The 576,716-nt window shown below is 44.1% G+C and overlaps 5 protein-coding genes and 1 pseudogene across 7 annotated transcripts; 5 read left to right on the top strand and 1 right to left on the bottom strand.

Annotated features, from left to right (window-relative positions):
• The first annotated feature begins 178,148 nt into the window (after positions 1 to 178,148).
• Positions 178,149 to 292,442, top strand: NMNAT3 (nicotinamide nucleotide adenylyltransferase 3). 2 transcript variants are annotated; one of them, XM_047098920.1, is made up of 5 exons: positions 178,149 to 178,313; positions 228,372 to 228,521; positions 279,283 to 279,466; positions 284,354 to 284,436; positions 291,309 to 292,442. In XM_047098920.1, the coding sequence occupies exons 2-5, from the start codon at positions 228,413 to 228,415 to the stop codon at positions 291,647 to 291,649; spliced, it is 717 nt and encodes a 238-aa protein (XP_046954876.1). In that variant the 5' UTR covers positions 178,149 to 178,313; positions 228,372 to 228,412; the 3' UTR covers positions 291,650 to 292,442. The 2 variants fall into 2 exon arrangements, with proteins under 2 accessions (XP_046954876.1, XP_046954877.1); XM_047098921.1 differs by lacking the exon at positions 284,354 to 284,436 and having other exon boundaries at positions 291,309 to 291,402.
• An 8,461-nt stretch (positions 292,443 to 300,903) lies between these two features.
• Positions 300,904 to 334,783, top strand: RBP1 (retinol binding protein 1). The gene is made up of 6 exons (XM_047100395.1): positions 300,904 to 300,944; positions 303,014 to 303,081; positions 309,389 to 309,829; positions 310,283 to 310,461; positions 332,591 to 332,692; positions 334,540 to 334,783. The coding sequence occupies exons 1-6, from the start codon at positions 300,904 to 300,906 to the stop codon at positions 334,591 to 334,593; spliced, it is 885 nt and encodes a 294-aa protein (XP_046956351.1). The 3' UTR covers positions 334,594 to 334,783.
• Positions 334,784 to 337,530: 2,747 nt separating this feature from the next.
• On the top strand, positions 337,531 to 404,851 carry LOC124526439 (retinol-binding protein 2). 2 transcript variants are annotated; one of them, XM_047099434.1, is made up of 5 exons: positions 337,531 to 337,864; positions 382,015 to 382,138; positions 395,119 to 395,297; positions 402,915 to 403,016; positions 404,591 to 404,851. In XM_047099434.1, exons 2-5 carry the CDS (start codon positions 382,066 to 382,068, stop codon positions 404,639 to 404,641), a joined length of 405 nt encoding a protein of 134 aa, XP_046955390.1. In that variant the 5' UTR covers positions 337,531 to 337,864; positions 382,015 to 382,065; the 3' UTR covers positions 404,642 to 404,851. The 2 variants fall into 2 exon arrangements, with proteins under 2 accessions (XP_046955390.1, XP_046955391.1); XM_047099435.1 differs by lacking the exon at positions 382,015 to 382,138.
• On the top strand, positions 364,666 to 381,497 carry LOC124526489 (protein farnesyltransferase/geranylgeranyltransferase type-1 subunit alpha-like; annotated as a pseudogene).
• Positions 404,852 to 471,787: 66,936 nt separating the features above from the next.
• COPB2 (COPI coat complex subunit beta 2) lies at positions 471,788 to 503,827 on the top strand. The gene is made up of 22 exons (XM_047099036.1): positions 471,788 to 471,888; positions 478,050 to 478,187; positions 481,897 to 481,983; positions 482,182 to 482,308; positions 483,153 to 483,301; positions 485,398 to 485,544; positions 486,868 to 486,967; positions 487,590 to 487,732; positions 488,258 to 488,457; positions 490,549 to 490,659; positions 492,378 to 492,466; positions 492,551 to 492,657; positions 493,803 to 493,946; positions 495,078 to 495,208; positions 495,514 to 495,721; positions 499,545 to 499,655; positions 500,824 to 501,038; positions 502,442 to 502,534; positions 502,628 to 502,808; positions 502,956 to 503,024; positions 503,176 to 503,247; positions 503,475 to 503,827. Exons 1-22 carry the CDS (start codon positions 471,886 to 471,888, stop codon positions 503,565 to 503,567), a joined length of 2,718 nt encoding a protein of 905 aa, XP_046954992.1. The 5' UTR covers positions 471,788 to 471,885; the 3' UTR covers positions 503,568 to 503,827.
• A 508-nt stretch (positions 503,828 to 504,335) lies between these two features.
• Positions 504,336 to 525,686, bottom strand: MRPS22 (mitochondrial ribosomal protein S22). The gene is made up of 8 exons (XM_047099038.1): positions 525,263 to 525,686; positions 514,396 to 514,559; positions 513,163 to 513,327; positions 511,178 to 511,321; positions 510,208 to 510,291; positions 508,813 to 508,958; positions 505,413 to 505,521; positions 504,336 to 504,472 (listed from the first exon to the last, which is right to left on the bottom strand). The coding sequence occupies exons 1-8, from the start codon at positions 525,684 to 525,686 to the stop codon at positions 504,377 to 504,379; spliced, it is 1,332 nt and encodes a 443-aa protein (XP_046954994.1). The 3' UTR covers positions 504,336 to 504,376.
• Positions 525,687 to 576,716: the final 51,030 nt, after the last annotated feature.

Below are 576,716 nucleotides of genomic sequence, written 5' to 3'. Positions count from 1 at the left end.
GGTGAGGTGTGGAGACTGTGAGTGTATACTCTCTCAAAGACCTTTGCTTTACAACAGGGAGCAGAGGACTAGGGCAGTAGAGAGGCATACGGGGTCAGGGAAGGTTTTGCTGTTAAGACTGCAGCAGGGTTGTATACCCATGGGAATGAGTCAGTAGAGGAGGGCATTTTCATATTACAAAAAGGAAAGGAAGGAAACCCCTAGGAGAAAATTCTGCCTGTAGGCAGAACGGTTGGCTTCCAACAGAAGCAGGAGGAGTGAGGTCATTTTCACAGAGAGAAAGGCAGAGCACTTGGACACGTAAGGTTAATGGGCATTCTGGTAGAAGAGCAAAGCAGTTCTCTTCTCCTTCTCTTTTCTTGGTGAAAACAAGTGCATGATTACAAACTGGGAGTAAGGAGATGCTGGAAGCTTGAGAAAAGAGGGAACATGGCAAATACTGTCTAAATCTGGGGACCCACTCGGGATCTTCAGTGATAAATTTGAAGTGAGACCTGATGTGTCTCTCCAGCCATGTTTGTCTGTTTGGTTGCATGTGTAGAATGGGTGGAAAGCTGGCTTCGACCAACAGGATTTGGGTTTCCTCCAGGGAAGTACAATGAAAGGAAAGAAAAGCAAGGGTGTGTTCAAGAGTAAATAGTAATAAAACATATGTTTGAAAATAAGCAAAGTAGGGCTGATGAGTAGGGAAAATGTGGCAGGACGCAATGTTAGAATCCCAGGGAGTCCAAGAATTGGTGGACTGAAGGCAGCACAGGAAACTGATTGGAAAGCTGGCAGTGGTCAGTTGGCTATGCACTGAGTTATGACTTTGAGTGCGCAGTGATTACTAATGAGAAAGTCTTTGGTGTGCCCGTGGGAGGGGTGACTGAGGTGGAATGGATGAAAATAGCACCGGAGTTCAGGCAGTTAAGCAACTAAGAGGTCGAAAAGTTGGGTGCCTCCTTCCATGAATGTCCAAGCCACCAAAAATGATGGTAGTAATGGTGGAGGAGATAAATACAGTGAGCCAGGGACAAAAATCTTCGATGACTGAAACCTGAAAACAACTAAGAGGATAGTATATAATTGCAACCAACAAGATAGATGGCATATAATCTGAGGATATGCAAGTCAAACAGGGTGGTGGCCTGTCCAGGAAGAAGAAAAAAAATGATCATCAGGAAATGGAATAAGGACAAAGAGGACATCAGGCTTGAGTCTTGGTTCTGAAGGGCAAAAGACGGCCTTCACTTGAGAAGGCTGCTTAGGAATCCGTGTCTTTGGAGGAAAATCGGGTGTCAACAAGAGCAAGAAGGTGGAGGGATCATTCAGAGAAGAGGTCTCTGCTTTTGAGGGAGCACAAGGGAGATCTAAAGGGGGGGAAGTCAGTGGGGAGCCTCGGCCACACAGAGCTCACAGAGATGAAGAAAGAGATCCAGTGACTGAGGTCCACAGTGATGGAGGGTCTGATGAGGTAAATCCTGATCACCCCTTAGGACTGCTGTGTCACAATTTCTCTTTGGGTTGTCCCTCAGGTGACCACAGGGCAGCTGAGACATTGATGTCCAGTGGGTGGTGGGAGCTTCAGGTCTGAGACAGAAAAGAGAGACCACTCTGGGGACACAGACTTGGGAGCTGGAAGCTTGTAGATGGAATGTGTGAGACCACCCAAGGACGGGGACACTGTGGGATGAGCAGAAGACCTAGCACAGAATTCTCAGCAACACCAAAATTAAGAGGCAGCAGAAATTAGAAAAGTCACTCAGGAGACAGGAAAAGATGGAGAAAACCAACAGTCTTGGGGCCATGGAGGCTGAGGGAAGATGCCCTTGGCAAATGCTGCAGAGAGGTCCTCCAAGGTAAGGAACACTTTCCATTGGATTTAGCAATATTCACTGGTGCCCACAGGGAGAGTCACCGTAGTGGCCCCATGGAAGAAGAAGCTGGGCTGCCATGTGGTGAAGTGTGAGTGGGAAGAGGTGGAGAAACTCCTCCCCCCACAGTGCAACGTCCTAGCTGCAGCACCTTGACCAAACTTCTTGACCTCTTTGAACCTCCATTTTTTTAAAACCTAGAAATAAGGGTATTAACACCAATCTTACGGGGTTGTTGTGATTAAGTGAAATTAGGTAAAACAATATGTTTGACAAATAGTAGGTGTGGAATAAAGGGTAGCTGTGGTAAACAGGACACATATTATTGCTGCTGCTTGGCCATAAAGGATTTGAAATATAAGACTGGAGCATGGGATGTGGGGTTAATGGAATTATGTTTCGTTTTGTTTTTTTTTAAACATGGAATAGATTCATTGGAGCATGTTCAGAGATGGAAAATATAGCTGTAGAAAGTGAAGAAAACTGTCCCCTGTTGAAATGAACCTGCGACCTTGGCTGTATCAGCTCTGGTTATAAGGAAACAGAGCTGACTTGAAAATCCTCAAATGTATTTGGAAAAGCCACTAGGGTTCCCAGAAAGCATAGCTGTTCAGAAACCTCAGGAAATGCCATCCGCAGTTTCAATAGGCCTTATCACTCCAGCTATAATATGCTTTCTGGAATGAAATGTTGTTGATTATACAGCCAGGCTATGATTTTCTGATTTGTGCAACAATATCTCTCTGGAAGGAAGATAGATTGTCATGCATTGAATTCCTAATCTAATGCCTAATTTTGTCCAAGGTACTGTAAATCTTGATGTGTTACCTGAAGGGAAACCTTCGATTTCCAAAAAATGAGTATTATAGAGTTTTCTATGACCCAAAGAGACTTGTGCTGCAGGCAGCAACCGCATGGCATGGATTTTTGCCAGCCGCATTAAGATGCTGAATATAGAAAACAGCAGATTCTGATCCTGACCAACTGTCACCCTGTGTCCGGCGGCCCCTCACCTTCAGCAAACTCAATTTCTGAAAGTCTGAATTAGCACCAGAAATAAATGAGAAGACAATGCTGCTCTTTATGCTGCACTTTAGCAGCATAATGCTGAACTTTAGCAAATAAAGTCCAGAAAGGTTAAGTGTGCGTGTACATGTCACTGGGCAATTTTGGTCTACCTAAGGGGTCTGCAGGAGAACCACCCAAACTTCAGTCACCTCTCCAGGCCTGGTAGGAGAGAGACAGTGGGGTCAGAAGACCACAAAGGCAGGTTTTAAAATGAGTTGCCAGGAAACAAACTTGCCCATAATTTTCTAACTTAATTCAGTTGGCTTCTTCCAGGAAGTCCTCCCTGGTATCCTTAGGTGTAGTGTCTCATCTCTGTGTTCCCACAGTTTCAAGTGCTTAAACTCTTAAAGTTCTTTTTTATTGAAGACTCCAGAATGCCTGTACAGGAATGGGTTAATGGGCTTCAATCTGGTGTGTAAAGGCCCCTGGAAGCTGTAGTTTTCTATCCTTTTACGAAGGATTGTGGAAATATCAATTGTCCACATCAACAATCGTTGGGAAGAGGCCCCTGGAAGATTAAGGAAAACCTTAGCAAATCGACACAGTGTCTGCATATGGTAAGGACTCCAGAAGAGTTCATGGGAATTATTTCATTGATGGAATGTGATATTTGTAGTCTTGATCACTGCTTGCCCTTCAGTGCTTTGAGCTCACTGTCCTGGGTGTGTATTCTCCCCCCTACTGTGGTCCTCTGCCCACTGCTTTGAGAAGTTCTGGAGAAAGAGGGAGCTGGTTGAATTGTTTGCAATCAAAAAACGCCTCATGAAGAGATGGGAGATGAAGATGAGGGGTCATTGTAAGTAGTAAAACAAGACTGAGCAAGATGGCAAGAGGAGGGCTATGGTGAGAGCCACGGTACCTGGAGGATGAGGCAAGAGAGAGAATGGAAAGGAACCCAAGACCATATTCTGGGGGTGGGGGGGTGTCTTGAATTCAGCTCCAGGACTTTGAATGTAGTTTAGTAGTCACTAGAAGCCACTGAAGTTTCTGGAGCATGGGATTCTGACAAAATTGTTACTTATAAGGCATGGTTTCCCAAGTTTGCATTAAAATGATAATTTTCTTAAGTATCCATTGTGTCAATACTAAGAATGTTTTAATAATTTTTTTCATGTCTATTTATTTTGAGAGACAGAGAATGCACACACATGTGTGTGAGTGGGGGAGGGATAGAGAGAGAGAGAGAGAGAGAGAGAGAGACAGAGACAGAGAGAGAGAGAGAGAAAGAAAGAATCCCAAGCAGGTTCTGCACTGTCATCACAGAGCCTGATGCAGGGCTCAACCTCACAAACTGTGAGATCATAATCTGAGCTGAAAGTAAGAGTCAGACGCTTAACTGAGCCAGGCACCCCAATACTAAACATTTTTAATACTAACCACTGTTTCTTGAAAAATGTTATTTATGTATGTGCTTCTCTGTAAGAGACAAAATAAGGTTGCCTGTATATATTTTCTACTATGAAAAGTCCATTTATTTGGCAAATTTGTAACTGAATCCCTACTACCTGTATCACACTGGACTAGGCACCCTGAGGATACAAGGATGTATGGAATCAGGTTCCTGCCCTCTGGGACATTAACACGCAGAGGAAAGATGAGGTAACTATAAAACACTATGTGAAAATGCAAGTGAGTCAGAGGTGTGTGTAGTCATCAGTAGCAGAAGCCTGTTCAAATTAGTTTAGAAGTGGTTACAGATGTAAGCCATGACAGTGCTTGTGGTCAGGATTCGGATGTGACGGGGGCCCAGGAAAAGGCCGAGCAGCTGGGCCTCCCTGAGGGCTGGTTCAAGAGACCAGAAGCAGCTCCCCCTTGCCTTTCCTTCCACCTCATTTTTCCCTCTGGGTGAACACTCCCTGCAGCACAGGCCACATGTGGCTGTCCCACATGCTTAGCTCCAGCCACACTCAAAACACTGTCTGAAATCAATGACTTTCAGGCCCTAAGTAGGAGTCCCATCTTGGGTCAGCTGTCCAGCCTGGTCCAATCAGCAGTGGGGCAGATATGTAGAGATGGGTCACATGGTATAACCAGCTTCTGACCCCACCCCTGTGGCAATGGGGCAACACTCTGTCCAAATAGGAGGAAATTGTAACGTAGACAGACACATACATACGTAGGAGACAAAACATACTCCCTTGCCAGTGTGATTGCAAGAGCTTAGAAGGTAAGTGGTTTGGGGGTTCAGAGGAGGTAAGATCCCTAACAGCTGAGGAATGTGTGGAACCTTCCAGCCATCAAGGATCAAGGACTTCCAGACACATGGGAGGACATTGTAAGTAGTAAACACAGACACACACACACACACACACACACACACACACACACACTTGCATGCACACATACAAAGTAAAAAGACCAGTAAAGGTAAATATAGATAAGGGCTGCAAAGGAAGCCATTGAAATTGCAGCTATAAAAGAAAGGTCTACTTCAGATGGCCTTGCACTAAGTTGTCCCTCCATTCTCCCTGAGGAGGTGACACTTAAAGGAGAATTAAATGATAAAAAGTTAGCCATAGGAAGTACCATTCCAGGCAGAGTTCAGCATGTGCAAAGGCCCTGAGGCTAATGTGAATTTATGTGTTGAGGTGGAGCCCAGTGACTGAGGGAGGGCCACCTGAGGTAAGAACAGAGAGGGGCAGGAGCAGGTCATGTTGGCCTAGCAAGCCACGGTAGGAGCTGGGTTTTGTGCAAAGTGAGATGGGAAGCTATTAAAGGGTTGTAAGCAGGGGCATATTATCAGAAAATTTAAATGTTAAAAGGCAACTCCTGGGGGCGCCTGGGTGGCGCAGTCGGTTAAGCGTCCGACTTCAGCCAGGTCACGATCTCGCGGTCTGTGAGTTCGAGCCCCGCGTCAGGCTCTGGGCTGATGGCTCAGAGCCTGGAGCCTGTTTCCGATTCTGTGTCTCCCTCTCTCTCTGCCCCTCCCCCATTCATGCTCTGTCTCTCTCTGTCCCAAAAATAAATAAACGTTGAAAAAAAAAAAATTTAAATAAAAAAAAAAAAAAAAAAAAAAAAAAGGCAACTCCTGGCAGCTGTGTGAAGAATGGGAGGCAAAAATGAAAGGAGGAAGCCCAGTTTAGAGGCTCCTATGGTAATCGAGGTAAGAGACGATGATGGCTAGATCCTCACCTCCAGGAGATGGACAAATGAGGACGGATCAGACACAACTAATGGGACAAAGTGCTGGTTGGCAGCAGAGGCTGAGGGAAAGGGGAGAATCAAAGGTGGCTCCTAGGTGTCTGGTTCTGGAGGGAACAATCAAGAGTTCTGATCTGGAAGGGTTGGGTTTTTCATGTCTTTGAACCTTCTAGTACAGTCATGTTTGTGCAAAACTGCAGTGTGGAGGGGACCTGTGGGCTGAACTGTGCATTGAATGTTAGGGAGAAGCCCCTCAGGTGAGCTTAAGTAAAGTGGGGTTTGTTATGAGGACTCAGAGGAATGTCACCAAACCTGAGGGCACAGGTAAGCCTGGCAAGCCTTGTGCACTCCGGGAGCCAAAGCAGCCTTCCCATCTTTGTACACGCGACGAACTCCTACAGCCCCACTGAGTCTGAGACTCCAATGTGTCCGTCTCTCTTTCTCCGCGTCTGCTGTGTCTGTCTCTGCATTTTTTCCATGTCTATTAGTATTTGGGTTTTTGCGTCTCTTTCTCATTCTGAACGTGTGGCTACGTGTGGGGGCGTGTGCCTCTCCCTGTGTCTCGCACCCCATGATCATTTCTCTGCTTTTTCTCTCTTCATGCATTAGGAGTGTCTGTGCTTTTATCTGTCTCTGTCCATCTGTCTGTCTGTCTCTTCCTCTGGCTGCACTGTCTCTTGCACTGTTTCCTTTAACATGCTTGTTTCTTTCTCTCCCTGCAAATGATGAAATGCGGCTGCTCCTATCTGACTTTGACCACACCTTCCAACTCACCTGCCTAGCAGAGACCGACCACCAACTCAAAATTCCAATTTCAAATTCCTGGGGGAGAGGATCTGATTGGCCCAGCTTGGGTCAGGCACTAATTTCTAGTTCAATTCAGCTGTGGCCAGGAAGGCATGAAGCAGGGGCAGGGAAATGTCAGGTGCCATAAAAATGATTGTACGCTACTCATCAACAGAGCACTAAGGTCCTGGCCAGTGGCAAAGAAAAGAAGATAAGAGACTTTGAAAAACAGATTCTCACTAGTAGGAAATATTATAAACATCTAACTAGAAACACCAGCAGAATCAAACAGTATAAGAGAGCTTGCCAAAATTGCTCGATTTAAGGGCAACCTCGGAAAATCACTATTGTTTCTTTACACCAGTAATAACCAATTAGCAGAAATAATTTTTAAAAAGATATAATTCACAGGAGAAACAAAACCTGTAAAATATGTAAGAATAAATAAAACCTAGAGGAAGTAAAATTTTAAATTCTAATAAATACAAATACATGCATATATGACTTGAGTAAATGAATAAATTCCAAGGTCATGAATGGGACAACTTAATAATACAAGAATATCAATTTTTCCCCTCAGCCTATAAATTCAAGACAATTACAATCAATTTTCCAGGTAGGGTTTAAAAAAAAAAACTTTATACTTTCCATGGAAATAAAAAACTTGAAAGAATTTACTGTGAGGAGCTCTGGGCCTTCACAAGCAGTGTGTGCCATGTGCTGAGGACAGGGTAGAAAAGCTAAAACCTGTTGAAGTGCCCTGGTGCACCAGGGCAGCCCTCTGAAAACTGGAGCAGGGCAGGAGGACAGGAAAAGGTCTCCTCTGACACAAAGACAGGGAGAGGATGGAGACCAATGCTAACTCCCCATAGCAGAGAATTCCCTCGGCACACAAAGCTGGCAATTGACCTGTAAAGTACAGGGATATCCAGGGCCCTGGGTCCCCAGGTCCCCATTCCTCCTAAAGGGGAAGTCCTGATCCAACCCTTTGAAACCAGTGGTAACTGAATCAAATTACAGGTACAAGGAAACCCTGGACTCAGTTCTATTAGAGGTGAGATTTATTCAGCCTTTCCCACCCACTAGTGGCCTGACAGAAGGTCCATGCCTGCCCTGGGAGATAGATTTACCCCAGACTCTCTTGCTCTTTTTCATACCACATCTGCAATAAAATTATTTTTTAAAGAATCTATATGTAAAAGAATATGGGCTAACTCCATTTATGTGAGGTTCTAAAACAATCATGGCAGGGGATGGAATTGGCACAGGGCACAAGAAAAATTTCTGGTGTGGTAAACTATTCTATATCTTAAGGGTGCCTCAGCTTAATTCTGGACTTTTATTCTTTGTGTATATTTTTGAGATATAATTTTACACATAACAAACATGGAAAGATCATAAGTATTCAGCTAAATAAATTTTGAAAATTACATGTAACTTTTGATTTATGCCTCAATAATTTCTATGGAAGGATAAAAAAACTATAGTTAATTAGGACAACCTTAAAAAAAGAAGAGAAACTTGCTTTCTCCGATAATATAGTATACTATGAAGCCCTGGTAATAAAAACAGTCTGGTATTGTTCTACAAGCAGATAATGGCCAATAGAACAGAATAGAGAGCCAAGGAAGTCCTATTATCATACCTCTTACATGGTAAAATAACACCATAAATCAAGGAAAATACTGGTTAGTAACAGTGTTGAGAAACTGGGACACAAGAAAAGCAAAGTTGGATTCCTACCTAATATCACTTTATTCCAAATAGTTAAAAGATCTAAATGTGTAAGACTAACATCTAAAATGAATAAAATGTAGACTACTGTTTTGACATAGAAGGAAGAAAGCAATTCCTAAACAATACCTCAAAAGCACAAACCACATGGCAGAAGTCAGATGGATTTGATCAGATCAAAATTATGTATTTTCCAACTCAGTGAAAGAGATTGTGGCGTTAATAGATGGCAGAATGAAAGGACATACTTGTGGCATTTAATATCAACAGAGAATTCATTATTTAGAATATGCAAGAAACTCCTATAAATTTAAGGGAATATAGACAGCAACCCCAAATTAAAAATGTTCAAAGGATATGATTTAGCAATTTACAGAAAGAAAAATTCAAAAGGCTAATAAGCATGTAAAGAGATGTTCAAACTCATTAGTAATCAGGGAAATTCTAATTAACAAAGTGTCATCTCTTTATACTTATTAGACTGGCAAAATTGGAAAACTGGATAATGCCAAGTGCTGGAGGGGTTGTGGGGTATGCAAATTTCCATGTATAGCTGCTGGGAGTGGCGTAGCCATTCTGGAAAGGTTCGGTGAGTACTTAGTTGAATTAGATATGCAAATACCTATGACCCAGCCACCCTGTTCCTTGGGTCTATATCCCAAGAAATTCTCACAGAGTCCAAGAGACCCAAGTATGAGGCTGCTGAATTATTCCAGGGTGCAAGGGGGTGGAAGCGTGGCTAGGTAAGTTGTGGTGGACGTGCACATCATGCATAGGTACCAGTCAGCAGTGAGGAGCAATGAACCAAATAGGTACATGGCAGCAAGGATGGATCCGGAAAACACAGAGTTCGGCAAAACAAGAGAGAACATGAAATATATGATACGACACTATGTAGGTTCATTTATTTATTTTTTTTTTCAACGTTTATTTATTTTTGGGACAGAGAGAGACAGAGCATGAACGGGGGAGGGGCAGAGAGAGAGGGAGACACAGAATCGGAAACAGGCTCCAGGCTCTGAGCCATCAGCCCAGAGCCTGACGCGGGGCTCGAACTCACGGACCGCGAGATCGTGACCTGGCTGAAGTCGGACGCTTAACCGACTGCGCCACCCAGGCGCCCCTGTAGGTTCATTTAAAACACATGTACACAGAACACCTCTAGGCCTTTGCAAGAGGACACACATTGAACACTCAGATGATTGGCTGGGGTAAAAGGAAAGGAGAGTGGGAGAAAGGAATGGAGAAGAAGTAAATAAAACAAGGGGTGGGGAGGACCTTGCACGCACCATGAAGGTTATGGGCCACGCACGCTGATGACCAGTATGAACTCAACCCTCTGCACCCGAGGCTTAACACTGTTATAAGGGTTCCTTCTCAGGGGGAGAAGGACAATATCCAGGAGGGGGATGGGGGGCTGTCAAGTCACTAGGTCCCTGAGGGCCTGCAGCGCACCAAGTGACTGTAAACAAGGAAGCGACTTCATCCTTGATTTTCTTAGAAGAAATTTAAGTTCAGAGAAGCTAAAGAACTTGCCCAAGGTCACAGTTTGTAAGAAACAGTGCCAGAATTCAGACTCAGTATCAAAGTGAGTCATCATTCGCCCGCTGTTGCCCTGGCCCAAGCACACATGGTGGCTCATTTGCACTGCGGCCACCACCTTCTCGCTGGCCTCCCCATCCCCCTCCACATACACACACGCAGAACAGCCAGAGCCGCTCTGTGGAAATGTGAGTCAGATCACGTCACTTCCCAGCACAAAACCCTTCAAAGCGGTCTCAGTCCCACATCATTCGGAACAAAATCCAAAATTCTTACATGCCCCCAGATGGCCCAGCCCCCGTCCGAGCTCTCCGGTCTGCTCGTCCAGCTCAGCCACATCGACCTCCTTGCTGTTTCCTCAACACTCCCAGGACATTCTAACCGCAGGACCTGGCACTAGCTTCCTCACATTTCCACTAGGCCTATGCATCACTTCACTCAGGTCTCCGCTCATGTGACCTGCCAAAGAAAGCCTTCCTGACCATCTTATCTGTAATGCACCGTTTTCTACTTATCATTTTTGATGCTTCCCTCTGCTTCGTTTCTACCACTTATCCTTACCTGGCGGCAGATTACCTCTATTTTCGCTCGTTGGTTTATTTTTGTCTTCCACATTAGAATGAGGGCAAGATACTGCTCTGAATCATGTGCTGTGTACAATCCCTGGCCCATGGCAAGCCCTCATGCAGTGTATGTGGGTGACTGGAGGTCTGAGCCCAGAACCCATTCTGTCCACGGTGGCACCATTCATGGCTCCCAAACTCAACTTGGGGAACAGATTGTGGTGCAAATGGAAGCAACAGCAAAGGTCAAAAGTGGCCCTTTACTAGGAAGCAGGTGTGCAGGTCAGAGAGAAGGAATCCCAGAACCTAATGGAGCTGAACAAAGTGGGGACCGGGAAGAGGAAACAGCAGGCACGGAAATTTTAGGGTGCCAGGTTCTCCAATCTTTCTGTTTCTGCTTCCGGAAAAGATGACAACCAAGCTGACCAACCAGTTCCTCCACCCCCAGAGCAGCCAAAGGCTGACCCTGTTCTTATGAGCCTCGTGGGGGAGAAATTTCACAACTGCCCTACAAAATCCCCTTCCCAAGTCTGATGATCATAACAATATGAAATCAATTCTTATTAGTAGCATAAATGTCTCTCGCTGCAATTTTATCCCATTTCCTCCAAGAAATGTACTATGTAATTGAGAAATAAATAAGGGGGTAAAGTGTCATAGAAATCTAACATCATGTACACAACTCAAATAAGAGATTTCCCCCCTGGATTGTAATTATGTCTCTTGTTAATCCCAGCTAGCTCTCAGAATCTAGCTCGTAGGGCTGAACTTTGCAATCAGCTTCCCTAAAAATACCACTTACTGTAGGTCTCTCCTAAGAGACACCATCGACACGACCATTAAGAGGAGAGACTCCTTGGTGTGAAGAGAGAAAAATCTTTTCTCAATTTATTGCCCTTCTGCTAAAAGCACATCCACTATTCATTTTTACCCCCCACTAAATGATGTTCTTAGGATCCCTGGAAGAACGCTGGCCTGGCCACAAAACCCAATTTGGCAAAAGGAGACCGGGCTACTCTCCCTCCAGCACCATGTGAAATGCCATCTTCATGGATTCATCCCTTGGAGTTAAGTGTTTCCCTCCTTCAGGTTCTGCATCCAAAATGTCAATAGCTGAAGATGAGCCGCAAGGCCTTAATGTATCAGCATAATGGGCATTTATTGCTTTTGCTACATGTGTTCAGCCATCCTTCTTCTGGTGTCCCCCGCCCCCGCATACACACATCCCAATTCGCTTGCAACAGCCACCTTCAGTAACAGTTTTTAACACGCTGCATAACAAACAATCACAAAACCTTAATACTCACAGAAATAAGCATTCATTGCTCACATACCTGGGATCAGGTATGTGTTTCTCTTTCTGGGCTTCTTTACACTTCTGGGGGCCACCTGGCTGTTTGCTCCTCCAGGCTGGCCTCTGCTAGACAACTGGAATGATCTCTCTTCCATGTGTCTGTCACACTCCTGGATATGTGCTCATAATGATGGCAGAGGTGCAAGAGAGCAACAAATACACCTATGCTCAGAAATGACACAATCTCAGCAGCTGTGGAATAAATGCAAACTTAAACAAATGCAGGTCACTGGAAAGATAAATGTTGAGGTACAGGGTTGGTGAAATGATGTTGGATGTTCTCACATTTGGTGGAGAGAGAACCAACTGGTAAATCTCCTCATATGGTGATTTGACAAATGTGCAGTCCCTTTGGCCTGGACATAATACTTCTGGGGATTTACCCTTAGCAAACTGAGAAGTGTTCAGAGATAGGTGACTAAGTACACCTAACACAACAGTTAAAAATGGAGACAAGTTAAATGTCCAGCATCAGGAGATGAGTGAAACAAAGTATAATATTTCCACACAATGGAATATCATATATATATATATACACGGTATTATACACATATGCAAGAAATATTTACTCTTCAGTTAGGTGAATATAACATGTTGTGTGAGACTACTTTTCTTGAGAAACCACACATAATTTATAGAGATATATATTCATTGAAAAGAAAAAGTTTAAATGAAAATACCAAAATGTTAATTGCAATTATCTATCTCTGGGTGGAAAATTATAAGATATTTTATTCCTTTTGCTTGTCCATATTTTCATATTTTTCCACAGTGGACCTCTATTATCCATTTAATTTTAAACCTTATTAAAATGGGCCTGATTTTCCAATCTGATTACAGTCTAACACATCTTTTTTAGGAATGTTTCATGCACAGTGGACTCTAAACCCCCCATCCCCTTGGCCTGGTACTTTTTGCTAAGGCTGGCATCATAACCATAACCCTCTCCAGTTTCATTACTGTGTGGGCTTATAACCTGTAACCAATTAATTCAGGGATGGGAACTTTGGAACACCAGTGGCCCCTGCCTCCCTAGCACCACCTAGAGTATGCAGCCTGATGACAATGCCTGCCCCAGGGCTGTGGTTTCTATTCCCAATGGCAGGAAACTAACTCAGCTTCTTTCTGCAAAAATCTAAGTGTACACAATTAAAGGTGCCTTCCTCTGGAGGATTCCGGGTCCCAGAGCTGCTGCTGGCTGCACCTTGGGAACAGGAGCCCTGTGCAGAAAGCACTAAGGAGCTCATTACTCAAAGGTGCCCTGTGGCAAACCATTCGCAAAGGCAAAGCAAGCAAGCTGTTTGTAGAGTGAGTAATCACTCTAGCGTTTGAGTTTCACTCACAAGGAATGTTAACAGCACATTGTAAACATCATTCATGTTAATACTATTTTTTTCAATCCTTCATTTGCAGAGTGAAACATTCCTTCATCTGTCCCTGATCCAAAACTTATATATACTTGAAAGAATGTATCGGGTTGGCAAATAATGTTTTTCAATTTGTTTTCCAATATCTGGATTGGCTGGGATTTGGCCTTAAAGACTTGGCTGACCTTCCTAGACGACCGGGTGACAGATTCTTCCAGAAATCCAACTAGAATGAGCACAGAGCAAAGATAAAATGTGATGCTCATATGACCTTCACTGAGGTGTCCCGGGGGCGACTGGAAATAGGCTTCACGGACCCCAAATCTCTCTCTTCCCTACCCACTCCCATTTATGTCTTAGTCCGTTCAGGCTGCGATGACAAAAATACCATGGACAGGGCAGCTCAAACACCACACATTTATTTCTCACATTTCCCAAGACTGAGAAGTGGAGCAGATTGTGTCCTCAAGTGGGAGAGCTCTCTGGTCTCCTGTAAAGGCACTAATCCTACTCAGGAGAGCTCTACCTTCATGACCTAATCACCTCCCAAAGGCCCCGCCCCCAAAGATCGCCACACCAGGGACTAGGTTTCAACATACGAATTGGAGGGGGACGCAAACCTTCAGTCTATGGCAGTGTGCCTCTGTGCACATGACCCATGAGCCTGAGAACCCCGGACTGATTTTTGTCTGCTTTATCCAGCAGTGTGTAATAGCTCCTTATTAACACTTCCTACTAAGACTGGGGATTGTCCATTTCTCCTTCTAATCCTGTTTTTAGGCCATGTTATTAGGAGTGTAAGGTCATAAGTATATCTTGATGAATGACACCATTAATCATGCAGCATCTAATGCTTTTCACCTTCAAATCTATTTTGTCTCAAAGAGCAGCTTTCTTTGGGCTAGCATCTGCCTGATAGACTGTTTCCACTCTTTATTTTTTTATAAGTTTTTAATGTTTATTTATTTTGGAGAGAGAGAACCTGAGTGGGGGAGGAACAGAGAGAGAGGGAGACACAGAATCCGAAGCAGGCTCCAGGCTCTGAGCTGTCAGCACAGAGCCCGATGCGGGACTCAAACTCATGAGCCGTGAGATCATGACCTGAGCTGAAGTCGGATGTTTAACCTATGGAGCTACCCATGTGCCCCTCCATGCTTTGTTTTTAACTTTTCTATATTAGTTTGTGTCTCTTATGAGCAGCAAACAAATGGATTTTATGACTTTGATTTTTAGTCAACATGATAGTCCCTGTATTTAACGGGTTAGTTGAAAAAGTTTACACCTAGATTAGTAATATATATTTTTTATTGCTTAACTTGTTTTTCCTGTCAATAATGTCTCTCTTCTGAGCTTCTCTTTAACCACTGATTTGATTACATTTGACTTCTTTTCACCCCCTCCCTTTTTTGTCCTCCGTTTGATGGTTGTAATATCTGTTTCTATTACTTAAGTGGTGGCTCAAAAAATTTTAATAGTAGCTATCTTTCATTGGGTATATTTTCTAACAAAGTCCAATGTTTGGGTATGCCATACTTTCTTCCTTCTAAACCACATGGGATCATCTTCAGTGTTGATACTGGTGATCTACTCTGTTGAGGAGGTGGGAGACAGGAAAGGAACAGGATGGAGGGCAAGCCTTTGACACTAGGAATATCAAGAACACTCGCTTACATTTGTTTTCCTTTTTCTTTTTTCTCTTTTTTTTAACGTTTATTTTTGAGACAGAGAGAGACAGAGCATGAACGGGGGAGGGCCAGAGAGAGAGAGGGAGACACAGAATCTGAAGCAGGCTCCAGGCTCTGAGCTGTCAGCACAGAGCCCGACGCGGGGCTTGAACTCACAGAGCGGGAGATCATGACCTGAGCTGAAGTCGGACGCTCAACCGACTGAGCCACCCAGGCGCCCCATATTTGTTTTCTTTACCACAATTAAAATCCCTTTACTGTATCTGTCAGGATTTTTCACAATATGTGTAGTGTAAACCATTTTCAAACAATACATAAAAGTGTAAGAGAAATGAAAGTCACCCAAAATACTTTCTACCCTGAGATAACAAGACTTAGGTGACCATCCATTCATGTATCTCTATATGCAGATATAAAGATATATGCATATATCTTTATATTTTCATACATAAAATTTTCATAAGTGGACTTATGCATTTGCTTTTTAAATCCAACGACTGCTTCTATTGAACTTACTTGAGTTTTGCCTGCTTCTCCCCTACTCCAATGCACACATCTTATATAACCTATATATTAACAGCTTACCTTAACATCCTATCTTAGCTTTTTCCAGGTTCACTTAATTGTAGATAGGTGAGAGAGAGACAGAGAGAGAAGACAAATCTACATAATTTTAGTCGTTATTTTATAAAACTAGGATTATGTTATACTCCTCTGAAGTTTGCTTTTGCCACTTTATAATTTATTACGTAAATCCTCTGTAGTCAGCTGTAATATACCTAACGTATTCTTTGTACGTTTTTTATTAAGAAAATGTTCATACATACACAAAAGAAGTGAGAAAAGTGTAATGAACTCTCACGTATCCATCACCCAGCTTCAACAGTTATCAATATTTACATTTTGCCAATCTTGTTTCATTAATCCTTCCCGTGCTAGGCATCATAATAGCCCCCAAAAGGTGTTCACATTGTATCCTCTAAGAATATGTTACTTTACATGGCAAAAAAAGATGTTGCAGATGTGATTATGTTAAATACACTGAGATGAGGAGATTATCTTGGATTATCTAGGGGGGCCCACCTCATCATGTGAATCCTTAAAATTGGAGAATCTTTCTTGACTGTAGTTAGAGAAGATGTAACCGTGGAAGAATGACCAGAGAAATGCAACCTTGATGGCACTGAAGATAAAAATGGCAGTGAACCAGGGCCTCTAGGAGCTGGAAACAAGAAGGAAATGGATTCTTCCCTAGAGCCTCCGGAAGGGAGCACAGCACTGACAACACTGTGAGGTTAGCCCCTGGAGAACCAGGTCACCCTACTAACCTACAGGACTGCAAGGTAGCCCAAGGAGTTTTGGGGCTACTAACTTTATGTTAATTTATTACAACAACAGTGAAAAACTAATATACCCAATTAAAAAAATGAATATACCTCCCTTTCCTTTTATTCTTTCTCCTTTCTTCTATTCTTTCTCCTTTCTTCCCTTCCTTCCTTTTCTTTCTCTTTTTCTTCTTTTTCTTTCTCTTTTTCTTTCTCCCTTTCTCCCTCTCCTTTCCTTCTTTCTCTCTTTCCTTACTTTCTGGTGGGTGCTGCAGTATTTTACACCAAATTTCAGATATCATTGTATTTTACCTATAAATATTTCACTTACCATAGATTTTTAACATGAGGATTTTTAAAAACAATCACAATACCTGTTATACTTTACAAAATGAATAATTGTTTAACATCATCTAATAGTCTGTGTTCAGATTCTCCTTGGTGTCTAAAAAAAAAAAAAGCCTCTCTTGATACTTGTTTTACTTAATCAGGTTCTTTTTTTAAATATAATTTGTTGTCGAATTGACTTACATAAAACACCCAGTGCTCACCCCAACAAGTGCCCTCCTCAATGCCCATCAACCACTTTCCACTCTCCCTCATCAACCCTCAGTCTGTTCTCTGTGTTTAAGAGTCTCTTATGGTTTGCCTCCCTCCCTCTCTGTTTGTAACTACTTTTTCCCCCTTCCCCTCCCCCTCCCCCATGGTATTCTGTTAAGTTTCTCAAGATCTCATGGTCTTCTGTTAAGTTTCTCATATGACTGAAAACATATGATACCTGTCTTTCTCTGACTTTTAATCAGGTTCTAAAGAAAGTCTTCAAGTTACATTTTATTGATACTTCTCTTAAGTCACTTTTAATTCATAAGTTTTCTCTTATCTCCTTCTAAACAGGCTTTTTTTTTTTTTTTGGTGGAAAAACCTAGTCATTTGCTCAGAATTTGCCACATTCTGAACTAAGGTGACCACAGCCTCAAGGTAGCAATTAACATGTTGTTCTATCTTGAATATTTCCTATAAAATGGAAGTTAGATCTAGAGGCTTGATGAGATTTATATTCAATTCTCTTGGCTTCCTGTTGCATTACACGTGATTGTTTTGCTTTGAGTGACAATGAAATGGATTGGTGGCTCATGTGTTGCCAGCCTACCTATCCTTCATAAAGTTTCCCAAAAGCCTTTCACCCTGTGATATGGGGAGTCCACTGCCTAAATCTATCACTTCATTAACATTCTTTTAGCATCATTAAAACTCATTTGCATATATTTGATGCATTTTTACCTTTTGCAATTTTTAAAAATTACTCAAGCTTTCCCAACGTTAGCCAATGGGAGTCCCTATGATTGGCTCCTGCATTCTCTTGGCATGCACCATTAATGCTTGATAGCTGCCACTTAGTATGAAATGCCATTTGAAGAACACAACCGAAGTGATCAGGGTTAGCTCACTCTTTTAAAGCCTGAACGATAGTTCATGCTATGAACATCAGAAATTGCAGGTGAGTCCACTCAACTGTATTCTAATCCTCTCAGTGTGTCTTACATGACACATGCCAACAACTACATCTTCTCCCTGTTAACTAAATTCCTCATTTGATGGAGTCTCTACCAAACAGGCCCGTGAAAGAGATTTCAAAGCCAAAAGCATGGAAACACTTCGCTCTAGCCTCTTCTCTTAGCACAGTCGTGGAGGCTGAGACATGGGAGCTGTCCTAGAAATCCCAGTGACTGGTGCCTAGCTTCATGGATTGCAAGGGTCAGGGCACAGGGCAGTTATTTTGCTGTGTTATACAACTGCTACAGTGTATATTGAATCTAGCAACTGGAGCTGGAGCTTCCTGAACGTCTAGCTTTATTAGCTTTTACTAGGTTATGATGCTTTAAAAAAAATTCTTAGTAGCTTAAGACGAAGGGTGATTTCTCCCTGATATCGTGCACTGGCTGTGGGTTTGATTTGACTCCACCCCTGTATCTTCATTATTCTAGGGTCCAGGCTGACCAAGGAGCACCTATCCAGGACATGCCATTGTGACAGATTAAAAAGAGAGATGGTGGAACCATACGAAGGCACTTAGAGCTTTTATTTGGAACTGGCACACATCCCTCCCACTGACATTTCATTGGTCAAAGCAAGTCATGTGGCCAAGCTTAATGCTAATGGAGTGGAGAAGTAGAATCCTCTAACAAAGAAGAGAAGCAAATAATTGAGAATAATGCAGTCCATCACTGTTGCTATGTTCGTGCACAGAGAGCAACAATTGTGGGCAAGTTATAGACTGATGTACTAAGAGTCACTCCTGGAGACTCAACCTAGACCCCACTCCTCCAGCCCTCCATATCAACTCCCTTTCTCCTCCAATCAACTGGAACTGAACTCTGCAGCCACAGAATGTAGCATTACAGTTTATTCATTCCACATTGGTAGACAATCATTTTGTTTCTAGGTTTCGTTTTTTAATTTTGCTGCTAAATATAATGCTGCAACAAAACCCTTTAAAATATAGACTTAGATGCTGTATCTTTTTTTATACCTATGAATTTTGAGTTCTAGGTATAGGATTACAGAGCTAGAGAATATAGATGTTTTTCATTATAATCATGATTTCCATATTTATTTTTTAAAAAGCTAAAACAATTATTCTTTCTCCTTGCATGTTTACCAGTAATATTTAACTTTTTTTTTTTTTGCCATCTGATAGGGGACAAATGTTATTTCTTTGATCCTCTAATTTGTAAGTCTCTGTCCACTAGTGAAGCTAGACATCTTTTTATTACAGATTTGAGGTATAATGCACATACTATAAAATTGATCCATTGCAACTGTACAGTTGAATAACTTTTTAGTAAATTTATATTGTTGTGCAACCATCACCATAATCCAATTCTAGAACTTTTTCCTCACCCCAAAAAGTTTCACCATGCTTGTTTGTAATCAATTCCTGCCCCACCTCCAGGCAACCACTAATCTGCTTTGTGCTTCAGGTTTTCCTTTTAGGACATTTTATATAAATGGAATCATGTAATACGCAGTCTTTTGTGTCTGGCTGCTTTCACTTAGACTGCCATCACTGTTCATCCCTATCCATGTTGTAGAGTCTACCAGTAGTTTGATCCTTTTCGTTGCCAAATACTATTCCATTTATGGATATACCACATTTTGTTTATCCATTCACCGGTTGATGTACATTTAGATGGTTTCTACCTTCGGCTGTTATAAATAATGCTACTATGAAAATTTGTGTACAAGTCTTTGTGTGGGCATGTATTTTTATTTATTTTGGGTAGATATCTAGGAGTGGAATTGCGAAGTCATAAGGTATTTATGTTCAACTTTTTAAGTGTCAAACTTTTCCAAAGTGGTTATACCAGTCTATTTTCCACCAGCAACATACAGGGTTTGTTTCTCTGTATCATTGTCAGTACCAGACTTTGACTAGAGCCACCTAGTGGGGTTAATGATATCCCATTTTGGTTTGAAATTGCATTTCCTTAATAATTAATAATATCTAGCACCTTTTCATGTGCTTAGAAGCCATTCCCTTATCTCCTTGGTGAAATGTCTACTCAGATCTTTTACCTGTTTTTAAATTGAGTTGATATTTTATTATTGAGTTGTAAAACTTCTTTATATATTTTGAATATGAAACTTTTACATATATATAATTTACAAATATTTCCTCCCAGGCATGATTAAGCTCCTGATGTTCAGGCTATACCCCACCCTGGTTGAACCACCTGGACACCCAATCTTAAAATGAGGGAAATGAGGAACAAGAATAGTCCCAGGCAACAGTGCTACAGACTCCCACAGTGCTTACCTCAGGGATGTTCGCATGAATAAGCACTTCTCAATATGTTGGTTGCCTCTGGTCAATTTCCAGACTTCTGAAATGGTTGTTTTGACAGTTTTTTCCCATTTCTTAGTTGTGTTTTGAAGAAAGGATTTACAGATCTCTTTGCTCCTCCATGCTGGAAATTGCTAGGCAATTTTTTGATGTCACTTTTTATGTTTATGACGGGTTGGAGCTGGGCTTCTTCCTCAATAGCTCCAGAAGCACCAGGTTGTGGTTTTTTTGTCTAGGACTGGGATTGGGTGGTGTGCCTATCCCTGAATCACTCACAGTGGCCATGGAACACACAAGCCTGAGTTCAGGGATGGCTGGGCCTCCAGAAGTGAACTGTACCCCAATTCATGGTGCTAGGACATAATGCTAGGTAGCAAAAACAGTCAGTATTCACCACAGCCTCCCTTTAGAGTTGTGATTCTGCATGCGAAGCCCTTACATCATGGGCCAGTGACCAACACCTACAATGTCCATCAGCTTCAGAGGGACCCCGCCTGAGTATGCGGCCCTGCTGAGTTCTTAATGACAGTAGGCAAAGACTCCCAAGATTCAGGTACAGAAACCCGATTTGGAAGGGAAAAGATTTCAGCCCCTCGCCCCCCAGGTCTCTTCCAGCTGTAAGCCTAAGAACTTATCATTTGAGTTTTCTCTTTTGTTTTACATTTTACTTTTTCTTTTTTGTTTTGTTTTTTTATTTGAGAGAGGGAGAGGGAGACAGAGTGTGAGCAGGGGAAGGACAGGGAGAGAGAAAATCCCAAGCAGGCTCCACGCTGTCAACACAGAGCCCAATGAGAGGCTCAAACTCATGAGAGCATGACCTGAGCTGAAATCAGGAGTCCAAGGCTTAACCAACAGAGCCACCCAGGCTCTCCTATATTTTACTTTTTCTTATGTTTCCTTTTAGTCTCTTGTCCCTTCTTCTCAGCAATGTTCTATTTTAACATTCCTTTACCTTCTCATCTGAAAGACTTCCCTGTTCTGTTTCTGTCATTCTCTGCCTCTGTCTTGCTCTCTTTCTATTATCAGCATCTATTTATTGAACACCCACAACAGTCAGGCACTGTGCCCAGCTACACGTTGCAAAAACAAAGATGTATTAACTATAATCCCTTCCCTCAAGTTCACAGTATCTTTGCCAGAAAGAGCCTATCGTTCATGGTGAAGCTTACAGCACAAGTGTAACATGTAAGTGCAAAGTGAGTGATGCTGATAATGCAGGCTGTGCCTTCTCCCCAGGCTGGCCTTGTGCACAGACAGCTTAGCTGAAGGCTTCCATAACATTAAGAAGGCCTCCAAGCCCCGAGAATATCTTACTCTTCCCAGGGCTTGAAATTCCTCACTTCACCTCTTCCCACTGTGAAAAATTCCTATAACGTGACAACCACTAGGGTGCTCGATGCCAGGCATGTGACATAGGTAAGTTCTGAAAGGTTGCTTCCTTCTGAAGATGAATGGTATCAACCAAAAGGCAAGGCTTCAGCTTTGATGTGGTGGAGGATGGCTTCTCTAGTAGATATTCGTGTTAGAGAAGTGGGCCTACATGGGGAATCCCTAAAGGGTATCCTGTGCCTGTGATGCAAGATAACATGGGTACAGAAGAAGGATGAAGACCCGGAGGGGGACAGAACCTCCAAATGCTGATTCTATATACTTCATTTCTGGACCAGGGGCCACTCGGAATTCTGCCCATCCATTATTCCCTGTTTAATTTTCTTCTTTTGTTCTCTCACTTAACTGCCAGGTGATGGGCAATAGTTTATATGTGATTTAGAGCTCACTGACCTAGACAAGGCACTTGAACTTCTGTTGAAGTTTAAAAATTGTTGCAATTCATGTGATCGAGCACTGCTAATGTCACAGGCTGGTGAATAACTGTAAAGAAAAGCAAAATCTTCCATTCTATCATGGGCTCCTTGCCCACATAGTGAGTTATCACAAGGGCAAGCCAAGCGCAGAAACACTCCATTGGGGAGGGGACAAAGGAGAGACTTATTCATGCTATGGAAATTTTGAGAAACTGAAAAAAAAAAAAAGACCCTAGACAAGGGGGGGGTGGATCACACTGTGAGAGAAAAAACTTCACCTTTGAGTGTGAGATTCGTTTACCTTTGTTAAGACACCCATCCCATGAACACTATAAATATAGCATCCTGATTATTTAAGAGAAAAACTCTAATTTTCAAGTTTGTGCTATTTCTAGCGATTCCAATCTGCTATGCAGGAAGCGTGAGAGTGCTGATAATTAAGGAACACTATGTTAGGCGATGATAACACACCGCCTCTGGATCCCGGCTCACAGTACCTTGTAAATGTGACAAAATCAGATCTGATACTGCTAAAATGTCAGGAACACACGTTAGCAATCCTCTGATTCCAATACAATTCAGTGATGCTTAAGTTCGCACTGCAATCCTTGTGTCACTGTTCCTTGTCATAGATAATATGAATTGAAGATAATTATTACAAGGAAATATCAAAAAGCCACAAGCTGAAATAATTTACAAATCACTTCCCCCCCCGCTCCACTTTTTGTCACTGACCTGCATAAATTGCACAACCGGCAGTCATGAAAATGAGGGCGTTTGACTGAACTCCTCATAACCTTCAGGACTGTAAAGCAACAGAAAATGAATTCATGATTTTCTCTCCCCATCCACCCACGTACTGATGACCCCATAGCAATCAGCCAAGCCCCACCCTGGTTGTATTTCCAGATTCCTCCTCTCCTCATGCCAATCACACTAAATCCTATCAAGTTTACCTACTTCTCCAACCAGCCCTAGGTTCTGTTTCAGATCTTCCACAACTGTCAAAGTCATCTCCGGTTTCTGGTCCAAGCCCTCCATCTGGCTGCCTGAACGAGGTATCTAAACCGCAAGTCTGGCAGTGCCCCTGCCCTGCTTAATAACCCTGCAGAAGCCCCTTTTACCCCTAGGTTCAAGGTCCAGTTCTTTGGCATGCCTATGTGATCTTTGGCGATCTGCCCCTGCCCATCTCTCTGGCTAGATCCCCCAAACCCTGCTATCTACACCTTGTACTTTATACCCTAACCAGAGGGACCAAACCATGTAGGTACATGTACCTACATACCCCATGCTGCTCTGGGGCATGCTTTCATGCCAGCCTCCCTCACTACCTTCACATAGAGAGCTATACTCATCCTTTAAGACTGTGCAGGAGGCATCTCAAGAAAGCCTTCCCTGAGTTCACAGAGACAAACAGATGTGCTTTCTTGGACTTCTCCCATTCTCCTCTCTGTCATATCGTCTTGCCTACCTTTCCTTCAGCCCCGATGGTTGGGAGGCCCTCAGGGCAGCGGCTGGATCTCATTCACCTTCCCTATGCCCAGCACAGAACAGCAGACCAGGGAAGTTGTAGGCATTCTGGAATTTGAATCAGAGTAGAAATTTAATTAAGTTATTGGTGAAAATTGTAGACTGTAGATTGTAGATTCGGTGGTTGGCAGGGGACCATTTTCTTCAATCCCTGAAATTCCTGTATTAAAGGAGCAGTGACTTGATGCAAGCCTTTATTCAAATATGTCATAAAATTATAAAGTCATGGACCATATGTTTATTTATATACAATATACATTGTTCCATGTTCTAGAACTGATATAAAAGTGTCAGTCTTTATATTTTTAGATATATCTTGCTTTTTCACTCAATGCATTTTTTAGATTTATCAATGTTGATACATTTTCATTGCTATGATGTATTCCATTATATGAATACATCATGACTTATATGTTCATGACTGCTTTGTTTTATTACTGGAATATGTGATCAATATGTAGGACTTTTTATTCCTAATAATATTCCTGCCATTAAATTCTGTTTTCTTATATTGAAAATGCCATATAGATTTCTTTCTTTTGATTTATACTGGTGGGTTTATCTGGCCCATTTCATTATTTGCAAATATTCCCTCTGACTTTGTGTTATGAATGTCTTTAATGAACAACAAAACTTGATTTTTATTATTTGTACTAAATCAATTATCTCTACTTTTGGTAGGTGATTTTAAACTTTTAAATGCTGATATATTTAGACTTATTTATTACCAGGTAATTTTTTATTTGCTTGCTTCTTTGCTTCTTTTAATTTCCTTTCTTGACTTTCTTGTCGTCTGTTAAATTACTCAGGCTTTGTTTATTCTTTCCTGTTTCCCCTTATGTGATTTATAAGTTATGGACTAATCTTCTTTACTCTATTTACATTTACCTTTAAATTCTTATAATAAAAATATTTATTGAGATATAATTCTTACATAATTTACCCATTCAGGGTGTACAATTCAATGATTTATAATATATTCACAGGATTGTGCAGCCATCACCCCAATCGATTTTAGAACATTTCATCACCACAAAAACAAACCACATGCCCAGTAGCAGCCACTCACCATTCTCCCTGGACCCCTACCTCTCAGCCCTGGGCAACCCTAATCTACTGCCTATCTCTATGGATTTGCCTAAACTTGACGTTTCTTATAAATGGAATCGCATGTTATGTGGTCTTTTGCAACTGGCTTCTTCTTTCGCTAAGCATAATGTTTTCAAGTTGCGTTGATGCTATAGCATGTACTAATACTTCATTCCTTTTTGTTGCTAAATAATATTCCATTGTATGGATATATGACATTTTATTTATCCAGTGATCAGTTGATGAACACTGAGATTGTTTCCACTTTGGGGTCATTATGAGTAACGCTTTTATAAACATCCAGTTACAAGTTATTGTGGGAACATATACCTTTCTCTTGGGTATTCTTAGGAACAGAATTTAGATATTTAACTTGTTGAGGAACTGCTGGACTGTTTTCCAAATGGCTGCTCCATTTTACATTCCAGCTAACAGGGTGGGAGAGTGCCAATTTCTCCACATCCTCACATTTGCTACCTGGCTTTTTGCTTCTAGCCAGCCTACGGGGTATGAAGTGCTATCTCATATGGTTTTGATTCATACCTCCCTGATGGCTCATGTTGTTAAGCATCTTTTTAGGTGCTTTTGGCCACTTATGTATCCTCTTTGAACACAAGTCTATTCATATCCTTTGCCCATTTAAATTTTTTTAGAACTTTTTATTACTGAGTTATAGAAATTCTTCATATATTCTAGATGAAGTCACTTACCTGATCTATAATTGGCAAAAATTTTCCCCACTTGTTAAATTTTTCACCTTCTTGACACGTCCTTTGCAACACAAAGTTTTTTTAAGTTTAATTATTTTCAATTTATCTACTTTTTCTTTTGTTGCTTTGTGCTTTTGGTGCCATATAAGAAATTATTGCCTAATCCAAGGTCAGGAAGATTTACACCTATGTTTTCTTCTTCTGTTTTGTTTTGTTTTTTTAAGATGCATACTTAATTGTGCCAACATTTCCTTTATTCTCTTTTTTCTGAAAAATCTAACACATTTCAAAGCCTCTCCATGTCTCAACTGACTTTTTATTTTATTCCTTTTATGCTGTTTCAAGTGAATTCAAGTCTACTACCTTCCAGTTTCTTCAACTTTCAATCTGAAGTTGATTCCATTAATAGTTTTAATGTTCTATTTGTTTGAATTAACAGGATTTCAAATGTTTTTTTTTCATATCCACTGGCCCTGTTTCATTTTGCCTATTTAATTTCATAAACTTCTATTTTATTAATAGATGCCATTTCTTTATCTCTTTGAAGATCCTAAATATACTTTTTTTGAAGTAATCTTCACACTGTCATCTTTGTTTCATCTGTCGTGGATTTCACTCACAATTGTCAATATTTCTTAGCATTAGATTTTTCTCTTGGATTTTGGAATTTTTATTTATAGGTTCAGCTTGGGTAGGAAGGTTTACTTTTTTAACCTCTGTCTCTGAACTCAACTCCTATCTGGAACAAGAACGCATACTGGTTGCTCACAGTTCCTGTCTGTAGTGATGTTTTGGATATTTCCAAACAGTCAGGAAGCACTCCCTGTGCCTGCATCCATGCACCTGTCTTCCAATGCAAAGGAGCTTCACATCAGCCACTGCTCCAAGCAGCAGGACCTTATGTATCAAATTTCCTTATTTCTTTTTAAAAAAAAATTTAATGTTATTTATTTTGGGGGGGGGGGGACAGAGAATCTGAAGCAGGCTCCAGGCTCTGAGCTGTCAGAACAGAGCCTGACGTGGGGCTCAAACTCACTGACGGCAAGATCATGACCTGAATTGAAGTTGGAAGCTCAACTGACTGAGCTACCCAGATGCCCCTCAAATTTCTATTTCTAACTGAGAAGACCAAGGTTCAGAGACATTAAGAAGCTAACTCAAGATCACACAGCTGATAAATTGTGAGACTGGGGTTTGAACTTACTTCTGGGACTCCGAAACCCAGGCTCTTCCCAGAGCGCTGCACTGCTCTGAACAATGGTAGCAGCAGGTGATCTTTACATGGGTCCTATGGCCCCAATCAGAGACAATGTCCACAGCCACAGGAAACAGAGGACTACGCTGAGGATAGTTGTAATTAAATATCCCTGTGTTTGAATGTATCAAGTGCAAACTGGTTACCACTCCCTGGAACAGCTTGATGTGCCCAGGAAGAGCTTTCTAGTTAGAGTGACTTTACAGCAACACAAGTTCTAGCCCAAATCTGCCACTTATTTTCAGGGTAAGTTGGAGATATTATATTGTCGCAGACTATGAGTCTGAAGTTCTCTCTTGTCCAGCAAGAGAGCGGATATAGAATTGAATATGAGAGGCTAATATCCAGGAGGAGACAAGAGACCCAAACGGGTTTCATCTCCATATTTACTGAGTTCACAATATATTACCCATGTGATGAATGAGAAGAAAACAAGATCTTACACAGGTGAACATGGAGAAAAACAATGAGACACTAATCATTAACTCGTGTAAGAAGCAAAGGGTCTGGGGGACAAGTGGAGGTTGTGATCAAGGTACATTGGCGCCAGATGGAAAGTAATTTCCTGCAGGTGATATAACAAGTTTCTCGGGATCCCATTACAATATCTCACTAGCTAACCTTGGGTGCTTTCACCCCATGGTGGCGGCTTTTTGCCCTGAGCTTTTTTCTAACCCATTTTTAAAAGTTGAACCTATTTCCCCGCATTATATCACATCTCTGAGCCTATGTACTGGCTGTGTAGTAGGGACAATAATGTTTATCTTCACAGGTCATGGCAAGGATTCTATTAGCTGACTCACCGAGTAGATGTTCAGTGACGGTGGTTCCCTTTTCCCTTTCGATGGACATGGTCACTTTTGCATAGGGACCTGCGCAGTGCTGGGAGCACACTTTTCCCCTCCTCCTGTCCCTTAAATCTCAAGAAAGCACATGCCAGGAAATCCTGGGCACAGCACATCAGACTTTAACATACCCCCTTCTATAAGATCTATTTCCCTACTGATTGGGGGTATGGGCATGAGAACGAGTGGGTAGCAGAGGAAGGCAAGGATCAGTGCTCATGAAGGCTCCCATTCTAGTCCTCATGAGAGAACATTTTCTCTTGATAACCTGGAATATAACAGAGCCTCTGGGAGGCAATAATTCTGGGTGACAGCTCCAAAGGCTGATCCAGACTATGAAGCAAGTCTCAAGAGAATGCAACTATTTCAAAGAAAATAGGAGGGGCGCCTGGGTGGCGCAGTCGGTTAAGCGTCCGACTTCAGCCAGGTCACGATCTCGCGGTCCGTGAGTTCGAGCCCCGCGTCAGGCTCTGGGCTGATGGCTCAGAGCCTGGAGCCTGTTTCCGATTCTGTGTCTCCCTCTCTCTCTGCCCCTCCCCCGTTCATGCTCTGTCTCTCTCTGTCCCAAAAATAAATAAACGTTGAAAAAAAAAATTTAAAAAAAAAAAAAAGAAAATAGGAATAAATCAGAGACTTGGGATTTTTCCTGAATAATGTACTTGAGTTCTAATTTTGGACAGGCTTGTACACCAAAACTCCTTAAAATAATTCTTGTGCCTTGGGTTAGGCAAATATTTCTTAGAAATGACATCAAAACCATAGACCATTCAAGAAAAAAGTTAACAGTTTGGGGTTCATCAAGATTAAAATCTTCAGATGACAGAGTTAAGAGAATGAAAAGACAAGCCAAAGATTAGGAGAAAATATTTGCTAACTATATATTTGATTTTTAAAAAACCATGTATCTATAATATGTAAAGAATTTTCAAAATTCAGTAAGAAAATAAAAACACAATCTTAACAGCGGACAAAAGATTTTAGCAGGCACTTCACCAAAGAAGATATACAAATGACTACAAAATACATAAAGAGGAACTCAGGATCATTTGTTATTGAAGAGATACACATTAAAAACACAATGGGGCACCTGGGTGGCTTAGTTGGTTGAGTGTCTGACTTCTACTCAGGTAATGATCTCCTGGTTTGTGAGTTCCAGCTCCGAGTTGGGCTCTGTGCTGACAGCTCAGAGCCTGCAGCCTGCTTCAGGTTCTGTGTCTCCCTCTCTGTCCCTCCCCTGCTCACACACTGTCTCCCTATCTCTCTCAAAAATAAGCATTAAAAAATATTTTTAAAAACACAATGAAATACTGCTGCATGCCCATTAACATAACGAAAACGAAAAATATTCACTATGGCAAGAGTTGTCAAAGATATAGAATTTTCACACACCGCTGATAGTAATGTAAAATAGGAGAACCACCTAGAAAACAGTTTGGCCATTTCTTAAAAGACAAACTTAACACTTATCATGTGATCCAGTTGAATCCTAGGTATTTACTCGAGAGAAGAAAACATGTGTTTATACAAAGACTTGTACTTAAATGTTCATTGTACCTTTACTTGTAATATCCCCAAACTAGAAATGAGCCAAATGCCCCTTCACAGGTAAATAGATAACAAAATGTGGTATATCCATACAATGGATATTACTCAGCAATAAAAGAGAATTACTATTGATACATACAACATGGAAGAATCTCAAAATGGTTTTGCTGAGTGAAAGAAACCAGACCAAAAAAAAGCGCATACTGTGTAAGTGCACTTATATAAAACTTTAGTAAAAGTAAACTAACACATTAAGAGAGAAAATTGACAGTGTTTGCCTAGAGATTGGTGGGAGAGAGGGAAAGATTGAAAAAGAGCATGATGAAATTTTTGAGGTTGATGGTGGTGCTGCTTAAATGAGTGTGTGCATGTGGTGAGACTCATCAAATTTCACACATAAATATATGCAGTTTATAGTATACAAATTATATTTCAGTAAAGCCATTAGGAAGAGGAGGAAGAAGAGGAAGAGAAGACCTAGGTTAACAAGTGCCTCCAGGACACTAGCAAAAATTCCAAAAGGGGAGAATATTTTCTCAAATTTGAAAATTGTTATTGGAAACTCAAGAATATTTAGGGTCTTTCAGGCAGTTTTTATAAGCTTAAGGCGTTTTTAAAAATTGACCCTTGAGAAGTGTGTATTACATAGGAGTCATTCCATCCTTTGGAGTCTGGGATGGAACTACACTCAACTCAAGCCTCTCTTTGTGGTCCCAGTCATTTTCCTATGACCTTAATGCATACACAACAATGTGGCTTGACACTATCATGACAGTTGCCATTGCAAACACTCCTTCCACTTCTCCAACCTGCTCCCCTTCAAGTCCTTGGCCCTGAAATCGTGTCTCTGCCTGCAATTCTTGGCCTGCTTCCGCCCTTTAAGCTTCTGGGTGCGCTCAGCTTTTTATGCTCTATTCTTTGTCCTTTGGCTCACCATTCCTGGTCACCTGTGTAGGTGCATGGCCCCAGCCACAGGCTTCTAGGATCCAAACACTGACCAGACCTCTCTGCATAGGGGCTGAGAGTAAAACTGTGGGGAGGTAGTTCAGATTCTCTTGAGCTGGATTATTTTCTTACCTGTGCATAATATCACAGGTTTTTTCATCCCAAAGGTGCACAGTTGGCTTTCCCAGTGGAAATCTTCTTGATCCCCACTGAGTTGGGTCTCCTATCCTCTAAGATCCCATGCTTCCTTTTATTATCCCACTTTTTTTTTATTTTCTTGCTTTTCCCCAACCCATACCCTGTCCCAATATGGGAAATTCTAGATACAGGAATTTCATCTTACACATCTCAGTATCCTCAGCATGTAGCACACATCCAGGCACACAGGAGACAGACAGCTAAACAGCTGATGTAGTTAGAATACTAATACCAGCAGAGCCTGAGTTGGCAGGTCTTGGGGATCATCTGTGTTTACTTCAGCTTCTATTACAAATGCGTTTCCTTGACTTTTGATTTTTATCAGTGTAGTTTGGAAAGAAGCATTAGCCTTCTTCTTCTCTGATAAACTGTATAGATTGTCTAAGCCTTAAAGACATATAAACACTAAAGAAGAATCAATTTATTCTTCCCAGATGAACTTTAACCTGCTTTCCAAATATATTACATTTCTCAATCGTATTCAGCAGTCAGAAAGCTTTGTTGCATTTCTTAAGATAGATGGCCAATATTTGCATCCCAAATCTCTGGCCAATCTACTTCCCACATGTTTCTGCTAAATCCTACAAGCAGAATAGAATGACAACTCTAGGAAAATTCACTTCAGAAAAATACTGCTTCCCAACTACTCCCCTACCTGGGGAGTGGGCTAGAAAGTGAGAAACATCTAGGACCCCTCCTGTCCCTCTGATTTGAGTCCTGTACCAGAGGCCCAAGCAACTGTCCTGTTCTTGCCCCAGTTTGCCTCTCTGGTTGCTGCTGGGATAATGCCCATTGAGCAGGTCTCACACCCGTCTGACCACAGCACCCCTGAGAGGAAGACAATAGATGTTGCCCATCTTTCCTCCTTCCATTTATGGCCCTAACCCTTAATCCCACTCACATCCCTGTGGAACAAGATGATGGTTCATTAGAGTCCTTGTTCTTGACCAGTTCTTGGCCCAGACCTGAAGGGAATGGAGTTAGGAGCATGATTACAAGTACACGCTGGACAAGGACCAAGAGGGAAATCTGAGAAGATAGCAGCCTGACCCCACATTTCTATCCCATATTTGCCCTCTATCACCAAATTCCCTGCAGCAGTAACACAACAAGTGAGCAAAACTGACCATGAAGATGGGGTAGCCCTATTGCTGAATCCCAAAAAGCTGTGACACTTGTCTGAGGTGTCAGGTTCCAAGGGGACTGGAAAGGTGTGGGCAGTGGGATGTGCTTCTATCACCTGCAGGATGTGGGCCCCAGTGATCAGACAGGAGGGACCCTTTCTGGCAAAGTCTGAGGTGAAGACATCTGACCACCCAGCAGCACGAGCAGGCACAAGACACTGAGCTGCGAGCTCCCCAAGGCACACAGAGAACTGAGCTGCCACCCACTCACTGCTGGCAGCACCAAGAGAAAAACACAGCCCTTCATTTCTTCCTGCTTCTTGCCCTCCAGTCCTCTAACCCTCTGCTGTCTGAGACCCTCAGCCTGATCTGAACAGGTGTTAGAGGAAGCCATACCCACTGGCATGGGCATGGAATGAATATTTCAAGTCAAGAGATGGAAATGGGAAGAGAGACCAAGCAAAGAGCCAGACCACTTCCTAATGAGGAAGCTTTACTAAAAGAAACAGAAAAAAAAATTAAATAAAAATCATAGAACTGCATAAAACTATGTAGAGAATTTTATTTTTTAAAGTATTTATATATTTATATTCTTTAATATACAAGATAATTATGCACATACATGCACGTACTAAGTCTATAATATACATATGTATGCAGTTTTAATATTTGTGAGGGTTTTTTGTTTGTTTAATATAAAAACATACAGTGTTTGCAGTGTGCTCTTGGTTTTGGGGGTAGATTCCTGTGGTTCATTGCTTACATAAAACACCCAGTGTTCATCCCAACAAGTGCCCTCCTCAATGCCCATCACCCATTTTCCCCTCTCCCCCACCTCTCCATCAACCTTCAGTTTGTTCTCTGTATTTAAGGGTCTCTTATGGTTTGCCTCCCTCCCTCTCTGTAACTATTCCTTTCCCTTCCCTTCCCCCATGGTCTTCTGTTAAGTTTCTCAAGATCCACATATGAGTGAAAACATAGGATATCTTTCTCGGACGCATTTCACTTAGCATAATACCTTCCAGTCCCATCCACATTAATGCAAATGAAAGGATTTCATTCTTTCTCATTGCCAAGTAGTATTCCATTGTATATATAAACTACATCTTCTTTACCCATTCATCAGCTGATGGACATTTTGGCTCTTTCCATAATTTGGCTATTGTTGAAAGTGCTGCTATAAACATTGGGGTACATGTGCCCCTCTGAATCAGCACTCCTGTATCCTTTGGAAAATTCTTAGTGGTGCTATTGCTGGGTTGTAGGATAGTTCTATTTTTAATTTTTTGAGGAACCTCTACACTGTTTTCCAGAGTAGCTGCACCAATTTGCATTCCTACCAACAGTGCAAGAGGGTTCCCACTTCTCCACATCCTCGCCAGCATCTGTAGTTTCCTGAGTTGTTAATTTTAGCCACTCTGACCAATATGAGGGGTATCTCAGTGTGGTTTTGATTTGTATTTCCCTGATGAGGAGTGATGTTGAGCATCTTTTCATGTGTCTGTTGGCCATCTGGATGTCTTCTTTGGAAAAGTGTCTATTCATGTCTTCTGCCTATTTCAAAGCTTCAGTAAATTTTTTGAAAGTACACACTGAAAAATGTAGTTGCAGGAGCTCCTGGGTGGCTCAGTTGGTTAAGTATACAACTCTGGCTCAGGTCATGAACTCACAGTTCGTGAGTTCGAGCCCCACGTCCAGCTCTGTGCTGACAGCTCAGAGCCTGGAGCCTGTTTCAGATTCTGTGTCTCCCTCTCTCTCTGCCTCTCCCCCACTCATGCTCTGTTTCTCGCTCTCAAAAATAAACATAAAAAAAAGAAAAATGCAGTCGCAAAACTAAAAAATAGAATTCAATTGGACATGGAATTCATAATCAAGTCAAAGAAATATCTTACTATGGAAGAGCAAAAAAAAAATACAAATAAATAAATAAATAAATAGGTAAAAGGACCAGAAGACATGAAGAGTAGATCCAGGAGAATGAAGACGCAAAATGCAGAGTTGCAGGAAGTGGTAATCAACAGACCTATGAGAAGCATGAATGTAAAAAAAGGAGAGGAGGATTCTTTTGAGTTGAAAAGATATACATTTTTATACTGAAAAGGCACATATAGTGTCAGGCAGAAATAATGAAAAATCAGATACACACGTGATAAAATTCCTGAACTCAGGATAAAGAGATTTGCTTACAGGCTTCCAAACACAGTGAGAAGGTGCATTTCAGAGACAGAAGAATCAGAGAAGCAACAGATTTCTCATCTGCAACTTTGGACACCAGAAGATAGTGACATAATATACAGTTTTCCAAAAAAAAAAAAAGCATGTGATCCAAGAATCTTATATAATCCAATAAAACATTCATATGGGCAGAGAAAGGTTTTTTTAACCCATTGAGACTCAAAGGTATGCCACACAAGCGTATATCTAAGTAAATTACTTTAGGGAGAATTCTAATTTTAAAAAAAATCAGAATAAAAAAATCTCAAGGTAGGATTAAATATTCAAAAAGTAGGAGTCAGTCAAAAAAATTTTTTATTAAGTCCACAGTTTGTTCTAGGGTAGAGTGGTGACAAGACCGAGCCCTCCAGAAGCTCCTATTCAGAAACTCAGTATTGTGAAGAAGATTTAGTGTGGTACCAAGCAAGAGAGGGACAGGTACACTGATGCTGTTTTGGCAGAGTTGGAGACAACGTTTGATTTGAGAACGGACTATAAGGAGGAGGCAACTTTGCCTACTTAGAGAAGAGCTCTCTGAGCAGAAGATACATAGTCTCTGAGAAGGAAAGAAGTATGGTGTGTCCCTTCATGCAGAGAGAAAACCACTGTGGCTGTGTGTGGGGAACTTGGGTGGGAGGAAGCACTGTGGCAGAGACTGCCATCAGCTCACTAAAATCTGGTTCTTCCTCTTATTCCCGGACGTGTGGTTAGACCACCTTCCTAGCCTGCCTAGAAATGGGGTGTGGCCATGAGAGTTCCAGCCGGAGCAATGTAAACAGAAGTGACATTCAATTCTACCCCCCTAAAAACCACTGATATGCACTCTTCTTTGTTTTCCCCATCCAGCTAGTTAGAGTGGAAATGGCCCCAAGAGTAACTTTGAAAGAGTGCCACATGTTGAAGATGAGGACAACCTATATCTCTGAATGGTTGTGTGTAGAAAAACTTCACCAACCTGGTCACCTACCTCAGTGCTGCTATGTGAGCAAGAAACCAAAAAATGCACTGTTTGAGCCATTGTTGAATATTAGGTAGACAAATCTATTATAGCAGGTAGCAAACCCTGACAACCACAGGTAGGCAGGATCGTGAGGGACCATAGTATAGAGTTTGAACTTCTCTACCAGTGTAATAGAAAGGGCTAGGGTGTAATGGGAATGTGTGGGGGGGAATGTGGGGGGGGGGGGAAGTTCAGGAAGGAAACGACATAATCAGATTTACATTCTAGAATCTAGAGGCAGGGCTCCTGATCAGTCAGGGGGCCACTGCCATAGTCTTAGAAAACATCACTGTGGCTCAGAGCAGAACTCTAGAGAATGGGAAGCTATGAAGTAATTGCATTGGGGGAATTCTGGAAGTAGAGATGTTTTAGAAACATCAGATGTAAGAAAGGGGAAGAAAGGATGACTCATGAATTTGAGGTAATTTACTAAGGTGCAGACAACTGCAATAGGGAAATTAAGATTTGTTTGTTCCTGTTAAATCTGAGATATTTCTTAGGCATCCAAAGGAGATGAAGGAGTACCACTGAGGTAGGAGAAAAGCCTGACTAGTGCAGGCTCCCAGGAGCTTAGTGGGATTTTTCCAGTAATGTTTGGTTGTTGGGGTGTAAGTGAGGAGTAAGCAAGTAGTTGGTTTAAATAGTTCAAGGCTTTTCCAGGCAGGTGCTTAAGCAGGTATGTATTATTTTCCCAGGGCTGCTGTAACACATTGGTGGCTTAAAACAACAGAGATTTGGGAGCACCTGGGTGGCTCAGTTGGTTGAGCATCTGACTTCGGTTCAGGTCATGATCTCACGATTCGTGAGTTCAAGCCCTGTGTCGGGCTCTGTGCTGACAGCTGGGAGCCTGAAGCCTGCTTCGGATTCTGTGTCTCCCTCTCTCTCTGCCCCTCCCCTGCTCACATTCTCTCTCTCTCAAAAATAAATAAACATAAAAAATATTTTTTAAAAACCAGATTTGTTCTCTTACAGTTCCAGTGATCAGAAGTCTGAAATCAACATGTCAGCAGAGTTGGGTCTTTCTTGGACACTCTAGAGGAGAATTCACACTATGCCCCTCTCCTAGTTGCAGGTGGCCATCAGCAATCTTTGGCAATCCTTGGTTTATAAACACATCGCTCCAATCTCTGCCTCCATCTTCTCTTCTTTGGGTTTCTGTGTCTTTTTCCCCTTGTCTTCTCTTCTAAACACTTGTCATTGGATTTAGGGCCCATCCTAATCCAGAATGATCTCATCTCAAGATCCTCAACTTAATCACATCCGCAGATTTGTTTTTCCAAATTAGTTCAAATTTACAGACTCCATGTGGGCATACCTTTGGGGAGGGGTCACTCTTCAACTCACTACAAGGAGCAGGGATTAGGAGTATGGGGGAGCAAGTAAGTTAAAAGGATTTGCAAGGAAGATATAGGGCTGGATCATGGAATCCAAACTGGAAGAGTAGGGAGAAGAAGATATGAGAAGGTCATGGAGAAGAAAGAGTAGTGAGATCCGACTGGAGAGTGGTTGAGCAGGAGAACCAGAGCAAGGGGCTGAAGGGAGAGATGACATCACAATGGCTGACGGAGCTTACTTATGGATGACGACAGTCTAGGCATGGGCACCTGAGTCAGTAACTGAAGGGACATCTAGAAAACTCCACTGGAGGAGAAGAGGGCATGAACTCAGAGAGTGTTGGCTGGGTCATCAGCACAGGTGATGAAGACCACAATGGGGAAGATGGAATGGGAATTCCAGTGCCTAAAGCATCAATAAGCAAGGGCACAGGACAAAGGCATGAAGACAGCAACTGGGAGGACTGAGCAAGTGACAGTGACAGCTAAATCAGATGAGTGTAAGGGGATTGCCAGCTGCAATATAAGGATACAAAAATAAAGAGTAAAAGAGGAGTCCTACAACACTCAGGAGTTAGAGAGAGAAGAAGGACAGAGGGAGTGGAGAAGTAACCTAACAGCTTCATTCTCATGTGGGGTATGTGGCTAGAACTGAATTGAATAAAAACTATACTAAAAGTCTCCTCTTGAGAAATTGAGACGTTTAATATATTGATAGAGAAATGCAGGCGTGAATATACTCTTCAAAACATACATACATACCCCCCTAAAAATACAAACACCTAGAAAAGCTTCCAAATCACCAGAGGCCAAAATAGTAACTAAAAATAAAAACTCTATCAATGCAGTAAAAATTGGTTTAAGGAAAAAAGAAAGGAACAAATAATACGTAGTAGTGCTAAAAATACAAAATAGGACAAAATAAGGCCAAACGTGTCCTTTATTTCAATTATGGCCACTGTATTTAATTGTCCCTATTAAAAATGATAAAATCATTAGGAGGTCACTAAAAAAATCATCGTTGTGATTACTTCATGGGTCTACAATTGTGCACTTTAAATATGTACAGTTTATTGTACATTGGTTATTCTTCAATAAAGCTGTTTTTAAAAACAGCAAAGACTAAGATTGGGTGAAAAAGCACACTCCAATTTTATGCTCTGTACAAATACCTAAATATGGTGGAGAGAGGTTGAAAAGGGGTGGTAAGGGCAAACAAACGGAAAGCTGGGATGGCAGTATTATGTCATATAAAGTGGATTTTAAAACTATATATATATATATATACACATATATATATATACACACACACATATATATACATACATACATATGTATATATATATATATACATATATATGCATGTATATATATGTATATGTATATATCCTGTAATGATAGATAAAAGGTAAAATCCATAATGATATTCTGACAGGAAATGAGGAAAATTAGGAAATGAGGGGGGAAAAAAGCTTTAATGAACCAGTAACGTAACTTTAAAATATATAAAGCAATAACTCCCAAAAATACAAACAGGCAAATCCACAATCCTATTAAGAAACTAATACACCTTAAAACACTCATCTCAGAACTTATAAAATTTAGTAAATATGAAATAAAATTATAGAGGGCTTGAATAATAATTAATAAACTTAATACACACACACACACACAACATTTCATACTCAAATAGAAAATGTTCATTCCTTTCAAACATCCTTAGAACTCTGATTATATATTTGGGCACAAGTAAAAAATCAGCTATTTTTTTTCAAATAAATAGATATCATACAAAAAAACTAGAAAATAACAAGAAAAATTTAATCTGTAAAAAGTAAACTAAAAAAAATCCATTAGGAAATTTTGAAATCTCTTTTCTAAATCACCTGTGAATTTAAAAAATCAAAACCAGAATTCTATTTAGAAAATATTAAGATGATTGCATATTAACACCTTATGGGAATCAGCCAAATAGTGAAATCTAGTAGAAAATGTATAACCTTCACATTATGTGTTAGGAAATAAGAAAAATTTTAAATAATGAACTAAACCTCTAATCCAAGAAAATGGAGGGAGTACAGGGCAAAATGAAAAGAGACAGAATTTAAAAAAAAAAAGAGGGGCGCCTGGGTGGCTCAGTCGGTTAAGCGTCCGACTTCAGCCAGGTCACGATCTCGCGGTCCGGGAGTTCGAGCCCCGCGTCAGGCTCTGGGCTGATGGCTCAGAGCCTGGAGCCTGCTTCCGATTCTGTGTCTCCCTCTCTCTCTGCCCCTCCCCCGTTCATGCTCTGTCTCTCTCTGTCCCCAAAATAAATAAACATTAAAAAAATTAAAAAAAAAAAAAAAGAAAAATTATTGAAATACAGAACAAAAACAAAATCATGGTCATAAACTTTTTCTCCAGAACAAACCTCATTATTTAAGACAATGGAAAGGCTATGCCTTTCACAAGAGTAAAGACAGTAAATGCCTTGAGAACAAGAGAAAAAATTACAAACACTACAAAGAGTTTAGAATTAAGGCAATGCACTATGATAACTACCTTGAGAATCTAAATGTAATGGTGGATTTTCTAAGAAAACATACATTACCAAAATTGACTCAAAAAGTAGAATACCTAAACAGACCACAAAACCAGGGAAAAAGTTAAGCTGTCAAAGATGCCCTCCCCCCAAAAAAAACCACTTGGCACATTTTAAATTCCGAGTGTGATAGCTGAGACTAAAGATTTGATTTTAATCCTTGCTCTGCCACTCACTGATTGCTGCGCTTGAGTATGGTGGCCAGATTTAGTAAATAAAAATACAGTACACCCAGTGAAATTGGAAGTTTAGATAAACAATTATTTTTTAGTATAAATATTCCCATGCAATATTTAAGACACAACTTACTAAAAAAAAAAATTGCTCACTGTTGGTGTGAAATTCCACCTTAATTGGACATCCTATATTTTACTGGCAATCCCAGAGTTTAGACAAATTGCTCAACTTTCCTGTACTTGTTTTCTCATTTTTAAAATGGGGATGACAGGGGCGCCTGGGTGGCTCAGTCGGCTAAGCATCCGATATCAGCTCAGGTCATGATCTCGTGGTTCAAGATCTCGTGGTTCTGTGCTGACAGCTCAGAGCCTGGAGCCTGCTTGGGATTCTGTGTCTCCCTGTCTCCCTGCCCCTCCCCGACTCGTGCTCTGTCTCTGTCTCTCTCAAAAATAAATACAAACATTAAACATTTTTAAAAAAATAAAATGGGGATGATATCATCCTACCTCACAAAGATGATGGGAGAGGCAGATTAGAGTGAATATCTGGAAATCTCCTAGTGGCACATAATAAGCACTCTGTCAATGTCAGTTATTTTAGTGATAGCTCCTTACTCCTGCCCCTGCACAGCCCATCCACCTTCATTCTTCAACAAGCAAGTACTGACCACCTAGCAAGGGCCTGGCCCTAGGCTAGATACTAGGGCAGACACACGAGTAGTAACATGAAAAGCATTCTCCCCATTTTTCCCTTCGCTCACCACCCCCACAAGCACATACTAGAAGTGGTGCTGGCTAATCACAGCTCTAGGTCTCCTTCCTGTTTGGACAGCAGGACAGGAACACCACACTGACACATCGTCACCAGAATCCCACACCAGCCCATGGAGGCGCATCGTCGGGGCCTTACATTCACAACCTGGGGTTGTCTCACTGGAGACCCGACAACCTGGGGCCTTATTCAAGGTGACTTTATCCCTTAAAGAAGACACTTAAGGTAACAAACGTACCTTAGAGTCTCTCATACTAGTAGCTTTCTCTTACACTGAAAACACTGTGACAGTCAACCCTTGTGTGGTTTTACCAGCATAGGTTTTACCTGTAGGTTAATGTTTATGTTCGCCCTTCTTTGCTGAGAAATAGTGATTAAGACAGAGACTCTGCCCAGTCTCTGTCCCAGGCTTCCTTAGGGAGCCTCTGTCTCCCTTGGATGGAGCATTTCGCTTGGAGGTCAGGTGTCAGAAACCACGCAAAAACCACTGCCTGCTCTCCCAGATCGTGCCCCTCTCCTGACAGACCCTTTCCAGCTTGAGCCCAATTCAACTCTTCAACCAGGCCTTTCTCCGTCAGCTGCCCAGGTGCTGACACCTGGCTCACCTCAGCTCACTCCACTCACTTCCAGGGATACCTACCCTGTGGTATTTCAGCAGGACTATAAGAGGGGCTCCTTGCATGACCGCTCTGGGCTGTTGTGATGGTGAAGTCCACCTCCCTGGTGCCCCAGGACTTCTCTTCCCTCCTCAGTGCTCACCTGCCTGCTGTGCCCAGCGGCCTCCACTTGCACTCACTCTGGTATTCCGTCCTGATGCGCCACAGCTTTGCTCGGGGATCTTTCATTTGCACTTTAACGTGGTGCAGGAGAGGGAGAATTCTTCCTCTCCCCTTCAGGGCCCTCCACCTGGACGTAAAATTAAATTCACATGAGACAGGTTAACAAGAGGAAAAACACCAAAGTTTTATGACACGTGCACAGAGGCCCAATAAGGAAATTGAGACCCACAGAAATGACCACAGCAGGCCATTTTTATACCTTTTAGAAAACGAGATGATAAATTTGTGAGGAATTTACAGGATAAGAAAAATAGTTGGGAGCCTTAGTAAGGAATTCTGAGTGGAATTTAGGCTAAGGTGGTAGATTAGTAGAACAGTGACAAGGTTTGTTTCCGTAGTTTTCTCAGCTTTAAAGTTCGTCTTTTCCCTTCTTAGCACAGGGAGGGCATTTTTCACATGGGAGATTGGTTTTCTGCTTCCAGGGGGACACAGGAGGGTCTGAGTGTCCTTGAACTGGCTGTTTCCCAAATAGCTTCGATTCAAAATAATCAGTATGCCACTGTGTCACACTGTGGGTGCCAGCCCAGGGCCCCGCAGCAGCTGCTGCAAAGTAAGGACTGCATTTTGCTAGTGGAAGGAAAGGCTTTGTTTCTGCTCTAAGAAGAAAAGTCCTTATCGGCTAAGTTCCTACTATGTGCCAGATGCTGAGCTAAGCCCTTTTCCACCCATTTTTTCTCACTTAATCCTCCAGAATTTGTGAAACAGGCATCAGTACCTCCAGTTTACAAATTCAGAAACACATGTTCAGAGAGGTTAAGCACTCACCCAAGGTTTACACAGTCAGTCTCGGCGCTGGAATTTAAATTCAAGTCTCCTTGACTCTAAGACCAATGTTTTTCCCACTACCCCCCACTGATGGCCACATTATGGGAGATTTGCTTACATGTGTGTGTGTGCTATGATTTTTAAAATGTGCTTATTTTTAAAATGTGAGTTATCACATCACACCTGTCAGAATGGGTTGTATTTAAAAAATGGGAAATAACAAGAGTTGGTGAGGATGTGGAGAAAAAGGAAACCCATGTGCACTGTTGCTGGGAATGTAAATTGGTTCAGTCACTGTGGAAAACAGCATAAAGATCCCTCAAAAAAAGTAAAAAAGAAATAGCATGTGACCCAGTAATTCCAATACTATTTACCCAAAGGGAAAAAAAATACCATTTTGAAAAGATACATACACCCCTTTGTTTACTGTAGCACTATTCACAACAGCCAGATTATGGAAGCAGCCCAAGTGCCCACTGATAGATGCATGGATAAACTGAGGTGATATGGAAGCAGATTACTCAGCCGTTAAACAAGGATGAGATCTTGCCATTTGCAACAATACGGATAGACATAGAAGGTATTATGCTAAGTGAAGTTGTAAAGAGACAAATAACATGATCTCACTTATATGTGGAATCTAAAAAACAAAACAAACAGACTCTTACATACAGAGAACAAGGTGGTGGTTGCCTGGTGGGGGGGGGGGTAAGCAGGATGGGTGAAATATATATATATATATATAAAAGATTTTAAAAATGGCACCTAGATCTGGGTCAAGTCCATTTCCTCTAGTTTCGTGGCCTCTCCCTGCTCCTTCCTGCTCTTGGTCATAAGTTTGTGCCTTTTCCCTCCTGTCTATTCAATCCCATGGTCAGGCAGGCCCAGAAGGGAGACGGGCCAAGGTACAGCAAGGTTGCCCGTAACTTCTTGCTGCTGCTGTGTAACAGATCCCAGAATAACAGCCTGAATATGCAAGCAGTGTCTTGTCTTCTCTGAAAGCACGGACCCTTACTGATGGGGAGCAGCCAGACTGGGATGCACCCTCAGCCTTGAACTCTGTCTGCTGCACCCATCAGCCACCACGACCATGTCCTTTTTCATTTTACTTCCCTCTCTCTCCCGTTTCTCATCTTTTCTCTTCATTGCTGGGGCTGCCATCACAAAATACCACCGACTGCCTGGCTTAAACAACAGAAATTAATTTTCTCACAGTTCTGGAGGCCAGAAGCCCCAGGTCAAGATGTTAGCAAGGTTGTCTCTTTGGAGGCCTCTCTCTTTGGCTTGTAGATGGCTGTACCCTCCTTGTGCCTTTACACAGTCTTTCCTCCGTGTATGTCTATGTCCCAATCTCTTCTTATAAGGTCATAGATGCTTATAAACTCTTAAACTAGGCATACCGGGTTAGGACCCACTCTAACGACCTCATTTTAACTTAATTACCTCTTTAAAGGCCCTATCTTCAAATATAGTCATACATAGCCTGAGCTACTGAGGGCTTAGGGCTTCAACATAGAATTGTGAAGAACAGAATTCAGCCCATCACACTCTTTCTCTCCTTCTCTCACACGCAATCCACACCTAACTGTGCTTAACACAAACACACACCTATTAAAAGAAGACAAATAATAGCTTGAGACAGAAGCTACACCGGTCTCACTGGGGATTCCTGTCTCCCAGGCTCTCAGGAAGAGAAACTCAGTGCCTCGGCCACCTGCTCCTTATTAATGAGGAAGAGCAAATGGTACTGGCCAAGGACTGGGTATGGGGAGCGTTTCCTTGGGTACAGATTGGCTCAAGGGATCCTGGGATCTCAAGAAGGGGTTCTTGGGCCTGGTGCATTCCTTATCTGTGGGTTTGAAAGGCTGAGATCAGGGTAGGAGATTTGGGGCCCATGGTTGAGCGGTTTCAATAATTGGAGTCCACTATCGTATTCACAGAGCCTTCAATGCCTCAATAAGAATAATTTTTTAAATTTGTGTTCATTTCACTGATCATCTAAGAACACTAACATGAGGACATCTTGAAATATCAAGATGACCACCAATATGCAAGGACTGCCTTGCCATTTCAGAGCCTACGTTTGTGTTCATTTCCATAATTGTTGGTGCCAAAAAAACACTATTGTAAGTGCTCAGAGCCAGAAAGTAACATATTTGAATCTATGCATAAATGTAATGTTTATGCAAAGTTAAGGCCAAATAATGTCACAGCACATGGTATAAATTGGAGTTTAACTTATTTAGTTGCTGGAATAGAGCAAAAAGATAGGGGAATTGAAATATCACAAAGTACAATTAAAAATCTGATATATTAGGACACAGTCACACATCATAATCCATCATTTGTCATATTAAATCAACAATAATTTTAACTAATGATTTTTAAATTGATTAAATTTGTTAATTAAACTTGTTAAATTGGCTTAAATTTATTTGTTTTGGTTTTTGTTTCTATAAGCCTATCAATATAATAACCTTGATCTAGTTTATGATTATACACATTTAAGAAATATATTAAATTTAAGTCCAGACTTACACTCCCAGATAAGATGGAGTAGAATGTATCAAACTAACTCTATGGCTAAGAAAAAACTAGAAGAGATGGACCATAATCCAAAAACATCAGAGAATAACCAAAGTATCCAAGACTTGAGGGGCCAAAATCTCTGAAAAAAGCAATATATAAAAATATACACCATTTTTCCAGAGAATTATGATGTAAAAGGATCTCTGAAAAGAGGAAATGCTTTGCGGTAAGCACTTCATTCATCAGAGTCTTTTTCCCCTTGAGTCAATTATCAATTCCTGGCAAAGAATATAGACTGGGGGGGCGGGGTGGGGGTGGGGAGGGAAGCAGTGGTCTGGAGCTGACAGCAGTCTCACTGGGCCTGATAGGCAAAAACGGAGTTCAAGTTACAAAGAAACCAAGACGTGAGGTCCAAGATCCTAAAGAAAAAGGAACCACAGACAGGTGAAGCTGACATTAGGTCTGAATTCACTGGAGTCATTTTATGAGTTCCAAGCTTCCTGTTGGATAAGACTGAGAAGCCAAGTGGAAGAAGCTGCCAAGACAATAAAAATCTAAGCATGGCATGTTGTAGCCTCCCAGTGCTAGAAAGCCAGGAATTGGAGTTTGGTGCCTACCATGAGGAAGGCCGTGGTAAATACCCAGGGGTTCACATGAGACCCCAGGAAAGCTATTTCTTAGGAGTAAGGGCAAATCAGAAATAGAAGAGTCTCTACCAAATCGAGGTGATTTTGCCATAGCTCATCTGCTTGCAAGAAGACTTATTCCCTTTCCAGTTCCAGCCTGGAGAGAGCAAATTGCCACAATCTGCTGAGCTCCCATGTGTGGGAGGTGGAGCTATGGTTTCCCCCTGCACCTCCAGGCCACTGAGGTCTGCATCAACCCCATGGTGTTCAACTCCAACTTTAAAGCATGTGTGATACCCAAGGTGGAGTGGGAGGCACTTTGAGAGGGGCCCAAATAGTCAGTCTATAGGTATGAGCATGATGAAAAATTTCTGCGGAAGATACACCACACACTGTAGGAGGTAGATACATCGGAGGGAATTCTGCAATGTCCAGAGTCTGTTTCCATCACCGGTGGGATCTCTAACATGCCGCTGAGCAATGGGGAGACTGACACTTAACCATGCCAAGCACAAGCTTTTCATTCTGTGACATGTGTATCTTTGCTTATATACTTCCTGTTTTGCTGGCTCTATCATATGCAGACTTGACCTGTGACCCAATGACACAGCAAACACACATTTTCTTGAACTTGACATAGATATGTATATTTTTCTCATTAAAGTTTCAGAACAAAACAAAAGAAGAAGAAAAAAAAGACATTTCTCTCTGGATAGAGAAAACATCATCCCAAGTCTCAAAAACTGTTTAAACGCAATGTCCAGAATTCAATACTAGTTTACCAGGCATACCAGGAAATAAGACCAATTATGAAACCCAAAATAAAAGAGTCAATATATTGGCCCATAAGTGATCCAGATATTGGAGTTATCAGACATGTACATTAAAATAAATTATTATGATCAAGGAAAAATATATATAAATATACAGATCATTTTACCAGAGAATTATAATCTAAACAAAATAAAAACAAAACAAAACCAAAATAGGAATCTTGTACCACTGACCTCTCAGTAACTCAGTTTAGAAACCTAGGTCTGATTTTTGATTCCTATATCTTCCTCAGCCTATCAATACACTTATGCTTCACTATCCATTACTCACTGTCATTTCCCTAGTTAGGGCCAACATCACCTCTAGCCTGCATCCATACTCCACACCATGGAATGAACTTTCTCTGTTATAAATTCCATCATCACCTGACCTTTGCTTTCCTCTACACTTGCTACTTCACCACTCCAAACCCCAGGGAGTACTTGTCCTTCAACTACAGTAAGTTAATTTTAATTATTCAAATGTACCATGTTTTCACCACCTCCTGAAATGTGCATATGCTGTTTCCCTTTTACGACACCTTTACTCTCTTGCACTTAGCGTATTCTCACCCAGTCTTCAGAAAACTTGTCTTTCAATAGGTTCTCTCTGGATCTCTCAGGACCTCTTTAGATCCCTCTCCTAACATAATATGCCCCTTATCGAGCATTATCATGCTGTGTGGTGATTATATATTTACATATATACCTCCCACACCAACTTAGAAATTCTTTGATGGCAGGGACCACATTCCCCTGGCACTTTGCACAACAGCTAACACATTACAGGTACATTTGAGGATTGGTGGCTGGGACATGGCGTTGCAAGCAGCATCCTGAGAACAGAAGCTCAGCATTTTTTTTTTAAAGATGCAGTCATCCCAGAACTCAAGCAAGGACTCTGGGACTATAGTTGTTTGCCTGCACCCACATAGGTCCCCAGGGAGAGGCCAGTCTCCATGGAGTGCTGATAATTGCCCTCAACCCCAGAGCCTCTGGAGCCCCACACCCCTTTGCACCAACTCAAGACCAGCATAAAACCCCAGGGTTCCGTTTCCAAACCCTGTGAAGGTCGTGAGTATAAGGAACACACTCCCCGAGGCCCTTCTTCAAACTGCAGGCAAAGGGTAAAGCTAGCTGTTATCTGGCTGCAAGTGCTTTCCAAATGATCTATAAAAGTGTGCGCTTCTCCCCAAAGTGATCTCTTCCCTTAAAGCCTATGTGGGTAATCAGTTCTGTCCTACCCACAGGACTGGAGTGAGGAATGTGCGTGTAGAAAGTTCATTCGGAATGATCGTACAAACATAAGGAGCGGCTAATACTCTTTTGTGGTTGTTGCACAGACTGGAACAGATGAGGCTGTTCTCAGTAACGAATCTTTGATGGTCTCCGTGCCCCCTGCTCTCACAGCCCCTGCACACGCTGATCCCTGCAGCACGCTGGGAGTCTCCTCAGAGGTGGCAGCTGATAGAGTAACAACAGTAGCAAATAACCGCTGCTGAAATGTGTATGTGGCAGCGAGCCTCTAAGCTGAACATTATTATCTCTACTTCGGAGGGGAGGAAAATGAAACTGAGAGGCTGAGTAACTTGTCACACAGCTGGATGCTGCCAGGACGCAAACTCAGGTGAATCTGGCGATTATCTCCCCCTTACACAGAAATACATTTTTTAGGGGTACCTGGGTGGCTCAGTCGGTTAAGCGTCGGACTTCAGCTCAGGTCATGATCTCACGGTTCATGGGTTTGAGCCCCGTATCAGGCTCTGTGCTGACAGCTCAGAGCCTGGAGCCTGCTTCCAATTCTCTGTCTCCCTCTCTCTCTCTCTCTGCCCCCTCCTGCTCATGCTCTGTTACTCTCAAAAATAAATAAAACATTAAAAAAAATAAAAAAACAAAAGAAATAAATTGTTCAGAGCATCCATTCCTCTGTTCCTCTGATGATGCTCTGCACTTCATCTGCAAACAAGGTGCCTGGGAAGAGACTAACACAACCTTGAATTCTAAGCTCATAAACCTAAGCTGTAACATTGGAATAGGGCAACGGCCAAAGCCATTTCAGCTCTAGGACGACGTTGCCAAACAGGAATCTACTTCTGCTCTTTGAAAGGTCTCTCTTTTCAAGAACATCTCTGCTGCCTGCATAACATTTGTGCCACGCAAACTCCCTTGTATGAGGAGCCCCAAGGCCCCACTGAGACCAGTAAACCAAATGTTTGTGTGCCTGCAATCTTCTTCCAAGGAGCACAGGCCCTCCTAATCCTCTGATTACACTTGATGTACAAGATAAAGCAAAAAAGAAAGCTTCCTAATGATGCACTGCTTCCTGCCGAAGCTGTAGGAATGAAAAACTCATGGCCTAATTTGCAAGACAGCCAGCAACAGCCCAAGTTCATTCCAAGGTACAGGCATTATTAACTTGTGACCCAGCCTAGGAACCAGGCAGCTGTGAAATAATGTTTCAGTTAAAAAACAAAAAAGTAAAAGGGGAAGAAAAAAAAAAAAAAAACCTCCAGAACATATTGCTGATAAAATGTTTACACTTGGTTTAACAAATTTTATAGTAATGATGCTTTAAAAATGTGTTTCTCATGACTGGCTTTTCGATACCGAATGCAAATAAAGAAATAATGAGTTTAGAATTGCAAACAGATTACCCCTGCCCCAAAGTTGATGCTATCAGCACAATACTCACCCCAAACTCACGTGCATGGGTTTGCCACGTGACTCCTGGCAGATCCTATAAATTGCATTGAGCCACCTGGTCAAGTCACGTGGTTACTCACCACGGGAAGGTTCTCTATGCCTTAGGCCCGTGGCAACAGATCAGACTCCCTTTACCCCTGGAAAAGAACCAAACAGCCTAGGGATTTCCTAGTTGGCCATATGAGTACCATGGAAACAGGAGAAACTGAGGAAAGTGTTAGGACTCCAGGCCAACCTCAGAATGTTTGGCCTGGAATAAATCTGAAACAGGGAGAAATGCCAGTTTTGCAAAGCAGCAGCAGAGACGCTATTTTAACCCAGGGAAACACAGCAAAACTTCTACCTTCCGATCGGGTTCCTAAGGGGGCTGCATGCTAAAGTAAAACCCTAGGCAAGGTTCTATCAGCCTTGCAGCGGGACCCTGAAGACTATATAGCAACACCTGTGTCTGGGAGGCATTCTGTCTCCGTAAGACGCTAGAAACACAAAAAGGAAGCCGCTCAGGTTACTCATCCATGATAACTCAAACTCACATTCCCTATTCCTAGGCAGGCGTGCTATGCAGTGTGCTCAGGCTTCAGCTGCTAGCCGCTTGGGGAAGGCGAGATGGGGATGGGGGGGGTGGGTGTTAGCAAACAGGGAATTCTCATCAGGGTGCAGAGGACCCAGATGCTAGAATGAAGGGAAAATCCGGGTAATCGGTAGGGTGACCACCACGCGCCGGTCTGCCCGGAACTTGACCGGAAGAACTATCCCGGAAGCCTCTCTGTCCCTGGCAGCCCCAGCAGCCAGCCACTCGGGTTAGACACAAGCGCAAGCCGCAGCAGCCTCAGCGGCCTTTCCCAGATTAAACCTACAGCAGATCATGCGAAGCTCACGGGAGGACCGCGGAGCCTCCTCAGAGGCTGTGCTTCTAAGGAGCGTTGAAGACTTGCAGAAACAAAGACCACGGACTTGGCACTGAACGCCTGGAGGGAAAAGGTGGAATTCCCAGCGCAGGCAGCTCTGGAGGTTCCCCAAAGTCGTGAACAGGAGAGGCTGGAGGAGGAGGAGGAGTTCCTGCCAGCACCCAGGTTCGCCCGAGTTCCCGCGGGACGTGGAAATGGGACTCAGCACTCACGACGAAGCTTGTAGTTTATGTATAGAACTCTGACAAGAGTATTTATTTCTTCTCTCTGTGTGGGCCGGGCTCAGTCACGTTCAATACAGTTTTGTGTCCACCTCACCAAGTCCTTAATTAAAGAACCCTCCCGGATCCTGTCATACGTGAGCGGACGTGGCCTGACTCTTGGAGTAACATTCTGGTTAAAATGCTACTTTAATTACCCCTGGTCTTCCCCCACTTCTGCATCTCCTTTATAAAGTTCTGTCTTAATGAGGCTCAGTGTGTTCCCTATGATACAAATAGGATTTTGCAGCCCAGGCGGTGATAGGGCTCAGGGAGAGGCAAAAGTGGTTCTCCTAGTGGATCCAAGTGTAGGTTTATACATCATTCATTCCTGACAGAAGCCACATATAAAACTACCTTTAAAAAAAAAAAAAAAAACAGGCTTAACATCACAAGACCCCGTCGTTGATACTATACAAGGGACAAATATTGTTAGTTATTATTGTTGCTGGGGATTAGAGCAAAGTATGGTCTCTTCTTCTTCTCGTCCCTCCTGCCCTTTTGGAGTCTGGCAGATGGAGAACATCGCAAGAGATGGAGCTAGGAAGGGACATACAGATATTTTACTCATGTGTCAGGCACAAGAGCCCCTGGATGAGCTGGGCCAAAGACGATGCCATTCTTCACTGTCCTCCTGTGACTGGAAGACCACAGCCTCTGAGAAGCTGAACAGAGAGGAGTGCACTGAGCTGGGCCTCCAAAGGCAATGATCCCTGCAGAATGGAGACTTTCAAATGTAAATGCCCCTGGTGACTGGGGGTTGGCCAGTGCAAGGACAGGAAAGGGTACTTAGGGCAGCTGTGTATGGCTGCGCAGGTTGTGCACTGCACAAATGCATTTCCTGAGGGGGCAAGTGGGAGTGCAGTCTAGCCCCAGCTCCATTCACCAAGCATCCTATGGAAGCAAAAGGGCACATTTGTCCTTGCACAAATACGTCATCTACACACCAACCCCTGTTCCTGTCAAACCTTGCCCGCCCAGATGGGGCATCATTTTTGAATGCACACAGAGGCACCTTGTTGTCTGTGAGCAGTATCTTCAACATTCCTATTCCTGGTCAACACATGGCCTTCTGAATATTAGCAGCTCTGTCGTCCTTGAGACAACTGAGTTAGCAGATGGCAGGGAGGAAGCTTCTTCTCTGTGGAATTAGGAGATAGGCAGGATAGTGTTCTGCCCTAACTCCCCCCAGAGTCTGCCCACTGCTCCAAATGGGCTGAACAGCCAAGCCTGTGGTCAGCCCAGGAACACCTGTCCTCTCAGGGAGGAGAAGGCCAGCAGAAGAGCTGTGCCCTCACAACTTCCGGCCACACTGCTCATCACTACCCAGGGTCTTGGGATGGGCAGCTCAGCTGTTACCCCCAGAAGCCCCTGAAATGGTCAGAACAGGGTATTAAGTAAAATCATTTCAAGTCCCCACTGCACTCTAGGCCAAAAATTCACCCCGATTATATTTCCCATCTCAAATTTCAAGCCACACTGTCCAATATAGCTCAGCAGAGGAAGCCATACCACAAACACCACATGATAGCGTAAAAATACCCCAAGGAGCACCATACCAGCAACTTAAAAATACCCCAAACTTGAGCTCTGTGGAGCCCGCTCCATTATTAAATTCCAAGAAATCAAAATTCAAGACTGCCATTCCCTTTCTTTTGCACATTAAAATCCCAAGAAATAAAAGCCCCTCCCCCATCTGGATTTGAATCTTCCCGGGTATCAGCCAGTGAAACTCCCCCAGCTAGAGTCTGAGTGTCTCCTCCAGGAGCAGCTGCTCTCTGCCTGGTCTACCCGGAATGGGTGTGGCTCCCAGAAGGACAGGGAGGTCAGATTTATCCAATCTCAAATCACTCATGTGTCCCACTTTTCAAAAAGTTTGAAAGTCAATAGGGCACCCAAGAATATCTCAGCCCCAGCCCCACACCCACCAAATTTAGACAGTAACGTGATGTTCTCAGAACCCATGTTTCTGCTGCCAGCCATTGGGATGTAGCAGATGCTTGGTGACATCTGGGGGAAAGGAGATGGAGAAAACAAATGTGAGACAGAGAAAGAAAGTATTCTGGCTTTCAGACTCACTAGAATTTCCAGTAAGACTGCCATTGGCCAAGGTGCAACCCCTTACCTCCATGTCTTACTGGAGTTTCCATCTCAGCCGCATCCAACCCATACAGTATTTATAAAACCTCCTAGTTCCCACTGATCCCTTAGAGCCTTATGTTCCTGGTACCTTTGGGGCAGCTTTGTGTGATGGGTCTTGCCTCTCCCTTCCTCCCTGAGAGCAGGAACCGGCCCAAGCCAAATGTGTGTGGCTCTGCTTCTCACCTCCCCCCCTTCTCTACCACTGTCCCTGTATCCTGATTATTTTCTCCCTTTGCCCCGCATTCACTGCTGTTTCTGACTCCTGCGCAGGCCTTGAAGGCCCTGTATATCAGGGCATTTTCCTTTTCCCTAGTTTTTGACTCAGCTGCAAGAACACCAGAAACCAAAGCTGCTGCTGAAGCTTCTGGAGAAGACCATCTTTTCGTGCCATGGGCTCCTTCCCAAACCTCACCTCTCCTCATCTGGTTCCTTCCCACCGCCCCCTCTCCTGCAACAGTGGGATAGCCCTCTGGTGTTCCATCTTCTCTGGCCTTCCCTGACTCCTTTCAGGCTAAGTTTGAAAATGCCTACTTGCCTCTTCAGTTCGCCCCTTTCCTTCTCTCCCCTGTGTAGGGCTAGCGCTGTTTGCTAGGTCCTAGTGCTTTCTTTTGTTTTCCTGTTTCTTTGTTTTCAGCCCCAGACATTTATGGTCCTAGCCTTCTCTTGAGTGGTTATGTGTGGCCCCACATAGTAAGAGAGAAGCTCAAGTTGGAGGCAAAAGTATCCATTATGCAAACATAGCCTGCCTATTTTTGTCACTTCCTCTTTGAGAAGCAAAAGAGGCCAGGACGCACCTTCTCAACAGTGATTCATCCAGCGAATATCTGTGGAGGACTCACTATGCTCTAGAAAGCGTCCCGGATGCAGGGAGACAGCAGCCAACAGGATCAAGTCCCTGCCCTCCTGGGCTTCACGCTCAGGAGGGAACCAATCTGATCTCTAACCTAGACTTGGCTCAGCCATGACTCTGCTACCTGGATCCCCTGGCTTCCCTGCCAATCCTAATTCCAAGTGTTTTCTGAAACATCTCTTCAAAACTTGTGCCAGGCTCCCTTTCCTGTTGGTGGTATCCTGCCTTGAAGTTTGCTTGACTATGCTCCACTCATTCTCCCAGGGCTGTTCTCCTCTTCCCCTTTCCAATCTATGCAAACATTCTTTAGCCTACCCCAGTCTTCAAGCAGGGCTTCCCCAATAACTTTTAGCACAAAATCTATCTAGCTAAAGCTTTTACTTCTTTTTTTAGGCATAGAGTTCATAATAATTCCATTTATTAATGTTTGGCACCTTAATCCAGGAAAATGGCATATGCCTTGTATAACCAGAATCCTCATGCGTCTTTGTCCATGCCTGGATTAAAATCCTCTACTTCTCTGAGGAAAACTCCACATTTCAGGTCCCTGAATCCACCAGGATATCCAGACCTCATGCAAAGAATAATCAAAAGCCAGCTTGAGAGCATCAGAGAGGAGGTGGCTCTAGGAACCTGTGAATCACACACATGGATGTGAGATCGACTCACAAGTATCTTTCTTGGTCCTGGATGCAGTTTAACACAAGACTCCAAATAACACTACGTGAGACAAGAAAGCCTTCCTCTTCCATTAATGCCTGGCCCTGACAATTGGAAAATCCTAAGGCCTACCTCACTCTCTAGTTCTCACTTCCCATAGGGAACATGGACGTTTCTGGTAAGTCAGAGTCCCAGGCATCTCATTAGGACTTCAGATTGCAATGCCCACGGTGGCTTCAGTCTGTGTTGCTGTATCCCACATCTCTCAAATGCCAAGGATTCCCACACAACTTACATCCTGCATTGCTCAGGGTAGCCTAGGTTATGTTGTAGTAACAACCTCAAAATCTCAGTAGCCAGACAGTAAGTGCTTATTCATGTATGTCACAGGACATCTGGGAACAAAGTGTATGTTGCTGTATATTTCCTTTGTCTGGGGACCTCGACTGAGGGAAAGTCTATCTCGGTACTTCTGGCAATCATAAAATTATTATTTTTGTTTTCATCATTATTATCTATGCCTATAGTAGGAAAATGTAGGTGGAGTCAGAAGAGTTTATCTTGGCACTGGCTCCCCCACTTAATAACTGTGTAATTTGGGGGGGGGCACCTGGGTGGCTCAGTCTGTTTAAACATCTGACTCTTGATTTTGGCTCAGGTCATGATCCCAGGGTTGTGGGATCAAGCCCTATGTCAGGCTCTGCACTGAGCATGGAGCTTGCATGAGATTCTCTCTCTCTTTCTCTCTCTCACTCTTTCTCCCTCTCTCTCTGCCTCTCTCCCCACTTGTGGTCTCTCTCTAAAATTAAAAAAAAAAACTATGATTTTGTACCAGTCAATTTTCCTCTATGGACCTCTGTTTCCTCATCTGTAAAACAAGGGATGAGGTAACATAATCTTTAAGGCCACTTTCATCGTAAGTCCATGTCTCTTCTACCTGGGAAGAGAAGAGGAATTCACGTCAATGAGCATCTGTTCTCACAAGTACTCTGGAAAGCATAATTATTCTCACTCTGCGGATTGGAAAACTAAGGCTCAGAGAAGCTAACAACTTATTCAAGATCACAGATATAATGAGTGATAGATGAGGGATTTGAACCCCTGACTCTCATACTCCAAAATTTTTTCCCTTTTCACTGTCTCTCATTCAATACACAATATGACATTGCAAATACAGAGAGGGAGTGTGGGAAGAAACAGATGCAATGAGATGAGCAAAAAGGCACACCTCATGGAGCAGCCTTGAAGAGTAAAATGACCCATGGTGTTTTCATTTCTTCTTATGACTCAATTTAACTTAGTGACAACAATATTTAATATTTAAGTGCCAGGTACTGGACTAGGTGCTGGATATGTGAAGACCAATTTCACTTGAAAAAAGTAGGGAACACACATATCAGGGAAATGGAAACCATTCTCCGTATTTCAAGAGGCAGGGATTTATTGCAAAAGATTCAATGCTTGTCAAACTGATGGGAGATCTGGGGAAGTAATGACAATGGAAAACCAATGCTGCCTTTCAGGAAAATAAGGCAGTGAAAGCACTACAAAAATCTGCCATTTGCCCATGCAACTCTCTGCCATTCCTGGAAGTAAATGATGATTTATCCTTTTCTTTTGACTTCCACATCTCACGCACAAGCCTGTCATTTGAAGAATTTAAACTGGAACTCTCCTGGCAAGGGAATCTGGGTAATGTAGTTTCCAGACTTTCAGCCTCTGTGATAGAAGGATAAGCTTAGAAAACCAGGGAGGGGATTGAATATCAGCAGACAGTTGGTAACATAGCACACAGTTCTAACTAAAAGGATCAGGACAAGTCTCCTCCGGGGTGACATCAGCTGAGTCTTGAAACAAGAGATAAAATGAGGGTTCTTCAGAGTGAGTGGTGTGAGTAAAAAGAGCTTGGCAAAACCTCCCAAGGAATGTCAAGTTACTGAGTCCAATCAGAGCACTGAGCAGGAGGAAATGGGGCTGGATTGAGGCCAGATGGATAACCAGACAAGATTCTGGAGGGCACAGTATGCCATTCTGAGTCTGGACTTAATCCAATCAATAATGGAAAACCATTGGAGGTCTTTGAAGGAAGTGACAGAATCAAGTGAGTATGTTTAAAAGATCCCTTTGTTGGTGTTGAAGACGGTTCATGGAGGACATAAGGAGGCCCTTGCTGTCATCCAAGGGCCAGATGATGGATTAGACTCAAGCAGTGGTCATGTGGATGAGAGCAAGGCTGATTTAGGAAGCAGAGTAGAGAGGTAAGGCTGAGTGATGCATAGGCTGTGGGCGTGAGTGGAAGAAGACCGGCCAGGCGTCCGGTTTGGCTCATTAGAGGATGGTGACCATTCACTGGAGTGGGAGCTTTGGAGAAGGAGCTCGTTTAGGGGTCAGGGAGATGGGGATTGCTGAGTTCGGTTTTGTAACAAGCTGAGTTTGAAGTGCCCGGGTGATGGAAAGAATAGGACCAATAAGGTATAGACTAACATCCTGCCAGAGGCCAGACCCTCTGCTCAGCACCAGAAGCCCTCAGCTGAACATGGCAATCCCTCTCTTGGAGGAGCTCTGAAGTCAATCCACCCCTGAATGTATGTGACTCCACAGGAGGCTTGACAATGGGAATCTTTGCGGAACATTCAAACTTCACTGGAGGCAAATGTTTTCAGTTCCACGATGTCTGCAAGTAAAACTTCCCTGGAGACTTGCAAAAGCGCACTGGAAATGGGTGCCTCTTTCCTCTTTCTGTGGACCCCAAGGTAAGCTAAAAAATCACAGGGGGAGAGGAGAAAGCTCTTCTGCTGTTTGATCTTGATGAAATCTTGAACCAGCTTATCCATCAAAAGAAATTATTGGGCTTAAGACAAGAAATATTTGTAACAATGCACTAGGGAATTTTAAAGATGAATAAGACAAGGCTGGAATCTTAGACAGCCAGTCTACTTTGTGTGGCTAGGCTGATGGTTCAACAGGGCTGGATTAGAAGATTCTGCTGAGGCACTAGTGTGGGGATAGGATGACCATTTGCCCCCATTGCCTGGGACTTTCTAGGTTTTAGCTCTGAATCTCCCATGTCCTGGGAACCCCTCCATCCCAAACAACCCAAGGCGGGTGGTCACCCTATGTGGGGAGGATGTACTTCTCCAACCCTCCCCAGCAAGCTTGCCATGACACTGGGGAAGATGTCTCAAGACCACCCAGACTTACCTACTAAACATCTGTCAACCAGGACAGTGAAAAGTACCGTAACCACAATCTATATCAAATCCACTTTCTCATTGGAAACCTGACTGCCTTACTTATTGTGCAATATCTTCCCTTTACCCTGAACCCCTGATTTCTTTCCCCCTGCTTTATTTTTTAATTTCTTCCATGACATTTTTCTGCTTCTTTCTACTAGGTATTGCATGCAATTATTGTGTTTATTATTTACTGTCTATCTCACCCTACTAGAATGTAAGCTCCTTGAAGGCAAGAATCTTTAATTATGTTTGATTCTTGATGTATCACATTGTCTGGAACAAAATAAGCCCTTAACGTACATTTGTGGAATGAATGGATGAGTTAAAACACATCCTCAAACCATACATAGCATTTTAGACAGAACATGAACTGATCTTGACGTTTTTTAATTCAAATGAGACTAAGAAGATATTTGCATTATTTCATATTCAAAGCCGACTGTTGACACATTTAATCTTGCTAAACTCACCAAGTGTGGCGGCTTTCTCCTGCCAGCGGGTTACATAATCTTCCAGGCACACATTTGAAGCACCAAGCTAACCTTCGCGCATGGCAGCTGTGGAGTGGTAATTGTGAGGGGGCGTCTCTGAGGGGCTGGAGAAGGCAGGCCATCTGCCACTGCGTTGGGGACAGCCAGGGGCCAGGACGCTGGGCCTCCTGCAATGCCTCAGTGCCAATTAGCTGTCCCCATGCCGGCTGTGTGGGGGCTCCAGGCTAGCCGCATAGAGCAGCTGATAGAACAGGAAAGTCACCAGCAGAGTGACCCATCAACCCACCTGTGCGGGAGGCAGCATGGGACTGGATGGGTGTCTGAATCTCCTATCAGAAGTGGGGCAGGAAGCTGTTTCCACACTTCAGTTCCATTAGCCCGAGGGGAAGGACTGAAATGTCCATGGGGTGGTTGGCCAGGCCACAGTGCTGCTGCCTGGCTCCTGGAACACACCAATGCCCTTCTCCCTGACAATGGCCTGGTGAACGTCTTTTCACCCTTCGAATCTCTGCAAAGACCTCACCTTTTCTGTGCAATCTTTTCTGACCATCTACCAAGAGAATTTGTCCTTAATCTGAATTTACTTCAATAGTAGTAATAATAATTAATAATAACAACAGCCACAGCAGCAGCAACTAAATGTGTCATGCACTCACAGCGTAACTAAAATGTATAAAAATCCTCAGGCTGTGAGTCCATTGGGATTTTTGAGTCAGCTAATACACATTATACCTGCTCCCATACCGCTCACGACAGTGCTACGGCAGGGGTGTCATTAGTTCTCATCTACAGGTGTGGCCTGGAGCTCAGAGAGGCCACCTCATTTGCCGAGACTGCACAACTACAGAGGGAGAGCTTGGACTGGACTCTCAGTTGGCAACAGCCCAAGGTTCACACACTGGTCACCGTGCTAAGCCTTGCACGTGGCACTGTCCTTCCCACCTGTCACTTCTCTGTCTCCACAGAGACCTCCACAGAGGTCTTCCCACTGGGCCTCACTCCTCTAGGTCTCAGGGGATGGGATCTTTGCCTCTCTGATTCCGCTCTGTATCCCAGGCCCTAGCAGAGCTTGGCATGTAGTGGGTACTCAGGAAGCGTTTCCTGAATTGAATAATAATCCAGGTAAAGAGCTGGCACTGTGGTGGGTTGACCCGCTGGATCTTACTAATTAGGTTATTTAGGAGCATCTGGAAATTGTGACAGGTTTGAATGACCCCACATTTTTAGTTTCCTGATATAGTATGGGTCTGTGAGAATAGCTCCACCTCCCCAGAGGAGGGGTGCTGATGCCCACTGCAGCCCCAGCCTCCCTAGGGTCATCTGTGCCCTGTGATGTTCAGGGCTATGTGCACAGTGGGAGTCAGATGCTCAACGGCTACCCCCAGAAGCTGGCAATTGGGTTGTAGATGTGCATGAATGCAGGGCTGCCAAGAGAGTATTCCAGAAGGGCCAGACTTATGTGGGAGCCCAGCTCAAGCAGCAGGGAGCCATACCCGCTGAGCTGTGGACCCCAACAGTGAGGGGGATGGGAGACCATGATACTATACTGAGAGCAGATTCTCCTTTCCCCACATTTCTTCATCGCATGCCCTGTCCACAGGTACCAAACCATGCAACCAAGAATGCAAGGGTGAGAGGAGACAGGACTCAGACACAGAAGAGGTGACACCTGACAGTCAGCTCTGTGAATGACCTGATCTTCCCCCCCTCAGATGTAAGGAATACCAAAGAGTCCTCTTCCCTTCTTGCTATAGGAAATAACATCCAGCATGACCCATCATGTGTGCCCCAAGGGGCCTGCATCCCCGGATGAGGAACACCGGAAGTGGCCTGGTGGGGAGGAGCCTTCTCGCCCTGTTTGGCCAGAGCTCCTGGGTTGCTCCCTCTGGCCGCCAAGATCAGTTTGCCTAGAGGAGGCAGGGCAGGGGAGTGTGGATGGGAGCTACCACTGTCCTCCCTGCCTGCTCCCCTGTAGAAGGATGGCCCTCAGATGTGGCAAGAGATGGAAGCCACTGCCCTGACCATAGTGACTGTGATAATGATCATATTCCCACAGCACCTACCCTGTCCCAGCTCTGTTATAAGTGTTTCACACATAGTAACTCCTGTAAACTTCACCACAATGCCTGAAATCTGTACATATCACTGTTCCTATTTTATCGAGGAGGAAACTAGGTACAGACAGGCTAAATACCCATGATGTTATTTAAAGGGCTTGGGAAGGTAGTTCATGAACTCAAAATACCTCTTCCACGAATAGCTAATTTTACCATTAGTGCATCTCTTTGGACAAAAGCGAAGAGCTCTTTTGCAATGAAATGTCCCCAGTAGGAAACACCTGGAGTAACCAGTAACTACATGGATAAGAGAAGTGGTTAATACTTTAGACTCGTGAACTCACTCCCTTCCCCACCATGCATCAGCTGTGTGACCCGGGGCAAATTGCTGAACTTCTCTGAGCCTCAAGTTCCCTTCATGTAAAATGGAGGTAGATCGACGAGAAAATCTTTATGAAGTGTTTAGCACAGTGAACATTCAGTAAATGCTGGAGGCTGTCATTATTATTGTTACTTAGTCCCTTATGGAGAACTTGTTCTCCATACTTTTTCTCGATGTCCCTAGCAGAGAGCAGGACCTCAACAGGGGCAGAAGGGCGGGCCAGTTTTAATGAGAGGAGAGCAGGCAGAAACAATTTTGCGACTGGGTTTCTGTCCTGGGAGCCTGTTATGAAACAGGGGATGGGAGAGAGGTCCCATCAGGACAATGGTCAGCCACAGCAGAAGTGCCAGAGAGAGTAGGACTCCACAGAACATGGAGGATGATCCAGACAGAGAAGCTTGGCCAGCCTCAGAGGAGTGCGGTTATGTCTGGGCTTCCGAAGGAGTAGCGGGCCGGTGGCAGCCGCCAGTGCTGCTAACTTTTTGCTCCCAAACAAGCGCCCCGCCCCCAATTCGGCAGCCCCGGGGGCCCTGAAACAGCAGCCCCAGGCACAGAGCTCTTCTCTGCCCCCACTTCCCAGGCCCAGGGGTATTTTTCTTTCCTCTGGGAGGGCTGCTCTTCCAAGAGCTGGCTGGGCCACCAGGCCAGAATGGAGGTGGATGTGACCAGATGGCACTGTCTCTTGTGTTACCCACTGGCTCTTATATAAGGTCTCCATGACACGTTTCCTCCTAGAATGATGAGCCAGGAACAGGAAGAGTGCCTACCAGGCACCCTGTTTACAATAATTGCCTTTTTTTTTTTTTTTTTTTTTTTTTTTTTACAGATAAGGAACCTCCTGCTCAAAGAAGTTACTGCCTCCTCCAATGTCACACCTGCATCTTAGACCTCTGTGTGTCTCGAAAGCACTTTCCCCGCCAGTAGGGCACATTGCTTCCCCAGATGTTTATTTGTGTGTTGCCTCACCTTGTTCTGGCACAGAGAACTAAACAAACAAGCGGGCCTCCCTTTCTCCTAGGGATGCCATGAGCTTTAAGCTAAATTTAGAGATCACTACTTCTTATTCTGATTTCCCGATGCAGTTTCCTCTTTCCTTTTTTTTTTTTTTTTTTTTTATGTACTTTCAGCAAGCTCTTTTAAAGATCTTTGTCTTAACTGCCCTAATTCATGCATAAGCTGCCTCAGATCCCTTTTGGGAATAGGTACAAATAAATAACAATTTTTAAATATTTACGTTTCAACCTAACGTCTACACAGCCCTCCTGATACAGAAAACGTGTGTTTGGGAAGTGAAATGTTCCGATTAATAGACTGTTCCGATGGGGAAAGAGATGAGCAGGCCTACCCACACGCGGAGCCGGAGGCTGGCAGCTCGCATGGTGTGATCTGAGGGGTGTGGACGAGCGCCATGTGTGGGGGATAATACTTTCCCCGCTGCTGGCTGACACCTGATATACCACAGTTAGAGTTTGATCTTCTAGCTTTCCATTTTCGTTACCGGTTAAACTTGAAATCCCTCAGGAAATGTAGAAGGTGGGAAGGAGGAAGTGTCACACGCAAGCTGGTTTCAGACGTGGCCACCTTGGTGTACCTCTGCTCAGCAGATCCCTTCCCCAGGAGGCATGGTCTACGGGGGGGGGGGGGGGGGGCCACTTGAGTGGCTGCACCTTGCCCTCAGCTAGCACCACGCCAAGAGTGTACCTTGCCTCGCCAACGGTCCCGGTGTTAGTTCTCAGCTCTTGGTGCCACTGTGGCTCCCGCCACCTCCAGCCTGCTCCCCACCCTCTCAGTTTATGACCCTGCTGCCACCAGCCAGTTGGTGCCATTTGCTCTTCCCCTTCCCACTTTCCTGGTTCTGGGCCCCTCTTTTCCATCCCTGCAGCTCTCCTGTTCCCAAAAGGCCCCAGTGCCTGCCCTCAACTTTCCCCAGAAGTGTCCCTGCAACCCCACCCCCATCCCACACGCTGCTTCCCAGAGCTGTACCAGGTTCAGAATTCTCCCTCCCTTCACCTTCCATCAAACACCATCTTGGGTTTTCCACACTCCACTTTCAGGGAGCTGATCGAAGGGAAAACTGTGTGATGGCCCGATGTACACTAGGAAGTGGATGGTGGCTGATGTCTTCCAGTGTTGCCGGGGGTGAGAAGAAATAGGATGGGGGAGGTGGGATGGCTCTGCATCCCCACTCTTGCCCCCTCCCACACACGGCCAAATTCTCACCCTCATCAGACATGCCACCCCCGTTTCCTCCTTCAAATCACAGTGTGTATCTAACCATCACCCAACCCGGCTCTGCCCCCAAACTCTCTCTGTCCACCTCTTCTGGGCATCTGCACGGCATCCATCCTGCTCCAGGGCCTTGCTTTCTCTCACCTGGACACTCACTATAGCCTCCTAACCATCCTCTGGCTCCCCACTTGGCCTGGTGTAATCAGTTCTCTATAGGAGACTGTGAATAATTTTTTAAAACACCTATTAAAGCACATTACACCCCACCTCCAATGCTGTCCTTCTCAAGGCCTCAAAGAAAATGCAAGATCTTTATCCCACTCATAAGGCCTTGCTTGATCTGAACTCTGGCTCCTTCAATCCACTCTCAACCCACTTTATCCCAATACCACTGTTTTTTTTTTTTTTTTCTCTCTTCTAACTTGTGAAGTTTATTTCTACTTCAGGACCTTTGCACATCCCACTTTCCTTGCCTGGGCTGTGCCCATGGCTGGCTCCTTCTTGACACCATTTAGGTGTCTCTCCTCAGAGAGTTTCGGTGTCTCTCCTCAGAGAAGTCTTTGCTGAGAGCCACTCTTCCTAGGTCCCTGTCACATGACCCTGGCATGTTGTTGTCAGAGCACTTATACCCTCCTAGTATTGTCCTGTGTATTCATTGCTTGTCCCCGCCACAGAATGTAAGGTCCATGTTATGGAGCCTTTTCCTTTGTCGTATCCCTAGAGCCAGAAGTCACTCCTGTATAATGGGTGTAATAGAAGTAAATGGACTTTAGGTCAGACAGACCTGGGCTTGAACCTTAGTGTGTCCTGTACAATCTCAGATGCCTTTTCACTCTTCCAAGCCTGTACTTTTCCTTTTAGGAAGATGAGGGAAATATCCTGTGGAGGCTGCTAGGAATATTAAATAAAGTAAGGGCTGTACAGAGCCTGGTGGGGCCCTGGACACATGTAGACCCCTAAGAAGCAATCACCAGTCTCCTTCCCCTCCTGCTCCTTTGCAAGCATGGGGGGCTATCACTCACAAACCTGACACTCACTAGAAGCACGCACCTGGATGAACAGGAACAGAGAACCAAATCTGGGTAATAGAATTACAACTTCACAGTGGATTGAATGGTGTCCCTGAAAATCCACGTCCACCTGGAACTGTAGAATGTGACCTTACTTGAAAATAAGAACTTTGCAGGTATAATTAGAGGAAGGATTGAGAAGATAAGAGCATACTGGATTAGGGCAGCCCTAAATCCAATAAGAGTGCCTTCATAAGAGACAGAAAATGACAACAGAGAGGCAGAAAAGAAGTTGATGTAAAGACAGGCAGAGGTTGTAGTGATGCATCTAGAAGCCAAGGAATGCCAGAGCTTGCCAGCAACCAGCAGAGACCAGGAGAGGCAAGGACGGACTATCCCTCAAAGTCTCTGGAAGGAAGCAGTTCCCCTGACACCTAGCCTTCAGACTTCCAGCCTCCTGAATCGTGAGAGAATAAACGTCTGTTGTTTAAGCCACCTTATCTGTGGTACTTGTAATGGCAGCCCCAGGACACTACCGTGAGAGCCATGCACATTTGTAAAAGGAAGAGCGCACCGATACCAGGGAAGATGACACTCCTGGAACTCTGTGCTGCCTGCTCCCGCTGGGCCCTTGCAGCATCCACGATTCCTCCCATTTTGCAGAAGAAGCCTTGAGAGGCTACTTGGCTTACTTGAGGGCACACAATTGTCGGGGGAGGGGTGGGGAGAGGTAGAGTGGCTCTGTTTCATCTTTCAGCCCCCTATTTTGACTGAGCAGTTGAGGGAGTGATGTTCATGTACTCACTCAACAAACACCCATGGACTTCTGGCTGTTCACTAGTCTGCATGCTGGGTGTTCCAGGAGAGAAGGCAAGATGCCCCTGCTCTCATGGTACCGTGGTGATGCAGATGGAAACACAAAGTTGCAATAGTTTGGGCAAAGACAGGCAGTTAGGGCTGCTTTGTGATCAGAGGGGTGGAAAGGGCTTCATGCCTAGAGGGTGGTGTGTGGAGGTAACACTGGCTTTCTATGGGACCACAGGCCTGCCACTGCCCCTCATGGGGCCCCAGCAATATAAGAATTAAGCTGGACTTAGCACCTCTGAAGCCCTCCCAAGTTTAGACATTCTCTGGTTTTCTCAAGTTTTTATTTAGGGGTGTGGGTCATTTTGAAACACCCTAATGGCACCCATTTCAATTGCCCAGACTAGGTACCACTGCACCCCACCCCCACCCCCAGGCCCACTTCCCTGTAGCTAATTCCTCCCTGGGGCTGAAGAGCTAGATAGACTGAGGTTCTGGACCCATTAGTGCAGCTCCCAGGAAGGCCCTTGCAGCAGACAGCCAGCAGCTTCATCCCTTGATGACACCTTATAGGACAGAGTGGTAGGGTGAGTGGCTGGTCTGAGGAGGGGAGGAAGGGGCTGTGTCTGGTCCCGCTGTTCTAAGCTAGCCCTCCACCTGCATCTCTGGAGCAGCCCTGGGCTGAATTTCACACCTTCACCTAGCGGATAGCTACTGAATACCCTTCATGCACCAGGCCCTTTGCCAGGCTGTGGGGGTGGTGGACACATACAGAGGAGGAATCACCATTGATTCAGTCAATCTCTACCCTCAAAAGATTACTTGTAAACAGATGATTGTTTTCTCTCTGCCTTCACCAAGTGGGAGGCATGGAGCAGATTTCTTCTAGGCCCCCTTGCCAAGGGTTGGGTTGCTGCAGATCATAACGGCTTTTCTTTCTAGGTCATCGCCACTGGTCTTCTGTCCTCTCTGGGAGCTTAGGAGTGCCCTAGCCCATGAAAAGCAAAGTGTTGGCATGGGGAGGGGAGGGTGGAGATGTAGCAAAGCCTCAGGGCCCAGGAGGACATCATTCCTGTTAGCTCATTAACATTGAACTACTGACTAACACCAAGGGGTGATCTTCTTTGGTTGTATCTTTTTTTAAATGTGTATCTATTTATTTTGAGAAAATTAGAGGGGAAAAGGCAGAGAGAGAGGGAGAGAGAGAATCCCAAGTAGGCTCTTTGCTGTCACTGCAGAGCCTGATGCAGGGCTTGAACTCACGAACTGTGAGATCATGACTTGAGCCGAAATCAAGAATCAGACACTCAACTGACTGAGCCACCCAGATGCCCTGGCTGCATCTTAAAGGGCAACAAACACAGCTCCTCAGCTGGGGCAGTGTCCTCTGCTCATGCACAGAAATAATAACATCTTCCCTGGGGTCACCAATGGCACTGCTCTGACAGAGCTACAGGCACCAGGCTCTTTCTGCTGACTTCTGTGCAGCCTCACTGTCCCTCCCTTCCCTCTTCTTAGAACGTTGTTCTAGTCTTAGGGAGTGTGTGTGTGTGTGTGTGTGTGTGTGTGTGTGTTGGACTGAGTAGGAAGGGAAATGAAGTTCCATTGAACCACAAAGCTTGCCTTTTTCTCTGGGCCTGAATTTTTAATTTCAAAGCTAAGAATTTGACATCTTTTTTCTCTGTTGTACTCTGAGGCCCTCCCACTCCAGGGCAATGTGATTCCAATTTAGTGCCTGAACTGGGGGAAAAGCTTCAGGATACAAGGAAATCAAGTCAAGGTAAGGTTGGTTTAAACAAAATGTTATTTTAACACACAATCTAATCTGATTTTAATATGCATAATTCACTACACTACAAGGCATGCCTAACTATTATAGAAACATTTATTGATCATATACTATACACTTTATGCCAAGTAATATGCTAGGGTCTTGGGGGAATGGGGAGAGATAGTATAAAGATAAATAAGACAATTTCTACTCTCAGACAATCTACTATAGGCAATAAAATACACAGACATTACTACAATTCAAGACAGGATATAAAGGCAATAAGATAAATTATAGAGCACATGTGGGGGAATTAAGGCATAAAAGGAAGAACAGCTTAAATGTGGTAGGAGAAACTATCTGATTCCTTACCTAGAAAACCCAGGATAGTGCACTAAAGAGCCATTAAAACCAAGTGAGTTTGGGGAGGTGATTGGATACAAAAGTATACAATAAACAGGAGCTTTCTCTACATCAGCCATGGCCAATTACAAAATGTCATGGGAAGAAATACCTTATTCATGTCCCCAACCAAAACTGTAATAAGTCCAGGAATAAATCTAACAAGAAATGTGCAAGACTTGCTTGAATAAAGCCATAAAACCTCACCAAGGGATATAAGAAAGAATTGAATAAATGGAGAGATAGCCCATATTGTTACATAGAAAGATTCACTATTGCAAGGATGACAATTCTCCTCAAATTAATTTGCTATTCAATATACTCCAATCAAAATTCCAATAGATTTCATTTTGGAATTTGATGAGCAGATTCCAAGTTTATCCTGGAAAAGAAAATATGCAAGAAGAATGAAGAAAAATGTTAAGAAAAAGAGGAAGGGAAAGGAGAAGAGAGAGGGGACATTCTCTGCCATATATTATACTCTAAAATGAAAGTAATTAAAACAGCATGATATTCATGCAGGATTAGATAAATAGATTAAATTGGGGAGAATAAAATATTCCAGAAAGAGACTATATATATGAATTTAATACGTGATAAAGGAGACACTTCACTAGCAGAAAGAATGAACTACTCCAATAAATGTCATTGTCTTTGAACCCAATCTTCTTCCCTTGAGAAAAGCATCATTTGAAATGGGGACACTCCCAGCTTGGGAATGGAGAAACCTGGATATGAATCCCAGCTCTACCAGTTAAAGCTATATGACACTGAACACTTTTCTTCACCCCACTGAGCTTTCTTTGAAAAAAGGGAAATCAATCCCTGTCTATCTACCTCACAGGATTGTAATGACAAATGAAGTAATCTGTATATACAAACAGAGCTTGGAGGAACATAGGAATGGGGAGAGATAGTGTAAAGATGTTGTAATTCTCAGGATTCTAGGATTAAAAACCAAACCAAACTGAGAGAGCCTGGGTGGCTCAGTCAGTTGAGTATCTGACTCTTGATTTTGGCTCAGGTCATGATTTCACGGTTCGTGGGAATGAGCCCCACATTGGGCTCTGCACTGACAGAATGGAGCCTGCTTGGGGTTCTCTCTCTCCCTCTCTGCCTCTCTCTCTCTCAAAATAAATAAATAAACTTAAAAAGAAAGAACACAAACAATGCTCTCATGCACTTAAAGCCTGAAATGTCACCATTAGACCATCTTCCCTTGCCTCATGGTCTATAGCATGCTCATGCTATAGTGGAAATTCCCTATAGGCAGCTCTGTAAACCACTGCCAGCCATTGACTCCTAAAAAAGAAGAAATGCCCTGAAAGTAGGCTTAAATGAGCAAGACAAACATGAAATAACAGTAGAGGACACCCCAAAAGGCAGAAAGGCTGGGGAGACTAAAGACCATCTCTATCACCTTCCAAAGATTACAGTGGGTCACCACTCCAGGCTTTGTAAGTAATGCAGGTCATTGGCTTGTTTGCTCCCATATTCCTTCCCTTCTCTTTTTCTGTTCTTCTCTGTATGATACTGAGCTGCACTCCACAGGCTCCCTTGCCTACTTACTCCCAGGTAGGTTCAGGTGATATGAACACTAACAGAAGACTGGAAGGTGGAAAGAAAGAAGAAATCATAGTATTCCTTCTTGTATTGCATTAACCCTGGTGGTGTCTCAGCAAGGAAGAGCAACCAGGGCTACTTTTCTCCTATGACACTAACTCTGGAGAGACAGAGGGATAAATCTAACAGGAAGGTTTCATGGCTTTATTCAAGCAGGCCTTGTGCATTTCTTGTTAAATCTATCCCTTTATTGTTCACCTCCCACTGGCCAGGCCCCACCATGTTTCTCAATCCAGCCTAATGGCCTTGGCTTCTGGGCTCTCCTCGTTTTTCCCCTCCATCCCTGAAACTGATAGCAACTTCCTATTGTTGCTAAACTCTGGGGTTCCTTACCATTCCATGGTTTGGCTTCTCTACTCTTCCATGATTTGCATGAGCAATTCCCTATCGAATTCCTCTATTTGAAAGATCTAGAATGTTTTCTGTTCTTCTGAGTGATAGGCAGTGTCCTGGGGAAAATATTAAATACTTAGAGTAACAGTAATACCAACAGTATCTAAAATTTATTGAGCACGTATATGTGCCAAGCATGTGCTAAGTCTTTAGGTGTTTTCATTTATTTTTCACATCACATCAACTTCATAATATAGGCACATGATGACCTTGATATGACAGATGACAGAAACTGAGACCTACATTCAAAATTGAAATCCTGTTTTCTCAGGAAATAGTTCTTATCTGGGAGTGGCTGATTCTGAAAGAGGAGAGATCTAAGCTCCATACCTTGCCTGCTCAAACAACAAAACCCTGGACCCCATAACACTGTCTTTCATTCTCCAGGAGGCTCTGTGGGGGCATGCCCTTCCAAGCTCCCACGTGTTTAGGCCCAGACTAAATTACAACCCATTGGAATCTCTGTGTATGGCTACAGGCACTCTCTGGGCACCTCATCAGCTGAAGTAGACTGGTCTGGCCAGTGACCACCCCCCCACCCTTGTCCAGGTCCTCTCTAAGTAGGAGAGTGTGTGACCATGACCAGCAGATGGTTATCTATCCTCTTCTAATGAACATCTGTGTAATGGCTTTGATGAAGAAGACTTGGGCTGACACCTCAGTCATTTCCAACCATGGAAAGTTTTATCATCAGCCAGAACTCTTGCTGAAGATTAGGCTGGTTGAGGCTTTTCCCTCCTGAATCTTGTCTTTGATCATTTTGCACAGAAAATACGAGCTGTGCTTTATACTCTATAGAAAAGCCTAAAATTGCTCTTCTCTCTCCTAATGTTTTTCAAAAACATCTTCCCCATAACTCTCCCTACCCCCCTACCCCCATTACCACCACCTATTTTCTTAATATCCTTCCAAGATAACTACATTGAAAACTCATGAAGGCTGACTTCTGGGAGGTCTTCTGTCTTTCTCAGCTCTCTCTTTCCAATTCAAAGAAGGCAATTACTATTTTCTCCTACATTCCTAGACCTATCCTTCCACTTTATCACATCTTGAGATCAAGAGTCCTGGACTGAGCACACAAAACTTCATCAGACTCTTTTCCTAATTTGCCTGCCTATCCCCTTCTAAAGAGTTTACCTTACCTGCTTAATGGAACTACATACTTAATTCACTTCAGTTTATTAAACATTAAAAAGATAGACAGATGATGGAGATAGATACATAGATGATAGATAGATAGATAGATAGATAGATAGATAGATGGATGATAGGGCAAACACATTCATGAGAACCAGTTTCCCCCAGATTATAGCTCTATAGGAATATAAAGAAACAACAGAACAATGTCAGAGTGGGCAAATCACAAACAAAATTTTGTTTTGTTTTGTTTTGTTTTCTGAGGGAGGAAGGTCCACAGTTTGATTTAATAACAAGAGACTAAACAACCAAACATTGTTTTGTTCAGAACAGATACCTCCCTTTTTCATTACCTTTGGGACCTAATGGAAACTAGACGTGACTCTAGTTAATTCACCCAGCTTCTTACAAACTAGAAATCACTCATGTTTGCTTGTAAGAGGATCCAGTTGGAGAACAGACTCAGCCTTTACAGCTCTTCTCTTCTTGAGTTCTATTCACTTTTAGAAGCAATTAAGCAGAGCAATTTGAATAGTGTAAGCAATTACTTTAAACTAATATAACTTCCGATCATGCCAAGGGATCTATTTTGTAAAGGAAGGCAGTTGCTAGTGAGAAATCAGAAATGTAACACTGCCTCTACATCATCAATCAATCAGTTGGTTCTCTGTAGATTCAGCTGTGGGCATTGACTCCATGCTGGGCCCTAGGAGGAGGCAGGAAGTGGGTGACTCAACACCTGGATTTACCATAAATTTGAGGAGACATGGTTAGTAAGGGCCACACCCTGATCCTAAAATATGCCCCTTTTAAAATTGTCAAGAGGACAGTTGGTTGTGTTTTGTAGGGGCACTTAAACACGAGAGGCTTGGAAGCCTCCTAGAAAATAAGTCAAACCACACAGGTTTGATTGTAGGACAATGAGCCAGTTTAATGCTGGGGAGAGCATGGGGTGTGCTGAATAATTCTGAACATAGACTGGCTCCAGAGCCTGCTTCTTTTAGCAGAAATAACTCACTCAGAAGCCTAGACAAAAAGGATTAAGAAAAAAAATGGAAAGAAAGAAAAGAAAAGAAAACAAGATATAAACTAAAGGAGGAGTTTCACCATGTTTGTTAGGACTCTGATTACAAGTAACAAAACTGGCTGAGGCTACATTAAACAGAAAAAGAGGATTTGTGGGACACCTGGCTGGCTCTGTCAGTAGGATGTGTGACAACCTCTGGTTTGTAAATTTGACCGCCATGTTGGGTGCAGATATTACTTAAAAAAAATAAAATCTTAGAAGTGTCTGGATGGCTCAGTTAGTTGAGCATCTGACTCTTGGTTTCAGCCCAGGTCATGATCTCATAGTTTGTGAGATTGAGCCCTAGTCAGGCTCAGCGCTGATGGTGTGGAACCTATTTGAGATTCTCTCTTTCCCTCTCTCTGCCCTTCCTCCACTTGAGCTTGCTCTCTCTCTCTCTCTCTCTCGCTCTCTCTCAAAAATAAATAAATAAACATTTAATAAAAATAAAATAACATCTTAAGAAAAAATAATTTATTTTAAGGGTGTGAGTTGGCTCTCAGCACTTAAGGATAAGAATGCAGCTGGAGACCACAAGGTCTGTAACCAGGAATGGAAAACTAGCAAGAGTCCAAGAGGACTGTTTCTCCATTTCTTTTCTCTGCTTCCCTCAGCACATGGGAGACCCTGTTTCTCAGGTAACTGTTATTTTGCTACTTGATGGTAACCTGGAAGATAGTGAAGCCATCCCTCAGCGAATGGCAGGATAGAAGAATATAAAGAAATACCAAGTCAGGGTCCTGATGTACTACACCTACCACTGGACATTTCTACTTAAGGAATCCAGGAAATCCCCATTATTTTCTAAACCAGTTTATGTTGAATTTTCTATTAACTGCAACACAAAACATCCTAGCTAATCCATACCCCCTGCCATCCAGGGTATTATATTAAATCGTATTATATGTTAGTATATATTATATTATTTCCTTCTATTTAGATGGTACTTGATACTTAAAGAACTGATAGAGAACTCATCTCATGTATTTTCCCAGTAAGCATTTAGAAGCAGCTTGGCAACTCTGCCTTTATTCTCTCTTCTATTGAGGAGGAAAGACAATTGAATGTATTGCTTTTTCTTATTGTGGTAAAATATACATAACATGAAATTGACAATTTGACTATTTTGAAGTGGCATTAAGTACATTCATATTGTACAGCCTTACCACCATCCGTCTTCAGGATGTTTTCATCTTCCCCAACTGAAACTCTTCCCACTAAACACCAACTCCCCATTAGCCCTGCCCCCCAGTGCCCAGCAACCATTCTACTTCCTGTCTCTATGAATTTGAGTGCTCTAAGTGCCTCACATAAGTGGAATCATCCAGTATTCATCATTTTGTAACTGACTACTTCTACTTAGGATAACGTCTTTAAAAAGTTTCATCCGTGTTGTAGCACATGTCAGAATTTCCTTCCTTTAAAAAACTGAATAATATTTCATTGTCTGCCACATTTTTGCATTCATCAGTTGATTATGGGTAGCTTCCACCTTTTGGCTATTGTGAAAAGACCACTGTGAACATGGGTACACAAATACCTCTTCAAGTCCCTGCATTCAATTCTTTTGGATGTATCCCCAGAAGGGAATTCCTGGATCATATGCTAACTGTATGCTTAATTTTCTGAGGACCTGTCATACCATGGTTCACAGCAGCTGCACCAGAAATGCAGAAAGGGTCCTAATTTCTCCAATGTCCACCAATGGATATTTTATTCTACTTTGTTTCACTTTATAATAGCCATCCTAATGGGTTAATTATTAATAGCCTACCTATCAGCCAGGCAAGTGTACCCAGGAGAGGTGGGTTACTCCTTAGCTATGACTTGATGCTCTGAGAGCACAAAGATGGGACTTCTAATGGAGCATGGTTCAAACAAATAGAAGGATTGCTCAATAAATGTTTGGGCAACAGCTTATTGGAAGTAAACCCCTCCCCTCCAAAATCCAGAAAACTTTATTGAAGAGCTGGGAAGGCAGAGTGGATGGGAGACTAATGGCAGGAGGTGGAATGTGGGGAGCTAACGCGAGGGATGAGAGTAAGACAGGAGGTGAGACCAAGATCCCTGGAGAACTTCCTAAGGATACTTGGTCCTGGTGCCCAAATGCCCTCTGTACCCCTTTCCTTAATGGGCTACTGTTGTCTATGTCTAGCGCACTTGTTGATTTTTTAAAAGCCCCTGCCTTCTGGAGCAGTAAACTGTAATCAGAACATCAGAGATGGCCACACCTTACACCAGCAGTATGTGTTGCCGTGAGCACTCAAGTAGGGCATCCCTTCACAATCCATGTCCTTTCAAGCTTTAGCTGGTGAAGTACTTTCCAGGGCCTGAATATCAGCAAACTTACCTGAGAGAAGCCACAGAGATTTGTCCTTAAGACACGAGCCCAGGGATGTTCAAATCAATACTGTCCCCATTGGGAAGACCCCAGGGTGTTAAATACTGAGAATTTTTAGTAGCATCAGGAATACTTCAAAGCATCTGGAAGTTCTGCTTCACCAAGCCCATAAAAGCAATCAGATATTTATCTAAAGCTCATCCGAACCACTTTCATCTGGACACGAGGCTGGAAATCTCCTGAGAAGGAGCTTCTTTCTGAAGCTTGCTTTTTTCTCTTTCTAGGGAAGATGGAAATAGCAAACAAACAACAATGTGACCTTGATGATGTGATTCTCTCCTAAATAAACAGGCCATGAGGAGGTGTGAAGCCTGTTGTTTTGCTGTCTCCTGCGTTCTGCTCTGAAACCCGTGGCTGCCATTTCTCTGACATTTCACTCTTGCCACCAGTTTCTTCCCTTCTCTCCTGTCCCCACCCTGCACATTATGATCTGCAACCCACCCAGCAGCAAGGAGGAGGCCCTCGGGGGATATATGGATACTCCAGCCTCCCTGGAGAAGGAAGAAAGGGCATGATGATCCCTGCACCCAATGTCCAAGTGTCTAAAATAGCCAATGAATTCCCGATCCTCAAAATATACCTTTCTGGCTCAGATGGCTTCACAGGAGAATTCTACCAAACATTTTAGGAAGAAATGATACCAATTGCATAATCTCGTCTAGAAAATAGAAGAGGCAGCAGTAAAAAGGAACAAACTACGGATACATGCAACAACATGGATGAATCTAAAAAGCATTATGCTAAGTGAAGGAAGTCAGACATAAAAGTCTCCATACTGTGTGATTCAATTTATGTGGCATTCTGAAAAAGACAAAATGATAGAGAAAAATATAAGATCAATGGTTTCCAGAAGACGGAGGTAGGAGAAGATCGGATGTAAAGAGACACATAGGACCTTTTGGAGGTGATGGAGTTTTCTATATATTGATTGTAGAGGTAGTTATGACTGCATACATTTGTTGAAATTCACTGAGCTATACATTTAAAAGAGGTGGATTTTCTGTATTAAATTATACCATGATCATGCTTGCTTTAGAAAAAAAAAAGACAATACTGTCTTTCAAAGCATTAAATTTCAATTACCTAAAACTAGCTTTAAGAAAACATGTTTGTTTGTTCATAGCAGCACTCTCAACAATAGCCAAATTATGGAAAGAGCCTAAATGTCCATCAACTGATGAATGGATAAAGAAATTGTGGTTTATATACACAATGGAATACTACGTGGCAATGATAAAAAATGAAATATGGCCTTTTGTAGCAACGTGGATGGAACTGGAGAGTGTGATGCTGAGTGAAATAAGCCATACAGAGAAAGACAGATACCATATGGTTTCACTCTTATGTGGATCCTGAGAAACTTAACAGGAACCCATGGGGGAGGGGAAGGAAAAAAAAAAAAAGAGAGGTTAGAGTGGGAGAGAGCCAAAGCATAAGAGACTGTTAAAAACTGAGAACAAACTGAGGGTTGATGGGGGGTGGGAGGGAGGGGAGGGTGGGTGATGGGTATTGAGGAGGGCACCTTTTGGGATGAGCACTGGGTGTTGTATGGAAACCAATTTGTCAATAAATTTCATATATAAAAAAAAAAGAAAACATGTTTGCATATATTATTAAATATGTGTATGTGTGTGTGTATACACAACATATACACACACAAACACATTTTTCCCTTTCTTCTCATGTTGTCATTCCCAATGCCAGGAATATGAACACCTTCTCAATAGATATCATTTTCCCCAGTTGCCCCTGATCTCATCTATCTTCTTTGTCTCAGGCAAATGGATCTTCCCTAAGGTCAGCTTTGTGCATAGACATAGTACTGACTCAGCCAAGTCTAGAGTCAGGTCTTGCCCTCAGGAAACTCATAGCTTGTCAGGACTTGAGGGGATCTGTGCTATGAATAGATGGTGGACTCATGAATTATGTTGTCCCTCTAAAATAATAGGGATACTAAGAGCATTCAAGTGAGAAAATTCATGTGAAGTGTTAAATACATAATAAAACCCCAAAATATATACTAGCCTTGGTATTTTTATCAATACTTCTACTAATTTCATATCATCAGGTTCCATTTGGCTTTCCTATGTTGTTAAGCACCACTTGCTGGATATAAATTAACCCTGTCCTAAGCACCTCCCCACCTTGCAGACATGAGCAAGGGGTGGGAGAGGATCTTACACTGCATATTGAAGCATGAAGATCCTTGGGTGATAGTCAATTAATTCTCCTGACGTGGGTTCTGGCATCATCTCCATTGTGTCTGGGTCCAGGAAGTGGAAGCATTAGTGTTTCATATTTCAATTATTTAACAAATATTTCTTGAACACCTAGGAAACGCCCAATAGTCTTCAATGTACTGGGGAAATATGAGTGAACAAAGCAGACAAATCTCCCTGCTCCTAAAGATCCTGTTTTTTTTAAATATTTATTTATTTACTTGGAGAGAGAAAGTGACAGGGGGGCGGGGAACAGGAGAGATAGGGAGAGAGAATCCCAAGCAGGCTCCTGAGTTGTAAGTGCAGAGCCTGATGTGGGGCTCCATCCTGTGAACCATGAGATCATGACTTGACCTGAAATCAAGAGTCAGATGCTTAACCAACTGAGCCACGCAGGTGTCCCAATCCTGCCTTTTAATTCCAACTCAAAGTAACCTATATAAAAGAAATACTGGCTTCACACCAACAGTCACTCTGCTAAAAGAAGCAAAAGGCCATGGGATATCTCCTTACCTTTGAATTTAAAAGTTTTCCAGTATGAGACAGAGAAGGATCCTAAAAGCATAGAGGAGCAAACCTAGAGGCAATGCTAAACTGGAGCAATGGGATGAAACTAAAAAATACTTCAACAAGCTAAGAGCAATAAGTGTGAGATGCTTATACATACACAACTTTCAAAATCCAACTCCAGGTTTTAGGAAATAGACAAACTTTTTGTGTGCAGGAGCTAATAGCAAATAGGTGAAGGGACTCAAAATAATGTCCCATGAGGAAGAGATGGGGTTTAGCCCATACATGAGGAATGTGATGCCTCTCCTCAATTACTTGAAGGTCCAGTTGTGGAATAGGAGTGACACCAGTTTGTATATAACCCTAGAAAGTAGAAGCTGCAGAGAGATGAGTTTGGGCTAAATATGAAGAGGAAGACATTTACTATCACAAGAATTTTAATATGGAAAAGGATACCTCAGTTTGGTGCGATTTCCCTATCTCTGGAGATGTGGATGCAGAGGCTGTGAAATTATTTCTTGAAAATGCTGTAGATGAATTCCCGCTTTGCCTTGAGTGGGAGGCTCATTAAACATCAGCCTATTAGTATTCTTTTTATACCTATCATGTTCCAGGCACATAATCTTGGCTCTCAAAAACCTCTAGGTCCAGTAAAAGAGACACACAGTTACCCAACAGAGTGATCAGTGTAATGATAATAGGGAGTATAGGGCTGGGAGAGCACAGCCTCTAACTCGCAGTAAAAATCAGGGAAAGCTTCCTACAGGAGGTACTCTGAGCTTAGTTTCAAATGAAAAAAATTAAACAAGCAGTCAAAATCAAGGAAAAGATTGAACTGAAATTACTTGTTTTCAGGCTTGCACCATCAATCCATTGGGTATCCACATAAACTCTTGAGGAGCTTCCTGGGGGTATGACTATGTAGCTGCAGCTTCAGACACTTGCCCTACTTCAAAAAAATCAGGGAAATATAATTTATTTTACATCTTGAGAATCTATTTAAGATTTTCAATAAACTATCCTGCATCTAAAAACAAATTGGAAAACATTAAACCAGCATCCATATCCCAGAGTCTGTGCCTTCTAACCTGGGTTATACTTCCTGGAGCTTGTGACTCCCTATTGGAAGTATGGAAGTATTGGAAGTATTTATGGAGGGGAGATGTACCATGGAGCCCCAGACTCAACAAAAGCCTCCTGGTTTCAGACATTCAGGTGTCGATAGTGTTGGAATAATGCAATCAGATCAGGAAAACTGAGCTAATTTCTGTTTCCAGAGAGAGCCTATGACTTTATAAGAGAAGTGAAAACCCAACTTTTCCAAGGTCCTAGCTCTTGACCTGGTTTTCTGTGCCCTCCCTCATCATTGTGGAAAAAGTGTTTCAGCACCAAGGACAGCACTTAACTCTGGGCTGCTCATCCCAAAGACCCAGCAGGAGAATGCAGCTTCACTTCCTCCACCCCTCCGCCCATGTGAGTGCTATGCCTTCATCTCCCCCAATTGATGGAAATCTCAGCTCTACATTTAGGTTTCTTTGGAGCCTCATCTTACTAGAAAATCAGACTCTGCTGCACTTAATCATTTCCCATTTAGTTTGAACGATCTCCTTTGATTCGGAGGTATAATTAGCCTTAATAGCATGCTAAATATAAAGGTATACCACTCACCTCCAAGACATGACAAATGAAAAGAGAGCTGAAGGAAGGGCTCTAATATTTTCTGAATTCTCCACTAAATGCCAATAAAGCATCCAATAAACCACAGCTGGTGTTGATGATTTTTTTGATGGTGAAGTGGGAGATTTATAGAAGGAATCACCTCATACATCAAGGGAGAGTTCACCCACATATGCACAAAGTATAGGAGGGTAAAGGCCAAAATATCCTCTGTCATAAGGAGATAGGAGGGGGTGACAAATTGGAGTCTAGGCCCTGGCTTTCCAAGATATGGAATGGTTGTTCAGGTGCACCTGATCTACATCTCGAGGAAAGTGTGAATCAGAGGGTTTTCTTTGACTACCTCCACTTCCCTATCTTACAAAAAGACACCATAAGACAGTGTGATAGGGACTTGGATCTGCCCTCAAACATTCCTCAGAGTCCCAGCCACACCTTTGGCCAATCACTTTCATTTTCTAAACCATAATTTTTTCACAAATAAAATGAACACATTATCTTCCTACTGCCATAGGATCATTAAGAGAATTAAATGAGATAACTTGTCTGAAAACATCTAGCAGAGTGCTAGGTACATAGTAGGTATTAGAAATACTACATTCTGTCCTAAACCACTTAGAACAAATTGGTTCTCTGCAGAGTGAATTGATATGGTTTCTAAATGGCTTATTAATGACTGTCCAGAAAGCATAAACCTCTCCCTCCATCTGCTCACTTTCTGCAAAGGTAGACAGACATGTTTGTGCCAGGTCTTATCTAAACCAGTCTTATCTAAACTGGCCCTTGGCAACGTCAGCTCCACATGCTCCAGTGAAGTCAGAAACAGGTCAGTAAGTTTTGTGTAGAGGTCCAAGATGGCTCTTCCAAATCGCCGATTTCTCAATTACAAAGGAAATGAGCCTGAAAAATGTCTATAGCTTAATCATTAAAGGTGCTTTTGCTGAGAACCAAAATCTATAGTTTTTCCCCATTAACTGGAAAGTGATGGTTAAGCATTTACTACAAGTATTGTGCTCAGTCCATTCTGGAATGATTTGTATTAATTATACCCTCTGTGTTGAATACAGCCCCTGTAAACCTTGGGCCCTTGTTTAGTGCAATACTCTTTTCTTTGGAGACTCATCTCAAGTGTCCCCTCTTCCAGGAAGCCTTCAGTACATCGGGATGGCCTTGAAACCCCTTCTCTGTGTTCTTCCTTCTTGTCTCCCTCACCCAGCTGACCTCCCTAGGAACAGGGTTTGAGCCTGAAGTTTTTGTGGCCCCCGTGAGTGGCATAAGGCCTGAGATAGAACTAGCTACAGTAGTCTGTTGCATTCTTAATGATTATGCCTGCTATCTCTTAGAGTATAATTTTCCAAAGTCTATTCCACAGAATCTTGGTTCCATGGGCTATTAATAGCTAATTGTATGAAAAAAGTTTTTTTGTGGTCAGTTACATTTGGGGAACCTTAGGAGAGGAATGTTAAAGAAGTTTCCTTGTTATGGAATTCAGAGCTATGCAACACACTAATGTACTCTGTGAGTCTCTAAGGGCAAAGTAGCAGACAGTGCCTCCCAAACTTGTTTACACTTGGAACACTTAAGGGTAGGGGGAGGTTAATAATGGAAAGGGGTAACATCCTAAGTCTAGAGTTTCATCGAACACATTAGAAAACAGTCCTAGACCAGCTTACAAAAGGTTGCATCTCATAAACTTAAGGATCTGAAAGAGGATGCAAAACAATGACAAAAATACTGCCTCTGTCAAAGGCATGCTGCCCCAGGAATGATGATACTCAAGGAACTTGAGGAGTTGGGCCATCCATCCCAATCAACCCCACACTAGTGGAATAATAAGACACAAGCCCTTCTGTCACAGGGGTCTGTAATCAGAAAACTAGATTTCATCTGCTGGGAAGTCTGGAGTTTCACCTGTACTAGGTTCCTGGAAATGAAAGTTGGAGTGGCTGGCCAGTCTCTATTGGCTGCATGGGCAGCCCCTTTGCCTTACAGCATCCTATAAGAATAGCACCTCCTGAGGCATTTTCAGCCTTTTGAGAAACCTCATTATCAGACAAATGCATTGCTGTTCACATGGAATGTATGGAAAGGGAAACTCCAGTCTGGAAGTATGGCCTGCTGTCTTGCTCATCTTCCTCACTATACTCTGTGTGTCTGCCCTGTTGGCCTCTTGCTAGTTATGGGCCAGTTGCATTTGTTATGCAAATGCTGGTTATGGGCCAGCCAAAGCCCTACAGGGAAATGGCTATGATCTTAGCTCAGGATCATACCCCTTGATGGGCCATCCCTTCATTGCTGGCCACTTCTTGGCTCTTGACACCCCATTAACAGATCCCTCCTGGATCAAGTGCTGATCCCTGTTCTAATCAGCAGCATCCCCTGCAGGAGGCTCAACGCCATATTGCTTCTTTCAGCAGGGAGTAGGGCAGAGCACCCCGGGCTGGGCTGGAGAGAGACTGGCTGCAGAAGCAAACATCAAGATAGGCATATCCAGGATAAATCCCTTCTGGCTGCATTACTGGTGGTCTGATGGAGGTGATGAGGGCAAAGTCACTTCACAGCAATACAAAGTGAAATGTACTCATGACATCCCATTATCTGAAGAATGCTGTATCACTCACAGATGTAGAGTAGGGCTTAAATGCATGGACTTTGAACTAGGCTGCTTGGGTTCAGTTACCAGTGCTGACAACTTCTATACCTACCAGCCAGAGCAAGTTATTAGCTTCTCTGTACCTCAGTCTTCTCATTGCAAAATGGGGATAACAGCCTGATTAAATCAGTCAACTATATGTTAGGCATTTAGAACAATGCCAAGCATTTAATGAACTAACAGCTATCACTACTCTCCTGGACAAGTAGAGAATCTCTGGTGTGTGTCCCCATACCTGTGTAAAGTATTTGGCAACCACTTGGTTAACACCAAATTCAGAAGATAAATGTTAACCTGTAGACACTGAACCAGCATGTACTGAGGTTTGTGGGTGCATGGGGCAAAAGTGCTCCTCTCAGGAAAGAGGAGTCATCTACAGCACTTGAGAAATAAAGAGCAAATTATCATCCTCCACCCAGATCCAGTCTAACCAGGGATTTTGCTGCCAGCAGCAGCAAGCAATTCTTAGCTTATCTCAAGCAGTAATATTTAATGGAAATAGAGTAATCACTGTGTTCAATTTTCTGTAACTCCAAATATATATTCTGACTACTTCTATTCCTCTCCATGTCCCCACCCTAGTCCTGTCCTCTGTCCTCTCTCATGTGGGCCACTGTCATTATCTCCCCTTCGTTCACTCTTGTTTCCTCCACACTCAGCATCACGGTGCCTGTTGAGGCGTGTAGATCAGGTCTCTCCCTGCTGAAATTCTGCCTCATCCCACAAGGCACAGGAGAGCCAGTTCAGCCATTTTCTCTTTTTCTCTTTCCCCATGCTCCCCAGCATCTGAGATATCACTAGTTCTTCATCAAATTCCTCAGACCCACACAGCCCTGGACAGGCTGATTCCCATCCAGCCCAGAAGGTTCTCCTTGTTCATCACCTGGCTTTCCTCAGGCTTTCTCTGGCCATTTTCCCCAGGTTAAATTTAATCCTCATTACACTCTTCTCTCACGCCTTCTGCTTTTCATTCCTAGCATGTGCCACTTAATTATATTTATTAACGTGATTAGTTGCCTGTTTGTACATGCCTCCTGGTACACTCTGTGTTCCTAAAAGCATGTTTGTCATATTTGTCTTATTTACCATTGTATCTTTAATGCTGAGCTCAGCTCAGTAAATATTGGTTGAATAAGTAAATTGAATATGGCCTCTGAAATCAGACACAGCATCAGAGGCAACCCCTGAGGCTCCCAGCCACCCAAAAACTCCCCTGAGTCAGCAAAGCTAATTTGGGGGAAATCTAATTTTATTGAAGGTTATTGAACTGCTTGGCACAAAATGGCACAAAAGACCAAAGGGGGTCTTTGTGGAGGTTACAAAATAGGTGGTCCAAGGGCTCAGTTAGGTCTACAGACATGTTTTCTTTTGCCTATAGTGTTAATAAATTTTTAAAATAATTTATTACCTTAATATCCAGATTTCTAGATATTCCTGTAAGACTGCAAGATCCAGCAACATGAAGTCCACATGCCCACATGGTGTAGCCCACACAATGCTCAGAGGGAAGTTACTCAACATGGGTGTTCATATATCTGGAGAAGGGATCTGAAAGGAAAGTGCATCTTATCACACTCCCTCTGGTGGTTCTCTCTCTGTATGCCCACAGCCTGGGTTCCCTTTCTGGTCTTGACCATTGCTGTCATCTCTCCACTACACACATAGCATCCAGAGAGGTGTTGTTTCTAACTCTCATTGGCCCAGAACTGAGAGTGTTCCTGATCATGAAAACAGAACCACTGTAGTCTAGGTGGACTGATCTCTTCCCTTTACCTCTCCTGTTCCCCAGTCCTAAGTACCCTTAGCACTTACATCTGCCCTATACCCTCTTAACTCCCCAACCTATATCTGCAGTGTCCCCAACTTCCTCCAGCTTCTGATGTTCCTCTGTGTTCTTCCCATGTCTACCTGGATGTCTTTCAGACCCCGAAAACTCAACCTACCTCTAACCAAGCTCAAATAAGATTTTCTCCTGGGTTCCTATTTCTGCTTCAATCAGACCACCTCTTGCCTCAAAGAAACATGTCTTCTGAATTCTGTGTTTATAACTCATATTATTCTCACTTTGGAAAATCTCTTGTGTCCATCTGTTTCCTCCATTCACACACTCTAGTTTAGGACCTCACCCTTCCTGTCTAGAGAATGGTGTTGTCTTGGCCATGGTGCTCCTGCCCCCAGACCTGCTCCCTCTGCCCGCCCTGGGTTGTCTTTTCCTAAATAAAGTGAGCTTATCATTGCTCTGTGCGAAATGCTTTGGTGGATCCCCATGACCTATGAAGCACATCCTCAGGCACAAAATAGGATTATTATTACCTATTTTTCAGGTTTGTTTGGTAGAAGCTCCATGATGATGATGACATCATAAAATGAAAGTATGCCAAAGTATCTAACACTGTGCCTGGCACACTGAAAATAGTTAATGAAAGGTCACTTTTTACTATTCTTATCATTCATTCATTCATTCAGTTACTCAAAGATCTATTAAGTACCTAGACCCTGGATATAAGCAATGAACTAAAGTCCTTGCTCTCACAGAGCTTGGAGACCAATAGAAAGAAACAAGAGTAACGACACAAATAAACATTAGGTGATAACAATCAATGAAGAAAAATTAAGCAATGTGAGGAAATAGTAACAAAGGAGTGCTATTTTATTCAGGGTAAAGGGGGGTGGTGACATTTGAGCAGACACCTGAATGAAGGAAGGAGGAAGTAAGGTGGATAGTGGAAGGAGAAACATTCCAGGCAGAGGGAAAAGTGCATTAAACATGAATTCTTGGTGTGCCTGAGGAAGAACAGAGACCTATGTGGTTGGAACAGAGTAAGCAAAGGATGAACTGACTGATGAGAGCAGAGAGGTAGTGGAGACAATTTCACGTAGGATGTGGTAAGCCAATGTAAGGAGCTTTATTCTAAGTAAGAGTCACATATATTGGAGAATTATGAGCCAAACACAAACATATCTGACTCTTGTTCTAGAAAAGTTGTATTGACTGCTCCATGGAGGATAGGGCAAGAAGCAGAAGAACAACCAGGAATCCATAATGATAGTTCAGGCAAAAAACTCACTAGTGCTTGGACTTCAACCACAGAAGTAAAGGTCATTAAAGCTTATAGACCTCTAGGCTATATTTTAAAGGTAGAGCTGAAAATATTTGCTAATGAATTAGATATAGTGTGTAGGTAGGAGAGGCCAAGGTTGGCTCTTAGATTTTTGACCTGAGAAACTGGAAGAATAGAGTTGGACTTTACTGAGATCAAGAAGACAGTAGGAAAAACATTTTTAGGGTAAAAAGAGTTTAATTGGAGGCATGTTAATTTTGAGATGCTTTTTAAATATCCAAGTAGAGACATCCATTGGGCAGTTGGGTAGATGAGCCAAAACTTCAGGGTAGAGGTCTTGGTTGGAGATAAATACTTGAAGGTGATCAGTATGTAGTTACATCATGGGACTGGATGAGATCTATTAGGATGTGAGTGTAGATAGATAAGAAAAGAGGATCAGGAGCTGGGCCTTGGGGATCATTAAGGTGATGAGGAGAAATCAGCAGAGGAGTGAGAAGGAAGAATCTGGGAGGAGGAACAAATCCAGGAGAGTGTGTTGTCTGAGTGGATAAAGAGTTCCAGGAAGGAGCCATACACTGTGTGAAATGCGGCTGATGGGCTGATGGGTCACGTTAGATGAGAATTATCCAGTAGACCTGGCAACATGGAAGTCATTGGTAGCCTGGATAAGAGCAGTCTGGTGGAATTGTGGGAAAGACAGACTGAGTGCAGAGAGTTCTGGAAAGAATGAGAGAAATTATAACTAACTGTAAAATACTGACCTGGCACTTAGGGACCACAGTAATCATCCCAGCCCATCTTTCCAGGTCTATCTCTCACTGCCACTACCCTAAAGCCCAAGACCCCTGCACATCCTCAATGAAAAAGATATGTACTTCTCTCTATGTTGATGGCATCTTTCTTTCCCTACTGCCCAGCCCTTTTGAAAATCCTCACCCCTTGATCTCAATCTTTGTCCTTTAAAATCCAGTCCATTCTTTGTGGCTGTGCTTAGATACTCTATCCTCCCAAGAGCCGAAGTTCCTAAACAGACCTCTCTGTATGTGAAACAGTTTGCATGACACATATGTTATATGCATATGTTGTAACAATCAGTGTTATACCCAGATTTTCCAGGAAAACCTGTATGTGTTTCCTCTTACAGTTGTAACAAATTACTACAAACTTAGTGGATCAAACAATTCCATTTTTTTCCCTTACACTTCTGGAAGTCAGAAGTCCTGAAATCAAAGTGGCTACATTCCTTCTGGAGAATCTGGGGGAGAATCTGTTTCCTGGCTTTTATTAGCTTCTAGAGGCCTCATACATTCTTTGGCTGGTGGCCCCTTCCTCTGTCTTCAAAGTCAGCAACAAAGCATCCCCAGTCTCTTTCCCTCTGCCACGGGCAACACATCACTTTTTCTGACTATGACTGTCATGCCTCCCTCTTAGCACCATTGTGATTACATTAACCAACCACCCCCCCCCAACCAGATAATTTAAGATTATTTCCTCATGTCACTTTCCTCAACTTAATCACATCTCTGAAGTTCCTTTGGCTAAAATGAAAACATTCACAGATTCCAGGGATTAAGACATGGGCAGTTTGACATTTTTCCGACTACCACACAGCCCTAATTCAAAATCTTCTTTTTTCAAAAGACATGCATCCCAATTATTTTGGGGGTGGAAAAAAATGACTCTGTAATCCAGGGTCACTTTTCTTTTAGAGTCTTGCATCGTAGGCAACTTCTTGGGTATGCGTCATCCCAATCCCTGCAGAAACAGATGCCACTTCCACTCACACACCTGGGGGACACATACAATCCAGCCACAGCTGAGCACTCATTTTGCATTGGTATATTTATTCAACATTTCCAGACTGCTCTGTGTGGGACCCTGTGACCCTGGGATACAGAGATGAATAAGATAGAGTACCTTCTCTTGGCAGGCTTATGGCCTCCTTACTTTTTTAAATTTAAAAAAAAATAGTTTTTATGTATTTTAGAGAGAGACAGAAAGAATGCGAACAGGGGAGGGGCAGAGAGAGAGGGAAACACAGAAGCTAAAGCAGGGTCCAGGCTCTGAGCAAGCCATCAGCACAGAGCCCGATGCGGGGCTTGAACTCCCGAACCATGAAATCATGACCAGAGCTGAAGTTGGCAGCCCAACCGACTGAGCCACCCAGGTGCCCCTGGCCTCCTAATTATCCCTGTGTCTTGTTCATATCTTTTCCCGATTTTCAGCCCCTGCCTGGCACATGGCACCACTCAGTGAAGAGTTGGTTGAGCTAAAGTGGTCTGAGATGTTGCTCACCACCATGAATTCCCTCTGCCATTCTCTTCCTGTTCTCATCATCCTTTGTGCCATTTGTGGCTCAGCAGAAGAAATGCTTCCCATTAGACTGGGCCCTGACTGAGGGCAGGAGATGTTGGCACATGTGTGTGTGTCTGCTCTGCTCAAAGCCAGGTGTCTGATAACTGGAGATGGCCCTCCCATAGGATGTTATGGGTGAAATGCCTGGGCTACTGCACTGGGATCAGATCAATAAATACTTGTTGCATACAGCAAGTGCCTGTTAGACTGCAGACACAGGAGGGACTCAAATGCACTAAAGGAATGTGCTCCTGCAGCTAAAGACTCATTAAATATGTATGCCTGAGAAACTATATGTTTTCTCCCACAGAGAAAGAAGTTAGGAGATATCTCTAGAATAGCTCTGTCATGAGTGAAAAACAACAATGTGGCACCAACAGCATCTACAGCCATGTTCTTGTAATGAAAGTGTTCAGAGAACTGCTCATTTAGTCATCAAATACTGGCTGAAGGCCTGCAGCGTGCAGGGCACTGTTGTAGGAACTGGGGAATTGGCAGTGAGCAGGACAGTCAAAATCTCTGCTCTTCCAGAATTTGTTTTCTGGTGAGGGAGGAGTGGAAATGACTGACATTTATTGGATACTAACTATGTGCCAGGCATTGTTCTAAGTGCTTTACCTGTGCTAACTTCTTCTGGTCATCTAGGGGCCTTATTTTTATATTTACTTCACAAGGAGGGAAATTGAGCATAAAACAGTCAAGTCACCTGCTCAAAATCATAGGGCTTCAGGGCAGGTGAGTTGGGATTTGACTCCAGGCATCCCTGTGCTGTGAAACCTACACTGAACTGCTTTTGCCTCCTTCTTCTCATGTTGGAGGTGGGGTGATTTCTAGAAAGGCTTAGCCTCCCAAGAATTCAAGGAGAGAGAGACAAAAACTGGTCTCTGGAATTTGGGAACTGGGAGCAAAGAAAGAGACGTTAAAAATAAGAAGAAAGAGGAAAAGGTATTAGGCCTCCTACTGGCCTCCATCATATCTGAAGTCCCATCATCAAAGGCTACCTTCCTCTGGACAAAACACTGCGATGGTCTTTGCCAGTGAGCCTTAGTATGAACGGAGATACCTCTTCAGAACTTGTTCTAGAGATCAGGAGTGCAGTAGACACTTGATACAAGATATTTAACCTTTCTATCAACTCTTTAAAATCAATATAACACCATTTACCAAAGGATAAAATCAGGCAATTGGCTGAGGCAGCTTTCAAACCCAGGGGTGTGCAAAGCCCTGTCTAATGCTCTTTCCGAGACCTGACACCCACCTTGTTCTGGTCTGCACCTATTAATATTATTTAAAACGTTCAAACCTGTTGGCCCAGAAAATCTACTTCCAAAAAGTTATTCTTAGAAAACAGTCAGATGGGAACCAGAATGTTTATTGCAGTCTTATTTACAATAGGACATTTTACAAGTGGGGAGAGGGAGTAGCAAATGTCCACTAAAAGGAAACTAATTAAATTATGATATTCATTTAACAAAATCCAGGAAAAACTTTTATCAAATGTATCTTTAAACATAGAGAATTTTTTTAGACATATTAGGCAAAAATAATCAAGTTTTGAAATAAATATAGAGCTTTGTATGCATGTATCTGTATTAGGTGGAATCGTATAAAACTGCCATTCTGTAGACCAAACATGATTGAATATTGGCAATTTCATGTAGTTCAACCTAACGGGGAAAAAAAAAAGCCTGATGGGTGTCCTCCAAAATGCTAATTGTGGATATGTTATTAGTGATTTCAAAAGGATAACCAGTTTGTGCTTTTTTATAGTTAACTTTTTTCCACAATGTGCATGCTTTGTTCTTGACCACAAAAACTTTTTAAAATAAATGCAAATAATTAGAAACATTAAAAGACTATTTTGACATTTGTTTTTAAGGAGTACGCCTGGCCTCTCAGATGTTATGATTTGAGAATAGACTTTTTTTTAATGATCCAGTTCCAGTGGTTAAATTGAGAACTCATGACAAAAAAATTGAACAGTTGGGGAAATTGATTTGTGAAATGGCTTTTTTTTTTCCCTTTTGGAAACATTTGAGCTGTGAATTATCAATTGAATAGTGTGCAACCTTTAAGCGAAATCATTGGACCATCTTAAAACTGCATGAAATAGATATGGCATCAGATTCATAGTTAAGCCCTTGACTATGAAGAATTTGTAACTGGCTGAATTAACTGCAAACCAGCTAATCTGGTGTTCCATAAGGATCTAATAGTCAAGGTTGGTATGAGGAGCCAATGTATGTCTCCAGCAGGAACACTCATAATACTTGGAAGTCAAGATTTTGTTTATACTTCCCTTAGGAAGGTCAGACATTTAGCCACAGGAACATGCAGTTGAACTAGAATCTTTGCAAGGAAAGACAAGTGCATTATCACATATATATTGGCAATATATTGGCAATATTCTTCTAATATAAAGGAGGCAAATGAGTCCCCTTGACAATGGGATGTCAAGGAAACCCCCATAAATGGTTTTGGTTATTGTACCTCCACATTGCAAAAATGGAGATGGAAGCCACCATCTTTTTTGACTCTTAACCCCAAGCTCCATTCCATGCTGGAGATTCTATGCCACAGAGAAGCAAGATCTCTGCTCTCCTCCCTGATTAGAATGGTTGGCTCTATGCTGTTGGTTTTCCTTACATGTTTGCTGTCTTTTTTTTTAATTTTTTAAGTTAAAGTTCTTTCTTCCTTTCTTCCTAAATGTGAGTCCCTCAAGGAAAGAAAGTATCATTGACACAACTCTATGTAAAACACACAACCATACATCCTCATAGATAAAATTTAAAAAACAGGGTTAATGTTTAGAAAATGTTACATTGATGTGCTTTTTACCCTCCTCTGCATTAATGGTGTTCCACAGCATCCAGCCAACCATTATGGTGGAAGAAAAGGAGGAGAAGAAATGGTATAAGGGAAAAGCCCTTTAAATAGGAACCAGCAGGGGCACCTGGGTGGCTCAGTCGGTTAAGTGTCCAACTTCGGCTCAGGTTATGATCTCACGGTTCTTGAGTTTGAGTCCTGTGTACAGCTCTGTGCTGACAAGCTCAGAGCCTGGAACCTGCTTCAGATTCTGTGTCTCTCCCTACCGCCCCTCTTCCCCTCCCCCACTCACAGTCTGTCTCTCTCAAAAATAAATAAACATTAAAAATTAAATAAATACATACATAGGAACCAGCAGGAGGAATCCCATCTTTAGTGAATAAGAGAAACAGAAAGAGGAACAAATAGAAACAGATGGGAAGGTCTACTTGGAGCCCCACTCCCAGATGGGGCAGAATTGTACAGAGGCCAAGGGGAAACTAAGGCAGAGGGGCTTGCATCCTACTTCCTGCTTAGGGCTCAAGAGGTCACACAGCAAGTCTGGGGAGACCACAATAGATTCCAAGTAGCAGCTCCATACAGTCGAGAAGGAGAGAGGCTGAATTACCATTCCCAACCATGTCAGCTGTTGTGTGCAGTGAAGAGACCCAGTGCAGCTGAGGGAGTCAAACTCTATCTTCTGGGGTATGCAGGGACTGTTGTGCCCACCAACTTCTCCCAACTGGCCTTGCCTGTCAAGCCACACCCATCTCACTTCTGGTTCTACTCATTTTTCCTCAGGCTCAACCCACTCCAGAGTACCAAACGGAAACCCATGACCGTCCTGGCTTTCCTGATGATCTCATCTACCTATCTCATTCTTCCCTGACAGCCATTGCTGGCAGAGGTCCCAGGGCCAACAGCTGGTATCTCCATCCCAGGAGCCGGATGGCCAGAGATCAAGCCCCACCTCCTGGGAGTCTTCAGTCTACCCCAGGTGATCAAAGTACAGCCATCGCCCTGCTGGTAAGACAAGCAAAGATCTTGCATTCCAGCACATGTCCTCTTGATTGGGCCAGAATAAAAATCTAACATCCCTCTTACCAGCCCTCCACAACTGCTACAGGAATTGATTTTTCTCCCCCCACCCCACAAATATTTATGACTTGTGGAATGTAAGACAGCTTCAAACATGGTTCTGAGAGACTCAGCCATGTTTTGTCTCATAACCTATTACCAGGAAAGGAGGCTGCTCTGTCAAAGACGGGAACAGAAACAGAACTAACACCATCTTCCTTCTAGCCGCTGATGCCTCCTAAGATTCATGCCTCCTCTGGATGTGCAACTCATCCGTCCTTTCTACGAGTGTCACACGATACTCCCTGAATGCCAGGCCTTGTGCTCACTCACGGAGAGCATGATAAAATGCAGACCACTCCAGTAGATAATAACGTGTAGTGGGTTGAATGGTGGACCCCAAACGATATGCGTGTGTTGTAATCCCCAAAACCCGTTAATATTACCTTATTTGGCAAAAGGTGTAATTAAGTTAAGGATCTTAAGAGACAGGATTATCCTGGATTATCTGGGTAGATCCCAAATTCAACCATACGCATTCTTACAAAAGAGACACAGAGGAGGAGGCAGAGATTGAAGTATATGGCCATAAGATGAGGAATATCTGGAGACACCAAAGCCCAGGAGAGGCAAAGGATTCTCAGGCCTTTGAAGAAAGCATGGCCCTGCAGCTTGATTTCAGACATTTGGCCCCCAGCACTGTGAGAGGATAAATTCTGGTTGTCTTAAGCCACCAGTTTGTGGCAATTTATTACAGCAGTTTTAGGAATCAAATATAGCACCTAAGAAGGGCAATGTCCCAGGTGGCTTTTCTGGGAACAAAATGGGGACAGGGACAAGGGCCTCTTCTCAGTCCTCTTTCCCTGGGGGTGGACCCACGAGGCATTCCTGAGGGCAGACACAGATTTTAAGGCCAATGCTGGTGGATCAATGTGCAGGATTTGGGTGGACAGAGGAGAAGAATCCTCTCCCAGATCTTACGTTCTAAGCAGGGGTGCATGGTTTCCTCAAAAACATGGCTGTCAAGAGAACAATCCCAGTCCTGAATGCCATTTATACTCTCTCCCCAAAGACTGTTTTCCAATCCTAGAAGCTCTGGCAGAGGAAATGAGTCCTTGTTTGTGTAAATGGACACTCTTCAGCACACTAGATGCCTCTCCTACATGTTGTCCTAATCCAAGTCTTCCTGTCTCTGGGTGGGCAGCTTCCATGATCACCAGGGTCCCAGGCAGCCACAGCCATCCATGGCCAGGAGAAAAGCAGAGCTCTGCAGCCCCAGGCTTTGTGACCTCTGAATGGACGCCGTCCTCACCCTGGGGTCCACTTGAAGATTGTGCTTTCTAGTTTCATTTATATTTTGTTGATGGATAGATACTAAAGGGTTGCAGCCAGCCAAGACAAGAGCTTCACCACTGGAGTAGATTTCAATATTGTGCATAACAGTCAGGAGGTGATGGGCACCTGGGTGGCTCAGTGGGTTGAGTGTCTGACTTCAGCTCAGGTCATGACCTCATGGTTCATGGGTTCAAGTCTCACGTCAGGCTCTGTGCTAACAGCTCAGAGCCTGGAGCGTGCTTCAGATTCTGTCTCCCTCTCTCTCTGCCCCTCCCCTGCTCACACACACACACACACACACTCTCTCTCTCAAAAATAAATAAACATTAAAAAAATTAAATTTAAAAATTGTTTATAACATTCAAGAGGTCAGGTGCTCTACCTCAAGGGCCAGGGCTACCTCACTGAATAAGCCACAGTGCATGTGGCTTTTCCCCATTTTTTTCTTCTCCCAACACTGTATTCTATGTGAATGGAATCCCCTGAAGTTGTGCAAGGTGAAGGTCCTGTCGCAGACAAGCCAACTCATCAGGGACAGCCGGGGCATCTCAGCAAACTGATAGAAAACCACAAAATGATCACTCTGGACAAGACCCAAAGCACGGGGATGGGCCACAGGGAGTGACAGCGCAAGAAGCCCAGGGGACCACTCCCCATCAGCCAAGAAGGCAGGGAAGGATTCCTGGGGAGAGGAGGACCTAAGCTGGACCTGGACACTGCACCATTTGAGAGGAGGTGCTACGGGACATCCAGGCTCACCGTCTTTCTCACCCAGCTTTTGCCTTGTGTTGTTTGTAACTGTCTACAATTAGTAAGAATGAAGTCCTTGCTGCTACCCAGCCGGGAGCATGCTGTGTGAAGCTACCTGGTGGCAGGGGTGGTGGGGCTCACTCACAAGTCAATTTGTGTACCTGGGAAGACCTGCACTTGGCATGTTTGGTTTAGGGGTGCATGTGGGGGAAACTACGTTTGTTTTCTGGACCCACAGTGCATCAATACATGCTGTGTGTCCTCAGCCGGCCATTCCCAGGCCTCTCTTTAATCTTTCTTTCAGCTGCTATGAAGCAGTTGGTATACTGCTCTGAGGTGCCCCCTGTCACCCCCTTTTTACAGAGGACACATGGCCTGTACTTTAAGGCAGCCCATCCCAAACATACTCCCTAAGTGTGCTGAAAACCAAACCTACCACTTCTGTTACGCAATAACAGATAAGCACTGGAAAACTTGGTTTCATTTATATAAATTGCAGTTCCATTTCTGTCTGTGCAGCTGGAGGCCCCTGAGGACCAGGAGGTTCTCAACACCAGGACTGGGGTCTTTATCTAAGGCCGTTAGAGACCATGTGGTCAGCTCTAAGAGCTAGGTCCGCTCTCCCAAAGACCCACCTTCCAAGCCAGGGAAGGAAAGGACAGAAAAACAAGAATGAGCCGCCAGGTCACAGCCAAGGGTACGGGGAGGCAGAACACAGCAGGTGGGAGAAATAGGTCAGGGCAAAATGATCCGAAGTAAAGCTGTGAGTGCTGAGAACATGACTCAAGATGCCAGATGGCTCCACAAAAATACCTGAAATGCCTAATACAAAATGTGTCACTTTCAAAATATATGTATACCTGATTTGGATGTTTATCGACAATTAACATTACCCACTTTTACTCTGCACTGCCTCTGATGGCACCCGCCCCTTCTTTTTTTTCCCATTTAACTTAGAAAATGTGAATCCCAGGGAAAATAAAGCCAACAGTGTTAGCAAGACTCATATACCCTCATCTATAATCAAGGTACATTTTGGCCACATAATTTCTTCATGCTTACTCACTCTCTCAAATAGTTTGGCCAAGCTATTTTTTTTAAATGTTTTTTTAATTTTATTTTTGAGACAGAGACAGAGCATGAACGGGGGAGGGGACAAAGAGAGAGGGAGACACAGAATCCGAAGCAGACTCCAGGCTCTGAGCTTTCAGCACAGAGCCCAACATCAGGCTTGAACTCACGAACCGTGAGATCATGACCTGAGCCGAAGTTGACGCTTAACCGACTGAACCACCCAGGCACCCCCAGTTTGGCCAAGCTATTTTTTTTTTTTAATTTTTTTTTTCAACGTTTATTTATTTTTGGGACAGAGAGAGACAGAGCATGAACGGGGGAGGGGCAGAGAGAGAGGGAGACACAGAATCCGAAACAGGCTCCAGGCTCTGAGCCATCAGCCCAGAGCCTGACGCGGGGCTCGAACTCACGGACCGCGAGATCGTGACCTGGCTGAAGTCGGACGCTTAACCGACTGCGCCACCCAGGCGCCCCTGGCCAAGCTATTTTAAAGAAGATTCAGACAACAGGACACTTTACCAACAAATATATACCTATTGTTTTCATTTTTGAATGGTTATATTTTATTACCAAAAGCATATTTTCAGGAAGCACAAAGTTCACTGATAAAGACTTCATGCCTGATGTGTTGTGTTCATTAATCCACAGGTTATCGCCTCACAGTTTTTCACATGAGACAACTTAGAACGCTGATCTTTTCAGACACACTGGAATAGTACACGCTCTGTAGAAAGAATATATCCAAATATGAAAACTATCATGTCTCTCAGGGATGGCATGGGTGTCAGGAAGAATCATGTGAGCCCCTCCAAGGGGTGAGGAGGCAGGGACTCTGGGTGTAGTGGGGGGTGCGGTCAGAACAGTAGACACAGGAGCAGGGAGTGGGTCAGACCCTCAGCCAGCTGCTGGTGCCCTCTGCGTCGGTGACATGATGATGACAAGAGTGTAGTAAGTCAATTTGGGAAGAACTGGTGCCATGGCGGGTCACAAAGACCGGAGAGAGGAGAAAACAGGGAAGGGCTGGGCGGACGGTGGCACTGAGAGTGCCGTGGCATCACTAATGATCATGGCTGGAAGCGTATAGCTCCTTGAGTGATCGCTATGTCGGTCCAGGGACCAACTACAGACTGCACACACGGCAACTTGCTTAATCCCCACTACATCTCCTGAGGTACATTGTATTAGCCTCACTTTGAGGACAAGACAAAGGTAAGAAAGAGCCCAAATTCACAGGATTTGTCAGGATGCTATCTGATAGAAACTATTCTCAAACCATGTTGTGTTGGCTCGCATCACCGGATCAACCAGGAGATTGCACCGTGCCACACTACAGGTCAAAGCCAGGGTGTTGAATCTCGTGTTCACCCCCCCCCCAGCCCCCACAGCAGAGGAAGAGACTTGGCTGTGGGTGTAGAGACAGGTCAGACAGCCAGTCTCAGGCAGGCCCACAGTGGCTAAACCCAAGGTCAAGGAAGGAGTTGCTGAGGACCCTGGAGTGGTGGGGAGTCCAGGTCAGGTACTCAGGCCACAAACATCCTACTGCCTCAAAACTGCTCACTTTAGGAAGCTTCTGCCTGGGGGGGATGGGCAGGGTCTCCCTGACTAGTGTTGCAGCCACCAGGCAAATACCACTGGATATGACAAGCCTCCTGGTAGCCCAAGGAAATATGTGAAACACCCCCTCTAACAGTCTCTGCGTTAGTAAGAAATAGCCATGGCTAGGACCCATGACCTGTGTCCCACCCCAGGCGTCCACTGCTCCCAAAGGTTCCTGAGGAAGGGAGCAGAGGGGCTACCTCAACCCCATAACACCATCACTGAAAGCCCCAGCCCTTTGCATGCAGCCCCACAGAGCAGAAAGATTCCTTCTGCTCAGATCACAGACCGGATTAAACCACACTAATATATAAAAGCCACAGCAGCCCAGAACCCATTTGCTAGGCCCATGGCCCAGTATTGCCCTCCAGGGCCTTCCTACTCCTCCATCGGCCCAAGACCACTGGCCTAAGCCAGGCACCCCAGGCCTCCCTGCATGAGTGACACCTGAGTGGGTTCCTCCCTGGCCTCTCACAGGCGAGCAAGGAGAGGTATGTCCCCCTGAGCCGAGCAGACCCTGGGCTCTTCTGCTAGCCAAACCAGAGAAGAATGCCCAACAAAGACAGTTCCCAAAAGAGGACGTACTGCAGGTGAGGGAAAGCCTAAGAGAAGGAGCCACACCTCACGCAAACCAGAGAGCCTCAAAGCCTATGCCCATCCCAGCAAAATCCCCACCCCTAAGACCTAAGCCTTTACCACCCACCTGTGGATAGAGTGAGGGGGTCTCACTGGACTTGGCCTCTGAGGCCTGCCCGACCCTCTAAGCCTTGCGCTTCTCCCCTGCTTCCTGCTCTGATCTCGGGATGGTTCCTGTATCTTTCAGCTCCTGTCACCATAACAAAATAACCACAGACGGCAGTGGGGGTGGGGGTGGGGAGCTTCAACAGCCGAAATTTATTTTCTCACGGTTCTGGAAGCTGGCAAGTCCAAGATCAGGGTGTCAGCAGGTTCGGTGTCTCCTGAGGCCTCTCTCCTTGGCTGGCAGATGGCAGACTTCTCTGTGTCCTGCACCCACCCTGACTTCTCCTCCTCTTCTTAAAATGACACCAGTCCTAGGAAATTAGGGCCCCACCCTTGTGAGCTCGTGTAACCTTAATTACCTGCTTAAAGGCCCAATCTCCAAATACGGTCACGCCATGGGTTAGGACCTCGGCATGAATGGTGAGAGGACACAATCCAGCACACAGCAGTTGCGTCTTCAGGCCGTTCCTGCCCACCCCGCCACCATCTTGCCCCCGCCTCGTGATTGCAGCCATGCAATCGCGCAGGACCCCGGTGTCTGAATCCACCTGCCTGCTCACCCCCGTGCCAGCCACACCTGTGAGAGAAGCAGCGGCCACACCACATCTGAGTCTCCTCCTCCCTTGCAGGCATTTCTGCTCAGAGCCTGGGGCTTCCCGAAGCCGGGTTTTTGTTTCTCTCTTCCATTTAATTAAGGAGTGAGGCAGAAGGGTGCTTTCTCAAGTTTAATGACTGTTCTTAGTTAGCACTATCCAGCAAATGACTTCTTAAATTGAGGACCAGAAAGCACTCAATTTTCTGGATATTTACTGTCACATCTACAGAAACACAGCTGCCACTGAGCGTGCGATTCCCAAGGCTCATGCTGAGACGGGAGGCGACGCCAGTCTGACAGCACCAAGACCTCCAAACAAAAATAACAACTGCCGGTCGGTCTCGGGCTGGCAAGACAATGGCCATTGGCCCAGGCCCTCCTGCTTGCATTCCAGGCCACCCTGATCCAGCAGGCACCGCCAGGCACAGCTGCCTATGAGGGGAGGTGGGAGGAAGGCATCTGATCCGGGCCCGGAGCCCATGCTCACCTCCTTCCCGTAAATGCCCATGAAACACTGCCCCAGCTCCATCCCTGTCCTGGCAAGAGGTAAATACTTCTTTGCGAGAGAAACCAGAGCGTTGTGCATTGCAGACTCAGTGTCAGTGTTTCTTCTTAGCAGAGAGGCTCTGGGTAGAGAAGAAAGGCTTAGTTAAGACATTAAACCGTATGCCTGCATGGAAACCCATGACCTGCTTCCAGATTTCTGGAGAGCTGATGGAAGAGACAGGGAGAGGTCTCCCGGTATCCCTGCTGCTAGAGTGAGGAGCCAGCATCACCTCCTCTAGATTTCCTTGATGCATCTCTTCCCTCCTGTATGTGGCACAGAGTAGAAACACTTTCTCCAGAAATCGAGAAAAGTCTGAAGACCCAGAATGCCTTGGCTGTAGCCACAGCTCTGGAAAGAGGGACCATCCATGGGGTGCTCCAAGAACCCTGACAGGTAACAGTGCAGTCTCCAGCTGTCCGCGGTCTTGTCCCGCCTGGTGGGCTCCACGGAGCTGATAGCTGATGTCTAAGGAAAAGCAGACCAGCACCATGCTGGCCTTGCACCAACAGCAAAGACCAAGCTGCCTGCCTTCAACCCACCATCCACTCCCCCCAGTCATTCCCCCACCCAGAACTCTTGCAGCTTCTGTGTGGCTGTGAAGGCCATAGGAGACACGAAGACCACTTAGCTGTATTCCAAGTACCAAGTTTTCCCCCATTAAAGTGTTCACCAGACAGAATCCTCAAGCCTCTTCAGGCCTGTGGACCTTACTACAAGCTCTTCCTTTTGCCTAGAAGTCTTTCCTAATGCTCTCATGTCCTGCAGACAGGCAAACTCTTGCTCTGCAAACTATTTCAGGAGCTCACTAGGAGCCCCTGACGATAGGCACTATGTCTTATGTGTCTACTCCTGGCAATGCAACCAACACTGTGCTAGTTGATGTTCACTTCATAACCATTTGTTCACTGAGTGAGTATCAATGTGTTAGGTTGTTGTTGCCGCATTAACAAATTACTACTTGAGTAACTTGAAACGACATACATTTATTACCTCGTGGTTTCTGTGGTCAGGAGTCTGGGCACAGCTTCAAAGGATGCCCTGCTCAGGGTCTTACAAAACTGCAATCAAGGCGTCAGGCACACTGTGTTCCTGCCTAGAGCTGGGGTCCTCTAGTAAGCTCACATGGTTGTGCAGAATTCCTGTGGTTGTAGGACTGAGGGCCTCAGATCCTAGGGACAGCTGGCTTAAGTGTCCCTGCCATGTTAGATACTAAGGTCATAGCTGCTCTTATTTCATGGCCAGCAGGAGAACCCCCCCCACCTCTCATCTGCTAAGGAGTCTCACATAACATTGATAGGACCACAGGAGTTAATCCCATCACGTTTGCTGAGATAATGTAACCTAATCAAAGAAAAGATATCTTATCGCCTTTGTCATATTCTGCTGGGTGGAAACAAGGCACAAATTCCACTCGCACCTAAGAGGAGGGGATTATACAAGGGAACGACTCACTAGGGATCACCTTACAGTAGTCTGCCACAATCAGCAACTCAAAATGACAAGTAATGTTTTATTTTTTATTTATTTTTTTAAGTTTATTTATTTTGAGGGAGACAGAGGCAGTGCAAGTGAGGGAGGGGCGGAGAGAGAGAGAGAAAGACAGAATCCCAAGCAGGCTTCGCACTGTCAATGCAGAACCCGATGTGGGGCTTGAACTCCCAAACCATGAGGTCATAACCTGAGCTGAAATCAAGAGTCAGACACTTAACTTACTGAGTCACCCACGTGCCCCCAAATAATTTTTTCAAAAGCTAACACTTACTGAGCTCTTACTATGTGCCAAGTACTGTTCTAAGCTCTCTCTAAGCATTAGCCAATGAATGAATGAAGTAGAGAGAGAGCCAGGATGCCATGATGTGGGAGAGAAGAACAATAGATGAAGTCAAAAAGCAATGGACCGCCCCCTAGAAGACACTCCATAACCACCACCTGCATCTAGGTCATTCAGCAACTCAGCTTCAAATCAGCTAACCACCTATTTTTTGTGCATGTTCTAGAAACTGGCTCCCACCATGTGACAAAGCCCCAGGCGCCCTCTAGACCTGACACAGACTTTCCAGACCCCAAGTGCTAGCCTGTCTGCTGAGCAGAATAATGCTACCTAAGCCAGGCCCCATACCCGCTTTCTCTGTGGTCATGGACACCAGAGGCCACTCACTCTTTGGCCTTTGGCCCCCACTCCTGATTCCTTCCCCATCCCCTCTCTGGCTCATCTTTGTCCAGAGCTTGCCTCTTGCTGGTGCCCAGATCTGCTTCCATTCCAGTGGTGCCCTCCATCCCCCATCCTCTACCGCATGAACATAGCTGACTCCTGGCTTCAACGTCCACTGCCTGACAATGACTCACGCACTTGTCTCTCCACCCCCCGCCTCCACAGAGCTTCTGGTCCATAGTTCCAGCCACCAGTGTGGGATATCCCACAACATCTCAGCCCAACATGGTGAAATGGAATTTGTCCGCTATCTTCCAAACCTCCTCCTCCTACATTCCCTCCTTATTAACAAGCACTGGACTCCAGCTCAGCTCTCACTCCCATACCTAGTCCTGCTGATTCTACCTGTGTAACATTTCTCAATCCTTCTCCCCATCTCTGCCCCACGCTGTCCTTCACCATCTACCCCAGTCTACTCCTAAGTGGCCTAAGGCATGGCTCCTCCCCCCAAAAACCTGCCTTCCTGCTACATGGAGCCATTTTCAATGTCTTGAAGGAAAATTTGTCTCTCCTCTCTAGGACATTGCCCTCCACACCTCCTATACCTGGTAAGTTTCCCTCTGCACACTCTTCTTCATCTGGATAACTCCTATTTCTCTTTCAGGCCTCTACTTGATGCTACCTCATCCAGGAAGCCTTCTCAGACTTCTACAGGCAGATTGGACTGCCCTCCTTGGGGGTCCCAAGCTCCTTATGCTGTCCCTGCCACAGCCAGACATGTCACCACATGGTGCCCACACCTCCAGAGTCCTCACACAGTGTTGACATCTGTTCACTCACTTGGTCTGTGAATTCCTCGAAGGCAGGGTCTCTGTGTCCCCAGAGCCCAGCCAGGGCCTTGCTTATAGTAAACAGTGACAAATGTGGGCTGGCAGTGGTAACAAATGAATCACCTGCCACCTGCCTGCACCTCCAGCTGTTACCTGTCCATTTTGCCTACACATCCACCCCCACCAGATTTGTTTTAAGACTGTGCCCTACTATTTCGGGACCAAGGCTATGACTCCTGCCTGCTTCGTTTCAAAGATATAGATTTCACTGGGCTCCAAAAATGCTGGACACAGGGAGTTTTCAGTAAGGGGCTGAATAAACACAGCTCTTCTTGGCTACCCCCAATCAGACAGACTCACATATTCATTAATTTGGCTGGAATGTGCCTTCCTCTTTTCCAGCTACCTAATTGCTGTCATCCTCTAAGTCTCAAGTAAGCTGTCACCTCTTCCAGGAAGTCTTTCTTGATGCCCAAGCTGCACAGGGCATCCAGCCACTGAGCTCAAACAGCTGCCATGCTTCCCTCTAAGGCACACTCAGCCCCCTGTATTTCAATTTCCTATTTACTCTTTGTCTCCCCCACTGGATAGGAGCTGCCCTGGGACCAGAAAAGATCATGCAAACCCCAGAGCACTGACCAGAACAGTCTGGGCTTGCCGAGAAGGGACCCATTGTAAGAGCTGGAGCCATGGGGTAGCAAAATGAAAGAGAAATAGGTCTCCATTCAAGCTACTTTTAACAGCTCGCTTTAATGGCTAAAAGGAAGATTCACTTGATGAACTCTGGACCTGAAGATGCTTAAAAGATAAATATTTTTGAAACAGAGAAGCTACCCTTTCTACCCTGGTTTTGGAAAAATCAAAGCCTTTCTTTCATGTCAGTTTAAAAGATTTATGAGCCCCGCGCCTTGCTGTGTCTCTGGGTAGATGTTCCCTACGAATGCATTAACGAGTGGTAAAGAAACCTCACAGCAGCGTGGTAAGTATGTGCCACCAGAGCGCTGTCTCGTTGTGACCCTTGCTAGGGGCGGGAGCGGATTCCTGGGGCCATCACCAACAAAGTCGACCCCTTCAAAGCTTTTTCACAAGCCTTTATGAGCAGCATCTTGCTGTAAATAAGCCCTGAGCTTGCAACTCGAGGTATGTCACGATCCATTTGGATACAAGTGTTAGGAACCCAACTCAGCTGGCTGCAGTACAAAAAGGATTTTACGGGTTCACAAAACTGTAAAGTGCAGTGGTACATCTGCTTGCAAGCCTGACCAGTCTCAGGAGTCGCCTGAGGCCTACAGGACACGGGCTGTCTCTCAGTTCTGCCTTCCTCCGTGTGCCCACTTTCACTTGGCCTCCCTGCACGTGTGCTCCCCCAACAACTCCAGGCTTCCATCCTAGCAGTTCAGCAAGGACTCTGGAAGAAAAGAGGGGCCTCACTCCCAAGATTGTCAGCATAAATTCCAGCATTAACTCCGACTGGTCAGCTTGGGGCCATGTGATAACCCCCAAAGCAGGAAGATAGGGTTAGCTCAAGCCTACCACCTGACGTGGGAATTTGGTTCCCCCAAGAAAGTGGCTCCTCAAGGAAAATAACAGCAATGCTACCTTATATAAGGGGAATGGGAAGGCCAGCAAAAGTGTTGGATGTCTACCATGTTGAAAACCCACTGTGCCTCCTCCCTGGGACTCTGTTTCCTCATCTATAACACAGGTGATTGGCCTCATCTAAGCAATCTCTAAAATCCTTTAAAATATCCATAGAATAATAGAAGCCAAAAGTTGTAACATATTTTTTAAAAAAGTTTTAGGGACTCAGACCTGATGTTTTACCTGGATGTGTTTAGGTATAAGTGAGGAGGTAGAGATGTCAGGAAGCACAACTGTACCCCCAAAAAAGCCCCCACAGAACCAAACCCTGCCTGAATGGTGATGTCTAGGGCAAAGTGCTACGTGACCCTCTCCTCACCTGCCACCCATGCCTCCCAGGAGCTCTGCTCCACTCCATGCCTCTGGGCCTGTTAGGAATCATGTGCACCCCCACCCCATGCCAAGACATTCAGCAATGTCTGGAGACATTTTTGATTATCATGATATGCAAGGGAGAGAATGGGGAATGCTAGTGTCCTTTAGAAGGTAGAGGCAAAATATCTAGATAATTAGACGCTGCTAAATATCTTACAGTGCATAGGACAACCTGCCATGACAAAGAATTATCTGGCACAACACGTCAATAGTGCTGAGGCAAAGAAACAGGGTCTAGAGGGAACGGTTCTGGAGTACCTGCCATGTTCACCCAGGCCTTCACTCCTTAGAGGTATGAATCAGTGCACCGACTTCCATGAAAGTACAGTCAGGGACTGTCACTGTGGCTACAGTGTGGAGAATGGTTTGAAGACAGGGCAAGAGAAGAGAGGCAGGAAGATCAGTCAGCAGACAGTTGTCATTGTCCAGGGCAGGTTTGGCTTCATCGGTGTGGAGCTTGTGTGACTGCACAGGCCCCAAGCTTAGAAAGGACCACCCTTGGTTTAATGCTCTACTGTCATTGTCTAGAAATTCCTACTAATTGTTGAACAAGAAGAGCTGCATTTTCACTTCGCACTGGGTCTTGAAAATTACACAGCCAGTCCTGGGTGAGAGATAATGGAGCCTGAATGAGGGCTCACTGAATGAGCCAATGAGAAGAGAAGGACCCTTCTCACTGGAAAAGCACCACCCATTTTTCCAGCCTCCCAAAGTCCTGGGCACTGGCTAAGCTCAGGGTCTGGGGTTGTAGACGATTGTTGTAGGTCTACCACAAAACAAGGTTGACTGAGTGCAGGGGTCCAGAGACAGAAGAAATACACTGCCTTCCTCTAGCCAGGCTGGAATGATACTTCCGACGAGGAAGGAATGGGTCTTATCCCCTTGGCATGCTATGGGAGACAGAGAGATGGAACATGTGTGGCACCTGTAGACAATGAGAAGGCATTTGGGGGTTTAACATCCAACAATCAGAACACATTTCTCCCCCAGGCCATGCACAGGCTGAATGTGGGCTGCAGCATTATAGCTGAAGGCAGCCTGGAGGCCAGGACATGGGAGAGGTCAACAATCTCAGGTTTTCCAGGGGAGTTTCCAGCTGGTTATTATGTGTACAGACCCCAGAATTAAAGGCCCCTGGGTACTATTCACTCCATCACTATTAGCCCTGTGACTCAGCGGTTGACTATAACCTTTCTGAGCCCCCATTTTTATCAAACGGAAAACCAGTAGCACGAACTGCATGGTGGGCTGGGTAAGTCCAATGAGATGTTGTCCTTGTAAAGTCCTTACCTGTGTGTCTGACCTGGTGCAAAGTTGTTTCCATCCATGAACCTTAGTGTGCTCAGCCATGAAGTAAGGGTAAATGTAGCCCCTATGTCACTGTGCTGTGGTGAGGATTAAAACAGGTGATTCATGGGGCGCCTGGGTGGCGCAGTCGGTTAAGCGTCCGACTTCAGCCAGGTCACGATCTCGCGCTCCGTGAGTTCGAGCCCCGCGTCGGGCTCTGGGCTGATGGCTCAGAGCCTGGAGCCTGTTTCCGATTCTGTGTCTCCCTCTCTCTCTGCCCCTCCCCCGTTCATGCTCTGTCTCTCTCTGTCCCAAAAATAAATAAACGTGGAAAAAAAAAATTTAAAAAAAAAATAAAAAAAAAACAGGTGATTCACAGGGTATCTGGCGTGTTTATTTTCATTGGTCTTACTATTACCTGGGCTCCCCCAACTCAGAGTCATGTGCCCTAAGACTGATCTCTGGGAGGAAGCTGCTCTCGTGGAGAAAATCCCACTTCCAGCCCAGATGCCAAAGGAAGCCATGTCCCATCTACATTTCACTATGAGGACACATATGGTTTCCTCAGTACTTTCCTTGGTGATACTCAAAGGAACCCTCAGTCTATATTCGTAACCCTTTTCTCAATAGTGAGACCAGGAGTGCCAACCCTGTTATGTTTGGAAGTTGGTGTGTGTGTGTGCACGTGCGTGTGTGTGTGAGTACATGCACGCATACACTTGGGTACAAAGAGATCTTCTCTTAATCACTAAGGGGGGTGATCACACAGATCCCTGGGAAGCTTCTGTCACCAACAATGACCACCAAGGACTGACTGTGTTCCCTCTTCCTCTCCTACTCCACAGTGACCAGCAGGACTATTGACCATTTCTTTTCTTTGGAGAATGGATCCTCTTGAACGTGTGTTTATGAAACTTTGGGCTAAATGGTGTAAAATGACAAACTGCCCTCAGGCAGCTGCAGTGGTCATTATTCCACTGAGAAAGCATTTCTCAGTGTTCTCGCCAGGGAAATAGGTAAAGGTAGGACCTGCTGGCAGAAGGGAGGCAGAGCTGGGGGGGGGCGGGGTGGCGGAGGGCAGCCTGGGAGACTTCCTCCCCAGTTCTTCCAGAGGTGTTCACACCCATCCGCCAAGGAGGCCTGGAAAACTGGCTGGTGATGTTATTATTGACAATCATTTCAGTAGCCACTGGTTTTGAGCACCTACCGTGTGCAGGGCAATGTGCCACATTATATGTGATCCCTGTAACAGTGTCATAGAAGAGTGAAGCAGAAGGAATGCACACTGACAGCCTTGGTCACAGTCACTGGTTGGGGGAGTTCAGGCAGGTCACAGAAGCCTCTGAGACTCAGTCTCTCACCCACAGAACAGGGATGACGGCATGTCCCTCCCTCCTTCCAGAGGTATGCTAGATGCCGGCTCTCATGGTTTGTGGGGTCAGTCATGTACCCCTCTCCCAGCTCTGGAATCAGTGACGTCAAGTCGGCAGGTCGAAATTAACCATGGTGAAAATATTTACACTCCAGACATTGGCAAACTACGCATCAAGGCTTGCTCTTTAGAGAGTCAGTTGTTAAACACCTACCAGCATACCACTGCCTACTTCGTATGCACAGAGACTTAGGGAAATAATGACTTTACAGCACTTTGCACCATGCCTGGCACATAATAAGGGCTCAAGAGTTGATAACTATAATTATGATTCACATTTTTGTATAATAAAACTGATGCTCAGAGCAGTTCCATAACCTGCCCTTGGCCACAGAACGGATATGTGGCAGATGGTCTGGGTCTGTTTGGTACCCCTTCTTGTCCCACTACCCTGCACCACCTCTCACGCAGAAGTATAGTTTGAGTGGCAGAGACAGGAGGAAACCCTGTGGACCCACTCGGTGACCCCTGGCTGGAGAGGCAGGGGTAGGAGCAGCAAGAGCAGGTCTGGAAGGATGAAGGGACTCAGAGAGGCCAAGAAGCCACTCCAGGCTGAGCATAATGTGGGCAGAGACACATGATGGGAAGGTGGCCCATGAACAGAATGAGGGACATAGCGTCTGCTTCCCTCCTGCAGCAAGGACCCAACGCAAGGCAAACTCAGACCCTTTCATAGGTCCTTCGATCTTGGCAGAGCTTTGGGGCCTGCTGCAGTCTGCCTTTGGGTTTACACTGCTCCCCCCCCCCCAACTTAGCAATGCTGTCCTCCCCAAAGCCACTGCAATGTGCTCGTCCTCCCCACAGTCTCCCGGAGAGATGGCTCCAACCGATCTAAACTGTGCCTCCGTGTTCCACATTGCACCATTCGCTTACATGTTTAGAATTAAACCAAATATTACCCAATTATATTTCAGAGTAAGTACCAAAGTTGTTTTGTTTTGTTTTAATAGAGTCATCACGGTCATTAGTCGCGGTACAACATTCAGGGAGCATCCTTACCGTATTGCTTAATTCTCTCTGTGAGGTTGGAATCATCATGCCCATTTAACAAATAAGGAAAATTGAGGCTCAGAAAGACTCGGTGACTTGATCAAGGAGCCTCAGCTGGGAGGCGGCTGTGGCAGAGCTCAGACCCAAGTCTGTCTACCACCAAAGTTCCTATTCTTCACACCAAGTCACCCACTCTTTTTCTGTGGGCTGTTTTACAACACATTCAGCTTCCTGGCAACTGCCTCTCCCTCTGCTTTCCCCAGAAAACCTTGCAAAAGAAAAAGAAATCCAGAATGCACATTCTGATCAAGTGTTGCTCAAACAAATAGCTGCTTTTGGAAGGCACCCCAGGGCCTACCGAGTCACGCCCGGCATAAGACACTGCTGATGGAAACACACCTTGCTTGTTCTGTGCTCACGCATTGGGGGTGATTTAGTCTCAGCGAACCTGGGAGTCGTGCGTTCCTGAAGGCTGCCAGCTCCGCCAGGGGCCCCCGGGATGCCAAGCGGCTGGTACTGAGACATACGGGGAGCTGCACGTGAGCAACGCAGCCTGGCCAGGGGCAGGCGTCCCAGGCTGGCTTCTGCCGAGTCACTCCAGATAAACAATCAGAGGCTGAGGGCTGAGAGATGACAGCAGCTGCCCGTGGGCTCCTCCTGTCACCAGGCAGCTGGGCCTAATGAAAAACTCACGTGCCTGGAATAGGGAGGTGGGGTAGCATCTTGACTACTAATGCTGGTGAGTGACCTTGAGCAAGCATTACCCATGGGACTCGGGCTCCTTAGCTGTCAAGTGGGAACGCTAAGACCCACCTGGCCTACCTCATGGGGAGCACCAGTCATCTTACATGGAGCCTTTTTCAACTCTGAGCTCTTTCAGGAGCATCTGCCAATAACTCTGGGCCAGCATTCTCTCCCATCTCTGAACTGCTAAAGGATTTGTTCAAATATTCTGGTTATAAACATAATATATAATCATTGCAGAAAACCTAGGAAATATGGGGCGCCTGGGTGGCTCAGTCGATTAAGCGTCCAACTTTGGGTCAAGTCATGATCTCACAGTTTGGGAGTTCGAGCCCCACATCGGGCTCTGTGCTGACAGCTCAGAGCCTGGAGCTGCTTCAGATTCTGTGTCTCCCTCTCTCTCTGCCCCTCCCCCAGTGGTGCTGTCTTTCTCTCTCAAAAATAAATAAACATTTTTTAAAAAGGAAGAAAACCTAGGAAATGCATTAAGAATTTGAAAATTACTCATGGTCCTGCCATTCATAATTACATATTTTTAATGTTTTATTAGCTTCTATGTTATACCTATATAAGTTGGTTAAGATAGTTCTCTACAGTTTTGCACTTTTCATTTAATGCTATGTCAGTGCAAATTCAGGTCCTTAAAAACATCTTTGTAGCCATCATTTTACAGTCTGTAAAATATTCCGTAGCATGCGAGGGTCAACCTACTTAAACCTTCCCCTACTATTGGACATTTAGAAGACTTCCAATATTTCCATATTATAAATTGTATTACATGTACATCTTTGTTCATAAAGCTTTTTCTTCTCCTTTTCTGATCATACCCTCAGACAGATTTCTAGAAATGAAACCATCTGGTCAAAAGGTAGCAACATTTTGAAGGCTCTTGCTGTGCAGAGAAATGTGGCAACAGTGTTCCTTCCCATCAGCAGTGTGGGACAGGGCCAAGCTTCTGCAGCCTTTCTAACATTTATTTTCTTTCTAAAAGTCTTGCTATTCCGATCCAGATAAAATGGATTCTCATTGCTGCTTTTATTCAGCTTTTTAAAATTACTTGTCCTGCTCATTTTCTCAGTGGGTTTAATTCCACTTTGCAGATTTGCTTGTTTTCCTTTGCATAACCTGTATCTTATATCTAATCTCCAGAGACACAGGGCTTGAACCTACCGTGGTGAACTGAACCAAAATTCCTTCTCTGGCCCTTGTTTAAATGTTGCAAAATGTCGTCACTTTCCTGCCTTGACTGTCTATCTTGTGGCTCTGTCTGGTTTCTCCTTTGCTGACTCACGATCTTAAAAGACTTCTGGGACAGCATCACACATCAGGGTCTGGCAGCCAGAACAGTGTTGTATTGCGTTACCAGTCTTCCTCCCCACCAGACAGTCCATTCCTTGAAGTACTCTCTGTATCCTTGGTCCCAAATAGGAATGTCCAGCCCCAAACTCCAGCCAGAACTACCCTTTAGAGGTGTGTCTCCTTCCTCCAGTTCCTAGTCGCTCCTGCCAACATCTGAGATGGGGGAGATTGGCAAGAAGGGCTGGGAACATGCACAGCCCATGCCACCCTCTAGCACTCTCTCCAGTGGGGTTGCCTGCCTTCAAGACACCATGCTTCTCCATGGAGAGTGGAGGAGCAGGAAGACCCAAAGACCTCTCTCTGCCATCCTACCTCACCATCCACAATGCTGGTGTTGAGGCCCCTCCCTAATTCCCTGAAGTCATCAAGAGAAAGACAGAACTCTTGGCATCCCAGACTCTGCAATATCCACAAAAGTGGTTTTGTGTAGGGAAAGACTGTACTAGTGGTCTTTCCACCCTCTTCCAGAACTAGGTGAGAGTACCAGAGGGTTAACAAATAATATCTAAAACCCCCAAAATCAACTTTTTCTCTTAAACAGTTGTTTCCCAAATCTGTTTCTAAATTTTGTGGGCTATGGTTGGAGTATACTTGTTTAAAACAACATTTTGTGGGGCACCTGGGTGGCTCAGTCGGTTAAGCATCTGACTTCGGATCAGGTCATGATCTCGTGGTCCGTGAGTTCGAGCCCCATGTCGGGCTCTGTGCTGACAGTCCGGAGCCTGGAGCCTGCTTCAGATTCTGTGTCTCCCTCTCTCTCTGACCCTCCCCCGTTCATGCTCTGTCTCTTTCTGTCTCAAAAATAAATAAACATTAAAAAAATTTTAAAAAACATTTTGTGATCAGCTGTCCATTAAAAAAACATTGTTATACATAGTAAATAGGTTTGTTACCCACAGGACTTCTCAGAGCCTTTAGTATACTAACATATGTTGTGACCCTTCAAGAGGAAGTTAAACAATGTGTTTCTTGAACATCTTTGATTTTGAAACCCTCTATCTGGAGGCACCTTATAGGACTAGGGGGCTACAGAACTTGCCTTGGACAGCCTGCATTATGCAGCCTAAGATATTCCTCTGCCAGATGTTTATTATGCTTCCCAGGAGAGGAGGCTTCTTGTCATAAAGGAAGCTGTGACCCAATCTCATCCCCTCTTTATCCCGGGGTATGATTTGGTACTAAGCCTGCCTAAATGATATAGTGAAGAGGTAGGCAAACTTTTTCTGTAAAGAGCTGGATTGTAAATATTTTAGGTTTTGCAGCCATATGGTATCTGTTGCAACTACTCTGCTCTGCTGTCATAGCATAAAAGCAGCTACAGACAAGATGTAAACAAATGGGCATGGCAATACTCTAATAAAACTTTATTTACAAAAATGGGTGGTGGGCCATATTTGGCCCATGAGCTAAGTTTTCGACCCTTAGTGAGGGGCATCTCAGACCATGGAGAAGGGCCTCCAAGAACTAAGGGTGAACTAGGCTGGAGCGGACAAAGTCATGACAACCTTCCAGAGGGTGACCCACTCTCAGATGAGGAAGCTTCACCCACAGACTGCCATAGTTCAGCTGATGGGGAAATGTGTGCCCTTCCAGCTTTGGGGCTCTGAGGACAGAGCCACCCCCAATAACTAGTGCTGTCAGCCTATGATCATAGAAAGTCTCTAAACCTCAAAACCCCAAGGAAAGCCATGTGAGATCTGTGTGAAGGCCCCAGCATTCCTGAGGAAGTGGATTTACTTGGGTGAACTGAGGGTCAGCGGCCTTGTCCAAACCAAATGCTTAATTGGAGAGCAGCTGCTGCAGGCCTTAGGGCAGGAGAGTGAGGCTAAATTCTGCCCACATTCTGCCATGGTGTTCTTCTCTGGGCCGACTCCAGGGAAATATCCAGGGAATCTCAAGACTATCAGCAATGCAAACCCCACAGCATTGGGCCACACGGGCTAAACCGACTTCAGAGAATCAAAACAAGCACCTTTCTCTGTAAATTGGGGCCTCATCCTCCAGCCCACAATGGAGAAAACCTTGTAGCCTTGCTCAAGCACTTTGTCAGCAGTGTGAGGGGTCAGACTGGGAGGGACGTGGCTGCAGACAAAACCAGCCTAGAAAGGTTGACCCATAAATAGAGCCCCAGTTCTATCTGTCAAGAACTTATGATACCTCAGGCATCTTATATACAACAGATTGGATTCTGGTCTGCAGAGTAGATATTACCCTATCTCATGATAGAAAAAACTGAAAATTTATTTGAGTTGTCAAAGTTGATGTAGCTAGTAAGGGACAGAGCTGGGATTTGGGCCCAGATCTGTGTGACCCCATTGGTTTCCCACATGCCCCAAGCTGCCAATCTTCTCTCTTTCGCTAGCCCTCTCCACCCTCTGGCATGGCTTCCAGACCCATTGTCCTGAGTTGAGTTACAGGCTCTCCACAGTTGTCCACTCCTGCTTGTACCTTCTAAGCCATCCCAGGCCTTGGAAAGACTGGTGCGGGTAGTCTAATTATTAGGATGTGAGGTTTTCCCAGATCCTGAGGTTTCCATGTATAGACCTCACATCACAACATGATAAGAAGTGGGTGACAAAACTTTGAAAGCCCTCTCCCAAGATGTAGCCTCTCCTGATACTTGCCCTGTTCCAGGTCCCTGGTTGCCCTGACCTGCAGAGCCTACCCATGCATAGTAGGCACCATATCAGATGGCTGTGGGTAGCAAGGGTCTCCAGGCCTTTGGATCTCAAACTTGTCCCCAACCTCCCACATATCCTCCTAGGTGGAGGGATTCCACCTCTGATAATCTTTCTTTTGTGGTACCTTTAAACTGGTCAACAATCAGTCTACCTTTGGACTGGCTTCCTGATGGGGACCTGGGCTTTTATAGTAATTAAGACTGTCATGTGTGTCTTGTTGGAGGACACCCTGAGTCAGTCGGTCAGTCTGCCTGACACCATCCTGGCAAGGTGGTCCAGTTTCCTCCAGCTCCTCCCATCTTCAGGAGGAATAGGCACATTTGTGCAGGTTAGAGCTTGGAATAAGCTAGATGCCTCCAACTCCTAACAACCATTCCCATGACCATGCTTTTCCCACCACTACCTGTAACTGTCCCTGGCTAACATGACCTGTGCTGCCTGCCAACGTGTAGTATGCACATGTCATCTGGCAGCCTGGGCCCTAAAGGCCTGTGAAACTCAGTCCATCCCCGACCACCTGTATAGCCTTCTGGGCTGAGGGAGCCCAGCCCAAAAAATCTTTCTGAGGATACAGCTTAAAAGTGGTGACCATCAGTCCACATTTGGACTGGCTGCCTGAAGGGGTCCTCAGCTTCTCCAACCATCAGGATTCCTGGGTTTCTCTTAACGGAGAATACCCCAACCAGCCTTCCCAGCCAGCCCTGGCAAGAAGCCTCTGCCTTCATGGGGAATGTGCGCATTTGTGTAGTTTAAGGCTTGAAACTAGGCAGATGCCATGGGCTTCCAATACCCTGCTCTTGAGGTCTGGATTCTTCCAACGTTGTCCAGTCTAGGTCCCTGGCTTCCCTGACCTCCTCAGCCCACGCATGTGCAGTATACACCCCATCAATAGGCCTCAGGCAGCCAGGGAATCTCTAGGGCTGTAAAGCTTGGACAGGTCAGCAACCACCTGCATAGCCTCCTGGGCAGAGGGATTCCACACCCCCACAATTTTTCTGGTACTGCAGCTTTAAACTGGGGACGTGTTCTGCTCTATTTTTACCACGAGTCCCAATTTGTAACTCAGAAAATGCACACAGTGACCATATTTAGGGAAATAACTATGGTAACCTAAGGTTGACAAGGACTTTGGTTGCTAATTCTAAATGGAGGAGGCTGCCTGGAAGGGTCAGGCTGGAACAAGTAGAAATATTGAACTTCCTTGTCATCTCCAGAATTAAGGGAGACTCTGGTATAAAATGTCTCAAATGAGAATTTGCTAGAAAGGCGCATATGTAAGTTGACGAGGCCTTCTTTCTCATTAAATTTTCCACAGATCCTAGCCCAGAACTAGCAACACAGGAGGCTGAATAGATCCTTTTTTTTTCCTCTCTCTCTCTGATGGATGAAATTGAGAGTCAAATGAATCTAAAATGAAAACATTGTCTTAGAGCATGCTCCCTAGAAAAACAGCTGGAGATGGGGTCTTCACTGGGGTTGTGCCCTCAGGGAAAGAGGAGTGAGGGAAGCACAAGGAACAGGGGAAGATCTGAGCACACTGTGGTCTCAGCCTCATCCCATGGGGACCTTTGAAGTGCAGACTGAACCAGAAAGTCAGTTCCTCCTTGAGTCAAGGGGCCCACCCATTTGTATATGCGTCCCCCAAATCAGAGTCAGTCTTTGGTAGACAGTTTCTGATATAGCCTCCTGAACAAAGTGGTTCCCTTTCAGCTGAGGGCAATTCTTTGGGAAACAGCAGCTGTGAACCATGAGAATTCAATACATACAGCACTTGGGGTGCATACACCTGGTGAAGGGGATCTCAGCAGGGCACCACAGCACCCATCATCATTGTAAAAATTATAAATTAAATTTGCAAACAATTGGGTGCCAAGTGCTTCACAATTAACCACAGTCAGATAAAACTGAGTCAAATCCGAAAGGCCTTTCCACATCCTTGTCAGCAGACCTGTATTAAAGACCATCTGCGTAGGAAGCCATCTAGGGGATGTAGGGCAACCAGAGAACTTACCCCCCAGGGAGCTATAATGTACTGAAGGAGTCCAATGGTTAAATAAGAAAATTACACAATCATGGACGTGTCCAATCATATATCCAAATAGAACTAGAACTATCACTAGGCAGTACTTTGTACTTGCCAATGGGCCTGAATAAGAAAAACAAGCAAACAAACTTCATGAGCTCAAGGAAAGGGACAAAGAATGTGTTTTGGCCAAGTCAAGGAAAGTTTCATAGAAGTTCTTCGTTGGCCTGAGCTGGAAGAACCACCTAACTAAGAAAATAATTATTAGAAAGGAGCCTCTCCTTCAGCCATGGCAGCACCTCTAATCAACCATGGGACTCTTTTCAGCTAAGCCCAGAAATGTGCTGCTCCAAAGAGAGCACAGCCAATCAACCCAAAATATCACTCAAAATGAAAATTGCCATTCACTGGCCATCAATAAAAGAGGAAATAGGCACAGCACATCTGGCCACCAACGTCTCACCCAGGGGCACAACAAAAGACCAAGACTGAACCCCAAGGCCCTGCCTCCCAATCCTGGTCTTTCCCTGGCCTTGGGTGAAAGCACCGGGGCCTCCCCAGTGTGTATCACATGTGTGGAACCCCAGATCCGCCTGGAAGAATCTCTTTTCCGGTGGCAGGTGGAGTTCTTCCCCAGGCGATACCCAGATCCTGGCAAGTCCCAGGGAAGTTCTCAGAAACCAAAAAGGAGTCTCGCCGAGGGGGGACAGTTCCATCCTAGTACTACCCTGAGTGATGGGTGTGGTTTCACGGGGAAGGGAGGTAGGGGTTGGAGGGGGAGGGTGTGAACTTTTTCTGAGGAGATAGGGGTATGGTGTAGGAAAGGTACAACAACCTTATCTGGATCTGTCAAATTGAGTTGAGGGACGCTGGTGTGGCTCAGTTGGTTGAGCATCTGGCTCTTGGTTTCGGCGCAGGTCATGATCTCCTGGGTTGGAGAGATCGAGCTCTGTGCGTCAGGCTCTGCGCTGGCAGCATGGAGCCTGCTTGGGATTCTCTCTCTCTCTCTCTCTCTCTCTCTCTCTCTCTCTCTCTCCCACTTAAGCTCTCTCTCTCTCTCAAAATAAATAAATTAATATTTCTTTTTAAAAATGGGGTTGAATTAGCTCCAGGAGGTGGGAGGATGAGCCCATCCCCCGCTGCAGTGAGTGTGGGTTGCTAATGGCTCCTGCTGCCCCATTCTCTCCAGAATTGCCCTGGGCTCTGCCCCAGAGCTTATGAGCCCCCACCTACCAGGAGACAGTGTCCCACGATTCTTTGGTAGTCCCTTGGTAGAGCCTAAGTAGAATTAACTAGGCTCAGTTAGCAATTTATTTATTAAGTAAATGGTTCCAAAACTTGGGAATACATGAGAATCACCTGGGGAGAGGGGGCTTATTACAAATTGACTCTCAGGCCTCCTGCATGAAGGAGAGTAAGGAATTGTAGTGACAGCAAACAGTCTAGCCCTACACAGAACACCTGCAGTAACAGAACTGGCTGAGAGTGGTTTCTGTGATAAAGACCAAACTTCTAGTCTATGGCCTTCAAGATGACTGAAGATTATAGTCCCCACCTTCCAACTACATCTCACCCCACTCTCTCCTCCACTGTCTGTGCTCCAGCCACAAGGAAATGAAGGGAGCCATGCTTCTTCCTACCTTAGGGTACTCACAGAAGCTGTTCCCTCCACAGGGAGAACTGTCACCCCACTCTCAACCCAGTTAATCCTCACTTCGTATTTCACTTCCAAGGTCATGTCCTCAGGGGCTTTTCTTAATCCCCATCCCCAAAGCAGACTAGACACCCACCCTGAAAACTGCACTTGTGTGATGATCTGCCCACTGCCCTCCTTCCCCTCCAAGCTGTAAGCTGCCTGAAGGTGTGGATGTGATATGTTTTTGTTCACTGCTTTAGCCCAGTGCCTGGCACAAGTTAGGCACCAAGTACAATTGTTTGACCAAATGGCCTCGCCATTATGCTATTGTCGATACATGGCTGGAGCACCCACCACCATCCTTCACAAATGTTCAATTAGTATCTACCATGTGCCAGGCCCTAGCCTGAGTTCTGGGCACACCTGGATGAGTCAGACATCCGGTGCCCACTTTCTAGCTCATGTGTGGATGTTTGGTTTGTGCACACCAAGGCCTTTAGATGTGACCTCTTCGGAAGGTCAAAGGTGGGAACACGTCCAACGTTTAAGCCTCACTGAGAAATGAGCAGAAACTTTCAGTCTAAGGCAAGGTAATGTATCCAGCTCCCCATGACCTTCCTCCCTCTATACCACTGTCATAACAGAGGGAGGTTTGGGCAGATTGGTGGTGACGCTAGGACAATGGTGAGTGAGAGAGAACCAGCAAATTTATCGCAGAATAACTTGGTGAAATGCTCTCTCTGTGCCATATTCAGATGAGGGCGCATCGTGGCTAAGTCTGCAAAGGAGAAACAAAGGGAGCAGTGCCTGTCTCCCCAGCACACAGTGAGGATGGGCAGAGGAGGGAAGAGGAGACTTGGTTAGGCTACAGAATGCCAGCAGATGTAGGTGTGTGAGGACCTCCCGCCCTCTGGATCAGAAAGCATGCAAGGCTGCTGCTAAGGCAGCAATCTGTGGCAGCTGGAAAATATGAGCATAGTTAGGGGGTCAGGCATCAGCCCGGCCTCACATGCCTAAACCAAGCCTGGCCTTCTGAGAAGGCAGAGGAGGCCACTGCCTTTGAGGTTGAGGTGGGGGTGCAGCGGGCCCCCTCTTACCAAATACCCATCTCTCTGGCTTGCCTCAGAGCCCAAAACCACCCTCACATGCTCCTCTGGGCTGAGACTCCCTGGGTCCTAATTCAGACATCATGGAGCACATCAAGGGAGGTCATTCTTTATTCTGGCAGACCAGTGATGCTTCACGTTGACTGCACAGTAAAAACACCTAGGGAGATTTTAAAAATCCAGGACAGGCCACAGCAGGCCAGTTACATCAGAACCTGTGGGACAGGAATCAGGCATGAGCATTTTAACTCCTTAGGTGTTCCACCATGCAGTCATGTGAACACATCTGCACCCACACCTTGGTGAGGGTAAGCCCAGTCTGAGAACAGGAGGACAGCACACAGGTATGGAGGAACCTGCAAGGGGCCAGGTGTACCACTGATGTAGCCGAACCTCATCCTTCCCCCTACAACAGACACGTGAGGGGGCTTTAGTCTCCTCAGGTCTGAAGTGAGAGGTCCAGAGCTCGGGGGAGTAAAGAAGCAGGGTGGGGGCCTATGCCAGTGGGGCCCCGGAGCCCTCATCATTTCACCACCCACCACAGGGGATGGCTGACAAGGAACAAGTACCTGGGGACACCTGAGGACACTGTAGCAGCCTTGTCATCGAAGTGCTGCCGAGGGCCTCTAGCCAGCCTGGACTTAGCACGGCCACAGCCTCGTGAACAAGGTGAGCAGCTACGTGTTTTCCGTCTCAGAAAAGTCATGATTTGTCTGGAACCTCCTATCTAAACACATTGTGCATTCGTTTGAGGTAACTGACCACCAACACCAGCTTTTTACACAGGCAGCACAGTTGACCTCCTAAACATTGTAATCGGAGAGGCAGCAGAAAGGCAGCTAAATGCCTTCCACAGCCTCCTTTCCCACCATCTGAAATGCCACCGCTAGGGTGCCTAACACATTAAACCACTGGCTCCCAAGCTTGGTTGCACATTAGAATCACTTGGGGAGTTTTAAAACTCCCATTGCTCAGGACACGCCCCATATCAATTAAATCAGAATGTCTGGAGGTGGGAGTCAGGCATCAGTAGTTTTAAAGGTCCCCAGGTGACTCCCACATGTGGCAAAGCTTGAGAGCCCCTGGGTTAGGCATGGCTCTTCGCAGGCCCTCTTACAGTGAAGAGGCCAAGGGACCCTCTACTGCCCCACTCTGTCACTGCACCCCACCTGGTGACACAGCATGGATCAGTGTGTCAAATCTTACCCCCCACCCCACCTAAATAGGTCATGGCTGCTCACAGAACTTTTTTCTCCATCACTCAGCTGAGTCCAGCTCTGAAAATGCTCGTTGGGCTGACATATATGTCTCTTTCCCCCTCTTTTCTGGAGCATTGGTTTTCAAACCTGAGCAAATATCAGAAGCCGCTGGAGGACTTGTTAAACACAGATCGCCGTGGGCCCCAGTCCCCAGAGGTTCTGATTCAGTGTGTCTGGGCTGGGGCCCTGAGTGTTTGCATTTTGAAGAGTTCCCAGGTAAGGCTGATGCTGGCAGAGGCACCACACGCTGAGAACTACTACTCAGAAGAAAGGAAGGGAAATGGGTTCACAGCGCAGTAGCCGGCAGGGGCCTGACACAGGAGACCCATGGGGTACTCAGATAAATGCAAAATAATTCTTAATAAAACCTCCTATCTCCAGATCCTTCAAAGTCCTTGACGGGAAGGCTGAAAAGAGCCACTGGGTGAGGGATGGCTGGTGCAGGACCGGTCTGTGTGGCCATGGCTCTATGTGGTGTGACTTGACACAGGGCGGGGGCCCCTGCCAGGGTGTGGGGACTGGCTTTTAAATCCCTTTCATCTAGAGCAAAACCTCAGTGTATATCTGGTGTTCCAGGGAAAGGACATGCACTAAGCAAGCGGTTCTTTAATTTCCTCTCTGAAGGCAGAGTCTCCCTTGTACCATCAGCTTTGTTTTCTGTCACTTGGAGAGGCAGCGATGAAATAGTGCTCAGAAAAATTACATTCCCAGCAATTTCAGAGCGTGCCTGGCTCGTGAAGCATGCACATAATTGCTACTTCATAAAAGTTTGATAAATGAGATGCAAAATATACAGCTACTTCCTCTGAACAGTGTAGGGGGCCTTATTCCAGGGGTCATTTTAGATAATGAAAAATACAACTAATGAGTTTGATTAAAGGATTCATTAATGGCAGAAAATGTTTAGAAACCAGAAACAAGCATCTTTTCCTGGGAGTGTCAAGCAAGTCACATCAGCTCAAAGCTTGACTGGCCAAGCTTTGGGGGGAACCAGCTTCTAGACTGTGCTCAGCCACCTGTGACCTCCCTGGATGACTTTGGGCAAGTCCTAGGCCCCCTTTCTATCTCACTTTCCCCAGGTGGGGAGCAGAGAGTATGCCCCCTTGATTCCCAGACATTGCTTCTGGGGCTGGAGTTTGCTGCCAAAGCCAGTCCTTTGGGTTTACCATAGAGATGGAGAGTCTGTTGCTGAATAGGACAAAGATGAGGGCTCAGGTGTTATCCCTTGGAGCCAGAGTGTTGAGTTGTCTAGCGCCAGTGGTCTGGAACACATATACGATGGCTCTGTCCAGTAATTCTTACCTGGTGCTTCCTTGGATGTTATCTATTCTAAAGAAATCATGAACTTCTTGTCCCTTACAAGGAAGACATACAATAATTGCATTATGAGGCACATGTAAAATGGACACAGGTCCTAGCAAAAATAGAATTTAGAAAAGGAGGAAAAAGTAGATTTTTATGGAGTCCTTCAGTTCTCTTATCTCAGTGCTATGCCTAACCCATTTATATTCTATTGAAAAAAAAGTTGGTTCTGCAGAGGACGAGGCAACTGTGGCCCAGGACTGAAGACCCTGCCAGCTGTGAGAAAACAGAGAAGAGTTTATATTTAGAAAAGGGCCAATTATTTCATGCCACAAACAACTACATTATTAATGCTTAAGCAATAAAAGTTTCATTTAAAAAAAAAAAGCCTAAGTACTTTATGAAGACCTGAATCTATTTGATCTAAGTTCATTCTAGATTTAACTATGAGAAATAAACAGATGCTTTCAGCAGGATGAACTGAAGGCACATGACTAAAGGCATCCAGTATTCTCCTTTACATCTGAACAAGTGTTTGCAGACATGAGCCAGTCCTCACCCCCTGCCTGGGTTTCAACACGTGCTTAAGGAAGGAGAAATCAGCATCTGGGACCAAGAATGGACAGGTCATATAGGAACATTCCAAGAAAATGAGGACAGATGCTCATGTACTCACAGAAGGAAAGGAAACTTCCAATTTCCAACATGGCATCTCGATGTAGTATACACACACACACACACACACACACACACACAACTGTTTTATAAATTGTGAACATGTGAATGGATGAATTGATCAATCAGTCAAATAATGCTAAGGAAGAAAAACAATGGGCCTCTTCCTGGTTTACAGAACAACCTCATTAGGATGAATCCTGCCAAATGCTGTTTTTTATCCTTAAGCCTGCATGATCCCCAGATATGACAGGTTTTCCAAAAGAAATTCTAATAGAAAAATAATGATTTTTCAGACACCAATGTCTCTGTCAGCCAAAGGGACCAAATGCCATGGATAAATCTAACATGAATGTAGTGGCTTTTTTGTCACAGTGACCGTTCTGATCATTGCAAAATGGTCTGAAACATTTTGAAGCAATTTGATTCAACTAATTTTTACTGAGCAATAAACGTACCAGAGGTACATTTCCAATACCTAGCAGAAAGATGAGACCAATTCCTTACTATAGAGTTCCATGAGTCCTTACTCAGAATCTGTTAACTCTTATTTAACACACAATCCTCATAAGCTAGGAGATCTACACTCCAAGGGACAAAGACTCAACACTTTAATGCAGAAGATAGATTGCTAGAGACAGGCATAGGGATACTGATAAGAAATGGGATCATATATAAAAAGGAAGGAAAAATAAATCCATACACTACTAGGGAGAAATCTCTGGGATACATTAAGTATAAAATGCAAGGCAAAGAAAATGTACGCTATTCTTCCAGTTATCTACAAGAGGAAGATATATATATGTAAAACATATTTGCTTATATTAAAAGCAAATCAGGGCTAGATTTCTTTAAACATACCTTGCTTTATAGATTTAATTTTGGAACCACGTGAATAGTTTACATAAGTAGAAAACAAAATTAAATTTTAGAAAAGTAATTCCCTTAAAATCGAAAGCAAAATGAAATAAGTGAACCTAGCTCTATACTTAGTTGGTAGCGTAACTACACAGAGAGGGATTAATCCGTGAAATTTTAAGAGGGCAATTTGACTCCACATCCACCCCTAGTGACAAAAAGAACCTCAAAAAATGCTTAAACCCATGTTTAAATCCTAACGTTTGTGGTGGTGTTTTATTGTTATTCTTAGGTTGTTGTCCGTATGTTGTACAATAAAGCACAGAAGTGACATTAAGAAATGGTTTTTTCACAATAGGAAAAAGCATATAGACATAAGACCAATGAGCTTAAGTATAATTTCATCATCCTATATCTGAATTAACTCATTAACTCACAGTATATTTCATCATATATATATATGTGTGTATGTATATATACACACATATGTGTGTATGTATGTATACACACACACACACACACACACACACACACTCTTATTGTCCACTAAGAAACCCTGGAAACAAAGACTAAATCAGCAACATGGAGCAGTCGTCATGCCCATTTCCCACTAAAAGAAGCCAAGAATTCTTGTAGAAATGTTTGATTAAAGGTTCAGGCAGGAATTGCATAGAGTAGGTCATACTTAAGCAAGGAAACTCTCAAAGTCTTCTAGGGTCATGTAGGAAGGACTCTGGAGCAAACCTGAAACGGGGCCCATTGGCCAGTAGGGAGGCAATATGAATTTCAATAATGATAAAAATTGGAATATATTAATAGATATAAAATAGGTTTCAATGCATGTGTTCCTAAAAATCAAAAATAAGCAATTTAGTCATCATTGGAAGGCACAAATGAGCCAACTAATTATCTTAAAAATTGGTGAAGAGAAGAGGAAACAATCAAGCATTTATCTTGCTTTTCCTAAATGAACTATCCCTCAGGGTAACAGCAGAGTTGATGAAGAGAAGGATCTATTTATAGATGTTTCCAGCTAATGAATAAAGACGGCATGACAGAATTGGTGTAGCAACATTTTGCCATTGCCAATGAATTAACAGATCTAGGCAACGAACATCACTGTCTGCTACCATGACAGAGACAGCCAGACACTGTGACTCCTGATGGAAGTATACAGCACCACCTATGACAGGTCATATAAACTGAACCTGAATATAATCAAGCCTCTAGATCTAACTACCACTTTACAAGAAATACAGGCAACAAAGGAACTTATTAAACTATGCATATGAACACAATCCACAAAGTTCAAAGCTTGATCTTTCCAGGGAAGATGACCCAGACCAGTGTCTCCAATAAGTAAACTGTAAGCGACAAAAATACAGGAGAACCTGTAGATAAAAAGAAACTTAAAGGTTCTATCAACCCATGGTGTGCCTGAGTGGTTCAGTCAATTGAGTGTCTGACTTCGACTCAGGTCATGATCTCATGGTTCATGAGTTCGAGCCCCACATTGGGCTCTCTGCTATCAGTGTGGAGCCTGCTTCAGATCCTCTGTCCCCCTCTCTCTGCACCTCCCCTGCTTGTACTCCCTCAAAAAATAAAAAATAAAAACATTAAAAACAAAAGAGTTCTATCAACCCATCACAATGGTTGGACCTTATTTATATTACAATTCAAACTATTTAAAAATGAATGAACCATTCAGAGAAATTGGCCACAGCTTTGTTATTTGATGAAATTAAGGAATTATTGCTAATTTTTATAATGTGATAATGGTATTGTGGCTATGATGTTTTAAGTCTTTATCTTAACAGGGGTATAACCTGAAATATTTAGTGTTGAAATGATACAATAGCTGGAATTCACTCTCAAATACCCTGGAGGGGAGGGAAAGGAAGTGGGTAGAGAGTATAGAGGAAAAAAGACTAGCTATGAATTGATCAGTATTGAAGCTGAATTAGGGACAAATGGGAGTTCATTATGCCATGTTCTCTACTTTTGTATATGTTTGACATTTTCCATAATGAAAAATAAAAGAAAAAAATCACAGCTAACAGCCTCATAGTGAAGAGAAGCAAAAGACAGAAGAGCAATGAGCAATAGACAGTGTCTAAGAAGCCAGAGGCATGGAAGAGATTCCCTTAAAATCTCTTCCACAAGAGATTGTGAAAAGAGCTTTCTCAATAAAAGAATAAACCACAAAACCCACGTAAGTGCCATCTAACTGAAGATTTTCATTTCTGGGAGACTTTGGCCCCTAACACCACCAAAAATGAAGCATCACCAAATTTTTATTATAAAAAATGGCATTTATATGGTGCCCTCTAGGTCTCGGGCAAATTCTATACACGCTCTCTAATTTCATGCTCCTGACATCTCTGTGATGATGCCATTTTTACTCTTATTTTACAGATAAGAATGTTGATTCTCAGAGATAAGTGACTTACTTACCCAAAGCCACATAGCTGGTTGGTACTGGAGCTGGGACCACAGCCTGGGTCTCTCACCTCCCTTGCGGGGAAGTTGGTTTTCCACCTACCCATGTTGGCTCCTCTTTGGGAAAGGCACCAATGGATGGCCTTTGATGGAGACACGTGGACTCTCCCTTGGAGAAATGACACCACCCTCTCTAAAATACCACTCCCCACATGAAGCAAGCAAGCTTTCTGCATGCAATCCATTGGCTCTAACATTCCCAGGCACCTACTTTTTCATTGGCATGCCATTGCTGCCCAATTTATTCTAATCTTATTATTAATGTTGAAGGATGTTTTCATTAGTGTTTTAAGCTTCATTGTGCTCGTGAGATAAGAATACTTAGTTGCAGGTGGCAGCTTTCAGCTCCTAAGGGGTTTTGTTGCAGCTTAACACAATGTAGTGCCATGAGGCCTCATTTCTGCAGTGGCAGGTGTGGGATGTCCCCAATGTGGACTAAGTTAGAATCATTCTTCTGGCCTTCACTTCTTAGAAAGGAAGGTCTCCCTTAGTTCAGTGGATGTTGCAGCTGCAGAATTTGCACAAAAGGCAGCCAAACTGACTTACTTCCTTGATGCAAAGCAAAACACAAAGCCATCAGCTGAGAAAGTTTGCCACTCTGTGTCACCCTACATGCCCAATGATGTGACACAAGATTCCCATCAGGCCAGGCATTTGGGGGCTTGTGTGGCACTGAGTCACTCCCTTCATCCCCTAGACTTCATAGTCCCCACCTCAAAGATGAGGGCAATAATCCCCACCAAACCAAGCATTCTGAGAGTGGAGAAAGTCACCTTTGTGGGTGTTCTTGGATCCCTGGTGTTACTACAACATCGCAACAGAAACCAGCTCTCAGGGCAAGGACTCTTAGCCAAGTGCTGGCTACATGCTGGGCATGGGTTTTCCCACAGCTCATCCTCACAGAGACCTGTAATGCAGCTAGCATTATGGTCTCCATTTACAGTTGAGGACATTGAGACAGGCAGAAGGCAAGTAATTTTTTTCAGTTACCCAGCTAGAGGGGGCAGAGCTCGGATTAGAGGTCTTGCTGATGCAAAGTCATGTCCTTAACTGCTTGCTTCACTGCCTTTGTATCTTTGAATCCTAGAACAGGGGTAACACGTGCTGAACACCCAATCAATATTTTAAGTGAATAAATGAATACATGAAAGAAAGAAAGAATGATCAGAAGCGCCCTAGCCCCAGATAGAACAGTATAGTGTTCATGCTGGTGGTGAAGTGATTGAACTTGAGTCTAGTGTACTGTTGTGTTGGGAGATGCCCAGGGTTTTGTAAATAGCATTTTTCTGCTTCTAATGGTGATAATACATGTTTGCAGTAGAAAATTAGGGAAGTGCAGAGAAGTATAAAGAAGAAAATAAATATCATCCATAATCCACCCCTCAGAAGGTAGGTACTGCTGACATTTGGGCATGTTGCAGCCCAGGAAAAGAGAAAATCTTAACTAGTCCAAAGCCGAGGCGGCCTTTGTTGTCACCATGTGTCCTGGCACAGAGATTATGCCTCAAGCCAAGGAGTTCAGCATAATCCCACACACACCAATAATGATAATGATAAGACTTTCTGTGGTGCTTAACATGTTGCAGACATTATTCTAAACACTTCACATATTAACTCATTTAGTAGAAGAAGAAAGAGACATTATACATGGTAAGTTTCAAGATTTTACAGAACCATAAAATTCAGCCCAATAACCTTAAAGTCTTCTCTCTTCCCTGCCCCTGCCACTCACATGGGAAAAAAAAAAGAAACCTTTCCTGGGTACTATATGAACAATGACTTATTAAGCACCTGTTTTTACCAGAAGAGCTCTAGATAAGTGCCTTCTTGATAGTTAGGGTCCCCTGGGCCCACGAGCTCTTACAGGGTCATTAAGGAAATGGCAAGAGCCCACTGAGCAGTAATTATCACTTTAGACCATCAGCAGCAACAGCACTGGGGAAATTTGTTAGAAATGCAAGTTCTCCAGCCCCATTTTGGACCTAGTGAATCAGAGACCCTAGGGTGGGACCCAGAAGCCTGTGGTTCAACAAACCCTCCCAGTGAGTTTGGGAAACTCTGCCTTAAGATAGCCTAGTCCTGGCATTAAAGGGTTGATGCTGATCACACCTACTGTCAGACTTCAGCGAGGAGAAGATGCCACTGTGGGCTAGAGCAGTCAAAGAAGCCTTTCTGGAGGAGGTGATGGTGTCCTTACCTGGACACCAAAGAGGACCTCTTTAGGAAAAGAAATGGGGATTGAGCACAAGGCTTGGACAAGATGTGGACGAGAGATAAGCACCTCACTTTGTTGCATCTGGGGCAGCACAACCAGAACACAAGGAAATTGCCCACTCCTGCACCTTTAGTTTTCAGGCAGTCACCACCAGTCGATAGCTGTCAATGGTGATTACTATGAAGAGGCAGGGAAATGCCGACTGGGCAAAAAGGGAGTGAGAGGTGTAGGCAGTAAGGAGCCCAGAGGTGGTGGGAAGGTGAGGCCTGGAGCCCACAGGCAGGTCTCATTGATCATTATGTCCTGGGGGGGGTCACCCCCATGTCTTCTCTTACCACCAGGCTGCTGAGCCTGCACCCCAGGACTCCACAGCCCCCAAGGATGGCATACAAAGACCAGAGCACAAGAGTCAGGATATCCATCAGGGTGTCTGTGGAGGGTTCTGCCATATGGATAGCCTTGGACTGGGGGTGGGGCCCATGCTGGCTCTTCCCCCACTCTGCTCTGTAAGACAGAACATTGGGCTGCATTTCCCAAGTTTCTGGCTCAGCTGTCTTCTGACTGGCTCAGCCAGTGGGGAAAACAGGAGGAAGAGAGAAGCCAGGCTGTGTATCTCCCGCAATCTCTCTGTTTCAGCTGGTATCTCCAGCCACAACTGCATAACCTTGTGGCTCCAGCACCCAGGAAGCAGCTTCGAACGTGGGCTGACAGGCTCCTCCCCTTTGTCCTGCATCCCACCTTACCAGTGCTTGCAGCTGCCACGACTTCTAAAGCTGTTAGCACATTCAGTTTGCTCCACCCACCTGTGTGGTGTGGCCTTTCTTTCCCCTCCAGACTGTCCGACCCAGTGCCCCACTGCTGCCCTCTGCCAACCCACCCTCCCACAACACCCTCGAGTGTTCAGAACCCTTCTGAGCCTCTCAGTTTCCACATGATGATGACTCCTCAGCAGGCCCCAGACCCCTCACCAGCTTTGTCACCTTCTGCTCTCCTCTAGCCAAAGAGAAAACCTTGCCAATTTCAGCCATATCTGACACCCCAGGCCTCCCCCCTTTCCTGTGTTATCCTGGCCAGCTTCGTCTTACCCGTGTTGACCTGTCAGGGCCTCCTCCATGCTCCAGTGCTCAGCGTGAATGTCTCTCCTTTGGGAAGCCTCCCTGCTCACTCTCCTCTGATCCTAAAGGTGTTTTCCACCCTCTCCCCTGGCCTATCTCACCTGCAATATGAGAACATCTGTTAGGGATTTGCACAGGTCTGCTCCCCAGGTTGTGAGGGCAAGACCAAGATATTCCAAGCCTGTTTCCCCACAGTACCTGGCATAGACCCTCCACAGAACAGTACCGTGATGGATCTCACAGCCTCTCGCCCTGCCAGCTCTCCCATCCCGTGGGCCTCCTAAAACTATCACGTTCACTGCCTGCCCTTCCTGAAAACCCTTCAACAGGTCTTCTTCTTCTTTTTTTTAATGGAAGTTTATTTATTGATTTTAAGAGAGAGAGAGAGAGAGAGAGAATCCCAAGCAGGCTCCACACTGGTAGCACAGAGCCTGATACAGGGCTCAAACTCTCGAACCACTAGATCGTGACCTGAGCTGAAACGAAGAGTTGGACACTTAATCGACTGAGCCACCCAGGCGCCTCTCAACAGGCCCACTGCCCTCAGGATAGTCTGCATGCCTCAGCATGGCCCACCGGCCCTCCCTCATGTGACTGGGCTTGTGGCAGGTGGTCCAGATGGCTTGTCTGGACCGCCTTCTCTTTCTGACCTGGTTCCCACCCCACCTGCCCCTCCCATTACATTCATCGATGGAGGCATTAGTATAATAAATGGAGCCATTAGGTGGCAAAAGTATAATAAACAGAATCTGATTCTTTACTGGATTTGCTAACCTAACCAAGTCCCATGGCGTCTATTAATGCCTAAAGTCCCCTCTGACTTGCTGCTGGTCTTCAAGAGACTGAGGCAGAACGAGACTGCATCCCAGCTCCACCACTCACGGGTCCTATCGCTTCTCCAAGTTGAGCTTCCTTTCCACAATATATAGACACCTCCCTGGAAAGATAGCAAGGTAATCCCAGCATGTTGCTGGCCCTAGAAGCCCTGGGTACTGCATTATAGTGACTGAGATACCCCTCCCTCCTGACTCCCTTTGCCCTTGGGGTGTTTGGGTATATCATTCTCTTAGGAAAACGCGTCCTTACCCGTGCACGCTGCCGTGAGGGGGCTGAGTCTCTGCTGCTCTCTGTCAGACATCCTGTTTTAAACCTTCCTGCTTCCTGCTTCCTCAAATAGCATGAAGACATTCAGCAAACCACCCCCCTCCAGTGCCCCAGCCCATCAAGAGTCTCATACCCTACAGATAAGAGGATGAAGAATAAAAAATGTAGCCCTGATGGAGTACTCAGGCATTCTAGAAGCCTCTGTGCACTGGGAAAATTCCCCACAGCTCAACTCTCTGAGGTTCTGGTGCCCTTGCTCCATCTCCCCACTGGCCACTCATCCCCGAAGCCAGAAGACCCCAGAGCATGGAGTAGAAGCCCAGTGTTTTCTGTGAGCTGAGTGATGGTAGAAATGAAGAGGCATCAGGGATTCATCCTGAGAGAGTCAGAAGTTTCTCCTCAGCAGAAACTTCAATCCAACTGAACAAATATTTAGGGAGTGGCTATGATACGCCAGGAACCAGAGGAGCGAAGACTGTACAGTTTGGGGGACAATTTTTTCAACTCTGTAACCTCTGATCCTTGCATAGTGTCCGTGTTCAGCAAAGTCTTAGGGAATTAAAAGGAAAAGAGGGAAGGAGGAAGCAGGGTTCCTCGTGTGTGCTGGGATCTGGAAGCGAGAGATGGACAAGAAGTGGTTCATGCTCCTGCAAGACCTGAGGAATCCGTATCGCACAGATGTATAGCCCTTGAGATGATCTGTCTCCCACCTCATCACTCAGCTCTCTGAGGGTAGACCCTCCCGCCAGTTCTTCTCAGACATGGTCTCTGGGTGCACCACTGGAGTCAGAAAGCCATCTAAGAGAGACCCAGGGAAATATGAACTTAGCCAAGTGAGAGGCCTTAACAGCCAGGGCTATTGCACCCCCCAGTCAGAAGAGAAGGTACTCACACAGCAGATAGAGCAACAGTGGCTTCCAGGTGGCTTCCTGGAGGAAGTAGGCCCAGAGCAGAGGCTTGGAGAATAGGCTGGGTTTATCTGAATGGAGACAGGGAGTAGGGCATGTGAACAAAAGGACAGGACAGAAATATACATGGATGCATCAGGGAACATAGAGCAGTGAGGTCACTGTAGCCAATGAGTATGCCAAGTGAAGGTTCCATATAGAGAAATATCAGAAAGTTCCAACATAACACTTAGCAAAAACTGACAGCACTGTTGCCCTTGCCTGTTTATCCCTTGCTTTCATCCATGCAGCTTCCTTCAATTGTCCCAATGATTCTCTTGGCCACCATTTGGCCATCCCTGTTTGAGTGCTTCTCATATTCTCCTCATCAACCATTTCACACCCTTCTCATATTCCTTAAGATTCTACCACCCCTCACACCTCTTGCCCTCAGCTCTTGTATCCTGCTTCACACAGAAATGGACACCCTCCGGGAAGCTTCTTTTGTGGCCTCTTAAGCTGGGTTAGATGCCCGCTGTGGGCTGCCATGAAGCCCTGAGCACGAACACCTATTTGGGGGGCTGCCTTTCCTTCTAGACTGGGAGTTTCTTGTGGGCCTATCTTATTTATCCCCCATTTCTTGGGCCCAGTATATGGTCTGAACCAGAGTAAGTGCTTAGGAAATATTTGCTGAGAGAATGAGTGACTCACTTGTGTGTGTGGGGGGGGAGCGGATTATTATCTCCATTTACAGTTAAGGGAAATCCAGTCAGAAAGGTCCATCGAACTGTCTGAGGTTACCCTTCCAGTGAGGGGCAGAACTAACTCCTAAACCCAGCATTTCTGATTGCGGGGAATGGGCTCGCTTGACCAAAGTGAAGGGCCCACAGATTCCCCCAAGATGGGTCATCCTACCCACCTGGGCAAGAGGCTGCCATGTGCACTATTGCCCACGGTGGCATAGACAGCAGAGACAGGGTCACGGTGACAGCAGCCGCTGTAGAGTTGATATGTCTGTTCATTTCTGATCCGTATGTATGCTTCCCTGCCGGTCATCCTCAGATGGCACTGGATGAACGGCCAGCTTCTGGGGAAGTTATGTGGGTGGAGAGCGGCCAACATATGGCTCCTATGCCTTCCTGTTTATGCATGTTGATATTTCCCCACGCCGTTTGCAGAGCCCATATCTTCTGTTTGTTTTGAAGTTGGTATATTTAGTGAACTGGGCCTGACTTCTCTCTGTGTGCCAGCTCTTGGCTCCCTTCTAAATGGCTCCACTAGAGGCTTTTCCTGGTGTATATAGCAATGCTGTGACACCATCTGCCCTTCCGGGGACGTGCCGACCAACTGCCTCATACACCCACAACGTGGGCATGGCAAGTCAACAATGGTGGGGAGGACGGACGCCGTGCTTGCCTTCATTTCAGCCTCTCTCTACAACTGCAGCTGCCAGAAAACAGGGCCCCAGACAGAGCGCTTCTCGGGGCCATTCAGCATCCATAGCTAGCGCTGCTTCACGCGACGTGCCATTCCTTTGCTTAAAAACCCTCAAAGACCCATTCTGGCAGGTGCCAGATGACATCTCACTGTGGTTTTGATTTGCATTTCCCTGACGATTGGTGATGTGGAGCATCTTTTTGTGTGCCAGTTGACTGCCTGTGTCTCTTCTTTGGAGAAATATCCATTCAGGTCCTCTGTTAGAATGGCTAAAGTCAAAAACACAAGAAATAACAAGTGTTGGCAAGGATGTGAGAAAAAGGAACCCTCATGCACTGTTGGTGGGAATGTATATGGGTGCAGGCACTGTGGAAAATGGTATGAAGATTCCTTCAAAAATCAAAAATAGAATTACCGTATGATCTAGTAATTCCCCTACTAAGTATTTACCCAAAGAATATAAAAACACTACCTCAAGAAGATATATGCACCTGAGGGCACCTGGGTGGCTCAGTCAATTAGGCATCCAATTTTTGCTCTCAGGATTATGAGATCAGCCCCGTGTTAGGCTTCACACCCAGTGTAAAAAAGAAAAAAAAAAAGGACATATGTACTTTCATGTCTTTGTAGCATTATTTACAATAGCCAAGATATGGAAGCAACACAAGTGTCCATTAACAGATGAAGGATAAAGAAGATGCCGTATATGTACATATATATATATGTATATATTTTTTAATGACTGAGTATATATATATATATATATATATACACACACATATACATGTGTGTATATATATGTGTGTGTATATATATATATGTGTGTATATATATATATGTATATATATATATACACACACACTCAGTCATAAAAAGAATAGAATCTTGCCGTTTCTATTGCAAAAACGAGAATGAACCTACAGTGTAATTCTAAGTGAAAGAAGTCAGAGAAAGACAAATACCATATGACTTCGGTCATATGTGGAATTTAAGAAATAAAACATGAACAAAGGAAAAAAAGAGACAAACAAAAAAACAGATTCTTAAATACAGAGAACTGGTGGCTACCAGAGGGGAAGTGGGTGGGGATGGGTGAGGTAGATGAAGGGTTAAGAGTACTCTTACCATGATGAGCGCTGAGCAATGTACAGAATTGTTGAATCATTATAGTGTCCACGTAGAACTAATAGGACACTGTTATTGATACATCAATAAAAAGAGAAACAGAAACCCTCAAAGACCCCCACCCCCACCTGCCATCCCACAGAGCCCTTCAGAAACACTCTCCATCCAGCTTCATTACCTTCTGCCCCTACTCTGCCCTCATCTCTACACCCAGCCCTCCAGCTGCCGCTGGCCTCTGCCCTATGCTCACCAGCACTCTGGCTGTTCCCACAGCTGCGGTGCCTTTTCTGCTCCCTCCACATCTGAGTCATCATGTGAGCTACCATGTAAAGAGAACTATTACTCTATGACTGCAAAGTGTGGTTTATTGTATCCATTCTACAGAAGAGGAGCTCGACCTCTAGAGATGTTGAGTAACCTGTCTGGGGCCACACAGCTAAGTGGCAGAGCTAGGATTCTGGCCTGAGATCTCTTTCACCACGAACTCTCTGCTCTTAAAATTTGAATGTTTCAAGGCTAGGCTCTCCTCACTCCAGACTCAGTTCTTGCTTCCCCTCTTTTCCAAGATTTCTCCTGACTCCTGTTGACCCTGCCAGTAGCTTCTCCTCTCCCTCGCCACAACCCCCCAGGCAGACTTGGAACAGAGTGTCCCAAACGGCGTGCATCACCCCTTCTCTATCCCCATTCCCCATCTCTGTCTCTATGTCTATCTCTGTCTCCACCAGACTGAGCTCCACAGGCAGGGAAGAGCTCACAGCTCAGCAGCACCCCCACACATCTGAGGGTCACTGTCACACCTGTTGGTGGCCACTACATTGTTTTTTAAATGAGCTAATTAATGGGTGACAAAGATAGCCAAAGCCTTAGTGTAGGCAAAGGGTGGCAGAAACTAAAACAGATCCAAGAGTGACACATCCCTCTCTCATCACCATAATACCTGATGTGCTTTTTGAGGTTCCCAGCTTTCTATAAAAAGGCTCCCAGCTCTCTCTTGGGTGGATGACCTGTGCTACAGTGGTGGTAACCTCATGTGACATGTGCTACCCCTGGCAGAGGCTGGCTGATGGTTGCTCTGAGCACACGCTAGACAGTGTGTGTCTCCCCCTCCTGCAGTTAGGTGTGGCCATGTGACTGAGCAGCGTGTGGCTGTCATGGGCCCCTTTCCAGGCAACAAACACCATATTTAAATACTAACTCTTGGGGCACCTGGGTGGCTCAGTCGGTTAAGCATCTGACTTCTGCTCAGGTAATGATCTCATGGCCCAAGAGTTTGAACCCCGCATCGGGCTCTGTGCTGACAGGTCAGAGCCTGGATCCTGCTTAAGATTCTGCTTCTCCCTCTCTCTCTGCCCTTCCCCCAACTCACGCTCTGTCTCTCTCTCTCAGAAATAAATAAACATTAAAAATTTTTTAATATAAATAAATAACTACTCTCACTGAGTGACTTTCCTAGAACAGAGTCTGGGGCAGATTTCTGCCTCTCTCATCGGTGCCCACCTGAATGCCTTCTACTCCCACCTGACACGAGGTCTACAACCCTTCTCTGTCTGGGCCTCACACAGTGCCCTCACCCAGAAGCCAAGCTCCCTGGACTTTCTTCTACTGGGGCCATCCATTATCCTTAACTTTGCTTGTTACTCTTCTAACACATCCCAGGAAAGTAACTTCCTGATGGTGTTCTTTCTCATCCTTCATTGGATCACCAGCAAAAGCAAGAGAAACTGTGAAGTGGTTAGACCACCAGGGCCATGAAGGCCTGATTGAGTGCACCTGGTTCAAGGAAGTGCTTTCCCACTTCTCTGAAGATAATTCACATACAGAGAAACCCTCCCTCCCCCATAAAATCTGTCATTCCAGCAGAAGGAAGGAGAGGAGGATGGCAGACGAGGGGCTGACTAATCACTTCATGCTTCCTTGCACCTCCCTATTAGAGTGTCACTGTCTTATAGCCTAGTTGTCTGTGTCCCCACCCCTCCCCACTGTAGTATGAGCTTCTGGAGGAGGGGTTTTCTATCATCTCCATATCCCCTGTTCTTAAATATCATCCCTGGTCAGTGAAAGTTTGTTGAATGAGTAAATGAATATATGAATGAGAAAACGAGCCAAAGTCCATTGTCCCATAGGACTTCACTTACAAAACACCAATTCAAACATAGATTATTACAAATTTCAAGACAGCAGTCATAGAGCATTAAACCCCTAGTGTGGGGCCTTCTAAACGGAGGACCCTATGTGACTATACCCACAAGGCTGGCCCTGGGCTGGATAGAGGTTCACTAACCATAGGATCTCTGCAGGGTCAAGAAAAGAAGAGCAGGTGAAATAGGTTATGAGAGTAAACACAAGGAGGAGATGAAATCTAGGAAGCCATGAACAGGCAAGAGGAGGAGAAGTCTATGATAGCCTACCCAGAGGTGGATACAAGAGAGAACAAGCCTGGCCTTTGCTCTATACCCATAGTTCTCAAGGTAAGAACCCCAGACAAGCAGCATCAGCATTACCTGGGAACTTCTTAGAAATGGACATTCTCAGGTCTCACCCCAAACCCACTGGATCAGAAACTCTAGGGTGGGGCAGCAATCTGTATTACAAACCCTCCAGGTAATACTGGTGCATGTTCAAGTCTAAACCCAACAGTTCTTATAGATCACTGATACTCAGTGATCCCAGAAGCAGCATACCTAACACAGAGGCAGCACAGAGCAGTGGTTCGGAGCAAAGGCTCTGGACCCCAACTGCTTGGGTCTGAGCTCCAGCTCTGCCACTTGCCTAGTTGTGTGATCTTGAGCCACTCTGTTAACTACTCTGTACCTTCGCCTCTGTCTGTAACATGATAAAGATCCCATTTCATAGGCTTGTTCTAATGACCAAATGATTTAAGACTTGTAAAGAGCTTGGAAGGGTCCCCAGCATATAATAAATACTCAATAAGTTTATTTTTTTTTTAATTTTTTTTTCAACGTTTATTTATTTTTGGGACAGAGAGAGACAGAGCATGAACGGGGGAGGGGCAGAGAGAGAGGGAGACACAGAATCGGAAACAGGCTCCAGGCTCTGAGCCATCAGCCCAGAGCCTGACGTGGGGCTCAAACTCCCAGACCGTGAGATCGTGACCTGGCTGAAGTCGGCTGCTTAACCGACTGCGCCACCCAGGCGCCCCAATAAGTTTATTTATTTTGAGACAGAAAGTATGTGTGCACACTTACACACAGCAGGGAGGGGGAGAGAGAGAGAGAGAGAGAGAGAGAGAGAGAATCCCAAGCAGGCTCCACACTGTCAGCGCAGAGTCCTGTGCAGGGCTCAAACACATGAACCACGAGAACACGACCTAAGCTGAAATCAAGAACTGGCCACTTAAGTATCTGAGCCACCCTGGCACCGCAATAAGTGTTTTTAATAAAAGATAATAATACCATAATGATGGGAGTTAACACTGGTCAAATATATTCTATGTGCCTGGCACTGAGCTCTGCCTAGGTGATGAGTTAAGACATATTCGGGGAGGCGAGGCATGTTACTTGCAGGATGATGTTTCTCTGCCACAATCTCAGCACACAGATGCCAGAGAGCTCTTAAAAGCCACATCTCTCCCCCAACCTCACTAATAAGAGAGAAAGCTCCCTCCTGTCATTCCCAAAGCTTTCCCTTTGAAGCAGCTAGGGATGGCATCCTGGGCTTTCCCCTTGGCTTGGCCATTTCTGCTGTTTTTCTCCTTAGAGAAGGTATATAAATATTCAAAGAACACTGGCATTTAGATGCCCTACAATTTAAGGGTCTATTTAAAATTAAGCATGCTAAATAAAAGTCCTTTATGAGGTGTTCTAAACCCCTATAAAATACCATCGCCGACACCTCAGTAAGCGGGTTATTTGCAGCTTCATAAACAAGGCGAGTTGTGGGTATCTCAGCCACACTTGGCTCTTCCTTGGTTCCTTCTCATAAATGTGGCTCGGGCTCTTGGAACAGTGTGTTTATGAGCCTAGCAGAAGGCACCAAGCCCAGCCTAGGATCGGGGGTCCATTGAAGAATTATATCCTGGGACACGGTTAATCTCTGAGCTGAGGGAAAAGCAAACTGAGACAAGGTTTGGACAAACGAGCACACAAATCTCAAGGTCTGATATGTCCTTCTTCCTCCATACCCACATTTCTGCCTTTCTGATGGTGGAGAGCCTGGACAGTCTTCAAGCTCCTTAATAGGTCACGTGCAGGGCCTCTAGAGGATGTGGGGTGCCCAGACACCCCCACTCCAGTGCCTCGTAGGCCAGTGCCTACTCGGAGGCCTGTGTGCTGTTTCTACTGAAGCTTTCCCTCCTGCTTTCTTGGTTAAAACAAGGCCACGGTTCCGAAAGAGAACTGCACTTAATACATTGTACCAACGTAATTTGCTTCGTTTTCATATTGTACTAGAGTGACGTAAAACATGTAACCACTGGGGGAAACTGAGTGAGGGGACATGGGACATCTCTGCACTGTCTTTGCAACTTTCTGTGAATTGGTCATTATTTTAAAACAAAAGGATTCAAAAAAATCAAAGAGAGACACCAGGAATTTCTATGCTGCTCAGTGAATGGCACATAATATGATGGAGCTATCACCATTTGCCACATGGGACTATTCCCTGAAAGAGTTTGGGTGACTCAGATGGTTTTTTTTTTCAATAAGTGGATCCTTTTAGTTTAACTCGAAGAAAAATTTAATTCACTAGACATTTGTTTAAATGTCTATGAAGTATCCCCTTCTGTTCTGAATTTGGTCCTTAAAAAAATTTACTACTTATAATTATAGTAAACACCAGAATTATATGACAGAGAGTACTACATTTTATACTATACTAAGGCCTACAAGTCTTCACAGTCTAATTCCTTGGTCAGCACTTAACAAAACTTTCATTGACTGGTTGGCTGATTCAATACTATTTTCCTGTATAAGTCTTGATTAATTTAAATTCAATAAACAATTCAACAAATGCCTCTTGAGCATCTATTATGTAAAGTGAAACTCAACAAATACCTTCTTAAATCAATTATGTGCTCAGTGCAGTGGACTCACATAAGTAGTTCTATTAGTGGCCAAACTGTGCCAATCATAATAGTGGTGGTCACAGGGTGCTGGTATGTGTTGTTCACTGCAATACCTCTGTATGATAGGTGGTATCATCATCACCGTCATCATCATCATCATCTCCATTTCATAAATAAAGTCAAGACGTGAAATAACTCACCCAGAGTCTCAAGGCTAGTGCGCGGTAGAGTTGGGATTCAAACCCAGAAGCGCAGTCGCAGAATCCAAGTTTTTGACCCTACCCTACACTGTCTTTTTCTGAAAGATGAACCCAAAAGTGTTATGGGATCACCCAGGCAGGAACAACTCACTCTGAGTTGAAGGATGGGAGACAATTTCCCAGAAGAGATGATAATCGAGCTGAGTTTTGAAGAGTTAGAGTTTGGTCAGCAGAGCTGGAGGACAGAGAAAGTGAACATGGATTGCTAAGCAGTTCCTCCCGTGTCCTCTTTGGCCCTGCCTACCAAGCATGGCTTCCCTTAGCCTTGCATGGTGATGCCCGTAGTTCAAAGCCCTGGGGACTCAGGCCCCATGGGACCAGATAGGCATACCACCAGTGCAGCCTGGCCCTGCAGTTCTTCTCTTCAAGAGAACTTGCTCTCATCATCGGGAAGTGCAAGGCTGTCTTCTACAGCTAGCATAGTCTCCTGTCTAGGTTCTCTGGGTTGCAATGGCTTTTTGGTGCCCAAATATGGCAAGGATACCTATAAATGCTCAGGTAAGAATTTCTTTATTGTGCTAAAAAACAAAACAAAAAAAAAGCACATGAGATCTATTTTCTTAATCAACGTTTAAGTGTGCAGTACAATTGTGTTAACTACAGGCACATGGTTGTGCAACAGACCTCTAGAACTTTTTCATTTCCCATGACTGAAATTTGGGTAAGAATTTGCAGGCAGGGACTTGAGTCCCATACAGTCAGTCCCTAAAATATGATATCAGGGCAGTAGTTTCTCTGGTTAGTCACCAGAAAATGCTAAAACAGAAAGAGAACCTCAGCTACTATTTTATTCAACTATCTTACCAGTGCTGAAAATGAGATAGAAATCAAGAAATAAAGCAGAAAGTGAAAATTTTTCCTCAAATAAAATAAACTAGAAAAACACACACTGCAGTGTTACAAAGGTGAGTTGTTTTTCAAAGACAACACTGTGGCCCCAGTCTAATGAGCACTGGACTGGGAGTCCACTGAACTCAAGTCCAAATCCCAGTTCTGTTCCTCAGATAGTAATACCTGCCATGCCAACCGCACAAAGATCAACAATAAAAATGAGATACTGCATGAGAAAGCACTTTTGTATCATGAAAGCATTAACACATAAGATATTATTGCTAGTAAAGTAATAAATACTGCAGTAAGCATTGCCAGGTTAGACAGATTTATTCCTACCAAATAAAAATCTCTTAGGGTTCTGATTTTCTCACAAATACAATAGAGTAAGGCTCTAAGTCCTCTTTTCATGGAATCAGCCAAACCTGTTAATAAAAAAGAGGCCAGTTCCCTTTTGAAGAACACTCATCCCTGACATACCCTGAATGATAAGGCAGGACATTGGACAATGACCTAATGACAGGACAGGAAATTTACCTTCTCTGGAACAGATAGTGAGGTATCAGAACATGCAGAAAGGTCTCAGGTCAGACCCTGTTAATCTGAACAAGACCCTGAGATGACGCTAGGTGGGAGGTTATGTTATTCACCCCCAAGCTAAAAACACACTCACATCACAGCCAATAGAATGGAAATATGTTTATTCATTCAACAAACACTATGGAGTCCCTGTGTTCCATGGTCTCTGCCATCCAGTAATGTGATGGGAAGGACGACAAAAGTGAGATAATGAGCTTTCACCTGAGGACTTTAAATATCATCCCTAAAATTTGCCTGAAATGTTTAAATGGAAGAATGGAAAGATCAGCCTTGGTTTTCAGGAAGACAGTGGGACTCCCATTGAGACAGGAAGAGCAGTCAAGGGCAAGTATGTCAGCAGGAGAGAAGGAATTCTAAACTAATAGTAAAGAGAGATGGAGAGATAGGTGCCGGTTCCACAAGTAGTTTGATGGGAGACTCTGTTGGGTTTGTGTCTGGTCGAATTGGGAAAGGAAAAAGAATTCTATGTTACCTACATTCCTGGATTGGCATCTTGAATTTACATGGTGCCAGTGGTCAGGCTGCAGAATACAGAAGGAGGAGAAGGCTTGGGTAGATGAGGTAGTGAGGATGATGAATTCTATTTTGCATATGGTAAGTTTGGAGGTCCTGGGAGCAGGAGCAGCCCTGGTGAAGATAGATCTGGGTGCAGGCAGAGTCCTCAGCTGGACTGAGAGTTTTCAGCAAGTGAGTGGTAGCTAAAGCCATGGGCTAGGAACTTGACCAGGTAGAAGATAGACAGTGAAGAGACCACAGACCCAAAGCCAAAATCCTTGGGGATGCCAGGCCATACGGAAGCAGGAAAGGTGTCATGGGAGACCAAGAAGGACAAACCAAAGAAATGGGAGGAAACCCAGGAGAGTGTGGTATCAGGTTGTACCCGATAGAGCCAGAATGCACAGAAATAGGGGTTCAGTCAAATTCGCCCAGAACGACAGCACCAACTCTTCAAGTTGATGTTGTGAAATTCCGAAAGACATAAATAATAGAGTGTTTGCTGAGTACTGCCCTTTCCTAAATGTCTGCTGGGAAACCAGAGAATTACAAGACATAACTCCTGCCCTTAAAACATCTCAGTCTATTGATAAAAATTAGATTATTACCAAAAGGAGGGTGTGGACGCTAGGAGCTATGAGGAGTCTGAGAAGGGGCTAGGAACATGGTAGTACTTAGAAGACTTGGTGGACAGGAGACTTGATATTTGAAAGGTGGCAAAGTATTGGAAGGTGGAGGGGGTGGGGCAGAAAACAGAAACAAAGACCAGAATGGAAAGGAATGAGGACCCTGTGGGGTGCACCTTGCCTGGAATGCATGCTGTGTTCTTACCTATACTCTGCCTTGCAGTCAGCCTAACAGATATGCAATTCCTCTAAAACTCCAGGTCTGTCATGCCTCAGGCTTTTGCACATGCTGTGCCCACTATCTGGGCTGTCTTACACCCCTTCTGTCATGCACATGCTTGCTCCAGACTGATCAATAGACTGTGACTTCCCTGAGGGGAGAAACTGTATCTTGTCTACATATCTCTAACTCCAAACTTAAATGCTATTAAATTCACAATATCACATTTGTCAAATAAATAAATGAATGCTAAGAAACAGCATGAAATGGGGGCGCCTGGGTGGCTCAGTTGGTTGAGCATCCAACTTCGACTCAGGTCATGATCTCGCAGGACATGAGTTCGAGCCCAGTGTCGGGCTCTGTGCTGACAGCTCAGAGCCTGGAGCCTGCTTCAGATTCTGTGTCTCCCTCTGTCTCTGTCCCTCCCCTGTTCATGCTCTGTCTCTCTCTCTCAAAAATAAATAAACATTAAAAAAATTTAAAAAAAAAGAAAGAAACAGCTTGAAATGGGCTGGAAGAGGCAGGGAGGGTACTCTGGGAAGCAATGTGCTTTTTAACTGATTTACCAGGTGTTTGAGTTTATAAATTTACTTTACATTATTTCAATGTGAGATGAACTGACAGATCAATAGATTTTATAGAGGCAGTGTGAGGCCTAAATTAGATTTGGGGAGAAGCAAACATGATCTCCTGATTTAGAATATTTTTCTTTTGGCCTATCAACTTTTTAACCACAAAATGCATTTTAATCCAAAGCAAGCTAGGTAATCACTTCTGAAATATTGCAACTTATCGGTAACAAATATCCTGAAGCCTGAGAGCCTAGCTTTATGAAAAAATAAATGTTTCTCTCTTTGATTCCTTAATGCTCAGAGTTACCAGCTTGGGAGAATTCTAGTTGATCAGCTGTCTCTTCCTTACGTGCTTGGCTGTGTTGTCCTGCTACTTAGCCCCATTTCAAGTGCACTGATGGGGAATGGCTTTTGGAAGGCAGCAGGCTCAGCAGCCACTTCCGACATGCTAGCTGAAATCATTTCTATTTCCCCCATTTATACAACCTCAATGTGTTAAAGACACAGGCTTCATAGCCAGACTGCTAAGGTTCAAAATCTGCTTTATATATAAAATGGAATACTACTTGGCAATGAGAAAGAATGAAATATGGCCTTTTGTAGCAACGTGGATGGAACTAGAGAGTGTTATGCTAAGTGAAATAAGTCATACAGAGAAAGACAGATATCGTATGTTTTCACTCCTATGTGGATCCTGAGAAACTTAATAGAAGACCATGGGGGAGGGGAAGGGGGAAAAAAAAGGTTAGAGAGGGAGGGAGCCAAAACATGAGACTCTTAAAAACTGAGAACAAACTGAGGGTTGATGGGGGGTGGGAGGGAGGGGAGGGTGGGTGATGGGTATTGAGGAGGGAACCTGTTGGGATGAGCACTGGGTGTTGTATGGAAACCAATTTTATAATAAATTTCATATTAAAATAAATAAATAAATAAATAAATGGTAGTAAGACATTTTCTCAAAAAAAAACTGAGAATAAACTGAGGGTTGATTGGGGGTGGGAGGGAGGGGAAAGTGGTTGATGGGCATTGAGGAGGGCACCTGTTGGGATGAGCACTGGGTGTTATATGGAAACCAACTTGACAATAAATTTCATATTAAAAAAAATCTGTTTGCCATGCTTCCTAGCTAAGGGATCCTGGGGAAGTCACTTGACTTCCCTGAGACTCAACTTACTCACTTGCAAAGTGGGGATTATAACACACCTACCTCAAAGGGCAAAGGTCTCAACTGGGAGTGATGTTTACCCTCAGGAGACATTTAACAGTGTCTGGAGACACTTTGGATTGTCACAATTGTGGGGAATACTATTGGCATCTAGTAGGTAGAGGCTAGGGATGCTGCTAAATATCCTACACGGTACAGGACAGCTTCCACAACAAAGAATTATCCAGCCCTAACTGTCAGCAGTGCCGAGCATGAGAAACCCTGCTCACAGGGTTATCAGGAAGCATTCAATAACTAATTCAATAACTAATAACACTAGCCCCCCACCTCATCATCAAAGTCCTATCACCCCCCTAACCTCTAGCCCCTTGTTCAAAAGTCTTCCCTCATCTGTCCTCCTTTCCATCACCACCTACAAAAGCCCACATCTTTTCACACCTGCAACTTTCTTCCTAATTAATCTTCCTTGGCTCCCACTTTGCACCAAAACTCCCTCGTGACATTGTAAGCTCCTCATGGCCAGGCGTTGGCATTTTCCTGTATGTGTCTTCAGTACTATCCTCAATGCCTGGCACATGGAGCATACTGTGTGAATGTTTCCTGGACCAGATCCAAGATGAATGACCCGATTATCTGTTTCCATACCCCACCACGTGCTAGCCCCTAAAAGATCACTCACAGGTAAAACGCAAACATAGACCCATCTCCCCCAAAGTCTTAACCTCCACTTATAACTTCATTTCCTATCACCCCACATGAACCTTTTTTTAAAGCCAAACTGTCATGTTCATCGTCTACACACACATCTTACCTGGCCTTGTTTCTGCACAATTGCTTTATCAGTGTCCCCCACCTCGGTATCTTCTCCTTGCCCTTCATGTGACCAAATTCTATCCATTCTTCAAATCAAAACCCAAGCCCATCTCCTCCCAAAAAGCTTCCCTGATGACCCCAACCCATCAGCCACTCTCTCTTTCCTTCTTACAGTTCGAGCTCTTCCTCTGGACATGGTCACTTTTGGAGACTCAGTTTGCTCATCTGTGAATGAGGCACTGATCAAGTCTTTTATGGAGTCCAAAATTCACAACCTTTCTCCAGTTAAGTATTAAAACAATTGAGGAATAAGGCAAAGTCTGAGAAATAACTCTGAAATCTATATCCTCAGGTATTAGTAACATTATTTGAGTAGATCTCCTAGCTTATTCTTGATTTTTATGATTTAAATTGTCCAATCCTCCCTCATAAGTTAAGAAGGAGACCTCTTTTTATTTAATTATTTGGGGAAAAGAGGATCAGGAAAAGCCAAATTATTAAAATCCCAGCCTCTCGCCTCCCTGTGCTCCTCAGCCCCAGGCTCTCAGAATGGAAGGTTGACCATATGTTCCAATAAGCTTCACCCTCAGAAGCTTTTAGCTTCCATTAATAAGTGTAATTGAGAGCAATGAGACATTTGGACCTCACTTTAATAAGTCGACAAAATGTAAATGAAGACTGTGATTGGCAGGCACCTTTTGTCCTAGAAGAGGAGGTATCTCCTTCTCCTGCAGCCTATAATTTAGGGAGGTGCTCAGGATGGAGGGTGAGACCTGCTGGGCCTTTGTATGGACAGCCATCTGTAAATGAGGTCTGAGGGGCACTGAGAAGCCCCCACACCCCATGTATCTCTGCCACTTGTCTGATACAGTGCCTGAGATCCCACCGCTACTGGCTCAATTCATTCCTACCCACAGGCGGCTTATCTCTCAGGGCTCACTCCTATCTTTGAGACTAATTCTGTTCCCAATTTGGGAGAATTTAAGAAGGTTGAGTGGAGAGTAGAAAAGGCACCAGGAACTTCTGCATTCTTCCAAGAGCCTGATAAAGTTGTCTTTTCTAGTGGTCTTTTTCCTACCTAACCTGGGAGACAACCCCACAAGGGCAAAGCATCAGAGAGAAGTGAAGTAATAGCCATGGTGCTGGGGGAGCTGGTAGCAGCTACAGCAACCCCTCCTGATGCCTGGCTAAGGGGAGTGGTTCTTTCGCTCACACATTCAACAAACACCATGTGCCAACCCTGCAGATTGATTGATGGTGCGGATTTCAATTCTCTGAGATCCAATGTCTCCTAGAGTATCTGGGGTTGAGCCATGGGTTTTGCTTAACGGAGGGCAGGTTGGAAATATTTAGAACATCAGATGTGTACATCCTTGACCCAGAAATCCGACTTCCAGATATTTTTCATACAGATACACTTGCACATGTGCAAGGTGGTACAGATGCAGGGATATTTGAGGCAGCATTGTTTATAATAGTAAATAATTGGAAACAACCTAAATGTCCATCAAAAGAGGAAGATTAAATTATAGTACAGCTGTGAAAAAGATGTCATTGTGTCTACCTAAATGAAAAGCTATCCAGTGTGTTTTGTTAAATTAAGAAAACAAGATGCAGGACAACGTGGGGAAAAACAACGTTCTGAATATCTGCCTATGTTTATAAATGCACGATTTCTGGAAGGACACCCAAGGATCAGTTAATGCTGGTTTGCTCTAGGAGAGAAGAATGGGATGGGAATAGGACGTAGAAGGATAGCGTACTCTTTCTTTTTGTTTTCTATTTGTATCCTTTCCAATCTGTGCCAAATGCATATTTTCAAAGAATAAGTGACGTGACAAAAGGAAAGAAAAGTAAGAGTTTTGTATGAGGGTATGAATTTCAGCCCTTCTACCTACTGACTACCTGAGTTGGGCTGTCTAACCTTGCTGAGCTTTGGCTTCCTCAGTTTTTTTTTTTTTTTAATTTTTTTTTTCAACGTTTATTTATTTTTGGGACAGAGAGAGACAGAGCATGAACGGGCGAGGGGCAGAGAGAGAGGGAGACACAGAATCGGAAACAGGCTCCAGGCTCTGAGCCATCAGCCCAGAGCCCGACGCGGGGCTCGAACTCACGGACCGCGAGATCGTGACCTGGCTGAAGTCGGACGCTTAACCGACTGCGCCACCCAGGCGCCCCTGGCTTCCTCAGTTTTTAAGCAAGAACAATGTTATCCCCCACATCAAATTATCGTGAGGACTGGAGGAGATAGTGGCCCAATGCTAGGGGCTGAGTTAGCGGTACCCATAGCCGCCAGCATCCCAGACACCAACATCACAGTGAATGAAGAGCACCAGGTTTCAGCAAAAAGACTGGTTCAGTGCCTGGATCAGAAGACGGACTTGCTCTCTCCTTGGCCACAGACTGATCCCTAGCACTGAGCAGGACTGACCCCCACCTGGAGCTCACTATGCTCCGAAGTTCATTCGGATAGCTCCCTATCCATGATCCTAGTCACGACTAGAGTAAGGTCTTGACCTAGGTGGAGCCTGCAGGAGAGCCAGAAAAACAATGGAGAGTCAGATTAGAGGTATGGCCATGACAATCTTGGTTTAAATGCTCTCCAGTATAATTCCCCTCACTGCTGGCGGGAGTGTAAATTGGTTCAACACTTTACAAAACTGTTAGGCAATATTGACTAAAACTAAGCATAAACCTACCCTATAACTAGCAATTCCATTTTTCAACATATACCCAACAGAAATGATTGCATATGTCCACACAATGACTTGTACAAGAACGTGTGTTCATAGCAGCTTTATTCACAGTAGTCACAACTGATAACAACCAGAGTGTCCATCATTGGAAGAATGGATAAACAAATTACAATGGAATGCTACCTGGCATTGGAAAGAATGAATTACTGGTGCCCAACACAACATGGGCAAATCACACTGATGTCATATTGGGCTAAAAAAAAAATCTAGACACAAAAGCAAACACACTGTATGCATGCAACAGCTAGCAGAATTTATCAACAGTGATGAAGTCAGTATAGTCATGATCTTTGGAGGGTAGGTACTAATGGGAAATTCTACAAAGGAAAGTTTTTGGGTGCCAGAAATGTTGAATATCTTGATCTGGATAGTGTCACTTGGGCATCCACAAAGGTAAAAACTCATCAAGCTGTGCACTCAAGATTGGTGCGTTCTATGCATTTATGATATTTATATCTCAAATAAAAAGGAAAAAAGTAATAATAGAATGAAGCTGCATCAAAGTTTTCCCAAGCTTCTCCTTGCACCCACCCACCCCAGCTGAGCCGAAGGTGCTTCCAGACATCCAAGGTGTCATCCCTCCCTCGAGGGGCTGAGTCTTTCCCACCCTGCTCACCCTGCTCTGTTTATATTGGTTCTGGAAAACGTGCCTACCAGAATGGCCTCCTTCTTGAGAGGCCACCCTGCCCTCAGGGATCCAGTCTTGGCAGCACGCCCTTCTCTCCATCTCTCCACCGTGGGGACAGCTCCCCCAACCCCCCACCCACCACCTGGCTACTTATGCCCCGCCCCCCACGCCCAGCATCAGGCGGTGGGGCGGAGCTTGGCTTGGCAGCCTACCGGACACTGCATGGTCAAGGCTGCGGTCCTCCGCGAGAAGCCCGCCGCCCAGCGGGACCAGCGCCTCCCGTCAGCTGCATACTGCAAACCCACCTCCAACTTTGAGGAGGGGTCCTTTGTTATTTGGGAGTTGTGGAAACCGGAGAGAAACAGATGGAAATCAGAATTGCTAATGCTCCCTTCTGAAGCCCTTGGAGGCTGTTGGCTTCCACTCGAAGCTCCCTCTGCTGGTTCTTTGGAAAATGCGTCCGCTTGGCAGGTGTCTATGCTCCAGACTGAACTGGCCTCAGGGAAGGTATTTTATGCTAGAAAGCTAGCTTCCACAAGGTCCTTCTTCTTTTCCATCTCTTCTCTGGAGTCCCTGGGGTGGCCGTCACAGATTTCCTGATCAGGGTCTGGGCAGGACAGCCAGGAGGCCGAGGGAAAGCCGTGAGCCAAGCTGACCGCTTGGCATCTCTCCCTCCCGCCCTGTACTGAACACACCTAGTCGGCCACCCAGACACATGGGGTCTTTGCGATGATTGGTTCCTCAGGAAGAGACTGGGAATTTTACCCAAGAGTACTTTTCCCTAAGAGTACGGAAAATCACTGCAAACACACTGTCTTCCAAGCCCTAATTTACACAGATTTTAAGGGTGGAGAAGAGATGGCCTTTGAGTCCAGAGTTACAAGCTACTTAAAATAAGTGCATCTATTTCCATCTCTTGGCCCCCTCCAGGGAACCTTGTCCCTCAAGAATTCTCGGGACTGTTTTTATCTGGAGAAAGCTAGGAGATTTGTGAACTATGCCCAACTGAACAGAGGCCTCTGCTTTTGTTCTAACCTAGGGCTTCAGAATTCCCTCCTTGTATTAAAAACACTGGAGGTGTAATTATAGCTCCCCCGCCCTGACCCTGGGGGAGTGGGTGCAGGAGGGAGAGCCGGAATGCGCTCTTTTTAGACTCTTCAGCTCTATCCCAATAACAGCTATTTAAAGCCCTGTCAAGCTAACCAATTGCTACAGTCTTGTCAGAAATATGTCTGTCTTTTTATTTTCATTTTTCCAATCCCTGGGTGTGATCGGGTTTAGGGAAAACTTAGTTGTTTTTTTTTTTTTTTTTTTTTTTTTCAGCGTTTATTTATTTTTGGGACAGAGAGAGACAGAGCATGAACGGGGGAGGGGCAGAGAGAGAGGGAGACACAGAATCGGAAACCAGGCTCCAGGCTCTGAGCCATCAGCCCAGAGCCCGACGCGGGGCTCGAACTCACGGACCGCGAGATCGTGACCTGGCTGAAGTCGGACGCTTAACCGACTGCGCCACCCAGGCGCCCCGGGAAAACTTAGTTTTAAAGTCCTCAATGAGTGCTTGAATGGACAACGAAAGTAGAAGCATCAGTACAGACCGCAAAGCCAGCCTGTGCTCCCATTTCTGACTGGCTGACAGCGGGCATTTGTGGCACCTCTGATATTGGAGAATGTATTTGTTCAGATCCACAGGACCTGGTAGGACAAAGTATAAACATCACAATAACCTGGGCCCCGAGGCAATATGTTTGGAAACATCTGGTTGATTGTTTAAAGTGTTATCCAAATGACAATTCCTATCATTTGTCTAAAACAGCTGGGCTTCATATTGTTTGCACTTAGACCCACATGGTGAGTAAGAGCCATGTGTGGACTACATTCCCGGGGACTTCCCTAGGCCACGTGAATGTTCCTTCGTGACTCCACTGTGGCCATTGCCATCCTCTCCCACTCAAGGAAGCATCTTGCCGTGCAAGGGAGTGAGCATGATGCTGTTATGGGAATAGCAAGAAATCTGCTCTAATCTGTTCAAAAAGTGAATCTGTCGCAACTACAATTTTTAGGGACGGACTATGTTGAGTACTGGGCAGCCAGTAACTCAGTGGCCAAGTTCCTCCAAAGACCCTCCACGCATATGATTCCCCCTGACCTGTCCGTGGACTCAAGGTTAGTACTGCTCAGCCTTGCCTCATTCATCATGCTTACTGTGGCTGGAGGAGAGCATGGTGGGTTCCACGCTCAGGTGAATGCTGTGTGACCCCAGGGGCAGGACAGGAACTGGCAAGGTGAGGCAGGGGAGGACCCTTGGACAGAAGGGCCATCTGAGGAAGGAAATGCTATCTGGGAGGTGAGCATGGCCAAGAAGGGGATTGAGCAGAAGGGTGGGTAATTGCCCAACGTTCATTCATCCAGTGCGCTCAGGCTGTCCATAGTCGCTATGCCCAGGAGACAGAAGTGTTAGTGGACAAAGAATAGTTGATCAAGATTAAATGGGCCTCTTTTCAACAAGACTTTTGAAAGTGTTTAATGTTCCTATGATGAGGATTATAGTTTGTGGTACTTGACACAGCCTGTTAGATCTCAGATTCCTTTCCTTTGTTTTCCAGAGCATCTCAATAGTGCAATCAAATGCACTACTCTTTTGTTGACTAGATCAGGTTGGAAGCTATGTTTCCCAGAATCTCCTCTCTAGGGTTCCAGGTTCAAGTTGGCTAAAAGTGGAACTTGCACAAGATTTAGGAAGTAGACATGCAGCCATAGCCATTTCTCTCTTAGAGGTTTCTGAGGTCAGAGAAGGTGACAGACAACACAGAGATGCTTGATGGGCTCCAACTCATTGTTCCCCATGACTCTGTGCCCAGCTAGCTCTTCTTCCCCATTTCTAGCTCAAATCACCAACAGTGACCTCAGGTTCAACACTACATTCTTCATAACCACAAAGGTGGCAGCTAGAGATGCAACAGTGGCCCACAGACCTGTCCATGATGCCCTCCTCCTCACATTTCCACTTCAGCAGTGGGACCTGGCTGGATTCTCAGAGTTTTCCTTTCAAGCTCCAACTTTCCAATCCATATCAGTGCTTCCGGAGGATGGATAGTGACTCTTTTTTTTTAATATTTTTTTTAATGTTTATTCACTTTTTTGAGAGACAGAGACAGAGTGTGAGCAGGGCAGGGGCAGAAAGAGAGGGAGACACAGAATCCGAAGCAGGCTCCAGGCTCTGAGCTGTCAATACAGAGCCCGACGCGGGGCTCGAACTCACGAACCATGAGATCACTACCTGAGCCAAAGTCGGACGCTCAACCGACTGAGCCACCCAGGAGCCCCGATAATGACTCTTTATGATCGTCCAACCTCCCCTTCCAGACTGTATTAGTTTGCTCAGGTTACTGTATCAAAGTACTCATAGGCTGGGTGACTTGGAAATTTATTTTCTCACAGTTCTGGAGACTGAAAGTCTCAGATCAACGTGCTGACAGGACTGCTCACTTTTAAAGCCTCTTTCCTTGACTTGTAGATGGTCATCTTCCCTCTTTGTCTTCATTTGCTCTTCCCCCTGTGTGAGTCTGTGTCCTAGTCCCTTCTTGTAATGATACTGATCAGATTGGGTTAGAGCCTACTCTAGTGACTTTATTTTAACTTTAATCATCTCTTTAAAACTCTATTTCCAACTAAAGTCACATTCTGAGATACTGAGGGTTAGTATTTAACGTGTGAATTTGGGGAACACAATTCAGCTCATAACACAGAACTTCACTTCCCAGTTCCACCCACAACTATGAAAAATCTAATTCTTACAGTAAACCCCTTATGTGGGGACATGGACACTTCCTAAGTCCTAATACAGAAATTGGCAGGAGAAGTGATGCTGCTACAGAAGAAAACAAAAATAAGTGGCATTGGCTTTGGAACCTAATGGCAGGCAGTAGCTGAAGAAGTATGTGGTCAAAGGGTGCCCCAAACTGCAACCTGCCTCCAGACTGTGGAGAAGCAGCTGGAGGCTCTGGCCAGGGGTGGGCTGAAGTCCCTCAGTGTCAAGCATTTGGGAGATTACCCCAGACCAAGGCTTCTGAAGCCTCCCTGCCAGCCCAGCCACCACTCACTTTGCTGATGGCTGAGCCCAGAATCTGAAGAGGCAGCCTTGTCAGGAATGTCCAGACTGATCCTGCGGCCAAGCAGGGTACCAGACAAGAGCCTCCAAACCGTGGAAAGAGCCATCTTCACCAGATGACAGACTCACACGCAAAGCAATTAGACAACACCTAAGACAATCTGTAATTAACTGTCTATGTGTCTATGTGTCTGTCTATGTGTCTATGGGACAAGACATGTCCCTTCTCTCCTCTACGTTATGCTCTGGCCAAATCAAACCACTTATAGTTTCCTGAAATGTCAGGCTATTTCGTGCCTCAGGGCCTTTATTCTACTGCTCCCTCCTGCCCAGAAGCTCTGCCTACACAGCTGCCTAGCAAACATCTATTCATCTTTCAACAACCACCTTTTCTGTGAAGATTTTTTTTTTTGACACCCAGGTATCTATCATTTGTGAAGCACTTGCCGTGTGCCAGGAAATGTGCAAAGTATTTCATTTGATCTTCTTGATAGCCCTGTGAGATAGGTGTTCTTAGCCCCTCATTTAGAGGCGATAAAACTAAGATTCAGAGAAATTAAGTGTTTTGCCCAAGTTCACCCACGTTATAGGTGGTACAGCTAGCTGGGCTTCAAACTCGGCTCGTTGTGATCCAAGTCTGTCTCTGCACATACTCATGTGTATAAAACACAGTCCGCTCCTTTGCAGCCAGGTTTGAGCTGGAGGCTGAGGCCATCCCAGGTCCTTATTAACATCCTGTTGTGTATTACAATAGTGTAGAGGTCAGCAGCCCCATCTGAGAGCTGTCCTTCCTAATCATGGCACCCATGAGTGTGCAGATCTCTCCTGATCTGCCTGCACAGGACAAAGAAATGCCTGTCTACATCAGAAGGAGAACTCTGTGTCAAGGAGCAGCTCCCACGTACGTATGGGAAGTTTACAGGTGATCTAGGTAAAACCACATATACTGAGAGAAAGAAAAGATTGTGTAGTCAGTGGTGTTAGGAAACTGGCTTATCGTAAGGAGGCAGAGAATGCTACACAGTCATCGTATGCCAAAAGATTCCAGATACAACAAACACCTAACCATGGAAAGTAAAACTATAAACCCCATAGAAGAAAATGTAGTTGAATATCTATAATCAAATACCCCAAAGCACAAAGCGTAAGGGCTAAAAAGACAAAAATAGGTAGCCATCACAACTTGGTCGTCATGGGGTTTAACAAGAGCTTGTTGTTGGCACCACAGCCAGGGTTAACAGATCAATGATAGACCGGAAGAAGGTATTCCACTATCTAATAGTAATAATGGGTTAAAAGCTACCCTATACTCTGCCAAGAACTCCAAGTCATCAAGAAAAAAGACAGGAAACCCACTATTTTTAAAGGAGGAAGGATATGAATAGGCAATTCACACAAAATGAATAATGAGGTGAATATTATTATTCTCTAGTAATCTCAGATATACAAATTAAATGATGAATGAGATCGTGCTTTGCAGCCCTCACAGTAGCAGAAATTAGAAAACTGGGTAATCCATAGTTCAGGTGAGGACTTGAGGAACAGGAATGCTTGTGCACTGCTTGCTGGGAATTCTAAGTTGGTACAGCTGTTTTGGAAGGCAATTTGACAGAATTTAGTAAAATTATGGGTATTTATGTCCCATGATCTGGCAATTCCACTCCCATTTATACAACCCAGAGATTTTCCACAAATCTAATAAGGGAACCAGTATGAGGATGTTTGTCAACAGTGTTATTATTTCTAGTGGTAGGAACTTAAACTTGGGGCTCCATCACTGGAGGGATAATTAAGTGAAATGTGCTGGAGAATAAAATACCAAGCAGCAGTGAGAAGCTGCAGACTAGATGCACATAAATCAACATAGATAGATCTTAAAAGCATGCATTTGAATGGGTGGAGTCAGAACCAGAATGGGTTTTATACCACGGTACTCTTTAAATAAATTAAAAGCCAAGTATGCATAAAATAACTCCAGATATTTTACAAGGAGGCATGCATATTCAAGTTTTTTATTTATTTAGTTTTTATTTTTTTTAAGTTTTTATTTATTTGTTTGAGAGAGACAGAGAAAGTGCAAGTGGGGAAAGGGCAGAGAGGAAGGGAGAGAGAATCCCAAGCAGGCTCTGTGCTTCCAGGACAGAGCCTGATACAGGGCTCAAACCCACAAAATTGTGATGACAACCTGAGCTGAAACCAAGAGTTGGATACTTAACTGACTGAGCCACCCAGGCACCCCTGCATATTCAAGTTTTTGCATAAAACTCGTCACAGTAAGAACTTCTTGGGAGTTGGGGCGGGGGGTGTGTGGAGACTAGAGATGGATGGGAGAGGAAATAAACAGCTAAGTAGTAGCAAACAAACAGACCTGGAGGGGGGCCCTGTGTGGAGGGATGATGATGGTGAAGTACGAACTCAAGGGCATAAAGAGCTCCACCTTGGGAACCAAGGTCCTAACTGCAGAGAGAGGGGGAAGACCACTAGAGGGAAAGCACAGGGGCACAAGAATCAGCTTGCTAATGGTGGCCCTGGAGTAAACTGCCTGGTTTCTAATCCTGGCTCTGCCACTTAATAGACTTGACCATGAGCAAGTTACTTCACTGGACTTGGCCTCCGCCTTTTCACTGTAAAATGGAAATGCTAGCAAAACCTACGTCAAAGGATCACTTGAACAAACAGTTACATGGCATGTATGCACAGCACCCGATATGTAGCCGGGGCTCGGTGAACATTAGCCATAATTGTCTCTATGTCAGTTCTGCATTCAGTAGTATCGTCATGTACTCTAAAGTCCTAAAGTGATGTCACAATGAACACACACGTGGGGTCTTCAATCAGCCATTGCACAGATCATTTCATTCCACCAACAGGATATGCATTCCACCCTGGACGTTGTTACAACCACCTTCTCCCCGGGAACCACAATGGCCTCCACTGCTACCTCTTTTGTATCAGACAGGACCTTTGGCAATGCTGCAGAGAGCTGGGCAGGAGAGCACAGAAGGGCATGGCTCACACACCTACCTTGTTCTGCGTCCTGGATCTGCACTCACTGTGCTCATAACCTTTCTGTGTCTTCTTGTCTGTATCCCTAAACACAGATAAAAATACTCTTCCCACAAAGTTGCACATGGCTGGTGCTTTGTAAATAATAGTTACAGTTACTATTACTAGTGCCAGCAGTTGACAGCCCTAGGGAGAGGGGAGGATGGGCCAGTCTGCATTCAGTGAGGACATCCTAGCAAAGCTGGAAAGATGAGGGAATAGCATGTGTATAGTCTACAAGGGGCCCTCAATTCCGCCTCTAAGTCACTAGCTGGGTTGTGCAATGGGCTTCCAGTGTGGAAAGACTCCAGCGCTTAAAAGAAAGGTCTGTTAGCCCAACAGAGCCCTGGGGATCAGCACCTGCTTCACAGCTGAGCATGCTGGAAAGCAGACACTGTCAGATCAGGAAAATGATTTTATTATTCTTATAAATGATTATTCTACTTCCCTTGGGAACTCGAGAGGATCTCATAGGAGAGAAACCCAGCTTCCCAATGACGGGACTGTTTTCAAATCAGAGTTGGCATTTGCATCAGTTTTGCTGAGGGTGAGCAATTCTTTTTTTTTTCCTACTCCAGCATGATGGAGTGGGATAAAAGAGCTGCGTCCCTTTCTCCAGAGGAAAATATGTCTGAAGCTGCAGCCCTGGGGAAAAGATGAAGGGTTGTTGGCACAGCCGGTGTGATAGCAAGGGTGACCTCGAAGAGCAACACCGTGTGGGGCTGATGGGCTCCAGCAGGATCTGGTCAAGTGGTGACTTTGACCAGAATCCCCGGCCTCCTCCCCAGGGCGGCAGCGGGGAGGGAGGAAGGCCGGCTGCGAGCCACTTTGGCCAGTGCTTCCCAAATTCCACTGAAGGCATCGCCTGTTTCTCAGTTGGGCAAGTTCCCATCCGTTTTTTCTTTTAAGTGACTTAGAGTTTGTTCTGAGTTTGCCAATTTCTCCGATTTCTCCTCTGAGCCTCCCTCTCACGGATATCAGACAGGGCTCTTGTCTGCACTTGATGGTCCATGGTTAGACACCTCCAGTGTTCCCCCACGGCCTCAAGATCGGTTTACATTTCCAGACTGTTCTCGTGCCTGAAGTCCCTGTGCTCAAGAGTGGCTCTACCCTTGTTGGATTTGATTCCTCCCTCGTATTCAAGTCCCTCCCTCCACAATTTTCCTCTCTGACCTAGACTCCCGATGAACCCTCTACTCCCACCGGACCCTCTGCCAAACCCCCCATTCATTCCCACTGCCATAGTTGTGTTCACGTATGCACCCTGAGCCGCCTACTGTACTCTTTTCCGCCTCTTGTCAACAGCTCCATTCAGCCAAGTTCACTGATCTCTATCCCTGGGCCAGAATGTGGGTGGGGGAGCAGGGGCATAGAGAAGACAGACAAACACGGAGCTTCTGCTATGACAGAGCCAGCAAAAAGGAGAGATGACGGGGAGAGACCAGCCACAAGGGCTAGAAACACAGTGGGGTCAGCAAAATAGTAAAAGAGAGCCCAAGGCCCAGGCCCAGGATACCCCCTTTCCAGCGCCCAGCCACAGTACTCCTACTGTGCTCCATCCGCCACCTCCAGGGACCCTCCGCTGACCCTGCTGGCCTGACCTTCACAATACATCTGAGCATCTGAGAGATGGCCAGTGTACAGGTTAAGAGCTCACACTATGAAACCTGGGTCTTGAATCCAAGCTCTATCACATACCAACTGTGTGACCTTGGGCAAGTTGCTTAACCTCTCTGAGCCTCTGTTTCCTTTTCTGTAAAATGAAGATAATAATAGTACTGACCTACTGTTGTGATTATAAGGATTAAAAGATATAAATTTGGAATGCACTACAAAAGTGTTTGCCACCATCATCTAGGGCCTTCAGGACACATCGCTTGTGGGTCTTCTCTCGCATGCCACAGAGGCCCTGTAGACGCCACTGGAAGGTGGCATTCAGCTAGAGACTGGCTTTCACCCATATCAATATATATATGTCACCATAACACTCTGCTTTTATCTCCATAATGACAGTTCTTCTGTTGATCATAATCTACCTCATTGGCTCACATACTATCTATTGACTCTCAAAGTGTGCTAATAACATTACATGCGGATCGGCATTTTAAAAATATATAATAAAAAAAGAAACTTCTGTCTCAAACATCTAAGAATAGACTCTGCAGTAAGTGTTCCAGCTTCAGGCCTCGGACAGAATTGGAAGAGGAAGTGATCATTTGTCGTCTTTCTTTATAAGCTGCATTTCTGGCATCACTTCCATGCTAAATGGGACTTTTTAAAAATAGTCTTCACAAGCATTTTGACAGATTCCATTATGGATACCGGAGAATGTAGCCCTGGAGAGTCAGCATGTGAAATCTGACCCCGCTCCAACCAAGTAGCCGGTGACTGCGGCCCCCTCCCTGGTGGCAGCAGGGACACTGGCTCAGGAGCACCCTTTGGGAATATGGTGTTGGTTTGACGCTAAAGCCCTACAGGTCTCTGTCCTGCAGCTGATACTCCCTGGAGTTCGAGGCGGGATCGGCTACATGAGAGGTCATTCCTCCTGCAGCGCCCACCGCTCTGTTGGGAACTATGAATGAGACCCCTCCAGGACATACCCCGGGGCAGTTCTTTTTTAGAGCCTTGTCTCTTCAGGATCAAGTCCAGGTCAAACCTTAAAATGTCAGCGAATTTTGGCTGAAAGCCTTTGTCCACAGGTGGTGGGCTTGGCAGGGAGGAGGGCCTGTGCGGAGAGGGAAGAGCCCAGCCCGGCCATTGAGGGCCAGCATCACGGGTGGGGGTGGCTGGATCTACAAAAGCAGGTACACCTGGATTCTGTGGCACTTCCACACAAGGCCTTAATCTCGGTGCACTCTGGTTCCCCATCCGTGAAGTAGGGGTGATGATAATTGCTTCATGGGGATATGGCAAGGAATTGCAGCGCTTGGTACTGACGCTGTGGGTGTGACTGCTCTTGTTATGATATCCCTGGGAGAGAAGACCCTGTGGAGGCAGGTTAAGTCAGGGCACAAAAGACCACCCCGGGCAGGTGGACAGATGCTTGATCTGGGGGGAAAGACAGGCATGAGCTACCAGCCCACATCCCAAAGTGGATGCTGCCGTGCATCCACCCAAAGTGGCTCGAAGAATAGCTGACCGCTGCCCACCACCTTCTGCCTAGTATAGCCCCCATCCCTCCCCAAATTCCTCGCCAGACGTTGCTGCCAATACCAGACGCTCCACTCCACCCCCCTGCAGCTCTGGCCACTGGGGCTTTTTCTTCTTTCTCCTCCCCTTCTCCTCATCTCCCTCTTCTTCTTCCTCCTCCCCCTCCTTCACCACCTCCTGCTCCTTCTTGGTTTACTCTAATCACACCTCTCTATCTTGCTTTTTTTTTTCTTCAAGAGGAGAAGTGAGAAATCAAGTTGGGATTGGGGAATGGAAGGGAACATCCTTGACTCAAGTCAATGTGGCGACCAGCAGATGAGGGCCCAAGGTCTCGATCTGGTTGTGCTCCCATCTAGAAGGGCACTGATGGAAGAAGACAGAGTCCCCAAAGCCCAGCCGGGATCAGTACCTATAGGAAAATGATAGCTCAGACAGGGAAAGGGATTTCAACCCTTGAAAGCTTGTGGCAGAGCTAACATTCCAGACCTCAATCAGGATCTATCCCCTAAATTCAATCACATAGTGTGCAGGCTATAAAGCATCCTTGAGATGTAGCCTCCAGGCCCTTCTTTCATGGGTACACAGTTGAGTCCCAGAACCCAAGCTGCAGGCCAGCTATCAGCTGAGCTGGACTGAAAACACAGGCCCCTCCATTCCTCACTGTTTGTCCTCTTCTCCCCCACCCCCACCAGCCCATCAGCCCTACAAGGATTGCAGAGGTGAGAACAACTCCCACTCAAACATCCAAACATTCCTTTTCTTGCTCTAGCCATGTCCCTCCCCTCCCCTGACAGACACAACCTGTTGATAATGGCAGATGTAGGGGATTGTTTCTCTTTTCCCTCTCTGCGTTTTAAGAGACATATATCAACTTATCAATATTTACCAATCAATCAACGAGTGATTTTCCTGGCGCTCAGCACTGTGTTTACTTTCAAAGGGAGAATCAAAGCAGAAGGTACCACATTTACCCCACAAAGAGCTCACAATCCAGTGGGAGAAACTGGCCTAGTGCCTGACATGAGTCCCGGCACCAGATGAGCCCTTGCTGGGGAGAAGCCCCTGCGTGGATTCAGTGGCAAGGGAGCCTGTGCAGTCACGGCAGGCTGCAGAGAGATGCCCACTCAGACCTTTGTATGACAGCTTTATTGAGATATAATTTATATACCACACAATTCACCCGCTTACAGTGCACAATTCAGTATTGTTTAGCATATTTGCAGTTATGCGGAAACATCATCACAATTAGTTTTCCAACATTTTCATCACCCCAGAAAGAAACCCTGTACCCATTAGCAGGCACTCGCTACTCTCCCTTCCCCGGCCCTAGGCAACCTCTGATCTACTTTCTGTCACTATAAATTTGTCTACTTTGGATGTTTCATGCACAGGAAATCATACAATGTGTGTGAGCTTTGACCCCTGTCTTCTTTCACTTAGCATAATGTTCCGCGTTACAGCATCTATCAGTATTTTACTCCTTGTTATGGCCAGCTAATGCACCATTGTATGAAAATACCACATGTTGTGTGTCCGTTCATCAGTTGATGAACATGTGGGCTGTTTCCACTTTTTGGCTGTTATGAATAATGCTGCTGTGAACCTTTGGATGCAAGTATTTGTATGGGCATATTTTCATTCATATTGGGTGTATACCTAGGAGTGGAATTGCTGGTCATACGGTAGCTCTGTGTTGAACATTTTGAGGAATAAATAGCCAGACTGTTTCCAAAAGGCCCTACCAGTTTATATTTTTACCAGAAGTGTATGAGAGTTCCAGTTTCTCCACATCCTTGCCAACATTTCTCTGCCTTTGTGATTACAGCTCTCCTAGTGGGTGGGAAGTGATATCTCAACGAGGTTTTGATTTGCATTTTCCTAATGGCTAATTATGTTGAACATCTTTTCATGTGTTAATTGGCCATTTGTATATTTTCCTTGGGAAACTTTCCAGATTCTTTGCCCATTTTTAAATTAGGTCATTTGCCTGCTTGAATTTTAACCCGTTAAATAGATTGACTTCCAATTCCATTAGGATTAGTAAATATTTTAACCCGTCAATTCTAGAAATACTCATTTTAAAATCTTTTTGACTCCCATGCCCCTAATGGCACCACATTTTTCACATTAGCCCAAAGTGTAGATGGAAAATAACAGATCATCACACAGCCAGAGGGACAGATATGAACTGGTAGGAAAACAAGTTTGAGCTTCAGTCCTGCAAGCCAGAGTTTTTGAATGCCCATTTTTCACCAGACATGTGAAGGAGATCAGTGCTGGCCCTGTTTCTTACAGCCTTGTAAGCAAAGTGGGAACCAGCCTGAGAGTAAAGAGAAGTGGTGCCTGCCTGTGGGACAGAGGCCCAACTTGCTCTAGAGGCAACAGAATTGGAAATGACTCACACGTGGGGGGAGCTTTTATGCCCCACCCTGTTCTCCACCCACCTGCCTATTCCCTCACCCTCAGTCACCAGCCAGCCTGAGGGAGGTCAGTTACATGTGCAAGAGCAGGGGATCAGACTGTGCCCTGTTCCATGTAAGAAGCATCCTCTGAGCATCTACCATGTGCCAAGTTCTGGACTGGGCACCACAGTCGTGCAACCATTCCTTGAACTTCATCGATCACAGTCTGGAGGGAAACAGGTGGTTTCTGTCCCATGCGATCTGTGCTTTTATAGAGGGTCTCACAAGAGGTTTGGGGGCACAGTGGGAGGGCTGGCTCAACCTGGATGTCCTGGAAGCCTTCCTGGAAGAAGGACCCAAGCTGGCTCTTAATGATTTAACAGAAGTCATTCAGGCATCCCTGGCTCAGGACACAGTCAATACATATCCCAGGAGTGGGGGAAACTGCAGTGGCTACAAGTTCAAGTTTATTTGATCAATAATGCTCATAATACCTCTGCACTTAGTGTTTTTTTTTCCTTCGTTTCTTTGTAAACTTTATAAATCTGGGTCAAAGAAAAAAGACAAAACCCTTGTCTACAAGAAATTCCCTCATTACAGGCACTTCGTTCACCTTCTCTGAATTCTGTTTCTCCCAGCTACAGAGTTATACGAGTGTGCTTTATGTTCACCTTTGGACTGTTGCTTTCTCAGAAGCAGGGACAACTTAGTGAGGACAAGACAGTGACTTCCCAGAGGTCAGAAACTTCATCTCTTCTGAGTGTGAATCTCCAGCTCTGAAGACAGAGTCTGGCACACAGAAGGGCCCAATTCATATTGGAAGGTGGAGGGCAGCTTCAAAGCTGAACTGAGCTAGGCAAGCCTGGGTCTTGGATCACAGACTCTCCAAGCGCAAAGCCGGCTTGTTGCTCATGTGGGGGTCCCTCCAATCCTTGTTTTGGGGTACCTCCAGCACAGGGCCTTGCATGATGCCCTGTATACAGTTGACATTCAATGCATGGCTATTGAATGAGGCTAAAACATTTTGAATAATCAAATACAGCTGAACCATTTTTACAGAAAGACAGCCTTCTTTTTGGATGACTTTAGGCAGCCTATTGGAAGGGGGCTGGCAGGAGTGCTCGGGAGAAGTCTTTGTCCCACCCACATGTTTAGCCATCTGATGCCCCCTTCCTGCCTACTTCCCTGAATTCTGGTCTGAGTTCTTCAACTGAAACAAAACCTCTATGGTGCCAATTGACCTTTCCTCTGAAAAAAGGATTTCCACTCCTCAGGGGAACTAGCCCGACAGGTGTGATGGTTGTTAGGATGAAAGGGAGTTGTCCCTGTGTCAAAAGGAGCCTTGCACGCCTGAACCTTGGGTACAGAGCACATGAGAGAAGAGGGACAGATTTTGTTTTAACATACTAGGGCTAGGGCGCTTGGCTAAACAGGCACAAAACTTTATAAGAAAAACCACTTTAAAACTTTTCAAATGGAAGGGGAAAGACTTTGTGCACCATGCAGTGCCAAGAGCTGAGCAAGTGTGAACGGGCACAGATCGGTTTGGTCCTGACAACACTAGGTAGAACCACATAGAAATGGTTTCACTCAAGTGACATCATCAGTTGGGTTTTAGCAATGTGTTCACCATTTTTCTTTTTATAAGAATGGGTATAAAAGAGGGGCGCCTGGGTGGCTTAGTAGGTGGAGCATCTGATTCTTGGTTTTGGCTCAGGTCATGGTCTCACAGTTGGGGAGTTCGAGTCCCGCATCGGGCTCTGCGCTGACAGTGTGGAGCCTCCTTGGGATTCTCTCTCTCTCCCTCTCTCTCTGCCCCTTCCCTGCTCTCTCTCCCTCTCTCCCTCTCTCTTTCTTTCAGTAAATAAACTTTAAAATAAAATAAAAATATACATGAAAGAATACACATATATGATAATAAGCAAAAGTAATGACCTAACATTTAGTGATAAATAGCATCCCCTGACCTCTGAAGAGGTGTCTGCATCTTGACACCATGATTGATGCTTCATCTTCATAGACTCCCATTTTGACAAACCCCTCCTTAATCTTTGCTCCTAATTTTGTGTTTGTAGTTCTTTTTCTTAGAGGGCCCCCAAAGCGTGAGTTTCAGGTGCTGTAAAATCTAGATATGCCCCCCTCTGACCTCCTCACCCCCAGTCCTTCATCCCCTAGCCCTGCTCCTCAGAGGAAAAATAATTCCCACTCTTCTGCACATCTTCTCTGGTATGTGTCTTTCTCTCGCTAAGTAAGACACTCATAAGGCCAGTCCTTGATCTGTTTCAGGGAACATCCATCAACTCCTATTATAAAAGGTGAGAAATGAGCCCTCTCTCCTTCCCTCTCCCCCTGCCATCCCACAACCTTTCCTTCCCATCCTCCTGATTGAATCACATCACGATTTTTGGATGAATTACTGTAGTGTGTCTATTTCTAGAACCACATAGACATTGTTCACAACAGAGACAAATAGCATATTATAATTACATGTATCTTTTCTTGCACACATTTTCATTTTTCCTGAAGTTAGAATTGCCTTGCCTTTTTGTTTGCTTGTTTTCTGGGCATCAATCACTAATTCATGCTAAACACTGACCTGGTTGTACAACAATTCTCAGGTAAATGTATGAGGTAATCTCTACACTCCACTTCTTTTTCTGATAACATCTTTCCTGGATCCCTCCATCCTCCTGCACTTGTCTGGAGCTGCTGCACATCTGTCACCAAGGGCATCCTTTGTCTGCAGCTTGCAACTTCCCTTCACCTCTCTGTTGGCTCCTCTGTCTCCTAGATCCCATGGTTATTGCTTTGGCTTGTTTATTGATTCCTTCATTTTTCTTGAGCACACCCTTCTGAAAAATGGGTGCATGAGGGGTCATTGTTCTATCCTTGACAGTTTGGTCATGCAGAGAATTCTAGACTGGAGAACATTTCCCTAAGGATTTTGGAGGATTGCTCCTTATGTGCCAGCATCCTGGGTTGCTGCTAAGAAGTCTGATCCCATTTTGGTTCACACTTATTTTGTGTAATGCGTTCTGTCTCCCTCCCTCCTCCCACCCTAAAAGATTTTAGGATCTTTGCTTCATCTCTAGTGCTCTGGCCTTGGCATGGGTCATTTTTCATCCACTGTGCTGGGCATGTGACAAGCCCTTTCTATCTGAAACTCAAGTGCTTCAGTCTGGGAAATGTACTCCCCACCAATAATGTCTCCCCACCAATCTTTTCTGTTCTTCCTTTCTGGAACTCCTATTAGTTAGATTTAGACCTTGTAGATTGAGTGAGCCCACGATTTTCTTTTCCTTCCTCCCTTCCTTTCTTTCTTCCCTTATGTTGTTTCTTTGTTTCTTTCTTTCCTTTCTCCCTTCCTTCCTTCCTCCCTTCCATCCTTCCTTCCTTTCTTTTTTTCATCATATTTCTACTTTTTTTGTTCTCCTTTCTGGAATACTTTCCCTGCCTTCTGTATGGGTGTTATAAGCTAGGCAGTCAGCATGCTTGTAGGGGCTGAGCAAAGGAAGGGGGCTTGGCTGTCGCCAATCAATTACAGACTTTGTCTTGATTCTTCTGTTTTCAGTGCCATCCCCAGAGTCCCCTCTGCTCTGTATCAGATGTCCTGAACTTAGGAACTCCCTGGTAGAGTTTCTTCAGAGCCATTTCCCATAGCAAACCAAAGAGGAGGTCTGGGGTCTGCCTGCTCCTTACACAGACTTGTATTCTGTCTACCTGTCTTGAGTCTTCCTCTTGTGTTCAGAAATACCTGGGCCTTCCCATCCCTGAACCTTCTGGTTCTGGGTGTGACTGATGTTCTCGTAGGCATCCAGGCTACAGACACATGCATTCAGCTATCTCACCACTGGCGGCCCATCTTCCCAAATTCCTTAATCTCTCTTGTCCACTGTCCTCTTTACTCCTAAACTCTTTGCCTTGGCAAACTTATTCCATTTATATTCCCTTTTCTGCCATTTTTATTGGTATTTCAGGAGGCAGTAGGGATGAATGCAAATGTGTGCAAACTACCCTGTTTAACTCAAAGTCCCTATTTTTATTTCTTTTGTTTCAAAAATTGCAATTTTATATTGTTTCATACCAAACAGAGCTGTGATTTGTATTTCACAATTTAAAATGCCAAATTTCTTACATTTTACAGTTCTAACACATTTTACAAGAGCCTAAAAAATTTCTCTTCTGGGAATTTCAAGAAAGGATACATTCACTCCATCTCAAACTCTGTCTGTTCCGCTTAGGATGTAATCATCAAGCATTCAATGGGAATTATTACTACATTATTAAATTGGACACTGATGTCCCTGAAAGACCCAGACTGGTGGCAGTGAACACAAAGAGACAGGTGCCAGTCAGGTGGTGAAGACCAGCCTGAACAGGAAGTGGAAGACAGAAAGGAGAGGAAGATCCAAGAGGGACATGAGGGTCCCGTCCACCTGTTGTCACCCCAATTTCATGGTGCCACTGGACCATTGGCTGAGTCGGCCACACCTTTGGGGCACAGGTGAGGCCCAGAGTCTTGCTGAACCTGGATTCTTCAACTGGACAGTACAGGGAGGAAGCAGGTCTTCACTCCTCAGAAAGAAGTTGAAGGAGTGAAATGAGATGATAAATCTGAAAGCTCCTGGAAAATAAAAGGGCTATATAAATGCACAGTGTCATTACCAGATCGAATGTGGCTCAGACAAGTCTGGTCCTAACTCATTGTAACATTATTGGGCAAGTACATTACAATAATCTATTGTGGAGATAGAAATATCCCTTACACATGACAAATGTCTGGAGTGCCTGTGAAGAAGAAATGTAGCATTCATTAAGGAAATTAAAGCCCAGGGCATCCAAGGTTGACTCAGAAAAAGACCTGCTCCATTCCACTCTTCCTCTGCCATGAAGATCTCGGAGAATGTGTGTTAGGGTGGTGACATCCCATACAGAGGGAGTCTGGGGCCCTGAGTCACCAGGTGGAGGCTAGCCCTTGCTGACCCATATCAGACTTTATCTAAGTGAAAAGTAAACTCTTGTCGCACTCAGCCACTGAGATTTGAGGATTTATTTGTTACCATAGTGTGGTAGCATAAAGAAGCTAGGGGTCATTCTGGTGACCAATGGCCCAGGTGAGGCCATGATCCATGCATGTCCCACTGGGAAAGGAATAAACATGGACTATGGATAAAATAAAGGAAATGCTATTTTTCCCCCTTTCTGGAGAAGCTCAACTCTGCCTCCAGAGCCTGTGTCCACCATTGATGTGGGGACCACCATATCAGTCTCCATCCAGAGTCAGTCTTGGACCAAATCTTAGTAAGGCCAGCAGCACACAGCAACCTCCATTGACCAGTTATCAGGGATGAGGAAGACTTCTGCTCCCTCCTTTTCTTCTCCTTGTCTTCAGCCCTGGACCTAACATGTGGAGGGGAGCGGGTATCTGAAAGGCAAACTCCACACCCTCAGATCAGGCACCAGGCCAGAGAGCAAACCATACCCCCTTCCCCTCTATAGGTCCCCAGAGTCATGGTGTCTTAGTCCATCAGTCTGCTAAGAAAACACCACAGACCAGGTAGCTTAGACACAACAGACATTCATTTCTCTCAGTTCTGGAGGCTGGTAATCTGAGTTCATGATGTCACAAAGGTCAGGTGAAGACCCTCTTCCAGGTTGTAGACTGCCCATTGTATCTTCATGTGATGAAAAGGGTGAGGGAGCTCCTTAGGGCGTGTTGTAAGGGACTAATTCCATTCGTGAGGTTGGAACCCTCATGACTTCAGCACCTCCCAAGGGCCCCACCTACTAATACCATAACCTTTGGGGATTAGGATTTCAACATATGACTTCTAGAGGGACACAAACATTCAGAATATACCACATGCATTAAGTATACACAAGGGAGGAGAGGAGAGATCTAAATGGACTTTCAGATTGAATGTCTAAAATGGACTCAATTTCCAGGGCACCTGGGTGGCTCAGTCAGTTAAGCATCCAACCAATCATGGCTTAGGTCATGATTTCACAACTCTTGAGTTCAAGCCCCGTGTAGGTTCTAATGGCTTAGAACCTGGAGCCTGCTTTGGATCCTGTGTCTCCCTCTCTCTCTGCCCCACCCCCGCTCATGAGCTCTCTGTCTCTCTCTCAAAAATAAATAAACATTTTTTTTAAATGGACTCAATTTCCAATACTCAATGTGACAGGAAAGTGGTAGAATCTGCCCAAGATGTTTCTAAGGACAGAGCAGAGTCAGCATATCACAGTTGGGGGCGGTGATTAGAGAAATATGAAATCTCATGTTTCTACCCCATATATTAAGACTATTCGATAAACCGTTCACGCACCCAAATCTTGGCATCTGATTTTCAATGTATGTATGAACAACCAAAGATTTTTTTTTAATCATCCCCACCCATTTTCCAGATGGGTAAAACCAGAAAGGGGAAGTGTTTTTTTCAAAGACACGTAGGTCGTAGCAGAACCTAGAACTGGCATCTGCTGACTCCTACCAGCGTTAAAGGAAGCACCTCTACCTGACCTTGTCTTTAATCCTCCAGCTCAGGCTACAAGGACAGCGTTCTGAATCCAAACTGCTGAATGGCCCCTCTCACCTTCCAGGATGGCCTGAGGCAGAGTGTGGAAGCCAGCCTAGATTGAAGAGAATGCCTCCTAAGGGATGCTTTGCATCCATTGGAGGATTTGGGACCAAGGATAGGCAAGTTTCACAGTGCACTCTTTTGCTTGTAGCCCTGTGAATTTCAGAACTCACACACCCATAGTTACACATAAGCTGAATAAAGGCCAAAACAAACCCAGAACATAGAGATTTTTGGGTGGTGTACCACTTTGGACAACCCACGCTTATTCGCTGACTGTTGAGTTTTAAGAGTTGACTGCCATGAGGTCTACTTAAGGGGAGAAATGGAATAAAGTGTGAATAATGAACAGAAAGCTCACACTCACCTGTAAGGAAAGTGGTGTGTTTCCAAGTTGGCCTTAAATGCCACTGAATTGTTTCATTTTTCAAAAGCTACAAGCCAGCCTTCCTTTTCTGTTAGAAATTGTGCAAACATGGCACATCTTCAGCATGCCTTGCTAACCACAGATTCCATTATGTGCTTAATAATTGACTATTCAATAGAGCATCGATGCATTTTTGTCTGGAACTAATTCACCTTTGTCTGTGCCTCAGCACGAATGTTCGGTGAATCACAGATGGGATCGTGGATGGGCTTCAAGTGCTGCTGCCCAGCATAGAGCCACATCCTTGGGATTATTCACGTCAGGCCCTGTGCTCAGAAATGTTCTAGCATGCTAAAGCCACCTGAAAATGTGATTTATGAAAGCCGCCGAGTGCGGGACTACACCTTTTCCCTTCTAATGAGAACTAACAAATCACAGTCTGCAGGCCGCTTAAACTAGTGAAGAAATTGTCGGCTGCAAAATTAACAAAAATGAACGCCCTTACAGCTTATTAAGGCCATGGAGCTACCCAGTTGGAAACTGGGCTGAGATGTGTTGGCTGGGGAAGCAGCTATTAGCAAATGCATATGTCTTAACTTCTCTGTACTAGAAGGAAAATCCCTGCTCCCTCCTAAAGAATTTCCACCTTGCCTTTATTGGTTTGGATTTATGAATTTGGGCAGCACCACAAATGGCACAAATGGTGCATAATTTTGTAATGAACTGGGTACACAGTCCTGCAGGGTGCTCTCCTGGGAAGGACCGTCTCTATCCTGGGGCTCAAGCACTGAGCAAGTTTGACATGGCATGAATGCTATGGATTTAAAAGCAGGTAGGAGAGAACTTATCCCAAAACTGTTCTTACCCATTGCAATGATCTTGGCTATTTTTGCACCAGAAGCAGATGACTGGCTGGAGTGGAATTACCCTCCAGCAGAGAAAGGCCCAATTCCTTCTGCCCAGCCATGAATAGTATTCCCCCATGAAATGGGGGAAATGCAGATACAAGGGAAATATCTCTTCCAGTTGTTTATAGAAACTGAGCATATGATTTGATAGCTGGTGAATTGTTTCATAAACGTGTCCATTTATTTAAAATTTCCAGCCACAGCATCAGATGTCAAGGCTGCCTTCTTATTGTAACTTGAATTTGTCAACAGAATTTCCCTTGCTTGGGGAATGTGAGATCAATTTTTTTTTTTTAATTTTAGTGATTGTCCTAAAGTAATGGACAACGAAATGTATTTATTCTATTAAGGGACTCTTCTGTTAGATGCAGGGGAGGGAAAATGCTTCTGACTTTCTCTATCATCCTCATTGCTTTGACTTGTTGCATTTTGCTGACTTGAAAGCAGGCAGGCAAATTAGCGTGGGCCCAGGGTCAGGGGCTGGGGATCACCTGTGCTTCTTGGGGCTGCCAGAGCTTTGATTTAAGCCACAGTTACAATGAAATCTGCACCTTGGCCAAGATTGGGAAGGTTTGGCCCGCCGATCAATTCCTTTTTTCACTAATCAGCAAAGTTGTTAAAATACCCTCAAAACCATTTGCCTAGACCTCAAAACCTCTAGAATGAACAGGATCCAACTAGTGTTTTCCCTTTATTATTCTTTTCCAAAATAGTCAAGCTGGAAAATGAACACCCAATATTTTTTTAGCTATAATAACAAACTTACGCAGCACTTATTACAATGCAGGCTCTGTTGTGTTTGTACCTATTATTTAATCCAACAATCGTGTAAAGTCATTATCTCAAAATTACAGCTATGGAAACTGAGACACAGAGAGGTTAACAACTTGCTGAAGGTCACACAGCCGGTGGTGGAACTGGGCTTGGAACACAGGCTGTCTGGTGCCACAGTCTACACATTTAACCAGGGAGTAGGAATGCAACATATGATTGTGTCCTTAATGACCAAAGACTTTAAAATTTTTTTTTTCAACGTTTATTTATTTTTGGGACAGAGAGAGACAGAGCATGAACGGGGGAGGGGCAGAGAGAGAGGGAGACACAGAATCGGAAGCAGGCTCCAGGCTCTGAGCCATCAGCCCAGAGCCCGACGCGGGGCTCGAACTCACGGACCGCGAGATCGTGACCTGGCTGAAGTCGGACGCTTAACCGACTGCGCCACCCAGGCGCCCCAATGACCAAAGACTTTTGATCTCTTTTGCCATGAATTCCTTCATTCAGTCCCTAGGATGTGCACAGCATTGTGATTAACCTTAAGGGAATAATAAAATATAAATACAGAACATGGTCTTTCCCTCCTGCAATCGAAACTGAATGGAAAGGCGAGTACTGCCCAATGGCGCAGAGCGCGCTCAGAGGCCAGGGATTGCAATCTGTGCCTCTTGGTAGGGGTGTGAGCTGATAAGCACCGTCTCAAGGCATCCCATCCCCTTGCAGAGGGCTGTGCTCACCCAGGTGAGCGGTCACCTCTGAAGGTGCTGTGAAGGGGCAACGGTGGACCCAGGCTTGGGACAGGAAGCAAGTTCTGATGCAGCTTCGGTCTGGAGGTATTGCTTCTAGAGTACACAAGATCTCGGCACAGGTGCAGCTGGAAACCTTGCTATTAAAAATGGGATGGAGGCCAGAAGAGAGTTCGGGTGGGCTTCCTAAAGAGGAGCGGAAGCAGTTGGAAGCATGAAAGAGTAAAACTGGCCTTCAGCACATTAGGAACCAGAGCAGGATGATGTGGCCTCTGGTGGCCTGTGGTGGCCCCTATCCCACAACCTGTCTGCCCCGGCCTCAGTGCTATGACAAGATGGCACAGTGCTACCCGGAATGTGGAAAAGAGCCCTTCCGAGAAGAGGGATCAAACCCCCGCATGCTTAACCAAGCCTCCCATCTTCTCTGGGGGGCAGTTGGGAGCAGAATACTGGGAGGGTAATGGGAAAACCTGCTTCCCAGAATGACCTCCTGGACCCGTGATCTGGGCTTCCCACAGTACTCAGTGGGATAGGCATTGCTGGGGGGACCCCCAACACCTATTTCCAGGGCCTGCTGGGTGTTACAGTACACCCTGTTTGGCCCTTCAAAGATCCTTTGTTCTAGTGAGAAGATATAAATAAAACCCATATATGTTCCCTCAGCCTGTAAACATCCATTCTTCCTAAGGCAAGGAATGTGGCACACACACCAGTTTGGCTGATGACTGGTACTGCCTCTAGGCTGCACAAACACAGAAGGCGCCCCCCCTGCAACCTCACACCTCCCAGAGGGGCTAGACACGGAGCCCACTGAGGGACTACAGGTTCTATGGCTCCAGCTACAGTGTGAGTTTCAAAGGGCTTTGCAATAGATGATTCTACCACAGAGGAAAGGGTTCCTGGGCAGGCACTGGTCTGCTGTTTTCCTGTCCCACAATGTCCCCAGTCCTCACACTTGGGGAAAAGAAAGAGATACCATTTGCTGAGTGTCCAAATGGGCCAGTGTCTGGCTTGGAGATTTACCCCTAGGAGGTAGATATTAGCATTCCCACTCATATAGATGAGAAACTAAGCCTTGTGCGTGAGAAACTGACCCACAGCTACACAGCGGGGTAGCAGAATTAGGACTTAAGGTTTTCAGACGTGCCATGGGCCTGACTCATTCCTCTCACAGCCTGGCTTATTGGATGCTTCATGGCCAGCCCTAGCCAGACTCTTTGGCTTTACCTTTTCCAGTCTTGCTGTCCCTATTCTGCCACTTCTCCTTCCACTCATGCTGAATTATCTGTAGGCCCCAAGTGTCACCAGGTCATTGCCTAGGATTTTCTAAATTCTACCCCTGTCTAACACCCCTCAAAGCTCAGCTCAGATGTCATGTGTTCTGGAAGGTTTTCCTAGACATCTCCCGCACCACCACCAAGGCGGAGCTCCCCTCTGGGCTCCCACGGCACCTGTGCCTATTTTTATCGTGGCTGACCAATGAATGTCATTGTCCTTTACCTCTCTGTATCCCTCGGGGCCAGACTGGTCAGATTCATTCCCTAGCTCAGAGCCTAGACCACAACCTGGTCCAGTCGGGACTCAAGAATTATTTGTGGAACTGATGGTTCCCAGAGGGGAGGTGGATGGAGGGATGGGTGAAATAGGTGATGGGGATTAAGGAGCGCACTTGTGATGAGCCCCGGGAGACCTGAAACTAGTAATACACTGTATGTTTACTAACTGAAATTTAAATAAAGACTTTAAAAAGTTATTTGTGGGAAGGAAGGAAGGAAGGAAGGAAGGAAGGAAGGAAGGAAGGAAGGAATCCTGACCCCATAAGTCTGCATACCATCTCTCTAGCCCTACCTGGTCTGACCTCCACTACCACCTGACTCTCAGCGCTGGCAATGACACTGATTTCTCTATCCCCAGATCAGGGCACAGATTCCCAGGCTGGGGCAGTAAATTGACACTGCAGTCAATTTTTAGTCTTCCCGAAGGGCACGATTTGTTGGCTGATGATCCGTGGTGAATTTTTAATCACAGATCAGCCGCTCCCCCTCCCCCTGCCCCTGACAGGTCTCAGTGCTGTCTGTGCTGAGGGAGTGGGACTCTGTTTGACTAGGCTCTGCAGTGAAACTAATCAGGAAAGGGATTGTTGCTTAAGCCTCTGCACTGGCTGCTGAGCCTCATGCAAACATTTTCATATGGTAACTGTCCCTTCAGGTCTGGGGGTAGTTCAGAGCATAAGAGGTGTGGGGGTGGTTTTCTCGTACCAAGTTATAAGGGCCATGATTACCAGGAGGGGCATGGTTGGTGAAATGACGTTTGTCATAAGGGCTAATGTGGATCTAGACTTCCCAAGTCAGAAAGTCTTTTATGTCTGCGACCTCAATGAATCTTTACAACAACAAAGGGGGAGATAGCACTAAAGCTATTATTTCCCTGGATGCTTACAAGATGCCAGGCACGGCACACACTTGCTTTACAAGCACTATCTCATTTATGTTCACAGCATCTTTGAGATAAGTTCTATTCAGGTTTTTACATCACAGTTGGAGCCCAGGGATGTTAGGTTGCTTGCACAAAGTCGAACAGCTGGGCGATGGGAGGTCTGGAGCTTGAATTCCGGCCTGCCCGATAACAAAGACCATGCACTTGACCACGCTAACGAGCAACACGCCCATTTTGCAGATGAAAAATTAGTGCACGGTAGAAGCAGGGCAGGATCTGAGCAAAGATGCAGAGAAATGCGCATAGGCTCTGGTAGCAGCTAGAATGGGATGTGAGTCTTGCCTCTGCCACTTACAAGATACGTGGCCTTGGGCAAGTTGCTGAGTCCCTGTCTCCTAAAGAGTAACACGGAGAAACAGCACCTGTCTTACTAGACAGCTGCTGCAAAGCTCCTCACGGTGTTGCTTTGGGAAAATCAAAAGCTCTTTGCTTTGGCCACTGTCTAGACTCCTGGAGCCCTAACCCTTCTGAAGCCAGTGAGTAAGTCACGCTCGGCTCAGGCTCTCTGTGTCTGAGTTACGTGTTCATTCAGCCAATGGCCACAGGGTAAAAGGAGTAAGGAGTGCTGTTGAGCCCTGACCATGACTCAGGCACTGTGCTGGGTACTTCCCCTTTCTGGCGATGGACTGCAAGGCGGGGGGCTTTAGGCATTTCACGGGTGAGGAAACTGAGGCAGGGAGAGGCAAGGTGAGAGATTTGAGGTCTGGGGCAGAGCCCAGGCTGTCTGGCCCCACCACCCTTGTGGCTCCATCATGCCTGTGATCTGCCACCACTGTCAGTCACCTCCCACGAAACTACATTTCCTCCTCAGGGCACCTGTCTTTCCGTGAAGAAACAACGCTAAGTGTCACCCGTGTCGGTCTGGCTGAATTTTAGAAAAGTAAAGCTCTGCTAGGGTAAGGATTTAATTATTTGGCCTTTTATTTCTTCCCTTTCAAAATAAAATGCATTTATCATGTGAATAAGAGCTTTTTCCTCCTGTTTGCAAATAATATTATTTAGCCTTCTTTGTACCAAATAGAATTTACTTAGGAGTAAAAAAAAAGAAGGAGAGAGGAAAAAGAGAGTAAAAGAAAGGGAGAGATTATAATGAATAGAAGACCTAGGGAAAAGAACTACAGAAATACTGCAGGGTCTGCATTAGCTGGAAAATTGCAGCCATTTCATTGTGGGAGTAAAGCTATTTTCTTTTATTTTAAAGTGGATCTTTCACCTTCCAAAGGGCTAATTATGGTGCTGCCTACATGTCGTGCTCATAGGCTCCAATTTTGTCTTTTCATTAACCACAATGGCAAATAACAGAATTGGGCCCGCACTCCGGAAGCATCTTCATGATGGCTCCTGTAACAGGCGGGAGGGACATGACAATCATTCATCTCGTGACGCAGGCCATGTTTTCCATAATTGAGCCCAACAAGGACCTTGTCAGAGGCCCCTCCTCTAGCTCAGCTGAGAAGAATTCATAAAACAAAGCAGGTGGGTCAGGGGAGCTGGGAGGAGGTCCAGGGAGGGTAAGCAGAGGGAGGGCAACATAATGGCTGTTGGAAAGTAAGTGCCCTAAACTGATGTTTATGGAGAGGTTTTAACGATGTGAGAAAATGTTTTAAGTACAGTGCTTAGGAGAAAAAACAGGATATACAATATGTGGACAGTATGATTTCAACTATGTTAAATATGTATCGATATAAAGCCATGATGATATTTTACTATATTTGAGATTTAATATGTATCAATGAACAAATGTTTAAAATACCTAAATTTAACTCAAACCTCAATCTTACAGAAACACAGGGATCCAAATCCTCCTCACTGAGATTTCGAGGACTCTCTGAGAAAAGGGGATTTCCTTTTGTAGAGGTTGTCCCTTCTTATTCCAAACCCTCCTCTTGGGTCAGTTATCAATCCACTTGAGAGATCTCCGCCCATTTCCACTTTTCCCTGCTCCTCTCCCTAAGTCACTTTATCTCTCAAGAGAAGGACCCCTCTCCTGCATTCCCCAAGGGCTCCAGCGACATCAGGCTGTTTTGTGAGACAGACGGTTTGCCCTAAAGGTTTGAGGACAGAAAGGGTCGGCTGCAGCAGGGGGGTAAATGCTGGAAGCTAAAAATTGGGCCTCTGGCTCTGAAGTTCTACTGGGACATGCCGGCCCCAACAAGCAAAATCGGCCCGACTTCTTGTCCCTGAAGAGGCAGGCTGATGCTGGTGTCACCGGGTGTCACCCTCTGCCTGTGTAAGTGTTCCCGTTTCTTTCTGGCTCCCATTTGTATCCTTCTGGGTCTCCATTCCGTCCCCCTTTGTCCTTATCTCTCTCTGGGTATCCCTCACTTTATTCCTCTGTCTCACGTAACCTTAGGCGTCCCACTGTGTTCACATCCTTCCTTTTCCAATTTCCAGAGCCTCAAAAATGGAACCTCCCTTCCCCTCTGCTTTCAACAGAAAACTAAAAAAACTCGATTTCCTTAGTATGCAGAGAATTCAGAAAACTTTTCTTGCAACGTTTCCCATCCAGATTCACCAGAGAAATCGAGGGAGGGGAACTTAATAAGCCCATTAAGGTGTCTTCCCAAACAAATATCTTCCTTGTCCTTGCGCCCAAATGCAGAAACAGCTGCAGCTTTAAAAATGGCAGGCTTTCATCTTTTGAAGGAAACTTGCCAAAATTTTATCACTGGCTGTTTCTGGGGTGGCAAGAAATGCTTTAGTGTTCTTTGTTTCTTCCTTTTTTTCCGAGTTTCCCAAATTGTCCCAGGCAAGCACGAACTATTTTATCTCAATAAAATCTCCGATGTATTATGCACCTGCCAAATACCTTATTTAAGCCTCACAACAGCCTTAAGAGGTGGATATTAATAGCCCATTTAGAGGTTCAGAAGGGCTAGGTGATTTGCTCAAGGTCACACAAGCAGAGGTAGAAGTCAAACTAGACTTAGGCCCTCAGTCACTGAATCATGCCGCTTGTAGAGGTCCGTCATCTATCTCACCTGCCGGTGCAGAGCCTTTGGCACACCTGGAAGCTCACTAGATCATCTGGGCTGCCTCGCCTGACTTCTCGCTGTAAATGCAAGTGGTTCTGTACCCTATGATTCACAGTATTAGCCTTCCCTTGGGGAGGATTCTACTCTCTTACATCAGGTCTGTAACCTGCAGGAGAACTATATGTCCGGAACCTGTTGAACTCGGAAATGGCACATGACTTGCCTGGGTTAACAAAACATGGATGGAAAGGCCATGTTACTCCTGCGGAAAAGCAGTGAAAGCCAGCTAATGGTTTTCCGCATCTCTCTCCCCTCTGTCACAGGCGGTGTCCCCAAGAAGGTCTGTGTGTAAACGGGAAGTGGAACAGAGCTGTGGTTGACCCATAGTGGACATGTAGCTTAAGCAAGAAAGAGACCTTTGCTTTTGTAAATCACTGAGATGTGGGGTTGTTACCACAGCATAGTTTAGCCTAAGCTGTTGGACTCAGTACGTGAAAACTGCATAGACAGCTGCTAATGTGTTTCCTACTTCTTCCTCTTAGACGGAAACAACAGGAGTCTTGCAAAGCAAAGTGTGAAGTCCCACTTGCCCTTTCTGAAAACGATCTTGGGAAAATGATCTCCTCCTCTAGGGTGTATTCCTGAAGCACGCCCTCCTAATGGGGCAGGCTGTCGGAATCAGTCCCAATTATAGTCTCTGGAACTGCCCAAGGAGAGGCAGGCCAATTAGTGCATGGCTCTAAGTCATTACAGGACCACGTGGAAGGGAGCAGTCAGACTGCTCTTCTCCCCTTGAGGGCCACTGAGCTCTGACCAACTGGAGGCTCGAGGCACAGGTGCCATCTGGGCAAAGCATGAAGCAATAAAGACGGATGGAAGGAAGGCTCGGGGGTAGTGCAGTCAATTACCATCTTTGGTCTGAGATCCAGGGAGCCACACAGCCTTCACAGACAATCTGCGCACTCCATGCATTTAGCAAAGCTGCCTTCAAGGAAAGAATGGTGACTTAACCAAAAAGCTGAGGACTCAGAGTAAAGAGAATAGCTGTCGTCACCAGGGAATAGGCAGGACAGAGCAGAGACACTGCCTCCACCACCAGATGAAATAGTCAAGTGATTCTTTCAAAGAATCCCTGCGGGCTGGACATGATCCTCTCATCCCTAAGTGACTCAAGTGGTAGTTCTCTTGCTGAAGTATCTTTACTCAATTTGCTCTGAATTTCTCAGGCTATTTCATCATTCTTGGATCCTTTCATCGGGGCCATCACTCATTCTGTAATTCATTCATTCCTTCACTCAGTCAGTGAGGCCTCTGAGCAAAACACCATTCAGATATTAACAGCCTGCACAACATCCAGAGGAGGAACAGGCAAGGGGACAGGGTAGGACCCATCAGGGGAGGGAAGGACACAGACTCAAGATCCACAGCTGAGCTTTTTGTACTAGGGAACAAGAACTCCATGGTGAGGTTTCAGTTCTAGCTATTATTTCAGGGTCTGAGATATGGACAAACCTTTCCCTTGCTACAGATAGAGCCCTGACCCCTGCCTCACTTTGCCAAAAATTTTGGCACAGAGCCACGAGCCATGTGGGGACATAGGCCATTCCACGAGCTCCTGTAGACAAATACTGGTCAGGGTGGAAGGTGCGGCAGACCCGATACTCAGAAGAATTGCTCCCCTAGCGGGAGGGGCATGGCTTCCTGACAGCCTCTAGCTGTTAGCTTCTTCGGGGTCTCCTCCAGTCTCCAAGCCAAGGTGCAGCTCTTCTCAGGGCAGACCCCAGCCAATATCTGGCCATTTCTACCCAACACAGAATGCTAGCGGGCACCCTGAGCTCCAGAGCTGCTCAAGCCTGCCAAGACTATTGGGTCGGCATCATGTTCTGCTGGCTGCCCCGTCCAGTCCTGCTTCTGGCCTTTCTTGCTCATGGGTGTCACTCCCCTGTAAACCTTTTGCACCTTTAACTCCCTCTCAGTGTCTCCTGCGTGGAAAACCAAACAGGCATGGAAGGGCAGGTGGAATGCGGGAGGGAGGAGAGAATGAACAGGCTCCTCTCATGCTAAGAGCTCTGTAGTCTGAGTGTTTCTTGCCAGGTCCTTCTAAGATGACAGATCCAAGTTAAGGGCTGAGTATGCCATAAGGAGTCCTATCATCCATAAAGCTCTTACCTGAGAGGAGTCAGCACCATTTAGGAGACACTAGCTTAGTGAGGAAGGCTAGGACATATCCCAGCTGGGCAGACTGGCCCTGGACAGGCTACTCTGACAGTGAGCATTGGAGTTGAGTATGAAAGTGCCATTGAGTGCCGCAGGCCCAAGGGACCACTGAAGGTCAAGAGCTTGCCAGGCAGGAAAGTAGTGGGAGCAACAACATATGGTTTGACTGCAAGGACATGGATCAGGAAGGGCTGCATGGAGGAGGAGGGATTTGATTTGAGCCTTGAAGAGCGAGCTCCCCAAGGACACATGTACAAACCAGGCCCATGGCCTGCTCTGCACATGTGTGTTTAGAGATCTGAGCATAGACCATCACTCAGGCCTCCTTGGGCACCAGCAACAGAAATTAACTCTGGATTATATAAGAGAAAAGATTTGTGGGTAGGCCACAGAGAAGCTGAAGAACCAAGCAGGGTGCAGACAGAAACCTGGCCGCTCTGGCACCATGGGTGGCATGAGCTCTTCAACAACTCCACAAGGGCACCACCATGAACATGGGAGAATGCCACCATTTTAGTGTGTGAGTTTCTCTGCTTGTGATTCAGTTTCTAGGGAGAGGTCCAGTGTCCTCCCATTAGCTAGGGTATGGTCTGATGCCTTGATTGGGAGGTCCTGGAAGACAATATGCACATTCTAAGAGGAAAGAAGAGAACCAGGAGAAGGTGAAGGAGGTCACAGAGCCGAATGAGGAGATCTACGAAGGCAGCGGCCAGTATTTTCAAAGGCAGCACACAAGGGCCAGTCAAATGAGGACAAAGGTTTACCAACAGGAATTAGCAATCAGTAGAGCAATTTCATCGTGGAGGCAGGGACAGTAACTAGATGCTCTGGGTTGAGGATTAAATGGGAGAGGAAAATGTGTGGACAGATCGCTCCTCTGAGAAGTTTGGATAGAAGAGAAGGCAAGAGACTGACTGTGAGAGAGGCCTTTGGTGATGGGAGTCTCCTTACAAGCTTCAGTCTCCTTACAAGCAAAGAGGAAGGAGCAAAGTAGAGGTGAAGGTGAAGATACAGAAGAGAATATTAGTCCAGTCAGAGCCCCGGGACAGAAGGATGAAGTGGACTGGGCAGAAGGGCTGGCCTTAGAACTTTATTACTTCTCGGAATGTATTATACATCACAGGTTCTTGCTCTTTCCTTGCTAAAGAGGGTTATGTTAGCCTCAGTTCATCCATAAGCTCCTCAAAGGTAGGAATCCTGTCCTTGTAAGCAGAACAGTAATGGCACTACATAGGGGATCGAGAGTTCGAGGACCAATTTGTATTATCAGACGATGCACGTTTGCACATTATTGATACCCAAGTACAGTGGCCTGGTTTTTAATCTTCTTACAAAATAAGAAGTCTGCAGGTAGTCAGTTCAGAACTGGACAGCAGTTCTGTGGTGTATTTAGCATATCAGGTATCTATCCACTCAGCCATACTTAGCAAGTAACTTTGGAGTTCATGCTTGTCACCTCATAGACTCAAGATGGCTGCTTGGCCCTCCAGGCTTATATCCACATTCAAAGACAGGAGAAGGAAAGAGGAAAGGGACGAGGAACTCCTGTGTTCAGAAAGCAAAACCTTCCTTCCTGTTAATCCCAAGCAAACCTCTGTTGGTTCCCATGGCCACCTCTAGCTGCACAGGGGTCTACCACTCTAAACTAAATAGGGGTTTCATTGTATCCTGGCTCTGCACATCCTTGAATTACTCCTAACAGCATCTTTGGGGCTCTTTTAGGGGATTTGCCATTCTCCACTAGGAGAGTCTTAGTGAGAGTAAAGTCAGGTACTTCCTCTCAATATCCAAAGTCAAAAGGATTTGCATACGCCCTCCCCAGGACAGCCAGGGGAGCACAGCCTCAACTTGGCCAATCAGACGGGCTCTCCCAGGACTTTGAATCACGCATGAAGTGGTCGGAATTTAATCACCTATGCCTACAGTGGCATTCTGACTAGACCATTTCTGCTTAGAGATAATACATAGGGTTTTCATTTTCAAGCTTCTCAGAACTGCTTTCTTCCCATCCCTTTCTAAGCCTGGGTCCCCAACCTTCCTGTACATTCTGAAGGGCCAGTACTCCCAATAAGCTTCTTTTGCTCAGTTAGCAGAGACTGTTTCTGTTGCTTATAACAACAACAAAAAATACTGATACCATCCAGCCCCATCTCTGACCAGCTGCGTGTGGTCCTGAGTAAATCACCTAACCTCTTTGGGCACTCTCTCCTCATTGAAAAATGAGGAGTATTCCCAAAGTACTTTTCCATGGTGAACAATGTATTATGACTTTGACCTCCTTCAAAGGACTTCTTTGTACCAAGTGGGCCCAGACAGACATCAAAGCCTGAATTAGAGTTTTAGCTACAGGGGTAGAATAGGAAAGCTCCATTAGAAAAGATAATTTACAGCACTGGGGTGCTGGTACTGGAACATTCTTTAGGCAATTAAGCCTAGGTAGACACTAACCCAAACCCAGGCCACTGCTGGTGACACCAGAGTACAATGTTTCCATTAGCAAACAGATACCAGTTAGTGTCATCTTGCCATAATTTCAAGGGTCCACTTATTAATTCTATGACTTCAGCTGTTCTTGATTCTAAGACAGCTTAACCACGCTACTGTAAAACCTGTCTGTTTTCCACTTCAAAATCTCTTTGCAGCAGATGTGCAACTGCCTTAAAAATTTTCAGAATACAGGGGAGAGGCCTCTGTAAATTTATAGGCTGCACCTTCAAGGAAAAATTAGTTTGTTAGAACAGGAAAGTGGCCCCAGTTTGGCCTTATGTCCTAGCAAAAGCTCATTGCTTAGCTGCATTTAATAATCCATGAAACATTTCTATTAGCTTTAGTGTGTGAATGTGCAGCTGCAGAATGGGTAAAAAGAAGTGAGACGCAGGCATAAAAAATATGCAGAAAATGAAAATAAGTGAGATCTTAAATATTTGATCAAGGCCTCTATTTTCAGGTAAGCAGTTACCATCATGGGCCCTCACATGCCAACAGGAGCCACAGAACACCATTCTGAATTATTAAAATAACTAGGGGAACCTTTTCCTTCTTACTACTTTTAAATGAGTATGTAGCCTTTCAAGCTAGCCTTTTCTTAAATATTTAACACAGACATCAGGTCAAAGACAAAACAGCAAAGGTCCTCAATCCAATACTCATCTGTAATTGTGAGTCCAATTATGTAATGCTTCTCAACCACTTCATTTGATTTTTTCTCTCTCCACTCCAACAATTCTCTGAAAGGAATCCAGTCTAGATTAGTTGAAAGTCCACATTCTAGAATATTTTCGAACTATGTATTTACTGATTTTGGTTATATTTTTCATTCACTCAATTCAATTGGTTGATTCATCCAACAAATATTTATTAAATACCTACCAGGCAGCAGGCACTGTTTGTTCTAAGTGTGGGGATATATGAGGGAACAACATATATATATAAAGACTCAGCTCTTTTTGGACCTCATACTTATTTATTATGCAAATAAAAAATAAAAATATATTCCATAGACAGCTAACAAGTGGTATGTATGGGGCAGTGTGCAGTGTTGTTGTTAGGTAGTGATCCATTAGAAAGCTGATGAATTGGGCAAGTGACCTTAAGAGTCGGGAGAGTGTAGCATTTCAATCAGTGAGAACAGCAGTGCAGTAACTCTGGGGTACAAACAGACCCAGTGTGTTCCAGTAGCAACAGCAAAGCCAAGGAGACCGGAGGTGAGGAATGCCCAGTGGTTATTGTCAGGAGACAATGTTAGGAAGAGTTTGTTGGGGCAGATCTTGTGAGGGCCTTGGGCCATTGGGAAGGACTTGGGATTTGACCCTAATTGTGGTGGGAGCCACTGAGGGCTTCTGAGCTAGAGGCATACTGGGAACTGTGTCATGTTTTAAAAGGATCACTTTAGTTCAATAGTAAGTACGGCTGATGGAGCCAGGTTGACAAAATGACAGTTTTCTCATGGAATCCTGCTCAAGAGGCCACATAAGAGAGAGTCAGCATTGGCATTATCTGTTCACTGCTTCTGAGAAAACACCCATCTTCTGAGGTGCTTACAGTGATTGAAAAGTTTGCCCTCTTCGGTCATTTTAAAAGTCCACCAGTCTCTTTTTTTTTTTTTTTCATGTTACTTTTCCTCAAAGTGTGCCCTTTCTCATGAGAGCTCAGAAGTCAAGGTTATGGGCGCATCTAAACACAGAGGCTGACCCAGGTAAAGTCCTATCATAATCTGTCCAAGAGCAGATTTTCCAGAATGTCCTTCAGGGCACACTTCTAGACCTGAGACACTGACTCTCAGCCATCTGCACATTGGTTACTGCCCAAAATGCTCCTACTGAAACTTTGTCAGAACACCATTAGGTAATAGAAGGAAAGTGCAGACAGTGTTACAGCTTGATCTCACTGGGTAGCCACATTTTTATGCCTGGAAATAGTTTGAAAAATGTTCAAAAATGAGCTAATCTGTCTGTTGCAGTTTTCTTCCCTTTAGAGACCTCCCACTTACAGCCTTTGCTTGGGTGGGATAATTCTGAGGCATGTTCTTTAATAACTTCTAGAGTTTTCCCACAGGATTAATCTCCAATCACCTGTTCTGGTAGCTGGCTTAACAATGCATCCTGCCTTTCCTTCCCTCCGTTCTTCATATTCCATTCTTCTGCTGGTGTTCCCTGTATCTCCCAAATAGGCTGCTTGCACTTGAATCCTTGTCTCAGGATCTGCTTCCAAAGGACTCAAACTGAGACACGCTTTATGTGAAATCTTCCTCCTGCCTGAGCCATCATGGTGATAGGATTCAGGAGAGATGAAACTTACCAAAAATTTTATCCCCATTAAACCCATAATCCAGTAGCACTTCATGCCCTCAAGCAAAGGACATGACTCTCATCTTGATATGTATTCCCCCTTCTAAAATATTAGGAGCTAGTTGTCTCTCCAGATGGATTTCTCAACCCCTGCCTCTCCCTTACTTAGGTTAGGGTAAGTGTGGCTATTGTGTGGGGTTCTTACTTCCTACCACTAGGAGACACTATTTTGTGCCCAGAAGGCAGACTTCCTCCTAGAGAAGACTAAGTCTTCTTAGGGAAGAAAAGTCCCTTGCATGGAGAAGTCACTGCCTCATATCCCGTGTTCCTCTTGCTGTTTGTGTCCAGAGTCAGGACCCTGACTCAGCATGACTCAGCCCTTGATTTTAATTTTTTTTTCTTTTTAAATAATGTCTGCATCCAATGTGAGGCTCATACTCGAGATCCTGAGATCAAGAGTCACATGTCCCACTGTCTGAGCCAGCCAGGCAACCCAATTTAGCCCTTTATTTTAATTCAACCTATGGTAACAACATGCCACACACAGATTCTTAGAAGTCCCTAAACTTTCTCATGAGCTTCCCACTCTGCTAGGAGACAAACTGAGTTTTGAATAAGAGAACACAAGAGAATTACAAAGGTCATTATACTTCAATTTTTTTTTTTAATCTTAGACTGGGAATGAATGAATGGTCTAAGTATGACACAAGATCCAGAAGCAATAAAAAGAAAAGAATGATTAATTTTAATATTCAATACATTTAATAATAAAAAATGTGAGTTAAAAAAACAGTTTAAAAAAATCCGTGTATACATGGATATTAAGCCACTTAATCCTCCTCTAAAGCTCAACGCGGTAGAGACTGTTACCTCCAATTTCAAAGAAGGAAACAAGCTTGAATTGGAAAAGGGATTTTGTCCAAGGTCACCTTGTAAAGTCACATTTCACACCCTCAGTCAGAGTTACTCCCAAGTCCTTTGCCCTCAGGAGCTGGACAAGGGAAAGAGAGCAGAGTGAGCAGAAGAGAAGGAAGGCAGAGCAGAGGAAGGGGAAGGGTTGAACTCTCTGAGGAGAGAAGGGGTGTCAGGAGGGTGTGGACACTTTTTTCCATCTGAGTGAGGAAGGGGTACCAGCCCCTTTACCTTGCCACTTACTGGGAGCTAGCTGTGTGCCTCCTGCATTGATACAAGAGGGATAAGTTATGAGCCCTCCTAAAGCGGGGACACTGGGCAGGTCCAGCCAACCTCATGGGAGAACTGAGAGGATCTGGTGACAGGGCAGGGGCCCAGAGCCAGCTTTATAAAACACTCTCCAATCTAAGGTTAAGAACTTGTCACTGATGCTAGGATAAGCTGTGTAGCAATCACAAAACCTTGACATCATCCTTGACGTCTCTTTTTTGCACACACCAGTTCACTCCATTAAGAAATCCTATTGGCAGAAATTGATGAATCTTGACCTTCACCCCGTGACCCTTGAGAAGTCTGGATTTATGGAGGTTTCTGTGTGGGCAGAGAAAGACAGGCCACACTGGGGAAGCAAATTCACCAAGTAAATTATCTAAGAAGGTCTCGGGGGATAGAGACCTGAATTTCCCCAAGGTCTCAGGATTTTGCTCATTCCAAACAAATGGTCATTTGCAAGCCTTAATGCTATAGAGCTGTCTAAAATAGCCCTCCTTTCTCCCTTCCCCCATAATTGTATTAGCTGCAGGTCCCAGAAAGCCTTCCTCTACTCCTGTCTTGAGGTCTCAGAGCTCACCAGGGCAGGACTTAAGAATAGAGGTGTAAATTTGTCAGGAAAAGGGAAGCAGGGGCACAGTAAGAGAGTAAATCCTCATCTAACATGGCAGAAAGTCAATAGATAAATCAAGAAATCGCTATGTAAGCTTTTTTTTTTTTTTTTTTTTTTTTTTTTTAGCGACAAGGGGGTGACCACCAGAAGAACTAAATGGAGGAACTCATATAAAGGGCCACGTGTGGGGAGCAAGGGAGAAGGGCTTGTTGCTTTCATTATAAGAACATTAGGTAACTTTATTTTGTAAAGAGTATTCATGCATTACTTTGATACGTTTTTTAATTCGATCTTTTAAAAATACAGAAATAAAAATAAGAAAACGGAACACAAAACAAGAAAATAAAAAGCAAAGGGGCACGGAACACAAAAAGGGCTAGCGGGTGAAAGCAGGATGGGGATTGGGGTGGGGCGGGAGGGCGGGGCCTAGAACGAAGGGGCGGGACGCAGTGCCTCGTTCCCCCTTAGGGACCGCCCCCACCGAAGGGGCGGGGCGCAGTGCTAAGTTTACCTCTGACTCCGCCCACGGCAGGGCGCCCGGGGAGCGCGGGGTCAAGTTAGCTTTAGACCCGCCCGGGGGGCGGGCCGGGCTCCGCTCCCCGTGTAGCTCCCAGGCCCCAGAGGGCCTTGCGCAGCGAGACCAGGCGGCGTCCCGCGCGGTCTTTGGGTGCAGGGCCGCGGGCGGGCCAAGCCGGATACGCCAGTCCTTGGCAGTCCCCCGAGGCTCACAGAGTGCTTCTGCGGAGCCTCGCCGCACGCAGGTAAGCGCCACCAGCCCGTTTTTGCCCTGGAGGGCGCCGGCCCACACCTGGGCGCTGTGGCTACAGGTGGCGGCGGGGTGCGGAGCCCGGCAGCAGTCCTTGGTGGGAGAGACTGTAGAACGCCTCCCCAGTACACCCGCGGACCTCGTATTCTCGCCGCAGCGTGGTCTAACCCCTAGAACCATTTGGCTCTGACCCGAACCCGGCAGACACGAGTTCGGATCCCACCTTCCCCACTCTGGCAGCCTGCGGAAACTTACCGTGGGCCACCGAGTGCCGGCCACTGGGCCAAGTGCTGGGCATGCAGAAGTGGGCGAACGAACGTGGTGCCCGCTGCGGTGGAGCTCACAGTGTAGTGGGTAAGACCCCTGTAAGAGCTGTGAAGATAGAAAGTGCAGGTTGCAGGGGAGGATTTAACCGGTGGTCCCAAATGTGAAGGGTGCTGGAGCACAAACTTCAGCATGAGTCAATTCCAGGGTGGAGAACAACACAGCAGACACATTGTGTTAGGAGAGAACGTGGCTTGTATGTGGGGCCTGCCTTTAGAGAGCTGGGTGGGGGGAAGCCAATTCCTGAACTTTCTGCTCTATAAAATTGTGGGGGGGGGGTGTCTACGCATTGAAGACTGGGGCGTTGAATTTACATGACTGAGCGGTGTTCCCAGGTGTAAGTGAAGTACATTTGGAAACGTTTCTGAATGGAGCAGGATGCTGATCTGGACTAAAGAGTGTGCCAGCCTCTGAGCAAACCCACTTCCCCTCTCCTGGAGTCCTGTTCCTTAGTCTGAGTAGAATCTCTCAAACAGCCTTTTCTCTAAAATGATGCTGTCTTTGGTGATTTATTCTGGAAACATTTAACTAGTACTCCCTTTTTATTGCTTCTGAGAGTTCAGTGGGAAATCTGCCTCCGGCCTGCCCTCCTAGAGCTCCTGTAGGGTGGGCCAGGTGAAGTAAACCGAGTTTCAGCCTGGTGGGCTCAGTGCTCTGGGAGTCATCAGAGGAGGGCTTCTGACGCTCTGGCCTTGCTGGGGAGCGACCCTCTGCTTCTGGGGAGGTAACCATTTCTCAGAAAGCCTCACCTGTTACTGCCAGTTCCATGAGCCCCCAGAACTTAAGTCTCACACTCTGACAGAGCATATAGTTACATGCTCACTCTCATTGGTGGTGTCACCCCTGACAACTGGCCAAAAAACTCCCCCAGAGGACTTAAGCCTGTGATCCCTAGCTGAGGACCCCTCAGATCTTGAAACCCCAGGGATTTAAGATGGGGGTGGGGTGGGGTGGGCACTTCAGGAAACGCCTGTTAGCCTCTTGGTGTGTTTTATTGGCTTGAATGATCCCAGTTTCTTCTTTGCCTCTGTTTACACTGTTGGTGTAGACTTTAGGATCTGCTCCATGAAAACTGGCTGGGAGGCCCAGAGAGTCAGGGGACACAGTTGAGAGAGGAGTCTGTCACTGTTTGTGGGTGGTGGTAATAAAAACAGGACCGATGTTAACAGAAGGGTGCTGGAGGAAGAGGGAGAGAGGGCTGTCTTTGCAAACCTCAGCAGTGCCAGCCATAGAGAAGGGAAGGGAAACACTAGGCCAGGCGGTCACAGACCTGGGTTCAGATTCTTACTCCTTATTTCCCAGCTCTGTGACCAACCCTGGGCAGGTCACTTATCTGATTGTGCAAGCTTAACAGTGGTCGGCATACAGTTGACCCTGAAGAAATATTAACTCCCTTCCTCTTCCCCTAAATGAACTAAATAGGAAGAGTAACAGTGTGCAGGGCAGAGGATTATTATGGGATTTAATGAGATAGTGTACCCAAAGTACATCGAGCAGTGCCTGACATGTAGGCAGTTACTACTGCTGCTGCTGTTATTATCTCTTATTTAGGACAAAAATTGGTGAAACAAGGCAGGGGGAGAGTGGAGGTGGGGGCGAGGGGGTGGCTCTGAGGGTCTGTGCAGGGTGATTAGCTGAGGAGCTGTGTTATCTGGGGCACTGGTTTTACCGCAAAACTTCAGCTGGGACCGGAGAAGGGAGTGTTCTGCATGATAAAAGGCCTCTTGGGGAGCCACTCTGTCCAGAGGCCTGGGGAGTTTGAGGTCTTTGAAGACTCTGGCCAAGGAAAGGCCCAGAAAGTTATGGGTTAAGGGAGGGGGTGGGGACCAGAGTGTAAAAGATCTAAAATTGTCTCCTTCAGGTGCGTCTCTAACCCACAGCTCATTATGGGTCCCCTGTGAGGGGCTGCACCTGCCCCATCCTGCCCTGCCCTTCACCTGGGTACAGTAATTGCCTGAGACTGGTTTAGAAGCTGGGGAATCCAATCCTGTAAATCTTGCATCCAGCAGAATACTGGGCCCAGAATGAATGGTGAATGGACGAATGACTGAACATAAACTCACAAGGCAAAATTCTCTGTGTTAAAATGTGTTGTTTAAAACAAAACAAACAAAAAAAGGAGTATACAGATAAGGCAAAATAGCTAGTGTTTTCAAGTCCTTGCTAAAGGCAAGTGCTTATTTTCATGTACACTGCAGTGTAGTGGTGAATGCTGCAGCTTTGGAGTCCGATTAAATTGCTTGTGTGACCTCCTGTGCGTCACAGAAGCACTCTAAAGCTCAGTTTTTGCATCCGGAACATGGGAGCCATGGTGTAGCCAGGGTGCAGGGATGCAAGAGCATCTGGCTCCAAGGTCCCCAAACAGACCAGGCTGGGCCACTTACCGTTGGCAGAATCCAAAGGCAGAGAGGAGTGGTGGTAACACAAGAAAGGAATTTATTTCAGTGACGCCAACACCAGGAAGACAGCAGACTAGGGTCTTGAAGATTGTTGCCCAAGTGCCAAAAATAGTTCCAGGTTTATATAAGGAAAATGTGGGATAGGTGGGTGGGTGTATGCAGGTGGGCAGTTAAGGTCAAGTCCATTGTCCTGGGGTCAGTCACAGGGGGTCTTGCTGGCTCAGGGCATTCCTTATTGTTTGAGGGGGTGGGGTAGTGTTGGTCCCCATCAGGGGATGCTTTCCTGCAGGGTCCCTTGCCTCCTTAAGAGATAAGCTGGAAAGAAGAACTTAATTAGAAAGCTTGAGGTCAAAGGGAAAGTAATTGAAGTCCTCTTTCTATAGTATGTTACTCACAGGGCTGCTAGGAGTAGTAAGTAATGCTCGTATATCAGTATATAAAGTACAGTCTTCACTGCACAGACTGTGGTATAGTGAGTGCTCAATCACTAACGTTGCCGTTATTATTTTTCTGTTTATCAATCCTCCAAATGATGTCCACCATGATGTGGAAACAGAAGGCCACAGACACGGGTGTGTGGCATTAACTCTGAACTCAGTCCCATCTAGAAGCAAAGACTCTCTGCAGACTCTAACCAGACAACGTGTATGAAATTAAGTCAACTTTATGTGCATTTCACTCATTACTTAAAGCCTTTGACTATATGAAATCTTAAAAGGAAAAAACCCTACAAAATTATAATTTATGTGCCTTTCAAGTTCAAGTGTTTTATCATCCAGATAAATCTTCCATGCCTCTATGTTAAACCACTTTGGGCTGTCGAAGCTCTTAAATAAAGTGGCTTGTCCTGACCAGTGTCTGTCTTTGCTCGTTTATCATAGTTCCCTGGTGAAGACAGATGTATCCCATTTTGCAGGACAGGCCTCGGGATGGCAGCTCCTACCCCACTGTTTCAGCCATGCAGTTCTGCGTGGTGGTGTTTAACAAACCACGGTGGACTTAAGGTTCCCTCATCATTGTCTCTCTCACGTGCACATAGACCCATAGCAGCAATCTGGGAAATAGGAATAGAAAGGCATCCATTCTGTTGCTGGTATGAATCTGGGGAAATCTAAGGTTCTCAGGGATGGGTTTTTGCATGCAGGGGCCTTGGATGAGGGTGACAGTGTCTTCTGGAAGTGAGAGCTTTCACCTAGGAGCACCATCTCTGGGCCTGGCCTCCTGTGCAGTGTAGTTCTGATCTGCATCTCCGTGCCTCCCCCCTGTCCCTGCCTCTGCCCAGAGCCACCCCTAAAGCTAGAATCTCTGGAGCAGCTGCAGAAGCCCTGCCCATTGCAGGGAAGCCGTTCTGAATCCGCTCTTCTTCCCACAGTCCTGATGGGCACCTGTGCCAGCCACGCCCTTCTCCAGCTGACCTTGACTGGGCTGTGAGCACTTCTGCAGCTATTGGACCAGGTGTTCTTGGGGCCCACCACCGTGCCTGGCTCGTTGTCCTCCCTCCCTCCTTTCCTTCCTTCCTTCCTTCCTTCCTTCCTTCCTTCCTTCCTTCCATAAATCCTTCAGGCAATGTCCTGGGGATTAGAATGCTGAGCCAAAATGACACAGTCTCAACCCTCATGTGGCCCATAGACATCATGAGACAGGTTATAAGGACAGACAGAATTAAGCACATGAACACACACACTGTCATGTTATAAACTGGATTGACTATTGTCAAGGAGAAGTCTGGCCTGCCACGAGAATGTGGAAAGGTAGAACGGATACAGAAATAAAGTCTCTATCGACATAACGTATGGCCATAAATGTTGGTTGGAGGCTTCATGCTCATTTATAGACCTTTGAAAACCATTGGGTGGTATTTTTCTATGAATTCTGGTAAACAGTGTTTTATGCTGCCAAGGTAATCTTGTAAGAATGTGTACTATAAAAAGGAATTGCAGGGGGCACCTGGGTGGCTCAGTTGGTTAAGCGTCTGACTTCAGCTCAGGTCATGATCTCATGGTTTGTGGGTTCGAGCCCTGCGTCAGGCTCTGTGCTGACAGCTTGGAGCCTGGAGCCTGCTTTGGATTCTGTGTCTCCCCTCTCTCTGCCCCTCCCATGCCCATGCTCTGTCTCTCAATAATAAACATTAAAAAAAAATTTTTTTTTTAAAAGGAATTTCAGGACGCCTGGGGTGGCGCAGTTGGTTGAGCGTCCAAGTCTTGGTTCAGCTTAGGTCATGATCTCATGGTTCGTGAGTTCGAGCCCCGCATCAGGCTCTACACTGACAGCAGAGCCTGCTTAGGGTTCTCTCTTTCTGCCCCCGCCCCCTGCTTCTCAAAAATAAATAAACTTAAAACCAAAGTAATTGCGCTTTAGCTTTGAAATGGGAGAAGAATGCTCATGTTCGATTTACTTAACCCTTTGGGGTTTGCAGAGCCCCTCCTTGGATGTTGTCTTATTGGGTGCACCAGTTAGCCTCACACATCTACTGGGTGGTGACAGCAGTCAGGCCATCTGGCTCACCGGAGGGTAAATCTGGGAGATGGGCCCTGGAGCCCTCTCCCTTCTGAGTGACAGGGTCTATCTGAAAGCCTGTTTTTTCCTTCCTCTGGGCACACAGGCTAAGGTTCCAACATAGATTTTATCCAGTTGGAGCTAGTGCTGTCCCAGCACAGTCACTCGAGAGGAACCTCCTCCAGAGGGACACTGTGCCTGCCTTCAGTCCCGTTCAGTTCCAATGAGAGCAAGGAGAAAATAACACTAACAGCCCGGTTTCAAATAAGACATGATCCAAACAGCCCCAGGAAACATTCTGTCTTCAGGACTGAATATTATTAGAGAGTTATTGTATTTGTTTGGCCAGAGCTGAGGACAAAATACATCTTCAATCCCCACCAGTCTCAGACGTGGACCTTATTACAGGAGATGAGCTACCATCTTCCCCGAAGCAAAGGAAGGCAACTAGCGTTGCTGTGCAGAAACTGAGAAGGTCAGTCTTGGTGGGGTGGGTGTGACTGCCGTATTCGCAGGGCACAGCTTTAATAAGATCGTAATCCTGTGGCCCTGAGCCATGGAGAAAAGAAGTGGCTCTGGAAATCTCCCTCCCATAAGGATGGCACTCAGTGACAGTGTTTATTCCCCTTGGAAGTGCACGTTAAGTGGTAAGTATTTATGAAAAAAGGCTCTGGGGAGTAAATGTGTCCATCAGTCAATGTGGAACTTTTCAGAACTCCTAAGATGGTTTGAAATTAGAGCTAATCTTCCCGCCTTTCCCCTTCCGTCTTTCCTCCTGCCTTGCTTCCTCCTATAAAAGTGAACCGTTAAGGCAGGACACAGCCCAGGGTGGAGTGTTGGAACTGACTTGCAGAAGCAAGTTAACATTATTAAAGACAGACATGTAAGGGTTTAGTGCCTCAATTCTGGTCCTTGCCACCTCCTCCCAGTGTTTAACAGAGAAGAGTGGGGAGCAAGGCCGACCAACGCAGTTCACCCTAATTACATCCTAACCACAGCCATCAGCGGCTGTGCTATCAGCCAGTCTGTTCGCTGAAAAGCTTTTGCAATTGAGAAGGGAAAAGAATGATGAGAACAAGCGTGGAACTCACCCGAATTCTGGCGGAGTAAGTTGCTTGTGGGAGAGAGTGAATGGCAGTGTCATGAAGGGGACCACACCACGCCAGGCAAAGAGCGGGCTTTCAAAGGCTAGAAGTCTCTCTGTGAGCAGGTGCTCATTAGGGCAGAATGCCTGTTGCATGAATTAGTGTGTGGGAGTCTAAACTGAAATTGCTATCCACTTTCAAATGTTCGTTTTAGAGATCAGAAGTAGGTGTTTACTGCATGGGTCCTAAGCATAGTATCAAAGACTGCTTTGCATTTTGGTTCTCTGTCTGGTCTTCTTCTGTGTAAGTTTTAAAATGCTGTTGTTGGTCAAGCTTGTCTTAATCTTTGTATGTATGAGAAAAAGGATGCCAGTGTTTCACCCACTTTGTATTTTGGGAGTAATCAAAGGACTGCAGATGATAAAGGTAGGGGGGCTGCCTGTTGCAGGGGTCGCTGAAGTGCTACCAATACTTTGGCTTCCTCTGGGATTCTGTCTTAAAAAAAATAATTTGAAAAGTGAAAAAAAGCCTCTGTATAAAGATGCATCATTATTTATAGTGGGGAAAACTTAGATGTGACCCAAGGGGCGCCTGGGTGGCTCAGTAGGTTAAATGTCCGACTTTACGGCTCAGGTCATGATCTCAGGGTTCCTGAGTTCAAGCCCCACGGTCAGGCTGTGTGCTGACAGCTCGGAGCCAGGAGCCTGCTTCGGATTCGGTGTCTCCCTCTCTCTCTGCCCCTCCTCCACTCGTGTGTGCTCTCTCTCAAAAATAAATAAACATTAAAAAAATTTTTTAGAAGTGACCTGAATATATAGTATAGGAGGGTATATTCAAATTACCAAAAATTAGGTTGATGGAATATTATGCAGTATTTAGAACTAAGAAGATTAGTAACTTGGGAAGTCATTCTGTGCTCAGCGAACAGAATGCTATTACATTAAGTGCACATTCAGGGAAACAGTCTGCAAGGGATGCCTCGAAGGGAAAAAGAATTGCATTGCAGCAGTGGAAGTAGGAATAATTTTTTTTCACATTTCAAACTTTGTATATTGTACTTTTACTCTCCTTTAAAAAAAAATCCTGAAACAAGCCAAGTTAAATAATGATCTTCATGTTGTTTGCAGTTTTAAGGGCACTACATTTATGGCCTTATCCTGATTAAATCTTTCAATCAATAGTTCCTAAAGCCAGGGTTGGCTCCCTGCCTCCATGTCTCTGGTCAAAGGACATACTCTGGTTCCACTATCTAAATGGCCTGCAGATGCGCTCGCTCTGGCGTGTAGATTCAGATTCTCAGGGTTTTTAAGCTGAAGAAGCTACTGCCCCTCCCCACCTTGTAATTTCATATCCTTCTGCTGGCCTCCCGGTCTTCACTGGTGGGGTGGGGGTAGGGGATTTGGGTCTGCAACCTTTGAGGACCTTGCTGGAAAAGTTTTAGGCATCTCTGCTCACAACACTCACACACACACACACACACACACACACACACACACACACTTCGTAGGTCAGCACTTGTCTGGAGCAGCCCGGATGTCACTCTGGCTTCTTGTCCCCACTTAGGCCTTGGTACTCCAGTGTCTTTGGGACTAGTTCGTTGTGTGTGTGTGTTTTGTTTTCGGTTTTTTGGGGTTTTTTTTAGTTTTTATTTATTTATTGTGAAAGACAGCGAGCAAGCAGGGGAGGTGCAGACAGAGAGAGGGAGAGAGAGAATCCCCAGCAGGCTCTGTATTGTCAGCACAGAGCCATGCAGAGCTCAAACTCACAAATCGTGAGATTATGACCTGAGTCGAAACCAAGAGTCAGAAGCTTAACCGACTGAGCCACCCAGGTGCTCCTGGGGCTAGGTTTTATATTCTTAATATCTGCTCTCCCTGTGTTGGCCCCAAACCCATGTATCCTCTCTGCCTAGTGCTGGCAAGGGCCTAGCAGCAGTTCTCGAACTCATTCAGTTGGCCGTACGTTGGGACATCATAATACGCATCTTTATTTGAGACAAGAATTTGAACGTGGTGATTGATTTGGGAGGACATCCCATGAAGCAGTAGCAGGAAATAGGGAAATGAGCCAGAGAAGGACATCACTGAGCAGGTCACCAGTGTGGACCGCTGGAGTTTACATCTGCTGGGAATCTCTCACAGCCAGTGTGAAGCCCGCATCCCAGAGTTAGTTTCTTGTGGGGCTTGGGACTGAGAATATACCACCACTGCTGTCCGTCATTGGTTGAGCGTTGCTCCTTACGTGGGGTTAATTCTCTAGGACTTCTGGCAGCTTCCCGTCCCCAGCTGAGACTCCAGGGCAGAGGGATGCGGACAGTAGCACGTGGAAATCAAGCTGGTGCGCCCTAAAACAGTTGAGGCCTGAATGCTCAGAGCACTGACAGTGTCTGCTGTGACCCTCTTCCCTGATCACCTTGAACATTATCAGTGTACTAAATTGAACAGAACCAAATGCATAATTCCGTGCTGAATCAGAGACCCTTTTATACTAAATGGAAGAGTGCATTAAGGAGCAAGCAAAACCCCAAAAGTCTATGAAAAATTGTGGAAAGAAGTCTTTAAACAAGAAAAGTATCACCATATCTTTCCCTGTGAGCTGGGATAGCCTATTAATATTTGATTTAAGTGGCAGAATGCTAGTGTTCACAGCTGTACAGTTTGAGCCCCAACATTTGAAAAGAGGGCTTGAATGTGTAATAAGATTGATCTTTATTGTGGCAGTGTTTCCACCTTTGTTGTGCCTTGACTGTTTTCTGTTATTTCTCAAGTGCATTAAGATGATCTTAAAAGAAAAATTCATTGGGAGACAACATTTAAGCTCATTTGTCAACCCACGATTATATCTCCAGTGCTGTGTTTTAATATTAATACTGGATTCGCCATACTGACAGTAATACCAAAGGATGGGAGAGAATTTCTGTAGTGATGGCGTTCGGCACTGTGATAAATGTTTTGTAGTCATTGCCTTTATGTAGGAACATTCTATCTCCAATTAAAGATTTAGTAAGCTCTTCATCAAAACATCTATTCACAATTGAGGCGTACAAAATGGTTGTGCTGACATTTCAACTTAATGCACTCTGTAGTTTTGTGGGTCTCAATCCATTTAATATGCTTGTTTTTTTTTTTTCTATGCACGGAAGAGGAATAGTGGCGGAAATTTGGGGGCATAATGCAGATTCTAGAAACCGTTTCCGTGTACTTATCATTACTAACTCCACTGGAATATTTATCACTACAAACGAAGGCCTTACCCCAAGAGGTGATTTAAAATTGTTCCTGTAGCAAGCTCAGTAGGGCTTCGGAGCTAAACCCTTTGCTTTGAGTTATGGGCATGTTAGAATTTGTGTGGAAAAGATTCGGGATTCCAGTGTTCTAGAGGAATGAGGCCATTTCCCTTGAAGCTATGGTTCAACATGCATTCTGCAAAGAATGAGATGGCGGATCCCGGTGTTTATGCCCTGTTCCCGCGTCCTGCGTGCATGGCAGACATCGCTCCTGCATCCTCGTGCACGCTCCTCCGCAAAGTGCTCCCTGCAGCTCATCAGAACCGGCTCACTGGGGGAAGCCTGTGGACTCCCAGCGCTCTTGCACACCTTTTTAGTCATCCTTGTCATTGCTTTGGATGGTCGGCCAAGGAAATCTTTCATAGTCCCGCTACAAAAGAGAAAGAAAAAAAAAATGCAAGAGGCAGTTGGTGTGATTACCTTGTGCCTTTTTATTCATGTCTGTCACGCGGATGGTGGTTACTCAGCTCCTCCATGGTAGTCGCCTTTGCCTTTTCCCTTCTTCCGCGTGCATTTGATGTGCTTCCTTTCTTCCTTTTTTTCCCTTTCGTGTTTCTCAGAAGATAAAGCAGGGAGGTCCACATTATTTGCTATTCGGTTGAAGTAATTTGTATTAATGGGAATGCATTGAGATTTTAATTTTTTTTTCCCTACCACTTGGGAAAGACTGCTCCGCTGTAGGTTACCAGTGACTGCCACATTGCCAGGTCTTCTGCGCTTTCCCTGCACATGTCTTCTATACAACATTGAGGCCTCTGACCAGGCTCAGCTCTTGAACCCTTCTTTCTTGGATTTTCCTCCTTCCTGCCTGATTGCCTCTTCTTTGATCTCTCTACCCGCTGCCTTTCCTCTGCTGGCATTTTCAGGGGGACAGCCCGAGGGTTCTCCCCTTGGCCTCCTCTTGTCCGTGCACTCCACCTGAACGATTTCATCCAGGCCCCTGGTTTTTAACTATCACCTTTACATAGATGCCTCTTGTGTCCTCATCTTCGTGCACCCCCTCTCTGCCCAGACCTTCAGCCTGCTGAATGGGGCCTCTTGTGATTCCCATTGGCATCCAGAGTCAGCATCTTGCACTTGTTCTAGATGATTCCTATTTTCACAGGGCCAGCCAAACACTCGCCCCTCTCAGGTTGTTTCTGCTACCTCCTCAGGTCAAGTGTTGTAAGTTTGTCCGAAAACTTCCATCTTGGAAAATGAAGCGTCAGACAGGGGCGCAAACCAAGAGCTCCTCCTCTACGCTCAGGGGCCTAAAAGCAAACAGTCGTTTAATTAGCATCTCTCACAGTTCCAGGTGTTCCCTGGACTCAGCTAGGCAGGTCTCACTCTGGGTCTCTCATTCAGTGGCAGTTAGATGGTAGCAGGGGCTGGAGCCGTCTCAAGGCCTGGTGGCCGGGACCTGAGCCAGGCTGTTGGCTGGAACATGTTGTCATATGGCCTGGGTTCCTCACAGCATGGCAGCTGGGTTCTAAGACTGGGTATCCCAGGGGGCCACCTTCAGAAGTCTCATAATGTCACTTTTGCCCTATTTACCATCGCTCCCAGCTTCAAGGGGATGGAACATAGACCCACCTCTTGATGGAAGGCCTGTCACATGATGGCTATGCTGGAAAATACGTTGTGCCACGGTCCCCACACAGGCGTGACTGTTCCTTTGAGAACTACCTGCAATGTCGCAGTTTTCTGTTTTGTTTAAAAATTTTCTTGAGTAGGTGACATGTTCACATGGTTGGAAAGTTCAGAAAAAATAAGTGTAAATGTATACTGTGAAAATATTCCTTCTCATCCCGAATGCCTGCCTCCCCATAGACAGCCACACTGCTCTGTTGCTTTATATTCTTTCAGCATTTATAGGTATTTTTATATTTCTGTTCTGTGCTTTGCTTCTTTTGTGTCTCCTTAACAATATATCTGGGAGAGATTTCCTTATCAGTACACAGAGAGCTGTCTTGTTCTCCCTCCTTCCCTTCGCTCTCTCTCTTTCTCTCTCTCTCTCTCTCTCTCTCTCTCTCTCTCTCTCTCTCACACACACACACACACACACACACACAGATGCAGAGTATTGTACTCTGTGCCTTTACCTTAGTTTACTTAATTAGTTCTCTATCGGTGGGCACCAGGCAAGTGCAAGCATTACCGCAGTCAAATATGCCATCCTTCAGGTGAGAGAAGGTACTGGAAGCCTTCCTTGAGAGCTGTGGGCAATTTTGTGCATCCTCCTCCTATCCACCTGTCCTCTCATTCCATCATGGCATTTCCCCTGCCTCCTCTCCTGGACTGTGGCCACCATCGCTCATTTCTGCTCTACCTAGTACAGGGCACTCTGTGTCCACACCATACAGAGGTGGCCTGTACTGAAGAGCAGGGAAGAAGGAAGAGCAGGGGTAGGTGACTAAGTATAGGGGTACCCTGTGTTCCCCTCCTCTAATTTCACTTGTGGCCACATCTCCTAGTTCCTGTTATCACTCTAGCCTGTCCCCGAAATTGAAATCAGGTCCCATTCTGTTTGCTTGGTCTTGTGGGTTCAGGCCCAAGCCGGGCCAGCCCAGAACCACTCTCTGACAGCTTGTCTTATCCAAAAGTAGCACCAGCAGGGGTCATTGGGGGAAAGTGTGGGTGGTGGTCATCATATAGTACTAAGATATATCATTGATGAGTTACTGTCCTATAGAAATCCAGCAAAACAGAATTCTTCCCTTGTTGAGTAAATATGCTTAAATCACATACTTTTTCTGTTTCTGTTAGGAAATGCATGCCTTAAGGAATACACACTGTTTTTGTTAAATTAAGAAGGCCAAACTTGACCCTCCACAAGGAAGATTGACAGTTGTGCTGTGGCTTAAAAGAAAGCTCTCTGGGATGGTGTATGTTTAGAATTTTTTGTAAGGAATAGAAACTTCTTTCGAATGATGTTAAAGCTAGGAATATGGCAATAATAGACAAGTTTCAGGGTATCAGGTACAGCTGGATCCAGGTGCTCAGAGGATGGCACTAGGAATCTCACCCTGTCTCTCTTTCAGCTCTTTCTACCACTGTATTGGCTTCACTCTCTAAGGTAGGGATGATGACAACTCCAGGTTTATGTGGAGTTTATAACTCCTGATTTCAGAAGAAGACACTCTTTTCTCCAACGTCCATAGCAAAGGGGCTCTGATTTGTCCATTTGTCTCCTGTAATAGTTGCTTTTCTAGGAAGTTAGTTTCCTTAGCATCTTGATAGACTTTCCAGAATCCTAAGGAGCTGTGGGAGAGCAGGTTTCAAAACAAAGGGATGAAAAAAAAAAAAAAAAATTAAAAAAAAAAAAAAAACGAAAAGAGGCGCCTGGGTGGCGCAGTCGGTTAAGCGTCCGACTTCAGCCAGGTCACGATCTCGCGGTCCGTGAGTTCGAGCCCCGCGTCGGGCTCTGGGCTGATGGCTCAGAGCCTGGAGCCTGTTTCCGATTCTGTGTCTCCCTCTCTCTCTGCCCCTCCCCCGTTTATGCTCTGTCTCTCTCTGTCCCCAAAATAAATAAACGTTGAAAAAAAAAAAAAATCAAAACAAAGGGATGCAGGACCAACACATGGAGCTGCCCACTGCAGATGGTAATTCAGAATTAGAATTTCAGCTTGTAAAGAATACCTGAGGGGCGCCTGGCTGGCGCAGTCGGTTAAGCGTCCGACTTCAGCCAGGTCACGATCTCGCGGTCTGTGAGTTCGAGCCCCGCGTCAGGCTCTGGGCTGATGGCTCAGAGCCTGGAGCCTGTTTCCGATTCTGTGTCTCCTTCTCTCTCTGCCCCTCCCCCGTTCATGCTCTGTCTCTCTCTGTCCCAAAAATAAATAAACGTTGAAAAAAAAATTTTTTTAAAAAAAGAATACCTGAATTGGGGGCGCCTGGGTGGCTCAGTCGGTTGAGCGTCCGACTCTGGCTCAGGTCATGATCTCACAGCTTGTAGGTTCGAGCCTCACATCGAGCTCTGTGCTGACAGCTCGGAGCCTGGAGCCTGCTTTGGATTCTGTGTCTTCCTCTCTCTCTGCCCCTCCCCTGCTCATGCCTTGTCTCTCCTGTCTCAAAAAATAAATAAGCATTAAAAAAAAAAAAAGAAGAATATCTGAATTGGAGGTCATAGGTCTAGGAGTCAAGAAAAGGTTCATTGTCCTAATCTCTCTACTTTTGTATATGTTTGAAAATTTCTGTATAAAAATTGCATTAAAAAACAAGAGGAGAGGGGCACCTAAGTGGTTCAGTTGGTTAAGTGTCTGATTCTTGATTTCGGCTCAGGTCATGATCTCAGGATTTGTGAGATCGAACCCTGCATCAGGCTCCTCACTGACAGCATGGAGCCTACTTGGGATTCTCTCTCTCCCCTCTCTCTGCCCCTCCCTCTGCTCACACACACACGCACCACCCCCCTCTTGAAATAAATAAACATTTATTTAAAAAAAAAAAACTTTTTTTCTACCCTGGTTTAGGAATTCCCAACAAACAATACTATAATCCATATATGTTTATTATCTGATTTTCTGACACCCTGTTTTTCTTTTTATTGTACAAAGAAACTTTAATCTTTATTTCCCTCTAAGCTGGGAATTGGAGGGGAAACACAATAGTAGGCCAACTATTGTGTGGTGTGCTGGGAGGGGGGTTTGGTGTAAGTCAGTAAAGTGCCCTTACATCCATGTGTCCATGGTTCCTAGGACAAAAGCCTTAGAAAATTCCATCCAGGAGAGAGAGGGATGTCCATGCCATGACCAAGTCAGCATCTCTCCCTTTCATGGTCAGTACTTGAGTCTTGGTCTGTGTGGACAGACCAGGTGAAGGTTCATGGGGTCCTTAACCTTGTGATCCATGTTCATTGTTAGGGGAAGGCCCAGATCCTCAGGTGGTCATAGACTGGCTGCTAGAAGACATCTTCGTGTGTAGATAGCCTTTTCTTTTCATAGGTGAGGAAACAGGACAGAGAAGTTAAGTGGCTTGCCCAAGGTCACACAGCAAAGCAGCAAGAGCAGAGCTTAGTTGGAGTTCCCATAATCTCACTCCTCAGTCTAGTGCCATTTAATAGCTGTGTGACCTTGAGTAAACCCCATTACCTCCCTGTGCTTCAGTCTCCTTACTTGTGATGATGGACAGAATAATGGCCTTCCAAAAAGTCCATGTCCTAATCTCTGGAACCCATGAATAAGTTCGATTACATGGCATGGGGGAATTAAGGTTGCTAATGAGTTGACCTTATCTTGGATTATCCAGATGGGATTGATGTAGTCATAAATGTTCTTGTAAGTGAAAGCGGAGGGCAGGAGAGTTAGACTGATGCACTGTGAAAAGGACTAGGCCAGCCATGAATAGCTTTGAAGATGGAAGGGGGGCATGAGCTAAGGAATGTGACAGCTGAAAAAGGTAAGAAGAATCTGAAAGCTGGAAAAGGTAAGAAGTGGATTCTTCCCTCGAGCTCCCGAAAGGAGCTCAGCCCTGCTGACACCTTAATTTTAGCTGGTGAGACCCCTTTGGACTTTTGAGCTCCAGAACTGTAAAATAATAAAATGCATGTTGTGTTTAGCCACTAAGTTTTGGGTAATTTGTTACAGCAGCAACAGGAAACTACTACATCTCCAAAGGGGGATAGTCATACCTGTCTCAAAAAACTGCAGCATGGAGTCGGAGAGATAAAGTTTGAAAATTACCCAGCAAATCTCCTGGAATGTAGTCGGTGCTTGATGAATAGTAATGTTGATGGCAGGCAGTGGTAGTGCTGGGCAGTGGTGACCATTATTTCAGAATGAAGGGGGAATAGTTGATGGCAGGTGTCTTTGAGGAACCAAGGTTGGTGCCTCTGAGATAAGGTTCAGGGCTATTAGATCAGTAGGAGATACCAGATGACCCAGGTAAGTGGTCAAAGGCCACCTCACAGGGACTTCTACTCTGATCGTCCACAGGCCTCCCTCCTCCAGTTCTGCAGCCCTTCATCTGGCAACGCCATCCTGCATTGAGGGAGCGGGAGCTAGGAAAGGACTGACCCTGTGACCTCTTCCATCAGGGGAAGCCCTGCCTCAGAGATCTGGTAGGATAGGGCCTCCCTCGGCCTGCCCCTCACACCCTAATGCCTCTGGCTGCCCTGTGGCCTCCAAGGTTAGTACCGCCACGGTGTCGGCAGCTGAACTTGAGTGAGCTTGCTGTGGCCCAGAGAGTTTGCTAGGCGCTCTCTGACAGAGCCTGTGCTGTGGTCTCATTTATGACGGCCCTCAGAGGCAGGCCTTATTTCCCATATTACAGAAGAGCAAACAGAGGCTCCAGGAAGTTAGGCCACTTGCTCAAGGTCAAATAGCTTGTCAGTGACAGTGCTGGGACTACAGGCTAGGTTCGTTTGACCTCACCAGGTCCTGGGCAAAATTGGTCACTGAGTGGGAGAAGAGAGATGGCCCGCCCACAGGCTGACTGGACAGAGCATGGGAGTGTTTGGATGCGGTGGCCTGTGGGGGCAAGGTCCCCCCAGTCTCGAGAAGGAGGCCCCACTCCAGGGAATGCCTTCCATGCCCTCCTGCACCCCTGGGAATGGTGGGGCCCCCAGGTGGGACAAGAGTGACGCACATTGGCTTCCTGGGCCCTGTGGGGGCCCTCACATCTGCTCTCTCAGCGTCACTGCAACTACATCCATCTTTTCTTTCCTCGGAAGGCATACGCTGACATTCGGACTGGTGTTACAGGATATTGAGCAATTTTTGTTAATTATTGTTAATTTTATCAGGACTGAGCATGATGTGGATAAATAAGAAACTCTCGTATTCTTAGAAAGTGTCCTTTATTTTTGAAATATTTAGAGGTGAAATGTCATGGTTTTTGTAATGGACTTTAACAGACTTCCAGGGGGAAGAAAAGATGAAATAAATGTGGAAATGTGTTAATGACCGTTTGGAGACCTCTATGTGGCAGTTCATTATGCTATTTCCTCTACATCTCTGTATGTGGTAATTTTGTATAAAAAAAAAAGTGATTTTTTTTCTTTTTTTAATAAAAATCATTCACAGAGCCCTTTAGGATGTACTCAGTCTTAAGCTAAATGAGACACAGCTCTACACTCTGGAGGCCCACAGATAAATGACCACAGTGGCAGGGACGAACTTGGGAGCTGAGGTAGAGGGGCGTGACAGGGCCCGGTGGGGACAGTCCTCAGAGGAGGAGCCGGCCTGGAGAGGAAGTCATATCATGGGACCTGGTTCTGGCCCTCCTAGTTGTGTGGTTGCTTTTGTCGAGGTGTTTCTAGGCAGTCCTGAGTAAAGTAAGAGACAGCTGGCCGAGTCTTCTTTAATGCCTGGTCACTGAAGGGCTCCCTGCAGTGGGTGACTGTCCTTGCACAGGCAGGCTGACTTTTCCTTCATGGTGGCATTACTCCTTTGCTGTGTTATTATACGAGAAAAGGACCGTGGTGTTTTGTCAAACGTCTCCTCGTGGTACATACTACTTATTAGGAATTCCATTGTTGCTGCAGATTCCCCAGCACATTTCCTTTGGCAAATTCTGTAATCTTTTGGGTTTTACACGAAGGTTCATTTTTCAAACTCAGCATTGGAATAATCAGGTTCCCTGATCTCCTGTTAGCCTCTGCTTCCTTTGCATTTTTCCTTATCAAAATAGCCAGCCAGTGAAGACGAACAGCCCCCAGAGTGCTTGCTCTTACCTTATCTTCTCAGCATTTCCAAGGACTTTGCCAAATGTGTAGCACCGTGTTGAGCATCTTTTAATACAGACATCACTGCTGACCAGTAAGCCGGTCTCGGCCAAGTACTGGTTAGGCTCTCCATATACAGTGTTATTCTGCAACTAAAACTCGGTTTCTTTCCTGTAAGCCTTTAGACGTATGAACGCATAACAGGTGACCTCTGCGTGGTAATTTCATAAATTCTTGGTGAAATGAATTGTATCAGATCAATATATCCGTAGACTCATCACATTTTTTGAGCTGCAAGGGACTTTAAGATGAATCTGGTACAGCTCTGTTAGTGGAGGAAACATTCATTTTAACTGCATAGTCAATTCTCAATTAACAAGGGTAATGGAGTGGAAGGAGGTCAGTGATAATCAAAAATCATGAAAATAAAATTACAGTCAACACTGGATTTTCTGGGGGCTGATTAACTGGCTTGTGGATTAATTGAGGTTAAGACACAGTGGACCCCAGGATGTCGTCACCTTGGTAATTGGTCAACAGCTGCTTACCACCTGGCCATCACTACCACCACCACCACCCCCCCCCCACCTCTACCCCCCTGCCACCGTGTCTCAGGGAGGAAAAGGGCTTCCTGGGGGCTAGATCAGGCAGAGCTGACTATCCCTGGCTGCATTGGTACCATGATGACACAGATGTCAGTCTTGGGAGCTAGTTGAGGGCTGTTTCTAGGGCCTGTCACACCTGCCCCTTGAACTGTGGTTCACGAACTTGAGCTGCATCACTTCTACCTGAAGGGCTTGTGAAGATCCAGATTGTTGGGCCCCAGGACCAGTTTCTGATCTAGTAGTTCTGAAGTGTTGCCTAAGAATTTGCATATCTAATAAGCGCCCAAGTGACATTGATACTGCCAGCCCAGGGACCGCACTGGGAGAACTGCTGATTTCCAGACCGTTCTTTTCATCCCAGCTGCGCAATAGCATTGTCTGGGGAGCTTTTTAAACCTACCGATGCCTGGATACACCTTGGCCAATCATATCAGAGACTCTGGCGGTGGAACCCAGGCATGGGTGGTTTTAAAACTCCCAGGTGATTTTAATATGCTTCCAGGACTGACTGCACAGCTCTAGGGACTGTTACCTCCGTCATCTACAAGTCTCATGATTTTTTCCATCTCTTTCCTCCTTGTGTATTTAGTATGTCTTTAAATGAAGTTTTTTTCATGAAAAAAATTCATTTAAAAATCAAACCATATATATCCCCTTCGTGTAGGAAAACTAGTCTCACAGGCCAGATACAGGACACATCTGTAAGAACCTTTCACTCCTCTTACATCCCATCGCATTTTGGGAGTCTCTATTCTAGAACTGTACCTTTTACGTTTTTCACAAAGGTGATGGACTATATTATTTCTGTCCTTCATCCTCTCTCACGGGCCAGGCAGGGTTGTGCTACCTCTGAGCACATCTGCTTCTCTGCCCGTAAGAGAACCAAGTCAGAATGGAAGTGCGGGTGACTTCATAGCTGAGTAATCTCCATTAGGTGATCATCTTTACCTCTAAGAAAAGAATCACCCCATAGGAGAATAGATAAACTATGGCATAGCCCAAGAATGGAATACTATTCAGCAATGAAAAGGAACAAGCTACTATTGCACACGACCATCTGTGTGAATCTCTCAGACATTATGTTGAGCAAAAGCTCAACGTGGATGAGACTAGACACTGTATGATGCCATTTGTACGTAGAGTTCTAAAATAAGCAGAACTGATCTATGGTGGAAAAATTCAGAATTGTGGTTGCTTGGGGGATGTGGGACCAGGAGACTGAGTGGGAAGGGACAGGAGAGGAGGGCTTTCCAGGGTGATAGGATGTTCTGTATCTTCCTAAGGCTTGCTGTTACACGGGTGCATGCATTTGTCAAAATGCACTGAATGGTCCACCTCAAGATGTGTGTATTTTATTGTATGTCCAAAAAGGAAAGAGAACACCGAACAGATAATGAACTCCAGTTAATGATACACATGCCGAAGTGTTTAGGAAGAAGTGCACTGCTGTCCGCCTCTTTGAAAGGCATCAAAAAAATAAGGTGGATTGATGAATGGATAGAGGGGTAGATACATAACCAAGCATAATAAAGTGTTAATGGTAGAATCGAGGTGGACGGTATCTGTGTTCATTTAAAATTCTCTCACCTTTGCAGTATGTTTCAAAATCTTTCGTATTAAAGATGGGGGCGCGCCTGGGTGGCTCAGTCGTTTAAGCGTCCGACTTCGGCTCGGATCATGATCTCACGGTCCGTGAGTTCGAGCCCCGCGTCGGGCTCTGTGCTGACAGCTCGGAGCCTGGAGCCTATTTCAGATTCTGTGTCTCCCTGTCTCTCTGCCCCTTCCCTGCTCATGCTCTCTTGCTGTCTCAAAAATAAATAAACATTAAAAAAAAAAAAGTTTTAAAGATGGGGGGGGAATTGGCATGTACATTCAGAACAACAAACAAGTGTTCCACCCGCATGCCGGAGCTCTCCAGCATTTGCCACTCTGGTGAGTCTTGCCAAGGAGGCTCCTGCCAAAGACAGATGGGCTGGAGGATCAGAGGGGCGAACCAGGAGGGAAGGACGGGGTTCTTCAGAGAGGCTGCTGCGCTGGTAGAGGACTGTGGCTCCCCTGTGCTTGGCCTGCTGCAAGAGGAGAAAGCCAAGGGCCTTTCCTTCCTTCACCCATGCTGTGGCCTGGAGGGTCCCTAGGAGCATTGTCTTGGCAGTGAGCCCTGGGAGGGGCTGTGCAGAGGCCGTGTTAGATGTGGTCCCTGCCACAGAAAGGGCGGTATGAGTGAGTGAGGAAGAGTGCCTTCTGCAACCAGCAGAGCTCCAGAACACGTCGCCCCAATATCTCACTGGATATCCTGACCCCAGTTGTGGCGGGGAGGGGGGAAAGGTGGAGTGCTGGGGCATGAGCTCGCCATCAGGGGGATCAGGCAGGTGCAGTGGCGAGGGCAGCCTTCTCAGGCCCGGCAGCGGGCTCTGTAGGGTGCCCCACAGCACTGACCAGGGACCTGCTGGGTCCTCCCCACCCCCAGCACACCCATGACACAGTTCCACAACTTCCCCCAGCCACCGTATATCCCACAGCACAACTCTAACAGCACAACTCGAACACCACCCCCAGCTCGCACCCTCACAGCAAACCCCCACAGTATACCCTCATGGCCCATCCCATAATATACCCCCGCCACATAATGCCCTGGAAACATCCCCCACGACAGGATTTTCACCACACACTATGCAGCACAGCCCCTCCGTCACCTACACTTGACTCCCCCCGCCACATCCACAGCACACCTCCCCCTGAGACACGCCGCAGACCTACCCCCACGGCAGCCTCCCCGCCACAAGCCCCCACAACACCGTCTATAGCACATGCTCCTGTGTGACACCCATGCAACACCTGCAACAGCCACGGCACACTCCCCACTGCGCACACACACCCCCGTGATGCACGCCTGCTCAACTTTGAGTGGAAGTCCCCTTGCCTTTGCTATTGAGGGACAGGTACCTGCACTTTAATCTGCCCTTACCTGTCCTTACTCATGCAAGGATCTTGAGGTACACAGAGAGGAGGAGAGCAATTTACTCTTGAGGGAAGAATTTATGATTGATGTCTAAAGGATGGTTAATATGCTGATTACATCTGTTGTTTCCTGCAAAAGTGAATGAGCTCATCTTGAATACCAAAGAGTCTGGGGCTAGCCTGGAAGCCCCTCTGGGTTTCTGCGCCTTAAAGGTAGTGGGATGTGAAATGACCCGGCCTTTGTGATCAGACAGGAGCTTGTTCTGGTTCCTTTTTTCCTAGTGCCGCATCATCGTTGGCCAAGCGCTGAGCTTCAGAGCCCCAGGCTACACTGTCCCCATCAGAAACAAAAGGATAATACTTCTCTGCGCAGTGTTGGCAAAGATTAAAGATAACACAAAAGACATTGTAGTAACAGGCACAGTATATGTGCTGACAAAATAGAAATTAGTAGACCTAAAAAGTGCCTAGTGCATAAAAAGTGCCTGATAGGGGCGCCTGGGTGGCTCAGTCGGTTAAGCCTCTGACTTCAGCTCAGGTCATGATCTCACAGTTTGTGAGTTTGAGCCCCACGTCGGGCTCTGTGCTGACAGCTCAGAGCCTGGAGCCTGCTTCAGATTCTGTATCTCCCTCTCTCTCTGCCCCTCCCCTGCTTATGCTGTGTCTCTCTCTGTCGCAAAAATAAATAAAAACATTTTTAAAAAATTTAAAAAGTGCCTGATACAGTAACTTGTAGCTATTTTCACTGTTACTATTGATTTACTGTGATAGTGATTTATTATTGTCATCCATGAGGGTTTAAAATGTGAACAGAGAGCAATATTTAGAACTTCCCCAGCTGCAGTAAGAGTTTTTGCTTTGACCACAAATGGCATTTTGAACATTTAAGTAGCTGCTTGTTTTTTTTTTCCATGCCTGACCGCCCCTCCCCCTCCCAACCTAAAGGGAGTGCCTTGAGAACAGGGACTGTGTCCTCCATAAGCTTGTCCCCAGGACTGAGCGCAGTTGCACATGGAAGATGTTAGGAATTTGGATGATTGGCCTAGTTTCTTTCTTTCTTTTTTTAATGTTTGAGAGACAGAGCATGAGCTTGGGGGAGCAGGGGGCAGGGAGAGAAGGAGGCGCAGAATCCAAAGCAGGCTCCAGACTCTGAGCGGTCAGCACAGAGCCCAATGCAGGGCTCGAACTCACGAACCATGAGATCATGACCTGAGCCGAAGTCGGACACCCAACCGACTGAGCCACCCAGGCACCCCTGGCACGGTTTCTTGGTGAGCAAATCACCCCAATATTAAAGCTCTTTAGCTCATGCAAGCTGTGCTTTTAAAAGTCACCAACAGCACCTTCAAAGCGACAAAGCCCCAGTGGCATTCTCATTTACGTGCTACTCTGTCAGTGAATGTTACATGCCAATTAAATGGGACATTAAGCTGCCAGTAGGCATGCAACTCTGCATGCTAGCATCCTCTTCGTGTCAGTTAGTGACCTGAATTCACTGCCTCCAGTGCATTCCCAAGACTCTTCCTCACCCCCTAGCCAGCCCTGGGCAGGATAGAAAGACAGCCAGACATGGCCCTGCGCTCTATCTGGTTTAGGAGAGGGGTCTGCGAGGCCAGTGAGTGTGGCTGGATCCCTGTAGAATTCCAACCATAGTATGACCATAGTTACTTGGGTGCATCTGACTAGGGACAGCCCATCTTCGAAAACTTCCTCCTTGAAGCAGAAAAAGCAAGTGTTAGCACCCAAGAGTGCGGGGGACATGTCTGTCCCCTAAAGCATCCTGTCCTCGAGGAGTTGTGCCAGAGAGCCCTGGCGGCAGCTGTTCCGCTGAGCTCTTCCCTGGTTTGCCACAGCTTTAGGTAAACTGACCATGGTGAGCAAATGTACCTATCTGGAAGGCTTGGTGTGACACAGCCCGCGGGCTTGCGTTTCATTTTTCAGACTCTTGCTGTTGTATTGCCGTTGGCAAAAGATGCAGCGTTGTGCTTAAGTCTTCCCTCCCTCTGTGGCTCAGGCACTTTAGTAATTGAAAAGTGCTTCGTTTCCTTCTTCATCTAGAGAAGTAAAAATAATTATAATAGAAAATGGGTAATTTGCAGCTACAATGGCAGGCTGATAATCAAAAACTTGTAAATGGAAACATGAGCATATGTTTATCACTTCTTTGAAATTAGAACGCAGTTGAAAGGAGCTGTGGCCTCAAAGAGGGCATTGTGGAAGAGGAAGAGGCTTAGTTGTTCGTTGGAGACCTGCCTGCTAATGAGGCTTTTAAGCTCTGTTGCCTCAAGAGCAGCGCAGAAAGGAAGACATCCCTGAGTGCTGTTGAGGGGACCCTCAGGTAACCACTTGTGGATTTGATCACTCCACTTTGTAAAATCACATAGGGGCCACCACCATCAGCATCAAGTTTGATCTTGTCAGCACAGAATACAAGCCCCTTGGCAACCTGATGGTGGAGAACCTTGTCACGCCCCCCAACCTTGGCTACTCTGTTGACCCTCTTGCAGCCCCACCATGCCCCATGGCCTCCCATATTCTCAGGCTTTGCGGATGCTGTTAAATCTCCCCAACTCATTTACTTGCCTAGCCCCTATTCATCCTTTAAAACCCTAAACACCTGTTACTTCCTCCTGAAACCTTTCTATACTCCTATTGCCTGCTTCCCTCAACCTGGCTGGGCTGGAGGTCTCCTCTGTGCACACAGGCTCCCTCTGTTTTTATCTATGCCAGTTCTTACCACGCTGGGTTGTGAACACTGGTGAGCCTGTCAGTTCCCGACAAAGACAGGTGAACCCTCTAGGTAGGTGAACCCTCTAGGTAGAAACCCTCCTGCTGTTTCCCTGGTTCCTGGCATAGTATCTGACACATAGTAGGTGCTGACTGATGTTTGCTGCATGAAGGGATTATTAATGGCAGTGGACTTTGGAACAGTTTCATAGTTTGTCTTTAACAAGCACAGTTGGGGCACCTGGATGGCTCAGTTGGTTAAGCATTCGACTTCAGCTCAGGTCATGGTCTCGCGGTTCGTGGGTTCGAGCCCCACATCGGGCTCTGTGCTGACAGCTCAGAGCCTGGAGCCTGCTTCGGATTCTGTGTCTCCCTCTCTCTCTGCCCCTCCTCCACTTGCACTCTGTCTCTCTGTCTCTCAAAAATGAATAAGCGTTAAAAAATTTGTTAAAAAAGGCACAGTTATCGCATAGTCGTTGATAAAATAAATCCTATAATACATTTTCCAGACACCTGGAACATTTGGATCCTCTCTGTGCATGTTCATTTTTGTGATGAATGAAGGGGTGGATCATGAGGTAGGCCCGGCCAGTTTTCAAGTCAACAGTAAAACTGGCCCGAGAGACGTCGTGGTTTTGCTTCTGCCTTACATCCCGCGTGCCTCTGTGCCGCAGTCAGGACAGCAGTGTGTTCACTGCTTTGCATCTTATTTCTGTGATGAAATTGGAAGTACCGAAGGCCACACAAATGCTTTCAGCACGAAAAGGAGGTCAGTCTTTTTAATGAAATGTCTGTGAGCCCAGGAAGCAAGTTTATTTCCATTTACGCCCTCACTCTGTAACCCGGAGTCCAGCTCTCTCGGCCTCGTGAGCGGGCGCGTCTGCCAGCCGCTGGGTTTCTCATCACCACGCTTATTCTGAGTCTGTTCCAGACACATGGGTCAGTAGGAGTGAAAGGTTTACATTTAAATTAGTCCCCTGATTGGAGGATGACTTTATTTTTATCTGCAGGTTAACTTGCCGAAGGCTTGCTTTTAAGCTAATCGGATACCTCTCATGCCCCAAGACCTGGGGAGGTAGGGAGTAGGTATGATTCCTAGCCTAAGCGTCTCACCTTAAGACACGCACTTAGAGTGGGGATGTTCCAGAGCCATCCTTGGCCTCTGGCTGTACCATCACGGGACTCTGTGTGTGCCATGTACTCTGCCAGCTCCTGGGACTCAGGGACAAAAGAGGACAGGAGTCCGAACTGGGAGGTTGGAAAAGTGCTGGTCACACCAGCCCTTGACCAGATCTCTTAGCTTGTCTCCATCTCCCTGACCTGAGAACCGTGAGGCTGGACTGGACTGGAGAGTGCCCCTGGTCCTCTGCGTCTGGATCTGAGTTAGGACATGTTGGCGACTGTGTGATGGGCAGGCAGTGAGTCCAAGGAAGGAGGGGAGGTATCTGGGAGCCTGGATTTGCTAGAGGAGTTTCTGGAGCTGGGGAAAGGCTGGTTGGTGAGGAGGCTCATTTCTCCATTCAGCGTTTCCCAAGGCCAGATTATTCTCCGGTCCTGTGCCAGGCACAGAGGTCATAGACGAATCGAGCTGAGTCGGGCTCTCCAGGCCTGGAGTTAGTAATCCAGTGGGGGCGGCGGGCATGCGCGGTCATGTGCTCACCTGCCCACATCCGCACCTGACCACGCAGACCGGGTGCACGTGCTGCATGGACTGGTCAGCTGTGTTTCCTCCCAAATGTGTTTGTGCCTGTTGTGCTTAAGAAGTATACATAACTTTAGAAATCATTGAATATTACATAAACTGATGGATTGTGCATATAAAAGGAAAGAATAAGATTTTTTGGGTTTTTTTGTTTTGTTTTTGAGGAATGAATTGAATGTTTGAAGAGATTTAAAAAGGTAAGAGTGGCTCCTCCCCCACCCCCACCCCCTTGGGGTGTTGGGGAAAGAACTGGGCTATAGGAGTGGTGGTCTCGAGGGCAGGGGATTCTGAAAGTCAAGACCAATTCCATCCCCGTGTTCTTCCTGTGCATCTTCAGGTGCCCTCGCCATCTAAAAGAACCTGGAATGGGAAATTGTCACTGATGGATGGGGTTTTTGAAAGCTCCAATCCCGGTCCCCAAAACAAAGCCACAGCCCTGCATCAAATCACTTACTTGTATAGGTTTAATTTAAAGCTAAAGCTCACTTAGACATTTTTTGATGGACTCCCTGCTTTGATCATTGCTTTCTGCTCCACCAGCCAGCCAGGGGTGGGTAAGAGGTCTTCTGTGGCAGCTGGGTGCCAGGTGGCTGCTGGGGGGGGGGTGGGGAGGGGTTAGGGACTGATGGCTGAGAGCTGAGCCTTCTGGGGCCACATCTCTGCCTTGTCAACAGCTTGGGCTCTAGCCTGAGGACAGAGGGGAGCAGAGGAGGGATGAGCTCAGGTGTGCATTCAGGAGAGGCTAAACCAGGGAGTGGGGATCAGGACACCTCTGTGAGGAGTTTCGATGGGAGGAAGGCCAGAGTGAGGCATTACAGAGGGAATGGAGGAGAAGAGAGGTGAGAGAAGGAGCAAGTAGAGTGTATAGGATTCAGTGATACATGAATTTTAGGGCTCCCTTTCTTTAAAGGGGGCCAGAATCACTATCACACAACTGACTGGATGATGGTGCTGTTCATTTATGGAAAATCGGAGAAGGTGATATGGATAAACTGAGGTGGAAGGGGGCATTTCAGGTGGAGAGAAGAGCTCCAAGGAAGGGAAGGAAGCAAGTGGCTCCTGGCCAGATGCCTGCATCAGTTATTCAGCAACCCTTTATTAAGCGCCTTCTGTGTACATGCTTAGAACAAGCGTGTTGGTCTCAGGCATCGAGGAGGAAAAGCCAACCAGGGAGGTGCTTGGGTGCTGGGACGGCAGCCAGGCCCCGGAGGCTCCACCCCATGGTGCCATCGACACAGTTGATGATAGGGGGTGAGGAGCCACTCTTGTGGAGAAACCATAAGGAGGTGGTAAACGGGGGTACCCGTGTGCCAGGCCCCAGACAGAGGCCAGAAACTCACCTCAGGGAGCGGAGGCGAGGAAGGGAGCAGAGGGAGAGGGCAGGCTGAAAAGATCACTCTGGCATGGGAGTGGACACAGAAGGAGGAAGGGTTTCCGGCTCTGAAATGCAACCTTTCCTTGGTTGCACACAGGATTCTGATTCAGGAAAATGGTAACCAAGGAACCACTGGTAAATGATCTGTTTGATTGCTCCGAAAATAATGGCTTCAACTGCAATGAGCATTTTATAGTTTCTGAGCATTTTATGGTTTTCTATTATTTTTGAATTAAACAGGTTTCTTTATTATTATTATGAGGTTTTTAACACTATCACTTACTTTTTGCATTATTCCAGGACTCATTGGAAAGTGTGAGATTTTTTGCATCGACAGTTTTTAAACCTATCCCTAAGTCTCATTTTCTTTACGGGACCATCTCTTAGGAACTTTTTAATCCAAGCATAGGTATTTTTATAAAATGGAACAGACAGAATAACACCAATATGGTGACATGTATGAAGCAGTGATTCCTTAAACTGGCACGTATGGCATTTATTCCCCCCTGGAAACATCTGTTCCTTTAACACCTCTATTGTTTCAGTAAAACAGGGGAAAACTGCTTATCATGAAACTCATTTTGTACTTTGAATTCTTTTTAATCCTCTCTTGAGTGAATTTGCATGCCACTGGTTAGGCACCTCAAGCTCAGGTTTTTCTTTCATTGCGCTTGGTTGTGGACTTCCAGAGTTACAGCCAAGGCTGTTCGCTCTTGGAGAAGCAAAGCTGCATTTCGTTCCACAGTGATTCCCTGCCTCTCTCTAGGGTGGGAAGGGCTAGAGATTTATTGGACCTCGATCCCCTTTCCTAGGAAAAGAGGCTGCTGGGCATTGGTTCGCTTTTGCTTTCAAAATTAGAGTGAACTTAATTTGGTTTTCAGAATTTTGCAGTCCCACTTTAACATTATGCTGTTGGGGACCTGGGAATCCCAGCTGTGCCACCCCCTAAGCTTGTGCTCACAGTCCCTTGCAGAAACGAGAAGTGCTGTTGTCACCTTGTGCACACCCAGGTGAGACAGTTTGAGAGCCTGTGGCATGGGGACAAATTGCAGCTTGCTCCTCCTTGCTGGGTAACCTTGAACACATTAGTTCACTTTCCCAGCCCCAGTCTCCTCATCTGCAACGGGGGAATAGCAGCATCTAATTGAAATAACATGTGTAAAGCAACGTGCAACTGTGCTCCCATAAATGGTTAGTAATGACAATTGTCCCGCTCAGGTGCTTTCCTTGGCTCCTGCACTCAGAGCCTTTTAGCCTCACTTCTGGGTCCCCCTGCATTCTGTGGGCGTTACGGCTGTTGACTCATGTGGCTCTTCCAGCAGCCGTGGGCTGGATCTCTCTGTGGATCTCTCTGTGCTGGATCTCTCTGTGGCCCCACGCCTGGTCTGGGCACTGGCTGGCTGGGGTAGAGCCCATGGTGCCAGTCTTCACGGTTCCTCCTAGCATTTCCTCCAGCCTGGCTTTCAGAGCTCTAGATGAGGACCGTCTAGACCTTTCCCTCTCTGGCCTGGCGCTGGGTGGAAGGCGAGGGCTGGACATAGATGCAGGAGTGGGCCCCAGATACATTCTCCTGTGAAGAATGGAGGATATGGGCCCCCAGGCCGATGGGTGATTCCTGAACACCGGGGGAGGGATGGGCTGGGGGCATTCAGAGACACACTTGCTTTGGAACAGCAGAGGAGAAAGGCCTGGAACAGGAGCACTGAGGCATGGCTGGGAGAAGCTTGACAGGCTATTCGGGGGATGGTTGGGTGGGGAGCGAATTTAAGGACCGCCGTTTTGCGTCCTTGCCCAGAGCCTGAGCCCCTGAGCCCCTGAGCCCCTGAGCCCAGGATTTTGGTGGTCGCTGCCCTCAGACCTGCCAGCTCCCCACACAGACAGCCCACACCTGTGGGCCACCTTATCTCCAGCAGCTGCCTTTGAGGTGCATGCCTTGATTCTTAAGAGTCCGGAATCCTATAATCACTGATCAGAAAGCAGTTCAAAGCTGTTGTCAGTAGGTCAGCAGTATCGTCTTCAGGTAAGGTGCCACCGTTATTAGCTTTCCCTCTCTTAATGTCACAGATGTTAGGCAGACTTCCTCCTCTCAGGATAACCTCCAGCTTTTGGATCATTTGGCAGGAATATATGTGGAATCATTGGTGGAGTTTTTAATCTATTCTGTTTTTATTTTCCCCCCCTTCCCGTTACTTAGAAACGTACTTTCTTGATCTAAGACTTGCTATAAGAACTGCTTTGCAAAAAAAATGGAATTTTTACAAACCTTAGAGGTGACAGTCATACAGTAGGAGCCATTATATGGTCTCTAACTCAGAAGCTTTATGTGATAAATGTTCTGTGTTCTGCAGGCCTCTATATATTATCATTTCTGTCAAAGTTCTTCATACAACCAGGCCCGAGTGAGTCTCCTACGTTCTTACAAATTCCTACAAAAATGATTGTCAAGGTTTCAAGACATCTCCATGCTCTTATTTTCCAAAATTTTTTGCTTTCACAATAGAAATGTTCAAGTAGGACTAAATTGGAAGGTGATTTTAAATAATCACTTCTAGGGTATTGGGGTGAGGAGCGTTTTGTGTTTTTGTTTGTTTTGTTTTTTTATTTTTAATTTGTTTTTAGAGGGAAAATGGGTGCATATGGGGGAGAGGGGCAGAGGGATAGAGAGAGAGAATCCCAAGCAGGCTTCATGCTTAGAACAGAGCTCGACATGGGTCTTGATCTCATAACCCTGGGATCATAACCTGAGCCAAAATCAAGTCAGATGCTCATCTGACTGAGCCACGCAGGTGCCCCCAGCATTTTATGGGTTTTTTTGTTGTTGTTGTTGTTATGTAAAAGATTGTGCATTGGTTTTCTATGATTACTTCTTGGATCCTGCTGTTGAGAGGAAATCAGATATTCCTTTTTGTTAGCTGAACTTATGAAATCTTCCCTGAAGGCTTTTAGAAATAAGATACTTCTCCCCTGGAATGATGTCAGCGACTTCTGCCTCAAGGAAGGGAAATGGGAGTAAAAGAATCGCTCCAGGTCCTTTCCAGCTTTATTTCTCTGAACTTATTATCTTCTTCTTCCCCCGCACTTGTCCCGCGGTGCCTGTCTCATTAGGCCTAGCGATGGAACTTGTGTGTCATGATCCATTCCTTGGATAAAACTTAAAAATCTCCATAACCAAACAGCTTGATTTATAAGGCACTGTCACATGGTGATAAAAGTCTCAGCCCAAGCTCTGATTCTAGCTCTGTTACTACCTTCCCGTGTGACACTGAATAAGCAAATTCACCTCTCCAGTCCTCACTTTCCTCAGTTATAAAAATGGGGGGTTGGCCAGATGTCAACATTCTGCAAATGGAAGCACAAAACCAACAGGGTTCAATATTTTGATGAAGCACAGGCCGTCTAGATACAGCATTCCCTCTGCTTAAGGAAAAAATCCAGCTTCCAATCTTTGTTTTGGTGACAATTTCTTTAAAATACAGGAGACGAAAGTCTTCCTTGAAATTTGTAATAAGGAATCATAAAAATGTCATGACTTTTAAAGATATTGTGGCAAATCTTGGAGAAACATACCTTGAAAAATAACTACTTCATGCTATGTGGAGGAGGAGGAGGATTGGGTCCTTTCATTCCACCGAAAGCAGTAATTTCACTAAGAGCCATCACTTAAAAAGTATTTGTAGGGACTATCACCTTCAAAGCACTGTGCTCCTGTAGCATGTGCTTGAGATAGAGGTGGCACACCCCTGCTTTTATCCAAAAGAGAATTGTGCTTGTCATTTCTTGTCTGGAATGTTCCTCTTTGCTCTGGGGTCCTGAGACGCACTCCCGTTCATGTCTTCATTACCCCGACTTGAATAGTGTGAGATCAGTGCATATTTCCCCTAGCTGTATTAACACCTTTTTGGTGCATAATTGGTCAGCCTGACTGTACATTAATCCAAAGCAGCATTTCCAACAGACAACTAACTGGGAGACTCTGGATCTAAGAGCTCTGCCTTCGTATGTGATGAAGGGTGACTGGGGTGTTCTTTGGGGTGTCTTCTGAGGAGGGAGGCTACAAGGGTCCTTTTCCAAGGCACAGGGCTTCCTATCTTGATGGACAGCTCACCAGCACACCCTATTGAGGGCCGTGCTCCATAGCAAGCACAGGGACTGCATGCTCACCTGGTGAGAAAACTACCCTTCCAGGGGGTAAGAAAACCTTTAGAAACAGCCTTGTGCAGAATTTCTCCAAGAAAGTGTTCAAAAAACACATTTCCCTTGGCTTTGATGTAAACCACTGAGTTGGTGAACAGTGGCTTGGCCCCACTCCTGTGGAAGAGACAAAAGACACACTTGCCTGGGACTTTGGTCTACTGCCTGTGCCTTTCTTTCTTCCTTTAAATAAAAACATGGCAGCACCACTAGGGAGCTTCATAGAAAAGCCAAGGATTTTGCCTCGAGCCCTGCAACATTAGCTGGCTTACCAGCAGCTTCCAGAAGCCCCAGCTATTCTCCAAAGACCACCTGCTGCACAGTCCTCCTCAGGCACTCAGTTCTCGAGGGCCCCCACTGTTTACCTGACACTATACTAGACAAGGTTCTCATAGGGTATCACTATTACATGTCCATCATTTCTTTCTTAAGACCACGAAAGGAGAACACGCTGAAGGAAGAAGCTCATTCGTATGAAGATGCCCATTCCACTTTGTCCCCCCAACAACCCTCCCCTTTCCTCAGAGGTGACGACTTGTTTGCAGTGTATCCATCAGGTGGATACAGAAATGTTTCTATTCTATAGTATTTCTCTATATTACAATAACATAGATAGCTTTGTTTAACCAAAATGAGATAATACCGAAATACTATCTTCAACTTGCCTTTTTTTTACCCAACATTTACTCATTCATAACCTCTAATGTCAGTGTATGTAGAATTATGTTGCTCTTTAATAGTGGCATAGTGTCGTATGAGACTTAACCATTCCCCCGTTGGTAGACATTTGGGTCTCTAATTTTTCACTATTACAGAAACCCTCAGAGAGCAGCCTTGTAACATATGCTTGCAGGCATCTGGCCATGTTTATTAATAATTACATTGCATTTGTTTAAAGATGCACTCCCCTGACACGTACACATACCCACGCAGCCCTGTCTGAGCTATGAGGTTAATTTATCGGAAATCTCTTAAATCCTCGGTACCCTCTTCACACTTACCTATTCACATTTTTGCTCTAAGAACTAGACATGTTTTCTTCATGTACTTAGCACCCTGCTTCAGGAAGGGACATTGCCGGAGCTGTCCCCAGGGACCCAGGCTTTTCTTAGCCTGTGCTTCATGGACCTGACTGCCCTCAGTTCCAACACTCTCATGCCCCGCTAGCTGGAGGCAGGAAGTTGAATTCTGCTAAATACCATTAAAAGAACCATAGAGTATTTGGGATGGGTTTTTTGGGTTTTTTTGTTTTGTTTTGTTTTGTTTTGTAAACACTGAAAGCCTCCCCTCTGTCCCCTCTGTGGTTGTGTTAATTTTCTAGGGCTGCTGTGCCAAATCCACAGACTTGGTGGTTTAAAACAGCAGAAATGTATTCTCTCACAGGTCCGGAGGCCAAAATCAGAAGTTTCCCAGCCCCAAATCCAGGCGTCAGCAAGGCCACATTCCCTTCAGAGAGAATCCATTTCCGGGGGGATCTGTTCCTTGCCTCTTCCAGCTTTTGGTGGCTGCCGTCTTTCCTTGGCCTGTGGCTACATCAGTCCAGTCTTTAAGGCCAGCATCTCCAGGTTTCTCTCTGCTCCTTCTTCGCAGGGCCTTGTCTGTGTGTGTTCAGACCTCCCTTTCCCTCCCTCAGAACGTTCCATGTGATTGCACTCGGGGCCCTCTAGATGATCCAGGATAATCTCCCCAAGATCCTTAATCACATCTGCAAAGACCCTTTCCCAAATAAGGCAACATCTGCGGATTCCAGGATGAGGAACTGATTTCTTTGAAGGACATTATTCAGCCTGTTGCAATGGGATATCCAACCTGTTTTCCAACATACTTTAACTGCTGGAGCACGCTTGATGTTTCCTGTGGACTCTTTAGAAGGGTGCATTTTCATTCCTAAGAAGGCAGAAATAGATGTTATTTTGTTCTGTGCACTGAGAAATGGGCGAGAAAGTCAGGGTCAGACAAAATCTCTAACTCACGAGCTCCTTTCACTGGAGAATACGTGGCTTGAGCCACACGTACAACTGCTGTGAGTTAAGTTACAAACGTGCCTGTCTTCCCTTTTTGATTTGGAAATATTTCACTGTATAATAGTTTGTATGCCCTGGCTACAACGAAGTTGGGAAGCCGTCTGTTGTACCTTCCTGCCTGCAGATCAAAGCATATCCAGACCATGAAATTCATCTTTTAAAGCTGTCCAGAAGAGGTGCGGACGAGTGTTCTACTGTTGTTAAAAACAATGGAGGGTGTGGGGCAATATGAAGGGCATAAGGCCTGGAGAAGCACAGGTGGTTGGTGGCATTAAAATACAAGGATGAGGTTCGTGAGCACACATTTAACTGACAGAGCCTGGCTGCTCTTTCAGACTCTCCAGTCCTCCCTGTGAAAGGCATATTACGGTTTTGGACTTGGCCCTACCCTTGCCATGTGAATGCTAATGTCTTATACTTCCATTTCCCAATTTCACAGCAGACCTGCATGCTCATAAATTAAACTGCATCGCTCAGCATTATCGTGTGCATTCTAGGATTTTGTCCAAAATGGCCCAAACTACTGCCTATTTCAGCAGAACTCCCTTTGGCCACTGCCTGTTAATATATTATAGAGACATTAGGACAGCGATTTGAGAGTGTAGACCAGGCAGGTAGAGCACGCACTTCCCCGCGCAGAGGTCTGCGAGCGCACAGGAGTGGCCCGGGAGAATGAGAGTGGGGAGATGTTGGCTGCCTGGGTTCAAACAGAGGGTGGTGCGTAGGAGGACCCTCCCCACCAGAAACGGAAGAAGTGATGTGTGTGCCAGTCCAGTCCATCTTCTCGTAAAGAATCTTGGATGTTAATGGCTAGAGTTTAAAAAATAACAAATCCATTGAAAGAAGTGAGATCGAGAGAGCCCTGAATGTGGCTGATTTTTGTCACTTTCTAAGTCAGTGAGGAGGGTTAAAAACATACCAAACTGCCCACCACTGACCCAGGCTGCCAAGGGGAAAGGAAATACAGTGAAGCTCTGTTTCCCAAAAGATTAGACTAAACACTGTTACTTTTGCCATCAAAATAATACATGCACATGGCTTTTTAAAAATTCAATTAATTCAGACAGGCTTTTAATATAAAGTTATAGCTCCATCCCCACCTCCCTGCCTACCTCCCAAAGCTTCTTTGGTCTCTTTAAATTCTTTTGTGGGTTAAATGCACAACTCTAAATTGTATCCAGAAAAGATAGCCATTGAGTCCCATTATGAAAGATTGATTTAACTCATGTATACTCTTCACCCTTCCTCCTTCCTCTCATTTTTGTTGGCTCTGTTAGTTTTTTATTCTTTTGTTGGTTACCTTTTTACTTTAAAAAATATATTTCTTGAGTCACAGATGGTGACTTACTTACCTAATATCCATCCCTCCCTTCTTTTTTTACAAACAAGCCCAGTTTTGTTGAGAGCAGCAATGTGCCATCCAAAAAACTATACTTTTCAGTTTGGAATTTAGTCAGTTTTATTCTTTGGATAGGAGTGGCCATGTCACTGGGTTCTGGACAGTAAGATATAAGCAGAAGTTGTTGGGTCGTGCTTCTGGAAAGTTCTTTATAAAGGGGCTGACTCAGCAGGTAGGCCTCTTTTGCCCTTCTCTCTTCTTCTTTCTTCTTATTTGGAAAACAGATATGATGACTGGAGCTGCAGCAGCCATCATGTGATCATGAGACAATCTTGAGGGTAGATGGAAGGCATGTTCTAAGAATGACAGAGAAATCTAAAAGGATTCTGGGATGTTGATGACATCAGAGCGACTGTACTATCCCTGACCTGCCTACCTTCCCAAGATTTTATAGGAGAGTTTATGCCCTGGCTTGTTTAAAGTATCATTTTCCCCATATCTGATACAACCAAATCTGTTTTTTTATTGTTGTTTTTGGTAAACTAATCAGTGCCTACACTCTCCATAAGGTAAGAGGAAAACCCTGGTGCTTCTCCCGTTTCTTTTCATCATTCTTTCCTCAACCACTTCCCTTTGGTAGCTGTATTCTTACATTGCCAAGAGGTTAACATTACCTTTCTATTCTGTAATCACAGTTAAGCTTTCTGTGCCTTTTCACTAGATTGACTCTAAAATCTGAGCACCATTAAATAGGACTGAAATCATTATGACCACATAAATATTCACTCCAGGGTCAAGTAGCCCTGGACCACTCAGAGGGAAATTCCTACTACCAGGGTCAAATGTATTTTCTTTTCTCATATTCCATAAAGAGCTTAAAATTGTGTCACATTTATTTACATGATTTTTGGACCACATCATGTAGCTCTGTGTTTTTGGATTTTGAGGGGGGGAGGGTGGTCGTGGTTGAGAGAGAAATGCTCTCACCATAACCCCATTTGACCCAGCGTCTCTGGCCTCTCCTCTCTGTTTTCATAAAAGGCCCACACTTTTCTATCCTGTCCAGTTCTCTCCAGGTGTACAACTCTCATCTGTCCTAGCTTAACCATCCTCCTAGGTGGGATCCTTGTCTCCTACTTTTATTGGTTTTCCTTCCTTGTTTTGCTGGAACACTCCCCCAAAGAGCTACTTAAAGAGTACCCAAGAGGTAAACTTTAATATATGAATTCCATTCATATATAAAAATGTATTTCTTCTATTCCCATACTTAATTATCTAGCCAGATAGAGAATTCCAGATTCAAAGTCCTCTTTTCTCAGAAGTATGCACACATTGCTCTTTTTTGCATCTAATGTTGCAAATGAGGGGTTAGATGCCATATTATTTTCAGCCTTTTGTCTATGAACTTTCTTTTGTTCGTTCCCTAGAAATCTTTAGTGTCTTTTCTTCTTAGTGTTCTGATATTTCAAGTCAAGTGTAGACTCAATTAGGTTGAGTTTGGTTGCAAGTAACAGGACACCAACTCAAACTAGCTTAATGTTAAAAAGGAGATTTACTGGTTCATGTAATTGAAATGCCCTAGAAAGTTTACACTTTAGAAGCAGTTCAGTCAGGACTCTGGCTCTATTTCTCTGTAATTATTTTGCTCTAGACAACTGGGTATGTCTCAAAACAATCCTGAAAGAACGGAAAACAAGGAGTCAAGGCAGATGGATGAGCAATGCGACGCAATCAGAGTCTGGTATCGGAGAAGGCTTAGCAAAGGATACCTTTTATTTTAAAATTGTAATTGTGGTAAATTACATATAAAATATACCATCGAAACAATTTTTAAGTATATAGTTCAGTAAAGTATATTCATACCCTTATGCAACCATCTCCAAAACTCTTTCATGTTGCAAAACTGAAACTATACCCACTACCAACAACTCTTCATTCCCTCCTCCCTCCAGCCCCTGGAAACCACCATTATACTTTCTGTCTCTATGAATTTGACTACTCTAGGTGGTAGTCAAATATATATGGACTCATACAGTAGTTATCTTTTTGTGATTGAATTACTTCATTGAGCATAATATCCTCGTAACATATGTCAGATTTTTTCTTTTTGAAGACTGAATAATATCCCATTGTATGTGTATTGTATATATTTGCATATATATCTACATGCATATATATATATACATAAAAAATAAATGTCACATGTTATGTATACACACACACACACATATATAACCATTTTGTTTATCCATTCATCTGTCATCTGTGGACACTTGGGTTGCTTACACCTTTTGGCTACTGTGAAAAATGTTGCTATGATCATTGATGTACAAGTAACTGTTCCTTTGGCTTTCAGTTCTTTTGGGTATATACTCAGAAGTAGAATTGCTAGATCATATGGTAGTTCTATTTTTAATCTTTGGAGGAACCTCCATACTGTTTTTCACAGTGGCTTTACCATTTTACATTCCCACCAAGAGTGCACAAAGGTTCCAAATTCTCCACATCCTCGCCAACACTTACCATTTTTTTTTTTGATAATGGTCATCATAATGTATTATCTCATGGTAGTTTTAATTTGCATTTCCCTAGTGATTAGTGATGTTGAGCATCTTTTCATGTGCTTATTGGTCGTTTGTATATCTTCTTTGGACAAATGTCTATTCAAGTCCTTTGCCTGTTTTTTAATGGAGTTACTTGTTTTCGTCATTACTGAGTTAAGGAGACCTTCTTTGGTTGGCCTAATGTGTGCTGAGTGCTGGGGAGACAAAGCTTAATAGGTAGGAATGGGTAGAGGGGGCACTCTAGGTAGAGACCAGCAGGAACAAAACTTAGAGATGGCAGTGTGGGTGTGTTCAGGCTTCTTCACGTCACCAGGCTGAGCTGGACCACAGGCACAGGTAGGCAAGCAGCCAGCACTGAAGCAGGCAAGGCACAGCGGTCCCCATCTATGGAGAGGAGCAAGGAGCCACTGAGGGTGTGAAAGTCCCCTGGGATACAAAGCTACCCTCACAAAGGTCCCTGCAGTCGGTGCCTCTGGGGACAGCAAAAGCAGCTGAGGGGGATCTGTTAAGAGGCTCAGGAGGCAGCTGCCCCTGAGGTTAGGTTCTGAGGTCACAGTGTCAACCAAAAATCATGTTTGTTCAGAACAGTTCCTGGAAGATTCCCAGGAGAGCCCCACATTAGAGTTCAACATACCATCCTTCCCAGGACCCACAGAGTGGGAGGTCTTCCAACTCAGATTCAGTCTCTCTCCAGCTGCAACCCAGGTGAAGCAGCTGCCTTGACTTTAGACACCATGTTATGTAGCAAGTACCTGTCTTTACACACTGGAATCGCACTTGGCCCACGGAAGTGCACACACTGTGAGGAGAAGGCAAGAACTGAAGCCTCCTGAGATAGATCTCTTTGGATGCTTGAGGACACAAGCAATTGAATACATGACCAGCAGTAGCTGTGGCAGGAAAGATATTTTAGCAGCTCACATAATAAAGTCTAGAGAGGCTATACTAGGCTATTGCAGCAGCTTAATGAGACCAAGTCTCTGGGTTGCCCTTCACCTCTGCAGTTGTCTAGGCCTTCATGGTCACCGGAGGGCTGTGGCAGCCCCAAGCGTCACGTCCCGACACCACAGCATCCAGGGCAGGAAGCGGTGGAAAAAGGACCTGCTTGTATTTGGACTTTGAAAATTTTTCCCATAGGCCTCCAGGCACTTCCTTTTATATCTCATTGGCCAGGGCTGGGTCACATGTTCGTGACTGGACCAATCATGGGCAAAGGGAGTGGCCTGCCATGGTGGGTGTGGCACTGCGGTTCCTACCTGGATCTCTGCCCCTTGTCCCCGAAGGTGAACAAAATCAAATTTCTTGGTAAAGAGAAAAGGGAGTCGCTGTGCTGCAGGAAGCACCGGCATATTCTCTGCCACATCGCACCCCCTCTGGAACATCTGCTCCCAGAAGACAGTGAGCCTAAATCATTTCACTTTGGCTATACTTTATTTTACACTTAAATTATTATTTTATTGATTTAGTGAGGCCAGCACATGTAAGAGAATTCACATAAGCTAGAAGCCTGGGAGATGAAGCTTTGCTGTCTCAATTTTAGAGTGGATACCTCCAGATGTCTGCATCTGGCTTTACCCCCCACTTCTGGGCATGAAGTGCTCTTTACTTCTTCTGCCCTGACTGGATTCTAGCTCTGCCCATTGGCCTTGAGACCCTAGGAATCTGCCTGTGCCCCTGGGGCCGGGACCCTCCTTGTTTGAACCTCTGGGCAGCCTCTGTGCTCCAGCCCCATGCTTGTGGCATGCACACTCAAGGATCACCATGCATTACAAGGGCCTATAGAAAGCGATCTGAGCCAAAGCATGTACCAGACAAATACATTACTTTTTCAGAAGTCATAAAAGCAAATTAACCTCTTTGTTGGTGTTTTAATTCATACTTAGTAAAGTAAATCAACAAGTCCTGACTCTGTGGGAGGGAGCCTGGTGCAGATCAGCTGGAGTGTTGTATATGACCTGGTGGGCTTCTTCAACTGCCCCAGCCCTGGCTGAGTTGGCCAGAAATCCCTGATTCCGTACTATACAGGGGTGGATGAACACAGACCAATAGTGGCTTCATATGGACTGTTCTTGCAGGAACAGGTAGAATCTGTCAGGGACAGTGGTGTCTTTACACAAGGTTGGCACATATGAATCCTGTTCCCTAACTCTGTGATGGAAAAGTTTCCTCCTCCTCTGAAAGCAGTGTAGGAGGTATAGTCCTAATGTGTCTCTTTAGTTCATCTTCACAGCCTCCATGGATGAGCTTGGGCTATCCTCATTTTTTAGAAGACTGAAGGGCTTGTTCAAGGTTGCAGTGCTTGTAAATGCCAACCAAGCCTTTTCCATTCCAGAGGTCCCCCAAGTACAAGCACAGGCAACCTCAGTTCAAGGCCAGAAGAAGCACCTGATGCCCTTCACTGTTAGAGTGCACATATCCTGTGTGCACAAGAAATGCATGGGCTTTGGTGCAGACATGGGCAGGGAATGATCTGCCAGTCATCCTAGTGGATTCTGAAGCAGTAACTGAGGGAAGAAACACAATCAGGTTTGTCTGTTTAGGAATCACAAGGTCGGGGCGCCTGGGTGGCGCAGTCGGTTAAGCGTCCGACTTCAGCCAGGTCACGATCTCGCAGTCTGTGAGTTCGAGCCCCACGTCGGGCTCTGGGCTGATGGCTCAGAGCCTGGAGCCTGTTTCCGATTCTGTGTCTCCCTCTCTCTCTGCCCCTCCCCTGTTCATGCTCTCTCTCTGTCCCAAAAATAAATAAACGTTGAAAAAAAAATTAAAAAAAAAAAAAAAGAATCACAGGGTCTGCAGCGTTTCTGTGAACTGCCCACTCTTTGGGCCTAATTTCCAGCCAGCACAAAAGCACTTATGCATAACAGTAAATATATGTGGGATGAACTTGGTTAAAAATTTTAATTAATCACATCTCCAAACTCAGGTCTGTTCTGATTTCATAGATCACTGCCCAGATTTGCAGTTATCTGCTCATGACTATGGCAGTCTGCTTATAGCTCAATAAAGAAGGAAAGATGAGCTTCTTGGCTTATAATTTTTGGAGGAAATTCTATTACATGAAACGGGAAAGGATTGCCGTGGACTAGGTTGTGTTGTGCCCAGGGCCATTCCCAAATGAACGCCTGTCCTTGAGCAGCAGGATTCTTGCCTGTTATCTCCCCTGCTGTGGCTCACTAGGCCTCAGCTGGTCTGTTCTGCCCTCATGGAGAGGCTGGCCAGCTTTCCACCTTTCCAGGCATTTTGGGATCTTCCTGTCACCTCCTGTTGCCCTGAGGAACTTGATGGCAGTGGCAGCTTGTTTTCATTTTTAGTGAACGAACAAGCAAGCTAAATGGAGTTGCCTTCATTTTTGGAATTTTTGGGTTTGATTTTAGGGCTGGTCCAAAAATTCCATCCAAGGGGACTTAGGATGGAATGGAAAGCAGTTAGATGGAGCAGACACGGGGAGGGTGTTGGAAGGTAAGTGATGAGGCTGACGAAATAGGTCATGACCAGATTGTAAAGGGCCATGGGTGGCTGCTAAGGAGTTTCATTATCTACGATGCGATTGGGTGGCAGGGGAAGCATTCTAAAAGATCCCTTGGGCAGTTGAGCAGAGATGGGCAGAGGAGGGGACACTGGGACAGGTTAAGAGTTCACTCAGGTTCAAGTGAGAAATAATGAGCCCCAATCGAAGGAAAGAACTGTGGAGTTTGAGAGACTGATGGATAATAAAGATATTGCAAAGGTGGAACTGACAGGCTGTCAAAGCAAGGGAGAGAGAAGAGCCAGATGGCTGCCAATTTTGTGCTTTGAGCACGAGAAGGACCGTGGTGCCATCTTCTGCCATCATTATGGACAGCTCTGCATTTCCTGCCAAACAGGGACTCTCCCAGGGCTGTAGAAGGTGTGAGACTGCTTCTCTCAGTACTAACTGTGGCTCATTGCCCACTGCTGGAATGGAGCAGAGCCCTGGACATATACCCAGGATTCAGCAGGGGCAGAGGCAGGGAATGGACAGAGGAGTCAAATGGTGCCTCTGAGGTGCAAATCAGGACCCGGGTGGAGCCCAGCCAAGGTGGCAGACACAATTTATGGGGTAAGACCAAAATTCAAGTCCACAAGGGAGGTGACGCCTCTCATAGTGAGACAGAAAGTTCCATGGAGTAAAGCAAGCCAGGAAATGCTGAGTATTGGAAGCGAGAATTGAAGCACTTCAGCCTAGGTCATGCCAGGAGGTGACCGGGGCTCTCTGGCTCTCATTCTGATCTACTTTTCACTTTTACCTTGTCCTCCAGTGAGTAAGGTGAATATTCCTTATTTGCATTCCACTCTATGTTAGACCCTGTGGGATCCCTGCCCTCGGGTTTTACAGTCTTTTGGCAATTAGAGAGTGGGACTCAGTAATACAGACAGTGTCACCTTTAAGAGGTCAGAGGATGGAACAGTGACTTCTGGTGGGCTCTCAGGGGAAGCTCTGTGGGAGAACTGGCATGAAAGAGACCACCTAGCTCTAGAAAGTGGCATCAACAGAAGCCCAAGCAGCAGGAACACTCAGAAGACACATCAGAGAACAGCAGTTGGTCTCAGCGTGGGAAGGACATGGAGCCCATGTAGGGAATAGAGAGGGTGGTCAGGATACCATCTGGAGAGGTGGAGTGGGGCTAAAATCCCCAAAGTTCTAATGCCAGCTGAAGGACACGGCTGAACAACTAAATGCCAACGGAGAACAAATTTCTGAAGGTTTTATCGCTAGCTTGGCACAAAGGTCCAGGTTTTATACAGTGTTTAGTGCATGGTAGACACCTGATTGTTCATCACAGTAGTTTGAGTGACTTAACCCAAACTTTAGGACTAGTTGATCTGGTTGGCATATTGAGAAAAGATTGGACTGGGGCCACATTGGGGCGGGGGGAGCTGATTGCATAGTTTCTGACACCAAGTATGGAAGCTATTGCTGGGGGTGGGGTCTGTCTGGTCCACGTCAATGGCCTCTGAGAACAGCGTGCACTGGTGTGAGCCTCACTGACCCTGTCTATACCATGGGGCTCAGTCCAGATTGAGACCATGGCACTGCCCTGTTCCTCATCTATCCTGAGACCTCATGTTCAGCCCTTCCATTATTCTGTGTGACGGTCTGGTGGCCTTCGGATAATCCCGTGCTCCTTTACTGCTTTGCCTTTTATGGAGAAGGGAACTAGGATGACCAGAGCTTGTTTTTGTTGTTAACAATTTTTTAAAATCCTGATACAAGAAGATAATAAAATCCTATAGTAGGATGGGTCTCAGTAGTGATGGAAAGTGAAGACCTCACATGGGGCATATTGGCCAAACTTGGAGGTCATTGTACTGGGGGGACATGATGAAGGATGAAGAGAGATCATAGATAACGGGCAGGTTTTTATTGAAAGTGACTAGAAAAACGATGGAATCTTTTTCAGACATGGGGTGTGGGCAGCCAGAAGCAGGTGTGGGAGACTGAGAATTCCGTTTCGAATGCAAGGAAAGGAGCTGGTATTTCTGGAGAACCTCCTATGGGCCAGGGACTATTCTAAGTGCTCTACATGAGTCAACTCTGATTAACCTTTATGACAATCTGTGGAGGTGTGTGTAATTATCTCCATTTTCCATATGGGTCACTGAGGCTAAGCGCAGTGGATTAACTCACTGTAGAAGGCACCAGGCTATTCACCAAGTATATCTGTGTCCTGAAGTTGGAGAGCTAGAGTCAGATTGTATTTTCTAACTCGCTGAAGTTGGGTGGGGTTGTTGGAAGGGATATTGCTAGTTTGAGGCCAAGCATACAATACAATTGCTGGTGAGGGACCTTCTGGAGTCCTTTATTTTCCTCTGCTACAGACTGACCATATTCAGTCTGACTGCTCCATTGGCTTGAGTCCTGGATTGAGAGGAAAAGAGGATCCAGAACAGAGCCCAACCAGCATAGAATGCACATGTTAATAGGAACGTGAAACAGACCTTTATTGGTTTAAGCTCCTGAGATTTGGGAATTGTTTACATACCTCATCTGGACTCCCCTGACTCATACGCTCAAGGTCGCTTAGGAAGTGCTTGCTAGTCAGCTTTGCATCCATGCTTGTCTGTCTTGTTGATAAGCCAGTGCCAGGTGGACATCCGTGGACCGGTAGGGGCCCATCAGCAAGGTCAGGGCTAGAGCTGTAGATCTGGTGTCATCTGTACGGTGTGGTAGGGAGTAGAGAGAAAGGCACAGAGATTTGGTCTGTGGGCTTTAGGGTGAAGCCTACTTCCCTCGTATTTGTTCTCTCGCGAGGGTTTGTGGTCGGCTGCACATGTCCTGCTGCTAAGTAGGACATCTCTGCTGCCTGCCGGGTTCCGTTGGTTCAGAGACTTTGGCGTGAGTTTGTTGACAGCTGCACTCTCATAACATTGCTAAAAACTTCATAAACTCTGAAGCCTGGAAATAGCCCAAGTGATTTGAGGTTTTGCTCACTTGTAAATGTTTGAGTATTGTGTCCACAAATTGCAATTTGAGTAACTCCATTTTGAGGCACAGCTGTTATTTGGAAAAGACCCATCTAGGAACGCAAGCTCCTTGCAAAATGATTGTGCTTCATTTTTGTCAAGTATCAGAAAGCCATTAAACTGCCAAGCCATATGGCAAATGCCCACTCAAAGCAGAGTGTAACAACACGCCATAATGAATCTGGTTTGGGGGAAAGGAGATAGGACACAGTCTGGTTTTTGTGATCTACAGAAAAGCAGATTCACTGCTGCACATTTCAGCCTTCTAGAGCCCTGAGTAAGGATTTTTCCTCCTATGAAAAATTCATATAAAAAATTAAGTTATGGTAGATTTTTTTTCCTTAGGTGTATTTTCCCTTTCAAACAATATCCGTTTGAGTTTCCGCAGGTAAAATAGGCTTAACTGGGGTGGTAGAAACTTCTAAAAGTTTACACAGTTTTCATTTCTTTATACACTAGTTTAAGAAACATTCATTAGGTATCAGTATATCAGTTAGAATTGATTAGAATTTGCATCTGCAAATTGATTAGAATATATCAGTTAGAATTAGAACACAGGTTTCACTGTGTATAATAGAAAAAGAGAAAATAATGGTGACTCAGAAGATTATTTCTCCCCCTGGTAAAAGAAACCTGAAGGCAGGCAGCCTGGGGCTGGTATGGCAGCTTCAGGGTCATTAAGGTCCTGGCTTTCTCTTGGCTTATTCTCCGTCAAACTGGGAGTTGGTCCAGTGTAGTTACCATACTCTAGCCATCAAATTCTAGACAGCAGGAGTGTAGAAGAGGAGAAGGGCAGGCCGTCTCCATTTCAGGAGGGTTCCGGAAGTATCATGCAACACTTCTGTTCATAGATCTTTGGCCAGACCTTAGGCACATGGCCGTACCCTGCTGCAGAGACTGGGGAATGTGTATTTAGCTGGCAGGTTACTAGAGATTCTGTTACTAAAGAGGAAGGCAGAAATGGATATTGGGAGGTTACCGGAAGACTCTGTCCTACCTGGGGCCCTAGTGGTTTGTTCTTCCTGCCAAACTGTAACCTTGAGGACAGGGGCCAGGTTTTGTTTATCCCTGTACCTCTAAGGCACTAGCATGGTCGCTGGTCAGTTGTGATTTTCATGATCTGCTACTTCGCACTCCTCATGGGAGACGCCAGGCACTTCTCACATTCTACCCCCTTGTCTGCTTCTCTGTTCCAGCGTGGCAAGTCAGCTGTGATCCGGGGCACATTTTTTCTTCATCACCAGATGTTCTTTCCATCAGCAGGACATTAAACTGTTTCTCACTAGCAAGTCTTAACTCCAGGGACAAATGATGCTCAGAGCTGAGCTGTTGCATTTGGAGCTAGGTGGAAGATTCTGGCAGGGGTGTGGGGACCGCCTTCCTTGGGAGTGCTCTTCTGTGGGAACATCTCCCAGGCCTGGGTGGTCTGCAAGAGATGTCTCACAGGGCGGCAGGTGCTAAAGTCGTCCAAAGGACCGCCAGGTTTTGGTCACGGGTGACTGCAAAAATGGTGAACAAGTAGGTTGAAGCAGATGTGGGGGTGGTACATTCTGCTCTGAACATAAAGAAAGGAAAGAGGAGCTAATGTTTCTGGAGAACCCCCTACGGGCCAGGTCCTGTGCTAGGTGAGTTCACCCAGTAACCCCCATGATGGCCCTAGGGGGTATGTGATTTATCTCCATCTGCCATGGGGCTCACTGAGGCTTGGAGAAGTTGAATAGGATGCAAGCACAAACCCTCTCCTTCCAAGCATGCTGAAAGAATCAGCACTGGTGTGTGGAAGGTTCTAGAACAATGCCTAGGCTTTCACTCAGGAAACCCAGGAGCTGTGACTCCATGCCACCTTCCTGCAGCAATCGAAATTCTTCCCAACTCCTGAGTGTGGGGTTGCAAGAGACCTCGTTCCATTCCTCATGCTCCTTCACATCTTTTGAAAGTTCTCCAAACTTAAGAGCCAGGCTGCCTGCTTTCCTGGGAGTCTCATAATTAGGACAAGTGCTTAATTGGCGTGTGTGTTTGCGCCAAGAGGTGGCTACTGGAGGATCCTCACACTGGCAAGGAAGGCTCGCTTTGCTTTTGTTCCCAGCAGCACCGTGTGCCCATAGCAACAGCGGGTGAATCCAACAAAGTTGAAAAGAAAAAGTGCCCGGAGTTCGCGTGAAGGTTGATTGCCCTGGAGAAGTTGACATCCTCGTGCAGATGGAAATGATTTCCCTCGGTCCTAAAAAAATGTGCTCGTCACCCCCAGAAATACAAACCGCGTCTCTTGTTTTCTTTAAGATGAGGAGTCTGGTCAAGAGGTCTGTGTAATGAAAGATGTTTGTAGAATCCATTTCCATTCTGCCCGAAGCCATCTGCTTTATGTCTATAATAAACAGGGATGTTTTCAGCCACTTTCCTGGGCCAGGTCCTGTTAGAGGCGCTCACCGCAGGGAAAGGTAAATTGACTGCCTCCCAAGCGATGAGCATTAGCACATTACATCTGCAGTGACGGCACTTAACCTTCCTGGCTCGCCTTTCCTTTCTGTGTCTCTGCGACGGCCTGTGACAAATGGGCCGAAGGGTACACACTTAGAATTTGGCGCATGCGGGGCATCGGCCAGCATCCCATTACCGGGTGATTGAAGTGAAATGCAGGCAGCAGGAAAGGCCATCCTGGGGGAAGCTGGAGAAATGCCTGCCCTTCCCTAGGTGGAGAGGGCCTGGAAGTTGCCACCCTGGGGCTTCCTGACGCACTATCCTGGGAGCACCTGGGCTCTCTCTGAACTAGAAATGTACGAGTAAGTCGCACCCCGGCTGAAAATCCTTCAGAGGCTCCTCATTGCCCATGGAAGAAAATCAAGTCTCCGAGACCCCCTAGGGGCCTGCAGGATCCCTACACCAACTGTGGCCTCAATCTTGAGTCACCCACACAGAGCCGCATGGATGTGCTTTCAGTTCACCACCCCCCCAGATGGTGATTTCGGGGCTTGGCAATGCTGGTCCCTCTGCCCAACACACCCTTCAATATCCTTGTCACTGGCTCAATTCCTTTACCTTTCTTGCCCCAGCTGGAAGGTCACTGTAGAGAATCTGCCCCCGCATAGGTGAGTTTGTTCATATCGATGGCTGCTGTAACAAATTGCCATGGATTACTAGTTTAAAGCGACACATGTTATTTTCTTATGGTTCTGGAAGTCAGAAGTCTGAAAGCACGGTGTCAGCAGGACTGAATTCCTTCTGAAGGCTCTTGGGGAGAATCTGTTTCCTTGCCAATTCCAGCTTCTAGAGGCCACTTACGCTGCTTGGTTCCCGGCCCCTTCCTCTTTCAAACCAGAATAGCCTCTTCCCTCCTGATTGTCACTTTGGCCCTTCCATCTTTGTGTACCTGACCCCCGTCCTCCTCCTTATTAGGACCCTCATGATAAAATTGGGCCCACCTGGATAATCCAGGCTGCCTTCCCCATTTCATGACCGTTAACTTAATCACATCTGCAAAGTCCTTTGCCTATCCAAGCAGCAGCTGGTGACCTCCGCTTCTCCAGAGCAAGGGAATGACCTTGGTGTCAGCGTGCAGGAAGTCGGTATACCCCTGTTGATGGAATCCTGACATTGAACATGGTCCAGCAGGCAGGCGTGTCTTGTTTGATTTCGGGCTGAAGTGGACTGGGGCCTTGACAAGGGGTCTTAAGTGCCTCTTGAAAGCCAGAAAAGTCAGTTTCTATCTGTGAAAGCCCCAGCCCGTTGACCACTTGGGACAGAAACAAAGAGATGAGGTAGCTGCCTGAAAAGGATGGCCCTTGGTTGGAGACACTCATTCTCTCATTCATTCTACACACTTTCTGAGCACCTGTGTGCCAAGCACAGTGCAGGAGTTGAGGGGGGACCAAGACGAGTAAGAAACCACCCTGTAGGAGTTCACCTGCTTGGGGGAGAGCAACGCGGAAACGAAGCAATGGCAGTTCTGTGGTGGCTGGAAGAAGAAAGTGATAAAATGTATAATGGGGGGTACATATAGCACGGTGTGGGGGCCGGGAGGGACAATTGGATAAACACTCCCAGGAGAAAACCTTGAAGGCAGGGGTGTTTCAGGTAGTTGGAACAGCATTTGCAGAAGCGAGGAGAAGGGAGGCAGCGTGCTGCATTTGAAGAGCAGGGTGAGATGCTATCTGGGTGACTCCAGATGGTAATCTGGAGAGGGGACGGGGGCCAGAGGTGGAATCTGGTTGCCTTGTCTCTCCAATGTAATGATAAACTCCAAGAAGGCCGTGTATGCCTCCTTCTCAACTTGTTAAATCGTGCAGCAGCAATTACTGCTCACTCTGTGCCCCCCCATTAAATGCTTATTGATGAGAAGCCTTTCCGGATAGCAAACGTCTCCCACACTTGCTTTGTCTCACTAGATGTTACCAAATGACAGGGCAGATGGGTCACTTTCATGGCACGCATCTGGCCTCACGTCCGATGAGACCTGCACTCAAATTGGAGCCTGGTTTATTCTCCTGGTGGCCCCTGGAGTGAGGCCACGTCAACGCTATCATTGTATTTCTCTGGGTTCGGGCTTGGCAGGGTGTGTAGTCGAGGCAAGTTAGAGTATACAAGTGACGCAGGAGCACTGACCTCACTCCTGAGCCTGGGAACGTGCACTCCCTGCCTCTCCCGTCTCAGCGGCAGCTTGGATACACTAAGTCGCTTTGGAGTAGTATGGCTCAGTGGGCTGCTGGCAAGGAAAGAAAGACAGACATTAAATGTCATTGATTCTTCTTCCCCAACATCACATTTCATTGCTGTTGATGCCACCATTCAAACAAATTATCTAATTTATCGTTTCTAGGAACTTTTGAAAAAATGGATCAAAACCCCAGGTTACCTGAGATGTTGCAGTTACATGTTTTAACAGCTCTAAAAAGTTAGATTTTGTCAAAATGAAATAGAACTTTGAAAGGCTTCATAATAGTTGTGAACAACAGCCAGACTCCCCAGATACACTCATCACGGGGCCGCTCTTGTGAATAGCTCGGCACATTCTGCAAATAATATCTCATTAAACCATCCAACCTCCCTGGGAGGAAGCAAGCAGCAGTAGCTTGCAGACCGCTTTCTTCTCCCGCAGTGGGGGGTGTTCCTGCTGCCTTAAAGGAAGCTTCAAGAAACCATAGCCTGCCTAAGTTGAGAGTTGGTTGGGTTTTTTTTTTTTGTTTTTTGTTTTATCTGCTTGCTATAACTCAGAATACTTCCAGAACAACTTCTCTGCATTAGGAAGTGCATTAGGCCTTCCTCCCACCAGGACGCAGCACCACCCTGCAGCCAGCCGTTTCCCGTCTTCACGGAGCCCTACGCTGGGCCAGGCACTGGGCTTGAGGCTGGGATCCAGAGATGAAGAAAACACCACTTGTCCTCTTAAATGGGCCTATTGTCTGGCGGGGAGGAAAGACACAAGAGCAGGTTTTCCCTATAGAATGTGGTATATGATCTACTGAAGGTAGGCCATGGATCAGCTGACCCAAGGTAGCTGTCAGAAAAGCCAACATGGCAGCCTTCTACACAGTCAGCTCCAAGGCAGTTGTATCCCTCTGTGCTGTGAACTAGCTAATCCCATTTCCAATTCCCTTTTCCTTTCTGCTTCCCACTAGAGAGGCTGTAAAGCTAAATACTTTTCCAGCCTCTCTGGTAGCTAGAAAGGCCATGTGATCTAGTTCTGGCCGATGAGAAGCAAAAATCTACAGGGTGGTTCTGAGAAAGCTCTTTGGTTTTTGACTAAGAGGAACACTCAGGCTACTGTATCTCTTTGCTCCTTCTTGCCTTGATCCTATTCATGATGGCTGTAGCTACAGCAGCAGTCTTCTAACATGAGGGAAGATCTGAGAGAATTGCTGGTCATTGTTGAGCCCGGGGCCTAATGGCAGCTGCCCTCTTTTACATCTTGTCATGTGAGAAACAAATAACCTCTGTTTGTTTAAGCCACTGAAGTTCGGCTTCTGTTGTCTGCTTTCCTTTAACCTCACCCTGGCCCTGAAAGCCCAAGAGTGCAGAGACAAGGGTGGGCAGGACCCTCATACTGCTTTGGCCCTAGATAAAGGACAAGAGGTAAAGTCAGAAAAGATCTGCAGATTAAATAGTCCTGTAACAATATTAATTTCCTGATTTTAATCATTACTCTGCAATTACATAAGAAAATGCCTTTGTTCTTTGAAAACACATACTGAAGTATTTAGAGGTAAAGAGGTATTGTGTCTACAACTTACCCCTAAACATTCTAGAAAAAAATATAAGTATACGTGCGTGCACGCACGTGTGTGTGTGTAGAAAGAGAGACAGAATGAGTGATAAAGCAAATGTGGTAAGATATTAACATTTAAGGAAACTAGGTAAAGGATATACAGGAAGTCCTTGTTCAAGTGTTACAACTCTGCTTGCATTATCTGAAAGTATTTTTTAAAAAGTTTTTTTTTTAACTACCAGTCTACTCTGGGACGTAAGTTTCACTTGGACTACCAGAGATGACATTATGAGTGTCTTACATACCTCCTGTAGATTCCAAGGTGACTCATCAGAGCCCAGGAGGGTATAGAGGTTACAGGAAGAACAAGGTCTCTGCAGTCAGGCTGCCTGGGTTCCAGTCCTGCAGCTGCTAAGGTCCCGGAGCTGGAGAGGTGACCGCTCACTCAAGGCTTTGGTGAGACAAGGGAGATACCTTGACATGTGTTTAGCCCAGGTCCCGGCCCACAGTAAATCCTCCATAAATGTTGTTATTGTTATTACTGCCCTCCAGTCACCTTTATAAATGAGATGTAATGACTTATGTATACTTTAGGGACACTGATCTAGACAGCTGTCTGGTGCCAGCTCTCTAACATGAGTTATTGTCCCCATGAAGGCAGGGTGGCCACTGCCGTGGGTGTGGAGGTGCCTGACAAGATGAAGAGTCGAATCCCAGTGGTGCTCCTGGCCTGTGGCTCCTTCAATCCCATCACCAACATGCACCTGCGCTTGTTTGAGGTGGCCAGAGACCACCTACACCAAACAGGTCAGTCGGGGGTGGGGGGAGGGGGGGGCAGGGCCAATGGAAGAGCCGGTGGATTGGGCCTCGTGGGGCTTTGCTGGTGGTTGTCATCATCACCATTAGTAAAACTGCTCAATTTGTGAATTCACAGCATAACTGGTGGCATACATTTCCTCCATCATATTCGGCCAGCTAACACCCCTCAGCCCTGTGACACATGTACCATTATATCCCTGACCATAAACTTGAACGCTTCTCAGGGCCCACCACCCCCTGCCACCTCATGTTGCCCATGAAGGCTAAGAAGACACTGGGCACTTTACAGAAACTGTGTCCCAGGCATTCTCCCTGGCGGTGCCAGGAAGCATTTACCTGCACAGCCAGATGAACAGGTAGCATGTGCCTTGCTGCTCTTGTGCATGAGAGCTTTTGCTACTCTTGAGCGGGTAAGTAAACACACTATAATGGGAATTTTGACATTTTCTCCTCTGAATAGATCTTAGACAATTACAAATTAACAGTCTTGCATGTAGGGCATTTCCAATATAGATGGCAAGGCTCTGCCAGAAATATTTAATCAGCTGGGAATATTTAATCTAGGAATGTTTCATCTCTTTGACTTTCCATTCCATTATTAAGAGAGTAAAATGGCATTCAGAATCTGCATAATTATTTCTAAAGAATGGAAGTCATTTATATGTTGATGTCAGATGTATATGAAAGCATTTATACATTTATGTATACTTTATATATCCATATATGTATTTTATATTTTTTTGTTCAAAACTATTTTCCTTTAAGGGCAGTGTCTTTAAACCAGAATCAATTCCTACTTATTTTTAATGTAGAAGAAAAAGTATTTGAGTAACATGCAAATAATTTCTTCAAAGAAGTTATGTACTGTTCACTTGTTTTAAAGGAAATGTCTTTGTTTATAAAACAAATATTTTTAATTCAAAAGCTGAAAGTGGGTATCTACCCTTAGTAAATATCAGAGCTCTTACAAAGGAATAAAAAAAATCCAAACAATCCAGTGTATGTTAGCAGTATACCAAAGAAGAAATGTAAGTGACATAAACTTAGGAAAAGATGCTCAACGTTGCTAATTATCAGTGAAAATACAAAGAAAAACATGGTAAACAAACACCACTGGGTTATAAGCACCATGAGGGCAGCTACTGTGGCTGCTTGAGCACCACAGAGTTGCCTCCATCCATCACTAGGCTTAGAGTTGGTGCTCAATAAATAGCTTTAGCCTGTGAGATTGGCAAAGATTAAAGACTTACAGAATTCAGTGCTGGTGGGACAGGAAGGGAAACAGGCACTCTCATCTATTGATAGTGATAGGATTAATGATAAAACACTCCTGGAGGGCAATTTGCTGTTCTGTGACAAAAAAAAATTTAAAGTCTATACTCATACCCATGATGAGGACAAAAATCAATCAATTGAAACTGAAACAGAATTCACACAGATGTTAGAATTAGCAGATAACATTAAAACAGTTACTATAATTATGTGCCATATGTTCAGAAGTAGAGACCTGGAAAATATAAAAAGGGCTCAACTCAAACATTAAGAGATGAAAACAGTATGTGAGGTGAAAAATACACTGGAAAGGATGAATAGATTAGATATTGCAGAAGAAAATGTTAGTGAACTTAATGACAGAACAGTAGAAATGATCTAAAATGAAACACAGAAGGGGAAAAAAGGAATTCTAAAAAGAAAGAAAAGAATATAAATGAGATGTGGGGTAACTTAAAGGAATTTTGAAATACTTGTAATTGTAATCCCAGAAGGAAAAAAAGAGGAAGAACAGGAAAGATTATTTGAATAAATAACTGCAAATTTTCCAAATTTGATGAGAACAGATTTTGTAAGTAGCTCAACAAATTCCAAACCAAGAAACGTGAAGAAAACAACACCAAGGTGTATGATAGTAAAATTTCTCAAAACCATTAATAAACAAAAAATCTTACAGTCACAGAAGAACAAAAATAAAGAGGACAGCAGATTTCCCATTAGTGAATTCAGCAAAAGGGAATTTAGTGGAATAACATCTTTAAAGTACCAAAAGAAAAAAACTGTCAACCCAGGATTCTATATCCAGCAAAAATATATCTTTCAGAAACAAAGGCAAAATTAAGACATTTTCAGATATACAAAAGCTGAAAGATTTCAGTCTAACTTTCACTACAAAGTCAAACTTTCACTACAAGAAATGCTCAAATCTTTTAGGCAGAAGGAAAATGGTGCCAAATTGAAATGTGGGTCTACACAAAGGAATACACGGCACTGATAACCACATGGGCAATTATGTAAGTTTTTCTCTTATTATTTAAATTTCTTTAAAAGATAACTTACTGTTTAAACAAAAATAATAGGAACATATTGTGGGGTTTATAACGTATATAGAAGTAAAATATGTGACAAATATATATTACGTAAAATATATGACAATATCATAAAGAGGGGGAGGGGAAAAATGGAAGAAGACTATTGTAAGGTTCATGTACATGAAGTGGTATAATATCACCTAAAAGTACATTATGACAAGTTAAAGATAGCTAGTAGTTATTATAAACACTAATACAAGCACTAAAAAAGGCAAAGGTTTAGCTAATAAGCATACAAAGGAGATAAAACAGAATGAGAATATACTCAGTTAATTTAAAAGAAGAAAGGTAAAGAGGAAAGGGTCTAAAGAATAGAGGGGAGAAATAGAGAGCATATAACAAAATGACAGACTCAAATCTAACTGTACCAATAGTCACATAAAATATAAGTTGACCCTTGAACAACACAGATTTGAATTATGCAGGTCAACTTATATGCAAATGTTTTTCAATGAATACACTACAGTTCCGAAAATGTATTTTCTCTTTCTTATGATTTTAAGATTTTCTTTCCTCTAGCTCACTTTGTTGTAAAAATATGGTATTCAACACATACATGTTTCTGTTATCAGTAAGGCTTCTGGTCAACAGTAGACTATTAGTAGTTAAGTCTGGGGTGTGGGAGAGTCAAAAGTTATATGTGGATTTTCAACTGGCACCCCTAAGCGTCCAGTGTAGTCTAACAACTCCTACTAAAGAGCAGGTGCTGTCAGATTGAATAAAATAAGCAACACCCGACTACAGTTATATCATGCCTACATGAAACACAGTAAGTATAAGGACACAGATAGGTTCAAAGTAAAAGAGTGGAAAACTACTCCATGCTAACACTAATTAAAAGAAAGCCGAAACGGCTATAGTAATACCAGAGAAAAAAGATTTCAGAGGAAAGAATATTACCAGGCATAAAGAAAATGATCCCATAATTATAGAGACCGGTTCTTTAAGGGGAAATAATTATCCTAATTTTTTTTTTTTACTCAATAACATAGAACTGCAAGAAAAAATGGATAAATTTGCAATTACAGTCAGATATTTCTATTCTCATTAATTGATAAAGTACACAGAAAATAAGGATATAGAAGACTTGAACATTATTAATGAATTCAACCTAGTTGACATTTATAGAACACTCAGCAGAATACATGTTCCTTTCTAAGACACAGAGAAAATTTACCAAGATAGACATATTTGGGGCCATAAAAGAAGTCTCAGTAAACGTAAAAGGATTGAAATCACACAAAGTTCATTCTCCAACCACAATAGAAGTCACTGAGAAATCACTAACAGATCTCTGGAATATCCCCAAACATGAAAATGAAATAACACACTTCTAAAAACCCAGTGGTCACAAAAGAAATCCAGATGGAAATTAGAAAATATTTTGAACTAGAGATGAAAACAATATATCAAAAATTGGGGGATGTCACTAAAGCAGTACGTGGGGGAAATTTTATAGTGCTAAACACCATATTAGGAAAATAAAAGAAAGGTCTCAAATCAATGATTTTGTCTCCTACTTTAAGAAGTTAGGAATAGAGGAGTAAACACAAAGCAAGCATAAGAAAATAAACAAGATCAGAGCAGACATTAATGAAATAGAAAACAGAAACATATTACAGGAAATTAATAAACCAATAGCTGTTTCTTTGAGAATATCAATAAATTGATAAACCTCTAGATAGACTATCAAGGGGGAAAAAAGAGGAAAGACACAAATTACCATTATCAGGAATAAGTTGACATAACTACAGATTCTACTGATATGAAAAAGATAAAGGAATATTATAAAAAACTTTATGCCTATAAATTTGACAACTTAATTGGAATAGACAAATTCCTTGAAAGACACACTATCAAAGCTCATTCAAGAATAGATTTTTTTTTTTTTAAAGAATAGGTAACCTGAATAGCTCTGTATCAATGAAATTTCATGTGTGGTTTAAAAACCATCCTACAGAGGATTTGGGGAAAACGGCAAACTAGGGAGCACCAGCAATCTGTCTCCGCACCTAAACAGCAGTTGCACTGGCAGAATCGGTCTGATGTAACTATTTTGGAACTCAAGTCTGTTGAAGGCTTGCAACTTCTAAGGGAAGACTGGGGCAGGTAAATTGCAGCTAACTTCAATCAGTTTCAGTGCTTAGCACACTAACAGCTGCCCCCACGTGGCAGGCAGCTGCGTACATGTTCCTGGAGCAGCCTGCACACAGCCTGTGATAGCCAAGGATGGCAAAAAGGACACTGTCCCCCAGATATCAGGGATCTGTGTTCTGATCCCCTTTTGCACCTCCCCCAACTCCCAGTATTTGTTGCAAGCCTCTCCCCCTCTGGTTGAAGGGATTTCCAGGGGATTTAAAGGGCCAGTGCCTTTTCCCTGTCCCCTTATTTTTCTTTTTCCATTGTGGAATCCAGACATTAAAAATAACTGCATGCAAGGGGGGGGAGGGAGAAATTAAAAATTGATCTCACGTGCCCAGAGAAAGACTGAGAAAAGACCTTAAGTTTACACCTCAGACTGATCCTCAGGATAGAGACAGCTTAAAACGACTAAAAAGCAAAATAGTAAATGATAACAAAAACAAAAACAAACCTTGGGGAAGGAGGAGAATCTGATTTCCAGAGTTACCACATCATTAGATTCAAATGTCCAGTTTTCTACAAAAACGTCACAAGACCTACAAAGAAGCAGGAAAGTATGGCCCACTCAAAGGAAAAAGATTAATCAACAGAAACTGTCCTTGTAAAAGACCTGAGGGTGGATATGCTAGACAATGACTTTAAAGCAACTGTCTTAAAGATGCTCAAAGAACTGAAGGAAGATGTGGAGATAGTCAAGAAACCATGAATGAACAAAATGGAAGTATCAGCAAAGAGACAGAAAACCTACAAGGAGCTAAAAAGATAATCTGGAGCTGAAAATTACAGTTACTGAAATTAAAAATTCACTAGAAAGATTCAAAGACAGATTTGAGCAGGCAGAACAAAGAATCAGCAAACTGAAAGATAGGACAATGGAAATTATCAAGTCTGAGGAAAGGAAAAAAAGATTAAAAACCAAATGGAGTATAAGAGACCATTGGACCACCATCAAGTAGACCAACATAGGCATGGTGGGAATCTAAGAAGGAGAAGAGGAATAAAGGAGGAGAGAGAATATTTGAAGAAATAATGACTGAAAAATTTTCAAATTTGATGAAAGACATAAATAAAAATATCCAAGAAGCTCAATGAGCGCCAAGTAAGGAGAAAGCAAAGAGATGCACACTGAGACACATTATAATCAAATGAGACACATTATAACCAAATTTGCGAAAGGGAGACACAGAGAATCTTGAGGGCAATGAGCAAATCATCACATACAAGGATCCTCAATACGATTTTCCGCACATTTCTCATCAGACACTGTGGAGACCAGACACAGTGGGCTGATACATTCCGAGTGCTAAAAGAAAATAGGTGTCAACCAAGAACCCTGTATCTGGCAAAACTGTCCTTCAAAAGTGGGAGAGAGGGTTGGGACCTGTGTTTTGTGGGACAGATCTGATGTGTCCTAACACTGCCTGAGATAGATACTGACAACCTCTGTAAGCAGGTTCAACTCCTGGCAGACATGTGTATCCTTACTGATGAAGATGACAATAAAATTGGGGCCAAGACCAAAAAGGATTGTCACCTGAATGAAAACATAGAGAAAGGATTATTGCATTGAGCTTGTAGGGTTTTCTTATTCAACACTGAAAATAAGCTCCTGCTACAACAGAGATCAAATGCAGAAATTACCTTTCCAGGTTGTTTTACCAATACTTGTTATAGTCATCCAGTAAGTAATCCAGGAGAGCTAGAAGAAAATGATGCAGTTGGAGTAAAATGAGCAACACAGAAACATTTAAAGGCTGAATTAGGAATTCCCATGAAAGAGGTTCCCCCAGACGAAGTTAATTATCTAACAGGAATTCACTACAAGTTCCAATCAGATGGTATCTGGGAGGGGGGGAAGGGACATGAAATTGATTACATTTTGTGAGCAAGAACCTAACTTTGAATCCAGATCCCAGTGAGATTAAGAGCTATTATTATGTGTCAAAGGAATAGTTAAAAGAACTTTTGGACAGGGTAGCCAGTGGTGAAATGAAGAGAACTCCATGGTTTCAAATTATTGTCGAGAATTTCCACTTTAAATAGTGGAATAAACTTAAATCATTTGAATAAGTTTGTTGACCATGAGAAAATACATAGAATGTGAATGTTGAGATGAATGGTTAGTAAAATACTGAAAATTTTCTCTACTTAGTAACCTCAACATGATTTTTTTATTTTTTTGATACATTGTGATAAACATTGTCAGCACACTAGCGGAGCACTTTGCTCTTTGCCAAATGCTTTATAAATCATTAAATTTTCATCATAGTCGGGGGGGGGGGGGGGAAGTGAGGGATAAATTAAGACATACCTAGATTAACAAAAGCTGAGGGAGTTTGTTACCATTAGATCTACCCTGCAAGAAATAGGGAGTTCTGTAAGGTGAAGTGAAAGGAAACTAGACAGTAAGTCAAATCTGAATGGAGAAATAGATCTGGAGAGATCTGGAGAAATAGAATGGAGAAAGGTAAACACATGGGAAATTATAAAATCTAATGTTATTGCAACAGTGGTTTGTAATTGTACATTTTGTTTCCTACAGAATTTAAGAGATTGATACATTTGAAGAAAAAAATTCATTTGTCTAAAAGCTAGTATTACTGTAACTTTGGCTTGTAATTCCAAATCATGTTTTCTATATAATTTAAGAGACAAATGCATTTAAAAGAATTATAAGTTTATGTTTTGGGGCACACACTGTATGAAGATGTTAACTGGTGACATCAACAACCAAAAAGGGTGGGGACGGAGGTTTAAAGGAGCAGAGATTTTGTATGCCATTGAAGTTATACTGGTGTAAATGTAAATTAAAGTGTTGTAACTTTTGGATGTCAAGTGTAATCCCCATGGTAACGACAAAGAAAATAGTTATAGAATATACCCAAAAGGAAATGAGAAGGAATTTAAACATTCCACTACAAAAAAATCAACTAAACACAAAAGAAGACAGCAATGAAGGAAAAAGGGGGAAAAAACCATAAAGCGTTTAGGAAACAAATAGCACTATGACAGAAGTTTGTCCTTATCAGGAATTACTTTAACTGTAAATATTTTAAACTCTCCAATCAAAAGACAGAGATTGGCAGAAGGAAAAAAAATCCATGATCCAACTATATACTATATACAAGAGATACTTTATATCCAAAGACAAAAATAGATTGAAAATGAAAGGTTGGAAGAAGATACTTCATGAAAATAATCAAATATAGCAGGAGTGCTTGTACTATTTTCAGACAATATAGACTTTAAAACAAGAAGAGTTACAAGAGACAAAGAAGGACACTGTAGAATTATAAAGAGGACAATCCAACAAGAAGAAAGAACAATTATAAATATTTATGCACCCGAATATGTAAAGCAGCTATTAACAAACATAAAGGAAGAAATTGGTAATTATACAATAATAGTAAGGGACTTTAACATCCCACTTATATCAATGGATAGGTCATCCAACAGAAAATCAGCAATGAAACAGTGGCTATGAATGACATATTGGACCAGATGGATCTAACAGATAAGTTTAGAATATTCCATCCTAAAACCGTGGAATTCACATTCTTTTCCAGTGCACATGTAATGTTCTCCAGAGTAGATCACTCATTAGTCCACAAAACAAGTTTCAACAAATTCAAAAACAATGAAGGCACACCATGCATCTGTTCTGACCACAACACTGTGAAACTAGAAATCAACCACAAGAAAAAGTCTGGAAAGAAAACAAATGCATGGAGGTTGAATAACCTGCTACTAAACAATGAATGGGTCAGCCAAGAAATCAAAGAGGAAATAAAAAAATACATGGACAAATGAAAATGAAAACATTATAGTCCAAAATCTTAGGGTGCAACAAAAGCTAACAGAGAAGATTATAGCAATACAGGTCTACCTCAAGAAACAAGAAAAATACTAAATAAACAACCTAACCTTAGACCTAAAGCAGCTAGAAAAGGAACCAAAAAAGGCCACAATCAGTAGAAGGAAGGAAATAATATAGATTACAAGAGAAATGGGTAAGATAGAAACTAAAAAAAATAAAACAGGAGAACAGATCAAGGAAACTGGGAGCTGGTTCTTTCAACAAATCAACAAAATTGATAAACCTCTAGCCAGACTCAAACAAAAAAAAAAAAAAACAAAAAAAGGAAAGAAGAGAGGGAGGGCGGGAGGAAGGAAGGAGAAATAACACCACAGAAATACAAAGTTATTTGTCTCTTATAAGGAATTATTATGAAAAATTGTATGCCAACAAATTCAACAACCTAGAAGAAATGGATAAATTCCTAGAAACATAACCTCCCAAAACTGAACCAGGAAGAAGTAGAGAATTTGAACAGATTTAAAATTTGAACTGATTTAAAAACAAAAAAACTCCAACAAAGGTTCAGGACCAGACAGCTTCACAGGAGAATTCCACCAAACATTTGAATAAGAGTTAATAACTATTCATCTCAAACTATTCCAAAAAATAAAAGAAGGAGGAAATCTTCCAAATTCATTCTGTGAGGCCAGCATTACCCTGATACAAAAACCAGATAAAGATACCACCAAAAGAGAAAATTACAGGCCCATATCTCTGATGAGCATAGATGCAAAAGTCCTCCACAAAATATTGGCAAACTGAATTCAACAATACATTAAAAAAAAACATTCTGGGGCGCCTGGGTGGCGCAGTCGGTTAAGCGTCCGACTTCAGCCAGGTCACGATCTCGCAGTCCGTGAGTTCGAGCCCCGCGTCGGGCTCTGTGCTGACTGCTCAGAGCCTGGAGCCTGTTTCCGATTCTGTGTCTCCCTCTCTCTCTGCCCCTCCCCCGTTCATGCTCTGTCTCTCTCTGTCCCAAAAATAAATAAACGTTGAAAAAAAAAATTAAAAAAAAAAAACATTCAGGGGCGCCTGGGTGGCCAGTCGGTTAAGTGTCCGACTTTGGCTCAGATCATGATCTCACAGTTTGTGAGTTCGAGCCCTGCATCTGGCTGTGTGCTGACAGCTCAGAGCCTGGAGCCTGCTTCGGATTCTGTGTCTCCTCCTCTCTCTGCCCCTTTCCTGCTCATGCTCAGTGTCTGTCCCTCAATAATAAATAAATGTTAAAAAAAAATTCTTAAAAAACAAACATTCACAACAGTCAAATGGAATTTATTCCTGGGATGCAAGGCTGGGTCAATATTCACAAATCAATCAACGTGGTACATCACATCAACAAGAGAAAGGATAAAAACCCTATCATTTCAGTGGAAGGAGAAAAACCACCTGACAAAGTACAATATCCATTCATGGTAATAAAAACCTCAATAAAGGGGGTTTTGAGGGAACATACCTCTATATAATAATGGCCCTATGTGAAAAACCCACAGCTGACATCATACTCAATGGTGAAAAACTAAGAACTTTTTCCCTAAGATCAAGAAAAAGACAAGAATGTCCACTGTCACCACTTTTATTCAGCATAGTACTCTAAGTCCTAGCCACAGCAATCAGACAACAAAAAATAAATAAAAGGCATCCAAATTGGTAAGGAATAAGTAAAATTTTCACTATTTGCAGATAACATAATATTATATCTAGAAAATCCTAAAGATGCCACCAAGAAAACCTACAACTGATAAGTGAATTCAGTAAGTTTGCAGGATACTAAATCAATATACAGAAATCTGTTACATTTCTCTATGCCAATAATGAAGCAGAAGAGATATTAGGAAAACAATGCTATTTACAATTGCACCCAAAATAATGAAATGCCTAGGAATAAACTTAACCAAGGAGGTGAAGACATGTACCCTGAAAGCTATAAAACATTGATAAAAGAAACTGAAGACAACATAAATAAATGGAAAGATATTCCATGCTCATGGGTGGGGAGAACAAATATTGTTAAAATGTCTGTATTACCAAAGCAGTCTGAACATTTAATGCAATCCCTATCAAGTTTTTCACAGAACTAGAACAAACAATCCTAAAATTTGTATGAAACCACAAAAGACCCCAAACTGCCATAGCAATCTTGAAAAAAAAAGAACAAAACTGGAGGTATCACAATTCCGGATTTCAAGACATAGAACAAAGCTCTAGTAATCAAAATAGTATGTTACTGGCACAAACAATAGACACATAGGTCAATGGAATAGAATAGAGAGCCCAGAAATAAACCCAAAATTAAATGGTTAATTAATCTTCAACAGAGGAGGCAGGCATATGCAAGGAGAGAAAGACAGTCTCTTCAACAAATGGTGTTGGGAAAACTGGAGAGCTACATAGAAAAGAATGAAACCAGACCACTTTATTACACCATAAAAATAAAATCAAAATGGACTAAAGACCTAAGTGTGAGAGACTAAAACCATAAAACTCCTTGAAGAGAGCAGAAGTAGTAATTTCCCTCACACTGGGTGTAGTAACATTTTTCTACATATGTCTCCTACAGCAAAGTACTAGAAGTTATAGCCAGAGCAATTAGGCAAGAAAAAGAAACAAAACACATCCAAATTGAAAAGGAAAAAGCAAAATTATCTATGTTTGCAAATGATATGATCTTATATGTAGAAACCCCTAAAATTTACACACACACACACACACACACACACACACACACACACACACACAATCTTTAGAATAAATGAATTCAGCAACATAGCAGGATACAAAGTCAACATGCAAAATTCAATTATTTCTATACACTAACAATGAACAATGTGAAAGGTAAATTATGAAAACCATTTCATTTATAATAGCATCAAAAAGATTAAGATACTTTGGAATTATCTTAACCAAGGAGACAAAAGACTTGTACAATGAAAACTCAACACAGTTGCTGAAAGAAGTTATAAATAAATGGAAACACCCCATGCTCATGGATTGAGAAAAGTTATTGTTAAAAATAACTTAGGTTAAAATTTTTAACCTCCTATTAAAAAGTCAGTACTATCCAAAGAAATCTACAGTTCCATGCATTCTCTACCAAAATCCTAATGACATGTTTTGCAGAAATAGAAAAACCCATCCTAAAATTCTTAGGAAATCTTGAGAAACCCCAAATAGCACAACAGCCTTGAAGAACAAAACTGGAGAACTCACACTTGCTGATTTCAAACTTAACTGCAGTGCTGCAATAATCAAAACAATGTGGTCCTGGCATAAAGACAGACATATATAGTATATAGACCAAGGGAATAGAATAAAGAGCCCAGAAATGAACCATCGCATATAGGGTCAAATGATTTTTGATAAGGGTGCCAAGATCATTCAATTGTGAAAGGTTAGTCATTTCACCAAATGGTACTGGAAAAACTGGACATCCACATGCCAGAGAATGAAGTTGGACCCTTACCTAACACCATATACAAAAATTAAGTCAAAATGGATCTAGGACCTAAATATAAGAAAAAGAATAAAGCTCTTAAAAGAAAACATAAGACAAAATTTTAACAATGAATTTGGCAGTGATCTCTTGGATATGACACCAAAGGCATAGGTAACCAAAGGAAAAATAGACCAGTTGGACTTGGTGAAAATCTTAAAATTTTGTGTATCAAAAGACACTAACAAGAGTAAAAGGACAACCCAGAGAATGGGAGAAAATATTTGCAAATTATGTATCTAATAAGAAATTAATACCCAGAAAAATAGAGAACTCCTAAAACTTAAAACAAATGAACCAATTAAAAAATGGACAAAGGAATTGAATAGACATTTCTCTAAAGAAAATATACAAATGGCAAAGAAACACATGATGAAATGCTCAACATCACTAATCACTAGGGAAACACAAATTAAAACTACAATAAGATTCTACCTCACACCCAAGTAGGATGGCTGCTATCAAAAAAAAAAAAAAAAAAAAGAACACAATTGTTGGCGAGGATGTGGAGAAATTGGAACCCTTGTGCACTGTTGATAGGAATGTAAAATGGTATAGCCATTGTGGAAAACAGTATGGCGGTTCCTCAAAAAAGTTGAAATAGAATTTCCATATGATCCAGCAATTCCACTTCTGGTATGTACCAAAAATAATTGAAAGCAGGGTCTCAAAGAGACATTTGTATACCCTTGTTCATAGCAGTATTATTCACAGGAGCTGAAATGTGGAAGCAACCCAAATGTCTATTGATGGATGAATAAATAATCAAAATGTGGTATATGCATACAATGGACTATTATTCACCCTCAAAAGAAAGGAAATTCTGCAATATGCTGTAACATGAATGAATCCTGAGGACATATATGCTAAATGAAATAAGCCAATCAGAAAAAGACAAATACTGTATGAGTACATTTATATGGGAAACTTAGAGTAAATTTATATGAGAAACATTTATATGAGAATGCATAGAGATAGAAAGTAGTATGGTGGTTGCCAGGGGCTGGAGGAGGGGGAAATGGGGAAGTATTATTTAATGGGTATAAGAGTTTCAGTTTTACAACATGAAAAGAGCTATGGAGATGGACAGTGGTGATGACTGTACAACATTACGAATGTATTTAATACCACTAAACTGTTAAAAAAGGCTTAAGATGGCAAATTTTGTTATGTATATTTTACCACAATAAAAAAACTGTCCCCCACCATACATACATAAATTAATAATTTCACTGGTGAATTCTGCCAAACATTTAAGGAAGAAATAATACTGGTTGTATACAGTCTCTTCCAGAAAATCAAAGAGGAGAGACTACTTCACAACTCCATCTGTGACTCCAGCATTACCCTGATATCAAAACCAAGCAAAGACATCAGAAGAAAAGAAAGCTATATGCTAGTATCCCTCATGAACATAGATCAAAATCCTAAACAAAATATTTCTAAAAAATCTAACAGTACATATACAGGATAATATATCAGTACCAATCTCCTCTCTTGATTGTCTCACAGATGAATGCTTAGTTTAACACCCAAAAATCAGTTAATGTAATTCATTACATTAATAAACTAAAAAGAAAAAGAAATATGTGATTATCTCAGTAAAGACAGTTGTCAAAAGCCACCATCCACCCCTAATATTAAAAAAAAGAAAGAAAGAAAATACAAAATAGCATATTAGGAATGGAAAGGAATTTCTTCAACCCAGTTAAAAAAACTATCTGTGAAAAACCTACAGTTAACATCTTAATGGTAAAAGGCTAAATATTTTACCCTTAAGAACAGGAACAAGATAAGGATCTCCATGCTTGCCCCTTCTATTCAACATTGTACTGGAGGTACTGGCCAAAACAGTAAGGCAGGAAAAAGAAATAAAATCTAAAGACAATGCAGATGAGAAAGGATAGTCTTTTTAAAAAATGGTGCTGAAACAATTGGATACACATAATATGCAAAAAAGAAAAAAAGGCACTTCAATTCATAGCTCACACCATGTGCAGAAACTCAAAATGTATCATAAACTGTATTTTTTATGTATATAATTTATTGTCAAATTGGTTTCCATACAACTCCCAGTGCTCATCCCAACAGGTGCCCTCCTCAGTGCCCATCACCCACTTTCCTCTCTCCCCCACCCCCCATCAACCTTCAGTTTGTTCTCAGTATTTAAGAATCTCTTATGGTTTGCCTCCTCCCTCCCTCTCTATAACTATTTCCTCCCCTTCCCCTCCCCCCTCCCCCGGTTTTCTGTTAAGTTTCTCAGGATCCACATATAAGTGAAAACCTATGGTATCTGCCTTTCTCTGCCTGACTTATTTCACTTAGCATAATACCCCCCAATTCTATCCACATGCTGCAAATGCCCAGATTTCATTCTTTCTCATTGCCAAGTAGTATTCCATTGTATATATAAACCACAATTTCTTTATCTATTTGTCAGTTGATGGACATTTAGGCTCTTTCCATAATTTGGCTATTGTTGAAAGTGCTGCTATGAAGCCTAAAACTATAAAATTTGTAGAAGAAAACATAGGAGAAAATCTTTGTGACCTTAGGTTAAGACTTCTCAGATGAGACCCCACAAAAAGCATACTCCAAATAGAAAAAAAAAAAGTATAAATTAGACCTTATTAAAATTAAAAGCTTCCGTTCTTCAAAAATGAGTACGAGAATGAAAAGACAAGCCATAGACTGGGAGAAAAGATTTGCAAAGCCTATATCTGATAAAAGATTGCACCTACAATATATAAGGACCTCTTAATTCAGTAATTAAAAAAAAAACAAGCAATAAAAAAATGGGGAAAATATTGGAACAGAGTCTTCACCAAAAAAAGATAGAGGTATGGCAAATAAGCACATGGAGAGATGTTCAATTAAATAAGGGAAATGTAGACTAAGACCACAAATAAGAGATACCACTGCTCCCATACCAGAATGGCTAAAATTGAAAAGGCTAACCTAGAACTATGGTCAAAGACATGGAACAATTGCAAGTTTCAGTCACCGCTGGTAGGAACATGAATATGCAATGGCTATGGAAAACAGCTTGACAATTTCTTTCAAGCTAAATGTTACCTGCCATATGATTCAGCTGTTCCATTTCTAGGTATTTACCCAAGAGAAATTAAAGCTTCCACTCACGTGAAGACTCATGCACAAATGTTCAGAGCAGCTTAGTTACTACGGCCCCAAACTGGAAACAATCCAAGCTTCCATCAACACGTGAATAAACAGGTGGTGGCTTATCCACACAGTGGAATAGTACTCAGCAACAAAAAAGAATGAACCCAAAACATAGATGAATCTCAAAATAATTATGCTGAAAGAAGCCAGAGCAAAAAAAGAGTACATATTTTATGTATTCCATATGTAAAAAAATTCTAGAAGTTACAAACTAATCTACAGTGACAGCAAACAGATTAGTAGTTGGGGGTCAGGGTGTAGCATGGGGCAGGAGGGAAGGATTACAAAATGGCACAAGGAAAACATTGGGAAGTGATGCTGTGTTCATTATCTTGATTGTTGTTTTGTTTTCTTGGGTATATACATTCTAAACTGTACTAAATTATACCCTTTAAATATATTTGGTTTATTGTATGTCAATTATACCTCAATAAAAAATACCAAACTTAAAAAAAAAAAAAGATTCCACAAGGCTGCTTCAGTTATATGTAAAATGTGATAAATTCTGTAGGACATATGGCCCGATTTCTTTAACAAATAAGTAGTAAGAAGGAAGAATTGGAAACTGTATAATTCAAGACATTTAAGACACATATGAAACAATACCATGTATGGACCTTATTTGAATCCTGATTCACGTCAACTATAAAATGATATTCATGCAAGAGTTGGGAAAATCTGAAGACCGACCAACTGGTTGGTAGATGTATTAAAGAATTTTTTTAAATTTACATTTATTTATTTTTGAGAGACACAATGAGACAGAGCATGAGCGGAGGAGGGGCAGAGAGACAGAAGGAGACACAGAATCTGAAGCAGGCTCCAGGCTCTGAGCAAGCGTTCAGCACAGAGCCCGATGTGGGGCTCGAACCCACGAACCGTGAGATCATGACCTGAGCCGAAGTCGGACACTCAACCGACTGAGCCACCCAGGCGCCCCAATGTATTAAAGAATTAATTTTTAAGGTCAATAATTGTTTTTGTGTTAAAATAAAAAGTGTCCTTATCTCTCAGAAAGAAAGTATATACTCTTGGTCTAGCAATTCCACTTCACAAAATTTATCCTAAAGCAAGTGTGTGGGGGAAAAAAGAACATTTCTATTTGGAAGAAGAAATTTATTTCCCTATAAATCTCTAAACAGTGCGTGGAGTAATGTTCTTTTCGGGATATATACCCTCTGCTTGACTTGATATAAACATCTGTTTGACTCTTAGCCACTAAGTGCCTTTTCCTGCCAACCTTGACTCATCAGAAATGCCCCTGGCTTCATGGGTGTTGTCTTTGCTGTGAGGCTCATCAGGGTAGAGTATGCGGTCTGCATTGTAGAATGTGTCACTTCACAGACTATTTGGGGGACATAAGCATCCCTTGATGTAGTTGCAGACTCTCTTTTTGCTGCATGGGAAGGAAGGCTCTGGCATGGCCCAGCGAGGTGTCAGAGAATGTTCCTGATCTCCCAAGATCATGGTAACCACAGAATGCATGGATAATCTATCATGGATATATTATGTGTATTATATGTGATTTCTATCAATCGGGGTATTTGTGGGTGGAGGGGCCTTGGTTATGAATGACCTCAAGCACTTTCTTTTCTTTATTCTCAGTCATTCTTCTATGCAAAGTACTTGATCACTTTTGAAAGTCCAGAATGGAGTCCCCTGCTTGTGTCATTGAATGTGATACATTCGGTTTACACCTTTCAACATCCCACAGATATTTACAGCGTCTTCTCCAGACCGGGCACTGTTGCTGGAGATAGAGTTGATTAAATCGCATGCCCTGCCCAACAGGAATGCATGAGTAGCCTAGGTCACCTGAGGAATTTTACCTCTGTGGGATAGGACTGTCTGCTTTCCTTAGACAGTGAGATGCATGGTAGCAGGCGACTGTGGCACTTGGTAAAAAGGAGGGGCCTTTCCCACCTGGCATGTGGGGGAGGCCTCTTGGGGGAGATGACACCCAAGGCTTGGGGAATGTGAGAGACAGTTTAGGGGGCATTATGGACAGAGAAAGGAGTATGGGTAAACACAGCGGTGGAAGAGAATCACATTCCAGCATATGGGAGGGAGAGGAGGCTGACAAAGCAGGGAGGACCCAGGTCTTGGAGAAAGGAACTTTCCTGCCACCTTGAGGGGTGTGTGGTGCGGATTTCCTTTCTGCGCTCAGTCAGGCCTCATCTCCCACCCACACCCCCAGTCACTGGCAGCAGGCGCCAAAAGCCAGCAGATCTATGCGCCAAGCCATAACCCGACCCCCGTCATCTCTCCAGGGACATATATTCAAACAGTGCCTTTCCCCTCAATCAGAATCAGCTCACGATTAAAGCTGGATGAAAATCTGGCCCTACAGCTGACTTTCTTTTTTCACAAAGAAAAGTGAATGTCCCTTCTGTTGGTATATTTTCACTAAGACAGCTCACAACTGTAATTTGATATTGCATGCATATAAATTGGATTAAACTAGCTAAAGCATTTGTTTAGTACCTTTAAGGAGAAATGAACAGCGTCTCTAACGGCTTTCTGCTTGGAGTTCTTTCCCCTTTCATAAGCGTCCCTTCTCCAAGCGGCATTTGTCCTTCCTTTGTTTCCTTCATCCTGCTTCTCCCCAAACAACAAAACCTTACAAACCAACAGGGGCAATACAGCCAAACTTCTATCTCTAGTCCTGTGATAACATGCCCCTTCTTCACGATGAAAAAAGTATCCATTAGATGAAACTTAGCTCTGTGGATTTTCATTGTTAATACACTGACAGTCATATGAGCCCAGAGGAGAAAATGTTGAACCAGCTCTTATTTCACAGTCCTTTACTTGAGAGAATGTTTGGGAACAAGAGATAGGCTAGTATGAATGTGTGAGGCCAGTGGACGTTATTTATAGTGTGGTCCTTTAACCTTAGGCACTTCTTGCTTTTGTACCGCATGTCGTGTGGGGCTCTCGCAGAGAAGATTCTCGGAGGCTTGATGGATGAATTTGAGTAGTGGGGGTGACTGGTTTTAAAAAGTTCATTTGGGATTTTTATTCTTAGTTTGCTGATTTTTGACAGAAATTATGCAGCCCGACATATGACTAGTCAACACCATCAGACACACCTACAGCATTCATTGAATATATTAAGAACCCGAGCCTGCATTTCTTTTGAGATGTTGGATGTATTCCCAGATGTAAGTTGTTGTTTTCCCAACATGTAGTCACAAACTTACTAATGGAGGTTGAATTAAATTTAAATTCTGTTTTCTGTTACTTAGAGGGTTTATTTCTAGGCAATAGGATTTGGCCGTTGGCCTACATTTCCTATACTTCAGTAACAGCCACTTGTATGTCTTTTTTCAAATCAAAGTTTCTTTCAGTTTAATTAAACTTACTCATTTAGCGACTGTTCACCTGTTTGTTTTAACAGATGTACATCTCCCTTACTATTTGCCAGGGAGTAAGTGCATTACATGGACTCATTTAACCTTCATTACTGCCCGCCAAGGTGGGTACCGTTACTCTCCCTGTTTTACAGATGAGCAAGTTGATGCTCAGAGAGATTGAGTCACCTGCCCAGGGTCACACAGCCAGGAAGCAAGACAACCAGTCTGCCCCACAGTGTGTGCCCGTAACCACATCATGTTGCCTCAGTCATTCCACGTGTTTCTTGAGTACCTGCCTATGCTGGGAACTTGCTAGATGAAGAGACAACATGGGCACAGAAGTGGTCCCTGTGCTCCTGGGGGAGTGCCTTAGTCATTCAGGCTGCTAGAAACAAAAATATCGTAGATGGGGTGGTTTGCAAGCAAACCAAATACATTATTTTTAGCTTATTTTTAGAGTGCACGTGTTCACGTAGGGGAGGGACAGAGAGAGAGAATCCCAAGCAGGCTCTGCACTGTGAGCAAAGAGCCTGATGCAGGGCCCAATCCCACAAAACGTACCCTGAGATCATGATCTGATCCCAAACCAAGAGCTGGCCGCTTAACCGACAAGCCGCCTAGGTGCCCCAAATACATTTATTTCTATAGTTCTAAAGGCCAGAAGTCTGCTCTCAGGGTGCCTGCAGGGTCCGGTTCTGGTGAGAGCCCTTCCAGATTGCAGACAGCTGACTTCTCATTGTACTTGCACAGGGTGGATGGCAGAGAGAGGAAGCAAGCTCTCTTGTGACTCTTATCAGAGTGCTAATCCCATTCATGGGAGCTCTAGACCCATGACCTCATCTAACCCCAGTTACCTCCCAGAGGCCCCCCCGCCTCCTAATGCCATCACATCAGGAGTACAGTCTCAACTAAGAACTGGGAGGGGGTGTCACAAGCATTCAGTCCATAACAGGGAGGCAGACATTAATCAAATCCCACAGTCAGAAAATTACTCAGATGACTGACAGGAAGCTCTGATGTTCTCAGTATGAACAGTGAGGCAGTTCAACGTAGTAAGAAATCAAGGAAAGTGTGTGGGTATGTAAGGACTGAGTTAAAGAAGAATAATGAGGCACTTTTTAAGTTAAAAGTGAGGTTGGCTGGGGTCAGAGGATGTAGGGTATTCTTGGCATAGAAAGGTGGATGTGCAGGACACCTGGGTGGCTCAGTCGGTTGAGCATCTGAGTCTTGATTTCAGCTCAGGTCATGATTTCACTCATGAACTGCAAGATCACGACCTGAACCGAAGTCGGATGCTCAACCAACTGAGCCATCCAGGTGCCCCTGAAATAGTACTTTTGATAAGAGACCCTGAAGAGAAGGTGACAGATGTGGAAGGTTACCAGAAGGTAAAGTTGGCCTGATACTGGATTGGATCTGATGGGGAGAGTGTGCCACTCACCAAGAAAGAAAGAGTCCTAGATATGGACCAGATGGGCAAGGCAAGTTCAGCTTCAGACATGCTGGGTGGAGAGACCTGTGAACGTCTGTGGGAAGGTGGTGATTAGAGCCAGAGAAGACCGGCCTGGATGCGGACATTGGCAAGTCACTTGTAGCTAAAACAGGCAGATGTCCACAGGGGTGAATGAGATCAAAGAGCAGGAGGATTACAGAGGGAGGTAAGCCCCGAGGGGCTGTAGCATTTTGCAGCCCCACAAAGGAGGATGAGCTTGCAAGGGAGCCCAGAAGGCTGAGGAGCAGGAAGGAACCAGAGCAGTTTTGGTCACAAAAGAAAGAGAATGTTCGGCACCTAATACTACTAGGAAGTCAAGTTAGATGAAGACCAAAAACCCACATCTGTGGGCTTTAGCAGCATGCAAATAATTGTCTGTGAGGACGCTTTTACTGACATGGTACCATTGACAACCAGGTTGGAGAGAATGAGAGAGGAGAACCGGGGACCCTTGCAGGAATGGCCAGGTCCGGGTGAAGTGGGGTTTGTGCAGGAGCAAGGAAGGATTATTTGTAGTTAAAGTCTGAGAGAGTAAGCGGACTAGCCACCCTGAAGGGAGCATGTGTGGCCTGTCCAAGGTGGGGTTGCCATACCTTCTGATTTTGTGAGGGAAGCTGCAAATATGAATATTCATGTGTCAAAGATTATTGATTGTTGCAATGCTTGTGATTGCAACATATGGGAAACTAAACATTCAAGTGTAAACAGATATTCAACTCTAATAAATAGGTTCCTTTTCCCCAAAGTCTCAGAGTAGCAATTCCAAAACTACTTTCTTTGTATCCTAGAATTAGTGTTAAATAAATATCTTGTGGATAATCGAAATCAGGTTTCTGTAACAAACACAACGGATTTACAAATACAGACAGAAGGAACATAGAAATACCCTAGTGATGTGACATTGGAATGGAAGGTATTACTGTGACTTTCTACCAATAAGATAGGTAGAAAGACAGACATGTCTGTCAGTATGTATGCAGACACACATACATCTATATCTTACTCCTATCTGCTGAGAGGGTCTACAGACAATTATACCCCAGTAGCAATAGTACAACCTAGCATTCTAATCTCAGTTTTTTTTTTTATGTTTATTTTTGAGACAGAGACAGAGCATGAGCAGGGGAGGGGCAGAGAGAGAGAGAAAGAAGCAGAATCTGAAGCAGACTCCAGGCTCTGAGCTGTGAGCACAGAGCCTGACACGGGGCTCGAACTCATCAACCATGAGATCATGACCTGAGCCAAAGTCAGACTCTCAACCGACTGAGCCACGCAGGCGCCCCGCTAATCTTGGTTTCTAAATACCTTCTGTATCAAAAGGGCTCTTTGGAAAAATGGTTGACTCTGGGGCTGGTGCAGGGAAAGTCCAAGATGAACCTGGAATATCTTGCAGAACCAAAAAATAAGAACGTGCTCAAATAATGGGGACATAGCAAAAGCACACAGGAGCCAGCTTGAAGGAGTTCCCACTGATAAAATCTAGGACAATTTGAGCATAAAAATAAATAAGGAAGTAAAGGATTATAACTCATTGAATACAGTCCATTAATCTAAACTGGTATAAATCAACTTACTAAGTTAGTTAAATGAACAAACAGATAAAGGGAGAGACAAAAAATCTTTTTCTTACAGTTGAATGGCAACTAATAAACAAGAGAAGGAATGATAGAGCCAGAAAATCACCATTTGGCAACCACATAATAAGCAATGGAAGCAAGAATCGTTAATGGGTTCTAAAACTAGTGGGTTGAAATAAGATATTTACATACCCCCAGAGTAACTCCTGACAATAGACTCGTTAATCAGAAAGGGAAAAAATCATAACTTTACAGCAGAGAAATCCAGCAGACACCATCTTCACCCAATGATCAGAGCTGACATCAGCAGGACAGGATGTAATGACGGGGTGTTTCCTGACCTGATGTACTGAGGGCAAACCGTCGCCATTGCTGTGTTGTTCCTGCCACAAGTGCGCAGCCTTAGTCTCCTCTAGAGGAAACGTGGCACAAAGCTAAAAGCAAGAAGCAGGCTACAAAATAACCAGCCTGTATAAAATGTCGGTGTCACCACGGGCAGACTGAAGAGCTATTCTAGATGGAGGAGGAGCTAAAGAGACAGGATAACTGAATGCAGTCTACAGATCATGGGTTGACTGATTATTGCTACAATAGACACCAGTGGAAATTTCGTGACACATGAATTGGATCTGTAAGTTAGCTAACAGTATTGTGTTGATGTTAACTTCTCGATTTGTATGATTTTATTGTAGTTATGTGAAAGGATGCTTTTGTTTCAAGGAAACATGCTGGGGTGCCTGAGCGTCCGACTTTGGCTCAGGTCATGATCTCACTGTCTGTGGGTTCGAGCCCCGCATTGGGCTCTTTGCTGACCGCTCGGAGCCTGGAGCCTGCTTCGGATTCTGTGTCTCCCTCTCTCTCTGCCCCTCCCCTGCTGGCACTCGCACTTGCGCTCTCTCTTAAAAATAAATAAACATTTAAAAAAATTAAAGGAAATAGCTAAGTCTTTAGGGACACAGGGACACCATGTCTGCAATTTACTCATCTGGTTCAGAAAAAATATACGTGTGTTTGTGGAGAGAGAGAGGGAGAGAGGGAGGGAGGGAGAGAGAGAGGGTGAGAGATAAAGCAAATGTGATAAATATGACCATCGGGGAATCTGGGTGAAGTATATATCAAAATTGTTTGTAATATTTTTGGTATTTTTCCTTAAGCCTGAAATTACATCAGAATTAAAAGGTCTTTTTAAAAAAAAAACTCTAAAATATTAAATATTGACTCATTAAAAATAAAAAATAATTACACTGTGTGGACCAAGCAAGACATGCCTGCCATGGGCTGCAGATTCAGGCTGCAGTTGACTGATTTTCAGCCTGTTTGGTGGTGTTCTGTGGGATAGGGACTACAAGTCCAGGCCCAGGTGGACAGACTGGCCCTAGGCTGCTGCTCTGTTGTAACGGGGGTGGACAGACAGGGCAAAGGTAGAGATGCCTCTTGTGGCTTCCCTCATCTTCCAAGATAAGGGGTATGGTTCCCAGCTGAGAGTGAGGGTTGCCAGGAACTCAGAGGCTTGAGGAGGGAAGATGGTGGGTGTGCGGTAGGAGACCACCTGGGCCAGAACCTCACCTTCGTGCCAGGCGTGTGGCTAGTCAGCAGTGCAAGAGGCCCCAGGGGTGGCTTTTCCCAGCCGCTTTTGGTTGCTCTGTGGCAACCACAGAGAAGGAAGGTAGCTGGGTTCAGCCGGGGAAGGAGTTGGCTACCTGGATGTGATGGTGGAATGCAGAGGCGTGGGGCTTCAGGTGTTGCCATGAGCATCCTTGAAAGGACTGACCTGGGATCTCGAGTGATCAGAACTGAAATGCAGAAGGAGAGGGGAGAGAGGAGGCGGGCCGGGCAGGGTCAAGAGTGACTGGAGATGCCAGCAAGGTGGATGTGCAGTCTTATCAGATATGGTAGAATCCACAGCTGCCAAGGAGAGCAGAAGGAACAGATTAGTGACTGTAGCCATCTTGGGGGTTACAGGGCCCAGTGCATAAAGGAACCCGGAGTGGCTTCAGGGTACAGAGGAGAACACTTTGCTAATGAGGGGGCAGAGAGCCAGTGTGTGAGGTTGTCCGTGTGGACTTGGAAATTGCACCGCAGTAGTGGCCAGATTGTAGATGGAGAGGATCACATTGTGCCAAGTGCAAAGGCCAAAGTATGACCATGGTTTTACAGATTGGTAGATAGAAGCTAAAGGGGCAGGGGGACCATGAACCCTCAGTGAAGAAGGAGATGCCAGGGAACGTGCCATTACAGAGGGCAGAGTGGAAGAGTCCGGGCAGAGTGAGCAGCTGAGTCAGGGCGTGAAAATAAAGAACCTTGTGAAAATGACCACGAGGTAGAAGAGAAGAGCCTTATGATGTGCAGACCTCTGAGCACAGAAGGATTTTATGAAGATGAAGTTACTCCCTGTCCTACTCCTGAGAGCCTGTGGCTGAGATGGGGCCGGGGGAGGGGGAGGGGAGAAGGGGTGCTTTAAGCCCAAGAGTAACAGAGGGTGTCGCATGCCATGGTGACGGTGTACATGCAAGGGCTGGAACACAGACATTGGTCAGGGGTCAGAGGGTAGTGTCGTCCTTCCCTCTACAGACAGGGAAACTGAGGCTTGGTGAGGCTGTCAATGCGACAGCTAATACATGAGGAGCTGGAGCCTGCACCCAGGCCTCAGCCCCCAGGGCGGGTGTTCTCCCCTCCCCGTGCTGCAGACATGTAGCGGCAGGCTTTTGCGAGGCCTCAGCAATAGCAGGTCTCAAACCCAGATCTGGTGAGAGCAGAGAGTGTGGCTGGCCTAGCTGGAAGTGGGAAGGGGTCCAGGCTTGACCTTGGAGTCTGGAACATGGACTTTAAGGCGAAGGGGACTCATTCAAAGTCTTAACCAGGTGGCCAGCAGATGTCTAGTAGGTGAAGCCTCGGCCACGGAAGGAAGCTTGGCACAGGGCTTCCCAGGTAAAGCGGCTGCTAGAATACTCTCGGCTGCCTGCACCAGGGTAGCTCAGACTGCTATCCCGCACCAGGACTGCTGACTGAGGCTTCGGGCCCTCTTCACCAAGGCCAGCACGACCTTGGGGGCAAGTGCACGGCCCTGCACAACTCCTGGCAGCAAGTTGGCCCAGGATGCGTTTCCCACCTCTTTGTGAGACCTTGTCACGTGCCTGGATAAGATTCCTCCCTCCTGGCTGTCACTTGCCTGCTCATCTAGAAACTACCATATAGGGAAATGACTTCTTCTGAGTGAACTCTTGCTAGCCCTGAGCACTCGTCTGTTTTTCCGAGCGCTCAGAAACTGCAAATGGTAGGCTCTGTTACCCGATTCTGCTCTGATTTGGATTCACAGTCCCCAACTACAGTCCAGAGTTCATCCTCTGTGCTTCTCCTATGACTGACTAAACGGGTGCCTCCAGAAGGAAGAACACTAGTTTTCTAGACACAGGGGGCAGCAGTGGGCGCAGACCTGCTCTCAGCCAAATCTCTGCCCCAGCCTAGGTGGGATCCAGGAGGCCTGCCTGTGCCTGGCAGCCTGCCAGGCAGGACACAGACTCCTCCCAGCCCTGCCTGCTACCCAGCCACACTCAGCCCCGACTTGTTTCCGGGTTCCGGGATTCTCATCCCTATTGCTGCTTTCCCTTGGATGCCACAACCCACAAGAGCAAGCACTGCAGAGTAGTGAGCCGTAGAGGGGCCATTGCTCCCTTCCCTGTGACCATGGGGTCACAGAAAGAGCACTGGCTCTGAAGTTGGCCTTGGTAGCACACCCACTCACTAGTGCCTGACCTTGAGCAATTTATTTCACCCCTCCAACCTGTGTGTGCTCCGCTGAAACAGGGGAATAACATCTCCTAACTTTGCAAGGTTGTTTATCATAAGGCTTAAGTGAGATGGTGTACGTTGGGAGCCTGGTGCACGCGACCCGTCCGGTACACGTCTGGTCTCCCCGCCTGCATCCTGAGCAGGCCTCAGCCCAGCTCTGGCTTCAAGCAGTTCCTGTTCCCGTGGCCACGACCAGACAGGTTAACATAATATTCTCATATCTATGCATAGGGGTGAGAAAACCACAAAACAGTTGCTCCTGTTTTCTTTAGCCCTTCCTTGATACTTTATGATGTTATTTCCTAACGATCCTGCCCCACATGTTTGTGGCATCCCAGATTAAATTGCATCGTAAAGATAACAACCCAGTTGAAAGCCTTGTCCTTTTTTTCCCTTTGGACAACCTTGAGGAGGGGAAGAGTATTTTTTATGGCTCCCAGGTTTTCCTCCCAGCGACTTGCATTTTAAATTGGAGCCTATTTACTGCAATATCATTTACACCAGCAGTTTTCTGTGTTAAATAAAAATATCTGATCGGCATCCAGTGTGATGCCCATCACTTTCGCTACCCTTGTGACTCTGGTTTTGATTCTCTATTACACAGTGAATATAGAGAGAATTAAATGCATCACGATGATAAGGTGGCACACTACAGTCTGAGGTATGGGGGGAATTAAGCTCTAATAATTTTATTTAAGGCAGTGACAGCCCCAGTCTGGGGTCTTCTGGGCTTTAGGAGATACCATGAGAGCAGGAGTAAATATTATATAAGCTCAGCATGTTGCTTTAATCTTGGGCTCACACAGACGTTTATTAATCAAATAGAGTGATTTTAATATATATTCATGGGCAGTTCTCCAGCCTGGCCTGAAAAACTGTTTATTTTCACATTTCTAATTTACAAGATTTTTCTAGAGGAGATAGATTTAAGAATGTTGAATTATTCCAGCAATTGTTTTGAACCAAGATAATTTTTTTCTTTCTCATCTGAGGCCTCAAGGGCTTGAGGGCCACACAAGTGTTACATTCCAAACTCTTTCAAAAGGAGGTTACTTTTCTGATTTAGTAACAAATCAGCATTTCTTTATCTTTATGTGTCTACCCGGAGACGTGGCTTAAAAGAAACCAATCCCGCGAGGGTCTCTGAGGGGGCAGTTTCCCTGGCAGATACCCTGGCACCAGACTCGGCCATGCCAAGTTAGGGGTGAATAGCAGTGAATGTGCTTTATATCAAGGCCCTCAGACATTTTTCTCCTTCCCATTCCACCTTACTACTGCGCATACACAGAATGCTGTGAAAAATGGGAACCATTACCCGTGCCTTCGTAAACTAGAAGACACTTCTAGAAGACACTTCTTCCCCCATTTTTCCATCCCCATCTCCTTTCCCCACAACCAAATACAAAATGAAAACAAAGTAATGGTTTTTGCTTCATTGTTTGCTTATTTAGTGTTTACTCTGTCTCATTCCTCAAAGAGTTGAGGTTATAGGTCACATATCTGATAGAGGACTACTATCTAGACTACATAAAGAATTCTCAAAATTTAACAATAAAAACCCAAACAGTCCAGTTAGGAAATGGGCAAAAGACACCCAAGAGACACTTAACTAAAGAGGACATACAGATGGCAGATAATAAGCACATGAAAAGATATTTAAAACATTAGCCATAGAAGAATGCAACTTTAAAACCACAACGAGGTATTGCCACACGCCTATTACAAAGGCTTAAATTAAAAAAAAAAATGACACTGAATGCTAGAAAGGATGCAGAGAAACAGGACCACTCATAATTGCTGGTGGAAAAGTAAAATGGCACCACCACTCTAGAAAACAGGTTGGCGATTTTTTAAAACTAAACATGCAACTACCATATACCTAGCAGACGCACTCGTGAGCATGTATCCAGGGAAGGGAAAACATTTTTCACACAAAACCAATACACAGATGTTCATTACAGCTTCCTTTATATGGCTAAACACCGGGAAAACCTCCAGGTGTCCTTCAAGGGGTGAATAGCTACACTGTGACACATCCGTACCAGAGATTATTATTCAGTAATAAAAAGAAACCGTCCACACCACACCTTTGATGAATCTCCAGGGAGTAATGCCGAGTGAAGAAAGCCAGTCCTAAAAGGTTACATATTCTGTGATTCCATTTATACAGCATTCTTCAGATGGCTAACTTCTATGAATGAGAATACATTGGTGGTTGCCAGGGCTTAGGGATGGGGCTTGAGAGGAGGGAAGTGGGTGTGGTTCCAAATGGACAACTGAGGGCTGTCTGTGCTCGGGGAACTATTATGTGGCTCCACCATGGTGGTGGTGGGTAAATGAAGCCTAAGGATGTGATGGAATTTCGTGGGACTAAATACACACAAATCAGATGAGTGCACGTACAACTGGTAAAATGTGAAAAAGATGGGTGGATTCTAGCTATCCCCACATCCTGTTCGTGATAGGCTACTGTAAGGGAGCAAGAAGTTACCATGGGGGGATACTGGATGAAAGACATATGGGATTGCTCTGTATCATTTCTTAAACTGCATATAAATCTACAAGGATCTCAAGATAAGTTTAATTAAAAACTCAAAACAAGAATTGAAACAAGATATGTATTAATAGTAATAGAAGGACAGGAGGGCTAAGTGAGGAAGGGACGCTATCATCAGTGGACTTCTTCCATGTGGAGAATAGGGGTTCAAATAGAGTCACATCATCCTCAAGACATTCCTGTGACTATTAATATTCCCATTTACAAGATAAGGAAACCTGAGGCCTGGAGAAGTAACACGTTTTGCATGAGACCTCCCCAGCAAGTAAAGGACAAAGCCCCAGTCTCTCAGAATGCAAAACCAGTGCTCTTACCATCTCCCCCATCTTTGCAGCAAACCCTTATTGTCTCTGCCTGCTGCTGCTGCCACACCAACCGTCAGGCTTAACCTTTAGCCCCTGAGGTGACAGCCCCCACCCCCATATGCCAGGACCGGCAACCATCTTTGTCTTTCAAACAGGAAGCAAAGATTATTCAGAGTCAGACACAAGCATTTGCCTTCTTTGCTAAGCAGATCATAAAGAGAACTCATGCAAAGAGCATTCGGAAAACCCAGGCCCAAATCCAATAAAACAGTTAAGTAACACTCCCAACAGTACAAAGGGCATTAATTAAAACAAATTGAAAAAGATGTGTCTGTATAAATATTTTTGAAGACAAGGCTGTCGAGAAGGAGTTAGACCTTGGGGAGATTTATGAGTTACTGATAATTATAGGGGAAATAAATCTTAGGAAGACAAAATCACTTAAGAATAGATTTTGTAAACTAATGAGATCGGTTCCTTCCAGCTGGTGGATGGGAACAGCGTGGAAAGATCAGGGGGCTGGGAACAGGGCAGAAGCCAGGATGAGGGAAGAGAGACCCTTCTCTGAGTATACCTTTTTTTATAGTCTGACTCAGAACCTTGGAATCCCATACCAAAAAAACTAAATGTATAGCAAAAGTCAACTTGGATGAGAGGGGAACCCAGGATGAAATACAAATAGTAACAAACAGCTTTACCTGACTACAAATGAATATACAACCACACTGGAGGCAGGGAGAAAACAAAGAAGCAACCTCAGGAACTTGGAAAGCAGCAGGATGACTGGATACTGGGAGGCTAACGCCAAAAAGAAGCATTCGTAACTACTGTTCTCCAGTTATAACATTAATTTTCCACGGGGGTACAGGTGAGCAGTTTTGAAGCTATTTTACACGAACACTAGGAGCAAGCAAATGCGTAAATTCTTGTGGACGGTACAGCCAGGTTTCTCACTGTTGAAGAAAGAAGTTACAGTAAGGAAAGGAGGCAAAGCTGGAATGAACCCCATGGTGTCGGATTAGAACTGGAGGTTTCAGTATGAACTCGGGGTTTTTAATGTATCCATGGGTGGTGATAGAAGGAAATACAGGGAGGTGTGTGTACGTGTGTGCGTGTTCTATAATTATGTGATCTATAATTATAATGTCTAACATATAATTTCCTAGTTCTGTCTTCGAAGAGATGCCTAGAAACCACAAAACCTCGGTAGCAGTGAGCACAACCATCGCCCTTGGTTTCTAAATGCCATCCTTCAATTTCAAAAGCCAGGGCTTTCTGGAGAAATGTTGGATTCCAGAGCTGGGGCAGAAAGAGAACAAAATGAGCCTAGATTGAGTATTTTATGGTGCCAGAAAGCAAGGAAGTTCTTAATAGGTGATAGGAGCATGTCAGAAAGATACTGGAGCCAATTTTAAGGTGCTTCTACCGGGCAAATATGGGATAATTTGAGGAACAAAATAAATAATGACAATGGATTACACCCCACCGAATAAAATAAATATCCATGAGTCCACATTGATATACATAAATGATAGGATGGATGAATAAATAAATACATACATACATACATACATGAGAAAGGACAGTTCCTCCTTACAGTAGAATTCTAAATGCTGTAGAAGGAATGTTGGAAATAAAAAAAAAACCACAGGGCACCAGGGTGGCTCAGTCGGTTAAGCATCTGATTTCGGCTCAGGTCATGATTTTGCAGTTCATGAGTTTGAGCCCCACATCGGGCTCTGTGCTGATAGCCTGGAGCCTGCTTTGGATTCATTCTCTCTCTCTCTCTCTCTCTCTCTCTCTCTCTCTCTCTCTCTCTCTCTCTCTCAAAAGTAAACAAACATTAAAAAAAATTTTTTTAAATCGCCATTTAGCAAACATCACACCAGTGTTTGTTGCACACCAGAATCAATGTACGCTAAAATTAGTGGGCAAAAGTATGACAGGAAACAGGGTATTTGCATAATCTCTAAGTACTTTCCCATAAGATGCTTATTATTTACAGGCGCACAGGAGAAAATAGTAACTTAACAGTAGAGAAGTCTGACAGACACCATCTCAACCAAGTATCAAAGTTAGTATCACCGGAATCAAGAGAAATCAATGTCTGGCACCCTGAAAATGACACATTGAGAAGGGGCACAGCATCATTTCTAAGGTGTTTTGCTGAGGTGCAGAAACACAATCTAATGGAGAGAAAACCATCAGACAAACCGAACTGAGTGAGGGGTGTTCCACAAAAACACTGGCCAATGCTTTTCTAAAATGTCCAGGTCATAAAAGACTCAGGGGCTGTCCCCAGGTAGAGGACAATAAGGATACAGGACAGTTACATGCAGTGTGAGATCCTGGATTGGACTCCTGACCAGAAAAAAGGTGCTACAGGGGAAATATGAGTAAGGTCTCTAGATTGGTGAGTAGCGTTAATGCTAACTTCCTGGTTTGGATCGTTGTGCCATGAGATGTTAACATTAGGGGCACCTGGGTGGCTCAGTCGGTTAAGTGTCCGACTTCAGCTCAGGTCACGATCTCGCGGTCTGCGAGTTCGAGCCCCGCGTCGGGCTCTGGGCTGATGGCTCAGAGCCTGGAGCCTGCTTCCGATTCTGTATCTCCCTCTCTCTCTCTGCCCCTCCCCCATTCATGCTGTGTCTCTGTCTCAAAAATAAATAAACGTTAAAAAAAATTTAAAAAAAAGATGTTAACATTAGCAGAAGCTGAGGGAAGGATACGGGAACTCCTTGGACTGTCTTTGCTAAGTACTTTGCAGTTTGTGGAGTCTAAAGTTATTTCAAAATAAAAACTTAAAATACGTAAAGTTACAAGGCAAGTGAGTTATATTGAAATCATTATCCAAATGGCTAAACAAAATTGTTATGTTTAATTTTATCACATGAAACCAAAACAATAGTAGTAATGTTACATTTGAATGGCTCCATACATTTAACAAAATGTTTCTACATGCGTTCTGTTATTTAAGCCTCCAAACAAGCCCATGAGGTAGCATTGTTTCCACTCAGCCCCCCTCCCCTCCACATTTTAGAGATGAAGAATCGTGATGTAAGAGGTACTTGGTATAGTAAAAACAAGCACAGAGCACATAAACAAGCAAAAACTTCAGAACCAGACAAATAAACCTGCTTTCACATCCCAGCACTGTCATTTCCAGCAACCTTGGCCAAGCCAGCAAAGCAACCTCAGGGGAGTGATGACAACTGCCTTTTGAAAAAAAAAATCTGTGCATGTCTGTATGTGTATAGAATATACACAGAGGTTTGCATATATTTATATATTTTTAAGAGTTAAAAACAGGTACATTCGCAGAGCCATCATTTCTAATATCAGTATGTCTAAGGAATGAACTAGGGTCAGGAGAAAGGAGGGACAGTCCCCTGCCAGGCACCCTCTGCACTAGCCTCACAATCATCCCCAATCTGTCTTAACAGCTTTGGTTACGAACGTGGTCCCTGGAACCAGACTACCTGTGTTCACACCACAGTACTACAGTTAATCTGCTTTGTGACCTTGGACCGGTTATTTAACTTCTGCTTCACAGTTTGTTCGTTAGGAAAATGGGACTGACAGTCGTACTTCTTTCATATAGGAGCCATCAGAATTAAGGAGATGACCTATGTAAAGTCTTCAGCATAGTCCCCAACACTTTGTTAAGCACTCAGTGCATGCCATCCATCATCATCATGATTATTGTATACATTTATGCATGTACAATATATACAATGGTGCATACAGAGAATACAACTTCCGAGTATTTCATTTGAATACATAAACTGTAACATATAGTTAAGCTTTTTTCTTCTGTGACTCCCCCACCTAGACTGGACCCTCAAGCAGTAGCAAGCCTCATTTCCTCATTTTGTGCTGGTTTTAAAGCCCCTCCGTGGTTGCCCCATGGCGAGCGCCAGGGACTGCTCCTAAACTAGCTGAAGTCCAGCTTCCACATTTTTAAAATCACATTGGGGCTGAATCTTCCCATCCGATAAGCTGACATGGCAGACCTGTGTGACATGTTTTACTCCAGTCACAGAGGGAATTGAGGGATGCCCGCCTTGGATTGGAGATCCCGTTTAGCCTCTAGACTGTAGACCCCAGGATTATGCCGTGGCACCGTGTCTGGTTCCACTTGGCTACTGGGCTGCCAGTAACTCGGGATAACTACGTGCAATTCTATCGAGGCTTCCAACCTTTGAGCGCCACCTGAAGTAATAACACCGTTGTTCATCTCCTCTGCAGTCTAAACATAGGAAGGATGGTGACCACCCTGGGTGTGGTGGTCGTGGCTGCTCTGAAGCAGTTCTAGGGGCTGCGGTGGTGGTGACGGCTACACACACAGGTGGCAGTGGTGGCAGTGTAGATCATGGCGTGCTAATGGCAGTGGTGTTCATTGTCCGCAGTGTGGTGGTGACGGTGGTGATGGGATGGATGACGGTGTTGGTGAGGGCAGTGATCTTGTCGGTCCTGACATGATGGTGGGTGGCACTACCAACGTGGAGGCAGTAGGGGGGTGGCGATAGTCAGAAATGCCGATCATGATTTGATGATGGTGGGAGTGGTGGTGACGATCAAGTAGATTATGATTCCACAGTTTACATCAGTGCCTAAACCTGGATGTCATGGTGGGAGGTCTTTGTTCGAGGAAGCTCCCCGCAAGTGATCTTGTATATACACGGCTAGTTGTAAAACACTTGCTAGGCCTGGGTCTTACAGGCAGTTTGTCTAAATAAATGCAGCCCGATCCCCCTGACATAATTTGCCAATGGAGTTAACTACCTATCTTACCAGGTGTGGTCCTCTGAACGCTTATCAGCAGAATGTTCCATGAAACTAAGCCCTGATCCTTCTGTGCCCTTCGTGGAGAGTTACTATGCACATCCACACATTAGGGGCTTGCAAAGGATCTGCATTTGGCAAGAAGACCTGTTTCACTTTGTTTATCCTGGTATTTCCAAAGTTTATTTGACCACTGAACCCTTTTGGTGGGAGGCGGGAAGGGGGGGGGGAGGCGTTGCTGGTAGGTGCCTATAAATCTTTACACAGGGGCGCCTGGGTGGCTCAGTTGGTTAAGCGTCCAACTCTGGCTCAAGTCATGATCTCACAGTTCGTGAGTTCGAGCCCTACATCAGTCTCTGTGCTGACAGCTCTCGGAGCCTGGAGCCTGCTTCGGATTCTTTGTCCCCCTTTCTCTCGCCACCCCCCCCTCAAAAATAAACATTAAAAAAATTAAAAATACAATACAATAAAATAAATCATTACACAGAACAGCTAGAGATACGCTGATCTAAACAACATTGGAAATAAATAAATAAATAAATAAATAAATAAATAAATAAAACTCTCAGGAGAAACGTTCCCCCAGAGGGTCTAATTTTTTACTGCTTGTTGAGAATGTTAACTTTGGTTAGCTTTGCAACTCTAAATTATGTCTTATATGGCAAATGGAGAAGATCACCTACAATTTACATAATCAGAATTGACCGACGAATACATTAAACAAGTTAACTAAGGGTATTTTAAGAAACGAACCTTAAAAATGAAATTGCATTAAACTCCATAAAACATTTGCCACCTAAGAAACCCATATCCTTCTTTTTGTCACTAAATGCTTTTTACTGAGATACAATTGACTCCATTTTTTTATTCCATATGCATAACATTGGTGATCTGGTCATTACAGCAAAGCAGTCCTTGTTTACTTTAGAGCCCAGGTCTGGGTTAAGGAAAGAACCTGTGTAACTGAAAGGGGGTGGTTCCTCTGTGGTCAGTACTGCCCCCACAGATCTTTAGGGGTGCCTCACGGGCACCCAGGATGTTTGAGAAGAGTCTAAGTTCCTATACCTCACTGCCAGAGAGTAGGCCCAGGCGCCAGCCGGAATATGCATTTTTAACAAGGACATCATTCAGTGTGGACTCACTTTGAGAAATATCAGGAGAAGTGCTAGTGTTAAACATGCTGTTCTCCTCCTGTGCCCCCACAATGTCAACCCTGGGAAAAATTCCAGTTTCAGGCTCCTTGTTCCTACAGCGGCTGAGGGAGCGGCCCTGCCGTGGAGGTGGGCTATCTCCACTCAGGTCTCTTCCCTCAGGCAGCCGCTGTTAACCTCCAGGGCAAAGTCCACAACCCCACCAGGTATGCTTAAAGAATTAGGAAAATGGCTTTCTCATTTCTACAGTGATCCCTTCCCATTCACTGAGTGATCGTTAGTCTTAACACGAATAATGCGAAAAGGCAGCCAAGCAATTTAAATTTTATCCATAAAATTAAGCCCTATGTTTCACCACAGCGTTTAACTCCGTGACCTATTTTATTGAATCCCTTAGCAGATCTTGGATAGTTTCCTTGAGCGTAAATTACCATGAAGGTAAATTGAAAACGTATCAAGAAATGGGCAAGGATATTAGTGCAGAATCAAGGAGTCATCAAGCTTCAGTTGTTCTGAAGACTTAAAAAAAAGTATCTTTTCCATACAGTGTGAATGGAAAGAACGGATTTGATTAATAAGACTTTACTTTTTCGTAGGTCACCGTCTGCCTCCTGCATTATACGTAACTCAGTGTAGAGGCCCCTTCCTCCAAAAAGTGTGTTCCACCTGTATAGAGCCTCTTCTGGGCTCTCTTCCTCGTGTACCTCTGCCCTCCATTGACCACCTTGTGGTGACTGTCTGTCTCCCCCAGGACTCAACTCCCCATGAGGACAGGGCTCCCACAGCATTTTTTTCAGAACTTACAGTGCTGGTACACTACCTGACTCAAAGTGCATGCTGGGCTGCCAGCTCAAACAAGGGCATGTGCCACCCTCTTGCCTTAAGAAGAGGAGAAATGGTGTCTGTAATGAAAACAAGGGATAAGAAGGGGAAATTCAGATTCAAGGGATATCTCTAGTGTGCTCTCCAACCATGTATTTGCCCTGAACTGGTCTTCGTCTCCTACCTCAGCTCATTGGATTCAGGTCAAGAGACTGGGAAACAGGGAGGTTAAGTAATTTGCCCCAGGTCACACAGCTCATAAGCAGCAGAGCTGAGTCTCATCCCTCAGATATGCCTCTGCCTGCTCGCCCTCAAGTTCCTGCCACTACAAAGCCCATCTTAAGAGGACACTTGTGGAGTATGGCCCAAGACTAGTTACTCGTCAATGGGAAACGAGGCTGCTTGGCAGAGATGCCACACACAGAGGCTGCCCACAGCAGCATTTGGTGCTTCTGCGCATGACTCCTTCAGCAGACTCCACACCAAGCCAGAAGTGCCCAATTACAGCTTGCCCCCCACCGCCTATTTTCCCGTGTGAAGTTCCTGCTAGATCTAAGGCCCCCAAAGAGAACATAATATGTTGCTGAGGAACCATGAGACCCTAGCATTTGGAAGTTCTGGTGAGTTCTTTTTAAAACCTCCCTACTCTGAACGGACACTCATTCTGTTCGGTAGGCAGAGGGAACGCAGCCGGGAGTTAAATGTTGGAAAACAGAGGCACACAAAAGAAGGACGTTCAAAATACCCTGAACGCACATAGGGTGCCAAGGAGCCAGCCACCCTGTCAGAGACTTTGTCGGCACTCCGAGAAATGGGGGACACGGCCAGCTGAGCAGCACCAAGCACCTGAGCCTCAGGAAAACCATTGTAGAGGATGGGACAGGAGAGAGGAAATAAAAAAGGCCTTGCTATCCAGGACCAGGAGGGACGTTTAAACCCTATGAAATATCGCTGCTTTGTTGTTTACCTTGCTAGGCTTTTAAGAAGTTGCACACAAAGAAAGGACGTTTGGAAACGCAAGAAAGAGAAACCTCACCCTGACAAGCCGCGACATTGAAGGATTCTGGAGACCAGAGGGGGCTTTGCAGTGTGCAGGAAGAGTGTGCGGGTGGAAAGAAAGCCTCTGCACAGAAAAAAAAGGGAGGGAAATGGAGGGCAGACAGAAGAGCCTCATATTCCATGGGCACTCTGAGAGGGAGGGAGGATGGTTACACTTCACGAGGCCACCACTGTGCTCCCTGAAGTCTGCCACTCTACTCGGGATAACCAGAATTCCGGGATCTGTTCTCCCTGCTCCAGGCTTCCTTGATCCAGGCATTTAGTGGCCTTTGAAATTGATGGGTGCTTCTGGCCAGCAACACACAGAGCAGAGCAATAAATAGGCAGTCTCAAGTTCACTGGGACCAGGAGAGCTAAGAGCAATCTGGCTTAGGAAACAAACCAAAAGGCAGAACTTGATGGAGAAAATAAGGAAAAGCGTGCCAAGGTGGCCTCAAAACTTCAACAGCTTCATGTTTTCCAAATCATGTCTTCCAGACTGAGCTTGGAGGCCAAGTTCAATCACAATAAGCTCTTTGTAAAAGCGTGCAGATCCATTTGATTGAGATCCTGTTTTTTGTTTTTTGTTTTCAACCGGCTTATCACCCCTCTGGCTTCCTTTCCTTGTTTACTTGATTCCTCACAGCATTTGCAACACTTGCTCCTGATGTTTCTTAAAAGATTTTTGCTTTTCAAAGCCTTGTTTCCCAAGGTGCTTTGCAGCACAACCAAAGAAAGAAGAAAACGGACAGAAGGGTCCATGAAGCGGGGAAGGGTTGGACTGTGCCCATGTATGCAGGGATACTGGACTTCCCTGAGCAGAAGTGGGGGGTGCCGGGGGGACGAGACAGTAGGAGAAGCCGGCCAAGCCTGAGCATTACCTAATGCTTCTCCCACTTGTTTGGACAGGTGTAGTTTTGTTTTAAATGTGTATGGTAATTCTTAATAAAATGCTGATAAATGTGCAAGGCATTCTCTGTGGTAATAATGAAGTCTTTACACTTTGGAATGCCATTAAGTCTTACTTCATGGTTTGTGAGGCTGCTAGCATTTTAAGTAGCATTAACATTTTATAGAAGCCCAGTCCTGCTGGGGGACACGGCCAGCTCTAGAGGGGGTGAATCTCTGTCATCCCCCAGAGTGACCTGGTTTGGGGTCGCATTCACAGAGGTGGAGCTACCGAGTGGTACTCTCCCTAGTTCTGGCCGGCTTAGGGCTCCCCGAACCTCACTGTCAGTCACCCATACAGTGCCACAGAAAAAGTACAGGCAGGCCTGCTCCAGATCCCAATCCTGCCATTTCCTGGTAGTGTAACCACAGCAAAGTGATAGGACTTTTCCGGATCTCCATTCCTATTCCAGTTATTATGCCTAGGTACCAGAGCACCCCAGACTCAATGATACAAATTGACCATTTTGTTACACTCACAAATTTGGTGGGTCAGGAATTTGGACACAGCACAATGGGGATGATTTGTCTTTGCCCCATGATATTTGGGGACTCCTCCGGGAAGACCTCAAAGACTGGGACCGACTAGAGAGCTGGGATCAGGAGACATCTGGAGACTTCTTCACTCACACATCTGGCAGTTAGTGCTGGGTATTGGCAGGGATGCTGACCGTAACATTTACACGTGGCTTTATCACTTCATCGTGGAGTCTCTCTGCGTAGGCTAGTTTGGGCTTCACAGCCTGGCAGTTGGGTTCCAAAATGAAGCGTCCTCAGATCATAAGGTAGACATGCATGGCATTTCTATGACCTAGCCTCAGAAGTCACATAGTATCACTTCTACCCCTGGGTAAAACATGCACAAGTGTGCACCCAGGTCCAAGGGGGAGGGGCACAGACTTTCATTGGAGGAGCGACTGGGTTCCAGAAGGGCACGCGTGCACTGGGAGATAATATTGTGATCATCTTCCAAAAAGACAACCTGCCACCATTCCCTCCTCTGCTTCTGCACCAGACAAGAGGATGGAGGGAGTGACAATCGCTGAGCACCAGCTAAGTGCCGCGAACTATTCATGTTATCAAATTCTCATTCGTTTATTTAAATAACTCTGGATTTAGGAAAATAGAAGGGATTGTGATTATGTCACATATTCTCATGGAGGTGGCACAGGCACGGGATCGCAAGTCCCACCAAGCAAGCAAGTTTAGAGTTTTTGTTCATCTCACATCTACTAATATCCTGTTAGCCGAAAGGAGTCTCATGACCAAGCCCAAAGTCAAGGGGTGGGGAAGTACATTCTGCCTTTGTGAGGCTATGGCGGGGTGTGTATAATACTATAATGACAGAGTGAGGAATTAGGACCAATAATTCAATCTACCATACCCATTTTCTAGAATGAAGAAAATTGGATAAGGATATTGTGGCATTACAGCTAGTGTTTAACAATATAATCTGGGATGCAAAATACCCATATAAAGTAGTAGGTTATCAAATTGCTAATAAAAGAATAATTCAACATGACTAGGTAGCATTTATCCCAGGTATTCAAGGACAATATACCATAAAGATATCTATTAATACATCGCATTACTAAGACAATATATTTTTATGGAACCTAAATCATCATCTCAATACACACTTAAAAGTCATTCAATAAAATCCAACACCTACTTAGGGATTTTTTTTAAGCTCTTAGTAAATTAGAACTATAAGGATACTTTTCTAGCATGACATGTAATGGCATAACACTTCAGAAGCATTCCCACAGAAGCAAGGAAATAGGAAAGAATGCCTCCTCACCACCATTATTTTCTAATGGCATCAGTCAAAAATAAGAAATATAGACAGGAGACTTGGTTTTCATTATTTGCAGGTGGTATTACTGTATCCCTAGAAAATCCAGGAGAAGCATTTGAAAACCCATCAGAACTAATACGTTCAGTAAGGTAGTCCAGATTAAAAATAAACAAACCAAAATACAGAGTTTCCTACATATCAGTGGCAATACTAGGTCATGAAATGTTTATAACTATACAAAACATGTAATATGTAACATATATAAAAACATCTATAACCTATATGTTATATAAAATATCAGGAAAAAAAATCATTCACTGGATAAACCACCAAGGACACATGTCCCCAGGGCCAACCTGAACTAGAAATGTGAAGGGCATGGGCGGGAGCAGCCCCGCCTCTCTCCTAAGAGACTTCACTTTATGCAAATATGACCAGGTCCTCAAGGGAATGGTCATTTATTGATTGGCTTTCCAGGGAAAGCATCCGTGGCTATTTTTCTTTACTTAACTTGAGAGAAGTAGCCCCAGGTTCACCTGGAAGACTAACCAAGTGCTCAGAAAGCTCTATCAGGCGTTAAAATGTAATTTCTAAAAAGTGATTAAATGATCAGGATACTGACTCTGGACAGCCCTATGGAACACAAAGTCTACGTAAGAAGATCAATAATGTCTTGTGAGTCAAATACAAAATGAGTGGTGGCAGAGACAGAGTATTTAAAAAAGGACATGGGGGGCGCCTGGGTGGCGCAGTCGGTTAAGCGTCCGACTTCAGCCAGGTCACGATCTCGCGGTCCGGGAGTTCGAGCCCCGCGTCGGGCTCTGGGCTGATGGCTCAGAGCCTGGAGCCTGCTTCCGATTCTGTGTCTCCCTCTCTCTCTGCCCCTCCCCCGTTCATGCTCTGTCTCTCTCTGTCCCAAAAATAAATAAACGTTGAAAAAAAAAATTAAAAAAATTAAAAATAAAAAAGGACATGGGACAGTCCCTTAAGTATTTAAAGAAAAAAGTCAATTTGAGTTCCTACCGTATATATTTAGCATTCTTAAAAAGCTAAAAATAAACCTCAGAAGAGGAGAATTCCCCATCGATGGATATTTCCTGTGACCTACAGCTCCCTCCTTGCACTACACAAGCAAGTGGATTTTTGAGCTGCAAATAAAAATCAGAGTAAACCTAAATGCTGCCTTTATCCTTCTGCTGTAAATTAAAAAATTAAACAGGGACCTAGCCAGTCTATGACAGGTCCACCCAGCAGCCTATGCTGGACAGACAGACCTTTCTGGAGGCAGGAAACCAGTCAGAGAAAAGTAACAGATCTATGAAAAGGAACTGTGTTTCTTAAGATGGTACCAGCCTGTGGATTCTGGCCAAGGGGCCCTCCACTTAAGAAGATAAAATTATTGAATCTCTGGTTCTCCATGAGATTCAAGAGAAAAATGTGGTCACAGCAGAAAATCAACCTGTAGGGAAAAGGAGCAGTCTGAGGACAGTGAATGGCGTTTGGGGTGCCAAATTAGAGCTCAGTGTAGACGAGGCAGCAGGGAGGTGATCTCTGGAGACGAAACAGAGAACCAGAACAGTCGGAGGAATTCTTCCAGAACTCAAGAAAAAGATAAAGACGTGAAAATTCCAAGACACAGTAAAGAATTAATGCCAGCAAGTAGAGCAGAGGCACAGTGCCAGAGGAAGGACAGAAGCGTCCCTGAGTTGAGTTGAGGCTTTAGTTCATGTGGACGTGGGGGGTTGGAGCTGGTTGAGGATCCACACCAAATTCCCAGCAGCCACACTGGAGTTGGACGAGAGGTACAGGACGTGGAGGAGAATCCTCTCTATGAGGTGCCGGCGGACCCAACAGGGAAACATTTCATACACTTGTTAAAAAGACTTCATACACAAAAAGACAAAGGAGGAATGAGTATGAACAGGTGGTCCACAACAGGAGAGACACACATGTCTAATAAGGAATAAAAATCACACGAGAAATAATCTTAAAAGCAAATGGTAAACCACAAAAAGTTCCTGCAGATTGGCAAAGCTGTTTTTAAATGAGTAAGCCCAGCACTAGCCAGTATGGGGTGAGATGGGTTCTCTCATACCATGCTGGTGGCTGTCTCCTCTTGTTCAGGATTTCGGAAAAGCAGTTTAGCAAGAGGTAGCGAAAGCTCCCAAAATCTTCAAGCCACTAGTTTTCCTTTCTAATAATTTATCTTAAAAATGTATCTGTGGGGCGCCTGGGTGGCTCAGTCAGTTGAGCGTCTGACTTCAGCTCAGGTCATGATCTCTCAGTTCATGGGTTCGAGCCCCACATCGGGCTCTGTGCTGACAGCTCAGAGCTTGGAGCCTGCTTCGGATTCTGTGTCTCCCTCTCTCTTAGCCCCTCCCCCACTCACACTCTGTCTCTCTCTCTCAAAAATAAACATTTAAAAAAAAATTTTCTAATGTATCTAAAAGTTGCAACCAAGATCTACAAAGATGGTCACAATATATTGATTCAGGTACAAATAGATACATGATTAATCCTATTATTATACAGCCATTAAAAATGGTGTTTTTAAGAGTGCTAATGGCCAAGGAAAATGCTTATGATATAATCTAAGTAAAGAAGACACAAACATTTATATTATATGAAGAAAAACAGAAGAAAAAGACAACCAAAATATAAACAATATTAACCTCTTGGATACATTTGGTTGATTTCTGATTCTTTACACTTTTCAATGTATTGAAATACATCTACAGAGTACATTCATGTTAAACTTATTTTCTAGATTTTTAAACATACAGGTTTAAAGTTAAGTTGCTATAAGGCTTATGGTAACTTTGTTCCATCCCTTCCTTCCCCTCATTCCTGGTTCCCCGGAGCAGTCACATTTGACTTTTTTAGCTATTTTCCCTATTGTTTGTCTCCCTATATCTACATAATAAGCTTATACTGTGTTTCTTGATTTTTCGGATTTAGACATTATCTGTCGGCTTCCATGAAGACTTAGCTCTTTCACACCTCTGCCCTCACACTCACACTTCACCTCTACCACATGCTCCCAAATTGATGAGCTCACAACTCTGGGTTAAAGTAATATTGTTCCCATTTACGTCTGTAAATGGCATCAACTAAGCCATGCAGTACAACTAGGATTGCATTGCCTGTCGTATAAACCTTGGCTCTTCCTAGAGTTAATAATTATTTATGTGTTTCCTTACGTTCCTTATGCCTATCACTAACTAATTCAGTCCCAAATTTTCCAAAAGATCGTCAAAACTCGGCTTAGTATATAAATAGACTCATACCCTTCCTAGAGGCCTTCAGCTCCCGCGTGGATGGCTGGCTCTCTGTGCCATCATCCGGCATTTCCCTTCACTGTTTCCCCGGCGATTCCCTTTGCCTGTCTCCTGGTTTGGAACCCTTGTTTCTTGGTTTACTCTTGTTGGGGTGGAGTGCATCCTCCAGCGTCTTTCTGAGAAAGGATCTACAGGAGATCAATTTTCTGAGACCTTGCATACATATGAACACAGCTTTATTCTATACTCCAGTTCACAGGCCAGTAAACGACAGCCCATGGGCCAACTCTGAGCCCAGTCTGTTTTCCTTCTTTCTGTCAGCTAGAATGGTTTGTTTTTGTTGTTGTTGTTGTTTTCTTACATTTTTAAAGGGTTGTTTAACAACAACAGCAAAGGACTATGCAACAAAGATTGTGTGTGGCTGACCAAATCTAAACTATTTGCTATCTGTCCCTGAACAGGAAAGGTTTGCTGACCCCTATTCTAATTGTTTGGTTGTTTGGCTGAATATAGAATTCCAGGTTGGAAGTAATTTTCCTTTCCTGTGATGAAGGCTTTGCTCCCCTGTCTTCTGGATCCCAGAATCACTGTTGAGAAATCCAGTTCTATCCTGGGTCCCAGTCCTGTGTGTTCAACCTCTGGTTTTCTCTTTGGAAACGTTTGGAATCTTCTCCTTAAACCTGATGGTCTGAAGTTTTACAATGGCTTGTCAGCGTGTCAGCATGTGCACTTCCTTTCCTTCAGCGTGTTCAGGGCTCAGAGGGTCTTCAGTTCTGAGAACTATGTCCTTCTAGTCTGGGAAAATATTTGTATTATTTCTTTGGTGTTAGCCTCCCTCCGTCCGCTCTCAGGAATTTCTGTCACTTAGATGTTGGGCCTCCTGGGTCAGCCCTCTAATTTTGCCTTGTTGGCATATAATTTCCTCACACTGATCTTCTGATTCTTCCACTCACTGACTTTACTGCTGCTGTCATCCACCAGAATGTAAGTTCCACGAGGACAGGAATTGATCTGCTCCGTCACCATTGTATTTCCCCGGCACCTAGCACAGTACCTGGCATGGAACGGGCAGTTGGTGAATACTGTTCAATTCTAAAAGTTTCCTCCTGTTTTCTGATTGCCCCTTGTAAAGCATCCCACTCTTGTTTCATGGACGGGCCATCATCTCTTCTCCTCCTGACAGTATTATTTGGAGATTTTTGAAATTTCCTTTTGCTCTGTCCATCAGTTGCCTTTGTGTCCCCAAGTTCCTTTTCTCCCGGTGGTTGTTTTGGTCTCCGTCTTGCACGGTCAGCACCTTTCTAAAACCTGTCTCTCCTTGGGCTATCCACTCATATTTGCAGATCAGGCCCTAAATGCTGGCTGGAAGCTCTGAGGATATGAGTGCAGCTGGCAGGCCCCGTGGCCGTACGATCAGGCCCTGGGTACAAGACCCCTAGGTGTGAGGACCTGTAGGAGTCTTCAGACACCCTCCTAGGTGGGACTGTTCCCCAGAGAGACATCTCCTGTCTGGTGTTCTAGGAGCCAAACTATAGCCTCCTGTCTTTTTTTTTTTTTTTTTAATATATATATGTGAAATTTATTGACAAATTGGTTTCCATACAACACCCAGTGCTCATCCCAAAAGGTGCCCTCCTCAATACCCATCACCCACCCTCCCCTCCCTCCCACCCCCCATCAACCCTCAGTTTGTTCTCAGTTTTTAACAGTCTCTTATGCTTTGGCTCTCTCCCACTCTAACCTCTTTTTTTTTTTCCTTCCCCTCCCCCATGCGTTCCTGTTGAGTTTCTCAGGATCCACATAAGGGTGAAACCATATGGTATCTGTCTTTCTCTGTATGTATAGCCTCCTGTCTTAAGGATGGTACTTCCTCCTCTCTCCTGTGCCTGTGTCTGGGAGGCCGGGGTCTCTCTGGCCCAACCTCAGCAGAAGGCAGACATCCGGCCTTCTGCCGGGATGGGAGAATAGGCAGGTGATCGGATCTAAGGGCTCCTTAGGCAAACTCTGAACTGGTCCTCCTGTGTTCAGGCACTCTGGCACCCCCTTCTCCAGTTCCTGAGCCCCTCCGAGCTTCTGCCACACGGGGCACCTTGCCTCCTACCTCCTTAGCCTCCTGCAGACTCTGCTTGCTCTGTTACCATTGTACATCAGCCCTCCAGCTTCTACACTTTTGTCGACCTTTCCCATGCACTGTTGTCTCCTTTCCCACTCTGTTGGCCCTCGTGACGTCATACGTGTTTTATTCCTTCATTGCCACTTTGTTAGGACAGAAGTGGAGATAAAGGATTCTGTCCACCATGTTAAGTTCACAGCCATGTCTTGCTGTGGTAAACCCAAGGAAAGGACAGTATAGCTTCCTTACTAAGAGATGTGCTAGTCCTGTTACCCAGAATTAAAGGTCAGGTTCACATCCTTAGAGAATGATCAGTCTCGTGGAAAAGACAAATAGGTCTTACTCTACAAAGGCTATAATGGAGGTGTGTCTGGACAGCAGTGGGGTTGCCAGAGAAGCGACTGTATCTTCCCTAGGGGGAAAGAGGGTCACGTGAGGGGCAACACTGGGATTATGGGATTGTGGGAAAGGGAAGAGTCCTGAGCTCATAACCATTTGGAGGGCAAGAAGGAGTTTTAGCCTACATTGTTATTTTTATTGACTCTCCTCTCCTGGGTGCTATAACACAGCATTGCTTTCCCACTGTACCACCTGCCCCATCAAGTTGAGCTAAACCATCAAAGGTGACACCAGAGTACCCAAGATCCTAGCAGAGTTGCTCGGAGGGCCGCCTGGTGCCCCACACTGTTTCCTCCAGTAAAACAGACTAACGTGAAGGTTAAATGTATGCAAATTTCCCAAGCGAGCTGGCACTCAACAGAAGTTAGCTTCCACTTTTTTTAAACCAGCACCCACTTTGTTTTAAGTAGGAAAGAAAAAGAACTAACATGCTCTGTGTAGCACATGGAACTCAGATACGCAGGAATAGAAGTTCCTTTGCTTTCCAGAACACTCACCTTGCCCTTAAGTCACCACTTCCATGAAGGGTGAAAACATTTGCCACGTCAAGGTAAATGTCTTCTAATCTTAAATTTATTCTGTTACAGGTCAATTTTTAATCAAGTTAGTCTTTTGCTGCCTACTTTCCCAAGAGTGAATTAAGCATCGTAGGTAGCTTTATCATCCTGGCATCTGAAAAGGGGCATCTGGCCCTGAATGCCCTCCAGCCTAGAGGGGTGCCCTTGACCTCTATCCTCTCTGCCTCCACTTCTGAAGTCTCCTCAGCTTCCCTTGGCTAAGGCACTACCACTGCTGTCTGGGCCCGTGCCTGGGCCCTCCCTGTTACTAACAACGCCATGGTCCTTGGCCTTGGGCTGCACGCCATGTATGCCCTACCCACCCCCCAGAAGTATCCCCGCTGACTTCTCATTCTCAGCCCCTTTCACTCCTCCTCTCAAAGAGCCTGGGGAACTTTTATGGATCTCTGCCATGCCCTGCAGAAGCTGAGGGGGACTTGGAAAGCAGAGGAGGGGATATTTCCTAAAGACTGGCAGTTCCACTATACTGAGGCCATGCCACTATACTGGCGCAGAGCACGATGGTTTCCCCCTACAAGTCCATGTGGGAAGCAAAATGCCCACCCGCCTGCTTTACAGTCTCCCAAACTAACTAGGCTCCTTAACTCTGCCCTCCCCCACCCAACACACAGAAGGCTCTGTCTCTGAGGGGTAAGAGGGTGCAGGGAGCAGGCCTCGACTTCGGTCTAAACTCTTGGTCACCACACACCTTTTCTACCAGGTTCTTCCCTATGCCTGCTGCTCATTCCACCCCCGACCCCACCCTCAGCCCAGAAGGGACTTTTCCTTTCCATTTTCATATTCTCTTCTTCTTACCACTCTACAGATTTTAGTAAAACTGTGTGCTCTGACTGCCCAGACTCTGGTGTTTTTTGTTTTTTTTTTAGGGTAACTTTTAAAACGTAGATAAATCTTTCTCAACAAAGACCGATTCTTACAAAATGAAAGCTTTAACCTTCACACAAGTGTTCCTCTGAAATGAGTCTTAGGATCCCGTTCCAGAAGTCAAAAGATGAACATCCTCTCCTTACTCTCAGCTGGGTCTGCCATTCCCCGGGAAACAACGGATGCCTCAGCCTCCAGGAAGGAGGGGCCCGGGGCAACCAGGTTTAACAGAGCTGGAAAATTGCATCCAAGAACTCTCAACTTCCAGGGGGTGGTCAGGCTGTCCTCTTTGGATCAATTCTCCCAGCAAAACAAAAATAAACGGTGGGTAGAGCATTTTTCAAACTTCATTGTTAAAGCCAAAAAGCAGGGATGTCTCAGAGCAGCTGAGAGAACACCTGTAGCCAGGGAGGTAAAGCGGGCTATTAGAACATCAGAGCCACTCGTGCCCTGTGGGCACTTGCCAATACTGCTCACTTAAGCTTTGAATCAGTGGCCATATAAGCCGAGAAGGAAAGAATTCAAAGGCTGGAGCCCTCCCAAGCTGAGGAGCCTTATACTAACTTCTTCCACATTAAGCTGGACCCCCAAGGAGCTACACCTTCAAGGCCAAGGTGAACTAGATCTTAACCCACCTTCTTCCCCTAATCCTAGAGGACTTCAGAGAAACCCTGATACTAAGGCAAGCAGAAGAAGAAAAAGGCAAGGATAAAATATCACTAGGAAGAAATTGCCACACATCAACCTTTGATCAGATTTGCAGCCCTTTGCCTGAAATAGTCAAAGAAGCTTCAGTCGACAACTTCATTTAAGGTCATCCATGACTTTAATAACTCTAGCGACCTGGGAAACACAAACATGAAGCCTGTCTGGAGGAAGGCATATCTATCTTATGCCTGGGAGACACCCCTGACAAATGATTAGTCCAGGGCATTGACCGGCAAGCAGTCAAAAACAGCATCCAAAATTCACACCATCATTTCAAGAGTTGCAGAAAAAACATTTGATAAAATTCATTTATGACCAAAGCTCGTTTTAATTTTTTTTCATGTTTATTTTTGAGAGAGAGAGAGAGTCAGAGTACGAGCAGGGAGGTGCAGAGAGAGAGAGGGAGACACAGAATCCGAAGCAGGCTCCAGGCTCTGAGCTGTCAGCACAGAGCCGGACACGGGGCTCGAACTCACAAACCACAAGATCATGACCTAAGCTGAAGTTGGACACTTAACCTGCTCGACTAAGCCACCCAGGCGCCCCTGACAAAAACTCTTAAGCTAGGAATAGCTGGGAATGTCTGTTAAAGTAACATACACGTTATTTGTCAGGATAGGCCAGGGTCATTTCAAGAATTTACATTAGATAACGTTTCCCTCTCATAAATCCCATGTAGATCCTGAAGAGCTACAGAGCGGTTCCCTGCCCAGCTGTGTCTCAGGGGTCCCAGTAGGCCCCACCCATGGCTTTGCCTCCTTTGTTATGGCTTTCAGATCCACTATGAGAGAGTTGGAGAGTCTACAAGAGTTTTTGTGGCCGAGTCTAGATGGGGCGTACATCACTTCCACCCACACCCCACTGACTATAACTCAGTGAGATCACATAAACCCGGCCTAATTTCAAGAAGAACAGATATATTAGCTTCCTATGTGCCCAGAAAGAAGGGGGAGGGGGTGGCGGGGAAGAGTTTTAATGAACACGTGGCATTATCTCTGCTACAACCTAAAAAGGATATCTATAGAAAACTTGCAGCAGACATCATATGTAATACTGAAAGTCAAAAGTTTGCCTCTGATATCGGCAAAAAGGCAAGGAGGCCCGCTAATACCACCTGTATTTGGCATCCATCATGCTAGCGGTCTTCAACGGCGTGAGAAAAACAAATAAAAGGTGGAGGGATTGGAAATACAACAAATTTGTCCATATTTTCAGATGGTATATTTTGGACATAGAAGATTCAAAAGACTATACAGAAAAATTATTTGAATTAATAAAGTTTAGCAAGGTTACTGGATATGCATCCAAGATGCCTAAATCAATTCTATTTCTATAGATTGGCAACAAATGGAATAAAAAGTATTTTCTAAATGCCATTTATAGTGGCATCCAAAAAATCAAGTGTCTAGGAATAAACCTTATAAAAGATGTTTAAGTGCTCTACAAGAAAAACCGTAAAACTTTATTTAGGTATATTTAAGGGGATCCAAATAAAAGGAAAGATATATAATGCTTGTGGATCAGCAGGCTAAAAAATTGTAAAGACATGAATTCTCCCAAAATTGAATTATAAATTCAGTTCAGTTCCTATCAAAATTTCAGCAGGGTTTTTTGGGGTGGGGCAGGGACAAGAGAAGGTGTTTCATCTGTGGAACTTGACAAGCTCATTCTAAAATTTATACGGAAAATACAGGAGCGCCTGGGTGGCTCAGTCAGTTGAGCGTCTGACTTCGGCTCAGGTCATGATCTCACGGTTCATGAGTTTGATCTCCGCGTCAGGCTCTGTGCTGACAGCTCAGAGCCTGCATCCTGCTTCAGATTCTGTGTCTCCCTCTGTCTCTGCCCCTCCCCTGCGCGCGCGCTCTCTCTCTCTCTTAAAAATAAACATTAAAATTTTTTAAATAAAATAAAATTAATATGGAAAATACAGAAAGTCACGAATTGCCAAGACATTCTTGAAGAACAGATGGGAAGAAGAACCAGGTATCAAGATGTATAATAAAGCTATATTCGGCAAAGCAGTGTGATGTTGTACGGGGACAGGAAATAGAGCAATGGAACAGAGGAGAAGAGAAGCACACCCTTGCACAGGTGGACACTTGGCATTCGATGTGGGTGGTGACACATAGCAGCAGAGTGGACGGGGTCTTCTTGGTAAACATTGCTAGAATAATTGACTACCCAAACGAAAAATAACTGAATAGGATTCACATCATGCACCAAGACCCAAATGTGAAAAAACAAAACTGTAAACCTTTTATGAGATAATACAGGAAAATGTCTTCATAACACAAAATTCACTAGCCATAAAGGAACAAGCTAGTAACCCAACTACGTTAAAATTAAGAACTTTTTCTCTTTTTTTTTCTATTTTGAAAGGATTCCATAAAAAAGAATAGTAAGACAAGCCATAAAACAAGAGGGTATTTATGACTCCTATAACCAACCCCAAAAGGCTAGTGTTTGGAATATATAAAGAACTCCACAAATCAATGATAAAATCAGCAGACAACCCAAAATATGGCCAAAAGATTTGAACAGACACTTCACAAAAATTTAAGCTTGAATGTTTAATAATATATATGAATAAATGTTCGGCCTCATTGGTAAGCAGGAAAATGAACATTGAAAGGACAGAGATAGGACCACATCCATCAGATTGGGAAAATCCTGACAACGACCTCGTGTGGTATTACATGGAACTCTTGCACGGCTGGTGGAGGGTCAGTAGCTACAGCCGCTTTGGAAAACCTTCCGACATTATCTAGCAACACCGCAGATATGCTTACACCCACCGTATGACTCAGCGGGTCCGCTGTTAGGTGTGTGTCCTAAGAACGTGTGCCCGTGTGCGGAGGGAGCCTTGTGGAAGAATGTCCTGAGGCAGTGTGGTTTGTAATCATCCAAAGCCAGACTCACACCAAGTCCATCAAAGTAAAAGAGATCAATTATTTAGTATATAATCTTGTAATGGAAGGTTATGTGGCAGTAAACCTGGTTGGATTACAGGAATGTTATTTACATAAAGCGTAAAAGGCTTAACCAAAGTATATATTCATGTGATTCCCTTTATAAAAGTTTCAGAAGCTAAATGAAGCCATGTTTTTTTAAGGCTGCATAACTACATGGTAAAGCTATAAAGGAAAGAAAATTAATAGTGTAACAGTAGGAAGGGTGATTAAATTCTGTCACGGTGGGGCTTGCAGTAGGGAACATGTGGAACGCCAGAAGTGCTGTATCTTCACCTAGGTGATGATGAAAGCAGGATATACTTTACAACTCTGTCAAGCCATATGTGTTTCATGTTCTTTTATATGCATGTTATGTTTCATAATACAGTTTTTAAAAATATATCACATACTAAGACAAAATACCATCCCACTGCAGAAGCATTACCTAATGTCTAGCCTTACCACAAGACCCTGCCAAACAGGTGTGGTCCCATTTTACATCCAGGAAAACTGAAGTTCAAATGACTAAGTATTTTATTCTCCCATAGGCTGGTAATTGCCCAGGGTGCACTACTAAGTGATGGACGCCAGAGCCCCCACCCCAGGCTCTTTGAGTCCCGTCCATACTCTTTCCATGCTGGATCTCTGCAGCCTCCACAGTCTCCCTGTGGCTGCAAACTTAAAGTGTTCCTTTCTCCAGTCCCACAACCCACGTCTTTCCCAAAGTAGACCCACCATTTCCCATCTACTTCCCACCTCCCCCCTACCCGTCAGTGCCCGATTCCATCCTGTCATCTTTGATCCACGAGACTCCCAATGGTGGCTAAAAAACTACACATAACTATTGCCCCATACATGATTAGAGGATATTAGCGCCTCTGTTGAGTCCTCCATAGGAGGAAGTCGTGATGTTCCTTCAACATATTCTGACCCTAACTGTCCACACTGCCATCTGGAAGCCTTGTCTGGCCACACCCTCACAGCCTTGCTCTCAGGAGAAATATTACTCTGGGCTGTAGACGACTCTAGAGAAGCACATGGCCCCTGAGGCAGCCTTTATCCTTGCCTGAGGGGGCTGCCCCACAGGGGAGAATGCCAAAGTCTGCTCCCACTCAGGGGCAGGGTACTTTTGTACCCGCCTGATTTCAGGCCACTGGGTAGTCAGTGTTGGCACACACAACATCACTGTTCTCCCTTGCCTAGGAACGTACAAGGTGATCGGGGGCATCATCTCTCCTGTCAACGACAACTACAGAAAGAAAGACCTCGTGGCTGCCCACCACCGGGTGGCCATGGCCCGGCTGGCCCTGCAGACATCCGACTGGATCCGGGTGGACCCCTGGGAGAGTGAGCAGGCGCAGTGGATGGAGACGGTGAAGGTGCTGAGGTAAGAGTGAGCATGCTTTTGTGTGATGACCAGAGGCCACGGGACCTATCTGCAGAGCCCAGTGGCCGAAAGGCAGGGACCAAGGCTCAAGTGGGGCTTCAGCCAGGCTTTCTCAGCCAAAATCCCGGCCGTGCTTCTTTGCAGAGGGAGAGAGACAAACAGACACACTCAAAGAGGTCCCGAGTGGAAAAATCACAACCCACCACCCTTCCGGACACACTTTCTGGAAACGCCCGATCTTGTTTCAGACGGCTGTATCCTCGGGCTCCAGGGCCGCCACCGAATAGATGTGTGACGAGGCACTTGAGTTCTCTGAAACACATCTCTCGCTTGCAAAATGGGGACCATAAAAACCTAATAGGATGTTTTAAATGTAAGAACTTCTGACACAGAACCCCGTAAGAATATTCAGTAAGTGGGACCCTTTATCATTGTCACCATTGACTAGGTTGAAAATTACATCTACGCAATAAGCCCTCTCTTCTAATTGTACAAATCCAGGTTCTATAAATCCAGACTTTTATGTAAAATTGAAAAAAAGAAGCTATAAATCTAGAAGGAGTTGCTCAGGATTTTTTTTTTTTTTTTCTTTTTGGAACTACTTTTAGCACTTAGCCTAAGTAATTTGCTATTTAAAGGCCCGGAGAGTCTTGTGTGTTCGGACAGTGGGTCACTGACTTGTGTCTGGGAAGCATTCCTGGGAGTTTGGTAGAGGAACCAGAAGACCCACCCGGCCTGGCTGTCAGAGGGGATGGTGAGGGGGGCCCTGCCTGTCACTAATGACAGCCAGCCTGGCTGGAAGGGATTGCAGACTGTGTGGGCTGTGTCTTTTATCTGTTTGCAAACACTAGGATTTGTCAGGGAATAGGAAGCACAAGGGAGAAGGTCAAATAACTGGTGGGTCTTTTCATCCTAAATCTGTTCAGCTTTTCATTTCTTACTCATCTTCAAAGTTACTTGGTTGAAAACTGTTTACCCTTTCCTTTTTTAGTAAAGGTAAACATTTTGTTCATTTAGTTACACATGCCGGTTCTGATCGTTTGCCTTTCACTTGGGAAAGAACCAGCTAGAAGCATTCAGCAATTCAGAGCTACTTCAGAACCTGCTGGCAAATTAAAAGAAGAGCAAATGTGAAATAACTGTTAGGATACCTGCTCTTTTTTTAACATTAAAAAAAAAACAACAAATTTACACCTGAATCATCCCTTCAGAACAAGCAATCTAGCCAGCCCTCATATATCTAGGATAGCAGAGGAGAATGCAAACAGTACATAATCCAGCACGCCATTTAGCTTTAACATGTCGTCGGAAACAAAGACCCTTTCCTCCTGCACCCTGGGAGAGGCAGTGTGGCCTAGGGCCCAGATTGTGGAGCCCAATTTACTAGCTCAGTGACTTGATGTGAGTGAGTTAGCCTCTCTGAACCTCAGTTCCTCACCTAATAAAACGGGGATGATACCACCCACTTCTCTGGGGTACTGTGTGAATTAAATGGGATGATGTGGGCAAAATACCTGGTTTATGGTAGGTGCTGAAGAATGCTAGCTACCTTCCCTGCATCCCTAACACGGGCTCATAATTTATCATCCAAACAGATAAGCCATTCCTGGGTAAATAGGAACAGACCACAGAACTACATAATATTTTCACTGCTTCTGCTGCAAAATGCAGGCGTGTGCTGAGATGTTACTGAACGCATTCTTTTTCTTTTTTTACTCTATCCTTTAGTTCAGTGCTTCTCGGCCCTGGCTGCACACTGAATCATCGAGGGAGCTTTCAAAAGCACTGAAGCCTGAGTCTTATCCCGGAGACTAGGATGTCACTGGTCTGGGGTGGGGCATCAGAATTTTAAGAGCTCCCTGGTGATTCTAGTGTGTGGCCAGGATTGAGGCCACCGCCCTCAGTCACAAAGTACGTGAATCAGGTTTATGATTAGGACCAAGATCCATCCAAACCAGTGGACCCTGGCTGCAGGAATCGCCTGGGAAGCTTTTTAAAATGTTCTTTCCCCACCCCCTACCCCACCTCAGAGATTATGACTTGTGCGTAGGGTCTTGGCATGGGTATTTTGTAAAACGTCCCCAAATGATTTATTTTGTGCAGCCAAGGTTAAAAATCTGTTGATATAAAGAGACAATAGTTTTATCAGAGAGCTGATTACATTTTTTTTCAATTTTTGGGGTGAGCTTCATTAGAAGACGTTATTGCTAATGCTTTCCTAAAATTACCAAACGTGTTTTTTTTAAGATTGAAAATCTGGTGTTTTTAAACTGAGGTGATTTCAAAAGCATGGTAGAAACCCACCCCACCCTTTGCTCCGTATCTTTCTGATGGAATCAACAGTGAATTTACAACATAGTGACAAATAGTGTCACTATGACAAATGTCACTATGAAGTAAATTCACGGTAGAGTTCATTGAGGATTCTTTTTCTCCCTATCAGGTTGCTTGTTTTCATTCTAATTTTTTGTTTAATCTAGGCCAGTTTTTATGCTTTTAGGGCATTTGATAACTTAGTTCGCTCACCATCTCCCCATGTCGAAGGTCCTTAGTCACAATGCCATTTGATGTGGTCCATCATCAATCATCACTACCGTCATCTCATGTACCCCTTTGCAAGCGTGATCTTATGTTGTCCTCATTTTACAGATAAACTGAGGTTCAGAGAGGCTAGGTTAATCAACATCGCAAAACAAATAAGCGAGTAGTGGAGCCTAGTCTGACTCTGAAGCCATGCTTACGGTTATCTTCAAACCAGTGACCTACAGGTCAGGGCACGGTGTGGCGAACTTTGTTCCTGCCACCATGACCCAATGACCTTCTGACCAGACATCCCTGGAAACCTGTGGGGCCGCGGAGGACACAAAGAACCTGCTCCCAGGGTCAGCCCGCAGGCTCAGGGCTGGGCACACCGGGACACCACTCAGGCAGACAACCAGAGGAAGCAATGGCCACCGCCCTACAAAGGCAGAGTGGAGGTCTGTGAGGTAGCGACATTTGACACTGAAAATAATGATTGACGCATCAGAGTTCAGAGATCCAGCTAATATTCAAAGTCGCGTCAACTTGAACTAGGAGCTTCAAGGTAAGTAAAATAAAATGACCATCACCACCTTTACTGATCACTTACTGCGCTCCAGGCTTTTTCAGGTATGTCCTATCTAGTCCCCTCAGCAACTCTGAGGAGTAGGTGGGTGTGGTCCCATTTTACAGATGAGGAAATGGAGGCTTTGAAAGGGTCAATAACATAGGCAGGGCCCTAGAGTTAGAAAGTAGAGGTGCGACTCACACCTACTTCAGTCTGCTCCAAGATTCCAGACTTACTCAGGAGCGAATCCTCAGACATGAAGCTTACCAAAACCAAAGCAGACAATGATGGAAACACAGAGTGCAGCTAGGCCCTAAGAAGGCTCGACTGAGTGTCTGAGATATCAGGAAGGACTTTGGGCCAGAATCAAATGTATTTATTCGTCCACTCCTTCCATCCGTTCCTGAATTCAGCTGACTTTAGGTAAGCAGTTACTGAACTAAGAATATTAAGGTGACTTAAATGAGCTCACTATTCACACACTGACAGTAATGATAATAAGAACAGCTAATGTTGATTGGACACTTTCTGTGGATGGGCCAGTGCTTAGCTCCTCCCTTAATCCTCAGCATGGCCCACAGGGGTGGGTGTGGTCATCATCCCCCATTCTACAGATGACAAAACCGGAGGCAGATTGCTTAAGGAACCCACCAAGATTCACAGCCACTAGTTGGAAGCAGAATTCCAACCAAGCAGTCTAATTCTAAAGTTTAACCTTTATACTATGCCTTCCCCCAGCGATATTCAGCAGTGAGCCACCTGCCCAGCATTTGGCAGGGTAGAGGCACTTTCTCTCTCATGGTCCTGTGGTACTTGGCAGAAAAGAGGTCGGCATTAACTTCCATCATGACTAATACACAGATGAGGTCAGTGAGGCTCTGAGAGTGTCAGTGACTCACTCAAGGTCACACAGGCGAGAAAACCGAAACTCGAACCCACCCGGGCTGCATAGCACCTGTTTTTTCCACCAGGCACTGCTGTCTCCCAAACGCAGCCCTCCTAAATGTATACTACAGTAGGTAGAAGGTGGAAGATTGCATTGATACAAGACGTGGTGACAACCTGTGTTTGATCAGGTATCTCTTGATTTGCACATTGATTTGCTAAAAGAACCAGGCATGCCAAGATGGTGTACGTCTAATCAGATCTGAAATGCTAACATGTAATGAGAGTTGCTGTGTCCTGCTCACTGTTCAGAGCACTTTGCACTCCTTTCATCTTTGTGACCACCCATGAGAGGCACACACGATTATCACAGGTTATCCCTCATTACACAGGTGCTGAACCATCCACACGGAGACCTAGAGACACATGCCCAGGGTCGCCCAGCTGGCCTCTGGGGGAGCTGAGCTGGGGCCCAGGCAGTCTGGCTCTAAGCCAGACTCTTAGTCCTCACCCCCGTGGAGTTCTGAAATACTAATGAAATTGTTTATTTTGAACTCAGGTCTGTCTGCTTCTAAGAGCCCATATCCTTCATCCCTTCTCAACTGTTTGTTTGTTTTTTTTCTAAGTGAGGTATTGAAGACAATGTTAAAAAAAGTAGAAATATGCTCATCCCCACACCCTGCCCCTTTCACCAGGGCTCACAAGAAGGCAATCCATGGTCAAGAGGTCCCAATCACACATGCTTTGTGTCCCAGCACCTGGCACAGGCCTGGCACATGGTAGGCCCTCCACCAACACCTGGGGAACGAGCTACCTGCCTAAAATGGACAAAAGCAGGTTGAGACTTAAAAACTGAGACCCCTGGGTGGCTTTGCGGGATGGATACATCCTGAGCCCGTGTGTTTGCAATGCAGGCATCATCACAGTGAACTGCTCAGATCTCTGCCCCAGACGGAAGGCCCGGACCATGGCAGGGCTCACTCCTTGGCCCCGACAGGTGGGTGCACCTTGTCCGTCGGAGGGAGAGACGTCAGGGATCCGTGCGAGAGCCAATTCCTAGGCACAGCTAAGGATTTTGAGGCTTCCCTGGTTGGGGGTGACACTTCCCCAGATTGAAGGGTCAAATTAAACAATCGGCCACCACCCCTTGTAAATCGTTACACTAATTTAAGATTTTCTGCCTCAAAGGAGTTTACTTACCCTCGTGACTCGTGCTCATGACATGGATTATAGTCAGGGCTACACAGGGATAAACTAGTGAGTGATGCTGGGTTCTTTTAAAAGCCTTAGCCTGAGTACAGACTGTGCTATTATAACCCTTACGCTTGTAGCCACATTCCTCACTGGCTTCCTCAAAAGAGGAAACCTGTTTCTAAGGGGATTTTTTTTTTTTGGAGCCCACTTTCATCGTACTTTTCGCGTGTTGCCGGACAGCCGCAGTCACACCTGCTGCGCAACACGTGCGTGTACATGTGTACCCACAACAGAGGTACACCGCTGCCCACACCTACAGCAGAGATAGTGCCAACCGTGCTTGTAAGGACGGTAAATATGCAGCTGTCGCTAGTTCCAGAGGAAGATTCGCAACCAACGTAACCAAAACAAACAGGGTGGTCCTGTGTCATGTGGGCTCACGGATCAGCGTGGTGAGAAAGGAATGAGGTCAGTCTCTCCTTACATACCCTCACCCTGTCCCTCTGGTGGGATATGCTGAGAGCCAGAGAAGGCTAGGCAGGCCCCCAAGCTCTGCCTGTGTGTTGCCGGCCCCCTCCGGTGACAGCCTGCCAGGGCCCACCCCACTTGCTGGTGGCCTCAGGGGCCAGGGGCCAGGAGACCACACGTCTCCCCAGACTGCCAGCTGCACCAACGGGCACTCCTCAGGCACCAGCTCACCTGAATGGCCTACCTGCACTTAGAATATTCGAGAACGGTCCTGCAAGGGCCCTCCCCCCGCACCAGCCAGGAGCCTCATAGCCACGCTTGGTGGCCAATGGTGTGGAAACACCACCTGCCACAACCTCAGCACATTCCAGCTTCCTCTAATGGGTCCCTGTGGATTCCAGCCGCACTGACTGACCAGGAAACCAGGAAGGCGGTAATATCTAACATCTAGAGTAGTTTGAAAATAAAGCCAAAAGACAGGCAAGAGAAGACCACGTCACTGAGCAGGAATAGAACTGTACCGTCAGACAGCCCGCAGGTCTCCCACGTGCGTCCTCCCGGCATCAAGTGCTGTCAAAAGTCCACGTGGATTGTCCTTTCAGTTTGTAACCCTGGGTTTCTACTGTGTTGTCAACTCCTGGTGTTTGATGGAACCTTGTCAGCTGTGATTCCAAAGGACCTTCCCTCTCTAATGGCAGTCCTGGTACCCTGGGTCAAGTTTATTCGCCCCTCGTGCGAATAAACGGGAGCACCCAGTGATGGAAGGGCAGGATGTGACACTGGTCACACTGGGCTGAAACCCCAGCAGGCCCATCTGGGGGGTTTCCTAACAAGGGTCTCCCAGCCGTGGGAGGTGGGATGCTAGTTCCAGATCAGAAGGGCTTGGGAGCGTCACAGTCAAACCAACCTAAAATGGCTTCTTTGCTGCAGGATTTTTCAGCAGCCCTGTGCTGTGACCCTGTGCATTGTGACTCTACCAGAAAGGGAACTAGCTTGCTGCCATCATCACTAATCATGGAACCCTTTCTAACACATACTGATAATTTCTCAGAACTAGTGCCCCCCGCCCCCAAACACAGATTAGGAAACACTCTTTTAAAAGGACTCAAAAATGCCAGGGGGCCCTAAAAATATCATGCAGCAGGCCCCAAACACTGGTCAAAGGACCACTCACAGCAGAATCACCTGTGAGGCTTATCATGCTTCCCAGGCCACACCCCAGACCTCCTGAGTGGAAATGGGGCCCGGGAACCTGGATGTCTAACAGGCAGTCTGGGATTTGCTTTACAGCTCATTTGGGGAACTGTGCACTAGAGGAGGAATCTAAGGAGGAGTTACAGCATCTTTGCAATATTCATTGTATTCTTCTGGTCTGTCTGCCTCACTTCCCCCCTGTCCCCCAGTCATGAGCACAGGCGTGTTCATTCTCAGCCTTCTTTCTGAATCATCTCTGGCTCAGCAGCTACTCTCACCAGGGTTCAAGAACACTGTCTGAGCACCTCCCCAGACCAGGCTCCAGACTCAGGAGGAGAACAAAGATAGCCCTCCACCCCAACCTTTGACCTAAGCTAGAGACAGGCTGTGAATGGTAGTCCAGATGTGGATTAGGAAGGCTGCCTGGAGGAGGAGACACTTCCACCAAGACTCATGGGATCAGTAGGTTATCTGGGGTTGGGGCATTTCCGGCAGAGAGGCAGCGGAGCAGGGCACAAAGGAAGGAAACAGCATGGGTGCTGGGCAGCCCTTGCTCTTAGAGAATGCCGGAGAGTCCAGTGACAGGCAGGGAGCCTCCAGTGATGTGGGAGAGATGCCACACTGAGGCTTCCAGCCTCTCACCCTTCATCTCCCTGCACAGGCTTCCGGAATCCCTGTCTCAGCTCTTTGCCTGGACTGCCCCTCCTCCCCGTCCCCTTCTTGGCTCCCCCTTCTAAAAACCTATCTGTCCTGTTAGGCCCAGGTTGGACCCGTCTTCCCTGTGAAACAAGTCCCAGCGGCTTTCACAGAGATGAGCTCACTCTCTCCCTCCCTCCACCAAAGCTCACCCACATTCTTTTCAGATTTATTTTTCTAGGGGCTACTCTGCTTGGCCCTGGAATCCTGGGAGTTTGTTCTTTACCCCTTTCTTGCTCTTCAAACCCTAACTCCCGTTCATCTTGCTCTCTTCTAAAGTAACTGTTAAAAAGAAAGTTTATGTTGAATGAGAAGTGGGCTTTGTAATTTACCAAAATGTATCAGGGGCTTTAAAAACGTTCATGTCCTTTACTTGATATATTCCCCTTCTAGGAATCAGACTGTGGAAATAATTAAAAATTGGGACAAAGATTTATGTAGAAGGATGTTTATCACAGCCATTTTTATAATGGCAGAAAATAAAAGCAACCTCCCCATTTAAATATAAGGGAACATTTAAGTAAATTATTCTGTATCCATAGGATGAATAATTGACACAAAATGTTTCTGGAGAAAGACTTATGAGGTAAGCGGAAAAAAATCAGGATACAATACTGTATATATAATCTCAAGTATATAAAAACATGTAAATATACTTACACATCTATTTGCATGTCTAAATCAATAGAAAAACTGAAAAACTACACTCAAATATTGACGGCTTTGAAGAAAGCAGAATTGTTTTCTACCTTGAATATGTGTTTTTCATACATTTTATAATTGACACAGATTTCACGTTTGTGATCAGAGGTCGGGGCGGGGCGGGGAACTAGAGCAGTTACAAAAAGGAAGGAGGTGGAGTTCTTCCTCAGCATACATTGGGCTTCTGATGAGGTGGCTTGTAGATTACTAGTGGCAGAGCTCTAAAGGACCGTTCTGTGTGCTGTGTATTTTATTGTGTGTTCTCCTCTGGGACTGCAGACTGTGGGCTGAGCTCAGCATTCTCTGGCTGCCAGAGCCCTGCTCGTGTGATTTGCAGCCCTCCGTGGACTGACCCTGCCGTGCCGAGTTCCAGACGGCCTGGCTGTGACACTTTGGGACAGATGATGCCTCGGTCCTCTAACAGCCCAACAGTGTCAGTCTCTTGTGAAGGTGGTCCCTGCGCTCGGCTGATGGGGCTGAGCACAGCTCAGCAACCTTCAGAGAGGATTCCCTTTCCACGCAACCACGGCAGGCCCCTCATCTGACTCCATTCTGCACTGATTGTTCCACGGTGGCTTTGTCTGGTTAATTGGGGTGCTGCCCTTTAATACCTGGCTTCAGCTCTGGTGTCCTGTGTCCCCATAAGTCCCACACTCCTGAGTGTGGCTGCACTCACTCCACCCCTCAATTTCCAGAGCCTCCACAGGACGTCAGCCCCATTTTACAGCTGAGGAAACAGGCCCATCTGCTGTAATTCTCCCAGGGTTCCGGCAGATCTGAAACCGGAAACCAGGGCTGACTGACCTCAGGGCTGCTGTTCTTGACATTAAGAATTAAGGCAGCTGGACATTCAAAGAAAATGGTCCCGGTGGCACTTCCCTCACTTTTCATGTAAACCTCTGCTTCATCTGCTTCTCGAAGCCAGTGGCTATTCCAAAGAGCACATTGCCCCAAAAAGCCCACGGACATCCGATTTAGGTCACTGTTTCGTGCTTGAGACGAATCAAACCGGCAGCCTTTTTTCAACACCTCAGACTTACGAACCTTGGACTTGGACAGCCAGTCATTAGATCTGAAGAGCTCATAGCAGTGATGTAAATGGATTTGAAAGAGATGTGATGGTCTCTTTGAGGACTGCCCAGAGTTGGAGTCCAAGGCACGTGTTGCCAGAAGAAGCAATCACCCCACAGACATGCCTTTGATTTGGGGGAAAGGGAGGTGTGGGCATGTGTCCCCTGTCGGCAGGAGCACACAGTGAATTGTACTCCTGTCATTGTTCATAAATCAGACGGTATCTAATATCTAAGCCAATAGGTAGAAATTACCGCCACAAAAATCCACTGGGGGGGGGGGTGGGCATCAGGGTGGCTCAGTCGGTTGAGCATCCAGTTTGGCTCAGGTCATGATCTCGCCCCGCGAGAGTTCGAACCCCGAGTCGGGCTCCGTGCTGACAGCTCATAGCCTGGAGTCTGCTTCAGATTCTGTGTCTCCCTGTCTCTCTGCCCTACCCCTGCTTGTGCTGTGTCTGTCTCTTTCAAAAATGAATAAACATAAAAAAAAAATCCACTGCGGAGAGAGGGGGTGTCTTCTTGTGCTTTGGCCTGTGGAATGGGGGGAAAGTGTGCTCCAGGCCTCAGGAGACCCTACAACTAAATGCCCATCATTCCACCTCCCCCGGAGGAAGAGCACATACAAAAATCACCCAGGTGTTTAAAAGGTCAGGGCTGCTCTCGTTATATTAGAACGGCTGAATAAATAAACTGGAGTAGAACCTCCCAGATGCAGAATAGTCTAAGTCCACATACGTTGTGAGCAATGGGGCCAGCTCAGATTAGTCAAAAGTGTGGGTTACTGAGTAATTTCTAAACACAGTTTTAGTGACTTTAAAAATACTCCCTAAGTGTTGAATGGATGTGTCAATGAATGGATTAGCAGATAAGCAGGTGGATGGACGGAGGAATGGCAGTTAACAGCCATCACACGTACTCGGTTACAGCATTTTATATTTATAAACTCATTCAATTCTAAAATAACCCTAGGAGAAAAGTACTGTTAACATCTCCATTTTAAAGTTGAGGTCACACAGCTGTTGAATGGCAGAGCCAAGACTTGAATCTAAGGTGCCTGGTTTTAGAGTCCTAGTTCTTAACCATGGAGAATTTATCAATGTATGCATCAATAAATGTTTGAGTATCATTTCATTATACCAATATTATGCTGCTAGAGTGTTTGAAAACTGCTTCTGTAATTATATCTACTACTTCCAAAGGAGTGAATAAGTCCAGTGCCCACTATTTCATGGATGGGGAAAGTGAGGCCCAGAAAAGGATCCATCCAGCCCAACTAAAGCTAGAAATCAGACCTCTCCGTGATACTTCCAGTTTCTCACTTTCCGTTCCACAGCTGGTCTAGTGCTCCTTTGTAAACTCCTCTCTCTGATCCTACGTCCAGATTCCTTCCAAAGTTCCACAGTAGAGGAGCCTCAACAGACCATTTACATCAGGTGTTTCCCCAGCAGGTGGGATCCCTGAACCCCTCCCAACTGAGGTTTCACGGTGACCGAGAGATGCCAACACTCTAGAACACAGCTTTTGCCATTTACTGGAGCTAGAATCAGCTTCCGGAAGGACCAGAGAACCTACTGGTTGCTTCAAGCGTGGACTTGATTTTTCTCCCTTTCCAAATTAGCCCTTTGGAAAGGGACACGAATTTCAACAGTGCCTGGAAAAATCAAGGAAGGGCTTCTTGGTTCTGATGCATGTACAATTTTCGCCAGCAGGAGGCGGCAGAGCCCAGCAGTTATAAATGCCCCACCTGGAGGCTGGCTGTGGGGTTTGAATCCTGACTCTGCCGCCTAAATGAGTGACCTCAGGCAAGTCGGTCGCCTCTCTATGCCCGTTTCCCTCCCGCAGAATGGGCACAATAATAATGCCTACCCATGAAATTGTTCAGAGAATCAAATGAGGTTAAATACATCAAGGGCTTAGTGATAGTGCTCATATGAGCACCAATGTTAGGTTTTCTTTTATCATTAAAACCATCGTTGTTAGAACAAATGCCAGAGGATTATCCACATTGATTAGTTGTTCTAGAGCTTTGTTGTATTGAAAACAGATGAAAAGGTCACTAGCTTTTGGTTATCCAAATAACCTTTATGATGAGATTTTACTTACAAAGGTATCAAGGCGTTAGGGCTGAAAAAGATTTTGAGAAAGGCAGTGACTTGCCTGAAGCCCACAGCTTGTTAGGACTAGAGATTTTACAATCTTACCTTCTATCAGAAGGTGGGGTTCACAGCCGCCTTTGGACTACTGCCATGGGGTCCAGCAACCGCCAACAGACTTTTGGTAGAATACTGGGGGGGGAAAAATAAGTTGTTCTGATTTCTTGGCACTTTGCCACTATTAAACAAAAGATTGTATTATTACAATTGTATGTCTCCGAAGTAGCTTCAGATCCCCTTACACACTTTTTCAGGCGTGAACACAGTGTAGACGTTGACTTCCCAATACACTCCGAGAAAAAGCATTGTGTGCACTTTTCAAACGGAGTATGTTATCTTTACTGGCCGTGACCTTTCTGTAACCTTGTCAGGATCCGCCCTTGTTTTTCCAGCTGTGCCTGAGCTGAAACTCCTCTGCGGGGCAGATATCCTGAAGACCTTCCAGACCCCCAACCTCTGGAAAGAGGCACACATCCAGGAAATAGTGGAGAAGTTTGGCATGGTGTGTGTGAGCCGGACAGGTCACAACCCAAAGGAATACATCTCAGGTTCAGCCATCCTGCAGAGGTACCAGCACAACATTCACCTGGTCAGGGAGCCCGTGCAGAACGAGCTCAGCTCCACGTACATCAGGCGGGCCTTGAGCCAAGGGCAGAGCGTCAAGTACCTGCTCCCAGACGCTGTCATCACCTACATCAAGGAGCACAACCTCTACACCGGGGACAGTTCCTAGAAAGACAGCACCCAGAGGAATGAAGGACAAGCTGGGGAGGGCCAACCGCGCCTCCATGAAGCTCCTCCCAAGGAGAGGGCAGTCAAGGTCCTCGGCTGTTTTCGTTGTGGTGGTTGTTTTGCTTTTCCATTTTCCTTTGTTTTATGTAGACAACGATTTTCTTTCCGAGGAGTCTTCTGTCCCAGGAAGAGGAACAGGCGTCTACACAAGAACGGACGTTTATCAAAGAAGTTAAAAGGGTGCGGCAGGTCAGGAGAACTAGACAAAAGCTCTCAAAACCTCTCGCTGCAGAGGCCTTCTTATTTGGTTAGGTGGTGACTGCCGGATGAAGGCAGTTCTGCACGAGGCACGGGCCCCTGAGGGTCGGATCAGAATTGCCCACACGCGTTTTTTAACTAGGACCAGGTGCAGCATGCTGGTCTTGATTGGAGAGACTTGACAGGATGCTAATTACCAAACAGTGGGCTTTGTCGACGCCTTGTTGCAACAAAACAATACTAACTGAGGAGTCAAACATTTGGAAGCAGCACTTTGCTGATTCACTTTGAATCTTCCCTTGAGAGCCACCGGCTGCCTGCCTAGGCTGTAGATAAAATTTAAACTAAAATCTTTCTAAGTAGTAACCCTCAAACAATATTTTTGATACAGTGGATATTTTTAACACGACTTTTTAAATCAATGCCAGGGCTCCTGATTTCCGAGTTCCTAAAAAGGAATGGAGGTGGGGCACCTGGGTGGCTCAGTCGGTTAAGCATCCGTCTTCAACTCAGGTCACGATCTCAAGGTCTGTGAATTCGAGCCCCGAGTCGGGCTCTGGGCTGACGGCTCAGAGCCTGGAGCTGCTTCGGATTCTGTGTCTCCCTCTCTCTCTGGCCCTCCCCCATTCATGCTCTCTCTCTGTCTCAAAAATAAATAAACGTTAAAAAAAATTTTTTTAAAGGAATGGAGGTAAAACAGATGCCGTGACTATTTTAAAGGATCTTTTTGAATGTTTTATGACTACCTGCCTGTTTGAATATTGGCAAAGGGATAAATAATAAATTGACATCAAAAAATACTAATGAAAATTTTCTCTTTTTTCTTCCTTTGTTATATTATTAATGCCTGATGTACCAGCTGTTGCTTTCTTTTTAGCTACTCCATGAAATTTGCTGCCGTTCCAGTGGAACTGATATGAATTCATAAAAGTTTATATTCCCAGGTACCAGCAATGGAGAAGCAATTGCTTTTCAACACCTTGCAAAGGGGCTGTAATCTGAAGCTCCGGGTCGATGGCTCTGTTCAGGTGGGCTCTGAAGGATGAGAAAAGGAACCTCACATGTGTTCAGGATTTTCATCCCACTCCTCATTAAGAAGAGGTTTTAATTGGTCTAATTCTGTTTGAGTTTGTGCTTTACATTTGCTGACCAAATGACTGAATGTATTCAAAATTTCTCCATACTTTCACCCTCATTCATCCTTGCTACAGATTTAGTCATGCAGAAAAACAAAGGGCCAGTCAGGAAGAATCTTAGCATCTTCCCAAACATATCCCAATGTTTGTGTGTGTGTGTCATGATAAAGAGGAGTAAAGTAGGCCATCAGGGTTCCAGGGTCTAGAGTACTGGGGCCCTCCTGGGGGGGGAGGGGGCTCCCCTACACCTCCACCCCCTGCAAGCTCTAAAGCTGTTGGCCATTCCCCGCCCTGACTGAGCTCTGCACCCCACGGGGTCTCTAAGAACCCTGATAATGCAGGGGAATAGGAATCAAACAGCCGTGTCCACAGTCAGCTGTGTGACTTTGACCAGCTCCCTTCCACACTGTGAGCCTCAGATTCCCAAACTCTAAAATTGGGCAGTTCGAATAGTCTTTAAATTCTCCTCTAGCTCTGGTTTTCTGAGGCACTGAGTGTCCTACTTCAGCCTGCCCACCCTTCTTTGGGTCCGGTCCACTTCTAGCTACACTGGGAGCTCTCCAAGGGCAGAGGGTCTTTATTTTTGTTTACTGGTGTATCCTATGTGCCAAAGAAATTTGCTGTTCCAAACACAGTCACAGGACACAGTGTTTGCATCCCCTGGGAGCTGGATAGAAATGCAGACTCTCAGGCCCCACCCCCAGACCTACTAACTCAGAATCTGCATTTTAATAAGATTCCCAAGCCAATAAACATACCAGCCTATTACAATACACATTAGTTTTATTTTTTAATAAACTGAATATCCGATTGAAATTGCATGATGTTTACTCTGGTGAATATCTCCCTTCTTATCCTCTGAGCAGCATTTCCCCAGTTTTCTGTATGGAGTATCGAAAGCAAACAACTGGGGTGCCTGAGTAGCTCAGTGGGTTAAGCGTCTGACTTAGGATTTCGGCTCAAGTTGTGATCTTGCAGTTCATGGGATCGAACCCCACATCGGGCTCTGCACTGATGATGTGCAGAGCCTACGTGGGATTCTCTCTCTCCCTCTCTCTCTGCCCCTTCCCTGCTCGCTCTCTCTCTCAAAACTAATAAATAAACTTTAAAAAAAGAAAGAAAGCAAACATCTGTAATGTCCAGCAAAAAGGGGTAAGAGGGATCCTGTGGGTTTGAGGCAGGATTTCTCAACTTGAGCCATTATTATATATTATATATTATATATTATATATTATATATTATATATTATATATTATATATTATATATTATATATTATTATATATTTATTATATATTTATTATATATTATATATTATATTATATTCACATGACTCAACATCGGATTAAAACTAGAATGCAGGTCATGAAGGCCCATACACAGCATACCCTGCAGCCAGAGGGCCCAGCTTCACCACAAAGTTAAGGAAGCTAAAGCTAGTCCCTCATTTGCCTGGGCCCTTTCCAACACCCTGGAGGGGCCTTCATCATATGGGGATCTAATTTCACATTCGTGATTTTTATTCTTTTTCTGAAAAATGACCTTCAAATTTGTACAAAGTTTAGACTCCATAAAACATCAGCAATTCCTCCTGATGACAGAGTATAGACAGCAGGGAAGAGAGGATGGATTTGAGACCTGAAAGATGAATTCATAAGACTTGGGGATGGGTGGAGGCCGCTGCGCTTTCAGGCAGAATGAACAACATATGCAAAGGCCCTGAGGCAGGAGAGGGCAAAATGAGCAGCATGATGAGCTAGATTCATCATCAAGTCCTGAAGGAAGGGGTTTACTATTGCAGCGTGCACCTGACAGCAGGCATCCTGGCATGCCACCACTGCCCTGTCCCACCTTGCCATAGGCTCAGGGCACTGGGCCCAACGAGGCTTGGACGAGATGCCCTCGTCTCTCTGATTCATGGCTGTATCATGTGGCTCCCACCATTTCTGAGCCTTTACATTGTCTCCTTCTAAAATAAAACAACACAACGAAATCTACTTTATAATAAAGTAGATATAAATACACACACACACACACACATATAAACGCATGTGTATCTCTCTCAATTTCTAGACTCTTACTTTGTCTCATTGATTCATGTAGCCTCCCTTTTTTTAGTATCAGAAGAGAAAATATGTATCACTGCTGTGCTCTGATTTATTGCATTGACACTGACCCGCATACCTGATTTCACATTCCTTTCCATTCCCTCTGGCCTTCTTTGTATCTAGTTTGCCAAGGTGTTTTGTTTATTTTGCAAGAACAGAAGCACAGTGTGTTGGCCTCCTGGGTAAGTAGAATTTCCAGCCTTAAATAAAGGTTCTCCTGTGATAGCAGATGCTGTCCAAACGAGAGGAGCTCTGCATCCCAGCCCAAGGAAAGAACTTTCCATTTATGATACTGGCTGTGTCCCTTGGGACAGAATGATATGAAATCCCGTTTTAAACCAGTCGTGCTCCAGATTGGCAAGGTCCGTTTGATAATTGGGTTAATACATGAACATGAATTTCCTCATCCCTGGCCTTGCACTCCCTGTGCTAACAGTATTTTCTGCCTTCACTTTTTGCAAGGGTCTCCATGCACCGACTGTGTTCAATTTAAGTCATGACCTTATTTTCTTGGACCAGAGCTCACATTATAGATACACCTGTGTGACTAACAAACAATCTATAATAAGGCACATAGGCACACATGTCAGAATAGTTTAGAATTGCTAAAATAACCCCGGAATGTCTTGTTCATGGCACCATAGACTGTGAAAACCAGAAGGAACCCTAGTGTTCATCTGGTCCCACCTTTCTCAAATTATCAGAATGCTAAAATCCCACAAATTAGTGGGGTGTTCACTATTAAGAACAATAATTATAATAATAATATGGTGTCCTGTGGACCAGTTAGGAGAGCCCAGCTTTCCTTCTGGTAAAATCCATATTGAGCATCTACATGCCCTGCTGGTCTTACTTTCCATGCATTCCTTACACGCAGCCTCTTCTCTCCATCCCTCCTGGAACCCCCCAGCCCAGACCACCATCATCTCTTAGCCCAACTACTGTAATGGGTCTCCCCAACCCATTCTTGGCCCCTGCAATCCCTTCCTCACAATATGAACCAGAGCAGTTTTGTGATGGCACACAAATCTGGTCGTAATGCCTCCCTGCCCAAACTCTTCCACAGACACCATTAAGAAAATGGAAGGCAAGTCACAGACTTGGAGAACGCATTTACGGAAATGTAAATCTAATAAATGATTATGTCCAGGATATGTAAACATCTCCAACAATTCAAAAATAAGAAGACTTGGGGCGCTCCGGTGGCTCAGTCAGAAAAGTACCTGACTCTTTTATTTTTAATGTATTTTATTTATTTATTTTGAGAGAGAGAGAGAGAGAGAGAGAGAGAGAGAGAGAGAGAATCCCAAGCAGTCTCCATACTGTCAGCACAGAGCCTGATGAAGGGCTCAAACTCACGAACCATGAGATCATGATCTGAGCCAAAATCAAGTCAGATGCTTTTCTGACTGAGCCACCCAGGCACCCCCTAAGCATCTGACTCTTGATTTCGGTTCAGGTCATGATCTCATGGTTCATGGGATTAAGCTCCAAGTTGGGCTCTGTACTGACAACATGGACCCTGCTTGGGATTCTCTCTCGCCCTCTCTCTCTCTCTGCTACGCCTCCCTCCCTCCCTCCCTCTCTCTCTCTCTCTCTTCCCTATCTTTCTCTTTCAACATAAATAAATAAACCTAAAAAAAAAAGAAGACTAAAAATCCAATTAAAAATGATTGAAAGATTGGACTAGACGTGTGTTGGAGAAGGTTAGTTAACATAATAAGCCTAACAAGGCCATTTAGAAAGAGCCTGTTGATGAGGCTGGCCCTCGGCCAGTATCTGAGAAACTGGCTTTTGGATTGCTGCCTACTATTCTAACTGATAAGGCTGTTTTGTCTACCTGGGGCACTGAACCCTGCTGTCCCAGCCTGCCCACACTGGTACAAACAATGCGACTTATAGTGAACACCTGCTCTCCTATGAGTTTGGAATTTCAGAAATCATGGCTGGTCTGGTAGGCAAAGTGCCTACATCACTAGCCCACAATAAAACCCCTGGATTCAGAGTCTCAAACAGACGTCCCTTGGCAGAAACACTGCAGACTGTTTGTTGCTGCATTTCCCTGGTGGAAGAAGTGTGTTCTGTGTGGTCCCCACCTGTGCAGGAGAATTTTGGAAGCCTTCACATGGACTCCTCCAGACTCCACCTGATGTGTCTTTTCCCCCGGCTAGTCCCTGCTGTGTGTCCTTTCACTGTAATGACCCACTGCCATGAAGATATGGCCCTGGAGTCCTGAGAGTCCTTCAAGAGAGCCACCAGATGTGGAATCCCAGAAACAAAACACTTTACCAAAGAAGATATATGAATGACAAGTAGCACACGAAAGATGCTCGGCACCGTTAGTCTTGAAAGACCCACAGTGAGTGAGCACTTTGCACCCCATGAATGGTTGAAATCAGTCAGCAACATCCCATTCTTACAAATCTGTCTGGGGGCGCCTGGGTGGCTCAGTCTATTAAGCATCTAACTGCAGTTCAGGTCATGATCTCTCAGTTTGTGGGTTCAAGCCCTGCGTCAGGCTCTGCGCTGACAGCTCAGAGCCTGAAGCCTGTTTCAGATCTGTCTCTCTCTCTCTCTTTCTCAAAAATAAACATTAAAAAAAATTTTTTTTAAAGAATCTGTCCAAAGAGATGCAAACATGTGTCCACTCACTTGTATGTGAATATTTATAGCGCATTGTGACCCAAAACTGGAGAATTGAGATGTTCTTCAACTGGTAAATGGATAATAAACAAATGTATCCATGCAACAGACAATTATCCAGCAACTAAGAAAGAACCAGTGATAGATACCTGCAATAAACAGAAAACTCTCAGAAACATGCTGAGTGAAAGAAGCCAGGCAATAAGACAACATATTGTATGATTCTATTTTTATGAAATTTCTAGAAAAGGCAAAACTGTAGACAGAGGCACAAAGCAGACCGGTGGCTGCACGAAGGGGAGACCGAAGACTGAATGCAGGTGGGCACAGGGGGTGGGGGCGGAGAGGGGACAAGGGGGAGATTGGAATGTTCCAAAACCAGATTGTGGTGATGGTCGCACAACTCTATAAATTTACTAAAGCTCATCAAACGATGCACATCAAATGGGTAAATGTTGTGGTATTTAAATTATATCTCAGTAAAGGTGTCTCTTAAACATCTAAGCTTCCTTTGTCACCCTTGGAGTGAAGACCTGACTCCTCCTGGGTTGGTTGCCCCCCCCCCCAAGCCCACACGCCCAACAGCCCACTGCTGCAGCCTGGCTTTACTCCGTGTCCCACACCCACACCTCTCTTTCCATCAGTGCTTTCCCTGTGTGGTCCCCACGACGCACCCGCCCCGCCATGCATGCTATCTCTCTGCATCCCTTCTTTGGGCTGCTTCCCATTTTGTCTTCTGTTCTCTGCCTCACCTTGCCCTCTTCCAGGAAGTTTCACTTGTCCACTCTACCTGTATCCCCCACTCCCTACCTTCCTCTTGTAAGAGAATTTCATCACTCCGGAAGTGACGGATTCGAAGTTCTCTGAAAGCAAGAATTTGTCTTGATCATTGCTCTTTGTCCCTAGCACAACTCCTGGCTCAGTGAATATTTCAGAAAATATTACCTAATAAGCATCTTAATAGCTCTGAGAAGCCGATGACATGCACACCTGTTTAACTTTGTATGAACCAGTGTTTTTGAAGCCTGTTTACACATACGATCCGTCTTATACATATGTGTGGACTTAGTAATATGTGGAACACAGTACTCAAAGGACTTTAGGAGGTTCTTATCTAAAGCTTTTTCCCAGTTTTTTCTGTTACAAACAATGCTGCAGTAAATAACCTTATACATAAGCCCTTACAAACCTGTGCTTTTGTGGGATAGAGTCCCAGGTGTTGATGGATCAAATGCTATGTGTACTTTCTATTCTAATTGATGATTGTAGACACTAGATTTATTTTCAAGACTTTCTCTTTTTTTTAATGTTCATTTTGAGAGAGAGAGAGCACATGCATGTGAGGGAAGTGGGAGAGGGAAAATCCCAAACTGGCTCCAGAGCCTGATGCAGGGCTTGAACTCACAAAAGGTGAGATCAGGACCCGAGCCAAAATCAAGAGTCAGATATTTAACCAAGTGAGCCACCCAGGCACCCCTATGCTAGATTTTTTTTTAATAAATTGATTTTTTTTAATTAAAAAAAATTTTTTTTAATGTTTATTTTTGAAAGAGAGAGAAAGTGCAAGCAGGGGAGGGACAGGGAGGGAGGGAGACACAGAATCCAAAGCTGCCAGCACAGGGCCCAACGCACGGCTAGAACTCACAAACTTTGAGATCATGACCTGAGCCAAAGTCAGTCACTTAACCAACTGAGCCACCCAGGTGACCCTGAATAAATTGATTTTTTTTTAAAGGAGACTCACAGAGCTGCTGAAATTCTCATTTTCTTATTTTGCAGGGAGTCACCTTCGTTATCTTTTATACAAACCAAAATAATATCCATCTCTTTATAGATGACTCGTGCTAATGAATTTCAGGAACTCCTTCACCAGAGCATAGAGAGACGTAGTAGTTTGCAGGCAAACATCGTTCCTGGTATGTTGGACGGGTGGAAGAAAGCAGGTAGTTTGGCTGGATGGTGGATGTACGGATGGGTGGTCAGATGGCTTTCACATCCCACTCTCCTACCTGGAGCCCAGGAGCATGGTGGCACCACAACGGGACAACTGTGCTCGCCATGCTGCAGCTCTTACAGTCTCCTGGAAGGCAGAACGAGTGGCTGTCCTGCCCACTGCACCCGCCCCGCATGCTGTGTTCCTCTGGGGGAGGGTGGTGGGCTGGCTGGCCGCTTGCACAAAGGCTCCCGCCCGGGCCTGTTACCAGGACTGCAGGTCTCTCCTTTACTCCTTTCCTTGGCGGTGACACTCCCGTACTTACACCTGTCAGTGACTCTCCATTTCCTACAGGGCAGAGTCCACATAGCTTGTTCCAACAGAGAAGGTTCTCTGTGGCCTGGCCCTGCTTGTTTCTCCACATTCTCTTGGCCTGGGTCAGACCAGGCCATGCCTCCCGCCCCCAAGGCTCCGCCGCAGCCATGCTGTCACCACACTTGATTACCCCACCTTCCCTGAAGATGCCAGGCCCTGCTACACCTCCCTGCTTTTGCATGTGCCGTCCCCTCTTGGGAGTGTCCTCCCCACCCCTCTGTCAGGCAAGTCCCCACTCATCCTTCTAAACTTTGTCCCCATGCTCAAGTGCCTGCACGTCCTGGAAGCACTCTGTACAAGCCTCTGCGCGTTGCACTCTGCTGTCTCCCACCAGACCTACATTCCTTAGGGCAGCGTCTCACTCAGGGCTTCATCCCCAGCACCTCGCCCAGTTCCAGGAACCCACAAGGTGCTCAGTAAGCATTTGCTAAAAGGACCCATAAACGCGTAGCTTTGACACCTGTCCCCTCCCCATTCTTCCGGTGAGTATCCACTGGGCTCATGTTCCTGTGTGTCCAGCTCGTGACAAGGTGCTGCAAAGAATATGGAAGGAATTTAAGATGCAGTCTCTGGCCACAGAGCATCCCCAGGTGTGCTGCGTGTATGCACAGAGAAAGAGCTTGGTCCTCCTGAGGCAGTGTGGAAGAAACAACACGACCAGGAGAGCCCAGGGCTCTTAGGATGCAGGAGAAGGGAAGGGGAAGCATATTTAGGCCAAAGGATCCAGGGGAATAAGGCTGGGCTGAGAGCTTGGGACACTAAGCCACAAGTGGGGGGGGGGTGCACAGAGGAAGGAAGGGGGACATGACGTATTACATGGGACAACTGGACTGCAGGGGAAAGAGGTACAGACAGGACAGAGAAAAAACATTGAGGCCACCTGGTCAAGGGCCTCGGATAACAAGGAAGAGAAGGAAACTAGGATTTTTTGAGGATGTGTGTTCCAGAATCCTCAAAACTAAGCTATGAGGTGAGAGTTCAGAGACATCAAGGGACTTGCCCAAGATCACACAGCTAGGAAATGGTGGGCCTAGGATTAAAATCCAGGTGTGCTATTCCACTGGATTCTGTCATTCCAGTGGGCAGGGGTGGAGCATGAAGGAAGCTCACAGATGAGAAGGGTCTTCACAAAGACTATTATAATGCAATTTGGAATATGTTTTCTGTCCCTAAATCAATGTGCTTCTCGCCTATTTCTTCCCTTTTTGGAAGCACACACCTTCCACCAGCCGCCTAAAAGTCATGTTCACCCTCCAGTGTTTCTAGGGAGACAGGACCCAGGCTAAGGCTTTGAGGCCTGCCGGGAACTGATCAGGGATCCTGGTCTACCCTACACCCCCTCCCTCTCCCCTCCTCAACTGGCCTCCCCTCTGAGGCCACCTCCCCCTCGCTATAGGTCAGCACAGACCTGCTCTGTACTCCCTCTCAGGGCAGTCCTCAGAGGGCTCGGTCACATGCTTCCTGGAAATCAATGTGTGTTTGACCAGCTGCCTCCCTTCCATCCCTCATTGTATAATTCTGCCCCAAGAACACAAAAACATTGGTCCAGCAAGATTTGTTCTTTTTAAATCTGGCCAGAGCCTCACTAAGGTGCATTAATCTTTAACTGTTTATAGATTTTTCTGCTTAGAATATATACCCTGCGCTTTGATTCCACATGGGGATTCAAGTTCTGTTTCCATACTGATGATGACTTAGGAGACATACTTTCTGTCTGGGATTTTCTTCTGCGGACTTACCTATCAGATCTAGCATGCCAAGGCCCCCATAGTTCTTTGTCTCATTCGGGAGACAGTAGCTGGTTAAGACCTTGGGCTTTGGGGTCAGACAGAGCCAGACACAAATTTGGTTCCCAGCCCTGCCACTCTACCCATGTGACCTCGAGCAAATCACAAAACCTCTCTAAACCTCATTTTCTTCTGAAAACCAAGATCCAGTGGAGTCATATCTGAGCCAGAGTTCTGTAATCAGCACAAAGTGCATATGTGGTCATAACAATTACTTCTGAGAGTCCTCAACTCCGCAAGTACTTCATCTCCTCACCCACCTCTACTACCCCTCACCCTTTCTGATCTCCCCTCTTCTTCCAAGGGCAGCTGCCTGGTCCTTCTCTGTCCCCGAAGTGAGCCTCTCTGAGCTGCCTCCAATCCTCCCCTTCACCCAGCACCTCTGATTAGCTCCATAAGAAGGCCCAGGGTAAAGTACACAAAACCACCATCTTCCATAAAAAGTAGGGAAGTGGGGAAAGTTGTAAATATATATAGGTGATTTTTTTTTTCAAATTTATCGCTGGCCAAAAATATATTTTAAGAGTTATCATCAAAGTGAAAACACAAAATTTATAAATCTCCTATTAGGTCTCAACCCCTCAAGTACTTGAGAAAGACTGCTCAAGAAAAGTGATTAAAAAAAAAAGTGGCCACCTTTAAACAGCCACTGGTCCGTGAACCTATTGGAAACAAAGCAAACACACGTGGGTCAAAAATCTGCCTTTACTTAATGTTGGATCTAAGACTTGGCAATGTCTGCTCCTTGGCAATGTCTACCCAGCTTCTCAGATAACCTGCCCCTACCTCCCATCTTAGTCCCCTATGGGCATGTCCCAATCAAGGTACACTGACTGGCCAGCAGTAGGCAGATAAATTACATTGACCCTGTTCCCACCTTTTAGTGACTCTGGTATAACATCATCGCTAATGACATCTCACTTAAAAATTCCTTTAATAAAATAGCTTCTGATCCCATATCACCATACCCATCAACCAATCCCATATCACCATCATGACATGGCAAACATGGGATCATGACGTCTCCAGTCATTCCATCCACCATATTGCCTATAGGAGAAAATGGCCATTTAAAAACTGGAATCAGACTGACACTCAGAGACTGACCTCTTCTGACTTCCAACCAGCTATGGTACTCCACAAGATGCTGTCTCCGAGCTGAACCAATGCCCGGGGACCATCCTGTTAGATGTCTGTAACTCTACCCAAACCCTCCCAATCCTGTCACCTGGGTTGGTGGGCCTCTACTCCAGAAGGTCTCCACCCCTGTAAAGGGCTGTCAGGTCAAGATATCTGCTCCAGCACAATCACCTCCTCAGGTCTCCAAGGCACAGCTTTGGGACTCACGTCCGAGGGCTTCCACCAGTTTATGGGTGATCCCCCCCACCCCTGCTCCAACATCTTTGCCTGCCCCCACAGCACAGGATTCCACAGGACCCAGGTTTCATTTTCCAGGAGGCAGTCTCCTTGCAAATAGATGTCTATGGAGCCAGAGGGTTGAAACGTTGGGACCCAGATATCTTTGTAGAAAGGATATAAGACTTTAGAGATGGGCTGGGGTAGATAAAGTAGAAAGTGTTCTGTTCACAAAACTGCCACAACCAACAACATCTCCCCATTGAGTGACCTGGATCTACCAACCGGGCCACATCCTCACTGTAGACAAGACCCTTGCCAGGCCTCACCTTCCGTACCAGCTTTTCCAAGGTGCTCTAGCCGCCTGGTGGCAACCCTGGGGAGCTGCCACACCACCCTGCAGCTGGAATTGCAGGAAAACATATGAAAGTGACGCCCCCCCCCCCACCCCGCTTCCCTAAAATCATGCCCCGGCATGACTCAGCGGGAAGCCTCCAAGATGGTGGACATAGATGACTGCCCACTGGGGACCTCCCATCTTTCCAGACCCTGGGAGGCCCTGCTCTCCTCAGTGGAGCCCTGAGCCTCGTACGTCATTTCTGGTAGCATGTTACACTGAGCAGTCATTCACGTGAGGTAACACGCATATGGGGTTTATAAACACAATTTAATAAAACAAACCCAGAAGTCCTATCTGTGCTCAGCAGTTCTAGTGATGGTCATTCACATGCACAGCGGGGCTCAAATGGGGCTTTCACAATCCTGGCCACAGAAGACAATGACTGCTCACCTCGTGGCATCAAAACCCTCCCCAAATGCAAGGCAAACTACTCTGAGATACCCTTTCTCAACCAGCAAAAATCCAAGCTTTTGACAACACAATCTGTTAGTGAGGAAACAGATTCACTGCTAGTGACATAGTACAATCCTAGGGAGGAAATTTGGCAATATCTAGCAAAAGTACTTTAAGTCTTTGTCCTTTGACATAGCAATCCCACCTCTAAGAATCTATCCCAAAGAGACACTCACTAAAATATAAAAAGCCTTAACCTGTTCATTGCAGCCGTATTTGTTATAGCAAAAGACTGGAAACAACTGTCAGCAGGGGAGGGGTTCAATGAGCTAGGGCGAAGTTACACAGTAGAGTGCTCCACCACCATAGAAGGGAAGGAGGAAGCTCTCTCTGTATTACAGTGAGTGATTGTATTAAGTTAAAAAAAAAAGTATATAGTATGCCACTATTTATCTAAGAAAGGGAAAATATGACTCAATTATATTTATATTTTTTAATGTTTTTTTCAAAGTTTTATTTACTTTTGAGAGAGAGAGAGACAGAGTGTCAGTGGGGGAGGGGCAGGGAGAGAGGGAGGCACAGAATCTGAAGCAGGTTCCAGGCTCTGAGCTGTCAGCACACAGCTGGACTTCATGGACTGGAAGATCATGACCTGGAGGCTCAACCCACTGAGCCACCCAGGCGTCCCTATATTTACATTTTTAAATGCAAGGATAGGGGCGCCTGGGTGGCGCAGTCGGTTAAGCGTCCGACTTCAGCCAGGTCACGATCTCGCGGTCCGTGAGTTCGAGCCCCGTGTCAGGCTCTGGACTGATGGCTCGGAGCCTGGAGCCTGTTTCGGATTCTGTGTCTACCTCTCTCTCTGCCCCTCCCCCGTTCATGCTCTGTTTCTCTCTGTCCCAAAAATAAATAAACGTTGAAAAAAAAAAATTTAAATAAATAAATAAATAAATAAATAAATGCAAGGATAAATCGTAAAATAAAAGATACATATCAACCAATGGCAATATATGAAACTTGTTTGGATCCTTATTCAAACTAAAAAAAAAAAAAATTATGAGGTAAGTGAGCACTTTCTGAATACTTGATGACATTAAGGAATTGTATTATGGCTTTTAGTTGTGCTAATGGTGTTTGTTGTGTTATTGTTTTTAATGAGTCTTTTAGAGATACTTCTTGAAATGTTTCCAGATGAAATGATACGGAGATGTCTGGTCTTTGCCTCCAAATAATTTTACAAATGGGGTGTGGGTGGGAGTATAGATGAAACAGGATGGGTCAGGGGTTAATAACTGCTGAAGCTGGTGGTGAATCCATGTGAGTTCCATACAGTTCTCTCTATGTTTATGTAGGCTTAAAATTGTCCATAATAAAACAGCTAAGAAAGAAAAAACAAAGAGTGAGAGGGAAGAAAGGAAAGGAGAGGAGAGGAGAGGAGAGGAGAGGAGAGGAAAGGAAAGGAAAGGAAAGGAAAGGAAAGGAAAGGAAAGGAAAGGAAAGGAAAGGAAAGGAAAGGAAAGGGAAAAGGAAAAGGAAAAGAGACATTCTCCATGCAGTGTATGTCACAATGTATAGAAGCAATCATGTGTCAATGAAAGGTGGCTGACCCATTCTGCAGAACCATTTTCTAGACAAAAATAAATCCCAGGCTACCCCCACAAAGTGGGTGTAAGATTCTGCTGTTTGTAGACATGGTGTGTCACTTGCACATCTGCATATTCATGAACCCATCAAAGAAAAGCATCCTGGGTAAACCTTGGTGCCCCTCAGCCCCAGTGGCCTCTTGACAAACCCTCTCACTCCTGAACACAGCCCAACACAGGAAGGCAGCTTTTTTGGGCCACTCTCATCCCTTCAGGCATTAACCTCACAGATGGCACCATGACAGCTCAGGGATTGGAGCAGGGTCGTTCTCCAGAAAATAACTCCAGAGACATATTTGAACACAGGAAAAGGGAAGATTTTTTTTTTATAAGTCTCCAAAATAAAATGAGCCCTTTAGAAGAGAAGCAGGGGTGTGGTGTCAGATGAGAAAGGTTTTCTTTATAAACAGGAGGGAGGAATATGTAGTCACCTGTCCCCTGCTGGGAGACTCAAGTCTCTAGGTGTGGGAGACCTGCAGAGAGGGTGGGGCTGGGGCTGGAAGGTACTTTCTGCCCCAGCGTTTTTTTGAGGAGCATCTTTTGGGGAGGGACAGAGCCTCAGGGTCTGTTCCAGGACTCTCTGCTCCAATCCCTTCTCCCTGAGGAAGCTCTGTTGCCCCAACAACTGGGGACACCAGGCAAGCTGCTTGACCTCTCAGTGACTCAGGGACAGGACTGGCCAGCACACAAGGCGATTATAAGGGTCGTGGGCAATCAATGAGTCATTTCATGGAGATGGCTCCCTGAGCTCTAATTTATCCCCATGGAGCAGACTGATCTGCTAAAGAATGAAATGCACATTTCCTCCTTAGCTCCTCTGAGCTCTCCTTTCCCTCAGGGCCCTTGGCTCTTTCCTGTCCCGCTTCCCGCTACTCTAGGATTGCTCACAGTGCCTACCAGTGCCACTGTATATGCACAGCCTCAGGGTGGTTCCCCACTGGCTTGCTTCCTCTGCTCCATGGTTTTGGTGGCTCTCTGGGACCAGAGATCCCAAAGATTGTGGATCTCCACTGCTGTTCTTAAGGCTTGTGAATGAAGCAAGCCCAATTAGGATGTTTTAGAGTGTTTATATCTCTCTCCCTTTCAGTCATTAACAAGCCTCCTCCTTCCACAGCATTCCTTTGTTCCCCTCTCTCCCTTCCCAGGGCCTCTCCTCCCCTCCTCCTGGCTATTGTCAAGATCCACCTCCTCCAGGGAGCCCTCACTGATTGCCAACTCCACACAACCCCCCTCCCCCCACCGTTCTTTATACACTGTTACTCTCTTTGCACTACACATCCCAAGTGACAGCATCTCAGACAAAAACAAACTCCAAAAAATACTGAATAATGCATTAAATCAACCATGACAGGGGGCTGAAGAAGGATAACTGTGATGATACCTAATGATTCCATGACACCCACGGAGTACTTTTCATTTCAATTCATTAGACTGACCTTAAGGCCCCAGAAGGGGACACAGGTCAGCACGTTTTCTCCCTTGCCTTCTCCCTCACTCATAAGGCCCCCTCTCTCTGGCTCAAATAGCAGTATGTCTGGAGGAATACTCTGTGCCATGCCCTTTATATTCATTGTCTCCTTTGCTTCTCACCTCCTTAAGAGGTAGGTAGTCAGAGTGTCCCCATTTTACAGATGTGGGAACTGAGGTACAGAAGGGAGAAGCAACTTACCCAGGGGCACTCAGCTGGACAGTGACACATTCACCTTCAAACCAAGCACTCAGCCTTTAAAGCCTACCCTTACAACCAACCCCCAGCTGCAACAGCACAGCCAGCAGGGGACACACTTGGGAGAGCCCTCCTGGGAGGACATCTAGAAGGGCAAGAGTCTACTGACCCCCGGGAGGACAAAGGCAGCACAACCAGGCTGAATTAAGTGCCCAGCTGGCCACCTCAGAAGAGTAAGGTCAGGTAGGCAGGAAACCTGTAAGGTGGCCAGAGGAGGGAGAAGTGGCCAGATGTTGGTTCTTTAGGATGAACAGAAGAGGACCAGACAGGTGAGGAGGGCATGCCTCCGCCTAGAGCATGAAAGGACTGCTCTGGGCATGGCAAAGGGCCAGAACGGACTGGGCCAGACACTGCCGTGTGCCAAGCACTGTGCTGGGCATTTGGCATACACCATCTCAGCACAAAGGGAGACTTAGCACAAAGGATGAAGGTTGCGATAGGTGAGAAATCCGGCTGGCCGAGCTGGATGGCTCAGAGGAGCGGGAAGAAGGGTTTAAACTAGTTTCAGGTAACCAAGAAATGGCCAGTTTACTGCTTAAGCCTTTGGCTGATTCCTAGTTCTGGTGAGTCAAGCTGACAAGGAAGCCCAGGGTCATGGCTGGCCCTGAGTAGATGCCACAGAGAACCCAGTCCATGCCAGGATCCACCCATCCATCTGACTGAGCCACAGGGTTTTCTTCTTGCACCTTCAGGTTGGGCAGGGCTGGGACAGGGTGTCCTGGCTGTCCACCGAGATGAGCCCTGAGCTGGCTAGGGAGGGACGCAAGAGTCAGGATCTGGGTGAACAACTGATGGCCTGAGGGTCCCAGAGCCAGGTGAGATGAGATGGGAAACCGACCTGATAGGGGCACGGCTGTCTAGAGCAGTGTGATTCTGCACCCCTCTCCCAGGCACTTCGAGATGTCTGGAGACATCCTTTTGGTTGGGGAATCTAGTGGGTAGAAGCCAGGAATGCTGCTAAAAATCCTTCAATCCATAGTACAACCTACCACCACTCCCAACAGAGAATTATGTGGCCCCAAATGGCAACAGTGCCATGGATGGGAAATCCTGGTGTGGAGCAAGCTGGGTAAGAGGGGCTTAAAATCCAAGGCACTCCCTGCGATGAAACTGCCCCTATTCTGAGGAAGAGGCATTTTTTTCCCAACTCAGCAAGATGCAGTCTGAGGCAAGGACTAGCATGAGCCCCAGGCTGGGGGGGGCGGGGGGGGGAAGAGGGAGAGGGGAAAGCCATGGCAGTGCTAGGGGAGGAAGAGAATGTACCTGCTGTCACCCAGGCTTTGATTTATGCAAGAAGCAATTTATAAGAGATATTTAGTCTTTAATGGAAGGTCAAAAAGTCAACCCACACGATTATGTCATCTCTTTACTGGCAAAGGCAGAGGTTTTAAAGCACTTTGACATACCCACCCGGTGGGAAATGAAATGTGATCAAAGATCTTCACTGTGGACCTGTTTCTAAGAGCAAAGGATTGGAAACAACATAAATGTCCATCGGTGGTGGGCAAGCTAGATAAACAATGGAATATCCCGCCAAAGAATGACATTTTCTATGTATAGAAGTAGAAAGGTCTCTGGAATATATTAACTGGAAAAAAGCACAGTGAGAAGAACACTACGGAATACTTCGCTGCCATTAGATGAAAAGGGAGGCAAAAAATCAACAGTATATTGATCATTGCTTACATTTGCATAAAGCAGGGGATCTCAAACTTCTCTTTGTATCGTAACCACCCAGAGGGCCTTTTCAGCCATACTTAACTTTAAACAACATCAACCTTGCTTTTATTTGGAGGAGGGATGTGGAAACGTGCCCACTTTTCTCGCCCAGAATGCAACTCCCCAGCTTTTCTGACCCTGGCTGCTCACCAGCCCGACTGGCCAGGAGCAAAGATCAGTGACCAGCTCCTTTCCTAATCACTCCAGCAAACCCTCCGAGACTGTTTGTTAACCCTTAATGGCTGCTGAATGTGAGACGTTCAAGGCGTTGGAAGGAATCCCTCAGGAACCAAAGACTTGGAGCCACTAAAGCACCTTCCCCCTCCTCACCCCCAACTCCTCCTCCATCTGGAAGTGACCTTCAGGTCACTGAATGAAGGTGGCCGCAGGCCAGAGACAAACCTGGCCCTCCGACGCCCCCTGCCCCCGCCCCGCCCCCGCGAAGGGGGCGGAGCGACGGCTGCGAGGGCTCCTCCCGCGGGCTTTGTGCGCGCCTGGAATCCAGCTGTCGCCGCCCCTCGGAGCCCCCTGCCCCCGGCGGGCGCACATTTCCGGGCCGCCCACCACCCCGACAGCGTCGGTAGCCGCTGCGCCTGCCTGCTCCGTGGTCGTTCCGCCCCAGTAGCCCCCGAAATGCCGGTCGACTTCACCGGGTACTGGAAGATGTTGGCCAACGAGAATTTCGAGGAGTACCTGCGCGCTCTCGGTAAGCTGCTGCCCCGGCCGGCCGCTCGGGGAGGAGGGCTGGGCCCCGCAGAGCTCTCCCGAGGGCCCGCCTGCCTCCGCCTGGGCCAGCCGCCGCCCCGTGCGCCGGCCAGCGAAAGGGCTTCGGCCGCCAACTTGGAGGGTGGGGGTTGTTAGGACTAATTGGTGGTAAACATCTGATAGTTGCCTCTAGACGTGGATAACTTCATTAGGAAAGCTGGGTCTAGTTTGCTAGGTTTTGTTGGTACAGGGTCAGCATAAGGCCAGAAAACTTTGTTGCAAAAAAAAAGAATGCGCAGAACCGGTTGCTGGCTGAGACAGCGCTAAGCGAACAGGAAACCCCAATGGTGCTGCCCCGGGGAGGAGCCGGCTCCTGGGACCCCGCTACCTTGGAGACAGTTATCTGAATTTTCCTGCCAATTCTCTGTCCCCTCTACCCCCTCATCCCCTGCAGATGTCAACGTGGCCTTGCGCAAAATTGCCAACTTGCTGAAGCCAGACAAAGAGATTGTGCAGGACGGCGACCATATGATCATCCGCACGCTGAGCACTTTCAGGAACTATATCATGGACTTCCAGGTTGGGAAGGAGTTTGAGGAGGATCTGACGGGCATAGATGACCGCAAGTGCATGGTGAGGATTTGCATACACCAGGGCATCTCCTGCCCAGGGGGCCTGACCGAAGTCTGGACTACTTCCTTTGGGAGGGAGGGGAGGGCCCTTATGTTCTTAGGGATCAAGGATCTTCATACTCCCAGCCCTCAAGGTAGGCAGCACCCACTTATCAAGCATCCCTCTCTGCCCAAACAGGATAGTGATGGATATGAAAGCTGCAGATTGTTGAGTCTCTGTTGTGTCCGGGCACTGAGCCAGATGTTTCATACGTCTGACTTTATCTAATCCTCACAACCTATGAGGGTGGTAGGAGTATGACCATTTTACAGATGAGGAAACAGTCTCAAAGAGATGAGTAACATGCCCAGAGTAGCTAGGGAGGGGCTGGGCTGGAATTCTAGGCAAGTCTGTTGATTCTCTTCTCCTCTGCCTGTACTAGGGCCAGGTGGAGGAAGGCTGAAGGAAAGGAGGAAAGAAACACAGGGAACTCTTTTGAAGTGTAAAACTTCCTGTATAGCCTAGCCTGAAGCCATTCTAGGAAGCAGGGGATATCATGATCTCCCTGAAGCCTCTGACCTGCCCCCCCTCGTCCCCCCCCCAGCTGGGATTTGGCTCCTGGCCCTCCCCTTCCCCACCCTATATTCCACTGCCTGCTGAGCTTCCTTTGAACCTTGCAGCCAACCCCTACTCAGTAGGTCATTGCCATGGTGGCCCAGGCTAGAGGAAGCATTCCTGCAGGAGGGGGAGGGAAGTGAGCAGCCTATCCCCAAGGGTGGGAAGCTGATGACCCAGAGACCCCAATTAGCGTTTCCACAGGAAATTCTAGAAGGTCAGCCCCAAGTCTCTATCAACATTCTTGGGTCACTGGAAGGTCTGGGTGCTCCCAGCATCCCTTTCAGTCTTGGGTCCAGAGCTAGTATTGTATGCTCACCCCCAGGGACCTGCTTTGCTTGTTGACGGAGCGCCCCCCCCCACCATCTCCCTTCCCCCTCCCAACATTTACTGAGGGTCTGCTGTGTGCCCTGCACCGCACCATTATTTTACACCATAGCCCAATGAGGGAGAGATCCACGACCCCATAATATACAATGACTGAGGCTCCAAGAGGGGAAGAGACTTGTAAGAGATGGGATTTGAACCCTAGGCCTTTGTACTTTGAAGCTCACCCTTCTGCTCCTGCCAGGCCCCTGTCTGCCGGTCACCTTTGCAGAAGCCAGATGGCAGAGGTTTGCTGGGGCTGTGGTTGAAGGTGCCAGAGTGTGGAATCCCAGGCCTGGACTACTCACCCCCGGCTTGTTGATTCATCCGAAGGTAGTCAGGAGTTGATGTCTGAGTCTGCTGTTTGGAGTGATGGTAGAAGAGGGGGTAGCCAGCAGGGAGTGTCCTTGGAGAGGCCGATACTGGTGTAGGAACATGTCAGTTGTGCCTTAAGAAGGCCCAGGGCCTCTTAATCCTCAGAGAGGCTCACAGTGGGAAAGGAGACCGGCAGCAGGGTCTGCCTTGGTAAGGTGAGGGCTCTGCCTTCCAGATTACTGTCCAGGATCTGTTCCCTGGCCTGCTGGATGGAACTTAAGGACACCTCTTGTCCCCAGCTCACTCTTAGGGTACTCACAGAGCACATCAGACATCTCTTTGTTTTAGGTCACTGCAGCCTCTGGAATGTGCCCGCTTGTACTTAGTTGGCTAATTGCCTTCCGTCTTGCTTTCCCTCCCTCATCCATTACTGCTTGAGACGTATGTTGATCACCTGGTAATACTAGCCAGTGCTTGTTGAGTGCTTACTGTGCACCACGTACTGTTACCATGTACTATTACCATTTTATTTTAACCCAATCTTCACAATACCGCTTTCAACCCCATTTCACAGATAAGAAAACTGAGGTAAGATTTCTTGTTGTGTGACGTTGGGGAGGTTAAGTAAGTAGCCGAGGGAGGGTTTGAATTTGGTCTGTCAGCTCCAGAGTCCCTGCCATTAACCACTGCACTGCACCTACCGCGTTCCTCACACACTAATCACGGCCCCAGGCACAGGGACGTGGAGGAGGGTGTCGCAATCCCTGATGTGCCAGGAACTCACAGTCTTTGTGGTGAAGACAGACACACAGAGAGAACATAGTGTGACTAGTGGTGACAAAGGGAAGCACCTAGAGGAGGGGAACCCAAAAGGACTTCTGGAGGAGGTGGCTTCTACACAAGAGGAAAGGGGTAGAAGAAGCCACGGTTTCAGACACAAAGGAAGGGGCACGTGGCCTCCTCCTTTTCTCAACTCAGCATTAGGACATCAGGACAACCCAGGTGAGCAGATCAGGGAGCCCAGCAGCTGGGCAAACTAATGACATTGGACTAGGACTCATGGTCACCTTTGCTGTCCCAGGACTCAGGGCGCCCCTCTCCCAAATGTATGGCACTCACTCACCTTGGTGCTGTTGTGGGGGTGGACGACCTCTCTGCTCCGGCCTTCCCTTGACCCTTTGCATTGCAGAGAAGTCCTTCTCTGGCTGCCAGCTGGATGGAAGCCTACGGTGAAGAGCATAGCCAGGGGAGGGCGGAGGATAATCGAATTGTAGCGACTGTCCAGCCTGAGGCTTGCAAGGGCCAGAGGATCTGCCTGCCAAGAGGCCGCAGGGGCTGAGGTCTCCAAGTCCCCCTGGGGTCCTGGGCCAGGCAGTTGCCAAAGCTAACTTTTACCGCTGCCCCTTCTGCTCCACACACTCCGCACCCACCAGCCAGGAGCAGTGGCCAGGAGGAGGCCAATCTGTTCTCGGCACCAAGTCGGCTGGATTCTAACATTTCCTTCCCAGCACATCACAAGGGTCTCATTTCTCACCTGGGAATGTTCATCTGTTTTGTTCATTCCTTTCTTGGTCCGACAAGCATTTTATGGCGCTTACCCATATCTTTGCAACCCCTGTGTTACTGAGACGAATTGCACAAGATTCCTGCTCTCATAGAGCTCAGGGCAGTGGGGGAGGCCAGACATCCTGTGATAGCATGCGGGTGGGGGCAGGACAGCCAGAGAGGCACCCCCCCTGGATCTGGGAGGTCAGGGAAGGTTCTCACAGGAAGTAGTCTGAACTGTGGCTTGAAGGATAGACAGGAAATAGCCAGGCAAGCAGAAAGGGGACAAGAGGAAGGCCAAGGCCAAGAGAACAGAGGTTGGTAAATGCTACTTCAGACCCATCCCACCTTGGCCTCTGGGCTCAGCCCTGGAGACACAGAAGCAGCAAGTCCTTCTGGAACACCCAGGCCATTTTTTTTTCAGTGATGGCAGTACAGTGAGCTGAGGAACACAGTGTGGAGGGGTGAGGGAGCAGTGGTCAGCGAAGTTGCCTGGTTGAGGGGGGCCTTGAAAGACAAGTAAGCATTAGGGCATATGCAGAGACGGGAAAAGTGCATTCTAGACAGAGGGAGCCGTGTCTGTGAAGGCCCAGGAGTCCGAAAAGGGCTGGTTGTGAGAGGGCCTGGGAGGTGGGAGACGTGTAGTCCACAAATACCAGAATGCCAGATGTGACTGGGGAAGACAAGAGTGATGAGGACCCAGTAGGGGGCCTGCGTGTGACCCTGACAGGCTGCAGGGACCCCTTGCCCGGAGAGGTTTGGTCAGACTGACATCCTTCCCTAAGGGCCCAGGGGCTTGCTGGCTCAGAGACCTCCGATTCTGCCTCTTTCTATGGGAACATTATGTGTGCTCTAGCACAGCAGCCAGAGGGTGAAATCTGGCCTGCAGATGTGTTTTTGTTTGGCCTGCACAGTGTTTGAAAATTTTCAGAGCCAGTTGCCAAAGTTTGTAAGATTTCAAAGAAAAATCCATATTTCTGCCTGTTCTTACCAACACAATCAAGATGGCTGAAAACACTGGCTGCCCATTTCTTCCTGTGCCATGTGGACCCCTGGGGCATTGTCAGAGCTGTCCCTTTAGATGGGACACCGCCCAGGCCTCACCCCGCTCTGTTAACCTGAAGTCCAGGATCAAGGAGCCCTTTGTCTTTGTTTGCACTGTGGGTTCTTTAAAGTACAGTTCTTTAAAGTGTCCTGAAGCGGACACCAGCCACAGGAGCGCACGAACTTGTTAGAAACACAAATTCTCCGGCCGCGCTGTTGGCCTACGGAATCAGAAAGTCTGGGTGGGGCTGGTGGCTTGGGGCTCAGTTTGTGCGCCACATGGCTCTGATGCAGCTGAAGTTCGAGAACCCCTGCTCTGGAGGAAAGAAACCTCTCTGTGTACGTGCATCTCTGGAGGCACTGGGAAACCATACAGTCAGCTGCAGAGGGCCCCGGGCCACCAGCTGGTTTGGTCCATCATCTGACCCCCCCCCCCCCCCCGGAGACATTGCCATCCAGGCCCAGAGCCACCTGGAATGGCTCAGCGGTCTGTCCCCAGACTGAGAGGTGGAGGATGCAGATCTGTGTGGCCCGCGATCACTCAGCTCACATTTCCAGTCTGTCCTATTCAGATTTTATGTGACCTGCAGGCAGCAGGGACTGTCATTTTGGCGGAAATGTGTGAAGACTGGCTTAGCTTTTCTCCGCTGCCGCCTGCATGCCTTTATCCATTAAAAGCAAATCTCGGGCCCAGTTTGAAGCCAATATCACGTATTAAATCCAGCACAGGTAGCTTTGGCAGGGTGGGAGGGCTTGCAGGAGGAGGGCTCTCCTCAACCCCAGATAGTGTTCCCCACTCAGGCCAGGGAATCCCTTGGAATGAAGAATGATGGACTTCTTTGTTCCCAGCTGTCCCCAGCATGAGCAGCTTTTGTGGGAGAAGACATCCTCGGTCGGAATCACAGCCATGAGCCCGGCTCCGCGCAGTGGTGGCAGAAGGGCCCTTTGTCATCCCACCTCGATCACTGGGGCCGGTTTTCCCTGGAGGGGGCACCTTTGTTCATTTGGGAGTCTGGTGCCTCTTGCCCTGGCTGAGGCTTCTCCCTCAGCTCCAGCTGTGAACTCAGGATGACCCCTTCCGCAGAGCCTGCCTTCCGGCTTGCGGCCCTCCACCCCTCTGTTGCTTTCTTTGTTTTTATTGTAAAAGGAAAAAGAGAATTCAAATAGCGAAGGAGAGAGTGGACTGCAAAGGAAAGGGCCCCTTCCCCTACTTGGCCTCATTCCCACCTCCCAGAGGGTATCACCGCTCCTGTTTCTGGTGGATCTGTCGGAAATCTTCCTCGAATATAGAAGCTGTCTATCTATTGATCGGTTTAAAAAAAAAAAAAGGGAAGGAAAGAAATCCAGTCCTTGGCTCCTTGTTTTCTCACTCAGTGCTGCTTCTTAGGCATCTTTCCATGTCCGTGCTTGTAGATTTTCTGAATTCTCTCTTTTAACCATCTGTGTTTCCTTCCCTTCCTACCCTGACTTCCTCCCTTCCTTCCTCCCTTCCTTCCTCCCTCCCTTCCTCCCTCCCTCCCTTCCTCCCTTCCATCCATCCATCCATCCATCCATCCAACTAATTATATATGGTAATACATGAAATCCACGAAACTGCTGTTAACACTTTGGTTTAAACTCTTGCCAGCTCTCTGATCCTGTTCTTGTCTCATTAATGGGTTTTTTGTGGTTCATATTTTATTTTTTTTTTTTTTTTTTTTTTAAACGTTTATTTATTTTTGAGACAGAGAGAGACAGAGCATGAACGGGGAAGGGGCAGAGAGAGAGGGAGACACAGAATCGGAAGCAGGCTCCAGGCTCTGAGCCATCAGCCCAGAGCCCGACGCGGGGCTCGAACTCACGGACCGCGAGATCGTGACCTGGCTGAAGTCGGACGCTTAACCGACTGAGCCACCCAGGCGCCCCGGTGGTTCATATTTTAAAGAACACAATGCCGATGGCACAATTAACTCCCTGGACCACAGAGCTGTGAACGCCCTCAGACTGGGGAGCCTTCCGAGGGCCACAGATCAGGCCCCCAGCCCTCTGCTGGGTCCTTTCCAGAATGGAAACACGGAGTCTCTTTCATGTCTTAGCTAAAGTTCTCCGACCTTTGAAATCGGTGTCAGCAGCATGCTTTTGAGGATTACAAAAAGAAGAATTTAAGCAACCCAAATAAAATGCACAAAGTAGCTTTCAAGAATCACACTGTTGTGTTAGGTTTTGTTTTTTGTTAGGTAGGAACAAAGAAAAATAACAAGCCCTAAGTCTTTACCAAGCACCATGCCTGCACCGAATGATTTTAGCACTTTTTCTCTTTTGGTCTCCACAACAGATGCAGTTCTCTAAGTGTCATTATGCCCATTTTGCGGATGAGAATCTGAGGCTCAGAGAGGTGAAGAACCTTTTTGACCCCAGGTCCCAGCCAGCTGGTGGCAGAGGAAGGATTCTAACTGGTCTGTTTATAAAGGTCTGTATTACAAGGTCTCCCTCGGAGCTCTGCTGAGGGCCAGCACCTCAGGTCCTTATTGTGAGCCCATCGCAGGCTGGAGGTGAGCGCACAGTACTGACAAGGCATGGGGGGTGTGGACAGCATTGCTAGTCCTAGAGGCCGACATCTGGGCTGGAATCCTCCTCCATTACCCAACTGACAGTGACCTTAAATGACTGGACATGCTGCCTCTGTCTTCATATCTGCAAAATGGGCATCATGATTGCTGTCTCACAAGGCAAATTCAGAGGACCATGGAGATAGCACAGGGGACAGTGCCTTGTGAAGCCACAACACTGTGTGCAATAAGGGACCGAAAGCCCTTGTGATGCCTTAGACTAGAGGCAAAGCATAATCGTTGACGGTGGCCCGGTGTTGGTTGGGGGAGTTACCGCTGTTTGTTTTTCTGACCAACATTGCTCTCCCCACCCACCCAAAGAAACACCTCCTCTTCTGGTGGGAGGTATTCCCTTACTCACCTCATAGGCTCTAGTGGAGCTGCACGTCATGGTACACTGTCTCTCGTGGGTTGGGCACCTTAAACCAGGGTGATGACCGTGTCCAGTGACGGGATTGCCTCATCTCACCTTTTCCCGGGGTTTAATTTAGGGACGCTGGTGGAGAGCTGTGTTCTAGTCCTTCTAAATTTCATACGCTGGTGGGATGCCATCTCCCATGGCCTTGTGGAGCAATCCAACAGAAGGGAAAGATGAAGCCAGCAGAGAAGCAGAAATGAGAGAGGGAAGCTGCAACACTGGGGATTTGCTGGAGCCCCTGACACCAGCACATCTCCAAGACTTTCGGTGTACTTGAGCCAGCCGGGGCATTCCCTTTCTTCCCCCGGAGGCTGTGTGAACCAGTTTCCTGTCACTAAAGACATCCTCAGACAGAGCCCACAGATCATGGGTTAAAGAACCACATCAATAGTTAGAGCAGGAGTTCTCAAACTTGAGCGGCCCACCCCCCTAAGTTTCCAAAATCGGAAGGTCTGCCGTGGAGCCCAAGAACATGTTTTTCTAATGAGCTCCCAGATGCTGCTGATGCTGCTGGTTCAAAGACTGGGCTTTTGATAACTCCTGAGAAAGAAAAATGAGGAAGCAGTCTGGCCCACGCCCAGGATCCTGTGATGTGCTGGTCATGATTCAGTGTAACAAGCCTGCGCCGGGGCTCCGGCTGCTTAGTTCTGGGGGTTGGATGAGAATGGAGACGTGCAGTCCAGTCCCTGCGGATGGAGTCTGCTTGGGGACACCAAACTGGCAGCGACCCATGATGGCCTGCAACTGAGCCCCCGGGGAAAAGACCTCAGTAGTGTGTGTGTGAACAAGGACGGGCTACGACAGAGCACTTAGGAGCTTTGGCCTTGAGGTGGATCCGAATTTGAATCTGGGACCCACCTTCCAGCTGTGTGTCCTTGGCGAAGGTACTTTATCTGTCATCTATAAAAATGAGCCGGGGGTCATAGCACTGATGAGATTATTGTGACAATTATGTATGGTGATGAGTTATTTCATTTATCTATTGCTGTGTAACAAACCACTCCAAACCCAGTGCTCCAAAACTCTAAGCAATAGCAGCTATTTTGTTCACGAGTCTGCAATTTGGGCAAAGGGGGGTGGGTGGTCCCCGCGGCATGTCCTGTCTGCAAGGAGCTGGAAGACCCACGTTCCGTGTGGCCCCTCACACGCACTGTCTCCTGGCTGTTTGAGCTTCCTCAGGACACGGCAGCTGGGCCCTGAGAGTGAGAGGGCTGAGAGCACGAGGCCAAAGGGTATGACAGTGTTGTGATCTGCCTCGCCTCCAAAGTCACATAGCGATACTTTGCCATATTCTCTTGGTTGAAGCGGTCGCCGGGCCTGGATCCAGAAGACCTGAGTGAGCAGGAAACCCCCTCTGCCCTCCCCTCCTGGCATCCGGAGGCTGTAAGCTGATGACTGCCTTCCGGTCCCCTTGGCCCCGTGGGAAGCTTCTCCCGTAACCAGCCCTGCAGCTCGGGTCCTATTGTAACCTCTCACGTGGGCTTGAGGACTTACTCGTATTTGACTTGGAGTTGGCTGAAAACTCTGCCAACCAGCTCTGTGCCTGAGTCACAATGGCTTCGTCCCTGGGAAGCATTGGTGTGGCTCATCTGTGTTGCATGGATTGATCTGTGCTAGAGCATGCGTGCATACACACACATATACACGTACACATACACACCACCCCTTGCCCTCCAAACGAAAACTCCAGGTCTCCGTTATGATGCCTGAAATTCCAACGTTAGAGCACATTTATTTTGGTTAAATATCCCAAGCCTTTTCTAGGTGTTATTTCCTTTAACCAGCAAATACCTTAGAGGGCTGGTTGTCTTTAATACAGGGTGATTGGTGAGTCTGTCCTTCCTCCCCCCCCCCCACCCCGCTTCTTTCTTTCCTGACCTGAGGGGCCAAGGACAGCAGAGGAGACTCTGGGGAAGAACTGTATGAACAAGATGGGCATGAAAGGTGTGAGGGTAGAGATGGAGGAGAACCCAGGCTGCAAAACCCACCCTTACCCGTCCTCACAACATACCTGGCTCTGCACGCAGGAAATGAGGGGCTGGGGAAATCCTGTCTGACAGTGTCCGGTGAGTCAGAAACATCATCTCACTCTTTGGCTCCGAGATCCCACTTATGTGATTACACTCCAAGAAAACCATTCAAAGGAAAGCCACGTCTATTTGTCCAAAGGTATTTGTTTGTAGCTGTGTGGTTAATAACCCTCCCCAACCTACATATAAGCACAGCCACCATCTGGGGGCTTCTGTGTGGCCAGCTCTGCCCTTGCATTTTACATGTATTATTTAATCCTCCAACAGTCCCGGAGAGGAGGTGCTACTCCCGTTTTACAGACAGGGACCCTCGGGTCCTATGTCACATTGCTGGTTAACCATAGCCTTGGGATTCAACTTCACACCTCTCTGACTCCAGACTCTGTGTGGTTTGCAGAACTGGCCGCCTCCTGCTGGTGTTCCTAAGTGCCACATAACCACAGGTGGTTAGAGTAACTGTGGCTTTTTGATTCCACAGACCACTGCATTGCCATGTAAATGATCACCCTGAAGATAAATGGAAAGTGTTTATGGGCAACGAGTCAACAAGTTCGGTAGATTCTGCTTCTTAGCATCTCTTTCCCCTTCCCTCATCCCCACTTCTCTGAATATCTCTTGCCTGTAATAATAACAATAATTATTAACATCTCTTAGGCTTACTCCTGTGCAATAGGCTCAGCACTTTCCAAGAATTCTTTTTTTTTTCATTTTATAAATTTATTTTTATTTTTTAATTTATATCCAGGTAGTTAGCATATAGTGCAATAATGATTTTAGGAATAGATTCCAGCGGTTCGTTCCTTATGTAGAACACTCAGTGCTCATCCCAACAAGTGTCCTCCTTAATGCCCCTTACCCATTTAGCCCATGCCCCCATCCCCAGCCCCTCCAGCAACCCTCAGTTTGTTCTGTGTATTTAAGAGTCTCTTATGTTTTGTCCCCCTCCCTGTTTTTATATTATTTTTGCTTCCCTTTCCTTATTTTCATCTGTTTTGTATCTTAAATTCCACTTCATTCCACATATAAAGTAATGATAGTTGTTTTTCTCTGACTAATTGCGCTTAGCATAATACCCTCTAGTTACACCCATGTTGGTGCAGATGGCAAGATTTCATTATTTTTGATTGCTGAGTAATACTTCATTGTGTGTGTGTGTGTATATGTGTGTGTGTGTGTGTGTGTGTATATATATATATATATATATATATATATATATATTTATCACATCTTTATCCATTCATCGTTGATGGACACTTGGGCTCTTTCCATACTTTGACTATTGTAGATAGTGCTGCTATAAACATGGGGGTGCATGTGCCCCTTTGAAACAGCATACCTGTATCCCTTGGATAAATACCTACTAGTGCAATTGCTGGGCTGTAGGGTAGTTCTATTTTTAACTTTTGAGGGACCTCTGTACTGTTTTCCCCAGTGGCTGTACCAGTTTGCATTCCCACAGCAGTGCAAAAGAGTTCACCTTTCTCCACATCCTTGCGAACATCTGTTGTTGCCTGAGTTGTTAATTTTAGCCATTCTGACTGGTATGAGGTGGTATCTTATTGTGGTTTTGATTTGTATTTCCCTGATAAGTGATGTTGAGCATTTTTTCATGTGTCTGTTGGCCATCTGAATGTCTTCTTTGGAAAATTGTCTATTCATGTCTTTTGCCCATTTCTTCACTGAATTATTTGGGGTTTTTTGGGGGGGGAGGTGTTGAGTTTGGTAAGTTGTTTATAGATTTTAGATACTAACTCTATCTGATATGTCATTTGCAAATATCTTCTCCCATTCTATTGGCTGCCTTTTAGTTTTGCTGATTGTTTCTTTCTCTGTGCAGAAGCTTTTTATTTTGATGAGGTCTTAATAGTTCATTTTTGCCTTTGTTTCCCTTGCCTCCAGAGACGTGTTGAGTAAGAGGTTGCTGTCGCCGAGGTCAAAGAGGTTTTGTCTGATTTCTCCTCTGCGATTTTGATGACTTCCTGTCTTACGTTTAGGTCCTTCATCCATTTTGAGTTTATTTTTGTGTCTGGTGTAAGAAAGTGGTCCGGGTCCATTCTTCTGTATGTCGCTGTCCGGTTTCCCTAGCACCATTTGCTGAAGAGACTGCCTTTATTCCACTGGATATTCTTACCATGAACTACGTCTTCACCCTGATCTCCCTTCCACCATCCTCAACACTTCACCCTATCGTTCACATTCTAAAATGGGAATCTTACTGTATCACTCCCTGGCTCAACTGCCCAGGAGCTCCCCAGGGCTGGCAGGCAAAGGCCAGAGGTGGCTTGGGTTTTTCAGGACGTGGCTCCAGCTCCAGTTCCTACCCACCCCATATCCTTGGCCCCATCCCACCATTTGCAGGCGCCTTCACTTGCCCTCCTCCTTGGCATCTCTCTGTTCACTTCCCTGGGATAAGTCCCCTGCTTTCTCCCTTGGGAGAATAATTACCCATTGGTAAAGACCAGCCCGGGCTTAACTGTTCCACCAACCTTGTCCTGACTCCTCATCCCACCTCATTCATCCTTTTCTTTTGCTTCACTGTCGCTCTCTGCAGCCATTGCTCCCAGGGCACCTGTGACACTTATTAATGCATTTGAGATTCTAGACAGTGGAACCCACACTTTACATGTCCAGTGCGTAGCACAGAAGGCTCCATTGTGTTTGTCATATGAGTGTTACGTAAAAATAATAGAACTTCAGGGGCGCCTGGGTGGCGCAGTCGGTTAAGCGTCCGACTTCAGCCAGGTCAAGATCTCGCGGTCCGTGAGTTCGAGCCTCGCGTCAGGCTCTGGGCTGATGGCTGAGAGCCTGGAGCCTGTTTCCGATTCTGTGTCTCCCTCTCTCTCTGCCCCTCCCCCGTTCGTGCTCTGTCTCTCTCTGTCCCAAAAAAAAAAAAAAATAATAATAGAACTTCAAGCAATATAACTGGTAGATCCTATCACTGCAAGATCCATTTGCCACTCGATAATAGCTAGTGTTTGTTGAGTATTTCCCATGTGCTAGGGATTCTAGACACTTTCCATGCATTAGTTCTTTTCTTTTTTAATGTTTTTTTTATTTATTTTGAGAGAGAGAGAGAGAGAGAGAAAGCAGAGGAGGTGAAGAGAGAGAGGGAGAGAGAGAATCCCAAGCAGGCTCCATGCTGTCAGCACAGAGCCCAATGCAGGGCTCGAACTCAGCCAACCATGAGATTATGGCCTGAGCCAGAATCAAGAGTCGACGCTTAACCGACTCAGCCACCCAGGTGTCCCTCCATGCATTAATTCTTTTAAGCCTCACGATTCTGTAATGAAGATGCCAAAATTCTTCCTCTATTCTATGTGAAGAAAATGAAAGCCGGCACCAATATCGCTTGTCTGAGCGGAGAGAGCTGGTGGAGCCTGAATTGGGATCCTGGCAGTCTTGAGTCCAGATTGCTACCAGAGAGAGGTGGCATCCTTGTTATGTTAAGGGTCACAACTCTGAAATAATTTCTCTGTGAGGCTTTTGAAATGTCAAATGCAGTGTCCCCAGTGAGGTAGCGGGGTCATGGATGGAATTGTCAAGTGCAGAGGAGTGGGGGTCTGGTTTGCATCTCATTTCTCCTCAGCAGTGGAGGCTGTCCACGGCCCAGCTCTCTCTGCAGCAGAAGCTGGCTGAGTCATAACCGGTTCACCTCTGGAGCCAGACCATCGTCTTTGGAGTCTCATCTATGCCACTTGCCAACTGGGCATGAAACAAGTTATTTCACCTCCCTGTGCCTCTGCTTGTCTGTGAAATGGGGATAATTATAAAGTAAGGGATCCCTACTACTCCTCGGTGAGGATTAGATGAGGGAAAGCCTGTAATCGTCACCTCCATCAGTATGAGCTGTTACTGTTAATTCTTTCATCGTGTAACCTGTGTTCTCCGGAAGACAAATTCTAGAGGTGGTGACGTGTGTGGGTGACCCGGCCACCCGGATAAGAGCTGGCAGAGCTACCTCACGCAGGCTGGCCTGCAAGGGCGCGTGCCTGTCCACAGCCGGAGAGAACAGGCTGGGCAAAGCCAATGGCAGAGGGAGCTACAGCTTATGGAGGATTTGCTGTGTCCAGCACTGAATGGGTCCTTGCAACCCCTTGGTTCATTTCATCCTGATGCTCTTGTTCTGCGGCAGGACATTCAGCCCCACTTTGCAGATGAAGAAATGGAGGCTCAGAAGGTGGGGTACGTTGCTCAGGGTCTCCCTGCTAGGTAGGGATGGATTGGGGCTCGGGCCTGCATCTCTCCAAGACTGTCACCAGGCCCCCCCCAACCCCCCACCCCCGCAAATGCCCAGATCAGGCAGGCAAGCTGGCCCGTAGCCTGCCGGGTACTGTTTGGCAGCAAGAGCATCCATGGCGGCAAGATGCTCATGGGTAACAGAGAGCAGGCTGCGGGTTCCGAGTTGGGCAGAAGGGGGTTGAAACCACGACTGGCACTCTTCCTGGCTTGTGTGGCCCTGGGCGTGACGGCTAAGTGCTCTAGGACTCAGCATTTCAGGCCAGTGTCACACAACGGCTAACGCAGTTCTGTACGGCTCATCTTTGGAAAACGGCTACATTATCTGAAAATAAAAGTGTGCTCATTGCAAGAGTACCCCTACAATGTTTTTCTGCCATTTGTTCGTTCATTCAGCAAATGGTGATATGCATTTTCCCTGCCTTAGATTCTGTGGTGGGGCTTGGTATCCTGCAGTGACTAAAAGGATCCCAGACCCCAAAGAGCTCTCAGTCGAGAGATCCCGACCTGCTGACTCCTCTTCAGCTACTGAGCTAGCATCTCTTATCTTCTGGGAGCCGTGTGCTTCTGTTCGCCTTGAGAGATAAGAAGTAGAAACCAGAGGCTCTTGTGGAAGTGACGAGGTTCTGGTGGACTCTGCCCTTCAGAGTCCCTCTGAGCACTGTGGCAGGATGGCCCCTCCTTTACTGTACATCCTCCCCCGCCACCTCCCAACAGCCTCCCCCCCACACTCGCCCTGTGGACTTGATAACAAGCTGATTCCCTGCCCTGGCTCAAGTAGCAGGCTGGCTCTGCCTGCCAGATAAGCAAACATCCGGACTGTCCGTTGCTCAGGTCTGGCTGGTTGGAGCCGCCAAGATGTAAAGTGAGGGAAAAGAGGGGCTGAGTCCTCTCCCCAGTAAATTCTGGGCTTGGAGGAGCAGGGTCAGGATCCTTGGGGAGGGTCATGCCAAGAGAGTCCAGCTGGGCAAAGCTCATTTAGAAGCCTCACTCATGCAGCCTCCGGCCTCCGTGCATCTGTCCAGGCTGTTCCTCTGTTTGGGATTCCGTCGTTCCTCTTTTCCAACTTCTACTTCTTAACTAACTCCCGTGGTGTTTTCTGGTGTCAATTCCAGCATTAATCCCAGCAGTGATTATCCCCTCCAGGAAGCCTTCCCTGATAGATCTCTGTCCCCATTCCAGAGACTGAAGAGATGCCTTCCCACTTCTGCAACCACCATCACCTGCCTCAACTCAGCACTTGCCATCCTGTTGGAATTCTCTGCTTGTCTTCTTCTCTAATAGTCTGCTCTTGAGAGTAGGATGCTCGCCTCACCTGCCTCTGTTTCCAGTACCCAAGGCTAGTGTGCAGGTGTCGAGCGCACGATTGCCGGATGTTTCCTTGCACAGAACCACGCTGGAGAATCCTACTGCTCATTCGAAGATCAGCTTAGATCAGGTAACTGCAGGGCACAGTAGGCAAAAACATGGACTCTAGTCCAGTGAGACATCTCATCTCCCCACTTTGTGGCTGGGTGACCTGAAAGGCTCAGTCTCCACATCTGTAAAATGGGAGAAGTGCTCCAGGAAGATACGACCCAGGCTGTATTTAATACCCTGCCCTGCCCAGTGCATAGTGAATATCCAGCACATATTGTTAGAGTAATGATGGTGACGGTGACAATGACAGTGGTGCTATTACTTCCACCAGAAAGCCTTCCCTGTCCCTTCACTGGGCTGGGTACCCACCACCCACCCCAACTCAGAACACCAGTGGTGTCAATGCCAGTTTACATATCTGCCTTCCCCTTAGGCTGAGCTGCTCTGTGGCATAGCTTGGGTCCAGCCCAGACTTAGGGCCCCTAGATTGGGGCACTCAGTGCTGGGTCCCTGTATTGGCTGAGCACAGTTTCTCATGAGCCCTGTGACTTTCTCCAGCCCCATTTCCCTCCTCCCCATCCAGAACCTTGGCCTCATGGGGCCTCGAGCTCTCTAAGGGCTTCTTGTTTTAAAATTGATCCTGGGTGCTTTCCAGAATGTTTAAGGAATTTTAAAAATGACACGTCAAGATTAGCCATAATATTTTATCATTTTGTTTGTCCTAAGAGTTGTGTTATCATTTGCGGTTAGCTCCTTCATGGCATTAGAATTGCATTCTTTCATGCCCACAGAGGTCTTGTTGTGGCTTTACTGGTTTATAGTAGTTGCTCATAACAGCTTTTGTGTCTCTAATTACTCGTTCACATGTTAAGGCCTTATTAATTTAGTTTTAATCTGCTTTTAGAGAGAATTGGCTTTTCCCCTGAATGTGCTGATTTTAGATAATTACCAGCCTCCTAGGAGTGGATCAGAAGAGAGTGAGCACACTGCTCACTGGGCCGAGCCTCGTGGGCAGCTACTGGACTTTTCCACCAGAAAGAACTGGGTCCAGGTGATGGCCCAGCCCATAACCCCCACGAGACATAGGCTGGTTACCTGACTAAGTCTAATTTTTATCAGCTCTAGAGCTTGAAAGTCAAGTGAAACGTGGAAGTACCTGGCATTTGACAGGCTCTCTGTTACCTTTCCTGACTTTTCTCATCCACTCACTTATTTAACACAGGCACCAGAGGCTGTGAACTGTCTTATTGTCCCAGGAACCCTCAAAGGGTGAAGCATACTTTAAAATCAGACTCCAGGAGCAATGGCCAATTTGCAGCTTTTAGCAATTCACATCATGTACAGGAAGAGTCTAGTCACTGTCTGGTTTTTCAATCCCCCACCCCCTCCAGAATTTAAAGAGCACAGGCTTTGGAGTCAGATCTGGGTCAATCCTGGCTCTGACCTTTGCAGAAAGAAGCACTGTGGACAAGACCTCCCTTCTGACCTGGCTCTGGAACCACAGAGACAGTAAGATGCAGTCCTAGGTGCCTCTGGGAGGTGGGTCCGTAAGCACAGGGCTTCCTCGAGCTGTGTGGGCAAGTGTGGAGGGGTCAGTGACCCATCCTCCCCCTGCTTGTTGGAATGGGTGTTTGGGGCATGTGGGAGCTTTAACAAATGTCACAATTCTTGGGAGGCAAGATGAATCCCACTATTTGTGGACCAGGCCAGGTCACTGACAAGAGATGGGTCCATTTAGTGTGAATAGTCTGTCACTCCCAGTATAGGTCACCTGCACAGGGCAAGGGGGGCCTCGGGACCCCTGGGACGTGCTTCCTCAGGCTGCCTGCCGAAGCCGGGTTTTCTGTGTCACTGGTCCCCATGCAGCCGTGCCAGCTGGGGTTTCTAAGTGGTCAGGGGAGCTGGATAATGGCTTTTGAAGTGACAGTCCCTTGTCATAGTGATGCAAAGCTGTCTTCGTTCATCTGTTGGTGCATGTCTTTCTGGGAAAGCTGCTGACAGAGCCAAAGTGTTAGAGGTTATTTGTTTTTAATAGAAAAGTTACTGGACTGGCTTCACTTTACAACCAGCTGCCCTGGACTCCAGCCCTTTTGCAGACTTGCAGGTGGTCCGTGCAGTGAGGAGAGAAATTGAAGGTGGCCAGACTTCCCCTTTGTTTCCAAGGTGGAGTCCCAGAGCCCACAGTGGGGGTACAGACAGCACTGCCTATCTCTGTGGTTTGTATCGTGTCCACCTCAGCCCCCATAGGCACCTGCCTTCCCATGCCACTTGGAAAGCATCAGGAACATTCTCTCGCCTGAAATTCCCCCATTAGACCCTGGCTAAAGGGATTAGGCAGTAGAGAGTGCCTGAGCTGGGAACCTGCGTTGAATGACCTCTTAAAGACCCTTTCAGACACGGCATTCACAGGGCAAGCCAAATCCTTGTCCCAGATTTCACTGCTCCTGGTCTAGCAAAGGTGGTTGGCTCTTACCACAGAGGACGTCACAGGAGGCGTTCTTAGGTCCTGGGGAAGATTGTCATCAGGAGTTATCACAAGAAAACAAGTGACCATTGTTTGTTACCCAGTCCCCTTTCAACATTACTTCTTTCTTTATTTCCCCTCTCCTGTTCTTGGGTGACCATCCTCCTCCCTGACTCCTCACCCCTCTTTTCTGTTCTTGGGACAAATCTGGCCCTCTGGGGAAAGGCTGGTTTATTCCCATAGGATACAAAGCTTAAATAGAAAAATCCATTCCCACCAAAAGTGAACATGAGCTAGCCAAGTGGGAGAACTAAATCACCGTTTTGGAGCCATCACTGCTGTGAGTGGGGAGTCTCCAAATCTTCAGCTTGAACAAAAACTAATTAAGTTTTAGGGCAGTGGACATCCCAGTGCTCATGGGCGCCCAGCTCAGCAAGCAGCCCCTGTAAGGTCTCCTCTTGGGTCCAAGTCTCCAGGAAGGGAAGGAGCTTCTGAAACGTTTAGCCACAACGAACAGCCTATCCATGATGGCTTCACAAACTTCCAACTTAAAAGAAAAGACTTTTAGTTATTGTCCAGCTTGGACAAGCAAATCCTATCCCTGTCTAAACTCTGGAGGTCTTGATGACTATTATTTGGGCCTCCTATGCCAGCCCTGTGCATTTTACGTACATTTTCTCTCATCCTCAGCACAACCTGGTTAAGTAGGTCTTTTGGTTAGCTAATGCCGCATAACAAGCTGCCCTGAACCTAATAACTTAAGATGACAACCATTTATTCTCCTGATTCTGTGGTTCAATTGGGCAATTCTTGAGTTCCATGTGACTGCATGTTCAGCTGAAGGCTCAGTTGGGGTGCCTTAGTTCTCCTGCGGTAACCTCTCTCTTGTCCTCCAGGGTTTTCCATGTGGTCTCTCTCCCCAGGATAGCCTGGCCATCCTCAAAGCACCGCAACTTGGTTCCCACAGGGGAGGGTTCTGAAAGACCAAGCCCCTGGCGTACGAGCGCTTATAAAAGCGCTGCATGCTTCGTGCTTGCTAATGTCCCGTGGGCCAAAGCGAGTCACAAAGCCAAGCCCAGAGTCTGTGCAGGAGGGGACTTCACAAGGGTGTGAATATGTGATCCATTAATCCCTCTTTTGCGGATGAGGGCACTGAAGCTCAGGAGGTTACTCTCATTGCCCAGTCATTCCTCACGGCTAGAGACTGAGATCCCAGGTCTGTTGACTCCTAGGCACGTGTTCATTGCGGACAGTACTGGGTCCACCTGATACAGGTGGAGGGTGGGCGGTGGGAGGGGGCAGGTACCAGGAGCCCTGTGTACATGATGGCTGAGCTTCCTGCCCTTTTTAGCCTGGAGGACAGCTCGGCTTCTTCCCCAGCTGACGGGTTCCACCCAGGAGATTAGAGCCAGCGGGCTGCGTTGCGGGTGCAGGCAGCCCTGGCAGGCATTGGAAACATGCTCCAGGCCACAGTCCCAGTTTTCAGCCTGGCGCTGTGGCCCCGTCTAGTCCCCCAGCCCTGTTCCCACCCTCTCCTTAACTCCAGGATAGCTTTTATGGCACTGGCCTGCTTGTCCTTAACGCACTGTGTTTGGCATGCCTTGCCGCTTAAAAACAAAAACTAGTTTATGTTTCCTGTGAGAATGAGGAGCCCTCCCCGCCACTGCAGCCTCTGGGTTTCCCCTAACGCCAGCGCCAGCCACACCAGGCTGGAACCGCCTCGTACTTTTCCATCTGACCTTCTCAGCGGTGATCTCTTGAGGACCCATCTCTGGCTTTCAGCACCCACACCCAACAATGTTTGGACTGAACTGAAGGGTGTTCTCCTGGAGCTTCTCAGAGTCTGAGCACAATGCCTATGTGTATGTGCAGCCCCCAGAGACTCTAGCAGACACCTGCTGGGATGCCCTGCCCTAGGCTGGGAAACACGGGGGTCACAGAGTCCTGCAAGCCTCATGTTCCGGCCCAGATTCTTTCCTTGTTAGCTGAGTGACCCTGAGAAACTGCCTTCACATCTCTGAGCTCAGCCTCCCCTGTATACATCCAGTCCAGACGAGAATAGTCTCTGTTCTGTCCGACGTACCCAGGGTCAGAGACAACAGGAATTTGGGGTTGAGGAAGTGTCTCCTTTGGACACTGCCATAGCATTTGTGTGTTAGGGATCCTTCCCTTGAATGGGCTTGATTGTAGGGCTCTGAGAAAGGGTTCTCTATGCCCAAAGATCCTTCTGCCCTCTCCCTCTATCCCTCCATCTCTCATGATGCCTGAAATTCTGCTATCCATAATTCTCTTGCTAAGGTATTTTATTATTTGTATCCAAATGGTCCCCATTAAAAGATGTCAAATGATCTGGAAAGGGTAACGTGTTAGTTCAGGAGCAAAGACTGCCTTACCATTAATGAACATCTCTTTCAACCTCGTGCCCTGACGTTGATGTTGGACGGTAAACAGGTGTGAGCTTTCTGGGGCTCAAGCTGGCAGTAGTTATCAAAAGTCTCAAAAATATGCATACTCTTGAATGCTACAATTCTTCTGTAAACGTACTCCAAGAAATTGATGTGTTCAAAACTGGGTTATTCCAGGCAGTCTTACTTATAATAGCACAGAATAATAAATAACTTAAATGTCCAAGAACACAGAATGGACTAAATGATAGTGTGTGGATATGATGTAATACTAGCAGGCTTAGCTCCGTGGCCCTGTGACCAAGTGCAGTCACACAGGTCACAAGGCACAGAAGGGCCCCTCGCTTGGTTTAATGCTCGTCTGTCACCATCTTAAAATTCCTAACATTTTTTTAAAAGAGCCCCTCATTGGGGCGCCTGGGTGGCGCAGTCGGTTAAGCGTCCGACTTCAGCCAGGTCACGATCTCGCGGTCCGTGAGTTCGAGCCCCGCGTCAGGCTCTGGGCTGATGGCTCGGAGCCTGGAGCCTGTTTCCGATTCTGTGTCTCCCTCTCTCTCTGCCCCTCCCCTGTTCATGCTCTGTGTCTCTCTGTCCCAAAAATAAATAAACGTTGAAAAAAAAATTTTTTTTTTTTAAAAATAAAATAAATAAATAAATAAATAAAAGAGCCCCTCATTTTCATTTTATGCAGGGCGCCACAAATTATGTAGCTATTTCCTTAATATTATGTAACAATTAAAATAATGCTTATGCGGACTATTTATTGAAGTGGAAAATTGCTTCCATTAAATGAAGAGACTAGGGCCCAAAACCATAAATGATGCAATCCTAATTTTTTTAAAAACAGAAATATATATATGCATTCATAGAGCAAAATACTGGACATAAACACACCAAAATGTTAGAGTAATTACCTCTGAGGAGGCAAGATTACAGGTATTCTTTTTATTACCATGTTCTTCTTTGAGCATTGATTGTATTTTCCAGCACGGAGGGCCTGAATATGCTTATTGACTCTAACATATCTGGCAAAGGCAGAAGTGTATATAGCGTAACTGGGGACCAGCGATCTTTTCTTAGCCTCAGACGGAGTCTGGAGCCTTTAATATACAGAGTAGACTTCAGGATAAACACACAAAGAGAAGTTCAGTTGATGGGGAAGCCAAGTACTCTTACGAGCTCCTTGAAGCCGAGGAATGTCTGATTTCTCAGTCCCCGCTTCCCTTCATAAGCCCGGCATGGACGGGGTGCCCAGTGGATGGGCATCTTGTCTTGTGGCTTGAGTCATTAGTGGTCTTTGCCCATGACACACCTCATCAGACATCAACTTCATTATGTTCTCATTTGAAGGTGGGAGCTTCTCTGTGACTGGACATGTGCCCCGAGTGATCTCTAGACCCCAGAAAGGAACGTCCCCGCCCCAAGTCCTCCTGATCTCCGTCTCCCTCTGGAAACAGGTTCCAGGACCAGAGGTCTGATTTACTCCTGCACACAACTGGCTCCACCTGTCACCCTGTGCCTGTGTTGCCTTGCAGGCTTCACCCTAACAGCAGAGGGCAGCAGTCGTCAGTGAGCCCGGAGGGAGCTGAGGGGTTTGGAGGAGGAGGTAGTCCCCACTGCCCAGTGAGTGGCCCCACTCACTCCATACTCATTTCCCAGACTTCTTCTCCCCTAAATCCTTATCAGGCTGTTGCTGACTGTCTATCAGCTGAACAGCTGAACGTGGCCGGGAACACATGAATCCTAGAAACTTGCCTCTGTAAAACCAAGGCCGGCGAGTGAATGGCCTCTGGCCCCTTCCTATGACAGATAGGAACACAGGCACCCAGTGACAGGGTGGATCTGTCTAGAGCCACACAGTGAACAAGGGGCAAATGGAGTCTTAACTGCAGCAGTGAGGAGGCAGGGCTCATAATGTGCAATTGCCACATATGGAAAGGCTGTTCGAGGGGAGGTGGGTAGCTGCAAATACGGGAAATGCCCACTGCACCTGCACAGTAGCCTCTCCCTGCCCACCTGGGGTGCACTCAGCCCTCTGAAGCCCCTCCTCCTTTCCCAGTCCCCTACTCAGCCCCAGCTCTGAGAGCCCCACCCTGATGACCTTTTCTCTCCTAAGTACCCCTATAAGTGAAATTTAGGGAAGTTTTTGTAAATGTTAAAACTGATTTCCAGGGACATCTGGGTGGTTCAGTAGGGCAAGCACCCTACTCTTGATTTCAGCTCAGGTCAGCTCACTGTTGTGAGGTCAAGCCTCACGTCGGGCCCTGCACTGACAGTATAGAGTCTGCTTGGGATTCTCTCTCTCCTTCTCTCTCTACCCCTAACCTGCTCGCACACACACACTCTTCTCTCTCAAAAATAAAGAAATACTTAAACAAATAATAAAATAGGGATGCCTGGATGTCTCAGGCGCTTAAGCTTTCGACTTTGGCTTGGGTCATGATCTCAGAGTTCATGAGTTCAAGCCCCGCATGGGGTCTGTGCTGACAGCTCAGAGCCTGGAGCCTGCTTCGGATTCTGTGTCTCCCTCTCTCTCTACCCCTCCCCTGCTCACATTCTGCCCCTCTCTCTCTCTAAAAAATAAATAAATGTTAAAAATAATATAATAAAATAAAATAAAATTGATTTACCTGTTATAATAAGACACGTGGTGGACGGAGTTAGGCTGCAAATGTTCTGTAATGAAATTGACTTGAGCACACCCTGCGTAAACAAGGTTGGGGCTGCTTGCTCAGGACTGACAACCCTGTTCCTTTGCTTGGCAGACCACGGTGAGCTGGGACGGGGACAAGCTCGAGTGTGTGCAGAAGGGGGAAAAGGAGGGACGCGGCTGGACCCAATGGATTGAGGGTGACGAGCTGCACCTGGTAGGTTGTTGGTGTGTGGGGTGGGGGCGGGGGGGGGGGTGCAGAACAGGGTCCAGAGACTATAATCACTGTTGAGGTCCAGTGGACCTTGGAAAAATACTCTGTGGCTGGGCCTTGGTTCTGCTCTGAAGCTTCTCTTCCAAGGGCCTGAAGAAGACCTTTGAGTGACTTTAAACACTGAGCCCCGAGTTTTCAAGGTCTAGGCTGACTCAGCCGTCCAGTCAGAGACATGAGGAACAGAGGTGCGTTTGCTAAGCATCAGACGTGGAGCTAAGCTCTTTTGCATTCCATAATCTCTCTCTGTCCTCTCAGCAGCCCTATGGGCCAGCTGCTATTAGGGGTCCTATTCTGGAGATGAGAACATGGGGGCGCACATCCAAATTACACAGCTAGGAGACGGAAGAACTGAAATTTGCTCCCAAATGATGTCTGTGTTCACCAGGCCAAGCTGTGGCAGGCTCGAATCAAGGAGAATTCTTTAAGCTTCTCAACACTCTAGGTCAGGGGACGAGAAGCCTTTGTCAGTTCAGAAGCCTAGGTGTGGGCCTCTGGCTTGGGAACTCCGGTCAAAGCCATTTCTACTCCATCCATTGTCTGGGAAAAGTACGCACAAATCCAGAAGAAGGGGCTCAACATCTGGAGAGCTAAAATAACACATGTCCTCCAAAAGGAGACCTCCCATCACTCCTTTTCCCTTGGAACTCCCTGACTACCTTCCTTCTGAGAAAAGAACCTGGTCCAGGTGACTTGGGTTCTTCAACTCTTGACTCAGTGGGTACCTTTGAGTAAGTACCTTCCTCCCTCAAGCCTCCCCTGCAAAATGCCATCCTACCACAGGAGTTCTGCAAAGATCCGAGTCCGTGTGAATGCTGGGAAGAGGCACGAGGGCATTATTTTCAGAGGCATTAGGCTAACGCAGTCCCTGACCTTGAGCCTGTCTTCTCCCCGGGCCTCTATTTCAACTGCAGAGCAATGAGGGTAGATGGGTATGTGGTCTCCACTGGCTCGTTCAGCTCAGTAGCTCTGTGGCTCTATGCCAGAGGTTGCAAATGGCGGGGTGGGGGCAGGGAGGGCTCGGACCTCTTTTCTTTGGCCATCAGGGAGCTTCACACTTCTTCAGGGAACAATTTAAAAATTAGGAGATGTCACATAAATATTCAGATTTCCAGCCTGCTTCAAAACACAAGACAGAACAAAACAAAACTTGGAATGTGTGGTGACACTCTGTGTGTCATTTCCCCCGGCCACTCAGCAGGGGCTGTCCTGTAAGCAAGGCATGAGCTTTCTGGTCTGCATTTGAGTACTACCTGGGAGCTTTTACTAATAGCAGTTCCAGGGCCTCACCCACTGAGACACTGATATAACTGGTCTAACCTGGGACCCAGGCATTTTTTCAGACTCCCCGGGTACTCTAATATGTAGCTGAAGCTTAGAATTTCCACACCGTTTGCAGCTTTGGCCTTGGCGGCCTATTGAATCCTCTGGGGGTTAAGCCATGTGTCTGGGCCCGATTTCTTCCAAGCTTGGGCACAGACTCTGTCTCGGGCTCAGGACTGAGGTTCTGAAAGCCTTTTGGCTCCTTGAGTGTAGTAGGGGGAGGGGAGGTATCAGAGGGTCCTGCTGGCCTGTTTTGAACCACATTTTTTTCCCAGCCAGCCCTGCCTAGGGCATAGCAGGGCCCAACATCCACTGATCCAGTTTAACGGACTTTCTAAGGAATTGGTTAGTTCGAACCAACTCTTGAGGAGAAATAGCAGGCGCTATTTTCGAAGTTCCTGCCCCTGTATGCACTGAGCCCCAAGTGTGACTTTGCTCTGGCCAATGACAAGCATCTGCTTTTGTTTCAGGAGATGAGAGTGCAGGGTGTGGTCTGCAAGCAAGTATTCAAGAAAGTGCACTGAAGCCTGAGCAGACCTTGATCTTGAAGAATGAGTGGCATGGACGTGTGGGCCAGGATCCCCTTCTTTGCACAGCATGGGGCAGAAATGTCCAGCCACTCCTAGGCATCTGTTAGCAGAGTCTCTCTCTTGGCTTTGTCTCTTTTCTTTTCCTTAAAACGAAGCCATCCCAATAAAAGTGATTTCTGCTCAATACATCTGTTTTGAAGAAGCTTCAGAACCCCACTGTGCTCACTTTTTCTCTGGGGCTTCTGAAGCCAGCTTCTCCTGATGCCATCCCTGGGCTGAAGGAGAAATATCACCCACACACCTGCAGATTTAGTCCTGACATTGCACCTGTAAGGTCTTTCCCCAGGAGCACAGGCTTGGGTTCAGGATGTGTGAGCTGACATTCAATTATCCACGTGTTAAATACCTTGCATGGTACATGTCTAGTCAGGACCAAAATGTAGTGAATGCCACAGAAGCAGGAAAAAATGCCCTCCACCTGGGAACTTAAAGCCTAGGTAAGGAGATCCAGCCACCACCGATCTCCAATTCCATACTATACACATAGGAGATGCTCTAAAAATGATTCGTAAATGAGATGGAACTGGATAGAATTGTAAGCCAAAACTAGAATGAGGTGAACCTTAACCAAAGGCAATTACCAGTCGGACTTGATTTCAGAGGTGTCATGAGCACACAGGTTACCACCCCAAACTGTTCCACCTCACTTATGAGCTGATGTAAAGCCTTCCTTCTCACTGTTATCAATGAGGCATAACTGGCAAATCCCTCTAGAAGAGGGAGACTAGCTCATGTTCACGCTAAAGTGTAAATGACTGCTAGTGTGCCTTGGCATAGAGACACTCCGGGAAACTGAAAGGGAGGAAACGAGAGACCAGGATAGAGGAAAAGCACTGCACAATGGAAGACTTCCATCCAGGACCCCCTTCAACATCAATTCTGCTTAGGCTGTGCCCTGGCCCTTGGAAGAGTGGGTTAGGAGCTGGACGAGCGGAGTTCCGATTCCCACTCCACCACTCACAAGTCTCTGGATCTCACTTCTCAAGTCAGAAAACCACACTAACAAGCCACCTCCCCTTCCACCCAGGTGTGCTGTGAAGCCTGTAATGCATATTACGCTTGTAGACTGCCGAGCACTAGACCAGTGGCTCTCAGACCTGGCTAAGCATTAGAACCACCTGCAGAGCTTACAGAATTCCCTCTACCTGGACCACTCCTCAGCACCAATTACATCAGAGTATCTCCAGGTGGGACCCAGGCGTCAGTAGTTTGTAAAGCTCCCCGTGTGAATCTAATATGCCACTGGAGCTGGGAATCACTGCCCTAGACCATTATTTCTAACCTGAGGGTAATCTCGCCCTTGCCCGGAGCATTTGGCAATGTCTGGAGACACGTTTGATTTAACAACTTGGGTCAGGGGTGCTGCTCAACACCCTACAATGCACAGGACAGCCACCCCCCCCCCATGGAAGAGTTATCCAGCATAATATGTCGACAGTGACAAAGTTGAGAAACCCTGCCTTAGACAAATGTAAGAAATGTTTAATGTTTTTTTCATTATCTAGGTCATTTCCCTGGCCTAGACAAGGCAATGAAACCCAGTATTGCCTAAGATTTTAGAGACCTTTTCACCTTTGCCCTGGTCTCTGGTCCTGAGAATAGAGAAGTCAAAAGTCAAGAAGGTCATAACGGCTGTTCACTCACTCGTTACACAAATGTTTAATGAAGCACTGAACTAGCATCATACCTGTTGGACATTCTGGAGTTCCCATCCTATCCCATCCCAAGTATGGGAATCCCCTACAGATGCCCAACCCCAATACGTAAATATCTCACCCAACAGTTAGGTTCTGATGGGGACTCAAAGTGTGAGTGCATGTGATGGAGAGGTCATGGCCCCACTGTTGGGAGTTTCTGGTCTCATGGGGAGACTCAGCCCCACTCTGACTGAAGAGCTTGACCAACAGGACCTCAGTGGGAGCCACATGACGTTTTTGAGCCTTAGAGTGGCAAGATCAGCCTTTGAGCAGAACTAATCCGGGAGCCGTTCTCTCAGCGGTAAGAAGAGTAAAGAATGAAAAATACGAGTTGGAGCTGAGCACAGGGCCGTCACCTTTAATTCAAAATTCACATAATAGAAGACTAATCTTCCCAAAGAAGTATATGTAAAGTGGGAGGGTTCCTTACTGTGCATAGATCTGTAACCCGAGAAGCAATCTTTGGGCTTCAGCGCAGCCTTTCCTCTCCTCGGCACCAACTCCACTATTTTGCAGAGGGCTCGCTTCTAAGTGGGCAGCGGCGAGCATCACGGTGCTTATTCAGCCTTCTTTGTGGCATTTTAGCACCTCTCACCTCCAGTGCGAAGCTATTGACGTCCGTTCCATTTTTGGAACACTATTGCAAGCTTTGCCACTGAACTGACACTCAGATGCCATTGTTAGAGGATATGAAAACGACTCTCAGTTCTAACAACGGTGCCTGTTCACAGAACGGGGCACTAGCAACGGATTCGTTCGCTCAATTTCCAAAGCACGTCAACAACACTGAGAGCCCCACGGGACTGACAAAGGATGGAGGTTATCTATTTACCAGCTCACCTGGTGCCACTGAGCTATGGAAATAGCTTCACTACATCTTGCAATTCCATGGGCCAGCCAACTTGAAAAGGTTATTTTTTTTCCACATTTTTCAAGCTGGAGGGTTACAATATTTCAAAACACACTCTACACTAACATACCTTATTAACGCGTTTGTATTACATAACTTCACATTTTCAAAACGTAGGCTTGCCACATGCAGGAACTCAGGCAGGAAGCACTGAGGCCGAGCCTAGGCCCTCCCGGAGGAGGGGCGGTGGGGGTGAAGTGACTGAGCTCCCAAGCTCCAGAACCACGTGGCCTCGGTTCAGTTCCCATCGGTGCTACTCCCCAGCTCTGTGAGGTTAAGGCAAATTGTACAGCCTCTCTGTGCCCCAGTTTACTCCTCTGCAAATCAGAGCTGACCTTTTGCCATGGACTTTTTGTGAGGCTTGAATGAATCTAATCCATCTAATGAGCTTACTTAGAAGAGATACAGTAGTCCCCCCTTATCCGTAGTTTTCACTTGCTGAGGTTTCAGTTACCCCCTCCCCGGAAGCAGAAGATTCTTCCTCCTGACGAATCTGCAGAAGGTCGATAGTAGCCTATCGCGACTTCAGGGTGCCTGTGCCAGTCTCCTCGCGCCAGGTCTCACGTAGGCTTTTTATCATCTCACATCATGACGAAAGGTGAGTACAGTCTAATACAATATTTGGAGAGATCACATTCATATAACTTTTATTACAGTATGTTGCTATAAATTGTTCTATTTTATTATTTATTGTTAATGTCATCCTGTGCCCAATTTATAAATTAAACTTTGTCCTAGGTATTGTACGTCTAGGAAAATGCATTATATATATATAGGGTTCAGTACTATCTGTGGTTTCAGGCATCCACTTGGGGTCTTGGAACATATCCTCCACGGGTAAGGAGGATTACTGTATATATTATTTTTACAAAGAGATTTGAACAGTGCCTGGCATATAACAAGCCAATTTATATGTGGGTTAAACAAACAAAAACAAAAACAGAGATCTGATTGGCATCCGAGGAGTGGAATCAACATGACTTCATTGCTGACACAGTGTGGGTGACAGAAAAACAGAAGGAGCTGAAGTTCAGGGGACACAGGGAACCATTTAACAGAAATCCGGAAGCGTGGCTCAGCTAGGGCAGGAAGCCCCAGACCTCTCAGTGGCAGAAGGAGGAGGTAGAGCAGAGCCTCTCTGATGTTTTGGGGGTGCAAACCCAAGTGCAGGTTCTCTTTGTCTCTCTGTCCCTCTCTCTCTCACACACATGATACTGATTGAGAACCCAGAGTCTGCGATGCACAGACACAGTGACCTGTCATCCTAGGGCTGGCAGGTGGACGGACTTCAGACCCTAAACCCCCAAAGCCCCTGAAATGTCATTCTTTGGGCAGCCTCCAAAACCCTCCTGCAAGAACATCCTGACAAGGTGGACCCCAAGGACCTCTCTGGAAGCCCTGATTTATAACTTCTGTCTCAATTAATTAGGACAGCATTATTGTTCTTTTCAGGTGCAAATGAAACAGCTCAACACTGCCCTGCAATTAAACTCTGCTTAATTCCCCCACATGTCCCTTACCCACGCCAACGCTGACAGGAATAGTCCCCCCAGCCTGCCTCCATCTGCAGAGCTGAGTCTTTCCTAATCTCAGTTCCCAGGGACTTCACCAGTGCGGCCCCAACCCCACACCCCACCCTGAGCTGGGGACCTGCAGGACTGAGTCAGGGTAGGTGGTAGGGACATGCTAATCACCCAAGTCACAGAAGTGGCTTTCCTCTCAGGGATAGTGGGGACAAGGAAAGGGATAAGTGTCCCTCTGGGAAAAGGGACTTGATTCACTCCAGGAGGGACACACCCATGATGATATGCCCCATTCTCTTACAATAATCAAAACCCTACCAATCGTTCAGAGATAAAGTTTGGGACCCTCCTCTCCCCCCTCCACAACCCACAAAATCCCCTTTGAGTACTGATCTTCTTTAAGATGATCCTGGCCATTTCTTAAGATGCCTCTAACAAAGAAATACCAGATCTGAATTAACAAAAGTTGTGGTTTGTTTTAAATGGCTGCAGTAACAAATAGGTTAGTACACAAAAATACAGTATACTTATGTAGTGCTAGTTCCAGGATAATTTTAGCATTTACAAAATTTCTGAATTCAGAGTGTACCTGGGGTAGTCTGGTCCAAGCATGGTGTACAGGTTTAAAGGTAGATGGATATTGAGGAGGGCACCTGTTGGGATGAGCACTGGGTGTTGTATGGAAAGCAATTTGACAATAAATTTCATATTTAAAAAAAATAAAAAATAAAGGTAGAGAAGGAACTCTATTCTGTCCCATTACTGTCTCTCTGTAACCACTTGGCAATAATGTCAAAAGTTGAAAAGCCCTTCATGAATACGAGGTCTAAGCCCAATGGGTCCCTTCCCCCAAAACCACATACCCCAGTGGAGGTCCTGTTTGAACTCCTACCGCTTAGCTCTCAGTCTTACCATGGTCTTAGATGCCCTCGTGCACATTCATCATATCTGTGGTTTGCCATCTTATGAACAAGTCTCCCATATTTAGGGAATCCCTTCTTTGGGGATTCCATCTCTCTCAGGTATTCATCAAAGAAAGAAATAGCTTCCCCAGCCTCCTTTGCATGCAGGTTCCAGGTATGAGACCAAGATTCCCTCAGTCACACCAAGTAAAGAGATCTGCAAAGGAAACTAGGTGAGAAAGATGGATAATGCAAATTCCATTTTTTGAAATGGGACCAGTGGAGGAATTGGCTTGGGGTGACACCAGTGGCACACTTCCGGTTCCCAGGGTCCGGTGTCACAGGTACTAAGTAGTGGACACAAAACAGAGAGGCAACAACGTCTCTGTGCTTCTTACACAATCCACCTACCAAGTGGCCTCACCAAAAGATCCACATAGAATCTGGTCAAGTCTCTGGATCCAACTACATATTTACAGGAAATGTAGGGGCGGCGGGACATGTTAGACATTTGAGGGGTGCGATCAGCAAAACCCAGACTATAAGAAACTGCAGGACAAACAACCTGATTTCCTCAGCAAATAAATTGCAAGGAACAAAAAAGGCATACAGAGGGAACCTATTGTCTAAAATAAATTCAGGAGACATATCAGCTAATTATACTATATGGCCTTTATTTGAATCCTAATTCAAATAAATAAATTGTGAAAACAAAATACTCTGTTTGTGAAAACAAACAGAAACTAGAGATAACTAGAGATAACTAGGGAAATTTGCACACTGACGACATGTGATATTGCCAGAAATGCTATTAAACTTTTAGTATTATGGCATTATGGTAATGTATTTTAAGAGTTCTTGTCTTTTAAAGATACACACTGAAATATTTATGGAGAAGGGGCATAATATCTGGGTTTAGCTTCAAGATAATTGGAAAGGTGAGGAATATTAGGAATGGAGACAAAATAAGACTAGCCACAACCTGATAAATGCTGAAGCTGGGTGGTGGGCATATGGAATTTCTTCAGCTATCCTTTCTGATTCTGTAGATACTTGAAATATTCCATGATTTAAAACTTTAACAAAAAAAAAAAAACTAGTATAAAAATTTAAACAAACGATCCTGCACAAAATCAAACTCCATCTGGCTTAACTATGACTACCCTTACAGAGTTGACATCTTGAGGAGCCCCCTGGCAAGGTTAGCCGGGCACTTTCCATTTTAAATCAAAGAATGGAAAGCCATCGTTTCTCCTCTGGGGAAAATGGAGGATGGGGCTGCTTGAATGTGGAGGCTGAGAAGCTCTAGTACACTCTGGCCATCTGGTCTCCCACAGCTCTTAGATGCTCTGGTTTCCAGGGCTGCACCGGGAACCGTGGGAGCCAGTTCCATAGCTACCGTGCATCTCCGCTCCATCCCATCTACCTAGTTCTACCGGCAGCCATCTTCCTCTGCTACAAACTATCCACGTGTTCTTCTGTAGCCAAGGGGATATTGGAAAGTGTGTGCAGATGATGGGTCTTCCAGAGCCAGATTCAGGTTCTGTGCTCTGAGAGAGTTGGAGGGGTGTCTCCAGCCTAGTCCAGGAGAGCAGCAGTGAGAGGCCATAGCAAGGCAGTGCTTTGGAGGAGGAGGGGCCGTGGCAACCAGCAATGCCAAAGGAAAATCTGTGGGACTTATCAGATGATTAAATACAGAGAAAGGGAAAAATAGAAGAATCCAGAAAAAATTTCCATCAAGCGCCAGACAGTTTATATACTTTGTCTCCTTCAGTGCTCACCATCAGTGTCGCAGATTGCTGCCAGTGTACTTGTTCCAAGTCTGGTCCCCTTTCTTCTGATAATAACACTCAGTCCATGTACTTCAGACAGTTCTTGCCTCCCTTGTCCCCAGTCAGTTCCAGGGTTGGCATACAGCACAGGCCTGGCCAATCAAACTCAAAGTCACTAGACCTGACACAAATACATAATCTTGGGGTTTTCCTTTAAGATACTGGAAAGAGATGCTGTCTATCCTTTGGGAATACTAAAGGGGTAGAATGTCAGCCTGGAGCTGCTGAAAGCCATCACATGGAGGGAGTCTTACTGAAATGAAGGCTCATGGAAGAAAGCAGAGGCAAGAGATGAAGAGATGCTCCATCATTCGCATGTCAGGATCCAGCCCTACTTGATGTCAGTCCTAACCCTGGGCTTTTTACTTATCAGCCAATTAAACCCTTTGTTTTCCCTAACTAGTATGACACACACACACACACACACACACACACACACACACACACATCCCACTCTGGCAGAGATCCTGGACCCTGGGAGTAAGGGTGAGGGGTTAGGGGAACAAGAGTAGTAATAAGACCACGTAGATGAAGACAGAGAAGAAGGATGGAGACCTAGTAGAAAAGAGAGCTGTGGTGGTTTTTAAATCCTCTGGAAAATCCTTTGATATGCCTGCCTTCCAAAGCCTAATTTCCCTCCCCTTGAATGTGGACTGGTAGCAGAAGTGAGGGTATGTGACTTCTGAAGGTAGGTCATACAAGGGTACGTACAACTGCCTCCTTGGTTTCTCTCTCAGACTACTTGATCTGAGGGAAACCAGGCGCTATGTCACAAGGACACTTGAGTAGCCCTGTGGAGAGGCCCACATGGAAAGCAACTGAAGCCTCCCACCAGCAGCCAGTGGGCCACCTTTGAAAACAGGTCCTTCAGTCCAACTAGGCCACTCTCAAACTCCTGACCCATAGAAACTATGAGACAATAGAAGTTTATGTTGCTTAAAGCCACTAAGTTAAAGAGTAATTTGTTACCCAGCAGTAAATAACCAATAAGGGAGCTCTCAGACACATAATCAAGGTGGTCCCTGTGCAGACTGCCAGTATCTCAGTGGGGAACCATGAAGAAGTGCTGTGCCCCATGAGTATGATGTATCAGCCCATGGCAAGACCTCCTTTCTTCTCTGTAGGCCTTTAAAAGTGGAACCAAGAGGAAGCACTGAGATTGGCACCTGGGTCTTTGAGATGCCAAAGACTGTGACCCTTCCATGAGGTAACTGTTCAGAGTCTAGATGCCAACGAGCTAGAAGATAGGGAGGAAATAGCTAATGAGCATCAGATTGTCTTTTTGAACCTTAGAGGGGTCATGAATTAGAAGATAGAAAAAGAGGGTGGCTCTGTTATTAATTTAAATTACTTAAGTCCCATGGAGATGTGATTAAGGTAGAATCAAGATTAAGATCGTAGTAAATCCAATGAGACTGTCCTTATAGGAGATAGAAAAGGGCACACACAAAAGAAGATGGTTTGAATATGGAGGCAAAATTTGGACTGTTGTGTTTATAAGCCAAAAAAAATGCCAAGAATTGCCAGTAACTACTAGAATCTAAGAGAGAGGAACTGAACAGATTCTTGCTCAATCCTCCAGAAGGAACCCACCCTGTCAATATCTGGATTTTGGAATCCTGGCTGCCTGAAGTGGGAGAATAAATTTCTGTTGTTTTAAGCAAAAACAAAAACAAACCTACCCATGATAATGATATTAACTATTAATAGGTGAGACAATATCAGATAACATATTTAAAATGGCCTTACTGGATTAAGACGTGCCCCTATTGTCTTTCATTGCTTCATAAATGTCTACTGATCACCTGAGCAGGGCCAGGGCCATGGCTGGGCCATTCACACGTAAGTGTTACACCGGGGCCAGGGGCCAAATGAGTGCCTCAGACGTCCAGTGCTATAAGAGCTTGTTGGCATATTGAGAACAGCATGCAGGGCAGGACTCGAGAAAGACCCCCTGGCAAGTGTGGACTGAGCAAGCTGGCTGGATATTTGGAGAGATAAGAGGGGGGAGTTTTCTAGTAGGCAAAGAGATGCAGCACCAGGTGAAGCAACTTAGGCTGGTCCATTGTATGGGAGGAATACCAGAAGGAAGAAATATCTTCAGACTGTTCACCCCTAAATGAAGAATCTGGAGGCAACAATGCCTTAACCTGAAGAAGTCACCCTAGGCCCTCCTTGACATCTCAGACACCATGACAAGTGGTGGGGAAGAATGTGGGGAACTTCCTGAGCCCATGAGGAGTACCTTCATTCCTGTCCTGTGGCATCTGCCCTCCTCATTTTGGTGTTCAAGTCCTCCTTAAGAAGTCCCCCATTCCCCTGAAGTCCTGAACACACCCTTTCTGGTTGAGCCAGGCTTGTCTCCTGAAGTCAACAGTGACTACACTGCACTACACTATTGTTCTCCCTGTTCTCATTGAAAAAAAAAAGTGCCTAGTTCTTCCCTTTCTAGCAAATTCTTACGAACTTCTCCAAGTCCGTCCTCCAAAAAGCCTTCTTGACTGACTATTACCTAACTAATTCTGCTCAATTTCGATTGGTTTGGTGCTGTTGTGATGTTGGAAGTGAGAGGTCAAGTCAGGATGCACATTCCAGGAACTCGTTCTTTGATGACCATGTGGCCTCTATCAGACTTTCTCCAGCCGGGTAGGACCTGGTCTCATGCCGTTCTCCTTTCCCTCCTCACTTCGCACTATGTTCTCTGAGTTACTGGGCCGTGCAAGTAAGGTAATTACTACTCTGAACTTCACACACCATGGTTATCAGCCCAGCCCTGACCATGCTTTCATTTATGGCCCTTCAAAGGAGACCTCCAACCAACGTAAAGAAATCTTCCTGCCACGCAGCAATGGGTAAGAGACCTTTGGCCTACAGAAGAGGCCACCTCTGAGAGGGTGCTGCTCCTCAGATGAGGTGGCCATTGCAACACCTAATCTAGGATATCAAGATAATGCCCGAGTATGTCTTCAGAAAATTTCTGCTATTGTGTACTTTGGGCCTCTCACCATTTTATAGCCCCTAATTGATAACCCTCAAGGTTGCTGCAATCACTACAGATTATTTTCCCCCAAGCCCTACCTATTCTTGAAGACTCAGCTAAAGGCCCTATTGAAGCAAGACACCTTCCCTATCAGCCCCGGATGACTGCATGACTGCTCTCCTGACTGACATTGTATCATTATAAATTCCATTCTTTTTGTGGTGCATGAACTCTCTTAAAAATATTTCTTGAGCAAACAGTAAATCAAAACTGAAGTGGCAAAATGGTTAGACAATGATGATAATATAAATGTAGAGAACATTTGCAAATCCTATATCCCAGCAAGGGACTCATATACAAAATATGGAAAGGACTTTCTACATTCAATGTAAGGCAACAGTCTTATCTAGAAAATGAGTGAAAAACTTGAATAGACACTTTACCAATGATGACATAAGGGTGGCAAACACATTAAAAGATGTTCAGGATCACTAGCCACTGGGAAAATGCAATTTTAATCATAGTAGTATCTGTTCAAAAAGTATGCTATTAGAATGGCTAAATTTGTTAGAATGTTAGAATGGCTAAATTAAACTTGTTAGAATGGCTAAAATTAAAAATCTGATAATGCCAAGTATGGGTAACCCTCCAGAGATACTAGATCACTTGTACATTTTTGGTGGAAATATAAAATGGTAGAGCCACTCTGGAAATGAGTCTGGCAGTTTCTTAAAAAATTAAACATACACTTGTCATACAACCAGTGATCACCCTCCTGGGTGTTTTTCCCAGAGAAATGGAACATTATAGTCACACAAAAACCTGTACGTGAATGTTCATAGCTGCTTATTTCTAATAGCCAAAGACTAAAAAAATCCCAATGACCTTCAACAGATGAAGGGTTAACGGAATGCTAGTCAGCAACAAAAGCAAAAAAACTGTTCATACTTAAAATAATTGGATGGATCTTAGCGCATTAAGCAAAGCGAAAAAACCCAGTCTCAAAAGTTGCATATTATATGGTTCCACTTATGTGGCATTATCTAAATGAAAAAATTGTTAAGAAGGGGGACACAACAGTGGTTGCTAGGGGTTAGGAAGGGGCAGGAGGATGTGGCTATAAAGGGACAACATAAGAGAGTATTTTTGTGGAGATAGAACAGTCCATATCTTGACTGTTATAATGGTTGTATGAATCTATACATGTGATTAAATATCACGGAAGTATACACACAGACATACAAAACGAGAGGGTGAAATCCGAATAAAATTTGTAGTCAATCGTATGTATTGTGACAACAAATTTCCCATTTTGATAATGCTCTATAGTTGTAGGAGATGTCACCAGTGGGAGAAGCTAGGTGACGGGTACTCAGGACCTCTCTGTACTATTTTTGCAACTCGTGAGTCTATAATTATATCACAATTAGAAAAAAAATTTTTTTTCAACGTTTTTTATTTATTTTTGGGACAGAGAGAGACAGAGCATGAACGGGGGAGGGGCAGAGAGAGAGGGAGACACAGAATCGGAAACAGGCTCCAGGCTCCGAGCCATCAGCCCAGAGCCTGAAGCGGGGCTCGAACTCACGGACCGCGAGATTGTGACCTGGCTGAAGTCGGATGCTTAACTGACTGCGCCACCCAGGCGCCCCAGAAAAAATATTTTTAATAACACTACATACAAAATCCTAAGGGATATGATTTAAAATATAAGAAAATGCTCATATCCTTAGATAATTAATAAATTAATATAATTAATATATAAATTATAATTACTATTATTGAACAAGGTTTGGAAGTAATTACGAATTTAAGTGTTAGAAAAAGAATAACAAAATTAGTATAAAATAATAGGAAGAAGGAACTGACAAAGCAAAAACAGAAATTTTTGCCATTGAAAATAGGCAAATAGAACAAATCTTTAAAAATAAAGGGTTGGTGGGCACCTGGGTGGCTCAGTTGGTTAAGTATCCGACTTCAGCTCAGGTCATTATCTCGCGGTTCGTGGGTTCAAGCCCCTTGTGGGGCTCTGTGCTGACAGTTCAGAGCCTGGAGCCTGTTTGGATTCTGTGTCTCCCTCGCTCTCTGCCCCTCCCCCGCTCACACTCTGTCTCTCTCTCTCAAAAATAAATAAACATTAAAAAAATTTTTTTAGTAAATAAAGGGTTGTAGGGCACATGGGTAGCTGAGTTAGCTGAGCCTGTGACTCTTAATTTCAGCTCAGTTCATGATCTCATGATAGTTGGGCCCTGTGCAGAGTGTGGAGCCTGCTTGGGATTCTCTCTCTCCTTCTTCCCCTGCCCCTCCCCACTTCAATAATAAATTAATAAGTATTAAATAAATAATTAAAAGTGTTGGATCTTTAGAAATAAAATAGAGAAACCACCAGCTAATGAAATCAAGAAGAATTCATAAGTATATAAAATTAAAATTAGAATGAGGAAATAGCTAGTGACACAGAGGAAATAAAAGTATGATTATTTCTTCAAGAAATGGAAGATTTTTAAGTGAAATGTAAAAAATCAAAACTTATCGCAGAACAGACTGAAATCTAGAGAGATCAATGACTTTTATTGAAATTAAGGAAGCTGTCAAAGAACCACCCTTTCTCATAAAAGCAGTAGGCCCAGATGATTTCACAGGCAAATTTTATTAAATACTAAAAGGAACAAAACTTGTACTTTTTTTCTTTCAAGGTTTCATCAGGTTAGGTTTTTGGGATGAATATATTTTTCCTTTCTATCTTTGTATTCTCATTCCCTTTCCTCCATAAGCGACCATTTTAATAAGTTTAGTGTTAACATATTTTTGCAACATGTGCATTGTTTTCTGGCACTATATTCTTAATTTATGCAAATGATGTTATATATTTCATTGTGTCCTACATTTCTGATGCTAACTTAAAAATAAAGGCTCAGTAGGGGCACCTGGGTGGCTCAGTTGGTTAAGCATCTGACTTCGGCTCAGGTCATGATCTCACTGTTTGTGGATTCGAGCCCTGTCTCGGGCTCTGTGCTGACACCTCAGAGCCTGGAGCCTGCTTCGGATTCTGTGTCTCCCTCTCTCTCTGCCCCTCCCTGACTTGTTCTCTGTCTCTGTCTCTCAAAAATAAATAAATGTAAAAAAATAAAATAAATAAATAAAGGTTCAGCAAAATAGGCTTGGGTGGCTGACTTCTTAACAAGACATATTAGACTAAAAACTAATCATTTATTGACAAGACATTAAAAATATTTCTACTAAAATCAAGAATAAGACATAGATAACCACTAATATTTTTCTGTGAGGATTAGCCATTGCCAACGATCCAAAAGTACAAATAATAAAATAAATAAAAGAATAAAAATTGGAAACAAGGAAGCAAAACTAACATTATTTGTAGATGATATGATTGTATACTTGAAAATGCAAGAATATAAGTAAATCAAGTAAAAAACTATTACAGATAATAAGAGAATTCAAAAAGGTAACTAGGCACAAAATTGATGCCCAAGTCAGTAGCTTTCTTATATACAAACAACAACTAGAAAATATAATGTGAGAAAATATTCTATTTCTAATAACCATGACAGACAAAATATTTAGAAATAACTAACAAAAATATGAAGGTTATATAGACAAAAACTTTAAACTTAGTCTTAACATGAGATAATATTTGGGTTAATGGAAAACCCTACCCTGTTCTTGTATAGGAGAGCTCAACATTATAAAGATGTCCATTCTTCCTAAGTTAATATGTACATTGAATGTGAACATTTTCCCACTTTCCTTCTTTTTTTTATGTTTATTTATTTAGAGAGAGAGTGTGTGTAAGCACACAAGCTGAGGAGGGGCAGAGAGAGAGACGGAGAGAGAGAGAATCCCAAACAGGTTCCACCTTGTCAGCGCAGAACCAGATGTGGAGCTCAAACTCACGAACCATGAGATCATGACCTGAGCTGAAATCAAGAGTCTGACATTTAACCAACTGAGCCACCCAGGAGCCCTCATTTTCACATTTTCATAGCAAAATGGAATTTTAAATTAGTGGGGAAACTATTTGAAATGGTGTTGGGACAATCAATGACACATTTGTGAAAATAATTAAGCTAAATCAAAAAGTTTATAGGCTTAAAAATGAAAGCATAAAGGTTCTAGAAGTAATTACATGAGGTTTTCTTTTTCTTTTTAAAATTCATCTTGGGGTGGGGAAGACCTTTCTATGACATAAGCCTTAGAGCCAATGAAGGAAAAGTTTGATAACTTGAAGTACCTATAAATTAAAATTTCTGCTCAGAACTTTCAGTTTAAAAATGTGGATTAGGGGTGCCTGGGTGGCTCAGTCAATTAAGCATCCCACTTTTCTCAGGTTATGATCTCATGACTCCTGAGTTCAAGCCCCATGTCAGGCTCTGTGCTAATAGCCCAGAGCCTGGAGCCTGCTTCGGATTCTGTGTCTCCCTCTCTCTCTGCCCTCCCCTGCTCATGCTCTGTCTGTCTCTCTCTCAAAAATAAATAAACATTAAGAAAATAATACTAAATAAGTAAATAAATAAATAAGTGGATTAAATACATGAATTTATCACTGCTCTTTCCCAAAATTTCATTACAATGACAACAAAAATGTTAAAGGACAATTTTTAAAGATGATTAATCATGAGCTTCATGCAAATATGAAATAAATACTTGGCAAAGATTTTATTTAATTTATTAATTAATGAAAGAGCCACTAAGATATTACATTAATATCCTTACAAGGAGGATTTGACTTAGAGACTTATACCTCCTACCTAACAAAATCTACTGGCATTGTCAAGATTAGACATCATTTGCATAGCTATAGACTGGAAATAGTTGTATTATTATCAGTTCTACAAGTTAACTTCTATCTCACAGAGTTGGAAAACAGCCTAGTCAGAAACAATCAACAAAACTAAAAGACAACTGATGGATTGGGAGAAGATATTTGCAAGTGACATATCCAATAAAGGGTTCTTATCCAAAATGCATAAAGAACTTATAAAACTCAACACCTAAAAAACAAATAATCCAATTTAAAAATGGGCAGAAGACAAAAACAGACATTTCTCCAAAGAAGACATCCAGATGATCAACCGACACATGAAAAGATGCTCAACATCACTTATCATCAGGAAATGAAAATCAAAATTACAGTGAAATATCACTTCACACCTAGAATCATCAATACAAGAAACAACAGGTGTTGGTGAGGATGTAGGGAAAAAGGGACCCTCATGCACTATTGGTGGGAATGCAAACTGGTGTGGCCACTGTGGAAGACAGTATGGGGGTTCCTCAAAAACTTAACAATAGAACTACCCTATGATCCAGCAATTGCACTACTGGGTATTTACCCCAAAATTACAAAAACACTAATTCAAAGGAATGTACACACCCCTATGTTTATAGCAGCATTATTTACAATAGCCAAACCGTGGAAGCAGCCCAAGTACACTTCGATAGATGACTGGATAAAGAAAAGGTGGTATAGATACACCATGGAATATTATTCAGCTTTAAGAAAAAAATGAAACCTCGCCATTTGCAATGATATGGATGGAGCTAGGGAATATGATGCTGAATCAAATAAGTTAGAGAAAGACAAACACCATATGTGGGATTTAAGAAACAAAACAAATGAACAAAGGGAAAATGAGAGAGAGAGAGAGAGAGAGAGAGAGAGAGAGAGAGAAGCCAAGAAACACGCCCTTGACTATAGAGAACAAACTGATGGTTACCAGAGGAGAAGTCACAGGGATTAATGAGTACACTTATCATGATGAGTACTGACTGATGTATGGAATTTTTGACTCACTATATTGTACATCTAAAACTAACATTACACTGTATGTTAACCAACTGGAATTAAAATAAAAACTTAAGGGGTACCTGTGGGGCTCAGTCAGTTAAGTGTCCTACTTTGGCTCAGGTCATGATCTCACAGTGCCTAAGTTTGAACCCCACATCAGGCCCTCTGCTGTTAGCACAGAGGCTGCTTTGTATCCTCTGTCCCCCTCTCTCTGCCTTCCCCACCCCTCTAAAAAATAAATAAGCTTAAATAAAAAAGAAAAGAGCCTCATCAAAGACAACCAAAGATCACCTGCATGGGTAGGCTAGACAGGATACCCACTAACATTATTTTGCCTGTTTCAAGTCTTTTACAGTTTTCCCTGACAGTCTCCCCAATTTGTCATCATAATAATCTCAAGAAAGATTATTCCTGATCACAAAATAAGACTGTTATCCAAATCTTTGGCCTGATTATGTGCATAGGTGCAGTAAGAGTGTTAAGATAGGTTTCTTTAAATTTGTTTTGTGGGATCTAGAGTAACACAATATTGAACATTTATAAAATTAACTTCCATCTGAAAGTTTTCATAAGGATTCTCAAATTGGACTTTTAAAAATGTCTATTTGCTCTCCCCTGACTAAAAAAATGAGCCTAAGAAACTCTAACAAATTTTAATTGCAAATGTAGATGAATTTTACTTTTCTCGAGGTCCACAAAATGACTTACGTTTTCTGGCCTGCCAGAAAGTGACCTTCCTTACAAATTGTGAGGCTGAACCCTGTAAACCAGGCACTTAGGCCAGTTTTCCTGGGAGGTCATAGTAAGCGATGGTTCTGTAAGTACAACCAAACTTTGTTCCTTAGCAGTGGCTTGTCATGCCTCATTGAAAGAGCATTGTTCTCAACCATGATACTCTGGAAAGGCCTTGGTTGTTTGATAAATTTGTTTAATTAGGTTATGGTAGAAAGGAAGACAGATTCTTGTTAAACCTATGCAAATAACTATATTGCCATCAAAAATAGACTCAGAATTTCTGAATCGTAGGAGTTCATGGAATTAGATATCCCTTTTAAGTGTTTCATTTTAGTTTATGAGAGCAGAGTCTACCAAATTTTCATGGGTTACTTAGAGCATAGGAAGAAATAGAAAGGGCTTCCTTATATATCTGGAAAATAGTGCATTAAAACAACATCAGCGGGGCACCTGGGTAGCTCAGTTGGTTGAGTATCTGACTTCGGCTCAGGTCATGATCTCACAGTTTGTGGGTTCAAGCCCCGCATCGGGCGCTGTGCTGACAGCTGGGAGCCTGGAACCGGCTTCAGATTCTGTGTCTCTCTCTCTCTCTCTGCCCCTCCCCCACTTGCACTCTCTCTCTCTCTCTCTCTCTCTCTCTCAAAAATAAACATTAACAAAAATTTTTTAATAAAAAAACCAACATCAGCAATATTCCAAACAACCACAATAAAATTTTTCTCATCAGTTCATTCAGTTTATATAATTAATTCTTATTCCATTCCATATTCTGGATTCATAATCTCATGAAGCCATCTGTTTCCCAACTAAAAAGGGTTCTGGAAATCCTGACTTAGTCTCCTGATATGGTCTCAAAGTTGCCTAAGTGATTTCAGCTCAGATGCCTCTACCCAAGAGTTAGTTCTTTGAAAGTCTGTATTTTGAAGTAACTTTTTCTACGAGACTCTGAGACTTTCTTTATTAAAAACACAAATTCTGGGGCGCCTGGGTGGCGCAGTCGGTTAGGCGTCCGACTTCAGCCAGGTCACGATCTCGCGGTCTGTGAGTTCGAGCCCCGCGTCAGGCTCTGGGCTGATGGCTCAGAGCCTGGAGCCTGTTTCCAATTCTGTGTCTCCTTCTCTCTCTGCCCCTCCCCCGTTCATGCTCTGTCTCTCTCTGTCCCAAAAATAAATAAACGTTGAAAAAAAAAATTAAAAAAAAAAAAAAACCACAAATTCTGGCTTGTAGCTTATAGGAAATACTTCAGCAAACATTGGAGTAAAACAGAAACTATTTTTTGTTCTTGTTTTTTGTTCTGATTGTTGTTGTTTTTCATTTTATTTTACTTTGTTTTTTCATCACCACAAGTTCACTCTTTAATCCCTATCACCTATTTTCCCCATCCTCCCACCAATCTCCCCTCTGCTAACACCAGTTTGTTCTATATAGTTGAATCCCTTTCTTGGTTTGCCTCCCTCTCTCTCTCTCTCTCTCTCTCTCTCTCTCTCTCTCATGTTCCTTTGCTCATTTGTTTTGTTTCTTAAATCCCACATATGAGTAAGATCGTATGATATATGTCTTTCTCTAACTTATTTCACTTAGCATTATACTCCCTAGCTCTATTCATGTTGTTGCAAATGGTAAGATCTTTATTTTTTATGATTGAGTAGTATTCCAATGCATATATATATACTACCTCTTCCTCCATCCTTCCATTCATCAGTCAGTGACCACTTGGGCTCCTTCCATAGTTTGTAAATCATGCTGCTATAAACACAGGGGTGTGTGTATTCCTTTGAATTAGTGTTTTTGTAATTTGGGGGTAAATACCCAGTAATGCAATTGCTGGATCATAGGGCAGTTCTAGTGTTAAATTTTTAGGAATCTCAATACTGTTTTCCAGAGTGGCTGCACCAGTTTACATTCTCACCAACAACAGTGCATGAGGGTTCCTTTTTCTGCACATTCTCACCAACACCTATGGTTTCTTGTTTGTTGATTTTAGCCATTCTGACAGGTACAAGGTGATACCTCATTGTAGTTTTGATTTGCATTTCCCTGATGATGAGTGATGTTGAACATCTTTTCATGTGTCCATTGGCCATCTGGATGTCTTCTTTGGAGAAATGTCTGTTCATGTCTCCTGCCCATTTTTTAATTGGATTATTTGTTTTCTGGTGTTGAGTTTTATAAGATTTTTATACATTTTGGATTCTAACCCTTTGTCAGATATGTCATTTGCAGATATCTTCTCTCATTCCATCAGTTGCCTTTTAGTTTTGTTGATTGTTTTTTTCACTGTGCAGAAGCGTTCTATTTTGATATAGTCTCAATAGTTCATTTTTGTTTTTATTTCCCTTGCCTCAGGAGACATATCTAGAAAAACGTTGCTACAGCTGGTGACAAAGAAATTACTGCCTGTGCACTCTTTCAAGATTTTTATGGTTTCAGGTGCCACATTTAGATCTTTAATCCATTTTTAATTTACTTTTGTGCATGGTGTAAGAAAGTGGTCCAGTTTCAGTCTGTTGTAGTACCTGTCCAGTTTTCCCAGCACCATTTGTGAAAGAGAATATCCTTTCCCATTGTATATTCTTGCCTCCTTTCTGTGTTTTCTGTTCTATCCTATTGATCTATGTGTCTATTTTTATGCTAGTACCATACAGTTTTAATTACTACAGCTTTGTAATATAACTTGAAGTCTGGAATTTTGATACCTCAGTTTTGGTTTTCTTTTTCAAAATTACTTTGGTTACTCATGGTCTTTTGTGTAGAACATGGTTTGCTTGTTCTACTTCTGTGAAAATACTGCTGTTAGTATTTTGATAGGGATTGATCTGTAGATTGCTTTGGGTCATGTATCCATTTTAACAATATTTGTTCTTCCAACCCATGAGCAAGAATGTCTCTCCATTTCTTTGTTTCATCTTGAATTTCTTTCATCAGTGTTTTATAGTCTTCAGAGTCCAGATCTTTCACTTCTTTAGTAAAGTTTATACCTAGATATTTTATTATTTGGGGTGCAATTGTAAATGGGATTGTTTTCTAATTTCTCTTTCTGTTGCTTTGTTATTAGTGTATAGAAATGCAACTGATTTCTGTACATTGATTTTGTATCCTGCAACTTTACTGAATTAATTTATCAGTTCTAGTAGTTTTTTGGTAGAGTCTTTAGGTTTTCTATATATAGTATCATGTCATCTGCTATAGTGACAGTTTTACTTCTTCCTTCTTTTTATTTCTTTATGTTGTCTACTTGCTGTGGCTAGAACTTCCAGTATTATGGTGAATAAAAATGAGAGTGGACATCCTTATTTTGTTCCTGACCTTAGGGGAAAAGCTTTCAGTTTTTCACTATCAAGTATGATGTTGGCTGTGGGTTTTTCATATAAGGCCTTTATTATGCTGAGATATGTTCCCTCTAGACCTACTTTGCAGAGATTTTTTTTATTAAATTTTTTTTACATTCATTTAATTTTGAGAGAGAAAGCGACAGAGCATGAGCAGGGGTAGGGGCAGAGAAAGAGAGAGGGAGACACAGAATCTGAAGCAGGCTCCAGGCTCTGAGCTGTCAGCACAGAGCCCAACACAAGGCTCGAACTCATGAACCGTGAGATCATGACCTGAGCTGAAGTCGGATGCCTAACCGACTGAGCCACCCGGGTGCCCCGAGAGTTTTTTTTTTTTTTAATCGTGAATGGATATTGTACTTTGTAAAATGCTTTTTCTGCATCTATTGCAATGATCATATGGCTTTTATCCTTTCTTTTAGTAATATGAAATGTGTTGGTTGCTTTGCAAATACTGAACCACTCTTGCATCTCAGAAATAAATCCCACTAGATTGTGGTGTATGATTTATTTTAATATATTGTTTGATTTGGTTTGTTCATATTTTTTGAGGATTTTGCATCTATATTCATGAGAGATATTGGCCTGTAGTTGTCTTTTTTTGTGGTGTCTTTAGCTGGTTTGGGTATCAGGGTGATACTAGCCTCATAGAATAAATTTGGAAGTTTTCCTTCCTCTTGTATTTTTTAGAATAGTTTAAGAAGAATGAGTCTTAACTCTTCTTTAAATGTTTGGTAGAATTTGCCTCCAAAGACATCGGGTCCTGGATTTTTGTTTTGGGGGAGTTTTTTGTTTTGTTTTGTTTTTATGGATTCAATTTTGTTGCTGGTGATAGGTCTGTTCAAATTTTCTATTTCATCCTACTTTGGTTTTGGTATGTTAGCTTCTAGGAATTTATCCATTTCTTCAAAGTTGTCCAATTTGTTGACATATAGTTTTTCATAATATTCTGATATAATTGTTTGCATTTCCATGGTGTTGGTTGTTATTTCTCCTCTTTCACTAGTCATTTTGATTATTTGGGTCCTCTCTCTCTTTTTTTTTAATGAGTTTTGCTAGAGGTTTATCAATTTTTTTGATCTTTTAAAGAACCAGCTCCCAGTTTCATTGATCTGTTCTATTTTTTGTTTTTGTTTTTGTTTTAGTTTCCATATCATTTATTTCTGCTCTAGTCTTTATTTCTTTCTTTTTGCTGGATTTAGGTTTTGTTTATTGTTCTTTTTCCAGATCTTTTAGGTGTAAAGTTACATTGTTTATTTGATATTTTTCTTTCCCCTTGAGGTAAACCTGTATTGCTATAAACTTCCCTCTTAGAACCACTTTTGCTGCATATAAAAACTATTTTTAAATGACAGAGCAATGTTATTTTATTACTGAAATATTTCAAATAGACTGATAAGAGTTCATAATAATAATAAAGCATGAAAGGATATCTGATTATTTGGTTAGTGGGTTTGCAAAACAAATGTAATAAACCCATTCTCCCAAAAGAAACTTTAAATAAATGTCTCTTAGATCAATCATTAAATCTAATTTCTTTTTATATATATATAAAACTTTTATTTATTTTTGAGAGACCAAGAGTGAAAGCAGAGGAGAAGCAGGGGGGGGGGGAGGTGCAGGAGACAGGGGATCCGAAGCAGGCTCTGTGCTAATAGCAGTGAGCCAGATGAAGGGCTCAAACACACAAAGCATGAGATCATGACCTGAGCCAAAGTTGGCCACTCAGCCGACTGAGCCACCCAGGTGCCCCATTAAGTCTACTTTCTAAGAAGCCAGTGAATGTTACATCAGATTCATAAAATTGGGTGAATATACTTTTATAGAGGGAAAATTCTTAAGATATATCATAATCCTTAGATATAACATGTATATAATATATGAAGGATATCAAATAAAAAGATTGAGTACATCTGGAGTAGGGTCTAGACAATGGTATTTCTATAAAATTTTATGATTAGGTCTGGTATGCATTAAGATCCATTGGCCTAAAAAGTACTTGTTCAAATCTTTTAAAAAAGATAAAAGACTGTGACAATCAACATTTTAAACAATAATTGAAATATATTGTTGCTTATTATCATCAGACAAAACACTATCAAGACTCAAATAAATAGGGGAAAGTTCAACAGAACTATCTTATAAGACTTCCAGTCAATGTTTTTCCTGAATTTAAACATATACAGAAAGCAAGTCATTGAAAAATCTCTAGGGGCTTCCCATAAAGCATAAAATTTCTGAAATATTTATATTAATAACATCTTACCTATACAAATTTAACCTAGGGAAGGCTGAGCATTTCTTCTGATTTAACAGCTCTTCCCATGCAGCTCACCAAATCTGATTATTTCTAGCATCCCTTTTTATAAGGTAAAAGAACAAAGCTTTGTGTTTTTCCAGGATCCCTCTGGGAAATCTCAAGGACTACTTTAGGTGTAAAAGATTTCCTGCAAGTCTTATTTATTTTCTTCTATATTTCAGATCTAATTTTTCAAAGGCAAAAATCAAGAGTTGTCAGAGGAGATTTAGACACTTGATTAAGACAGGATCATGGGTGCTTGAGAAACAATACTTGGCTGCTTATTGAATCAAAGTGACAATAAAACATTTAAAAATAAAGACAGGGAGGAAACAGAATTGCAAAGAACCTTAGCACCTTCATAAGCAAGGAAACTTTTTTTGTTCCCTTTTATTCTCCTCCTCTTTTTCTTCTTCTTCTTTTTCATAATTAAGAGCATAACGTCAACATAGAGAATGTAAGATTATTCAGGCAAGTCACAGAGTCTTTGTTTTCTAGGCAGATTACACGGAAAGTAAATAAGGTAGCCAACTCTCCCAGCTTCCCCAGGACTGTTCTGATTATAATACTGAAAGTTCCACATCCCAGGAAGCCCTTGGTTCCAGGCCAATCAGGAATGTGGGTTACTTTAAAAAGAATAGCCATTGGGGCACCTGGGTGGCTGAGTCGGTTGAGCATCCAACTTCGACTCAGGTCATGATCTCGCGTTTTGTGGGTTCAGGCCCACCAGGCATTGGGCTCTGTGCTGATATCTCAGAGCCTGGAGCCTGCTTCAGATTCTGTGTTTCCCTCTCTCTCTGCCCCTCCCCTGCTTATGCTCTGTCTCTCTCTGTCTCTCAGTAATAAATAAACATTTAAAAAAATTTTTTTTAAAGAATAGTCATTTACACTGTAGGTGAAGACATTAATCAGAAGATCAAGGATGCAAGCCCATCAAGACCGAGAACATTGCAAAAATTTTAACACATTTCATATCTTATAAGATTAAGAATTATAAACCAGGATAAGAAAAATATACTTTCCAAGTCTTTCCCTTTACTACACTTTTTCATACTCTGGTTACACTTTTATTCTAATACAGATGTCAAGAGGTCCATAAGTTCAAAACTAATTCTATAATATTAAGATGCTATTTTTGATAACATGCTATACATTAATCACTATCTTCAAATGAATACATAAATGAGTATTCTAAATATTTCTCAGTTTTGATTTTTAATAGAGTAAGTATAAATAGTTGTAACACACATAAATCCCAAGAACCACTGCTTATGGAAAAGCGAAAGCATATTCTCGGTTGTATTTCTGTCATTTCTCCTTGTGCAGTTGCGACCACTGATATTAATTTTAACTTTTCACTCAAGTAATTAACTTCTATTTCACAGGAAAACTAGAGAGCAGATAATTGAGAACTTTCTGTCATACTGAAGCATTTTAGCAGACAGCTGAGTTCAGAATATAATTTTTTATAGTCACATGCATTCCTGTGTGGCAAAAATGAGCACATTCATTAACATGACTCATTGCTATAGCTTCTCTTTTAGCATATTAAAAAAGCAAAATTATGCTTAGTAATCAATGTGTCAGTGCTCTATCCTACTTAGAAAGTACCTACATATCCACTGGTTACATAATAATTAATTTAATTTAATATCAGCTTACGGGTTTTAAAAAAGCTGTTGAAATTAAAAATTTGTCAGAACAATGATTCAATTTAGTCAAGCATAAATTTATATTTTTCATAATCTTAAACATTATGTAGGAATAATGTTAGCTTATCTGATCAGTAAACCAATAAATGTCTAAGAAAAACATACCTAGGTAGAAAAAACTGCTTGTATTATACTCAACAATGATAAATCAGAGGAGACAAAGCTGTTTTTATTAAACTCACATTAGTAAACTGGTCTTGTTTGCCAAACATTTACTTTAATTATGTGGATTTGGATTCTTAAAAGGTTTCTGACTTAGCTTCAGGAAGAAGATTTTTTAGCACATTTAAAGTATTAGAAGTTTAATTATCTTATTTGGAGGATTTTATATAGACATTTATTCTATAAACCAATAAGAACAAAGCTCCTTTAATTTAAAAGACTGTAATCTAATTTGTGTATACCCTCCAGAAATAAGAAAATACACACACACACACACACACACACACACACACATTGATAGGTAAAGGCCTTTCCAAATACAGAGAGCTTATAGCTTTAATTCTACAATTTTAGCCACAAGTCACATGAAACAGACACAGAATTGTTTTTTTTTTTAAATCACCATTCTGTATATCAAAGAGACCTGTTCTCCTTCCTATTGGGCATGAATTTTTAAATTAATTTGTGTTCAAAATTTGTGTTTCCCAGAGAATGTAGAGTTGGCAAAGTGAAAATTCTATACTTGGATTCACCTAGGAGCCAAGAAAAAAAAATGTCTTGCTTTAAGGTGCTCATGAAATATACTTCTCTGGGCACACAGTCCACCTGGCTCTGTCAGGTGAATCTATAGTGCATCTCAGCAGAAACTTCAAAACTGTTAAATGATATTTTTTATTTTTATTTTTATTTTTATTTTTTTTAAAGTTTTTAAGATTTCAACGTTTATTTATTTTTGGGACAGAGAGAGACAGAGCATGAACGGGCGAGGGGCAGAGAGAGAGGGAGACACAGAATCAGAAACAGGCTCCAGGCTCTGAGCCATCAGCCCAGAGCCCGACGCGGGGCTCGAACTCACAGACTGCGAGATCGTGACCTGGCTGAAGTCGGACGCTTAACCGACTGCGCCACCCAGGCGCCCCTAAATGATATTTTTTAAATGCTTATTTATTTTTGAGAGAAAGAGGTACAGACAGTGTGATTGGGGGGAGGGCAGAGAGAAAGGGAGACAGAGATTCTGAAGCAGGCTCCAGACTCTGAGCTGTCAACAGAGTCCAATGCAGGGCTCGAACCCATGAACCGCAAGATCATGACGGGAGCTGTAGTCGGACATTTAACTAACTGAGCCACCCAGGCACCCCTAAATGATACTCTTTTAAAGATGAAATCATAACTCTCATATAAATATAAAATGAACACTTAGCAAAGATTTTAAATTAACTCATTAGTTGATGAGAGAATGAGTAAGATGTTACAGCTGCTTCAAATGATAATTTGACTTACAGAGATTCATATTCTTTATGGGATAAAACCTATTCCATGATCAGGAATCAATTGCACAGCTATAGACTGGAAGCGGTTGCTTCACAATCAGCTCTACAAGTTAACTTCTATCTCTACAAAGTTGGCTAGCTAAAGACTACCTGAATGGGTGGGCTATATAGAATACCCACTAATATATATTTTTTTGCCGTTTAAAAATGTTCACAACTTTTCAGAAAAGAATAAAAATGTTATAAATCCACAAAAGTGAAGAAAGTGAAAAAGCAGTTGAGTGATGGGAGAAATGAAAAAGTGTTTGGGTAAGTAGTGATTGACTTAGAGTAGAAAAAAAAAAAACCCTCAAGTGTCACAAAAGGAGAATGCCAATGAGAAGCTGTCTAATTTGCCCAAAAAACTTGCTGTGGGGGCACAGAAGTCAGAAGCATAAATGCCCCAGAAGATAGGAGTAAAGACTGAAAGTAGAAAGATCAGTTACATGTTTATAAAAGAAACAACTAGGATTCTGCACTTTCACCTCTTTCCCATCTAGAAAACTGACTATGCCTACCACTTCCATCAAGAACTACAGGTATACTGTCTAGAAAATTGTCCCTTTGGGCTTCTACATCTGAGGACGTAGGCACAGCACAACCACCTTGGGTTGTACAACAGGAGAGCTACAATAGGAGGAAGAAGCACTCCAGGACAATATTTTCAAGAAATAATCTCTTCCTTGATGCGCTTGATTCTACTGAGAGAGATTTCACGTTGTGTTTGAGAGTTTGGAAAGAATTAGGAAGTGATATGTATTAGGCTGAAACATAGGAAATTCACAATGTTCAACTGATTTGGACTTACAAAAAAAAAAAACCACAACAATTTCAAGCAACAACCTAAGGCAAATATTAACAGAACAAAGGGAAACAAAGAGTTGTGCAGGAATAGAAATCTAATCACAATAAATTATTCAGCTTGATTATCAATATTTAAATAGTCAAAATAATGTAAACACTAAACATTGACCTACCCCAAAACTGGATAATACAGAGAGAGAGAGAGCAAATAGAGGACTGAAAGGTATATGTTGGAAGGGAAGGAAAAACTGGTGTAATACTGCGAAATCTTCAACATCAATTGACAGAAATCAATAGAAAATGTCTAAAATTGGTATAGTAAAGAAAAGTTATATAAATCTATTGAGAAATGTAGAGGCAAGTGCCAGCAAAACAGCTAAAAGTGGTAAAAAACAGTTGCTTCTGGGAAGTAGGACTTTGGTAAATAGAAGCAGCACAAAAGACTTCTACTTTTATTATAAGCCATGTAGTAGTTTGAGTTTTGTAATATTTACACACACTGTATTGAGAAAAATATGGGGGGGAAATGCAATAAAGAAAGGAAGAGAGCAAACAAGGAACTGAGGGAAATATTTGTAACAGTTATATAGTAAGATTAATTTCCTTAATGTATAAAAAGCGGTTTATTTTTTATTGAAGTATAATTAATATGCAATGTGATATTAGTTTCAGGCACATAACATATTAATTCAACAATTGTATAAAAAAGTGCTCACCATGATAAGTGTAGTCACATTCTGTCACTATATAATGTTACTACAGTATTATTAACCATTTCTCTATGATATACTTTTCATCTTTGTGACTTATTTATTTTATAACTGGAAGTTTGTACCTCTTAATACCCTTTATGTATTTCACCTGTCCTCTCCTCTGCCATCTCCCCTCTGGCAACCACCAGTTTGTTCCCTGTATTTAAGAGTCTGGTTTTTTCTTTGTTCATTTGTTTTGTTTTGTTTTGTTTTAGATTCCACATATGAGTGAAATGATATGGTGTTTGTCTTTCTTTGATTTATTTCACTTAGCATAATACCCTCTAAGACCATAAGGTTTAGATGCATAAGGATGTTGCAGATAGCAAGATACCATTCTTTTTTATGGTTAAGTAATACTTCATTGTATATACATACCACATCTTCTTTATTTGCTTATCTATCAATGGACACTTGGGCTGCTTCTGTACCTTGGCTATTGTAAGCAATACTGCAGTAAATAGAGGGGTGCATATGTCTTTTCAATTTAGTGTTTTCATTTGGGGGAGGGAGATAAATACCCAGGAGTATAATTACTAGATTATGTGGTATTTCTATTTTTAATTTTTTGAGGAACCTCCATACTGTTTTCTCTGGTTGTACCAATTGACATCCCCACCAATAGTGCATGAGGGTTCCTTTTTCTCCCCATCCTCACCTACACTTTTATTTCTTGCCCTTTTAATACTAGCCATTCTGACTGATGCGAGGTGATATCTCACTGTGGTTTTGATCTGCATTTCCCTGATGATTAGTGATGTTGGGAATCTTTCCATGTATCTTTGCCATTGTACATCTTCTCTGGAAAAATGTTGATTCAAGTCCTCAGCTCATTTTTTCATTAGATTCTTTGGGGTTTTTTTAATGTTGAGCTATATATGTTCTTTGTATATTTTGGATATTAATCCCTTATCAGATGTATCATTTGCAAATACCTTCTCCCATTCAGTAGGTTGCCTTTTTGCCCTGCAGAAGCTTTTTATTTTGGTATTGGCCCAATAGTGTTTTTGCTATTGTTTCCCTTGCCTGAGAAAACATAACCTAGAATATGTTGCTAAAGCCAAGAGATTACTACTTCTGTTTTCTTCTAGGGGTCTTATGATTTCAGGCCTCACATTTAGGTTTTTAATCCATTTTGAGTTTATTTTCATGTATAGTATATGAAAGTTGTTCAGTTTCATTCTTTTGTATGTAGCTGTCCAGTTTTTCCAGCACCCTTTATCGAAGAGACTGTCTTTTCCCCATTGTATATCCTTGCCTCCTTTGTTATAGATTAATTGACCTTATAGGTGTGGATTTATTTCTGGACTGTCTGCTCTGTTCCATTGATATATGTGTCTGATTTTAATGCCAAACCCTACTGTTTTGTTTACTGCAACTTTGTAGTGTATCTTGGAATCTGGGATTGTGTTACCTGAAACTTTGTTCTTCTTTCTCAAGATTGCTTTGACTGTTTGGGGTCTTTTGTGGTTCCATGAACGTTTATAAAAAGCTCTTTAGGGGCGCCTGGGTGGCGCAGTCGGTTAAGCGTCCGACTTCAGCCAGGTCACGATCTCGCGGTCCGTGAGTTCGAGCCCCGCGTCAGGCTCTGGGTGGATGGCTCGGAGCCTGGAGCCTGTTTCCGATTCTGTGTCTCCCTCTCTCTCTGCCCCTCCCCCGTTCATGCTCTGTCTCTCTCTGTCCCAAAAATAAATAAAAACGTTGAAAAAAAAAATTTAAAAAAAATAAAAAGCTCTTTAAATCAGTCAAAAGTCTAACAACCCAATTTCAAATGAACAAGGGACATGAAAAAGCAGCTCACAGAAAAAAAATGTCCACAAGTATTTGAAAACATGCTCAATTATAATAGAATAAATTCATTTTAAAACAACAGAATACATTTTTAGAAACCTATCTGATTGACAAAGATTTCTAAAAAATTACTTGTTGGGGCGCCTGGGTGGTGCAGTCGGTTAGGCGTCCGACTTCAGCCAGGTCACGATCTCGCGGTCCGTGAGTTCGAGCCCCGCGTTGGGCTCTGTGCTGACAGCTCAGAGCCTGGAGCCTGTTTCGAATTCTGTGTCTCCCTCTCTCTCTGCCCCTCCCCTGTTCATGCTCTGTCTCTCTGTGTCTCAAAAATAAATAAACGTTAAAAAAAAAATTTTTTTTTTAAATTACTTGTTAATACACAGTTGCCAAGAATGTGATGAAACAGAACCCTCATACGCTGGGACAACCTATTAAAAACATTTTCTGTAATGTGTAGAAAAACATATGCACAAGATGGATCAGAATTGCAGTCTGTAATTACAAATGACAGGAAACAACCCAAATGACCTTCCAGTCAGGACTGACTAAATTAATTATGGTACTTGTAAGGAGTTGGATACTATACAGCAGTCAAAAAGAATAAGAAAGCTCTCTGTGTATTAATATGAAAATTTGCTAAGAGAAGCAAAAGAAAAATATGGATCAAAGTTTGTCGGATTCTCCTTTTTGGATAAAAAGGCAAGAAGTGGGAAATGTCTTTGTATCTGATTTTATATATGGAAAGAAACTCTGGAAAGGTACACAAGAAATTAATAAAAATGGTTTCTTGCTTAGCAATAGCAGCAGCAGGAACTGAACCAACAGCAGGACTTTTCACTGTATATTTTTTCATGCTTGAATTTCAAGCCAGGTGAATATGTTAGAGATAAATAAGAACAAAGTAGATCATATGTGCTGATTTGGAAATATTTCTTAGATATATTAAATGGAAATGTCAGATATTCCTTACATCTGATGGAAGGAAAGGTCAGTGGGAAACAGTTTCCATCTAGTGGGATTACCAAAGGCAGTCCAGGGATTCTTGGAGGAGGAGCAGGGATAGCCCACTTGAGAAGAGGTGGTCTAGAGTGACTGCTGCCAGTGCCCTACCTCCTCCTAACTATTGGTTAGAGGGTGGAAAAGGGTGGGGAGACCCAAGGATTGCAAATGGACCCCATCTTAGCCCTGAGCCATTTGATCCCTGTGGCCCTAGGAGGGATGAAGATTTATGACCTCTTGTTCTCCTGGCCTGCCTTCTGGGTGCAAAAGTGGGGAAGGGGCACAATTTGCATAAAAACTAAAGCAAGGCCCAGTACTGCCTGATAGCTGAAGGAACTACCAGGTCTCCTTCCTCCTGAGGACTCTGGTGAAGACAAATCTAAAGGCTCATACCTGATTAGCACCAATCATTTACTCAGGGCCCCGGTGAGGGCTCTGGGCTTGAGGTCCCACATCTCACAGCATGGGGAACAGACTTGCCTGGCCCCAGCAGCCTCATAGGAGTGTCCACTTGGAAAACATTGAATCTGACTCAAACACACGGCTGAGGTTGGCAACCTATCAGGCCGGTGAAGGGCACCACGATCAGGTACTCCTCACCTACATTGCCCCAAAGAGAACGACATGCCCCTAGTGGCTGCCTTGAGGTCACTGTGGGCATGCGGGCAGCCATGCAATGACCATTACTAATACCTGTTCCTGAGGCCTGGCTCTCCCAAGTCCAGAGGGCAGCACTCGTGGAATGCAGGGCACTGAAGGGACCATAAAAGACTGATGCTTTCTGTGGTCCAACATCTTTGGCCGCCCTCAGCTCTCTTGTTATACCTGGGCTTCATGGGAATTTTGTTTTTGCTTGTTTGTTTTGTAGCTCTCCCATGTTTAGTGCATAAAATGTGCTACATTAATGCTTCTTGCACTTTGGCAGGTATCAGAATCACCTGGGGAGCTAATAAGGCATGCCCAGGATCATTAAAGTAGCATAAGGCCTACCCTCTGTATTTTCACCAACTACATTGGGGTAATTCTGATAGGGCCAAAGTTGGAGAACCACTGCACTAAGCTATTTGCAAACATTACACAATTTAATTCTCAACACCGCCTTAATAAGTATATATTATTTTCTTCAACTAGAAAACAAGGCCTTACCGGTCAGATAAAAGAGTGTCTGGGTTCAAATCCACAATCTTCTTACTAGCGGTGTGACCCTTGGAAGGTACATAACCTCTCTGAACCTCATCTTCATCAACCTCATAGTGGGACTTCAGTGACATTCTCTCTCTTGAAGGGCAGCTGAGAGAGTTAAATGAAACAAGCCAGGACAAGTGCTTGGCACACTCAACAAAAGATCATGATTGCTATTCTAATCATGGGTTAAACCACTTATTGGAAACAAAACACTGTATAATAAAAGGTTTTGAATGGGCACATCTTCATTGATTTTAACACATCAAATGGCATTTGACAAACGGTGCAAAAGAATATGGACCAATATCTAATTGATTAAATCACCAATGTTTTCATTTAATTTGAGGTTCTTAAAAAGAAAGATTGCTGGTAGCTTATAGCATCATTCATAGTCAAAATCCTTCTGTCTTTCCTTCACAAAGAATGCAGAAAATTGGGGCTTCTGCCTGAGAAATACCCTCCCCATTTACACTCAAGACCAGCAGTCTTCACTCTACAAATATTTGTTTATTCCTCATCTACAATGTGCTAGTCACCGGGGATATGGCAGTAAGCAAAACAGAGAGACAGTAAATAATCCTCTAATCTCAGGGAGAAAGAGATAGTAAATAAACAGATGTTCCCTAATCTGAGAAAAGCCAGAAATTCCTTAGTTCTGGTGGCAGAAAATTTCAGCAGGAAGCAGTTTCCATCTGTCAGGATTGCCAAGGGCATTCCAAGAATCCTTGGAAGAAAGGCAGGGACAGCTCCCTTGGGAAGAGGTGGTCAGGAGTGACTCACCCTTGCTAGTTCCCCACATCCTCCCAACTGCTGGTAAAAGTGTAGGGCAAGGTGGGAAGGAAGAGTGGGTTGCAAGTGGGCTCCTCCCTGAGCTAAAGCAATTTGATCCCTGTGGCCCTGGGAAGAATGAGTGTTTGTGATCTCCTGTTCTCCTGGCCTGCCTTCTGGACACAAAAGTGGAGAAGGGGAACAATTTACATAAAAACTAAAGCAAGACGCAGCTCTGTGTAGTGGCTGAAGGAACTCGAGGTCCCCTCCCTCTCGGGGTCTCTGGTGAAGACAAATCTGGTCTTGTCTAGTTCCTATAACAAACACAGGCCAGACAGACAAGTTGCAAGGGCATTCAACAAAGGGAGGGGAAGGAGTGGGCCCTGAGGAGAAGCTGAGTAAGCATTCAGCTGATGCCTTTTCCCTGGTAGGACCTGCTTTCTTGCCTCAGGAGGAAAGAGGGTGGAGCTGGGCAGGCCTGGGCTCTAAAGGCTGCCTTGCTTAACTGGAGCCAGTGAAGAGCCCAGATGCTGGCAGCCAGATGCTCCTGAGAACTGCAGGTAAATGCCTGGAAATCTGCTGTGCTTGCTCTTAGCTGACTGATTTATCTTAGACCCAAGCTTCTTGAGAGACCCACATCTTCACTTTCTCGTGTGCTCTCCAGAAAGGTTCTTGCAATTTAGAAAGACTGGGTTACAACTGATGAGTTCCCGCAGGCTTAAGACTCACCTAAGGGATTCTACAGAGAGGTTAATAAATTCAGAAGTGGAGATGCCCAGGCAACAGAGAAAATGAAACATCTGGGTGTGTGTTTTGTTAGTATGAATGGAGAGTTAAGGGGTCCTAGGGTAGAACTTTTGAAATTGGGGTTCTGCTAATTTTAAGTTAGTTGGTCCTCCTGGGATGGAAGGTGTAGGCAATAATACTGGCTGAATTGTTGAGTGGCAATTGCTTTCCTTCATCCACTGTCTCTTACTTTCTTCCCCCAGTATCCCCACTACCACCACACCATCCTCTACAAACACAGATCTGAGAACAAAGAGCATGGTGAAGCTGTATTTTGTTGAGGACTTATCACAAGCCAAATCCTTTCTAGGAGCTTGATCTCCACCCCCATACCATAGTTACCACCTCAGAATAAACGCATGCTGGGTGCCAGGACGCTGCTAAGACCTTTATGTGTATCACTTCCTTTAATTGCTACAATGACCCTGAGACACATGATTCTGACACTCAAAAAAGGTAAGTGTGTTGGTATCCCACTGCTAGGAAGGGGTGAAACCTGGATTCAAAACTTGGTGTGGCCAACCCCAAAACTTTTTAAAAGATTTTATTTTTCCTCTCCACTGTTTTCCTCTTCCATTTCTATTACTCTCTAGCAATGTTCGTTGTTTTTTTAAATACAATTTATTGACAAACTGGTTTCCATACAACACCCAGTGCTCATCCCAACGAGTGTGCTCCTCAATGCCCATCACCCACTTTCCCCTCTCCCCCACACCCTATCAACCCTCAGTTTGTTCTCAGAATCCAAGAGTCTCTTATCTTTTTCCTCCCTCCTTCTCTGTAACTTTTTATTTTTCCTTTCCCCTCCCCCATGGTCTTTAAATCATAGTCCTATACCAGCAGCATCAGCACCATCTGGGAATTTCATAGAAATGTAACTTCCTGGGCCCTACCCCAGATCCAGTAAATCAGAAATTCCAGGGCTAGTGCCCCACAATCTGTGTGCGTGTGTGTATGTGTGTGTTTCCACACTGATATCTTTTATTCTTTTTTCAATGAAAGTATAATGAACATACAGTGTTACATTAGTTTCATGTGTTTAACATGTTGTGTTCAACAACTGAATACATTACAAAGTGCTCACCATGATAAGTGTAGTTACCATCTATGACCATATACTGTTATCACAAAATTATTGACTATTTCCCTATGCTGTGGTCTTCAGCTCCTTCACTTACTTATTTTATAACTGGAAGTTTATACCTCTTAATACCCTGTATCTATTTCACCCATCTACCCTTCAGCCACCTCCCCTCTGGCAACCATCAGTTTGTTCTCTGTATTTAAGAGTCTGTTTTTTTGTTTGTTTGTTCCTTTGCTTTGTTTTTTTAGATTCTAGATATAAATGATATGATGTTTGTCTTTGTCTGACTTATTTCATTTAACATAATACCCTCCAAGTCCATTCATGTCACAGATGGCAAGTTCTTATTCTTTTTTATTGCTGAGTAATACTTCAGTGTATGTGTGATATATATATATATATATATATATATATATCTTCTTTATTTGCTTATCTATCAGTAGATACTTGGGCTGCTTCTGTATCTTGGTTGTTGTAAACAGTACTGAAGTAAACACAGGGGTGCATATATATTTTCAAGTTAGTGTTTTCGTTTTGAGAGGAAGATAAATAACCAGTAGTAGAATTAATGGATCATATGGTATTTTTATTTTTAATTTTTTGAGAAACCTCTAGTTTTCGCTAGTGCTCGTATCAATTGACATTCCCACCAACAGTGCACGAGGGTTCCTTTTTCTCCACATCCTCACCTACACTTTTATTTCTTGCCCTTTTAATACTAGCCATTCTGACTGATGTGAGGTGATATCTCACTGTGATTTTGGTTTGCATTTCCCTGATGATTAGAGATGTTGAGCATTTCTTTAGGTGTCTGTGGGTACATGTGTCTGTTCAAGATATTAATACCCCTGTTTTCTTCCAGGAGTTTTATGGCTTCAGGTCTCACATTAAGGTGTTAATCCATTTTGAGTTGTTTTTTTTTTTGTATAGTGTAAGAAAGTTGTCCAGTTTCATTCTTTTGCATTGTACATCTTCTATGGAAAAGCGTCTATTTGAGTCCTCTGCCCATTTTCAATTGGATTATTTGGGGGTTTTTTGATGTTGATTTATATAAGTTCTCTATATATTTTGGATATTAATCCCTTAATCAGGTATATAATTTGTAAATATCTTCTCCCATTTAGTAGGTTGACTTTTCACTTTGTTGATGGTTTCCTTGACTGTGAAGAAGCTTTTTATTTTGGTATAGTCCTGATAGTTGATTTTTGTTTTTGTTTCCTTTGCCTAAGGAAACATACCTAGAAAATGTTGCTAAGGCCAATGTCTGAGATATTAATACCCCTGTTTTCTTCTAGGAGTTTTATGGCTTCAGGTCTCACATTTAGGTCTTTAATCCATTTTGAGTTTATTTTTTTGTATGGTATAAGGAAGTTGTCCAGTTTCATTCTTTCGCATGTAGCTGTCCAGTTTTCCCAGTACCCTTTATTGAAGAGACTGTCTTTTCCCCATTGTGTATTCTTGCTCCCTGGGTTATAGATTATTTGATCAGATAGGCATAGGCTTATTACTGTCTATTCTGTTCCATTGATCTATATGTCTGTTTTTGTGCCAATACCATACGGTATTAATTACCGAAGTTTGTAGTATATATTGAAATCTGGGATTGTGTTACTTCCACCTTTGTTTTTCTTTCTCAAGATTACGTTGGTTATTTGGAGTCTTTTGTGGTTCCATAAAAATTTTAGTATTATTTGTTCTAGTGTTGCAAAAAATGTTCTTGGTATTTTGATAGGGATTGCATTGAACCTGTAGATTGCTTTAGGTAGTGTGGACATTATAGCATTATTAATTCTTCCAGTCATGAGCATGTTATAGTTTTCCATTTCTTATGTGTTGTCTTTCGGTTCTTTCATCAGTGTCTTATCGTTTTCAGAGTATGGGTCTTTCACCTCCTTTGTTAAATGTATTTTTTTTTTTGGTGCAGCTGTAAATAGGATTATTTTCTTAATTTCTATTTCTATTGTTTTGTTATTAGTGTATAGAAATGCAACCGATTCCTGTATGTTAACTTTGTATTCTGCAACTTTACTGAATTCATCTATCAGTTCTAATAGTTTTTGATGGAGTCTTTAGGGTTTTCCATATGTAGTATCATGTCATCTACAAATAGTGACATTTTTACTTCTTCTCTACCAATTTAGATGCCTTTTATTTCTTTGTGTTGTCTAATTGCTGTGGCTAGGACTTCTAATACTATGTTGAATAAAAGTAGTGAGAGTGGACATCTTTGTCTTGATCCTCATCTTGGAGGAAAGGCTTTCAGTTTTTCACCATTGAGTATGTTGTTAGCTGTGGATTTTTTATATGTTGACTTTATTATGTTGAAGTATGTTCTCTCTAAACCCACTTTGTTGAGACTTTTTATCATAAATAGATGTTGTATTTTGTCAAATGTTTTTTCTGCATCCATTGAAGTGGTCGTATTTTTTTTTTATAGTTCCTCTTGTTAAAATGATATGTAGATACTGATTTGTAGATACTGAACCACCTTTGCATCCCTAGAATAAGTCTCATTTGATATGGTGAATGATTTTCCTAATGTATTGTTGCATTTGGTTTGCTAATATTTTGTTGAGATTTTGTGCATCTATGTCCATAAGAGATATTGGCCTATAGTTTTCTTTATAGTAATATCTTCGGTTTTTGCATCAGGTAATGCTGGCCTTGTAGAAATTTGAAAGTTTTCCTTTCTTTTCTATTTTTTAGAATAGCTTGAGAAGAATAGGTATTCTTTTTAAATGCTTTGTTAGAATTCAACTGTGAAGCCATCTGGTCCTAGACTTTTGTTTATTGGGAGTTTTTCCTTTATTATTGATTCAATTTCATTGTTAGCAATCTGTTCAAAGATTGTACATTTCTAGGACTGTATCCATTTATTCCAGGTTGTCCAATTTGTTGACATAATTTTTCATACTATTCTTTTATAATTGTTTGTATTTCTGTGGTTGTTATTTCTCCTCCTTCTGTTCTGATTTTATTTGACTCCTTTCTTTTTTCTTGATGGGTCTGGAAAAGACTTATCAATTATGTTTATCATTTCAAAGAACCAGCTCTTGATTTCATTGATCTTTTCACTTGCTTTTTTCAGTATTTCATTTATTTTTGTTCTCATCTTTATGATTTCCTTCCTTCTATTAGCTTTGGATTTTATTTGTTATTTTTCTATTCCTTTAGGTTGTTTGACATTTTTCCTGGTTTTTGAGGTAGACCTGTATTGCTATATGCTTTTCTCTTAGAACTGCTATTGCTGTTTCCCAAAGATTTGGAACTATTGTGTTTTCATTTTCATGTCTCCATGAATTTTTTTAGTTTCCTTTTTCACTCATTGGTTGTTTGAGAACATATTTTTTAGCCTCCATGTGTTTGTGTTTTTTTCTTATAAGTTTTTTCTAGTTTTATACCAGTGGGGTCAGAAAAGATGCTTGATATGATTTCAATCCTAATAAGGACCTCTTTTGTTGCCTAACATATGATCTATCCTGGAGAATGTTCCATGCGACCTTGAAAATAATTTGTATTCTGATGTTTTTTGATGGAATGTTCTGAATATATCTGTAGGTCGAGCTGGTCTAATGTGTCATTTGAAGCCACTATTTCCTTGCTGATTTTCTGTCCAGATGATCTATCCATTGATGTAAATGGAATGTCAAAGTTCTCTACTATTATTGTATTACTGTCAATCTCTTCCTTTATGTCTGTTAATATTTGCTTTATGTATTTAGATCCTCCAGTGTTGCGTGCATAGCTATTTACAATTGTTATATCCTATTGTTGGATTGATTCCTTTTCATTATGTCATGCCCTTCTTTTCCTCTTCTACAGTCTTTGCTTTAAAGTCTACTTGGTCTGCAGGAAGAAACGATAGTGGCTGAACCCAGAGAAGTGGTGGTGTCCCCTATGGACAATGGGTTCCTCAGCCTGGACTCACCCACTTATGTCCTGTACATGAAGAGAGCAGAATGGGCAGATATAGGGGTGCCTGGGTGGCTCAGTTGGTTAAGTGTCCGACTTCGGCTCAAGTCATGATCTCATGATTTGTGAGTTCAAGCCCCACGTCGGGCTCTGTGCCGACAGCTTGGAGCCTGGAGGCTGCTTCAGATTCTGTGTCTCCTTCTCTCTCTGCTCTTCCCCCACCCACACTCTGTCTCTGTCTCTGTCTCTCTCTCTCTCTCTCTCAAATAAATAAACATTTAAAAAAAAGATTGGGCAAATATACATCTAGTGCCACAGAATTATGGCCCCAATACAGTGGTCTAGATCATTTGTAACAAATAATTTAGAAATGTTTATGATTATTTTGGGCTTATTCTGCGATATGATGAAAGAAGTGAATGAGCTTTTAAACTAACGAGAGGTGTTATTGAGTCAAATGCAGCCAATTATACAGTATGGCATTTTTGGAGAGTTCTCTTAAAGTCACTTCAAAAAGATCTACATGAAAAATGTACTATATCACTGCAATAATTGAGGAACATCTGGAAAACTATCAAGTTTGGCATTATAGGAGAGTACTAGCGGACTAGCTAAAAGATCCATCTCAGGAGCTTGAGCTTATTGCTGATATTCTTAATTGGATGCAAAGGAATTATCATCCCTGGCAACATCAACAATGGGTTATTCTGGAATTTAAATTTTGGGATAATGAGCTGCAGCATGTGGACCAACTTTTTTTTTTAAGTTTGTTTGTTTGTTTGTTTGTTTATTTATTTATTTATTTATTTATTTTGAGAGAGAGAGAGAGAGAATGAACGTGCATGGGTGGGACAGAGAGAGATGGAGAGAGAGAGAGAAACCTAAGCAGGCTCTGCACTGTCAGCACAGAGTCCGATGTGGGACTCAAACTCATGAATGGTGAGATCATGACCTGAGCTGAAGCCTGACACAACCGACTGAGCCACTCAGGTGCTACAGTGAGTGGACCAACTTCTTAAAGAGGATGTGAGAAACAACTCTGTCTGGAATCAAAGATACTTCACATCTGACACCACTGGCTACAAAGATCATGCTGTATTGGAGAGAGAAGTCCAGTTAGTAATATGCTTCACTTCTTTACTCATTAAAACAACATTTGTGTGTCTATCATGTCTCAGGCATTGGAGATACAGCAAAGATCAAGACTGCCCTTGATCCTGCCCTCATGGAACTAATAGGACAGAATACTTAGATGAACTGTATAATGACAAATTTACAGATACTGTAATATATCTCTACTTTGTAGTGTCTTACGTTTCTTGAAATATTGTTGCTACTACAGATTGAGAAGAAATCAGATTTCATAGTATCTCAGAAGCTTTATTTTAAAACTATCTCATTAAATTCTGGTGCCCTTTAGATAATAGTCTCCACTGACCATGTTATCATTGCAGGGTTTGGAGCAGGGTAAGTCTTTGTTGTAAGGGGCTGTCCTCTATAGATTGTAGGATGTTGAGCAGCAGTCCTGGCCTTTGGCTGTAACAAACAAAAACATCCCCAGACATTGACAAATGTCCCCTGTGGGGCAAAACCATCCCCAGTTGAAACTGCTCTTTTAGCATACAAAAAGCTGTTGTGAGAACGAGGGTTTTCTGAATTGGCATGGATTTCTATGTTAATATCCATAAACATTAATAGCCACCTCTTTTCAGGAAAAAAAAAATGTCTACTTGATTTGACCTAAGTATTGCTATCCTGGCTTTTTTTTTTTCTCACTTTGATTTGCATGGTATATGTTTTTCCATCCCTTCACTTTGAATCTGTATGTGGCTTAAGATCTGAAGTGAGTCTCTTGTAGACAGCATATAAATGGGTATTACTTTTTTATCCATTCAGTCACCCTATGTCTTTTGATTGGAGCATTTGGTTCATTTATATTTAAGGAAATTTTTTTAAGTTTATTTATTTATTTATTTATTTATTTATTTTGAGAGAGAGAGAGAGAGAGAGAGAGAGCATACATGTGTATACACATGTATGAGGGTGGGGAGGGGCAGAGAGAGCGGGAGAGAGAGAATCCCCAGCAGGCTCCATGCTGTCGGTGTGGAGCCCAGCTCAGGGCTCGATCTCAAAAACCATGAGATCATGACCAGAGCTGAAATCAAGAGTCAGACACTTAACCAACTGAACCACCCAGGTGCCCCCATTCAACGTAATTATTGGTAAGTATATACTTATTGCCATTTTGTTAATTGTTTTCTGGTTGATTTTGTAGTTCTTCTGTTTCTTCTTTCTTCTCTTAGTCTTTTCCTTTGTTGTCTGATGACTTTCTTTAGTGTTATGCTTGGATTCCCCTTCTTTTTATTTATTTATTTTTTGTATCTACTATAGGTTTCAGATTTGTGATTACCATCAGTTTCGTATATAACATCTTATGTATATAGCAGTCTATATTAAGTTTGTCGCTTAAGTTTAAATACATTCTAAAAGCACTAAAATTTTACTCCCCTCACCATGTTTTATGTGTACAATGTCATATTTTACATCTTAATTTTTTTGTATCACTTGACTAATTTTTATAGATATAATTGATTTTTACTAGTTTAATGTTTTAACCTTCATATGACTTTATAAGTGATTAATCTACTATCTTTACTACATGCTTGCTTTTACCAGTGAAATTTTTTCCTTTCATAATTTTCTTACTTCCAGTTATGGTCTCCTCTTTTTCCACTTAAAGAATTCCCTTTACCATTTTTTTTTTAAGGATGGCTTAGTGTTCATGAACTCCTTTAACTTTTGTTTGTCTGGGAAACTGTATCTCCTCTTCTATTCTGAATGATAATGTTAGTGGGTAGAATATTCTTGGTTGTAGGTTTTTTACTTTTTGGTACTTTGAATATATCATGCCACTCCCTTCTGGCCTATAAAGTTTCTGCTGAAAAATTAGCTTATAGCCTCATAGGATTTTCTTTGTATATAACTATTTTCTTTTCTCTTGCTGCTTTTTTTTCTTTGTTTAATCCTCACAGCTTTCATTACTATTTTTTTTAATATAATTTATTGTCAAATTGGCTAACATACAGTGTGTAAAGTGTGCTCTTGGTTTTGGGGTAGATTCCTATGGTCCATCGCTTACATACAACACCCAGTGCTCATCCCAACAAGTGCCCTCCTCAGTGCCCATCACCCATTTTCCCCTCTCTCCCACTCCCCCTGCATCAACCCTCAGTTTGTTTTCTGTATTTAAGAGTCTCTTATGATTTACCTCCCACCCTCTATGTTTGTAACTATATTTTTCCCCTTCCCTTCCCCCATGGTATTATGTTGTTTCTCAAGATCCATATATGAGTGAAAACATGATTTCTGTCATTCTCCGACTGACTTATTTCACTCAGGGTAATACCTTCTAGTTCCATCCACATTGCTGCAAATGGCACGATTTCATTCTTTCTCATTGCCAGGTAGTATCCCATTGTATATATAAACCACATCTTTATCCATTCATCAGTTGATGGACAGTTAGGCTCTTTCCATAATTTGGCTATTGTTGAAAGTACTGCTATTGGGGTGCATGTGCTCCTATGAATCAGCACTCCTATATCCTTTGGATAAATTCCTAGTAGAGCTATTGCTGGGTCATAGGGTAGTTCTATTTTTAATTTTTTGAGGAACCTCTACACTGTTTTCCAGAGTGGCTGCACCAGTTTGCATTCCCACCAACAGTGCAAGAGGATTCCCATCTCTCTACATCCTTGCCAACATCTGTTGTTTCCTGAGTTGTTCATTTTAGCCACTCTGACCATTGTGAGGTGGTATCTGAGTGTGGTTTTGATTTGTATTTCTCTGATGGTGAGTGATGTAGAGAATATTTTCATGTGTCTGTTGGCCATTTGAATGTCTTCTTTGAAAAAGTGTCTATTCCTGTCTTCTGCCCATTTCTTCACTGGATTATTTGTTTTTTCAGTGTTGAGTTTGGTGATTTCTTTATAGATTTTGGATACTAGCCTTTTATCCAATATGCCATTTGAAAATATCTTCTCCCATTCTGTCAGTTGCCTTTTAGTTTTGTGATTGTTTCCTTTGCAGTGCAGAAGCCTTTTATCTTGATGAAGTCCCAATAGTTCATTTTTGCTTTAAATTCCCTTGCTTTTGGAGATGTGTCAAGCAAGAAATTGCTGCGGCTGAAGTCAAAGAGATTGTTGCCTGATTTCTCCTCTAGAGTTTTGATGGTTTCCTGTCTGATATTTAGGTCTTTCATCCATTTTGAGTTTATTTTTGTGTATGGTGTAAGAAAGTGGTCTAGGTTCATTCTTCTGCATGTCGCTGTCCAGTTCTCCCAGGACCGTTTGCTAAAAAGACTGTCTTTTTTCCATTGGATACTCTTTCCTGCTTTGTCAAAGATTACTTGGCCATATATGTGTGGGTCCAATTCTGGGTTCTCTATTCTATTCCATTTGTCTGTGTCTGTTTTTGTACCATCTGTTTCTGCTTTTAAAATTCTCTGCTTATTACTACTTTTTGTCATTTTTACTTTTTAAAATTATTGTGTGTCTGGTGCGGACCTCCTTGGGTTCATCTTGTTAGGGCCTGTCTGTGCTTCTGTGCCCAAGATGCCTGTTTCCTTCCCCCATATTATGGAAGGTTTCACTGGTTATTTCTTCAAATAAGTTTTCTGCCCCTTTCTGTTTCTCACCTCCTTCTGGGATGGCTCTAATGTGAATATTATTACATTTGATGATATTGCTGGTCCCTTAATCTATTCTCATTCTTTATTATTATTTTTTCCTGTTCACCTTGGTTACTTTTTATTATCCTGTTTTCCAGATCACTGACCCATTCCTTTGTGTCCTCTAATCATCTGTTAATTGTTTCCACTGTATTTTTAAAATTTCAATTATTGAATTCTTCAGCTCTGATTTGTTATTTTTTATATTTTCTCTTTGTTGAAGTTCTTATTGTGCCCATCCACTTTTCTGTTAAGTCTAGTGCATATCCTTATGACTATTACTTTGAATTCTTTATTAGGAATATTGCTTAAGATGTTTCATTTAGTTCTTTTACTGTGACTTTGTCTGATTTTTTCATTTGGGAGATATTCCTCTGTCAACTCATTTTGTCTCTCTGTGTTTGTTTCTATGTATTAGGTAGGTCAGCTCCATCTCCTGGTCTTGAAAGTTGTGGCCTTGTGAAGTAGGGGTCTTGTGGTGCCATATAGTGCAATCCTCTCTGGTCACCAGAACCAGGCACTTCAGGAGTATCCCCTGCGTGGGCTGCATGCATCCTCCTCTTGAGACTAAACTGTAATTGCCTTCAGCCCAACTGGCTTCAATGACCTGCTTTGCCTGCTGTGGGCATACTGGGCAGGGTTTGGTCCCTGTTGAGAGTCCTGTCTGAGGTCGCTGAGGTCTTGTTGGTGGGTGGGGCTGGCAGTCAGATTAGCTGTTTGCACTTAGCCTCTCTGCCACAGCTGCAGGCATACAAAGGGCAGGGCTTGCTCTCTGGACAGTCAGGTAAGAGGCCCATCTGCTACAACTGCAATGCTGGTGTGTAGAATTATCTTCCTCCCTCCCCAGGGCAGGAGTCACTTTGGAGTGGCACCAGTCCTGGCCACGGTTGCCTACAGAGTCTCAAAGGACAGGAGCTGTTTTGGAGGCATACCTGAAGAAGCTAGCAGGTTGGGCATGGTGGGCTCTGCAGGGAAACACAGGGGCAGGGCTCACAGGCTAACAGGGTAGATGGAGAGTATTAGCTCTAGCTCCCACAAACATCAGGCCATCTAGACTGGAGGAGAAGAAGAGAAATTCTTTTCTTCCTGGAGATATCTCCTAAAATTCCCTGCCTCACCAGCACACATTTTAAGATTAGTCAATAAATCTCCTTCATGTCTAACACAGGTAATTTTCAAACTGCTTTATTTGTGCTGTGTCTTGAGCTGAGTTGTTTATTATGCTGGCTTTTTAATGGCAAGGACTCAGTTTCCTATCACCCTCCAATTCTCCCAGAGTTAAGTACACTGATTTTTAAAGTTCTTGGAGTTAACCCCCAGTGATTTTTAAAGATCCTCAAGTTAAGCCCTGCTGGATTTCAAAGCCAGATGTTACAGGGACTCATCTTCCCAATGCAGGTACCCAGGGCCAGTGGTGCCTGGTATGGGGTCTGACCCTCTCACTTCTCTATGTCTGTGATGTCCTTCCCACTTGTAGTTAGTCTCACTGGGGGAGCTAGGTTCCCAATTATTTCTCTACCTTTCCTACCCCTTTCAACATGACTTTCAACCTAAGATTAAGTGGAAAGTCTATTCTGCCAGAGTTCAGGTCATTTTCACAGTTAGTTGCATAGATGTAGCTGTTATCTCTGTGTGCCCACGGGATGAGATTACAAATAAATCTGACCCTTGGTAGGGCTTGAGAACCACTTCTTTAGAGGTTTCTCCTAAGTTTTTCAGATAATATTTTTTTAAGTTTATTTATTTATTTTGAAAGAGACAGAGACAGCATGAGTGGGCTAGGAGCATGAGAGACACAGAGAGAGGGAGAGAGAGAATCTCAAGCAGGCTCCACACTGCCAGTGCAAAGTCCGACACAGGGCTCACAAATTATGAGTTCATGACCTGTGCTGAAACCAAGAGTTGGACGCTTAACTAACTGAGCCACCCAGGTGTCCCCAGCTAATATTTTGTAATGTTTATTTATTTATTTTGAAGGAGAGAGTGCACAAGCATGGGGAGGGGCAGAGAGAGAGGGAGAGAGAGAATCCCAAGCAGTCTCCCTGCTATCAGTGCAGAGCCCAACACAGGCCTTGATCTTATGGTTTACGAGAACTGTGGGATTATAACCCGAGCCGAAACCAAGAGTCAGTTGCTTAACCAACAGAGCCACCCAGGCACCCCTCAGATAATATTTAAACTTATATTTCTTAAAACCATCTAGTCAATCAATAATTATAGCCTCCTTAGCACACACATCAATCAGCTAATTTCCCATGTGGGGATAATATGGGATTTTAGTTTGAGATGCTACTAAATCTTTTTTGCAAAAATAATCATGAATGAATGCATGAATGAAAATGTTTTTTATGGTTTTTTTAAAGCTTATTTGTTTATTATGATACAGAGAGAGAGCATGTAAGCAGGAGGAGGGGCAGAGAAAGAAGAAGAGAGAATCCCAAACAGGCTCCACCTTATCAGCCACAGAGCCCAAGGCATGGCTCAAACCCACAAACCCTGAGATCATGAGCTGAGCCAAAATCAAGAGTCAGATGCTTAACCAACTCAGCCACCCAGGCGCCCATGAGTAAAAATGGTTTTATTCATTAAAAAAAATTTTTTTTAATGTTTATTTATTTTTGAGAGAGACAGAGACAGAGAGATAGAGACAGAGAGTGGAGGGGTGGGGGCAGAGAGAGAAGGAGACACAGAATCTGAAGGAAGCTCCAGGCTCTGAGCTGTCAGCACAGAAACCGACGCGGGGCTTGAACTCAGAGACCACGAGATCATGACCTGAGCCGAAGTCAGGCGCTCAACCAACTGAGCCACCCAGGCACCCCTGTTTTATTCATTTTTAAGTTAAAGTTTAATTTATATACGATAGAAAGGAACAGATACAAATTGCAGAGTTTTAGTTTTAGCAATTGTCATACAGCCACCATATGAATTATAGACATTTCCATCTTACCTCGCCAAGAAATTTCCCTTGTGTCCTTTCCTATCCCCACCTTCTCTTCTTGTACTCACCAAATCACTGATCTATTTTCTTTCACTGTAGATTAGATCCTTTTTCTGGAGTTTCTTATGAGTGAAACTATGCAGTATATGACCATTTGTGTCAAGTTTCTTTCCCTCAGCATAATACCTATGAGATTCATTCACATCATTAAGTGTATCAGGAGATTTTTCCTTTTTACTCTTGAGTAGGATTCTATTGTGTGAATATACCACAATTTGTTTATCCATTAATTTGTCAATGAATGTTTGGGTTGATTCCAGTTTGGGGCTATAATGTCTGAAATAATTTTAGTTTTAAAACCCTGATATTTTAGGGGCGCCTGGGTGGCGCAGTCGGTTAAGCGTCCGACTTCAGCCAGGTCACGATCTCGCGGTCCGCGAGTTCGAGCCCCGCGTCAGGCTCTGGGCTGATGGCTCGGAGCCTGGAGCCTGTTTCCGATTCTGTGTCTCCCTCTCTCTCTGCCCCTCCCCCGTTCATGCTCTGTCTCTCTCTGTCCCAAAAAAATAAATAAACGTTGAAAAAAAAAAAAAACCCTGATATTTTAATGAAGTTGACTGCATTTAGAATTCTTAGTCAAAAGTATTTCCCCTTATCACTGCAAAATACTGTTCTATTGTTGTCTTCCATCAAAGTTGTTGAGAAGTCTGATATCAAGATGATTATTATATTGTTTATTTATAGGTAATCTATATGGTTGTTTTGTTTTCTCTGGAAGATTTTAGAATTTCATTTTTATTTTGATGCTCTAAGTTTCCACCAGTGCATTCTATGTTACAAACATTCTGGGAACTTCCTCAACTCTATCATCCAGTTTACTAATTCTCTCTCCAGCTGTGTTTAATCAGCTATTTAACCCACCTATTACCTTTCATATTTTAATGACTTCATTTTTTAATTTCTATAACTACTCTCTGGTTATTTTTCAATATATTTTTAAATGTCTTTTTATCCATTTTCATGTTTTTAAGTGCTTTTAATTTTTTTCTCATTATAAAATACTTATTTTATAGTTTGTAACTGGCCATTTGTATTACCTGAGGTCTTAGAAGTCTAATTTGACTGTATATTTCTGCTGATGTGTGCTTTTTTGGTGGATTTTCATATGTGTTTAACAATTTTGGATGAGCTCACAGTTGGCTGACTTTATCACAGGGAATTCTGGTTGGCCTGGTTTGAAGATATATCCCTCCAGACAGTTTTTACATTAAATTCTTGCAGCCTATAAGTTTTGCAAGCTCCAGGACTCCATTTATTTAATACATTGGCTAGCAGAAAGCATAAGCTCAAACCCTAAACCAGAGGCAAAGCAGGATAGAACTTCTTTTTCACTCACATAGATCCCAGGCTAAATAGACACACTTTCTTACTGTCTCTGGGAATATTTTGACTATTTCACATTCTCAGTGACAGAGTAGTCTGTTCAGTGTTTTGGTTTCATGCAAACATTTTAGTTTCAACTTCCCACCTGATACAGGGTGAATGCCTCCACCCACCCATTAAAATTAAAATCTCTGGCTTATTGAAATTAGCAACCTCATTTTTGCCCCCAACTCTCTCCCATACCAGGTCAGCTTTTAATTATTTTCTTTCAAAGGAGGCCTATAGGAGACTCAGTTGGAGGTAGGAGGGGTCACATAGAGGTCCTTGAATCTTAACCTTTAGGGGAATACCTACTGTTCCAACCTAGAAGGCTAAGTGATCAGCTTATAGAAGCTTCTGACTGGACACCAAATAATGAAGTCTGGTGCTACTTATCTACCTGCTTCTTCTGTTTTTCACAGTATAGCAGCTCCTGTTCAGGCCTCATCTCAGAACTATGCATCAGAACAGTAAACCGACCCATTTTCTCACCCCTGGGGACAGCCAATCTGGGAAATAGCCCAAACTAAGAGTCCTTGTCCAAATGCCAGCTATGCCCCCTATTTTGGTCAAGGTGATCTTCAGCTTGCTCCTGATGGCTTAAAGCAGAGTCCCACTGCCCCTCTGCCTTCCATCTGGCCTCCCTCCTTGTCTGGCTTGCTTTTAGTACATTGGGCACTGCCCAGTGTGGGGTGGACACTGAATATTTGTTTTCCTCAAATGCCAGACAGTGTTTAGTTTGGGTCCAAGAGCTCTCTTGGGCTTCCAAAAATGGGCTTCTCTGGACCCCTGCATATGGTACAGGTCACTGGGGCACCCAGGTGGCCACATTGGACTTTGAGCGTGGGTTGCTCATAGTCCTGCTGAACTTTGCAAAGGAAAGGAAAGGTTTTTTTGGTTGTGCTTACGATCTTTGAACCTGTTATCTCAAAGCCATAAACCTAGTCACTAGGCTATAAAAGTAGCTCATTTCAACATGTTCTCCCTGCAGCCTACTCCTTGACATTCAACATTCACCCACACTAAACCAGAAGCTATCACCATGACAAGGGACCAGAATGGAACCTGGGAGATGGAGAGTAATGACAACTTTGAAGGCTACATGAAAGCCCTAGGTAAGGGAGAGGACAGGGATGGAAGGGGGGGGTCACTTTGGGAGAACTTTAGTCTGGCCCTCCCAGGGGCCGTTATGGAGTTCAACAGATCTGTATGTAAACCTTGCTCCTTATTTGCTAGGTATGTAATAATAGGTATGTCATAGAAATTTCTGAAACTCAGATTCCTCATCTGTAAATTGGGAATAATAATAAATGAGATTATGTCTGGAATGTCCTCAAAATAATACCTGGCACACAGAAAAGATACATGAATGTGGGGTACACATACACACATACATGCACACATGGAGTAAAATCAAACTTGACAAGATAAATACAGTAGCTCTCCCGCTTTGGATCGCCATCTATTAGATAGCCAGTTAGACCTGATATTATCCATGAATGACCCTGCATTGCTCTTGTGGCAGGCTTGTGGTGGGGAAGCAGACAAGGAGTGGCTAAATTTGTTATTCTAGAGAACATGAGACCCACAGAAGGCTAGGAGTGGCTTTTGGCATACAGGTCAAACAACTCACTGCTTACCTGGCTTTTGAACTGGACTCCAGGCCAAAAGCTTGATCAATGTGTGTCCTGAGTTGACTCTCTTGTGGGATCTCTCGTGGGCTGACAGAAATCATATAACACCTGAAGGAGGAGCTCACTATGTGGGGCAGCTGCCATGGGCCAGGCGCTGGGCAGGGAGCTTTGGCTGCCTGTGCTTATTTCAGGCAACAGCCTGCAACAGCCTCCTCATCACCTTTTCCAGCTTTAGAACTTTCCACATAAGGAGCTCCAGGTTGGAATTTCCCCACTGCTAAGGCTGCACATGGGGTCAGAGGTCCAATAATCTGGATATGAAGATGGGAAGTCTCACCAAGAATGGGAATTGTGGAATTTTCTGTGCAATTAACTTCTAGTTTGATGAACATTTCTTTTTTTTTAACATTTATTTATTTTTGAGAGAGAGACAGACAGAGCACAAGCACAGGGAAGGGCAGAGAGGGAGGGAGACACAGAATCTGAAGCAGCTCCAGGCTCTGAGCCTTTAGCACAGAGCCCAATGTGGGGCTCGAACTCACAGACTGTAAGATCATGACCTGAGCTGAAGTTGGACACTTAATCAATTGATACTCCATTGAGGAACATTTCTACTCTGTCAGTGAACAAGGAGAGCTGACATATTGTGTGATGTATAGAGATTGGAACTTTCTTCATGTACTTTAGACGTGTTTCCAATACAGAATAGCTTTCTTTTCCCTCTTGGCTGTCAGAATTTTACCTCAAATACTTGGGGGAGGAGGAGGGAGGCACAAATCTTCCTTCCAGAGCTCCACACCTGTTGTACTGAGGTTAGTGTCCTGAAGAGACAATAGAAATGGAAGATTGAGGGGTGCCTAGATGGCTCAGTTGTTTAAGTGTCCAACTATTGGTTTCAGTTCAAGTCATGACCTCACAGTTAGTGAGTTTGAGGCACATCAGGCTCTGTGCTGACAGTGTAGACCCTGCTTGGGATTCTCTCCCTCTCTCTCTGCTCCTCCCCATTTCACTCTTTCTCAAAATAAATAAATAAACCTAAAAAATTGTTTTAAATTAAAAAAAAAGAAATGGAAGACTGATTCTACACATGGGAAGATGGTCTGGAGCTTAGCTCAGAAGTGTAATTCTGAACAAGATCATGCAGGTGAGGAAACCACACCAGAGGGGCCAGCCCACATAAGGTTTGTTCTCTGACTTTGACCAATTTTTTAACCTTCCAGAACTAGTTTCGTCATCTGCCAGGTAGGAATAATAGTACTATCCACGGGCTGTTTGGCAGTTTCAAGCTCTCAGCCTGTGCTGAACAAGCCAGACTCAGGGAATATAATCAGAAAGCAATTTTGTGTCCTTTGCTGTGTTTTCTTAAATAATAAAGTCCTATGTTACTTCAGGTATAAAACTGAGTCTCAGTTCAGTTTTCAGTTGTGCAGACTGGTCCCTGATGCCCCCTCTCTAGGCTTCAGGTGAGAAGTAAACACCACTATTACCATCCCCTGGAAGCAACTGAGTGGGGCTGCCCCCACAATTTAATCTGCTACAGGCAACCCAGCAGACCTGTACAATTCCCTCACACCTACCCTGCGGAACAGGGGTTGCTTTCCCAACATTGACAAGTCAGGAAACTTGCCCTTCTGAGCATTCAAACACTTGGCATTTGGGAAGAACATATGTGGAGATCTCTGCAAATCTCCTGATATGGAAATATCACTAAGTATAACTCTATTTCCTACTAAAGAACCATCACTTTCTTAGATTCTAATCCCTCCCACCAAGGAGGTGGCTTTCTCTGGGGGACTGGTGGCTGGCTCAGTAGGGAAAGAGAGATTCCTGTTGAGAAGTGGGTCTGGGTGGCAACCTGGCTTTGTCACTAGCCAGCGACTCACTCTACACATCAGCCTTCCCACATGACTCAGCTGCCAGCTTCAGCAGCATCACATGTCACAATAACCTTTGGTTTTATCCCAAATCATCAAAGTTACTAAGTGTTCAGAGACTGAGTGCCAAGGGTCAATGGTACCTCCTCTCCTGCCTTCTTAGGCACCTGGTGTTTCTTGAGGTCTTAGACTTTCTTGACAGCAAGGAAAGCAGCTGGTAAACTCTTGCACCCTAAGGGGTTTGTAGCTTTCTGAGGTCCCCCTGCAGCCTGGATCAGGGGATCAGGGAATGGGGGGAGTGGTCTTTAATTTAAAGGAGAGCCTGAGGAAGGCTTATCTAAAAATGAAGTTCCAGCATTGTGAGAGAATGCTGGCGGAGGTCTGTTAACTACCAAGGAGTGAGGCCTTGGGGAATTCCTCACAGACATGGGGAATCACTTGACTTTTCTACCACAGTTCAGACATTAGCCATGGAGGCCAGAGACTGTGCCATCTAAGGCAGAACCAAACCCAGTCTCTGCTCTCAAGGAGCTCAAACTTACATAGTCAGCCGAGTTATAGCCGTGCACAAACGGTGTTCCTGTTTTCTGCTGCAGTGTGACAAATCACCCCCAAATATAGTGGCTTGAAACAACTACAGTAATTTTATTATTGTCTCTCATGGTACTGGGGGCTGACCAGGTTTACCTGCTAGGTTCTTGCTAGGGGGCTTTCATTCCGTTGCATGTGGACAATAACTGAAGCTGGAGCCATCTCAAAGGCTTCCCCACTTCTGTGCCTGGCAGTAGGTACTGGCTGGCAGCTGAGGCTTCAGCTGGGCTGTCAATATCTACACGTGGTGTTCCCATGTGGCCTGAGTCTCCTCACAGCATGCTTGCTGTATCCAAAGAGAGAGGAAGTGAAAGCTGAATGGCCTCTTATGATCCAGGCTCAGAAATCATAGAGCATCACTTCCATTGTATTCTATTGGTTGAAGTAGTCATGAGCCCACCTACCTCCAAGGGAAGAGTACACAGACCCGTCTCTCAGTGGGAGGAATGTTAAAGCCACATGGCAAGAATAGCTTGTAGGTTGAGAGGTACTGTTGCAGCCATTTAAAAAAATGCAATCTATCATCCATGAGACAGTAGGTGATTCCATCCCTTGAGCCCACAGCAAGATGTGTGTGTGGGTGGTGAGTGGAGCTACTAGACAATGTCACTGAAGGCTTCCTAAGTCCTGGGTGGGGTTTTGAAGGGAGGAGAGAATGGCTCCACACAGAAATGTAGTCAGGCATTGTTCTGCGGGTATGTGCAAAGGGCAGGCCAGTAAGAATGTGGTGTGGGCAGAGGGAACAGAAAAAGTTGTATTGCTAGAGGGTGAAGTGCAAGGAGGGGATTGAACAGAGTCAGAAAGGTAACAGGTCAGATCTTGAATGGGGTGTGCCACCACATGTGGACTTCATCCTACAAGGAGAAGAATTGTCTGCAGAAGAGAGAAAAAGCACCCATGCTCACCCCGACAACCAGGGGTGAATAGATCTGCAGAACTGTCAGAGAACTGAAGAGGTTGTTGCAATGGCCCTGGGAAGATGGTAAGAGCAGTGCCAAGAAGGTAGACAGGGGGATGTCCAGAGTGAGAAATAGACTAGATTTGGTTACTGGGTGGTGACAGGGCAGGGAAGGAGCCTGGAAAATGAAACACCTTAATGTAACTCAGTGAACCATCATGTAAATCAGCAAAGATGTGGACATATAATGGAAGGTTTGTATCCTAAAACTGCTCAGTTAATGTTCAATTTAGACATCTAGGAAATATTTAGTTCACCACTTGTAAATATTGGGGAAAATCCAGTTCTCCTCTTTACTTGGGAAAGAAGGTGGGGCCCATCTCCTATGAAGACCATCTTTTCGTTTAAATTAATATGCACAGATTTAAAAGAGGAGAGGCTACTGCAAAAAGTCCTAGTGTGTCTCTGGAAAATTCAATCAGAAAGGAGGTAAGCTTAAAGGCTGAAGTCGAGCAGCCCTCACCTGAGTTGTCTCTGCCAGGAAAGGTTTCCTGAATACCCACAATGTTCCAAATCCTGTCCTAACAGTTTAAGAGCCACAGTCTACCATCAGAGATGAGCACATGCCATGATGAGCACCATTCTAGAAATTTATATATATTATTTCATGTAATTTATTCAGTTGCAACAAATGCATTGAGCACCTATGACATGCCAAGAAATGTCCTATGCGCTGGTAACATGGTGGTAAATGAGGTGACAAATCCCTCTCACCTGAGGAGTGTACACACTAGTGGCCGTGAGAGAAAATAAATAAAGTAGGTAAGTGCTTTAAAGAAAACAAAAAGGACTTGTTGGGTGAACAGTGATGGGTGGTCAGAGAAGGCTGTTTGAGGAGCTGACAGGTGAGCCAAGGCTCGAATGCCGAGAAGCAGCGTCCCGGGTACAGAAGACAGCAGGTGCAGAGGTTCTGGGTGTGTTCAAGAAACACAAAGGTTGATGTGTTGGGAAGTGGCAAACAAAGAGAAGTTTAGACATTGTGGTGGAGGACAATCTACTTTATTTATATTCTTTAAGGATCACTGTGGCTACAGTGTAGAGAATGAATCACTGGAAGGCAAGACTAGAAGTAGGGAGCCCCATCCTAGGAGGCCACTGTGTTGTTCAGGCAAGAAGTAATGGTGGCTTGGGCTAGTAGTGCCCAGGGGTCTGGAGAAGAGAGAACAGGTTCAACATACAGTTTGGAGATAAAGCCAACAGGGCTTTTAGGGGAATGTGAAACCAGAGGATATGGGGGAAATGAAGATGGCCCCAGGCTTAGGGATGAACAATTGGGAAGATGCTGATCCCATAGGCTGAAATAGAGAAGACATGGGGGAGGCATGAGTTTGGTAAGGGGTACTGGGCAGGGCGGAATGTGCTGAGGGTTCTGTTTTGCATATTTTGATTTCACATGCCCGTTACACATCCAGCTGGAGTATTAAAATTGGCATATTGACGCAAGATCTAGAGCTCAGGGTATAGTCAGGGATCAAGATGGAAGGAATGTTTTCCATTTCATGGAATGAGGAATCCAAAGCCCAGGGAAGTGAAAGGACCTCCCCAGGGTCATCTGTGGTTGGGAAATGATGTTGCTCAGACAAGAGCCCAGTCTGCTTGCTTCCATCTCTCAAGCTCTTTCCATGGCACTATTCTAGGTACAAGTACTAAGCATGTGGATAGCAGAGGAGGAGCTCACTGGTAGTCAGAACGCTCAGAAACACTGGGTTACTCAGAGTCCCTGGGTAGAAATTAATTAACAAATGAGGGAGAGGCAAAGGGAGAGGGAGAGGGAGAGAGAGAAAGAAAAAAATGTCTGATGACCCAAGGAGTTAATTTCACAAAATTTGGATTTCTGCTGGTGGTCCTAAGTCAAAGAAGTTATACACCTTGCCAAAGCCTTTACTTGAAGCAAAGACTGGTTGGACTTTTAAACAGAGAGAGTGCTGGGGGCAGAAAAGCCCCAGTGAAGATAAGCTCAGCCTCTTCCTAGCATCTTCCCCTAGGAGAGTGAGAGCCCCTTCTCCTCTAGGTTGTAATGGCAGCACCTCCACCCTGCCCCCAACCAAGTAGTGAGTACTAGATTATGGGTGGGGAGGTAAACTCGTGCCGGGGGAGCAGGGAGGCATCCCAAGGTCTCCAGCCTGCCTCTGCTGGCTACAAAAGGTTTTAAACATATTTGGAGATGCCCATGAGAGAAAGGAAGAGGCAGACAGGGGGGCAGCTCACTTTCTCTCTAAATGTGTTATCTGGAGGACGAAATGGTATGAAGATGTGGAGAAGACTGCTCTTGCACCCTTCTCCCCACAGTTGCCTGAGAGGGCTGATGATCTGAGAATGAAGTCCAGGTTTGAAGCCCATCGAAGCTGCCCTTGAAATGGGTCTCAGATTTCATATGATGAATATGTGTGCATCTCTCTCTTTAATTTACAAAGAGTGCCTGCCCTTTTAGCCCGCAACTTTAGCTTTTTGCGCAAGCATATTACAAAGCATTTTAATGGTGAGTAGAATACTCATATTTCAACTTTATGGCTTGCATTGTTCAAAATGCAGTTATGGAAAGTATGCTTTAATAAAGTCACTTCAGTGTTGTTTTCTTCTGCAGGAGCTACAAGCCACATATATTATTCAGAAATAGCTTGCCTTTGGACCTTTTCCTCTGAGATAGAAATTCATTTCACCTGGCTATAAATCAGGCTCGAAGATACCTTTAATCCAGAAAAGCAGATAAAACATACTTGATAACCCTGATGTTAAAATACCATATCAGGAAAATAATTTTCTCTGCAAAGTACAAAGAGGAAGTGTTTTTATAATCTGTGTGTGTGCGTGTGTATTCTACAGCTGCAGTTGAACCTTTCCTTTTGATTAGAAATATCACGAATCTACCAACAGAACACTTGGTTCCCTTCCCTGGGGTGGAGCAGAGGTGACATGATTAACTAGCCTGTGCAAATGCTAAAGGGTGGCCAAGAGGCCAAGCCATTTTTCAATCTAGAGAAGCAGAAATGCTTGATTCCATTTGCATAGAGCCCCTGATAAGATTCCCCTAGCACTGGTCAGAAAGATTGACGGGGGGTGGTGTTTCCAGGACAAACCAGTTCTATCAGCAATAGGCATTTTTAGCTGTGATCTACCTTTCTAGGCAACCAGGGACAAGCAATAATTTTTGTTAGAGGAGCCTTAGTTGTGAACGATAAACGGACTGTATTTGTAGGCAAGCTGTCAGGAGCTCTGTCCCAGCTGGGTCACTCTGAAGCCACCACGTAAATTCTCTGTGCCTTGATTTCCACATCCTCTCTGAGGAACACTGCTGTTCTAAATTTCTCAGTAATTCCCAATTCTTCCTTAGTCCTTTTGCCCAGAGCCTTCCCCTTTGTTTCACCTGGTTAACACCTGGTCTGTGGTTTTCTTTCTCATCTCCTAACTACGGCTCCAGCACCAGGGTTTAGAACAGCATGGACCTCAGGAGCAAGAGCTAAAGTTGTTTCTATCCACTGGCCAAACTACACAGTGAGGAAACTGGCCCATGTAGACAAATGTTTGGCCAAGCTGGCTAGAATTCCTATGTGACAAGCCAGGCCTATGCTAGTGAGAGAGTAGATAAGCCACCATTCTGACTGTTCTTTCAGAGTCCAGAGCCCTTGGACCGTGGAGCGGAGATGCAGAAACATGAACCCAATATTTCGCCCTGGACTGAATGCTGATCTGGCCACTGTTTCACCTAAACAGGAAAGGTTGAGGGGTAGAGGCCAATGCATCTATTACTACTCATTACTACTCTGTAAAGCATTTTACCATCATTTTAACAGAAACCTTACATAAATAACCCTACAAGATGAGCATTCTTTCCCCATTTTACTGTGAGAAAACTTAGGCTCAGAAAGGCAAAGTGACTTCATTGAGGTCACATAGCTGGCAAATCTGGACCAGGATTTATACCTGGATTTGACCCTCACTCTTTTATACCAGTAGTTCTGAACTTTAGCAGGCACAGAATCACTTGGAAGTCTTGTAAAAACAAGCAGGTCCCAATCCCCAGGTCTAGTGCAAGCCCTAGAATTTACATTTGTAAGAGGTTCCCAGGTGCTGTGAAGCTGCTGGCCCAGGGACCTCACTGTGAGAACCACTGTCCCAAACTAGGGTGCCTATTAACCAATCCAGAAGTGTTTCTGGTGCACCTACTCTGTGTCTGATCCTGGGGACACAGAGCAAGCAGACAGCATTGTCCTTATCCTCATAGAGGTAAGACTTCAGAGGAAAGAACCATCACCCCCGTGACAAAGTCAGAGGAAACTATCAGGTAGTGCCTCCTGGGGGTAAAGCTCTGTGGCCTGAAGAGCAGATGAGGAAGGAGGCAGGAAAGAGCAGAACAGCAGTAGAGAAGGCAAGGCTGGGGCTGGGTCTTAGGAGATTTGGAGAGCTGGGAGGAGAGGGGCAGAGATTTAGGGGGCGAACGCACAGGGCGTATCTAGAAAAATGCTAAGGACTCTGAGCACACCAGCCTCTGAGATCAAGGGGCTTCATAATGATGATTACAATGATGGCAACAGCTACCATTTACGGGGCCATTACCACAAGGCACCAGCCACTGGGCAGAACTCTTCACAAACGCCATCGAAGTTAATCCTCAAAGCAACCTGATGCAGTTAATAATAACTCCACTTATGGCCACTACTCTCTGCTGCTTCTAGATCTGGACCCGAGGGTCCAGCAATGGCACTGAAGCTGGACACACAGGTGTCACCTGACTCACTAGACTGTTTCTGGGATAGAAGGAGAGAAGCAGGGGTTGGAGTGTGACATGTTAGCCCTCTGCCTACCACAACCATGTGTTTATACTGACCAGATATGGAAGATTCTTCAGTGGCTTTTAGCAATTTTAAGGAAAGATTAATTTGTAAGACAGAAATACTTGAACACTTGGTCCTGTTTAGTCTTTTCTCAACAGGCCAGCAGTTGCCTTGAAGGGTGAAAATTAAACAGGAAATAGCTCCATAATTGCAGGGCCCAGGTGACTGAGATAATGCCTCAGATTGGGGGGTTGTTAGCGCTTTCTGTATTATGTTCTGCGGAGCACCAGACCGGCTGGGTGAGATGTCCCACCACAGCACAGGGCTACGACCACATAAGACTGGGAAAGTCTGCATCCTATCTCCCCACTGTTGGAATTGCAAAGTATCTCTCATAGAATGAAGACTCTGTGAAGTTCTTCAGTGTAGAAACCAGCTTCTCTTGCTTTTACCTCCTCATTTCCCGAACTTAGTAGCTCACGGGCCACATTTTTTTGACGACCAAATGACCTATGAAGCAAACACAGTGGGATGCCCCGGGATCTGTGAATGCTGGGCGAAGAGGCCTAGACGTGTTCACAGCACAAAGAGCAGAGGAGAGAGCCTTTATCTCATTCCACATCCTGTTGCCTCATTCCAGTCTGTGTGGCTTGGACGTCCCCAGGTACAATTCCATAAGCCATGAAGCTGAAGCTAAATGAGGTATCAGAGAATGGCCAGGGGCTGGAGTGTGAATGACCCACCTCAAATTTCTTATAGAACCCTGTGTACAGAAAACCATTGCTATGTGGTGAAGATAATACATTAGAGCTCTGGAAAACATAAACTGCCCCAAATAGGGAGGTCTCATCTAGCTGGACCCAGAAGTCCTTGTGCCTCCAGGGGAAGTATAAAGAAGGGTCAGTCAGAAGTTACTGGTATTTGGGCAGCCACAGAAAGTGCACAATCTAGGATGGTCTGACCTGACAAGATGGGCCAGCCCACAGCTTTCAGGCTTGTAGAGCACTGTGCTGACCCTGGAGACAGGCCATTCTGAGTTCAAATTCCACCTGTATTGCTTCCTCACTATATAACCCAGGGAAAGTGACACAGCCTCTCTGAGCCAGTTTCCTCATTGGTAAAATGGAGATAATATGGTACTTATCTCATGAGTTTGTTGGGTGAGGTTTCCCAAGGGAGGTTCCACCCTGGGGCACCATTCCTGGTCGGTTTCAAGGCATGTCTTAGTTACCACCCCAAATATTACCATGGGTCCACACAGCATAGCCCCCAGATCATCTTACCTAAAATTTGGCTCCTATGTTCCCCAAAAGATTAATCCCCTGTCCCACTTTTTGGATCTCACCTTGACTCCAAAGCTGAAAACCACTGTTTTTTCCTCCCAACCTGATACCTCCACACATATCCATCCAATTATCAAATCCTGTGATTGCTTTTTCAGCCATGTATACTTAGACAAGTCACTTAACCTCTCTCAGCCTCCATGTCATCACCTATGGCTTGAGGAGTAGGTGCTTAAGCCATGGCTTTCAAATTTCTTACACCATGGAACTCTCTCCAGACAGCCCCTTATGAGGAAATCCAAGATCTAAAAAAACCCAGAGATTCTGGGTCTAAGGTAAGACCCAGAAATATGTAGTTTTTACATCTTCCCACATGATTCTGATGGGCAGCTAGCTTTGGGACCCATTGGTGAATTCTTAGACATGACAGGTTCTCAACCAATATTCGTGAACAATATTTGAGCAAGGCACTAGCATTCATGTACTAGTTCATGCCAATCTGAACCTATTTTTTCTTTTCAACTTAGGATACAGGTATGTAATCCTTTTACTTTCTGGGCTGCCTAATGCTAGGTGAAATTCTTCTCTTTATGATAAAGGCTGTCTATACAATTTCAGTTCCAAAATCCCAGCCAGGGCCCTTCCCCATGCAGATGTGATACCGTTGTGGGTTCCCATCTGTGGTCAAACTGCTGGCCCACAGTGAAGTCCAACCAGCCAGCTTCAGTCCCTTCATGGTCCTTTAGAACCAAGGTTGTTTAGGTCCTTTAGAGTGATAGTAACTGAAGAGATCCAGAAGGAAATGGGTCAGAAAGGAAATGGGAAGAGAGGATAAAGGACATGATGTTTGGTTACCATAGAAGCACAACAGAAAGGGTGGGGTGTGGCCAGCAGAGATGTTAGTTCTCCATATTCCTGAACTGTTGGTAACTGCTGCTCTTTCTCACGGGCTCAATAGTATTTATCCCACACCAGAGAGCACACAGGGTCAAGTTTAATCACACCCCTACCATAGAGATGGGACTGGGGTTCTCGGAGAAAGAACACTCAATGAATTTGAATTGTTCTTACTCTTGAGGTCAGTATCAATGTCAGAGTTTCTGAAAATTTCCAGGTAGAATTTCTGAAAAAAAAATTAAAAATTTAGATTGACATCCAAAAATATCTGGAGAATTCACAGACATAAAGAGATTCAAACATGATTTGGCTAGATACTAAGAGCTTAATAATGTTTACAGCAAGTCCCAGAATTATCCTTTGTTTCTAAATCTATTCTACAGGACAGTGACATTTTATACAAAACCAGAGGTTGGCGAGAAAGTTGGTTCTGCACCTAGCTTCATACTATAAAATTCAAGGCTTAGTAAATGAAACACCCCACTGAGGGGCACACTCCCTTTTACTTACTAATAGTCTCTAAGAAATGAATATGTTTTCCTTCAAAATATTTTTTAATAACTTCACTCCTGTTTTAAAATAAAGATATAGTTAAAGATAACTGGAAGGCTCTCTGGCGAAACTTAATTTTCAAATATCCATTGCCATTGTTTTCAATCAAAAATATATGTGAAAACAAAGACTGCATATGTACCAATTGTCAATCTGTCATAGGAATACTACTCAAAGTGTGGCCAATGACCAATAATAATGAACATCACCTTGAAGTTTATCCGAAATGCAAACTCATGGCTTGCCCTGAGACCTAACAGAGTCGGAACATATGGGACCAGGGCCCAGTCATCTCTTTGAACAAGTTTTCGTGGAAATTCTGATGCTTACTGAACTTTAAAAATAACTGCCTTATTGTTCTTAAACATTTTACAACATATACATGTTTCAAATCATCACATTGTACAACTTAAAGTTATGCATTCTTATTTGTTCATTGTATCTTAGTAAAGCTGGGGATAAAAAGAACTGCTATAGAATTTGATGGGGAAAAAATCAAGGCAGAGAAAACATGTAAATGGAGTTAAATGAGGCAAAAATCTTAATTATTGAATCTGGATAGTGGTTGTGTGTAGTTCTTTGTATTCTCCTCTCTGTTTTGTTTTAAACTTTTTGCAATAAAAAATATAAACAACTATTCATCTTTTCCTTAAAAATAACCAAAGAAACCTCTGAACAACTATTTATTAAGTGTCTGGAATATGCTTAAAGTTGTCCTGGAGGCTCATGACTGAGGCAGAACAGCCTAGCTAAGTACATCCTCAATCTGCTTTAAAAATGAAAGTTTGCTGGGGTGCCTGGGTGGCTCAGTCAGTAGAGCATCTGACTTCAGCTCAGGTCATGATCTCACAGTTCATGAGTTCGAACCCCGTGTTGGGCTCTGTGCTGACAGCTTGGAGCCTGGAGCCTGCTTCAGATTCTGTGTCTCCCTTTCTCTCTGCCCCTTCTCTGCTTGCTCTCTCTCTCTCTCTCTCTCTCTCTCTCAAAAATAAATAAACATTAAAACAAATTTTTTAATGAAAGTTTGCATGTATCCTTACCTGCCATGGCTATTAACAAAAGGTCCATTTTTACCCATGATCTAGACTGGTTATTTTTAAGTGGTCCTTTTTCTTTTAAACCATGAAGTCTTTTGCTCAGCAAGCTCTTAGGAGGAAACCCAAAATGTCAGATAGATAGAATGGAGCTTCTAGGTGGAGCGGTGTGTGTGTGTGTGCATGCACATGCATGTGTATGTGTGCATGTGTATGAATGCACATACACACTGGGAGTTGCAGCTCAGAGGTAAGCCCTGCCTGCTACCTCTCCCTCCTATTAGGGCTCCTGAAGAGGCACTGAGAGACCCTAGGTTTCCAGACAATTGACTGAGATGCCCAAACTGGCCGTGTGTAAGACAACTCTTCTTTTCCATTTGAGCAAAGAAATGTGGCCTGCCCATGATCTGTGCCTCTGGTCCTAAATGTTTGGCCTTGTTAAAGAAATGAATGAGTCTGGCTGAGCACATCATAACCTCCACAACTCCCTTTGCCAACAGATATTGATTTTGCCACCCGCAAGATCGCAGTACGTCTGACTCAGACAAAGATCATTGATCAAAACGGCGATAACTTCAAGACAAAAACCAACAGCACGTTCCGCAACTATGACCTGGATTTCACCGTTGGAGTGGAGTTTGAGGAACACACAAAGGGCCTGGACAATCGGACTGTTAAGGTGAGGACCTGGCCTGGCAGTTTCTACTCATATACTCTGTGTGCAGGAGCTGGCTATCTGCCTTCACAATGAAAATATGACAGAAACAACCTGGGAAGGATCAGGAGAGGGGACCAGAGTGGACTTAATGATACTCGCAATTAGCAATTATTGGAAGTTCAGCAGGAAGAGACAAGCTGCCTTCTACACTAAGTTTATAAGGAAAGGAGAGATGAAAAGACTGCCAACCTCTCTAGGATCTGGGTTAGGAGGCCAGCTCCTATGCCGACATGGGTCTGGCCAAGAAGGTGGAATATTGTAGGGAGTGACAGTGATTTCACAAGCTGGGTAGCACAGCTTCATCCCAGGGGCAACCCTACTCAGCACCAGCCAAGCATTGCCATGGAGCCCTGGGGCCTTATGTTGCTAGATTTCATTTTTCTTTTTAAGAGATGCTGAGAATTCGTGTTTTTATATGAAATACCTCAATATTGGAGGATCCCAACTGATGTAAATTTTTTTTTAAGAAAAATAAAGTGCCGGGGCACCTGGGTGGCTCAGTCAGTTAGGCATCTGACTTTGGCTCATGTCATGATCTCACAGTTCATGATTTCGAGCCCCACATCGGGCTCTGGGCTGACAGCTCAGAGCCTGGAGCCTGCTTCAGATTCTGTGTCTCCCTCTCTCTCTGCCCCACCCCTGCTTGCTCTCTGTCTCTCAAAACTGAATAAACTTTAAAAAAAATTTCAAAAAGAGAAAAAGAAAAAGAAAGTGCTAATCAAAAAAGGTCAGTAGACTAAATGAAGTCAGGGTTTCCCCAGTCCTGGTATTTGGAGGAATCTTCTGTCTCAGCATCACCTTAACTCACAGGACATCACTGAGGAAAGCCTCCGTTTATCAGAAGGCCAGACTTCCAGCCACTGGAACTGCTTGGGTATAGGTAGGACCTTGGTAGTGAGCAGACAACTCTGAGTGCCTAAGTCGAGAGTTATCTCAAAGCCTGAGAACCGTACTCTGCAGAGGAGATAGGTCCTCACCCAGAAGAGCTTTTTGTAAATAAGGTAGAGAAGGATAGCAACAAGGGGAAGTGGGGAGGAAGGGGGGGAAGGCGAGGTAACAGCAGGCCCCCCTCTCCTCTTGCAACCCCGTGTGGAATCATAACGCAGTGTGCAATCTCCACGGTGCCCACACTCATAGTAAGTGCACCTGTCTTTGGTTATCCAAATCCAATTACACCTGGTCAGTCCCCACAAGTAGGAGTGGGGAGAAATGCATCTCAGTCATATTTAAGGATTCCCCCATTCCAATCTTAGCATCGTGCAAGAACCTCATGGATGATACAGTCCAGGAAACTTCCAGGGATATCATTTAGCATGGTTGCCACAGACCACTCACTGTCCAGGCCCATGCAGTTTCTACCACGGTGGGCAGCTTAAATATTTATAGCACCCACTCCCCCCATGCCAATGTAGACACCAGGACCTCTGCCCTGGCTCCCAAAGTGAGGGCGGGCAGGGCTGAGTATCGTGTCCACCGGTATTTGTTCCCTCAACCCCCAGCAGTGGGCCATCCCCTTAGAGTGTCTCAGGAAAGCAGAATCCTCCACCCTGCCCTTCCCCTTTCACCGTAAGCCCCACTCTCTACAGAGTCCCACTTTTCTCTGGTGCGTGCAGGAGCGCCTTCAAAGTCACAGGTCCCAACCCTCCCCCAAAGCCAGGGACATGAGGTCTGGCTGCTCTCCTGGGTGGGGAGAAAAAGCTGTCATCATTCTTTGGTGATGAGTCTGAAGCCAAGAGAGCAGGACACATTTCATTTCTCAATCAAGTTGTCCTGCAGCATTGATAATCTCAGCCATCACGTCAAGGTTGAATTATATTTAGTGCTCCTTGCTAAAGAAAAGTGGGAAATGAAAAGCACTTTGGAAATGCTTCCATCAGAGCAATCTTGGCATAAGAGCCTGAGCTTCCGGGCTCTGGAACAGCCCCTTGTAGAATCCCTCCCCGAGGGGTTGATGGATCGACAAGCCTTCTCTGAACTGTGTGGCTAGAAGGCCAATTCCTCAGACACCAGAACCGAAAGGAAATTTGTGGTCTGGATTTTTGCATCACTCTGCTGTTCCAGCCTGATCTGTTCACAACGATTCATTTTCCCTCACCTTTCCATTCTGGGTTTGGGCTATTGAAAAGCAGCCCTGTTGTCTCTGACTGGCTTTTCCATCACCTTTGATAGTCGAGAACTCACTCTTCCTGAAATCAGTCACATACGTGCAACCTTCCTGACCCTTAAAGGATTCCGTCTCTTAACACCTGTTCTTCTTGTGCCTCTTCTTCCATTCTCGTCCCTCTGGGCTCCCTCTGGGAGCCCCATCTGTTCCCCAGGATCAGGTCTTAGCCCTGCATGGAGAGAGAATCCCCCTTCCCACTTTTTGTCTCTATTCTGCCCAAAACAAAAAGTTGGGGCTTACACACACACACACACACACACACACACACACTCAGAGGAGACTGGTGGGGGCTGAGAAGTGCCCAGGACAGAATGTGCCCAGTCTCCTCCAGCAAAGGACTGTTCCCATGAGAATTGCACAGAGGGCAGATGCCCTTGGAACTACCTACTCACTGTAACTTGACTGGATTCCTTCAGCTGGAAAGGGACTACAGGGAGCAAGTGAGTCTACCTCTCTGCTGAATTTCTGTCTTCCACAGGTGGTGGCATGTGTGAGTGCACACAAAGCTGTGTGTCTATGTGCATGTGTGCACATGTGCATGTATGTGCCCCAGTATGCACGGGTGCATATATGTATATGTGTGCGTGTGTATGAGTGTGTGTGTGTGTGTGTGTGTGTCTGTGTGTGTGCATGTATCTGTGTGTATATATGTTGCTGTAGCACTCATGCTCTTATGCTCCAGGGCTCTACTTCTCAACAACTTGGTCACCCTCAGGAACCCCTCTGAGAATCTCCCCATTGGTCAGTTTGGGGGAGAGATGTGTGTAGGGTGGGGTTGTAGCAGAGGCACAATAGAGCCCTAAAGTGCCCAGGTCTATGCCAGAACAGGAACAGTGACACCACTTTGATCATGGGGTCGAATCTTTGAGGGACTCAGGGATCATCTTCTTCCTTCCTATGGGTCACTTCCTATTCTGATTTGTTTCTAAGAGAATTTAAAGCACCTTTCAAAAAGGTGCAAACAAGCAAACAAGCTTGCAAACAAGCAAAAAAAAAAAAATACACAAGCTGCCCAGAATAAAAGTACATTAAAAAGAAGTAATTAATAATCTTATAATGGAATAGCATATGGGCATAGAAAGGAATAAAGTACTGATACCTGCTGCAACCTGGATGAACTTGGAAAACATTCTGCCAAGTGAGAGAAGTCAGACACAGAAGGCCACTTGTCGTATGACTTACATAAAATGTCCATGATAGGCAAACCTATAGACACAGAAAGTGGTTGCCAGGGGCAGAGGGAGTGGGTAGCAGTGACTAATTCGTGCAGGACTTCTTTGGAGGACAATGAGAATATTCTGGATTTAGATAGTGGTGATGGTTTTACAACCCTGTGAATATACTAAAAATGACTGAATTATATACTTTAAAAGGGAGGGTAAATTGTATGGGAATTATATCTCAATTAAAAACAATAAGTAATTGGAGACAGACAGTAAGGGCAGGGGAACGCAGACACAGATGATGGCAGTTAGAACAAATAATGCCATTGTGATTATTATGCGCCAGAGCCCAGGGGAAACACAGGAGGTCCCCACTTCAGGGATCACCGGAGGGGACAGTGGGCACTGCCAGAATAACTCTTCCATGAGGGCAGGTGCACTGGGAGAGTTTAAACCTGTTAATAGTGCCCTGTAATGCTCTTAAAGAGCTGTTATTTTCCTTTAAAAAAAAAACTTCCTTGGGGACTGATTCAAATTTACAGAAAAGTTGCACGAAAGTAGCAAAGAACATCTGTATGCCCTCTGCTGAGAGTTACCTGTTAACATTTTTGCCCCATTTGCTTTATCTTTTGTACATGTTCTCTCGCCATTATATAAATATATTTTTCTGAACAGTCTGATATGTTACCCCTAAATAATTGAGTGTTTCCTATGAGTTGGGATATTCTTTTATGTAATCACAGTATAGTTGTCAACTTCTGCAAATTTAACATTGATACAGGACCATATCTAATTTCCCATACAGGGCTGTTTTTAATGATGTTAACTTTGAACACTGAGATAGGGGAAATTGCAGTGCGGGCCCAGTTTCCTTAATTCACTGCAAACACATCTTCTTCACCCTCTAGCTCACAAGCAATGATTTTCCTGACTAGTATCCATTTCCTCAGCCTCAAGATCTTTTAAGATAGTTGGGCATCTTTTAAAACCTCCTCTGATGTGGGGATGAGGGACACCAGCTAAAAGCAAGTTGAAGTGTGGAATTTTAGTTCATTTAACCATTCTCTCCTCTCTTCTTGTCGTCTGTTTCATGTAGGAAACATGTAGGTGTTGCCATTAATTGTAGATATTGCCATTGGTAATGGATTTACTTAGGGTCAGAGTAACTGTTAATCTTGCTGCCTACTAAGGTTTATCAACAGAAAATATTAGGACAGGCCCTCATGCACCAACATTTTTCTTTTTTGTTCCTTCTATGTGTTTGCCAAGCACCTACTACATGCCAGGCCTGGGTCATTGCATTGACCCCTTTTCGCCCTGAAAGATCTCACAGCCTCCTGAGGAGGCAGACAAGTAGATGGACAGTTACCATCCAGTGTCCATATTGATGGTCCCATGGGTGCACTCCTGGGGTACCAGAGAAACCAAGGCAAGGAGGTGGGTCGGCTGAGTCATTGCCAAGAACCATCATCAATGAAGAATACATACGCTCATTTATTCCCCCACGTGGATTTACCTCAAGATTCCGTTTCGACAAAATTACTCAATCACAGATTCATTTAACACTGCTTACCAGGCACCTTCTCTGGCTGGTGACTCTGCCGAGTCTGGGGTTGCAGAACTGAGCAGCTGGCATAGCCTCTTCCTTCATGGAGCTTATTGTCAATTGGGGGCAACAGATACTTGTTCAATGAGCATGTATTAGGTGTCCATTAGGTGTAAGGCAATGTGGGATGGGGGAGGCAGGGTTAAAAGACAAGGTCTTTGCCCAAATAGAAGACATTTTGAGTCGTTTCTCATCCTTTTGGGAGGGAACTTAGTCGCAAGACTGATGATGAGCAACAACAAATGAGTATCCCCTTCTCATCTACTTGGGAGAGAATTCTGGAATATTCCAGACAACATCTCCCTCCCAGAAGGGCAAAGGGAACACCCTGTGAATTAAGCTTCTCCAAGACATTCAAAGATGTGAGGCTTAGGATGGCCCCAAAGGAGGAGATATTTTCTTTAGAAAACATAGGCAATTTTATCATTACATTAATTTAGGGAATATTAATACATGCAGATGATTTTTTAAAAAGTAAAAAGTGAAATTTCCTTCCCATCCTGGCCCCCAGCCTCTCAGTTCCTTCCCGGGGACAAATACTACTAAGGGTTCTTTTACTTCCTTAAAGAGATTGTGTGCAAACATATGCAGGCATGCACCCACCCCCCTTGTTTTATGCATGTGGCCCTGCTCTTTGCTTTCTTGACTTAACTGTGCACTATGGAGACTGCCCTCCTCCATAAGTAGAGAGCTGCCTCCTCCTTTCAAGGGCTGCACAGCATGGATGAACCGCACATATTTAACCAGCCACCCACTGACAGAATTGATGAGGCTTCCAGACATTTGCTGTAACAAACAACACTGCATTGTGTTGAGGAGTAAAATGAGGAGGAATAAAATTGTACATTAAATATATAATATGGTCAAGGTCAAATATTTTAGAAATAGGTAGACTTAACAATCTGTAGAAAGAAAATCTGTACCAAAAAAATAGACCTAAATGTGCAAAGGACAGTGACTAAATAAACACAGGTCAGTTTGTCACCAACTAGGCTTGTAAGATAGAAAAGTAAACATCTGGGCCTTGGCATAATATTGCTCATAGAGGTGTACTACTGATTATACATACTTAGAAGGAAACCAGCTGGCATCAGGGCCATCCCTGAGAAAGGACAGTACCGACACAAAACCACTGCCTGCGTGGGAGTGACATCATTCTCTCAGGAGGTGCATGTGCAGTCCTAATCTGAGCTCAGAGGTGGGTGGCCCTAGAGAACCACCTAGGGCTGGTATGAATCGTCCTGAGGCAGGTACCAGGAGAAATAAAAGGGAAACAGAGGGCAGAGGAGTTGGGGGGTGTAAAATTTGTAAGTGTGTGCACAGGAGTTTTTTGTTTCTTTTTCTTTTTCTTTTTTTTTTTTTTTTTTTTTTGAGAGAGAGACAGTGTGAGCAGGGGAGGGGCAGAAAGAGAGGGAAGAGAATTCCAAGCAGACTCCACACCATCAGCACAGAGCCCGACGCAGGGCTCGAACTCATGAACCGTGAGATCATGGCCTGAGCGGAAATCAAGAGTTGGACGCTCAGCCAATTGAGCGACCCAGGCACCCCATGCACAGGAGTTTGAGCCTCTTGGAATTCAGCAGGTTTATGGCTTCTCCAACCTACTGGTCTGCTCAGCCTGGCTGTCCAACGTGAGCTCCGAATCTCTTTTGCTGCTCCTGTTTGCAGCTCTTTTGCTGCTCCTGCATTGCTTCCTGGAGGAAACCCAGGACCAGGGGAAGGTCCACCCTCCTGCTTCTGGATGATGAGGATGGCACTGAAGCCATCTGTTGTGGCCCCTGCTAGTTAGGTAGCTTCTCTGCATGTATTATTGCCCTCCAACAGGCAGTCCTCACAATGTAGCTTCTGTAGGAAAATTCCCAGAAGCAGAATTTCTAGGTCAAGGAGTATACACAATGCCATATTTCAAAAGGTAATGTAAAATTGCCCTGCAAAAGGACTCATACCAATTTCTATACCCACCAGCCGTTTACGGAGGTGCCTGCTTCTCTACACTTCCTCCAACTCAGTGTGTTATCAGACCCTTTGATCTTTGACCATATGATGAATTGTATCTGAAAAAACACCAGCCTTAATTTGCATTTCTCCTATTATGAGTAGGTTTGAATATGTTTTCTTATGGGCAAAAGCCATCTGCTGGTTTGGTTTTTTTCTCCTTGTAAGCTGTTGGTTGCATCCTTTTTAAAATTTCCTATTAGGTGAATGATCTTTTTCTTATTGATTTACAGGAGCCCTTTATATATAAGGAAGTCAGGTCTTTGGTATGTGTTACAGTTATTTTTCCCAGTTTGTTACTCATCTGTTGACATTACGCTATTTTCCCCTTCCACAAAGTTTACATCCTTACATAGTCAAATGCATCATCTTTTCCCCCACTGATTTGAAATGCTATCTTCACAGTATGGTAAAATGAGAGAGTAGAATTCTTTAAAAGAGAACCAGCTCCAATAAGCCGGTTTGGTGGGAATGGTGGGTATATGTGGAAAGTGAGTCTGGCAGATCTTGGCTTGGCAGAAGCTGAGGGCTCTGCCCTGTGGGCAAGCGGGAGGCTGGCTACGGCCGAGGGAAGTGCAGCTGTGGGTTTAGGCTTGCTCGGTCCCCATCAAGATCATACATTTGAGTCGCCTGGGAACCTGTCATTGCAGACGCTGGTCACCTGGGAAGGCGATGTCCTGGTATGCGTGCAGAAGGGGGAGAAGGAGAACCGCGGCTGGAGGCAGTGGGTTGAGGGGGACAAGCTGCACCTGGTAAGTCCCGGGGTCTGCCCGGCTCCCTTCCACACGCTTCCACACATGACAGGTTCACCGCGCCAGGTGCTTTGACAAGAAAAACGGCCCTGCACTCCTCCCCTGAGCTCCAGCCAAATGCGTGTGGTCATATAGTCAGAAAGCCATTCCCATCTGGCTCAGGGGACTCCAGGAAGAAATCTATATCGCTGTTTCTGTGAGCGGCTGCAATTAAAGTGAAAGTTCAAAATGCTGAGTTAGGAAGCCAAGATCCAGGGAGAAATGCAGGGAATCTGCTAAAGACCAGCTGAAGAGAAATGGGAGGCACAGAATTAAGACGCCCCAAGGGAGGGGAAGTCCAGGCCTCACCATTATGTGAGCCAGGGAAGAAGAGTGGTGGGAGTAGGGTGGACAGGGGCAGGTGGGCTTGGGAAACCATCTCACAGACCACAGGCATTACCCTCTCATCATCAGGTGTGCCCACCTGATCCTGAACTATTTTAGGTAAACTTGGTATTAGAACAGAGCAGTAGGAACAATTGCTGATCTCCTGAAATGAATTATGTGTCTAGATAGCTTAATTTTTCAGTCTTCAACCTTCAAGGAAATTTATGCATCCGGCATTCATGTAGGGGAAAATCTTTCACTGCTTTACACATTCAGTCACTCATTTGTCAAATGGCTCTTCATTCATTCAATCATTCATTCACCTGTGGAGTCAAGCGGGTGCCTGGCTCCAGTGTCGGTATTCAGGTCACCATGGTGCCCTTCACAGGCGGGCTCTGCCTCACCTGAGATCTTTATTTTGGAGGCAGTGTCAACTGGTGATAAATGGGAGGCATTCACCGTGTTTTCCGTTGATGGTTTTCCCTACCTGCTCTGGTTTGGATGATGGATTTTTTTAATTGTAGTACAATCCCCAATGGTCCCTGTGGCTAAGACAATGGATTCATTGTCAACTGCAATGATTTTGTGGCTGTCCCCACACTCATATTTTTCCCTCCTCCCTCAAGGAGTCATGAGGTGAGGATAAGGCCTGGGGGTTCCCTCTGTCTAGATGAAAAGCAGCATCTTGTCTGCATAGGCAGGCCTGGGGGGAGCCCTTCTGCAGCCCATGCCCTGTCCTTGCCTGTGATGTCGCCAACCCACATTCTAATCCCCAGAGGCCAGAAAGCCCCCAGGATGGAGTGACACCCCACCAGCCAGCATATTCCCAGGCCCTTGCCTTCCAAATGCTTTTCCCCACTAGATCCCTTCCTTCTTTGTGGCTTCACTGCCTTTTATAAATTAGGAGATGTTGCTTTAATCACGGGAGTAGGAAAAATCCCGCCCAAGAGGGTAATTTCTTTGCATTTTTCATTTTTATAGTTGTTCAAGCTCAATTCAAGTGTCAAAATCAAATTACTGCTACCTGCAGGGCATGCCAGCTGATTGGGTCTATGAGATGCACTTTGCCCAGAATGACTAAGTGTCCTCTTTATTCCAGCTTCCCCCACCACCCCAACTCCCAGACACCAAGAGGCGGGGGCAGGGGGAGGTGCGGGCATAGGAAGGCCTGGTTTGCTAGTCACTTCACCCACTTTCTAACCTTGCAGGAGCTGACCTGCGGTGACCAGGTGTGCCATCAAGTGTTCAAGAAGAAGTAATGGCCCACGAGGGGGCCTGCTGAGCACGCGCTCCACACTTCCCACATGGGTTCTCTGTGGGCTTAGGGAAGCAGCCATGGGGACCCTCCCCTCCTAACAGAGCCCAGTAAGGCATCTGGATGGGTTTTAAAACAGAATGAGTATGTTAACAGGTGACAAATATATACTTCCTTCGTTGAAACCTGGCATTAAATGAAAAAACAAAAATCACTCCCATACTTTGAAACCCTTTATATCTATCTCCCTTTATTTCTAGAACTCTCAGTTTTATCCACAGGCAACAGTGTGATTGCCCACATGGTGGTTTTCTGTGTAGCTTTTGTTGTGGTAGTTGTTGTTTATTTTTTGGTTTCATCTTATTTGTTTTTTGTTAATTTGTTTGGGGGAATTACTTTACTCAGAAACATTCCCTGGCTGACATCAGTGTCCCCTACTAATTCTTGAATATTGCCCTTTGTGATTCATTCCTTCGGATAGTACATTCATTTCTCCAAGATTCTCTATTTTAAGAATGCAGATGGCTTCCAGTTTGCACTTTGCCTTCAGCAACATGGGCCCAGCTACTTCTAAGGGCCTCTGCAGATCTTCAGTACCAGCTGCTCTTGGCCCAGGACAGCCCTCTGCCCTTCATCTATGGGCAAAATGGCACCCCTGCAGAGGACTTGCTAAGCACTTCCAGGAAACCTGAGTTCAAGTTTTGCTTCTCCACTTCTTAGCTAGGTAACCGTGGGAACTTCATTGACTTTTCTTTTTTTTTTTTTTTTTTGAAGTTTATATCTTTATTTTGAGAGAGAGAGAGAGAGAGAGAGAGATGGGAGGGGTAGAGAGAGAGGGAGAGAGAGAGAATCCCAAGTAGGTTCCACATTGTCAGCACGGAGCCCAATATGGGGCCCAAACTCATGAACCATGAGATTGTGACCCGAGCTGAAAACAAGAGTCAGATGCTTAACTGACTACGCCACCAAGGAGCCCCTCATTGGCCTTTCTATCCATGTTTTTCTCTTCTATAAAATGGAGAAGACAAAATAGCATCTCCTCCATGGGGTTAATATGAGCATTAAGCAAGCTATTGCATACAGAGTGCTTGGAATGGAACCTGATACATGGTAAGAATGAAGTTCCTGCTGGCTCTGATCATTATTTAGAGCTACTCCCTCCACATCCCAGGGGCCCAGATGAGTGGATACTAAGTAGGGATGGCTCGGGACCCCCAAGGCCTCCTGGTACTTCCAGAACATTAGGTTTGTTACTCTGAGCTGAACTGTATTTTCCTGCTGGATGTACCAATGGAATAGTGCACCTGGAACAGCATGGTAGTCAATAGGAACAGATTTATGGTGGATCATTCATGGGGTCCTGAGAAAGCCCCATAGCTCAAAGCCATTTTCCTCCCCATTTTGTAGCAGGGCCTAGAATCCCACCATTAGGTAAGCGTTATCTTTGAAAAGCAGGTTTATCCCCAGAGCAGTAGCACGTGGTGTTGGCACACTCGGGTGTGACTTGAATGAACAGAACATTCATCGATCCTGAGCAGCCTAAATGGAATCAAGGCGGGAGAGAAAAGTTGTAATCTGGCCACGTGGCCCAGGGCCAGCCTTGGTCTGGCCCTTGACCAGGCATCCATGCCACAGGCCTCCTGGCAATCTGTCCTCCCCAACAGCCATGCCATGTTCCTGCCCCAGGAAGGACAGAGAAGTGCCTGGATGGAGCGTCATGCTGCCTGGGTGGGGGTGGGGTCTTCCCACAGGCTCTAGGGAAGAGGGGAGCTTCCTGTGGAGCTGCAGGCCCGTCTCCAAGTGCAGGTACTGATGAAGCAAGCTCTTTGTCCCCAGTCCCCCTGGAGCTTCTCCAGGAGCCCCTTTTGATGCCCCCTCCTAATTTCGCCCTTGTCCAAAACAGCCTCAAATCACCCTCTCCTTTGCCCTTCAAGAAAGCCCTAGAGAACAAGATCCATCTGAAAGCCCATTGGGACAAGCTATCAGGTATTCTGTCCATGGCAGGGATTCTAATTACTAGTAACTTTCAGTCCTAGCTTCTGCAAAGTGTATTCCAGGGGATGTTAGCCCCCCGAGATTCTGTGAAGAAGTTGATGGTCAAATGAACTTTGGAAATGATGAAAACCATATCTCCTTCTTAGAAACTCATGAGAATTCCTGTTTTTAAAGCTCTGACAAGTCATGAGGCAAAGAAGCTGGGCCTTAAGCCCTGGGACCCCTTTACCCACAGTGTTTCACTCCCGGACAGTGTTTTGGAAACACCAACTTGTTCCTTACATGTGCAGACCACTTTTTCGATGACAGATAACAAACAATATAATTTAAAACTCCCATTTCCAAGTGGGATTTTCTCAGCGTACCTTTTCCACGAGTGAAGAGTTAACTGATTAGTTTCCGTGTGGCACAAAAGACCAACAGTGGCTCCATTCATTCTACTGCTCCTTCTTTTTTCAACAAAGAAAGTGGCACGCAGAAGTGGTCGAATTTGAGGTATTCATTTCAAAGCTGGACAGATGTTGTGGGCCAGGGCCTGTCCCCATGTCCCTCACTCACTGTGGGCGAGATGGGGCAAGTCCTGCCTCTCGTGTTTCTGTTCCCTCAGCCGATTTCAAGACTAAATCACGACAACAATGCTTTCCCCCAGCACACGGACAAGTCTGTTTAGGGACAGAGTGGAAGGAGTCACCTTTGAAAACCCATCTTACACTGAAGCATATAGCCCCATACGGGCTGTTGGGAAAGACTCTCAGAACCTCAAACCCCAGCCTCTAGAAATGTCCTGAGGGAGGATGTGCTGATCTATGAACCATGGGGCCTGAGCTTGAAAGTTAAAAAAGCTTGCCCACTGAAAACCCCAGTTCACAAATGGGGAGCACTGAGTTGCTGAAATGTGGGCTTTGGCCTCAGCCCTTAGTTCAGACCCTGCTCGGCTGGACAGGGGTGCAGCCTCTGTTTCTCCTTCTGTGGAGTCAGGAATAAAGACTATGGAGCCTGTGTCACAAAGAGTAGCGAGATTGGGCAAGAGCTTAGCACAGAACCTAAAACTGTAGTCAGTACTCATTCTCTTCCCCAGTCCCATTGATTTATACATACATGTGTGCTGAGGTAGTGATCCCTTCATTAAAACTCTTGCTTTCTAAGCATTTTGATACTGACTTCCCCGGGGCACGTGGGTGGCTCAGTCTATTAAGCGTCTGACTCTTGTTTCCAGCTCAGGTTATGACCTCATGGTTTGTGAGTACGAGCCCTGCATTGGGCTCTGCACTGACAGCACGGAGTCTGCTTGGGATTCTGTGTCTCCCTCTCTCTCTGCTCCCCCCCCCCCTTTCTTGCTCTCTCTCTCTCCAGGTAAATAAATAAACACTTAACAACAAAAACACTGACATCCCTTACACAGTCCCCAAATGTGAAGATCACAGGAGAATTGATTAAAATCACAGATTCCTGCCTCCCTCCCCCTTCAAGATTGTGGCTCTGAGGTCATGGGCAGGGCCTAGGAATCTGTGTTATTACAAGGCCCCCAGGTGAGTCACCTACAGGTGCTTGGCAGGCACAATGACAAACCCTACTTCTTTCAGTTAAAACATGATTCATTTTAATGCTTTTTTTTTTTTTTTGAGAGAGAGACAGAGACAGAGCCTGAGTGGGGGAGAGGCAAAGAGGGACAGAGACACAGAATCCCAAGCAGGCTCCAGGCTCTGAGCTATCAGCACAGAGCCCAATGTGGGGCTTGAACTCACAGACTGCGAGATCACGAGCTGAGCCAAAGTCGGACCCTTAACTGACTGAGCCACCCAGGCTCCCAAAGCATGATTTATTCCGAATGCATATTCACCTATGTACCTGTACCTGCACACTCTCAACAAAGCCCAGTTCATCTCCACAGGTGACCAAAGCAAGTGCAGACCACCTACACATCTCTCTGGAGGCTGTATCAGGACCTCGGCCTGCATGTCCTGAGCCCCTTAAGAGAAGTGGTTTCATGCTCTCTGGAGAAGCTTCATGGCAGGGGAGACACCTATCATATTCAGGCAACCTCTAAAGCCATGTCTTCCCAATCATCTGAAACCAGGCTGCATTTTTCTTAAGTCAGCATTCACTCTAAATTTCCTTCAAGACTAATTCCACTGCAGACAGGATGTCACTGGAGATGACTGGTTCACGTTCTCCTAGGCTGGGGGGTTTGGTCCCACCTCTGTGCAGAGCTGGACAGAACTGATAGAGCAGGCCTCCCGGAGCCAAGTCTTCCACTTGAACCAGGTCTTTTCACTCATGACTTGTGATTGATTAGAAGGGCAAAGGTTGGGGGTATTTAATTTTGGCTCACTGATTACACTTGTTATGTAAGTGGACCCAATTAGAAGCTGGGGCTTGAGAAAATGAAGTAGAAATGCACTAACAGAATTTTCAAGAACTTTAAAGATTTGGTCATAGATTTTTCTGGGGTTGGTCCTCACTTTAGTTGCCCCTCATGCTTCTGGATCACTTAGGTTATGGATCATGATGGGGAACCCAGTGCAAGGCCTGGAAAGGTGGACAAAATCCCATCTTCTTTGAAATGCGACAACAGAAAATGCACTCAGCCGATCAGAGATCCTGTCGAGGCCAGGGACACAGAATGCGACATTGTGCTCCTGTCAGGAAACAACCATGCTAGGCATTTCATATGGAGGGAATGCAGTACAGGGAAGTGCTTACACAGAAGCTGAGAGGGAGAGGGTCACCATCAAATGACCCCTCCTTGTGCCACATGATGTATCAGGTGTACCTTTCCACACGTACCTTAGTTCTCTTAATCCTCAACACAACCTTACATGGTAGTACCAGCCTCTCTTCGCACATGAGGAAACTGAGGCTTGGCAGAATAGGGAGGGGAAACGTGTCCACGGTGACAGCCATGGACAGGGCCGTGGATTTGGTGCAGCTTCACAGAGTCCTGTCTTTTGTTGTCATTCCCAGTGCAAGTGGCTGCCTTACTCCAGTCCTCCATCAGTCTTTGGGCAAATATGACCTTTTCCAGATGTAGACAAACCTGAATCCCAATCTTAATGGACAGTGAGGTTAATAAAAGAAAGTGCTTACTGAATTGGAACAAAACAGACTGTTTTATTAGTCTTAATTACTTTTAACTCCTAGTATTTAAAAGTTCAATGGAAATGTTTTCTTTTATTAAAGTTTACTGTTTTAAGCTTAAAAAGCAATGAACACTTCTCTAAAGCTTCTCGAGAGCCTAGATCCTTGGCTCTGGAGATTCCCACAGTCTGGGCCACCAGGTATTTGCTCTCACCTGCCCGCTGTCGGGCGTGCTTGTGTGTAAGTGTGTGTCCAAGTGATTGGGAGCGTGTGGGTGACTCTGAACCTCTGCTTCGTGGTATTTTCATACTTGCAATTATTTAATGACTAACTTCCCATCCTCCTGGATCACAAACTCCACAGGGCAGAGGCGGTTCTATTTTTTTGTCCTGCTCATAGCATCCGATGCCTGCTAGTGCCTCTGACACATACAATCAGACAGGAAGTATTGATGGGGCACATATAAGTGCCAGGGCCTGTGATAGATGCCAGGCATTCTTCTTCATTGACCTATTCATTCAGGGAGCATGCATTGATCATCTACTGTGAACCAGGTCCAGTGGCCTGGCATGAGGAGATAGGGATAAGCAAAGCAGGCATGTTCCCTCTCCTCACAAATTTGTTTCTAAGCCTCACAGCCTTTCAAGGACGACATTATTATCTTCATTTCATAAATAAGGTTCCAAAAGAGTGACAAGGATGTCCAAAACCACACCCCTAAGAAGCGACACAGCCAGGACCCTAATCTTTGTCCCCAGCCCGACATGGTCACTTTTCTCTGGGTGGGGCTGGGGCAGAGGGAGAACCCACAAATTAACCAGAGAAATCAGGACCCTGTTGCTTTATGTGTTTCTCATACTGAAAGAAAAAAATAAAAGTCCCTTGTAACCCAGGAGACGCAGATAAACAAGATCCTGTCTGTAAGGCCCTTAACACGTTGCCTGGCATGTAACAGTCACACAGTAATTAGTGGCCAAAATGATAGTCTATTATTACTTTTTCAAACCAAAATGGGACCATTTTGACCCCCAGGGTCAAAATGTCTAGAGGCAATGTCTAGTGGCATTTTTGGTTTGGTAACTAGGGGTGAGGTACTAGTGATGGCTGGAAACCAGGGCTGCTGCTAAATGTCCTACAACACATAGGATAGCCCCACAGCAAAAGTTACCCAGCTCCAAATGTCAGTGGTGCAGAAGATGAGACGCTCGTCTAGTGGGAAATTTTCTTGCATGACTAATATTCTTCTATAACATTTTCAGAGGATACAGAGCAACTGACCACATGACTGACAATCTAGAATAAATTGGAAGACTCTATTTGTCTTGTGACCCAAGTATAGGACTGATCTGCTTTACCCTGCTTGCCAAGACTTCAGAGGACTTTCATTTGTCTGTGAGATTTCCTTTGCAGACCAGTTTTGGGGTGTTGCCCCTGTTTGACTCATTCTACCCACTCCCCTTACCCCAGTCACATTGGTTCTCTCAGGAAGCATGGAAGGGTTGAACAAAACCTGCTTCTTTGCAGAAAAAGTCAAGATTGCAAAGACTGAGTTAATATTTTTAAAAGACCATCCTCTCAAAGTTCCTTCTCCCTCTACCACAGACCTGGAGTCTCCTTCTTATGAACTTTAGGGAATGTTAGTGCAATTCAGGTAATGGGAACTCTGGAAGCCAGCACCAGGTGACATGAGCCCAACCAGATGAGAGCTACTTCAAGTCCCTTTAGACTTAAGGAACAACAGCCTTGTCAGAAATGTCAGGATAATTAGAAAAAATAGTATTGCTTTCTCTACTCAGGGTCAGGTTCAGGGGATTGCAGAGGCATCAGCTAGGAAGCAGCTACATTTTCTCTAAAACATAAGGGTATAGAAGACCTACATGAATCAAGACCTTAGTGGTTATCTGAGCTATACTTAGCCACAGTACTCCCACCCTATGTTCCAGAGCATTCCCCACTCCTCTGGGGCTCACATTTATTACAGACACAGAAATTCCCCAAATCAGGAGAAACCCCAGGGTCCTCAGACATCTCCGATGGAGCTCCTCCAAGTTTGGGAGACTCCACTGTTAGTGAGACACTCAGGCAGACTCTGATGCCACCTCCAACAGGTGGCCTGGAGGTGGGCATTTCAATGGCTGGAGGAGCTCATGGCCTCTTGCTGGCACCTAGGAAGGGAAGCTTTGTCAAGGGCAGAAGGGTGGAATGGATATTCCATGGCTCTGGTTATCCCATTAAAACAGAACAAGAAGGAGAAAAGGCCACTTCCCTCTGCAACCGTTCAGGAGAAAAAGTTAAGCCCCACTAGCCAACAGATGGACTCTGACCCTTGGCTCCTTTGAAAGCCAGATTATCTGAAGTCCTGTTTCCAATCTCTTTGAACCAAATATCACCAGGGAAACTCAGAAGGAACCACATATCCCAATGGACAAATCAATGCCTTTGCGTTAGGAGTCAACATTCTGGCAGGCAACAGCTGGGCCTATCTGCCCAGATCCGCTTAGCTGGGCTTCACTGCCATTTTGCCTTGGGTGGAGCTGCCCTAGACTCTCTGCCTAGGAATGTCCTTTCTCTCTCTCTTTTCCCTGTCCCCTGCCTTCTCATACCCACACTGGGAAGATTTTTGTCATTAACTGATAGTGGGTAATCTTGGGACAAAGGGCAGTAGAGGTGAGAAGGCAAAACGTGAAAAAGTAGGGCCTGTGGGTAGGAAGCAGGGATGGGGGCAGGGAAAAGCTGGGTGCCAGAGAGTGGTTGGTTGGCAGCTAAGATCTAGGATGCACATGTTGTGGGATCCTCTCTGAGAGAGTATTTAGATACCAACCGTATACAGAACAAACAACTCAATCACCCATGGGACTCCCTCTTGCTCTCAGGGCCTCCACAGGATTCTAGACCATAAACAGGTTCTGAGTGAGCAGGGACGGTAAGGAAAGTCCGGCTGCTGCTCTACCACCTGTGTGACCTTGAGTTAGTTTCTGAACCTCTCTGAGCCCTTTTCTGGCAAGTAGATAGACTAACCCTGGCTGAGCTCTCAAGTTTACCATGGGTGTTTAAGAAGCCAGAGGATGTCACAGTCTTGAAAACCTGGGAATGCTTCTCACGTGCCAGTGTGAGGTATATATTTGTTATAACATGGCGAGAAGTCGCCTGCCTACCCAACCCATAGCTCTCTCCTGCCTTTTTGAAATGAGTCTTAAATTTGATCTGGGATCCCCCCCCAGCTCCAGAGGGAAACTGTTATCGGTCTGGGGTACCCTAAATTGCCCAGTCAGGTTAAAAGGAAAGGCTTACATTTCATGGTCAGGGAGAGGTCTCTTCAGCACTTCCCCCATCCTCACAAGGAGGCAGGTGTTTGCCATTTTCCCTGGCAGCCATCTTGACACTCTGAAGGAAACCGTCTTAGGAGGACATCCATGCAAGGGCAGCAGAGCTGAGACACAAAAACAGCCTTGATGACATCATTGTAACACCAATAGTCTCTCATCCTCATCCAGAGCCTGCCTTACCTCTGCACTTCTAGTATGGTGAGAAACAAACAGAACTGTCGCATGCAACACAAAGTGTCTTAACTGCCCGTAGTGAATTTCTTTCTCGTAACAGCCACTGAAGCCATCGTGGGAGCTGCCACATTTCTCCTCATACACTAGGAGGCAACATAGACATACAGTGGTGGGACAGAGAGAGGTCAATGCCCCCTCACCATCCCAGGATCAATGGTCACTCTCCGATCCAGCTGTCATTCTGTTGGATTCTTTACATTTCCTACTGGCATTCGGATTCAAGAAGAGGACAGAACCAGAGCAGTCTTACTCCTCCTGGAATCTGGTTTCATGGACTGACTTGTGTGCCCACCCAGGAACCATCTCTAGGGCACAGAAGAACCTCATTTTTGGTCCTGAAATGCCTCCCCAAATCTGGTTCCATTCTTCTCTAGACCTGGATTGAACCCTGAATCCTGACCCATGCAGGGCCTCAGACTCTTCCCTGGACAGAGTCCTCAGTTGCTCTGCTCACTTTGCCTCTGCTCAGGCCCCTGCCCAGGCCCCAGTGATTCAGAGGGCCCCTCTGTCTGCCTATATTCCAGGGTCAGTGGCAGCCACCGAAGGGCTTCAAGTAGGATGAGAGATATGCTTTAGAGCTCCATTTTTAGAAAAACTCTATTGGAGGCCATGTGGAAAGTAGGTCCAGTCAGCCTGTGCCTTGGCCTCCAAATCCCAGAGCCTACACAAGGCTGAGGGGTGACGGATCCTCTCTGGAGTCCCAGCTTTGACACTGAGCCACCATTTGGAAAGAAATAATGAATATATAGTAACAAAGACTGCCACTTTTGAGTATTTACCTGTGCTAGACCCCTCCCATGCATTGGCTTATTTAGTCTTCATAGTATTGAAGTATTGGCCAATGGGGCTTTCTCGAGAACTCCATGTCAGACAAGCTTGCAACTGTTCAATGTTCACTGACTGCAAAGTCCTCCCTGGGCTTTGGGATCTGACCTGTCACCCAAGGCACAAGAGGTCTTAGTGCCCTTCAAATCCTGGTTCCCCTTGGGCCCTTCCTTCTGGGCTCAGGGGTATGAAAATGATACATGTGGGAACCATGGGCCCCAGTGTATTCAGGTTTGTGCTTTCTTTATGGGTGGGCGGTGTGTGTGTGTGGGGGGGAGGGGTCATGATGCCAGGATGCAATGATGCCAAAGAAAACCAAGGCCTTTGTGTGCCCTAGGGATGGTCCCTGGGTCGGCATGCAGGTCCGAGACAAGATACCATGAAAACAAAGAGGAGGAAGAAGAGTCTCCTGGTTTTGTCCCCTTCTCGAATTTCTGGATGCCAATAGGAAATGTCATAAAGAATCCAGATACACCTTGATCAATAATGTCGAATCCCTGAAACCTGAGATTTTACTCATAGTCACTCGTCTTTCATTTTTGCCCATACCCCACCCTGCTTTGAAAAAAGACCTATATGGGGGCGCCTGGGTGGCTCAGTCAGTTAAGCGTCCCACTTCAGCTCAAGTCATGATCTCATGGTTCGTGGGTTCGAGCCCCGCATCGGGCTCTGTGCTGATAGCTCAGAGCCTGGAGCCTGTTTTGGATTCTGTGTCTCCCTCTCTCTCTGCCCCTCCCCCACTCATGCTGTCTCCCTCTGTCTCAAAAATAAATAAACATTAAAAAAAAATTTTTTTATAAAAAAAAAAGAAAAAAGACCTGTATGAGTCCTGCCCCTGCGAGCACTACTATATTAAAGAGGGGTCATACATTGTCCAGGGCCTGGCTCTTCAGGAGGTGCTTTTGGACTGTGTTGCATGCTCTCTGTTGTTGTGACTCTGGTTTTGCTTTATCTCCCTACTCATAGTGGTGGTTTGGACCCTCCATCAGGTATGCTTTGATTTGTTCACTGAAGTAACCCTGGAAAAAATTTAAAAAGGGGGGTTGGTGGTAGAAGAAACCTTATCCCATACAAAGAGAGAAATGACAGGGGTGGGATAAAAAGAAAAGAAAAAAAAAATTGGCCAGGCAGAGAATCAGAGAAACTATACAGCTTAATCCAGAGAGAGAGAGGAAAATAAAGAAGAAAGAGATACAGAAGAAGTGTAAAAAGAATAGATTAAAAATGTCTGCTTAAACAAACCAACAACCGGAAAGGAGAAGGGAAGAAATAAGAGGAAGAAAAGAAATATATGTATATATATATATATATATATATATATATATATATATATGGAATTGACCAAGAATCAAATCAGAAAATGCAAAACCACTAGAAAGATATATGATGGTGCCTTGGAACTGGTGGCTGCACTGGTCTGGAGGCATGGTCGGGTTCAGTCAGTGTCAATCCCGCTCAGGTAGATACACTGTTACCAGGCATGGAGGGGTGTGGTTTGGTGTAGGCGGCCCGGCTCCACTGTGGGCCGAGGTCCTGTTCCCTGAAGCCCCACCTTGTTGGTGATGGGGAAAAAAATGACCATACTCCAGTGTCTCCTCCCCGGACCAAGTGTCCCAGACACTCAGTTGAGTCGTCTTCACAGCGCTGCGTGAGCATGAGCAGGCGGGTCTGTCCTGCTCCACAGTCTCCCGCACCTCCCAGGCACTTGGCTGGGATTCAAACCCCAATGTCAAAGGATCCCGCTCTGTGCGTGCCCCGGTTGGGGGTAGTGCCACTCCATCCAGCCGACAAAGGGCCTCTGGTTGGCGGGTGCCTGCAGGGTCTTCTGTCCTTGGAGCGGCTATATACCTTCTTCCCACAGCACTCAAGGGACCCTCTTGCACTGTCAGTGGGAATGCAAACTGGTGCAGCTGCTCTGGAAAACAGTGTGGAGGTTCCTCAAAAAATTAAAAATAGAACTACCCTATGACCCAGCAATAGCACTGCTAGGAATTTACCCAAGGATACAGGAGTGCTGATGCATAGGAGCACTGGTACCCCAATGTTTACAGCAGTATTATCAACAATAGCCAAGTTATGGAAAGAGCCCAAATGTCCATTGACTGATGAGTGGATAAAGAAGATGTGGTTTATGTATACAATGGAATACTACTTGGCAATGAGAGTCAATGAAATCTGGCCATTTGCAACAACATGGATGGAACTGGAGGGAATTATGCTAAGTGAAGTAAGTCAGCCAGAGAAGGACAGATATCATATGTTTTCACTCATATGTGGAATTTGAGAAACTTAACAGAAAACCATGGGGGAAGGGAAGTAGAAAAAAGTTTCAAACAGAGAGGGAGGAAAACCAAAGAGGTCTTAAATACAGAGAACAAACTGAGGGTTTATGGGAAGATGGGGGAGAGGGGAAAGTGGGTGATGGGCATCGAGGAGGGCACCTGTTGGGATGAGCACTGGGTGTTGTATGTAAGCGGTGAATCATGGGAATCTACCTCCAAAACCAAGAGCACACTGTATACACTGTATGTTGGCTAACTCAACAATAAATTACATGAAAGAAAGAAAGAAAGAAAGAAAGAAAAAAGACCTTTAGCTGATGGCACAAAGCCCCTGATCAGCCAGTCTTCCCAGCCCTGCCCTGCATCACCCCCCTCAACAATATTTCCTCACATGCAACGTTCAGGCAGGCCACCCTCAACTCTGAGAGACCCCTGGAAAGAGAGTCCCTCTGAGCCGCTGGTTCCCAGCCACAGCCTTTCCCCTCCCTGGTTTCGATATTGTTAATTAAGAAAGCAGGCTGGGCTTGGTGTGAGGGAGACTATTGTGCCTGCCCCTCAAAAGCAATGGCACCACTGTGAGAAACAGTTGGCATGGCGACTGAGCCAGGAGGATGCTTGCAAAATGGGCAATTTAATTTCAAATGATCATTGCGTTTTTCACTAAATGTCACATTCCCATAATTGTGAGGACAGCTAATTGGGCAATTAATTGTTTGGAATCTTTTATTTCTGTTCTCTTACTCCACTTAATGTGTGAGCATGCACGCACATGTGCATGCACTCATTCACAGTATGGGGCAACTTACTAATCCCATGGCTACCAGTGACCAAAATTATGAAGAGTTGTCTCAATGTTTGAATGTTTAGTAGCTGTTGATTCATTAGCATCACGTCCTATGTTCAACCCAAGACGCAGCCCCTACAAGCCCCCTCAGTCCCCTCCTCCCTGAGAAGGTGTGTTTGTAAGGGCGTGTCTGACTTGGGAAGGTTATGATGGATCCTCAGGCATTTTTGAATTCAGAAGCCCCTGGCCTAAGCACATATCTAGGTTCACTTGTATATCCATCTTTCCTAAACTTTAACTTCAGTGAAAAATACAGATGTGGTCCTCTGAGGGAGAAATTGCCTGGAATGTGTGCAGATGTGTTATTTGCTCTGATTAATGCTGAATTCCATGGCCACATGCTTGATGTCTGCACTGGAACTCAGCTCTTTGAGTTTCACTGCCTTTTTTTGTTTGTTTGTTTGTTTGTTTTGTTTTTTGAGAGAGAGAGAGAAAGAGAGAGCACAAGATGGGGAGGGACAGAGACAGAGGGAGACACAGAATCAGAAACAGGCTCCAGGCTCTGAGCTGTCAGCACAGAGACCAACACAAGGTTTGAACCCACGGACCGCAAGATCATGACCTGGGCCCAAGTCAGATGCTTAGCCAACTGAGCCACCCAGGCGCCCTGAGCCTCACTGCTTTGACATGCTAGTTGCCATACAATATTTTCTGTTTTAAACATGGTTTCCAAAACGCCCATCCAGTGAGCAATCCCATTTTGCTGGGTTCCTGTGTTAAACTGACTTCAGAGAGAATGTTTTCACCCTACCCTAGGACAGACTGTCCCTCCAAAGACAACACGTAAGGCTGATTAACTCATCTTAATAGTTTTTAAAATCCAAATTGCTTCTCTGAATAAACTAGAAGTAACCAAATGTACTCAGCTTGTGTGTCAGCCCAGGCAGCAGGCTGACTCTGCTGTTTAATTGAGCCAGAGATGAAAAGCTGAGAACCAAGGGTCTCTCACCCTGCAGGGGGAAATGGAAACCCTATTTCCATCTCACATGCCATTCTGACCTTTCGTTACTGATTGCAAGCCTTTTGAGTGCAAAGCATTCCCTTTTGTTCTGATTTCCTGACAACTGTTTAATCATGTTCTATTCATAGAAATTGCAGAATTCTCTTGTTTCCCACGTATCAAATAAGAGAATGCACAGGAAAGTCGGATTCTGGAAACAAATAATTGAGTTGTAAGACTCCCATCAGTAATGAAATCCTAAAGTATACTGAAAGCTAGATTGTGGGTATAGACTAGAGGGCAGGGAGGGCATTTATCCTTACATAAACATTTCCAAGTAAATTTGCCCTCAACTCAAGGTCCAATCATCAGTAAAATGGAACATCTAATTTGAACAGAACAATGGGAAGACTTTGAAAAGGGAAATTGAAATTTATGGAGTATCTTTCACATACATTATTTTATCTGACGCCTACAATGACCCTGTAAGATAGGATCCATTAACCCCATTTTATGGACAGGGAAACTGAGGCTCGAGAGGAGAAATAATTGCCCAAGATTGCCTGGCCAATAAGTTGCTGTGTTCTCCCTCTTCCACGGCCCCATTCTGCCTTCCAAAACGATTCATCTGCCTCAAGTCCAGTGTTCCAACAGGTGCCTACCCAGCTGGTCATCAGTGGCTTCAGGCCAAGAAGCTGTTGCTAGGACTCCCCAAGGGCTTGGGGCTGCAGAACTGTCCTGAGGCCCGGCAAGGTGTAGGCCATGCGTTACAAAGCAAATGTGACCTGGTCACATTCTACCTGGTCTACCGCATCCCAGAGTACTTCAGGTATGTTGAAAGTCCCCTGAGCTCAAGAAAAGCAAAGAGGGGTACCAGCTTTTAAAGAAAAATAAAATCAAGGGGCGCCTGAGTGGCTCAGTCGGTTAAGTGTCCGACTTCGGGTCAGGTCATGATCTCACAGTTTGTGAATTCAAGCCCCGCATCGGGCTCTGTGTTGACAGCACGGAGCCTGGAGCCTGCTTCCGCTTCTGTGTCTCCCTTTCTCTCTGTCCCCTCCCCTCGTGCTGTGTCTCTGTCTCTGTCTCTCTCTCAAAAATAAATAAACATTAAAAAATTTAACAAAAGAAAAAGAAAATCAATACATATGTGCCGTGAGAGGAAAAAGTGAACTCAATCCAGAAAAGTGCAGGGAAGGGGGGAAAAAATCAGAAATCCCACTGTAAGACATGGAAGCCTATGATAGCATCTTGGGAAAACGCCCTCGTGGGCACTTTTACCAACATCCGTACATGATCATAGGTTTGCAGATCATCAAAGAGATTTTCCTTTACATGTTGCTCTGAAACCTAATTATTTTTACTCAGAAACAGAAAACACAGATCTCAATCTTAATTCTCAATACTCCATGTAAATTCCACGGTATGAATTCTTACCATTTACTTAACCGATTTCTGACTACATAAGCCATTTTTGTTTACTGTTATAAACAGCGATAGAACAGATATCCCTATTATATATGTTGTTTTGCTTGTTTGGGGCAGTTCTTTGATTTTTCTCCTTAAGCGTTAATTCCCCAAAGTAAAGAGTTAATCAAATATCTAAGCCTTTTCTTTCTTCTCTTTTTCTTCCTTTGCTGTAAAACTGTGGTGAACAGCCAGCTGGACAAAAACAGCTGCCTCAAAATGGCCAGAGGGAATTTTCTTTTATTTGTTGGGTTTTCTTCCAGGCAGGATTCTTCATCTCTCCTTTGTCTTCTACGTATTGCTTCTTTCATATTTATGATGCATCCTTTTCCATTTTGCTCATTGTAATGTAGATAACTCTAAAAAGACTTTCTTTATGGACTCCATCCTGCTATACCCAAAGCCTGGTTGTCTTCTCCAAAGGGAGACGCAAAGCCCCACTTCTTATACCCTGAGGGTGCAGTAGGGAGGAGAACTCATACAGAGGTCATGGGGAGCCCAGAGGACTTTGGCTCTCTCTCTGCTGGGATTTTAGTGAAGCCACATGCAGCTCCCTGAGGCATTATAACAGTACCGCCGTTCGGAAAGGAGCCCATGAGATGGTTAGTCCGATTGCCAGTGAGACCTTTCTAGACTACTTAGGGTCATTTACTTGAGGGTTTTTTTAATTTCATTTTTTGGTTTTGGAAGTTTTCTACAGAATATCTGCTCATTACCTCAGTCTAGTGTTGCCAGATTGAAATAATAATAACAATAACAACAACAACAATAATAATACAAGGACTCCCAGTTAAATTTGAATTCCAGATAAACAGCAAATAATTTTTAGTATAGGTATGTCCTCCATACTGCATGGGGCATACACTAAAGAATTATTCACTGTTATCTGAAATTCACATTTAACTAGGTATCCTGTAGTTAATCTGAGAGCCCTGCTTTAGTCCCTCTTGCTCCAATTTGGGGCATAGTTGTGTGAATTCTCAGAATTTTTTTCGCTCACCTTTTTCCATCTGAGTGGCTTACAGGGAAAGTTTACAAGTCATGGCAAGTCAAGCCAGACTGCTCTCCTTCCCTGACAGTACGTCGTGGACAGTGTGGCATGAAGTTGTACCCCTTTCCTTGACTGGCTGCCACTGTGGATGTCTGATTGCTTGCTTTTTGCTTTTGTTTTGGTGGGGGAAGCTGGTTTTAATCTTATGATTCTTTCACTAAGTATTGCAGGAAGGTGAGTTTGTGATCCGACTTTATTTTCTGTCTACAGCCCAGGAATTACATTCTTCACTAGAAGTTTTCAAAAAACACAAAGGTGGTGAGGCTCCTGGGTGGCTCAGTCTGTTAGGCGCCTGACTCTTGATTTCAGCTCAGGTCACGATCTCACGGTTCATGGGTTCAAGCCCTGCGTAGGCTCTACACTGGCAGCATGGAACCTGCTATGGATTCTCTCTCTTCCTCTCTCTCTGCCCCTCCCCTGCTCTCTCTCTCTCTCAAAATAAACAAACAAACAAACAAACATTAAAAAAAGAAAAAATGAAAAGAAAAACATAAAGGTGGATCCAATCTATACCCCTAGCAAATCTCCTTGGAAATCTCTTTCCCGATTCCCTTGCACTGTACTTGCTCTGAAGCCCCTCACTAGCCAAAAGACCCTCAAAATTATGTCTCTCTGCCTCTAGCCTTCTCAAATTTTCTTTTTCTCATCTTCTCTCTTCTTTCTTTCACTGCTTTATTCTGCAGAGGACCAAGTTCTCCCTCTCTACCTTCTCTTCCCTCTCCTGTCTTGTCTTGTCCTTCTCCACCCAATTAGTTCTGCAGAAACAACCTCTAACTCTCCTGGAGTGGAGGTGGGGTGGAGGAGGATTGAGATAAGGACAGAATGGAACCAGGTTGAAAATTAAGGGGTGGGGTCTCCTCTTTGGTGGACTGGGAAAAGGGGAATGTCTTCGAGAATATCCATGCCAACAGCGGATATCCCATCTCACCGATCAGTGGTGGACTTTAGAGTTTAGTGGTTTGGAGAGCGCAAATGGTTTGCCAAGGTCACATAGCTAGTCAGAGATACAGTTTAAACCTAGATTTTTGTATCCCAAAGCCTGGGCACTTTCTATCTCATGATACTGCTCGTCTCACACTTTAGGTGTATGGTGTAGGAGAGATATTAGTAAAACGTTCATTGCCCGATAACAGGTGTAGTGGTCATGGCAATTGACTCCCCAACATCTGGTCCACCTATATGTTTGCTAGGGCTACCATGACAAAGCACCACAAAGTGGGTGGCTTAAACAAAAGAAATTTATTGTCTCACAGTTCTGGAGGCTAAGAGTCCCAAATCAAGGTGTTTGCCGGGTTAGCCCTTCTAAGGAAGAATCTGTTCCCTGCCATCCCCCTAAATTCTGGTCGTTTGCTGGTGGTTTTTTGGCATCCTTTGGCTTCTACTGCATCACCCCAATCTCTGCTTTCAGCTTCACATGGCATTCACCCTGTGCACAGGTCTATGTCCAAGCTTCCCCTTTTTGTAAGGACACCAGTCACGTTGGACTAGGGGCCCACCCTACTCCATTATGACCTCGTCTTAACTGATAACATCTGTGGTGACCCTATTTCCAAGTAAAGTCACATTCTGAGGTACTGGAGATTAGGACTTCAACAAGTAAACTTGGTGGGAAGGGAATAGGGACACAACTCAACCCATAACAACACTCAAAGACTAGTATAAACTAACTTGTTCTTCCCATCTTGTGGGCATAGGTTTAGAGGTGGATATACAGTTTAGGAACAGCCAATGGCATGAGGGGAAGCTTTCCAGGATCTTGTAGGAAAGGCTTCATGGTTCCTTAAGAAGGGTCACAAAAATAGGCTTCTTCCTTGCAGTGTTGACAAGTCTGGATGTGACATCTAGGATTCCTGCCTCCATTACATCCCAATCTTGGAGGTAAGCCAACACACAAAAGCATGCAGAACAGAATCACAGAGGAGCCAAGTGCCCCTGATGAACTGTTCCCAGGTGTACCCACCTGTGGAATTCTTGTCACGTGAGCTAAGACATTTTCCTATCTCTTAAATCCATTTTAGTCTGAATTTTCTGTTATCTGCTGCTGAGGGCAACTCAACTGATACCAACTAAAAAGGCACCACCAAGTATATATAGTGTAAATGCTGTTCACAACTCGTTCACTTGCCAGCTTTGAAATGATGCAAATCGTGATGTTATATTTTGGGGGGAGATTTGTATTATTTCCAATTCAGTGCATGAAGTGAGACCAATTAATATATTACATGACACCATTTTAAATTCTCTCCTCTCGAATTTGCAAAAGAAAAAAAAGAGTACAATTGTTCTCAAACTTGAACATGCATCAGAATCACCTAGAGGGCTTATTACAACAGCTGAGCCTTATTCAGGAACTTAAACAGAGTTCCTGATTCAGAGGAGCTGAGGTGAAGACTGGGAATTTGCATTTCTAACCATTCTTGGATCCTGCTGGTCTGAGAGTTACTGGTCTAGTGAAATAAACCTTGTTGCATCCAAAACAGTCTGGGGTATGTGCCCCTTTCCTGTGCAGGAGGTCCTAAAACCGACTGTAAAAATAGGCCTCACTTATGGAGTCTCCACCACGTATGGAGCACGGCACTGGACGTTTTGCATTCATTTTTATTCCTTTTCCCCATGACTGTTCCAGGTAGGTTTGCCAATCTCATTATATAGATGAGAAAGTAAGACACACAGAAGCTAAGTCACTTTTCTGAACCCAGGCCTGTGTGACTACATGGTTCTTGTTTTTTTAACAAAGTATGTGCCCGTCAGAGACAAAATACTGGCCTACCTAGAGCTCAGGGCTGGTGCAGCAGGCCAGTTGGGAAGTTACTGTGCAGCATGGCTTGAAGACAAGGAACTTGTCTGGGTGGGATCCATCACCCTCAGCCCAGGGAGGTTAATGGGTCTTGTCTGGCCCTTTTATCTGAGGCTGCTCAGCATCCTACTTGGAAGATCCTCTCGGAGGCAAGGCCACAAGTTCGATGATGGTGTTCTGCCATTTCCTCTCCACGCAGTAGATGCTGCTGAGCATCAGTAAGGGCGAGGGGGCTGGGCACAACAGTGGCACCCCCAAGTATTCTGAGCTTGCCTCACCCTTCATTGCCACGGGAGTAAGAGCAGTGACCAGGCACCATGTCCTGGGGCCCAGTAGAGGGGGCCGGAGGACATCAGGGAATGCAGACCCTGTCTGTGTCCGGTGAGTCCCAGGATCTGAGCACACCGTGAATGACAGTTTATTCCTGTATGAGGAAAAAAGATGAAAAAGGAACCAGGTCCACTCTGGATTCCCTGCTCAGCAAAAACCTACCAAAATGTGCAGTCCCCTTCTCCAAAAGTAGGCAGCTGAGAAGTTAGATTTTTTTCCCCCACTGTTCTGATAGCTAAGCCTGATAGAAAACTAGAAATTCAAGAAGATAGGATGCTGCCAAGTACCCCTGTTCGCTGGAAGCTCCTGATAAGTCTGCTGTGCCAGGAAAGCAATTAGGCCAGCATCTCTGATGTAGGACATTCAGGGACCCCATCCTGAGAAATGGTTTCCCTCCACGAAAGAACAGGTGCCTCCACCCACCTCACAACACTTTGCTGGGCTGGGCACTGTGCAGGTGTTGAAACAGGAACCACTCTGAACTTACTATCCTTCTCCTCTAGACTCTAGACTGACTCTTCCCAAAGGTCCCCTTTCGACTCACGGCTAGACACAGGCCCGGGCCCAGCGCCCAGAGGCTCTAGCTCTCCTTAGACTTTCATAAGCAACTGCTCTTTGAGCTTGGCCATTTCTTCATTCCTGGACTGGAATCCTAGAGCGAAAGATCTGGAATTGGAGCCCAGAGCGATCATCTGGCCCAAGGCCTTCATTCTGGAGAATATGTCCAGAGAAGGAAGGTGGCTTGTGGGCCCAGGTCACATAGGATGTCACTGGCCAAGTTATGCTGAAGAAAGACCCAACTAAGGGTGATACTGGGGTGAAACTGGCCAGGAGACACATTTTGACCTAGCTTAGACACATTTGTGCTTATGTTTCTTACGTAAAAGAAGCAGAGAGAATGGGCAAGATACATATCAATGAGGGGCAAAGTGGAAGAAACCAACGGGGAAGGAAAATAATCATCAGAGAGCTATACTTCTGTCGGGGTGTGAGACACTTTACCTATAACTCTAACCTCTAACTTTCCTTGGGGGCAGATTTTCAATCCCTGTTTTACTGTTGAGAAAACTGAGGCCCCAGAGCAGTTAAAAGACTTGCCCAGGGGCACACAGTTCATCCCTAGCAGAGCCTAGATGAGAAGCCAAGTCTCTATATTAAGCCTCTGATGTTCATACTTTCTAATCTCCCCAGCCCAGACTCCCACAAGGTCAGGTCAAGGTTATAGCACCCACCTTCTAGCAATGTACAGCCCCCTGGGAACCTCTGCAAGTCAAATCACCTCCACGTCACCACTAGGTTATTTTTCCCAGAACACCTCTGTTTAGGGTTGCCGGAACGCCATATAAGCAAAATTATACAATTATGTGTCCCACCTTCTTTCACCTAATATGCTTTTGAGATTCATTCATGTTGTACACATTCATTCCTTTTTCTATTGCTGCAGAGCATTGCATTATGTGGCCATACCATAGTTTTTCATCCATTACCAGCTGATGGGCATCTGGATTGCTACCAGTTTGGGGTTATTATGAATAAAGCTCTGTGTACAGTCACATACAAGCCTCTGTGTAAACATATGCTTTCATTTCTCTCGGGTAAATACTACGGAGTAGAATTTCCAGGAATTCTATTAAGTGTACATTTAACTTTATAGGAAACCGCCCAATCGTTTTCCAAAGTGACCTTACTGTTTTGCATTTACACCAGCAGTGTATGAACGCTTTCATTGCGCCTTATCCTCACCAACCAGCCCTTGGCACCTATCTTTTTCATTTTGGTCATCTAGCGGTATCTCACTGTGTTTTTGACTAATGACGTTGAGCATCTTTTCATGTGCTTATTTACTGCCTTCATATGTTCTTTTCTTTGTTTTAATGTTTATTTTTGTCACAGAGAGAGAGAGAGAGAGAGAGCGCGCGCGCGCATGCGCGCGCGCACAGGTCGGGGAGGGGGAGAGAGAGGTAGACACAGAATCCGAAGCAGGCTCCAGGCTCCGAGCTGTCAGCACAGAGACTGAGGCAGGGCTCGAACTCGGGAATGGTGAGATCACCACCTGAGCTGAAGTCAGACGCTTAAATGACTGAGCCACCCTGGCGCCCCATCTGCATACGTTCTTTAGTGAAGTCTCCATTCAAGTCTTCTGCCCACTTTTTAATTGAGTTGTTTATCTTCTCATTGAGTTGTAAGAAATCTGTCATGTATTCCAGACACAAGTCTTTTGTTAGATACATGTTTTGTGAACATTTTCTACCAGTGAAGGGCTTGCTATTTCACTTCCTTACTGGTGGCTTTTGATGACACTGTCTTTTGATGAAGTCCAATTTAATCCTTTTTCTTTTATGACTCATGCTTTTTGTGTCCTTTTAAAGAAATCTTTGCCTAACCCAAGATCACTAAGGTTTTATTCTGTATTTCTTCTGGAAGTTTTTGAGTTGGCAATTACATTTAAGTCTCTGATGTACTCCATGTTAATTTTTTTCACGTAGTGTCACATAACAGCCAAGGATCATGTTTTTGCATAAAGATATCCAATTGTCGACCCTCCTATTATTGAGGCTTCTGTATTTAAAACAAACAAAAAAAGAAGTAAGGGTGCCTGGGTGGCTCAGTCAGTCAAGCGTCTGACTTTGGCTCAGGTCATGATCTCGATTTGTGGGTTTGAGCCCCGCATCCGACTCTATACTAACAGCTCGCAACCTGGAGCCTGCTTGGGATTCTGTGTCTCCCTCTCTCTGTGCCCCTCCCCTGCTCACACTCTCTCTTTCAAAAATAAATAAACATTAAAAGTTAAATACATAAATATGAAGAAGATGCAGCCATGCCAAACCAGAACTTTAAAATATTGTCGGGTATTTCAAATGTTCACATTTAATAAGCTAATGATCCTGACCCAAAAGCTTTGAAGGCACAGTGAAATCTCATTTGTGCAAATGATCTCGAGGTCCCTGAGGACAGACCCCATCCCCATCCCGCCCTCACTCCGGCTTCTGTCAGCCAACTTCTAGCTCCTGGGGCCTCGGATTTCATCTTCACATTCCCTGCACACCCCAGAAGGACTGGATGGCCCTTATACCTAACATAACAGCTACTGTTTTTGGTGAGTCTATCACTGTCTACTATTGGTGATGATTCTCCTATCCAAACTAGACGGCATGTCCAGATAGAACCCTTGATGTTCGAAACAAATAACATGTTACCATCCTCATTTTACAGTTGTGGAAACTGAGGCACAGAAGTGCCATGTTGCATAGCCAAGGTCACTGATCAAACAGCAGAGTCGCTGGGATTTAACACTGGATATGCAGAGAACAGAGTTCTCCTCATCCCAACCATTTCTCTTCTCCACAGATCTGGGCTTGATTCTTAATGCTATCACTGTGAGTTCCCGAGCCCCCGGTCATGTGATTGCTTCAGTAGGATGGAACTGATTTTTTTGTCATTTTAATGAGAATAAAAGTAAGGGGGTGTTTTCTTAATAAGTAGAAGGTATAAAACAAGATTGTAAGAGTAATTTTTCTTCAGACTTTATTTTGAAAAATTTCAAACATACAGAATACTGAGAGGAACACTGTTCTATTATACACCTATGTTTAACAACTGTTAACCTTTCGCCACATTTGCTTCACTCTATGGACTTTTTTTTTTTTTTTTTTAGAATTATCTGAAGGTAGGTTATAGACATCAAAAGACTTCACCCCTAATACTTCAACATATATATCCCAAGAATAAGAATGTTCTCCTACAGAATGATAATACCATTATCACATCAGAGAAAGTTAATAATTTCCTAGGGTGTAATATCCAGTCCAAATTCAAATCTCAAATGTCTCCAAATGACTTTCACAACCTTTTAAAAATCAGGCTCCCATCCCAGATTGACACATTGTATATGATTGTTATGTCTCGTTAACTTCTTTCAATTTACAAAACCCCTACCACTTTTGTGTTATGGCACTGACTTTGTAAAGAGTCCAGGCCAATTTTCTTGTAGAGCAGTCCACATTCTAGATATGTTTTGATGTTTCCTAGTGATATCCTTTCATTTATTCCTCTCTCTCTGTAGAGGAAACAGTTTTCTACTTAACTGTCCTGGCTCCTTTAACAAGCTTCATTTGCATTCAGTCACTACTGCGGGAATGAGAAATAAGTTGTACCTACACTTTTTTTTTTTAAAGTTCTGGGTGACCACACTAGCTGAAAAGTGAGATGCTCTACATTTACAGTAGTATAACAACAACAGTAATGATAACCTAACGATTTACCTTCCCAAAATAATCCTGTCTCTGAGGGTGTTGGTGACAAAGAGGTGACAAAGAGGGCCAGCCCTCCATGACACATGACAGAAGTGGAGAGAGAGCCTGGCCTCCTGCTCTTCCAGCCTCTCAGTGACCGGCTGAACCCCAGTTACTGGGGGTGGGGGGGTGGGGGATGGGTGCAGTTATGTGGATTTCATGGTAAACAAAGACTATGAAGTATGGAGAGTGTTGGCAGAGCAGGACAGACATCCAGGAGACCTGGCTTCTAAGTCCCACCACCCTTAACAGCAGTGTGCCTCCTTGGACCTGATCCCTCAGTGTATAATGGGGGATATGCCCAGGTGCTGTCTATCATTACCAAATGTGACTTCACGGAAGGGCTCAAACAAGGATGGGGCACATGACAAGACACAAGGCCAAAACGAGTGCCACACTGGCCGAAGCCAACGTTAAGCCAACAAACTGATAAATGAACAAATATTGGATTATTATACAAAAAATAAAATAAATATCCATGATTCCATACTGATATACATTTTAAATTGCATAAATAAATAAACAGGGAAGAAGGGACAGCTTTTCCTTACAGAAGGATTCCAATAAATAAGTGCAAAAAAGAAAGAGAAAGAGAGAGAGAGAGAGAGAGAAATAAAAAAATCATCAGTAAGCAAGCACTACAGGGATAATTGTTACGGGCATAATCTACCGATAGGTGCTCAAATTACTATGGGAAAGTTTGAGGACACACAGAATAGTTGCATAGTCTCAGAGTATCTTCTTCAAGACATTTATTAATTTTAAAGGGAGAAATAGCAATTTTACAGTGGAGAAACTCAGCAGACACCACCTCAACCAAGTGATCAAGGTTAATTATCACCAGTAATAAGACATATTGACATCATGTACTCCCTGATATATATGCCGAGAAGGTCACATCACTCTGTGGTGTTCCTGCTGAAAATCCATAACCTCAATCTAATAGTGAAAAACATCCAACAAACCCCAACTGACAGATATCCTACAATATAACTGACTGGTATTTTTTTAAAGTGGCAAGGTCTCCAGACAAGGAAAGACTGAGGAACTGTCACAGATTAGAGGAGACTAAAGAGACATAACAGCGAATGCAGTGTGAGAGCCATATGAGAGGGAAGAACTGGTGAAATTCAAATTAGGCCTATAGTTTAATTAATGATGATTAATAGCACAAATAGTAACATTAATAGTACTGATGTTAATTTCATGGTTTTGGTCACTGCACTATGTAAGATGTTAACACTGACATTCAGGGAAGCTGAGAGATGGGTACTCTTTTTGCAGCTTCTCTGTAAGTCAAAACTCATTTCAGAATAAAAAATAAAACAAAAAAAGATATAGCTGTATTTGTAAGTGAAGTAGAAGGTCTTCCAGCCACTGTGGTTTCAGGGACGCAGGTCGGAGTCCCTGCCTTCAACATTTTCCTCTTCAGTTGTTGAGATGTCTGAAATCCCACCATTCAAGATGCATTACTTTCAACGAAGGTTTATCTTCCCACAGGTCCAAATAGTCATGCACCAGATATTTATAGAGTACTTCCTATGTTCAGGCACCTCTTAGGTACTAGGGATAAGTACTGGATAAAACAGACAAGACTTCTGTCCCCCTGGAGCTTATATTCAGCCATTAGCATCTTAGTATGAATTAATTGGGTTGCTCCATTTCCTGCAGCAGCCACAAATTAGGGTACTAAGGAGGGGTGAATTTGAATGAGGAAAAGAGGGGATATATCTAGACTTGGAGCATGGAGCAGGTGCCACTTGGAGAAGCCCAGCCTGCAGAGGGGCTTCTAGAAGGTCCAGTATGGCACTGAGACAAACAGGATAGGACACTGGGAGGCAGTACAGCCCCTACTCTGGGTGTGAAGGTCAGCTGTGATCTAGACACAGGTGAGGTCTCGACTGAGCCAGAAATGATAATAACAGCCGACACCTGAAAGGCACTAACTATGCGGCAAGTTCTGTTCTCGTAACTTTCTCTGTGGTGACTCATTCGACCCTCACAACAACCCTATCAGGTAAGGTACTGTTATTATCTCCTTTTACAGATGAAGAAACGGAGGCACTGAGAGTTTAGGAAGCTTGCACAGCTGGTATGTGTAGAGCTGGGCCATGGACCAGGGCAGTTTGGCTCCCGAGTCTGGACGCCTAACACCCATGCTCTCAAGCTTCTCCCAGAGCTAAGGGAGAGCACCCTGGCACAGAGAAGGAAGAACAGTGTCACAGGGCCGGGACCAAGGCCATCTCTGGGTCTAAGGAAGCAAAAACAAACTCTAAATCTTGCTTTATATGCATGCCTACTATGTGTTAGGCACAATTCCTAGTGCTTTCCATGTATTAGCCACATAAAATTGATACTTCTGAGGCACTATAATTCCCTTTTAAAGATGAGGAAGACTGGGGTGTTTGGATGGCTCAGTCAGTTAAGCGTACAACTCTTGGTTTTGGTTCAGGTCACAATTTCTCACTTTGTGAGCTCAAGCCCCACGTCGGGAATCTGTGCTAACAGTGTAGAGCCTGCTTGGGATTCTCTCTTTCTCTCTCAATAAATAAACATTAGAAAAATAAAGATGAGGAAGCTGAGACTTAGAGGTTAGTATTTTGCCCAAGGTCACATAATTATAGTAATAGCAGAGCCAGGATTGAGTTGATTTGTGGAAAGCTTTAGACTTGGCTGCTGTCAGTGTCACCCCTGGCCTAGCACTAAATAAGGTCTCTCCCTCTCTTCCTGTCTCCCTTTCTCTCACACACTAAAGTTAATTATTTAATGCCCATAATATATATCTTGAGCATGGCATTTTGCAGCACTGAGCTTTAAACAGTGCATGTTTAAATACATTTAATCCAATGAATATTTCAAGGTAATTAATCTCCACAGGGTGAGAGAATGCTCAGGTTTCCCAGCACATCATAATACATCTGAATCAGCTGAGGAAATGATTTGCACATGCTGCAGTAGGTTGAAAAAGAAAGATTCACTTAAAGACTTAGAGCCGACTCCCTGGTGATAATTAGCCAACATGCTGCACGGGGAAGAGTTAAGGCACCGCCTAGTGGCTGAAAGTATTTATGCAAGCAGAGAATACGGCTAACAACTCTTAACGCAAGGTACCTGTTGGTTTTGGGTTTTTTGGAAGGGGTGTCCTGCAAATGTCTTGTGTATTCACAACATACATATACATACATATACATATATGATTTTTTGTATAAAACATACATCACTATTTTAATGGGGATGAGAGTAGAGTAGGGATAAGAATGGGTGACAATTATGGGAACATACCCACATGCCCCTGGATGGATCCTGTAACCCTTCTGTGAGGTGTTGAAATGACTGTTGAAGGATTAGGTTAAGGCCATAGAACTCCATGAAGTTAATAGCCCTTCAGTGATTTCCAACCTGTGACATGACATTAGTCGTAGTAATAGCCGCCATCAACTGAAGGTTTATGGTCGTGACCATGTATCTATATAAGTATGTTATATGCCAGAGAGAGAGAGAGAGATTGATTTAATCCTCTTGTTGGTCCTATGAGAATTAGTATCATTATTCCATGTTGCAGATAAAAAAAAAAAACTGAAGCAACTTGCCCAAGTTCACACAACTGGCCAAAGCCAGGCCTACTGACTCTTGAATCCATAATTAGCCTTATATCACACTCCTTTGAGTCTCAGAGCCCACTGCATTGAGCTTGTGCTAGCAGCATCAGATCAACCAATGCTTATTACGTATCCACTTGCTGCACACTGCTGCGCTGGGACCATTGCAGGAATACATGCGCACAAAATACAAAGCCTATGCTCAAGCATAAAATAGTTTTATTGCACAAGCTAATGCAAAAAGGCTTAAAAAGTTAAGTAACAGCAAAAAAACTCAACCCATATATTTAAGCTGACAGAACAACCTTAGAAGATAAAGCATTAAGATAATGCTTGTTTAATTGCCAACTACTAATATTGACAAGATTTGTCGTGGGGGAGGTCAGTTCATGGCATATAAGAGGTGGGTTTTGAAAGCTAGATGGGGTTTAGGTGGGCTGGAGGGGCAGGTAGTGCTTTCCTGGGAGGAGGCTACCCCAGGGTGTCATGAAACATTGTAAATTAACCACAAAACACTGGGCTGGGCGCCTGGAGCACAAAGGCTCAGCCACTGTGTTGCTGGACGTGCTTATACAAGCTACGCTTCCCTCTTTGTACCTCAGTCTCTTCATTTGCAAATTGAGGGTGCTGAACCCCTACGAATCTCGTTGGTCTAAATTCCTGTGATTCCCTAAGTCTGGAAATGTGAACTGAGTTAGTCCCTAAGGGACTACAGAATGTTGGGGAATTTAGTTGGTGGTGAAGGGACTGAGCTGTCCACTTCTCCTGCTTGTCACCTGGAAGAAGAGGCAAGCCTCTCACCCACACTCATAAACATGCCAAGGGCTCCCCTTCATGGTCAATGGCAGCACACCCTCTGCAGTGGTCTGGAGAACCAAAGACATGCAGCACCATTACCTAGATGGTGGTTATGACATTTCATAAAAAGATATTTTTCTGGCATCACAACTTGGTGCCATACATACATCACTGTGTAATAGGAGGAATACAACACTGTATGGATGGGAGCCCCCCACCCTGACAAGTAGAGCTAATTGGTTACTTTCCCATGAATGTCTGAGGTTCCCAAAGCACACATGCCAACTTCTATTTCCACACCTTTGAACATGCTGCTCTTTCTGCTCGGAACAAACACACTCATACTCATCCACACACGTCTGTGCATATATATCTTTATTCACAATATTCACTGTCATTTATTCAGTTCTTTTTAAAATTTAAATTCGAGTTAGTTAACATACAGTGTAGTATTGGTTTCTGGAGTAGAACTTAGTGATTCATCACTTACATATAACACCCAGTGCATATCCCAACAAGTGCTCTCCTTAATATCCATCACCCGTTTAGCCCATTCCTCCACTCACCTCCCCTCCAGCAACCCTCAGTTTGCTTTCTGTATTTAAGAGTCTCTTATGGTTTGCCTCCCTCTCTGTTTTTATGTTAAGACAGGAAACCATTAAAATCCTAGAGGAGAACACAGGCAGCAACGTTTTTGACATCAGCCACACAACTTCTTACTAGACATGTCTCCAGAGGTAAGGGAAACAAAAGCAAAAATGAACCATTGGGACCTCATCAAGATTAAAAAGCTTCTGAACAGCAAAGGAAACAATCAACAAAACTAAAAGGCAACTGATAGAATGGGAGAAGATATTTGCAAACAACATATCAGATAAAGGGTTAGTATCCAAGATCTATAGAGAACTTATCAAACTCAACACCCAAAACACAAATAATTCAGTGGGAAATGGAGAGACATGAATAGACACTTCTCCAAAGAAGACATCCAGATGGCTAACAGACACATGAAAAGATGCTCAACATCAATCATCATCAGAGAAATACAAATCAAAACCACACTGAGATACCACCTCACACCTGTCAGAATGGCTAACATTAACAACTCAGGCAACAACAGATGTTGCTGAGGATGCAGAGAAAGAGAAACCCTTTTGCACTGCTGGTGGGAATGCAAACTGGTGCAGCCACTCTGGAAAACAGTATGGAGGTTCCTCAAAAAGTTAAAAATAGAACTACCCTACGACCAAGCAATTACACTACTATTTATTCAATACAAAAATGCTGATTCAAAGGGGCACATGCACCCAGTGTTTATAGCAGCACTATCAACAATAGCCAAATTATGGAAAGAGCCCAAACGTATGTGTATATATATGTATATGTGTGTGTATATATATATATGTATATATATATATATATATATATATATATATATATATAACCATATAACCATAAGAGACTATTCAGTTCTTACCAATGGGTGGGCACACACACACACATACACACACAATGGAATACTACTCAGCAATCAAAAATAATGAAATCTTACCATTTGCAATAATGTGGATGGAACTAGAGTGTATTATGCTAAGCTAAATAAGTCAGTCAGAGAAAGACATATGTGGAATTTACGGAATAAAACAGATGAACATAGGGGAAGGGAAGGAAAAATAAAATAAGATAAAAACAGAGAGGGAGGCAGACCATAAGAGACTATTCAGTTCTTACCAATGGGTATAAATCCCAGACCACAGCTCAGAAGCATAAGAAATGTAACATTGATTTTTCCAAAATTCAAAACAGATTCTAGTCTGAGCCCCTATTCTGCTAAGTGAATAGCCACTTTGGAGGGTCTGTCCAACCTACTGATTACATTTAGATATGGTGGCAGAATGAGAGGGACTGATGTAATACCTTTGACATTTCCTGTCCATGCTGGCTTGAGAGGTCTCCAAACCTGTCTGTCCAGCAAGGGGACATGGGTTCCTTTCACTCTTGAGTTGCACAAGTCTACTTGGCAATTCTGTGATCTTTCTCTCAGGGATACATCCAAAAGTTCAGAAGAGGAAGTACCTTTTACTATAGGACCCGGGAGTAGCTGTGAATTACCACTCTGCCTGCCCCTTCCCCTGAATCCTTCCTAATTTTAAAAGCTAGAAGCCTTCAGATGGCTTCATAGCATAAGAGCTCAGTCCAGTCACAAGAAGACACCAGACAGGTTGGTAACGAGAAACATTAAGCAAAACAGCTGATCTTTGGCAATATCAAGGTCATGAAAGACAAGGAAGGACTGAGGAACAATTGGGGATGGTCACAGAGCAGGGAGAAATGACAACTAAATGCAATGTAGGATCCTGAATGGGACCCTGGAACAACAAAAAAACAATGTTACTGGAAAAACTGGCAAAACATGAACGGAGTCTTGAATTTGATTAATAGTATTGTACCACTGTGAATTTCCTAGTTCTGATATTATACTATGTTTACACATGATTTTTACATTTGGGAGTGTATGTGTGATGAATATATGGGAACTACTTTTTTTGCAGTTTTTCTATAAGTCTAAAGTAGTTCAAAATAAAAAGCTCAATAAAAAACTACTTGTTTAAAGTTCTAGGCCAGTAGTTCACAATTAATATATGTTGTTTTATAAATAATGAAATACATGATTTGAACAATACTTTTCATTTTTGAGCAATACTTTTAAAAAGTATTACTTTTAAAAATTGAATTTTTAATTATGAGATCATTGTAAATTCACATGCAGCTGTAAGAAAGAATGCAGAGATCTCATGTACAGTTTTCCAGTTTTCCTAACGGTAACATCTTTTAAAAAATTTTTTTTAAATATTTATTTATTTTTGAGAGAGAGCGTGAGCAGAGGAGGGGCAGAGAGAGAGGGAGACACAGAATCCGAAGCAGGCTCCAGGCTCCGAGCTGTCAGCACAGAGCCCGACACGGGGCTCGAAGTCATGAACTGTGAGATCATGAGCTGAAGTCGGATGCTTAACCGACTGAGCCACCCAGGCGCGCCCTTAATGGTAACATCTTATAAAACTATGGTGTAATATCACAATTAGGATATTAGCACTGATACAGTCAAGATACAGAACTTTACTGTACCCAAGCATTCCTAATGCTGTCCTTTTAGCCACACCTACTTCCCTTGGGATCCTTAACCCCTACTAGTCTGTTCTCCATTTCTATAATCTTGTCATTTCATCCATACATGCTGTATGAAATCATACAGTATGTAACCTTTTGGAGTTGGCTTTTTTCACTCAGCATTATTCTCTAGAGATTCATTCAGGTTGTCACATGTATCAGTTGTTCATTCTTTTGCACTGCTGAATAATGTTCTATGGTGTGGGTGTGCTACAGATTGTTTAGGCATTCACTTGTTGAGGGACAGCTGGATTGTTTCCAGTTTGGGCTGTTACAAATAAAGCCGCTATAAACATTTGTGTGCAGGTTGTTGTCCAAACATAAGTTTCATTCTCTTGGATAGAAGCTGAATACAATGGCTAAGCTGTAGAGTAGATGCTTGTTTAGCTTTTTTTTTTTAATGTTTATTTTTATTTTTGAGAGAGAGAGAGAGATACAGAGAGAAAGGGGGACAGAGGATCTGAAGCGGGCTCTGCACTGACAACAGAGAGCCCAATGCAGGGATCTAATGCACAAACCACAAGAGCTGATGTTGGATGCCTACCTGAGCCACCCAGGTGCCCCTGTTTAGTTTTTTTTTTAAGAAACTGCCATGGGGTGCCTGGATGGCTCAGTCCATTAAGCATCCGACTTCAGTTCAGGTCATGATCTCGCCATCTGTGAGTTCAAGCCCCTCATCAGGCTCTGTGCTGACAGTTTAGAGCTTGGAGCCTGTTTCAGATTCTGTCTCCCTCTTTCTGCCCCTCCCCCACTCCCACTGTGTCTCAAAAATGAATAAACGTTAAAAAAATTTTTTTAAAAAGAAAGAGACTGCCAAACTGTTTTCCTGAGTGGTCTTTCTGTTTTCCTGAGTGGTCTTTCTATTTTACATTCCACCAGCAACATATGAGCGGTCCATTTGCTCTGCATCCTAATCAGCGTTTTAGCCATGCTGATTAGTGTGTAGTGATCTCATGTTGTTTTAATTTGCATTTTCCTAATGGATAATGATGAACATCTTTTCATGTGTTTATTGCCTTCTGCATATACTCTTTGGTGAAATCTCTCTTCGTGTGGTTTGCCCATCTTATAACTGGATTATTTGTTTGTTTTACTGTTGCCTTTTGGGCATTCTTTATATATTCTAGATACTAGTCCTTTGTCAGATACGTGGTATATGCATATTTCTCCCAGTTTGTACCTTGTCTTTTTTAGTCTTTCACAGAGCAAAAGTTTTCAGTTTTGATGAAGTCAAATTTGGCAATTTTTTCTTTTATGGATTGAGTTTTTGGTGTCAAATCTAAGAACTCTTTGCATAGCTCTAGGTTTAAAGGTTTTCTCCTATTTTTCTTTTTCTGTAAAAGCTCTACAGTTTTATGTTTTGCATTTAAGTCCATGATCCACTTGAAATTTATTTTTATAGAAAGAATGAGACTTAGACTGAGTTCCTCTTTTTTTTTCTCCCATAAATATCCAACTGCTCTAGTACCATTTGTTGAAAGAGCTGAAGTTCTACAAATTGAATTGTTTTTGCACTTTTGTTAAAATCAGTCAGGCATATTTGTGTGCATCTATTTCTGGGTTCTCTATTCTGTCCCACTGATCTATGTGGTTATCCCTCCTCCAATACCAAGTAGCCTTGATTACTGTAGCTATATAACAAGGCTTCATGGTCTTATATATGACTGAATTATATATGCCATAATATATCATTGTAATGAGGTTTTTTTGTGTCTTTAAGTTCATGAGTGATATTAGTCTGTAGGGTGGGATTTTTTGTATTGTTTTTGCCTAGTTTTGGTATTAGGGTAATACTAGCTTTATAAAGTGAAGTAGAAAGTCATCTAGTTTCCTTTTCCTAGAAAAGATTGTGCAGAATTAGTGTTAATTCTTTAAACATTTGGTAGGAGGGCACCTGGGTGGCTCAGTCAGTTGAGCATCTGACTCTTGTTTTGGCTCAGGTCATGATCCTAGGGTCATGAGATTGAGACCTGTGTTCTCTGTGCTGAGTGTAGACCCTGCTTAAGATTCTCTCTTTCTCTCCCTCTCTCTCTCTCCCACCCCCCTCCCTCTGCCCCTCTCCCCTGCTTGCATGTGCTTTCTCTCAAATAATAATAATCATCATCATAATAATAATAATAATAAAGATTTGGTAGAATTCTCCAGTGAAACTATTTGGGCCAGAAGCTTTTATTTTGGGGGTTTTATGTTATTTTTAATTTTTAAAAAAATTTTTAATGTTCATTTATTTTTGATAGAGAGAGAGAGGGAGGGAGAGAGAGCGCATGAAGGGGGAGGGGAAGAGATTGAGGGAGACACAGAATCTGAAGCAGGCTCCAGGCTCTGAGCTGTCAGCACAGAGCCTGACTCAGGGCTCAAACTCATGGACTGTGAGATCATGACCTGAGCCAAAGTCGGACACTCAACCGACTGAGCCACCCAGGCGCCCCTACTTTTTTTAAATTTTTTAATGTTTATTTATTTTTGAGAGAGAGAGAGAGAGTAGGGGAAGGAAAGAGAGAGGAAGACACAGACTCCAAAGCAGGCTCCAGGCTCTGAGCTGTCAGCGCAGAGCCCAACATGGGGCTCAAACTCATGAACCGTGAGATCATGACCTGAGCCAAAGTTGGACACTTAACCAACTGAGCCACCCAGGCGCCCCATGTTTTGGGGGTTATAAAATTATGACTCAATTTCTTTAGTAGTCATAAAGCTATTCAAATTGTCTGTTTTATATTAGTTACGAGTCATGATCACTTCTGTTTCTTGTATTTATTAGTCCATTTTGTGTAAGTGTTCATATTTATGTAGAGTTGTTTTTAGTATTCCTTTATTATCCTTTTGATGACTGAAAAGTCTTTAATGATAGCCCCTGGTCATTTCCAATATTGGTAATTTATATCCCTTCTTTTTTTCTGTCAGTCTTGCTAGAGATTTATCTATTTTATTGATCTTTTCAAAGATTAGCTCTTTATTACATTGATTTTTCTCTATTATTTTCTGTTTCAATTTCATTGATTTCTATTCTTACAGAACAGAATTCTTTTTCCTTCTTGTCTTAGGTTTATTTTGCTCTTCTTTTTCTAGGTACTTGAGGTGAAAGCTTATATTACTGATTTGAGACTTTTCCCCTCTGCTAATGTAGGCATTTAGTGCTATAAATTTCCCTGTCAGCAATGCTTCCAAAATGTTGGTACATCTCATTTTTATTTTTATTTTCATTCCATTCAATGGATTTCTTTTCCCTTGACACTTCTTCTGTGACTGATGATTATTTAGATGTGTATTGTTTAGTTTTCAAGTGTTTGGAGAGTTTCCTGTTATCTTTCAGTTATGATTTCTAGTTTGACTCAATTGTCAAAGCACACACTGTATCATTTCAAATTCTTTCAATTTTTTAAAAAAAATTGTTCTATGGCTCAAGATATGGTCCATCTTGGTACATATTCTGTGGGTTTGGAAAGAATGTGTATTCTGGAATTGTTTGGTAGCCTGGTCTGTATATGTTGATTAGATCATATTTATTGATGGTGGTGTTGAGTTCATAGCTCTTCTGTGTCCTTGATGACTTCCTGTCTATTGCTTCATCAATTGTTGAGAAAGGAGTGTTGAAGTCTCCAATTATAATTGTGGGTTTGTGTCATTCTCTTTTAGTTCTATCACTTTTTGGCTCACATACTTTGTGGCTCTAATGTTTGGTGTACACCTATTTAGGATTGCTGTGTCTTTTTAGTGGATTGATCCTGTTATCATTATATGTCTCTGTCTCTGGCAATTTTCTGTGCTCTGAAGTATATTTTATCTGAAATAATATAACTACTTCTGCTTTCTTTTGACTAATGTGTGTATGATATATCTTATTCCATCCTTTTACTTTCAATCTGCCTATGTCATATTTGAAATGAACTTCTTGCAGAGAACATATAGCTGGGTCAGTTTTTAATCCACTCTTCTAATCCTTGTCCTTAAATTAGTGTATTTAGAAAAATTATATTTAATGTAATTATTGATCTGTCAAAACTTAAGTTTTCATTTTATTTTTTGTTTCCTTTTTGCTCTGCTTTTCACTTTTCTGTTCCCTTTTTCCTGCCTTCCTGTGGGTTACTTGAACTTTTTTAAGAATTCCATTTTGGGAGAACCTGGCTGCCTCAGTCAGTAGAGCATGCAATACTTGATTTCAAGGTCATGAGTTTAAGTCCCCTATTGGGCATAGAGCTTACTTTAAAAAAAATCCATTTGGGTTTTTCAAGATGGTGGAGCAGCATACAAGTTCTCAGCTTGTCTCATTTCTGAAAGACAGCTTGATCAACACCAAACCATTTTGCACATGTAGGGAATTGATCTGAGGATTAACACAACAATCTGAATGACTTGAGTCACAGAACTCAGCAGGTATACAGTACAGAGAGGTGATCTGAGGGAAAGAAAAGCTGTAGAGGGAGCTGTTTTTGCAGAGAGAGGACAGTGAGAAGGCAGGAAGAGTGCAGTGCACCTGGAGAGTACAGGAAAAGTACTCCCCCCAAAAGTAACTGTAGAGAAAGAGTGACAATTCACAAGGGACTGAACAAGAAATATGTTCCCCAAAACCATTGACAGGGATAAAGGAGAGGGTTTCAATACCATAAGGCTTCTATAAAACGGAGTTGGAAATTCTGGAGCTCAATACCTGGCAGTGCTTTGGTGAGGAAGCAGGGTGAGTCCCCAGGAGTGGGTAGCAGTGTCTGAAGGGTCCATGGGCCACATGGGAGGAAGAGGTTCAACTCCTTGGAGGGAATTTGGTGGTGGCCATACAGCTTGTCCACAGGCAAATGTCCCAGAAGACCCCAGGGAGCAACCATGTTTGCTGGTATTGGGACAAAGACATCAGAATGTGGTGAAACCTGGCACTGTCTGTGTGTTGTGGTTTGCTGTAATCTTTGAACCTCTGCTGCTAGGGGATTGCACAAACGTTTTCTAGAGCAAGCCGGCACCTGACCATTGCTCAGCGAAGCCCTCCCCTAGAGGGTTAGAGTGAATACAAGCCACAGGGTTCTCTGAAGTGAGGGGTTTGGAAACACAGCCACATCTAGGATAAAACTCTGGAGGGAGGTGCCACCTGGAAGGCTGACAGCTTGGACATGGACGGGGTAGAATTGAGGAATGGATGGAAGTCTGAGAAAAAGGAGGAGTGCTTGATTGTGGGTTGGTGAAAGCACATAGTTCCAGCGTCAGAGACTAGGGACCTGGGTGAAGCCATTTCCACCTTCCTGACCATGCACATACACACGAAACTGATGCACCCCAGTAAGCTAAGCCAGGACACCTAGTGGAGAATGGAGCCATTACCCCAACTCCACCCAGCTGCGCTCTGCAAACACATGCCCTAGATCAGCACAACTCTCTCCAACAGCTTAGTGTATGGACTATAGAGTGCTTCATAGTTTGAGTTCTAGGGGAAACTGGATGTAACAATTTGGGTTTCGTTCTGTTTGTTGGTTCATCTATTTGGTTTTGTCTGTTTGTTTGTTTGTTGCTTCTGTCTTTGTTTAAATTGGGTTTTTTCCCCTTTTTCTTGGATACAGAAAGAGAAAATTTTATTTTTTATTTTCTTTAAGATTTTTTTCATTCTTTTTACTATATTTTTAATTTTTTATAAATTTTTTATTATATTTCACTTCATTCCATTTTATTCTATACATTTTTAAAATTTTTCTTACCTTTTATATTTTTTTTCTTTTCTTTTCTTTTTTCTTTCCCTTTTTTCTCCATTCTATCAAGCTTCTTTCAACAACCAGACCATAACACACATAGCATATAGCCTCCTTTATTTGATTTTTTTGTGTTGTTTTTAATTCTTGATTTTATTCTTTTTCTTCCTCCAAAATGGCAAAATGAAGGAATTCACCCCAAAAGAAAGAACAGGAAGAAATGATAGCCAAGAGCTTAATCAACACAGATATAAGCAAGATGTCTGAACTAGAATTTAGAACCACAATAAGAATACTAGCTGGGGTTGAAAAAAACATAGAATCCCTTTATGTGGAGATAAAAGAAGTAAAATATAGTCAGGATGAAATTTAAGATGCTTTAAGTGTGGGGCTCCTGGGTGGCTCGATCGGTTGAGTGTCCAACTCCAGCTCAGATCATGATCTCTCAATCCATGAGTTTGGGCCCCAAGTCGGGCTCTGTGCTGACAACTCTGAGCCTGGAGCCTGCTTTGAATTCTGGGTCTCCCTCTCTCTCTGCCACCCACCACTCATGCTTTCTCTCTCTCTCTCTCTCTCTCTCTCTCTCTCTCTCTCTCCCTCTCTGTCAAAAATAAATAAACATTAAAAAAATAATAAAATAAAATGTTATAAGCAAAATGCAATCTCAAATGGATGCTACGGCAGCAAGGATGGATGAAGCAGAGCAGCAAATGAGCAATACAAAAGACAAAATTATAGAGAATAATGAAGCAGAAAAAAAAGCGGGAAACTAAGACAAAAGAGCACAATACAAGAATTAGAGAACTCAGTGACTTGTTAAAAAGGAATAACATCTAAATCATAGGAGTCCCAGAAGATGAAGAGATAGAAAAAATGGGCAGAAGTTTTATGTGAACAAATTATATCAGAAAACTTTCCTAATTTGAGGAAAGTCACAGACATCAAAATCCAAGAAGCACAGAGAACTCCCATTAGATTCCACAAAAACTGACCATCAACAAATCATGTCATAGTCAAATTCACAAAATATACAGACAAAGAAAGAATTATGAAAGCAGCAAGGGAAAAAAAGTCCTTAATCTATAAGGGAAGACAGATCAGGTTTGCAGCAAACCTATCCACAGAAACTTGGCAGAAAGAAGTGGCAGGATATATTCAATGTGCTGAATCAGAAAAATATGCAGCCAAGAATTCTTTATCTAGCAAGGCTGTCATTCAAAATAGAAGGAGAGAGGGGCGCCTGGGTGGCTCAGTTGGTTGGGTGTCCGACTTCAGCTCAAGTCATGATCTCACAGTCCATGAATTCAAGTCCCGCATCAGGCTCTGTGCTGACAGCTCAGAGCCTGGAGTCTGTTTCAGATTCTATGTCTCCCTCTCTCTCTGCCCCTCCCCTACTCATGCTCTGTCTCTCTCTGTCTCAAAAATAAATTTTAAAAAACATTAAAAAAATAGAAGGAGAGATAAAAAGTTTCCCAGACAAACAAAAATTTTAGGAGTTTGTGACCACTAAACCTGCCCTGCAAGAAATTTTAAGGAGGACTCTCTGAGTGGAGAAAAGATGAAATAAAACAAAAAATACCAAAAGCAACAAAGATTAGACAGGACCAGAGAACATCACCAAAAATTCCAACTCTACAGGCAACACAATGGCACTAAATTCATATCTTTCAGTAATCACTCTAAATGTCAATGGACTAAACACTCCAATCAAAATACATAGGGTATCAGAATGGATAAGAAAACAAGACCCATCTATATTCTGCTTCCAAGAGACACACTTTAGACCTAAAGACACCTTTAGATTGAAAGTAAGGGGATGGAAAACCATCTATCACACTGATGGTCACCAAAAGAAAGCTGGAGTAGCCATACTTATAACAGACAAACTACATTTTATTTATTTATTTTTAATGTTTATTTATTTTGAGGGAGAGAGAGACAGAGTGTGAGCAGGGGAGGGGCAGAGACAGAGGGAGACACAGAATCTGAAGAAAGCTCCAGGCTCTGAGCTGCCAGCACAGAGCCAAATTCACAAACTGTGAGATCATGACCTGAGCCGAAGTAGGGCACTTAACCGACTGAGACACTCAGGCATCCCAAGACAAACTACATTTTAAAATAAAGACTGAAAAATGAACAGATCAAGAGACTATAGATGCTGGAGAGGATGTGGAGAAATGGGAACCCTCTTGCACTGTTGGTGGGAATGCAAACTGGTACAGCCACTCTGGAAAACAGTGTGGAGGTTCCTCAAAAAATTAAAAATAGATCTACCTATGACCCAGCAATAGCACTGCTAGGAATTTACTCAAGGGATACAGGAGTGCTGATGCATAGGGGCACTTGTACCCCAATGTTTATAGCAGCACTCTCAACAATAGCCAAATTATGGAAAGAGCCTAAATGTCCATCAACTGATGAATGGATAAAGAAGTTGTGGTTTATATATACAATGAAATACTACTTGGCAGTGAGAAAGAATGAAATATGGCCTTTTGTAGCAACATGGATGGAACTGGAGGGTATTATGCTAAGTGAAATAAGTCATACAGAGAAAGACAGATACCATATGTTTTCACTCTTATGTGGACCCTGAGGAACTTAACAGAAGACCATGAGGAAGGGGAAGGGAAGAAAAAAAAAAGTTAGACAGGGAGGGAGCCAAACCATAAGAGACTCTTAAAAACTGAGAATAAACTGAGGATTGATGGGGGGATGGGAGGGAGGGGAAAGTGGGTGATGGGCATTGAGGAGGGCATCTGTTGGGATGAGCACTGGGTGTTGTATGGAAACCAATTTGACAATAAATTTCATATTAAAAATAATAAAATAAAATAAAGACTGTAAAATAGGGGAATAAGGGCATTATATCATAAGTAAGGGCTCTATCCACCAAGAAGATCTAACGATTGTAAACATTTATGCCTCCAAAGTGAAAGCACACAAATATATAAATCAATTAGTCACAAACATAAAGACACTCATTGAGAATAATACCATAATAGTAGGGGACTTCAACACCCCACTTACAGCAATGGACACATCATCTGAGCAGAAAATGAACAAGGAAACAATGGCTTTGAATGACACACTGGACCACATAGACTTAACAGATATATTCAGAACATTTCATCCTAAAGCAGCAGAATACACATTCTTCTCGAGTGCACGTGGAACATACTCCAGAATAGATCACATACTTGGACATAAATCAGCCCTAAACAAGTACAAAAAGATACAGATCATACCATGCATATTTTCAAACCACAATGCTATGAAACTTGAAATCAACCACAAGAAAAAGTTTGGAAAGACCATGAATACTTGGAGATTAAAGAACGTCATACAAAAAAAAAAAAAAAGAATGGGTGAACCAAGAAATTAAAGAGGACATTAAAAAGTACATGGAAGCCAATGAAAATGAAAATATGACAGCCCCAAACCTCTGGGATGCAGCAAAGGTGGTCATAAGAGGGAAATAATAGCAATTCAGGCCTTCCTAAACAAGGAAGAAAGATTTCAGATACACAACCTAACCTTACACTTTAAAGAGCTAGAAAAAGAACAGCAAATAAAACCCCAAACCAGTAGAAGACAGGAAATAATAAAGATTAGAGTAGAAATCAATGATACCAAAAACAAAACAAAACAAAACAAAATAAACCATTAGAACAGATCAATGAAATCAGGAACTGGTTCTTTGACAGAATTAACAAAATTGATAAATCTCTAGCCAGACTTCTCAAAAAGGAAAGAGAAAGGAACCAAATAAATAAAATCATGAATGAAAGAGGAGAGACCATAACCAACATTGCAGAAATACAAACAATAAGAAGGGAATATTATGAGCAATTATATGCCAACAAATTGGGCAATCTGGAAAAAATGGGCAAACTCTTAGAAACATATAAACTACCAAAACTGAAACAGGAAGAAATAGAAAATTTGAACAGACCCATAACCAGTAAAGATATTGAATTAGTAATCAAAAATCTCCCAACAAACAAGAGTCCAGGGCCAGATGGATTTCCAGGGGGAATTCTACCAAACATTTAGAGAAGAATTAACCCTATTCTTTTGAAGCTGTTCCAAAAAAATAGAAATGGGAGGTAAACTTCCAAACTCATTCTACGAGGCCAGCATTACCTTGATTCCAAAACCAAAGACCCCACTAAAAAGGAGAACTACAGACCAATTTCCCTGATGAACATGGATGCAAAAATTCTCAACAAGATACTAGCCAACCAGATCCAACAATACATTAAAAGAATTATTCACCATGATCAAGTGGGATTTATCCCTGAGACGCAGGGCTGGTTCAATATCCACAAATCAATCAATTGCCAAAGGAAATCTGAAAAAGAAAACCAAAGCTGCAGGCAGCACAATTCCAGACTTCAAGCTGTATTACAAAGCTGTAATCATCAAGACAGTATGGTGCTGTCACAAAAACAGACACATAGACCAATGGAACAGGATAGAGAACCCAGAAACTTGTTTTCTGTTTGTTCCTTTGTTTTATTTTTTAGATTCTACATGTAAGTGAAATGATATGGTGTTTGTCTTTCTCTGTCTGACTGATTTCACTTAGCACAATACCCTCTAGGTCCATCCATGTTGTTGCAAATGGCAAAATCTCATTCTTTTCATGGCGGAGTAATATTTTGTTGTATATATGTCACATCTTCTTTATTCAATCATCTATTTCTAGACACTTGTGTTGCTTCCACATCTTGGCACATATTTATAATAATAAATATTACTGCGACAAACATAGGGGTGCATATATCTTTTCAAATTAGTGTTTTCGTGGGGTGCCTGGGTGGCTCAGTTGGTTAAACACCCAACTCTTGGTTTTGGCTCAGGTCATGATTTCCCAGTTCATGAGTTTGAGCTCCATGTCAGGCTCTGTGCTGACAGTGCAGAGCCTGCTTGGGATTCTCTCTCTGCCCCTCCCCCCCCAATAAATAAATAAACTTTAAAAAATAGTGTTTTTGTTTTCTTCGGGTATATACCCTGTAGTGGAATTACTGGGTCATGTGGTATTTCCATTTTTAATTTTATAGGAAACTCCATACTGGTTTGTATAGTGGTTGCATCAATTTACATTCCTCTCAACAGTACATAAGGTGTCCTTTTTCTCCACATCCTCACCAGCACTTGTTATTTTTTGTCCTTCTGATATGAGCCATTCTGACAGGTATGAGGTAATAGCTCACTGTTTTGATTTGTATTTCCCTGATGACTGTAATGTTGAGTGTCTTTTCACGTGTCTGTTGCTCATCTGTATGTCTTCGAAAAAAATGTCTATTTAGGTCCTCTGCCAATTTTTAATCAGACTATTTGTTTCCTTGGTGTTGAATTGTACAAGTTCTTTATGCATTTTGGATATTAACCTCTCATCAGATATATCATTTGCAAATATCTTCTCCCATTGAGTAGGTTGCTTTTTCACCTTGTTGATGGTTTTCTTCTCTGTAGAAAAGCTTTTTTTTTTTAATTTTGTTGTAGTCCCAATAGTTTCTTTTTACTTTTATTTCCCTTGTGTAAGGAGACATATCTAGAAAAATGTTGCTATGGTTGATGTCAAAGGGATTACTGCCTATGTTTTCTTCTAGGAGTTTTATGTTTTCACATTTAGGTCTTTAATCCATTTTGAGTTTATTTTTGTGTATGGAATAAAAAGGGGTCCACTTTCATTCTTTTGTATGTGGCTGTCCAGTTTTCCCAGCACCATTCATTGAAGACACAATTTTCCCCTATCGTATTTTCTCACCTTCTTTGTCATAGATTAATTGACCAAATAAGCAAGGCTCTCTATTCTGTTCTACCACTCTATGTGTCTATTTTTGTGCAAGCATCATTACATAGTAATCAAAGTAGTATACCTTGAAATCTAGTGGTGTGACACCTCCAGCTTTGTTTTTCTTTCTCAAGATTGCTGTGGCTTCCATTATGGTTGGGGTTTTTTGTTTGTTTGTTTGTTTGTTTGTTTTGTTTTTTGGGTTTTTTTGTACTATATCTCCTTGTATAGCTTTTTTAGTGGTTAGTCTAGGTGTCACACTATTCTGGGTTTATAGTTATTTCTTTTAGCATATGAAAAATGTGCTACTTTCTTTTTTTATATTAAATATAATTTATTGTCATATTGGTTTCCATACAACACCCAGTGCTCATCCCAACAGTGCCCTCCTCAATGCCCATCACCCACTTTCCCCTCTCTCCTACCCCCCATCAACCCTCAGTTTGTTCTCAGTATTTAAGAGTCTCTTATAGTTTGCTTCCTTCTCTGTCTGTAATTCCCCCCCCTTCCCCTCCCCTATGGTCTTCTGTTAAGTTTTTCAGGATCCACACAAGAGTGAAAACATATGGTATCTGTCTTTCTCTGTATGACTTATTTCACTTAGCATAAAACCCTCCAGTTTCATCCACATTGCTAAAAATGGACAGACTTCATTCTTTCTCACTGCCAAGTAGTATTTCATTGTATATATAAACCACATCTTTTTTATCCATTTGTCAGTTGATGGGCATTTAGGCTCTTTCCATAATTTGGCTCTTGTTGAAAGTGCTGCTATAAACATTGGGATACAAGTGCCCCTATGCATCAGCACTCCTGTATCCCTTGGGTAAATTCCTAGCAGTGCTATTGCTGGGTCATAGGGTAGATCTATTTTCATTGCCTCCATGGTTTTTGATGAGAAAACTGTCGTTCAAATTGTCTTTTCCCTATAAGTGTAGTTTCTCTCTTACTGCTTTCAAGATATTTTTTCTTTGTCTTTAATTTTCCAAAATTTGACTATGATGTACTCTTGGTATGGATTTCTTTGGGTCTATCATGTTTGGAGTTCTCAGTATCTGGAATCTGTTGGTTTATGTCTTTTGGCAAATTGGTAAGTTTCCAGATATTATTTCTTTGTTTTTCAGCCTCATTCTGTTTTTCCTCTCCTTCCAGGATTCTAATGATACAGATATTCTTCTTTGTTTCTTTACTGAGACTTTGTCTTTACTTTTCATTTGTTTCTAGCATGTTCATAATTGCTCATGAAGCATTTTTATCATGGCTGCTTTAAACTCTTTGTCACATAATTCTACCATTTCAGACATCTTGGTGTTGACATCTATTGATTGTCTTTTTCCATTCACTTTGAAATGTTCCTAGTTCATGTTATGGTGTATGATTTTCAATTGAAATCTGGATATTTTGAGTATTATGTTTGACTCTTATTTTAACTTTCTATTTTGTTTGACTCTTATTTTAACCTTCTATTTTAGCCGACATCCTCTGATACTACTCTAGTGGCTGGGGGTCAAAGGAAAGAAGGGCATCTCATTATTGCCAGTTACAGGTGGAAGTCCAGGGTCACCACTTAACCTCCACTGATATCTGAGAGTAGGGTAGGGGGGAGCTCCTTGTTACTGTTAGATGGAGGTAGGAGTTCTAGATTGCCACTAGGCCCTACTGATACCTATCTAGCTTGGAGGGGTAGGAACATCTCATTATTGTCCCACATGGCCTCCACTAATAACATGGGGATGGAGGAGAGGGTGGCCTCCTTATGGCTAACTCTCCACTAGGCCTCCTCTTTTACCACCCCACTGGGAAGGAAGAGTACCTCATTAATGACAGGTAGATGTGGAAGTCAATGCTCCTGTATGGTCTCTGCTGACCCTGTGGTGGGGTGGGCCTCCTTATCATCCAGTGAAGATAAACTTTCCAGCTCTCTTCTGATATCACTACAGCAAGAGGGTCGGGACATCTCATTGCAGCTTGGTGAAGGTGGAAGTCTAGGCTCACTACTTAATCTTTACTGACATAGTAGTTTTTCTGTGGTGTTTGGCTAGAGTGAAGGAGTTATCATCGAAAAGCTTGCTTTCTTTCTAGGCTGTCCCTTTCCTGGTCCATTGGTTAGTGAGAACAAACTTTTATTAGGGCTTTTTTTGTTTGTGCCCATTGGTGTTTACAGGTTGCTGCCTTCTTCAGCTCCAAGTATGGGATATATAGTACAAAAAAAAAAAATGGAGGAACTCACCATTGTGTCATTATTTGGGTCCTGAGGTGCCTAGCTGGTCTGTTATACTTAGAAAGAGGCATAGGAAAACTACATCCACTTCATTTTCCTGGAAGTGGAAGTCAAGTACTAATATTTACAAATTTTAAAACATCTTGAATTGTTGAATTCTCTAGTCTATGTCCTGAGTCCTTTCTTTTCTCACCTCTACCTACTCAGTGACTAGAAGGGATTCCTTGTATATCTGTTTTCACCAGGACATCTCATCCCTAGGGTAGCAATCATAGAGTAGTTGGCCATGAATAAGGGTATTGGGAGAAGGGGAAGTTGTAGCACAAAGGGTAAAAAGGAAACATGAGGTGCAAAAAATGGGTTAATGTTTTTTGAAAGTTATCCTCATTTATAATATGTTTGTAACTCTTGCAGCAATTTATGAATTAGGTGCTATTATCATTTTACGTTAAAAAGACGGACGTTGCTAGAGGTGGCAAACTTCCCCAAGGTAAGAAGACATGAAGAGATGGAGTCAGCTGTGTCTGTCCCTTTGTTAGGAAAGCAAAACAGAAGAAGTCCACTTACCTGCCACTGCTGTGATAACATGTCACAGGGCTGTTTCTCCTTGAAGGGAAATCTGGAAAGGCTGCTTGGTATTTAAAGTGGATGGCAATGGGGGCGCCTGGGTGGCTCAGCTGGTTGAGCATCCGACTTCAGTTCAGGTCGTGATCTCACGGTTTGTGGGTTTGAGCCCCGCATTGGGCTCTGTGCTGATGGCTCAGAGCCTGGATCCTGCTTTGGATTTTGTGTCTCCCTCTCTCCCTGCCCCTACCCTGCTCACACTCTTTCTCTCAAAAACAAAAAAAAAATAAACATAAAACATATTTAAAGTGGATGGCAATAAGAAAGTTGAGATGCTGTTGGGCTGACCCATTATGTTTGTCTTCATCCATGACTGCTAACCAGGGGCCTCCTCCCTATAGAGGCTGGCACAAATCTCTAGGGAATCTACTTCATTTTTAAAAGACACGTTCAACATGCTTCTGTATTTGGAGACTTTAAAAATGAATAAGTTTAATGAAAATTAAACTTAACACCTACTTGTGAAAAATGTAATGTTCAACATAGGGGGTGAAAGAATATTTTATATTTACCCAAAGGGGGTATGCATGAATTTAAACAGATTAAAAAGCATGGTATCAGGAAGGAGCACCATAGGCACTATTAAGAGACACTATCTGTATCAGTCGGAGTTCTTCAGAGAAACAGAACCAATAGAATATATATAAAAAGAGCTTTATTGTGGGGAATTGGCTCACTTGACTGTGGAGGCTGAGAAGTCCCATGATCTGCTGTCTGCAAGTGAGAGACCCAGGAAAGCCAGTGGTGTAATTTAATCCAAGTCCGAAGGCCTAAGAACCAAGGGAGTTGATGGTATAAGTCTCAGCCTGAGGGCAGGAGAAGATGGATGTCTCTGCTCAAGCAGTCAGGCAGGGAGCAAATTTTCTTTTCCTCCATTTTTCTGTTCTATTCAGACCCTCAACAGATTGGATGATGCCGGCCCATGTTGAGAAGGGAAATCTGCTTTACTCGGCCCAATCCAAATGCTAATCTTATCTGGAAACACCCTCACGGACTCTCCCAGAAATAATATTTAGCCCAAAGGCTGAGCACCCTGTGATCTCATCAAGTTGACAAAATTAATCATCACACTACCTAATACTCTGAAAGTTATGGGAATGCTAATGGCCACATACAGAGATGGGCTTACCATCCTTTTTGTCAGCTTCAGTTCCTCTGTGGATAAAGTCTGGTTTGTTCTCTGGATCTGTCTAGAGTCAGGTTGCAAGGGGTCAGAGATAGTTTGGTGACAGTGTTATCTTGTCCTAAAGTGCAAGGAAGAGCCATAGGGGTAGGGGAAAAGGGAGACAAATGCTGCCAACCACAGTCGGGGTGAGGTGCCTTGTTTGGGCATGTTTTTCTTCAGGTCACTTGGCATACAGAGCAGTCAAGCTTAGGTAATTTGAGGAAAAGATCTTCCAGTCTACATGATTGCTAATTGCCCAAGGAGCAAAGCAGGGTAGAAATAACAAGGAGATATGAAACTCCAAATGTTAGTGATAACTGCTTTTAACCTTTCCTAAAGGAACATTAAGGAGGCTTTAATACTTTGGTAGGGGGAACACCAATGTGTGAAAAACGAAATAGCAGTTGCTGACAGAGTCACTTTCCACCTGACGGAACTGTGCCAGAATCAATTTCTAATAGGAGGGAAGGGTAATGAGAGTGCATTGTGGATTACAGTCACATTCTACATCACATTCTACATCTCTAAAAGCTTCTCTGGACAGATTGTAAATTACACTGACCTTAAAGAAAATGTTCACACTAAGGTTTCAGCTTTTATGAACATTCCACCCGGACAATCTGACCTGGCTTTGGATAAAATAAGGAATGAGCCAAGAAACCAACTGAACCACATAGAGCCAAGGGTCAGGCCTGGTTTTATGATTGACTCTGATTGTTTTCTTGCCACCCATATATCTAGGGAGAAAGAAGTATTATTTCCATAAATGGTAACCTAACCCAAGGCCAATTTGGAATGGTTACTAGCCATCCCAAACTCGCTTTGGCTATTGTTAAAATCAATGTGATATTTGGGGCTTTCCTTCAGGTTTCAAAATTACTGTCGAGACCATCAGACCATCTTTTGTTTGTGAGCAGGCTATTGGATACCACATTAAGCAGGACTCTTGATTAAAAACAACATAGACTGTCTCTAGACATGTATCAGAAGCATAATGGCTGAGGAAGAAGGCCTAACCATTATCCCACCACAGGATCTGTTTGCTCAGCACAGCCCCGTGGCCTCTGCAGGCACCATGGGTATCACTGCCTCTGTATCTTCTCCATGGGCACTGCTGTACTTCATGGCCTGGTCATGCCCTCCATGCTGCTGGACTCCCTCTGCAAATTACCACCAGCTGACCAGCCTCTCAAGGTTCAGCACAGATAGAAGCACCCTATATAAGTTGTAATGAGGCTACATGGCCATGCTTGAGCTCAAGCTGCCAGGGAATGGGGATTTCCTCAAAAAGGAAGGGTATACAGGCAGCTAAAACAACAATGCTCACTGTATATGAGTTAGAAAAAGATAAAATAAAAATAACTACTCCCATGTAATATCCAATTTAAATATATATATATACTTATTAATATACACTATATCATGTATATACCACATGTGTGTATAAGTGTTTTTTAGAAATCAATCAACAAATATATATATAGTAGGTTTGGATGTCCCAGTGAAGGCCTTATTTTCAACTCTTCAGTAATAGTAATAGAAGACCAGCTGGAAATCTTTTTTTCAAGTTTTCATTCCTTTTTATTGAGATATAATCGACATACAACATTATATTAGTTTCAGGTGTACAATATAATGATTCAATATTTGTATATATTGTGAAGTGATCACCACGGTAAATCTAGTTAACATCCATCACCATACGTGGCTATAGAATTTTTTTTCTTGTGATGAGAACTTTTAAGATCTACTTTCTTAGCAACTTTCAAATATGCAGTACAGTGTTATTAACTATAGTCACCATGATGCACATTACATCCTTATGATTCAATGATTTTATAACTATGAGTTTGTACTTTTACCCACACTCCTCATCCCCTGCCTCTGGCCACTGCAGACACTTCTCTGTATCTATGAGGTTGAGCTTTTTTTTTTTTTTAAGATTCCATATAAGTGAGATCACGTGGTATTTGTCTTTCTCTGACTTATTTCACTTAAGCAAAATGCTTTCAAGGTGCATCCACGCATCCATGTTATCACAAATGGCAAGACTTCATTCTTTTTTATGGCTGGATAATATTCCACTGCGCGCGCGCGCGCGCGCGCGCACACACACACACACACACACCACAATCGCTTTATCCATTAATTCGTTTTTGAACAATTGGGTTGATTCCATATCTTGGCTACTGTAAATAATGCTGCAATGAACATGGGGGTGCAGATATCCTTTTGAGTTAGTGTTTTCATTTTCTTTGGATAAATACTCAATAGTCGTGCTGGATCATATGGTAATTCTATTTTTAATTTTTTGAGAAACCTTCACACTGTTTTCTATAGTGGCTGCAACAAATCACATTCCCACCAACAGTTCACAAAGATTTCTTTTTCTCTACATCCTCACCAACATGTGATAATAGTTTAATAAGAGCCATTCTAACACGTATGAGGTGGTATCTCATTGTAGTTTTGATTTATGATGATTAGTGATGCTGAGCATCTTTTCATGTTGGTCATTTGCATGTCATCTTTGGAAAAATGGCTATTCAGGTCTTCTGTCCATTTTTTAATTGGATTGGTTTTATGTTTGTTTGGTTTTGGTTTTGCTATTAAGTTGTATGGCTCCTTTATATATTTTGGATATTAACCTCTTAGCAGATACCTGATTTGCAAATATTTTCTCCCATTTTGTAGGTTGCCTTTTAGTGTGTTGTGGTGTCCTTTGCTGTGCAGAAGCTTTTTAGAATGATAGTCCCACTTGTTTACTTTTGCTTTTGTTGCCTTTGCTTTGGGGCTCAAATCCAAAAAATTATCACCAAGATCAATGTCATAGAGCTTACAGCCTACATTTTCTTGGAGGAGTTTCACGGTTTCAGATCTTAGATTCAAGTCTTGAACCCATATTAAGTCATTTTTTGTGTGTAGTGTAAGATAGTGGTCCAGTTTCATTCTTTTGTATGTGGCCTTCCAGTTTGCCTAACGCCATTTATTAGAGGACATTGTATGTTCTTGGCTTCTTTTCATAAATTAATTGACCATATATGTGTGGGTTTATTTCTGGGCTCTCTGATCTGCTCCATTGATCTATGTGTCTGTTTTTATGCCAACACCACACTATTTTGATTACTACAGCTTTGTAATATAGGTTGAAACTAAGAAATGTTATGTCTCAGCTTCATCCTTCTTTCTCAGTATTGCTTTGGCTACTTGGGGTCTTTTTTGGTTCCATACAAATTTTAGGATTGTTTGTTCTATTTCTGTGAAAAACACCGCTGGAATTTTGGCCAGGATTGCAGTGAACCTGCAGACTGTTATGGATAGTATGGACATTTGACAATATTAATTCTTCCAAACCATGGGTACAGAATATCTTTCCATTTATTTGTGTTATCTTCAATTTCTTTTGACAATGTCTTATAGTTTTCAGTGTATAGGTCTTCCACCTTCTCGATTAAATTTATTAAATAATTAAATTTATTCCTAGGTATTTGTTATTTTTGATGCAATTGTAAATGGGATTTTTTCTTAATTTTCCTTTTGATAATTAGTTATTAGTGTTTAGAAATGCAATAGATTTCTATATATTGATTTTATGTCCTGAGAAATCTTTACATGGGATCTGCACTGAGGCCACTGGCAAGCCCCACTGATTTGTACCACTTTCCTGCCCTATACAGTTCAACCCATCCTCCCCTCCACTTTCTCTTGACCTTTATATTGAACATTTGCTTCTGACCTAGGTGCTGTAGAGGGATGACATAGGGGCAAAAGGGAAGATAATTAATATTTACTGAGTGCTCATTTATTATTAAGTGTTCTAAGAACCTAGTTAACTTAACATTATCCTTGTAAGAGGTAGGAATGTTACCTTACAGTATCCGCCTGGTTTGAAGCCCAGCTCTAGCACATATTGTGTGAACTTAGGCAAGTTACTTAATCTTTGTGACCATGAGATTTTTCATCTATAAAATGCAGATGTTCTTGGAGTTGTTGGCTGAAAAGCACCAACCTCTGTGACACATGGTCAACTGTGAAATAATCTGGCCCATTCTAAAGCGTCTCCTCCTCCAAGAAGGTTTTTTAATCTCCTCAGGCTGATGGATGCCAGCCTCCTTCTTTTTTCTTGGGTGCTCCTTTTGTCTTTGGTTTTCACCTTCTTCATGGAGCTCAGTACAGGCAGTGAAGGCTACTGGATAGCAGGGATCTTCATTGTATCTGTAGTGGCACCTAATAATCTAACATAGCAGTTTTTCCCTTTGATGATTGTTTCCTTAGTTCTAGATAACAGGTGGATCACATTTAGAAGCATGTGATAAGAAAATCACCTAGACTCTCATTCATTGAGGAAACAGTTCTTATTGTGGAAGATACAGAAGAACTGAGGTGTTTTGAAAAAATAACAGATTCCCTTCTTCTAGTTTCTGTTCATTCCAGGAGAAAGAGAGAGGTACTGCTAATATTATTTAAGCTATCTTTATTTCTGAGCTCAAATAGCTGAATTTGCATAAATGTAAATGTATGATGCAATTCCACCATGTAGTCACAGGCTAAGGAACTTACCTCATCTTATCCCACTGGTGAATCTCACTCAGGGTGGAACTTTATACCCAACTTTTTTTTAAATTTTTTTTTAATGTTTATTTATTTTTGAGACAGAGAGAGACAGAGCATGAACGGGGGAGGGTCAGAGAGAGGGAGACACAGAATCTGAAACAGGCTCCAGTCTCCGAGCTGTCAGCACAGGTCCCGACGCGGGGCTCGAACTCACGGACCACGAGATCGTGACCTGAGCCAAAGTCGGCCGCTCAAACGACTGAGCTGCCCAGGCGCCCCATACCCAACTTTTCAGTGAATTGCAAAGGAGAGTGTTGGGGGATGGGACAAGGAGAACATATCTGATCTGTGGGAAATGTTCTAATGCTGCATTAAGACATTAAGAGCCCTATTCACAGTAATCTTGACTGTTGGAAGATGTGGCTAAATTTCTGGTGTTTCTGCCTACTCCGCTAATGCTGAAAGCAAAATTTATGTTTCTTCTTATCCAGGCCGTGTGCCTGATGGCAACATACAGTTTGCATTTCTCTTTGGTGTCCCATGGATGCTTTCTTACCACTGCTATTGGTTCCAACTTCCTGTGGGAACGTGGCCTTCCCTGCCGAGAGTACAGAGGGAGGTGGCTCTGTGTAAGTGCTGCTGACACCTGCAGAGTGGTCATTATATTCTTCACTTGTTTGACCATGTGGATATAGGCCACTAAAATCTATAGCTAGGCCCTTGCTCTTTTTGCTGCAAATGGAATTGACAGTGCATCCAAACTTCCTGGTTTGTTTTTTTTTTTAAGCATGGAAAATAATTTTACAAAGTCCCTTGAAGAGTAATCCCCCTGGGTATATTTAGGAGGACAATGTTTTTATTATATTATCATAATAAGATCAGGGGCCTTTAGGATAGGGATGGTGTCTTTTTTATCTCACTCTTCATGATTCCTAGCCTAAAATAGGTCATCAGGAAATGTTTGTTGAATTTAATTGCGATGTCTACATCATAGACTTGGTGCTTGGGTTTTTAACATGGATTCCACAAAGTGTTGAAATTGTTTGAAAAAGTATATGTGTGTATTTTTTTTTTTTTTGTGCTTGGGGGAAAATCCTACTCTACTCTGGGAATAGTGGTGACCGCTTCCCTCACATCTTGATCCAGGTGAGGGAGGGAGCAATGGTGGAGAGAATGGAGGGAGAGTTTGAGACAGATGATTCAACAGAGGCTGTGGGAGGGTCAAAGCTGAGAGATGCTGAGAGAAAATAGGCATATGAAGAAATGTGGGGAAAATTCTTGCCAAATATGTCAAAGTGTTACACTGCCACATCTCCCATAGATGAGGTCAATTTTCAGGGGCACTGGGAAGGTTTCTGTCTCATCTCCCTTAAAAATGTAGCTTTGGTGTTAACACCTCCTTGCCAGTTCAGCCTAGACGTCTTTCCTTTATTCTAAATCAGAATAACTTATCATTGTCTTTTCTGCTCAAAATGCTTTTATTAAGACTAAATTATAAACTCTCTAGAGGTTTCTGGTTTCAGGTAATAGTGACCTAGGTTGTTCAGATCAGCACTCTTGCTGAAAACACCAACAAAAAATACACTACTACCTTAAAATAACTAAAGTTCTGAAAACACAATAAAGAATTTTTAGGTCAGGGCACTTGGGTGGTTCAGTCGGTTGAGTGACCCACTCTTGATTTTGGTTCAGGTCATGATCTCATGGTTCGTGAGTTCAAGCCCCATGTCAGGCTCCATGTTGACAGCTCTCTCTCTCTCCCTTCCTCTTTGCCCCTCCCCTGTTCGTGCATGTGTGCGTGCGCTCTCTCTCTCTCTCTCTCAAAATAAATAAATAGACTTGGGGAAAGAAAGAATTTTCAGGCCAATATCTGGATGCTACCAAAATGGTAAGAAGATTACTGATGATCAAAACCCTTAAGGGTGTCTGTCAACACTGCTATGGCCACTAGAGGCTGGATGGATCCAGGTAAGACCAGGAGCCCAAAGAACCTGAAGAGTATTATCGGACAACTTCCCCCAGATTAGTACACATTGGATTAAGCATAAACCAGATCTCAATCTGCTGCCGCTGCCCCTCAATCTCAGCGGGCTGCCAGAAAGCTCTCCTTGGCAATTAGCAAGGCAGGAGAATTAAAAAGGAACAAAAAAATCTTCAAGAAGTTGTGGCCACAGACCACCCTCTTGTGGGTTTGTACTGCGTGTACACTTAGCCTGGGTGAGTCAGAGACTTCTGAGCCATGAATTTGGTGTAAAGAGATCTCAGTTGTTATTGATCCCAGATGCCTGGCAAAACCAAAATAAAGGCTCTAGGGGTGTGGGGGGCACATCCAAACTAGACTTTGGTGTACCCCCATAAATAATTTAAGGACAGTGACCAGTTACTTCTCCAATCAAAGATAACCAAGCATCAAGGGAATAAGAACCAGCAAAACAAGACAGAAAAAATAGACCCATACAGACTTTAACTATAAGACCCAGGTTTAAAAACAATTATGCCTATGTTTGTGGAAATAAATCACAACCTTGAAATTAACTATAATAGGGAGGCTATAAAAAGTTACATCCCATATCTGAAAAAGAACCAAACTAGAAATAAAAATGACAGTAATTGAAATTAAAAACTCGATGATCATATTTGCAACATTTTGACAATGTGAGGGAGAAATAATGAATGGGAAGGTGGGGCAGAAGACCTTATACAGAATGTAGTACTGAGAGAAGAGAATGACAAAGAAACACACAAAAGTGTATGGGAGATGTGGAAAATACAGTACAAAGTTCTAACATTGCCATGCCAGGAAGAGACGAAAGAGAGACTAGCATAGTGATTGACAATTTATCAGAATTAAGAGACTCCGTGGATTCCAAGCAGAATAGAACAAAACCCATACCTAGAAAGGCAAAAGTACCAGCACTCATCAGTCAGAAAAGATTCCCAAGTCTCAGACCAGATGCTGGCTGTTGCACAAGACCAGCGGCCTGGGTGCCCCTTGTGGTATGAGTTGTTACCCCTTTAGTGGCTAGAATATGGAGAAGCCTGGGAGAGGGACCTGATCAACTAGGGATCAAAGTAGCAGCTCTCTAGCAACAGACATTTAAATTTTTTTTTTTACGTTTATTCATTTTTGAGAGAGACAGAGTATGAGCAGGGGAGGGGCAAAGAGAGAGAGGTAGACACAGAATCCGAAGGAGGCTTCAGGCTCCGAGCTGTCAGCACAGAGCCTGACACGGTGCTCAAACTCGCAAACCGTGAGATCATGACCTGAGCTGACATCAGGAGGCTCAACCAACTGCGCCACCCAGGCGCCCCTAGCAACTGACATGTTAAACACGTGTTGGCAGTATTAATACATACCAGCTGAACACAAGCGCTACTTAGAGCCCTTCCACTGGGCTCCTTAGCAGGACTCATCCTTCCTCCCTCCCGATCACTGCCTCACCTACCTTACCCCCTTGCACATTGTAATCTTCTGACACAGCTGCTTCCTTGTCTAGTTCTTCCAGGAATACACCTCAATGAAAAATCCATCCACTAACTTACTTTTGCAAAACCCGGATCTTACTCCCCCTGGAACACTCAGCGATTGCATATTCTCTTTTGGCAAACTGTTCATTCTTGATGTGATTATATCATTTTGTTGCACCTTAAATGGGCTTTATAAAATGAAAATCCAGATTTATTCAGAAAACAGGAGGTATTTCTTTGCTTTATGGTCAGATTCAAAATAGGCTTCCCTCAAATGACAAGCTCCTTTGCTATATATTTACAGAAAATTTTATTTTCTTTATTACACAGTATGTTTGTAATAGAAAAGTTAGAAAATACAAATAAAACACCTGTAATCTCCTTTCACCTCCCTCAGATATTGACTCTGCCTATATATGTATGTATGTGTGTGTTAAGTAGTACCCATATATGATCCAGTTAGCTAACACTTTATATATAAACCTTTTCAAGATAAAGTTATATCTGCATTCATTTTCAATGGAAGATACGCCAAGGTATAGCCATATTTAGCAAAAGAAATACTTTCTTCTTCCTAGCGACAGTACCTTTATTTGGATTTTAGTGATGGATCAAGCACTGTCAATGTGAAGTTGCTTTGACATCAAATGAAAAGTCCTGGAGTAGGGCGACTCAATATGATTTGGATTATCATCTTCAGGTACAAAAGCCTATCAGGAGCTCAGAGCCCAAGGACTTCAGTTTTTAAAGCTTGGGGCTTGAACTACATTTGAATTCAAATTCAGTAATGCCCTTAGATCAACTTGAGCTGACAAATTCTTTAGAAGAAAGTGGAATAAGGCAATTTGATGGAAATTATACTGTGCACTGCCTTGTCACTCCAGATATTTCACTTTAACATTAAATTTTTTTTTCAATTAATTTAAAGGTAACTGCTACATGCCATATATCCAGGCTATTTGTCATTATTGTTCATTTATTTATATGCAGCACTGTCATTTACAAGGACATAATTCTTAAGGAAACATAATTGCTCTAAACCTATCAACTTGCTTATGTAAAACTTTGTAAAATCTTTTCTCTGGAAAGAAAGCTAAGCATTGGTTGCTAGAAAATGTTCACCAAGGACCTCTGCATACCACGCACACTTGGGCCTCTGCTCCTGGTCCCCTCACATCCATCAGGCTCCTTGCTCTAAGCCCTAGGACTCTCGGGTTTATACGGTATTGTTCAAAGGATAATGAACCCTCACCAAAAATGTGCTGAGTAAAGGTGGCTTCCAGAGAAAAAGAGCAATATGTGCTGTGAAATATGTGGGAAGAACTACTGCCTTGACACATGAAGTAAAAACAAATGTCTCTTAGCACATCCTGCAGCCCTTTGCCCTCTTCATTTGACAAGAACACAGAATCACGCTCAAAAGTCGAAAGAAGCTTGGAGCAGGAAGGGATTTCAGAGTTCATTTTGTCCAACGTTATTTCACAGGTAATGAAACTGAGACCAGGAAAGTTCACCGCACAAGACAACCCTAAGACAGAGAAGTTTCCAGAGTCTGTTGCCCATGATTTAACATTGGTGGTCTTAGCCTTCCATAGGAGAAGAGTGGGGTATAGAATGTCCTCACATATGAAAACACTATGGAGGTCACCAGGCAACAAATTCCTCCAATTCTACTACCATACTTACAATGTCTGGCAATTCCAATCTGTGTAATCACCTCCTTCGTTTCCTTCAAAGCTCATTTTAAACTGCCTCCTCTAAAATTTTTTTATTAAGGAAACATGAGGTTAATACAATCTTTTTTAAAAGGTAAAATTTATATCCACACCAAAAACGTTACTGAAAATTTAGATTTTTATGCTTTCAGGTAAACAAAAGTGAACATTCCATCATCCCCCATCCCACATCACATGGAGTAATTTAACAACTTTTAAATGTTTAGAAGGTAATCAGATGAAATGCACAGCACGCTATAGTTAATCAATGCTTTTGCGATCAAAGCTTTTGCCTCTAGTGTAGGGCGTCCACAAGCTTCTTTCTTGGAAGACAGCTCAGTGGTTCTTCAACTCAATTTAGTCTGCTGATGGTTGGTATGTGATTATGTGGTCAAACTCTTCTTACTCACATCATGCAGAAATCCAGCTGATAACCTTAACATTTCCTTTAATAGGAAAAGTAACTGACACGCAATGATGAATCAGTAATGGAGCATGAAGATTACCCTACTTAACATTCTTCAATGGTTCCCTGGAGCCTTCCCGATAAAGTCCAGACTCCTTAAACTGGCAATCATGGACCTTCAAGATCTGAGCTTCATCTGTCTTTCCAGTCCCATTTCCCGATTCTTCCCCCTTCTTACTATCTGGCCCAGACATGCTAAACCACTTCTCACTTCCCTCCACTTAAAATGCTCTGCATATAACCTTCTTGACATTTTTCTGGCTAATTCCTACTCACACTGCAAAGGTTTGTTTAGTTGTGTACATCCATTTGGAGTGTTATTATGAAGTAATGTCACCTACACCCTAAATACAGAAACAATCGATTCACTTTCAGTGAGACATCAATATTTGCCTTTTCATACCACTCTTTTGCTAAAATAGTGTATACTCACTACTTCCATTTCCTTATCATCCAATCATTTCTTAATCCCTTGAAAACCTGCTTCCCTTAGCATTACTTAACTGAAAATGCTTTTTTGAAGGCAACTTGTATCCTCACAATCATTTAATTCAATGGCAATAGTTTTTTTCTAAATACCAAACCTCCTTAAATTCTCTAAAGCCATCTAGACTGCTGGTCACCCTATTATGTTCTCCCTCTCTTTTCCTTTTGTGGCATAGTTTTCCTAGATGTATCTGGCATACAGTTTTCCTGTGTTTCTTACCTGCATCATTTACTGGCTCCACTTCTTATTCTAAGTAAAGGTGTTCCTCCAGGTTCTTTAGATTCAAAACGTTAACATTAGGATTCCTCCCAACCCCAGATTGGAGGAGGGAAGATGGTGGCGTAGGAGGACGCTGGGCTCACCGTGTCCTGCTGACCACTTAGATTCCACCCACATCTGCCTAAATAACCCAGAAAACTGCCATAAGACTAGCAGAACGGATTCTCTGGAGCCAAGCGCAGACGAGAGGCCCACGGAAGAGGGTAGGAAGGGCAGAGAGGTGGTGCGCGCTACACAGACTGGTGGGAGGAAGCCGGAGTGGAGGGGCAGCCCGCTGGCAAAGCAGAGCCCCCGAGTCTGGCTGGCAAAAGCAGAGGGGCCGGATGGAGTGTGTTTCCACAGCAAGCAGGACTTGACATCTGGAAGGTTATAAGCTAACAGCTCTGCTCAGAGAGCGGGAAGGCTGGAGGACAACGGGAGGGAGAGTTGTTGAGCCCCGGACAACAGAGCACAGTTTGGCGGGGAACAAAGGCGCTCACCAGCGCCATCTCCCTAGCCCATCCCCATCTCCCTCACCCATCCCCCAGCCAAAATCCCAAAGGGAACCGGTTCCGGCCAGGGAACTTGCTTGCACCATGCAAACACCCAACGCTGTGCTTCTTTGGATCCATCCCTCTGGCGGCGGGTCTGACTCCCTCCTAGTACTACAGGCCCCCCCCCCCCAAGCGGATCACCAAAGGATAAGTGAGCTGAGCCTGTCCCTCCTGCCCCTGTGCACCTTGCTGATCCACCCCAGCTAATACGCCAGATCCCCAGCACCACAAGCCTGGCAGTGTGCAAATAGCCCAGATGGGCCACGCCACCCCACAGTGAATCCCACCCCTAGGAGAGGGGAAGAGAAGGCACACACCAGTCTGACTGTGGCCCCAGCGGTGGGCTAGGGGCAGACATCAGGTCTGACTGCGGCCCACCCACCAACGCAAATTATTCAAGACAGCACAGGGGAAGTGCCCTGCAGTTCCGCACCACTCCAGGGACTATCCAAAATGACCAAACGGAAGAATTCCCCTCAAAAGAATCTCTAGGAAATAACAACAGCTAACGAACTGATCAAAAAGGATTTAAACAATATAACAGAAAGTGAATTTAGAATAATAGTCATAAAATTAATCACTGGGCTTGAAAACCGTATAGAGGACAGCAGAGAATCTATTGCTACAGAGATCAAGGGACTAAGGAACGTCAGGAGGAGCTAAAAAAAATGCTATAAACGAGCTGCAAAATAAAATGTAAACAACCATTTGAAGAGGCAGAGGAGAGAATAGGTGAACTAGAAGATAAAATTATGGAAAAAGAGGAAGCTGAGAAAAAAAGAGAAAAAAATCCAGGAGTATGAGGGGAAAATTAGAGAACTAAGTGATGCACTAAAGAGAAATAATCTACGCATAATTGGTATTCCAGAGGAGGAAGAGAGAGGGAAAGGTGCTGAAGGTGTACTTGAAGAAATAATAGCTGAGAAATTCCCTTATCTGGGGAAGGAAAAAGGCATTGAAATCCAAGAGGCACAGAGAACTCCCTTCAGATGTAACTTGAATCGATCTTCTGCACGACATATCATAGTGAAACTGGCAAAATACAAGGATAAAGAGAAAATTCTGAAAGCAGCTAGGGATAAACGTGCTCTAACATATAAAGGGAGACCTATAAGACTCATGACCAGTCTCTCTACTGAAACTTGGCAGGTCAGAAAGGAATGCAGGAGATCTTCAATGTATTGAACAGAAAAAATATGCAGCCGAGAATCCTTTATCCAGCAAGTCTGTGATTTAGAATAGAAGGAGAGATAAAGGTCTTCCCAAACAAACAAAAACTGAAGGAATTCATCAGCACTAAACCATCCCTACAAGAGATCCTAAGGGGGATCCTGTGAGACAAAGTACCAGAGACATCACCACAAGCATGAAACCTACAGACATCACAATGACTCTAAACCCATCTCTTTCTATAACACTGAGCGTAAATGGACTAAATGTGCCAACCAAAAGACATAGGGTATCAGAATGGATAAAAAAAACAAGACCCATCCATTTGCTGTCTACAAGAGACTCATTTTAGACCTGAGGACACCTTCAGATTGAAAGTGAGGGGATGGAGAACTATTTATCATGCTACTGGAAGTCAAAAGAAAGCTGGAGTAGCCATACTTAGACAAACTAGACTTTAAATTAAAGGCTGTAACAAGAGATGAAGAAGGGCATTATATAATAATTACAGGGTCTATCCATCAGGAAGAGCTAACAATTATAAATGTCTATGCACCAAATACGGGAGCCCCCAAATATATAAAACAATTACTCATAAACATAAGCAACCTTATTGATAAGAATGTGGTAATTGCAGGGGACTTTAACACTCCACTTACAGAAATGGATAGATCATCTAGACACACGGTCAATAAAGAAACAAGGGCCCTGAATGAGACATTGGATCAGATGGACTTGACAGATATATTTAGAACTCTGCATCCCAAAGCAACAGAATATTCTTTCTTCTTGAGTGCACATGGAACATTCTCCAAGATAGATCACATACTGGGTCACAAAACAGCCCTTCATAAGTATACAAGAATTGAGATCATACCATGCATACTTTCAGACCACAATGCTATGAAGCTTGAAATCAAACACAGGAAAAAGTCTGGAAAACCTCCAAAAGCATGGAGGTTAAAGAACACCCTACTAAAGAATGAGTGGGTCAACCAGGCAATTAGAGAAGAAATTTAAAAATATATGGAAACAAATGAAAATAAAAATACAACAATCCAAACGCTTTGGGATGCAGCGAAGGCAGTCCTGAGAGGAAAATACATTGCAATCCAGGCCTATCTCAAGAAACAAGAAGAATCCCAAATACAAAATCTAACAGCACACCTAAACAAAATAGAAGCAGAACAGCAAAGACAGCCTAAACCCAGCAGAAGAAGAGAAATAATAAAGATCAGAGCAGAAATAAACAATATAGAATCTAAAAAAACTGTAGAGCAGATCAATGAAACCAAGAGTTGGTTTTTTTGAAAAAGTAAACAAAATTGATAAACCTTTAGCCAGGCTTCTCAAAAAGAAAAGGGAGATGACCCAAATAGATAAAATCATTAATGAAAATGGAGTTATTACAACCAATCCCTCAGAAATACAAGCAATTATCAGGGAATACTATGAAAAACTATATGCCAACAAACAGGACAACCTGGAAGAAATGGACAAATTCCTAAACACCCACACACTTCCAAAACTCAATCAGGAGGAAATAGGAAGCTTGAACAGCCCCATAATCAGTGAATAAATTGAATCAGTTATCAAAAATCTCCCAACAAATGAGTCCAGGACCAGATGGCTTCCCAGGGGAGTTCTACCAGACGTTTAAAGCAGAGAAAATACCTATCCTTCTCAAGCTATTCCAAAAAATAGAAAGGGAAGGAAAACTTCCAGACTCACAGTATAACTTTGATTCCTAAACCAGACAGAGACCCAGTAAAAAAAGAGAACTACAGGCCAATATCCCTGATGAATATGGATGCAAAAATTCTCAATAAGATACTAGCAAATCGAATTCAACAGCATATAAAAAGAATTCTTCACCATGATCAAGTGGCATTCATTCCTGGGCTGCAGGGCTGGTTCAACATTCGCAAATGCATCAACATGACACATCACCTTAAAAGAAAAGATAAGAACCATATGATCCTGTCAATTGATGCAGAAAAGGCATTTGACAAAATTCAGCACCCTTTCTTAATAAAAACGCTTGAGAAAGTCGGGATAGAAGGAACATACTTGAACATCATAAAAGCCATTTATGAAAATCCCACAGCTAACATCATCCTCAATGGGGAAAAACTGAGAGCTTTTTCCCTGAGATCAGGAACACGACAGGGATGTCCACTCTCACCGCTGTTGTTTAACATAGTGTTGGAAGTTCTAGCATCAGCAATCAGACAACAAAAGGAAATCAAAGGCATCAAAATCAGCAAAAATGAAGTCAAGCTTTCACTTTTTGCAGATGACATGATATTATACATGGAAAATCCGATAGACTCCACCAAAAGCCTGCTAGAACTGATACATGAATTTAGCAAAGTTGCAGGATACAAAATCAATGTACAGAAATCAGTTGCATTCATCTACACTAATAATGCAGCAACAGAAAGGCAAATAAAGAAACTGATCCCATTCACAATTGCACCAAGAAGCATAAAATACCTACAGATAAATATAACCAAAGATGTAAAAGATCTGTATGCTGAAAACTATAGAAAGCTTATGAAGGAAATTGAAGACGATATAAAGAAATGGAAAGACATTCCGTGCTCATGGATTGGAAGAATAAATATTGTCAAAATGTCAATACTACCCAAAGCTATCTACACATTCAATGCAATCCCAATCAAAATTGCACCAGCATTCTTCTCGAAACTAGAACAAGCAATCCTACAATTCATATGGAACCACAAAAGGCCCTGAATAGCCAACGTAATTTTGAAGACCAAAGCAGGCGGCATCACAATCCCAGACTTTAGCCTCTACTACAAAGCTGTAATCATCAAGACAGCATGGTATTGGCACAAAAACAGACACATTGACCAATGGAATAGAATAGAAACCCCAGAACTAGACCCACAAACATATGGCCAACTAATCTTTGACAAAGGAGGAAAGAATATCCAATGGAAAAAAAGACAGTCTCTTTAACAAATGGTGCTGGGAGAACTGGACAGGAACATGCAGAAGATTGAAACTAGACCACTTTCTCACACCATTCACAAAAATAAACTCAAAATGGATAAAGGACCTGAATGTGAGACAGGAAACCATCAAAACCCTAGAGGAGAAAGAAGGAAAAGACCTCTCTGACCTCAGTCATAGCAATTTCTTACTCGACACATCCCCAAAGGCAAGGGAATTAAAAGCAAAAATGAACTACTGGGACCTTATGAAGATAAAAAGCTCCTGCACAGCAAAGGAAACAACCAACAAAACTAAAAGGCAACAAACAGAATGGGAAAAGATATTTGCAAATGACATATCGGACAAAGGGCTAGTATCCAAAATCTATGAAGAGCTCACCAAACTCCACACCCGAAAAACAAATAACCCAGTGAAGAAATGGGCAGAAAACATGAATAGACACTTCTCTAAAGAAGACATCCAGATGGCCAACAGGCACATGAAGAGATGCTCAACGTCACTACTCATCAGGGAAATACAAATCAAAACCACACTCAGATATTACCTCATGTCAGTCAGAGTGGCCAAAATGAACAAATCAGGAGACTATAGATGCTGGAGAGGATGTGGAGAAACGGGAACCCTCTTGCACTGTTGGTGGGAATGCAAATTGGTGCAGCCACTTTGGAAAACAGTGTGGAGGTTCCTCAAAAAATTAAAAATAGAGTTACCCTATGACCCAGCAGCAACACTGCTAGGAATTTACCCAGTACTCCGGTACTGGTGTATAGGGGCACTTATACCCCAATGTTTATAGCAGCACTCTCAACAATAGCCAAATTATGGAAAGAGCCTAAATGTCCATCAACTGATGAATGGATAAAGAAATTGTGGTTTATATACACAATGGAGTACTACGTGGCAATGAGAAAGAATGAAATATGGCCCTTTGTAGCAACATGGATGGAACTGGATAGTGTTATGCTAAGTGAAATAAGCCATATAGAGAAAGACAGATACCGTATGTTTTCACTCTTATGTGGATCCTGAGAAACTTAACAGAAACCCATGGGGGAGGGGAAGGAAAAAAAAAAAAGAGGTTAGAGTGGGAGAGAGCCAAAGCATAAGAGACTCTTAAAAACTGAGAACAAACTGAGGGTTGATGAGGGGGTGAGAGGGAGGGGAGGGTGGGTGATGGGTATTGAGGAGGGCACCTTTTGGGATGAGCGCTGGGTGTTGTATGGAAACCAATTTGACAATAAACTTCATATATTGAAAAAAAAAAAAAAGGATACCTCCCAACCCCTTAATTCACAACAAACTCAAATCATTTGTGTATCTTGTTGATTCTAGCTTCTTAGTGAAAAAGGAAGAAATGTCAGTCTAGTAAAAACAGCATTTGTTGGGGCACCTAGGCGGCTCAGTCAGTTGGGCGTCCAACTCTTGATTTCAGCTCAGGTCATGATCTTGTGGTTCATGAGTTTGAGTCCCGCGTCAGACCCTGCACTGATGCGTAGGGCCTGCTTGGGATTCTCTCTCTCTTCCTCTCTCTCTGCCCCTCCCCTGCTCATGCTGTCGGTATCTTTCTCAAAATAAATAAACTTTAAAAGATGCTATTGAAAAAAACAAACAGCACTTGTTTTGGAGATAAACTTGGATTCATATCTCAAGGCTGTCACTCATTCTTGAGCAGTGTGGCATGGAGCATATCACTTAACCAAGCAGACCTCAGTTTCTCATCTATAAGTTGGAGAAAATAAAGTCTTTTAGTACTACTGTATGAATCCCAGTATGCAAAGTGCATATTCTCATGCTGAGTACATAGTGGACACTCAATAAAATTCATTCATAACCATTATTTCCACACTTACTTCCCTTGAACTTGTGTAGTATTTCACTGTCCCAATCCATTTGTTCATACACATCAACAAATGGTAAATCTTACAGAGTGCAGGTATGAACAGGTTTCTTTTCTGGTTTAATGGTTCCAAATTGCTTACTGAATTAAAGTCCAATTCCTCCCTATTTAAGAATCTTCAGGATCTAGCTCTATCCTTCCTCTCCATGCTTTTCCCTCAGTGTCCTAAACAAATACCAGGCAAACTGGACTTTTGTGGTTCTCAAATATACCACGTACTCTTTAACTCAAAGTCCTGCTCACATTATTCCTCCTTTATCAAACTGATATCCCTGGCTGGATATTTTATCCTTTGAGTACTTTATTGGTACTTCTCAAGGTACTCATATTTGGTATAGTATTTCATTATTTGTACATAACTCACCTCCCTTTGAAGAGAGAAACTAGGCTATTGTTCATGTACCTACTCACCACTTTGCTAAATGATCACACACACATTCATACACAGAGTTTTATTTTTTGAAAATGCCAACTAGACTTTTCCAGGAATTATTTTCACTTCCTCAACTTCTGATGAAGGGGTGGGAATAGAATGGGGAGAGCAAGGTGTATACAGAGTACTGATAGAGGCATTGCTGACTTTACTTCCATTTGGATTTCTCACAGCAGCGGAAAAAAGGAAGGGGTGAAACAGTCATCCTAGAAATTGACCAAGTAAGACTTTAAGATCTGTTGATCAATTGCAATCAACCTCTTGGGAAACCCTTTACCAATTTGCTAAGCTTGTTCATATTTATTTTCTTCCCCAGAGCTATTTTCCTAACCTTCCAGTCTCCTCTAAACCACAGAGTAAACAAAAGATTTTAAACTCACCATTGAAAACTTAGGAATATACACACATGTAGTTAGTTATTTTATCTATTAGTTCATATTTGAGAATCCTATTTAAAATGGAATTTCTTTTGGGGCGCCTGGGTGGCGCAGTCGGTTAAGCGTCCGACTTCAGCCAGGTCACGATCTCGCGGTCCGTGAGTTCGAGCCCCGCGTCGGGCTCTGGGCTGATGGCTCAGAGCCTGGAGCCTGTTTCCGATTCTGTGTCTCCCTCTCTCTCTGCCCCTCGCCCGTTCATGCTCTGTCTCTCTCTGTCCCAAAAATAAATAAACGTTGAAAAAAAAATGGAATTTCTTTTAACCAAATCCAAGACTAAATTTTTATAGGTCTAAAATTTTTATAGGCAGCACCTAGTATAGTGCTTTGGATATAGTACAAATTCAGTATGTATGGTTGAAAGAAGAATGAATTTATAGTATACAACTGCAGAACTTAATGTTGGTTAACTGCAGTGGGAAAAATGAGAAAAGGTAGAGTCACAGTGAGTGTGACACGGGGGGCTCAGCTCTCATCAATACTAACTAAATAAATCCTTGGGTGCCTAGTGTATTTAAGGATTTAAGTATCCCCAACTGAGTGCCTTGAGGATAGAGATGATATGTTATTTTGTATTGCTTGGTAATGTGCCAAGTCTTAAGATACTTTCTCAAGTGCAAGAGTATCCAGGAATCAGAAATATTAGAAGCACCACTATTCAAGCAAATTACATATAGTTTGAATTCATAAAATTTTCAACGAACTCTTCTCAATTTATATTTCATAAGATAAAACTGCTGGCATTAAAATCTAGTTCCAGACCCACTCTTCTATTAAATATTGCAAAAACACAGAATAGTAGAAATGGAAAGATCTTTAGAGATTATCCAGCCTATTTTTTTTTTAAATGTTTATTTTTGAGAGAGAGACAGAGAGAGACAGAGCGTGAGCAGGTGAAAGTCAGAGAGAGAGGGAGACACAGAATCAGAAGCAGGCTCCAGGCTCTGAGCCCTCAGCACAGATCCCTGCCTGGGGCTCAAACCCACCAACAGGGAGATCGTGACCTGAGCTGAGGTCCTCTGGCTTAACCAACTGAGCCACCCAGGCGGCCACAACCTATTTTTAATATCAGGAAAACTGAGGCCCACAAAGAGATCACATTAGCAGCAAAGCTCTCACTAAAAGACACGCAGAGTCCATGTCTCTCTCTGAATGTTTCTACACACACACACACACACACACACACACACACACACACTTTTTGCCTTTCTGAAAATACAGAGGTCTTAAAAAGCCAAGGCTTCTGTCAGGCCAGAGGTACTCATTTAAACGTAACAAGTTTTTATTTGGCCCACGGTGTTGAAAACAAAATAAAAGCAGGAATATAGGAGGATGGTGACAGGCAAATGCTCTCGCAGTTTTTGCAACCTGTGGCTCATGTCCTTTCTACAGTTACCTCTATGAAGAGATACTCTGATGTAGTAGAAAGATCACGGGACTTTGAGGACACATGAATCTGGGATGATATCCCGACTCCACCACTTACTATGTGGCCTTGGTCAGGCCACTTCTTTGAACTTTAGTTTCCTCATTAGTCAAATGGAGATAATTCAGTTTGATGGAAGGGTTTGAGAGGAAAGTAGGTCTAGCACACAGCTGAAGATCGATAAATATTTGTTAAATAAATGAATAACACAGTCGATGCTCAGTAACAAATGATCATGCATGATTGGAGTCCCTATCTCCTGGGGGCTCCAGACTGAAGGCTCTTGGCCTCCCTGCCAACTTATTGGCCTCAAGCCGGGCCCTGAGTCTGCCCATTTCTTCCCAGCCTCACTCGGCGCTCGGTCCAGGGCTCGCAGAGAATTTCCTGGTCCTAGTTCTCAGGCCATCTTAGTACTGAGGCGTTGGACCCGTGCTCCGCCTCCTCTCCCCGTCCCTCCCATCAGAGCCAGAGTCGGAAGAGGCGGACGTGGCTCCTCAAACCACAACTCCACTACGGCGTTGCTCCCCCTGCCGTTAGCGTCCAAAGGGATTAAGCATTTCGTTTTTCTCATCTTTTTTTCTCTCTCGGTTTCCAGTTCTCAGTCTCCCCTCACGGGTTCGAGTCCGTTTCGTTTGGTGGTAAAGACCACACGCAGCCTTCTCAAACCCTTCGGCTCCGGACAGTTTAGAAGGCCGCGTTGCCTAGGAAACTGAGAAGGGCGTTGGAAAACGTCCACCCTGCGTCGCGTTTGCGCAGGCGCTCGCGGCCTGGCTTCCATTATCGCGAGAATCGCCTCCCGGAAGTTCCACGTCAGTCAGTCCGCCGGCAGCAGGTCGGTGGGTCTCTCAGGGTCTGCGTCGCCGGTGGCAAGTGCGGGCTCCCGGGCTCTGACCAACGGAGCGATGGTAGGTCCAGACGCTGCAGGAGGGAGCGGGGCCTTTTCGTCTGAGGCCAGCCTTGAGCTGCTGGAGTGCGGGCTGCGGATGCGGCCGCCGCCTCAGGCCTTGCGGGGTCCTGGTCCGGTTTGAGTTTTTTGAGGGAGGCGGCGGCGGTGGGGCCCAGGAATCTGAGGTGGTTTGGAGACGCAGTGCCTGGGCTTTGGCAAAACTACCTCATTCTGCCCTTAACACGGCGGCAGCTGACCGTACTCTCATGTTGGGCTTGTTCTTGCTATAATAGCGTGTGCTGACCGCACTGACGATCTTAAACAGAAAAGCATTCCCTCTGAAATAGGTAAATAAAGTGTATATGGAGTTCAAAGTGGAATTTCGAATGCTTTGGCATCCCACTTTAAGTTTCTAGGGGGCAAAGAAGGGTTAGGATGTTGCCTATAAAACTGGTGTGCTTTTCTGCATTTGCAAGTATAGTGGCTGGTAAGAATGGCAGTCAGGACAGATAGCACTTTTTTTATTGTCATTCTCACTCTCAAAAATACCCTAAAGTACTTTTGCCCAAGAGTGTTCTAATAAGAAGGAAAAAAGTACAATAGTGTGAGGATATGATTTCTGCAAAAAAGTAAGTCGGTATTCTGTATTTAAACATTATCCTGCACCTCCCCCTACTTTTTACTTGTTATGGAGCATAGATTCAGAGATTTTGGAGCTTGAAGAACTTTGGGATTAATAAATCCAAAATCTGTATATTGCGGTAAAAAAAAAAAAAAGCTTGTAAAAAGCTAATTGAGGCAGAGTTGGGATTACAGCAGAGGTTGAGTCCTTAGGGAAACTGGTGAAAGTTATGGATAATGGGTAGAGAAGCACACAGCGTTGCAAAAAATTCAGTGGGTTCACTAGAGAGCACCTCTCCCCTATCCTTATCCATGAACTTCGTTGGGTCCCCAGGTTAAGGGCCCCGGAACAAGATCTCAGGTCTCTTAATGATCCTACTTCGTATTGCCAGTGATCCGCTCTGGTCTGGGATCTGCTGCGCTTTCAGTAATGGACATTTTCTAACGAAATATCCTTCATTCTTTAATACATTTAAAATCTTTTTTATGAGATAGAAATACGAATTTATTTTTTCACTTGTTTACCATAGAGTGTTTATTATGTGCCCATGCAATTTGCTAATCATTTGCCTCCTAAGTCTTTCAACAGCTGGGAGAATGAGTTATAAGAAGTGTTTATGGAGCGGTTATGATAGGCCAGGCACTATTCTAACTGCTTAACACTGAATTTAATTCTCATAACAGTAAGACGTAGATAAAAGTATTATCCCCGTTTTTCTTAATGTCGAACCTGAGAGAAGTTCTAAGTAAACTTGCCCATTATTGCATATTTGAAATGAGTGGCAGAACTGAAATTTGGGTGCAGCATAATTCCCTAGACCTGGATTATACCATCTGTCCTTAAACCCCATATCCAAATATAGAAGATGCTGTGGAGATAAAGACATGAGTAAAGCAATGACCCTGCCCTTAAGAAGAATCGACTCTATAAAGCAAAAAGAGATATGTATACAAATGTTAAAGGTTAAAATTAACTTCGATAAGATCCCTTAGGAAAGGATAGTTCTGGCTAAGGTAATCCAAAAGATTTTATTGGTGGCAGCAGCATTTAAGATGAGTCCTAAATGGGGACACCTGGGTGGCTCAGTCAGTTAAGCGTCTGACTTCGGCTCAGGTCATGATCTCACGGTCTGTGAGTTCAAGCCCCTCATCGGGCTCTGTGCTGACAGCTCAGAGCCTGGAGCCTGCTTCCGATTCTCTGTCTCCCCTTCTCATTACCTCTCCCCTGCTCACAGTCTGTCTGTCTCTCTCTCTCTCTCTCAAAAATAAATAAACATTAAAAAAAAAAAAAGAGTCCCAAATGCATCCAGTTTTTGGAAAATGGAGGCATTTAGAACTAAGGGTACAGTATGAATATCTTACTCGTGTTTGTATCCTAGAGTGTCTAATACAGTGTCTCATTCAAAGTAGTCACTGAAATGTTGGGAGAAATGTAACGAGATTTCATATGTGCTTTTTAAACTGGGATTTGTGAATTAGGCATACTTGGAGGTATTCTAGAGTTGCTTAGTCCCCCGGCCCAACTTTCCATAGCATCACTTTTACTCAGTAATCATTAAACATCCATGTGGTAAAATATATACAGTTTGTAAGTGATGGATTTCCTCATTTGCTAGAGGAAAAGTGTGAGATGTGCTGGCTTACGTGAAAGCCCCCACTGTGGTTCCTGGCACACAATAGACATTTCATGTTTGTTCACTCTGAAGAGACCAGCAAAAGGAGTTGAAATTTGTCATGCGAATTAATGAGGCAAAATTGAGAAAAGGATGAAGTAAAAAGTCCTGCTTCCCTGAATGACCAAGAAGTGTCAGGATGGTGATTTGACAGTAGAGAGTTTGAGATGGAGAGAAAGGCACACCAGTGGAAACATTTTTTGGTGATTGTAGAGAAGAGCCAATGAACTCTGATCTTTTAAAGTAAAGAGATCTAGGTTATTGCTAAAAGTGGGAGAGGCGTGTATAGAAGTGATAACAGGGTTGGAAGTAGTAGATGAATAAAAGCCTTGTGAGGCATTTGCCTTGTTTCAGAAAATTATCTCTGCTGAAAATATCTAGTGATCTTCATTTTGTGTTGAAAAGTAACCTTAAATTTCTGTTCCATTCATGATCATTATGGAAGATTACAGAAATAAAGATTCCGCGGTAACTCAACTTGCCAAATAAACTTTTCGGTTGTGTTTAAAACCTGTCGAAGGGGAAACATTTTAAATCAGTCTTCCCCAATCTGTGTCCAAGAGAGAATTAAGACTAAATCCAAAGGTATCACTGTTTATAATGAATTAACTTTTTTTCTAGAATGGTAAGTATTCTTGGGAGAATTGAGAAAATACTTTATTCACATCATTTTCTTGTCTGTGGTGTAGATGAATCCAGGTTGAAAAAAGCTGTTTTAAACTATTAGCATTTTCTGACTCAAGAGTATTTTAATTTTTGTTTAAAATTGTTCTAATTAGAATTAGGTTCTTGTATTAGATTACTAAGTAATGCATCAGTTAGGTTCCTAATTAAGTACGTTAGGTTCCTATAACTTTAAATCCATTAAAATGTTATAAATATTCCCATTTGCCTCCAAAGGCCTTCATGGACATGGATATAACCCATATTGATCACACATCCCATTCATCTAGTATTTACTAATACTATTGCCAAAATACTTTTCTCTGAAGAAATCACTTTTTTTATTGAGGTATAATTGAAATAATGTTATGTTAATTTCATGTGTACAATATAATGATTTAGCATATGTATATATTGTGAAATGGTCACAACGGTAAGTCTAGTTAACATCCATCGCTATACGTGGTTAGAGTAATTTTTTTTTTGTGATAACTTTTAAGGTCTAAGCAACTTTCTATATACAACACAGTATTATTAACTAGTCACCGTGTTGTACATTCTATCCCCAGGACTTAATTATTTTATTACTGGAAGTTTGTACCCTTTGACCTCCTCCATCCATTGTGCCCATCCCCACCCCTTGCTTCTGGCAAACACTGATCTGTTCTCTGAATGTATGAGCTTGAGCTGTTTAGCGTGTGTGTGTGTTTATTTTTTTTAAAGATTCTACATACAAGTGAGGTCATATAGTGTTTGTCTTTTTCCAACTTATTTGACTTAGCATAATACTATCAAGGTCCATCCATGTTGTCACAAATGGCAAGGTTTCATTCTTTTTTATGGCTGAATAATATTCTTGTGTGTGTATACAATGGAATGTTATATATAAATATATGTAATATGTATTATGTACATATATACAATGGAATAGTATATGTATAGTATGCATATATTACATATGTTTTCTTTATCCATTCATCCATCAGTGGACACTTATACATTGTTTCAATGTCATGGCTATTGTAAATAATGCTACAGTGAACATGGGGGTGTATATATCTTTCCAAGTTGGTGCTTTCCTTGTTCTTTGGATAAATACCCAGAAGTGGAATTGCCATGTCATACATATGGTAGTTCTGTTTTTAATTCTGGCAGAGGTGGGGGGGGGTGGCGGGGGGAGCCTCCACACTGTTTTCCAATAGTGGCTTCACCAATTTACATTCTAGCCAACAGTGCACAAGGGTTCTGTTTTCTTCACATCCTCACTGACACTTGTTATTTCTTGTCGTTTTGATAATAGCCCTTCTAATGGGTGTAAGGTGCTATCTCATTATGGTTTTGACTTGTGATGATTAGTGACATTGAACATTTTTCATGTACCTATTGGTCATCTGTAGTCTTCTTTGGAAAAGTGTCCATTCAGAACCTCTGCCTATTTTTAACTAGATTATTATTTTTATTATTTTTTATTTTTTTGTTCTTGAGTTGTATGGGTTCTTTACATATTTTGAATATTGATCCCTTATCTAGATATATGATTTGCAGGTATTTTCTCCCATTCAATAGGTTGTCTTTTCATTGATGAAATGAAATGAAATGAAATTCATTGCTGATGTTTCCTTTGCTGTGCAGCGTTTTATTTGATGTAGACCCACTTGTTAATTTTTGCTTTTGTTGCCTTTATTTTTGGTGTCAGATCCAAAAAAATCATCAAGACCAATGTCAAGGAGCTTACTGCCTGTTTTCTTCTAGTTTTATGGCTTCAGGTTTTACATTCAAGTCTTTAATCCATTTTGAGTCAATTTTTGTAAAATTAACTATGGTGTAAGATAGTGGTCCAGTTTTATTCTTTTGCATATGGCTGTCCAGTTTCCCAAACATTTATTGAAGAGACCATCCTTTCCCCATTGTATATTCTTGGCTTCTTTTTGGCAGGCTAATTGACCATATATGCATGAATTTATTTCTGGGTTCTCTGTTCTCTTCCATTGATCTATGTGTTTTTATGCCAGTATCATACTGTTTTGATTGATATAGTTTAGGATTACTAAGACTTCATGAATAACACTTTAGAATATTTTTGAATAGGACACTCATGACATGGGGACAACATTGTGATTTAGTGGCTATTTTATGTATGCTTACTTAGATATTCTGTAAACCAAGGGTTCTCAAAATGTGATCTGCAGTCTCCTAGGAGTCCCCCATTCTTTTTCAGGAGGTTCACAAATTAAAACTGTTTTCCTTATAGTAAGACGCTATTGGCCTTTTTCACTATGTTGATAATTTGCACTGTTGGTGTAAAAGTAATAGAAGATAAAACTGAACTGGTATAGTGTCACCAAATTGTACTGTTAGTATATTCTTCATTACCAATTTTTTTTTTTTTTTTTTTTTGTAAGTTAAAAGTCAGTGTCCTTAAGGGGTGCCTGGGTGGCTCAGTTGGTTAAGTGTCTAACTCTTGATTTCAGCTCAGGCATGATCTCATGGTTCATGAGATCGAGCCCCACATCAGGCTCTGGTTTCAGTTTTCATATTGCAACTAACCGTTAAGAAACTACCACTTGTCAAGTTTTAACGTGTATGAAAGAAGAATATTCATAGCTGTTTGAAAAAAGTTATTTAAATATTTCTCTTTTTCCATCTACATATCTTCATGAGATTAACATCAACCAGAACAACATATTGAAGGCCAAAGCAAATACGAGAAACCAACTTTCTCCTATTAAGATAGACTGTAAAGAGTTTTGCAAAAATGTGAAACACTACCACTCTTCTCACTAAATTTATTTGGAATATATAGTTGTTTCTCATAAAAATATGTTAACATGTAATGAGTTTATTTTTGTTATTTGAAAGTGAATTAATAAGTATTTTTAAGTTGTTTCAATTTTAATATTTCACATGGTATCAATAGATATAAACTTCATAAACAAAAGCTTTTTAGTAAATTTTTTTAGAGTGTACAAGATTCCCGAAGCCAACAAGTTTGACAACAACTACTGTAAATTAAAAATAACTTAAGTACTCATATGTTTTTATGAGTGAAGAAGTAGGTGCTTTAGACTTGAAACTGTGCCTACAGTTTAGCAAAGTAAAAACTGAATTGTTTTATAGGCCTATTAATGCGTGTTAATGTAGTGTTTCAGTTGAGATCTCAAATATGTTTTATTTGGCGTAGCAATTTAATGTTTTGTGGGTTTTTGATGTTGTTTCTCCTTAGCCTCTGCGACTTGATATAAAGAGAAAGCTAACTGCTCGATCAGATCGAGTTAAGAGTGTGGATTTGCATCCTACAGAGCCATGGATGTTGGCAAGTCTTTACAATGGCAGTGTGTGCGTGTGGAATCATGAAACACAGGTAGGAATTTTTAAGGACTTTTTAGAAATAGTGTGTTAGACAGTGATTATAATGAAAGAGAAGAAATAAAATCCACTAGCTATATGCAGACTGCTTTCTCAAATAGATTGGTACAAAGTATTTTCAGTAAAGCAGAACTAACATTTCATGGGGTAATAGCTTGTGGGATAAAACGTTTGGGTCTTGTCATACACAATATTTAAATGTTAAATTCTGACGTAGGTAGTATTAACTTTTCTTTGAAATTAAGGAAATTGCCACCAATATAAGGTCACTTGCTCTAGATAAAGTATTTAATAGTACTTAATTTTCTATTCAGTGAATATTCTAACGTTCCTAGGAATGGGATTGTTAATTTTATTTATTTTTCCCAAGTACTTGATATAATTATTTGCAGATAACTTTCAATCTGCCATATGAATTATAGAGTATGTCAGAGAAGTATTTATAGTCAGCTTTTGATTACACATATTAAAATATGCATTATACGGATTGTCTGCCTTACATGCTTGTTTTGCTCTTTTTCATCTGAGTAAATAATTAACTTCAGATTGGTTTGTCTCGTTTTCCTTTTTGTTGACCATTCTTAATCTTTTTCCTTCAAAATACAGAACATATAGTCAGCAATATTCCATACACTTCTGTGTCTACTTATACAATAATTACCTTCAACATCCACGTTTAAGTTCTTAATACCCGACAAACCTCACATTGAATAATTTAAGATGGCAAAAATAGGCTTAGGAAATCAAGGCCAGGAATAAACGTAAAAACACTGTTATAGTCTTATGTCACTAATGACACAGAATGACTGCACACTAAACCAAAACCCCATCAGTGACAATTTATACACATTAACACTTTGTTCTCTGCTTTATGCTACTGCTGATAACATTGTTTGACACGTAGGAAGCACTCAATAATTACTTTTTGAGCTAATGAATAATGAACATTCCATTTATCCCTATTCCACTGTATCAGGAATTCTCACCTCTGCAATTTCACATCTTTGTCTTGTGAATCCATTTGTATTAATGGAGATAATATGCTTGCTAATTGCTTTTTTTTTGATCTACTCCTGCATTCACACATTTAAAATCTTTGTGGTTTTATGCTAAACAGATATGTTAGTGCCTCCCCGAGCCCTCACTGCGCTTCCTAATTCTTCCTGGGGATCCCTTGTCTCCGCTCCATTTAGCCATTTCTCAGCTGTCATTTCACTGTAGTATGTTCTAAATCCCAGGTGTACTTCCCTTACCCTTCTCTAGGTTTTCCTGTAACGTAACTCTGCTTTATCTTTACCCACTTTGCCTCATGTTTCTCTTTTGTGCCCTCCTATGCCCTCTGGCAGGGCCGCTTGCTTCCACTTTCATAATTTACCTCATTGGTAACTTGTCTAATTTCCTTCTTTCCTTCAAGAATGGCGGCTCTGAGGTGGACAGGGATTATCCTAGTCTTATTTCCTACTGTTACTCCAAGTGCATATCTGACAGATTTATAGTAGACACTCAGTAAGTCTTTGTTGAATGGTTTGTCTCTTTTGGTTCTCCCTGCTTTTTCCCCTCTATCACCAACAGAAGCTACTTGGCACTCATGTATATTGAGAGCAAAATTCTTTTTTTTTTTTTTTTTTTTTTAACGTTTATTTCTTTTTGAGACAGGGAGAGACAAAGCATGAACGGGGGAGGGTCAGAGAGAGGGAGACACAGAATCTGAAACAGGCTCCAGGCTCTGAGCTGTCAGCACAGAGCCCGACGCGGGGCTCGAACTCACGGACCGCGAGATCATGACCTGGGCCGAAGTTGGCCGCTTAACCGACTGAGCCACCCAGGCGCCCCGAGAGCAAAATTCTTGAAAGAGGCAAAAAGTTTTTGGAAGTATATTCAAATGTACTTGAATTTCAAATACGTCTTTGAGGTGGTGAGTCCAATGATTAAAAAAATCAGTATGTTGGAATTTGAAGCCCTCCTGCCAATTAAGTGGTGTGGGCAAGCCTTTTAACCATGTTAAGGCTCAGTTTAATTATCTAAAATGAAGATGATATTGTTGCCTTCCCTATATCACAGGAGTATCAAAAGGATTAAATCCAATTAGATAAAATTGTGTGTGAGACCTGTAAGGTACCATACAAGTATTAATCATTATTTTCCTGACTTACATTGAGTGTTTGTTGAGTGTATAGCCTTTCCTCCTGTTTAGACTGTTTAGGTTCTAGAATGTGGAGACCGTCTCTTGTGTTATTTGTATCAGTCATAGCACTTAACATGGACCTGAACCATGACTGTTCTGCAGCTGCTTTATGTGTATGGCTCAGCAGATCCCTGGATTTATTGACTACTCATAAGCTTTCGTGGATTTGTCCATCATCTTAAGAGACTGCATGTTCTTTCTGCTCTCAGTGTCTGTATTGTAAACAACTGACAGTGGTTGTACAGGTTGGAGCTTCCCCATTTAATGTTTTTGTGTGAAGAATCTTTGAGGTCTGTCTCTATTCTTTTTTTTTTTTTTTTTTTTTTTTGTAACTTAGTTTTTGTTTGTTTGCTTGTTTTAGTATAGTTGACATACGATGTTACATTAGTTTCAGGTTTACTGGCTTCTGTTCTTTTTATTTAGTGCACATGGTTCATCAGTTAGTAAGATTGTACTTTTTTCCATTACTCTCTGGTACAAAAAAAGATACTGCAAAATGATAGCTTGATTTTCAGAATTTAAAAAAATAAGGCATCAAAGTAGGAGGACAAAAAGATGCATTTATCCCTGTTCTTTCTAGGAGGGGTCTCCTAGTTATCTACTTTTATCCTGTGTATATTATTCCATTCTGAACAACTTGAAGAGATATCTAAATCACTGTGTAAAGCATAACTTCACTAAAGACAGGTAAACAGCATTTGTATGGAAACATATTGCTGAGATGTACAAAACAACTGCTTCTTTTTTAGGAGTTTATTTTGTGAGTTGACGGGTTTAATTTTAAAAAGAAAACTAAGCAGGGGTGTTGGGTGGCTTAGTCGGTTAAGCGTCCGAATCTTGGTTTCTGCTCAGGTCATGATCTCACAGTTCGTGAGTTCAAGCCCTGCATCGGGCTCTATGCTGACAGTGCAGAACCTGCTTGGGATTCTCTCTCTCTGGCCCACCCCTGTTTGTGGTGTCTTTCTTTCTCTAAATAAATAAGTAAGCTTAAATAAATAAACAAACTAAGTCAATTTATTCAACAAATAGTTGTTACACACTGGTTGTTTGCCAGCCACTGTTCTAAGCTCTGGAAATACAGTGGTGAAAAGATTCCTGCCCTCAGGGAGCTTAGTAGGAAAGATTGACATTAAACACATAATTATGAAGGTGCTGTGTTTTGAAAGGGGAGTGTAAGGATCTGTGGGTAGGTTTTCAGGAGGAGGAAAGGTAAGGCTGGGAGTAGCCAAAGGTGAGGCTAGAGAGAAAGGAAAGGGCAGGCTGGAGCACAGGGGATCTGGAATTTCATCTTGTGGACATTTGCTCTCTTTTATCCTTTGTAAGTATTTTAATTTTGAAACTGTTAAAGAAGAGAAGATTGGTCTGTGTTTTTCATTTGATTGTTGAACTTTTGTATTTTAGCCTGAAAATATTTTTAAATTAGAAGTGATCTAAATAAATAGATGTTTTAAATATAACAATAGATTCTTCTGTTATTTTCTCATAACTCAAAGTGTATGTGTTTTTATTAATTTTAAAGACATTGGTGAAAACATTTGAAGTATGTGATCTTCCTGTTCGAGCTGCAAAGTTTGTTGCAAGAAAGAATTGGGTTGTGACAGGAGCGGTAAGTAATTCTGTGAATCTCTAATCCCTTCGGTTCAATTTCTGAACTGGTCAGTGATAATGTGGATGATTTAATTCTTGATTTTTTAATTAGTGTAATGTTTTGAAGCTTGGACTTTAATCCTTGAGCCTATAATCCACTTTTCTTGTGCAGTTGACTTCGTAACAGTAGTAATGACTTCTAGATTTTCATTTCCAGGATGATATGCAGATCAGAGTGTTCAATTACAACACTCTGGAGAGGGTTCATATGTTTGAAGCACACTCGGACTATATTCGCTGTATTGCTGTTCATCCAACCCAGCCTTTCATTCTCACTAGCAGCGGTAAGAAGTGACTTCTTTTGGTTACGTGCATCTCTTTGAGTCATTCATTTTCATTCAGCGAGACGTGCAATTATTTCACTGCCATTACAAGTAGAGTTCTAATTCCAAGCAGCCTTTAAACTATTTAAATCCATTAGTGTGCTATCAATGCTGCTTGCTTTTGTATTTAATGAAATATCAACTCTGCTTAGGATTTGTATAGCACTTGTTCCAGTTCCTGTCAGGGAAGGCCTACAGGTCTAGATGATTAAACATCTGAACAGAAAGCTAATTTACATGCTGGTAAGTGAGTTTTTGCTGGATTGCCGTATACCCTACTCAGGTTATACTTGGGCTACTTTGCTCGCTGGTATTCCATCTAAAACAGTGGACTCTTTGGAGGGCAATTAAGACAAGTTGCATTGAATTGGTAATGGTTCTTTGAAACATTTTTAAGTTAAAATTGAGAGAAGTAATTCAAAGCTTTTTTTAGCCGTTCATATAAGAGGAATGCTTATTCCCTAGTCACCGACCTCGTTATTCAGTCATACTTAGATTCTAATCAAACTTGTGTTACTCTTTTGTCATTCTGTAAAGCCCACTGAGGCTTTCTTAAATTTTCTCATGAAACTTTTGTATTTGCCATTAGTAATTTCTGTATCTTATCTCCGCTCTTGTGTAGAGAGTTAAGTTTATTCTTAGGATAAATAAGGATTTTGAAAAATGTATTCAGTTCTGATTCTTTAAGTCATGGAATGTATGATTTCTCTTAGATTTGCTGCCTTAAGAAGCACAGAGACTGCATCTTAGTTCTGACTGCAAGAAATATAAATTGCAACTAACTTAAGACTTTCTTTTGGCCTAGATGACATGCTTATTAAGCTCTGGGACTGGGATAAAAAATGGTCCTGCTCACAAGTCTTTGAAGGACACACCCATTATGTTATGCAGATTGTGATTAATCCCAAAGATAACAACCAGTTTGCCAGTGCATCTTTGGACAGGACCATCAAGGTAGGGTGTCCACTATTTGTATCAGTTATGGTGGTGAAATACAGTTGTTTAGGTGTTTTACTACTGGCTACCCAGAAAGTTATTCCTGATTATAAGTTTCTCTCAAAAGCTTGTATTGAAGTCAAAATAGGATCTCTCACTTTGATCCAGAAGGACATATTCTGTTTAGAAGAATATTGTAGCAACTTGGCGCTCTTTTTTTTTTTAATATGAAATTTATTGTCAAATTGGTTTCCATACAACACCCAGTGCTCATCCCACCAGGTGCCCTCCTCAGTACCCATCACCCACCCTCCCCCCATCAACCCTCAGTTTATTCTCAGTTTTTAAGAGTCTCTTATGGTTTGGCTCCCTCCCTCTCTAACTGCAACTTGGTGCTCTTGATGGAAGGAGTGTTTTTCCATATCAAAGCAGTATACTGAAAGACTTTTAAACCACCTAAACCACCGCAAACCCAGAATAAGAAAAATGCCAGAATCTTCTGTTCCCTCTCCTTTTAGTGTATTTCCTCTATTTCCTGTTTCCTTTTAGTGTATTCATTGTTGACCTCTGCTGATTGTTAATCTATTTTACATTTAAATTTCATCTGCCTCCATTCTCTTTTTCTTATTCTACTTCTCCATACTGCTGCTGCCAATTATCTTTCTATAACATGGGTTTCATCTTTCAGTTTCTAGTCTGAGAGTAAAGTTCCAGTGCTTTAGTGTGGACTACAAGGGTTTCCAAGACTAGCCACAGCTAATATGATGAGACATCTCCTATAACCCTGGTCTATCCACCATTCTCTAGAGATGCCATGAATGTTCACATAATCATATTCAGCTATTACCTCTGCTTGTGACACTCTCTATTCTCCCTTTTGATTTTTTTTTTTTCCCTCTAGAGAACTACTTATCTTTCAAGGCTTAGCATAATTATTTACTCTGAGAAGCTCTTTTCAGACACCCATTTCATCTCCAGACAGAGGCAGTCCTGCTCAGTCCCTTCCTTCCATTCCTTTTGTCTCCATTATGGCCTTCATTTTGAATGATAACTGATGTGTGTATGGCAATCTGTATCCCCCCGAAATGTGGATGTTTGGGGCAGGAACTATGTGTCACCTCCACTCCCTCAAACAGATACTCAGTAGCAAGCAACACAGTACCTTGCTTGTACTAGATGCTTAATACAAGATGCAAGAGTGCAGCCATACTCCTTTTTCCATTATGATTTTTAAAATGTCTATACATGCATAGATTTAAAATTACATATTGCATTAACTTTTGCTTACGTGTGTATACTTACGTCTGTATAACATTTTTGTTAGTTTTCCTTTAACTTATAGAAAATGGTACATGTTATTTGTGTGATAATTATTAAATGATACCTCTCTGAATATCTTAGCGTTTTGGCCTTATTTTTTTCCTTTTGCTGGGTTGTCCTTGCTTTTGACATAAGTTGGAAACTTTGAATTAGTTTCAGACTTGCGTCACTAAATTAGGTATATCATGAAAACATAAATTGTCTTATCTTTGGCTCTAGTAAAGTGTGTTTGATCCAGTCAATGGTAAACATTTGTTTACACATCTTTACCCTCCCCTCCCGTGTAGGAGGCACTCAGGAAATATTTGTAAAGGTAAAGCTCAATACTAGTGCTCTAGTAATGTTTGACTACTTTTACAACTTAAAATTTTTTAGTTAAGTGGTAATTTTCTCTTTTTAATAGACCTTCTTAAATTCACTTTCATGATCTTTATGTTAAAATTCCCATAAAATCATTTCTTACCCTTAAAGTATTATTCTTCACACTATAGCCTATGGACCATTGGGGTTTCTATTAAAAATCTAGATTTCTGGGGAATCTCTAGGGATAAAGAAAAATCTCTAGGGATGAAGCCTGGAAATTGGAATTTTCAGAGAATGCCATAGTTATTCTACCCCCTAGAAATTCAAGTAAAGTAAGAAACAACAGAAACAAATGGGTTAAAAAAATGTACATTCTTTAATTTCCCTCCCCTGTGCTTTGGTGTTTTATATAACATGTCAGAAGTGTGGTGGATCTGCCTTGTGAAAGGCGAGTCACCATATTGAATGTCAGATGCTGTTGTTCTCTAAAGGTGTGGCAGCTGGGGTCTTCCTCCCCAAACTTCACTCTGGAGGGACATGAGAAAGGCGTGAATTGCATCGATTACTACAGTGGTGGCGACAAACCATACCTCATTTCAGGCGCAGATGACCGTCTTGTTAAAATATGGGACTATCAGGTACAGTTTTTTCATAACCTTACTTTGCCATATGTTAGACGTGGATTTCGTTGTTTCTTACAGGACAGTTAAAACTTGGGTTATTGAACTCCATTCATAGCACAAAATAACTTCAGGCTTCAGTATTTACACCTAAACAGTGATCCCAGAGTTCTCCATAAAAATGAAAACAAATGCCTGTCAAGGTTTTAAAAATAAAATGCCATCATGTTTATTTCTCATTTAAAAGTAGAAATTAGAAATTTAAACATTTGATTAAAATGAATTATTACATCCTCTAATATCCTCACTGGTAAACTTTTGTTTATAATTGGAAACTAGCAGATTAATAATATCATGACACAGCCATGCTATAGCCATTTTGCCACATAGACTTTGCAAACCTAGTTATGATTTCTTGTTACTGTGCTTTTTATCTCTAAGAGACAGATTCAGTTTCTGTTTTTTCTCTCTCACATCAAAATGTCCATAAACAGTTAATAAAATGAAGCCTAGGGTCGCCTGGGTGGCTCAGTCGGTTGAGCGGCCGACTTTGGCTCAGGTCATGATCTCGAGGTCCGTGGGTTCGAGCCCCGCGTCAGGCTCTGTGCTGACAGCTCAGAGCCTGGAGCCTGTTTCAGATTCTGTGTCTCCCTCTGTCTGGCCCTCCCCCATTCATGCTCTGTTTCTCTCTGTCTCAAAAATAAATAAACGTTAAAAAAAAAAAAAAATGAAGCCTAGAAAATCAGTGTTATTTAGAACCTTATTCAAATTTGTGCATAAGTACAGAAATAAAAATATGAAAGACATTACCTTAGGAATTTGGCGAGAAAATATTCAAATGAACACCAGATCTTTTGAGGTGTGTGTGTTTTCTTCTTTAAATAGGATGGTTGTGGGGCGCCTGGGTGGCGCAGTCGGTTAAGCGTCCGACTTCAGCCAGGTCACGATCTCGCGGTCCGGGAGTTCGAGCCCCGCGTCAGGCTCTGGGCTGATGGCTCGGAGCCTGGAGCCTGTTTCCGGTTCTGTGTCTCCCTCTCTCTGTGCCCCTCCCCCGTTCATGCTCTGTCTCTCTCTGTCCCCAAAAAAATAAATAAAAAAACGTTGAAAAAAAAAAAAAAATTTAAATAGGATGGTTGCAATTACATTTCCCTGTACTATCAAAGAGTTAGAGAAAGTATGCACACAATAAGATAATTGTGTTTCAAAACTTTCTGTGTCGAATACTATATAGATTGTCATTACTACTATCATTTATAATGTATGTGCACTGGAAAAATTAAAGATAAGTTACTTTTCACACACAAAAAATGTTTTCTGTGTCTTGCTGTCCTTTGATTACAGAATAAAACTTGTGTACAGACACTGGAGGGACATGCCCAAAATGTATCTTGTGCCAGTTTTCATCCTGAGTTGCCAATCATCATCACAGGTTCAGAAGACGGTAAGTTAGAAATGTATGTTTATTCCTGTGCTTTTAATTACAAAGTAGATATTTAAGCCAGGTAGTGCCCGGCATTGTAATTAGGTTTGCTGTTTTTATTAGAATAGAATATTTGAGTTACAAAATGAAGGGACATTGTTATTGTCATCGTCGTCATCATCCTAATGTGTTTTGACTCTATTATTTAAATAAGAGGACACCCAGAAGTCCTAGCGAAAAACTGAAAAAGCCTGTCAGTGCTTTGGAGTCTACAAACTTGGGGTCAGATTCAGGCACTGCCACTTCATGGATGTGTGGTTTGGGCAGATTATGAAATGAGAACAGACATATCCACCTCACAGGATTATAGTGAACATAAAAGATCATGTGTATCAAGCATCTGCAGGTACATAGTAGGCACTGTGCCCGGGAAATACATTATTTCACACGGAAAATCACATTTCTTACCTGTAATTTTCTGTTTATTTATTTGTTACTTGATAAAATCACCTACAGACTGTAGATCAAAACTTTACGCTGCCAGGAAGCTAATAAAAAAGGACTTCGCTGTGGCTGGTTCATCTGACCTAATCCATCGTTAGATGTTCAAATTAAAAGGGAGTATTCACATTGTTCTTTTTAGGAACCGTGCGTATTTGGCATTCAAGCACGTATCGCCTTGAGAGCACATTAAATTATGGAATGGAGAGAGTGTGGTGCGTGGCCAGTCTTAGAGGGTCCAACAATGTCGCTCTGGGCTATGATGAAGGGAGCATCATTGTTAAGGTAATCTCTAATTATACTCTCTCTGAATAAATGAACATAGTGGAAGCAGTTTTCCTTGTATTTTTGTACAGTCATCTTCTAAGTCACCAGTTTTATTAAACTGGCTCTTCTTTCATTAAGCAAGCACAAGAGATTAAACACTGGAGGTTTAAAGTGAAAGGATGGAGGGGTAACTGGGTGTATCAGTTGGTTGGGTGTCCGACTTCGGCCCAGGTCAGGATCTCGCAGTTTGTGGGTTGGAGCCCCGTGTCGGGCTCTGTGCTGACAGCTCGGAGCCTGGAGCCTGTTTCGGATTCTGTGTCTCCCTCTCTCTCCGCCCTTCCACTTCTCATGCTCTGTCTCTCTCCCTCTCTCTCTCTCTCTCTCTCTCTCTCTCTCTCTCAAAAATAAATAAACATTAAAAAAATTAAAAAAAAAATAAAGTGAAAGGATGGAGCCCTCTGTTAAACGAAAATAGAAAGTGTTTATTTTGTGGTTTTATTTGTTTTCTTTTTATTGCTACGAGCCATTTGTTAATTCTTCTAGCTTGGTCGGGAGGAACCTGCCATGTCCATGGATGCCAATGGAAAGATAATTTGGGCCAAGCATTCAGAAGTCCAGCAGGCCAACCTAAAAGCAATGGGAGATGCTGAAATTAAAGATGGAGAAAGACTGCCACTGGCAGTAAAGGATATGGGCAGTTGTGAAATATACCCTCAGACCATTCAGCACAATCCTAATGGGCGGTAAGTCAACCACAATCTCTCTCTGAGCTTCTGTGTTGTTAGATATGTGGGTTTGCAAATCCACAGCATATGCTGCTCTTTCTCTAGGGTGGGCATTCCTCATGAGCTTTTGCCCTGGCCTCACAATCCTCAGCATGGCCACAGGCAACCCTACCAGTTGATTAAGTTGGCATGCAAGGGGAAAGCATATTTGCCTTCCTGGCTTTGTCCCACCATGCAATTTTGAACAGTTAAATAGTTTTGTATTTACTCATCTTAAATGTGTTGGGTTTGTGTCCTTGTGTTTCTCTGAGGGCAGGTAACATGTACTTAGGTGCTCTAAATACTTACTTCAGAAGAAAAGCAGACTCTGAAGTTTGTGTCCGTTGAAACAATTTGGGTTGGGATGAGCACTGGGTATTGTATGTAAGCCAATTTGACAATAAATTATATTAGAAAAAAAGAAACAATTTGGGGACTGGTAATAATTCTGCTTCTTAGCTATAATTTGAACCATCAGTTTCGTTTCTTAAGATTTAGAAAGCACCCAACATCTTGTCAAGAGAGGAGTTTCAGGGGCGCCTGGGTGGCGCAGTCGGTTAAGCGTCCGACTTCAGCCAGGTCACGATCTCGCGGTCCGGGAGTTCGAGCCCCGCGTCAGGCTCTGGGCTGATGGCTCGGAGCCTGGAGCCTGTTTCCGATTCTGTGTCTCCCTCTCTCTCTGCCCCTCCCCCATTCATGCTCTGTCTCTCTCTGTCCCAAAAATAAATAAAAAACGTTGAAAAAAAAAAAAAAGAGGAGTTTCAAGCATGAGTTTTAATTAAGCCTGTGGTTCTTTAAAAGTCACTTACAATAGATCTGGGCATCTTATAATTCAGTGCTGAGTATTGAAAAAGACAAATTATGTAAACCAGGTATGCTGCCTCATTCAGTAAATGGCATCCACAGTTATTTCTCATGTAATTTTCTTAGGAAGATTAAGAATGCATTATAAATATCACAAAGCTTTTTCTTCCTATAAGTTTTGCATTTCAGCATTGGCAATCTGGTAGCAGCCAATACAGCCAATGCAACTTTAAATAGTGTTGTTTTATATCTGTGGAGAAAATGTTACTCGACTGTGCAACATCCTGTTTTTACTGATTATTTAAATGTTAAAATACTCTATTTTTTTTTTTCAACGTTTATTTATTTTTGGGACAGAGAGAGACAGAGCATGAACGGGGGAGGAGCAGAGAAAGAGGGAGACACAGAATCGGAAACAGGTTCCAGGCTCTGAGCCATCAGCCCAGAGCCTGACGCGGGGCTCGAACTCCCGGACCGCGAGATCGTGACCTGGCTGAAGTCGGACGCTTAACCGACTGCGCCACCCAGGCGCCCCAAAATACTCTATCTTGATAAACTTAACAGTCATTAAAAATGAGTATTTTTATTCATTTGAGTGATGTGCTTTAAAATTAAGATAGTCTTGCAACAAATAGTGCCTCCTAATGGTGTAAATGTAATGAGCAAAGTTCTAGGCATGTTGGTGCTCAACAAGTATCCGTTGTATTATTAGAATCCTCCCCCTGTGCATCAGCAGCCATTCTTGTCTTCCTGCCTCAAGTCTCCTTTGCTTATAAGAGAAGGCCACTGCAGTAAGATTTTCAGCAGATGCCCGTGTTCATGATATGTTTTGGGATTTGTTGATAAAATATTTATGTCTAGCTCTGTATTTGAAGAAATGTATAACTTCAGAAGATATTAGATTCAATTATAAACGTCAACTGAAGGGGCGACTGGGTGGCTCAGTCGGTTGAGCGGCCGACTTCAGCTCAGGTCATGATCTCGCGGTCCATGAGTTCGAGCCCCGCGTCAGGCTCTGTGCTGACAGCCCAGAGCCTGGAGCCTGTTTCAGATTCTGTGTCTCCCTCTCTCTCTGACCCTCCCCCGTTCGTGCTCTCTTTCTGTCTCAAAAATAAATAAACGTTAAAAAAAAAAAAATTAAAAAAAAAAAGTCAACCGAAGTAGCATTTGTCATCAGAAATATTTTATTATGCAGAGGAATCAGTGTTTCATAACTTCCACATGTCATTGATCCTACTCTCTCTCTCTGGCTTCCATAATTTCCAGGTTTGTCGTGGTGTGTGGTGATGGCGAATACATCATCTATACAGCAATGGCCCTGAGAAACAAGAGCTTTGGATCTGCCCAGGAGTTTGCATGGGCCCATGATTCTTCAGAGTAAGTTTTGGCTTGTGCTGTCCCGCTGGCCCTGACTGCAGATGGGTCATCTGTGTGCGGCTGTATGAATCATGTTCCCAGGGCTCGGTGTTGGCTGTGCTCCTGCCTTTCAAGAACAGTTCTCACCCGAGCTGTCTTTGCCCTTTCTGTGTTCAGTATGCAGCAGGCTCACTCAGGCTGATCCACTAATCCCATTAAACTGGGGGCCCAGCACCCATTTCCTTGATGGAGCCTGCATTTGGGCCTGGTGCTCATGGGCTCAAGACGAGGTAGGCTTTCCCTATGAGCTGATGTCCTGAGCTGCTGCTAGGATCCCGAGCTAGTTGGGAGAGACTACAGTCTGATGTCATCTTGATGCTAACTTCATTGAATCTTCTTTAAAACGTATTTTCTGTGATGTTACCCACCCCCTATATTTAAAACAAATTCTGTTTGAATTTAGAGTGTTCATAAAATATTCTTATTAAAAACAGGAAAAATCATTTAACTCTGAATTATCATATTAGATACTGGTTATTTATAATTTCTTGTAATTATTTATACTAGATACTGGTTACTGAGTGGTTCTTTTTTGATTCCTTTTTGTGCTCCTAATAAACACCAGGACTTCCCCCCCAATCCCCCCACCTGACCACACAACTGATGTACATCTTCATAGTTTTCTTAGTTTTGTTTCCTCCATATTTTTTTATTGCCCCTGCCCTCAACAGAGTAACCTGAGCCTCAGTGTTGCATATAAGATGCATGTTTTTAAATTTTTTAACAAAAGATACACTGAGAGTAGGAATTTGTTTTGATCTTTTCATAAATTTCCTAAATACACTCATATATACACAGTTCCATTTCTAAATGTATTTTGTTACCATCCTAAACAAAATTATAGTTCATGAATTCTTACTTCTCTCACCATACCTCTCTGTTTTGATAGTTCACTTTTTTTTTTTAGCTTTATCCAGCTAAGGTCCTATTCAGCATCTTTCCTATCTTGATAGGAACACTCATCAGATCACTTCCTTAAATACTCTTGAATGTCCAGCAACAGCCACAGTCCCCCTTTTTCAAGACGCCTGAATATACACAGTGTTGTAAGTTGTTGCCAAATGTGGCTAACTTCTTGAGCCACTTAACAAAAGTTTTTATTTTTTAAGTTGCCTTTATTGAAGTATAATTTATACAGAATTAAATGTACTATTTTAAGTGAACATTTCAGTGACTTTAGGCAAATGTATACAATCTATAACCGCCAGCACAAAGACAGAACATTTCTACCATCCCCAGAAAATCCTCGTTTTCCCTTAATAGTCAGTTCCCTGGCCCCAGTCACTGATTTGCTTTTTCTCACCATGTGGATTAGATTTGTCTTTAGAGTTTCATATACATGAAACTCCAATATCCAGTCTATATGTCTGGCTTCTTGTGTTCAGCACAGTATTTTTGGGATTCGTCCATGTTGTTGCATGAGTCAGTAATTGGTCGCCTTTTTTGCAGAGCAGTGTTCCATTGCATGAATGTACCACAGTTGGTTTAATCACTCATATACTGAGGGATGTTGGGTCTTTCTCAGTTTTTAAAATAGCTTGTAAACCCTAATAATTTGTGTAACAGACAGTGTGAAACTCATAAGTCATTACTCAAGTATACCTGAAGATATTTCTGACATTCGATGGAAGTATGGTTTGGTATATAACATGCTGTGTTTGCCTTCCTTTTCCCCCCAGATACGCAATAAGAGAGAGCAACAGTGTTGTAAAGATATTTAAGAACTTTAAGGAAAAAAAATCCTTTAAACCAGATTTTGGAGCAGAAAGTGAGTGCTATTTATAAATGATAGATTTTTAGAAGCTTTGCAATGGCTCAGAAACATCTACCCAAAAATCTTTTTTCTTTTCAGGTATCTATGGAGGCTTCTTATTGGGAGTCAGATCTGTAAACGGCTTAGCTTTCTATGACTGGGACAATACAGAACTCATACGCAGAATTGAAATTCAGCCCAAACATGTGAGTTTTCCCTCCACTGTCACTTTTAGAATGTGTAACTTTGTGAGGAGCTCTGAGTCCCTGAGGCAAAGAAATGTCCTTGTACCCAGCTGTCCTGGTTCCATTGTGTTGGACACAGTGTCATTTACTTCAAGATTGCTTAGAAAATCAGACTTGCAGTATTTGAATGAGGTGGTAGACATTGGGTATTTTGAAAAGCAGGAAAACTTATACAAATGCCAAGTGCTATTCATATTTTAAATGGCATTTGACAGAGTATGAAAAGCCTGCTTTGAAGACAAGAAGTCAGAAAGGTCTTGACTTGGAAAGATCCAGGATCAGATCAGAAAGCCTTTTCATAGTTTCCCTGATGCTATTTAAACTTTAGGTAAATGTCTCCAATGACAAAGTTTTCTACCTTATGGAACTACCTGCTTCTTTGACAGCTTTCATTGTCACAAAATTCTTTGGAGACAAATCCACCTCTCTTGGGTCCTGGTTCTATCTTTTATAGCATGCATTCTCAGTGAGCACTAGTACCCCAACGGCAAAAATTGCTTCTTGAGGATGAAGAAAATTTTATCTATAAAGCATAGATATTCACATGTATTTATATGTTATGCAAGTATATATATGTGTGTATATACAGTGTGCATATATGTTATATAATTTTATATATAACATGTATTATATAATTGTATATGTATAATATATATATAGTATTTATGGATTTAAAATTTTGTAGGTGAGGGTGATTAGGAGAAAAATGTCTAAAAACATTCCTGGGTGGGTGGATGTGGGTGATAATGGGAAAAAAAAAAGGCTGAGAAACACTGTTCTAGAGCAATAGCGAATAGGCTGCTGCTCCTAAATTACATTATATCCACTGTTCACTGACAGTTTCCTTCCTGTCTCCCTTTAGTCTTTCCATTTCTAGACCAAATAGCCCAGCCCACCCTCTAAATGCATATACATACACATGTGTGTATATATATGTGTGTTCGTGTATCTGTGTACGTATGTATATACCCACTATGCACTACATAAAATTGTTCAATGCGTACTTACTGTCCTAAGACGAATCTTGTAAGAAACAAAGTGTATGCAGTTTGTCATACCACTCGGAAATCCGAAACCATTTGTCTGTTCTGTTTGTCATGTTGTAGATTTTCTGGTCTGACTCTGGAGAGCTGGTCTGTATTGCCACCGAGGAGTCATTTTTTATCCTTAAGTATCTGTCGGAGAAAGTCTTGGCTGCACAGGAAACACATGAAGGAGTTACAGAAGATGGCATTGAAGATGCCTTTGAGGTGACTGCATCAGCACAACTTTACCTTCGTTCTTAAATGATTTATATTCGTGTAACCTAACTTCACTGATTTTAACATTCTGTTAAGTTAGGTTTGAGGAAAGTAAACATTTAAGGAAGTCTGGTGAAATGTGAAGATTAAAGCCTTGGCTCAAAGATCAGAGTTTGAAAGTATATATGTTTAAAAGATATTTATTTGTACTTTGATTTTAGGGAATCTTCAGATGACTTTGATATCTTTCAGTAAGGAAATTAGAAGGTGTTTTGGTCTTAAGACATTTTACCCAGTGATTTAAATGAGCTCTCAAATGGTAAAGATAAATCACCTATCGTGGAGATGTTCCTGGAAGATTTTATGAAATACTTCCTATTCCAGTTTCATGTATATAAGAAATTTAGATCAACACTTTTTATTTTTATTTTTTTTTTTCAACGTTTATTTATTTTTGGGACAGAGAGAGACAGAGCATGAACGGGGGAGGGGCAGAGAGAGAGGGAGACACAGAATTGGAAACAGGCTCCAGGCTCTGAGCCATCAGCCCAGAGCCTGACGCGGGGCTCGAACTCCCGGACCGTGAGATCGTGACCTGGCTGAAGTCGGACGCTTAACCGACTGCACCACCCAGGCGCCCCTAGATCAACACTTTTTAGATCACAGCTTTGATGCAGCAGTGAGATTTTATATTATAAATACTCATCCAGGAATCTGTTTTTATTTTATTATTTTTTTTTTTAATTTTTTTTTTTCAACGTTTATTTATTTTTGGGACAGAGAGAGAGACAGAGCATGAACGGGGGAGGGCCAGAGGGAGGGGGAGACACAGAATGGGAAACAGGCTCCAGGCTCTGAGCCATCAGCCCAGAGCCCGACGCGGGGCTCGAACTCACGGACCGCGAGATCGTGACCTGGCTGAAGTCGGACGCTTAACCGACTGCGCCACCCAGGCGCCCCATGGGAATCTGTTTTTAAATGAAAAAAGAAGATAGAAATTCCAGGGAAATATTTTCTTTCTTGAAGTAGGATTTTACTTTGCATTTCTTAATCTCCCTTATCACCCCCAATCATACTCAGTTTTTGTAACCGGATTTCTAATGCTGAATAAGGTAATAATAGACTCTTTTCTCTCTGCAGGTTCTTGGTGAGATTCAGGAAATTGTGAAAACAGGGCTGTGGGTAGGCGACTGCTTCATTTACACGAGTTCTGTGAACAGATTAAATTATTATGTTGGAGGAGAAATAGTCACCATTGCCCACTTGGATAGGTAACTGAGAATTGCTTTGCTTGTGTCTTAAGCATCCTGAATTTAAAATTACGCTTTTCTTTTCTTTCTTTTTTTTTTTTAAACGAAACTTATTGCTGGCCTGTAGCAGTGATGGGCCTGATTTTTCAGTGTTAGAGTTTTAATAGATGGGCTGTTGTTGATCAAAATTGCATCAAAGTGGAAAGATTTTGAGCAAGAGGTAGCGTGTGTGTGTGTGTGTGTGTGTGTGTGTGTGTGTGTGTGTGTGTGTATGTTTACCTACTAATTTGGGCCTACTCCTAAATTAGTTTCTGTTTCTATTACAGAACAATGTATCTTCTGGGCTATATTCCTAAAGACAACAGGCTTTATCTGGGGGATAAAGAACTGAACATCGTTAGCTACTCTCTCTTGGTTTCAGTGCTGGAATACCAGACAGCTGTCATGAGAAGGGATTTTAGCATGGCTGATAAAGTTCTTCCTACCATTCCAAAAGAACAGAGGACCAGAGTTGCACACTTTCTGGAAAAGCAGGTAAAAGGATTTTGTTTTGTCTTTTTGCTTGTTTTCTTTTGTGGGTTTTTTTCTTTAAACCAGTAATTTAAAAGAATGTTAATGTGGATTTGAAAATACTATTTCTTTATTGCCACTGATTTCCTTATGGCAGTGGAATTTCTCCTATAAACTTAAGTCACTTATTATATTCTTCCTTGTCCTTTCTTAATGCCCTTAGTACCTTCTTTAATTGTTGGAAATGATTATCAGTCTTCTCTTTCTGTAGACTTCTTTTCCATTCTATCAATATTTTCATTTCTGCCCTGCATTTTCTCTCTCTATCCTAGCAGGCTTTTCTTTTTCTTTCTTTCTTTTTTTTAATTGTAAAATACACATAAAATTTAGCATTGGTGGTAGGTTTTTTTCTTAATGGAGCGTTTTTAAGTCAAAGTTGTGCACAAAGTATAAAGTTCTTCAAGGCTCAAGGAAAAAAAGCACTTCCTTCCCTCTATCATGTCTTCTTCCTAAAGGAAGTAGAAGTTTAATTCTTTTGGTTGATTCTCTTGGAATTTATTTCTACATCTCTAGATAACGTATGCTGTTACTGAGCTTTAAGCATTTCTTGTGACTTAACACTCTGTAGAAGATGAGGGTTTACCTTTCTGTCTCCTGCTACTTATACAACATACATGCCATTTTTCTGTCCTCCTCCCACTACAGTTGGATGATTTTGATTACATCAGTTTTCAGTGTTTACATTTTTAGAGCTATTGTAAACACTGCTCACAGCTAAGCCATTTAGTATAGTGTAGCTTTCCCTTCCTGCAATTGTTTGTTTTCCCTGGAGTTGTCTTTTTTCCTTTGCTTATTTTTCTGTGTACTTACAGTTAATTCTCACTAGATTCTGGTGGTTCTCCAGATTTCCTTGAAATCTCCTATCATCATGGATATCCCCTCACCATCAGGTTGGGCCTTCCTTTTGCCTCTCAGTTGGATCCATTGTTTCCTGTATCCCCTATCTTCTTTGCTGGTTTACTCCCTTATCTGGCTGGAGCATGTCCTTCAGTAGTTTTCTGAGAGAAGGATTATTATTGGAAGTCAAGTTTTTTGTGACCTTGATTATCTGAAACTGCCATTGTTCTCCTCTAAAACATATTTGACTATTTAACTAGATACAGAATTCTAGGCTGGAGGCAATTCTCTCTCAAAATTTTGAAGGCATTTGTTCCATTGCCTTCTAGCTTCTAGTTATTATTGAAGTGTTACTGGTTTATATTACTGATCTTGGTACCTGATCTGTTTTTTCTTTCTGGAAGCTTTTTGGACCTTGTCCCTATTGTTCTGAAATATTATGATGGTGGGCCTTGGTAGAGGTCAATTATGAACAAATTCATTTTTTTGGGTATTAGACAAGCTTATTTAATTGGACACTTATTTCTGAGAGATTTTCTTGATTCATTTCTCTGATGATGTCCTTCCTTAGCTTTCTGTATTCTTTGTGGAACTGTTAGTGAAATGTTAGGCCTCCTACACTAGTCTCATTTTGTTATTGTACTTTTAAAATCTTATTCTTGTGTATGGATGAAAGTTTATTTCTCTCAGGGTCTGAATGATAGGTTTTGTTGTTTTGAGGTTTTCTTTTATTCCTTCATGGTATGCTTCCTTCAAGTTGCTGTTATTGGTTCATTTTGATCTGTGCCTTTCCTGTTAGAGATTTTCTTCATGCATCTGATGATCCTTGGGCCCTCATTTAAGAGGAGAGGTCTAAGAAGCAGATAAAAGGCCTGAATTTGTGAGAGGTCTTGCTCGATACGGACTTCACACTATGGATGTGGCTGGGCCATTTGATTAGGGATGCTCAAGGTCCATATGTTCATCTTGTGAATTTAATGAACACTTAACATTGCACCAGGTACTGTTCTAGCTGACATATAGCTCGCAGGTTGTTGATATTTTAGTAGGTGTTACCCCTTAGGCTGGTTAGGGTTTACAGCCCAAGGGGTAAGATTGAGCTTAAATCACCATCATTCTGGATGCAAAGTAGAAAACAGGTTGGTGTCTCAGCATCTGGTATTTCATTTAGTCTCAATCTCTATTCTCATAATTTCCTATTTTCCTCTTGGAAGATGTATAAGGTATCCCTCAGACTGGAGACCCTCTAGTTTATCCTCTTCGAGGAATAAACTTGCTGTCTTCTGTGTGTGTCCAGAGGTTGGGGGAGGAGAGGAGTGGGGACCTGGGGTATCTTATTTCTTACCTGCTTGTTACAGAGACTTTCAGGCAGTTTTGTTTATTTTAGCATTGCCTTCCATGAGATGCCACTGGGGATCCTGATGTGTGAATGAAGTTGTTTCTATGCTGTCCTCACTCCTGATTTAGGTTTAGTTTTCTTTAGTGTTTTAACTGTTTAAATTCCTCTGCCAGTTTTCTAGCTTCCAAAATTTTGTTACAGAGGTCTCCTCTGTCTTTCTGTATCCTAAGGAATTTATGCCCTAGGGGCACCTGGGTGGCTCAGTTGGGTTGTTTCCAATTCTTAATTTCAGCTCAGGTCATGATCTCATAGTTCCTCGGATCAAGCCCCATGTAGGGCTCTGCACTGACAGCGCTGAGCCTGTTTGGGATTCTGTCTCTGCCCCTCTCTCACTCTCTCTCTAAATAAATACTTTTTGAAAAAGAATTTGTTTCCTAAAAAAAGAATCCTTTTAGTGTCATTTCAGTGGGGATTTGGGGGAAAACAAAAGTTTATTTAGTCCACCTAATTTCATCTGCTTTGCTTATGTCTGATGAGTTCCATAGATCTTATATACTCTGTTCTTGGATTTTTATTATTTACACCAGTTGCTAGGAAAGAAAAGGAGTATGCAGATTATTCAGAATGCCTTGTTTACATTGTTCAGATGGATGAATGAGAGGAGGGACAGCTTGGATAGTCTGGGAAGTTAAAACATTTTAAACACAGTGATACAGCCATCCTGAAGATCCAGCCAGAACTTGGAAAGCTGCCCAGTTCCTCCCTCTTAACCACCCTGTAACTGAGCATTGTTCCTCATTCCAGTGAAGTCTCTTGAAGTCTGAGCTTTGTCCAACACACCGCATCCATAGAGCTGAAGAACTTGCCCATAGTGTAGACTCCCATCAGTACTCTTAGAGGAGAAGCTAATTTGGTAATTACAGTAGTTGGCTTTAAAGCCTGTTTTTATGACACAGTGGAAAATGGAAGACAGTTTTGGATTTCCTGCCCTCTGGAATGCTGGCTGATAAATAAAGTGGATGTAAGACCAATAGTAAAGTCCTAGGTAAGGATACCTGATTGGCATTAGGACCTGGAAGCAAATGTTTGCCAAATGACCTAGATTAGGAAAAACTGAAAGGAAGACTTTTACATTTGACTTGCTTTTCTTTGAGGGACTGGACTAGATGATCTCTAAGCCTAGCTTAGTGAGTAGATTATGAACAGCTAGGTCTACACCACTGTGCCTTTCTCTTTTTGAAATGGTTCTTGTTCAGTCAAGTTTCCAAAATCTTGTTCTTGACAGCTGTTTACTTTTGAATTTCTGATTTTACCAGTTTTACAGGAGTTTATCTAGCTAGCATCAGTCAACTTTCACTGCTTAGAAAACAGCATTGTGGGACTGAAATCTCTCTGCTAGGTTGGTTCTTACCAATTAATTTAATGACTCCTTAATTTTTCCGTCTTCTCATTAAAGAGTATTCTATTTCTTTTGTTTAGGCCATGGGGTTTCTATGTCAGCAGGGTATTCTTAGTTCAAGAGGGAGTGGATCAATGATGATTTGCTGTGTGTGCACTGTAAATCTACACATACAGACTGCCCACACATTGTTATGTCTATTCTCTGTTTAGGGCTTCAAGCAACAAGCTCTTACAGTATCCACAGATCCTGAGCATCGCTTTGAACTTGCTCTTCAGCTTGGAGAACTAAAAATTGCATACCAATTAGCAGTAGAAGCAGAGGTATGTACTAAGTCATGATTTTTCATAACTAATGCAAAAGTCAGTAGGTACTTACGTGTATTTAGTGTAAGTTCTCTTCATTAAAGTTTTCCGAAATGCACATTAGTGACACTCTTTGGTGACGTTAGTGCCTCTCTTTGATCTTTTAAAAAATGCATTTTGTTTGTCTTTAAATTAAATGGATTTTACTGCAGATATTCTTAGCATTCTGATTTAAGAAGTGTTTTGGGGGCACCCGGGTGGCTTAGTTGGTTGAGCGTCTGACTTCAGCTCAGGTCATGATCTTGTGGTTCCTCAGTTTGAGCCCCATGTCAGCACAGAGCCTGCTTCTGATCCTATCTCCCCCCACCCCACCCCTTCTCTGCCCCTCCCCCACTTGTGCTCTCTCAAAAATAAACATTCAAAAAAAAAAAGAGGAAAAAATGTTTTCATAGCTTATATGAGATCTGTTTTGCAAAAGATGTAAGATACTAGATATTATAGTCTGGGAACTCTAGGAGTGCAGACAAAGCACTAATTTGCCAGTATCCCAAATTAGTGAGAAAGTTGTTGGTTTTAAAGATTTTAATATTTTGACACAATTTAATGACATTTTAATGAACTGTTCCATATCGAGGGGCCCCCAACCATGGTTTACATGTAGTATTTATTGGTAAATTCATTTCAAATGTGCTAAATAAATTTCAGCTATGTTAAGATAATCTAAATGTGTAGTATTTTGATTTCTGGGAAGCTACAAATGACAGATAATATTACTGTTAAATATTTAAGGATGTATGAAATAATTTTATTCTTTCAAAAAATGGTATGAAATCATTCATTAAAGTACTTACAATCTAATTACCTTAAAATTCCAATTAGATAGTATTACTTTTACTGGGTAATTACAAAATAAAAATAACATGGGTTTGATGATTATTCATGCATCATTAAAATTGATTTGTGTTTGAATTTTGTATATGCGAATAACTTGTTTTCTCATTACACATTTTGTCACTACATTCTTATTTTGATTGATAGAACCAATTTAACAAGCACAGCTCAGTATATGTGTAAAATATCTCCCATTATCAGCACAGTAATACTCAGGTTAACAGAAGAATATTGATGTTGAAAACTGAAATGTTTATTTCCATAGATGTGTTTACTTGGAAACTCTTTCTTACAGTCAGAGCAGAAGTGGAAACAACTTGCTGAACTTGCCATTAGTAAATGTCAGTTTGGCCTCGCCCAGGAGTGCCTGCACCATGCACAGGATTACGGGGGTCTGTTGCTCTTGGCCACTGCCTCTGGAAATGCTAGTATGGTGAATAAACTAGCAGAGGGTGCGGAGAGAGACGGCAAGAATAATGTGGCATTCATGAGCTACTTTTTACAGGGCAAGTAAGTATCAAATCAAGGTCTAAAAGGTGAGTGTAGTAATTTAAAAGCACTGATTTCCGCACTCGCGGACTTTGAGGGTGGTTGAGAGAGGAACAAACCCTGGAAAGAGACGGATGGATGCCTGGCCTAGACCCTGGCTAGTAGGGGCAGTTGGAGGACAGTCCTACCTTGGTGGCACTGGCCTTCAGCAAGGGATGTTCTTACCAGTTTGGTCGAAATGTCTGAGCAAAATGAGCTGTTCAAGGAGGTTTGGACTGAGAGAAACGTGAAAGCCGTTTCTCAAAAGCCCTGCCTCTCCCTGCCTGAGCCATTTTATTTTCCCATGGCAGGAGGCTGTTATGATGCTCCCATAGTACTCAAAAGGCAAGTAATTTTGCCCAAATTGGGTAATTCTGACCTGTCCATGGCAAGAATAAAGGGGTTTAGGATGCCAGTTACCTCTAGATTTGAGTCCCAACTGTAAAGCATAAAAATGTCATATACTTCTGAAAGTTTAGCAGTCAGTGCAGACCAGATCATCTCAACATTAGCTGACCATATTATGAAGTAAAACACGAAGTATTCATTAACCTTGCCCTGCATACATTTAAACCTCATGCTTCATTATAGAAACCTTGTGCACCCCAATGTGTATTTATAATGTGTTTGTAAATTTGCATATGTGTAGGAATAGGTCCATAATTCAAAAACCCAAAAATATCCTGAAAGTTTTTTATAACTTGATAGCAAAACGTGACCTAAACTCCGAAATACTATTATTAGTTGCTCTTATGCCACTTGTTTTTATCATATTTAGTATTCATGTGTTCCTGCAAAATATTGTCTATGACTTTTATTTGATGCTGAGGGTGGTAGGTAATGTGTGTGGTATATGTACTGCTACCTTTCTAATATCCAAAAACCTGTGTTTTGTTTTTTTCAAAAACATACGACTTCTAAAACACATTATCCACTTTATCAAACTTCGAAAAAGAAACCAAATAGACACTAGGACATTGCCCTGCTGGACATCACTACATTGCTGCGCACAGCCCACACTCGAGACACCGCCCTCGATGTTCCCACTTGTGAAACCGAGTTTCTGCTCCCATATCCCCTGAAAGCTCTTAAAATGTGCTTGCTTATAAGCTGCCTTAGCTGGTCTTGAAAAGCCCCCTTAGGTTCTTCTTAGGAATTGTTAAAATAGGTTATTAGGAGATTGAAAATGGTCACCAACTGCCCTACCCCTCACACTCTTGGAGTCCATTGATTATGTAACACACTGGTGCTGACCAGTTAATGGCTCAGTGACAGAAATGAGGAGTATGTGTGGAAGCTGGGGAGGAAGTGCTGACTTTGCAACACTACATCTACACTTCGTTGTTTATTCTTGATAATTAGTGCCTCTCCTTTTTAATCTTTAGGCTTGATGCTTGCCTGGAACTCCTGATTAGAACTGGCCGACTGCCAGAAGCTGCCTTCCTGGCCCGGACTTACTTACCTAGTCAGGTTTCAAGGTACAGACTTTTAATTTTAGGAACAAATGGTTCAGATAAAAACTAGAGCACACTTAACTCACTTTCCCTTTGGTTTCATGATACCTACAACAGGGTGGTAAAACTCTGGAGAGAAAATCTTTCAAAAGTCAATCAGAAAGCAGCAGAATCCCTTGCTGATCCAACCGAGTACGAAAACCTTTTTCCTGGATTAAAAGAAGCCTTTGTTGTGGAAGAATGGGTGAAGGAAACACATGCTGATCTGTGGCCGGCCAAGCAGTACCCACTTGTCACGGTGAGTTGCCAGGGAGCCAGGCCTCTTTTATAATTTATATACATTATTGGTGGATTGACAGCTAATATCTGGGATTTAGGCCAAGTCCATAGATGAATTAGGACTTCAGATTACACTGCTTTATTCATCATTGCTTTATTCTGATAGCCAAATGAAGAAAGAAATGTTATGGAAGAGGCAAAAGGCTTTCAGCCCTCAAGATCTGCAGCTCAGCAGGTCAGTAGAATATCTTAATCAGATAATCTGGTTAAGATTTGTTCATTTTAAGTACCATGTCCCACTTCCTAATCCTGAACAGCCTTTCCTTGGGGGAAAATTACCTGAACAAATTCCTTCATCTTTCTATTCTCTCCACTTGGGCTTTCAGGAACTTAATGGGAAACCTGCTTCTCCTACTCCAGTTATTGTGACCTCCCACACAGCCAACAAAGAAGAAAAGGTAGGACATTATACCCAAACTTCCCATGGGAACCCCAGGCTCACTCCTCCCTCCTCATGAATGGCCACAGGATGTGCAGGCCTCTGCATTTCAATGACATAATCACTTTCAGAGCAGGGGCTTTGAAATGAGAAAATGCCCCTCTTGACTCTTGCTTTGGTTCTCTTTTGATCAGGAATCAGATAACTTTTCAAAAAGTTACCTACCAATAACTCTTTTCTTTGCAGAGTTTACTCGAACTAGAAGATCTGGATAATTTGGAATTAGAAGATATTGACACAACAGACATCAACCTGGATGAAGATATTTTGGATGACTAAGTGTAATGTTTCCCTTGAACCATTAAGAACAGGTGTTGACTGCCACCGTGACCACAGTTCTTTGGACTCTAAGAAACTCCTGAGATTTTTTTATAGGGAAAGGCTGTGGCCCACTGGGAGCACAGTGCTCTCCTCATTCTAGGAGTTTATGTGCCGCATCTAAATCACTGCTTCCTGTTAAGTAAAACAGATGTGGGCTTTTTTTTTTTTTCATACTGTCACTAGATCACATCTCATAAAATCTTTTGAATTAATGAAAATACTCGAAAGTTTCCTTTCTAAATAATGAAGATAAGCTTCTAGTTTTAGAAGGCTGAACCAAAACTACACCTCACCTAGGGATCAACCCACATTCTCTTAACCCTTTTTTCTTGATCTCATCCTCCTACCCCTGCCCTAACTTTTTAGTACTTGGATTATTATGTCCTGATTTTTGTCTAGTAGCTACCTGCTTCTAGAATCAGGATCTGAAACCCAGAAACCTCATTAAGCTGGGCTCTGTTTAAACTACCTAGTTGGTAATACAGAAAGAAGTACCTTTTTGTTGTTTTATACTGCACCATCCACTCTGGTGAGAGAAATTCATAACCAGGTACTCAGATATACTTCGGTTATCCCCCTGTGGCCTAGGAAAATGAGTGGAGTAACAAGATTTTCTTTGCATTTTTGTTAGAGGCACTGTTAAAAAACAATTTTATTGGTAACTCCCATCTGTAGTTTTCATTTTGACATTTTTAAACATTCAGCTCAACATTAACAGAAAGCTGGTTATAATTTAAGTAAAAAGAAATTTATTTAAAAAAATATTTTCAGGAAGCTGCAGAATGGCTAATGAATGCTTCTTGATAAGCTTGTAGTGTTAATTCTATATATGCTCCCTTCTGTGCTTCTGTTTTTGCAAAGACCTGTTTAAATTTAAAAAAAGAAACTCTTAAGCAATAGAACATGTACTATTTATAGTTTTCCATTTCTGCATTAGCAAAGTCCCAGTTTAAAAAGTCTTCCAAGTTTCACATTTTTTTTTTCTGATTATAAAATAAGCATACTACATGGACCAAAAAATAACATCCAGTACAGTTCAAGCCACAGTAATTCTAACATGGTTGCCATGTCTCTTAGCCTGTTTTCAGAAAAAAATTAAAACCTGACATTGTACCCCCTGCTAGGTCAAAATGAAAATCATTAGATTTCAAAAAAAAATCACTTTATTTTCCCCAAAAGCATTTTGCTTTACCTGACCAATCACAGAAAACCAAAATTAGTACCATAGTTTCTCTCTACTCCTCCTAGGGGGTCCATCACTGGTCACTTTTATCCTTAGAACTGCTTTGCGGTATGGGTAAAATAATATTGGGAGAAAAGCCAGATCCACAAAACCATGTCTATTCTGAGCATTAGAAGTGACGAAAATTATACAGTGACAGAGAACTCTGTGTAAGGCCATGGTTGGGAGAGGGAGGCAGCTCCAAAGTGCTAATGCAACTAAGACTTAGTAATAATACAGGCACCACCCTCTCCCCTTCTGGACAGGATTGTGACCTCCCTGAAGGACGGGAAGGTACACTGGGAACACGTGCTACCTGCTCCACACTGCCCTGCTCATCACTTGATCCCCTCAAAGAACAAGGGGGCGGCTGCCCTACTATCTGAACTACTTGGGACTTGAGCGTGCAGCTCCTCCACTCCCATCCCATCTGTTTCTGTTATCCAGGCTGAAGAAATATGGGACTCTGGTCACTGTTTCAAGATCACAAATGTTTAGTTACTATTAAATATGACCCACTTTAGAATTCTTCCCATCTCAATTAGCACCACACAACAGCCAGGTGAAAAAAGTCCCTTTACCTTAATTAAATGAACTCCCTCAGCAGCCTGCTCCTTGGCCTCCTGAGCCGACGGGCCATCTGGATGGAGCATGTGATACAGCTGGACCAAGCTGGTGGCATCATCCAGTCTAGGGTGAAAGGAATTACTGCTGTCAGTGGGTTTTCTTCATTTGCTTCACAGTTCTATAAAAATGTGTGCCAACTTAAAACTAAATTACACTTCAAACTTTCCTCGGGCCAGACATTTTTTAAGCCTTCAGGTTTTATACTTTCAAAGGCATTTTCAGAATACAGGCCAATTTAGGCTTTATTTCTACTCTGAGGTAGGCAGGCTGGGAATCAGTACAGGGAGTGCCCAATTTATGAAAGTGAATATATTCTAAGTGTGACTATATTCCTTTTGGAAACGGAGCATTACTTACTTCTCATAGAAACAGCATTCTTAATGGTAGATGGCTGCCAGGCCAGCCCACTTCACCAGCAGCTAATAATGTCCTGTTACTCAGAGGGCAGGAATACTACCTTCCTCCCACATAAGCTGGAGGCTGGTGGTCAGGGGATGCTCAAAGCCACCTGCCTTTAAGTTCATTAGCAGTGAACTTATTGGCAGCTAACAAATTTTCATTAAGACTCTGAATTAGTGGGAAAATGCCTTTACAAGAGGCCTCCTAGGAGTCCAAGGAAAGACTCCCAGGCTACCTATCTATTCACAGGAACCCACTAGTCAAAAATTAGCATCCTAGTGAAGCCAATCTGAAATTGTGCACCTGAGTCAGAAGGAACGTCAGGTTCTACTTTTGCAATCTAAAAATCAGTCTTCTGGTTTGTACTTACCTTTTTAGACACCTATAGACAACTTCTATCAGCAAAAAAACCTCTTTAGCCTTCCCCAAACCAGTCACTGTCTTCTCACATAGTCAACACTTGCCCACCATTTGTCACCTCAAAGTTGAGGAGGTAACAACTTTTCTAAAATGCTTATGCTTTTGAGGTTATGCTGTGCACACTAGTGAGGTACTGGCTTCCAGTTGGGGGTAGAAGGATAAAGACATCCTAATTCAGTATTTCTCCCAGCCATCTCATTAATTTTCTCTGCTTTACATCTGAGCTGGTGGATAAAGAGTGGAGTGATCGTGAGACTAAAGAATTTCTCAAGCCATGGTGACCTTAGAGAAATGCTCTAGGCTTATCCCAAGGCCCATCCACTCCAAGGCCATCCTCTGGGAGAAATGAGAAACCAGAGCTGTTCATATAGTAAAACTTCCCAGGGAAAAAAATTCAAACATGTTCATTACAAATGTATTGCTTGTTATAATCTAACAAAGTCCAATAAACATGGCAACAAAATTCCCCAAATAAAAAAAAGAATTCCCTTTAGAGCTTAGGCATGTGGTCCTGTTAGGAGCTTAAATGGGTTTCTATATATATTTAGATTCCATTTAGGGCTTTATTACATTCATGCTAAAGTATAATGCCTGTATCTTACTAAACAAGTTAGCTTAACACCTAGCCATATTTGAAAATAAGAGCAAATAAGTTTCCATGTTCAAACAGATTTTAAAAGAATCTCAACCACAAACCAACACTGGGACTTAATTAAGTCCGAAATAAATATGAGCCGAATCCCAGTTCTGCCTTGTGTTTCATTCAGTGAGGATGTGCACCCTCTACTGTCCGGTCTGAGATTTGCAGCACATTGTCCGGGTCAGAAACCACACAAGAATGGTTTTACTTAATGTGGAGCAGGAAAGATTACTCAAAACTCCCTCCCAGTATACAAGTAAACTGCTTCAAATTTAAAGCTTAAATACGGTAACGACTATTACTATAATATATATTACTACATTTTGATAAAGAACTTTGATTTTCAGTTACACATTTTTTACGAAAATGTTAAATGTCTTTAAAATAAAAAAATTTCAGAATGATTCCATCTTAAAAACCTTATAAGAAAATTCGTTCACAGGAGATGTCACTGCCAACCGGCCCCCTGCTTATGTGGGATGAGGTTATGTGTCTGCCCTCTGAACTGGGTTACAACACACTTGCTAGTAAAGTAGGCTGGCCTGAAGTCATCAACCATTAGGAATGCTGCTTCTATGAGAAATAGTGCTCTGGTTCCAAATATGGGCTGTATTTCTTAAAGAATGCCTGTGGCACCTTCTAGTTCCAAATGCCTTAGGAACTTTATGTGAAGGACTTAGATGAGATTACGTGGAGGATACTCTGAGTCAAAGCTCCTCATAGTCTGAAGGTGGCAGTAATCCCTATAACCCTCTTGTAGTTCAGACTTTTGAGTCAGTCAAGGACTGCCTACTGACCTTACTACAACCATGCTGGTTTCTTTTCCTTGTCATCTTGGCATTTCTAATCCAACTGATAATCAAAAACAACAGTTTCATCACAAGCTGTAAAGTACAGTTTCAGCTAGAACCTGGGAGCACACCAGTTAAAATACATGCATGTTAAAATACAACAGATATTCCAGGGGCGCCTGGGTGGCTCAGTCAGTTAAGCATCTGACTTCAGCTCAGGTCACGATCTCACAGTTCGCAGGTTTGAGCCCTGCATCAGGCTCTGTGCTGACAGCTCAGAACCTGGAGCCTGCTTCAGATTCTGTGTCTCCCTCTCTCTGTCCCTCCCCTGCTCGTGCTCTCAAAAATAAACAAAAAAAACATACAACAGATATTCCTTGTTTCATGCAACTTTGGAAAACTAATTTTTTCAACATCTTAAAAGTCTTGCAAAAGCAAGGGACATTAAAAACAGTATTTTCATAAATTAAATGATGACTTTTACTGAAAAGCTCCAATCCCACCAGAAAACAAGCACCTGTCAGAGTTTATGTCTTTACATTTCCTATTTAATCCCTTTTTGAGTCTCTGGAAAGTTCACTGGTCCCCAGGAACTCTGGTGAGGCCCAGGATAAGTCAGTATCCAAGGTATATAATACAGATGCACTACCACGTATCTTTCAGAGAATCTAGCCTTGTTTAAACAACACAAAAGCAGGGGCACCTAGGGGGCTCAGTTGGTTAAGCATCCGACTTTGACTCAGGTCATGATCTCATAGTCTGTGAGTTTGAGCCCCGTGTCAGACTCTGTGCTGACAGTCTGGAGCCTAGTGCCTGCTTTGGATTCTGTGTCTCCCCCCGCCCCCCCCCCCCGCCCTGACTCTCCCACTCTTGTGCTCTGTCTCTGTCTCTCAAAAATAAACATTAAAACAAAAACAAAAACCACAAAAGCAAAGACTTGAGAAAACTGGGTTGTGCTGGAAGAACAAACCCATAAACAAATGAGGTAAATGAAAGGTATTTATTATTGGACAATACACTGTCATCAATGGGGAAAAATAGCTTAAATACAGATTTACTATAATAGTTGTGAGAATTTCTTTTACTTACTAAGATTGTACTTACAAATCTCTCTGAATCTGGTCAATCAGTAAACCATCAATCTTTTTCTTATTTACGAAATACCAAGCCATTCCACCAAAGTGTCTTGTTGAGCGTAAAAGGTCATACTTTCCATGTTTATCTATATCTTCATAAGTCTGATGATGAATCTATCCACACAAAATGTAATTTTTCAGAAACATGAAAATAAAAAGTGAGGATTACTGGATGCACATTTACTAACATAAGCATTGCCCAAAAAGGTATCAGTAAACCAGGTCTACTGATACCCGCCTCCACTATCATTAACCAATAGGTATGGTTTAGACTGGCCCTCCACTGTGGAAGTGTGTGGCAGCCTGGAACAAGTTTGCCACACATTTACAGTCAGATCAATTACTTTTCAGCAGCCAAGCACTACTCACGAAGCACCTATTACATATGCTGGAGACCACTAGAAATAATAGACCACCACTATCTTGGTCACTAGGGGAAAAGAAAAGAAATCAAGAATGTTTTTTCACTCCTCCCTTTTTCTCCTATCCCATCAACTGCTCCATTCTTACTAACTAATGTTCCTTCAGTTCTTCCAGATTCATCTTGCATATGATAAATAGGGCATTTCTGTGTTCAAAAGGCTTTCAAAGGCCTTCTGACTAAAGTCCAGATTCTTGAGTCTAGCCTCTGAGGTCAAGTACGGCCCCATTTACTTTTCTAGCTTCATCTTGAACACCTCCCATACACACTGTATGTACAAGCAAACCAGATGACTAGCCATTTGCAAGCACACTGTTTCCTACCTGTTTTTCACACTGTTCCTCCTCCCTGCCTGAAACACCTCTTCTCACTCAACTTCACCGTGTTCCCTGCCCTTCTAGAACCCTGATCAAGACCCCTATGAAGTCTTTCCTGAGAGCACTTTGTAATTTTCTCTTAGCACCTAACATCTTAAACCCAAGGTGATAATTATCTGCATACTTATCTAGCACCCTTCTCCACAGTCAATGCCAGACTGCAGCTCTAACAGAGCACACCCGATCTTAGTTCATGTCCTCGCCTATATTACCCACCAGACTATCTCACACATGGAAGGCACTACGTGATTACTTACTGAATTGTAAGCCACACGACATTTTGGCAAATTTTAGCAAACGACTCTGTTCCTGTATGATAAAATGAAAAGAGAACAGGCTTTGCCTATTCAAGTTTGGGTCCTAAACTACCATCTACTAACTGTGCAACTTCCAGCAAGGTACTCAACTCTCCAAACTTAAATTCTCTCATCTGTAAGGGCTGCTGTAAGGATAAAACATCTGGTATACTTCAGGTACTCCATAAATGTTCAGGTATTTCTCTTTCCCTTGAATAAATCTTACTCATACTTAAGTCCATACTTTAGAAACTATAAAATATACTCACTTTGATATATTCAGCAGAATCTGGCTCAAACTGGGCAACACAGAGATTGAGGACATCAACGTGCCGGTCCTGGCTGTACATGGTCTAAAACCACACAGCACAGATGGAATTAGATGAGATAAACACGAAAGTTCAACACCCGTCCTGATGCCATGACAGATGTACTCATCCACATCTGTGCCCAGTAAGAGGTAGGCAGAGATAATACAGGCTCCACAACTCACACCCACATTCAAATCCCAGCTAAGCCAATTGCAAGACTGATAACAGTGGTGGAGTCATCATTAGAAACACGTATCTGTCAGGAGTGCTGATTCAAAGGGGCACATGCACCCCAATGTCTGTAACAACACTATCAACAATAGCCAACTTATGGAAGAACCCAAACGTCCACCGACTGATGAATGGATAAAGAAAATGTGGTATACATACAATGGAATATTACTCAGTGATCAGAAAGAATGAAATCCTGCCATTTGCAACAATGTGGGTGGAACTCGAGTGCATTATGCTAAGTGAAATAAATCAGAGAAAGACAAATACGTGATTTCAACTCACATGTGGAATTTAAGAAACAAAACAGATGAACATTAGGGAAGGGAAGCAAAAATAATATAAAAACAGAGAGGGAGACAAACCATAAGGGACCCTTACATACAGAGAACAAACTGAGGGTTGATGGAGGGATGATGGGTGGGAGGATATGCTAAAAAGGTGAGAGGCATTAGGAGGACACTTGCTGGGATGAGTACTGGGTGTTATATGTAAGTGATGAATCACTAAATTCTATTCCTGAAACCAATACTACACTATATGTTAACGAACTTGGATTTAAATTAAAGAAAAAAACAACAAAAACACAAAACCCTGCATATCTGTGCTTATCAAAGCAGAATGCTCTACAGCACCAGAGCCAATGTTCAACCAAGAAACCATCACCACTGACTCTACGAAAGCACAGTCACCTTACCTTAAGATTTTCTTCCTTGAAAATTACTGGTGTCAAAACCCTACGACCTTCTTTTGGGAAATAAACTTGTATCATCCTGTCCCGTTCTTCCCAAGAGGCTTTCCGTAGCGTGCCACTTGGTTCTCTGACGACAATAAAACGCTCCTGAAATAGAAAACATAATCAAGAATGAGTTTCTGAAGACTTATTTTTAGTTCCAGTGTTCCATTAAGCACCATTATATGAATAATTTGCAATCAAAATATAAAATGCAACTGGGAGACATAAAATGCAATGGTCTAGGATTTCAATGATAATGTTAAACCTCAAAGACTTGGCAAGATTTGATACTTCCTTCACTAATCACTGCTCTGCCTCTGACAATCAGAAATCTAAAATGAACGTATTTACTAAGTGACAACCATGGTCCTAAAGTGAGCTCAATACATAAAATGATTCAACTAAAAAAAACTGATCAGAGATTCATCTAAATCCATTTCAGAGGAAAGAAGTACTATGAGACCTTTCAAACTGTTTCATTTCCCCATTCCAAAGTCTCACTGAAACAGACTTTATTTACTTTGTGATCTACTTCTAAAGTCCCTGGGATAAAAGGAACAAACCCAAGAATGTGGAGTCTTAATTCCTCACCTGTGTAATTCCTTATAGTGACAGGAGACATAAATGTGTCAGAGAGACTGTCTCCCTGCTTCCGGCCTCTTCACTTTTCCAACTACCAAATCCCAGGCCATGAGATGGCTTCCCTCTGAATTCCACCCACTGTGTGTGCCACTCAGTGGGCAATTTATCATGTGCAAGATTCCTGACACTGCTCAGATACTGTTAGAAAACTTAAAATGGGCAGGAGCTATGGATTATAATTCTTCACAATACCCGGTGACTTACAAAGAACTTTGCACATCGCAGATACTTGATATACATCTGATTAATGTTTAAATTAACTGACTTCCACCTTTTCAGAGATGTGAGAGTCTCTGAATGTGTTTTGAGGATAATAAAAACTTTCATCAAGTACTGCAAACAGAAAAAAATAGCAGATGCCTAAATAACACAATTATTTCTCAAAAGGACTAAGGTAATTTGAATTTTAAGTTCCTCTCTCAAGTTATAAAATGCTCCCATAAACAGCCTTCAAAGCACTGCAAACGTATAATAAAGCAGCCCAAAGCAAAAATTTTAATTAAAATGAAACTCTGAGATCCTTGTTCATCAGGTCAGGCATACAGGCAGTTGATGTACACAGACATGGACACTGCTCGAATGTCTTCTAACCATAATCATATATGATAAAAAGAATAATGTGGTGTGGCCCTTCCCCCAACCATAGCGTTACGTAGTACTCTAGTGCATTTTTTGGGCTAAATTATAAATCGCTCTTGTGTCACTCTTAATTGAAAAGGCTCAAACACAGTTCCCTTTTGGAACTGGTCATCAAGGGAAGAGGAGCTAGAGAATAAAAACCACAATAGAAGAAGCAGTGGTATCTGAGAATTATCTGGGGAAACCTGTCACTCTTGCTGCAAATTCTGAAGAGCGAATATCCTTTAGGCAGTCTGGGTTTTTCTGGCATCCTCAAGAATTTACAGGAAAGAAAAACGTTTCAGCTTAGGAAGTCAGTCTAACTTGGGCAGAAAGAATCCCCTTCTGCCACTGCCTTGAAGATTTCTGCCTATTTGTGGCTTAGGGGTGGGTTTCTGTCTGTAAACCCCTCGTTCTGTCTCAGCACACCTTTCTCTGCAATCAATCTGGAATATACTGTGTCCATAATCTGTAGGGAAATGGTAACATGATGATGTGGGACTGGTCTGCATTTCTCTTCTTCCTTATGCTGGGCTGGATCTTCTGGAAGGGTCTCACCCAGTCACAGGAATTCTGGTTTGGAAGATTCAGAGACAGCTGGGTCACAGTGATGTCGACCCTCGTTCCTCAGGTCCAACCGCACATATTTCAAATAAAGATCATTTTGCAGTTAGATACATACTCACCCGGTGTGGTATGCTATACGATATATCAGTAAACACATATTTGGCTGTTTCCGTTCCTTCCAAAATTTTATCTTCAGCTAACACGTCATTTATTGGCGCTCGTTCTTCCAGAACCGGTGGCATTTTTAATCGTACTTTAGCTGCCTCAACTGCCTTTCTTGTAGCCTAATGAAATAACACATTTCTTAAGGAAAGCCACAACGTTACAGACAAGAAGGATCATCTGACAAAAGCAGATACTGATATAAAATGCCAAGGACTGCGAAGAGAAAAAGCTGTAGCCACGATTCAGTGAGTGAAAAGGCCCCTGCACCCTGGCTTTTGCCTCTCCACAGTGGCTGAGAGCACCACCTACAGACTCAACCATTCTCGACACAGCAAAAGATGCTCGGAGACTGAGCCGGGCCACAAAAGCTGCTTAAAATTAAAGAAAGGATTTCATTTATTGTGTACATACTATGTACCATATATTGTTTACATACTCTGAAAATATTTGGCTCATTTAATGCCCACAACTACCTTATGAGCTAGCTGACACTGTTATTCCATGGAAGAGAAAATAAAGGCACACAAATGTTAAGTAAATTGCTAAGAAGTTGCAACACTGGGACTTGAACCCTGGCAACTCAACTCCAAATCCCACGCTCTTAACCACTGACCACAGTGCTCCATGCCACACAGTTAGCAATGATTACCTCTGAGAAGTTCAAAGGGGACCTTTTACTCATGTGATATACTATTGGATATCTGAATGTTTTGCTCTGACTGTAATGGGCAATAATGCTTCACATATTCACACATGAAAGCATTTTCCACAAAGCACTCAATACGCATGACTCCAGGAGGACCCTGGTAGCTTAGAGTAGGATGTGCCTCAGCAGGATCTCATAATCCCACGAAAGCATCAGCTTCAAAGCAGCTCACAGCGGAGGCTTCTGAGGAAAGAAGCTGAAGCAGGCAGGACAAAGAAAAGACACTCGAGCAGGTTTGGGAGCAGAGGAGGAGCTCTGCTTGGACACGCAGGCCTGACCCACGTGCCCCCATCTGCCTAATTTCAGCCACGCTCCCTGCTCCTATCTGCCTGCCTGATCCCATTTCTCTTCTCAGTCTGTGCCTGGAACTCCCATCATGAGCATCTATGGAAGAGCAGCTCTCAGCGTCCAGGGGGCCTCTGGAAATCTAATTTAACCCTTGAAAGAAAAGTATCCTGCCCATATGTCTGCATTCACGTACTTCTTCCAACTGTGCCTGGGTCATCAGCTTATAGGTTGGTGGCTTCAGTTCTTGTACAGCTGGTTTAAAAATCTTCTGCAGATTCAAGCCTGTCATCTTGATGAGTATGTTTTGGACTTCCTCATCCATAAATGTAGGTTTCTTGATCTCTGAGCTACCAGATTCTGTTAAAATGGATTGTAGTAAATAAGAAGATGGTAAAAATGACAAGCCAACGAGACCTCAAAACAGAAAAGTTAATAGAAATGATGAACAAAATGTCTACCTCAGTATGCATAATGTTAATCCCTATGAAATCCATTCATCCATTCCTTGATAAAATTTACTGACCACTTACAATGATTAAGAATACTGGAAAAAAGGCACTCAATCTAGTGGAAAAGCAACATAAAAAAACTAATTAATCTGGGGCACCTGGCTGGCTCAGTCAGTAGAGCATGCAACTCTTGATCTCGGAGTTGTGAGTTCGATCCCCATGTTGCATGTGGAGATTACTTCAAAGTAAAATTTTTAAACTAAGTAATGTAATAATGTTAATCATAATAATTTACAGAGTTGTCTCCTATACATCACGCATTACACATATTTTTCAGGAATGTTTAAACAACCCACAAAATAGGTATTGATATCTCAATTTTATAAATGAGGACACTGGAGCCTCCTTAAAGACAACTAGCTATTAAGTGACAGAGTCAGGATTCAAACCAAAGTTTGTTTCTAGAGCCTAGATCAGCTCTAGTCTCTCATGGTGGCCCCCAGTGCAAGTGCCACATACATATTCTTGGAGCAGAGATGGACACGGCAGGGTCAAAGAAGGCTTCCCAAGGGCTGGAACAGCACAGAGAATAAAGGGAAGGAAATTCCAAGCTAAGGGGCTGCAACTAGGAAACACAGGCTTGGATTACGACGTGGGACTGAAAAGGCCAAGCGGGTGTCATGGAAGAGGCTTGGACAGGAGAGGAGACCAGATATCATCTCTGCCTTATGCAGTTTGCCTGTCCATTTGCCTAACTTCCCCTGTTCCATTTCCATTAGGAAAAAAAAAAAGAAAGAGAGAAAAAAAAAAAAAAAGAGAGGAAATAAGTGCCATTCCTTCCCAGCCACCTCTTCCTCTGCTAGTCCTGTACATGCTGATTCCCCTAAAAATCCTTCTCTTCTCCCTTCCTATATTCTCCCTGAATGATATCCTAGCAATATAACTTTAATTACTTTTTTTTTCAAGTTTTTTAAATTTATTTTTGAGAGAGAGAGAGCATGAGTTGGGGAGAGGCAGAGAGAGAGGGAGACACAGAATCTGAAGCAGGCCCCAGGCTCTGAGCTGTCAGCACAGAGCCCGATGCGAGGCTCGAACTCACAGACCGTGAGATCATGACCTGATCTGAAGTTAGATGCTCAACCAACTGAGCCACCCAGGCGCTCCAACTTTAATTACTTCTATATGCTGGTGACTCTAAAATCTGAATCTTCAGTTAAGATCATCCTCCAACCACCTAACCCATGGACATCTCACTTGCACCCCAGTACTGCCAAAGCAGAACCCATCAACTTTCTCCCATCTTAAACCTGCTTTTCCTATTGTTCCTTATCTTAGCAGCATCCATAGGTCATGTGGGCCTGAAATCTCACAGTCATTCCTGACTTCTTTACTCTCCACATCTAGCCAAAGAGCAGTAGTAACAGCAACAGCAATGATAACAAATAACATTTGTTAGGTGCTTACTATATACCAGTACTTACTGAGCTAAAAATGTTACGTATTCAGCACATTTAATCTTCACAACCCCAGCAATACCATAATTATCCCCATTTTACAAAAAAAGCACACTAACACAGAACATACTGCCTGTTATACCTCATAAATCTCTCTAATCCTCCATTTCCCACTGCCACTACTCTGATCAAGGCCATCCTCATCTCTTGCCTTTGCCTCCTAACGAGTCTCCCTGACTCCAAGAATGACTCAGACTCCATTCTGACACCACTGTAGACCACTGTTCACAGAACAACCAGAGTAATCTCTTAAAAACGCAGTCAAGACAACAGGAAAGATTAACGAAACTAAGAGCTGGTTATTTGAAAAGGTAGGAAAATTCACAAACCTTTAGCTACACTAAGCAAGGAAAAAAAAAGAAAGGACCCAAATCAACAAAATTATAAATGAAAAAGGAGACATTACAACTCATACTACAGAAATACAAAGGATCCTAAAAGGCTAATGTGAACAATTACATGGCAAAAAACTGGACAACCTAGAAGAAATGGAAAAATTCTTAAAAACATATGCCTCACCAAGACTGAGGAAGAAACAGAAAATCTGAACACACCAATTACTACTAAGGAGGTTCAATCAGCAATAATAAATGTCCCAACAAAGAAAAGGCCAGTACCAGATGGCATCACAGGTGAATTTTACCAAACATTCAAAGAATTACTGCCAATCCTTCTTAAACTCCTCCAAAAAACTGAACAGGAGGGAACACTCCCAAACTCATTTTACGAAGCCAGCACTATCCTGATACCAAAGCCAGACTCTACAGCCATACCACCCTGAACACACCCAATCTGGTCTGATATCAAAGCTAGAAAAGGACACTACCAGAAACTACAGGCCAATATTCCTGATAACTATGGATGTAAAATTTCTCAATAAAATACTTGCAAACCAAATTCAGCAGCACATTAAAAAGATCATTCACCATGATTAAGTGGAATTTATCCCTGGGATGCAAGGATGGTTTGACATACACAAATCAATGGATACATGACACTAACAGAATGACAGAAAAATCATATAATCATTTCAACAGATGCAGAAAAAGCATTTGACAAATTTCAACATTGGTTCATGATAAAAGCTCTTAACAAATTAGGTAGGGAAGGAACATACCTTAACATAATAAAGGCTATATATATGCTAAACCCACAGTTACCATGAAAGACTGAAAGCCTTTCCTCTAAGTTCAGGAATAAGACAAGGATGTTTCCTATTCAACATAATGCTTCAAGTCCTAGCCAATCAATTAGGCAAGAAAAAGAAAAGGTTCTCAGAATTGGAAAAGAACAAGTAAAACTGTATCCAATTGCAGACAATAGGATTTTGTATGTAGAAAATCCTAAAAACTCCACAAAAAAAAACAAAACAAAACAAAACAAAAACTATTAGATCTAATCAGCAAATTCAGTAAAGTTGCAGGATACAAAATTAACATTTAAAAATCAGTAGCATTTCTATACTAACAGCAAGTTATGTGAAAAAGAAAGAAAGCAATCCCATCGACAACAGTATCAAAAACAATAAAATACTTAGGAATAAATTTAGCCAAGGAGGCGAAAGAAATCAAAAAGGAGGAATGCAGGGAAGATGGTGGAGTGGCAGGATCCTGAGCTCACCTCACCCCAAGGATGCACAGAGGCAACAACTACACGTATGGCAACTAACCCTGAAAATGACCTGAAGCCTGGCAGAACAGATCTCCCACAGCTGGTTGTAGAAATAAGGCCACATCAAAAAGGGTAGGATGGGTGGAAACACAGTCAGTAATCAAACCCCTGGCTCAACTAACCAAAAACAAGAAGGATATCACAAGCACAGAGGAGCAAGAAGATCAGACTCCTAGACTGGACTCCTTCCCAGACCCACACTGGGAAAAGGAGTCCCCACAAGATCTGGCTTTGAAAATGAGTGGTGTTGATTTTAAAATCTGAGACAGCCAGAGGTTAAAAAACCTGAGACCCAGCATGCTAAGTAACTCACCACAGACACAGCACAAAGGCAGCAGTTGGAAAAGCACCTGGGGCATATGTGAAAGATATGTATGGATGAAGCTGAGGACGTGTGCCAGAAAGACAGGAATCTTCAGGAAACTTCCCTGGGAACAAAAGTGATGGTGGTGCCATTTTTCTTGCCCTCCCCAAGCCTAGACGGCCAGACTCTTGACGGAGCCTGTTCTAACACACTCTTCATCTACCTTGCTAGCAGCATGTGCCTTGCCTCAGTGTTGCCCCGTGGACCTGTCCCACCCAACCCACCTGCCTTGGTAGGCACCCCTCCAAAGCAATTCCTGCCACGGGGAGTGGGGGAGATAGTCCCACACACCAGCATGTGTTCAATTCCTGCCAGCCAGGCCTCTTACTGCCTGCATGGGGAACAAACCCTGCCCCCTTCAGCTGTCGCAACGACTAACTGGAAACAACCAGGCTACCTACCAGCAAGCTCATGGCAGCCGCAGCCAGGCCTTTCAACAGGACAGTACACTGCCCACTGTGCCTGCGGCAAATGAAGCAGGACATGGAGCCCACTGAGCTAAGGGCCAGCCCAAGCCATCAGGATGCCCACAGAAGTTGTGGCCTAGCCACAAAATGAGGACACACACAGTCCACACAGGGGACACCCCTGGAGCATGTGGTCTGGTGACAAGAAGGGATTGTGCTACAGGGCACCACAGGACCTCTTCTACACAAGGATACTACTTTAGACATCAAGAGACATACCTACCTGATACACAGAAACAGATACAGAGAGTGAGAAAAAAATGAGGAGACTGAAGAATATGTCCACAAGGAAAGAACAAGACAAAAATTACAGAAAAAGAACTAAACAAAATAGAGATAAGGAATATGCCTAACAAAAAGACCAAAGTAACAATTATAAAGATACCCAACTAGACTTGAGACAGAGGAATAGATGAATTCACAACTTCAACAAAGAGATAGAAAATATAAAAAATAATCAATGAGAGTTGAAGAATACAATAACTGAAAGAACAAATACACAAGAGGGAATCAACAGCAGATTACAGAATGCAGAAAAATGGATCAGTGATCTGGAAGACAGTGTAATGGAAAACAACCAACCTAAATAGCAAAAAGAAAAAAATAACAAGTAAGAATAGGTTAAGGGACCTCTATAACATCATGAAGCACAATAACATAGTACTATAGGGATCTCAGAAGAAAAAGAGAGACAGAAAGGGGCAGAAAACTTATTTAAAGAAGTAATCACTGAAAATATCCCTAATCTGGGAACACATTCAGGTTCAGAAAACACAAAAATCCCCAAACACGATGAACCAAAAAAAGTCCACACCATGACATATAATTAAAATGACAGAACTTGCAATAAAGAGAGAATATTAAAAGCAGCAAGAGCAAACAATTACACACAAGGGAACTCCCATAATGTTATCACCTAATTTTTCAGCAAATAATCTGAAGGTCAGAAAGGAATGGCAGGACATATTCAAAGTGCTGAAAGGAAAAAATTTACAACCAAGAATGCTCTACCCAGCAAAATTACCTATCACTCAGAATTGGAGAGATCAAGAGTTACCCAGATGAACAAAAATTAAAGTTCATCACCACTAAATCATCTTTACAAGAAGTGTTAAAGAGAATCCTTTAAGTGGTTAAAAAAAAAGACAATAACTACAATTCAGAAAATTGTGAAAGGAAAAAATTTCACTGGTAAGAGCAAACATATAGTAAGTAGGACATTAATCACTTATAAAGGCACTATGGAAGTTAAAACACAAAAGCAGTAAAATCACCTATATCTACAAAAATTAAAAGAAATATTAGGGATATACAAAATAAAAAGATGTAAAATATGACATCATATATATATATAAAACATGGAGGAAAAATGTAAAACATAGTACTTTCAGAATGTGTTCAAACTTAAGCAACCATCACCTTAATAATAGGGACTGCTATACATATATGATGTTATATATACACCCCTGGTAACCACAAATCAAGAACCTGTAATACACACACACAAAAAAAAAGGGAAAAAAAGCTAAACATGACAGTAAAGAAAGCCACCAAACAACAAGAAAGCAAAAGAAGAAAGGAACAGAGAAGAGCTAAAAAAAAAAAAAAACCACCAGAAAACAATTACTAAAATGGCAATAAGTACAATACCTATCAATAATTACTTTACATGTAAATGGAGTAAATGCTCCAAACAAAAGATACAGGGTGCAGATGGATTAAAAAAAAAAAAAAAAAAAAAAGACCCATCTATGCACTGCCTACAAGAGACTCACTGCAGAACTCAAGATACACAGAGACTGAAAGTGAAATGATGGGAAAAGATATTCCACGCAAATGGAAGAAAAAAAAATAGTAATGTTTACATCAGACAAAATAGACTTCAAAACTAAGACTGTAGCAAGAAACAAGGAATTACATAATGATAAAGGGATCACTCCAATGAGAAGATATAATTGTAAATATCTATGCACCCAACACTGAGGCACTTAAATACATAAAGTAAATATTAATAGACATACAGAGAGAAAGTAACAATAATAAAATAATAGCAAGGCACTTTAACACCACTTTTACATCAATGGATGGAACATCCAGTAAGAAAATCAGTAAGAAAACAATGTTCTTGAATGACACTTTAGACCAGATGAACTTATTAGCACATGTATACATAATATTCTATCCAAAAACAACAGAATACACATTATTTTCAAGCGCACATGGTACATTCTCCAGGTCAGATCACATGTTAAGACTACAAAACAAGTCTCAATAAATTTAAGACTGAATTATATCGTGCATCTTTCCCAACCATAACAGTATAAAACTAGAAATCAACTAAAAGAAAAAAAAATGAAAAAAACAAAACAAAACAAAAAACCACGAACACATGGAGGCTAAGCAACATGCCCCTGAACAACCAATGGGTCAACAAAGAAATCAACAAGAAAGATATGGAGACAAATGAAAATGGTAACACAACAGCCGCAAATCTTTGGAGCACGACAAAAGCAGTTCTAAGAAGGGAATTTATAGGAATACAGTCCTACCAAAGAAACAAGAAAAATATCAAATAAACAATCTAACCTTCTACCTGAAGGAAACTAGAAAAAGAACAAGGCCAACATTAGAAGGAATAAAATAAAAAAATTTAGAGCAGAAATAAATGAAACAGAATAAAAAATAGAAAAGACCACTGAAACCAAGAGCTGGTTCACTGAAAAGATAAGCAAAATTGATAAACTTATAGCTAGACTCATCAAGAAGAAAAAAAAAAAAAAAACAGGACCCAAATCAGAATTAAAAGAGAAGTAACAACCAGCACCACAATACAAAGGATTATAAGAGACTACTACGAAAAATTATATGACAAACTAGTAGAAATGGGTAAGTTTCCAGAAACATAACCATCTTCCAAAACTGAAGCAGGAAAAAATAGAAAATGTGAACAGACCCCTTACAAGTGATAAAGTTAAACCACAATTTAAAAACAACAACAAAGTCCAGACCAGATGGATTCACAGGTGAATTCCACCAAACTTGTAAAGAAGAGTTAGTACCCATTCTCCTCAAACTATTCCAAAATAATAGGGGCACCTGGGTGGCTCAGTGGGTTAAGCATCCGACTTGATCTTAGCTCAGATCATGATTTTAGGGTCATGAGTTCAAGCCCTACATTAGGCTCTACACTACATATATAACCTACTTTAAGAAAAAAAAAAAAGTAGAAGAGGAAAGAAAGCTTCCAAATACATTCTGTGAGGCCAGCACTACCCTAATACCAAAACCAGAAAGAAAAGAAAAGAAATACAACCACAGGCCAATATCCCTGGTGAACCCACCCTTATGTCGTCAATTAATCTACCACAAAGGAGGCAAGAATATACAATGGAGAAAAAAACAGTCTCTTCCATAAATGATACTGGGAAAACTGGATATCTACATGCAAAAGAATGAAAGTGAGTCACTTTCTTACACCATACACAAAAATAAACTAAAAATGGATTAAGGGGCGCCTGGGTGGCGCAGTCGGTTAAGCGTCCGACTTCAGCCAGGTCACGATCTCGCGGTCCGTGAGTTCGAGCCCCGCGTCGGGCTCTGGGCTGATGGCTCAGAGCCTGGAGCCTGTTTCCGATTCTGTGTCTCCCTCTCTCTCTGCCCCTCCCCCGTTCATGCTCTGTCTCTCTCTGTCCCAAAAATAAAAATAAACGTTGAAAAAAAATTTAAAAAAAAAAAAAAAATAAAAATGGATTAAAGGCATAACTCCTACAAAAAAAAAAAAAAGAGGGGCGCCTGGGTGGCTCAGTCGGTTGAGGTCATGATCTCGTGGTTTGTGAGCTCCAGCCCCACGTCAGGCTCCGTGCTGACAGTTCAGAGCCTGGAGCCTGCTTTGGATTCTGTGTCTACCTCTCTCTCTCTCTCTCTCTCTCTCTCTCTCTCTCTCTCTCTCTCTCTCTCTCTCAAAAATGAATAAACTTAAAAAAAAATTAAAAAAAAAAAAAAAGAAAGGCAGTAATTCCTCTGACATCAGCCATGGCAACATTTGTCTAGATAGAACTCTTCAGGAAAGGGAAACAAAAGCAAACAAACTACTGGAACTTCATCAAAATAAAAAGCTTTTGCACAGCAAAGAAAACCACCAACAAATGAAAAGGCAACCTACTAAATGGAAGAATGCAAATGATAAATCAGATAAGGGATTAATATCCAAAATATATAAAGAAGGTAATACAACTCAACACCAAAAAAGCAAATAATCTGATTAAAAATGGGCCGAAGACCTGAACAGACATCTTTCCAAAGAAGACATACAGATAGCCAACAGACACGTGAGAAGATGCTCAATATCCCTACTCATCAGGGAAATGCCAATCAAAACCACATTGAGATAATACCTTACACCTGTCATAATGACTAGACTCAAAAAGACAAGCAACAAATGTTAGCAAGGATGTGAAGGAAAAGGAACTCTAGCGCAATGTTGATGTTCGGAATGTAAACTGGTGCAGCCACTGTGAAAACAAGTATGGAGGTTCCTGAAAAAAACTAAAAATAGAAATACCATATGACCCAGTTAATTCCACTATACTGGTTATTTATCAAAAAAAGCCAAAACACTAATTTGAAAAGATATATGTGCCCCTATGTTCAAAGCAGCATTATTTACAACAGCCACAATATGGAGACAACTAAGTATCCATCAATGGATAATAAAGTTGTGGGGGGTGTGTGTATGTGTGTGTGTGTGCATGCACACACGTGTAAAAGAATATTATGTGACCACAAAAAAGGAGGAAATCATGCCATTGGGGACAACATGGATGGATTGTGAAGGCATTATGCCAAGTGAAATAAGTCGAGCAGAGAAACAAATACTGTATGATCTCAACTACACGTGGAATCTTAAAACAAACAAAAACTCACAGAAAAAGATATCGGGGGTGCCTGGGTGGCTAGGTCAGTTAAGCGTCTGACCCTTGATTTCAGCTCAGGTCATGATCTCATGATTTGTGGGACCAAGACCCACATCTGGCTCTGCACTGACAGCACAGAGCCTGCTTGAGATTCTCTCCCACTCATGGGTTCTCTCTCTCTCTCTCAAAATAAATATTTAAAAGGAAAAAAGAAAATGAGATCAGACTTGTGGTCTTATGGTTACCAGATGAAGGGGTAGGAGGAGGGGGAATTGGAAGAAGGTGGTCAAAAAAAAACAAACTTCCAGCCAAAAGATAAATAAGAACTAGGGATGCAATGTACAACATGATAAAAACTGTTAACACTGCTGAAAAGCATATATGAAGGTTGTTAAGAAAGTAAATCCTAAGAGTTCTTACCACAGGGGAAAAAATGTTTTTTGCTTTTCTTTGTATCTACAGGGGAGAAAATATGTAAACTAATCTTGCTGTAGTAATAATTCATGACATATGAATTTCACAACATATTATCACTGTGTTGTACACCTTAAACTTATACAATGCTGTATGTTAATTGTATCTCAATAAAACAAAAAAATTTTAAATATGATCAAGATCATGCATGCTTGAAACTCACCAATGACTTCCAATATCATTTAGAAAAAAAAAAACTAAGGCAGTCTGCTTTCTCACTGCATCCCCCACTAAACAACGTGCTCCCCCAAAGGCCAGAACCCTGTCTTATACTCATCTCTAACACCCAGGTCACTTAAAGCACCTGGCAGACAATATGTGCTCAGCACTATTCTCTCAGACCGTCTCACCCATTCCCCCAGCTTGAGTTACCACTTTCACCAGATGTTTCTCACTTCAGATATGAACTGCGTATTAGATACCTACACTAGAATTTCAAAAGCACCCCAAATTTAACGTGTGCAAACAGACGTTTAGTTCTGCCTTCCTGCCAAGCTCATCTCATCTACTCCTGCTTCTTCTTCCCTCACCTCCCTACCTGTTCCGACAATTTCTCTGTCTTGGTATAAATGGGATTATTCTCCACTCAACTGTGCAAGCCAGAAACCTGAGAAGCAACACTGATTTCTCCTTTTAAACTTAGAGCCAAAGCCATAACCAACCCTTATCAATCCTACCTAAAACATGGGTTTCCAAACTACCTGTATTTCAGTCTCATTTCTGGACTTTTGCTTGTGCTGTTTCCTCTGCCTGAAATGCTTCCTGTTTTCTCCCTATAGCGTGGTTAGCCAGGTCTCAGCGTTCGTCATCATCTCCAGGAACCCTTCCCTGCCCCTTCCAACCTAGTTTGAGCGCTACTCTTATGTGCGATCCCCTATCCACAGCCTGGGTCACACTATACTGCCACCTCCCCCTTGGGCCACGAGTTCCCTCAAAGTTTAGTTGGCCGTTTCCCCAAACGTAGCTGTGCTTTGCAAGGAACCGAACTCAGGCACTGTTAGTTAAGCGAGTGAAGAATTACAAAGGTGGGCGATAACAGACCCTTCAGGTACAAGGTACAGAAGGAAGCCGGCTGGGTCTAAGGGAGCACTGCTAGAGGAGCCGGGGACTGGGATGAGGGGGTGGGGCCCGCGTGGTTCTCGCCAGCCAGAAGGACGCTCTGGGTCTCCCAGGAAAACGCGCCAGCGGACGTCTGACAGGTCACTTACCCGCCTCAGAGGCAAGCCGACGGCATGGCAACCCCGCCCCGCAGGGCCTGGGCAGCGGCTGGAGCAGGGTGCCGAGATGGAGCCGAGTTCGGGCCGGGAAAGAGACCCGCTCGGTGTTCCGAATACCTGTCAGGAGGCCCCACAGCGACACAGACACTCTGAGGGTCGCCATGATTATCCGGGGCCATCTGCGCCGGAAGTGGCTGTGAGCCATTTCGGGTCTCGCGCACTTCGCGCGGCATTCTGGGAAATGTAGTCTGGTTGCGGGAGGTGGGAGGTGAAGCTGCGCAGCTTTACGATTTTCTTGTAACCCGCTTCTTACCACGTGGAAAATGTTCGTGTCCTGTGTATGCATACAGCCAAAGGTAAAACGTACAACATCTGCCTTATATATTTTTTCCTGGACCTTTCCTTCGGTTTCCATGGCTCTAACAGATTTCCATGGCCTGCCCAAACCGTTTCTCCATGCCCCAGGTTTAAATCCAACTGCCTATTCGACTTATCCATTCTAGCTTATCACAGACCCTCCCACATGCCAAATATAACCGATTGCCACCACCAACTTCATCCATACCACCTCATACACTTCATTCTGTCTCAGAACCTTACCTCTTTACTTCATAGCCCTTTTCTCAATTTGTGATTATTTTGCTCATTTATTTGCTTATTTTTCTCATCCCATGAAGACAATCACTCTACTTATGTCACCTAACCTGGAATGTCTATGTCCAGCAAACATGTGTTGAATAAATGACTGAATGAATGATTAAGTGATCCTGTTATTTTCTTACCAGCTGTCCAGGATGTGTAGGTCTTTCTCTTCCCTGTAGTTTGGCACTTGTGCTAAGAACTCTTCCCAAGGCCTGGCCAAAGGAGGATGTTAACACTTGTTTGAGTTAGTTGGACAGGTAGACTCATCTTCTAACCTTAACCTCTTTTCCACCATGGCTCATTTAGATCTCTGTTTCTGAACAGATTCCCTGATTGGGTGGGGGAGCATATAGCTCTAGGCTGCATTCAGGGATGGCTGCTGCCCTATGCTTCCCAACACTTCCGCTCACACCTACATCATAGCAGGTAGCAAGTGTCAGGGAGTGGTAGTGAAATGCATGCAAGTGTCTCCCAGCCCGTGCCCTTTCTCTAAGAATCGCCCACGTACTTCATTCCCATAGGCACTGCTGAGAGGATAGGCCTCACTGGCTATGTTTTTGTATATCACTCCCCTGAATAATACTGTTTGGACAATGAGTGGACACCTAATGCAGGAAGAATGAATCCATTGGCTGCTGTATTAGTTTCTTGTAGAGATGGCTGACTATGTGCTTTGAGAAAAAGAGAGATGAGGAAAGGTGCTATCTTGGCCAGAGACCCTCCCATGTTCCTTTCATTAATCTCCTTTATTCGGGCCACACTAAGTTTTACTGACAAGTATTAACCAAGTTTCCTAGTTCTAGCTGTAACCATGGACAGTCGCCCACGTCATTCAGAATCGCAGTTCCTCACCTACAAAATGGCTATAATGAGAGCACTTACCTTGCAGACTTTGAGGATAAAGGACTTTCAGGATTTGACGTCTGGCATTTCATAAATGGGGTGGGTGCAAGACAGCTGGGTGGCAGCAAGTCGGGGCCTGTCTGAAGATCTTCAGAGGGAACGCTTATCAGTGAAGGCTATCTGGTTATAAGCAACAAATATTTCCTGTCTAAAACAGAGATGGAAGTGTTGGGAAAGATGTTGACTATCTCACAGAGTGAAAGGGAAAGGTGAATAGCAAAGCCGCAGGAAGGCCTTGAAGGATGGAAGCTCCAGGGTTCCCAGAGGCAGGAACTCAAGAGAAATCTCTCCAGGAGGCTGCTGTCAGAATGCCTTTGTTCCAACTACTTGCTTTCCATCAAAGCCGAGTTCCTGGTGAGAGAAACTGACTGGCCTAGGTGAGGTCCTATTCACCCCCTGGGAAATGGGGAGGGCTGGCCCTCTGACAGTCCTAAGACACCCTAGAAGCATCCAGTGGTAGGATTCATCAGGTCAAATCTGGGATCACCAGCTCTGTGGAGCAAGAGTGGGTATTATTTGTAAAACAAAAGTATAGTGACATTTCAATTACTCAACTGCCAGTGATTTTACAGGGTCTGAATTTTCATTATTTTCCTAAAGGGACTGGGATTTTGCCCTGGGCTTTTAGAATTCTTCAAGATGATGATCTGGGGGCAGAATACTGGAAGAGGGATGTAGAGAGATGGAAAGAGGAAGGACAGGGCCTGAGAAGGAAAAGTGACAGTGTGGAAAATCCAAGAGCCCTTGCAATCTCCAGCAAACCCTTGAAACTTCCACAGGTCTTCAAAACACCATCTTCCCGAAGGACCACATCTTCCCCATTTGGGTCTTCACCCAGAGTGTATTTTCCCTGCCCCCGTTCAGGTCCCAACTCCCAACATGTTCCCACAGACACAAATTCCATGGTCAAAGCCCCTTTGTGCACTGAGAAGAGATGGGTAATGAGGCAAGAAGTGAAATGAGGAGGGACAAGTAATGATGGGAGGCTCCCAAGGAAGCTGCAGAGAATGAGGCCCTAAATGGGGAAACTGGCCACTGATGGGAAGCAATCTTTGTACCAGGAGGCAAGAAGTAAGGTGAGTCGAGTGTGGATAGGTCTTGAGGAAGGAGTCAGAGGGCCTTCCTGCCTCTCTGCCTCTGTTCTCCAGGCAACAGAAAGCAAAGCCATTGGTTGAGAAAAAATAGGGTTGTGTTGGTAGCTGCAGGAGCAAGAAGTTTGATGGTGCTCCTGGGGGCTGTACATCTGGCTGTGATGCCAGAACCTGAAGGAACAGCAGTCCACCAAGTGGTGGAGCAGTCACAGCAGTGCAAGAGAAGAGGAACCAGGATCTGGAAGCCTGGAAGTTATTCCTGATAGTTCTAAAGGAATATGGAAATAATGTGTGCCTGGAAGCCTGTGAAAATCTGTACCTGAGCAGAAACATCCTGAGCAATGGTGAGGATGTTGAAAGATGTGACAAAGCACAGCCATCATCCCTTCATTCGGAGGGCACTGTTTTCTCATCAGTCCTGCTGGTCTTCCTGGCAAACTGGTGAGGCAGACAGGACAGGCACCAATATGACCATCTTCTATACATATAAGCTGAGGCTCCAAAGTTGGGCTTGCCCAAGGTCTTCCAATTTATTCAAAGCAAACACAAGGTACACTCTAGGGTCCCTGGCAGCTATTATGGTGGAAAAGTTGTTTCACATGTGTTTCCTGGGGTAAGGAAAAACACTGAGACTTCCAGGGATGATACAGACTCTCTTCTGAGTCCAGAAGGTGGCCCAAAAGAGAGCAAGCAGGAAGACCGTCTTCCACCCTGAAATAGTGGGAGTGAATGAGTCACTTCCTCCAACCCTGGAGTTATCAGTTTATCTCCAAATTTCCACACGGCACTCTGTCTCCTTGCTTCTGACAGCACCCGCTCAACTATAATTCTACCCAAAAGTGAATTCTATCCAAGACAGAAAATGATCGCCAGAGGCCAAGGCTACATCTGTCTGTGATAACGGGCAGACCCTCTGTCCTATAGCACAGTGACATAAATGTCAAAGGCACTTAGGCTGGCTCCTTCCTGCCATCCCAGATGCCCTCGCAATGACGGAGGCCAGAGTAATCACCCCATGTCATGGCCATCATGGATATGATCTATAATAGCTGACACTTGGCTCCCTTGCTCCCCAGAGCTGGCTGCTGTCAGGTTTGGTATGTGGAACATTTTGTCAAAGGGACATGCTGGCCTGGGTTGAAAGTAATTCCCATCAGCTCAGAACCGGGTGGTCTGTCACAAGAGTATTTTTCAGTTCAATCTGGACTCCGGAAGTCCTTTGGATGGAGAGCTGGTATTTTCAAAGGTTAATAAGCCTGTCAGAAATTTCTTTCATGAGAAAATGTGATGCATCTGATTTCCCTGATTTGCATGCAGTTCCCAGATCAGGAGTCTGAGCATAATTTCACTTTGGCCTCAGAACTTCAGCGTCCTGAAGATTCCTGGGGCCTGGACTGGGAGAAGCTGGCAGTGGGTTGCAGTGGTTGGAAGTCAGAGCCAAAAGAGCAGAATATAGATTCTTAGGGTGCCCTAAGTGTGTGTGCCTATGTGTATGTGTATGTGCAAATGTGTGTGTTTGGCTGTGTCATGCAAACGTGTATATGTGTGTCTTCTGGGGACATAGATGCATGCATACGTATGTGCACCTGCATGGGCGATCATTTTGTGTGCACGTTCAAATACATATGAATATGCATGTATGTCCATGTGTGCAAGTACATACGTGTATATGCAAAGTGAGTGTATGTGTGTGTTTATGTGGTCTCTTCTATGTACAGGTGAACATGCATGTGTTCACATGTGTCTACTGGCCTGGGAATGGGAGCAGATTCATGGTAAGAGCTTTGGGGCCAGACAGATGTAGGTTAAAATTCGAGCTCCACAACTTATTAGCTGTATGAGCCCTTGTTACTCATCAGCTTCATTTCCTGCTAAGATGACGTGACAGCAGCTTCCACATAGAACAAGAGCAAAAGTTAACAGGCATGAAGCACACAGTCAGTGCCCATCAGATGACAGACAGCATCATTACTATTACTATTACCACCAGCATCTTTCTGGTCTCATCTCATCTTGTTCCATGGCTACACAGCATTCCTTCTGTCTCCAAAGTTTCCCTATGCCCCTCAGGAATCCCTTTATTCCACTCAGCCTACACAACTTCCTTCCCCCAGGCCACCACTGCTTTCCTCCCTCACAGAATAGCTTGCATTTTCTGGAGTTTTGTAAAAAAAAGCATCCTAAGCATGTGCTCTTTTTCCATCTGGCTTCTTTAATTCAGCATGATGATTTTAAGGTTCACTCATGTTTCCTGCGTATCAATAATTGTTCCTTTTCATTACGGAATAATATTCCATTATGTGGGTGTACCACAATTTGTTAGCCATTCACCTGCTGAGGGGCTTTTGGGTTGTTTCCATTCTTTGGCCCTATTAGAAATAAAACTGTTAATATTTGTGTACAAGTCTTTGGACATGTGTTTTCATTAATCTTAGGAAAATATCTAGGAGTGGGATGGCTGAATCATATGATTAGGTGCATCAAATTTTTCAAGAAACTCCCAAACTATCTTCTAAAGTCATTGTACCATTTTGTATCTCCTCCAGCGGTGTGTATGAGAATTTGGTTTCCTCAACATCCTCACCAACACTTGATGTGGTTAGTTTCTTTGCCATTCTAATACATGTGGTATCTCATTTTGGATTTTTTTTTTAGGTTTATTTATTTTGAGAGGGAACATATGCACACACATGAGCAGGAGAGGGGCAGAGAGAGGAAGAGAGAGAATACCAATCAGGCTCCATGCTGTCAGCACAGAGCCCAATGTGGGGTTTGATCCCACAAACTGTGAGATCATGACCTGAACTTAGAGCAAGAGTCAGACATTTAACCGACTGAGCCACCCAGAAACCCCAAGTTTTTAGTTTTCATTGACCTAATGACTAATGATGTTGAGCATCTTTTCATGTCATATTTGCTATTCATGGATCTTCTTTGGAGAGCTGTCTATTCAACTCTTTTGCCTGTTTTTAAAGTGGGCTGTTTGTTTTCTTGTTGAATTTCAGGAGTTCTTATATGTCCTGGATACAAGACCTATATTAAAAATACATTTGCAAACATTTTCTCCCTGTTTGTGACTTGCCTTTGTATTCTTTAAACAACATATTTAAGAGAGAAGTTTTTAATTTTGATGAGGGTCAGTTTATCAACATGTTCTTTCATGGGTCAGGCTTTGTCTACCCAAGGTAACAAAAATTATTCTTATGTTCTTTTCTGGGAGGTTCATAGTTTTACATTTCGCACTTAGGTGAATGGTACATTTTGAATTAATTTTTTGGTATCATGTGAGGTATGGATTTAAGCATTGTTTCAGAATCATCTGCTGAAAAGACTGTCTTTTCTGCACTGAATTGCCTTTGCACCTTTTAAAAACATCAGTTGTCCATATATGTGTGGATGTCCTTTTGAGGTCTCTATTCTATTCCACTGACCTATTTTTATATGTTTATGCAATACTACACTGGTTTATTACTGTGGTTTTTTTTATAATAAATCTTGAAACTAGATAGTGTTAGCTCTCAATTTTGTTCTCCTTTCCTTTTTTTCAAAGTTGTTTTGGCTATTTTATGTCCTTTACATTTCCATATAAATTTTAGAATCTAGTTTTCTGTTTCTACAAAAATTCTGCAGGAATTTTGACTGAGATTATATCAAATCTCAGGTCAAATCTAAGATCTCAGATCAAATCAAATCTATTCTCTCCATATAAATTGATTTCTAAAGAATTGACATCGTAACAATACTGAATCTTCTGACCCATAAATGACACTTATCTCTTCATTTATTTAGGTCCTCTTTAGTTTCTCTAAGCAATGTGTGGTAGCTTTCAGGGTAAAGATGTATCTTTTGTCAGATTTATCCCTGAGTGTTTCATATTTTTGATGCTACTGTAAATGTTACTTTAATTTCAATTTATGATTGTTGCTAATTTAGAGGTACAATTGATTTTTGTTTATTGATCTTATATCCTCAAACTTGCAAAACCTACTTTCTAGTTCTTGTTTGTAGATTTCATCAGATATTTTACATAAACAATAACATCTGTGAATAAAGAGAGTTTTAAATTCTTCAGTCTGGATGACTTTTTTTTTTTTCTTTTTCTTGCCTAATCACACTTACCAGAACCTCCAACACAATGTTGGAGATCAGTGGCTCAAACAGATATCTTTGTCTTGTTCCTGATCTTAGAGGAGAAGCATTCAGTCTTTCCCATTAAGTGTAGTGCTGATTGTAAGTTTTTCACAGATGTCCTTTGTAAGGTTGCAGAAATTAATTTTATTCCTAGTTTGCTGAGAGCTTCTCTCAGGAATGGATGTTTGATTTTCATCAAATGCTTTTTTAGAATCTCTTGAGATAATCACAGGGTTTTACTTTTATAGTTTGTTAATATACAATATATATTATATAGAATAAATATATAATTGCATAATTATATATATTAATTATAATTATATATGATATAATACATAATTACACTGATTGCTTTTCATACATTAAACCAACCCCACATTCCTGGAATAAACCCTATTTGATACGGATGTATCTTTTTTTAATATAGACTGTTGGACTGATTTAATAACATTTTTAGAATTTTTTCTCTATTTTCATGAAGGATTTGGTCTGTAGTTACTTGTTCTTGTAGTCTTTGTCTGATTTTAGTATCAGGGTATTGCTGACTGCATAGAATGAGTTGGGGAATTTTTCATCCTCTTCAATTTCCCAAAAGAGTTTGTGTAGAACTGGTATTGTTTCTTCTGTAAATGTTTGGAAGAATTCACCTGTCAAGCCATCTGTGCCTTGAGTTTTCACTGTGGGAAGCTTTTTAACTGACGTTCAATTTCCTTAAAAGATACAGGGCTACTCAGATTACCTTTTTTATTTTTTTAAGTGAGCTTTCATAGTTTGTATCTTTCAAGGAACTTGTCCATTTCATCTAAGTTGTCAAGTTTATTGGCATAACATTGTTTATAGTATGAACTAACTAGGCTTTTAAATCTGTTGATTCTGTAAATATATCATGTCTCTTTTTCCTGATATTAATAATTTGTATATTCTCCTCTTTCTAATGAGTCTAGCTAGAGGTTTATCAATTTTATTGATCATCTCAAAGAATGTTTTTTAAAATATTTTTCTGTTCTTTTATTTTCTATTGATTTCTGTTTATTTGATCCTTATTATTTATTCCCCTTATTCTACTTATTTTTCTAGTTTCTTAAGGTGGAAGCTGAGATTATTATTTGGAGATTTTCTCCATTATAGGTGTTTCATGCTACAAATTTCCCCTTAAGAATTGATTTAGCAACATTCCATAAATTTTTGTGTGTGTTTTCATTTTCATTCAGATCAAGATACTTTAAAATTTTCTTTGTTATTCCTTCCTTTAACCTGTGGGTTAGTTTCTCCACATTTGATGATTTTCCAGTTATCTTTCTGTTATTCATCTCTAATCTAATTCCACTGTAGTCAGAGAATATATTTGTGTATGAATTGAAGCTTTTTAAATTTATTGAGACTTGTATTGTGGCCCAAAGTATGCTCTACCTTGGTAAATGCTCAGTGTGCACTTGGCTATCTTCCTGTTTTTGATTTCTAGTTTAATTCCACTGTGATCTGAGGACACTGTATGATTTCTGTTCTTTTAAATTTGCTAAGGTGTGTTTTATGACCCAAAACAGGGCCAACCTTGGTCAGTGTTCCATGTGAGCTTGAGGAAAATGTATATCCTGCTGTTGTAGGATAAAGTCGTTGACAGATGTCAATGATATCCAGTTGACTGATGGTGCTATTGAATTCAACTATGTCCTTACTGATTTTCTGCCTGATAAATCTGTCCATTTCTGGTAGAGGGCTGCTGAATTCTTCAACTATAATAGTGGATTCCTCTGGTCCTCCTTGGAGTTCCATGAGTTTTTGCCTCACATATTTACAGTCTCATGTTAGATACATACACATAAGGATTGTTATGTCTTCCTGGAGAATCAACACCTTTGTAATTGTGTAATGCCCTCTTTATCCCTGGTAACAGCCCCTGCTCTGTCTGAATGTAGCTACTCGCTTTGCTTCAATTAGTGGTAGCATGGTATATTTTTTTCCATCCATTTACTTTCAGAATATATGTGTCTTCCTATGCCCAAAGATTCAGCCATGTATAGACTACTAATGAGCCTACCCATCAAAGGCATTTGTCATTTCTGCTGATATCAAATTTTTACATCTTTTGTTTACCTGAAAAAAATCTTTATTTCACCTTCATTTTTGGAAAGATATTTTTTGCTAGGTATGAAACCCTAAACTGTCAATTTTTTCTTTCAGCACTTTGAAGACTGGCTCCAGTGTATTCTTGATTACATTTATGATGGGAAATCTGCTATACTCATTTTTTTTTTGTTCCTCTGCATATAATGTCTTTTTTCCTGTGGCAGCTAAGATTTTTCTCATTATCTTAGGTTTTGAATATTTTGATTATGATGTGCCTTGATGTAGTTTTATTCACATTTCTTGAGCTTTCGATCTGTTGAGACTCTTGGATCAGTAGGTGTATAGTTTTCAGTGAATGTGGAAAATTTTTGTCCATTACTTCTACAAAAGTTTTTCTGTCTATTCCATTCCCCACCCTCCACTCTCCTTCACAGACTCCAATTATATATATGAAGCCACTTAAAGTTGTCCCTCAGTTTACTGATCCTCTATCCTTTTTCAGAAAAAAAAAAAAACTGTTTTCTATGTCTGTTTCATTCTGAATAATTTCTATTGCTATGGCTTCAAGTTCACTAATCTTTTCTTCTGCTGAGTCTAATCTGCTATTAATCTAATCTGGTATACTTCTAATCTCAGACATTGTAATCTTCATCTACAGAAGTTTGACTTAGACGTTTTCTTGTATTTTCTATGTCTCTACTTAGCTTTTTTAATAGATAAAATACAGTCATAATCACTGTTAATGTCCTTTTCTGCTAATTCTAATATTTGTGTCAGTTCTGGGTCAGTTCAGATTGACTATTCTTGTTCTTAACAATATTTTCATGCTTCTTCTTATGCCTGTTAATATTTGATTGCCACAGTTTGTGAATTTTACTCTGCTGGGGGGCTGAATATTTTAGTATTCCTATACATATTCTTGTACCTTGGTCTGGGATTCAGTTAGGTGAACTGAAAACACCAATCTTTTTACATATTCTTTAAAAAAATTTTTTTTAGAGAGAGAGGGCATGAGTGGGGAAGAAGGGCAGAGGGAGAGAGAGAAAGAATCCTAAACAAGCTCCATGCTCAGCACAGAGCCCAACATGGGGCTTAATCCTACGACCCTGGGATCATGAGCTGAGCCAAAATCAAAAGTCAAACACTCAACTGACTGAGCCACCCAGGGGCCCCTGGATGTTCTTTTATGATTTGTTAGGTCTAGGGCAGTGCTCCACGTAGGGCTAATAATTTCACATTACTCAGATAACACCTTTCAAATATTCTACCCAATTCCCCATAATTTATGAATTTTTCTTGCTGGTGGGAACAGTCACTATTTCCAGCCTTTGGGGTATGCTGTCCACTGCTCTCTATTCCTTTTAGATGTTCCCCCACTTCAGCTTCAGGTAATATCTTCATACTCATGCCCTGACCAGCACTCTGCTGAGTGCTTGAAGGGAACCCTTTGTGGATCTTCAGAGTTCCATGTGCAGCTCTCTGCTTCTTTGGTATATATTTGGCAAACTCTGGCCACCGTGGTCTCCCTGGGCTCTTAGCTCCATCTCCTGAACTCAGGGAGTTTTCTGAGCTGTGGCTGGGTTCTCCTTCTCTGTGCTATAGCCTAGAAAACTTCTCAAGTCATTAAGATGTGAAAATTGTACGACTCACCTCATTTGTTTCCCATGACAGGGACACTGCCCTTCATTGCCTGGTGTCTGGTATTTTGAAAACCATCATTTTGTATATTTTCTTGCTTTTTTGTTTCAAGTACATCTAGTCCTTGTTCCTCTCTCTTGGAAGGAAGTGGAGATCCTCCTCAATGGAGTCTGAAGGGCACAAACACCTATATGATACCACTAGGGAGTAATTCAAGACTGTAAAACATGAATTTTCTGAACCCAGACTGTAAAGGGGCATTTTTCTTCTGATTTAAAAACTAAAATTCATGAAGACTCACAAAGGAACACAAATTATGAGGCAACTGAAAGCAAGCAACAAAATCCCAGGAAACGAAATGTCACTGAGGACCTAGGACAGAGGGCCCCATGGCTGGAGGATTTCCTATAGTGCATATCCAGTATGGGCTGGAGGTTGTGAGGCATGCTGCAGAGAGGGGAGCCCCCAGACTAATGCTGTCGTCGTATTCCAGTCCTGCCTTCAGAGTGCTTATGAAGACTGTGGTCAAATACTTGTAAATTTACTTGGTTATTATCTATTTTACCTTCCAGACTATGGGCTCTGTGAGGGCAGAGCCTTTCACCACTATATCTTCAGTACTCATCAGAGTGTCTGACACACAATAGGAGCTCAATAAATATCCATTAAATATATGAATGAATAAGCACATGAACAACAAGCAGAACTAGAAGAGAAGGGTCCAGGCCTCCAGGTGAAGATGAGAAGAGCCCACCCTAACTGGAGTCAGAGAATGGCAGTGACAGTGACCTTGATGGCAGATAGGGGCCAGGATTCATGATGGACTCCTGCAATGACAGTGACAGGGTTCATTATATGTTTGTGGAATACATGATGTTGATGATGGTGACAATAATGATGCCCATTTTTATTTAAGCCATGAAGAGAAAATGAACCTGAATTTGGTAGAAAACTTATTAATGTTTTATGGGAGATTTTTCTGGTTGCAAAACTTTTTCTTCCACCAAAGCAGAGACTGTTTTAAGACAATGATGATAAAAGGAAGAGTTCCTCCAAGGGGGGTGGGGGGGCACCTGGGTGGCTCAGTTGGTTAAGCAGCCAACTCCAGCTCAGGTCATGACTTCACGGTTTGTGAGTTTGAGCTCCACATCAGGCTCTGTGCTGACAGCTCAGAGCCTGGGGTCTGCTTCAGATTCTGTGTCTCCCTCTCTCTGCCCCTCTCCAGCTCATGCTCTGTCTCTCTCTCTCTCAAAAATAAATAAACATTAAAAAAAATAGGGGCGCCTGGGTGGTTCAGTCGGTTGAGCATCTGACTTCAGCTCAGGTCATACTCTCACGGTCTGTGAGTTCAAGCCCCGCGTCGGGTTCTGTGCTGACAGCTCAGAGCCTGGAGCCTGCTTCGGATTCTGTGTCTCCTTCTCTCTCTGCCCATCCCACACTTGTGCTCTGTCTCTATCTCTCAAAAATGAATAAATGTAAAAAAATAAAATTAAATTAATAGTTCCCCCAGGGAAGCAGGGACCTAAGGGCTTTAGGTTGTGAATCCCAGTTCTGTTTTGTACAGCAGGGTGAATTTGTATGCATTACTCTACTTCTCTAAGAATCAGTCCCTCTTCTGTAAAATGGGATTGATAATCCCTGCCTTTCAGTGTTGTTGTGGGGCTTAGTGAGAATACTCCAAAATTAATAAGCAGCCTCAGGCACAGAGCAGGTACTCAGTAAGTTAAACCACTTTTCTCAGGCATTTTATATTTGCCCGCAAAATGACTTGATGGGAGAAGACACAGAGGATCACCCAGGAGGCAAGGGGGACATAGGTGGTCGTGGGTTAAGGGCACTGGAGAGGGACAGGAGGAGCCACTGCTGGAAGCAGCTCTGACTTGTCCCAGCAAGGAATCAAGTTCTTCTAGGGCCGCTCACTCTGAGCCCCGTCCCTTTCTCCTGCCAGGCAGAGTTGGTGGGAGGATTAACAAGGTGATCTGGCCGCATAATGGGCAAAAGCACCTGGCCCAGGTTCTGGCTTAGGAGGTGCTCTAGGTCCCTGTCCTGCGCCCCACTCCACATGAGGGCACATGTATTCTCCCTGAATGCCACTGGGTGGCGCTGTGGGACCGCCGTCAGGACCCAGACCTTGGTGTATCGTCCTCTGAGGCGGCTCAGCCCTGGGGGTGCCTTTTCATGCCACGCAGTCCCCCTCTACATTCGCATCCTTGGAAAGACACAGAGTGTCCTCTCCTTTCACACAGCCTTTTGGCTACTTCTCCACCCGTCCTGAGGACAGAGAAAACCTCAACTCTCCCTCCTCCAGCCAAAGAGGCAGGGGATCTCCCAGAATACAGGGGCGGTAGGGAGCAGACAGCAGACAATAGAAGTCAAGAAAGTGACCTCGCTGCAAAGACCTCGCTTGCTTTTCTAAAAGGGTCTGACAGCCAGAGAGTCAAGTCCCCCTCCCATCTGGCACTTAAGAACCCCACTTGTGTCCAGGGGCCTTTGCTGTGGAATTTTCAATGTGGGTAGAAGAGAGCGTGAGTCAGGAAACGTCAGACCCAGAAAACAAGTTCAGCTTCCACGAACAGGGTGATTTAGAATCAGAGTCGGCATGTACCTTCTGAGGCTTATCTGCAAAGGGGAGCGAGTGATCCCTGCTTTGTAGGGTTGCCATGAGGAACACATGAGTGTATCCTGTGAAAGTGCTTTGTCTGTTGGAAAGTTCTAGGCACCTGTGAGATGTGATTATCACAAGAAGATAACAAACTTGGACAGCCTTGAGACACGTACAAAATGGCTGGTGTGGGCAGGGCCAGGGACGCTAGAGGAGGGTGGAAGGGAGAAATGGACCTTGAGCCAGGCCAACAGGATTAGGGGTGGAGGGGGAGTGGGTTCACAGAAGTACAGGGACTGGTAAATGTGGGTTGAGTGGGGCCTGGGGCACAGGCTGGAAGGAGAGGACAGGGGCAGAGGTGGAGACTTAAGTGCCTGACTACTGAATCTGAACCCAGTACCCCAGCTATCAGGGAATTTTTACCTACAAGGGGCAGCGCTTGGAGAGATCCCTCTGGTAGCAGTGAAAATGGAACACTGGGAAGCCAGCGTGGAGGCTGTTGTAATTAGTGTGCATTTCACCCTGTGTTGTTGGTTTTTTTTAATTTTTTTTTTAACGTTTATTTATTTTTGAGACAGAGAGAGGCAGAGCATGAATGGGGGAGGGTCAGAGAGAGGGAGACACAGAATCTGAAACAGGCTCCAGGCTCTGAGCCATCAGCCCAGAGCCCAACGCGGGGCTCGAACACACAGACCGCGAGATCGTGACCTGGCTGAAGTCGGACGCTTAACCGACTGCGCCACCCAGGCGCCCCATACCCTGTGTCTTTTAAGATGTTTAAACAGCAACTATTTTATTAGTTCTCACAATTTTTTGTAGGGCTCAGCTGGGTGATGCTTCTATATGGCGGCAACTGAGAGTCCATGTGGAATTCAGCTGGTGCGTAAGCTGGGTCTGACGGATCCAAGATGACTTTACTTACATGCTGGCAACTTGGAGAGAATGGCCAGGCAGCTGGGCTTAGCTGTTGATCAATACACCTACATGTAGCCTTGTCATTGTGGTGGTTCCCCCTATTCTTAACTGTGACCCTGGAAGTGCTCTTCTTTTTCTAACTTTTCTGACACCTGAAATGGCCCTGAGAGTGGAGGCTCACTCATCCTGTCTCAGGAAGATAGCGTCCAGGGCATTGCGTGCACACACGTGAGCACACACATGTGTGCGCACACACACACACACACACACAGATATGTCTCCATCTGCACCGATACCACACATTATGTCTCTGCGGCTTCACCTCCTGCTTTCCAGCAAGGCAAGAAGCCCAGCCGAGGCCCATGTGAGCTGTCTCAAGGAGAGAAGCTGGGTATGGCACCCATGACAGCACCACCCCCAACACACACACACACAGATACACTTAGGGAATGAAACGTATGGAGGCCAGGGCCACCTCTGCTCTGAGGGGAAGCCATACAAAGCACATGGCCGTGTGGTCTGCTGACAGGTTATCCCCTCTGCCACACACAAGAGAAGGTGCTGCAGCTGTGAGGCCCCTCCCATGCAGTGTGGCATCTCTCTCTACAGTAACCTTATCACCAAGCCTTGGGACCATCAGCCAGGAGACCTTGGCTAGCCAGAGGCCTGGAGCAGGGAGCTCTTCCATCAAGAGTAAAGTGGCACCCCAAACCGCTTTCCTTTCTCTGCCTGTGGCGGATGATCTTTCTGAAATGCCAATGTACACAATTCCCATCGTTGTTGGTGGTTTGGAATGTTAACCCTGAACCCCAGCAACAGAAAGACTACAGAAGGAGGAGAAGAGGAGGACATCACGAAGGGTTGGCCTGTCCTGAAGACGTATGTGGGGATCACCTCTTTGGAGGAGGGTTCAAATCTCAGATTATCTCCATGCCTCCTGAACCTGTCTCCTTCAGGGAAAAGGCAGAGGAAGAAGGCAGAATCTGGGATGACTTGGTTTGTTGGGTTCTGGCTCAGTGAGATTTATGTTCTGAGATCCAGGGGCAACTCCCCATGTCACATAATTTTCCCCTCCCCGTGGTGGACTCGCAAGACCTTTGAACCAGAGCCAGCCCCGTTCTATGTGCCCTGCACAGCCCCCAGAGGCCTTCATGTTCAATTATTCCATCTGTAATATGGGGACAACAGTACATGAAGGCATGTCATGGGGGTGATGGGAGGATTAACAAGTAAAAGAATTTGGAAAATGGCCACGCACCATTTAGTAAAGGTGGTATTTTCCCCCAAGTGGAAAAAAGCAGCAGTATCTTCTCCCTACATACAAGTAAAACCTCAGTCCCCAGAGCCAAGCGAGTCCAAGAAATGAAGCCAAAAGCAAACCTGGAAGGCTGTGGCTGGAATTCTCAGCGACACGGCCTTTGAAGTTACAGCTCTCCCTCCCTCCAAGGGCCCCGGCAGCTCCCCCGGCCCGGCCTGATGAAAGGCAAGACGGGCTCTGTTGTGGTCTGACACATGCCCCAGATGTCAGGTTGCAACTCCGTTCAGCAATTAGCTCTCAGAGGTGGCAGCTGTGTGCAGTGGAAAGGGCTGGGATCACGGCACATGGTGCCAGTGCCAGCCATGCCCCATACAGCTTATCTGTGCCGCCATTGCCTTCTGGGTAAAATGGGGATACCAGTCCAGGCCTCCTCCTTCCGGTTGCCAAATTTAGCAAAACGAAAATACAGGATGCTCAGATGGACTTGAATTTCAGATAATCAACAAATAATCTTTTCCTACAAGTATATTCCAGGCAATACTTGGGACATACTAAATGTTTTATACTGAAACATTTGATGTTTATCTGAAATTCCAATTTAACCGGGAACCTTGTATTTTATCTGGCAACTCTATTCCCTCAGACTTTCCAGACGGTCATCTGGGTGAAAGGGCTTCAAAACTGTCCACACTTTGAAAATGCAGACTGGGAGGTATTCTGGGGAGGTCGTGGACAGTAACCTTAGCAACCAAAATGGTCTTTCATTCTGAACCCCCCCAAAGCCCCTCTCCCCCCCACTCCAGTGGAATCTCTTCATCTCTAAAGGGCTCCTTTGCTCTTCTTCAAACCGCACTGCCCTGCCCCCTCTCACACCTGCCCCCTGCCCCCCGCCCACCTCAAGGGCTCTGGAGAGGTTTGCTTGGTTCTTAGAGGCTGCTGAAATCATTCTCTGCCCACCGTGGTTCATGTGACTTGGGCTTGTTGGGGCTTTGCCTTCAAGGAGCATGTGCTGCAGTGGGAGGGTCCCAGGTCTGTTCAAGAGCCCTGGATGGAGGGTGTGCCTGCTGAAGAAGCACAGTCCGCAGACAAGCTGCTCCCCGTCTCTAAGCCTCAGAGTCCTCATCTGTGTAATGGACATGATGCCAACCCTAGTTTAAGACAGGAAAAGAGGATGATGCCAGTAAAGTACCTAACAGGGTGCCAGGCATACGGTAGGCACTGAGTAAGTGCACCTGCTAGTTTCCACTACCACCTGTTGGTCCCACCCTGCACCATAGCAGGCTGGCCCGCTGGCCATCACCCATGCACTCTGTGCATGGGAGAGCAGGGAAGGCTCTCCCACACTTGCTGCCCCTCCCCTTGTCCTCACACTCTCAGGATTCCGGGGTATTGACCTTGATAGCCTCTGTCTCCCCAGTGCCCATCTCTCTGCCCCTCCCCAAGCCTCCGTGGAGGGGAAATGACAGTCACTGTCGCTGTTTCCAAATGCAGCAGAGAAACAAACAGCTCCCACTGCAGCTGTGCCTTAGTCACCCCACCGGCACATGCCAGCCCTCCCTCCCTCCCTCCCCAAGACCTTCCAGAAATCCAGCCACCTGAGGGAAGCAAAGCAGGTTCCTCCCACCTGCCCACTGCCTCCCTGTTGGGACCCCAAGTGGCATCCAGAACAAAGTGTATTTGGGAATGGGGGTGGGTAGGGAACAATAAGAAGGAGGAAGACTCTGGGGTCATTTTGTTCTTTCAGCCCAAGTAGCAGTTGGGGGTGGGGGAGGGCTGGGGCCTGTGTCCCACTGGGAAAGACAGGGTTAAGAGTCTGGAGCCTCTGTCTGCCTCCTCCCAGAGCTCTGGCCCCAGGGCTTACCCCACTGGGCTGGGCTGCAGTTTCCCTTCTTGTCAGAAGGAGAGGCTATCACACAGGTGGATTCCGGCCCTTCCCCCCACCACCCAGAAGTATTCATTCATTCATCCAACACAAAGTCTGCTGGTGGGACTGGGAACACAGTCACATCCCTGCTTTTGTGGGGCTCCCAGGCAAGAGAAAAGGGGGACAGAAATGAGGCAGATACAATGGAGGCAGGGAGAGCGCAGTCAGAGGAAGGCTCTGGCTCTGATCACTTGGGATGGTATGGGGGCCAGGCGCCCAACAGAGTGCAGACAACAAATGGGGTGTGAAGAATAACATAAAGTATACACACGCATCCGTTGATGAATGTTTAAAAACTGGTCATCTCAAATGATGGCAAAGATGGGAAAACAATAGGACTGTTCACACCCTCCCTGTGGGAGGCTAATTTAGCACAACGACTCAAAAAAAAAGTCCACTTGCTATGACCCCTCGGAGAAATCCCACCCCCAGGAGAATGGCGGCATGCTCACCACAGCCCTGGACTGACACCGCCCAAGGGCCGTCAGTACTAGAAGGTACACGAGCCAAGTGTGGCATGTTCACACGACAAAATGCTGCACGGTGATGAAAACGCACACAAGGCAACTGCATGCAGCGGTGGGGACGCGTCTCATCCAGACTCGAAAGGGTGTCGTTTCTACCAAGTCTTAGAACAAGCAAAACAAAACCATGTTGCTTTAGGGATGTGCGCATGAGTGTTACAGCTCTAAAAATCAAAGTCCTGACTGTCACCAAGTCACAGTGGTGGCTTCCTCCACGGGAGAGCTTCCCCACTGGGGTGATTCTGCCCCCACCAAGAGATATTTGACAATGTCTGGAGAAACACTGATTGTCACAAACGTGGGGGGTAGCAGTGTGCTACTGGCCATGGGTGCTGCTAAATATCCTACAATGCACAAGCCAGCCACACACACACTCCCCAGAGAATTATCCTGCCCCGAATGTCTTAGTGCTGCTCTTAGGGACCGTAGTCTAAGGGACAAGGGGGATGCTCACATAGGGTTTCTAAGATCCTGCCAAGGTACAAGGGTGGTCATTTTATATATAGCCTGTAAACCCTACATAAATGTTTTATACACTCCAAAAACAATTACCGAGCGTGTGGCTAGGTGTTTGGAGAATCAGCAGGGAGTCCCACAAGATGAGATTAGCCTCAGCCACCAGCTGCAGCGGAGCCCAGGGACCAGTGCTATTGCTGGGACAATAAGCTTACAAGGCATTGCAGAGACCTGGGCAGCCCAACACATGCCTCAATGCCCCTCCATAACAGTGGGACAGGAAGGAGCTCCCCATGCCAAGGACAAGTGCTCTGTGCAGCAAGGTGAGTCCTCTGGGCTCTGTTACATTGTAGATTACGTGGGGGTCCCGGGGGACCAGGTGGAGAGATGGCTGGCTAACCCCTCTCTGCTCAGCAAGACCTGGGGCTCCGAGGCTTCGCCGAGGCATTTTGGAGGGTGCCAGAAAATTGATCACTTTGGTCCTTGGGCTTTACAGGTGGGGGTATGACCAGACAAGCCGTGAGCTTTTATACCCCAGGATTAGTAAGGAAAGGCAGCAGCAAGATGTATTAGGAGACAGACCAAGGAGTCAGACCCGGGTTCGAAGTTGGCTTGACAGCTGTAAGCAGTATGACCTTGGACAGGTTACCTAATTTTGTCAAACCTCAGTTTCATCACGTGTAAAAAATGGAAACCACAGTGTCTCAGCCATAGTGTTGAAATGAGGAAAAGATGAAATCATGTGGGAAAGATGGCCATACTAACATCGAGGGCACAGTAGCAGCTGTTATGTGGAAGTCACCAGGGCAGCTCAAACCATGGCCGCTGGACTCCTCAGCAGTGTAGGGGGAAGCAGGCAGGGGCTCCTGTGGGCTCTCCAACCTGCTCTGTGCCACCTGCCTGATTCAGGCCTCTTGGGTCTGTCCTCTCTGTTTTCCTGCTATGTCCCTTGGTATTGACTAATTTAAAAAATTATTAGCTCCTTTGGGGAACCAAGAGAAGGAATATGTCCAGGCCTGGGGGCCAAGGCTTTGGAAGAAGACTGTGCTCTCTGGGGCCAGCTCCACAGGCGATGGCATGAACACTCGCACATTAATGGGAAATACAGGGTACCGTGGGCCCCCTTCCACCATCTCCACCTGCACCCCAGGTTCTCTTGCAAAACAGAGCCTCTGGTTTGTTTCACCAAAAAGCGTGTGTGCTCTGTCAGTCAGGATCCCCACAAGCAAGAGGTGGCACATTTGAATTAGGATAATTTGAAGGGGGGTTAACCAAAGGACTACTCAAACAGCGTGGGTGAGTGTAGGGCGCCTTGGGACAGTGCAGACTCGGAAAGGGTGGGAGGATTACCAGACCCCAGAAGGGAGATGATCCAGACAGGCTGCCTTGAGGGGCTGTGACCTTCAGTCCAGGGGCACGGTTGGCCTGCAGCAACCCCACAGGATCTGCCAGGGGAATAAATGCTCCTACCCACCTTCCTCCGCCCTCAGATCTGGTGCCCGCTGTTGGCAGATCTAACAGGAAGACCATGGGCAAGGGGCCATCCATGCAGTCCATTCCAGCCAGCCTCCTGGACACAGAGCAGGATGGAGGGGTGGGGGACCAAACAGAGATACCCAGCAAGGGGTATGTGAAGGGGGGGCTAGTCAGAAGGGGGCACCATGTGTGTGTGTGGGGTCTCTCTCAGGATGGGTCCCTGCCTCACCCATCAGTCTCGACAAGGCTCTCTACTTCATGTTTGACTGATATCCCTGAAGTCAACTTTATTAAGTCCTGACAATTTATATACCATCACCGCAATCAACAGACAGAACATTCTCCTCTCCCTAAAGGACTCCGGGCCCCTTCTCAGTCAATACTCCCTTCCACCTCTGGCTCTAAGCAGCCACCAGTCTGTCTTCTGTCATTACATATTCCATTAGGCTTTTCTAGAGATTCATATACACGGAAAAATATAGTATGTACTCTTTTGCATCTGCTTTTTCCCTCTGCAGGATTTTGACATTTCTCCACTTTACTGTGTGCCATGGTTGTTCACAGATTTCACTGCTGAGTTAGGATTCCGTTGCACTAATATGTCACAGTGTATCCATTCCTTCACTTGCGTATGGGCATTTAGATTGTTTTTAGGCTTTTGCTATTATGCAGAAAGTTTCTGACTATTTGCATACAAGACTTTGTAGATATAATCTGTTTTCATTTCTCTCAGGTAAATGCATGTGGGTGGGGTTGCTAAATCATTTTGCAAGCGTTGTTTAACTTGATAAGAAACTGACCAACTGTTTTCTAAAGCGGCTACATCTTTTTCCAACCCACCAGCGAAGTAGCAGGGTTCTGGCTGCTAGCCTCACTACCACTTGGTATTGTCAGTCTGTTTACCTTCAGCCCTCCTAGTGGGGGTGTAGTGATACCTCATCGCGGTTTAATTTGAATTTCTCTATGACACTCAGCATTTTTCACGTGGCCATTCAGTTATCTTTTTGTGTGTGTGAAGTACCTATTTAAATCTTTTGCCCTTTCTTAGTTGTTTGCATACTTATTGGATTAGTATCTGCCAGTCTATGGCTTGGCTTTCTGCCTCTTAACAGTGCATTTGGGATGTCAGAAGTTTCTGATTTCTCATTAAGGCCCTTCTTTAAAAAGCTTTTTTAATGTTTATTTATTTTTGAGAGAGAGAGACAGAATGTGAGTAGGGGAGGGGCAGGGAGAGAGGGAAACACAGAATCCGAAGCAGGCTCCAGGCTCTGAGCTGATAGCTCAGATGTGGGGCTCGAACCCACGAACCGTGAGATCATGACCTGAGCCGAAGTTGGATGCTAAACCGACTGAGCACCCCCCCACCCCGGGTGCCCCTCTCGTTCAGGCCCTTCTTAAACTCAACTACTATGTTGTGTAGGGAGGGCCGTTTCCCCTCCGCCTGGCCCACTCCAAGGTGGACAGACATGCAGGCTCAGGTCTTTCCTTCATTACATCAGTTCTCACAGGACAGCTTGGCTGGAAAAACTGCCTCCAGGCCAGCTGAGAGGAGCCCACGAGAGCACTTTGCTCCTCCCCTCAGCTTAAAACAGACACAAGGGGCTGCACTGGGGGCCCCTGGCTGGGGCTACCCTGACCGAGCCCTCTCTGGGTGCAGCCTGGGACCACGATGCTCTTCATGGGAATCTCTTCACTGAGTCCTCACTGGACATGGAGTCACTGTGCCCACTGGACAGGCGAGGAGTCTGGTATGAACGGGTGTCTCCCTCAGGAGAGGGGAAATGTCTTTTATTTCATATAAGCGCTGTTAACCAGGAATTAAAGAACCGAAAAGGCAAAAGGGAACGCTGAGCTCTCACAGAGGTAGCGACAGCAGGAATATGTAAATAATTCTTACAACTCAATAAATAATAAGAAAGTGATCCAGTTAAAACAAACAAACAAAGGGCTTCAACAGACACTTCCAAGAAAATATAGGAACCGCAAATAAGCACATGAGAAGATGCTCAGCTGCTAAGGCTGGGGGAACAAAGGTGAGACTTCGGGGTTATAAAGACCAGGCTCCTGGAGGGGCCCGTGCAGCTGGGACGGCTGGGACACAGAGCTCTGAGGACCGGTGTCTCTGAGGGGATGCGATGGGCCGGCCCTGGGCACTTGGAGGAAACAGACAAATGGAGCCAGCAGCTGCTGCTGAGTGCAGGGCCACCGCTGGAGCATCGCTGATGGGAGCAGGAGCAGACGCAAAGGAGCAGTCCCTTCTCCCTCCTCCAGCCACGCAGGCTCCGCCTGGTGTCTCCTTTTGGCAGAGTCTAATGGGGAGCCCCCGGCAAGGCATAACCTGATTTTCAGACTCCCAGAGCACCAAAGAACAATACAGAAGGGCAGCTTTAGAACTTGGAGACGATAGCCTCATAACCAGCACCACAAATCAAGTCACTTACCCAGGTAATACCCAGCTAGCAAGTGATAGAGTTTTGATCCAGGAGCTTCTGGCTCTGAGGCCAGTGCCCAGCTGTGGGTTGAGAGGAAACTCTTGGCAGGTGCCAGCCTCGGAGTCCAGACCAGAACCTGAAAAGTCCAGTATGTTGGGCACTGGGGCAGGGGCAGAAGGCTGGGCAGGCAGCACCAAAGAGCTCCCCATAGGTACCAGGAACCCACCACGGGTCCTGAAGTACAGCACCAAGGCTGCTGACGTAGCCAGGCTGGGAGCGCGTTAGGGGGCTGGGGTATGTGGGGCAACAGTTCATGTTCCCGAGCTGGGCCCCCAGCCCAGCCCGGACGAGGCAACAGCGCCGATGTGCTGAGACATCTGGGCCATCTAAGCCAGGGAACCGGAAAACAGCATCTCTTCTTTAGCTGAAGTCTTCCCAAGGCAAGGCCATTAGGATCCCAGATGGATCATCTCCCAAACCGGTATGCAGCTTTCTTCTAAAACTAGTTTCTCGGTTGTAATGACCATAAGTCAGCCACCACACACTTCACCTCTGAGTCCCCTTTTCTCAGAAGTTTGCAGAGAATGGGGCCACACCCCAGACTCGAGGGTGTCAGGAGAGCTATGAGATGGAGAGTGTGGGTGGCTCTTCCCTGGCCCTGCCAAACCTCCTGGCCATCCCCAGGAGGATTCAGGCTGGCTGGTCACCAGCAGGAGATGCCCCCCTTGCCCACCCCATTCCCTCTAACTCTCCTCTTTCAATCTTCCCCTGGGTGTGCCAACTGCTGAGCTGGGGTTCTCCATACGTGGATTTCTTCTGTGCCAGCCTCTCACTGGGAAGGCCTGTACCGCAAGCCCTCAGCCCCCCTGACCATCACCTTTCCCGTGTGATAAGGCTTAACCGATCTGATCAGTCAGGGATTAGGGGCTCTGACTGTGGGCTCACGCTGCCGTGGGTTCAAATCCTAACTCTGCCACAAGCTAGCTGGGTGAAGCTGGACCCAGCACGCAGTCTCTCTGAGCTTCACTGTGTTATCTGTCAAATCGGGAGATGCTAGTATGCCCCCCGACCCCCGCCCAAGGCTGGTAGGAAGACTGCACGAGGCTTAGCATGACAGTTCTGGCATGAAGCCAGGTGTATGGCGGGTGCTCAGGCAAGGTGGCTGTTGTAGAGTTAGCTTCAGATTTGGGGCTTCCACGATCTCCTCCGGTCCTCCACCCATATCCAGGGAATAAGCACCATCTGTGCTTTCTAATTTTCCACCTTGCTCCTGCAGGCATGGCCCCTCCCCACCCAGCCCTACCAGCCTGATTCCCTGGCCTAGCCCAAGCTGTTGTGATCTGACTTTGGACATGAGTCGTCACCGATTCATCTCGGATACCTTGGGCACAGGGCCCGTCCGGTGTCTAACTGGTCAGCAGCTCATGGACGGCAGCCCCCCACCCCCACGGCTAACAGGGCTGGCAGCCTGCAGTCCCAGCTGGCTCTCCCCATGTTGTGCTGCAGCATCCACGGGCAGCGGGACGTCTGCCTTTTCTGCTTTGATCAGGACAGGGGGGGTGCTCAGCGGTTGGTTTGGGATCATCTCTGTGATGCATTTTGACAGCCTTGGCCAAGCATATGCTTTAAATCCTCATGAGAAAGGGTCTTTTTAAGTGGAGAGGGAGCCCACAGCAGCCTTCAAAGGACTCTCTGGACAAAGTAGGGTGTATGAAGAAGACCCCTGGCTCTGGATCACCCTGCTGCCCCATGTGCAAGTTCAATGTGGCTCAAAGGAGAAGACTCCTGGTCTGTCCCTCAATCCAAACAGTGACAGCGGAGTCGAGTCACAGCCTAGCTCAGTGTCTCCTCCACAGAGTTCAACATCCTGAACCATTTTCCCAGGTTTCCCGTGCCTGGCCTCCCGACAATCCCTCTGCACTGGCCCCTTGGCTCTCTATTGTAAACTGCCTCGAGCAGAACCTGCATTCCTTCTAATGGCTTCAGGAGTTAGATAATTTGTACCTGACGCACCTGGAAAAACTTAATGAGACTTCAACTCAGTGCTTCTGAAAGATCAATGATATCCAGCTACGAGGACTTAGAGAGTAGACAGAACATTCCAAACAAAAGGATTTTTCCCCTTTACTTGTCTTTTGTTACTAGTCTCCCTGTTTCAGTTAACAGGGACACATCATCTAGACGCAACTGCCACCATGGGGTCCCAGCTCTCTAGCTGACAGCAGGGTCAGCCTTTCCCCCTGAAGGTACTCAGAGTCAGGCTGAGCCTCCAGGAAGGCAGGGACGGAACCTTCCCTGGAGCTGGCATGTCCTTCTGTGTTTAATTTTCCCATAAGTCAGCTCTGATTAAGGGGGATGGCCTCATGTTTCGTGCATTCAGAGCCAAGTTCTGAGAGCACCTTGCGAGGGTGGGGGAAGCCCCCTGGGCTGGCGGGTGGGGGGCGGAGGGGTAGCTGCTCACCAGGTCGCCCCCAGCACACATGTCTGCTACCTATCAGATCTCATTGTGGGAATGATCTGCCGGACGCTGAGATCATCTGACAGTCTCCTCCTAATGAGACCCAGGGCTGCTCCCAAGCTTGTGTGGGAGACTGGATGGAGCAGAACCCCCAACACCCTGGAGAAACACCTCCCAGGGAAGAAAGATGTTCCTTTTCCAAGCCTGCTCTGCTCTGTGACATGGTGGACCCCAGTACTTCAGAGAAGCAGATGCCTTCATGCTCACTCTCCACCTGGGACAGCCGCAGTCAGGTCCCTGCAGGTGAAGACAGGAACTTCCCATATTTACTCATGACATTGGCTTCTCTGCCACTGGTTCATTGCTGATGGCTTCATGCAGGCGCAAGAGGAGGCACCTTCCAGTTGGCGCCTACAGGAACTTGCAATCCTCCTGGGGAGACGCCCACAGAATGAGGGTCAGTGTGCCCCACAGGAAAGGGAGGGCTCTGTGAGCAGCAGTACGTGTCCAAAAGCATAACTCAGATTAGGCATTCCCCCCGCTGATGATGCTCTACTGTGTCTCCTATCACTTGGAAAAAAATCCAGACTCCTCACCAAAACATGCTCGCTCGTCCCTGCCCAGCCATGCTCCAACCAGGATGGCTTTCTTTCGTGCTTCAAATGCTACCCTTGCTGTTGCTTTGCCTAGAATTCCCTTCCCCCAGATCATCATGCGGCTGTACCTTCTCACACTGAAGTTTCAACCCAACCACCCTGTCCTCAGACAGCCCTCCTCAAACCACCCAGTATAAACAGGGCTCTCTCTCCAAGCACTCCTGGTGGCACCAACTTGTCACAAGTCCTTACCATGGCATCTTTCCTGTTGACAGATCAAATGACAATCTCTCATGCTTCCCACCAGAATGTAGCTCCACGAGGGCAGGGACCTCATGAGTCTTGTTCTCCAGTGTATTCTAGAATGTGAGGACCTTTGATGAGTCTAACAGAGGACTCATTAAGTATTTTTAAATATGTGATGGAAGAGGGAAGAAGGAATCTATGCATAGCAGCTGCTTTGAAATGCTACCAGCATCCCACATCAGCAGCCAAAGTGTGCAATAATGATCTCAGCTCCACAACTTGCTAGCACACAGTGTGGGCCTCAGTTCCCCTGTAAGTAAAACAGGATTGTTGTGAGGATTAAGTGTGGACTGTTTAATGCTTAGCAAGTGTGACATACGGTAAGTGCTCCAGCACTTGTAGCTTCATCCCTACCACCATCATCATCCTCGTCATCACCATCATCATCATCCACCTGGCAGCTCAGCAATGACCCACTTTAAATCCTTTTTTGTCTCCTCTCAGCTTTTGCCTCATGAGGCTTCCTGCCCTGGCTCCCCTCCTTTCCTGGCTTTAGTTGAACCACTGGCAAACACTGTTGGCTTTCTGGCCCAAAGACATCCCAACCTAGCTCTCTGCTAAGAGAACCTTGATTATCTGATAATAGATGTCTTGATCTAGGGCAGGTGGGTATAGAACCTGGTCTGGGGAGTTGGCACATGAGCTCCCCTCCCGTCAAGCTTCTGAAAGAAGTTCTTCTGCCAGAAAAGAGATGCATAGGAGCTGAATCTGAACATACTTGTATGCGACTGTGATGTCTGGAGTTATTGCAGGTGTATTGTGACTGTGAGGCAACATGCATGGGGTCAAAAATGCTGATGTTCTAAGGACAGGAAAATAGCTGGAAAGAGCCTTGGCCCTTGATGACATCCTCAAGCCACTGAACTAGATTTCAGAAAGCCACCCTTCTTCAGTCTTCCTGTTAAGTATCTTTATTTTCTAAGTCACCCTTAGTTGAGTTGGTACTTGCAGCCAAAAGCTAAGATAGCAAATGTGGTTTCAAGCTACAAAGCTTAGATCTGTCACTCCTTCTAGCAATCTGCACTCAAGCTGGCTACGTATCCTCCCTATGGGATACCAGCTAAGCTGGGCCACTGGAAAACCCATCCCTGCCCTCGCTCTTCTCCCCCACAGAAGGGAAGCACGTTGGAAGTATACAGGGATTGAGATGGAAGAACAAGGGGGTACAGCAAGAACATTCACACTTAAAGGGAATGAGGAGTGGGGTATAATGGTCTTTAAAGGCCTCTGGTTCTGGGTATTTCAAATTATAAATGATAAAATAATTTAAAATGATAAACGGTGTTATCTGAGAGAAAAGATCTCTCACATGTGAGATACTGTGCCTTCAGCATAAATTTATGGCCAAACCTAAGATTAATCTTTTTTCATGGTAAAAAATTTGACACATTACTGGGGCACCTGGATGGCTCAGTTGGTGAAGCTTCCAACTTCAGCTCAGGTCATGATCTCGCGGTTCGTGGGCTTAAGACTCATGTTGGGCTCTGTGCTGGTAGCTCAGAGCCTGAAGCCTGTTTTGGATTCTGCGTCTCCCTCTCTCTCTGCCCCTCCCCCACCTGCACTCTGTCAGTCAGTCTGTCTCTCTCTCTCTCTCTCTCTCTCTCTCTCTCTCTCAAAAATAAACAAATATTTTTTTTAAGTGAAAAAGAAAGTAAAAACTTGACACATTACCACATGCTGGACTAAGCCCCAAACTGAGGCTTAGTATATTTTCTGTAAATATGTCTCCTCTATCAGGAGAGCAGAGGGAAGCAGGTGGTCACTGAGTTTAACAACAAATGGAATCTCAGTCCCTTTCATGTAAATATTCTTTCTCCCTCTTTCCTCTTTTTCTTCAAACAGCAGGACGACGTTTGTGTGGCCTTTTTTAGGTGGGGGAGGGGTCTCAGGAAAGTGAGTGACAAGCCTTGGAATTGTTCTCTCAATCCACACGTGACCTCCTCTGATGGAGCTCAGGGCTGAGAACCCATGCACAGTCTCTCCTTCAACATGGTCCATGCCCACTGGGCTCCCCAACCTTAGCATCCAGCCCGCTCCTCAATGATACTGCACACACTGTGTCTCAGCCTCCTCTGTCCTGGTCTCTATTCTGGGCCCCCTTGACCTTCACCACGGCAGTCCCTTAGCTGTTCTGCTACCTTCTTCCAACATCTCCCAGTGGGAGCTTGTGGACAACTCCAGACTCCTCTAGAGGAAGACCAAAAAGACTGTCCACCACTTGCATTGTTCCCTGTCCAGCCATCACTGACTCTGTCCTCTGGGCAGTGCACCACGTTAGATGCAGGACTTTAAGAGGGATAAAAATGTTCTATCTACCTCCATGGAAACCATAAATCAGCCCTGAAATCAGAAATACCCTCAGACTTATTTGTATCTTCTTACACCACATCTGTCTTGGATTCCATGGGGGAAGGGCTTGTGGGGCAAACTAGGAGACACAGTCCGACCACTTCCCCTGCCTTCTTCCTCTTTCTTTCTCCCTTCCAAGACTAAAAGAGGTTTTCCTCCCCCTTGCAGCCTGACAGAGACCTCTCGGCATTTCTTCCTTCCCTGCCCTAGGGAGCTCCATCTTCTAGGCCATATACCTGCTCTCTCCTCCCCTGGAGCACAGACCCCCTGGCTTTGCTTCAGTGGGTAGGTGGGATTTCGGAGAAAAAGCCAGCTTACCCATTTTAGAAAGTATGTTGAGAGGCATTTTAAAAATAGTATCCTGGTTCTATTCACATCTGCACACTCTTTAAGGACTTGCTCAGTTGCAGCTCTTTGACTAGAATTTATTTCCAAATGAGAAGGCCATTGATAGCTCCCCACTGCCAAGTTTGTTCAGCAGATGACAACGGCTCATTGCCTCCCTTCCCTCTCCATTTCGGCCAACTGGCTTTCTCCTGGGCCTCCAAGCTGTGGTGTTTCCACCAAGTGGAACACCCAGGTGGGGTCACGGTCATCTTGCACACAGGTCAGGGCTGCGCTGCCATGCGGGTATGATCAGCATGTGTGGACTAGACAAGCGAGGCTTCCTGGAGGAGGTGGGCCTGGAACTCAGCCCTGAGAAGTGGGTAAGAACCAGACAGGAGCAGAAGACCACCTCGATGACTCAGAAGCAGGTTGAGCTTGATGAGAACACGCACTTTCCCTGGGGTCTCCCTGGTGAACCCCAATTTGATCTTCCAGACTCAGATACAAAGATCTCCAAAGTTCCATCAACACTGCTGACACATACTCTGTGCCAAAAGTGGGAAACACATGGGTCCTCCTTGATCAGAGGCACCGGGCGCCCCTGCAGGTTCACACCTGACAGCCCCCAAAAGGGCTCTCAGCTTCAGTCACTAGAAGTCAGTCCCATCCTTGTCCTGATTCATACTCCCATATTCATCAGTCTGCTGTGTGGACTTGACAAGCCTCTTAACCTCTCTGGGCCAGTTTCTTCATTCGTAATGTACCCCTTGCAAGGCTTTAAGGATTCCTTAGATTCGTGCACATAACACACTTAACACATAGGACATGCTCAGCTAATGGCAGTGATTACTACATTTCTTCACACCTCATCAGTAAGGCAGGTTCTGCTTTCGTAGGAAGCTTGTCTTTTTTTCCCTCTGGGTCTACACAAGTCCGTGCCAGGCTGCCCAGAAACCATGGTCAAGTATATCACAGAGGAATGTGTCTACCTCACAGAGGCCTTGCTCATCTCTAGGCCTCTAGTTGCTGCACCCCGCTGGGGCTCTGCTCTTGTCCCTTGTGGGGTGCAGCAGAGAGCCCTGGGAACACTAGGCCCCTCTCATGTCCTAGAGACCTGTTTTGTCCTAAGTTCCCTCCCCCTCCTCTCCCTGTTCTTATCTCCCATCTCTGCCCACCAACACACTCCCGTGCACACATATGCTCACACACACAATCACATTCACACGTGGTCTTATACATATGCACAGATGCACATGACCACAGGCTCGCCACCTTCTAGAAACCACATGCTGAGGTCTAATGACGCTAAATTGCCTTAAACACATACTGAAAAGCTGGGTTTAAATGGCACTAGAAGATGAAGGGGCCAGTCCCCTTAAACTTGGGAAGCCAGAGTTAACTAGATGGTCCCGAGTTGGTGGCAGCACAGGGGAAGACAGTGAACCTCTGTGAGGCAGCCTGCACACAGAAGGGCACAGGTGCTGGAGACACTAGCTTTCCAGTCATACGGATGAGACATTCAAATCGCTACCACCACTTCCTGGCTGTGTGACTTCTGGCTGGTTACTTAACCTCCCAGAGTTTCCACTGCCTCATCTAAGAAACGAAGACAAGGGGACCCACCTCCTACCAGGGTTGGAGAGTTAATCCAGAAAACATATGTATAACGCTGATCACAGAGCAGGCCCGTGTGAGCACTGAGTGAACAGAGCAGCTTTTTATTGTCATGGTCAGGCTTGGGGAGCCAGGAAATGAATGGAGGTCAGAGAAACCCAAGAGGGCTGTGTGCAGTGTGCAGGGGTGGACAGTGCACCGGCCTCGCAGAGGGTCAGACAGTTGGTGGAAACGTAGGCACAGGGAATGGCATTTATGCATGTGCAGTCCTGGTTGGCAGAGGGTTTGTCCTGCAAGTTGGAGGGCATTCAGAGGACACCCTTAGCCTGGGGTGAATCCTATTTAAAATCCTCAGCCTGAACTCCTTTCGAACTAGTTTGAGGGCCTCAGTACCAGTGAATGTCCTTGAGCATGTTTCAGTGAGCAGCAATCTGCATAGTGAGGGAGTTCAGGCCCCAGTCCCAGGTCCCAATACTGAAAGACCCAATACTGCCCAAATCACAGTGGAATATGCAACAACTAGGTTCTTTGGAACCAACAAACCCAGCTCTGATCCCAGATCCCCACTTACTGGCCACAAGACCTCAGACAAGACAATTCACTTCCTCTGTGGGATGGGCAAACAGCAGGTGCTCAATGATGGTTGTCAGTGACCACAATTTGGGTCCTAGCCTGCCTCCCAGTTCAGTTTCCTGCCTCAGCTCATACCCCCTCACTAAAGATCCAGGCCCACGTGGTCACTGTCCACGATGTTCCTCCCCTCCATGTGAATGCTAACGTTCCTCTCCTCTCCGGAAGAATTCAAAGGGCCCTGGAAACTTGTTTATTAGGAAAAGCTGTGGGAGTCTGTCCTGCTTGGTGGAGGCGCTGACCTCTCCCATCCTTCCTGCATATTTCTCCTCAGCGACATCTTTTCATGTTCCCTGGCTCACTTGGGTGAGTCACAGATCTGTAAATCCCGACCACAGAAAGCTTGGCAAAGTATGTTAGGTGTTTATTGGAAAGGGAAGGAGGCAAATGATCAAAACACTGGCTGTGGCTCTGGTCTCTGAAATTTGCAAGAGCGAGTTTTAAAATCTATGTTTGAAGCATCTAAATAGATTCATGGAGCACTCTTTTTTTTTTTTTTTTTTTTTTTAACCACAATGAGAGTAAGATTGTATATACTCCTCAGTTGCAGCTGAGTCTTTGGGCTATCTTTGTTTTTGTTTTTGTTTTAAGTTTATTTATTTAGAGACAGAGAAAGTGAGAGTGGGGGAGGGGCAGAGAGAGGGGGAGAATCTCAAGCAGGCTCTGTGCTATCAGCACAGAGCCCAACGTGGGGCTCCAACTTACAAAATTGTGAGATCATGACCTGAGCTGAAATCAAGAGTAAGACGCTCAACTGACTGAGACACCCAGATGCCCCTGTAGGGTGCCAGACATCCAAATGAAAACTGAGAAATTCAATTCAGTTTTCAGCTTCCCTATGGATACAGAACACTGTTTGGACACAGCCCCACTGATATAAACACAGGCTGCGGTTTTCTTACTCTTACACTTTAAAGCTGATTCCTGCCTGCCTCCATGCCTTTGTACACTGTTCCCATTATCTGCAACTCTGTTCCTCTCACTTCAGGAAGCATTTGTTGTACTCTAATCCAAGCCCTGGGCTGGGCAGTAGGACACGGAGATGAATCGGACCTAGTTTCTGACCTCAAAAATTAGTGAGGAAAAGAGGCTAACGGGAGGAGACCCAGGCTGGGTCCTGAAGGATGAGTAGTTCTCCAACTGACAAAGGGAAGCCCTTCCCATGTGAGCACATCTACCCATCCTTGAAGACACAGCTATGTTTCCTCCTCCAGGAAGCGTCCCCACCTTGCTGAGTTGTTGATCCCCTTTGCATCCACACTGTAGCAGGTACACTCCCTCCCTTCCCCACCCCCATGCCAAGACTCATTTCCTGGATTATGTATCTGCCTGGTGGTCTAGGCTGGGTGTTTTGGAGAGTAGACATTACTTCCTGTCTGTGCCTCCAGTGCCAACTCTGGACGTGTTGCACAGTGGGCTCACTGGGTGTGTCTGATGGTGTTTTTAAGCTGAGCTTCACCATCATCAGCAGCAGCAGCAGGCAGGAACCAAAACGGCCACAGGGCCCTGGGAGAATGCTGACTGCTGTTCTGTCAGAGAATCTACACCTGAACCCCACCTGCCAGCCCCTGTTGCTTTAAGCATCTGAGCCCTGAAGGGGTCTGGGTGGGATTAACCCCTGGATCCCAGCCTCATTCCAGCATCCCGGTTTGGTGGTGGTAGTGGGGGGGGGGGGCTATTCAATCAAGGAAGAAATATGCTTTGAAATGAAAACGCTTCTCTTTCTGATCTGCCTGGCTCTGGGTTCTCCTGCCTTCTTAGTATGCATGAATTCAGCCCCCATTTCAAGACTTACCCTCAGCATCTTCTCCACAGGGTTGGAGCGGGCTCCCTCCCCTCACCGCCCCCACCCCTCCAGTCCTCTCCAAAGACAAATTGCTTACATCTGTCAAGGCTTTTCTGATTAATAGAGGAATACGCCATGGGATGTCATCAGGGGTTCAGAGGCTTTTGATCAAAGGGGGAGGGGGGCCAGGCCACACATCCCTGTTGGTTCATTTATCAGGTCAGTTCGGCACCTCTCCTCCTGAGTGCCCCGGCAAAGATGCACCCAACAGCCCACCATCAGCTCCCACCCTCCCAGGCCCCAGGGAGGGGAGCAGGGAGGAAATGCTGCTCCAGGAAGGGGGCAGTGGGGAGCCAGAGGCAAGGATGGAGGAAGAGGACCAGGTGCAGGAACGTGGCCTAGGCACTGGTCCTCGAGGCAACAGACCCCAAGTGCTTTTCATTTCTGGACAACCAGTGGGATGAGCATCTACCAGGCAATTCCCCAAAAGTGGGAATAAAAGGAGGCCGCGAGGGAGGAAAGGAGGGCAAGAAGGAAGGAGAGAGGATAGGAAGAGCCAGTGAATGAGTAAGTCAGAGAGAATGGGAGTGAGAGGGGCTAAGAAAAAGCGATTAAAGGAGGGGAGGGATGGTTGAATCAATGAGTCACGAAGTGTCTGAAGGGGTGAAGGAATTAAGGATTCACAGTAACCGTTACAAAAGCTGTATTTTGTAGCAGATTCATCTTGCATTCTTTCTTCCATTCACCCACCGGTTGGTGTTGACAAGACACGGCTCTGGGCTCAGAGGAAAAACACTAAGGTAACTCTGAGAGAATTCAGCCTTATCCACACACCAGCCCCTCCCTGTGCATGTTGCTAATGGCCCCTGTGAGCTGGGCAACCGCAGATGAGGCCTGGGGTGGCTGGGTGACTGGCGCAGGGGCAGGGACAGCTCTAGAACACTCACTGCCTGCCCCCCAGCTCAGGCTTCCTCCTGTAGCCAGGTCCCCACGGAGCAGCTGGCGTCCATCATAGCTTTGTGTGTCCTCAGGCTGTGAGGTCACTGCCCACAGTTTCCCCTAGAGCTCACCTCTGCCGGGGACTCTGCAGTGGGAACTCCAGAGAGCCATGTAGGGTAAGGCTTCAGTTGGCCTTGGAGGCTGCTAAATTAGGCTCTGAGGATTTAGATTAGCCTAATTTAATGACACGGATGGCTGGCTGGATTGAAGTTCCTTGCTACGATTTTTTTCTTTCAACTCACTCAACAATTATTTCCCTCAAGTTGGTTGCAGATGCAGCCTTCCCAGGAATTATAATCCATTCCTTACTGAGCAGCACAGAGACCGGGGAGATGCTGGCCGTGTCTACACGCACACCACCCAGGCAGGGGGGATAGAGGGTGGGCAGCGCCACGGGCTGTGTCTGCGTCACGTGTCTTAACTTGGAAAAGAGGGGACAGAGTGTCTTGCTGGGCTGGGCTGGGCTGGGCTGGCTGTCCTGGGAGGCTGGCAGGCGAGAGGTTCCGTGAAGACATAGCTGGCGGGCTCCTGACTGGTGACTGTCTCTACCCCCCACTCTCAGCCCAGAGGGAGCATCCCCCACACAGGCACGCAACACACACAGTCACGCAGTCACAAAAGATACACATGGACACATCCAGGATTAGACACACATGGACACTCAGCCACAGACATATGCAAGCACATGTACCTAGATAGGACACAAAGACACAAACCACAGGATACTTAGACACACAAATGCACAAACACACCAACCCCACCTACTCTAATACCCCACTGTCCTAAGCCTAGTCAGGGAGGCACACAGGTAAACAGGCCAGGGCATCACCAACTCTCAAGGGTGTGCCATAGAGGGCTGTGGAGTCCTGAGGAGTCAGGAGGGGATGCCTGAGGCGAGGGATTAGGTGAAAATGGCAGGAATGACATCTCTGGCATTAGGCAGAGCCCAGGCTAAAACCCAGGAAAACTGGGGTGAAGCTATGTTCAGAGGAGGGTAGTTCATGCAGTATGGCTAGACCGCAAGGAGTGGCTGGGAACATCTGAAGAAGTAAGATCATTGATGCTGCTATGATTCATATTAAAAACGGCTTGCCCCCCTGTGTAGGGCACCATTTTGAAATTGTCCAGTGCTAGCCCCCTGCCCTGGCGGTGGCTGCTGACCTCCCCACCACCACTAGTTTCCAGTCCCTTCCGAAGATGGCCCAGACCCTGGAGGAGGTAAGAAGATGACTGAGGTAAGACTGAGAGACCCAGGAGGAAAGGTATGCTCTGAGAGAAGTCCCTGCTATTGTCTGTGGGGCCACTTGCCTCACACCTTGCCAGGGCCCAGAGCCTAACTGGGGACAGGGTTTTGGAGCCACAGTGCTGATGTGCCCTGGGCAGATGTCAGGGGCTGTGCCAGATGTGAGGCCCCACACTACGGTCAGTTCTTTGAGAGACCAGTCACTCATGTGGAGTGAGAAAAGCCAGGTAACTCCCTGACAGCGATTTCAAAGGGATTGGGCCCCTAGTCCAGGCTCCTCCCACACTCTTCCCCATTTTCCATCCTCCCCCTGGCTAACTCTTACCTGCCCTTCCAGACCAAGCTGAAGTGTCACCTCTTCCAAAAAGCCTTTCTAAGCCCTCACCCCTACTGCCCCAGGGGAGTTTGACATACTTCCTTGAGGCTTCCCTCTATCCCGCCTTATCAAGCAAGAGAGTCACTTTCTGTTAACTTAGAGATCCCCCCAGAGACCCTGAAAGTGGGCCCAGCAGACCCTACATATCAGTGATCTATTGCAGCATAACAAACTCTCCCAAAAATCAGTGACTTAAAACAACAACAGTTATTGGGTCCAACATTTCCAGAGGCCAGGAATTCACCACAGCAGGGACATCATGCCCACAGCGTCTAAGGCCTTAGCCAGAGTCTAGAACCAGCTGATGGGCCATTCACAATGGCTGGTGGTTGATGTTGCCTATTGACCAAGCACTAACTGGGCCCCTCCATGTGGCCTAGGCTTCCCCTGGGTGGTTGGGTACCAAGGGCAAGCATCCAAGAAGAGAGAGAGAGTCAGACAGACAAACACAAGAGGAATACGTATCATTTTTATGACCTAAAACTACAAGTCATACGGCATTACCTCTGCTCTACTCTGCTGATCAAGGTAGCCACACACACCCTTCCAGACTGAAGGGGAATAAACATAGGTCCCCACTTCTCAGTGGAAAGAGTGACAGTCACACTGCAAGAAAAGCATGTGGGGTGGAATAAACATAAATGTGTGGCTATCTTTGGGAAATATAGTCTGCCACAAACAGTTACCAGCAGGCACTCAATGAAGGGCTGGTGAATGAATGAATGAATGAATGAATGAATGAATGAATGAATTAACAAACAACTCTTGTTCTGTACTGTCCACCTCTCCTCTGTTCTCCCACAATTCTTCTCAGTTAAGACTCAGCCAACTCCAATAAATACAAGTGGCAAGTCATTTGGATTGCTTGCCCACCCACTCCCACTTGGAATTCCTTTCTGGTGGCCCCTCCTGTTTTGGAGGCCAAGGGGCCCTGGAATCCCTTCCAGCTACAGAGCTCCCTGAATTGCCCCTGGAGTTTTAGCAGTGCTCCCTGGTCTGGGCACAAGGAGTGGCAAAGGCAACTAGAAAGGCTACGGAAGCAGGCCAGGGGAGGTAATCTCCCTTACTGATCCACAGACACCATTTTAGGATACAGATCTATGGAACTAAAACTTTAGGGGAGTTACTTTTAAAAAGCTTTCAAGATTTGGGGCTCCTGGATGGTTCAGTCGGCTAAGTGTCCAACTTAGGCTCAGGTCATGATCTCACAGTTCGTGAGTTTGAGCCCCGTGTTGGACTCTGTGTTGACAGCTCAGAGCCTGGAGCCTGATTCAGATTCTGTGTCTCCCTCTCTCTCTCTACCTTTCCCCTGCTCACTGTGTCTTTCTCTCTCTCAAAAATAAATAAACATTAAACAAATTTTTTAAAGCTTCCAAGGTTTAAATGGCTGTTTTCAGTTATTCAATATTTTCAAGAGAACAAGTACTATTTGTACTAGCTGATTATATTTTTGAGCTCCAAGTTTTGAACAATTACTATGTGCATTCACAGTGTTTCCTATTAATAACAGAATGCACCGAGGCCTTAAAGAGCCAGGCTCTGTGAGTAGTGCTTTGTAAGTACTATTTCTGTAGCAAAGCAAAAAGATGGATGTATCAGCACTCACAGGCTCCCATCACTTGCCATATTATGATGCAATTCAGCTAATCACTAGGGAAAGAACAGAAAAGCCCTTTGGTGAGTGAAGATTTTTGTGACAGGTGCAGGAGAATTGAGGAGAAAAGGAGAGTGACTTTGGGAATCACTCTGGTGAGTTACAGAATGGATCCCCCACGAGGTCCTTCAAGACATGCCCTGAAGACTGAAATACTTTTTAAGTTACTTTTGGCTCCTGGACTGGGCTTCCTTGAACCACAGATACACTGGAACTTCTGGTGTTATATTTCATTTGATCCTCACAATTGGATGAAATAGAAATTCTCATTATCTCGTTTAAGTAGCTGAGTAACACAAGACACAGAGAGTCTAAACAATATGCCTAAGATCACAGCACTGAGAAGTGGCTCAGCCAGGACTAGAACCCAAGTCTCTCTAATATGGAGGCTGATCTCATAGCTACCATGTCATACCACCTCTTAATCTCTGCAGATAATTGGAAGAGCATGGGAATTTCACCAGAAAGGGATTCCAGGTATTATTTTCCAGGTAGGAGTGGGTAGCAGGAAATCCAAGACAGGTTGTTTCCACTCTCCAGATGGGACCTGGGACTCTGCTTTTCCTTCTCAGTGGGAACATTTTAGATTAAAGCTTTCAAAGAACACACATTCCAAATAACTAGTTTTTTAAAAGGGGAAAGAACTAAAAGGACATTTTTCAAAAAAAGATATACGAATGGCCAGTGGGTACATGAAAAGGTGCTCAGCACCACTACTCATTAGGAAAATGTAAACCAAAACCACAATGAGATGTCACCTCATGCCTGTCAGAACGGCTGCCACGAAAGAGAGGAGATAACAAGTAGTGGCGAAGATGTGGGTAAGAGGGAACCCTCATGCACTGTTGGTGGGAATGTAAACTGGTGCAGCCACTGTGGAAAACAGTATGGAGACTCCTCAAAAATTTACAAATAGAACTACCATATGACTCAGCTATTCCACTTCTGGGAATATATCCAAAGGAAGCGAAATCACTATGTCGAAGAGATACCTGCCCCCCCCCGCCCCCGTGTTTACAGCGGTAGTATTTACAACAGCTAAAATATAGAAACTAAGTGTCTATAGACAAATGGATAACGAAGTTGAGGCAGATATATACTATGATATATTATTCAGCCATAAAAAATACCATTTGCAACAACATGAGTGGACTTAGAGGGTATCACACTAAGTGAAATAGACAGAAAAAGACAAATACTGTAGGATCTCACTTACATGTTGAATCTGAAAAAAAGGAAACAATCAAAGTCATGGAAAAGGAGATCAGATTTGTGGCTACCAGAGGCAGGAGCAGTGGGAGGGGGCATTGCAGGAAGGTGGTCAAACGGGACCAACTTCAAGTTAGAAGATAAAAAAGAATGAGGGTGATAATACACTACAAGGTCACCAGAGCTAACACTGCTGTATGGCATGTTTGAACATTGGCCAGAGAGTAGATCTTAAGAAATCTCATCACAAAGCAAAAACCTTTTTCTTTTATTTTTCTTTTGTATCTATATGAGTGATGAACGTTAACTAAATTTATTGTGGTAATAATTTCACAGTATATGTAAGTCAAGTCGTTATGTTGTACACCCTAACCTTACACAGGGCTGTCTGTCAATCACATCTCAACAGACCTGGAAAGAATAAAACAACACACGTCCCCCGCCACTGCATTCACGTTAGGCCCTGGCCTGCAACAATCATGCTTGAAACTGTTTCCTCCATTAGTCATGCTGTGCTTTCCACCTGCATGTCTTTCCCTATGTCTCATCAATCCAGCTCCTACCCTCCTCTTAAGGCCCAACTCAGGGGCCACCTCCTCCATGGAGTCACCTGTGAGCTCTCCAGCCCATGGTGCATAGAAACAGGTACTGGTCTTGTCACCTCCACCTGGGCTGTAACTCCCTGTGTGTGGGCTTCATACCTGCTCCTTCCGTCTCCCTCCCTTCCAGGAGCAGCTAACCCAGGCCCAAGCACAGGGTGAGTGTCCACAAAGAACTCTGGATGGAAATGGGAGCTGGGAGTAATCCTGAGCCTTACAGGGAGCCTTTTAGAAAATCCAAATCTAATAAAATAAATTTCATGATGTCAAATTCGGCCTCAGTTCCCATGTGGTCAGCTCTTCCTTTTGTGTTTGCTGTGTTCAATAAAAGTCTGGGAAACCTGCAAAATGAATGAGGCTCATCTCCAGCCGACTCCAAGCTCATCAATCAGTGCTCCTGTCTTCTCCAGCATGAGGTCCTTTCTCAGTAAATCATCATACACACACACACACACACACACACACACACACACACACACACACCCCTGCTTGTTCTAAGTCGCGTTCCTGAGGGTCCCATTCTCAGCAGCAATACCCAAACTCTCTTGCCTGACACACATAGCCCACTCTAGATCTGGGCCCCCTCCCTCCAGACCTCCGTCACCTCCCTTCACTCCTTGCCTTGAGTGCCTCAGCAAGTTCCTGAGCCCTTCTGAGTCTAGGTCACTGCACCTTACAATACGGGTGGTAAGAACGCGTGGAGGACGGTAATGACTAGTCCAAGAGTTGTGGAGTGAATGAATGATCCCAAAATACCTACTTCATAGGGCTGTTGTGAGAATTAGGGGCAACGTGATGAGGTGGGGCAGAGCACACAGTAAGCCCTCAATAAATAGTAGCTTCTGTAATAAAACAGCTGGAAGGACTGAATCCCTGCACTGTGAGTTTTCTTGCCACTCATAGCCAAGAGTCCTTACTTTTTTTTACAGAACCACATCTCTGTCTGATCTAAGCCGTATTAAGAAACAGTAACAAACACAACCCCAAACCAAAATAACCAGCACCAAGTAACTCTGTAACTGTCCCGTGACCACACACATGCCAGGCATAGCTTAGCGGGCCAGTCCAGCCACCACAGAGAGAGAAGTGAGAGAAGTCCTGACGAGATCCAGCAAAGGAAACCTGAGACTGCTCCCGGGGTGGGGGGTGAGTCAGACTCCAGCGTGGAGACCAAGGAAGCCAGGGTGAGTGGGGAGCAGTGTGGGGCCCACGTGCGCACATCTGCACAGCGCCAGGGCCGGAGACACCTCTCTGGTCCACGAGTCTGTGGGTGGGTGGAGAGAAGGCTCAGGAATGAGCAGAACACAGGAATCACATGAATAGGGGAGAGCCATGGAAAGCTCAGGTTTCCACCCAGTGGAGCCTGTCAACACTGCCACGTGGAGAGTCACTTCACTGGCTCCTTGGGGACCTTCCTCAGAACCCTGTGGCTCTTCTGGAGGCCACTTCCTTCTCCCCACCCTTCCCTGCTGTTCATAGTTAGTCCCCCAGGCAGCAGACCAAGGGCTGGGGCAGGTCCCAGGCTCCTCCAGCTGTTCATCTAACTGACCTCTGTGTAGACATCTGAGTAGCTCCCAGGGCAGGGCGCACCACAGCAGAGCAGACACTCAACAGACAGAAGATACAATTATTAATGATGCGGCAGGGCCTTTTGGAGTCTGCTGGGGGGCACAATCTCCTATATGTAGCCTTTGTCTACTCACTCGCCAAGCCAGTAGCCTGCTTGGGCGGGGGTGGCGGGGTGGGGGTGGGGGGTGGGGAGAGCCATTTGGACCCTCAGTTCCACAGGAGGTAGGTGTGCAGGGAGGGGGCCGTTGTGGCTTGGATTCGGTGGACTCACCCCAGCCCAGAGCTTTGGACCCTGCTGGGTGTCCTGGACCATTTAGGAGGTTTCCCCTGACTCTCCAGCCATGTCTCTGGACTTCAAACCAGACCGGAACTCAGGATGCTTCTGACCTAGAGGCTCTGCTTCTTCCCACCCACTCAAAGCTTTGCACTTTCCATGGCAACAGAGATTTTGTTTAGCTTTGCAGAAGGGATGAAGGGAAGCCCAACTACAGGTCAGCTCTTGGCAGCCTGGGTCGTCCTCTCAGTGGGCCTGCTCCTTCCTGGGCTCTCCCCAAGGAACAGGCAAAGTCGGCTCAGCTGGCTGCATGAAGGAGCCACCCTGACCCACCCATGTACACATACTCCTCCCTCCAGTGGGTGTGAGCTAGAGCACTATCCTCTCCCCCGCCCACAATGAGGCAGCGAATCTTCCAGGTCAGTTCAACATGGTGCTTTTGACAGTCCCTGAGCGCACCTCTCCCACTGGCCGTGTAGGAGTGGAGCAGGCGGGGGCAGCCCTTACCCTCCCGGTCTGGAGAGGCACCAGCCCCAGGAATATTCACTTCTATTTATTGTTAAGGCTGGTTGGTCGGTTTTTTCCAACTACACAAGTAGAGCTAAATCTGCAGAAAACTGTACAAACAGAAAATTTCAGAGAGGAGCAATCAACATTACAGGACTTTTCCTTCCAGTCTTTTTTCCCTTCGTTCATTTCTCCCCCAAATAACTGAGGCACTATTTATCATTCTGTCATTCTGTGCCCACCTTCCCCTGCCCCTACCTTTGGCTCAATTTTAAATCAGCAGGATTGGGGCACCTGGGTGGCGCAGTCGGTTAAGCGTCCGACTTCAGCCAGGTCACGATCTCGCGGTCCGTGAGTTCGAGCCCCGCGTCAGGCTCTGGGCTGATGGCTCGGAGCCTGGAGCCTGTTTCCGATTCTGTGTCTCCCTCTCTCTCTGCCCCTCCCCCGTTCATGCTCTGTCTCTCTCTGTCCCAAAAATAAATAAAAACGTTGAAGAAAAAAAAAAAATTTAAATCAGCAGGATTTTTCTGGTTTCATCAAACTCTATCTGTCAACATCATTTTTAAAGGCTGCATAGTCTTCTTCACTGGACTGAGGCACAGTTTATAGGAGCATTCCCCTAGTTCATTTGTTTTGTGGTTTTGCAAAAGGCATGGCATGCAAAGCTCTGCCTGTATTTCAAAAGACCTCCCTGGGGCAGATTCTTAGAAATGACACCATTGGGTAAAGTGTAGGGGACATTTTTAGGGTTCTTGGTCTTTATTACCCAATCTTCTCTGGGAGGAATGAACTGGTTTACACTTGATAAACAGGGAATTCAACACCCTGTGCTCGTTGCCAGTGATAGAGCCCTCAACCGCAGACCTTGCTGCTCTGAATCCAGTTATCTTGACACCACTATCAATTCTGGGGTTGCAGGCACCAAACATTCCCCCATCTCCTCCACCCCCCAAAGGCCACCTTCCCCACAAAATTAAAAAAAAAAAAAAACTTTAAACATCTTTGGAAAGAGCTCTGGGCCAAAGAGATTAGAAGACCAGGTCTCACAATCTCTGTCACCAGGGAGTCGGGTGAACTCAGGCCTCAGGGTCTTCATCGGTCAGGCAGGGCACCTGAACTGGATGGTCCCCAAGGGCCCCAGCCGGCGGGCTTAGGCTGGTGGTATTGGAGGTAGGGACCTGGACCGGGGTGTCAAATTGCCTCAGCTCATATCCTACCCTTGCCACTTGCCAGTAGGATGATCATGGAAAGTTATTTAACTTGCCTGTCTCAATCCTATAATCTGCAAAATGGGAATGAAGGAAATTACATTACCTCTATCAAGTCATCGTGAGGATTAAATGTAATTATATATTGAAACATTGTAAAATGGTGCCTGACACAAAGGTCTGACAGATCGATCACATTTGCTTTGTGTGGACTACAAACACGTTGATTGCAACACAATCAAAGGAGGGCCTCTAAGGTTGACACATCCAGCAAGGAGAGAGAGCAAATGCTCCCGGCCCACGGTGGCACGAGTTATCTGGCAGTTGCCTAACCTTGTCTCTGTCTAGCCCAGGCAGTGGCCGGCACTCACTCATCTGACGTCTGACCCCGAGGTCTGGCCATGCAGCGCCCCTCAGACAGGCAGCTCCAAAACACGAAACACGAAACACGAAACACGATGCTTCCCCGGGAGGGGAGTTGAAGGCCACTCCGCCAGGTGGTTATCAAAGCCCTGGGCTGCACAGAGGCTTGGGAACATAATCTCCGGAAAGAGATTGTCTTCACTCACTCGCGGGGGAACAAGGACGCTGCATTCTGATAAGCCTGTGTAGTAGCCAAGAGAAACTGTACCTGGGGGCTCAGGGAAGGCCTCACTGACTCAGCGTGCAGACATTTCCTCAGGGCTTTGGTGAGCCAGGAGCCAGATCCCTAACTCCAGGTGGTGGAGGGTGGCAGTGAGATCAGGACAGAATCCTCTCTCTGGGCCAAGGATGGATATAAAGAGTCGTGATCAGAAATGTGCCCTGTTACCAGGGGCCAGCCGCGGGGGCCAAGCCAGAACCTTCCAAGATGAATGGCTAGTTGGCTCGGGGGATGCCTAGGCTCTCACGAGGAAGTGGTCACAGCTCTAGTCAACAGGTGTCCTTAGCACCCCAGTTTTGCCCAGCGGCAATAGGAACCCCTGATTCCAGGACAAGATGTTCTCATGGGGGAGACTGCATGGGAGTGACTATTGGCATTTCACAGATCTCAACCAGAAACTGAGGTTGAGAGCAGGCAGAAAATGTGCCCAAATTGACAAAGTGAATTAGGGGCCAAGCAGCATGTGAGCATAAGTCTACTAACATTTCATTTTTCTGAGAAGGGCTCAGAGGCTTCATCAGCCTGTCACAAAAGAGGTGAAGAATCCCTGAGCCAGTTACTGACGTGTTGAGCAAAGTCACCTACTGGAACCAAGCGAAATGACTCTATGTAATAGGAATTAAGAATCTGCCATGGGGAGCATCACAAAGTAGCTGCTAGAAGGTATTTCTCTTTCCTTGATGGCTTGAAATCCAACATTCAGGCAACAATCATGACATCCACTTCAGTGGATTCTGTTACCTATTTGGCACTTACTCCCTCTCTTTCTCTTTCAAAACAGAGCCCTAATTTTGTTCAGATATTTATCTCCCTCAGGCCGGCTTCATAGAGGCAGAATAATTACCCTGAGCCCGTGGTTCCCAAACCACACACTAACGTGCCCCAAGGTGCGTCACTAAATTCACCATAGCACAGGGTGGTGCTTTAATTTTTTGAGGGAAACAATGTGACATCTGTCAGAATCATGAAAACTACTAGCTCAAGGTACTTCGCAGTTTTAACATTAAGGACCCCATATCTTTGTAAAGTCAAGTTTTCAGTGTTGCTATCATAAAAAGCAAGTACTGCAAAAAAAAAAAATCAATGTAATTAGGAAAAAAGTATGGCATGTCCAGTCTAACTCCCAGGTTGGAGAAACTGTGAAGTGCCCAACAGACACATACATCCCTTTAATAAATACCTGTGGTTAATTAAGAATGATATAAAAGATGATTTTTTTCCATTATGTGTCTTATTTTTTTCAAATTACTACTAATTTTGTGCCTAATTAGTCTGTACCTAGGTAATTAATAAGGAGAGCTGTCAGATGTTTCTTTTGGCCTAGGACGCCATGAAAATGTCAGAGGCACTAAGGGTGCTGTCACTGAGGAAGTTTGGAAACCTCTGCCCTATGCTAATAAGAACAAGGAACTTCCCCTGGTACCTGCCCACGGTCCAGGGTGTGCCGCTGTCCCTGTGAAACTGAGGATAGGGACACATGTGCCATGGCTGGTCGCTTCTCTCACTCTCCTTCTGGGTGAGAACAGAGTAGCACACAGACCTGAGTGCCAGTGGTGGCCACCTTGGTCTCAGAGAACCGCCCTTAGCACGGCACCCACGCTGAGGACAAATGAGCAGAGGGGCATGGAGACCCGGGTCCCTGATACCATCACTGAGCTGTGGGATCTGTCCACCCTGCCCCTGGGCTTCCTTGTAGTGTGAAACAAGACATCTCCTTATTGACTAAAGTAGTTTGACTCACAGGTTCTGTCCCTTGCAGCCCAAAGCATTCTAAGATATAGACAAACTTGCCCTGATTCAAGCTGTTAGGAGGAGCTGGGGAGGACAGGAGCAAGCAGGGCCTCTGCCCTTGAGGAGCATGGCAGGGGAGCCACCAGGGCCAGGGCCAGGGCCAGGGCCAGGGCCAGGGCCAGGAGGACTGGCTCTTCCCAGGGGAAGGGGGAGGGCAGTCAGCACAGGAGCCTTCCAGGAGGGCATCCCCTGACAACGCATCACCCAGGCCAACCTTTCTGCATTTAGCACACTGCACCAGGACTCACTGTCCCCGTGTGTCTCCTTCCTTGCGTGAGCTCCCTGTGGGCAAGAACTGAGCTCCTGAGGACCCATCCAGTCCAGCTCCAGACACCCCGAGGCTCATCAACAACAGTGAATTGACCAAATTAAAAGGACAGTAAGTGAATCAACCAAATTAAAAGGACAGGTAGGGAATGGGGTGAGGAGAGATAGAAGGCTTCCAGAGGAGGGACCAACGTGGGTGCAAGCAGGGCTGTTTACTGATATAACAAGTGTGGTTGGCCCGGCTGCTGCTGGCATGGGGCATCGTCCCTTTCCTGGGGAGCTCACAGCCCAGGCGGAAAGGCAGGCTTGATGAAGGTTATGCGTGTAATTTCAAATCGTGGGGAGGGAAGAAGATGCTCTGAACCAGAATAAGAGGGAGTCCTGCTTTAGACTGGTGGTCAGGGAAGGCCTCCCTGAGGAGGTGACACCCAAGCTGACACATGAAGGACCAGGAGGAAGCAGCTGAGCCAAGGGAAAAGCGAACGAAGCAAAGGCCCTGAGGTGGCGCACATTCAGCAAGTGGAGAAACAGGAAAAGCCCAAGCTACAGTTGCAAGATTTCAGGGCCCAAGTGCAAACATGCACACATGTGTACACACCCAGAAACGCTAAATCTGAATTTCAGACAGCAACAAATACTTCTCTAGTATAAATATGTCCCAAACATTGTATGGGATATATATACCTCTACTGAAAAAGTACTTGTGATTTCTTGGAAGTTCAAATTTAACTGGGCATTCTCTATTTTATCCAGGAACCCTCTTCCAGACCAACCAGAATAGAATAAGCAAAGGGAAATGGCCTGAGAGAGATCAAAGGAGGGCCCCTGGGCAGATTCTGCAGGGGCTGGCAAGGGCTGGCCATCATTCTGAGCTCAAGGGGAAGCCAGAGATCAGCTTTAAGCAGAGTCATGGCATCAGCAGAGCCCGGAGGACACGGTGCATGGGCTCCGGACCCAGAGATGCTGGGTTCTGGTCCTGGCTCTTCCACTGGTAGCTGTGGAGTCTCAAGTGAGCTGTTAAACATCTGTGACTCAAGTTTCCTGATCTATAAAATGGGCATGAGGAAAGTGATCACGCCACCCCCACTGGGTTACTGTGTGCAAAGCACCTAGAAGAGCATCTAGATCAGTCTCTGCTATTACCAGTATTGCTTTTCAAACAGACCAACCTGCCTGCCATATGAAATGGTGGAGCAGGGAGGGAGGACACCAAGAGAGGAGGCAGGGAGACCACTGAGGAGGCTGCTCCAGTCTTCTAGGAGAGAAGACAGTGACCACGGGGGTGAAGAGGGTGGCTGGAGCGTGGCCAGAGGTGCCACACTCAGGGAGGAGTGAAACCAGCCATTCACACTCCCCCGGCAGCTCGAGGCTTCTCTAGGGGAGCAGAAGGGAGCTGTCCTTCCCATGTGAAGCGGCCGGGTGGGATGGTGGCAGCCCCACACAGATGCCGGGGGGCCCTGGCCGGCAGAAGGGTGGCCTCTCCTCTCTAGCGGCCTCCCCACTTCTCCCTTTCCTACAGAGGCAGGACTCAGCCCTGGGAGCTGCCATCTCTGTAGATCAAAACTGGCTCTAAATGCAAATCAAGAAGGAAATTACAACAATGTGAAGCAGACTTGCCTTCTATTTCTGGCACCTTGGTAACGGCAGAAAGTCCTGAAAGATTTAAATGGTTTGTCATTGGGGGAAAATTCCACCCCCCTTCCAAAGTGAGGCCAAGCCTGCCAAGCTCCTGCCCAAACAGTCAGACATTTTCGATGTGCATTGTTGCCAAAGACGGTGCAGGTGGGAAACCACAACCCACCGCTTACTGCTGAACCTCAGACCCAGGGGTCCCCGGGCCAGGCTGCCAGCCCCAGCCCCTCTCCCTGTAGGCCAGGGCTGTGCGGCTGGCCGCCAGCTGCAGCTGCAGTTGTGACACTCTGATCTGGGATCCAACAGGGGGCACCAGAGACTGCTCAGGACAGTGAACACAGAGGAGCCAGGAAACTGGTGAGAAGGTTCCAGATCCAGAATCTGGTCCCTGGAGCAGCAAAGATGAAGATCACTGTACACTCACAGAGAACCCTTTCTCCCCATGTTCTCAAGTAACTGAACAAACTCGCCCAGGGCATAACTTCATCCCCAGACACTGCTATAGCAGCTCCAGGCTGAGATTGATTAGCAATGTCTGCTATGGACACAGGAGAGATGGGAGTGTGCCAGGTTCCTCCCATTCATGAACGAGACAAATCTTGAAATACAAATGTTATTAGTGTTCATTAGTTCAAAGAGCCACAGTGGTCTGGGCTGCCTCCAGAAAGCGCCAAGCTTGGCATTCAAAGCCCTTCGTAATCCGTACCCCATATCCCTGGCAACCTTAATTGCCACCAGTTATCCACTGACCCATATACTTCAGCCAGACCAGCAGCCTCACTGTGGGCCTCCAGCATGCCTTCAGGGTTTCTAGTGCACCTATACTCGCTGGGCTCTGCCTGACTGAAATGACCTCTCTTCTTTCCACTGTCTACCAGCCCCCGCTCAAGACCTATGCGTCCAGTGACCCATCCCTGTCTCCCAGTCCAAGTGGCCTGCCTGCTGCTTGGCTTCTAGAGGACCAGTGTTAAGGCCCGGCAGAACCGCTGCCTTTTATGCATATGGAGTTTGTCTACCCATCTAAACTATACGCCCTCTGAAGACGCTGCCTACCTCTTCCTTGAGAAGGAAAATTTAATATCCACTCTGTTCCAGGAACCAGCCTGGGAATTTTCATGCATTTATTTCACTCAAGCCTGATAATAACCTTGTGATGGGAGAATGACCACCTCCATTTTATAAATGGGACATAAAAGTTCAGAGAGGTTAGGCGACTTGCCCAAGGTCACACAGCTAAAAAATGCCAGGACTAGGATTATAGACTCAGATCTGAATTCAAATCCAGTCCCCTTCTGCTCTGCTCCAAGTTTCCCCCCAGAGAGAACCACATTTCCATGGAAGACCCTGAAGGGGTCAATGCTGAACTTCAGTGGATGTGCCTGATGCTTACCAGGTGCTCAAAAATATTTGTGATCTGACTGATAAAGTTCTAATGGTGGTTGTGGCATATGAAGGCAGATATGGGAGTGGGATTTGCCCAGTTCCCCACCAACTTTGTCTCCCAGGTGACTGGTGATTGTACCTGGGGAAGGCTAGCAAGACCTTTTAATTTTCTGCCTGCCCCTTCCCTCTACTCCCAAGTTCCAGTCTCTGACCATCCCGGATGATTCAACCTTGAATCTCTGAGGTTGCCACACCGACTGCTTTAACCACACAGAGAAGCCAGAAATGTCTGTCACTTGTGCCCTCGGTTCATCTTTAGAAGAAGAATGACTGAAAGGACCTCCACTGCCCAGGATGATTGTTTTGACAGGTTTTTATTGTGCATAAAATTGCGTCATTGTTTTGTTTAACATTGAAAGGAGTTAAACCGCTATGAACTTAATGCGCCACCCCCAGTAAACCATTAGGTCCCTTCTGTGTTCCTGACTTTATAAGTCTGTTTCCCTCAGAGGAACATCTGTTGTATACTTAAATGACCTTAGTTCAAAGGCACGATCAACAAAAAATTCTTAACTCCACTAGGAAGCATTTGAGGGTATCCGTTACTCTGCGCTGGCCGCAGTATTAGGGGCTTCTCCATTAACAGCTGTGCACATCTGCCCATGCAGGGAGAGGCCCCTCTCTTTCTGCACGTCATTAAAGATGCTCAGGCCTGCTTTGCAGCCTCATTCCCACTTTGCCCCATGCAAGCAAGTCTCGCCAAAGTCTCCATTTTATGGGCATCGATAGCCAGGGTTCTACTCAAGTATAATTTTTACCCCACGTGCAGAGGGAGTGTGGTGAAAGACAAGCAAGGGGTGTTCTGCTAATCCTTGGAAAGAACATGAATGAGCATTAGAAATTTTGAGCAACTTGACAAATGTAGGAAAAACAGATTGTTCTTAGCCAAACACGGAGGAATTTGGGGAGAAAAACAAGCCTGCTGCAGAGAAAGATTACAAGGAGACACCATCTTGGAGGCCATAAAAATCATATTGGAAACAGAGATGGCAAGACAGCAGGCTTTCTGGCTTTCTCATTGATTAGCTCATCCTGACATTATCCCCATTTTCCAGATGAGTCAATAGGCACTGAGTGCTCCTGACTTGACCAGAGGAGGACCCAGGCATTTCTCTCCAGCCATCCTGTTGGGATGAGGACAGTGGGGTATGGATAGTAACAGTGAGGTGCTTTGACTTCCTGCAGCTCCTGTGCTATGGGCTGGGCTCTCCGTGGGTCTCCATGAAGTTAATGGACAACCTTTTTCCTTAGTGTTTGGTGAGGTTTTCCAGAAAATGTGACTTTTCAAGATGTTCTGGTGTCAGGTCCCCCAAACTTCAGAGAAATGCAAAACTGAATTTCTCCAGGAGCCTGAGGAGAGGGGCTGGGGCTGTCCCAGTGCAGCGAAGCTAGGCTTGTTCGGGAGGCCTCACTGTCCAGCCCGCCTGGGGGAGCTATCCTAGGGACAGGGCAACTGGGCCCCAACTCATGTTTCCAGCTCTGTCTGGGGGCCCCATCTCTAAAAGGGGTGATTGGTTTATCATGCACATTCGAGTCTTTAGGAGTTGTTGAAACTTTTCTGGAAGTTGGTGGGTTTATTGGACCAAAATGCAAGGCTGGTTCATGGAATCGTGCCTTCTTGCAGTTGAGAAAACCATTGCTAAAAATAAAGGGAAGTTGGGTTTTGCCTTATTTGGAAAGGATTGGCCTGCACAGTCTCCCTCTTCCTATGTTATCTTTTAGTTGAAGAGCTTTATTCATGAAAAAAAAATGTTTTTAAAAAGTATAGGTCAAATTCCATTGCCGAGAGTTTCAGAGACCGCTAGAATCTCTACTGGACCAAAACGCTGCACCACTCATTCTAGGTGCTGGCAGCACACGGACCCATCTGGGTCTGAGGAACTTCAAGGGTGTTGTTTGGTTTTGGTCATTAAAGTTTTAGTTGAAATGGCATGTGACCCAGAGCCCTGTTATTCTTTCATTTGTCCATTCATTCATGGGTCAGCCAGACACGATCAAAGCGTAATCTGCGTCAGCCCCCACGATGGGCTTTAAGAATGCAGAGACGAGCGAGTCAACATTCCGCTCTGAAGGAGCAGAGGCCAAATGCTGGCAGTGGTGGCTGGGGTGGAGGAGACAAAGAAGGTCTCCTAACCTGGCCTGGGGACAGGGGAGGGACAGCCAGAGCTGAATTTCAGAGGCATTCTAAAGGATCCAGGTAAAGAACAAAGAAGGAAGACAGGAGAGAATTCTGGGAAGAGAGAACAGCACAGCAAAGTGGTGCTTGGGGGATTCTGAGCAGTTCCTTGGGCCCAGTTGGGTGGTGGGGAATAAGGGGGACGCATCCAGATACAGGGCCAGCACCAGGCCTACATAAAGGCTGCATCTGACCCTGCCTTGCACAACTCACCACTTCCGTCACTAACCCTGGCCCTGTTGGTTCATGTCTTCGTTCAAAATTTTGGTATTCTACCATGGAATTTTTTGCATTAATTTTGATTCCAAAACAGACAGCATTAAGACATTATTTACCTCGATTACTGCATTTTGGGGCACGCCCCCTTACATTTTGCACTGGAGGTGAGTGCCTCATTCCCGTCACCCTAGTCCCAGCTCATTCAAGGCAGGAGGCTTGGGAAGTGGGCAAGACAGGGGCCCCAGGAGAGGCCCTCTCAGTTCAGAACTTTGTCTTTCCCCCCGTAGGCAGTAGGGAGCCACAGAGGATGGTAAAGCAAGAAAGTAATACCATCAAATGTATTTTAGAAAGTCTCCTGACAATGGCAGGGTGGAAGGGAGCCAGGAGGCAGAGGGACCAGAAGCAGGAATACCCATAAAGAGTGAGTCCAAGAATCCCAGGTAAGGGCTGATAAAGACTCAAGTCAAGTCTAGGGAGATGGGGTTTGAGAGGAGGATGTGGACAGGGGCAACATGCATTACAGAATCTCTCCAGCAGCTCTGGCACCCAGCCTGTCTGGGTTCCCTTTAGTAAAGAGTGGGGAGAGAATTCTTGGACCCTCTGTTGGGCAGAGGAAGGTATGGGGGTCGGAGCGGACAGATGACCTGGCTGCAACTACCTGGGGCAAAGCCCTGCCATGCCCACCCCACAGGCTGGAGCTGCCTTGATCCCTGCAGAGTAGGGGCCACATGCAAGGCTCTAGCCCCTTCCTTCCCCCACCCCATTCGGGCCCAGTAGGGGTGAGGCCGCCTAGGGCCTGCAGGCAGCACAGGGGCCCCAAGGGCAACGTTCTCAGCTCAACACATAGGCATGCTGACACACAGGCAGGCAGGTGGGAGGGCAGAGGAGGTCTGGTCCCCATTAGGGGCCATTTGCTCACGGTATCAGGCTAGTGGGGCTGCAGGCTGGTTAACAGGCATGGCCACGGGCTGCTGGGAAGGAAGCTGCTGCCTTGAAATCGCCTTGATTGGCTCTAATTTCCCCTGCTCCATGCAGGGGGCCCCCAGAGCAGCCTAATGCAGGGTGGCAGCCGTGGCAGCCCTGAGACAGGACATCTCTCCTAAGAAAACACAGGGGGTTTCTTCTCTCCTACTGGTTCTTACAGATAATGCAATTTACTGTCACTGAAGTCTCGGCCGATCAAATATCACCTCCTCCAAGAAGCTTTCCTGCCCTGTCCTGACCCCTGGGTTCTGGCATCAGGCACATCTGAGTCCCTTCCTTCCCAATCCCTGCCTGCTCTCCCCTACCACAAACCTCTCAGCCTCTCTCAGACTCAGTTTCTTTAGCCGCAGAGTGGACAGAACCTCCACGGCAGATGTGTGATGACAAGGACAAAGCGAAATATCGATGAGGCACCTTGTTCAGTACAGCACTTCCCTCCTAAGAGCAGGCAGGGCCTTGGTGTCCTGATGGCCGCTCTGCCCCATGTCCCACTTCACCCTCACCCCAGCAGGCCTGATGCACTTCTC

This window comes from Lynx rufus, unplaced genomic scaffold (genome assembly GCF_022079265.1).
Source record: "Lynx rufus isolate CCGP_SWC_20201006 ecotype Redwood Valley unplaced genomic scaffold, mLynRuf1.p SCAF_5, whole genome shotgun sequence".
NCBI lineage: Eukaryota > Metazoa > Chordata > Mammalia > Carnivora > Felidae > Lynx > Lynx rufus.
Note: the sequence above shows the minus strand (reverse complement) of the source record. Positions and strands in the feature narration are given on the sequence as shown.

What these genes read in the sequence shown, in the direction of transcription:
- NMNAT3 (XM_047098920.1), top strand. Translation starts at nt 228,413, where the DNA reads ATGAAGAGTCGAATCCCAGTGGTGCTCCTGGCCTGTGGCTCCTTCAAT. An exon ending in AGACCACCTACACCAAACAG is followed by an intron (nt 228,522 to 279,282) that starts GTCAGTCGGGGG and finishes TCCCTTGCCTAG; the next exon opens with GAACGTACAAGGTGATCGGG. An exon ending in TCACTCCTTGGCCCCGACAG is followed by an intron (nt 284,437 to 291,308) that starts GTGGGTGCACCT and finishes TTGTTTTTCCAG; the next exon opens with CTGTGCCTGAGCTGAAACTC.
- RBP1 (XM_047100395.1), top strand. Translation starts at nt 300,904, where the DNA reads ATGACGTATTACATGGGACAACTGGACTGCAGGGGAAAGAG. An exon ending in GACCATCCTGTTAGATGTCT is followed by an intron (nt 303,082 to 309,388) that starts GTAACTCTACCC and finishes GAGACGTTCAAG; the next exon opens with GCGTTGGAAGGAATCCCTCA. An exon ending in GGAGTACCTGCGCGCTCTCG is followed by an intron (nt 309,830 to 310,282) that starts GTAAGCTGCTGC and finishes CATCCCCTGCAG; the next exon opens with ATGTCAACGTGGCCTTGCGC.
- LOC124526439 (XM_047099434.1), top strand. Translation starts at nt 382,066, where the DNA reads ATGACAAGGGACCAGAATGGAACCTGGGAGATGGAGAGTAATGACAAC. An exon ending in TGGACAATCGGACTGTTAAG is followed by an intron (nt 395,298 to 402,914) that starts GTGAGGACCTGG and finishes CTGTCATTGCAG; the next exon opens with ACGCTGGTCACCTGGGAAGG. An exon ending in AGGGGGACAAGCTGCACCTG is followed by an intron (nt 403,017 to 404,590) that starts GTAAGTCCCGGG and finishes CTAACCTTGCAG; the next exon opens with GAGCTGACCTGCGGTGACCA.
- COPB2 (XM_047099036.1), top strand. An exon ending in ATTGGGTTGTGACAGGAGCG is followed by an intron (nt 481,984 to 482,181) that starts GTAAGTAATTCT and finishes TTTCATTTCCAG; the next exon opens with GATGATATGCAGATCAGAGT. An exon ending in ACCAGATTTTGGAGCAGAAA is followed by an intron (nt 492,467 to 492,550) that starts GTGAGTGCTATT and finishes TTTTCTTTTCAG; the next exon opens with GTATCTATGGAGGCTTCTTA.
- MRPS22 (XM_047099038.1), bottom strand. Translation starts at nt 525,686, where the DNA reads ATGGAAACCGAAGGAAAGGTCCAGGAAAAAATATATAAGGCAGATGTT. An exon ending in CGTATAGCATACCACACCGG is followed by an intron (nt 511,322 to 513,162) that starts GTGAGTATGTAT and finishes TTTCTATTTCAG; the next exon opens with GAGCGTTTTATTGTCGTCAG. An exon ending in GACCAGATTCAGAGAGATTT is followed by an intron (nt 505,522 to 508,812) that starts GTAAGTACAATC and finishes CTTTCACCCTAG; the next exon opens with ACTGGATGATGCCACCAGCT.